Below are 532985 nucleotides of genomic sequence, written 5' to 3' on the forward strand. Positions count from 1 at the left end.
CATGTTGTAAAATAATACACACAAACACACTACTGTGCAAGTCTTAGGTACTTTAGTATTTTCACACAAAAAGGTTTTAAGCTAGTTATTTATAGATTTTGCAATAGTGTGTCAGTAGGAAATATCAGTTTACATTTCCAAACATTCCTTTTGCCCAAATTTTTTATAATCCAGTGAGATTTTTGTACAAGGAGTCTGACAACAGCTGGTATGATCTGATCTCACCAGCATCGAGTCTGTCTGGGATTACATGAAGAAACAGAAAAAAATAGACAGAAGAAATAGAGAAGAATTATTTCAGTTCGCAGTTTCCAAGATACTTGAAGAAACCTACCTAAATATTCTGATTTATGAATTAATTAAAAAAAACTAAAAATAATAAAAAAATAAATAAGTAAATAATGATTATAATGTGTACACTTACCCGACTTCAAGGAAAACGCAATGTGTTATTATTTTCTACTGAAGTCATTTTAATGCTATAAAACAAAAGGATTGCTTTTCATTTGACATTCCCGTCTCATTTCTAAACAATGAGCTTTTGAGCATTCCTACAAGTGCCTTGAGATGAGTGTGTGTGTGTGTGTGTGTGTGTGTGTGTGTGCGTGTGTGCGTGTGTGTGTGTGTGTGGGGCTCTATCTTACAACAGCAGACAGAAACCCAGCCTCCAAACTGTGCCTTGGCATTGGCCGCTGTGCACACAAAGCCTTACACACTCAGGAAAAGCGAAGCTAGTTCCCCGACCAACTCGCCTCATCTGTATTGAGCTGTGGCATAACTGGATGATTTGCAATTATTATTATTGTAGAAGATTCCATTACTCCTGCATAATGCCGTTTCTCGCGTTCTTTCTCTTCTTGCGCACTACTTTGAACTTGGAGTGCCATTAGGCATAAGAGACTCCATCACAGGAAAACATGCAAATGGTTTAGGGATTTTGTGGATATGGTTAAGCGGGAGAGTGCGCGCGTGTGTGAGTTTTCTGAAGCCGGCAAAAGGTAATGATAGTCTGTTGTGGACAGCGTCAGAGCAGCCACATTGTCACTGTAACTCGTGTTAAACGATCGCTGGGGTTTAAAACCTGGACCGTGTGGACATGGAGACCTTGAAGCCTCTTCGAGCCCAGAGAGCACAGCTGCATGGGAGACATATTAATGCAGACTGACAAGGACATGGGACATAGACTATTTGCCTCATTCTCTCCCCCTATCCTTCTCTCCATAATGTGTGGTATCAGGAATAGCCACACTAACAGAAGGACGGCATGATGATGGGGACCTTGGAATGTAATCATGTCATTACCGTGTGAGTGAAGTATGAAATAGTGAGAGAGCGGGTGAAAGATTGACTGGCCTGAGATGGCAATTGCTTTAGGGGGGGGGGGGGGGGGGGGGGCTCTCACGCAAGTGACACCGCAACAAGCTTTCTGTCTCTTTGTCCCTATTGTGCCCTTTTTATTTTTAACACAAGCGTTCACTTTCTCTCTCACACACACACACTTGTCATTCTGAGTCAAACGCATCTCTCAGATGCACGCAAAACCACAACACAGATTGCCAATTGTCTTTGTGCAGTCAGTAGCGTTTCTCCAGGGCTGGCTGTGAATTAACTCGACACAATTGGGAGATTAAAACACATAAGAGGCTGCATTTAACCACTTCTGTCCTCCAAGTGGGGTAGGATGACAGTGAACAGCCTCTTGTGCTGGGTTTAGATTTGGGTCATCAGCTCGGTGTGGTCTTATCTAAATGCACCACGGCGATAGTGCGGCAGAGGAGCTTGAGGCCTTCCGACTCATTATTTAGCAGTTCATATCAGTTTATTAGTGCCCGAGCAATTACGCCGCAAATCTCGCTTCTTGGTTTAGTGCAGTAAATACTTATAAATAAATCACAGCCCATCTGTCATCTTAACTTGATGTCAATTAGCCAAGAACGCAGTAGCACATTTTTCACTATGTGAGTACAGTAACAAGATCAGATTTTTTTTCAGGTGGTCCTGTGTTTTACAACGCAATAATCGCATGATTATTTATGCATGTCAGGTTTGTGTAAAATTTAGAAGAATTAGCTCTGTGTAAAATCATGAGAATGAGTGTACATTTTAATTGAATTGGCCACACACCACGGGAAACTGCTAAATGAGTTCACTTTAAAAAAAACTTTTGATGATAATTTACTCACCCCCATGTCATCCAAGATGTCCATGTCATTCTTTCTTCAGTCGAAAAGAAATTAAGGTTTTGATGAAAATATTCCAGGATTTTTCTCCATATAATTGACTTCAATGGGAACGAAATGGTTCAATGTACAAAATACAGTTTCAGTGCAAACGGACTTTAAACTAGGCTATTTCAGACGATGAATAAGGGTCTTATCAAGTGAAATGATCGCTTATTTAAAAAAAAAAAAAAAAAAGTTTAAGTTTTATAAGCTCAATCAAATGGTCGCCTTGCTCTGTTCTGTGATGCGCGTTCGTGACTCTCCTATTCGAACTCGTTCATCAAAATGAACGAATCTTTTCATGAGTCAACTCGTTCATTGAATGAACCAAATTACATGAAAAAAAGATTCGAGTCAAAGTTTGCCGCGAACTTTGCATCTCGAAAACATCACGCCGTCCTCGTTTTATTTCTCCTTTTGTCATGGCCCATAATGTTTGAACGACAACAACAACAACAGCGTGCCGCTAGACTTTACGCAGTTGTCCATGTTGCCATGGTTACTATGGCAGTACAAGGCAAGCGGAAACCAGGGATAACGCAGATGTTACGTCAATGGACAGGCGACAAGTGACTAGGGACGGGCACTATTTAAAATTCTGAATATCTTGGAAGCATTTAGGATAATATAAGTACACAATTGAATTAAATAAGAATAAAGATTTCAAATGCATTTAAATTACAAATGCTGCGAAAATACAGGTATCGGCAAGTAATAAAAAGGAAAGTAGCCTACCGGACTCGTTCTGGGAAAAGTGGTATAGTGCATCCCAAATTTCTATGAATTTTCATTTATTTATTTTTCCTTTCTAAAATTACATTTCTGCATCTTGTTTGAAAACCCAATCCAAACTCAATTCAAATTCAGAAACTGAATTGGAATTTAAAAGGCATTCTCAAATCATTTATAAACGGTGCGCAACCCTGGTGAATGTAACAGGTGTTAACTTTTGAATGAATAGAAATCCTATACGACACAGTAGATCTGGTCAATAGTCCATGTCCGGCATACAGGATGACTTGACTTCACCCAAGGACCTGTCCTTGAGGAGCCACAGAAATTAGACTGAGAGAGTTAAAGAGAGAAGAATCAATAAATAGGAGACAAAACATTTAAACAGAATGGATTTGATCTTCCTTCACCTGTTCAAGAAAGACCCGTACTCCCTGTCACTCTTCCTTGGCACAATCTCCAGGGAACCGTTCACAGAAATACAGCCTTGACTCTGCAGTGCTCCTGATAAGGGATAATGCGCAGATGGCCACACACACATACACACACACAGTATTCCCTGGATACAGAGCTTTTTTGTAGTTCGCCTTTTTGTAGGCCTCCCTGCCCTCGATCTGTGGTGTTTTGGAGGCGAAAGTTAGTTAGTCTATTATGATAATAATTCCCCCAAATCCGACGGTACGGATGAATTTATCATCAGTGAAACACAGTGTTCAACTTGTCCTGTCGCTTTTGTTTAGCTACCTTCAGACAATTTTCTATTCTTGCTAAATTCTGCCACCCTTTTACAATAGGCTCTCCACAACCTGTGTTCTGGCATTGTGCTTTTTGTTACATTCCAGACAGCCTCTTAGTTCAAGGCTTCAGTTTTGTTATTGCAACAAAGACATTTCCCTTCCTTACTTTTAAGTCAAACGTCATATGTTATGCACCGCACTGTGGTAAACTAGGTTGTTCAGACATTGCCATAAAAGTGCTAAAACAGTCTTTTCCACCTTTCTAAATAATAATGTAAAGCTCTTTTTTCCTCTGGGAAAGAGGCATCTGAATATTTTCTCATCAACCTCTTTATATTATACTGCTTTCTGCTACAATTACACAAGCAAGTGAGCAGTTGATCCGAATTCTGAAATAACAGGACGAGAGTTTCAACAGGTAAATAAATAAGAATACATTGCGTATCTTACATTTTTAGACATTACTTTTTCAGGTCCGCCAATGAAAATAGTCAAAGCAGAAGTCAAAGCAGAATTGAAGGAGTAGTTCACTTTTAAAAAAAAAAAAAAAAAACTTTTGCTGATAATTTACTCACCCCCATGTCATCCAAGATATGTCATTCTTTTTTTGTCATTCTCTATGTCGCAAGGTTTTTGGTCCAAGGTCCAAATGAGAGTTTCAGTGCAAACTGCAAACTATTCAAAGGGCTTTAAATGATTCCAGACGATGAATAAGGGTCATTTCAAGTGAGAAAAAAAATAACAGTTTAAGTTTTATAAGCTCAAATGGTCGCCTTGCCCTGTTCTGTGATGCGTATTTGTGATTCTCCTGTTTGAAGTCGTTTATCAAAATGAACGAGTCTTGTTTCATGTCATTTGGTTCATTCTTCGAAAGAAATGAACAAATTGACTCAGGAAAAGATTCGTTCATTTTAAATTCGTTCGTGTAAATTCTTAACAATGAACAGGCCTTCTCAGCTGCCATAGCTGCAACTCTTGTGTCATCAGAACAGTGTGTTCAACGCATCACCGTTTCTGTTTAAAGTTCTGTGTTCTGTTGTGCAACGTTTTATCGGGGCTGAACGCAGCCCAGGCTTATAGCGATAATGACAGACTGAAAAACACCGCGAACAGATCAGGGAAACAAGACACAGCTGGTGCAAATGAACTGAAAATGACAGGTAAACAGGTGAATTAACTAAACACTAATGAGGAGCGGGAAAATGGAAACAAGACTGAACCAAATACACAAAAAACGGGGAAAACACAGGGAATACACGTGACAATAACACCAATATTCAAGCTTTGTTTGTGATATTTGACCGCTGACATTTTGTGTTATTCTATTTAGCAATAATATGCTATTACTCTGTCACTTCATATGCAAAATAAATAACTAAAGGTGTTGTCACAGATTTTACGGGCAAAAAAGGGATATTGTCATTGTGCATTGTCAATAGTGTAGCGATGTAAAAAGCACAGCTCAAACCCTCAAAACACAGATTTCGATTAAAATGACTGGATTTTGCCACAAAACGTGTTTCTTTAAAGTCCACGAGAGCACAATATTTCCTATTTGACATTTTAGGCTTCAGAAAGGTGCTCATGAGCAGCCTCTTTGCAGCAGCACCCCACATTGGATTACATGCGGCATTATGTCACCAAAGTGTGGACTTTCAAGGAAGGCCGCAAGGGCTTAAGGAGGCATTTGGAACAGAGCCTAAAACCGGGGAAAGCAAATCTTTTTGTCTTCTAGGCTTTATTATAATCCACCACTGTTACAGAAACACTATAAGAGCTGTTCTGTTTTTACTGTTTCCAATCTGACAGTGGACATAACTCGTATGATATTTTGTATGTGAAAGCATAAACAGGAAGTGAGCTTTGACGTTTTCCCTCCATGACACGGACATGGTAGAGCCTAAGTTGGACTCATCCATTATTCAGAGGGGAGGCGATGGCGAGCGGTCTGACCCATTTTGGAATCCATATACTCTGTCACTTTCAATAACCACTGTGGCCTGAGCAGTCCTGGCATCCCAAGACCACTCAAGCAGCACTCCACAGATATGACTCACCACTGTTCCAGGGTTAGAGACGCATGGTGCATTCATCTCCAAGCCACTCCACAATGCCGATCCCAGATCAGACCAATTCAACAAACATCGGCAGTTCTTGCTACACTACATTCGACTCGGTCAGTCCCAGATGCACCACTTAATAGTGGCATAAGGCAATGGATGTTTAAAACAAGTGACTGAACAAACGACAAATCAATATGCAAAAGCAATCAGTAGGCCAAGTGCTGAGAGAAAACACACTGATTGTAATGAATAGGTATTAAACACTTTTGAATGCCAAGGCATATAATCTCGGGTGACTCATGCGCAGGCAAAATAAGAAGAGCCAAATTCACAACACACGACCCCCCAACCGAGCCAAAGGTCGCGCTCTGCGCCTTTCCACTTAATTTCCGTACACTGGATTGGATAATGACCCTAAAACACATGACATCAAGCTCAGTGGGTGATACGTTTTAAAAATATGACCACACTGACTAAAATTAACCACCTGCTTCGAAAGCTTTGAGAGCGAAATGGCACAAAAGAATGGCTGATTGTACTTGCCACCTCCTCCAGAATGCGAAGGAAAATCAGCTCAGCCTACATGAAATTTAATTCAAACAATTGAAAATCAATAGTGGATTTATCAGCCTTTAAATCAAATGCTCCACAGCATACACTAATGCCCCAAATGAGAAGATAAATTACATCTATACTTGATTTTCAGGCTACTTCCCTGCCTTTAATTCAGATGGTCTACAGCATACACTAATGCCCCAAATTAAAAGATAAATGATAGCCATTTCAACCCAGTTTCCTGCCTGCTGATATTTTGATGTTTTTACTTCTACTTGTGCGAGCTCTCAGGCCAGAAAAAAAAAAATTCTCAATGCACTGCTAGTGCAAAGTCCAGTTTAAAATACTGTTGTTTCCCAGTATGCTTTGTGGCAGGGGTAAAATCAAAGCGAGTTTCATCTGATTATTCGTTTGGACAATACTGAAACAGATTTGTGAGCATTGATAATTGATTAGAGGTTTACATTTCACTGTAATATCACATGTTGTGTATGTGTGTTACTGTTGTTGGGCTATATAGTCTAAAATGTTCCTGCTTTGACAGTTTTAAAGTTGCATTTATATTGTAGCATTATGTGATTTGCGCTTGTCTATGTGGTTTTGTAGTGTGACATTAGTCAACTAAACTGATGAAATAGTGATAGCGCTTAATGTGTGTTCTTGTGCTGCTATAAAATCCCCATATATATGGTGGCGAATGCGTTAGAGTTCAAATGTTGTGCCATTTAACTAGAAAGGGTGTTTCAGTTTGCATAATTATGCACTATTCGACACCATTTTGTATTGTAAATAATGTGAGTAGTGTGCACTGCAGTGAAAACTATGTGTGATCTGCTTCAATATTTGTAATGTTTATTAATATCAACCTTATTTTTCAATGCAGAAGTAAGCTATTTCCAATGAATTTGCAAGACTTCTGATTCATGAGCTGCTATCCATTTGTTAAGTCTGATGACACGCGTCGCTATTTCTTTAATTTAAATATCAAAATCTCAGTTGAATTGGACAGGGAAATATGCTACACATTCTACACCTACACCTAAATGAACCTGCAGTGGTTAGGTGGTACAGCGCTGTCATGTGGTACAAGTAAGAGCTCTCGGAAAATTACCAGCTTACGAGTTATAATTACGAGCTCTATGGCCATGTCCACACTAATACGTTTTCGTTTGAAATTTATAGTTTTTTCTCCGGTTTGGCCTTCCGTCCACACCGAGGCTATGTTTACACAGAAACGATTCTGAAGAGAAAACGCAAAAGTGGCGTTGCGTTATCACTTTTTATTCTGCGTTTAGACAAGCGTTTTGGGGGGGAAATTCGCGTGCATATGGTGATGCAAAAGTGTGTGAAATTCAATGTAGTATGCACTCCAGGTGGCTAGGTGGCAATGTGGAGCACTGCCACACAACAACACCAAGTCCGCGCGCCTGCGTACAACCTTCACTGACAAGCAGACTTTTGCGTTTTTACCGTTTACACGGGAACGCGGCGGTGGAACGTTTTTAAGATTTCCACTCTGTAGGGTGGTTTCATTTTTTTGCGTTAAGTTCCAAAAACACTGTCGCCGTGTAAACGAAAGGCACATCCGATAAAATATTTTTAAATATTTTAAAATACAATAAAATAAAATACGACAAGCAGGTGAAAGAGACATATTTAGCCGTTTAGCCCCATAGACTCCCATTCATTCTATACTCGCCCGCGATCACCTCCAGTGGAATTCTAATGGAACTGCAACCATAAGAACGGGGCTAATAGGAAGTGCCAAGGCTCTCCGTTAGACGGGCTCTGATATTAGGACCTAAAATGGACATATTAGCACCTAAAATGTACATATTAGGACCTAAAATGGACATATTAGCTCTTGAAATGTACATATTAGCTCCTGAAATGTACATATTAATGCCTAAAATGTACTTATTAGCACCTAAAATGGACAATTAACACCTAAAATGTACTTATTAGCACCAAAAATGTACATATTAACACCTAAAATGTACATATTAGCACCTAAAGGTACAGCCCCAGTGACAGCTTTTGTACCTTTTTTCTGAGAGTGTAAAACACAGCTGAGATTATTCTCACTTGAGTGGAGGCTTGGAGCCGGAAACAGTATTCGATACACCACGATATAAGAGTGACAAAGTGCAGAAACCGGTAAAATCATTTACGGTATAAAATAAAGTTATGATTTCAAATAACCATAACACATTAAAAAAAATATGATAACACATACCTGTTAAGCAGCATAATAGACTTTGTATAGCTTTCTACAGCAATCTATTTTGCTAAAAATAACTGGAAACGACTGACACCAGAAGCCTTGAACATTCAAGATATTAATGGACGTGCCAGCCTTTACATAAAAAACAAAAAACGGTGAATGTCTAGTGCTTTGGACACATCAAAAACCTTCCATTAAGTACAGGTATAAGATCTGTCCAATATGCCAAATGTTAGCTAACTTCCTCGGCCAGATTCTATTCAAACTATTTGCTTTGCCTTGATGTCAGTTTACCAGAAAGAGAAACCATAACATTAAAAATCCGATCTGTACTTGTGTCGCTTTATAAACATATGTCAGAAACCAAGTATGATCACATCCTTCCATATATTTCTTGCTCTTTCTTCTAGGATGATTCATCCTAACCTAGTCTTATTTACATATACATTAATTCATTAAGCAGGAGAGCATCAAGCGTTCTCTCTGCTGTTGTCGTATCACATTTCAGCAGTACCACAAGGTCATTGGTAGACCTTTGTGTTGTAGCCTGTTAGGTTGAGCACATTCAGACAACCAGTCAGCCCACATTAACCTTGCTAGACCAGAACAACAAAGAGGAACACCAACAAAAACAAACGCACATATGCTCCCTAGTCTACTAAACGCAAGATTCATCTCAGTTTAAACGGCTGTCTTTCTCCTCCAGTCAATCTATTTTCCTTTTCTTTCATCCTAAGACTCACCCAAACACTCATTTAGGATCATAAAATACTCAGTTTCTCCCTATTTCAGTTTTACTGCCTGTCTTTGTCTTCCCAGTCAGTCTATCCATCTTCGTCCTTTGTTTGACACACAAAAACGCATGCAAACATTCATATGCGCTCATTCACCGTCTCTTGTGCACAGAGAAATAGCACAATCTCTTTCTAACCCCCATTACAGTCATACTGTGAAGTGACTGACTTCATTATTCACCTTTGTCAACGCCCACGCATTGCTGCCTCTCTTTCTTCTTCTCTCTCTTGGGTACGGAGTCATACTCTCTGCCGCCATCCAACCTGCCATTTCCCAGCTGTTTAGACACCCTCTTTAGACTAAACTATTAAACCTGTGGCAGGAGACTGGAAATTGTGCACTCAAGACCAACAACGACAGTGAATTTTTCTCACTCTAACACTCTAAACCACGAGCACTGCAAAGTTATGCAGAGTTGACGCCATTGAAGAAGTGATGATAGCTTTGACAACACAAGATATTGTCTTAAAAGATACGTGTCAGCCATTGTCACAAAAGAGGGCTGTGGCATCCGAAATCCACGCTGCGCTCGAAGACTTCAGCTCATATCACTCATGTACAGTTAGCGGCGTATCACAGAATAGGCAAGGCTGCTTTTGTGAGTCTTATCGCGCCTTTATAATTACTGCTATTAATTATGCTTCCGAGAGCGATCGCTCCATCTGAAACGTCTTCTGAGGCAGAAGCACTTAGAGGTCAACCTCAAAGTTACCACGCCGAAACGCCGTCACGCGCCAGGAGAAGTTGTCTTTTACGGTCACACCTGTAAATGACATTGCATCTTATGTTATTTTGCATGGCAATGACTCTGCCACAACAGACATTGCAGCGGCGTCTTCCGACATGCCCGAAAGAATGATGGTGAATGACAGTAAATACACATTCAAGCCCCAGTGGAACTATCTATCTCACCTCTCATTGCACCCTCGGCTGTCAATCACAGAGGTCAGCGCGGGGTGCGACTGCCGTCATGGCCCAGCGGCTCTTCTCTTATGCTAATTTAGCCTGTGATCTTCAGCATGACATTCAGCTGCGGCAGTTACAGCTGCGGCCCGTCTGCTGTTGGCTACCTGAGCGTGAGTGTGTTGCATGATATATGGCGCACATGTATGCTTGTTCATGTTGGGGTAATGAGATATGTCAAAGTGGTGTGTATGTGTAATGGTGTGTTGGAATGTCTGTTTACATGTATGCAAATGAGAGTCGTCGTAAATCGTTGAGTTTATAGCTACAAGAGAAAATGTCACAGTGCCGCAGGTATCTGGTTATGGACACAATGGCGGACTAACAACCTGAGTTTTTTCATGCTTCTTTTCCATTTATATTTAATTAGCATTCTTATTTACATTTTGACATTCACTTGATTTGGCTTTGCATATACTATAACTTAAAAAACAATATTTTCATGGTATATTGCTTGTGTTTTCAAAACACTCAGAATTAATTTGTAATGTACTTATAACACACATTTTAAATATCACCAATCAAGCGTGTAATAATGTTGCCTTCATATGCCATCGTAAATGTCCTACTTATAAAGTTGTGATCTCACGCTTGTCACATTCAAGTGCTTTGTTGTCAGAAAGAACAGGAATCATTGAGGACACTGGGCCTTTTCTTGCCTAGTAATTGGGAAAATATTATTAAAGCCAACATGATATTAAGCGTTCCATTCATTGAGAACCATATACCACGCTATATTCAGCTTGTTGACGATTCTGGACAGGCTATTTTCATGATGTATAATATGTGCTGGTGTGTCGGTGTTGGTGTGAATAGAAAGCTCTGGCTGAATTCGTAAAAGCATAGCATACTACTCTTACCATTTTTACATGGCTCGTGTAGTAAGTATGTATATTATAGTAATATGTTATTCTGATCCAGTCACTGATTCTGCAGTTTTAAAATAGTCAAAAACATGTCTCAAGAACACTTTTCCAATAAAGTGCGCTCCGTCTAGTTGTTTTAAATGCAAAAACATGTTTTATCTACATGATTTTTTAATAAAAAAACACTGAAATAGATTTTTTAAAATCTTATATTTAGTCAAAATGCTTTTGGATTATGCACAACATAGAAACAAATGGAGTCAAACAAAATTACATTTTAGAGCCAGACCGATATATCGGCCGGCCGATATTATCGGCCGATATTAGGCATTTTCCATAATATCGGTATCGGCAGTTATAGTGGCCGATAAATTAATATTTAAAAAATAAAAATAAAAATGGACGAAACGCGCTTCAATCATCTCTCCTTGGCCTGTTATATTGAAAATGTATGTTTTACAATTTGCAGTATGATGTTATCTATTGCTAAATTATGACATTTTTATGATAGGCCTTCTTGTCTAGGCTGTATTTATGTCAGTTATATAACAGTTTTTGTCTACTTTTATATTGTAGTTTATATTGTACTTTTCATACTTTTAAAAATAAAAACAGTAGTCTACAGTATACAGTAGCTACTCATAACTTAGAATTGTATTTCATACGACTTTAATCGGCATTCTGTGATCAATTCGCGCTACGGTAGCATTTTTCGACAAGGCAGCAAAAATCGACAGAACACCGGAATGATAGAAGGAGGAGTGACAACAGTGAAGGATGAGAGAGGATCAGGCCTGGGACATTTATGTTGGAAGCATCAGAAATCGCATTGTAGTAGGTGAAAAATAAGTATGTCTTAATTCACTGTATAGGCTAGTAAAAGAGTAGGCAAAAACCTACTTCTTCTGGCGAGAATCTGAAGTGTGTGACGAACACTTAATTATTATCGAATGAGGCCACGGGAGAGGACACATGGCAAATGTAATAATTACTTATTCAACCCATTTAAAAAGAGCATGCAATTTCGGACACAGCCATTGTGCTTTGCAAATGTTTGGACAGCAGTCATCTCTAAAGGGGCTGCCTTGTTATTATTTATGTTTATTTTTGTGATTAAAGTTACGTTTATCGTTCGCTGGTTCCCAATTCCTTCTTTCATGAACTTGAACATAGGTGTTGTTTCTAGATGAAGCCCTACACTAGTTTCATGACAACACACCAACACACCTGGTGTCAGGGTTATGCACTGTCTGGTGAACTTTTAAGTTTTAATTCAGTCCTCATAGTTTTTATGTTTTCCAGTTTGTGCTCGTATCCCTCACTCATAGCCTCGCTTTCATTCCCGTTAAAAATAAGGTCTTTCCTCCACTGCCGGCCAACTATTTGCAGCATGATATGTCATAATAATCCATAATTTCAAGATTACAACACGTTATTTGTTTCTACGCCAATGCTATCAACTCCTAAATGAATCTATAGCGATCATGTGGTACAAAATTCCCAGTTTGCAAGTTAATTACGAGCTCTACTAGGATGTGAATGCTTTTACATGTTGAAATCTTGTGATTATGGTCATTACGAAATGGTGTGATCGCACCTATTTTTACCAGTTTTGTACTAATGTACAAAGGCGTTGATATTAACAGACCAAATCAGTATACATTTGATTGATAATGCAACAGATGAGCGCAGAATATGCTAATATTTCTCTTTGAAAACCATTACGCAGATGGAAACAGGTGATCCAAATATTTGCGGCTTGAAACAGATTGACAATGGACAAGCACTGCAATTTTATGGATGTTTTGCCCCCCATATCTCCATTCCAGTCATGTGAATGAAAACAATGAATATAAGCTTGTGTTCAAAGTGCGATTTTTTTGGTGTGCTGTATATCTAATGTACTGTGTCTTTTTCATTTTTCTGGAATTTTCTCTAAAACAAAAGGGTTACGACTAGCATTTTGCATATCCCCATTACAGACCTGCCACTGATTGCACACCTGCACCGGCACTGTTTTGCATCCCATGAGCCCGCCGGTGCCAGCAGTACTCGGTGTGTGTGTGTGTGTTACCATCTAATGATCATGACTTCCACACATCCTTCTTCTCTATCAGCTCACCGCCATTTAGCACAAATTACAGCCATCAGCTCCACCCACGAAGAATCGTAGCCGTCAATTCCCGAGGGAGCAATTCTTCACAAATCTTCCTTCCACATGCCCAGGTAAGGCGTGTTTACCCACAGGCCGGCATGCATGAATGCCCACACTCGCTGGCCCCGGTTACCCAATATAACCCTTTCAGCTGAACTCTGGCCAGCCATAACGTGATTTAATTACTATCTCATTACTCTCTGCAGCTGCACATACTCTGTCCTTCTACTCCAGGCTTGTGAATTCCACTCAATTGCCCAGGTTAATGGGGGGAACACAATAAAGCATCGAACTCTCTTTGAGGTAGAGCTTCTCCACACGCCCTGACTTTGAGCGCGACACCTCAGAGCCTGAATCAGCCACAAAATAGCCTGGTCCTGTTTAGCGGCGCTGGGTTTTACATGATCGCCAGCTACGACTCCGATATTGATAGACCCTCCGCTATGGAGCTGTAATGCAGCAGGAATGAACCGGGAACTAAAATCAGCCATGCACCCTCACGCCCACCGCTGGCGCTCGAGTCGACTCCGCTGTAATAGTTTCTATTTGTGGAAGAGGAAGGATATAAACAAATGCATTAGCTTTGCCTCGCCACAGGAACGAAGGGGGAAAACAAGTCAAAGTGAACAGCGGGAAAGAGAGGAGGAGAGGTGGTGGGTGCGAAGAGAGAAATGAAAATGTTGAGATTGGGATGTAAAACTGCAAAGTGGCGCGAAAAGATAAGGGACGGAGAGAGAGAGAGAAGATGGTGTGAGTAGATCCAATCTGCAGCCCTGTCAATCAGAGCTGCAGTGTTTACTGCCCACACATTCCTGCCCCTCTTACAGGCATTACACATGCAGCGAAGAGTGTCTCGGGTCCGCCGTATTGATCATGTGCCAGGATGGACCGGCGGCCTGTGCTGATTGAATATGTTGGATGACTTCCACTGTGGAGCTTCGTCTTCAAAGTGGTTCCAAAGCTCTGGATCAAACGCAGAGCGTCGTAAGCGATTACGGATGGTAATGATAATGACTTTGTTCTGTTCTGGATGACTGTTTGATGAAGTTTGTTGGGCTTCTTCGACGCCTCTGAAGTTCAAAGAGGCACGCCGAGCACTTCCTGAAGTGAGTGAAATGGTTCCTGTCGTTGAATTGACTCTATGATAAAGTCATTTGCTAGCTCATAAACTGTGATCTCTGTATAAATCTATAATCATTCTTCAACAATATCAGTCACAGTGTAAAAATACTATGATACTCGTCGTATTTCTGCTAAAATCCCATTTCCCAAAGGAAAAACTTTTTCGTTGTCGTTTAATCATGCCCTCAGTCTTTAAACAACTGAGTAAAGTTATTGTGTCTCCTGTTCCCCCTGTGGATTCGGTCTCATCTTCCTTTTGGATTTATGTTTTCATTTTTGGTATATGGCCATCTGCTTCCTTTTTTTGTAGAATAAAGACTGCTCGAGAATCAGACCCTCGTCTCTCTTTTTCCCTGCACACCGTAAATCATGCGATTTAATTTCTTAATTGTAGTTTGCATATTTAAAAGAGTGGTCCACTTTAAAAAAAAAAACTTTTGCTGATAATTTACTCACCCCCATGTCACCCAAGATGTCCACGTCTTTCTTTCTTTGGTTGAAAAGAAATTATTTCCAATCCAGGATTTTCTCCATATAATGGACTTCATTGGGAACCAAACGGTTCATGGTCCAAATGAGAGTTTCAGTGCAGCTTCAAACGGCAAACGACACCAGACGATGAATAAGGGTCTTATCTAAGACCCTTCAAGTCATGACACGAAAAAAGATTTATTCATTTTGATGAACGGATTTGAACAGGAGAGTCACGAAGCATTTGTGCTTATAAAACTTAAGCGTTTTTATTTATTTTTTAAACGACCGATCATTTCGCTAGATAAGACCCTTATTCATCGTCTGGTGTCGTTTAAAGCCCTTGAAGCTGCACTGAAACTCTCATTTTGACCTTGAACCGTTTGGTTCCCATTGATGTCCATTATATGGAGAAAATCCTGGAATGTTTTCATCAAGAACCTTAATTTCTTTTCGACTGAAGAAAGAAAGACGTGGACATCTTGGATGACATGGGGGGTGAGTAAATTATCAGCAATTTATTTATTTTTTTAAGTGAACTACTCCTTTAAAATGAATTTTATATGGATCAGGATGATGCACAGCTATTTTCTCCATGTTTGATGCTTAACCAAATATTCACTATGTGATGTTTATTATCTTTTGGCTAATTGTCTTTTTACAATACAAATTCAGAGGTCAAACTAGTGTGACCTTTAACACTGTTTGAAAGAGATCCTGCAATAAATATATAATATCGTAATGGTCTCACAGCAGCATACCAAAAATTGTATTAACTGCAGCATTTAAGCATAAACAACATTTAAATGAGGGAAAGGTCTGTACATTGAGCAGTTCAGATGAGGATAGTAGTACAAATTACAATTGGGCCAGTAATGATGACTTCTTTTCAATGTCAGTGAAGTGACTGGCCCAGAATGGAGCATGACATAAAGCTCCAACTATCTTTTCTGACAGGCTCGTCTTCATCTCAGTAACTCTTACATTTTCATTCCCTCCTCTGACCTCAATCAAGGCCTTTCGCTTTTATCATAGCGCAATTTCCATCACAGAGATAAACTCATTTGCGTTTATGAAGGTCAATGACTGAATGAACACAAACGGATAGAGTGACATAGGCTGGTCTTACAGCAGAATCTGATGTCATTATGAAGTTTAACTGTGGCACGACATCATACATCTGTCGACTGCTGCAAAGCGGGACGGAAAACCTACAGGATGGCAAACAAGCAGCATGATGTACGAACCACGCGCACACACACACATAACAATACTGCACTCCTCCTGTAAATATACCCTTCCCAGAGCAACCACTAATGAATGTTAATTTCAGTCCCCTGGTGCTGATCCAATATGCTGATAAAGAGAGGGTGTGCAATTCTGTGTGTGCGTGTGTGTTTGAGACCCTTGGGGCCACCGAAGTGTCTCGTGGAGCAGTGCTTTTATATTGAACATTAGTAAAATGGACCAGAACGCCTGGCTTTCTTCTCTCGTCTGTAATTAACGAGTTGATTGTTAAAATGAAGCTGTAGATAGTTCCCCTTAAGCATGCTGATTCCATACCATAGAATTAGGAGCTCCATGCAGCAGATGCTCTGACAAGAATAACTGTAGTGGAGACTCTCTGTATCAGGTGCAACTATCAGTGGCGCTTGGGGGCTCACACGAGACCCACGCCATCCCTGACCTCTGCTGCGGTTTCCTCTCGCTACTCACTTTCGAAAATCCTCCAGAAATAGAAGAAAATATTGATATTCGACCTTGTGTGGGGTTATAGTATCATCTTGCGTCTCCACAAAGTGATAAGCTGCATACAGTCTTGCCACTGAAGCCACATTGCAGCTGCATGCTCAAAATGCTCTTATTTCTGCAGGGAAAATAATAATAATCATAATTAATAATAATATTATTCCCAGGCATTACTAGAGAGTTATCATGAGATATCGCTTGATCCAATCCCTTACGAAAAACAAGTTTAGTCAAGTGTTTTATATATATATATATCACTAATATATACTGTATATATTATTGCTAGCGTCCCAGTACAATCGGCAACTGTCTAATCTGAAAAATGAAGCCTACCCGGAAGTGTGAAAAACTGCAATACATCGAAAATGCGCTAGGGGCAGGTCCCAAAAATCCATGTCCGTTGGTTCTATGGACTTTTATTGTATTTTTCGATAGATTCCGAGTGCCTGACAAGTTACAACCATGAGGAGGTGCTTTTTTTCTAAGAGGTTAGTTTATATCGTATTTAGATATAAAATGTATGACAAATAAGGGTGTGGTTAACTTTGATTGACAGCTGATAAGAGCTGATGTGCGACAGAGAGTCGCGTGGTTATGACACAATCGTTAGCCTATTTTTACAAAAACGGCTTCTACGAGGCTGTAACGTGTATAAGTAATGGAGCCGCCTTTTATAGATTGTCGTATTGTGGTGGGAAGTCTTGAAATCTTTGGACGCCTCTGGTGTCTCAAGTTATTCGCTGTCAAAGTGACACCAAAATGAATGGGAGTCAATGGAATGCTAACAGCAGGTGAAGTTATGAACTGTGGAATATACCGGCTCCACACAATACCATAGGTGCCTGATATGTTGCCGTAATTTATATTTTTATTCTCAGTGAATTTGCATTTGCTAAGCATTTGACATGCCACAGAACTTGTTTTTCTTTCTATCCTTACAGTCTATACGCACAGAACGGGCTATATGCACGCATAAGTTCTGCATTTGACGTAAGGATGCTCGTCCATTTCCGGTTGTGTAGATTAAAGCGGAGGAAAACCGGAGAAAACGGGATTATGGCAGAGTCTTCAATATTTACTGTCCTCCCGTCTTTGAAACGAAACGTACATACGTTTAGATGTAATTTTATATATAGTTATGTTTATTTAATATAATTTTAAAAAGAAGCATAAACACAACGAGGGGTGTCTGTTTTATCTGTTTTTGTGACTAACGTTTCATTAGTATAACCATGGAGTATAAAATTCAATATAAATTCTCGGTATTGCATTGGACTCTATGATCGGCGGAAGTTATCGAGCATCCCTAATGCTTCACCGGAAATAACGCCGTGCATAGAGCCCACTGCTTGAAGTTTGAATCGTGATTTAAGCCCCGCCCACACCGCCGCCTGTGGATTCATAGCAATTTTCTCTCTCAAAGTGACACGGTTCACCGAAGTGTTAAAAATAACTTTAAAAGCTCGTGCTGATAAAGTGGAAAGCACAACCTAACTGTGAACATAAATGTAGCTTTGCAGCTAAAGGTCAACCTGCTAGATTAACCCTCTGATCTCGGGCAATTTCAGCTGATTCACACAGCATGTTTGCAGTAAATACTATAATGCAACAAAAAAACCTTGAAACTTGCTTTTCTTGCTTCCGTTTTCAGCTTAGCTGTTTGATGTACAGTGAATATGTCGACGACGCCGATTCCTCGGCAACATCCCTAGACAATGTCATATTTTTTTACATAATAAAAACCAGACAGCAGACTACTATCAATATGATGAAATATTCTATATTATATTTAAAAAAAAAACAACACACACAACAACAATAAATGTACATCACAGGAAACAAATTATTCATCTGCATAATAATAATATAAACATAAAAACAGATCGAACGCGCATGAGGCAGCACAAGATCTTATATCAGTCTCTCAATTTAGAACAACAGCGCCTTCTGTTGGTGTGAAATTAAACCCTGTGATGTCTATAGCCTGCAACACGTCATTCATTTGACGTTGTCCTCTCTTCAGAATTCATATGATGAGAATTAAAGATATCATGCAGTTACATGAATTCCAATTTAAATAGTATTCTCGATTATTATACAGATGTCACTTATGCACAGAGTCAGATGATCATACATACTGTAGATATAAATACTGTAAAGTGAATTGTGAATTATGATGTGCTAGTTTTTTGTGGTTTTTTTCCAATCACGCCACACACAGCATGTCTTGTGTTACCAAAAAACCTTTCACTGCAGGGAGGAATTTTTTTTTAAATATATGACCTCTTCAAAAATGTTTTTCTGATTTATTTGAAATCCATGTACTATTTTCTGAGTAACAACCCATGAGAAATCACCGAATGAGAATTCAAGAGAATAGATCACATTGGACAAGAGCCGCATGAACAAACACACGCTGCTTTGGAGAATAGTGCTGCACGCTCTCTGCTGCTGCGGTTGCTTATGGATTTGCTTCAGGATGTTCCTATGGAAATCGAGAGGAGAGGAACGTATCTAATGCCAGTTGATGGATTTCTCTTATGAGAAAGACTTCATGAAAAAGCTCTCAACCACGAGGTGAATGTATTTGCAATATGCATTTTCTTTTCTTACCTCATCAAAGGTGGACATCAAAAACCTCATCCTGTTCCTCCTGAGAGCCGTCTGTGATGACTGTGGAGGTATAGAGAGAGAGAGAGAAAAGCCACAAAGTCACTGCAAGTTACTATCATCGTTTATTCTTCAAAAGATAAATAGTACGGTGTATATATCTACTGGGTAAAGACCACTAATGAAAATGCTTTTTTTTGTTGTTGTTGCATTTTTTTACATTGAGTCACAAATGTGTTTTTTCAATCAAACTCAATTGTATTCATCTTGACAATACATGGACCTTTACAGTACATTTTTTAAAATTAATTTATTTGCAGGTACATGCACGTTTACAGTAATATATTGTTGATTCTTTTATTTGTAAGTAGAATACATATGTTCTTTGTAAATAAAAATATGAGTCACATTTTGATTTAAAAAAAACAATTTGGTTAAGGTATATATTATATATCTCACGAAAATATTCACAAAAATTGCGTTGTCAAAAAATAAAACAATTGACTCCAAGCACAACACTTTATGCATACAAAGCCTTTAACAAATCTTAAATATTATTTGAATAAAGGGTGAAGATGTCAGTTTTCCTATAGGCTGGAGGAATCACTTTTCACTTTTGGACACTACTGTATGCTGATTATTGCTACTGTCAATACATACTGTACATGACACTGCTGAACATATAACACATGAAATAATCCCTTAGCAGATCTATACAGGTGGAGCTGGGGAATGTGGAGTGTTTGCGAGCTGCAGACTGCTGACAAGTATTTGAATGCTGAACAGTAAACACATTGACTGCTGATGCAAAGGCAACCCATGTAGATAACGATGTAGGTAACGATTTGTGTGCAAACAAAATGAGTAAAGGACCTATCAGCCTGTTCCATCTAGAGTTTCGTAACAGAACTTATATATATATATAGCCTACTGTGTATTTCTATGTATTGGATTGTGTAATGTACTGTAATGTGCGTGTGAGTCTTGTATTCAATACACTTGTGTATTAATGTGCGTTTACCTGGGTATTGTGCTATCGACTCTGTGCTGGTGGGAGGTGGAAAGCTGAATGAGCGCGTGGCCTTAAAGGAAACGTCATTGTGACAACTGATGCTCTGTACCCGCTTGCGACACTCGATGGCCAAACGACTGCAACAGTCTTTATGACAGCTCACCCCACACACTGAAAAAAATGAGGGGAGGGTCACAATACCACATTCACAGACACACACACACACACACACTTGGTTTCATACCTTTGCATTTGCATCGCTGTTTGAAGAATCCCCAAATCTGCAAGATAATAACTCACATAAGAAAAACATGGAAAAAAGTCAGTTTGAAATGAATTTTGGGTGCTTCATTTTATTAAATATGAGGTATATAAAACACAGTTTGTAAACCTTTTGTTCTATACAGTCAGTTGACATTGCAAGATGCTTTGAGTCGGAACAACACTCTTAGAAGAAAAGATTTATAGAACCTTAAAAGGTTCTATCAGCGCTACGTATTTGGAACCCCTAAGAGGTTCTATACAGAACCCTTTTTAAGGGTTCAATAATAAGAACCCTTTAGGGTTCTTTGTAGCCAGGAAAAAGTTCTATCATTTGTTTTGTCCTTTCTGGATGAAATATTTCATATTATTGACAAACATCAAGACCCTAAAATGTATTTGTGAATGCATGTGAATGATCACAAAATTTTGAAAATGTATATATTTATATCATTTTATGTAGATAATTAATATCACACAAAGAGTGCTATTTCAGTTTTTCTCCTCTAAAATCAGCATGATTAAATTGTGATATTAAGTTACTACCACAGATTAATAAACAATAATTTAATTACTACAAAATGTTGCAGAATAATGTAATATACGTTGGGAATCTTTGTGCCAAAATGTTTTTTTCGTTTTTTTTTGCATAAAAGGTTCTTTGAAGTTGAGTAAACCCTATGCTTCATATATAGAACCCCAATGAACCAATGAGTGTATATAAATTTTTTTTATTTAAAATTGGAGGTATAGAAATCCAGACATGTTGATTTGAGTGTAACATTTAAGAAATGAATAATAAAACAATACAGTTCAAAAGTTTGGGAAATTTGTAAAAATTTAAAAATGCTCAACAAGGCTGCATTTATTTGTAAAAACATTCATTTTTTTTGTCACTTTTGATCATCCTTGCTGAATAAAAGTATTTATTTCTATATAAAACTGACCCCTTACTATAACCCCAAACTTTTGAAACCTAGTGTATGTAGTATTAGTATTTAATTTAGTTTTACCAAATTAAAATATAGCTAGTACCTGTTTCATTGCTCTGATGATATTTTATTTGCTTATTTCTTTATATGTAAATATTTTTATGAAGACAAATAGACCTGTCATGTTAAATTACATTCACTGAAATAAAAAACAAAAATGCCGGTTAAAAAAAGAAAAAGAAAAAAAGAACATGTTCTTTTGAAAACAGGTTCTGTTCTGGGGTGGATCTCGACAGGAAATTAGAAAATAGGAAGTGGTTACTATCTACACCCAAGTACCGTCTGTGAACAAAATAACATCTTTCCCTCAGACACACCCTAAAACACACTGCTGCACACTGAGCGAAAACAGCACAGGCACCATAAACTTCTGACAGCAGAGACAAATGTGAACAAATGCGAGCCATAAATACTGAGTGATGATAAAATAAATAGGCATTATGTACATCTGTGCTTTTTGAAATAATCTGGATGTCTGTTTCTCATGACACTGAAAAGATCTTATGTCATCTTATGTGTGGGTTGTCATCACGTTGGAGATGAAGATAAAGGGTTCGAGCCATAAATAAAATGTGTACTCACCAAGCGAGAGCAGTGCCGACAAAATGAAGGCTTGACGCTGCTCGTCTCAGTAAAAGTGTGAACAAAACCCATCTTACAGTTCTGTAAGGAGCTCGCCTTTGTGAAGTACTCAATCATCTCCTCTCTGCTAATTTTACAGTCCCTGGGAGAGAAAATGAAAAAGAGAAAGATGGGACCTTTACTGTACTGGAGACTTTGACAAATGAGTGGAAATAATTCCTCTAGATAAACTGGACAGATGTCTTGATGAACCCACTGGTTTTGGTCCAGTTCATCAAACTTGCCGAGGTAAGGGAAATTGCTCCTGATGATCTCAAACTCTTCTTGGGAAATGTTGCCATCGCCATCAGTGTCAAAATTTTGGAACACTGACTGAAAATAAGACATCTTCCGATTAGTTAACAGCTCTCTGGAATATTTGTCAAATGTATGCAATAGTGTGATCTTTCTTTTATTCAGCCATTCTGTAAACATAAAGTTAATACAGACACAAAATTAGCAGTTATTTTTGCTCCACCAAATGAAAATATTTCCAAAACAAAAATAAGAATGGAGGGTTTGAAAGTTTTCCTTGCACTTATGTTCCTGAATGAATCAATGTTTTTGAACGAATCGTTTGAGTGAATGATTCAATGTCTCAATCAAAAGGTCAGTCACTTTTTTATTTTTGAATGCATCCGTGATTTAAGTGAATTGGTTGAGTGAATTATTCATTGACTCACTCATAAGCTAAGTCACTTTTTTATTTTTGAATGCATCCGTGTTTTAAATGAATTGGTTGAGTGAATGATTCAATGACTCACTCATAAGATAAGTCACTTGTTATTTTTGAATGCATCCATGTTTTAAATTAATTGGTTGAGTGAATGATTTAATGACTCACTCATAAGGTAAGTCACTTTTTTATTTTGGAATGCATCCGTATTTTAAATGAATTGGTTGAGTGAACGATTCAATGATTCACTCATAAGGTAAGTAACCTTTTTTATTTTTGAATGCATCCGTGTTTTAAGTGAATTGGTTGAGTGAACGATTCAATGATTCACTCATAAGGTAAGTAACCTTTTTTATTTTTGAATGCATCCGTGTTTTAAGTGAATTGGTTGAGTGAATTATTCAATGACTCACTCATAAGGTAAGTCACTTTTTTATTTTTTAATGCATCCGTGTTTTAAATGAATTGGTTGAGTGAATGATTCAATGACTCACTCATAAGGTAAGTCACTTTTTTATTTTTGAATGCATCCATGTTTTAAATGAATTGGTTGAGTGAATGATTCAATGACTCACTCATAAGGTAAGTCACTTGTTATTTTTGAATGCATCCATGTTTTAAATTAATTGGTTGAGTGAATGATTTAATGACTCACTCATAAGGTAAGTCACTTTTTTATTTTGGAATGCATCCGTATTTTAAATGAATTGGTTGAGTGAACGATTCAATGATTCACTCATAAGGTAAGTAACCTTTTTTATTTTTGAATGCATCCGTGTTTTAAGTGAATTGGTTGAGTGAACGATTCAATGATTCACTCATAAGGTAAGTAACCTTTTTTATTTTTGAATGCATCCGTGTTTTAAGTGAATTGGTTGAGTGAATTATTCAATGACTCACTCATAAGGTAAGTCACTTTTTTATTTTTGAATGCATCCGTGTTTTAAATGAATTGGTTGAGTGAATGATTCAATGACTCACTCATAAGGTAAGTAACCTTTTTTATTTTTGAATGCATCCGTGTTTTAAGTGAATTGGTTGAGTGAATGATTCAATGACTCACTCATAAGGTAAGTCACTTTTTTATTTTTGAATGCATCCATGTTTTAAATGAATTGGTTGAGTGAATGATTCAATGACTCACTCATAAGGTAAGTCACTTTTTTTATTTTTGAATGCATCCGTATTTTAAATGAATCGGTTGAGTGAATGATTCAATGACTCACTCATAAGGTAAGTCACTTTTTTATTTTTGAATGCATCCGTGTTTTAAATGAATTGGTTGAGTGAATGATTCAATGACTCACTCATAAGGTAAGTCACTTGTTATTTTTGAATGCATCCATGTTTTAAATTAATTGGTTGAGTGAATGATTTAATGATTCACTCATAAGGTAAGTCACTTTTTTATTTTGGAATGCATCCGTATTTTAAATGAATTGGTTGAGTGAACGATTCAATGATTCACTCATAAGGTAAGTAACCTTTTTTATTTTTGAATGCATCCGTGTTTTAAGTGAATTGGTTGAGTGAACGATTCAATGATTCACTCATAAGGTAAGTAACCTTTTTTATTTTTGAATGCATCCGTGTTTTAAGTGAATTGGTTGAGTGAATTATTCAATGACTCACTCATAAGGTAAGTCACTTTTTTATTTTTGAATGCATCCGTGTTTTAAATGAATTGGTTGAGTGAATGATTCAATGACTCACTCATAAGGTAAGTCACTTTTTTATTTTTGAATGCATCCATGTTTTAAATGAATTGGTTGAGTGAATGATTCAATGACTCACTCATAAGGTAAGTCACTTTTTTTATTTTTGAATGCATCCGTATTTTAAATGAATCGGTTGAGTGAATGATTCAATGACTCACTCATAAGGTAAGTTACTTTTTTATTTTTGAATGCATCCGTGTTTTAAATGAATTGGTTGAGTGAATGATTCAATGACTCACTCATAAGGCAAGTCACCTTTTTATTTTTGAATGCATCCGTGTTTTAAATGAAATGGTTGAGTGAATGATTCAATGACTCACTCATAAGGTAAGTTACTTATTGAGTGACTGATCACTTGTCACTTGTTTTGTTTTGTATTAATCTGTGTTTTTGAACACATTGTTTGAGTGCATGTCACATACCTCCACCATTTTTTCAATGTGCTTGTTGATAATTGCTGGATCTGCTTTGGGTTTGACTGAAGATGCCCACTCTTCGATTAGGGGAGACTGTGACTTTGAGCTGGAAGTCTAAGAAGCCAGAAATCAATGGTGTATTCACTTAGCAAGTGGAAACAAGGCACCAGTACATATGGATAAATGACATGGTTGCATGAAGTCTACGTAAGTGGATTATGCAAGCAATATGGGAAAATTCATCTGTCAAATTGTGTTATGAGTGGTAATTGGTGGTTCCACCTCATGGTGGCCACTGATTTGCTAGCTGAGCAGTTGGTGTGTCGGTGGGGGGACTCACTGATAGTTTAATACTGCGAGGCTCCCTCTGTAAAGATAGCTGATATATCTCGTCCTCTGAGTGGTACTGGTCCAAAGACACCTAGACAGGTACAGAAGAATAATTGAGAAATTATATAGATTTGACAAATCATTCAAATGCCTCAAAGTTTCCAGCTTAAATATCAGTTCACAGAAAATTTGTATATACAAAATTAACATGTGAATTCTGTTATGATTTATTTCGTAATGATACAAATTTCTTTATAAAATTATACAAACAATATATAAACATTTAAAATAAATTCTATTAAATCAAAGAGTCCTGAAATAAAGTTTTATGGCTTTCATATACATATGTATATAAATAAATATTAGGCAACCATTTCCAACATTGATAATGATAAGAAATATTTCTTGAACACTATATCAGCATATGATTTCAGAAGTATCATGTGATCCTAAAGACTAGAGTAACGATGCTGAAAATTCAGCTTTGCCATCACCGGATTTTGATCACAGCAAACCCGTCCCACCCATAATAGACTTACTATAAGCAGATTCAGCAGGTCTGAATTGGCTTCTATATTGGGTGGAGTGCTCTGAATGAGCGCCAGCTCTTCCAGGATGGCATACAATTGATGGGTCTTGGTTAGGTTGACCCTCGTCTTCTCTGGGTCAAACCAATCAGGCAGGGCAACATGGACAGCAATCAGGTCCTTCAAATGCACCCCGAGGATGGGGAAGCGGAATCCCGAACATTCAGAGAATCGCTGACGGTAGCGACTGTAGTTTCCAGAGGAAGTGACCAGCTCCACCAATCCATCAAACACCTGATTAAACACAGAGGAGGAAATCAGGATGAAGATTGCTGCAGCCCGAAATATGAGGAAAGGGGATTTCAGAGGTTGGTTCATGGCTAAAATATATTTCTGCTCATGTTTGGTTGCCTGACAACAGAGCACTTGACTTAACTATTGATATTTCTGTGCAATCTGGCAGAGAGTATGAAAATGGCACTCAAGCCACCTAAAGCAAAGTGGAACTTAAGAATCTTATCTCCCATAGCCAGATTTGGAGTGTTACAGCTGTTTGTTTTTCTCGCCAGTATTGGAGGTGTGTTTATAAAAGCTGCTCTCTGGCAGTCCTTACCTTGCTCGTCTCGCTGCCGATGAGCGCCTGGGTCTCTTTGAGTCTAGCAATGGAGCTGTTGCTGAGTCCACCCACTACAGCCATCAGTGTGTTAAAGTTCTGCAGCTGCAGTAACCTCTGTGCACACACACACACACACACATGCATTTTCATGTTTTGTGAGAGCATTCCATAGACATAATGATTTGTATACTGTACAAGCGGTATATTATATCCCCTAACCCTTTATAAGCAGTTTTCCTCATGGGGACCACAGAAATTTCCCAAATGTCCCTATAAAGTAGTACCTGAACCACACAGACACACACACACCAACTATAAGACCAGATGTTATAAAAACAATGGGGTCCAAAAATCTGAGACCATTGCATTTTATAATTGAATCATTTTATTTTTAATCATCATAAAATTACCATGAATTTAGACTGACAGCCGCACTCTAACAAAAACGCCAAACCTTTTCCCTTTTCTATAAGATCACATGATCACACACATATATGAATGTTAAAATCCTAAAACATTCTGATCTGTGAATCACAGATCTTCCATGAGGTCTTAGACTTTTGGATCCTGCTGTAAACATAAGCAAATATAAAAATATTGCTTTAAATATAAGCAAGCAAGCGAGTTGGATTAACCTGGGCCACTTTGATGAATTCACTGATGACAGTGGCTCTCTGCTGAGCTGTAGGCTTACTGAGAACCATGATCTGGATCCACTGGGAAACACTGTTAAATAGAGTAATAAAACGCTCCAGAATAGGATTATCCACCGTGCAGCCGTGCATCACGAAACTGTGGTAGTCCTGGAACTGACGGGGAACAGATTTTTCATTTGCAGTTTGAAATAAGACTTGAGGTCATGCTATTACAAGCACAAACGTGATTAATACTGCATTTATAAATTTAGAGGCTTACTAGAATTTTGCAAAACGATTTGTACTCCATATATGTGAGGTGTTCAGCCAGGGTGGAAGCATCAAGGTGGTCAAAAAGAAGTGAGGTCTTGCGTTTCTTCTGGACAGTCTCATCCAGTTGACGTCGCCATTCGTATGATGGGCTACACGCAAAACAAACAAGACATTGTATTTCTGTTCTTTCGCTAGTATGTCAATGTATCATCCCAGCAAACACAGAACATTCCCCTAATGTTCCCGAATGGTCCCATGAGGTTATTTTTTGGGAACCAAACAAGAACGTTATAGGAACATTCCATGTAGGTTATTTTTAAGTTCCATTTTTATAACGTAAGGAGAATGTTCCGGGAACGTTCCCTTAACCTTAAGGGAAAGTTCTAGGAACGTTCTGGGAACCAAAAACTAACCTTCCCAGAACGTTCCCAGAACCTAAATTTGTTTGCTGGGATGTTGACTATAGTTTGGGTTAGTGATTTATATTGGTTTGATATACAGTATCTCACTCTTAGAAGAAAAGGTTCTATATAGAACCTTAAAAGGTTCTATCAGCGCTACGTATTTGGAACCCCTAAAAGGTTCTATACACTCTTTAAAAAAAGGTTCCTCTGGGTTCTATATAGAACCCTGGGTTCCATACTTTGCCAATAGAACCTTTTACCAAAAAAAATGGTTCTATATAGAACCATTTTGGAGTTGATATACAGTATATATCTCACTCTTAGAAGAAAAGGTTCTATATAGAACCTTAAAAGGTTCTATCAGCGCTGCGTATTTGGAACCGCTAAAAGGTTCTATACACTCTTAAAAAAGGGTTCCTCTGGGTTCTATATAGAACCCTGGGTTCCATACTTGGCCAATAGAACCTTTTATCAAAAAAAGGTTCTATATAGAACCATTTTGGAGTTGATATACAGTATATATCTCACTCTTAGAAGAAAAGGTTCTATATAGAACCTTAAAAGGTTCTATCAGCGCTACGTATTTGGAACCCCTAAAAGGTTCTATACACTCTTAAAAAAGGGTTCCTCTGGGTTCTATATACTGTAGAACCCTGGGTTCCATACTTGGCCAATAGAACCTTTTATCAAAAAAAGGTTCTATATAGAACCATTGTGGAGTTGATATACAGTATATATCTCACTCTTAGAAGAAAAGGTTCTATATAGAACCTTAAAAGGTTCTATCAGCGCTACGTATTTGGAACCCATAAAAGGTTCTATACACTCTTAAAAAAAGGGTTCCTCTGGGTTCTATATAGAACCCTGGGTTCCACACTTGGCCAATAGAACCTTTTACCAAAAAAAATGAACCATTTTGGAGTTCCATATATGAAGCGGGGGATGGAACCATTTCTGGTTCTAAATAGAACCATTTCTTCTAAGAGTGTGTATATATATATATATATATATATAACTAGAATTTTCTATCATCTTTGACATTCATCTTTGACATTTGTCATTGACCTATAACGTCTCATCTGTTTGAGGGTCTCGGATATGCAGCTTGTTTGTAATGTTCAGTCCATATCCTCAAGCCCTCCATATCAAAGGAGCAGTGTTTTGGGTGAATACTGTGCCCCTGTGACTCACATGCTGTCTATGTCGATGAGCAGACTACGCCTCACATCTCCATTCTGCTCCAGTCGCTCTTTCAGACCGCGGATCTGCTCAGCCAGTGCGGGGTTCAGGTCAAACTCAGCTGGGAACTCAGATATCCAGTACCTGACAGAGAAAAAGAGACAGAAGACAGAGAGAACTATGACACAGTGTAGCTGTGCATGAAATAGGTCTAGGCAAGACATCAGGAGGACGTATTTTCAGTGAATAGTCTTGCCTCAACTGTTTTATGTGAATTCACAAAACACTTCTGCCTTGTGACACAGACCATCACATCTTTACAAGAATAAGCCTATACAACAGATGGCCAAATAGTATTTTTTGGACACATAAACACCACAGTGGACATGTAATTTCAAAACCATTAGCATTATTAGGGAATAGGTCATCTTTAAGGGGCCGTTCAATTCACACATTACTCGTCTTTATGTTTTTGTATGTATAAATGTGAAAGACAGATGTGCTTGACCAGTGCACTTGTATATTGCATGTTTGGAAGCATCACACGCATGACAAAACTTCTAAAAAAGCAGCGTTTAAGTTCAAATAGGTTGCATTTTTTCTATTTCATTGCTTTGCATCTCACATTTTTAAAAGCAAAAACATGTTTTGTGGCCCCTGAGGAAACAGGGATTTTTTTTTTTCCAGACTTGAGCATCAAGGTTTTGGATTGCAGCGGCATGTGTGAGAAGCTGCAAAAGAGTTGCTTCATTGTTAACTGGTATGAAGATATTATTGGTGCAAAACTACTGAACGCCTGTGACAGTGAAATGTGTAGTTGTAGATAATAGCCGCCACACTTGTGTATCAGTGAATCAGAAGTCACAGAGAGAAATGTTTTAAGAAATGTTCCAGAAACATTTTTTGTTGTGATGGTAATATTAGGGTTGAGTGTAACTTTAAGAGCGCTGTAAAAATAAGGTATTTGCAAGGTACAGAGAGGAAGAAGGTTATTAGTTAGGTGGCAGTTTATTTATATTATTTCATTTTTTATTTATTTATTTATTTTTATCTTATTTTTTTGTGCAATTTATTATTTCCGATATATAGATAAACATAGGTAAATATGTATGTTGTTTTTGTTTTTTGGTGTGGTGTAGAGACAAATAGATCAAGATGTTCGTTCAACCGGTTAATTAGTTAATTAATTATTAAAAAGTAGTGGAGATGGGGTAGGATTGAATAAGCTTATGCTTCTTCCTACTCCTTTTTTGGACATGTGTAAGTTAAAATTGTTTTTTGTTATTAATTGTTATTATGATTTATTTTTTCGTTGTTTGTTTATATATATATATATATATATATATTTTTTTTTTTTTCTTTCTTTCATTCATTCATTCATTCATTCATGGTTGATTGTCTATTCACATCCTTATAGCAATCACTAAAAGTTAAGTGGTCTAAATGTATTTATATGTAGGCAATATCGTCTGTGGATGGCACATAAAATGTTTGTCCAATCATTGCATTTGGTCCAAATGAAATGAATCTGCAGCAGTCAGGTGGTACAGGTCAGTGCTCTTTTATGTTCATTATTATTGTAATGTCATGTGCTTTGAGAGATGAGGTAGTTTATAACCATCTCTTCACTCATGATGCTTCGCAAACTCTGCTGTGTGCATTCATACAGTATGTTTTGAAGGAGCTGTGGCTTTTGGAAACACTCCGAAGTGAGGATGCTAGCTTGCCATAGCCACTACAAAAATGGTATGGGTTTTAAAAGATGATAACGGGGTTAAGATCTGTGCGAAAAGTCCATGTACATTCAGATGGCCATGATATTGGAAGTGAAAAGGTACGCTCCACTCTACTAAAAAGGTTTGTAGAATGATAAGGCTGTACTTGATTTCATGCACTTGTTAGCATTGAGTGTAACTGAAATAGCCAAACCTTGGGTGTCGCGTTTTTAGCCGCCATATAGTGTATGAACAGTTATTAAGCTTTTGTATGTCTAAAAAAAAAAAAAACAAGGTGAACAAATGGGTCTTTAACTTACTTGACAAGATGACAAATCTGAGACTGGCGATTTGCAGAACAGTCCTGTTCCTGAGACCTGTAATACTGTCAAGGTAGCTCCACTTCATTACAATTATCAGCTGTGCGGAGAGTGATGGAAACAGTTTGTGATGCTGTCAGCCCTCTCATGAATGACAAACACCACCCATGGCCGACTGTACTAAGTGCTGAACGTCTAGCATAAAAGCCGGCCTGTCACATTAGAAACTAAATGTACAAAGGCTTGCATTTTGACTTTAATGCTAGTTATTTGAAATGCAGAGTTCTAAGAAAGTATAATGTGATCGCTCTTAGGAAGGAGGATACTTGTGCATGAGTTTCTTGGCCAGGTCACTGGATGACAGGAACCAGGGATGCATGGTCAGAAACATTCGCACGAGAAACGTCTCCTTCAGAACGCCTTCATTGTCTGTGAGGAAGACAGAAAACCAGACAGGAATTTGCACATGAATTAAAATGAGTCCATTAGCCAATGATTTTCATTTAATAGCTTGAACATTTCTGCTCTTATAAAAATGTAATATGCATTAAATGAAACAAACATTTTAAGCTAAATTCAACTAGAACGTCTAAAAGCTAAAGTTCAGCTAAGTTTGTCTTTGTCCATCCCTCATTAAAATGTATCAAGTGAAATGCATAGACCACAGTGTAAAGTGGTAACCTGCAAGGGCTGTTTTTAAAGAAAAACTCCGGTCAATTTTAACATTGAGCTCATTATTTTTTGTTGTATATTTGGGGTGCTGTCAGTACAGACAAAAATCGATGTTGTCTACACCGTGTTATCCTCTTTTTAAAATTCACACCCTGTTGACTTCAATTATATTTATATAGTTCTAAAGCTGCTTTTAGCCTCTTAACATCCTTGATTTGTCATTACAAGTGCACAGCCATATGGGTGGTGTTATTAAAAGTGACAATGGTCAATCTGACTGCAGTAGATGTGAAAGATATTAATAAAAAATTGATGTTAAAGTCCCCGTGAAATCAAAATTGAACCTATTTACTTTGTTAGCGCATATTACTAGTCTTGTGGTGAACAATTAATCCGTGCAAGTGAATATATATATAAAAAAATGTTTTACCTTAGTAATCTTTAATCAAAATCTGAAAAGTTACTTCCGGTCTGGAACGGTTTCTTTTTCTGATGACGTAGGCTTCACAGTTTGGGTGGGGAAACGCTTAACCACTCCCCTCAAACCGTTAGTTTGCTATGAGCGAGAGATGGAGAGGAGGAGCGCTAGTAAAATCCTGCCCTCTGTTCAATATTCCGTTTCACTTGGAAATACGTCACTGCACTGGAGAAAAATCGTTTGCAACTTCCGGTTCACGGGGACTTTAATTCAGCCAGCTCACATACCTGTATTTACTTCCTGTTTTCGGTCAAAAGTCCACAGTAGTCGATTGTCGATCTCACGCACGCGATCATTGGTAAAAATGAACTCAAAAATCTCCTCCGTGTGTTCAATTCTGATTCGGATGAACTATCCATTTAAGGTGATATTCTCTGAACACCACACAGCGCCGTCATCGGCTGACAGCTGACAGTCTGAGTCTCCACTGTTGGTTACCAATGATTGCGTGCACGAACTCGACAATCGACTACTGTGGACTTCGACCGAAAACAGGAAGTAAATACAGGTATGTGAGCTGGCTGAATTAACATCATTTTTTATTATTATCTTTTACATCTACTGCAGTCAGATTGACCGTGGTCACTCTTAATAACAGGACATGGCTGTGCACTCATAATGCCAATTCAAGGACGTTAAGAGGCTAAAAGCAGGTTTAGAACTTGCCCCATTGAAGTCAACAGGTTGCGAATTTTAAAAAGAGGATAACACGGTGTAGGCAACACCGATTTTTGTCCTTTTTGTCTGTACTGACAGCACTCCAAATGTACAAAAAAATTCGCTCAATGTTAAAATTGACCGGAGTTTTCCTTTAACTAGTTTTAACCCATTAAAAAATATTTTGTTGGTATAACTTAATGTATTTAGGTTGATTCAGCAATATTAAATTATATTTTGGTTTTTTTAATAAAGCCAGTAAAAGGGATAGTTTTGAAAAATGAAAATTCATTTCAAAACGAAAATTTATTTCCAAAAATGAAAATTCTGTCATCGTTTACTCACCCTCATGTTGTTCCAAACCTGTAGGAATTTCTTTCTTTTGTTGAACACAACAGAGAATTTTTCAAAGAATTTCTGTAAACAAACAGTTGATGGACCCCATTTACTTCCATATTATTTTAGTCAATGGGGTCCATCAACTGTTTGGTTACCATCATTCTTCAAAAAAATCTTATTTTGTGTTCAGCTAAAGAAAGAGTAAATGTAAATGATGACAGAGTTTTTATTTCTGGGTGAACTATCCCTCTAACTTAGATGTTGTTATTTTTAGGTTAGGTTTTTTTTTCCAGTGCATCCCTAAAAGATTATTGTATAGTGATAGGGGGTCCCTGCTCGAAGCTATAGTGAAATATTGAAGAGTGTGGGACGGAATATAAATGAACAGACACAAGTACACAGTTGAAAAAGCCAGTGCTGTTCCGAATGGCTGATCATATTGTTTACACAAGAGAAGGAAGAAGCAAATATGAGCACTGACCAAAGGCTTTGATGCAGGCTTCCACCAGCTCATCCACGCTGGCTGACTGATCCGATGAAACGCTCTCCATTCCTTTCTACTTCACTGTTCTCCACAGCCCCTCCTCCACACCCCCCACTTAATTTTCCACTCCTCTCTTTGATCCCTCTCTTTTTCTGTCTGAAAATGAGGCAACGGCATGAGCGGCAAAGGAAACAGAATCAATAAAGCAGAGAATGGTTTAGATGTGAGGGGTGTCACTGCTTTTTCATTTTCATCAAAAGCACACAAATCCTGGTCACACATGGATAATACAACGAACAAGACTCATCCGGAGGAAAACAAGGTGCATAAAAGAAAAAGAAAAATCAAAGATCCATAGTACTGGTAACTGTTCTCAGACAACAACAGTATAAGGGGGAAAAAAAAGCCTTAGAAATCCTTTCAAAGGAACTTACCTGTTGAATCTGGCATCAGAGGTCCAACAGTGATCACTGATGGTATTTGAAAACAGAAGTGCTAATGAACACAGGGTTTCAGGACTGCCTCTCTCGACCCATGTACTGAAAACCACAGAGGGCCTCGCTGAGGTTCACCCGGTGTACAACTTTCCTGTCAGTTGAGAAACTTACTGCTGTCGCATTTCCTGTTCATAATGTTTCGACAACTTTTTCACACCAAAAATGGGTGGAGGGGAATGAGAGAAAAAGGTTTTCTTTAGAAAACAATACATATTTATTTGAGAAGCAAAACTGCATAACAGGTTGTTTTCTCATTTGAATCACAAATCCAAAAAATTATGAGGTTTATGTTTAAAAAATTGGTAACACTTTATAATAAGGTTTTATTAGTTAACATTAATTAAGAAATTTAGTAACATAAACAAAAACGGACCATACTTCTTACAGTCTTTTACTAATACATTATTCAAATCAAAAGTTGTATTTGTTAACATTTATTTAAAATAGATTTTTTTTTTGTAACAATATACCCTATACCATTCAAAATTTTGGGGTCAGTCATTTGGTTTTTTTAATGTAATTACTTTTATTCAGCAAGAATAAAAGTTTTTTTTTTTCTGCTGACCCCAAAATGTGGTAAATTGATAAAAAGTCATTGTAAAGATTTATATTGTTAGAAACGATTTCTATTTTGAATAAATGCTGTTCTTTTTTTTCTTTTTTCTTTTTTTTACTTTTTATTCATCAATGAATCCTAAAAAAGTATCACAGGATATAAAAAAGTAGAAAAGAAGCAAAAAAAAAAAAAAAAAAACAAAAAAAAAAAACAACGTTTCTAACATTGATAATAATCGAGTATCAAATCAGCAAATTAGAATGATTTCTGAAGGATCATGTGACACTGAAGCTGAAGACTGTATCATGAGATGCTGAAAATTCAGCTTTGCATCACACGAATAAATTATATTTTAAAGTAGGTTATATAGAAAACAGTTATTTATTGTAATAATATTTCATAACATTACTGTTGTTCTATATTTTGATCAAATAAATACAGGCTTGATGAGCATATATATATATATATATATATATATATATATATATATATATAAAGTAATGTTTCCAAACTTTTGACCAAAAAATATATAATTATATTATCTTAAAAATATAGATCATGAAATTTGGCTTCTCGAGTAAATGTAAGTTTTGGAGAATTATTAATGAAAACTGTGACTTTGTTTGTTTAAATGGCAAGTCTGAGCATAACAGGACTGTGATAATAAAACATGCACACAAACTATTTCTCTCATCCACAATCCAGTTCTGAGGGTGTGATCAACTTGAACTTTAACGGATGTGTTGGCTCCCCTCAGTGGCCACACGTTGTCATATACTTTAATTTCTCACTCTACTGAAGTTTGTATTGACCAAAATGTAAAAAGAAAAAAAAGTGCCTTATTGAAATTGAAAAAAACAAAAACAAATAACATTACACTTAATATCTCATTGGTTAACTTTAAAAAAATTGTTTAAATTTAAAACTTACACCTGATGGAATACAGAGAAATGTGTGGTGTTTAATTAGGGAAAAAAATGGACATAGGATTGTGATTATTAAAATATTTGCACAGGGTAAAAAAACAACAACCTTCAATTGCTTGTATTTATCTTAAATATAAGTGTACATTTAGATTATATTCAGTGCTAATATGTAAATTATAGTAATATTTCCAAGAACTGATTGTTTAATTATTTATTTTGTGTATTAGATTAAGAAATTTGATATGTGGTGGTGTATCAAGATGCTGTGGTGCTCTGTTAAATTGAACTGATCCGCGTGCCGTTCAAATATCATGGCCTTTGAGTTGGGTCATTGCAGCTATTAATGTCTTGGGCTCCAGAGAGTCATGCACACTATTCGTAAATATAAGCTATTATACGAAATGCTGTTCAACTCAAAAATACGGGTATTTATCAACAGGCTAATTTACACTTCTATTGTAAGCCACATAGTATTTAACAGCAGCGTAAAAAAGAAAACACCATATTCTCTTTAAAAATATTGAAAATGTAATTGGCAGAAGGCTACGCACTGACCCCGCCCTCTACTTAATATTCATGAGGGGACTTTAAAACAGAACCGTCGTCAATGCGGCATGGGTTCTTTTGCTTGCGGTCTGGCGTTATACACTCACTCGTATCTGATCCGAGACTGTTGTCACCATGTCCAAACCACTGTCAGACCACGACAGGAAAAAGCAGATTTCTGTGAGAGGGCTCGCCGGTGTAGAGAATGTGTCGGACTTAAAGAAAAACTTTAATCGTCATTTGCATTTCACGCTGGTAAAGGACAGGAACGTATCCACCAAACGGGATTATTACTTTGCGCTCGCGCACACAGTCAGAGATCACTTGGTAGGCAGATGGATCAGAACACAGCAGAGTTATTACGAGAAAGACCCCAAAGTAAGTTCATGCATGTCGAGATTGTACAAAAACAAAGGCAAGTCCATGCATGCACCAAAACCAAAGACAAGCAATTAATAACTGCAACCGCCAATGCAACTCTAATAATATGGCATTTGTGCATGGGCGCTTCTCTGCTTGACCACAGCATTGTTGACCTTTTCTGACCCTTCTTGAGAGCAATTCAGGGTCTGCAGCACCCTCTGCTAAATATAGGATCCATTTAAAGATTAAAAACAAAGTGCAAATGTAACACATTTTAGGTAGTCCAATGTAATTTCTGAAAGGACTTTGACTGGAATTAATATGGGAAACTGAATGAGGATTTTAGCATCAATCAATAGCATGATTTGTACATTACTAGCGCAAAAAAGGGCATCTCCAGATTAATGTGCATACAGATTTATATTAAACATCTATATTTATATCATATTTTATCTGATATATTATATTTCATTAAAAGGTTACTAGATGGACCTTTTAGATGGATTAAAAAGATCAAGCTGCAGTAAAAGTAAAAGAAGAATGTGTCAGTATAAGGCATCAAAAACCTGAGTCGGAGGACAGGAGATGAAACCACAGCTCAGAATCCCTGACCTTTTCCTCTCAGTCTAGCCTGGAATCCCTGGATGGAATTGGTGTCTAGGATGTAAAGGTCAAAAGTTGCTCCCTAAGAGAAAGGTCACTGTAGAAACTTATTTGGGAAAAGGTGTGCAATTCAGCCTCATAATAAAACAGAATTATAAAGCCAATACATTTTTTTTTCTTTCGGAAATATCATAAATAAAAATGACCTGGGCCCGTATTCATAAAGAATCTTAATGCAAAGAGTAGCTCCTAGTGACAAAATTCTAAGAAAATTCGTAGAAATGTGGGCGTTTACCCTTTTAAAAATAATTTAAAAAAAATCCTAGTAATTAAAAAAGTAATTCAGAAAGTATCTTAATCCTTAAAAAAGTTTTCAGGTCAACATTTTAGGAGTGCGGACGAGGACTTTTAAGAGGCTTAAGAGTTTATTTAGCTGAGGAGAAAATGGCAGAAAGACAAAGAAGAAATGTGTTGCAGACAATGCACTGCAAAAAATATTTTCATGGTTTGTAATCACAACATTTTTTTCTTGTGTCAAATCAACTTAAATAATTGATGTAGTTCATATAACATAATATTTTGAGTATCTGCTCCATTTTTCCATTTCAATTAACTTAAAATTTTAAGGCAACCAGGTTGCTTCATTTTTTAAGTTAAACCAACAATATTTTTTTTACAGTGTGGATGACAGTGAGTTAATAAGATGCTATAGATTGACACCTGGGCTGAATTTTCCTTTAAGGATGGCCTTGTGTTCATCCACATGCCAGCAATCAGTGTAATTGGAAAGAGTGGAACAATTTTTATCATTCTAAGCCAATCAAATATCTTATAGGAAATTAACAGCATCGTAAATAAATAAACAAATAATGTATATACGCATATATAAAGGCTTAGAATAGACCCTATAGTTAAAATCACTCTTTTTTTTTCCTTCTTGGACAACCAACCAATCACAGTCTTCAAAAGATTGTGTCATACATAGCAACGGTGTCAGCCCCGCCTCCTCACTAAGATGAAAGTTTTTTTTGTCTTTTCCCTACTCCTGAATCACTCTTAAGCTAAGACTCCTACGTAAAGGTTTTTAAGCTAAATTAAGAGTTTTATGAGACGATTTTTAGAATCTTGATAAATACGGGCCCTGGACTTCTTTGGAAAGTTCTATTTTGCTCCTGTTCTTTTTAGCAGTAAACCTTGACTAAAACATTGGAGCTCCAATGAGGCTCATGTCTGTTTCTGTGAAAATGGGATTGTGGAAGTGATGTGAGAAACCTTGTTTAAGAAACCAGTTTCATTAGTTCAAAGCTTTTGGATGCTAAGAAACTGTTGGTGTGGGCAGAAGTGTGTGGTTTACCTGGACGTAGCCATCTGTTTCATAGTTTTTATCATCATTAAACACTTGCACAACACATTGGTCTGCACTCAGAACTTCTTCATTAGCTGCTTTACAGAATAATATTACATACTCCGTAACCTTTTCTGCTGACCTCACTGCTGGTTATTTTTACTGGAGTCAAAATGCCACTGTTATACAACACCATTGACCTTCCCCAATCTCTAACTAGTCTGTTTCAGCCCGTCATGCCGTCACACACCCACTCTCACCTCCACTGTCTCTTTACACCAAAGGAAGGCCTAAAATGTCAAAGGCTACAACAGGGATGGTGTTGGATTGCCATGTGTTAAATTATCCCTCTGCCAGAAAGTATTCAAATAGTCCTTAATAAAGTCTAAAAATAGGATGGTCCGTGCAGAGCTTGACTTGGTAACCCCAAATCAATGTATCGAAAGTACATAACAATTACGTAAGCAATGTCATGTTACTTATATATATTTAACTTCTTTGATTTTAAAATCGTATTGCTTACTGTACTTATAAGGCCTTGCATGGACTGACACCTCATTATCTAACTGAACTTTTAACACCCTACACACCAGCATGTGATCTCCGTTCTTTAGAAGCCGGCCTTTTAATTGTTCCGGGTAGCCGACTAAAAAATTGCTCAAAGTTTATGTCAGAGTTGTAAAGAGTACATTTACATTTATTCATTTAGCTGATGCTTTTATCCAAAGCGACTTATAATTGGTATATATGTCAGAGGTCGAACGCCTCTGGAGCAACTAGGGGTTAAGTGTCTTGCTCAGGGACACATTGGTGTCTAACAGTGGATTGGAACCCAGGTCTCTCACACCAAAGGCATGTGTCTTATCCACTGCGCCATTACCACCCCATGAGTACCTGAAAACCATGGCTGATTAGCAGTACTGATACCTTGAAAAATGGCTTAAAGTCATACCACCGGATTCACAGACAAGACTTAACCCTAGTCCCAGACTAAAATGCATCTTTGAGCTGTTTCACCAGCTGCTTGTTGTATATGAAACACGATTCAGCAATTACCTGCCAATGCACTCGCATTCACGTAAAGTAGCCTTGTTGACAAGTTTGGGTGAGTAAGGGCAAAATGCACAAGAAATAGTACCTTCAATGCCCTTCAGATGGCGATATTACTTCTTAAGTATCAGAAATAAACGGCTGCAGAAAAAGTTCTCATCACAAATGTATTAGTATGCTGCTCAAAATTCATTGGCCGATGGTATCCATGTTTTTTGAGACAATCTGTGGCACCTTGGACAAAGATACAGCATCGGACTGACTGTGGCTGTAGATATAACCGTTTTCATGTTGTTGTTTTTTTTTTCATGCTACCACAGATTGAGCTGAATACAGAGGTGTACCAAGTTTGTTGAAATTATCTCATTCCATTCAAGAGGGATAGTCGTTTTTGTAAAAGTGGTCATGCCCACTTCGTACATTTTGGCGTCCCGTCACTGACGTGAAATGAGATTTTGACCTTTTTTCCCAATAATTATTGACAATCAGACTCCAGTAAATCATTCTGCACTGGTGTGATTCTGATTGGGCAAAAAGGACTAGTTAACAAAAAATATGTTTATCAAATATGCCTTGAGTCAAGGATTCCAATGATATAAGACTCTTGAGCCTGCGACAAACAGTTTAGGAGTCATGAGCTATTACATACTTTTGCTCGCCAATTGGGCGAGCCTTGATGATGTTGTAGATGGGTACTACCATTCCTCAAAGTTTCAAGTCTCTATAGGACTTGGGTTTGGTCTGCTCGATTACTTTTAGCTGATCCTTTGAAATTCTAACATTTACAATAGGGTTTAATTGCTACGTGCTTAAACCCAATAATAAACACAAACAACGAATGACTCCTGACTACTTGGGGACTACAGATGGAAACTATTTTAAGCTAAATCTGGTGCAAAGCATCTTTAATTAATGCTTTTTGCACATTGTCCTACTTGAAATATATAAATAAACAAACAAAACTAACTCTGTCTTATCATTCTTGTGTCTGTTAGCGTGTATATTACCTTTCCCTGGAGTTCTACATGGGCCGTACCTTGCAGAACACTATGGTGAACCTGGCCCTGGAGAATGCTTGTGATGAAGCCACCTATCAGGTAAGACAACACAAAAAATCCAGTGTACTGCTTTAGATTATTGTTTTGAAACCAATGAATGATTACACACCTTCTTCCACAGCTGGGTCTGGACATGGAAGAGCTGCAGGAGATGGAGGAAGATGCTGGACTGGGAAATGGAGGCCTTGGTCGTCTTGCTGGTGAGTAATCTGACCTTGGGTTTGAAAGAGGAACCATCATTCTCTGTATATATTATACTTTGCACAAGCCTGATTTTGAAACTTTCAAAGCTACAGAACCTTCCACAAGCATGATAAATCTTTTCTGAAAGGTCACCCTTTTCTCTCTCTCTTTCTTTCTTTGTCTGTTAGCTTGCTTTCTGGACTCTATGGCCTCTCTTGGGCTGGCTGCCTATGGTTACGGAATTCGCTATGAATTTGGTATCTTCAACCAGAAAATCTGCAATGGCTGGCAGGTGGGTTAAATGACCTTTAATAGTTTGACTTGATTTGAAAAACAAAAAGAAAAGATAAACAAACCTCAATGATTGCTATTACTAAACACCTGCCTAGCAACCACCTTTTCACATTAACATTTTTTTCCAGTTGTAAACATGCATAAATATTACTTATAGTTAAATATTTTTACTCTGCACATATCTTGAAATTCGTATAATATCGATGCTTGACAGGTTGAAGAGGCTGACGACTGGCTCCGCTACGGTAACCCATGGGAGAAAGCCCGTCCAGAATATACACGTCCTGTGCACTTTTATGGTAGGACGGAGCATCACCCAGATGGAGTGAAATGGGTTGATACTCAGGTATATCATCACCATTCATAAAGCTCTAGGCTTGTGTGTGTTAATACTACATTTATAAACCCCCTTTATATTGTTTACCCAGGTTGTCTTGGCTTTGCCCTACGACACCCCTGTACCCGGATACAGAAACAACATCGTAAACACCATGAGGCTGTGGTCTGCTAAAGCCCCATGCGATTTCAACCTGAAAGACTGTGAGTGCCAGTGACAGTTATCGTACATAAGCTAAGAACATAAAAGAACTTTGCCATGAGTAAACTAGGGCCTTAAACCAGGGGTGTCCAATTCTGCTCCTGGTGGGCCACTGTGCTGCAGAGTATAGCATCAGTCTCAATGCAGCCTGGTTCACGATTTTAGCCCAATTCGTTTAATGTAGGGTGTCGTGGGGATTCGTAAACGACAACGGGCGTCGGCATGTAAGATTCGTATCATCTCGTATAGTGTGTCATAGTGGTCGACAACCACGTCGCGTCTGCGATGCTTCACAACATCACGACAGAAAGACTAGCATGTTTAATTTTTTTAACGGTCGTCCATGACGGTTCAGTCACATGTATGAGGTTGACCAATAGGAGCACAGAACACAACTTTCCGTACACAACTTTTAATCTTGAAACGAAATAGAGACGATGGTGCTAATGTTAAGACTAAAAGAAAAAATAAATAAAACAATATTTTACCTCATGTTCTCTTTGGAGGATTGACAGCCCATACTGTCCTCTTCGAGCGATCCAGGAACGTGTCCATTGTCGTTTTTTTTTTTACTTTTTTCTGAACACAGGACAGCCAATACAACACTCACCGCTCCATCCATTGTTTGTTTACGTTCATTTCCGGAAGTCACTCGCTACTAGTTTCGCCTTCTCGATGCCATCGCGCGCGCCGTTAAAGATGGCATGCGATGACTGGTCAGGAAGCAACGTGTAGTCTGACGTGTCTTGTCCACGACACAACAACATTTTAGGAGTCAAAGTCGCGTAATCGTAACAGACAAAAAGAAAACTGAACCAGGCATTAGACACACCTGAACCATCAAATCTAGTTCTTACTAGGCATAATAGAAATTTCCAAACAGGTGTGTTGAGGCAAGTTGGAGCCAAACTCTGCAGGACAGTGGCGCTCCAAGAGCAGGATTGGACACCCCTGCCTTAAACCATCCAATCTTCACTCTGTCTCACATGTACTCCTTCCATCCTCAGTTAATGTTGGTGGCTACATTCAGGCCGTGCTGGACAGGAACCTGGCGGAGAACATCTCTCGTGTGCTCTACCCCAATGACAACGTCAGTAAACACACAATAGGTCCTCAATTTAAAGGAAAAGTTCACCCAGAAATTAACATTCAGTCAGTATTTAAATTTGAGGAAGATGCTGTTTGCTTTTACAATGTATGAAGACTGAGGCTTTCAATCTTTAAAAAGGGCCAAAAGCATCAATCTGGGTCAACTATTCTGTTAAGGACAATCCTAGTTTTGAAGACACAAGTGGTCTTGAAGCTTTCGGTCCCTGTCTTCTTGTAGTTTTTTGAGGGTAAGGAGCTCAGATTGAAGCAGGAGTACTTTGTAGTGGCTGCGACTCTCCAAGACATCATCCGCCGCTTCAAGGCTTCCAAGTTCGGCTCCAGGGATATTGTGCGCACGGATTTCGGCGCTCTGCCTGACAAGGTAAGCTCCGTTCACCTATCTTATACATATATCAAGATCTTCTGAAGTCTCATTGAAAGATGTGGGTGTCACAGCTCAGTCAGCTCTGCTTTTCTTGACCCTTCGTTTGTTTGATTGCTCTCAGGTGGCTATTCAGCTAAACGACACTCACCCTGCCTTAGCCATCCCTGAGCTGATGAGAGTGCTGGTTGATGAGGAAAAACTAACTTGGGAGAAGGTTTGAGATTTGTGAATGTGTTATTTTTAATTTATTTTTTTTTGTCATTCCTTCAAGTTTCATGCAACACTAAAAGGCCACAGACTCATAACTCTAGAGGGCGACAGAGTACAGACAAGCTCAGATCTCAAACATGATACTGAACAGTGAACAACACCAACATTGAATTCACTTGTTATGTTACTTGATTTTTTTTTGTTTTGTTCCTTATTTATGGTAAACATTACATAAAAGTGTTTTAAAATCCCAAGTTACTCTTGTTATAAATGAAGTCTACTGGATAAGTTGTAAGCCATACTGTGTAAACTCCCTCACTCTCTGCAGGCATGGGACATCTGCGTTAGGACCTGCGCCTACACCAACCACACTGTGCTGCCTGAGGCTCTGGAACGCTGGCCTATTGACCTCTTCCAGTCTCTGCTGCCCCGGCACCTCGAGATCATCTATGAAATCAACCGCCGCCACATGGAGGTTCAGCTTCAACACAACACAAAACTATAACACACTTTTACACTAAACCAGAGAGCCAAGATTTGGCCGTTCAAAGGTTTTGGGTCTGTAAGTTTTTTAAACAAATCTCTTAATGCTTTGATTTGTACTTGATCCAAAATACAGTTAAAACTATTATTATGAAATATTGTTACAATTTAAAATAATAATTTTCTATTTCAATATATTTTAAAATGTAATTTATTCCTGTGATGGCAAAGCTGCATTTTCAGCATCATTGCTCCAGTCTTCAGTGTCACATGACCCTTCAGAAATCATATTAATATGCTGATTTTCTGCTCAAGAAAAACTAGTGGTGCCAAATCGATTAATCGTGATTAATCGCATCTAACATAAACGTTTGTATTAATATATGTGTATATATATATATATAAATATATATATATATATATATGAAGAGTTCAGATGCAAAAGCCTCTAAATGCCATTTGAAATTTTCTTCTTGAATGATCATTTTTATCAAGCTTGTATATTTAAGTTCAGTGATTTCACTTAAATGGCAATGAAGATTACCTATTAATTGTCATTTAAGTGAAATTACTGAACTTAAATATATATATATATATATATATATATATATATATGTGTGTGTTTGTGTGTACATATATACAAAAAAAATTCTCACACATATATGATATAAACACAAACCTTTATGTTAGATGTGAATAATCACGATTAATCGATTTGACACCACTAGTTTTCAACAATTATTTGATGAATAGAAAGTAATTAAAAAAAGCATTTTTGACAATATTTTGTAACATGATAGAAGTCTTTACTGCCACTTCTGTTTCATTTTAATGCATCCTTTGTTAATAAAAGTATTTATATCCTGCTGATAGATGCTATAACATCAAAAAGCGTGTTTTGTGAGCGTGCTGTAAACAGAACCGTCTGTTTGTTGTTATAGCGTGTGTCCTCTATGTTTCCCGGTGATGTGGACCGCATGCGCCGCATGTCTCTCATTGAGGAGGGTGGACAGAAGAAAGTCAACATGGCTCATATGTGCATTGTTGGCTCTCATGCAGTCAACGGTGTGGCACGTATCCACTCCGACATCCTCAAAGCTACCATGTATGTATTCAAACACACATACAGACAAACCATGTTAATCATCGATCTTTACTTACAATCTTAACTAACTTGTAAAGAAATAGTGACAAGTCACACGATATGTGTCATATGACAGCTTTCTGTCTCGATAGACTGACATTTAAGTGATTGGATCATTAAGTCAGTGAACGGAAGTTGCGAATTAAATCAGTGAACAAATAGTTGTTTTTGAGATTATGCAGTTTATACTATTCAGTAAACTATTTGTTACTGAAATGGTCTTACAAATCACCCTGTCACAGTTGTTCTCAGTGAATAATTTACTTTTTTACTAGTTTATAATGACATGAGGCAGACCTGCCAACTTTCACACATTGGCCATGAGACACGCATTTGATTGGTTTCACACGCTCACAATCCACACCCCTGATTTCTCAAGCTGAAGTGTCAACCTGGTCTGTTAAATGCCTGGAAGATGAGTTTATCTACACTCATCTAAAGGATTATTAGGAACAGCATTTTCAATTTCTACCAATCATATGGCAGTTGCTTCAATGCATTTAGGGGTGTGGTCCTGGTCAAGACAATCTCCTGAACTCCAAACTGAATGTCAGAATGGGAAAAAAATGTGATTTAAGCAATTTTGAGCGTGGCATGGTTGTTGGTGCCAGACGGGTCGGTCTGAGAATTTCACAATCTGCTCAGTTACTGGGATTTTCACACACAACCATTTCTAGGGTTTACAAAGAATGGTGTGTAAAGGGAAAACATCCAGTATGCGGCAGTCCTGTGGGCGAAAATGCCTTGTTGATGCTAGAGGAGAATGGGCCGACTGATTCAAGCTGATAGAAGAGCAACTTTGACTGAATTAACCACTTGTTACAACCGAGGTATGCAAAGCATTTGTGAAGCCAAAACACACACAACCTTGAGGCGGATGGGCTACAACAACAGAAGACCCCACCGGGTACCACTCATCTCCACTACAAAAAGGAAAAAGAGGCTACAATTTGCAAGAGCTCACCAAAACTGGACAGTTGAAGACTGGAAAAATGTTGCCTGGTCTGATGAGTCTCGATTTCTGTTAAAACAGAGTCAGAATTTGGCGTAAACAGAATGAGAACATGGATCCATCATGCCTTGTTACTACTGAGCAGGCTGGTGGTGGTGGTGTAATGGTGTGGGGGATGTTTTCTTGGCACACTTTAGGCCCCTTAGTTCCAATTGGGCATCGTGTAAATGCCACAGCCTACCTGAGCATTGCTCGAATCATTTCAAAATGGTTTCTTGAACATGACAATGAGTTCACTGTACTAAAATTGCCCCCACAGTCAGCAGATCTCAACCCAATAGAGCATCTTTGGGATGTGGTGGAACGGGAGCTTCGTGCCCTGGATGTGCATCCCACAAATCACCATCATCTGCAAGATGCTATCCTATCAATATGGCCCAACATTTCTAAACAATGCTTTTTAGCAGCTTGTTGAATCAATGCCACGTAGAATTAAGGCAGTTCTGACGGCGGAAGGGGGTCAAACACAGTATTAGTATATATGATGTTCCTAATAATCCTTTAGGTGAGTGTATATATCTACCTGTTGAGCCACGCGTCGCGCACGCGAGACAGAGATTGTGCTCCAACCAGATTGTGCTCCATGTCGGAAAAGTCTCACTCCAAGCTAAACACAAAAGTTGTCAGCTATGCATGAGGTTGAGTAAATAATGACCCCATTCCTTTCCTAAATAGATTTAAAGACTTCTTTGAGATGGATCCACACAAGTTCCAGAACAAAACTAATGGTATCACCCCTCGCCGTTGGTTGGTGATGTGCAACCCTGGTCTGGCGGAGGTCATTGCAGAGGTTGGTGAGCTTCATAACTGCGTTTGTTGTTTATTAACATAACTGACTGCGACTTTGACAGCAGCTGTGTCTGCACTAATTGCACTTTTATATAATGGATAATGTGATGGTTTGATAGTCATATTCCTGCTCTGACTTTCTATGGCCTGCTCAAATGTTAGAAAATCGGAGAGGACTTCATTCGTGATCTGGATCAGCTGCAAAATCTTAAGAATTTTGTCAATGATGAGGCTTTCATTCGAGATATCGCCAAAGTTAAACAGGTTAGAAATTATGAAAAAATGGCCCATATCAACTACCCATTTGGGTTTTGGAATTAAAAATGGATTTTTTCCTTGTTGTTCACACCTCTTCCAGGAGAACAAGCTGAAGTTTGCAGTGCACCTGGAAGAGCACTACAAAGTAAAGATCAACCCCAACTCAATGTTTGACCTTCAGGTGAAGAGAATCCATGAGTATAAGAGGCAGCTGCTCAACTGTCTACATATTATCACTTTCTACAACCGTGAGTGGCTTCTGCACTTTTAAGGAATAGTTCACCCAAAAATTTAAAAAAAAACATCCCGTCATCATTTACTCCCAAATTGTTCCAAACCTGTATACATTTCTTTGTTCTGTAAAGAAAGAGATTTGGGAGAATGTTTGTAACCAAACAGATCTCTGGCCTAATAGACCTTATTCAGAGCAGCGCCATGACAGGTATGAAAGTGAGGCTGTGAGGGATAGACTTACCGTGTTTCCAATGGCATCCGCTGTAAAAAGCTGAATAAAGCGGCTAGATTACTTAAAATTTTCCACAGCTTACATTGTCAGGAGTTTTTTGTCAACTGACATTTCTTGGAAAGATATTTTTCCAGTGTTTCATGAGCAGAACAATCCGAAAACACATTAAATAACAGTACAGCCCAATGAAGAGATGCAAGTCTATCCCTCACAGCCTCGCTTTCATTCTCATTAAAAATCAAAGATGGCGCTGCCGTGAATAAGGCATATAGTAGTCAATGGGGTCCAAAGTCTGCTTGGTTACAAGTCTAGATTCTCTCTGGTCAGTTTGGGGAATATGTATATGTAAAATGCACGCACTTTCAAAGAAGGCTTAAAGGTCTTTGACGTAAATTACCAAAGAAACAATTCAGGCTAAGTTCATTTCCTCGTCTGTGGAAATGAACAAAGTAGAATTCGAAATGGAAAAACAAAACTTAAACAAACAAAGAAAAGATCCCCGGAGAGGAGATCACGAAAGAGTTACATGATGATGCGAGGAAGAAGAGAGTTTGAGCTGGTGTGGATGCCGATGAAGAAACTATGAAAGATTCTTTTACTAATATGTGGTTATCAGCATCATGCATATAGTCATTTCGATCTTCACAGTACCAGGTTATAGAGACCAAATATGCCACACATGCGAATTTGGTTAACCATATGCAAAGTCTGGAACATTAACTCATTAGAGTTTGCAAGAAAACATAGACCAAACAACATATAGGAAAATCATGAGATGGAACTAGAGCCCGACCGATAAAGGATTTTGAGGCCGATACCGATACAAATATTTGGTGGTTTTAAAATCCGATATTCCGGACGATATTTTTTTTTCCACAGAAACGTGCAACAAAACATTAACAGATTTCCCTAACATTATTTATTTGTAGTTATTTATGAGTTTTAACTAAAATAATATGATGATGTATTTTAAAAAGAAACTTGTTTATTTTATTGTCACAACAGAGAACAGAGGAACATTAAATATATTAAAGTTCTGATAAAATAATAATTAGTCCCTACATTGCTTTATAAGCTACCTGCAAACTGGATCAGCAGGTTGCAGGATGTGTGGCGCGTTATACACGAGTGTTGCCAACAGGGACTGTGTAGAGTGCCCTCTGGGGGACAAACTATATAACACCAACACTCAAATTCATGGTTGAAGCGTGTTTCGTCCGTTTTTATTTTATTTTTGAAATATTCATTTATTGGCCATTATAACTGCCGATACCGATAGTTTGGAAAATGCCTAATATCGGCCGATAATATCGGCCTGCCGATAAATCTGGCTCTAGATGGAACATTAGGTACATGTTAATATAGAGAAATCACACTTTTTATTAAGAAGTCTTGTAAAAGAACACCGAGTTCTGCCAGTGTTGACTTCATTTTTGGGGGACGTTTCATAGAGAGTCTGTGTATGTGTGTTTTTTTTCAGTCAGGTGTATTTTTTTGGAACAGAAAGTAAACATACATAAAAATTATATTTGATATTATAAAATAAATTAAACATTTCCCCCATTTTTACTATTGCTTTTAGTCAAGGTTGCCAAGGTTTTGACATTTTTTATAAGAGAAAATAAGCATAAAAGGATAATTAATGAAAAAATATTTGTCCCTTTACCACTATCACTATCAGTCAAGGGTGTTGTCTTTGAGGAGATATAAAATATACAATTTATGAGATATAAAATATAAGAGTAGTTATTTCTATTTTGCAGGTATCAGGAAAGAGCCTAACAAGCAGTGGACCCCAAGAACAATTATGATTGGAGGAAAGGTAATCTCGCCACGTCTCGCCAAGTAACTCCAATTCAGTCAGATTAGCACGACGATGTTTTTTTTTTAATTATTTTGAAATATCTGAATTGTTATGTATTATGTTATGTCTGAATGTTTTATAATGTTCTGCTCAATCTTTCCCAGGCTGCTCCAGGCTACCACACAGCTAAAATGATTATTCGTCTTATCACAGCTATTGGTGAGGTGGTAAATAATGACCCGGTGGTGGGCGACCGCCTCAAAGTCATTTTCCTGGAGAACTACAGAGTTACCCTTGCAGAGAAAGGTGCCAAATTACAACATTTGAAGTGTCTTAATATTATCCAGGGCCGCCGACGGGTGTAAAGTAATCATATAAATGAAATGTGCAATTGTCCACTGGCAAAAAAACACAAACAAAAACCTCACAAATAACATTTCATGACACACTTTTACATTTATAAAATACACATACAAAATTATGTAATAGAGAATTTCAAATGTTTAAGTAATTTTTTTTTAATAATACCTTGATATTTTAATAATATAACTTATGTTTTGATAATTGGAGATGAGCTTTACTATAGACACAATATTCAAATGAATACTAAATGTAATTAATAAACAAATGAAAATGCAGCATTGTAACTCTACCTGCCCATCTTCGGTTCCTCATTTTACAATTCATTCCAGCGCAACTTATACTGCCTTATATTTACCTGAAAGTGTGAGTCATGTGTTCATCAAGAATATCCTTGTTTTTGTCAGTGATCCCAGCATCTGACCTGTCCGAGCAGATCTCCACAGCCGGCACCGAAGCTTCTGGAACAGGCAACATGAAGTTCATGCTGAATGGAGCTCTGACCATCGGCACCATGGATGGAGCCAATGTGGAGATGGCAGAGGAAGCAGGACATGACAACATCTTCATTTTCGGCATGAGAGTGGAGGATGTCGAAGCCATGGATGCTAGAGGGTTGGGGAAAAAATACAATTTTAATACTAAATAAAATATATATATATATTTTTTAGAATTTTGTGATATAATAATAAGCACTCACACAGTGTATATACAGTATGTAGTGTATGTGACATGACCTCCTTCCATCTGGCAGATACAACGCATCCGAGTTCTACAATCGTATTCCAGAGCTGAAGCAAGCCATAGACCAGATCGCTGGAGGATTCTTCAGCCCAAAACAGCCAGACCTTTTCAAGGATATTGTCAACATGCTGATGCACCATGATAGGTAGACGTATAGGAACAAGAAACATGCATGTACACATTACCACAAACATAGATAGTCAGTAATAAACACCAATGTTTCTGTTGGACAAGGAAAACACATGCAACGACTAATGGGGAGATAATTAGAACTTACAATTTTTGAAGGAACTACTTTGCCTTAAACATAATTTTCTGTTAAAGTCTATACAAATCATTCAAAAAAATCTTCTATTTAGGTCTTTAAAGAAATAGACATGTTTTAATGTAAATAATATGCTACTGTAGATAGAACATATTTTAACTACATTTATATATGAACCATGTTTTTTTGCCGCACAGGTTCAAGGTGTTTGCTGACTATGAAGACTACATTAAATGCCAAGATAAAGTCAGTGCTTTGTATAAGGTGAGTATGTAAACTGCTTTTGTTGTTACGTTGCCAAACAAATTGAGAAATTATGAACCTTGATGATTTATAAATATCCTCCTGTTGACAGAAACCTAAAGAATGGACTAAGAAAGTCATCCTCAACATTGCCGGTTCAGGCAAGTTCTCCAGCGACCGCACCATCTCCCAGTACGCCCGTGAGATCTGGGGTGTAGAGCCCACTCTGGAGAAGCTTGCTGCACCTGATGACCCAAATTAAACCTCCACATGCCCTTCTCGAACCAAGAACAACCATTATGATCCAGCAATGCTATATACTCCCTCTTCATTAATCTTTCTCTTTCTTCCTATGGCAACCTGAACGCAATCTGTCAATCTTCAATCTTAAATGTTCTGCCTCATTCAGTTCACAAACAATCAATAACTTCAACAAACTCAATGTTCAACAGGTAACATCTATCTCAGCATTATTCAGCAAAAACCAGGGCTGTATTTCACAAAAGCATCGTAGATTGTAGAAACTATTGGCACAAATGGTCTATATGGCCCTGTTTACACGTGGTATTAAGATGTGTTTTGTTTGATCGGATCACAAGTAGATGAGGCAAACACATTCCTGTTTATACCTGGTGTTTTAATCTCGTCTGTTTTGTCCACTTTTGAGCACTTCTGTCCTGATTTTTCAATCTAATGAACAAAATAACCTCGTGAAATTTAGCTATGAACATCCCTGTAGACGACAGAAAACATACAAAGTACAGCAACTGTCATTTCTGCTTTGACTGCCGTGAGACCACGGCGTGTTAGAAATGCTTAGTACATTTTTCGTCTTCAAACTAAACTTGGGTCTTTCGCCAACAAAGTTGATATCCTGTCTGGCTAGTGCGCTTCCCATAATGTTTATGCTTTAGGTCAGTAGGCAGTCTTTGCTACTGTTTGAACACATTCGACCATATGAGCGTTTACACTACATAAGCAATCCAGTCGAATGCGTTTTTGACTCTGGAAGTGGTCCAACGTGGACAAGCTCAAAAACATTTAAGACCCCTTTTACACCTGTATTTAGCGTTGACCACTTATGATCCGATCGACCAAGCATAATACCAGGTGTAAACAGAGTCTATGATCTACATAGGCTCAGTGTGGGGGTAAGTTACTTTTAAAAGTAATGAATTCAGTATTGTGTTACTCCCTAAAAGTAACTAATTGTGTTAGTTACTTTTTTTGGAAAGTAATGCTTTACATTACTTTTGTTTTACTTTTTCTCATTTGGGCTGTTTCTTTTTTTTTTTTTGTAACAATAAAAAAGGTTATTTTGTTGGAAAATGTAAAGGCCCTTTTACATCAAAAGTGAAATGAAGGAAATGCAAATTCAAGAAGGTTCTTGATGTTAAATTTGAGTTTTGAAATTCAATAGATGCCCCCCCTCCCCATCTAAACTGTTCAAACACTGCATACTTGAAAGAAAAAAAAATCCAATTAAATCCAATCTCAAACACTGTTGCATTTGGCTGTTAGTTCTTAAAGGATTAGGAGCATGCTTAAAATGACAAGATTGTCTGTAATGTGTGTAAAATGGCTGGTGTAGGGGGTCACGGTTGCTTTTAAAGTGAGGCAGTAAGCATTGCTCATATGTATGTGTGAATCTGTGGTTGCTGTTTGCAATTTTAATACTTTTTGGACTGTGTAATGTGTGAAAGTCACAAAAATCATGGACTTAAAAGTCTCTCTCATCAGCTCTAATTAATAATCATAACCAGCTATCCCAAATACAACGCCTTTTTTCAATTCTTTTTGTTGAAGAACAACAAAACTGTAATAAATTACAAATAAACTGTTTGGTTCTGTTATTTATCCCACCGGTTTGCTAAGAATGAGAATAAGTGTTATGTAAACACACACTCGTTGACCCATTCATGCTGTACACGTCAGTATTTACCCACGTGTGAGCAATCTCTCACACACTCTTGCTTGCATACAATCAGTTTTTGAAATCAGGGGTCAGTTATGGTATGCTCTGCCAGTGAACAATCTTTATGACGTACAGTACTGTAATGGGTAACCAGCAATGTCTAGAGCTTGTTCACATCACCACAATTGCGTGAGAAATGCTAAATCCTCCCCATTGCACCTTCAACCTTGAGGTCATCTCACAAACTGGCAGGGGAATGCAAGAAAGGGTTCACTCGTATTGAGTCGCTAGACGTCTGTTGCTTCACTTTACAATATTCTGTGCAAAAAATGTTTGTGGCTAAAATGAATGTGTGATGTCAGTTCTCCTTAAATGAATGCAGATGGAGTTCATCACATTAACATTTACATTTATTCATTTTAGCTGACGCTTTTATCCAAAGAGACTTACAATTGCTATATATGTGAGAGGTCACACGCCTCTGGAGCAACTAGGGGTTAGGTGTCTTGCTCAGGGACACATTGGTGTCTCACAGTGGATTCAAACACGGGTCTTTCACACCAAAGGCATGTGACTTATCCACTGCGCCATCACCACCCCTAACTGTGAATAACTTCAATTTACATCTATGTCAGCCTTATTCAACAAAAACTGATGATTCGGGATTCTGGTCATTCTAAAACTGCATCCGTAAAACTTATCGCCAGCTGACTTGTTGCCTCGATAATTTTTTTGGTGGCGTTTGCGTAAAAAGGTACCTCGAAACTGATTTCGGACAGACTTCTGAGGCAGGGTAATGGTTTAATGATCTACAGCAAAATAGAGCTGACCATTTCTCTGAAAATTGCTGAATATTTAATTTCTACAATAGTAATTTCTCGCTTGAAATGACAGTGAATCATCAGAAACTCCATTTCAGACACCATCTTTATTTTTTTAGCTTAACGGTCACAGGGTCAATCCATCTTTTGAAATATTAGTATGTTGCAAAACAAATCATCAACCCACATAAACAACAGTCACTTAAAAAAACAAAACAAAAAACAAACAAAAGTAACGAGTTTATTCGACTATTTCTTTTCTTCCTTGTAGGCCAGAACGAGAATTCCTTAGATTTCCACGACGCATGCGCGAGATTTGCGATCTGCTTACACCGCTTACACTACTTCAGATCGCAATTCTCGCGCATGCGTCGTGGAAATCTATAAGGAAGTCTCGTTCTGGCCTACAAGGAAGAAAAGAAATAGTCGAATAAACTCGTTATTTTTGTTTGTTTTTTCGCACAAAAAGTATTCGCGTCGCTTGATAAACATATAGTACCCAGACCAGAACAAAAGGGTTGTACCAATCGCTTTCAGAGTTTGTTTTGGGTCCATTCCTATACCCCAGGGGGTAACACCTGGTCTCGGGGGAGAGGGGAGATATCTTGAAAAGACATCACCCTTGGAGGAGAACTGGATTCTCCTAAGTTCTCAATCTTTCTCCTATTTCCAATAACTGTAATGAAATTAAGACCATTTTACCAATCGCACTGAGACACTTAAAATGATACCAAACATGAAAAAGGGAAAACCTTAGATTCACAAGCAAAGAACAATAAACACCTATCACCCAAATCTTTATTGGGGCATCTCCCACAACAGAAGAACAGGCGTTGTTTTCTTGTTCTGCCTGTTCTGCTGCTGCAGGAATGAAACAATTTTACCATTCGCGCCAGAAGTATTTATTTTGCCCTTGCATAACACAGCTGGAGGCAGGAGGTTTGTGAGATTTGAATGCCTGAATGAGCTCTGGAGGAGAGAAGATATTGTGCAGAGTCAAGAACCACAACATGGGGGGAAGATATCGGGTTGGGTCAGTTGTGTGGTGCCCTCTGTCCCTTTGATCTCTTTTACTGATTAGTGAGTTTTTATTGGTTTACTGCAGTTTCGAATTCCTAAATTCAGTCTTAGGAAAGTCCTTCCTTACACCTTGATGTCTTTCCACCATGGAAAGGCAGCATTTCTACATTTTTGGACACAGCCACAGTGTTCACTTTGACACTTTGACACATCAATACTGGCCGCTGTACCTTAGTGAACACATTCAGGAGTTTTAAAACTAGGGTCTGTGAACCCCCAAGGGAAATTTGAGAATAAATTTACTTTCAATGTAGTTCATTTATTTATTTATTTTTCTAGAGAGTTTTGTCCTTGCCACTGTTACCTGTGGCTTGCTCACTAGTCACAAAGCTGTGGAACTGCTGAAATGCTAATAAATGTAATTAATTAAAAAAAAGATTATCTTGTATTTTAATACAGGATTAAGAAATATACACTGTTGACAAAGTTTAAACATATATATTTAAATATTTAAATACAATAAAAACATATCATTATGTAGGATGGAAAATAATCCAAGACTTTTGAAATTAACTTTACTGTGTTAACTTTCACCCCTTCTTTTAACCACAAGAACCATTTGGAGTTTGCACTATTGGGCTGATAGTGATCAAGGCCTGTAGGCCAAGATTTGTGTACTTTGGGGATCAATGAATTGTCACAACTTTAGAACAATGGGGGAAGTGTAATTATCTGATTGGTTAGTTTGAATGTCTCACAATTGGATTTTAGTCACATGGTCAGGAAAAGGTTAAAAGAAGACTGTAACTGTTGTTCTGTCTCTTTTCATGCTCTGCTCTTTTTATGCTATGTCTCTCTCCCTTTCTTGGGGCTCTCTCCCTTTGCCTCCTCTTTTCTCTCTCTCTCTCTCTCTCTCTCTCTCTCTCTCTCTCTCTCTCTCTCTCTCTCTCTCTCTGGTAATATTTTACATATCATACAGTTGAGCAATGCCACTCAAGTTCTCTTCACTTTGATTTGTTCTGGGGATTGATTTGTAATGATCTAAGCCAATCATATGATTGTTAGTTTTACTGTGTTAAGCACTTTTTGGTTAAGCATATATGGCCTTTGACCTACACATCCTCAGTCTGCATTTATTTGTACATTTAATGTTGAAAATACCCCTTACATAAAATATCTCAACATCACTGGTTACTCTTCTACTTTGTCATACATGTTCTGTCTCATTTATTGCGTGAGTGAACAAAATTCTCTGCCTACGTTCAGCTAAGCAGAGAGTTATGCCCAAAAGAAAAATTCATTTACCCATAATCCCCTCCTCCTTTTACATTGATAATGAGACATGATGTCCCGCACACTAATCTACCCTGAGTTGTACTCAGTTCCTCACAGTAACACCCCACCGGCTCGGACACTGGACAATCTTCAGGACACAGCAGGTACGAGCACAGAGGTTAGCCAAGGGATTCCAGAAGGAGCACAACAACTTCAGAGCTGAGGCATCTCTTCCTGTTCCTCATGGAAAAGTCTGTTCGTGCCACAAGCGGTTTAAACGTGGACCTTCTAATCCAGAGCAAACCTTTGGTGCATTTCCACCCGAAAGCCAGAGGAATTTAAGAGCTGATTATACAACGACGCATAACAGTTTCTCCATTTATTTCTCCCATTAAGAATCTCTTTCTAGTTCCATTTGTTTTCTAGGGAGAAAATTCAGGACATCCAAGTCACCACAGGTCCGTGCGCACTTGCTTTTTATGCTCATCTGTAAAGCTTTTTAATTAGTGTTCTTTGTATTTATATTATTTGTATTTAATTTGCTATTGGATTTGAGGCCTACACTGAAACAAATGGTATAGAAACTATTTTCTCTCACATTGCTATAATTACACTGAAAAAATAAGTTCTGAATCAACATGCACCAATTTTCTATATATCTAATCATGTATTGTTACTTCAATGCGCTCATTGTTTCTTAATACATTGTTTAAATTAAAACATTATTAGCTAACTGTGTGATTTGTATAAGTACATTTCTGAAATGCTGCTTTTAAACAATATGTTTTATGAAAAGCGCTATAGAAACAAATGAGAACTGAATGTAACTGAATTGAGAAATTTTAAGGTAGAAAGACTGAAATTGTAAAACGTAATCTTTAAGTACAACTGTTTTATACTGTGATGCCAACATTACAGTATTAGCATAAAACGTTTACATCTCCATAATATCTACACTTGTATTTTTAATTATTTGGATAAACATATCTGCTAAATTATTATATTTAAATATTCAGATATGTTGCAAAGTAACTGTTTTATGATTGCAATATAATTTGAGTGTGATAAATGCAATTTCAGAGGCTATAAGTGAATTTTTGACCAACATGACTTATCTTTATATTCCCACAGACACATTTTACAACCCAGTTATCAGAACATTGGGTTATAAACTGTATTCCTCACGTGAGTTGTAATACCTGTGATATTCCCTATAGTTGCGGACATCTGAGCCATGGCCTTTTCCGACTTGCTGGAGCAGGTGGGCAGTACAGGACGCTTCCAGATCCTGCATGTCACCCTGTTGAGTATGCCCATCCTGATGATGGCCAGCCATAACCTGTTGCAGAATTTTGTGGCCGCCGTGCCGCCGCACCACTGCGCCCCCAACGCCAACCTCTCAATATCCTCCATGGGGGACATGCTGCGGGCAACGGTGCCCCTGGGCCAGAACGGCCAACCGGAACGCTGTAGACGCTACGCACATCCTCAGTGGCAGCTCCTGAACAGCAATAGTTCAGAGAGCCTACGGGAAGAGGAAGAGATAGAGATGCAGAAGTGTGAGGATGGATGGTACTACAACATGACAGAAATGACCTCTACTATTATTAGTGACGTAAGTGTTAAATGTCTTATTATTATTATTATTATTAACAAAAAGTTTGCTTTCATGGTGACATGTTAATTTCAACATTTCATTTTTTTTTTTTAAATCAAAATTTGTGTCTGTTAATAGGCTATTACTTGCACTGTGAACTAACATAAACGCTGAACTATATATCTGAACTATTGCTACAATAAGGTATCATTTGTTAATGCATTCGCTAACATGATGTTAGCGAATGCATTAACAAATGATACCTTATTGTAAAGTGTTACCCAAAAATGAAATAAAAAGTACCATTTGTGCAATAATTCAATGAAAATCATATATTTGCAAGTGTGCTTGTGTGTCTAAATACTTTTTTGGGGCACTGAATGACCTCTGCTTGTTCACCAAGTAATAAGCAAAGAATGGAAAGTTTGGTAACACTCAATTTTAAGGTGTTAAAAGTAGTTACACGTTACTACATGTACTTGCTATAATAATAACTATAAGTTATAAATAACTACAGTACACCTAAACCAAACCCTAATTCTATAGTAAGTACATTTAGTTAATTAAAATTACACAGTACTATTTGAGTAAGTATTACGTCACCTTAAAATAAAGTGTAGCCGTATGTTTTTCCCTGTGTTCTTTTAATTAAAATGTTGATTCTTTTAGTGGGATTTGGTTTGTGACCAGCGTGCGCTAAAACAGATGGGTCAAACTACATATATGGGAGGTGTCCTTGTGGGAGCAGTGCTTTTTGGGGGACTTTCTGACAGGTTGTGACAGCTTTTACAGTTAAACATGACAACAACATCAAAAAAACCAAACATCTGATGGAAATGCAGTAGGACACCAATTAAATTCCCATAATCTGTTGTAGATTTGGCCGGCGCATTTTACTGCTGATCTCTAACCTGATGATGGCGGTTGGAGGAACATGTGCTGCCTTCTCTACATCCTTCACCATGTTTTGCATTTTCCGGGTCTGCTGTGGCATGGCCCTTTCTGGTGTGGTGCTCAATTCGTTCTCTCTAAGTGAGTATGGTGAATAACACAGCTGTGGATCAGAGGTTGGCATCTATTCAATCCATGTGATTTACATTGTATTTGGTGACATCTAGAGGAGAAAAGCATGAAGTTTCATTGTTGCTTCTCCTCAGTTGTGGAATGGATCCCCACACGCGTGCGGACGGTGGTGGGCACAGGAACGGGCTACTGCTACACCACAGGCCAGCTGATCCTGGTAGCCATCGCTTACTGCATCAGAGACTGGCGCTGGCTCACATTGGCCGTCTCTCTGCCCTTCTATGTGTCCTTCCTCTACTCATGGTGCGTCTTCTGCTCATGACGGGTTGTACTAAACAAAGTTGAAAAGAACAGCATTTATTTGAAATAGAAATCTTTTGTAACATTACTGTCACTTTTGATCAATTAAATGCCCCCTTTCTGAATAAAAGTGTAAAAAGCGTTGGAAGTTGGAATGAAAAAAGTAGCAGAATCTATGTGCAGCATTATTAAATAACAAATCAAAAAAACTTGAACGGAACAACCACTATACAATAGCAATCATAGAGAAAGAACAACTAAAAATGGGCAATAACACTGGAGCTAAATGGGATGATTAACCAGAGCCATGAGGGGAAATTTAAAACCATGTCAACAGATAAATTAACACATGAAACTGAACTGGAAACAAAGCTAAATTAAACACAAAGTCCTACTCAAGCAAAGTGATTTTTGTGGGCTTGGGCTCTAGGTAAGTGGAGGATTTGGGTGCTGGCCTGAGGAGGATTGGAGTAGATTGCAAGCGGCAAGTTAGTCTGGGGCATGGTTATCTTCCATCGCCTACAAGAAAAAAAAAAAAAACAGGAACCTTACACAATCACAATATGTCTATTAAAGGGTTAGTTCACCCAAAAATGAAAATTATGTCATTAATCACTATTAGTGACGTAAGTGTTAAATGTCTTATTATTATTATTATTAACAAAAAGTTTGCTTTCATGGTGACATGTTAATTTCAACATTTCATTTTTTTAAAATCAAAATTTGTGTCTGTTAATAGGCTATTACTTGCACTGTGAATTAACATTAATAAACACTGAACAACATTTATTATTAAACGCTGTAAAACACGTCCATTAGTTCATGTTAGCGAATGCATTAACAAATGATACCTTATTGTAAGTCCTACTCAAGCAAAGTGATTTTTGTGGGCTTGGGCTCTAGCGGTAAGTGGAGGATTTGGGTGCTGGCCTGGGGAGGATTGGAGTAGATTGCAACCGGCAAGCGGCAAGTTAGTCTGGGGCATGGTTATCTTCCATCGCCTACAAGAAAAAAAAAAAAAAAACAGGAACCTTACACAATCACAATATGTCTATTAAAGGGTTAGTTCACCCAAAAATGAAAATTATGTCATTAATGACTCACCCTCATGACGTTCCAAGCCCGTAAGACCTCCGTTCATCTTCGAAACACAGTTTAAGACATTTTAGATTTAGTCCGAGAGTTTTCTGTCCTTCCATTGAAAATGTATGTACGGTATGCTGTCCTTGTCCAGAAAGGAAATAAAGACATCATCAAAGTAGTCCATGTGACATCAGTGGGTTAGTTCGAATTTTCGAAAGCATCTAAAATACATTTTGGTCCAAAAATAACCAAAACTACAACTTTATTCAGTATTGTATTGTCTTCCGTTTCTGTTGTCAATCCACATTCACGAGTCCGCAGTGACGCTGATGACGTCTATCTGGTGCGTATGTGTATTTGGTTTCAAATTCATATGGCTGGGCAAAAAAAAATGCAAGTCTTCCTCCTCTCGAAATCCTTAGAAAATGTTTGCGAAGATTGTTTTGTTTACAGTGTGCGAGTCAATGTTTATTTTTCTCATGTTTGAGTTTTTGTCTTCTGCAGGTGGTTCTTAGAGTCTGCTCGTTGGCTGGTCCTGACCAAGAACTCAGAGCAGGCAGTAAAAAACCTCAAAACGGTGGCTCGCATAAATGGACGCCGAGCAGAAGCCGATAAAATCAACCTTGAGGTATGACTTCATGTGGATTGTATCAATTTCGGCATCCTCCGAGTCATTCGGTGTGCTTATTCTGTTGTGGCTGTGCATGCAGATGTTGCAAGAGTCCATGAAGAAGGAGATGGCCTGTTCACAGGGCTCTTACAGTGCTCTAGACCTCCTGCGCACATCCAATATGAGAACTATCACCATGTGCCTTAGTGCAGTCTGGTCAGTCACTCAATCCTACCCTTTCATTCATTGACAACCCGCATTTAAATCATACCACACTTGGTGACCTTCGAACTGTAACATCTTAGGTTCTCAACCAGCTTCGCCTACTATGGCCTCTCCATGGATCTGCAGAAATTTGGGGTCAGCATTTATCTTATCCAGATTATCTTTGGAGCGGTGGATATACCAGCCAAAATCTTGGTTACGATATCCATGAGCATGTTAGGACGAAGACCATCTCAGTGCGCAGCTCTTGCACTGGCTGGTGTAATGATACTCATTAATCTTCTGGTGCCTTATGGTGAGAATTTGAGCCTGGTTAGCAGTAAAGCGCAATAATAATACAACTGCAGTCTCATTGTCACATATGTTCACCACAATTTAGGTTTGACATTCATATGGCTGATCATGGAGCAATGTATTTGTGACACTCATGTTTTTGAATGTGCAGACATGCAAGTGTTACGCACCAGCCTGGCAGTGATTGGGAAGGGCTGCTTGGCTGCGTCATTCAGCTGCTGTTACCTGTACTCTGGAGAGCTTTATCCTACGGTCATCCGGTAATTAAATCCTAAACAACAAAGAACTTCCCTATGATTCACAGCTTAATTGCACTTGTCCACAAGGCCGCAAGCATGTCTTGAACATTAGTGGGGGTGGGTTGTAATGGTCTTTTTATTTAGAGGAAACAAATAATATATTTTTAAAATTGATTAAATGGAATAAAGAAAAAGGTAGAAGACCAAGACCAGTAACAGAACAATAATATTTATAAATATGTTTTATACAGTTAGGTTAGCTACAATGGGATTAGATTTCGGTCACAATTCTGAGCGCGCAAGATCACATTTTGAGCGCGCAAAAGGGCATTTCGCATGAACTGAGTTTTGCGGAGAAACGTTCGTCTCGCAGATAAGAAAATATTTCGAGCTAACGAAAATCAACTTTGCATTTAAAATAAGTATTACTTAAGTATACTTTTTTTTTAGCTTATTTTTAATCAAAATCAAATCGTACTAATGTCCCAGTGTTTGCCACACCTCAAGTGGTAGTTTTAACTTCTTTCTGAACTGCAAGTTATGTAATTAACATTAGAGAAACATGAATGTGACTGAACTGGGGTCTTAAATGTTACACATTTTCAGAAATGAAGATGGACAGACTTTTCCCCTTTTAATGAAATAAGTGTGTAAAAACGGTTCATCACTCGCATCCGAATAAAAAAAGCCATTAAATAAACATTGAAATGCAATGTAATAACATTAAAATAATAATCAATCTACTTCATATGCTTGGAATTTTTTTAAACAAAAACTTGCTTAGCGTGCGCAGAATTGTGACCGAAATCTAACCCCATATGCTACTTGCACTGGAATTAATGTTTGGTGTTTGTGAATCCCTTTTAGTTAAATCCCACCTTCTTTGATTTAATTGGTCATGTCAGTCAGCTGTTAGACCGCTGACTGCAGACCAGCCTAAAAATGTCACTTATATATATATATATATATATATATATATATATATTCTAATTACAAATATAACAGTATCAATTTGTCCATTTCTAATTTTGGGGGGAGGGACATATAATTTGTTGGTTTTTGACAAGCAATAATAGGAATCCCAGAATCCCATACTATTTTCCAGTGCAACTGACGTCAACGTATGCAATGTTTTGCTGTGTCCTCTCAGTCAGACCGGAATGGGATGGGTCTCCATGATGGCTCGGTTTGGAGCAATGGTGGCCCCCATGGTGCTCCTTCTGGGAGAGGATTCCCAATGGCTACCTGGTTTAATCTATGGAGGGGCTCCAATTTTAAGTGCGATCTTCGCCTACTTTCTCCCAGAAACCCTTGGACAATCTTTGCCTGATACTATCCAGGATGTGGACGACAGGTGAGCCTGTGCACAGTAAAAAAAAAGAAAAAAAAGTTGAGTTTAAAAACATTTAAGCCACCAGCTGCAAAGCATTTTTGAGTTCACTCAACTTCAGTGGTCAAAGTTGTGCTAAATCATTTTTAAAGCTTTCTAAACTTATTAATTAATTATTTCTAAAATAGTTAATTTTACCTTTCTCTGTAAATTCATTTACCAGTCCAACTCAAATTGCTCCATGATCCAGTCCAGTCCAACTAATTCATCTACCAGTTGATGAGCTGGCGAAAAACAGCAGATTCCTGTTTCGCTGCCCGAAATTTTTTCCATCACAGCAGTCAGAGACTCCCAAAATAGGCTGTCTTTAGATATGGGGGCATCCAGCAAGAAGGTCTTGTCTTTTTCTTTGATGTCCTGTAGCGTATCTGGGCGTATCCTGTAACTATTAGTTACATAGTTTTTATAGGTAAAAGTTGTGTTTAAAAATTGTCCACTCAACGAAACATTTTAAACTTAACAATTTGCAATTGGATTTTTTGCAGTGTGGTGGCTTGATACACATTCAAGTTTGATCAAACATAATGCAATTGATATCGCAAGAGAATGTTACTGTATATCACAAGTTAAAGTGCAAATAAGCAAAGTTTGTGTAAATTGCTAACAATAACATGTTTTTCAACTCTTTTCACTTATTATAGAGGTTTAGGACGGACAAATTCCAAAAGATTAGCTGAAAAAGAGGATTTGGCCAAGAAGGATCCCAGTTGTGTCCTCCTGAAAGAGTCTGCCTGAGATGGTCACTTCACTTCAATAAATGACATTAATTGAGATGATCGATGCCATACCGAAGAGAACTCAAGTGTTAATATGATGGAAACAACCAACGGCAGTATAGGGGGGTTTCTTTGAATTTGAACTTGTTTTTCTGACTGCAATTAATGTAAGTTAAAAGTATTATTTACTTGGGCAAAGTGAGAAATAGAGCTTCATATGGAGCTTTCTGCTCTTTAGAAATATTTTGTGTGTGTGTGTGTGTGTGTGTGTGTGTGTGTGTGTGAGAGAGAGAGAGAGTGTGGATTTTTTGTTTTATTACATGATGATGCAAAGAAATAAAGAATACAAATTGTTGATAAATGTGGTTTGTGTTTGATAATATTAATTTGATAATATTTATTAAAGCTATGTAGTATGCATTAAAATTAATAAATATAAATAATTAATTATTTAATTTAATTTAATGTGGTGCTGTTATTTAGCCTGTTGGTTCTTGGCATATTACATCATCTCTCCGATTAAATTATTTTGTATTGAATTAAATTATTTTTTAGAGACAGAGTCGTACACCTCAATTACACATCTGTACCATTTGCTTTACAGGACATATGCTCTCCATTACATACTATTTATCAACTAGTGAGTTCTAACTATGGCATGTTTGGTCTTATTTGACAGCTTATGAACTGAACTGAACAATAGAGATCTTAAAGTATCCTAATTTACAATCTATTGCAGGTACTGTTGCTTAAACATGCATTAAGAAGAATATGTTAATGTTCTTCTCCCCCCCCCCCTCTTGATCACCATCCACTTGCCTCATCTTTTGGTTTCCTGTCGGTCAGTTTTGGTGTTGGTATTCCACTCATCAGAGGAAAGGAAAGGTAACTGTTGATCTGAGAAAGGCTTTAACCTTGCCACTCCCGAACACCGGTGCTGCATAATGTTGAAGTCTCTGTGGTCACTCTCTTCCCTGTGTGATCATTTCTCTCAATAGTCGTGGGATAAATCTTGACACTTTTCTTATGTTTCCTAAGACAGTCACAACAACTGAGAAAAAAAACAACAACAAGCAGACATGTTACTAAAACCCTTTTAAATGTATAAAAATGCAAATCTATTCTGCCTAGACCAGGGGTCTCAAACTCAACTTAACTGGGGGCAAAGTCTGGGTCAGGCGGGGCGTATCAAGTAGCTATTCCACAAAAAAAAGGAGCACAACTGATCCAATCTTCTCAAAATGTATTATTTGCGTTTCTTCTTAACTGTTCCTCTGACTTTGTTCATTCCTTTCTGTACATGATTGGTTCTTCATGAGCTGTCCTTCTGATAGTTGAAGTTAATTTTACAAACTTTTGTCTTTTCCTTATAACACATCTTTGCGATACTTATATTTGCTCATGTCCTTATACAACGCATTAAAATGATATTAACCTTCTTATCAACCTGTTGAACACATATTACAAGCTCAAAATGATTATGCTCACATTGTTTTAGAGCAGGGGCTATGGAGCATACTGGGGTCTCCAACACGTCGCTCGCGAGCTACCAGTAGCTCGTGGCCTGATAGGTGGTAGCTCGCCAAGGCGCCTGGTGACATATTTTGCGCGCTCACGTTTGTTTTTTCAAAAGTAGGCGCGCGCTCATAATTGAAGCGACGTGCTCATTTTTTCCAGGCGTGTTGTACTTCTTATATTGTCAATGGTTGTACTTCGCGGCCATAGACGGTGTTCGCGGCTGACAGCAAAGCCAACGTAAACTGTCACGAGACTATGGTAGCCCATAAGGGATAAAAACGCGGCACACGCAACGACGGGCCTCATTAACAATTAAGCTTTAATGTCAAGTAGGGGGCCACAAAATATCACCGGGCCGCGAGTTTGAGACCACTGGCCTAGACCAAACATATTCTGTCATACCATTACTATGCAAAATACTCCAAGAGTTGTCATGACAGAACAGCCTATTGTGGCAGCGTACAACAAAAACAGTGACAAGCCTAGGCTATAATCTTTTTTTCTTCTTCTAGCAATGGTGGTAACAAAAACAACCAAAGCAAGACTCATATTCATTTAGAAATCGGTCCCAAAAATAAACCTACTTGAAACATTCATGTAAAAAGAATAAAAAATATAATAAAGAGCTTTTCATTTGTTTTTTTTTTTTGTTTTGTTTTTTTGCCACATGAAAATTTAAACTTTAATATATATATATATATATATATATATATATATATATATATATATATATATATATATATATATATATATATATATAATGTGGTCCACACTGTGAAAGTTTACCATGAGCACACCCAAAAATGTGTCCCAGGCCCATTACATTTTGGTGACACTGCATTAGTTCATAATAGGTCAACTTCTTATCTGATTACTTGCTCTTTTGCATCGACTGGCACATGTTGTTCTCATGAGGCATGCAGGCGCTTCTGTAAAAAGTAAAAGAAGATTGTTTAGTGACCATTTAACTGTCACCACGAAGAAGCACTGTCACTGTTACATAAACACAAATGTAATGAATAATCTTAATAATGTATAACTAGTGACTGTGCAAGACTGTTTATTTTTAACAGTGTGACAAGCTAAAAATAGTTTATGTCCAAAAAACTACAACTACCATAAACACGCATACGGATGTTTCCCATGAGCGCTTGCTGCAGTGCAGATTGCGGTGTCATTTTCCTCTTCCTGTTCATTACATACTCGATATATCAGAGCAGAAAGATGTCTGGATTTCTGCGAGGAATCGCTCGGATCAGCACCTCTCCGGTTCTGCGGGGATCAACCATCGTACAGCGAGCCAACATCGCCTCGCGTCCTGCCAAGGATGCACTGGGGCCCACTGTGAGTATCTGTAGAGAGCTGGATGATTCCTCTGAACCCCCGCGAAGGGAAGGCCATGATATCCTTGGCATTCACCTTTAGACCCATGGTCATCAGAAACAAATTCAGTTTGAGCTCTGAATCACTCGCACTTTCGCATTATTCGTGGACTAATGTGGTTTGTGGTTGAAACGTCACCCAAAACAAAACTTCATAGGCCCGTAGCAGCTAACTTCGTTAACTTAGCGGTTATTCGGAAGGTCATGGAGCAGCAAGAGGATCGATGGCGAACTGAATCTCAACATTTTTAGTTGTATTAATTTTACGATCCTCTTTAAAGTAAAAAATAATTCACGTTTATTGTGTTTATTTCAAGCGGTATATAATGATACACTAGCTAACGTTAGCTAATACTTTAGCTACAGACAGTGTAAATTACCATGTCTTCCTCATGATCTCTCATCCATTTACGTTATGTATGTTTCTTACGGTTCCTTGTTTCTGCAAAGGATGTTTTCGTTTTATTGCTTTAATTAGAGAGATTATAGGTATGTGTATGTGCCAGAATATTTAATTATAGCAACAAACAAACAACTAAATCATGTTGCACTAAGTATGTCAATCGATTAAAAACGAAATGCAAGTTTTCCTGTAATTTAAAAGTTACTAACACAAATATATATATTTTCACTGATATCAATACTGCTACTGATGTTCTGGATCTTTCTCAATTTCTGGAGATTTGGTTCTCTTTTGCATTTGAATGGTTTAAAAATAATTTTAATGAATTATAGCTAGAAGCCAGGACAAAAATGGGTGATACGCTAATTGTTAAATAACTCGTTCATATAGGAAAAATAATAGTCCTAATAGTACATGTATGATGATTCCTTATTTCAAAGGCATTTTTTTTTATTCTGTTTGAAGTTGAATCTCAAGATGGCAATGAAATGCATTGGAAGGAAAGTATAAAGTCTGTACAGTGCTATAAGTTATAAGTGTCATCGGCATGGTGCTACAGTTCTATTAGTCAGCATGAAACAGAAGTTGTGATTCATATTTTTTTTTCTTCTTATTGTTACACGTCTGAGTGAAACTGCTTCTCGAATAAGAAAAATAGAGGGCAGGACTTGATTTTGTCCATTGGGATTTGATTACATTTTCGTGGTTTGGTATTGTGGTCACACCATCATCAGAGAAGATATGTTGATTAACAATAACGAAGGCACATAAAAAAAAATAATGGGCACAAATAAATCATTTATAATAAATACTGCAATTTTCCTTTAAAATATACTATGGTGACTAAGTGGTTATAATGTTGCGTTCACGAGATAGAATATGGTTACCTAAAAGTTGTTTGGGTCTTGTGTCTGTTTTTACAGGAGACAGCAGTTGGTCTGACCTTATTTAGTCTTGCCATCCTGGGACCAGCTGGGTGGGTTCTGGCAAACCTGGAAAACTATAAAAAGAAGGATTCTGCATCTGAGTGATCAATCTGTCATTGACTGAAAGCATATGTCTGGTTTTATTGCTTTTAACACATTGGGACCACCATCGCACAGACCTCCGATTTACCTGAACAGCAGAGCAGTTTCTCTCCTTGAACCACCCAACTACCTCTCCATGTGACTGGTTACTTTCCTCCAAACACTCCGGTCTTCATTACACCGAGCGTCTGCTCCGTTACCAACTGTGTAATAACATTTAATAATGGGTGTTTCTTATTACCTGGAGTTGTTACATTTGAAATAAATCATTAAATCCTAAATTCTGTGTATTTATTTATTTTTGTTGCTGCTACCAATTTATAGATGATATGCTACTGGAATAAAGCATCATATATAATGCATTTCAATAACCTGTTGCATGACGGGTTTGTATTTTAATGTCTTTAAATATTTCGTAATAGATAGCTCGGTCAATGACTGCAAAGCTTGTACATGTATAAGCTAAGTTAATGTTGGAGACCTGCAACAAATTTACTGAATCATTTATTGGGTCTGATCAAATGTAGATATCAAAATACGGTAACAAACATCTAATTTCTGACACAAATGTATGTAAACCATTTAGAAATAAGTGATGATATACTTGTAATTAATTTAGTTCAATACATTATTTTTTTCCTTTTAAGATACACAACACTCTTTGTTTGTGAAAATAATAAAGCAAACATGTTTTTAATTAGTAATAATGTCAAGATGTATACTTACCACCAGCTTTTATGGGAGAAACTCTAAAAAATAAAAAAAATAAAAATACCGTTGTTACACGTGTAAAAACAATAATGCAGTGAGGTTACAAAGTGGTGAAGAATCTCATCCGGAAGTCGGTTCATCTCTCCAGCGGTTCCAATCAATCAGGTGACCGGAAATGACTGTTCTGCAGGAACATGGCGGAGGAGCAACAACAGGAGATCCCTCAAAAAGAGGCTGATGGTGAGAAGTATTTTACCGCTATTAGCCAGAACCAAATCCTGTTTACATCGTTTTGCTCATGTAGCTGGTATTTTGAGCTGTATGGAGCTAAGGCATGAACAGCTAGCGCTCTGCTTACCTGCTAATAACAATAGCTGAGAGGTCATTGTTTATGTTTAAAAGTAACATTAACGTTACTTGTTTCAGTGTCCAAATAATTGTATTATGCGATTAGCTAACGTTACCTCTTAAAACAAACGTTCAACGAAAAATCTCTCCCGTGTGTCACACCGCCTTTATAAATGCACTGCACTGTGGAAACAAATGTAGGAATACCTTTACACTCGTCTCGCAGTAACACATACACTCAATATTAATTAGTTGACCATGTAATATTTTGCACTTACATGTGTTTGTTTTTTTGACAGGGCTGAATTGTCTTGCATATGACGAAGCCATTATAGCACAGCAAGATAAGATTCAGCAAGAGGTAATTGTCGAGGGATCTACTCATTCACATTTGTATTGTAATATCATGTGTGAGAGTTAAAACAAAAAAAAACTTTTGCTGATAATTTACTCACCCCCATGTCATCCAAGATATCCATGTCATTCTTCAGTCGAAAAGAAATTAAGGTTTTTGATGAAAACATTCCAGGATTTTTCTCCATATAATGCACTTTACTGGGAACCAAATGGTTCAAGGTCCAAAAGACAGTTTCAGTGCAAACTGAAAACTCTTCAAAGGGCTTTAAATGATTCCAGACGATGAATAAGGGTCTTATCAAGCGAAACGATCGCTCATAAAAAAAATAACAAAGTTTAAGTTTTATAAGCTCAAATGGTCGCCTTGCTTTGTTCTGTGACTCTCCTGTTCGAACTCATTTATCAAAATGAACGGAATGAACCAATTGACTCTGAAAAAGATTCGTCACAGAACAGAGCAAGGTGACCATTTGAGGCGACCATTTTTTTTTTTTGTATTGTATTATGTATAATACTGACATATATTAATGAATGCCCATGATGCTCATTAAGAAAAAAAAATGCAATATTCAATCTTTAACCCATCTTGAATGTAATTGCAGATAGCAACCAGTATTTCTCTGGTGTCAGAAAGACAGGAACTGTCTGTCCTTAAGCGAGAATATTCAGATGATGACACCATTTACCAGCAGAAGATAAGAGTAAGTGAACCTTTTCAATAGAGAATGAATGTTTATAAAATACCATTTTTTTTTTTTTTTATAATGCAGTTATCTTTGTCTTTTATCTCAGTTATTTAGCCACATACACAAATATTTCCAAGCATCCCTATCTCTGACTTTTCTTTTCAAAAACAGGACTTACAGGAGAAGTACTCGTCAATACGCAAAACACGGCCAGATGGGAACTGTTTCTACAGAGCCTTTGGTTTCTCACATCTGGAGTCTTTACTTGAAGATAGCAAAGAATTACATAAGTAACTACCTGCCAGCCTTCATTCAAGTGAACATCATTTATTCATGTAGCAGAATAAATGATTCCCTCACCACAAAACTAGATATAAAAACATAGAAATATGTTCTAAATGGCAGTGATTGTCACATCATGCAGCGTTTTCACTTTCCATGTGGACTGACAAACTACTTGTGTCAAGCCTGTTAAGATCATTTTCATGAAAGTATGAGAAGATAATGGTCTTGTAACCTTCAGCACACACTTCTAAGATTGTGTTTGGTTCCGTTCACTTCCGGCAGGTTTAAGGCTATTGCTGCCAAGAGTAAACTGGATCTGGTGAGCCAAGGTTTCACAGAATTCACCATTGAAGATTTTCACAACACAGTAAGTCTTTGGAAGAATGTCCAGATAATATGTATTTTATTATATTTTAAATTAACTTTTATTTTGTACACTTTTCTATATCCAGTTTTATCTAAATTTTAGTCATTTTGTTGGGCCGGATTCACATATCGCACCGCATTCTCCTTTTTCCAAAGCGCTCAGGCGGTTGCGCTCCGGTTGATTCTAGTCACGTGACCTACTGAGCGCTTATGCTCTGACTATTCTGAAAAGTTGAGCTGTTTTTATCTCGACGCGGCGCGGACGTGCTTGGAAAAAACGAGCGCGTTGCACCTCGACCGCGTTGCTTCCATTATGATCGCCTACATTTGAAATAACGAACTTGAGCGTGCAAAAGTTGTGATATGTGAACTTATGCTGTTTATTTATATTTTATATATATAAAAAAGAACGTTTCTTCTGGAAACTTAAAATCAGTCCTGTTGATATAACAATTATATATGAAAATGAGTGCAACATTTGAGATCGCATATCTCCCGTTTGCCCTTTTCTTTCTCTGGGGTAATCATAAATGAATTTCTTGCACAATTAATTTCTTCTTGTCTTGTTCACTTCAGTTCATGGACCTGATTGAGACATGCGATAAGCAACCATCTGTGGGTGAGCTGCTCGGCTCCTTTAATGAGCAGAGTGTATCGGATTATCTGGTCGTCTATCTGCGGCTGGTGACCTCTGGGTACCTGCAAAGAGAGGAAGACTTCTTCCAGCACTTCATAGAGGGTGGTCGCACCGTTCGAGAGTTTTGCCAACAGGTAACACTGAAAAAGTCCTTCGTCACTTGAAAAAGTGATATTTTATATCCTGCTCCTGCAGAGCTTAGCTCCGATCCTCCAATCCTAATTAAATGTGCCTGAACCAGCTAATCAAGGTCCTCAGGGTTACTAGAAACATCCAGGCAAGTGTGTTGGGAAAGGTTTGAGGACATTGGCCCTCCAGGAGCAGGATTGGACACCCCTGATGTAGATTAACCTGCTCTTCAATGACTTTGCAACATTTTTAACCAGCGTGTCCTTCTGTTTTGGCCAGGAGGTGGAGCCCATGTCCAAAGAAAGTGATCACATTCACATTATAGCTCTGGCTCAGGCTTTAAACGTGTGCATCAAGGTGGAGTACATGGATCGAGGAGAGGGGGGAACAGTCAATCACCACATCTTCCCTGAAGGCGGAGAGCCCAAGATTTTCCTCCTCTACCGACCAGGCCACTACGACATCCTGTACAAATAGCAGATCGGCTTCTGAAGGCCTCGTCTATCTCTGTGCTGTGGGTTTGACTCGACTCTAAACCTGTGAAATGTGAACCCAGCACTTGACATTGCAATTTCTTGTCAAACCCCGACCCAAGACTCTTGGAGAATTTTGGAGAATCTGTTATACAAGGCACTGGACATTGTACAGTTTAATCTTCATCATACATTTTTTTTCAGTTGTATATGGTTATTTCGTTTAGGTGTTCTTTTTGTTTGTTTCTTGTAGTTGAAGACTGCCTGTCATTTATGATAGGAATGGAAATTGCTTTATCATGTTTGACTGTATTTGACTTTCATCAGAATAAAAAATAACTTGCAGTAGTCATAGTTTGCATCTCACACTGTTTAATGTGCGTAGGTTTAAAATGCATCCATGCTGCAATTTAAGCTAGACAATACATGCACTGAAACATACACATTGTTCCTCTTAGAGAAGACCAATGAAGGAGTTTGTCTTGACACCTTCTTTGGCCGGCAGCACTTCCACAGAATCACAGAATGAAGGTGGGATGAAGACATTTGGGTTCTCTATTCCCTCCACTAGGTCAAAGAAGCTATGGAAAGAAGAAATTGTGTTGGCCTCTGGGTCAATTTGAGGTTGATGACTGTTTCTTTGCTTAAAGATATTACTTCAGTGATCCCTAGGGGTGATTAAGGTGTAAAATACTAAAAAACAAATGGGTGATGGTATACAATAATTGGAAGAAGAAACAATCCAAAATTGTGAGGAAATGTATATATTTAACTGTTAGAAAATGTAATTAGTACCAGTTTTTAAAAAGAAGTCTCTTCTACTCACCAAGGCTGTATTTATTTGATCAAAAATACAGAAAAAAAACTCTGATATTGTGAAATATTACTATTTCAAATTTTAATACGCGTTAAAATATTAGTTTCTGTGATGCAAAGCTGATTTTTGATCAGACATTACTCCAGTATTCAGTGTCTCATGATCCTTTAGAAATCAGTATAATATGTTGATATTTTTATAAATGTTGTAAATGGTTTTAAAATGTATTTTTTAATATAACCTGTACTTTTATCATTTAATAAAACATTTTTTTTAAAGAACAGCGTTTAACCAAGCATTAACCTTTGAACTGTAGTGTATTGTTAGAACTGATTTTGAATAAATTGTTCTTTTAAAATTTTTATGTTGCAAAAGAATATTAAGCAGCACAGCGTTTTGTTCCAACATTGATAATAACTCCGTATTAAATGAACATATTAGAATGATTTTTGAAGCATTATGTTACACTGAAGACTGGAGTAATGATACTGAATCAAATAAATGCAGGCTTGATGAGCATAAGATACCTCTTTCAAAAACCTAAAATTATATATATATATATATATATATATAATGTTCAGATTAAGGTTATGTCTACATCTGTGACCCATTCAGCATCCTCCTTTTCTTATTTTGATTAAACAGAATTAGTTGTTTTCATGAAGCACAATTTTTGTTTTATGTGCATGTTATTCATTATGCTTGCATGTAGACAGCCTTGATCAGAGGAAGAGGAAAGGCAATGTAAACACATGTAATTGGTTAAGAGGGTCGCTTGCATAATCTGCTGTTGTTTTTCACCAGTGTACTACAAATGTGGTTAAGTAAAGGATAAGATTGCAGCCTTGATTACCTAAGTATTATCCATGGGTCTTTAGACATGGTTATGTTTTCTGTAAGGGAGATCAGCCTACTTTTCAACACTAACCTTGTCATGACAGATAATTCCCCTTTCTGTGTGAAATCAATGGTGTAGAGAGGCACGCAACCAAACGCAGTGAAGGTCAGCAGGTAGTTTTCTGCAGAGAACAGTACAGAGAACATAAGCCAACTAGCAAAGGAACTAGAGCCAATTTTATATTGGTTCATTCAAGCCAAAACGACAAGCTACTTGGAATAGTTCAAGGCGTAGCTCACTTTTCAAAAAAAAAAAACTTTTGCTGATAATTTACTCACCCCCATGTCATCCAAGATGTCCATGTCTTTCTTTCTTCAGTCGAAAAAATTAAGGTTTTTAATGAAAACATTCCAGCATTTTTATCCATATAAGCACTTCAGTGGTAACCAAACGGTTAAAGGTCCAAAAGACACTTTCAGTGCAAACTGTTCAAAGGGCTTTAAACGATTCCAGACGATGAATAGGGGTCTTATCAAGCGAAACGATCGCTCATTTAAAAAAAAACAAACAAACTTTAAGTTTTAAGCTCAAATGGTCACCTTGCTCTGTACTGCGATGCACGTACGTGGCTCTCCTGTACGAACTCGTTCATCAAAATGAACAAATCTTTTTCAGAGTCAATTTGTTCGTTTTGTTCGTTGAATGAACCAAATGAAGATTTGTTCATTTTGATGAACGAGTTCGAACAGGAGAGTCGCAAACGTGCGTCACAGAACGAACAGAGCAAGGCGAGCATTTGAGCTTATAAAACCTAAACTTTGTTATTTATTTATTAAATGAGGAATCGTTTCGCTTGATAAGACCCTTATTCCTCGTCTGGAAGCCCACTGAAACTGTCTTTTGGACCTGAAGTGCACTATATGGAGAAAAATGCTGGAATGTTTTCATCAAAAACCTTAATTTTCAACTGAAGAAATAATGACACGGACATCTTGGATGACATGTGGGTGAGTAAATTATCAGCAAAAGTTTTTTTCAATAGTTAACTACTCCCTTAAAAGTAACTTTTTTGTTGTTGTTCAAAACATCTACACACTAATACTTCTTCCAAAATGTGTTTTTGTCACTGAGGCAAAGCCTATTATACGTTTTTATATTTCACTAGACTGTTCGGGATTGTTGTGACCGTTTCGAAAAGTAAAAACATGTTATGTTTTTATACATTCGTGTTATCGAAGTCATAAGGAAGCATAACGGTGCACATTACCTTCTGTTTCCTTCACTGTTCCATTCCAGTTATTGACGAGCAATCCTTGTCCTTGAATAGAGCTGCTACCCAAGACCATTTGAGTCAGGAAATGGGCATCATGGGGAATCCCAATATGTCTGAATGGCACCTTTAATGCAGTCTTAATACAAGTTTGGTTGCGGTAGTGGATCTCATAGCTGACCCCCTATTGAGAGGAGTGCAAACTCTGGGTCATATTAACAGTCAGCAACACAATCCCCAATGATGAATTGTGCAAAATACATGTCTTGCGATGCTATTTCTCCTTAAACCGTGGTACTTTACCTCTCTATAGAGCAGAAGCCTGTCTACAAAGAAGGTCTCGCTGCCATCTTTTCCAGATGCAAGAACTCTGACATTTTGTCCATAGGCATCATAGGAGAATTTCTCAAAAACACGCAAGTGTTGCCCTGGGATGAACTGTGTTGGAGAAGAATATAATATTACTGATAGCATTTTCACATAACACATAGTAGTTATCTGCTATCAAATGTATATGTCAAGACAGTCCACATACTGCAGTCAGCGCCCCCTCTAGCAAGGGTGGAGACTCTGGAAGTCAAGGGAGAATAACAAGTTTCATTTAAACAAGGATCCAAAACAAGCATATATACATTTTTAGTTCTTTCAACTGCACTATAAATTTAACTAAAATGTGTAGGACAAAAGGTCTTACTGCAGGGTTCGGGCTTCTGTGCGCAGCTGCTGAGAATCAGGCTCAGGCAAACTGGGATCAGAAACAGGATCTTCATCATTACTGTTGGGTGCTGACAAACAGGTGCCAAAGCGACTAACAGCGGTGTTTCCAAACCCACCTCTTCTTATAGAGTTGAATCCTGACCATCACTCCATGTTTTTATACTCACCCACACTGGGCCTTTTGGGTAATGGGTCAGTGATCCAGTTCACTAAAGGTTTTAGAGGTGATACAAGCATCTTATCTTTATGTATTAGTTGGAATAATCATTTAGTAAGTGCTAAAAAAGAAGGAAAATAGGATGTTTTTGAAGTTTCAATAATAGGAAATAATAGGTGTCCCTAGATAATGAGTGCGTGTGTAAAACCTGGACTGGAGTAAAAAAATCCCCTTAGTCACATGAAAACTCAGCATATTATGACCTCAGATTTGCTTGCCACAGGTCAATGTCCAAGTGCAGGTGCTAGTCATATAACAATCTATGGAGAAAAACAAGGTGATTTGATGATATTAAAACAGTAAAATAAGTTATAAACTGTCAAATTGACAGAATCTGATGATTATAGCTTTCTAAAAAGTCATCTATGTTCTATATCTGCTGAAAAGCCATTTTTTAAAACGCCTAATGGCTTTCTGAAATACTTAAATCTGATTGGCCAGTTGCAGAATTCAGCAGTCTGATATTTCCTCACAGTCGCCTCTGTCAATGGCAGTGCTGTCCGAGTCGACACCGAGACCAGAGAGAGTCGAGTCCGAGTCAAGATCGAGTCCATAGAGAGTCGAGTCCGAGTCAAGCCCGAGACGGTCGAGTCCGAGTCGAGACCGAGACCAGTGAGGGTTGATTACCTAATTTACTTTTATTTACTTAGAGAAATCTTTAATTGAATTTTTAATTGAACTCGAGTGGACTCGGGAATAATTACGAGTCCTAAAAAAAAAAAATGTTCGAGTACGAGTCAATTCCGAGTCCAAATGGACACGAGTCCATGACAAGACCAAGACCATTAAAATATGGTCTCGAGACCGAGTCCGAGACGAGTCCGAGTCTCGAGTACTACAACACTGAGTGCTGTATCAGTTCAGTGGGGCGATTCCATAGGGTTTGTGACTCCTATTGAACGTATCAAAAAAAGCAACACTTATTGCGTCCTAATGTAACTTAAACACCCATGGCAATGTGAACATGGTTCTGACTACATCTGGGGTGAGTAAGGGGGAATCAAGCCTCTGCATGTTGAACACGTTTGAGACTAAACAAGACCACATCAAAAGAAACATTTATGGGCTAAGTGCTTCATTTAGAGAGTTCTCGTGTTCTCATGCACACACCTTTCCCTTTGACATAAAGATTTATACAGTCTGGATTATGTATTGATTAGGCTACTTCTTTACTGCAGTCAAAGTACGACAAACGTGACAAACGTCTCGTCTGTCAAGAGACCAATGCGACTCATATGACCCGCGATGTGACTTCTTTGATTACAGGAGACAGTTCCTTATTGTTTGGTTCAAGAATAAACATATAGTAAGTTGAACATATCCTTTCGCATTAAATGGCCTGTAATTACAGTTGATCCGACTTCTTGGCAGGATCATAGCTTTATTTTCAGGGCTTTGAGGCTGGAACTCGTGATTTGAACTGGTTTAGGACAGATAAATCTCACACATATTATATTTACCATTTTATTATCACGGACCTTTGAAATTGCAATGAACACCACACACTTTACGCTGTTGACCTCTTCACTATTGTGCACTATTATATATCATTGGCAGATCGTCCACTAAGGAGTCGTAAGTTAAATATGAACCTTTTATCTGGTTGTTATCCTCAGTTACCCCCAGTATCTTTCTTTAAAAAAATACAGTGACAGAAATGGTTTAAAAAGCAGAAATGTGCAGTTTGTATTTATTAAAAACATTTTATTAAAGGAATAGTTCACCAAAAATGAGCAACAACAACAAAAATCTGTTTTTCTTTTTTTAGGAACAACATAATGTAATTATTTTTGGTTAACTATCTGTTTAAATCACTTCTTTGATTAAAATAATACTTTAGTCGTAAAACGGTCTAATTTTTAATTGATCGTTTTTCAGCCAAATGATTCATTTGCAATTGTTTTGAGTATGTGAAAGGCAGAAAAAAGAAAATTCAATATTAAATTTTTTTACACTAAAAAGTGATGAGCTGACTTAAAAGATCGGTATTTTACACTTAAAGCCCTGTTTTAAGATTTTCTGATGAAATAGGACGGTTAAGATTGAAATTTGGACGTATGCTGCTGGCCCGAGAATTTTCGATTTCTGTGGTTGCGCCCTCCTACTACCACAATGGTTGCATAGATGCACTAGAACAATTCTTCATAAAACGCATTAAACCATAGTTTACAAAGACGTTAAAAGGACAATGTGTCGGATTTTCTCCCATCTAGCGGTAAAAATGTATTGTGCATTCAAATGAATTTTGATCTCCAAGGGGGTAATCCATCGACCGGAAATTGAAGCCTCTTGTAGCAGAACTTCACTTGCGTTAGCATTTCCATTGACTCCCATTCATTTTGGCGTCACTTTGACAGCAAATAACTTTACATCTGAGACGTTTGAAGACCCCATTTATCCATTATTTATTTCTAAAGAAACACGACAATGTATAAAATGCTCCATTACCTTGTATCTTACATGTTATGGCCCCGTAGAAGCAGTTTTTTGTAAAGTAGGCTAACGATTGCATCATAACCAAGCGACTCTCTGTCGCACAGTAGAGAGATTACCGTAAGGACAGGAGGAGAAGCTCGCGGGTTTTGGTTTTGAATAAAAATATTGATTTTAAATAATAAAACCCATTAAAAACGTACACATTGTCCCTTTAAACTCACTGAGTGGTCAGCACTGATATGCTCACACAAAAATTGCTGCAAAAGATGCTTTCCGACAGGTTTTATCGTAGTTTTTGTCCAAGTCAAGTCAACGGTGGTGGACAGAAGCTACACTAAAACCTAAAACCTGTTGGAAAGCATCTTTTGCAGCAATTTTTGTGTGAGCATATCAGCAATCTTAAAACTTAAAACCCGTTGCCTTAAAATTATTAAGACAATTCCACATAATAATATTTTTTTTCAATTACGCATGTAAAAAAGGTTTATTTACTTGATCAGAATACTTTTACATGGCCCTAAGTGGAGATGAATGCTTTTTGCATCATAAAATGTGTTTACGGGATCAACCAGCAGGAGCTAACAAGGCCTTAATAAAATGTGTAAGGATAGTTGTAAATCACTTTCTGTAATTCTCACAGAAATAATACAAATCGAGTGACTTTGGAGAGGAATTATCAGTTTTTCTATCGGCTGTGTTTTAAGGAAAAACACTTATTTCTGCAATTCCGGTTGCCCTAGTGGTGCACAAATCCCAGAATATTTAGTATGCAGGATGATGTAGATGACAGTTTTGCTGCATTTGGCTGGGTTTTTTGCTCAAGTGTTGAAATAGCCTGTTCATTGAGTGATTGATGCGTGTATTGCTTCATCACATGTGAACATGCTCTACATCATAAGCACCCTCTGCCACACTCTGTCACTGCCATGAATCAATGGAAAACGATGTGAGAAATGTTGACTTGTTGAAGCAGATCGTGTGAAGCGATTTTGAGGATCAGTAGCAGAGATCACGCTTCACAACTTGTACTATACACAGACGAATTTTACTTTCACATGCAGCATCTGTGTTCTGTTTGGAGTGCAGACACAGGCAATTTAACATGTAGTAAACCTTCACTAACGTCGTCATTCACTAATGGCCATTAGGGTTTTTGTGAGGAAACATGCATCATCCTGTCATGTTTTCTTTGCCTAGCAATCAGAGAGTGTGATTATGACAGTTCATGTGTGGGAAAGTGTACGGTGTGTAATTATCAAGCACTTCTTGAACTTGATGGGAAAGTAGTGTTTTTTATGAAGTCTAGAAGATTCCAGCTGTCTCGGCGGAAGATTGATCTCAGAGACACACCTGCTTCTCAGGATCTAATGGTCTTAAAAGATAGAATAATAGTGCCCATGATAAAGAAAGGTAAACACTTTTGAAAATCTGGTTTAAACATATTTACAAGTCCTTGGGGGGGGGGGGGGGGGGGTACGTTATACATACCATTTTCAATAAAAGTTAAAAGTATAAATTTAAATATTTCACATGTACACATTTAAATATTAATAATCAATATTTTTAAAAAGAATTGTGAATATCATGAATTATTAATTCTTCAATATCATTGCTGTTTGGGGGAGTCGCATTACATGACATTTTACAACCTGTTGCCATATATTTATCTGATACATATGCTGTATTGGTAACACTAAACAATAAGGTTCATTAGTTGACGATAGTTAACTGAGCTAAACATGAAGAAATCTTTTATTAATCTTATAATTTCAACATTTACTAATACGTAATAAGGTTGTATTTGCTAACATTAGTTATTGCACTGTGAACTAACATGAACTAACAATGAAGAGTTGAATTTTTTTAATTAACATTATTAAAACTGTAACAGACGTATTGCTCGTTGTTAGTTCATTACATTAACTAACGTTAACTAATGAACCTTATAGTGTTACCATTGTATTCAATATTGTTCCCCTAAACAATGAAACATGATGCCAAACTATTTAATAAAGTTTTCTTTTCAAGAGTTTAATACCTGCCAACCCCCTAGAAATTATACCAGGCTTATCAAATAACAGGTTTTTGCTATTATATTATTTTTTTATGCAAAATATTATTTAATAAATAGATCCATGTGATTAACCCAGATAGATTGAGCCAATAGGAGTGGACAGGAGAAAATGATGTGTCGTGTGTGGTCTTTGTGAGATAAGCATGCACTGAGCTGTGTCTTATTATTTGGAGCTCAGGTTAGAAAGAAGTTGGCAAGTTCGGTTCACAGATTTTCACCTCAGTCTGTTTTGGAAGCATCATGCCTGTGCCTGTAGCAACATTAACATGCTTTCGAGTTAGAGTATTTATTTTCTTTTGGACTATTTCCTTATTTGATGTAATTGGATGTTTTCTTGATTTCTTTTCCCATGTCAAGTCCAGTCACGTTAACTTCGCATTTCCAGTTGTGGATCGATAGCATCAAGTTTTCAGGTTTTGAAAGCCTTGTCTAGCTCATGGAAATATTTACACATTCACATTGTAGTGGTGCAGATTGCATGCAAATATAGTAGGATCTTGTATTCAAAGAGAAAAAGTTCAAACCAGCCTAAGCAGGTTTGGTGGGCTTAGGTTATGGTCTATTTTATGGTTGTATAGGGCTTCTGGACACCAGGCTGGGAGACCACCCTTGAGAAAAAGTTTTAAGTACAATTTACTTACTATATAAGTCAACACATTAAAAGTGTACTTCTTAAAAGCATTGCAGAAACTTAATGCACTTTAACCAAAAAACATTTCATCTGATTTTAAAAAGTGAAATTTTTAAGTGTGTTAAGAAACAGTAATGAAAGCGTACTCAACTTAAACTTAAGTGGCTGTTTATATTATTAAATAACTATTTGAACAGGTTTAAGATTTTAGGTATACATTAGAAACGCACATTCAATACAATTATTTAAGTGCACTTCTTTTTCATAATGGTATTTAAGACGTAATTATAGAAATGTTTGATTGTTTTGATTACATTGTTTGATTTAATTTTAGGTTTCATTTAATTGCACACACTGTAAAAAATTTCTTGTCAAATTAACAGTAACTTACTGGCAACAATTATCCAGTACTTGCTGTATTTCATTTAACAGTAAAATTACCGTAACACTAACTACAGTACTGTTAAGCATACTGCAAATTAAATAACATTATTTTACTGTAATTTCTTACCATATTAAAGTACAGAATTACACTGTTAATTTTTAATAATACTGTATAGTATGAAATGTTATTGTATTTATTTTATAGTGCTACTGTGTAACCTGTAGAAAATCCGTAGAAATATTATTTTAACTGTTAATGGGAAATAGAAAAAAGAACAATTGAAGCTTTAACTGCACAAGGTTTATTGTGTATTTTCAAACACATTAGTACATTTACATAATATACATTTAAATACATTAATACAATTAAATACATTAATAATAAAAATGTAATATAATACAATAAAAATCATGCATGACAATCATGAACAATTATGCATAAATACATGCAAAAATTATCATGAACAGGTAAAATAGAAAAGATTAAAGGGGTGCTATCTGATCAATCTATTAGAAAGATAGTTCATAACAACTCATCCACCCATTCCCTGCTGGGGTAAAACAGCTTAAACTAGTCTAAGATTGTCTATTGGTTTGAGATAGACTGTCTAACTGGCCACAGTTGCTGATTTTAAAGGGTTTTTGGCTGCTTTCTATCTAAGGGACCAGATTTGCAGGGCTGGGAGACACATATAAACTTATAAACTATAAAAGCTTTGACGAGTAAACCACCAATCCAGATGAGTATTACAAAATGACAAGTTATCCAGTGTCCTTTTAAAAAAAAACTAAACACAAAAAAACAACCTCATCATGCACATGTGCCATGAAAAACTTGCATTACGGTATCAATAATTATTTATATGCAGACTTATGTTCTAACTTTTGAAATAAGAAGTTTTCTATCCAAGCTTTTATGCAATTAAACCTTAAACTGTACAGTAACATTTATTTTCACACAACAATTCTAAACAACTTGCAGATAGACAAAATTCACAGATGGATAAAAATCCGTTTAAAATGTTCTCAGTGGGTCAGTACTGGACCAAGGTAAACGTTAGTAGTTAGATAAATAGAATAATTAAATTAGATTAGATTTACAATTCATCGGTCGTCAAGATGGATAGGGGTCTTCTTAACATGCACAGCTCACACCTGTGGAAAAGGAGAACAGACAAGACAGTTAAAATATAGTACGTTTTGGTTGTTGTTTTGGCTAAACAGCAAAAACAGACAAAATGATGTCTAAAGTGTAATTCACTTAATACTAAAATCTTGTTTGTTGGACTGTTGTTTAAAATCAATTCATTTACGATCACGTGAAAACGTAGGCTAAATCTTGCTTGTGTGATACTAAGTTACATGACTTAAAAAAAGCTTGACAAGGCATCGTTCCCTTCAAATGAGTACATGTCAGTTTACACATAGTAAAAAAAAAACAATGATATTATAGCCGACAATACTGTAGTATATGCAGTGAATGGTTCCTACCGGAACACCCCCAGGCAGTTTGTGTAGTTGGTATGACCCGGGTTTTTTTTGTTGTTGTTGATTCTAAGTTCGCTAGTAAAGTGTTCAACACCAGGCTAACTCCCTCGTGTATGTGTCGTTAATGATAACCAAAGATTAACAAAGACCACAACAAATACTGTAAATGTCACACATAGCTTTGTATTTTGGACAAAAATACACCTTGGGCGCTTTCCGCGGTCCAACTTTATCACTGAGGTAACGTTAAGTTAACGTTGAACGCCAGGTCAGGATTTACACGAAAATAAGCGTGAAAAAATCAATAAGAGGAATCGGCACTTTAATTTTATAACAATAAATCCGAATCCTAACCTTGGATGTCCGATTTCAGGATACATTTATCGATTATCAATTCCTAACCCCTGTAAGTCATAAAATAATGAACGTGCAGGCGCTTCCACCGACTTAACGTGGTAAATAACAAAATGATTAGACCATTTTGACCGTATAAGAGGTTACATATGAAATATATGTTAATAAAATCACATTTAATCAAGTAAGGCTATCAACATAAAAGAAATCCGCGTCTGACTTATACTTACAGACGTTATAGAACATTCCGCGGCCACTTCTTTCTAACGTTAATCTGTTAACGTAAGTAACTCATATGGTTTGCATAAAAATATGAATTACTAACCAGATGTATGGCGAAAACGTTGCCGACCGACAGCGACGCGATGCACGGCCTGCGTGTTCTTACAGAGGGAAGGGAACTGAAGAGTCGAGTTCTTCATAAAATGGCAGCTTGTTGTGGTTATATTTTTCGCGGTCATTTCGTACTAATGTATTTGAATTTACAGTAACATCCCAAATGACTACATTGAAGAGTAGCCTATTAAAATGTCTAGAATATATTAAATTGAATATAGAAATCGTGGTCAGCTATTCTAAATAACTTTAAAGTTATTAGCTAGAATCCGTATGCATACACATTATAAGAATTATTACTTACCAGATGAAGAAGTTGCAGGTCGGCAGAAAAGACAGCAGCACCACTGACACGACAGAGAAACTCTTCCAAAGTCAAATATGCTCTCATGCACACCCCACTGACATAAATTATGTCATAAATTATGACTGTTAATGGTTAACCAGTGCTACATTTTTATTTTAAATGTAAGAATAACATTAGTAGGCTAGCAATTTTACCCGTGGAACTGTGTGTGGTGTTTTTCGCGGTCAATGCACTGCTGTATTTAGATTAACAGTAACTGATAATTTCCCAGAATGCATTGCAATTCTACAGTAACATACTGTCAACTGTGTGCACAGTACATAACTGTTGAAAAAACAATTTAATACTGTGAAAACAACTAAATCTACTGTAACTTACTGTACATAGATTATACAGTAAGAAACTGTTGAGAAAAACAGTATAATCCTGTGAAAACAACAGAAATCATTTACAGTGCAGCAACCATTCTGCTAGACATTTTAGCATAGATTCAGTCGTAAATGAAATCTAAGCACATTCCATCACCATTTGTATTGTGCAGTACATTTCCCAATTAATGTGTCTGAAATGTTTTGATGCCGTATCTGAAATTAATGAGATCATCCTTTGGCTATCTGGCATTTGGCGATCAGTAGATGGGAACAGACAATGATGCCAAATCATGTGGGAAGCGATTAGCGCATTTTGAAGGTGAAGCAACATTTGGAGAGTTTATGACCCAAACGCCTCATATCTGGAGACAAATATTCCCTTTTCCACACCTTCATCTTAAATTTGGACCTCTCACCAGAGAGGACACAACAGCCTTTCCAAACATGCACAGGATGTTCTATCACTCCTTTGGATGATTAAACATCAAACTTCCCTTGTAGTGGGGGAACCACATCTCTGCCTTAAATAATACTGAGGCAGACCGTGCATTACTATGATTTATACTTTTTCCTGACGTGAACGGATAAAGAATGGAGCCCATAGCAACAACAGTCTATTTCAATGATTCACTGCCTATTCAGGTAGACATTCCCAAGGACATATAACCAGATTTTCAATGTTGTTGCTTCCATGACGGAGGAAAGACAGATATGTATAAAATCTGATAACTGCCTTTGGCTCCAGAAACAAGGTCATATATTTCTTCCAGTCAATATACATCATTCAGTTTTTCCAGTGTTCACCTACCCAGAATGCACTAAAACCAAACACTCTCATGACAATTCGTATATTTGGTGCATTGGTGGCGGAAATTAATATGTTTTCAAACAATCTGCCAATGCCAAGTTGAGGATTGGATTTAGTGATGCTACATGGTGACGTTTCATCTACAAATCATTTGTTTTCATTCATATCAAATGAATTCATAGGAAATCGCCAACTGATATTCTTATGATATGATTGACTAGAATGCTTTTGTCCCAAATAAAGCACCGGCTTGACCAGTTTTGGAAAGGTAGGAAAAAGTGTTAGAACCCCTACATGTTGCATATAATTATCAAGTTAACTGAAGTTCGGGAGAAAGACAATGCCTCAACGAATCAGCTCGTTCCCCGTCTGCATATATACACTGCACCCACCTTCACCGCACCATTTGTCTCAGTTTCTTGACATGGATCCCGAGCTGCAGATCAACCCCTCTGACTATTTATTCCGAATCGCTCATCCGTCACAGAGAAGGTCTTCACAACAATCCCTAGGCAGCCAAAATTCACACTGTTCTTCTGTGGAAATCTCTCAGCCCCGCGGGCTTCCACATCATAGTTCATCTTCGAAGATTTCTCCAACCCGACTCAACTTCAGGATCACTTTCCTTCGCAAACGAGAACTAGAGATCAGGGCATCCTCCATTCAGACTTACCTATCCGGACCGGAATCAACTTTGTCTACAAACTCGCCACTGGCGACCAATGCAACTCATTAGAGGTCTACGGAAACAAGAAGCACTCCTCACCATTAAATGCTTGCCCTTAACTCTAACCTCCTGAGCCAATGCATCCACACATTACGTTCCGGATACTTGAGCCCTTTGATCGACCAATACATGTTCTTTCTCGCATTCTTCGGCTTCCTGAGATACTCGGAATTTGCCCCGTCGACTTCAAGTATTCAATCCAGCCATTCATCCCTGCCTCTCAGACATCACCACTGATGATAAACCCTAAAGAGAAGTAAAACCAACCAATTCAGAGAGTCATCTCCAATCTACAATTTTCGCCTCAACTCCTTCTTCAGTCCTTATGAGCCACTTTCGGAATACGTTCTTTCAGGATACGGCAATTCGTCTCCTCAAGAACCACTTTTCCTCGCAGAAAACAGAAACATGACCACAAGATTCTGGTTTAACAAACATTTCTCCCAAACATTACCGATTGGAGCAGCCACCACGGCCGCCCGCATGGGCATCTCGGACAAGACAATCAGAGTCCTAGGCTGCTGGTCATTCGAAGCACACCGCTTATATATCCGTAATAATCTTAGTGATCTCCCGATCTACCTACCGAGACGAAGCACTCACTCTGAGTCTCCCTGGACTAGACTCCCTTATCAGTCAGACGAAGAATCATCACAACCTTTCCCCCATCCCCATAGTTGTAGCATGGTCCTTGCAAGTGAATTTGACATTATGTGAATGTTCGTATCGATTGGAACAGATGCATGAATTCAAATTTAAATGTTCATCACGCAGAATGTTTCTGACAAAGATTCCTGTGTGAACAGGACACAAATGCTCAGGAACTGCAGACTTAATGTGCCAAAATCATCTGAATTGCCGCATTCACGCAAAAAAAAAAAAAGGTTTCCAAGTTGTCTGTAACACATCACTTTCTTGAAGTCTGCCAAATACCAGCTGCATTGAGCTATTAAATTCAGCTATTCGGATTGGAAAAACTGGATTGGAAAACTAGCTTTGGAAATTGGAAAAACTAGCTTTTATGACTGCAGAATGTAAAAATAAGGTCTTTCAGCTAGTCTTACAATTAAACACAATGTAATACTTAATTGCTCTAGTAGTAGTGGTCCACATACTTGCATTTGACGGTTAGAGATAACATACTCAGCCTGTTTTACTGCACTTTCCGTGTAGAATCAGCCAAATAATTACCTCTTAAAGTTGTAAGCATGAAACTAAAAACAGGTAGGCTGCGGTCCACCTACAATTAAGTTACCATGGACTTATGTGTTCAAGTTTACTTGGCAGCTACTCAATATAGTGAGGCATATGTTTCATGTTTAAGCATGTCAGGATTGACCAGAGAGTGTAGAAACACATAAAAACTGAGAGCTGATCAGGGTCATTGAGGGGAAAGCGAAGTGTTGGCGATGATGGGCCCCAGATGAATGTCTTGGAAATGTCTCAGAAGACAAAAAAAAAAATAAAAATAAAAAAATCGCCTCTTCGACACTGAAACTCAGATGTGTGCAGCTGGAGGTACAAGCTGTTGTGAGAGAATCACTCCTGACCTTGTTCCCCAGCTTCCTCCGTGTGTCCATACCACAATGTCGTAGGTTATAATAATCCATATAGCATGTTGTTCCACCCTAGTCATCCACAGACATGGGCAATGTGAACATAATTAAAATTTCTCCTCTAGTGGACTTTAATTCCTCTAGCCACAAATACTGTAGCTTCTGCTCAAAATATTTCAATACAATATGGTGTGAAACAAGATTCTGACATACAGTGTTTCCATTAACATTTAATATTAGGAAATATCTGATAATTGGATGCTGCAACTGCCGAATTTGAAAAAACATTCCAGTTTTCATGCGCAACTTTAAACATTTCCCGTGGATATGCTAAAGTCTCAGGGGTTCCCATTCGAGATTGTTTCACTTGACATTGTGTCGGTAGCTGATGTTAAGGGGAAGTGCTCGTGCGATGAGCGAAGCATCTGCTATTGCTAAATAACACGGTGCTGGACCGTCATCACCTCAAAATCTTTCTCATTCTAGCTATAGAGTACGATTCTCACCGGTGATCTATGCCTTCAACATTCACGGGGGGCCTATTCAAGTCCCAGACTGACATGCATGAAGCAAGCATCTTGTGCCTGGGCTGCGCCCACACCGAGATGGCACTTGATGGACTCGGCTGTCAGGACTGTGAGGAGATGACAGTCGACCCATGGGAGAGGAAGCAGCAACAGGTGCTGAGGCTCTATAGGCGACCTCACGATGGCCCACTTCTGCCATGACCCCTGGAGTCATTTTCACTTCAACAAAGCCCACAAGCTGATCTCATTTGGCACCTCGGATGAGCATGCAATGTCCACAATGCTGCCCCCAAGAGACAGGCACCTTTTTTCCCTGAGGTACATGATGAGATCTCTCGGTTCACCCTGGGCCCATGCTGGAGGAACTTCCCCTCTCCCAACTGTCCACAAAGCTGGGCCCTAAGCTGCTGCTCATCGAGGAAGCCATTGCGGCCCATCTCAGCCCTTCATCCCGGGGCTGGGAGTCCAAGGCATTGCTTCCTTTCAAGCCACGTCAGACTACGGCCAACATTAGGCAGCATCCGCCTTCATACAACTGCGGTGCTGCAAGTGCTCCAGGCCAAGCTGCTCAAGAAGATGAAGTTCCAGATATGGAGGTATGGTTGTCTATAGACTCAGTTCTCCGGTATACCAAGGTGACTGCCCAAGCTATGGGATGCAGCATGGAAAGCTTGGTGGTTGTGATCCACCACTTGTGGCTCATTCTCAAGGAAATGAAAAAATCAGAAAAGATGTCTCTGTTAGATTCCCCTGTGAGTCCCCAAGGTCTCTTTGGTGATGTTGTGGGCTTGTTTGAGAGAGGCCATATGCCAACACTGCTTTCTCAGCTCCTTGGAAAAAGCTCAAGCCAGTGGTAAGAGACAACATGTTGAGGCACTTCCCTAAGCAGATGGGATCACACCCCAGCAAGTCACTGAGAGGTGAGCATAAGGAGGAAGGAGCTACGTGCAGATATTCAGGTTGAAGAGGCTGTTCATCTGTCCCCCTGCATGTTGCTAAGGACAGCATAGGTTGTTTGAATGATCCCTGTAATAAATACTGCAAAACAAAACCAAACATGGAAATCGACAGCATCTCCCCGCCCCAGAGCGGTGAGCCTTTTGGCTGTTCGTGGATGCGTGGTGTACTCTGCCAGCTGTGTCTCGTTGGGTGGTGAGTATGAAAGAAAAAGGCTATACGCTTCAGTTTGCAAGCTGACCACTCCTGTTTCCCTCTTGGTGTGGGGGAATCGGTAATATCGGACCAGGAGACATTGGTGCTCTGGAAAGACATCCATTTGCCAAGGTGGCGTCTGGTCTTGACCGCTGAAGAGGCTGGCAGAGCACCTCCTCTTGTGGGCCGATGCAAATCTTAACTCCATCCAGGCATTCTATGTCCACGGTCACCTAAATTGTGGGGTGGACATGCCATCCATGGAGGTTGTAGTTCATGGAGAGTGGCGGCTGCATCCCCAGATGGTACAGCTAATTTGTTGAGGCGGTGCTGAGCCAGGTATCTCACAAAGGGTGACTTATACTATAGCAGAGGCTAGGGTCTCTTCTACCAGGTGCCTGTATGCTCATAAAAAGGAAGATGTTTGTGGATTGGTGCAAGACACGTAACGAGGACCCAGTGACTTGCCATTTGTCGGGTCATTTTATCTTTTGTGGAGGACCACTTGAAGAGCGGGCACTCGCCGTCTACATTTAAGGAATACATGGCTGGTATCACATCATTCCATGCCTAGGTAGAACGATACTCAATCATAACTTAGTGACAGGCAAGATGACTATGAACAGAGGAGACAGACAACAGGTCAGATATGGGCATGTGCCAAAATGATACCAAGAAATATTTATTTTTTCATATGAACAGGTGTTTTCATTTTATTTTAATTTTTTTTTTTTTACAATCAATGACAGTCGCGCGTGTTTGTTCTCACTTTTTAAAATCCTCTAGCATTTTCCAAGAATGGACATGGTGGGGGAAAAGATTCCTTTTTTTATTGCTGAATGTAAAAAAAAAAAAAAAAAAAAAATACACTTCCACTGACTTGAGGAAAACAAATCATCTGCTGCTTGTACCATGCACCCATCTAACCTTGACCACAAGGACATGCAGAGGTGAGGAGGTGTTTCAAGCGGGGGAAACGAAAAAGATAGAAATAAACTGGCAGGACATAACCGTCAAGAGATTGAGTAGAGTCACATTCAACTAACTAGAGTCTTTTTTTTGGCATTTCCCCAAACATACAAATAAGACCCAAAATGTAAGGAAGAAAGGTAGGGGATCTAAATGATGTCTCCTCAAACTTCAAACAAAACATCCCTTCATTTAAAATAAGAAAACATGATATTCTATTGTGCTGTCATAATACAGCATTAACCCCTTTTATCAGGACTTATTGTTAAATCACAACTCATCTCTTTTATGGAAGAAGTGCACGAAAACATATTTAGCACGGATCTGTCTGGTTATAATCTTCCTCTGTTATTTGGTGTCATTTTTCTGTTGAACTTCACTTCCCTCAGCACTATATTATTCTTTACATCTTCTCAATAAGATGGAAAGCTGATGCTGACTGTGGACGCTCTTTGTAGAAGGTGAAGAGTTAAAAACAGCTGATTTTAGTACACTTCATCTCAGGCTTATCGACACTGACTGGTTGTTAATGTAGGAGTGTTTCCATCCAAACAGAGTCAGTCAGTGCAGATGTTTCTGGTTTGGTTTGGGCCCAATGAGTGCTTTAAAATGGACATGGAGTTGCATATGGAAAATAATGATAAAATAAGAATTATAACGACCTGCCCTATTTGGTGTCTTAGAGTAACTGTGAATATATTAAATAATTATGAAATATATGGACCTAATGTAAAAAAAAAAAAAAAAAACTGACCTGAAGTTAAAAAAACAAAACTGCCTCAACATTACACACTAAAAATGAAATGCATTGGAACGCAAGTAGAATATAAAGTTTGCATATTTTGGCATTTTAATGACCCCTAATAATGTTCACAGCTATTTGTCTTGTCATTTGAGACTGTGTTTGTGTGTGTATATGATTGTGTGTTACAGGGTTGTTCACACAGGACACATTCTAATATGAAAAATAAGAGTTAAATGCAAGTCTCATAACGCAACCCATTGTTGCGAACTATCCCACCCCTAGATTCATTTGATTGGTCCATTATTTTTAACTGATACTTATCCACTCTAAAAAATAAAATATGTGAGTAATATGTGTGCCTCTGTACACGCATACATTGTTTATTCTATTATTTAGAATAAGTGCACATATATACATTTCCAAAATTGCAATTTGTTTCTTTATGCATCACATTTCAAGGGTTGGGCATTTATGATCACAAAAAGTGGAAAGTGGGAATAAGAACATGTCTTGTGTGAACAGCACCTGTACTCTTGCAGTCCCAATGTACCAGGACCAAACGAAGGAGGGGACGCATCCGTCAGTCTCTCTTCAGTCCTGCGCTAGATGAAGATGTGGAGTGAAATGAAGTCCTGAGACGCTGTGAGGCCTTCCATTCCTCCCGTCTATCTCTCCCGCTGACCGCTCTAACCGGATGGATGTGCTGATAATGAGGGCGACTCGGCTGAGTGACGGGAAAGTGGGCTGCGTGGGAGAGACTACATGTTCTTTATTTTTTTGTTATCTGTCAAAAGCTATTAGCACTGACAGCCTGGCCCACGGCCCGCTCACATTTAACCCACAATCCCCTTTGGAAAAAAGAAGGCTCCTGTGTGACAAACCTTACCCTGTAGGGATGCAAAGCAAATCAAGGCAGTGCATCTGTAAGACGACATCAGTTGCCCACATGTGTAACTCTAGACAACAGCAGCATATTTATCAGAGCCACAGTCATTTCGAGGCCTCTCGCTTTTGGTCGCTCACGTTCACACACACGCACACACGCACGCACACACACGCACACACTACTTTTTCCGAACCCCCGGTTGCATTTGTCATTGATTTCCTGTTGGCAAAGCAACATGATCATAAACACATCTCTGTGGATCAAATTCATGTAAACATACACCTTATGTTAGAGTGGTTTATATTGCATGACGGTGGAGGGGGGGATGTCACAGTTCAAATGGGGGTCAGCTCCCAAAAAACACAACCTTGAAAAGAAAGGAAAGAAATAAAAGGCCAAAAAGAGACAACAAAAGAGTAAACGAGTATAAAAAAATGAGGCGTCCGTATAAGAAAGGCTACAAAAAACTCCACTGGCCTTCTGGCACCAGCATACAGCAAAAGGCACCACAATATTACTCTATTTTTGTTTTTTTTTTTGTTGTTTTTTTTTTAAGTTGTGAAAAAATTGGCACATCTTTTTTTTTTATGCTGTAAATCAAAATGTACATATAAATAGAGTTTTCCCTATAAAAAAAGTCTTTGCTGTTAACTAGTAGACAACTTTTGCTAAAATGAAAATAAATATTTCATTTGTTTATAATATCTGTCAGTTATATAAAATAAAAATATTTCTTATAGGTGCATGTCTATAGTAGATCGGGGGGGAGGGGTTGTGGATAGGTGGTGGTCTCTCTAGTGGGGTGCATTGTCCATTTTGGGGCGCGAGTGCGTCAGTCTGGTCTGTGTGTTGGCGTGTGGACCGTGCCGCCCGCTCTGGGCGTGAGAAGTCCGTGTGTCGGGCACGGGCCTGTAGAGGGCGGAGGGCTCGGCGGCGTTCATGTTCTGCATACTGAGGAAGGGCGTGCTCTCACCTTCCTCCTCCTCCGAATCGCTGTCCGACAGGCAGGTGCGTGAGCCCAAGTCCCGGGACGTTTGGTAGCCACGTGGCGCCACGTGGCCATTGAGTCTGGACCGGCGCCAGCGGCGACTGCTTCTCTTTGGTTGCTCCATGGAGGAGAGGTACTCCTGGGTGCTTTCGTACTCTTCCTCCTGAGCCAGCCGGTAGGGGCTGGAGGGAAGGCTGCCCGTGCTGTCCCGCAGGTAGCTGCCACGCTGCTGCTGCCGGTAGGGCTCGTGGCCCCGTGCCTCGTGCAGTGGCACCTGGTAGCGCCGCAGCAGCGGCTGGTCCTCCTCCGGGGGGTAGGGAGCGTGTGCGGCGGGGGGCAGAGACATGGCGTGGCTGGCGTTGGGAGACGTGATCTGGAAGGTAGGCACCTGCGGGGGCAGTGAGTAATGGAAGTCCACGGGAGACAGGTGAGTCGGCGTGGTCAATGCTGACACGTACCTGTGGCGAGGGAAGGACAGGGAGAGAGAGAGGAAGAAGAGCGGGAGAAAAGAAGGTTGTGTGGAACAGATATGGACATCAGTCGATGGTTTTAAGTACAGATAACAGCAAAGGAACCCACCTCAACTTTTTGGCTCCACAACTCTTTTTCCTTTTGTTTATTCACCCAAACAGAATTAAACTTTAGGATCTCACAAACAGCAAATCAGATTATAAAGACTTGATGCCTTTTCAAGTTGGGTCTATAAATAATATACACAGTATATACGGTTTCTTAAAGAAGTCTCTTTTACTCACTAAGGCTGCATTTGTGTGATCAAAATACAGTGAAATAGCAATATTGGTAACACTTTACAATAAGGTTCATTAGTTAGCATGAACTAATAATGAACAGCACTTATACAGCATTTATTAATCTTTGTAAACGTTCATTTCGATATTTACTAATGCTTTATGAAAATCTTGTTAATGCGCTGTGAACTAACATGAACAAACAATGAACAGCTTGATATTTATTAACTAACATCAACGAAGATTAACAAATACTGTAACAAATTTCTCATGGTTAGTTCATGTTAGTTAATACATTAACTAATGAACCTCATTGTAAAGCGTTACCGCAATATTATATACAATTTGATTTATTTTTAATATATTTTAAAATGTCATTTACACCTGTGGTGACAAAACTGAATTTTTAGCATCATTACTCTTCACATGTGACAAAAATCATTCTAATATGCTAATCTGGTGCTAAAGATGTATTTATTAATTTTAATGTTGGAAACCAATATTTTTGTGGAAGCCAGAATCATTTTTGGCAAGGTTCTTCGATTCTTGAAATATAAATCTTTTTTAACAATGAAAAAGTCTTTGCATATATGCTAAATTACAAGTATTGTATTCTATATATGTAAAAACGGTAATACACAATATATAGACCTACAGTTTATTTACTTTTAATACTGTAGTATGGATTCCTGCACATGACATGCGGGGAAAAAATCATGGAAATCATGCACATAATATCGTAATCTGTACAAGTTCAAATTCTTGTGGCCACGATATCAACCCGGTCTCATCCCAAATCGTCATATAACTGACGTTTTGGGACGTCTTTTGACCATACGTCAATATTCGCCTTTTTAGGGCCCCCTTAAACGTCGGTAGATGAGGTTATGGGATCCTAACTCTACCCCATACCTAAACTTAACCCTAAACCTAACCCGTCACCTAACTGACGTTAAAGGTAAAGCGTCAGTTGTATGACGGCCCGGGATCGCCATCTACCGACGTTTAAGGGGGCCCTAAAAAGGCGGATATTGACGTATGGTCAAAATACGTCCCAAAACGTCAGTTATATGACGATTTGGGATGAGACTGTGTTAACGATATACATATATTTTTGTCCGGGTGTCATGTGCGGGGCTCCGTGCATTTGAACACTAAGTTAAAACAAAAAGAAAGTAATATTTAAAATTTTAAGCACAAAATAATATGGACAGTAGGTCTAACTGTTGACTATGAAACGTATGCTAACAATCACAAATAGTTATATGCATTGGGCGTCCTCAAGGTAGAGAACCTCTTTTAGAGTTTCCATGGTCATTTTTAAAAATTGTGATTTTCAGGTCTAGAAAAATCATGAAATTCCTTAAATCCTAAAAAAAAATATATATATTTTTAACTAAATTTTTTTAAATATATTTTTTTTATTTATACTGACTAGAATTCGCAAATATCTCTAAAATAATTAAAATTCTTTTGCACTGTGATCAACATGGACAATTCACTAATCTAAAGGTGTGGGATCCCTGTTCTGTGTTAGCTGCTCATTCGCAGTGCTCCTGCCTTGTATTTTTGCAGAATTGCATCAATTTACGCCCACCTTGCTATGGCACTAGAAAAATGATAGTATGCACACTAAGACTCGGTGGCTGAAAGCTCAATAGCAAACGACAGCAAACATGCGTGCAACAGTAACAAACGAGGCCATGTCAAAAACCTCCCAGTCTAGGCTAAGCATTGTTACTGCAGCACGCCACCAGATGGATGACAAAGCTTGCCTTTCAAGTTCCTTTCCGTTAGCGTGCATCATGCTACACTTAATCATGTAAGCGGGTAATTTTCCCTGATGCCTTTGACAGAAAAGAGAAAGAAAGTCGCTATCTGCGTTTGTTCCTTTGGCCTGTGCTGTGTGAGTTAAAGTGAGCTTGCCCTGAGAGTGGAGGCCACAGTCAAACTGGAGCAGATAAATTAACACTGGCTGCTCGGTCACAGTTTTTCGGAGCCTGAGGGCAGATAGCCGTATGCACACAACAGCTCAGTCAGCTGCAGAGGAGGAGAGAAGGTAGAGAGGGAAATAGTGCAGAGCAGAACACCAGAGACCTGTTTCACCCCTGAGATAATGTGTTGTTCGGTTCTTGTTGACTTAATGAACCCCTCACGGTATAAATTCTCCTGTTTTGGCCCTTACATGGTGGTGTGGGCGTTTCGCAGGCGAGAGATAACTGTAAATACAGCTGGCCGTGGGCTAGATTCTCTCTGCCTTGATACAAATACTGCGTATCTGGAGCAGCGAAGCTTTGCTTGACCCTGACTCCCTCTCTGACATTCTCAGCTGGGCCAGAGCATCTGCACGATTTGCGCAATGAATTTTACTATTATATTTGTCATGGTACGCAGTGTGTGATTTGTATAGTTTTGAGTTTTGAGGGATCAGCTTTCTTATCGGGAGAGGTTTTGATCAGATTTTGGCTGACGTAGCACAAGAAATTAAATATGTGGATGTTTATTGATATGTTATATTTGTAAAAATATGTTTATATGATAAAAAAACATATAAATATACATTATAATAATTAAAATATGTTTAATTTTTTTTTATATTATATGTAAAATTAATGATAGCCTATATACATAATTCATAGTTATAAGATAACTATAATAAAAATTATAAACAAGGAAAAATATATCATGTAGTTATTACAATTTATATTAGAATATATAATATATGTAATAAAGTATAATTCTATATTTAAATATTTATATTAAAATGTTTATATATTGATATATAAATGTAATATTACAATATAGACTAATGAAATGTATGTGTATGTGTCTATATAATATTATATAGGCCTATATATATATATGTCTCTATATAATAATAATAATATTAAAATGTTGTATTCACACATACACACCTATATATATATATATATATATATATATACTGTATATAGCACCCCCTTCTATATATATGTATATATAAAAAAATATTAAAATGTTATGTTTATATATATATATATATATATATATATATATATATGAAGAGTTCAGATGCAAAAGCCTCTAAATGCCATTTGAAATTTTCTTCTTTAATGATGATTTTTATCAAACTTGTATATTTAAGTTCAGTAATTTCACTTAAATAACAATTAATAGGTAATTATCATTGCCATTTAAGTGAAATTACTGAACTTAAATATACAAGTTTGATAAAAAATCATCATTAAAGAAGAAAATTTCAAATGGCATTTAGAGGCTTTTGCATCTGAACTCTTCATATATACACACATACACGCACACACACACACCAGTCACATGGGTCTTTTTTTTTTTTGACATATTTGGCATAAAAGAAAAATCGATCATTTTGACCCATACAAAGTATTGTTGGCTATTGCCACAAATATTCCCGTGCTACTTGTGACAGGTTTTGTGATCCAGGGTCACATTATATATTCTTATATAGAATTTTTTCAATTATAGTTATCTCACTAGCTTTCTTTTTTTTAATCAACTTTTATCAAATTATATTAATGAATTCAATTAAATTATATCAGACCACACCAAACCCTTCCGAACGACCCAAACCCTGATGGTACGTGCTGTTAAATTTGCTATCGAATCTTTCACGCCACCCGTGCCAATCTCCCGCGGTAAAGGAGACTATGCCCTGAAACGCAGATGAGTCTTACTGCACACACTAAAATGGTTCTCAGTGCCATGGCTGCAGAGAGGGGGTGCTCCTGCGCACCTGTCGCTATGCGGAGAGTCCCCAAGCGAGTCGAAAGAGTCGCCGTACTGCAGGGCCGGCCGGTGGGGCTCAGTAAAGCCACAGTGTGCGGCACGTCTGGCCCGAGCCTCCATGCACGCAGGACTGTTGCATTTACTGGTCCCCACTGAGGACGACATCATGTCGGAAGGACAGTCGGAGAGGACGCTGTCTGTTCGCTCCAGACTCCACGTTCTCCCTTCATGTCTGAGAAAGACAGAAAGAGAGAAAAAGAATGAAAGAAAAGGGAAGGAAAGAAAGCAGGACAGAAAAAGCGCACAAGATGCTTAACCCAGTGGTTCTCAAAGTGTAGCGGGACGGGAGGCTAGTTCTTAAATGTCTTCAAGACTCAGATAGCGACTTGAGTTTCATGCTCATATGTGCTTTTTGGAGGAGGACAGTCAGTCACAATCCTCTACGTTGGTGTTCCACAGATGAAAATACGAATTGGAAAAATACGATTTGGAACGACACCAAATCAGAGTTATTTTATTATTGTTTTTATATACACTATAATTGTTTTTATTTAAATAAATGGACTAGCTTTTATTTTTATATTTTAATTTTAGTTGAATTTTTATGTATATTAATATATATATTTATAGTTTAAAGGCAACATTTCTACGGAAGCGTTTTGCATTCACTTGAGGAAACAAAATTACTCTGTTTTTCTGAATTAACATGTTAATTATCTCAGAATTACGAGATATATTTTTCATGGAAAAAAGTTTTCTCTGTTTTTCAGAATTAACGAATTAATTATCTCAGAATTACGAGATAACTTTTCATGGAAAAAAGTTTTTTGCTCTGTTTTTCTGAATTAACAAGGAAAAGACTTTTTTAAGGAGGAAAAGACTTCTATGAAAAATTAACTCGTAATTCTGAGATAATTCACTCGTTGATTCAGAAAAACTGAGCAAAAACTTTTTTACCATGTAAAGTTATCTCGTAATTCGGAGATAATTAACTCATTAATTCAGAAAAGCAGAGCAAAAACTTTTTTCCATGAAAAATAATCTCATAATTCTGATCTAATTATCTTGTTAATTCAGAAAAACAGAGTAGATTTTTTTTTCTTCAAGTGAATGCAATACGCTTGCTTCTGTACATTTCCAATTTTTGTTTAGTTTAAGTTTTTCCAGCTTTATCAATGGACAAAAATGTTTCAGTTAATGAAGAAAACACTCCAATAAGGTGGTGAATTAGTTATGGAAAAGGGCAACACAAATGTTACAAAAGATAATGTATATCCAGTGATGATGATTTCATTCTTAATTTCAAGTTTTAGGCAATTCATTATTCACAAAAGTAAAAACTTTGATATATAACTGAAAAATTTACAAATTAAAATGTAGTTTTTTTCCACAATAAAACCATAGCATTGCTAATATTGCCAATTTGCTTTTTGACAAATGACCATGTTCCAAATAATTCCACTTTATTCAATAAGCATACATTTGGCAACAATATTTTGCAACAACGCGGCTGATTGATAACAGAAAGTGAAAAGGTTGGGGGCCGGCACACAAAGGTTGTTTTTGTCATGACAGAACAAACCGAGAACCACTAGTTTAACCCATATGCGTGTAAGAATCTGTTTGAGTGAAAAGCGTGAAGTCGAAGCCCTGCGAGGTGATCATGGTGTATAACCTCTGAGTTTCTCTGCACTCACTCACTCACACCTGTGACTGGATTCTAAAAGGGGTGAATAATGGCTGCCTGACTCGGATTCCACACCTAGCGGGTGAAAACAAAGGGGGTGAAAAATGCTGAATGCTATAAAAGCAGACGTATGACATGGGCCGTGACCCCTGGCCGTGATGAATCCACACACGAACCCTCTGCTCATTTCTGGTCAAACACACCACGCTGTCAGGAACGTACCTGTGAGTGGAGGAATGAGCCCGGGTGGAGGAGTTGTGGGATCTGGAAGACTGCCGGCTGCCAGGAAAAGGTGCCTCTGCTCCGTGTCTAATGACCCTCTCAGTTGCCGGTACATTTTTGGAGATGTACTGCGATTGAGAAAGAAAAAAGAGCCCTTTTGTTACCGACAGAAGATATACATCACAACCAACCACATTTATTAAGAAGAGTGACGTACATCTACCATGGGTATTTCCTCAGGACCTGGGCCTGGGTGATTGGGTCCGTTGGCCAGGTTTCGGTTGGGATGATCCACATAAAGGTTCTGCCTCAGGTGATTGTGCATCTTCTTCCTCTGTTTCCTGGGGGGGAGGCTACAGTGAGGCAGTGTCACTCTCTCAGACATCGGCCCAGAATCACGTCACATTTAAAAGCTCACTATTTAGTCGAACTAACGCTCAACGCCGCTGCCAGGTTTAATGCTGATTTTAAAGGTCGTATCAGTGATTTTCAGGGCCAAAAATAAATGATCACATTAATCTAATCTTGGCGGGAAAATATTTTTGGCCACTGAAGCCACACTTAAAAACTTTGATAGTAAAATATTAAACCAATTGGCATCTGTAAACAAATGATGCCAGACCGTTTTCTTTTTTTAAAGTTTAAAAAAATGCAGTCTGTCTTTAAAATGCATTGCACTTGAACTGATATTTTAGAATGTAATGTAAAATACATTTACTTAAAGGTGCTCTAAGTGATGTCAAACGTTTTTTTAAGCCACATACAGCAAACATCTCCTCACTATCCGCTAGCTGCCTGTCCCCTAAAAAAAACGCAGTCTTTGCAGACAACCCAGGCTCCACAAACGGCAACAAAGCCAAACTGCGGCGACCCATCCACGAAACGTAACAAACTGTTCCAGCCAATAACTGACAAGAAGGCCCTGGGGGTGGAGATTGGGTGTCAGTGCGTGGATGAGGAGGAGGGAGGGTCTATCTAGCCTCCGTTTTGTTTGAAAATACTTTAAACAAGAAGTCACATCACCCGACATCGCTTAGAGAACCTTTAAATATCTTTAACTTTCTATAAAAATAAAATGCAATCAATGCCAAAGCAAATGTAGTTTTATCATTCACCAAACCTTATTTTACTTTAATACGGTAAAAAAAAAAATGCTGTCGGTGAATGAATAGTTTAATAAGATGCAATAAATTGATTTTAAATATCAGTAAAGACATTTATATTAATATTACAAAAAAAAATCTGTTTGATGTTCTTTTGAACTTTATATTTAAAAAAAAATAATAGTTTCTATTCATTGCAGTTTCCACAAAAATATGAAGCAGCACAACCGATTTCAAGCTTGATAATAATAATAATAATAAATATTTGTTGGGCAGCAAATCATCATATTAGAATGAAAGATCATGTGACATTGAAGACATGCTGAAAATGTCAGAATCATATCGCTTCACAATATCACCTGTTTTTACCTATATTTTTGCATCAAATAAATGCAACTTTGGAGAGCATGTAACTTTCCGACTATACTTTTAATCTATTTTAATTAAGGACTTGAATATGTGATTTCAGTGTTGATAGAAATTTGTCATACAACTGAAATGGATACATTAAAAAACAAATTTTTGAGTACACCTTTTAAAGGCTATTTTTTTTTCTTATCACTGCTACAGTAAAATATATATAATTCAATTTCTAAACTAAGTTTAAATCGACCCATACTTACTTGGTTTTGCAGTAGGCCACCACACAGACTATGCCCACCACCAAAAGAGCCACACAGATGCCGGTGATTGTCAGGACTCTCTTCTGATAGAGCTCCTCTGCCTCTGCGCGCACACACACACACACACAACCAGAGAACAACTATCAGTCTCATTTAAAACTACAACTCGTTCTAAACTCTCTCGTAAACAGTCCAACTGTGGCGGCGGTCCTCTTTCATTTCATAGTGTCTGAGATACATCATGTAAAGCCCGGATTAACATGTTCTTCCTATCGGGCATGACTCAGATCCCATACGCTCTAATTAAAGGACAAGTTCAGTATTTTACACTTAAAGCCCCGTTTCAAGATCGTCTCTGATGAAATGGAACGGTTAGGATTTGTGGTTGCACAAAATTCTCAGTGTTAATCTTAACCGTTCCATTTCATCAGAAACGATCTTAAAACAGGACTTTAAGTGTGAAATACCGAATTTGGGATCTTGGGATGGGAACGAGGCTCAGGCCTCAACAGAGATGATCCTCACTGCAGAACACGAAATCCAGGGGGAGGAGTTGGATCCAGATTCAACTCCTCCCACCTTACACATGACCTAAACCTACTCATCTCCACCCCTTAGATCTGGATCCAACTCCGCCCCCTGGATCTCATGTACTGCAATGAGGTGATTCTGCCTCAAATGGACCAGCTCAGCTGAGGAAACCGCTTGCAAGAGGAATAATGCGTATCATTATCATGGACGTGAGGGAAACGGGCTGTCTGAACAATCTCCCAATGGGAACTCATGATTTCTGAGAGTCCATGGATGCCTTCCTCCACTGGGGGGCGTCGCAATTCAGCTCATTTTACAAGCTCAAACTGCATTTCAAGAGGACAATTGAAATGTGGATGAATATATGGGGCTAATTGGTTTATATATATATATATATATATATATAATCAGGGTCTTTGTTTGACTTGGTCAGTTATAATTTATGTATTCATAACCAGTCAAAGCATAAGCAAGCTTTAAAGGCAAGTTAAGCTTATTAGACAGCATTTGTGGTATAATGTTGATTAGCACACACACACAAAAAGGCAAAAATCTCTACAATGGGGACATTCGCAAAATAACGGAATGGGGTTTATTATATTAAAATATTCACTCTTTCAATAGCATGGTGCCATGATCAAAACATTATGAATGTTAACATCATTTTCATGAATTACTAAACCATTACTTTGTAACCTTTGTTGCCATGATAACATCCCATAATCCATAATCTGACTGCAGGAATGATTTAAACAATTTCACAGCTCACACGTTTAAACTAAAGAATTTACAACCATTCAGCAACCTTTTTCCTATTTTTTTTTTTTTTTTTTTTTTTTTTGGAAAACAAGGGATAAGTCGAATTATTTTTGGTGGTACTCAACATTATGCCACACGTGCTGTAGGTCGAGCGTAACTTCTTATAAAACACAATTTAAAAGGACATGTTTTTGAAATATCAAACCACAGCCTTCTGCTTTTCCCTTGGAAATGGGCCTTGGTTTGGTCACACAGAGATTCCAAAAGGAAAAGAATGTGTGTCCGAGAGGAATGGGGGCTACTTAGGGGAGAAATATTTCATAATCAATAATGAAATAATCCAGCTGTCGTTCGCTCAGAGCGGAGAGGAGGACATTATTTCTGAAGGGCCTCATCTGTGCTAGTAGGGACAGAGCTGAGTATGCGATTTAAACACACGACGTGACTTCCTAGAGAGCCTAGTTTACACGTACCATAAAATGGATCATTTTCAAGGGAAAACAGAGGCTGTTTTTGTAAGCAAAGAACAGACGATTGGGAGAGGTCATATAAACAACCTAATTATCGTACTAATGCAGTTGGCATGCTAGGGCACTAGGATTCAGTTTGTCCAAGCCTGATCAAATTAAGAATAGAAAACAAAAAAGAAACTGCATTTAATTTGAACCATCATCAAACACAGATGCAGAAGTCACACTGGTGAAGCAGAAGAATGATAAAGTTGCGTGCAAGTATTGAAGGGGAAAGAAATAATTCAGCAAAAGACAACGGGAAAGAGGCCAGATGGAACAGGGAGAAGAACTTAGATTAGAATAAGGGGAGACAATGAAAATAAAGGAACTATTTGGTTTGAGAAAGGGGACTCTTATCTGCAGCACTCATCCATATTGTGTAGAAGGTCAAGTCTGTATGATCAACTGGGGAATAAAAGACCATCTGGATTTTACCTTGTTCATCTATCTATCCATCTTTATCTATAATAAAATTACAAAATTATATTCTCTGAAAGTCTTAAAGGAGTAGTTCACTTTTAAAAAAAACTTTTGCTGATAATTTACTCACCCCTGCCATCCAAGACATCCATGTCTTTCTTTCTTCAGTCGAAAAGAAATTAAGGTTTTTGATGAAAAAATTCTAGGATTTTTCTCCATATAATGGACTTCAATGGGAACCAAACGGTTCAAGGTCCAAAAGACAGTTTCAGTGGAAACTGCAAACTGTTCAAAGGGCTTTAAACGATTCCAGAGGATGAATAAGGGTCTTATCAAACGAAACGACTTAAAAAAAAATTTAAGTGTTATAAGCTCAAATGGTTGCCTTGCTCTGTTCTGTGATGCGCGTTTGTGACTCTCCCATTCGAACTCGTTTATCAAAATGAACAATTTCGTGTCATTTGGTTCATTCAACGAACGAAATGAACGAGTTGACTCTGGAAAAGATTTGTTCATTTTAATAAATGAGTTCGAATAGGAGAGTCACGAACACGCATCACAGAACAGAGCAAGGCGACCGTTTGAGCTTATAAAACTTAAACTTTGTTTTTTTTTTTTTAAATGAGCGATCGTTTCGCTTGATACGACCCTTATTCATCGTCTGGAATTTTTTAAAGCCCTTTGAACAGTTTGCACTGAAACTGTCTATTGGACCTTGAACCGTTTGGTTACCATTGAAGTCCATTATGTTGAGAAAAATCCAGGAATGTTATCAAAAATCTTAATTTCTTTTTGACTGAAGAAAGAATGACATGGACATCTTGGATGACATGGAGGTGAGTATATTATCAGCAAACGTTTTTTTAAAAGTGAACAACTCCTTTAATGTTACATAATTAATTTTATTGATTTTTTTTTTTTTTTTGTAGTGTCAAGTGGGAAACCCAAAGAGTTGGCTGGAAATCCTGAAAGTGCGTGCGTCAGGGAATCTGAACTCTTTAACGTGAGCCAAGGCTTTCAAGGTATAACATAATTCGATTCAATGTTAGTACTACTCCAGTGCACATAAATTTACTTGAAGCCACACACTTGTTATGTTTACTCTTCAGTAAATACAAGATTGGTGTGTAAACTGACAGAGGTTTACACAAATCACCCCCGCATAATGCTCACTCCTTAAGAGCCCGAGACTCGTTGCATACACTTGAAATCTGTGTACATCTTCAAGCTGATTACAAAAAACTGACTCATTTGCCGACTCTTTATGTCGTTCCAACCAATTCAACAAAATATATGGTTGTCAAAAGTCCCACGTAAAACTTGAACTAACTACGCACACTGTTAAATTCTCACAGTAAAACCTTTTGCCGACGTTTCTTGGGGTGATAGAAAATTTATGGCTAATTTTAAAAGAGTCAGTGGACTGACACTTCTTAGGCTTTGTTCACATTGCACACAAATCCAATTTAGCCATCATATCTGATCTTTTGGAATATTTTTAATGTATAAAATTGGATCCATTTGTTCAAATAGTGATAGTTAAAAGAGTAGTTCACTTAAAAAAAAAAAAAAAAAAACTTTTGCTGATAATTTACTCACCCCCATGTCATTCAAGATGTCCATGTCATTCTTTCTTCAGTCGAAAAGAAATTAAGGTTTTTGATGAAAACATTCCAGGATTTTTCTCCATATAATGGACTTCATTGGGAACCAAACGGTTCAAGGTCCAAATGAGAGTTTCAGTGCAGCTTCAAAGGGTTTAAGCTACACCAGACGATGAATAAGGGTCTTGTCTAGGACCCTTCGAGTCATGACTCGAAAAAAGATTTGTTAATTTTGATGAACGAGTTTGAACAGGAGAGTCATGAACGCTCATCACAGAACAGAGCAATGACCATTTGAGCTTATAAACCTTTTTTATTTATTTTTTAAACGACCAATCGTTTCGCTAGATAAGACCCTTATTCATTGTCTGGAATCGTTTACAGCCCTTGAACAGTTTGCAATGAAACTCTCCTTTGGACCTTGAACCGTTTGGTTCCCATTGAAGTCCATTATATGGAGAAAATCCTGGAATGTTTTCATCAAAAACCTTAATTTCTTTTCAACTGAAGGAAGAAAGACATGAACTTGGATGACATGAGGGTGACTAAATTATCAGCAAAAGTTTTTTTTTTTTAAAGTGAACTACTCCTTTGATATCATCTGTGCATCGGCTGCCAAAGATTTTCCTTTAAAACAATTAAGAGTATGATGTCAGGCATTTGATGAACACACTGTGCTCAAACTTACTTATTTGTTCACTCATTCCGGTATAATGAATGCCACATATGAGAAAAGAACAAAAATGAACATCTTGAACATGACTAAATTCAATATTGTGCACTTAGTAGGATGTTACATGTCACGAATTACAGAAAAATAAAGATTTGAACTGATTGTAATCGGATTTTAGATCATATGTGGATGTTTATAAATCAGATTCACGTTGTTTTTTTCCTAAACGGATTAGAGTGGGATCGGATTTTTTTCTGCCTGTCTGAACAAAGCCTTAAAGGGATACTCCACTTTTTTTGGAAATAGGCTCATTTTACAACTCCCCCAGAGTTAAACAGTTGAGTTTTACCGTTTCTGAATTCATTCAGCCGATTTTTCGATATTTAGAAGAATATTAGTAACCAGACAGTTTCTGGTCTCATTGACTTCCATAGTATATATTTTTTTCCTACTATGGAAGTCAATGAGACTAGAAACTGCCTGAATACTGATATTCTTCTAAATATCAGAAAATCGGCTGAATGGATTCGAAAACGGTCAAACCCAACTGTTTAACTCTGGGGGAGTTGTAAAATGAGCCTATTTCCAAAAAAAGTGGAGTATCCCTTTAAAACCCCACTGTGACGAGACGAGGGCTGCAGATAATGATCCCCATGCTAACTCTTGGAAAGAGGAGATACTATACAGAGCAACGGCTGATTGACAGACGAATTTCTTAATCAATTTGTTCATTTGCTTTAGAGTCCATTAGAGAGAGGCTATGGAGGTGTGTCAAATGGAATGAGAGCTACACAGTTCAATCTGGAAAACGGAATGAAGGATTGGTCCATACCCATAAATTCAATCCCAAGAGATTCTGCCAGTGCAAAGAGTTGATAACGAAGAGCAAAAACAAAAACAGAGAGAGAGAGACAGAGAGGAAAAAACAAGAACAAGATTTAGGAGATAGATATCCCACCATACATAGGAACACATATTGGCATAATGAAAGTCATATCAAGACACATCATGCAGATTCTATAATGTGAAAAAGTATTTGTGGTTAGATAATGCAGGTTAGAGCACATATATCAAAAACAGATCTGGATTAATGGGTAAGAGAAAATAATAAAGAAGAATTATCAAACTAGTAGTTTATTTCGGTATTTATTGCATGGATTAGGATCTGAGATTTTGAAACGAGCAGCTAGGTTAGTAGATTTTATTTTATGAATTCATTGTGGGGTAATGTCGGGGCGCATTGTTAGACACTTTAATTTATGTTATTTTAGAGGTTGTTATTTCATCTCTATCATTAAAGTAATTATTGTTATAAAGCAAGTATGCAGGAATGCAAGTAAACGAATATACATGTCATTAAGTTTCACAATTCAAATATCTCTGATGTGTCTTACCTGTGGGGCACACAGACAGCTGATATTATTCATAAAAAACAATTTGATGCATGTTTGTTTATGTTAATTGTTAATGACAAGATGCTATTTACACTTTGCGATGTTATATTAGTAAAACATGCGCTATGCAACAAATATCATGGCTAGACCAATCATTTAGGTGTTTTTATACAAGAGCTGGGTGATTAATCGTTAAAAGATCAATTCAAACCCACACCCATGTGATCTCATTCCTAAATGAAAACGATTCTCCTGTGGTTATTAAAGTCCCCGTGAAATCAAAATTGAACCTATTTACTTTGTTAGCGCATATTACTAGTCTTGTGGTGAACAATTAATCCGTGCAAGTAAATATATATTTAAAAAATGTTTTACCTTGGTAATCTTTAATCAAAATCTGAAAAGTTACTTCCGGTCTGGAACGGTTGGAGACGTAGGTTTCACAGTTTGGGTGGGGAAACGCTTAACCACTCCCCTCAAACCGTTAGTTTCATATGGTTAGTTTGCTATGAGCGAGAGATGGAGAGGAGGAGCGCTAGAGTACAACGCTGCCCTCTGTTCAATATTCCGTTTCACTTGGAAATACGTCACAGCACGGGAGAAAAATCGTTTGCAACTTCCGGTTCACGGGGACTTTAAATACTTTCGATCACAGTGAATATTCAGATCTGGTTAGCGCTGTTGTTGAGCCGGAGAGAGAAGTTGCCATATGAAACACAGTCTCATCATTTCTTTGTTACTGGGATAAAAGTTTGTAATTCGAATTTATAAACTAATAGAGATAAATACTCAAAATATAGAGTAAATGATCTTTCGAAAGTAATTCGGCACTTCAAATAACGATTGAATTGATTACATCGCTGCACCACTAGGTGGCGACAAATGTTGCTTAAAAAATCATTTAAGAGATTTGTTCAAGAAAGCTGATTCATCTAGTGAAACAAGTGACGAATGAATGATTCAATGACTTACTCATAAAAATAATTCAGTATCAGTCAGATTAAAGAAACATTTTAAACAGACTACAGTATTTAACTTTTTTTTTAGAACCTCTAGTAAATTACATGCTTTTTTGTTGCTTTTTCAGAATTATGGGTGAATCGTGATCGCTTTTTGGAAAAAAAATAAACATAAAACCTGATTCTCAATTTATCCAAAGTCGTGCAGCTATATTTTATATTAAAATGGTTTTTATTTGCAGTCTGGATTGATTGTATAGATTATAGAACCAACATGACATCATGACTTTTGCGTAAACATACACACCACTTTCAAGTCAAGCGGCGTGTTATCTATATTCATTTTGAGCTATCCGCGTGTATGCATGTCTACGCCGTTAAATGTCCGAGTGATTCCGCCTGTATGAACACGCCGTGAAATGTCTGAGCGAAATGAAGCAAAATGTAGATCTACATCTGGGAAGCGATTTTTTTTTTCCTAGGATGGTAGGGGAAGACTCATAAATGGTATTAACCCCAGTGACGGGTAGGTTTAGGGACGGGGTTGGGGTAGGTCATATATTTATATATACAGTAATGTAACGTTAAGTCAACGGCGTTCATAAACACGCTGAAAAGCGATTATGCATGTTGATAGCACGGCAAAAATGGATATACAAATTGGCGTGTCATACATACACCATTTCATGAGATCATCTGATAGACATTGTGGTTTAATTGGGGAAGTCATAACTGGTGGTGTACTGTAGCTGATGTTCTTACACAAAGGGCCACTGGGATCAAGATAATTCGATTATTTGAATTAATGGATGAGCGATGAGCACTTTTCTGAGCAGCTAACCTGCCTAATATTAGCTGCAGGAAATTCCCACTGTTGTCATGACAACATACTTTCACAGGCTTGATAGAGGTGGAACAGATGCCTGAGCGATTATCAGGTAGAGATAAGCTTTTTTTTTTTTTGCATTATTAAATAAAAAAGTATTTTTTTATTTAATTTGTTTAATTATTTAATTTATTAAAAACAAAATGTATTTAATAAATATTTTAATATAAATATATATATATAATAAATATGTGTATAAATTATATATATATATATATATATATATATATATAATTTGTATATATATATATATATAATTTATTCATGGAACTGCCCATTTACTTTGCTAGTATGGTAAAAAAAAAGGTAGCTTGGATATTCTTTAAAATCTATTCTTTTGTGTTAATTTCATGAGAGTGAGTCAGTTTTATATTTTTGGTATAACTATTCCATAACTAATAATTACATTTTAATTAAATTAAAAAAGAATGCAAAAAATTGCAACAAAAAAAACAAAAATCATTTTATTTATACAAATGACAAGTAAAATAAATAAATAAATAGATATATTCTGTGAAATTTCGCAGGCATCCTAGTCTAAAATCCCCTAGGCTGTTGCAGTGCTTCTGCCAGAGAATATTTTAGTTCTCTTTGACTATTTAGAAGAGCGATAACAATTCTCTCAACAGCGAGTTGAACAGAAAGTAACAGAAAATCACTTTCTTTTAGGGACGACAGCTTTAAGGACATCCCTGCCCTCGTGTACAACCTCCAACCTGAGAATTACATGTATAGAAATGACATTTTGTCAGATGTTCTCTGCGTTAGGATATTCCTATCATGTGTTAAGATGGGAAACGCCTTCATTTCTCTCTTCTTTCCCATGCTCTCTGGTGCCAAAGCCATCTTTTCCCCTCACTCTGCTTGTATGTACATGCACCTATTGTGCTACATTTATTCTCTATCCATTTCCTCGGGTCTAAAAGCCTCAATACCTGCACTGTTTCAACATCTAATGTTGACAGACGACCATTTCCAGACCTCCCAAATTGAACAGTGCCACAAAGTACGGAAAGGAAGCCTAGTTGTTGACTGTTTTTATTAAAGCTAATAATCCACACGTGCAAAGACTTGATCCGAGCTCTTTCCTGATATAGGTTGATAAATCATGACCTGACATTACATGACACAGGTAGAGTATGTGTCGAATTCGATTTTTTTCTTGTTTTGCACCTCTTTGTGTACACATCATAAATTATTTCTTTTTATATGGTTTGGAAATCTACTGCGTTCTGCAAGCAACATAGTTTGCAGGCATTCCATCTGCGGTTCATTTTGGTTAACATCAATCTTTCATGCTGTACTTCCTGTCTTTTTAAAAGCGAATAAATATATGTTGAGATTTAAGGTCAAGGTATAATGTAAACAGAGGCAGCAGAGCAACACCATCGAGAGCACAAAGGCCTGATTATACACACTATGCGGACTCAATAGCTCACAGGCATGAGCTGTCAGGTACAGTGATCCCTGCGCCTCCCTCTAATCTAGGTGTTATTCTGTAGTTGATGGACATGTGCGGTGGAGACGCCGAGGTGTAGCCTTATACGGTTAAAATGTGTCACCTCGGGGCAGTGGAGCTGTTTAATTTCACAGCATAATTAAGGGGTGGATTGTGAGAAACTGTGAGGGGATTTGTGACAGGATTGTTCGAGGGAAACAATGGCTGTACTTCGCAAGCCGCTCGTTGTCCACCGCACTCGCTTGTGAAACTACAGAACAATGCATTACTTACAAATTACTGTAACAATCTGTCTATAAACTCAAAATATATATTTTTTTTAACTTTGAACTAATGATGGTAGCATATTACGGTACTAAATCCATGCAATTATGAAATTGCAGAACTCAATCGTAATTTGACACTCACCTAAAGGATTATTAATAATAACCCCATAGTGATACTGTGTTTGACCCCCTTTCGCCTTCAGAACTGCCTTAATTCTGCGTGGCATTGATTCAACAAGGAGCTCCTCTGACCTCTAGCATCAACATGGCATTTTCGCCCGCAGGACTGCCACATGCTGGATGTTTTTCCCTTTTCACACCATTCTTTGTAAACCCTAGAAATATATCGAAATAATAACTGAGCAGATTGTGAAATACTCAGACCGGCCCGTCTGACACCGACAACCATGCCACGGTCAAAATCACCTTTCTCTCCCATTCTGACATTCAGTTTGGAGTTCAGGAGATTGTCTTGACCAGGACCACACCCCTAAATGCATTGAAGCAACTGCCATATGATTGGTTGATTAGATAATTGAACAAGTGTTCCAAATAATCCTTTAGGTGAGTGTACATTTACTATACAATTTGGTCGATTTTTTATTTTATTTGCATTTATGCATTTGAAAGATTTTTTATTCATTATTGCATTCAAGGATTGATGTTCATATAGATCTTGCCGTTGCCTTATGCTCCACTTTTTGGATCATAGGAACTAGTGATGCATTAATATAAAAATTCTGGCCGATAACTATTTTTATGCTTTGGCCGAAACACTAAATTCTAATAAAACACTAAAATTGATCATTTGAAATTGCTACATGTTGTGAAGGTGTCACGATGTTATGATGCACAGACATTTAAATTTATATCATTTAAATTATTAGCGCTTTTAAAGACTAAATTGTAAATGTAATCTAAAGCCAATATATATACAATATTAACAGATACTGATAAATAAAAACATACATAACCAACATGACACTGATATATTGTGTTAATATGAAGGTTTATTTTTTGTTATGGACATTTTTTGAAATGTAAATATTAGTTGCCATTTGGTAATAGCTTTGGTGCAATTTTTAGATCTAAATTATTAGCTGTCCAGTCACTTCTATATGGTTAGTAAATTGACAGCAACTATATTTCTGTCATATATGTTAAGAAACGATGCAGCATCTTGGTGGTGTTTTATTGCCATTTTGATTATGACTAAGTTACGGTTCAATTGATTAAAGAACATGCATCATAACTGAAAACATGCATCATTGATCATGTTAAGAGGTAATGTAATGTAGAATCAATTAATCAGTGATGCAGGGGGTAAATGAGACACTGGACCAAATAAAACTCAATAATTGTCAAAAAACAAATTGGATTTGTTAGAACAGGAAGTAGATTAATAACCATAACAGAACCACATTCCACATCTCCGGTTTAGCATGCAAACCAGACAGACGGACAGAAGAAGAAATGGACATACGGTAGAAACTGGCCATAACGTAGGTTTGACAGCGATCACCAGTAAAGTCATTTGGACACCTGATGAAAAGAGACAAAACCATAGAGAGAGAGAGAGAGAGAGAGAGAGGGGGGGTGGGGGTAGGGGAGAGTGTCGAGCAGAGTGAAAAATGCAAGATAAAAAGGAAAGGGTGAAAGCAAGAGAGAGAGAGGGGGGAAAAGAAAGCAGAGAGAACATTAGGACAATAGCACAATTATGTACAGCAGAAGCAGAGGATCCCACTGGAGGAACCACTGTGTCTATTTCAGGACAGACTTAAGCCAGCAAGCCTTGGGAGGCGGAAGGAGGTAAAGGAGAGACAACAGTGGTAACCCAGTGACAGCCGGTCCTCTGTTTGCTGCTGTGCATCTCAAGTCAACATACTTTTATTAGGTTTGGGCATGTATAACCGCTTGGGCTCTGTCTGCAAGCACCGCTGGCCGAAGTATCCGTCCGGACATCTGGGGGAAGGAGAGGTGATGAAATACAGATATACACCAAACACACACAGAGGATATTAAACACCAAACACACACAGCGGATATTATACACAAACATCTGATAGTCAGCCGATTATCCAGCCATCACTGGATTAAGAAGAACACTTTCTGAATGAATTTAGTCTTGTTTTCCAAATATCTATTAACCATTCTTAAAGGAGTAGTTCATTTTTTTTATTTTTTTTAAAACCTTTGCTGATAATTTACTCACCCCCATGTCATCCAAGATATCCACGTCTTTCTTTCTTCAGTCGAAAAGAAATTAATTTTTCTCCATATAATGGGCTTCAATGGGAACCAAACGGTTCAAGGTCCAAATGAGAGTTTCAGTGCAGCTTCAAAGGGCTTTAAACGACACCAGACGATGAATAAGGGTCTTACCTAGCGAAACGATCGCTCATTTTTAAAAAAAAAAAGTAAATAAAGTTTAAGTTTTATAAGCTCAAATGCTCGCCTTGCTCTGTTCTGTGATGAGCGTTCGTGACTCATGTTCAAACTCGTTCATCAAAATGAACAAATCTTTTTTCGAGTCATGACTCGAAGGGTCCTAGATAAGACCCTTATTCATTGTCTGGTGTCTTTTAAAGCCCCTAGAAGCTGCACTGAAACTCTCATTTGGACCTTGAACCGTTTGGTTCCCATTGAAGTCCATTATATGGAGAAAATCCTGGAATGTTTATCCAAAACCTTAATTTTTGACTAAAAAAAAAACTGAAGAAAGAAAGACGTGGACATCCTGGATGACATGGGGGTGAGTAAATTGTCAGCAAAAGTTTTTTTTTTTTTTTAAAGTGAACTACTCCTTTAAAATAAGATGATTTTACTGTATAATATTTAGTTTTTCAGAGAATATATCTTGAATTTTCACTATCATAATCAAGAAGTCACCTAGGTAGAATGTCTTTGTACTGTCCAATTGTGTAAAAAATGTATAGTTGACACTACTTAAAATTTCCAATTTAATATATTAAAATGTATGATTTACTGAGATGGCAAAAGTCAATTTTCTTTGGAAACCATGATACATTTTTCTTTTCAATAGACAGTTCAAAAGAACAACATTTATTTTTGTAATAATGTAAAAGTCTTTACACTGTAAAAAATGTTTTCATGATTTGTTATCCCAACTTTTTTGTCATATCAACTTAGATAATTATTGTGGTTCCGATAATGTTGTTAAACCAATCTCCATTGTGTCTCCATTTCAATTAACTCAAAATTAAGGCTTACTTTTCTAAGTTAAACCAACCATATTATTTGTACTGCAACTTATAATCAATTTAATGCATCCTTGCAGAATAAAAGTATTAATTTCTGATTTTTTTTAAGTAATGTAATGTAAAGTAAAAATATATTCTCTGAAAACAAGTTGAAACATTGAAGAAAACATTGAAGTGATAAACAAACATGATTCAACATATTTAACTAATTTGAATTAAAGATACATTCTTTGAAAGCTATAATCTCTTTGAAGGCTAATTTCCTTTTTAAATGATTACACAACTTACAATAGTTTGCTTCTCAAGAAATGCATCTCGTTCTCTGGAAAACATTCAGCGAACACCAACATCTTAAGCAGTCCCCGAGCCTATAAGCAGCACATCTCTAATATGGTCGCCTGATTATGACATGGCTCTCATTCATGGATTTGATTGGCCAATTATGCTTATTCATGTCATTCCAGTAAACAGATTACGCCTCATCAGTGTGCAATGAGCGATATGAGGGTAATGTTTTCACAGTGTTAATTCCCCTAACTCAGTAAACTGCTCTAGTCAGCGATCAAACACTGATGCATGGCCACCGTCAATTTTCAGGACAAACAGAAATCGTGAGCGAGTGTTATTTTCCGTCACCAGCTCATCTTCTGAACGCCGTCTCCCTGCTAGGGTTGTAACGGTATACCGGTATGACGGTTTATCGCGATATTGACATGTACGATTATCATATCGTGCACATTTGCTTATCCGCGGTAAAAAAAAAAAAAAAAAAAAAAAAAAAAAACAACATTCACCTGCACTGCCGCATGCAACTTCTTTCAGCTTGACTGCTTACTCCATATCCGTACAGCGCTGAAAATGTCCGAGACAGAGGCTGCTAATCTCTATCTCCCGCCAAAAATAAATAAATAAAATCTGCAGTATGGGAATATTTTGTAACTTATATCCGAAAAACGATCGTGATGTTGTCCTTGAAGATGGATATCCAGTTTGCAAGATATGTGGACGAAGAGTGGCTGCAAAAGGAGTAAACACGTCGAACATGTTCTCCCATATTTAGGAACACCATCCCTCCGTGAAGATAAAGGTTATTCATAACTTTTATAACTTAAGGCCATATTATTTCTGTCATGCTGAGGGAATCCCGGTCTGTCAAAAAGACGCACACATGCGTCTTTTTGCGTTACAAAACAGATGCCACGTAAAATGTGCGATTTAAAAAGATAGATGGATAAATAAAGCAAAATATAGCTATGCAGTAGCCTAAATCAAATCGCGATGTGCGTGTCTGTGAATATACAACGCAAAAAGACTGGTGTGCAAGAATGAGAACGTGTCTCTGAATGAGCAGCGCCGTTTCGTCTAGTATATCTAGTACACACTCAAGTACGCATGACGCTCATGGTTTTTAAAGCTGTCTCAGCCACTACGAAGACGTGAACACATGAACATATCTAGACAGAGAACACTTAATGTGCACTTTATAATTATTTTTTAAAGAATAATCATCAAATACACTGACTGAAACTCATAGGTGTTCAGTAGGTGTTAACGCGGGGTTAAATGTAACACGGACCGTTTACACAGTCAGGATCAAGCAGGCTGTCTTTCCGCTATTTTTCTCTTGCTGCCAGAAGACGGTCTCCCGCGAATTTGCGGAAAGTTTTGATTATATTTCGTGAAGATACTGGACAAAGAGTGTTTTGACACCATGAAAGTAATTTTTTTCATCATAGGTTTTTTTCGGTTTCTGAGTTGGGTGTACGTTTCCAAATCTAACTTTATATTGCCTTAATCACCGTCTTGTTGGCTCAAACATAGCACCGTTTTGAAACATGTCAGCAATTCCTAGCGACTGTTAGCTAGGTTTAAAATATGTAATTCACAGCGGGGTTAATTCTAACAGAGTGGTACAACTAAGCCTCCAAGTGTACAATGATAATCAAATGAAAACGGAGCCACACAACTTTTCAGGTTTGACTATACATTTAACTTTGTTAGACGTTCACAAACAATGTTGGTATTTAAAATGTTTAAAATTTAGTGTTCTATGAATGATAACTTGTTTATTTATTAAAAATATGGCCTGTTATTAATGCAATAAACCCTTTAAATTTTTATTTTAAGCTAATTTGTATTATCATTACTGTTATTATTAATAATAATAATAATTGTACATCATGCAGCTGCCACACACAAATCTAATTTAATTGCAATTACAATATTTATAATTTTATTTATTATTATTTATTGCAAAACTATGCAGCCCTTTTCTATGTCTCTATCCATGATATTGATCCATAATAGAAGGATGATTGGATGAGGGATATGTATGGATATCTGTCTATACAGATGCACAAACAATATCAAACTATACAAATAAAATAGTACTGAATTATGTGTGTTACACACAAGTGTTACAACTAACCCCTCTCTCTGTTACAATTAACCCCGCATATGGGGTAAGTTGTAACATTTGCACTCCTAGAAAAAAACTTTAAGTGTTCATTTGTAGCAGAGATGTGCATGTTGCTTGTGTAAAAAAAAGTATTAATCTAACCTAATTATTTTTTAATTAATTGAGCCAAAAGCAAAAGGAGTTAGGTTGTGCCCCGCCCTCCCCTACAACCTGGAAAAAAAAAGTTTGGTTTAGCCTATGATTAAAATTTATTACTATTGTGTATAGTTTTTTTGTCCATGTTTTAATTTGTTAAACTTCTCTTGTGTAGACAAACTAAAGTTGTTACATTTTATCTGATTGCATTCTCAAAAATACATTTTGTATTCAATCAGAATCCAGATCAGTTATTTCAGACAACCCAGAATTTCTGAGGAAATAAATATACATTTCATAAAGACTCTATTGAAAAAACCTTTGTTACAATAAACCATGTTCAACCAAAAACAATATCTGTTTTTATTCATTTAAGGGCCATTGTAGCTGATGCTGATTATAATAATGATAGTTTTAATATCGTATACCATGAAACCGTGAAACCGTGATATTTTCTGAGACGATTATCATACCGTGAAAATCTCATACCGTTGCAACCCTACTCCCTGCACATCATGTCCCAAAATTATTAGCTTTCCAGTAAAATCTCAGCATCCTCAAAACTACTTGAGAAGCATTAAAGATTTGTTTTCAGAGAATATGACTTTGTACCCTGCTGGCAAATAGTTTTTTATCACAATTGAAAGAGATTTATGCTTAAAGCAGCACTTGGCGGACACGCATACACACAAGGCCCCTGTTAAAGTTAAAAAAGTCCTTTTGAAGTCGGATGTGAGGCATTACGCATGACGCTATACATGCAGCACACACACGAAGCCATTGGTAAGTTTATAGAGTGTAAAATGAGCCAGGGTTCAGGCCGTAATCTCTTCACTGTGCTGCTACAGAACCATGTCACGGCCTGGCACGCGGTAAAACACTGCAGTTTTAACTACGGAGAGATGGTGAGAGATCGTAAGATGTTGTAGTCTTTAGGGGAGTGCAGGAGGAAGAGAAGTTGGGGTATGTACCGCAGCGCAGACATGCTTTAAGTAACATGTACGCCGCTGTGGGGGTCAAAGGTCATGGAAACAATTATCCTGCCGGAGAGTGCCAGAGAGAGCGACCGACGTGTGTGCACAAGTGTGCCTCTGGGATTTTAACTCCTCAACTTCATTCATTCCTTTCTCCATATGAAGAACAGATTGTATTACGTCCGTCTATGTTCATTGTTTGCATAAAGCGTACAGACTCAGACTGGTCAATGTGGTGATACTTTCAGGTTTCAAGTCTTCAGAAAAACCTAGTGATCAATTATAAATTGTTTCTTTATGAAACCAAATGAAATAAATTAGATCAACTTTCATTCGTGTTAGATAAGCGGCTAAACTTTCTCACAATTTTTTTTTTTAAGAAAAAAATGAAGGTGTCATGAAGGTGTCATGTCAGTCTTATGCACACCCCATCAAGTAAAGTGTTACCAAAAAAGCATCTTGTGATACGTATTCATCATTATTATTAATAATATTATATATTCAAAATTTGAAAACTATTGCAAGATGCATTGATTATTACTTAACATTTATTATTATAATTTTTTATTTGTTAATAGTAATGTATTTACTATTTTTTTGGAATCTTGTTTCCGCGATAATAGGATAATTGCGACTTTTTATCTCACAATTCTGACTTTTTTCTTGCAATTGCGAGTGTGTGATATAAACTTGCAATTACCAGAAAAAAAAGTTAGATTTATGGGATATAAACTCACAAATATTTATATTACGCCAGTCTTGCAATTGTGAGTTTATATCACGCAATTCTGAGAAAATGTAAACTTGCAATTGAGAGAAAAAAATATAGAATTGTGAGATAAAAAAATAAAAATAACCGTTATTTTTTTGTGGCGGAATTTTTTATAATAATAATAATAAAATAAAGATGATAAAATAGTGGTAGGTGTATCCGAACTAATGATTGTTCCAGCAAGAAACACCTGCTCTATTCTCCCTGACGCTTTATTTTTTGTAGATCGTTGCATCATTCTTTTTTTACTTTATATTCTGTCTCTTTACTCTAGTTTTTTCCCCTACTTAACCTCCGCCTCAACCCCGAGTGCCCCCGCCTCAGTTTTGTATAAGCATTTTTCATTCCCTCTCTCCCTGGCAGTGGGAGCCGAAAGACTCCCGTTTAGTTAAAATCTACAAAGGCGGTGAGAGAGAAATAAAAAGAGTTTTTTTTTTGCCAGAAATGGGCTGTAGAAGTAAACCTGAAGAAGATAAACATTGTGATATTCCAAACAAGCCTAGACGTCAGGGACACAGATACCAGTTCCAAGAATCCAGGTGGCCAAATCATATATATATATATATATATATATATATATATATATATATATATATATAATATATATATATATATATAATAAATAAAGCACAACGCAGCACATGTAAGTTTCAACATGGCAAAGAGCCACATAGTGCACAACCGTCCAGTTATTTCATCCTGTATATATTTAAAAAACAGCCATGCACTTATATTATCAGTATTATTTAGTATTTTTTTAACTAAATTTCATAAAACAAGCTGATTTACTTGATAAGCAAAATTATGTAAGATAATAATGAAATATATCTTGAATATGGTTTATTTATGGTCCAGTACTTGATTTAACCACAACATTTAAGGAGATGAGGTTTGTGTAAGAAAACAAATCCTAATGGTTTGAGAAAAATAAACATAATTCAAGATAAATTATTTTATCACACATATACAATGTTAAGTAGCATTTCAACATTGATAATAATAATAAGCAAATCAGCATTAGAATTACAATTTTTGGTGCTCTCGGTCCACTTGTTTGGTGCGCAACAGTTTTCAGATGGCGGAGTTCACGCTTATTCAAATGAACCACACTAACAGAGCAATCAGACCAGAGTTCGTTTTAATCCAACCAAACCTGACAAGTGTGAACACACCCTAAATAAACAACCCATATCCAAATTTGCAGTGGAATACACTGTAATAGAGAGCAAAGCAGACTAAAAATAGTTCCCTCAGTCTTCTAGTTATCACATTATCTAATCCTGTTTTAAACACACATCAGTCTCTAACCAGCACCACTGGCAAATTACACATAAATATCAATCAAATCATCTAAAGCTAAAATGCAATTGTACTTACATAGAATATTAATTTACTGAATCTCTATGTTTTATCATTCTGCTAATCAGAACTATTCAGTCAAATAGCTGTAGGCTGTAGCTGAAGTTTCACATAATGCTGCCTTCTTCATGAGAGAAAAAAACAAAAACAAGGACGCTTTATTCTCTGTCCTGTTGCCTTCGATCAGGTCACTGTAACTCTGTAAAATGATAGGACCAGCAGTGCCTAAAGGAGTCCGTTCTGACCCAGAAGGCTTTGCATCATTTCTATCCTGCCGGCGAATTTGTCAGAATTAATCAAATAATGTCGAATTTTTCCTGCACACACGTCATACCTAAACGACATTCTCATGGAAACAAAGCCTGATCTCTTGATCTTCATTGTGTTACATAATGAAGGATGCAGCATCTGGTCTGAAGAAAAGAACTGCCGTTATTAAAAAAAAAAAAAAACACTTTCGATGCAGCTGTTTTCATGCACTAATATTTGGAAAGTTTTATGGCGCTTTCCACGAACTGAGTACACAAAAGTGCCTGAAGCTCTTAAAAATTGAAGTTTGTGTTTTTTTCAACAAATGGTCTGTGAAAGGAGGCACTTAACTTGTTGATCGTCAACCTCAGGAGGTCAAACTAAATATTTTATAAGTGGTTTTATTTTCTGTTCAAGGTTTTAGCGATTAACACAATTTGGGACATGAAAAATACAGGTTAAAACCCTGTAAAAACATTAAATACAAGTGATATATCCTAAATTAAGTTGTTCTGCAGAACAGGCTAACCAGTTTGGAGTAAATGCACTTCTATTTTTTCTTACAGTAACTTGTCGAATGGCCTAAATCGGTGCAGTAAACCAAATCTTTTTGTTACAATTCAGAATATAATTAGATTATTTACTTGTTTAATCAATGTGCTGTACACAAATAATGTTCTTCTTGAGTTTAAGGAACGTTATAAAATATTGTAAGGATTTATTTATTTTTTTTTCTGTTATGTCAAACCCCCCCCCCCCCATTATCCCCCCTTAAAAAAATTTTAAGAAGACACTTTCACATACGGTTGATAGCCGTATGCGATTTGTCAACACATTCTCATCCTAGGGCGTCATCTAACTGACACTTTGACAATCCGACACACATGGCACCCTTTAGCGTTAATATAACACGCTTCGGTTATGGGTAGGTTTAGGTCTGGGGTAGTGTTAGGGTTAGACCACTAGGAGGCGCCTTCTGGCCCATATCTATCTGCGCGTCATATTGACGCTAAAGGGTGCCATGAAATGAGTCAAAAGCGTCAGTTAGATGACGCCTTGGGATGAGACCGGGCTGGATTTGTGATTTGAGATTTGTTTACGTTCACACATAGTTCAGTCACTTAGACCCCATTTACACCTGGTATTAAAATGCGATCTGTATCCAGATAAGTTATCCGGATAATAAGTACTGATTCCGTTTACACCTGGCCACATAAATGTGTTTTTGCAAAACGGATATAAATCCGATCTTAAACTCCCGCGTTATATGCAGATTTAATGGATTGCACGCCACCAAAAGCAACAGATATGAGCTGCATTTCGTTGATCATCAGCTAATTTCCAAATCAAAGACATCAATAAGAGAGTGGCAACAGCGCTGGTAAGATAATTTCGTTTCTTTACTTGAAGATGAAGCGTCTGTGACTTACTTTCACTTTTATTTGCGATGTTTGCACGTTGGCTCGATGAATAGACGCTCAGCTGCTCATCTGCGGTGATGCGCGTCACAGTAGCGCCGTCATATCTGACTAGAACATGACATATCGCCTATATAACAAGCTCTCACTCGTTTATTTTTTTGCATTTTTGGGAGGAGTAAAATATACATGTGTGGTTTCAACAACCAGATTGCGTTTACACCTAGTAAAGATCCGGACACAATGCGAGCCAGACTACCTCCAGATGTGGTCAGGCAGATCCGATCACAACGCGTTTACACCTTGCATTAACATGCGTTTTTTTTTATCTGGATAACTTATCTGGATACAGATCGCATTTTAATACCAGGTGTAAATGGGGTCTTACATGAGTGACAACCATATTCTATAACCGAACTCACTCACAAACAAAGTGTACCGTGTTCATGAGAAGTGAATAATATAGTTAAAGTTAAAACTCAATAACCTACAGTCTTCAGATCAGAACCTGTCCCTGATGCAGAGCCGAATACTACTTGGCCCCCCTCAGTGGCGGGCCATGAATCTCCTCTGGCATTTCTCAGTTTTGTCATCTGTCCCAGTCTTATGTATACATGACAGGGGTGTCGATGTGGAGCTGCCGTAACTTGGCAGGGCTGTGAAATACACGCACCCCCCCCCCCCCCATCCTCCATCAATCCAGCAAGAAAATGATTTTAGCCCAGGTCATTTATTACTTCTTCCTTCACACCATATGTGTGTGTGGAACTTTGTATTCCAATGAAAAGGAGGCAGCCATAAATATGAGGCAGCTTGTATGGCCAGACTTGTTCAGCCGGTGAGTAATTCCTATGGAAGCCTGGCCTATATTGAATGAGATAGCTTTGGGGCAACAATTCCCAGCGGGCCTCGACTGCATTATCCGACTTTTCTGGACCTGTGCCTCACCCATGAGTGAATTAGCTGCAGCAATTGAGTTATTGCTCCTTCCAATTTGTACACAACGTATTGAATGGCTGTTGCAGCCATGTCCCGGCAGTTTGCTTGCCAAGCAGTATTCCGGGGACGCACACGCGCACGCACGTATGGCGTGCATCTGGGCTGAAAACACCAGCAGGTGCACTCATAACATGGCGCTACATGCGGTCTGAAATTGATTTTAAAAGAAGAAGAAGAGAAACAGCACTTTACATTCCCTGCTATAAGAGCTGAACACAAACTAATGTGTTCCCGCATCGCTGTTTGTTATCTCACCCTTCGCAGCTACCTATAATCGCCCTGGTCTCTTGTTTTGATAATGCTGGCGAAAATATTTTTTTCAGCCCATAAGCACCCCCGTTTTAAATGCATCTGTGTAAATCGGTGTCCTTTTCCCCTGTGATTGAAATGTAAGCAAACTGACTTATTTACCTAGTGGGAGGCCTCTGGCTCTTGTAAATATTTGTTCTAGCTCTAAACCAGCATGACATGGCATTTCACAATGGTTTGATGCACACCGCTCCAGCACGCTAAACGTGGGTCAGCGGAGGGGGGGGGGAGGTCTGTTTTTTTTAAATCCCCAAGTACATCAGTCATATCGCACTCATCAACATCTGCACCAGTGAGTCAACACACAGTACCCTGACACAAGAGGGACATGACCAAAGACAGATGCGATAGATGGAGAGAATGAAAGAGAGTTTAAGAAGAAAAGGATGGGCAGGTTGATGGATACCATTTGGCCATTGCTGGAATAAGACTTGACTTAGCGTGCGGTTCCTCTCAGTTATGAGGAAACATTTATGATGAACCTAAAGCGCCAACAGTTTAAAAAGAACCCATATTCATTAAAGGAGTAGTTCACTTTTGAAAAAACTTTTGCTGATAATTTACTCGCCCCCATGTCATCCAAGATATCCGTGTCTTTCTTTCTTCAGTCGAAAAGAAATTAAGGTTTTTGATGAAAACATTCCAGGATTTTTCTCAACATAATGGACTTCAGTGGGAACCAAACGGTTCAAGGTCCAAAAGACAGTTTCAGTGCAAACTGTTCAAAGGGCTTTAAACGTTTCCAGACGATGAATGAGGGTCTTATCAAGCGAAACGATCGCTCATTTAATAAATAAATAACAAAGTTTAAGTTTTATAAGCTCAAATGCTGTGAGTCTCCTGTTCGAACTCGTTCATCAAAATGAACGAGTCATTTGGTTCATTCAACGAAGGAAAAAGATTTGTTCATTTTGATGAACGAGTTTGAACAGGAGAGTCACAAACGTGCATTGCAGTACAGAGCAAGTTATAAAACTTAAACGTTGTTATTTATTTATTAAATGACCCTTATTCATCGTCTGAAATCGTTTAAAGCCCTTTGAACAGTTTGCACTGAAACTGTCTTTTGGACATTGAACCGTTTGGTTACCACTGAAGTGCATTATATGGAGAAAAAAGCTGGAATGTTTTCATCAAAAACCTTAATTTCTTTCCGACTGAAGACAGAAAGATACGGACCTCTTGGATGACATGGGGGTGAGTAAATTATCAGCAAGTGAACTACTTTAAGAGCAAAATTAATACATGTGGAAACAGAGTAAAGGAAATGGAGAGAAACTCACTTGCAGGAAAACTGATTTATACCATGTATGTAGTAACAGTCACCGCCATTCACACAGTATGCCTTCTCTGTGTCGTTGCATTTTCTGGCGTGGCCCGAACCGGGAGATAACGTTGTGGTTACTGCAAGAAACAAAGACAAACATCTTAAGACATCAACAAGGCATGCCAACCAAAACACAATAGACAGAGCTTTCAGTGAGTGCCTAGTAAACAATAAAGAGAACAACCATGTGCTTGTGCAAGAACCAAAATACACGCATGCCATCTTGTCAGATAGCATTCATTACAAGTTAGTGATCATTTATCACACTTCAGTTCATGTCCCATTCCCTACAATAACAGTCATTCACTATAACAATGACTGTTTGGTTTCCTTCGCAAATCTATCTGTACATCTTTGCTGCTAAAGTTCGAGACGGGCGAAGATAAGTATTTCAGTAGGCGCTCCGGCTGATTCACAGGTCTGGAATGGATCCGCATTATTATCGGAGCAACAATATTGCACCTCACGGGTAAGAAAACACGAGAGGCCTTTGGAAAACTGCAGTATATGTGGCGAAATCACTTTACGCCCAGTTTGACAGCAGTTTGTTTACCTTTGGTACCAGTTCAATGGGTGAACATTGGGATGCAAGAACATGTTTATTGAAAATGTAATCAAAAGCAGAAAACGTGAAGAGTGACTGGGCAAAGTGCTTCCCGCAGCCACATTAGACACATACCTTCGTCGTTTCTCACCGCTGCTAAACTGAACATGTCTACAAACACTCATGTCATCACCACCCAACTGATGCCTTTTCAAACACGCAATGGCTTTTTGTTTAGCACAGCGCTGTGGAGCATCTTTGTCAAGCTGAAACGGCATTCAAAGCAAATGTTTTGAAGGAACATGCTTATTTAATCTTGCTAATCACAACGAAAAAGACAAATGTCTCTCTTGAAACGGTTTTTACAGCATCACTTGACCACATCAAGCCCGCTGTTATTTATGTAATTAAAGAAATATTGTGATTTTGAAACTAATGTTAGTTTTGCTGGTTAGCGTGACTCATTTTGCCCCTGCTGGTGGATAACGTTACTGCACCATTTGGGAGCTAAAAAGCATGCAACATATTCATATAAAGGGTTATTTTATATAAAGGGTCAATTTATAAATGATTACTTAAAAATATATACGTTAATTGAAGAAGAGGTGTAATCAAAGGATTGTATGTAGTTTTGCAAGCAACATTTTAATATAAAGGGTCAAAAAAGGTCAATTTATGTTAAAGGTTAAAACAATTTATGTTTTAATTCAATGTATGTATTTTTATACTTTTTGCAAGAAACATTTTAATATAAAGGGTAAATTAATGATGAAATATGTTTTTTTGCAAGTTAAAAAAAGTTACCCATTATGCTCCCACAAATAATATACATAAAATACATTTTAATTTAGAATTACAGAAGACATGTATCCAAGTCATTGTATGTGAATTGCATTTTCGCATCTCACAGATAAATAGATTTAGACAAAAAAATTATATTTCCTATAAAAATGTATTTCAAATTCATGTATATTTTATTTCTAAATGCGTTTCTGATTCATTTATAAGTTGACATTATGGTCTGAGGTTACTGACAGCATGTGGTAGCTTCATCAAAATAAGGTTGAAAGCAACCAGGCATATTCGTTGAACTCAAGCCTTGCTGCATGTTCGAGACGCTCCAACCAAACATTTATTTCTCAAACAGATTACACAAACATTGACTCATGAACATGTCAGGCAGTACGGTGAATCAATTGGCTAAGCATGAGGGTGGGACCTAACATTATTGGAATGAGTCATGGCTTTGCATGTTCTCCTGCATGATCTGAGACCTCCCATTTAATGCTTCAATGGAAGAATCACATGAAGGAAGTTCACATGATCGCAAATTTATTTTTGATTATTTGATTAGTGACCTAGAAGCAGTGAACAATCATGTACATTTCTTATTAATTTTTTATTATAATAAAAATAATAAAAATTTGTTTAAAATTTTTCTAAATTCCTTTTTTTAGGTTTGGATTAAAGCTGCAGTCTGTAGCTTTTTGGGGTTAAAAATGATCCAAAATACATTTTTGGAAAATACATAACCAGCCAGTGTTCAAAAGCTCAATTCAAAGCGGTGCGCTTATAATAATGTTTTTAATTCCAGTGGAACTGGTGTTTTTCCGCGGGAGATTCGAACATGTCTTTGCGTCATTACGTCACACGGTCGAACGGATTGATTTGAGACAAACATTAAACAATTTGATATCTTTTTGTAAATCTGTACTACCCCTGGCAAAATGTGATGTAAGTCTTTATGTTTTATACCCGCAATATTGGAAACTGCACAATGTATTTTTTTTTATATTGGAGAGGAATGTTCATGTAAACTATGCAATTGTTGAAAAAAAAAAAAGCAGAAGAAAACATATTAGGAGATTAAAAAAAAAAAAACACTGGATAGATTTTTATCATTATATGATGGTTGTGTACAGGCACTGCCAACACACATTTCAGTACAATCAACTTATAAAAGTGCATGTATATTATATGACCCCTTTAGGATTGTGAATGCCATATTTACAATTCAGTGTCAGACACTGTATAAGAGATAATGCATGTTGTATGATGTTCAATAATACATAAGGCAACACTCACAATGATACAGTACAACAATTATGATAAGATCTGAAAACACTGAATTAAGGACTGACAATTCTTAAAGTGCCCCATTATAGTTTGTCAAACACATTCCCTTTCATGCAGTGTGTAATACAGCTGTTTGTAAATGTAAATGTCCTGCAAAGTTGTAAAGTGCACAATAAATAAAGTTATCAATGTTGTTGTTTTGTGGATTTTTTTTATTTGAAATATTTGTTTCTAACAATATAAAAGTCATCACTGTAATTTTTGATCAATTTAATGCAGCAATTTCTTTACAAAAACGTAAACTTTTAAACGGTAGTGTAAGATTTCTTGGATGTTGAATTCAGACATGATTGAAGACTGTCTTGTTCCGAATGAAAAGAAAAGTGTGATAAAGTCAAAAATTTGAAGTCAATTGTCTTCGGTATAGCCTAAGGCCTGAGACGAAATAGGTCAGGAATTCAGCACAGAACAAAATGAGCCATCTTGTTCTCCTCTTTCTCTCTGCGAATGAAATAATCCACCGGATTTTCAACCATGAGCAGTTAGGACTACGACACCCCCACCCTACTCCCCCCCTACACACACACACACGTGTAACACCCGGCTGTAGTCAGGCCAAGAAAAGTGAAACGTTAGCAGATGTGGAAATACACTTTATGCGTATCGGAGCCCATCCTGATGTCAAACATGATCTAGAGGTCCTAATGTTACCACATCAAATCACATAAGTGAAATCAGAGCACCCTTGTGGTTTGGATTTGAGGGGCAGAGAGTTTCAGAACTTTCTTGTTTACTTTCATGTTCACGAAACTGCATGTCTCGTCTAGTTGTATTTGTGTATACGTAATAATCACATTGTGTGGCTGTGGAACCCTAGACAGCTTACAGAACATCTTGTGCGAGTTTGTCGAAACAATTAAAAGAGACGGTGTGGAAAATCAGTGTGTTTTCACACTAGGTGCTTTTCAGGGAACTAACCGCAGTTTGTGTGAATTTTTTGGCCCATATGTGAACACTCCAAGCGGACTGACCCCTTTAAAGGTAACCGAACCGAGACCTATCTAAATATGGCTTTCAGCTAATGGTATGGTGAACACAAATCAGTCCAGGCTTACTTGATTTTTCTATTCACTATTGTTTGGTCATCAGATGCCTCCGTACCAGCCCATTCTCACCCCCAAGGCGTCACTTAACTGACGCCTTGGGAAGCATTTGGACATGCTTCAATATCTGACGCTTTAGGCGCCCTTTAGCGTCAGTTAGATGACGCCCTAGGATCGCGTGTACCCTACCCCCACCCCACACCTAAACCTAACCGCGTCCTCTAACTGACGCTTTCCTTTAGTGTCAGTTAGATGACGCCGTAGAATCGCGTCATGAAAGTGACGCTAAAGGGCGCCTAAAACGTCAAATATTGAAGCATGGTCAAAGGTGACGCCTTGGGGTGAGAATGCGTTGTCCGTACAAATCGGCAGTTCATCATGGCTGCTGCTTCTGGCAGATCTCTACAAATTATACATGGAAAGTGGGAATCTCCTCAACCACCACCAATATGCAGCATCCACCTGGATGATGCAACGCCAGCCATATTGCGCCAGAACGCCAACCACACACCAACTAGCATCACTAAAGAGAATTGTAAGAATATTGACTGTTTTCAAACAAGCATTTGCCACTGGTCAGCCAAAGAGATAGTCCCGCCCCCAAACACAGCCCATTGGTCAAGTTTTTTTTTCGTTCTATTTGGATATGGCCACACATCTGAACACCAAGGCTCCAAGAAAACTCATCTTGCAACATTTTTAAATGTTTACATTTCGAAATTCACTCAGCTGTGTGACATTCAAGAGGGAGACAGAAAACAACAGCAATTTACAAATGTAATAACACTCCTTTCAACAACATGCATAGGGGTTGGCCATGATCCAGCTGGTTGCTGGGAGGCACATGTTCCCTGCCACCCATGTCCGCCGAGAGTTTTAGCATATCTCAGTGCCTATTTACCCCACTAGAGGACTAATGGCACAGCACACTTAACAAGACTCAGCCTCCCTGGATGGAAAGATGGAGTGAGAGCAGCCCTTAGAGCCTCGTAAGACACAGAGCCTCAAACCATTCAGGTCGGCCTTTAAAACATCTGCACACTCTCCCAGAGCTTTAGGAACGGGCATGTTTGTATTCTTTACAGTGAACGCGTGGACTCCGAAGCTGGCTATATTAAAACGATATTGACTTTCGACTATTTAACGCAAATGCACGTAATGGTCGCATTCTGGTGCATGCAAAAATTCTGAAATTGGACGGCTGTATGCTATGCATTTCAATTTTCTTCCTTGTTTTATGCATTACACAAATTTGGACTTTTCAGAACAGAAAGTTTCAAAGTACTCTCTGACAATTGGACTTCCTAAGCTGCAGGAAGACGTGCGTGTCAGCAGCCCGTGGGGTAATTCTGCCAATGTCTGTCATGTTTATGCATCTGCTCGAGTAATACACTTCAAAAAAATATCCCTCCATCAGTAATTAAGCTCTGACAGTTACACGCCTGTGCAATATTCCCTCCTGTTTCTGATATTACCATCAGCTGTCTGCTGGAGATCTGGAAAAACAGGCCAAATACCTGCTGAAGCTGCATGTGCTGGAGGGGGAATGTGTGAAGCAGAGGACGGGTGGAGATTTGGGGGGAAGGTGTCTTAAGAACATTATTTGGAGAAAACTATCTATTTGAATCGATATCTCTTCACATCCTGCTAGCATAAGACCACAGAACATTTTGTGCCAAATTGCCAATCACTGGAGCTGGAAATGTCATGTGAACACTAACGCAAACAACCATTTATAAATTATATGATTTATATAGTTATAATAATAATACAATATTAATTATATGCATTTTCGAGCCCGATCTCATGAAAGTTCGTATCTATAGCACGAATGTCATTTCTCGTGTCATTTAAACGGCAAAAATAGTTTTTGCGTCTATATGGTATGCGTTTTTCGCGTGCATATCATGATACGCACTTTATGGCGTATAATACGCACAAACTCCCCACTCCCCTCCCCCCTAAACCTACCCAAGGGGTTTTCAATGCGTTGCATACAGTATGCACACAAAAAACATTTTTGCCGTAAAAATGCCACGGTATAGATATGCACTTTCATGAGGCTGTGTTGTATTTTCACATATTAAAAATATATACATTTATATGTTTTTCACTTGCATGGCCATTTGATGTAAAATTTTAGTAATTTTGAATAGCTGTGAATACAAAAAGGAAAAAGGGAGAAAATAAGCATACAGACAGATTTAAGTTTGTCATCTGTTAGCATTGCAGGCTAACTAGCAAATAACTGAAAGCTTAGTATAAACTAAAAGCACTTATCCAGCTTTTAAACCTTTTATGAATAAATAGATTTGGAAAAACAAGAATAGCTGCCGAGTAGAAAATAAGTCAGTTTGCTATTCTCGGTTGCTTCTAAGCTAAACCAGACTTAGGCTAGCCATGTTCACGCCACAGTTCACGCTAAATGATCAACAAAGCATTCCAAGTTAACAAGTTCAGTCTCACTACAGTCCTTGACAATTGCTGTTTATTCAGTCTCACACTCACTCTCTTTTTACATTAAGCTGCAGTGCCAGGTCATTTTCCAAGCCTCATGTTCGCTGGCTAGACTTACGTTTCTATCCCTGACATGCTAAAGTTCTTAATGGCATGCACTAAGCAACTTTTACTACAGCTCCCATGAGAGGTCACTTTCTCCTGCTTGAAAACCCAAGGGTTTGGTCAGCGAGCTTAGCCCTGAGTTTGATTAATCCTTCATGGCCAAGGAACTGAAAAGAGGGCCTGGGTGGGGGCAAAACGGGGCCATCTGGAAGGCTTTATAAACATGTCTATCTTTCTGCACTCTCCAAAGGGTTCTATGAACGTCGTAAAAATGAAAGGAGAGGTCCTTTTTGCTGAGAGTGTTCATTTTTTTTCTTCTGGAGACACATTCACCAAGTCCAAACGAGTAATTCCAGGTATGTTCGACAGGTGCCCCTTGTATCCATTTGCAGGCTTAAAACTCAAGCTCTGTTTGCAGACTCAGAGACTCAATGGCTTAACAGCTTAAAAAATATATAATAACAGTGAAATATCAGGTTGATGACTTTCCAAATCTTGTGATTTATGTTTATTAACAAATTCAACCTGATAACATGCTTCAATAGTGCTTCACAAAAAAAAAAAAAAACATTTGATTACTTTAAATGGATAAATCACATTTCTTAAGCCTAGTCCCAAACTAAAATGCATGAGCGGTTTTAAGCTGTTTAACATATCTTAAAATAGGTCACTGACATTATTTTGTCTCATGATGCACACAAGTAATGTTTTTTCCAGGGCATTTTTACAAAATCTACTTAAAGTCGGCATGAAATCAAATTTGACAAATCTTCTTTTTATATGTAATATTGTAGTGTTTATTATAAATGATTTATCGGTGCACTTCATTATTATTTTTTTTAAAATCATGTACCCTTATAATCTTTAATCAAATACATTACCCTTCCCTGCCCCATCGAAATGACCTCTCTTCTATTTCGGTCATGTGCAATCGCGAAAGGGTGCGGCCACATCCGATGAGGGTATATTGACCTCTCAGAGAATCGCATTCAAATCTGCCTCCATTTTGTTTGCAACGCCCAACCTCCAACGATCCAATCAATTCTCGAAGGACGAAATCAAGCCCTGCCCTACATTTTTTCTAATTTCAGAAGCCGTTTTTACTCGGATATACGTCACAACAAGGAAAAAATTACAATCACTATTTCAGTTTCCCAATTAAGTAGGCCTGTACTGACTTAATCTAAGCAATTTCTGTGAAACCAGGCCTTTGAAGGGGAAAATAAGTGGTTAATTCCAAATTACTTTTATTATTTTGCACATAAATCACTGAGGTCTCTGGGATCCCAAACATAAAACAACCAAATCAACTTAACAGAACATGAGGGTTATTTCAGGACCAAATAATATCCACTAGCTCCTATTACTTCCACATTTGCTGATACGTCCTTTGGTAGTTTGAAAGCCAAAGAAAAAGTTCAAAAGCAACAGCGGATGAAAAATGATGCTTGAGAGATCATGATAGTGAAGCCATGGTTAACCCTCTATGCCAGGAGTTGTCTCTTGTTACAGCTGGGAGTAGAATCCCATCACTGCAAAAAGTTCAATTTATATAGCATGCAATCTTACAGCTTTTGAGTGCTTTCCATTATGCGAAACCATTATGTGCATCCCTTTTGTTTAAAGGGGTTGCCAAAGCCTTTCAGAGAGGTCTTCTCAATTTCACATGTGCACCACTGCATTTATTAAAAGCCTCTAAACAAAATCATATGGCCCAGAGCAAGTAAAGAAAAAACAGCTTTCACACTATCAGTTTTGTAGCAACAGCTTTGGTGCACTGCAGGGCACGAGAGTTCAGATGTCAGTGGTGTTGTGATTGTGTCGCAGACTGGCGCTGAACTGTGGAACTGATGTCATTTTATCTGTGGGCAAGCATGATTGTGTGCTCAAGGGCAAGTGCAAATAAAGAGCAATCAAATAAAACAAGAAACAAAGAAATATTTATATATTATAATATATTTTATAGAAATGTTTTATATAGTGAACCAATTCCCAATTATGTTTTTTTATATTATACTATATACTTATTAGGGTATATATATATATATATATATATATATATATATATATATATGAAGAGTTCAGATGCAAAAGCCTCTAAGTGCCATTTGAAATTTTCTTCTAAAATGATCATTTTTATCAAGCTTGTATATTTAAGTTCAGTAATTTCAGTTAAATTGCAATGAGGATTACCTATTAATTGTCATTTAAGTGAAATTACTGAACTTGAATATATAAGCTTGATAAAAATGATCATTTTAGAAGAAAATTTCAAATGGCATTTAGAGGCTTTTGCATCTGAACTCTTCATATATATATATATATAAACGATTAATCGCAATTAATCATATCCAAAATAAAAGATTGTGTTTACATAATATATGTGTGTGTGTAGTGTGTATAATTATATATATATATGTAAATACACACATGTTTGTATATATTTAAGAAATATTTTCATGTATATATTGTATATAGATTTCTATATAAATATAAATATTTTATACATAAATAATGTTTTTTTTCTTAAAATAAACATTCATGTGTGTGTATATATATATATATATATATACAAAATAATAATGCAAACTACACCCATGTATATTATTTAAACTTAAACTTTTATTTTGGATGCGATTAATCGTGATTAATCGGTTGCCAGCCCTAATATATATATATATATATATATATATATATATGTAAAGATATATTCTTGAACTTGCATATATTTTCTCCTAAAAGTTAGAGAATTTCCCATATTTTTAATAATAATAGCGATATACTTTACAATTTAACCAGCAGATTTATTACATAAGACACATCTACAGTTCCTATTACGTCCCACACAAGCTAACAAATAATCCCTATAGGTAACACATAATCCAATGTGCTATTTTACATAATTCTCTTACAGAGTGTTCCATGTGTAGTAAAACAAATACATGTGTGCGGTGAATGTAGAATACATCTGTGGTGTGGGTGCATTCTTCAGTGCTTTAAGGGCCCTGTGTAATCTATTATCTCTTTAAGACCTTTAGTGTGGACTTGAGACTCTTCATGTTTGCATTAACAACGACACACACACCAGCAACAAAAGGCAAGCCTGTTAGGAAACAGAGCTTTCCCTGAAGTGTGATTGCTAGTGATCCGGTATTTGGATGTTTACTTAAGTCTTTGTAAAAAGAGACATTGGACCAGTCAGTGGAAAAAAAAAAAAAAAAACTCTAGTCCTTAAAAACTCAATATTTACCCCTAAAGACATGCTAAACAAAACACTCTCCCATAACAGTTTCACAAGCACAAGAACAAGCAGGTAAGACATTTGCATACAGTATTTGCATACTGTACGTTTAGTTTATATATATATGAGTTCAAAGGGAGTTTATCAATAGCATGAAACGTGTGAACGTCTTTCCAGTCACTGTTTAGGCAAGAGGCCAAAACTAAAATGTGCTCCGTCCAAAAAACCTCATCACTAATGCTCAAAAAACCTTGTACGAGTAACGCACCCCAACTTTCGAAAAAGACTTCAAGGGGACTCATTACCCTCAGTCCACCCAAACGGAAACAGAAATAATGAACGCAAGAATAACAGAATAATAGAGTGAACTCTGTCCTGTTTTTTTCCTTTTCATTAACAAGTCTTTATTTTTCTCCTCTATTGCATGCTTCCTACTGCATAGCTGATGTGTCTGGTCTTGTCCTCCACAATCATTTCAGAGACGACGCTGAGAAATCAAAGAGCGCCGTTTCTCGGGATTGCACAACAGGACGCGAGTGTAAAACAGCAAGAGTCGGGACACTTACCAAGAAGGGGTGGGGCGCTGCTGGGCGCCGTCAGGGCAATGGCAAGGGTGCTTGTTGGGCTGGAGGTAGGCTCGGAGGAGGCCGTGCCCGGGATGAGCGTGGGCAGAGACTCTGGGAACCATCGGAGTGATGAGACGGGACTGTCGTGCGTCCGTGGAGCATCATCTGTGCTGAGCCCCTCCTCCTCTCCCCTGAGAAGATCAAGCCAGTCGGGTTCCCTGCTACGACCATCTCCCTGAATCAAAGCCCGGCGGAGCAGCAGCAAACAGGCTCCGAGACCCAGTAACAGAAGCAGCAAAGCGGGCACAAGGAGCAAGGCTCTTCCTCCGCACGCTCCCCGGCAGCAGGACCTTGGAGGGCGGCGCGGGGTCGCCTGTGGCGGAGGGAAACGCTCGCCTCCAGCCCCTGATACGAGCCCAACGCTCTGCCCCTGACAAAGAGACACCAGAAGGACGGGCAACGGATAGACAGACACATCTGGGTCCATCGGAGGCTTGTCCAAATCCTGCTCAATCCCTCCCTGCTCGTGCTTCCTCTGCAAGCGCTCATAGGGCTAACGTGTCCGGTACGCAAACTGCCCTACACGCACACACATACCTTGGAGCCAGTTGTCAGGACTCAAACAAGGCCGCCCTCACACACTACCGGGCATGAAATTGCGGCATTGCGGTTCTTGGGGTGAGCTGGCAGACATAAAGAGATCGCTAGACGTGAGGCTTCAGATCTGGGACGACCCCACCCAGAAACAGCAGCACCAGCCTGACTGCCCCTCTCGCACCAGCTCTGATGGTCACAGCCAGCTGCAGCAAATCCACCCCGCTGGAGCACACATTCACACACCCACATATATCCAGCATCCGGTCTGATGGGGAAAACAGAGGGGCTCTTCCCACCCAAACACACTTAATGAAGTAATGAATACTGTGGGCAAGACCACCAGCAACATGTGGCACGGGGGAGTGGGAGGGACAGCTGTGGCAGGCGGCTACAAAGGGCAGCACCTTTAAAAGAAGCAAGCAGGAATGGGAAATATATGTATTCCTTATGTGAACAGATAGAAGGCCTCAAACACAGCACACCGACATAAAGAGTCTGACCCCCGAGTCAAAGGTCACACACGGCACCTAATGGGCAAAGCTTCGTAATCCGAAACACGCTCCCTGACGAGTACAAAACTGTACACTCGTACACATTGAGGGGGACACATCTCTCCCAATAATCAATGTGGGTTTTTCAAAGACCAATTCTTGGACTTTACAATCTTGAATATTTGATAGCCTGCAGATGAATTTCATTAAAAAAATAAATAAATAAATAAACAAACAAACAAAAAACTGCCCAGGTCACATTTCCCTCAAAACTCAAAGGTGGAAAAAAGCACTTTAATAAATCACATTAAAATGAAGCCTAATGGTAATAAGACATGGCAACACACATCGACATATTCACGTGTTAACATGACACAGTTACACTTTATTTATTACAACTTACAGTAGGTTTCCTTGCCACTGTGTTGTTTTAACCCAATTTTGGGTCAAATATGGACAAACCCAGCCATTGGGTTGAAAATGTCATTTAAAAATGTAACCCAATGGCTGGGTTTGTCCATATTTTACCCAAAATTGGGTTAAAACAACCCAGAGTGTACAAGCAGTAATAATAATTACCAGCATGTACTAACCATATGAGTTAGGGTTTGGTTTAGTTGATTTTAATTACGCATAATTTACTGTGAGACATGAAAGAGGCAAATTGCGAAATTAGGTGTTACCAAAAATGCAATACTGTAGAAATAGCTTTATTATCATTCAAAAATGATATGATCATGCAGTTAATATACTACACTCTAAAAAATGCTGGGTTGTTTTAACCCAATTTTGGGTAAAATATGGACAAACCCAACTATTGGGTTAAAATTATCATTTAAAAATGTAACCCAATGGCTGGGTTTGTCCATATTTCACCCAAAATTGGGTTAAAACAACCCAGCATTTTTTAGAGTGTATATATAACTGTTACCTGCCCAAGATAACTGTTCTAAGTTTTTGTGTGTGTGTGTGTGTTTTATTTGTATAAATTAAAAATGGCAGAGATTTTCAATATGCACTCTAAAAAATGCTGGGTTGTTTTAACCCAACTTTGGGTCAAATATGGACTAACCCAGCCGTTGGGTTAAATTTTTACATTACATTTTTAACCCAACATTTCGGGTTTGTCCATATTTGACCCAAAATTGGGTTAAAACAACCCAGCATTTTTTAGAGTGTGTCATTAACCAGCCGTAACATGGAAACAAACTATTAGCTTACTTTTAATTGGCAGAATTGTAAAATCAGTGGATATTTAATAATACTAATAAAAAAATATATATATATATATCTCTAAAAGTTTGGATGAAGACAAGTTTCACAAGATTCTCTCTCAGTCCTCATAAAGAAAACTCAGCAGAGCTCTTGGCAGTCTTTTGTTTGTTGATGTGCTATGCAAAGCCACCCTATTTGTGTTGAATTAGAGCTGCTGTCATCAGTTGTTCGCGTCGGACTGTAAATACAGTGCGCTTGCCATGACTCTCCCTGACTGATGGTCGACACGGCCCGTACCGCTCACCCACACCGATCAATGTCTTCAGTTCCCTTACAGGTACTTGACATCCTAGCAAAGCCACTGCCAAACGTCCCAAAAAGATTTCTAGCATCATTTAAAACCAGTTAATCTTGTCATTTGGGCTCGAGGAGAAAACGAAGGGCCAGTTTTTTTTTTTTTTTCGTAACATAACGAGAACGAGAGGTTGGGTGGATGTATAGAACGCTGCTTGATAGGACAAGAAAGAAATGGCAGACCCGAAAAAGACACGGCAACATGCTTATCCCCAGTTTGACCCTGGCGCTTGGCCAATGCCTGAAGTTAAAATTCTACACTAAAGACAAGTAATGGTTTATATAAGACCATCAAGTTAAGCAGAAAAGGATTAACTTTCATCACAGAGTCAGGTGTTGTGTGTGTTGAAGTTTTGTGAGGAGCTTCACACTGGTGTGTGAGAGCGGGAAAGCAGCTGAGAGAGAGAGAGAGGGATTGCTGCTGGTGGGCCCCAGCATGACTGATGAGTTTGGAACAATCGGCCGCCCAGCTGCGTTTTGCATCAAACACATTCCTCTCACCTCACGCTTTCCCTCAGTCCCACTCGTTCACTCTGCGGCTGTAAGCAGCGCCCCCTAGGGACGTGATTTTTATGTGATGGACAGAAAGACTTGAGCCATTTGTGGCAGGAATATCCTCCTGTACTACCGCGGCCTGGATTTCACATCATCCGATCTTCCAAAACAGAAAATGATCTTTGATTTTGACAAGATTGCATATGATCTGATTGCGTGCAATTTTCACTTGGTTTGAATTACAAAATTGAAAATATGATCCATGTGTACAACTGCCGTAGGTATTATGCAAATAAAGTCCCAGTTTTGAAGTTTTCTATAGAAGTGTCACGCACAGGCATCGCGTGCACACTGAGGCATGAAGACTGCACCAAGCCCTCCTTTAAAGGGTCCAGCAGTCGGCATAGAGGAGATCTAAAGGAGGAATCACCTCGACTCGTTTATAGCTGGGGGTTCTGGAATAACAGAGAATCCGATTTCAAAATATGGGATTTTGAACTCCTAAAGCACGAACTTAGCAGATGTTTAGGGTTTCGTATAGATTCAACAAGATCCTGAAATGCAATATAATGACCAAACTGATCTTAAAACTTCCCTTACACATGAAAGTGAACACAAGTCAAATTGTCCCCTATTTACTTAATACATATTAGAGGAATACTGTACATGACTACACTGTAAAAAAAAAAAATACATTGTTGGTTTAATTGTTGGCCTTCAAATTTTAAGTTCATTGAAATGGAAAAAGTGAGTTAATACAATGAAGGAGATTGGTTTAATCATCAGAAACTCTAAATATTATGTTATCTGAACTACATCAATTATTTAAGTTGATTTGAGAAAAGAAAAAAATGTTGTGATTACAAATCATGAAAATATGTTTTCCAGCTGATATTGCCTCAATGCAATACATTATAATAATTATTATTAATGCACAAGTGTCTGATAACCGATATGCAGAACAGATTTTTTTTAATTGTTTGATTTCTGCTTTTTGACAAAATAATGGCTACATGATCCTTTAATAATAATAAATGTTTTATTTTTTTAGTCTTGGGATCTTGTAAATAATAATAATAATAACAATTAATAATTAATGCATTCTATATTAATAATATATAGGAATAACAACATAACAATAGTATTATTATATTTATTATTGAAACACTTGTTGCAAGTTTAGAAGCAGTACCGCCAAAATAGTGAGTTCATTACTATAACTTGTTAGTACCAGTATTATTAGTGAGTTATATAACAATTATATATATATATATATATATATATATATATATATATATATATATATATTTATTATTATTATTAGCACTTATTGCAATGTTACACATTTTACAAGCAGTATCACCAAATAGTGCATTTTAATTTTTTTTTTTAATAATTTTATAAAACGGTCATATAATATTACAATTGTAACGCAATATTGCACATTTTACAAACAAAATGACATATTGTCATATTAACTAACTAATATATATATATTATTAATTATAATAACAACAACAAAAACAATAATGATACTTGATTTTACTAATATTGCAGTTATAAGCCATTATCCCTACATTTTTTCCTCATTGGAAATCCTGTTTCATTTCTAAAATACTTTAGATTATGCAAATAAAATGGGTTGTAAAGGCCATTTTAAGGTCAGATTGTTAGCGATTCTGCAAGGGAAATGAAGAGGTTGAGCTTATGAACATTAGTCTACATGCTATTCTTTAATAATGAGATAACAGTGGAGGGCTTGAGCATGTTTGGTTGCAGCAGTACATGTGTAACACTAATACTGCTGTCTGTATGGCCTGATTGTTTGCCCACTAAGTATTCATCCATAAAAGAGAAGCGTGTAACCTTCTGACCATTTCATGTCCCGCTTGACCCGTCCGGTGACCTGTGACTCCACTATGCTTTGATAAACCAGAGTCACCTTCAGCACAGACGCATACACAAACACACGGGAGCAGCAGGCAGTGAAGGGTGACGGTGCTGTGGTGTTGAACTGAGAGACAGCAATCATGGGACAGAAGCAGCAGTGTTTCGGAGGCAGCTGGGGATGGGGGTGGGCTCTAAAATAGTCTGTTGTTTGTCTTCATTAATTATAGTCCCAAGGTCACAGGGTCTCTGGACACCCTTGGTTCACCTCCCCTGAACGGCATTAAACTTCAGCCCAGATCAGCTATAATAAATGAGTCCAATTACTCAGCTCACTTATCTCGTTAAACGTCCGGCTGGAAGAGCCAAAATATGCATGTGTGTGTTTACTGGACTTGTTTAAAAGGGAGGTGTGTGATGAAAAACAGCCTTTATGAAAAGAGAGATTAATTTCCTGTGTCATACCACTAGTGCAGCAGTGACAAAAATCCGCCTGGGAGTCCTGCAATCTGATTGGCTGATGGAGTGAGAGGCAGCACACGATTGGCTGAGTGCCTGGATAGAGCCAGCGATCTACAACTGCATTATAAATTTGGTTTGAAAAAGCTGCCTCTGCAGAGTATCTGGCTCTCCTTCTCTCAATTGATCTGTTTTCTGGTCTCCCTCCATCTTTGTGTTCCTTTGCTCTGTTTCCTCCTCTTTTATTTCCTTTACAGCTCCTCCCCAACCCAATGCTTCTTTTCCCTAAATCGACCTCTCCATCTCTCGTTCCTCATCGCAGGCCGCCAGCGGCGTAGCTTTCCCCCAACAGTAGCCGCTCTACCGATGACCTCAGAAAGAAATCAATCTCGTCGGCGACTGGAATAAATGAAAAGCCCGTGTCCTCCTCAACAGAGTATCAAGCAAACAGTACAAGCACTCCGCATAATCTGCACCATAAAAGATGCCAGACCAGATTTAGGTGGGCGCTATCCATTTTGTCACTTTTATGAATATTCTGCATTGCAACATTATGAAATTAGAAAATAAAATATCAAAATCCCAAAAAGTACACAATATATGCCACTGATTGCCTGTTTCTGCCACGTATTAATTGTAGGGATGGGCAACGATTAATCGCGATTAATCGCATCCAAAATAAAAGTTTGTGTTTATGTAATATGTGTGTGTGGTGTGTATAATTATTTTGTATATATAAATATACACACATGCATGTATATATTTAAAAAAATATTTGCATGTATATATATCTTTATATGTAAATAATATTATATATATATATAAATATTTGATATATTAAGAACACATTTTTCTTAAATATATACATGCATGTGTAAGTATTTATATATACAAAATAATTATACACACCACACACACGTATATAATGTAAACACAAACTTTTATTTTGTATGCGATTAATCGTTGCCCATCCCTAATTGTGACTTTTAGATATTGGGCCCTATTATACACCTGGTGCAATGCAGTGTTATTATTATTATAAGCCTGGAACGTTTAAACCTCCTCCACCGCCTGTTTCAAACATTGGCTCCCAAAGTATGTCCGAAAAGTGAAATAACATTCCTAATATATGTTTTTCCTTTTGGTTCCGCTTTTCGTGATCGCTATCGCTACAACCCATTAATCTTGTCACATTTTTAATATGTTCAACAATCGGGTTACGTAGGGAGCTGTAAGGAATGAGTAGAGAAGCTAAATAACGATTAGATATTCAACCAGAATTATCATAGAAACACGTATTGCTTTCAATTACTAATGAGATCACACCCTGTTGCCTGTGTTGCGTGTACGTGAACGTGGGGGTGGAGGCATAAAAATGGGTGTACTCCTGCCGTGTTTGTGGTGATTTCAAATATCAAGAGCGCTTACTGCACCTTTAATGCATTAACTAACATTAACTAATGCGACCTTATTGTAAAGCGTTACCCATAATTGCGACATTATTTCTCATAATGTGGCTTCATGTCTCGCCATTCCGCATTATATCTCACTATGTGTCTCACAATTGTGACTTTGTTTCTCATAAATGCAACTTTCTTTCTTGTAAATGTGACAATTGTAATTATTTATTACCAGAATTATCTTTTTTTATTGTTTACTCTGAGGCAGTAGATATGCATCTACCGTTTGTACTAAAACGATCAGTTGAACTTGTGACCTCTTGCACTTAAGGCAAGGAATATCCCTTACATCAGCCCCTGCTCAGGTGGAGCACGACCTCCCCTGAGACAGAAATCCTAGAATCGCCCTTTTCTGCACCGTCAGAATGTAGGGGGCTGGGAAAACGGCGTATCGTACAATCAGGTGAAGGTATTTCCTAAGCTGCTAGATTTATGTTTCACCCCTGTGAACTTGAGTGCTTCACTGATGGTGGCCTCATTCAGGTTGTTGATCTATGTTGCACTCTCTTTTCTCTTCACTTTTTGAGGATTGTCTTGGGGGCAGGCCCCTCCCCGAGCCTGGGGCCACACCACCACCGATAAGCTTGGTCTTGCCTCCACCTTCCTCGTATCCGTGTGTGTGTGTGTGCGCAAGTTGGCTGCCGTGACACTGTGAGACTTGTTCTGGGGCGCCTGACATGCCGACAAACAATCAGAGTGAAACATACACAAACACACGTATGCACGCACCTCTCCCAACCCTCCTGCTGCTGTAAACCTCCACACGCAACTTCAAAATGTGTTTCATTTCTGCAGCAAAATCCAGCTTAAAGGAACACTATGTAGTTTTTCAACCTCCATAATATATTTCCAAGACCCTTGTGATGGTACATCGACTTACAATAGGTTAAATGACGTTTATTTTCGCTTTTATTTGCACTATGTAACTTCGGGTAGTAACCGGAGCACAAAAAGAACTACAAAATTCGACTGCTTTACGGCATACGTCACTTCCCCCACCACTTCCTCAAATTGTCTGTGGCCATTGTTGATTCCAAAGCCAGTTACGGACAAACAGCGAGCGACTGTAGGCTAAATTATTTACGACAGCGGTAATGGACAATTCAGCTTCCAACCTGTAGGGGGACAGCAGAGTGTACGAAAAGTGTACTTTCAAATGTACGATCACACCGGTGTGATCAGTCTTGGCTGGTCCCTGGAGCGCGACAAGCAATGACGCGCAGTGGTGGAGGAAGTACTGAATCTCAGTACTTAAGTAAAAGTACAAATAACCAGATAAATATTTACTTTAGTAAAAGTAGAGGTAACACAATGACAACGATACTTAAGTAAAAAGTAAAAAGTACCTTATTTTAAATGTACTTTAAGTATTAAAAGTAAAAGTACTTGCATAACAATTTATTCTCTTTATTTTTTTTTTTTTATGATTAATAAAACATTTAATTCTAACTCATTCAACCTAATACTCCTATAATGATGTTCAATAATCATGGAAAAAAAAATGTTGCCACCATTTCTGAAACAAGCTTGCAATTAGGCAATATACACACATCATGCTTATCCACTATATGTTAATAACTATGTCTGGCAATAAACGAGATTAATTTATGGTGTAATTCTGAACCTCTTGGCTTGCCATAATCCTAACCAAGCATATATTACACACGGTGTGTTTCCTATGCACGTAAAAACAAATTTTCGCGTATTAGTTGTACGATAAACACACTGCGTGTGACCGGGTTGATATACTGTATCTATGGCAACCAAACGTCACTGACGAGACAAACGTGCAACGAATGGACGGTCAGATTACGTTTTGGCAGGGGAAAAACTGATCAGAAAATGTAACGAAAATGTAACAGAACTTGTAGAAATGTAGCGGAGTAGAAAGTATAATAATTGCTGCAAAATGTAACGAAGTAAAAGTAAAAAGTAGGCACTATTTATTCTACTTAAGTAAAGTAAAGATACGTGAAAAATGTACTTAAGTAAAGTAACGAAGTATTTGTACTTCGTTACATTCCACCACTGATGACGCGTCACCATGGAAACATTAAAGTGGCAAGTTCTAAATAACGGTTGCCTTGGAAAATCTCACGCTGGGGGGTCAGTTGGAATACTCATATGTGAAAGGGTTAACTGAGTTTTTGGAACATGATCTTGACCACCTTCGGATAGTAGCTGGTTTTTAGCAAGTCTATAGGCTAGTAGACCATCGTGGATCAGCTACAAACCCGACATCAGTTGTTCAAACCGAGTTTAGGTGGTCAATCTGGTTTTGAGAACACTATGGGTACTCGACCACCTAAAACACATTTTATAGGCCAGCTAGAAAGTAATAATTATGTTCCAAATCCCAGATTAGAAACTAGATTTTCTATCAGGGGTGAGATACCATCTTGGAAGGAGCCAACTATGCACTTTACAGATTTGCGCAAAAGCCTGACGTAAACATACAAACACACCTTCTTCTTTTCTTGAGGATTTTACCCATCTTCACGTACACGTCTTCATCTCTCATCACGACACATTGTCAGAAATATATATTTTTGGCAGCCCATCAGCAAAGACACTGTCTCTGTTGTACACCATGCTGATCCACTACTTTAAACAAAAGTTTGTACTTACTGCTTTGTACGTGCACTGTACTGGTGCCGTTTTCCTTCCCCAGAGTATTCTCTGCTACACATGTGTAATTCCCAGAATCCTCCAGCTTTGCTCTGCCGATCTGAACTTTGGAGTTTTTCCTTCAAGAAGAAGACACACAGGAAAGAGTCAAGGATTTCCACTATACATATGGAAGAGGGAGAAACTCTCCAGAAAAAAAAAAAAAACTCAGTATAAATTAAGTTTTATAAACAGAGACAAAAGAGATCCATATGACACTCTGAAAATCCCAGTGTTCTGGTTTATTAAGGGAGCTTCACATTGGTGTAACGCAGATTTTATTTGTGAAAACTTGAGCAATGAATCATTTAAGTTAAACAATTGAGCAATGAATCCTTTAAGTTAAACAAAAATCTCCTTTACCCATTAATCGTGTATTTATGATGTCGTATCAGTAGATCATTTCAAGCCAATCACATACAATGCCTAGATCTCTCTGAAATCATTTACTCACTTTCACATCATTCCAAACCTTTATATTGTTTATTGAACCCAAAAAGTAGGTATTTTTGAAGAATCGTCGCACAACTCCATCATATTCATATTATATAACAGAGCTGCCCAATCCTGTTCCAGGAGGTACCTTACCTTCATGCAAAGTTCAGCTCCAACCCTGATCAAACACAACTGAAGCAGCTAATTAAGATCTTTAGGATCACTTCAAAATTACAGAGAGGCGTGTTTGATCAGGGTTAGATCTGGGCTGAATCCGAAATCTAAACCCTCATTTACTATTCCCTACGTTAGTCCACTAATACTGTTCACTTGAAGGAGTGAATGACAAGGAGTGAGTGAATTCGGATGGCCGTTGAGTGTACATCGTTTGTACAATCGTTATTGCAATGCAATGTAAGTGCACTCAAAAACGTCCACTATGGTTTCGAACGCCACTACAAATGGCTGTCCCCTCAAAAAACGCCCTATTTATGGGTATAGGGAGCGATCTCGGATTCTGGACTCTACAGGCAGGTAAATCTCCAGGAAAAAGATTGGCACAAAATTGGATTGGAAGAAGGAACAAGGATTGGGACAAAAAGCACCATAAAGGATCATAAATGTGTACTCCATATTAATTGTGTGATGCTATCCATGTCTTTAGAAATTAGACAAAAGCGTTGCATGAAGACTATTCACTAAAAATATTGTGTTCCAGAATGCAGCCTTGAAGCTTTGATGATAATACTTCAAAGATTACTTCAGTCACTATAAATATACTGTATTTTTTTTTTATTACAAATTTGAAAATTGTCTACTTTTTTTTGTTAAATTATATGAATGTATTATTATTATAATAATATTTTTTATCATTATGATTTATTTTTATTTGTGAAATTTTTTTGTGCCATTATATCATTTTGGAATGACATGAGCTTGATTCACCCAAAAATGAAAATTATGTCATTAATGACTCACCCGTATGTCGTTCCAAGCCCTTAAGACCTCCATTCATCTTAAAAACACAGTTTAAAGGAGTAGTTCACTTTTAAAAGAACTTTTTCTGATAATTTACTCACCCCCATGTCATCCGAGATATCCATGTCTGTCTTTCTTCAGTCGAAAAGAAATTAAGGTTTTTTGATGAAAACATTCCAGGATTTTTCTCCATATAATGCATTTTAATGCATGGTAACCAAACTGTTCAAGGTCCAAAAGACACTTTCAGTACAAACTGCAAACTGTTCAAAGGGCTTTAAACAATTCCAGATGATGAATAAGGGTTTTATGAAGCGAAATGATCGCTCATTTAAGAAAAAAAACTAAGTTTAAGTTTTATAAGCTCAAATGGTCGCCTTGCTCTGTTCTGTGATGTGCGTTCGTGACTCTCCTGTTCGAACTCATTTATCAAAATGAACGAATCTTTTTTCGAGTCATTTGTTTCATTCAACGAACGAAATGAACGAATTGCCTCAGAAAAAGATTTGTTCATTTGTTCATTTTTGATGAACGAGTAAAGTGCCAGTAAAGTCCATTATATGGAGAAAAATCCTGGAATGTTTTCATCAAAAACCTTAATATCTTTTCGACTGAAGAAAGAATGACATGGACATCTTGGATGACATGGGGGTCAGCAAATTATCATCATAAGTTTTTTTTTTTTTTTTTTTAAAGTTAACCACTCCTTTAAGATATTTTAGATTTAGTCCGAGAGTTTTCCGTCCCTCCATTGAAAATGTATGTACGGTATACTGTCCTTGTCCAGAAAGGAAATAAAGACATCATCAAAGTAGTCCATGTGACATCAGTGGGTTAGTTTGAATGTTAATAAAGAAATACAACGTTTAATAAAGTCATAGATTTTGTTATCTTAGGACCAAAACGTATTTCCGATGCTTCAAAACATTCAAACTAACCCACTGATGTCACTTGGACTACTTTGATGTCTTTATTTCCTTTCTGGACAAGGACAGTATACCGAACATACATTTTCAAATGGAGGGACAGAAAACTCTCGAAATCTAAAATCTAAAATATCTTAAACTGTGTTTCCGAAAATGAACTTACGGGCTGAGGGCTATAAGATCACGACCAACTTAAACTAGCTAAGATCATTTTAAATTAATAATGTTGTAATAATTTCATTTCTTGTGAACCATTTGTTTAATTGTGATATTAACAATATAATAGACATGCATGCTGAAACACTTCACTTAAATTGCAAGAGCACAGGCAGTATCTAGTACACTGCCCAAAGTAAGCTCTTGTCTCATCATGAAAAGGTCACAATCCAGTCTGAGAACTTCTGATATACGTCTAGAACGGGAGGTTGGCTTCTGCTGGTGTGGGCTAGTGGACATGCTGACTCACTTGCCGTTCCTTATTCTGATCTCTTTGCTCTTCTTCAGTTCAGCGCCATCTTTGTACCACTTGTACTCCGGGGTGGGGTTTCCGGAGGCCTCACACTTCACTATCAGCTTGCTTCCTTCGTCCACCAACACAGGATTCCTCATATGCTTCAGTGTAGGAGCAACAGCTGAACAACAGAAAGAAAGAATATTGTGTTACAGCACTTTCTCATTTATAACACCAATGGGGTTGATGCAGTGATGGAGCAGAAATTAAAGGAAGGGACGCAGAGAGAGAGAAAAATCCAGAAAAGTCTCATAGCTGGCCAGATGATGTCACCAGAGACACTGGCAGTGTGAGGCAGTCCAGCGCTGAGCTCTCTCGCCTCTCAGAGATCAATGCAGCACAATTACAACACACAACCACACATTCTGAGCTGCACTTCACAACATATGGGAACATGCTAAAACAACAATGTGATTCAAGTTTTGGTGAGTAGCTAACTATGTTAGCGACACTACTAATTCAACTTTAATTTCTATGTTTTCAACTTGGTTACATAAAATTAGTGTGTATTCTAGTTTACAGCTGTTTATCAGTTTGATCATGCATTGTTTTGTCCCCAAACATTGCTCTGATTAAAATTAAGCTTAAGTTAGCTTTGTTTTTAGCATAGCTAATCAACAGTATTTTACTTACACTCTAAAAAATGCTGGCTTGTTTTAACCCAATTTTGGGTCATATATGGACAAACTCAAACATTGGGTTAAAATTTTATTTAAAAATGTAACCCAATGGCTGGGTTTGTCTAGCCTGGCTGCGCCCTCCTACGCATTTCCGCTCAATTTCATTTTCCTTCTACGCCTGGAACTGCTGTGTATCCTTAGGTTTCCAGAAATGAATTTTTTGTAGGACCAATCAGCGAATAGAGGGAGTGGCTGAGAATGATGACGTTGATGTAGCGCGTCAGTTTGAGTCAGTAATGGCACCGGAGAAAGACGTGAGAAAAGCTATTCGGTCCGTTGTTGGAAAAGAAACTGCCGAATATACAGAATTTAAAGCCGGATTGTTATCGTCTCACCTCTTGTTGCACAACGGAGGACCAACCCAGATAGCAAACTGACATTGAATCAACGTGGAACCATGACATCGAAACAATGTTGACCTGACATTGTTTTGCTCATCGAATTAACGTTGAACCAACGTCATTCTTCAAAACTAACGGAAAATCAACTTGAAATCAACGTTGTTTCAACGTTAGGAAAGCAAACCAATTGATCGATTTTAGTTTAGCTTTGAAGAATGCCGCGTCTGACGTTGATTCAACGTTAATTCGATGAGCAAAACAATGTCAGATCAACGTTGTTTCAATGTCATGAGAGACGTCGTTTCCACGTTGATTCAATGTCAGTTTGCTGTTTGGGAAGTGAAGGAGGCAGAAAGGTTGGAAGTTTGTGCTGGTCAGCTCGTGCACGATGACCATGACATTTTGGACGGACAGTTTAGCCTGCTGTTCGGAAGCCCCGAGTCCTGGCTGCTAAACTATTGTTGAAGATCCGCTCAGGAGTCATGTCAGTCGCTCAGATTCCCAACAGTAAATTTACTGATTCTTGTGATGAATAGAACATTTTGAGCCCCTTTGTGTACTCGTGCAAGAGGTTGGTGTGTCAGTTTTACATGTTGTAAATCAATCAAATTGGTTGTGATTTTTAAAAAAAAATAATTGTCATAAATAAAAATGTGAAAACCCATACTTTTGAAGACTATATTTGATTTTCAGTTTTAGATGGCAATGGTTAATTTGTTTTAATAAAAAAAACTAAATGCCATTTAAAAATGTACAAACACATACTTTGAACACCATAATTAAGGTAATTAAGAAACAATAAGACGTAATATGAAAAATTGTTGTTTATTACACATCTGCAGATAGAGACAGACTGATCATTCACTGTGCAGCATTCGCGGCAGATCAGAAATGACCACAGCGGCGTATTTGTGATGATTAGACACAGCTTCAACCGTTAAATGAATACATCACTGTCCTTCGTGTCAAATATACATTTCGAATTAATAATTGTTCCTAGATTAACAAAACCTGCAGCTCTCGTTGACTGAAATCCTATTGTAAACATAATCCTCTGATCATTCGAACTTGTTGTTTCCAGCCGTTTCGGCGCGTGACATACGTCACTCACGACCACACGTTAGCGATTGGCTATGGCAGATCATGAGTGACTCTGGGCAGATCTAATAGTTTTGAACAGCGCAGTCTCATCCCAAGACGTCATATAACTGACGTCTTGGGACGTCTTTTGACCATACATCAACATCCGCCTTTTTAGGGTACCCTTAAACGTCGGTTAGATGACGTTATCGGATCCTAACCCTACCCCAGACCTAAACCTACCCCGTCACCTAACCGACGTTAAAGGTAAAGCGTCAGTTGTATCGGGATCGTCATGTAACCAACGTTTAAGGGTACCCTAAAAAGGCGGATGTTGACGTATGTTCAAAAGACGTCCCAAGACGTCAGTTATATGACTTCTTGGGATGAGAATGTGTTATTTTCAACTTTAATATCGAACCCGCCTACAAGGAAGTAAACGTTTCTCAATGGAGAGAGGCCAGACTGTATGTACAAATGAAATGTTCTAGAGTCTGGTTGAACCAGGCTAGGGTTTGTCCATATTTGACCCAAAATTGGATTAAAACAACCCAACATTTTTTAGAGTGTACGATTACCTTCCTAATATGAAGGAAACCTTATTTAAATCAACAAAATGCATCCAGTCCCAGACATAATCCCAAGAAGTCAATGATCTTCAATAAAAGCTGTGTAAAAAAGCACCTGGAACAAGAATAAATTGGAATTAAGCTGAGAGATTTAGTTTGTCTTTTACACGTCTTTAGAAATTATGCAACAAGCCAATGTTGACAGCTCCTTCGTAAATCCTAAAGAGGCACTCGATCTCAGACAACAGTCGAAACACCAACGAAACGGAGGACAACATCACTGAGAGGAGATGAAGTTGCTACATGTGGGCCGCCACATGCCCAGACGCTACCATGCATAGTCACTCAGGAAATGCATTATGGGATTAATGAAGTCTCAGACAGCAATCATGCGGCTTCAAAGAGTTGCGGCTCCACAACTGAAGGGCAGAACTGGGTGATGCTCTTTGGCTGTGCCCTACTGTCCAGGATGAGAGAAGGGCGCATGCTGCCCCAAGGCTGGGGCAGGAGTCCGTGCATCTCTCTGGGCCTCCTCAAAGTGAATCCATATAATCCAAATACACTTTTACAATGGCTGCCTCTTTCATGACTTGACAACGCACACGATGCCTAAAGTCTTCAGCTATTATTGCAAAAGGTGGCAAGCATAAAAAAAATGAACAGATGAGAATACACAAGCATTAACATCAATTACAATCTTGACAGTGGTTTCTAAAATAATCAGCAGTCACCCTAATTTTGGAACAACTGTCCCAATTCCCCGTCCCAGTAAAGGCAGACGTTATATCCAAACGTCTGCTTTCATGTCTGAATGGTGCAGTCTGTTCTGATGTTGTGTACCTCAAAGTAACATGACAGTCTCTGGCACAATGTTTGGATTGTACTGTCAGTCGAATAACATCTCAGGTTTCCCGTGACAGCCTCTAGTGATGTGCATTCTCTCAGAAAAACCACCAAGTGTCCGACGTAGTTCTGCTCCACACCATTTAATGCTCACTGCTGTAGTTACCCATTAGAGGCCAATAGACCGATGAGATACAGTGCACCAGCAACGCAATTCTTTAGACAAATATTTAAAGGGATAGTTCACTTTGAAATTCATTTTTGGTATGTTTTAGCTTACCTCAAGGACATCCAAGATGTAGGTTTTGTACATTACCACAGCCACAAAGTGCCCGCGCCCTCAGATCACTTGTGGTAACAAAAGGTAAAAACGATATAAACACTGTTCGTTTTCTCACACAAACCGCTTGTTTCGTGTGTTAGGCCACGTTTACACAAAGCCGGGTATTTAGCAAAACGAATATTTTCCCCCTCTCCGTTTTCAAAAATAACATCGTTCACACACCCGCATAAATGCGCCATCGAGCGCCATCATAGCTATGCCAAACCTATTGGTGGCAGTGTAGGGGTTAAGGATAAAGCCATGCAAGCCAATCAGAATCCTCGGAATCGACAAGAGAGAACCTAAAACGCTGTTTTTCCCAGTTCGCACGACAACACATAACCGGCATTTTCAGAAATCTCCACTTTGGCCGGAGAAATAATCGTTATCCATCATCATCGTAATCGAAATAATTTAGAAATAATCGTTTTCTGTGATAAAAACTGGGTTTTCGTGTAAACGAGAGGCCAATCCGCAGGGAAATATCTGCGTTTTCCCTTCGTGTAAACTTCTCTGTGCATGCTCTTTGAGGTGGTGACCATAGACCTCCATTATATGACTGATAGACAGGAACGGTTTGACCTAAAAATGTCAAAATTGAAAATACTGCGAAAACAAAGACACCTACATCTTGGATGCCCTTGAGGTAAGCTAAAACATACCAAAAATTCATTTCAATGTGAACTATCCCTTTAAACACACTGCAATACTGTTTAATCGCCTGAAAACCCCTTGAATACAATACGCATTCCAATTAATTAAACAGAAAAGAGATGTATAATAAAGAAACAAACATCAACACTGGCTCAGAAAAAAAAAAACTTCGTAGGAATTTGATTTTATGATACCCAACACAACGTCACATGAAAAACAACCTAAAAGCGCTGCTATCTGAGCCTTTCTGTAACCCGAACTGATTTTATCATTCACGGCGAAGCTGGATGAGTAAGAAACAGTCTGTTCTTTTCTTTTTTTTCTTTTTTCAATTGTATCTTTCTCACCCCAAACTCAGGGCACCTGCATCATTACTCAGCATGCCTTTGGAGTGACAGTGTTGTGCAACACATCCTATGATGAATGTATGCCGAATAAGTGTGTCTTGCATTACATGCTGCCCAACATCTGTCACTGAGACTTTTTTTGCATACTGGCTAAGTAGGGTGCATTGGGGATCAAGAAGGTTGCGTTTAAGGCTATGACATGTATGTGAGGGTTCTATGGAGAATTACTAACATGAGGCATCTTGTTCCGAGTTGCTTTTGTACATGCAGGGTGATACTTGCCCGTGTTCAGATAAGAAGGGTGGGGCGTCTGATTTGTACGTTCCATGTTTTCCCGACTCCAGAGTAATACTCAGAGCTTTATGTAGTCATACTCCATGACAGAGTCATTCTAGACTATTCAAACTCATAAAGAAGATCAAACAGAAGTATGTGGTTTATTAAACTAGGCGCTGAAAACTGTCAAATCACCCTTAAATGGCAAGCCATAACTAATGCCACATGTGCACGAGATACATCACGCATAATCATGTCTCAATTTACGAAAGAATAAAGCACTACCCAGACTAAATAATAAGAGTTATGATAGAGTTTATTGCTCATTTAACAGCAATACGGCTACTGCTACTGTGGCGGGAATGTTTGTTTGCGCTTCTTGAGCATGACGATTATTTCTCCATACCACCCCTCAGGTAACGTATTTCATTAGAGCTTTAACACAACTGTCACACCTTTACTAGACACGTGACATGGTCTCGGTGGCCCTGTCTGTAATTCAGAAACGGCTTGGAAATGCATAACCTGAGGGACAGTGCCAAAGCTCAGTTTAAGTTGCCGGAATAATTCTGCAGTCAGGAGAACGGGAAGGATTATGAAAAAAAAAAAAAGGTATAACCATACAATCTTTGCTATATAGCCATGGCACAAATCCCAGTTCTTTCACCTTCCCGTTGTTTCCAAGGAACCGAGTGTTTATTTTCACTTTCGTGTTATGACACATATCTTGTTTGGATACATAAGTTTAAGTATTCCAAGAAAATTCCTCACGAAATAGCTGTCAGGGGTGCAGAATTATGCTGGAGGTGAGGTGTGTGGCATGTGTGTGTTATTTGTGTCAGTGGCTGTTGTGCTCCTGTTGAGAGTGACAACACAAAATAATTCGCTGGATTTTTACCAAGTCGCCATGAAATCAAAATTGACGTTTTTTCCGTTTTAGTAGGAACATGTTATGTTGGCGTTAATGATATCTATAAGCGAATGTGCTCCAAAACCATGGCTATGTCTGAAATCTCCACTATGTAGGGGGTAGGGAGTAGAGCACTCACCAGCATAATAGAAACACCACTTTCGGACACTACTCGATCGTCTCTCGGCGCCGTTGATTACATCATTGCCGTCGCGCTATTTAAACGAGTGCTTACAAACAATTTATACATGTCTGACAAAATTCTAAAACTACTACATATCATAAGTTAAAACGAGACAGATCATAACTTACATTTGTTTGACAAATTTGTATTGTCGCGCTGCTCCCTTGTTGCCGTCCACCATTTTTTTTCGATCAGCGCAATGCGTGATGGAATGCAGGGCTTGGGTTAACGACCATCGGTTGTACACTACTTTTCAAAATGCATTCTGGGATACATTGAGTGGACTATATAGGCTATAATAATCATCACTATACATTCGGAGAGCACCACAAAATGGCGAGCTCACTATATAGTCCACTATATAGTGAGTAGTGGAAGATTTCGGACACAGCCCATGACAAAATTCATATCTAGAAGATACAAGCATTCAAAAAATAATCAGATTTTCTGTACAATCAAATTCTCTCTAGAATCAGAAACGTCCAGCCCCCTACATTATAAATGAATGCTGAAGCTTAGGCTAAAATCGTCAAATCAATGTATTTTCTACATTGCAACGCTATCTCACAACCAATTCGTAGGAATTCGTACGAGTGATTAAAAAGTGGCTGATTCGTACTAATTCATACGAACTCAGTGTACGAATCCGTAAAACTCGCAAGAATTGCCGTGAGATCGGGTTGGAATGGCACATAGTGCCCTATATAGGGGATAGGGAATGATTTAGACAGTGTAAATATGCTTTCCATTGGAGCAAATTAAGTCTGGATTGTCACCCGAAACGCCGCAACGCGCACACAGTCTGTTCTGGGCAAGAGATACCAACGCATTCTCATCCAAGGGCGTCATCTAACTGACGCTTTTGACCATGCCTCTAAATCCGACGCATATGGCAACCTTTAGCGTCAGTTAGATGACGTGGGTAGGTTTAGGTCTGGGGTAGGGTTAGGGTTAGACCACTCATTGACGCTGCCATGTGCGTCGGATGTTGACGCATGGTCAAAAGCGTCAGTTAGATGATGCCTTGGGATGAGAACGGGCTGGAGATACAATATTAGAGAGCGGATCATAAGAACGTTGGCGCAGACCACAAAAACGAATTGGACCCATTTGAATTCTGCACAGAATTATATATTTTAAAGCAATAAAGAAGGATATCAGGAGGAGAAACGATTAGATATTAGTGGGCTTTACTCTGAGTTCATCAGTCTCAGCACCCCAAAAATGACCCCAAGACATACAAATTCAGTGAAGAATTCAGCTGGCTGATGGAGAAAATTGCATTGGGTTATTTGTGGGCTACTTTTGACTGGCCATTGGGTTACTTTTGTTGCACAGACATGGCAACCCTGCTTAACTGGGACTTTATTTTAGCATTATTTTAGAGTCTGCTGCAGCAGATTTAATAAGAGTACTTTTTATTGCAATCGATTTGATTTTTGTAAAACAACAATTCCATTTCAATGAATTATGTGGAAAGGAAAAAAAAATAGGCCTAAAAGATAAATGCAACTCTTGATCTCACAATTCTGACTTTATTCACACAATTGAAAGATACAAACTCGCAATTGCGAGTTATAATGTCAGAATTGTGAGGTATAAACTTGTGATTCTGAATTTCGAGTTTATATCTTGCAATTCTGACTTCTTTTGTCAAGTTATAAAGTCAGAATTGACTTTTTTTTCAGAATTGCGAGATCTAAACGTTTACATTTTTGTAAATTGTACATTTTATTTTTCTATAATCAACTGTACAGTTTTCTCTCTTTCTAAGTTTTTAGGCAAAGTGAGTAAATGAAACAACATTTAAAATAGATTCGCAACCTCAGCTGCATTTAAGCAAACATGCTTGGTATGGCAAGTATAGCCATGAACCTGGTTCATCAAGAAATATTTCACAACGGGGGCAAAAATGCAAATGTGCTTGTGCAATGGAATTTGGCTGCTTACTTTTCTTTTGATGTAACAATGCAAAAATTAAAATGCTGAATAAATATTCTGAGGGGAAATGACTAAGAAGGAACTGTCAGTTGTTTGAGTGCCTATTTCAGTCCTATGTAAATATTTTATGCAAAAATGTTGTGTTGAATATATACTGCATGACAGGTCCGAGTACTGATGATGCAGCACACTACCTCAATCTGGCATACTTTATTGGGACTATACAGCATTCATCCACCACTGTGATCCACACTGAATATGTGCTTTGAAATGCTGTATATAATGCTGTCCTCCATCGCTGCAGGAAAAAAAATCAACCGAAAATATAAAAAATATAATAAGATTTCATTTAGTGTATGTTTTCTGCAGTTGGTAATAGTGTGACATTTATTGCACCAATCAAATAGTGCTTTCTATAGAGAGTTTTGTATTAAAAAAGTAAACATTTTTTTTCTGCTAAAATGACAATTACTTCATTGAATTATGTGAATTATTATATTTCGTGGTTAGTTGTTTTTCGACTGAAATACCACACAAAAAAAGGATGAAATAATTTCATAAATTGGCCCTTCATTTGCCAAACATAAGATTTAAAAAAATAATCTGAAATATTTTGACAGAAGGCTTACATTATAACTTAGTTAAAGTTGTTAAAGAACATGATCCTGAAACACTTCCTCATCCACTCTGGAAATGGAAACACTTCTGAATGCAAAAAATAAACAAATGCAAAAAATTCTGTCATGAGGATATACCCTCCTAACTCCACTATATTTCTTCACATGGGGATATACCTTTTAAACAAGTAGTATGTTTCACCTCTCAGTCTCACCCACAAACAATTCACACGCATGCATGTTTGCTGAAAGCAAAGCCTGTTTTTGAGGAACAGTAAATATCTATAGCCCGAGGAGATGCCGTGCTCTCTCTCACACAACTTTGAGTGATTCAGCCATCATGAAGAGCCACGGCCAATGCGCCACTCGCGTGTTGCCAATCAGATAGGATTCCACACACTGCTATAATATCCAAAATAGGTATGACATGTAAATACCATATTCATCACACGAAAACCCCTTAATAGTTTCCTCTTCCTTATTCAAACACTTATTAATACAAACAAGATAAGTACGTCTGGAAAATTATCACAAAAAATCTAAAGAGACCATCAAAATCATGTGAACAGTCAAGTCTCAACAGTTCCTATCTAGCCACAGTTATACAACAGACCAAATAAAATCCAACCAATATGTATTTTAGAGTACAAAACTGAGCAGAATATCTGTATCAACATATACAGGAACAGTGAACAATTTCCAGATATTCTTGAGTATAAACTAAAATGTGGTTTATCACTCGGAGAGAAACGATTCAGTTAGACACAATGACAGAAAGCCATATGCATGTGTGGTCTTGGCAATCAGTTTCGTAGTGCGTATGCCAAATATAGCCACATGTTAACACAATGAATCACTTCAAAATGTGTATATATTTTAAAATCCTTTTGCTTGTTTTGTTTTTTAAATAGATCACAGAGGAAAGCACGCCATTTCTCAGAATTATCAACTGCGTATGCTACTTTGTTAAGAATCTCGCTTTCATGACATTTCAAATTCAGAACTGCTAAATCATGGACCGGGATAAATTTAGCAAGAAGGTGCAGTGTAAACCAAACCAGAAAAACACAACTACACACAGGGTTAACACAAATGTCTTTTCTCTAAGGAGGCACTCTGTTTTTTTGTTGTTGTTTTTTATTCACAGCTGTGCTTTGTTTCCGTAGACACAGCACAGGTGATTAGTATCGCTCTAAGACACTGTTCTTCTGTACCACGACACACACTTTGACTTATATCTATGGCCGCAGACAGGAGAAGAAGACAAAAACACCATCTATCCAATGATATATCTTACACAACCACAAGCACACTGTTAAATTACACCTGTATTGGTATTGGGAGGTCAAGCATGTCAAACGTCAGAAATTAAGACCACATAAATGCTGAGAAACACAATACTCTCTCTTTCAGATTTCCCCTCAAATCAAGCCTCGGGCACACAGGGTACAGAACACCATCATGAAGGGATCAGACACTGAGAGACTTTTACATGTCTGCAAATGAATGAAAGGTGTGGGAGTTGTAGGAGAGAGAAAGAAAGACAGCACAATACTAAGCCTCCTTGTCCTGTAATTGAAGATTATAATATCAAGGTGATTCTATCAGACTCTCAGAAAAAAAGGTACAAAAGCATCCACTGGGGCTGTACCTTTTTAAAAAGTGCACTTTTGTACCTAAAGGGTGCATATTGGTACCTTAATAGTATATTAGCACCTAAAATGTACATATTGGCACCAAAAATGTACATATTAGGACCTAAAATGTACTTAGCACCTAAAATGAACATATTAGGACCTAAAATGTACATATTAGCACCTAAAATGTACATATTGGCACCAAAGATGTACATATTAGGACCTAAAATGTACATATTGTACATATTAACACCTCAAATGTACATATTAGCATCTAACATCTACATATTAACACCTGAAATATACATACAGTATTAGCACATATTAAAATGTACATATTGTACATATTAGCACCTGAAATGTTCATATTAGCACCTAAAATGTACATATTAGCACCTAAAATGTACATATTAACACCTAAAAATGTACATATTATACATATTAGTACCTAAAATGTACATTACAATATGTACATTTTAGGTGTTAATATGTACATTTTAGGTACTAATATGTTAATATTAGTACCTAAAATGTACATATAAGGACCTAAAATGGACAAAAGTTTACCTTTTGAAAAGGTACAGCCCTAGTGACAGCTTTCATACCTTTTTTCTACCTTTTACCTATTACCTTTTTTGAACCCAGGTTCAAATCCCAGCCTAATATACAATCTATTTTTTAATATACTAAACAAAATTCAAATTAAAATTAAAGTGAATACACATTGGTTAGATGGGAAATATCAGCTTTGACCATATCTATTACCTCCTGTTGTACTGCCCTGCTAAATAGTACAGTATGTGTTTCAAGGTATGAAAATGATGAGGTTTAGAGTAAATTATAATAGACTTAAATTTAGAGCTAAATGGGTAAGTAACCCTTTATTTTAATGGTCCCTTTGGAACTACATGTCAACTAACTCTCATTAGACAGGCTGTCTGCTTAACATCTGCTAACTCTTTATTGTGATGCTCCTCCAAAAGTGACTTTGCAACTACATGTTAACTTATTCTAAACCCAAGCCTACCATTCTAATAACACTCTAATGAGAGTTAGTAGACATGTAGGTGCAACATTACTTCTAGTCAACATAATGTGTTAAAGGGACCATCAAAATAAAGTGAAGATTTTTTCTAATACACTTGACTAAAAACTATAAGGCATGTGCCACTTTGAATGGCCATAATGTTTCTAGGAACAGGGGGGAGATCCCATTCCATCCCATGAATCATCCCATCATAAACTAGCATAATGGGGTATGTGACCAGGCAATAAGTGATTTGCCTCTCTCCTGCTGAGTCTCCCTCCTCGACCTGAGGGTCAGACTGCAGTGACAAGCTGTGACTTGCAGCAGAGCAGAGTGAAAGAGAAGGAGCTCAAACTCTTCAGCCCCCATTCAAGAAAATCTAAGCCTTGACGTTTGAAAGGTTTCACAGCAACGACCATCTCCCAGAAGTGCGATCAAATGGAGAAAACTGTGTGGCAGCCACTTTCAGAAGTGCAGAGAGTCAGCACCAGTGCAGAAATAAGAACAAGCCCTTTACAAGTACTTGAGGGGATGAAAGTCTATGAGAGGCAGCCCACAATTTGGCTGAATCTCGGTAACAACGCAACTCATTAGGCGACAAAATGCTGAAACCAGGTGAGTGGCGTAGGGACGAGTGCTGGGAAAAGCCGCCAACACTCATAGCATAGGAAAACAGGAGTGGGAGTTCATCAACCACGCCAAACTGAATGGGGATCTGCCTTGCACGCAAAACACGCATTAATACAACAATTGCAGACTTATGCCACAAAGACTAGATATGCTGCTACATGTTGACTGCTTTAAGATGTCCACCTGTGTGACAAGCATATGCAGCAAGCTTTTGACAAGACAAGGGAAGAGATACTTTCACATGTCTCACACACCCCAGAACCCCCTTCTGCCACTTGTGTATGTTTTCCATTTACCTTGTGAAGGATCTTTGCTCTCCTTTCGTCCTTTCTTTCCTCCCTTTTTTTTCCCAAGCCGTTCCTTCTTCTTACCTTCTGACATTGTGTCAGTACCAAAATAAGAGAGAAAAATGTAAATCCACAATGGAAAGGAAATACAAATAGTCCTATGGGGAGTGTGACTGGCGCACTTGAGACTCTGAACTTGTCAGAGCGTTTGGGCTCCTATATACACTCACTCTCTCACATCACAAATAGAGAGGGGAAGACAGTAGAAAAGAGAGAGAGGGAGAGAGAGAGAGAGAGAAGGGGAGGGGAAGAAAGGGAGGGAGGGAGCAAAGGGAGGCATTTCCCATTGCTGTCAAGCAATTAACCGTTCCCTGCCTGAAACTTTCAGATCTTTCAAATGTCTTCCAGGCCCTGAAGCTGGTGCTTGGAGAAACCACGATGATCAAGCTTTCTTAGCTCACACGCACCTTGTGGCCCTGTCCCTTTCAACCTCTCTTCCAGAGTCTCAGGGCAGCAGGAGAGGAGATTGCAGAATCCACACCTCAGCTGGTCTGTAAAAGCCGACCCCTGTCTGATCTCTCCCCCACACACACTGCTCTAGCACCCGCAGATGTAGATAAAAAAAGAGTTCATCCAGGCAAAAGTATTCAGTGACACGGCAACAAAAAAGGTCAAAATTCCACTATGTATGACATGACACAAAAAACAATCCTACTGTTCTTTTTCTCTTTCCATTTATAGCCTACAATGTCCCAATCTACATCTCATGTTCTCTCTCTCTCTGACTGCTTTGCTCCCAGTTTTCCATCCTCTACTGTAAACGAGTCAGAACACGTTCCTGATATTGTCTCTCCCAGCTAGAGTGTTGTCAGGAATCCCAGCAGTAAACACGCAACCAGAGTGGGAACCAACTGAGAGCACAGAAAAAATAAGGCCACAGTGTTACTGTACACCTCCAATACCTGTGCCGCAGGTACAAGAGTGGGGGAGAAAGAAAGAAAGCAAGCAAGAAAGAAAGAAAGAGGAAAAGATAGATAGATAGATAGATAGATAGATAGATAGATAGATAGATAGATAGATAGATAGATAGATAGATAGATAGATAGATAGATAGATAGATAGATAGATAGATAGATAGATAGATAGATAGATAGATAGATAGATAGATAGATAGATAGATAGAGTAAGGTTAAGAAAATGGAAAGACAGGAAAAAAGGAAAAAAGGAAAGATAGGAAACAGGAAGAAGATAAACAGACAGCCAGGAAGGAAGGTAAAAAACTAAAAGTTTAAGAAAAAAGGATAGATGGATAGATCGATAGATAGGAAAAGGGGAAGGACAGACAGACAGACAGACAGACAGACAGACAGACAGACAGACAGACAGACAGACAGACAGATAGACAGATAGACAGATAGATAGATAGATAGATAGATAGATAGATAGATAGATAGATAGATAGATAGATAGATAGATAGATAGATAGATAGATAGATAGATAGATAGATAGATAGATAGATAGATAGATAGATAGATAGATAGGAAAGGGGGAAGGAAGGAAGGAAGGAAGGAAGGAAGGAAGGAAGGAAGGAAGGAAGGAAGGAAGGAAGGAAGGAAGGAAGGAAGGAAGGAAGGAAGGAAGGACAGACATGAAGGATGAAAGAATGAAAAAGACGGAAACACATGAAGAATACAGACAGACAAAAAATGAAAAAAGAAAAATACAGGAAGGTTAATAAAAAGGAAGACAGGCAAAAAGATATGATGGACACAGAATAATGAAAGAAATAAGGAAAGACAGGAAGACAGACAGGAAGGTAGAAAGCATCCTTGCTTCCTTTATGAAGATAGGAAAAAATAAAAGAAAGAAATGTGCAGGAATCTAAACTACAGCTATGGGAATAAATCTGGTATACATCTAGCAGTCCCACATGGACCGTTTTAAAGGGTCCATCCAAAAGCTTGGGGCACTGGTTGGCTGGAAGCCAGTCACATGATTCTTGAGATGAAAATATCAGAGGCCATTATACCCCCTCTCCAAAAAATATTACTAGGGAGGAATATAGAGCTAAACAGGAAAAACAGCTGAACTGACGTTTATATGACACCAGCACTGGAATGAAAGATGTTCAAGAGCACTGAACTCTACGATGTGCAGCAAATAAAGTACACATCACAGTACAACTCATTCAATCCTCTGTCTTATCCCTTGTGACTAATACTGACAAGTTTCCTATGAATTGTGAGCTTCATAATATACAGGTTATGTCATGTCAGGGCCCATGTGGAATGCAATTTTCAAATAACAAACATTGACGATACACTTAAAGAATTAATATTTTAGAACAGACAATTTCCACTTCAATCAAAGGGTGAGTGTTAAGCTCAGATAACATTAACGCCGACAGCAACAGGGTTACGGGTTCAAATCCCTGTGATTGCATGTGGTATCGTTGTCCCTCTCAGCAAGGCACCAAAGCTTAGATAAGAGACGCAAGATGTAGTATCGAAAGTGTCTTTATAAGGGTTTCCTCAAAACAAACTCGTATCACCATTCTAATCGTGCAAGATACATCAAGGCCAACGTCTGTCTGACATGATGTCATTCTGTAAACAAAGATCCCCACATCATTCTGCAACAAAATAATGCTGTCATCTAAAAACACCCATCAAGGAAACTGTACCTTGATCCCAAAAATAGAAGCACAGAGCAATGTTCCATCAACATAAATGAAAGGTAAAGAGTTCACGATTGTGCTAGCAGAAATAGAAGGATGTGAAGATGGTTATGAGAATGAAATCATGATGGGGGAAGTGGAGGATTAGGCTAGACTTGTAGTCAAGACCGACTAAACCGAGACCAAGACACTACCAAGACCAAAGGGAATTGAGACCAAGACCAAGACAGACCAAGTCGGGACCAAAAAAACAGATTAGTGTTGTTGAAGCTAAGCAATAACTTGCAAGATTTTGTTTTGCATTGCCTGTCTATCTCTGCCGATTTCGAAGTATCCAAATGAATCCAATCTGCAACTTTTAAATACATACACATTTTTAAAAGCGAAATTATAATTTTAAGTGTAGGTTCCGAAAGTTGGTTGTTTTGTCGCTATGGTTACACACACACCGTTGGTGGTGTGCTCAAAGTCATCTGTCAGTTGTGCAGTTGCCCACAATCTACTGAATGAAGTTAAAACCCATCATGTCACTGATATGTGTTTTACTAAATATTAATACATCAATAACTGTACATGATATGTGTTTTTTAAATCAAGTGATCAAAGTGCTCATTGCCGGTGTGATCAGTGTTTTCTCGTGTGGCTCGCGCACACTGTACTGTCTTCACTCGGACCCGCGCTTCAACCCGTTGCGGATATTGTAGTATTGTATTGCTAAATCCCCCGACCACTATGTCGGCCTGAGACAGCGACACCTAGACAAGACCGAGAGGTCCGAGACCAAAAGACCGTCAAGGCCGTGACAAGACCGAGACCAATTAACCGGTTTCGAGACATACATCACTAGATTAGGCTACATCCCATAACAAGTGACTCACAGGACTTGCTGTGGTATCAGGACCTCGTCATGGGGCCTCTCATGATTCTACCCTCCACACAGCCATGTCATCATTCAGCTGATGGGATTGTATATATGTGTGTGTGTACACATGGGGGTGGGGGGCGTTAACTGGCATGTCCCAACACATCTGACCATGCAGTGCAAGCCTTCACTTTAGAGAAGATCAAAGGACCACGTTGTAAGCATAAACAGTGTGTGTGTGTGTGGGTCTGGAAGTGCTTCCCTCATGACAACCTCCTTGTGGTGAGTGAATCTGTCAGCGGTAATGACACTGAGCGCGATGTGTGGGTCACCCTCCCTTCGTTGCCAGGCATGATGGGACATGTCACCCGACCTGCACTCTCCTCTCTGGCACCTATGTGTGTACGTATACAGTGCGAGATATCCGAATACAGGTGCTGTTCTTTCAAAGAGGAACTCCCTCAAAAGATTGTTTTCCTCCTTGAAATGCAGTAAGGCTCCAGTGTTAGATATGCCCTGACGTACAGCATAAGTGAATATGTTACATTTACAATACGGGTATTGAACATTTCTGGTGGGTGGGGCTGACATCACGGGATACAATACCACCAGTGCTGTGTTGCAATATGCTGTTACCGAACAAAAGGAGGAGAAAGAGAAGGAAAAAAATGGGTGTATAAGCCACTTGCTCTGCTTTATTTTTGCTGTGAACCACCCAACTGCCAAGAAACACAAAGCCCTCCAGCTCAAGGTGAAATAAAAGACTGACAAGCCTTTGTATGGACGGATTGCTCGCCGTAATGACAGCCATTGAAACAAAAACAATACAGGAGATGGTTCTCAAAAATAAGGGCACCGTCAAGCTTTCCCCGTTCTATTCCGTCATTAGCTCTCTTCCCATCCGTCGCCTACTCTCTTTCCCTCTCTTGGAAATCTCTCAAAATATTCCTCTTTTGCTCCATTAAAACGCATCTGCTGTTTCTCAACTTAGGTTGCCCCAAGGCACTCGCTGCTCTGATCGGGTGGGTGGGGATGCCTGACATTAAGAGTAAATAAAGAGAATGTGGAGCCACCCTCTTAAAAGTCCTGGATTGGATTTTCCTGGATCACTCCCACTCCTGTACCCTTACCAGGCCCCATGCAATTTGCTGCCTCCCCCCATTCCCCCATCCCTTAACTTCCTCAAAGATCACAGCGGATAAGTGTAGCCCACCTCCCCCTCTACCAGCCTCCCGCAGTACCTGCACACCATCACAAATATATACCGCCCCGAGACACTGCTGGCATTTCACAAGCTTGGCGAGTTTATCTTTGGAGACCTAATGGTTTTAAACACCCATCTGGTTGTTTAGATCAGTGTGTTTCTCCGAGGGCACGGTGTGTGTGTGTGGGGGGAGATGGTGGATCTGAGTGGGAGGTAAAGGGATGCAGATCCCTGCGTTTAACACTCGCCTGTTGACTTGACAGAGGAGAATCAAGTGCACCCAGAGGCAAGGGTAATGGAGAAATTGTAGATTGACAGAACCGTGGGGATTGTCATCCATGATGGGGACAACATGTACACAATATCATTGAATGCAGATGTCCACAATCAGGTCTGTGCCCTTCCTACATTTTAAAGACAGCTTGAACTAGTCTGTACGAAGATCATCTGTGAACGATCATGGTGCCCAGGCCCGTTGCCTGGGAGCACGGCATGTTTCTAATGTGGAGCTCCTTAAGGGTCGGAAAAGGGTTGAATCTCTAGTCAATCTCTTTGAAGGTAAATCTCATTGAAAAATCACACATCCGTAATGGTAAAGGAAGGATCTGTGGTTCCAGGTGCCCTCGTCTACGCATTGGCAGAGTGTGGGGTCCGAGACGGGATGTCTCGGGGCGCTTGCAAAAGCTTGACCAATCAAAGTCCGAAAGAACCTCTTGTACCACTGCACTGCAGTGGTCAAATCTCGGGCATTGAACTTCTAACCACACAGCCACGTGTGTTGTAGTCAGTGTTGTAGTCGAGACCACCTCACCCGACACCGAGACCAGAGAGAGTCGAGTCCGAGTCAAGACCGAGTCCATAGAGAGTCGAGTCCGAGTCGAGTCCGAGACCAGAGACGGTCGAGTCCGAGTCGAGACCGAGACCAGTGAGGGTTGATTACCTAATTTACTTTTATTTACTTAGAGAAATCCTTTTTTTTTTTTTTTACTGAATTTACTTAGTTTAAAAAAATATGATCAGTTTAGGGTAAAAAGGCCACATAGTAGGTGGTGTTAAAAGTAATTTTATTACAATTTGTCATGCGCAGTTGCGCACTAGAAAATCACCAATCACTGGGCGTGTCAATCAATTGAAAGAAATATTTTATTAACATACATTAATAATCATGAAAAATATTTTTAATTGAACTCGAGTGGACTTGGGAATAATTCCGAGTCCTAAAAAAAAAAATGTTCGAGTACGAGTCAATTCCGAGTCCAAATAGACACGAGTCCATGACAAGACCAAGACCATTAAAATATGGTCTCGAGCCCGAGTCGAGTCCGAGTCTCGAGTACTGGTTGTAGTAAACAACCATCTGTGTTTGTGACCACAAGCAATAAGATGTGTGAATGAAAACGCAGAATGAGCAACAGAGACTAAGGCAACATGTGTTTCAGTACAAGTGGTTACGTGTAAGCTTTCTGCACTGCGTGTAAAGAAGCTTGACCCCTGTGTGCATGCGTATACGTTCAGGTGGTTAATGGTGAGATGATGTGAGTTCATCCCTGCACCGTTTCCACTGTGCACAGCTGTCACCATGGAAACCATTCAGAACAAGGGAGGAGAGAGAGACATTGCACCACATGAAAACAGACGTCCATGCTGCTTAGTCCACAGGGAGACACTGCGGCGAGAGAAGCAGGCAGCAGTCAGAAAGACGGCAAGAGAGAGCATGCTTCACAATCAGAGTGACATTCCAAATGCTCACTTTTTAAGCTGTCAGATTGTCCCATCACACAGCCGTCAATCACAACTGCCACCGCTTAGCCCCGCCCCTACTGTATACCCTGCTTTCCATACACTGCAATGGCAAATCAATCCAGCCAGTGTTTAAATGATTTATGAATGAAAGGATGCCAGATAGGCTGGCTGGTGTGTATCCCTGATGAGTGCTCAATGTATCAAAGATTCATTTCACCAGAAAGGACATATAGCGATACGCATAGCAACACGGCAGCCAATAGGGCACGATTTAGCCCTGGCAAGGCGAGGTGCATCGGATCACAGAGGGATTCGCGTGTCTGCTATGAGCTATGACAGTACAAACAAACACAGGTAAAGCCTAATGGAATGAAGTCAAAGACACGACTACAAGTTGCACATCTTGTTTAAGGTTTACAAACCTAATCCAAGATCCTCACAGATGCACGTCATGATAATGTGGCTCATCCTCTGTTTGTACCACCATTGCTGATTAGGATCATAATCCTAGACCTTAATAAGGGTATTTTCAATATTTCATTTGATGCAATAAAAAACTAAGCGGTGATGGATGTAGACATATAGTTTGTCCATTTAAATTTTTGTATAAACGACAAATCAACGTCGAGGTCTATTTCTATCCCCTAAATATGAAACGCTGTATGAGAGAAAAATTGCAAGAAATTATCCAACGCTCTCACGACCAATTCGTACGAGTGATTAAAAAGTGGCTAATTCGTACTAATGCATACAACCTCACTCATACAAATTTGTACGATTTATCTAAACCCACGTGATGGGTAGGTTTAGGGGCGGGGTCAGAGGTAGGTGATTTGTACGAATTCATACGAATTGGCCAATTCGTAAAATATGCAAGATTTAGCAAAAATACGAGTGAGGTCGTACGAATTGTTACGAATTAGCCACCTCGTAAAATTCGTCGGTTGAAATATCTGTTTCTACTATACATGACATCAAATGGAGAATGGCTTCTCTGATTCTTCTCCTGACAAAAATACCATAGTAATCCAACAAGCCTCTACTTTAGTTATAGAAGAGATATTACAGGGAGAGTCCACCCAAAAATTCTCATCATCATGCATGCATTTCTTTCTTCTGTTGAACATGATGAAGAGTATTATTTTTGTATTCATTCAATGAAATTCAGTGGGGTCCAATATTGTTGTAGACCAACTTTCATTGCATCAGACAGTTCCTTCAAAACATTCTTTGTGTGTTTCACAGAAGAAAGAAAGTCATACAGGTATGGAATTACATAAAGATGGTGATAACATTTCCTTTTAGGGGCATTTTTTTCATCCCTTTAAGAATGTATCAAACTATGCTTTGATTTTCGCCAAAACAGTTGGCATTCAATTCAACACCAAATTTTCTAAGCTACAGCATCGTAAAAAAAATATTTTCATGACTTGTAATCACATTTTTTCTTTTGTCAAATCAACTTAAATAATTTAAATAGTTCAGATAACATAAAATTTTGAGTTTCTGATGATTAAATCAATCTCCTTCATTGAACTTAAAATTTTAATGCAGCCAGGTTACTTACAGTGAGTATGCCAACCACAATACGTTTTCTAGCTCTACACTTTTACTATTTGCCAACAACAGTCTAATTATGAATGTTTTTATTTTATTTGATTTGATTTGTGGTAGGCTTTTGTCTCCATCCCGTATTCTCTTCAATATGTGGCACTCAGATATACCGCAGTCTTTGGATGAAACATTAGAGTCTCACCCGAGTGTGCGACAGATTGTTTTTGAGATAGTGTCAGGGAGAGATCTAATCCATCCATGATTTTGCTCTCTTTCTCTTTCAAACACACTCCCACACACTCTCACGCAGTTTAACAAACAAGCGCCCACATCACCATTTCAGCGTTAACACAAACACATACACATGATGTTCGCATGCCTTCGGAAAGGGCCAATGCGTAGCCAGCCAAACACCACTCGAATGACACAAATGTATACATGCCCTTTCGGCAGAAAGTAAACATGCAAGTGTAAAAACATGCACTCGTGCTCTTTTTTTTTCTAGTTCGTAAAAAGGCAACTAGCGTAGTGACATTTGCTAGGATTTGATAGGAAGGAGAGAAGAAATGGATGCTCATGGGAAAGGGTCCAGTTCTTATCAATACCCCTCCGCACACAAAGACACACACGTCCGCTCCCAGCTCCGCATTCTTCAAATCAAATCAAATTCCTTGCGAGCTCTCAGCTTGTCCTTTATCTGGAGAATGTACGCAGAGCAGAGCACAAACATGTCACAGTGAGGAAGCCAAAAAGTCTCTATGCTTGCCAAAAAAACGCATGTACCCCCCCTCAAACTACCACACACACACACACACCAATCATTTGCATTTCTGTTTTCGCTTCTACGAGAAGAGCTGCGTCTTATCAAGGGCTCTGCTTATCTCTCAATTTCTCATCCAGCGTAACAGAGCCTTCCTGAAAAACACAGAGTTTTGCTAGCGGCAAGCGTCCTCTGGGGCTCGGCTGCGACTTGAGGTTTTCTTTCGGAGGGGCCTCAGATAATTTGAGGGGAGAGCTGGTGAGAGATCAAGTGTGTGGCCCCGGGGTACGAGTGGCAGGACGGACCCTCCATGCTCCGGCTCTTTAGGGAGGAGGGATTACAGGAAACCCGGAGTGTAACTGTGCCATGTCAGTGGGACAGGCAGACGGCCCGGTCACAGATACGCTCCCTGCTGTTTCAACGACAGCAACACTGCATCCCAGAAGCGCACGGACTCATTCGGACTCATCAGTCATAGTCTTCAACTGGCTATTCTTTGCTGTCTGGGTAAAATAAATAAAGGGATTGGAAATAAATAAATAGATAAAAAAATGCAAGACGAAATTGAACTGGACATAAGACATGCAGTACAACACACTGCCCTCTAGATAAAAGCTGATGCCCAGACAAAACTGAGATGCAACCTAGAATTCATGGAAACACGACAAACTGAGAGGGAAGGTTTGGGAATGCTGGGCCGATGGAGGTTTTGTTTGTGGGATATGGCGCGTTCAGCCCTAAATGTCCCTGACCTTGGCTTACTTCTCCTCTCTGATGGACCACGCGGGGGAGAGGATTTGCATTCCACAGCATCCAGAGAATAAAAATCTTAGCAAAATATGCACACACATACACATTGCACTCGCAGAGAAAAGTGCTTAAAATTGTGCACACCAATTTTTCAGCAAGGGCATAACATTTTTATTCGCATGCTCTCCAGTGTCTGCAATGTAGAATTGTTTTTAAAGGAGTAGTTCACTTTAAAAAAAAAGTTCACTTTCTTTCTTCAGTCGAAAAGAAATTAATTGATAATTTTTGAAGAAAACATTTCAGGATTTTCTCCATATAATGGACTTCATTGGGAACCAAATGGTTCAAGGTCCAAATGAGAGTTTCAGTGCAGCTTCAAAGGGCTTTAAACGATTCCAGATGATGAATAAGGGTCTTATCTAGCGAAACGATTGGTCATTTAAAAAATAAATAAAAAAGTTTAAGTTTTATAAGCACAAATGCTCGCCTTGCTCTGTTCTGTGATGCGCGTTTGTGACTCTCCTGTTCAAACTCGTTCATCAAAATAAACAAATCTTTTTTCGAGTCATGACTCGAAAGGTCCTAGATAAGACCCTTATTCATCGTCTTGTGTCGTTTAAAGCCCCTAGAAGCTGCACTGAAACTCTCATTTGGACCTTGAACTGTTTGGTCCCCAATGAAGTCCATTATATGGAGGAAATCCTGGAACCTTAATTTCTTTTCGACTGAAGAAAGAATGACATGGATATCTTGGATGACATGGGGGTGAGTAACTAAATTATCAGCAAAAGTTTTTTTTAAAGTGAATAAACCTAGATAATTCCCTCAGAAAAACGTATGTAACTTTGCGTCAATAGATTGTTTTAAAGATGTTTAGATATTTGTAAAATAAATACAGATTAAGAAAATAATTTTTGCTGTCCCAACTATCTTTCAGCAACAATATGAGAGAGACCAGACGGAAAGAGCGCGTGTTTGTACGGGAAGATAGACACTCCTGAGTCTGGGCCACTCAACATGACATCAGCAACATACCCAGAGATTAATATAAGACAGGAATGAAAGCAAGACTTACGGTAAGCTGTATCTCTGCCGACACTCTGAACATGTACAGCCTTTGCCCAGATACTTGGCTCAAGCCAATGCTCAAGATCTACAACTGGGGGTAAATCAATACCGAGGCAATATCTCAATCGATGTCGGTTTAAATCGCTGGAATGTTTTCTTTCCCTCTTTTTTTCACTTCAGATGAACACAGCATTGCATTAAAGAGAGAAACAGCTTTCCAAGCAACAAAAATGCCAGAGAGCATCTTGAAACAAGGAGAGAAGGCAATCACCCTGTATGCTACTTTCTTCCTGGCAACTTGTTCAATGACAATGTATTCTGGGAACAGTTCCAACAAACTGCATTGAGTTCACCTCTTGCTCTGCACAGTGGCACACAGGTGACTCTCACCTCACAAATACAGAGTTTGTGATAAGAAAGGGTGCTAAAAAAGAGAGAAAAGACTGAATATGAAAAAAAGCGAACGAGAGAGAAAAACGGAAATGAGCCAAAACAACACGATAACAACCACTAGGGAATATGAGTGTTGTTGACATGCTGTGACTAGTGTGAAAGGAAAAGCATCCACGTCACATTTCCTCCCAAAGCTCTCATAATTACTGGATTAATTATTCCACATAAACAACAGATTCCACAAACACGACGCTGAAGAGATTCTCGCATGTTGAATCCTGTGACCTGATAGGCCCTTATAAAAAATTGCTATGGCAACCATAGTTTTCACCAAAATACCGGGGTAGCATTTTATAGTTACACTGTCAGCAACATGAGAGTATAAGAGTGTTTCTTCAACTAGAAGCATGTTTGGCTCTATACTTTCTTAGACCACATGTTTCGCATTCACTAGTTTAATTTGTCAACAAACAAGGGTAGCATATGCTATACTCTCCTAATGTGCAATGCATATTTTTCAGCTTTTGGCTGGAATCATGTTCCCTATTCAAAAAAAAAATATTGAATGAAATAAAATAAAAATGACAGACAGATTTAGAAAGCTTTTTCTCTTTAAGAGATCACATTAATTATGCATTTACATTAGTAAAGAATTGTAGCAAGGTAGTAGGTATTTTGTTTGAAAATATAATAGCTATTGTTGGGTCACAGCGTTTACATGCAAAAAAACGTATTCCTTAACTCATACAGGAAAGCACACATACACACACATGCCAACAAACAATGAAATTCATTTTAAGGATGTGCTCCTGCAAGTTCATGTAAACTGCAATCCATTACAAAAGTCATATCATCTGCATAATGATATCAAAGGCAACAGTTCATCATCATTTCAAGTAAAAGCTTTTCCAAACAAACTTTTTTTTTTATCTCTTACTGTACCGCTTCTACTTTTGCTGAAATGTAAAATGTGTAATTTAATGGGCTGGGCTTTAGATGAATAAGGCCTGATAAATGTTGTACAATCTCACGCAGGCTGCATTCATCGAACTCTCTCCGTATGGACGGCTACTGCCCAATCACACACAGCAAAATCCTTCTCTGTCCACCTCTTAACTCAAGCAAAAGGACAACTATTCATTCGTTTTTAAAGCCTTTTCATGTTAAGACAAACATCAATCCACTCCTACGACATACCTGAGGAAGCAAACACCGGCGGTCGTTGTGCATGGAGTGTGCAGCAAACATGGCCGGACACGTCCCTCAAGTGGAGCACAAGGCTCGCAACGGGAGTGTCGCAGACCCTCTTTTCAACTATCTGGCACTCGCACACATGGACGCCCTTCCTATGCTCCTTTGTTCCTGAACCTTTCGTTTCACAGGTTTTGCTTCGGACACATCATGCCGGATTGGTGCACGCACATATAGTATGCATATAGGAGCATTAAAGCAAATGCAACACAATGTTATGGTTTTATGGTTTTTGGTTACATATATATATATATATATATATATATATATATATATTTTTGGGAGGGATGTATTTCCGCCCTTCTAGTTGGGTCTAATATTTATTTTAATCTACAAGAGATACTGAGTTGTAGGTTGTAGAGATGTGAGTCTGCTGATGACTCATTTTGACTCTTGGCTTGGCATAGGTGGTATTACTGTGCCCTGAAATATGTGATTGTGTAAAGAGTTTTACAATAAAGAATGACAGGATTTTGTTGGTAGAGAAAGTGGGCACATACACTCACCTAAAGGATTAATAGGAACACCATACTAATACTGTGTTTGACCCCACTTCTCCTTCAGAACTGCCTTAATTCTACATGGCATTGATTCAACAAGCAGCTAAAAAGCATTCTTTAGAAATGTTGGCCCATATTGATAGGATAGCATCTTTGGAGATTTGTGGGATGCACATCCAGGGCACGAAGCTCCCGTTCCACCACATCCCAAAGATGCTCTATTGGGTTGAGATCTGGTGACTTTGTGGGGACCATTTTAGTACAGTGAACTCATTGTCATGCTCAAGAAACCAATTTGAAATGATTCGAGCTTTGTGACATGGTGCATTATCCTGCTGGAAGTAGCCATCAGAGGATGGGTACATGGTGGCCATAAAGAGATGGACATGGTCAGAAACAATGCTCAGGTAGGCTGTGGAGTTTAAACAATGCCCAATGCCCAAATAGGCACAGCTACTAGAAGATTTACAACTGTCAGACTGTCGTCAAGCTCAGTTTGAGCCTGCGCAGTCGCTCAGACATCAGACAAGTGCAATAATCAGGCTTCAGTCTTCTCCATTGAAATCAATGGGGTCGCTGTGTCCATTTCTTTTACTGTCTATGGATTCATCCAGTAATGAGTCATTGAACCATACCGATTTCACTAGTTCGCCATGCCAATTCAGCCTTAAAGGTTATATAGTATGCTCGTAATGATGATTGACAGGACTGAATTTTTAGGCTCCTCCCGGACCTACATTTTGAACTTCATTTAAAAAATTTCATTCATATAATTGAATAATTCATATTATTTGTATTTTCATAGATGTATCCATGCGTTCATAATCTGTTTTATTTTACCTTGTAGGTAATTGATTACCATTGTTGGTATTATTATAATTGTTACCTGAGATCATGATCTTATGGTGTGTATTTAGGATATGTTTTGTTTTGGTACTGTTTTGCTTTTGATGAGGGAGAAAGGGTTCCCCTTCTTTCCTTTCTCATGTTTTCATATATGTACTTATATTCAAAATTGTTATGATAATGTGTAAGGAAGCAACTATTATTGTTTTGTTTTTCCTATTATTGGTAACCGGGGTGGGTTCAAATAAGTTTGACTTCTATCCACTCCGTTTCGAGCAATAGATTTAGGTTTTGTTAAAGTTGATGTAAATATGATGACTTTAAAGGCTTGTACAGACTAACCAAAATGCTTCGTATTGCCTTGTCATGTGTAACTACATATTGCTCGAAATAAACAAATAAATAAAAATAATAAGAAATAAATTAAACATTTTTAAGTAGACTGCAGCAATTAGCATTTTGTCAGAACCTCTAGTAAATTACATCGGTTTAGATGTCTGTTCAGAATCATGGGAGGATAGTGATTTAAAAAAAACAAAATGTGATTCTCAATTCATCCAGAATCGTGCAGCTCTGCGTGGCATCATATTAATAGGCCTCTGGAAATGACAAGTTAGAAGATGCTGCAGTGTCCTGCAGACACGCGTGTGGAGAAGCATGCATGCGGTGGAAAGAAGTGCAGGTGCAGCAGGAGGTCACCTCCCCGGTGTGCACGAGTGCGCAACACCACTACGCACGAGTCCTGAGTGGCAGGATTGTACACATGCCATACTGCAGTAGAAAAGTGCAGAGACTTAATGATGAATAGTTGATGAGCAGCTTCTAGGTGGAAAGCAGAGGGGCATTTTTATCCTTTTTTTTCCCTAGCTACAATCTCTCCCTCTCTTTCTCTCTCATTTACATCTTGTACACTCCTCTCCTTCAACATCTCCACTCCTTTTTCGACTTGATGTCAAGGCTGTACACTACTGTGCCTTATTGAAAGGCTGTGTGTTTGGATGATTACAGAGAAGAAACTCATGCTGAATGTTCCTCACCCTCAGATCTGAGAGGAGTTGTTTGGGGCCAGGTTCAACGACATAAAAAAGTGTCCATTGCCAAGAAAAAGACACAGGAAAGTTTAAAACAAGGGTTATTATAGTTAAAACACATATGTGTATAAATCAATTAAATAAAACATGAACCATTAAAAAATATTTGAAATAAAATAAACATTAACTGAAATAAAATTCAAATTTAAAACTTCGGTAACAATTCTACACATTACTAGTTGTACTTATTATAGTAAAAACAGTAAATTATTAGTAACTAACCCTAAACCAAACTCTATCCTTTCCATAACTCTAAAGTACTTTCTGTTTTAATTACTTTTTGCTTTAAAAGACTTTGTTCGGACTTGGGAGTGGCTACAGAATTTGCACGGTTTTGCGTGATATGATAACTTATAAGCGATTATTAGATTTAATCAGCGCAATTTACTGCGATGTCAGAACCAGAACAAAAATGTATGTTACTAGTTCAGATGACATTTCCCAGTGAAAATTATTATGTTGGTCATACTTCCAAAAAGAATAATCTGTGAATCTGAATGCCAATATCCGCACCGGTTTTGATTGAAAGCCTCACACTCTCCTCAAACATTGTGTTCATCCGCGCTGTGCCGTGTCGAGGGTGTTGATGTACAACTCACGTAAAGTTGATAATTCCGCGAATGACTGCAATTGCAAATTGTGAACAGAGATGGCGACAAAGAGGAAAAGCTTCGGACTGCAGCTTTAATAATTTGCTCAGTACTTATTTGAGTACGGTATCCCCATAAAATAGTGTTTAATTTGTCAGCTATTCTCGTTTCCATTTAGTTTAACTTAAAAAATAACTGAAATATAGACATAAACAATTTACAAACTTTAACTAAAATTAAAATGAAAAAACTATAATAGTATCTTGATGATACTAAAGTAACAGTTTAGAACATTTGCTGACAAAGTTTAAGTTTACTGTAACAATTAAAGGGTTAGTTCTCCCAAAAATGAAAAATCTGTCATCATTTAGTAGCCTATACCCTTATGTCGGTCCAAATCCATAAGACTTTCGCTAATCTTCGGAACACAAATGAGGATATTTTTAATGAAATCGGAGATATTTCTGTCCCTCCATTGACAGTCCATGTAAATACCACTTTAATTGCTTCAAAAAGCTCATGAAGAGACCGTGAAACTAATTGAGGGGTTAAAATTGTCTGAAGAGACATGATTGCTTTAGATGATGAACAGATTTAGACTTTTATTCACATGTGAACATTCATCAACTCACACATAAGTTATGGTAAACAGAAGTCAATGGAGGGACAAAAATCTCTCAGATTTCATTAAAAATATCTTCATTTGTGTTCTGAAAATCAACGAGGCATGAGGGTGAGTAATTAAAGGCAGAATTTTTATTTTTAAGTGAACTAACCCTTTAGGTAAAAAAAAAAAATTCATAGACCCTGAATACATTAATGTAAATGAATATTGTTTTAAAATACAAAGGGATGAAAAAAGTATATATATATATATATATATATATATATATATTATTCATAAATATTTTATATTTTTAGAAGTCACACCACATGACATTATACAACATGAACTAAAATTTCCTTGTCATAAAACGGTCAAATTATGTTATTTTACCATATTTATGACCACAATACAGTCATGAGGGTCTCCAGGTTTTTTTTTTTTTTTGCATGTTTCTTTGTGAAGGTAGAACATGATATCAAAAACATTTTAATACAGAAAGTAATACATTTTTAATAACTTGTTAGATAAAAAAAAAGCGTTGTGTCATTGGCCCATCCTCATACAGCATAAAAACCTCAGTTCGTGCACTGTGAACACCTCACCTCGTGACATCCTTCCTCTGCCGCATGTGCGCCTACATTACATGTGCACCAGATACATTATTTACTACAGAGAGGAACGCACTCGAGGCAGGGAATCTAGCAAACATTACTTTTAGTGAAGATGACGTGTGGAGAATGACCACTTGAGCGTATATCTGAGAGCCCAGTTTGCGTTTAGTTCAGTAAACAGCAGAGTAAATGGACAGCTGGACAGCTTAGTATACACTTAATAATAAATGTAGCCTCTGTAATATTGCTGTAAAATATCACAAGCATAAACAAGCACAACTACCTTTCCAAAGAATAATCCATTCAATACAAGGGATAATAATGGGGAATTCCCTACAACAGAAAATAAGGAAACACATAGCAACAGGGAGGGAAATGACTAATACGTTGAGAAATCAACGGTTTAAGTCATATGAACTGTGCAGTTATAGTGATGCTTTCCAAGAGGATTAGTTTATCCAAAAGTGTAATTCTACAGTGTAAAAGTTTCATTCTTGAACCAATTCCTCATTTTTTCAGTTGAATTGAAGGCAAAAGATAACATTTTAAAAGCAAACAGCAAAGACTAACACAAAAATGTCAACTCCCGACACCCCCCACCCACCCAAATATTCCCAGCTAAACATTCAAGCAGCCTGTCAGTTTATTTTCCATGTGAAGGTCTTGTAAAAAAGGGGCCAGAAGTTCAGTTAAAACTAATATTTGCCAGATCACCTCTTCCTCTAATAGTGATGTCAGTGTTCATGCCAGCTGCGGCTAAGTAAGTGCTTACTGTTCCCACACAAGTACAAGTTTTGTTTTTTGTTACCAACCTGCCAGCTCAACTAATTAAGCCAAATTAACCTGAACAAAGCATTCAGAATATTAAAGCCGAGTGCACTTATAAAAAAAACAATCAAGTCTGAGCAGACTGGAAAATTAGAGCCAATTGCCAAATTCGCATGAAAAGATCCTGTAGATAGCGTTGTTTTGCTGCCAACTTTCAACATCGTGTTAACTCACAGGGGTCAATTCATTATAAACAACGCACGATAAAAGCATGGCCTCATATCTACAGAATACAAATCAAATCAAAATGAATTTGTGTTAGGTGTGTCCCTAGATTATACTTTTTTTATTCTGAAATTCAGCTTTGCCTTCACAGGAGTAAATCACATTTTTATATTAATAACAGTTATTTTAAATAATGAATGATGAAATGACTGCAGCTTTGGTGAGCATAAGAGGCTTCTTTCAAAAACATTGAAAATAAATTGTACCCTGAAGGGACATGGTGAAGTTAAAAAAAATGAGATGACAGGAAAGAGTATGATTTTGCATTCCCTCGCAAATGTTTTGGCTTCCCCTGAGAAACTTTGCATTCACTCCTAAAATGTTTTGTGTTCCCCGAGAAACTGTGTCCTCTCTAAAGATGATTGCGTCCCACAGAAACTTTGCATTCTCTCCTAAAATGTTTGCATCCTCCCAACGAAACTTTGTGTTCACCCTAACATTTTTTTGCGTCCCCCCTGAAACTTTGCATTCTCTCCCAAAATGTTTGCGTCCCCCTGAAACTTTGCTTTCGCCCTCAAAATTTTTGTGTCCCCCTGTAACTTTGAATTCTCTCCCAAAATGCTTGTGTCCTCCCACTGAAAATTTGCATTCTCCCTTAAAATTTTTGTTCCCCCTGAAATTTTGCATTCTCTCCCAAAATGTTTGCGTCCCCCAGAAACTTTGCGTTCTCCCTCAAAAATGTTTGCATCCCCCTGAAATTTTGCGTTCTCCCTAAAAAAATGTGTCCCACTGAAATTTTGCAATCTCTTCTAAAATGTTTGCATCCCCCCTGAAACTTTGAATTCCCTCCCAAAATGTTTGCGTCCCCCTGAAACTTTGCGTTCTCCCTCAAAATTTTTGCATCCCCCCACTGAAACTTTGCATTCTCCCTCAAAATTTTTGCGCTTGGATTCCCTCCCAAAATGTTTTTGTGTCCCAGAAACTTTGTGTTCTCCCTAAAATTTTTTGCATTCCCCTGAAACTTTGCGTTCTCCCTAAAAAATTGTCCCACTGAAATTTTGCATTCTCTCATAAAATGTTTGCGTCCCCTCCAAAACTTTGAATTCTCTCCCAAAATGTTTGCATCCTCCCACCGAAACTTTGCAATCTCCCTAAAAATGTTTGCGTCCCCCTGAAACTTTGAATTCTCTCCCAAAATGTTTGCGTCCCCCTGAAACTTTGCATTCGCCCTCAAAATTTTTGCGCCCCCCCCCCTGAAATTTTGCATTCCCTCCCAAAATGTTTGCGCCCCCCTGAAACTTTGCGTTCTCCCTTAAAATTTTTGCATCTTCCCACCGAAACGTTGTGTTCTCCCTAAAAATGTTTGTGCCCCCCCCTGAAACTTTGCATTCTCTCCCAAAATTTTTGCATCCCCCCGAAACTTTGAATTCTCTCCCAAAATGTTTGTGTCCCCCCCCCTGAAACTTTACGTTCTCCCTAAAAATGTTTGCGTCCCCCTGAAACTTTGCATTCGCCCTCAAAATTTTTGCGCCCCCCCCCCTGTAATTTTTCCCTCCCAAAATGTTTGCGCCCCCCTGAAACTTTGCGTTCTCCCTTAAAATTTTTGCATCTTCCCACCGAAACGTTGTGTTCTCCCTAAAAATGTTTGTGCCCCCCCCTGAAACTTTGCATTCTCTCCCAAAATTTTTGCATCCCCCCGAAACTTTGAATTCTCTCCCAAAATGTTTGTGTCCCCCCCTGAAACTTTGAATTCTCTCCCAAAATGTTTGCGTCCCCCTGAAACTTTGCATTCGCCCTCAAAATTTTTGCGCCCCCCCCCCCTGAAATTTTGCATTCCCTCCCAAAATGTTTGCGTCCCCCTGAAACTTTGCGTTCTCCCTTAAAATTTTTGCATCTTCCCACCGAAACTTTGCGTTCTCCCTAAAAATGTTTGTGCCCCCCCCCCTGAAACTTTGCATTCTCTCCCAAAATTTTTGCATCCCCCCGAAACTTTGAATTCTCTCCCAAAATGTTTGCGCCCCCCCCTGAAACTTTACGTTCTCCCTCAAAAATTTTGCACCCCCCCCACCCCCCGAAACTTTGCATTCTCCCTAAAAAATTTTGCATCCCCCCCTAAAACTTTGTGTTCTCCCTCAAAATTTTTGCGCCCCCCTGAAACTGCATTCTCCCTAAAAATGTTTGCATTCCCTGAAACTTTGAATTCTTGAGAGTGAATGCAAAGTTTCTCTGAGTAACACAAAAGTTTTGTAATTGAATGCAAAGTTTCTTGGGGGAAGGCAAAAATGTTGCTAGTGAACCCCAAAGCATTGAAAAATATTTGCCCTTGCATCTCATATTTTCTCCATCACCACGTCCCTTTAGGTGAACAGTAGTGTATATGACCAAATCTGTGTGTTTTAGCCTTGGGCTAAAAACAGTCAGAAAAAAACAAACACAGAAACAGATTTAGTAGCAGAAATGTACTGTATATATGTTAATAATAGCACCACCTTTTATCAGAACCATTGCCTGATATGCAATTGATGAGTACTGGGTGGGAATTAGGTCAATTCTACTGTACCACAGGTTTGGAGTATATGCAGTTTATAGTCTCTGGTTTTACAGCAGACACATAATGAAAAAAGAAATTCAGAGCAAACAGAGCTGAGATCCAACAGCTTCACTGCTTAGACCTCTAATGACTTACAGACGTTTCTTTTCACATACGACACTTGCCAAATGTTTCAGAGGAATTTAAAGTAATTCTCCGTGGCAAGACAATGAGGCACAGGATTTATTTGTGCATTAGAGCAATTTAAACATTTGTGATTAGCCCTGATTTCCCAGTGTGTTAATATCAGACCTGATGAGAGTAACACCACGTCTGCAGGGTGCAAACTTACGGGCCTGTTTGTAATTTTTGGGGGTATGTCAGAAACCTGTTCATATACTGCCTCTAAGTGGTGAATACTGTCCCTTCTTCTGTGGGAAAAACCCAGAGAGCCAAAAAGAAACAAATAGTGAGCAATGATCTATTTTAATACAGCATAACAAGTATACAGTATGTTCTAAATCATGTATTATCTCCTTTGAGTTTTTCCGTCATACGCAACTACTTCTTAGAGAATGTAAAATGCAAAACACACTCATCCTACACCTGACTCGGACACTGCCCACGCATAACATCTTGCTGGCATTTATCACCCATGTGGGTAAAGAAGCATGTACTAGGTTCTTAAACGTAATTTGCAGAACATGTTCTCATTGCCAATATAAATATGCAGTTAACTCATAAAGGGTGTGCAGTTTCTCTCTCAAATGGTCACAATGCACCAGTACATTGAGTTCCAATAAAATAACACACCGCTCACACTCAACTGCCTTTACAGCCGGAGCCTAAAACACCCTTACTCAGATTTACAGCTTGTCAATTACAAGGTATTACACAGGCTTGTCTCTGCCGCCACTGTGCCTTCGTAACACTCTGCAGACAATCCAATCCCTGTGGGCCTATTTTCAGAGCTCTTTGAATTTATCACACGATGGACAGCTCTGCCACTATACTGTAACCCAGCAAGGTCATTTTAGTCACCGATACTGTGTTTAAAGCCAGAAATTATTACCTTCGTGGATAAGGACTGCAGAAGAGTTAACCCTCATGCAAGTCAGCATTTTCAGCAAAATGATGCACCACTTACGTTAATGGAGGTCGTTCGTTATTATGGGATTCATTTATTCCCAGTGCATTTAAAACTTTAATTATAAGAGGGTAGCCCTTTGTTAAAGAAAGACTCACCACAATATATAATATAACTAACCTTGCACCCATTTGCAGTATGATCACGGTTCATGGTCATGTTTATTTTAATCAGCTTCTAATGTGAAATCAAAGCATTGAGGTAAGCCATCATTAAGAACAATGCTGTAACCCATTAACTGCAATTTTAGAAATCTAAAGTACCCACTCGGAATTGTTTATAAAAACACTCAAACTTCAACAGCAGGCAAAACCAGATACAAAACAATAACTAAATGTCTGATTCTAATGGTCAGGGATTTGGCAACAAGCAGGCTGATCTCATGAAATGACGCATGTATGACACGCCAATTGGTATTTCCATTAACATGCATAATCGCTTTTCAGCGTGTTTATGAACGCCGTTGACTTAACATTACATAACTGTATATATAAATATATGACCTACCTCAACCCCATCCCTAAACCTACCCGTCACTGCATGGGGTTAATAGCATTTATGAGTCTTCCCCTACCATAGAAAAAAAAATAAAAAATCTTTCCCCAGATGTTGTTTCGCTCGGACATTTAACGGCGTGAACATACACGCGGAATCACTCGGACATTTAACGGCGTAGACATACACACATGAACACGGATAGCTGAAAATGCGTATAGATAACACGCCACTTGACTTGAAAGTCATGATGTCATGTTGCAACAAATGCAAAGCTTGGGAAAATACTGATAAATAAAGCCCACAGTAAAAAAAAGAAAAAAAGAATGGCATTCGGATCATTACCGGTTTACATTAATACTACTTTTGCTATCCTAATATATGTAGAAATGATCTATGATCTATTTAAAGTCCCAAATATAGTTATTAAAGAGATACTTCAGGATTTAGCATTAAGCTTTGTATTAGTAGAAAACCTTCAAATTACCATGCTTTCCACCTCATATCCCTCTGAGACGAGAGATTTATATATTTTTGGTCTGGAAAATATCCTCAGATGACGCAAAATATCGTCATTTTGCATCATCTGAGGATTTTTTGGCCAGAGGCTAAAGACTACAGTCAAGAGGCTGTCCATAGAGGGTGGGATCTCACTCACAGAATGAACACAACATAGTGTCAGCCATCTTTTTTTGGACGCTAAGCTAACCGGCTCTTGTTCTGTGGAGAAAGCCGAGTAACTTTGTAGGAGAAAGCCGAGTAGTTTCCGGCCGCCGAGATCGTACAGAATTTTTTCTTTCTGCAGTGGCCATTCATTGTTTACATGCACACCTTTTGTTTCAATCTAACTGAATTCATTCCGATTGGTGAATCTGAATGTATGAACGCTAAACAAGTGATCGGTTGATGTGCGTTTGAACATTGCTAAGAAAATTCCCATGAGAGATACGAGACCGGTGCGTCTCACAGGTGTCACTCATCTGTAATCACGCCCTCAGTCTCGTCCTGCTCGCTACAGTAAACATAATGAATGACGACTGTAGAACACAAAAGTCGAATCCCAAACATTTTGGGCCCCGAGCAGAATCATCACAGAGACTCACTACTAGCCTAGACTTGTTGTTTAACTACTGTGCTCTGTTACCAGTAGGTATGGCCTCCTAGGATAGTGAAGCAAGTGCATTCTGGTTGTCTTTCAACCAAAAACCAACATTTTCTGTATTTTTTCAGTCTAGAAAGCTCCAAATTCAAAAATAATTTCACATTTCTTCTACATAAATGACCCATTTTAAATACACATTCATCTCTCCAGAGGTGAAGTATCCCTTAAAGTGGTCACTTTAGCCACACTTGAATAAAATTACGGTAATATAATTACATTAATGTGGGGGGTGACCGTGGTATTCAGCAATTCTTAAATAATTTGTGTACACTAAGTTTGTTTTTGAAGGAAGTCTCTTAAGCTCACCCAGGCTGCATTTATTTATTTTTATCAATAATAAAATGCAATCAATCATTCTAAAGGCTAATATACAGTACACAACACCAACAAACAGCAACAATCACAAGATTAGTAAGTCCCTTCTCAGAAGACAAAACACTTTAGAATACGGTTCCTTTGTTAATGAATAACTACACAAGAACTAATGAGTAACACAATATTAACAATCTAGTAATTATTATTAACTAACAAGAAACTCTGATTAACGAACTAGTGAGTAATAGCGCACAGATGAAAGTGGTAGTTCACTATTAACTAATCAATAACTTCTATTTTTTTAATACTTCCCAGAGAAGTACTGAAAAAGTTTATTAATAATCTAGTAACTACCATTAACTAAAAGAAACTCTTATTAATGAATTAGTAAGTAATAGCTCACAGATTAAAGTGTAACTAGATACTTCTGCGGGAATTACTAATTATTTGGATTCGTATTATAAAGTGAAGATCATTGGAACTAACTAGTAATGACTCAAGTGTACTAAAAGTACTCTAAAGTTCACCAAAAATCTAAAACGTTTGCACAAATCATGACTAGATCATGTAGTACCACTTGAGTCATTACTAGTTAGTTCCAATGATCTTCACTTTATAATACGGATCCAAATAATTAAATAAATTGTCTGTTTTGAGAATTTGTTATATAATGCAATGATATTCTCACATTGTGAGTGAGACGTCATTCAAATTTTAGGGTCTGCAGTAAATGCAAACACCATTCAGACCATGAAGTACATGATTTTCAGAGAGGTTCTGGATAGTTGGTGTGTTTGTTCACTGAATAGTAGAAGTTCTGAACTCTACTGTTCTGTGTGGATGTTGATATCACACGGTGAGACAGAAGGTGGATCGTTTCCGAAGTAGAGGGAGAAGTAATGAAAGTGCACACGGGGACTACAGTATATGGAGGAGACATGAGCTGGCGAAAAGTTCCAGAGGAAAACAGACAGAATGAGGCCAAACAGTCAAGATCGGCTTTCCCTATAGACCTTGTGCGCCAGAGAAACAAGCGTGCAGCAGTCATATTTAGAATATTGTCTTTGCACTTCCGTTTTTGTGGTAGCTCTGAATATTTCTATGGCATCGCTGTCAAAGAGTAATTGGCTAGTAAAGTAGATTTATCTATTGTAAAGTTAACGATTGTTAACGAAAGTTATCATTGTAATGCTTGAAGCGGACGTCACAACAAATATTAGTAGGCCAAGAAGATTTTTAAAATGAATGGCTTGTTCACAAATCCGTAAGATCTTACCTTCATGCTGTGGAAATACAAACTGGAAGACAGAATACAAAGAGTGCAGGGCTGAAAAATTGGCAGGGCTACATGACGTCTATTCGATGAGTCCTAAGAAGGTTGGTCAAGCAAGACAAAGTTAGCATTCCTGTTCATCTAACTGCCACTTTCTTGGATTCTGCAGAAGTACAGTACATGACTTCACATCTTTTCTCATAGTGGCACAGTTCTGATGCCAGGTTTTGAATCAATCACCTGAGCAAAAAATGCCATGTGGCTAATGACTCTGCATGGAGCTCCAGGTAAGTTACATCATGACAACTTTATTGGCTGATCGCACCACATGAACGTGCACGACTATACATAGAGACGGTTGGTCTGGGAACGCCCCCGGGAACGCCCCGTCACGTGATGTGAATTTAGTGTTCGAGGAGAAAAACATTGGCTGTGTCCAAAATCTCCATTCAAACCACTACTCCCTATATGTAGGGGGTAGGGAGTAGAGCACTATATAGTGAGCTCACCAGCATAATAGAAACACCACTTTCGGATACTACTCGATCGTCGCTCGGCGCTGTTCATTACGTCATTGCTGTCGCCCGTCTGATCTTTTTACGATCAGCGCAATGCATGATGGTATGTAGGGCTTGGGGTAGTGATCGGTTGTACACTACTTTTCAAAATACATTCTGGGATACATTGAGTGTACTGTATAGGGTATAATAATCATCACTATATATTCGGACAGCACTACAAAATGGCAAGTCCACTATATAGTGAGTAGTGGGAGATTTCAGACACAGCCATTGCCTTGGTGCTCACTGAAATACACGTGGCAATCATGCCGAAGAGTTGTTGTGTCGTTTTCTGTACAGCCAATATAAAAAAAATATATATTTATAAAATTAAGTTCTACATCCATCTCATGAGACATGAGTGTCCTGGCATTTGGTGGTGTAGAACTTTATTAGACAGCTTTATTAAACAGGTGAGCAAATGTACATAAAACAAATCAATGTTAGCTCAGCATGATGAAATGTTCGAATTATGATTAGTATGTTATTCTAATGTTGATCTAACGTACTGCTAGTTTCGTAAAGCAAACAAACTAACACGTAACATTATAACTTTCAACACACATTTAAATGCCGTTTAGTATGATAGTGTAAAGTTAGACCAAGTGAAGCTGCGCTGTGTTACCTCCAGTGTTGTGCAAGTTACTTCCAAACTGTAATACATTAGGTATTACTTGTTACTGTTATTTAAAAGTAATTCATTACCTTACAATATTACTGTCCCAGAATTGTAATGCGTTACATTACTCATGTATTACTTTTGAGTTACTTTCATCAAAAAAACTAAGTAGAACTTAACTTTTGGGCTGAAACGATAAGCAATATGAAACCGAAATCGCGATTCGCCACACGACTCAGATCAACGAACCTACAGAATCGCGACACACCTCTTCCAACTCCCAGCGTTATTCTCCTTACCGTCCATATCCAATGCTGCCTTATCTAAAATTAGGCTATTACTATTATTTGAAGTTAACATTATAAAATACGTAGACCTACACAAAACTAGTTGAGGATAAATTATTTAAAATTTGGGAAGTCCAGCATTATGGACATGACATTTGCAGTCAAAACTTGAAATAAAAATTCTCAGAAAATACATGTATTGAAACGTATATTGGCTACTTCCTTAAAGGACTCCAGACATTAGACAAATATCAGTCTATGTTTTATTTTTAATATTAGGGAAAAGACACACATTCATGCGTGACAAAAAAATAGGAGGTAAAATATATTTTTTGTAATTCTGTTAATTACACTGCGCAAATCGGATGAGGAAGGGTTGGCTTTCCAGTCTCCATAGAACCTTAAAATATTCATTTTATTTTAGTTTTCGTGTTCGCATTTATGAGGAAAAAACAATGTTACAGACGCGACCGCTCTGAACTGGCACTAAAAGACTGCTTTAAAACTTTCACATAGTCTGTTGCCTTTAAGAAGTAAAAGCAGACAATACACTGTAATACAACTGTAATACAAGCCTCACTGAACATGTAACGAGTAAAATATTACTGAAAATTGATTAGTAATGCCTTACACTACTGCGTTACAGCAAAAAGTAATATGTTACTGTAATGTATTACTTTTGTAATGCGTTACTCCCAACACTGGTTACCTCACAAGTTTAATTAGTCTAATAAACTGACCTGTGTGTGAGTAATCTAGCACTTGCTGGTAGTTCGGTTTTAAATGTCCTTATTCCTTTATATCCGCGGGACTCGCGTGTGATATCCGTCTCTTTAGCAATCGCGACCGGCTTCATACCACTGTAACGTTTAAAAAAAATGAACGTTTGCACTCATCCATAAACATTATTAGCTCCATCAGCTTGACAGCAAGTCCCATCATTCAGCTCATTACTGCGTCATCAACCTACACGTTTGTTATTGTTGGAAACTGCGCCCTCTTGTTGCGAAAAAAAAAACTACATATTGTGCCTTTAAAGAAAAATGCCAGCAGGCATTGTATCCTGCATAAACTCTAATATTGTTGACATTTTGGGCACATTCACGTTGCGCACTATTTGAGTTATATGTAGGCCTATGGCTTATTGGTCTTTGTGTGTTGTTGCTGGTACATTGCAAAGGAGTTTATGTGTAAACTTCTGACAGTGCAACCCGATCTCACGAGAATTCGTACGAATTTTACGAGGTGGCTAATTCGTAACAATTCGTACGACCTCACTCATACGAATTAGTACGTTTTTGCAAAATCTTACATATTTTACGAATTGGCTAACTTGTATGGATTCATACGAATTACCTACCCCTGACCCCGCCCCTAAACCTACCCATCACGTGGGTTTGGACAAATCGTACGAATTCGTACGAGCGAGGTCGTATGAATTAGTACGAATTAGCCACTTTTTAATCACTCGTACGAATTGGTCGTGAGATAGCGTAGGTTTAACGTTTGTTAAATTTAACAAAGTTAAATTTTAGCTGTCAGTGAACATGTCAAACTAACGATTCTAGCCAAGGTTTTGAGAAATCTTTCAGGATTCAAAAAAATTTGTCTCAGAGGGTAAAATCGCAGTCAAAAACGTACAATGTGAACCCGGCTTTAAAAATAAATAAAATAAAGGGGTAAATTCTATATTATATGCAAAAATGGATATTCCACAAGAAAGTACTTTTGCTTGTTTCAATATAAAACAAGCGATTGCACAAATCCTATACGAATCATCTAGTTTTCTACTGTTTAAACGTGCCAAAACTGCAACGCGTTCTCATCCCAAAGCGCCATATAGGACGCTTTTGCAAAAGCGTAAATATCCAACGCACATGGCACCCTTTAACGTCTAATGAGACGCTTCGGTTAATGGTTAAGTTTAGGTATGGTGTTGGGTAAGGGTTAGACCACTAGGGGGCGCCTTCTGCCCAAATATATCTGCGTCTCATTTCACGTTAAAGGGTGCCATGTGCGTTGGATATTTACGCTTTTGCAAAAGCGTCCCATATGGCGCTTTGGGATGTGAACGGGCTGAAAACTGACATGATCTGCTGAAAAGTTACAGAGAGCAGGACTGAGAGCTGAAAGCCATTATCAATTCAGTAATTAAGTCTAGGTAACAATATGTGTCCCAGAGTACAGCTGACACTCGGGAGGCCCTCCATATGTCTCCTGTCAGCCCTACACTCCATACAACAGCGACGAAGAGGGTCACAGTGTATGAATCTATCTTCAGAGGAAGAATGCAGAGCAACACAAACATTCATCATCGTGTGTGACCAGGATCAATGGGAAGCACATCTTCGGTATTCCACTTTCAGCCGGTCGATCCACACACCGCTGCTTTCACCCGAGACTTACTCACAGCAGTCATTCAACAGCAGGCGCTCAGAGGGACGGACAGTACAGGCCTGCACATGGACAGGCTCTTAAACTAAGAATATGAGACAAAATCAGCTGAATCGTAACTATGAGTTATGTTATTACGAATGGATTGCTTTGTTTTCTCCTCTATTTAGAAAAGTGAACCTACAGTAGATAGTTGATAGATACTACAAATGTTCAAGACAGGGTATTAATTGTGTCTTAAATTGTATTTCAGAAGCAGAATGTCAAATTGTATGTTCCAGGCATGAAATAGCTAATATTATGCTTAAAGGAAAACACAACTTGACTACCAGGGGACAAACTGTCCAGCAGAGAACGGGGTTCTTTAAATAAGGGCTTGTACGTGTTAACATGAAGTCTTGTGATGTAAATCGTGGCACATGTTTTCATAGTCCACTTTAAAAAAAAAAATTTTGCTGATAATTTACTCACCCCTGTGTCATCCAAGATATCCATGTTCTTCTTCAGTCGAAAAGAAATTAAAGTTTTTGATAACATTATAGGATTTTCTCCATATTATGCAATACAATGGAAACCAAACGGTTCAAGGTCCAAATGAGAGTTTCAGTGCAGCTTCAAAGGGCTTTAAACGACACCAGACGATGAATAAGGGTCTTATCTAGCGAAACGATCGGTCATTTCAAAAATAAATAAAAAAGTTTAAGTTTTGTAAGCACAAATGCTCGCCTTGCTCTGTTCTGTGATGAGCGTTCGTGAATCTCCTGTTCAAACTCCTTCATCAAAATGAACAAATCTTTTTTCGAGTCATGACTCGAAGAGTCCTAGATAAGACCCTTATTCATCGTCTGGTGTCGTTTAAAGCCCTTAAAGCTGCACTGAAACTCTCATTTGGACCTTGAACCGTTTGGTTCCCAATGAAGTCCATTATATGGAGAAAATCCTGGAATGTTTCCATCAAAAACCTTAATTTCTTTTCGACTGAAGAAAGAAAGATGTGGACATCTTGGATGACATGGGCGTGAGTAAATTATCATCAAAAGTTCTTTTAAAAGTGAACAACTCCTTTAACTAATGCTAACTAATGGGACCTTATTGTAAAATGTTACCAGAAAAAAAATATTGTCATCGTCATATATTTAAAGGTATACTTAATGTAAAAATAAAAATGCGCTCATCGCTATCTCGCCACTTAATGACTTTCTTCCATAGAATATTAATATAATATAAATATTAAAAAAGTAACAATTCAGAAAGTTTTCTGTGATGGGTAGGTTTCTGATATAATATAGGGTTAGGGTTACCCCTTAAATTTGCACAGTATAAAAACCATTACGTAGGACCAAAGCAACATTATGTTTAATGGACAAAAGGCACTTTGGACAAAAAGCATATTAAATTATGAGTTTTTCCATTTTCGGGTGAAATATCCCTTTACGGAGAGAGAATGCTGTACGTTTGCCAACAATTTCATATACTAAAGCCAGTGGTCGCGTTAACCGAGTTTTCGGTCCGAATTTTGATGTGAGAATCTGAAGTCTTTAAGTAACTTGTAACTGTAATTCTCAGCCCTGTCCAGTTGGTGGCGAGCACTGAAGATGATGGACAATGTTTATCGTTTACCGTCACAGAGGCAAGTGTCCAGTTTAAATCCATGCAGGCCAGGAGGAATGTTTGAGTTCAGGCAGATACAGAAATTTAACTGAGTTTACTTCAGTTTGTTTTTTCATGTTTTCTTCGTATTTTAATCATAACTCTATTTTGTAATATTGCATTGGTCATGTTTTAGTGGCCTCAGCTGTCAAAGAATCTGCTTTGTGTGGACATGAAAAGTGATCTGTTAATCTGTTCTCTTCAGATAAATAAATGCATAGTCTAGCCTATATACTCGTCCTGTAATTTCATGAAACAAAAGCTGTATTGTCTTATTATGATATAAAAATTCAAATGACGGGTAATAACAGACTATGGCGGAATGAGAAAGTCTAAACCACTGACTAAAGCATATCAATATTGGTTTGTTTTACAATTGGAATGTAACAGAATGAGGCTTTTCACTTGTGTCCAGCTCATACCAAATATGTGTGGGCGAGCTGCAGAGAGAGATTTCCTTTTCTTGGAGCTAAAAAGTGGGCCACGTTGAAGAAGAGAGTGCATAATCCCACACTTGAGTATCCTAAATATGACCAAGTTTATAAAACTAGTGCTTTGATATGGCCACCATCCCATTAACAAGACGACAACCCACCACGAGCGTTCAGCATTAAGACGGCAGTCATCAATTTCCTTCCCAGAGCCAAATCCAGCTTGTAGCTGAGAGATGTGGCTAATCATAACCAAATCTCCTCAGGCAGTTCTCTTGTTACAGCCTTTTAAATCATGCGCTATTTTCCTGAGGTAAATTATCCATGTCAGTCAGAATGAGAAATACACTGGCTTTTGTTACGACAAAAATCTCCGTGTTTGGTCTGGCTACAAATCCTTCATATGCATCTGTGAAATAAGTCCTTCCCTCTGTGCATGTCAATCACCAGCTGTTATTCTTGTCCTGTGTCATGCAGTTTTGCCCGAGAGCTCTTTCGGATCAATGATATTGAGCCACCGGCATATTCTGGACCGCCACCTCCATACAGCTGTGACCTCCACACAGGGGGATGGGAAAATCAGGATCGCATATAACGAGGAGCATCAAATAGTTGGATGTGCTCATCACTAAATTACTAAATATCTTTTGTAAAACACATTTTGGAGGAGAAGCACGCCACACAACAGAAAGCACCCACTTGTCACTCCTCATGGGTGATATGTAGGTCTCCCTCTACAAAAAGAACTCTTCAAAATACCTGCATTTACAGGCTTTCAATCTAGGCTGAGCCATTAGGGACAGAAGAAGAAACATTTTTTTACACAAAACTTCACCCATCAGACCTGACATATTTCTGAATCATACTCTGTCCTGAGAGACCCCTTACAGACCCCTTTACCCCTTACAGAACTCTTTCACATCACTGTCAAAGATGTATGGTCACGTTAAGCATGATGATGGACAGAAAGACTGTCTGTATGTGACTGTTGGGCTGCGATCTCATTGCAAGGCAAACGGTATATTATTTATGTTGCATCACACAAGTTAGTTCACTGGAAACTTAAGAGAAGAAACTGCAAAGTCATAGTGAGCACTCATTGATCTTTGGAAAATAAACCATGGCACAAGATTCTCGTTTTTGATGTGCTTGGAAAAATCAAAACGATATACAGTATATAGTTCATTCAAGGCCTCTGTGTGCTACAAAATGCACATGCAGCTTATGAAAGTATACTGAAGCAAAATTTTTAACATTTGTTAATTAAAATTGTATTTTTATAAACAACTACTAAGTAAACCATTATTTTTCACTATTAACTTATAGACAGTATTATTTTTCATTGCATCTTATTAGTAACTGTCCCACTGGTTAGATTTTATAGTATATTTTTGTAATTTGTAATCACAACATTTTTTTTTCTTTTGTCAAATCAACTTAGATAATTTATGTAGTTCAGATAACATAATATTTTGAGTTTCCGGTGATTAAATTAATCTCCTTTATTGTATTAACTCAATTTATCCATTTCAATGAACTTAAAATTTTAAGGCAACCCGGTTACTTTTTTTTAAGTTAAACCAACAATATTTGTTTTACAGTGTACTTATTTATTAGATAATAGTGCCTATTAATGAGACCTTATCTTATCCATCTCAAATTATTTTTTTACTTGTCATATAAAATGAACATTATAAATGGCACAAATATCTTACTATTGAGATTAACATAACAAGAAACAACTGAAATGCCAATGGTTGAATAATAGTAACATGCACTTAACAATAGAGTTAATAGTAAAACTGTAATTGGTATGCAACAATTGAAATACATATTTGGAAGTAAAGTTGATATCTGAATCACCGTAAAATTCACAAAATATTGTTATTTGTTAACCATAACAATGGAATAGTTACTACTTGGGACAGTGACTAGAAACAAAAGAATAATTACTAGGCGATCTAAAAAATATAAAATAAAAATTACAACAAAAATCACCTTACGTTATTAGATTACTTAGTATAGTTGCTTAATAGTAGTTATTATAAAGCACAATTAACGCCAAATAGTTATTTGGAAGAAATTCATCTGATAACGGTCTCAATTAGCAAATTTCTATTCTCTCTCTCTCTTTTTTTTTTACCATACAGCACCATGGACAGCGGCCATCTCAACGCGTTATAAGAGCCTCTGACAGCAGGCCTGTGGAAAACATTTCCTGACACAGTAGTAGCACCTTCTAGATGTATCACAACATTGAGAAAAGATGCAGTGGTGGATTTTTTTCCCCCACTGTTAGAGTGATATTTGAGTTACCACGTCAAGTAACCTATACACAACGTGCTTTCGAGGAATATCCCGTCAAAAAGAAAAACGATGGGATGAACCTATTGCTTATTATAAAATAATACGCGGCGTGCAAACAGGTGACAAAAAAACAGTTGCTGTTGGCTGCATGTTCCCTGCGTCCTGAGTGGAGTTTTTAAGCCTCCACTCCCAGTGCAGTTGTTCTGAAGGCCCATTACACAAGCGCAGACCAGCAACTTTCTATTCCCAACAGAGCGATGAGCTGTAGGTCCTGACGGCCACGTTTGAAGATATTCTGAGTCATTCTGACTTTCTGCACCTTTTCGTTTACGCACATACAAGCCTTACTTGGCTATGGGCCCTGTGTAATGGTGACGCCATGACCACAATATCAGTTTATTGCAATTTTGTCTTATAAGGAAATAATTCTGGATCCTACAAATGAGCAAGGAGCGCGCGTGTGTCTACAGCGTATGTCTTTGCATATGCCTGATGATACCATGAAAAAACCTTTGAGCGCTTTATTCCTGCCCGATATTGCTGCAGAGACGCCCCCACAAGCCCCCATCTGTTACCAAACATTTGGATGTCATCCGCACTACACATAAGCATACAAGCGATGCCGACGGCCAAGTCGATTCGCAAGCCCCTGCACAAACATTTTGTGGGCATAAACTTACCGCAGTCTTCACACAAGATCCTCCCCACATCTTTTTTCAGGTTCTTCCCACTTGTATCTAAGGGCGCAAACGACGCTTTAAAAACCAAGGGTTCATCAGTTGGGTCCATGAAAAATATATACTTGTGATTCTTCTTCACTTTAGCGCACGGAGCCTCCGAGCCAAATTCCCCCACGGTGACGAGCTGCTCCCGCTCCAGACCCCCGCTGTTCCGCGGCCACACGTCCAGGACTTTGACATTCACACTGTACGGCTCCGCTGAGACGTTCTGAGGCGCGGACTGCACCTTGCCCTCAATCACCACGGCGGATCTGTAAGCCTGGTCCTGCAGGGAATTCAGACTCGGGGAGTAGCAGGCGAAGGAGACCCCGATGAGCAGCATGGATAAGTGTACCGAATCAAGCCTCCTCATGCCGCCTGCTTTGGCTCGATGGTCGGTGGTCGCGTTGCGGCAGGGCTGCGGGGCGATGGCGGTGGAGCTGGGTTGAAGGCTGAAGAGACTGCGAATAGGCTCCAGTAGCACGGCGGCGCGGCAGAACTTGCGTAAGTGTCCATGCCATCGGGATCCGCTGCTTTTTTCCGATAGATTTGCAATCGGGAAACACCAGCTGGGAACCGGAAACGGCGTAATGCTTCTGGGTTAATACAGATCCCTCAACTGCATTCTGCCGAAGCGCATCCTAAAATGCAGGTAAAGTCGTGGACGCTGCCTCCGAAGGAAGAAGACACGAGCAGGTATCCGCAAGACGCCGCCAGTCAATCTTTGCCCCGAAATTGCAGTGGTGAGCGCCCTACTCGCCACTGGTGCTGTGCATCTTCCACTGCAGTCGAATGTGAAATACTGCAGTAAACTATTAGGGCTACTTTCGATATCCCCTCAGCACAAACGTTGTAAGAATCCACTTTCCAAGCGATAAAACGCGTTTGCCGTATCCCTCGCGCCCCGTCCCTGTCCGCCACCCCGATCTATCAGGGCAAGATTCCCCGCACAAACGGCAGATTCACGGCTGGGGTGCTGAAACGAACGCCCATGCGCCGGCGTGTGCGTCTTTAGTCTCCGACACCCCGAGAAAAATAGTCAATCCATGATCTCTCCCATCGCCAATCCTCATCGAATAAAAAAAAGAGGAGTTTTTTTTTTCTTAGGTTTGTGCTGCTTTGAGTGCGATGTCTAACAGTGCGAATGGATGAGCTTTGAATGAGTTTTGAGTCTCATTCCATTACCAAATCATGCCCTGCATTCAGGTCACATTCGCTGCTCTGCCTCAGAGAAGAAGAAAAAAATTATAGTGAGGCGTTGCATCAAATCTATAGGCTACGTCTGGTATTCGTTGCATTGTTGATGCCTGGCAGAAGGAGAACCTTTTTAACAAATAAAAGGAAGAAACATCACGGATGAAGCAGCAGACTGCATCAAACACAAAATATGTTAATAAAACCGTAAAAGATTTATAGACACATACTGTGGTGTAGCCTATGAATGGTAAAAAGACACACGATGTTTAAAAGGAGATGATAAAGATCAAAAGACTTTCACCGGCTGTATAAAATAACCTAAATTCTGGACTAAATGAAGTGCTGAACCTGTGGATCTGCAAAGGAACGTAGCTCCAAATTCACTAAGGGCGACATCTGCTGTTCTCTGCGCACAGAGCGTCAGAGCCACAACCCTTTTCTAACATGCAAGATGACTGGGAAACATGGGTCAGAAATAGCGCAAATTGGGGTCCTTCAAACTTATCAGGCCTACTTAGTCAATTGTAATTAACGAAAAGTATTGGTAGTAGGACCAGTGTCCCTTGGAGTAACTTGTGGTCATAGGGTTTTGCTCAATGCACATTGGTAATAGTTCATGAGTTGCCCCTTGCTGAGTTTTTACTGCTCATAGAATATTGCTTTCTTCAAGGCTAAATTGTAATAAAGCTATACTGTCCATTGCCTTACTGTCAAGTGATTTAAGATAGGCCTATACATCATTATATTTTATGAATTCTATCAGACAAAGAACGTCTTTAAGTGTTAAAGATGTATATTGTGCAATCTCAAGTTAAAGCTGCAGTCCGGCGTTTTTCCCCTTTGTCGCCATCTCTGTTCGAGATCTGCAATTGCAGTCGTTCGCGGAATTATCAACTTTACGCGAGTTGTAGCCTACTTCAACACCCTCAACACGGCACAGCGCGGATGAACACAATGTTTGAGGAGAGTGTTCAGCTGTCAGTCACCGCCAGTGTGGATCCTGGCATTCAGAATCACAGCTTATTCATTTTGGAAGTATGACCAACATAATAATTTTCTTTCATTTCACAATTTTCTTTCATGAACTTTCACTTTAAAGCGCATATCTTGAAAGACCATGTTATAGTGCGTTATTCTAGACTTGTGATAAAAATAACAAGGACTATGTTTTTCAGTCAAAGAGCGAAAGACGAACATGTCATTTTCTTTTGTTGTGATGTTCCGAAAATGCCTTATAGTACACAGTAATAGCTTAATATAATAGCCTAAGAGTTCGACACAAACCGCACCATTTTCGAAAGAACCATGAAATCAATAGGCTACTTAACACGTCTAGATCACTTCTTTTGTTTAAGTAGCCTAATGTTAAGGTTGAGTACTGGAGTTACAAATATCGTTATTAATTGTTGGTTAATTTTATACAGGCATACCAACTTGCAAAGGACAACATTCATAACCGATATCATTAGAAACGCAGCGATGCGCGTGACGGACACAGCGGTTACTGTCCATGGTTCTGAAACTGCGCTGCCCTCGACCTCCACCGATGAAACTACTCTAGCCTACATATAGCTAAATATCAGTTTAACGAAATTATTTATAAAAGCCATAAAAACATAAAAACATAAAAACACTTACAACTTAGGCCTAAAATGAGTTAAGACATTCCACGTGTCCTCAACATAGGCACCTATATGTCTAAATCGTTTGACCATATCAAACATGATAAACATCTCAATCACGCTTTTCTAAACACTAAAAACTTTTGAATAAATAATTTTAATCTCCACTTGCTACACCCTTAAAATTAAAAAAAGATAGTTAAATGGTTCATTGAAGCACTAAGTAGCCTATAATACACGACCCTCTTTCAAATTCGGAGTTGCTTATATGTTTCAGGTTTCAAACTAATTAGTTCTTGGTATCATCCGTTGACAATACAAGCCCTTCTGAGTTATTTGAAACCTATTATGTTAGAATGATATGGTAAAACCAACTTTTTAGGAGGCTATAGGATAAAGAACTGTGACATTTAGGGAAGATAATGAAACACAATCCAGTAAAAATGTTATTATGACACTGGTTTTCGATTCTACAACCGCTCAGCGAATCCACCCATAACATGTAAAATACATGTGAACAACACATGAAAAAGTTTGCCAGATTCATCTGCAATTTCGCGAAAGCAACACTGCGAGGCGCACGAGCTGTTTGATTTCCTCCAGCTGAGCGTGCTGACATCAGACTCCACGCGCACAGCGTTGAGCCCGTGCGTGCGTCCGTCTCCATGCCACGACTCGCTCTTTCGTTCCATCTTGTGAACGGCGCATCGGTGAAGCAGCACCGCGACAGTGTTTACAGTAGGCCTTCGGGGCTTACAGGTTTTCATCTTTGTTTTTGACAGTGTTCAACTGCGAAGGGCTTGCACAGGGGCTAACGCTCTGCCTGCAGACTGAGCGGGGTAAGATATGCCGAGACACGTCGCTCGTTATGAGGTCTGCGACTTTGGCAACAGCACTGCACTTACGATCTATGTCATGGTATTCCTCGGTATACCTTTTTTTCTGGTCAGTATAAGAACCACGGAATTAATATCCGCAGCCGTGGGCAGATTGTACTACAGACAGCTTGCGCAAAGTCGTTAACTGTTTGCAGTGCTGACAGACTGCGAGGCTGACACACTCAATCGGTTGCGGCAAATCCAATGCCATTTAATGTGACTGTGATTTACCGTTAGGAGTTCAAGCTTGCAGAGTTCACCTTCGACTAAAAGCAAGCACACCTTTGAGTGAACGCTCATGAGTTGAGTCGACGGTCCTTCTTTCCTTCACTCAGTGTCTTTTTTACGCATTGTCACTTATGTTAGGCCCATGACAAGCAGTTTACACGTGCACTAGAAGTTTCAAGTAAGAATAACGGGATACGATATTCTTCATTCTAGCAAGCAACAGGCCACACTAAGTTAGTGACAACTAACTTTTTGAATGGTTTGCCATGAGCTAATACAACTGTCTTTTAATAATGGGAAAAATGAGTAAAAATGCCTATTATTTAGATGCTTTGTATTTTGGTGTATATTTATTTTATATTTAAATATAGGCCTACTGGATGACAAACAAAATACATGCACTTTATTTATTAAAGCATGTGATAGAGTAGACAAATGTGAAAGCAATTGAATACGTGAAGTAGGCCTAAACCCATAATCTTTCAATTAACTACCGGAGCAAGAAGCCGCTCACCTTGCTTCTTCATCAGCTGTTTTGACTTCCCTCCACCCCCCAACTCCAAAAATATAATTTAGGCTACCAGACTCATCTTCCAATCATTAATAGGAGTATATATATATGTATCTATAGTTGAAGCTGCTTCCTTGAGCCCCTCTAATGTAATGTGTTTAACCTTAATAGCATAAAGATTATGCATAATAGCACAACGAACTCGTGAAATTTTCAACGTGAATGCTGCTTGTATTCGGCGTGTGCTCGGTGTTTAGATTATATGAAACATTAAACATTGGAGAGGAAAATCATGTTGCAATGCACATGTAAATATTGCATTTATGAATGCCACTTCAAGTACTCCAGAGTATCTTTCTCAATGCGTTCTTTATTGTTAGAGGAAAATTGCATGTAAATAGTTTTTTATTTGTTTATCACAAACAATGTCTGCATGGAAAACACGTCAGGTTCTGGACATTTATAATAATGTTGGTAATGAGGTCTCATATGTTAACATATTAATGCATTTAACTAACATGAACTAAAGTGAGCAATTTTTACAGAATGTATTACCCTTTGTTAATTTTCATCTTTTGCATTAACTAATGTGAACAGATACAATTTTTGATTTTAATAATGTGTAAGATTAACATTTATAAGATTTCTAAATGCTGTAGATGTATGGTTGATTGTTAGCCACTAATGTTAACTTATTGTAAAGAGGTAGCCTACTAAAATATTGTTTGGGTAATCTATGTTGTCCTTCTTATATCTATTCACTCATATTTCCATGGCATAAAGTGAGTATATTTATCTAAATTGTACCTCTTTAAAAGGAGATTATATAGGCTATATCTCATTTTAATCTACGTTATTACAATGCAGACTTGTCATCTTCGAAGTATTTTAACATTTGGTTCTTTCTTAAATGAAGACTTAGGCCTATAGATCGCATTTTTGAGATTGCAACTTTAAGATTAAAATAATATCAAAATACAAGAAAATGTAATTGTTTATTAAAGATGACGTGATCAGAACAGAACATTTACGATTATACGCATTAAAATATTCAGTCTTGCAAGACGTTCTGTGTCAAAACCGACACAAATCTATCTCAGTTTGACTTATTGTTAACGAACACGCCGATTAATTATTTTAGAGATGTATTTTAAAAAATGTTTTCTTAATTATTAAAGAGAATCGATCATTCTTGCAGCGCAAAAATGATCGAAATAAATACATTAAACGCGCACAAAAAGGTATTCACTTTCTACGGTTAAAACGTATAATTTTAATTAAATTTAAGAACAGATAAATTCAATTAAAAAAATAATTCGAAACATTTGTGTAATTATCCTTTTCTACTTTTGTTGGATGTTTTTGTAAAATAACTGTGCGATTGAATATGCGCAATAGGCCTAGGCTATTACTACAATACACGCAAATAAATCAAATTGGCTAACTGATAAAAATACTCGTAATCAAAGTCATGTTCTTCTACATTTATACAACAGTTTGCTTTAAAAACATGTTTAGAAACGAATGCATCATTTAATTGTGCATTATATTGCTAAACATATTAAAAATAAGCTTAGGATTTTTGTGCGGAATAGAAAGAACAAGGCCTTTTTATTGCATTATGCATTTTAGATTGGCTATAGTAAATAATATTATTTTACTCGTTTAGTTTAGATTTTTTTATTATAAATAAATAAAAAAATGCCTGAAAAAAAATCATTACTCAATTGCAGATGAAAACGAATGACAAATATTTTGTACAAGCTATATGGCCTACTGCATTGGGACGAACTGCATGAACTGTTATTGTTCTTTTTAAACGTAGCCTGCGCGAGATGTTATAGGCTACAACACATAGCCTACATATTCATGTAAAGCATCCGTCACAAAACAAACAACCACCAATGTAAAATAGAAAACATACTAAGTTTATACTACATAGACTACAAGTTATTTTGTTTTTATTTTAAAACAAAATAACGACAAAAGTACCTTGCCTTGAACGCCAACTGCCTTGATTCTTACATGCAGGCGATGGTGCACATTATTTAGGCTAACTAGAAAGCTCGGATTGTTTTTTAAGGAGATATTTTCTATAAAAAAAATAAAAGGTGAATAACTGCAAAACAACAAATATTCTGGTATGTTATAGTTGATTATAAATGAATTGCTTCTGGTATAAATGCATAGAACAACGATAGCCTATATTGGTAACATATAGCTACACGTAACACAAACCAGCAGAACATATCATAACGCCTATATCATAAAATACAACCACTCAAAAGCTTTAATATTTATTAGCTCAAAATCCCAGCCATTTAATGCATGCATCTTAAAATAAATTTCCAATTTTAATTTTTGACATGACTAAAAACTAGTTTGAATGAAGGATGAACAACTAAATGACTATCCAAACACAGCGAGTCTGCCCAAACGTCCACATTTGTCCAGTTTATCTTGAGAATTTTCTTAATAATTTAATAATATCAAAATTAAATAGGCCTATTCCTAAATTCCAGTGAGATCCATGTGCGATATCTTAAAGAATGAGACCAGTTTATATCACTTCAGAATTAGAAAAATCTTTTTTTTCGGCATAACCTTCTCTCTACAGCTAGCCTGTCGTTTAAAATTAGCCGCTTGTAACATAATAACAACACCCTAATAATAATAATATTAAAAAAAAAAATAAATAAATAAAAAAAACTAGATGACAACGAACACATCAAGAAAAAAGGAATTCCATGTCAATATTATAGCGAATATCGACGGCTGTGAAATATAGACTATTAGCCTATTAAAGATAGTAGCCTACACGGTAAGGCAGCACAAACTAGGAACTCAATTAATTACATTTTCAATTTCGCATTTATCCTCATCTTCCAGGACCGAGATAATATGTGATTTGACAACACGTCTGCAGCGTTAGCCCTGAATTCAGCACGATGAATTTATTGGGAATCTGCACTAGTGTGAACAGCGCTCGTCTTCTCTCCTCACGCAGATCTCGCGAGAGCGGTGGCGTGGCTGCTTGGCAGTAGCTTGCAGTAAGACAGAGGGAGAAGGCAGGCAGCATCATGGCGGACAGAGACAGTGGAAGTGAGCAGGGAGGAGCAGCCACGGGCCCGGGTGTCGGTTCCATGCACCCAGTGACAGGAGGGGCGGGCTCGGCTTCCGGGCTGCAGCACGAGACGCAGGAGCTTGCTTCAAAGCGGGTTGACATCCAGAACAAGCGCTTCTATCTAGACGTAAAGCAGAACGCGAAAGGCCGCTTCTTGAAGATAGCAGAAGTCGGGGCCGGGGGAAACAAGAGCCGCCTCACTCTGTCAATGTCTGTTGCTGTCGAGTTCCGCGACTACCTGGGAGACTTCATCGAGCACTATGCCCAGTTAGGTCCGAGCAACCCGGACGTGGCGCAGGACGAGCCGCGGCGGGCGCTGAAGAGTGAGTTTCTGGTCCGGGAGAATCGAAAGTACTACATGGATCTGAAGGAGAACCAGAGGGGCCGCTTTCTGAGGATCAGGCAGACCGTCAACCGGGGGCCCGGCTTAGGATCCACGCAAGGCCAGACCATCGCTCTTCCAGCCCAGGGACTTATCGAGTTTCGCGACGCACTCGCCAAACTCATCGACGACTACGGAGTGGAGGACGAGCCGGCGGAGCTGCCCGAGGGAACCTCGTTAACTGTGGACAACAAGCGCTTTTTCTTTGACGTGGGCTCCAATAAGTACGGGGTCTTCATGAGGGTAAGCGAGGTCAAGCCCACCTATCGCAACTCTATCACAGTGCCCTACAAAGTGTGGTCGAAATTCGGTAGCACTTTCTGTAAATACGCAGACGAAATGAAAAAGATTCAAGAGAAACAGAGGGAAAAAAGGGCATGCGAGCTTCAGCAGCAGCAACAAGAGGAGATGCACGCCGCCGACGACGGGGACGAGGATTGATAGTGGAGGGAAACATGCAAAAAATGAAAATAATCCGAATAACCTAAAGAGAAATTATACGTACTTTGCTGTAAAAAAAGAAAAAAAGAAAAAGAGAAAGATACATAAAAGATAAGTAACTGTTTAACTCCACGGGAGCACTACCCACAAAAAAAAATACAATTCTCCACAGACTGACAGTCCACCCATCGCTGGATGTCATCCACTTACCCACCATTAATACCAGTAAGCGGCTGCTAAACCAAGTAATAACATTATATATGAACTGTGTTTCTTACTTGACGACAACAGAACTGAGTGTTTCTTTCCCTTATTAACCGAGAACTTTTTTACACGTTCCAAGATATTATAGAAGTGTTTGCAATGGAGTTATTGCCGAGATTACGAGGAAATGGTTCCTTAACGCTAATGACTTCAGCACAAATCAGATGTTTTAGTTTTAGTTTTTAACCAAATTTTCGAATCAACTGAAGAGGTTGTCATGCCACTACTAGATTTCCCAAGCATCACCTGAGGGCTAGCTATAGGAACCCTGATGGGGAGGGGGGGTGGGGACAAAATCTACAACAAATCAACCTGTTGATTGATAGAAGAGTGGTCTCTGTGTGCAGGTGTCTGGAGGTGGTAGTCGACCTCTTCGCAAACATTCTGAGGAGTATTACCAGTGTATTTTTTTAATTGAAGTTGTCTTGCAGATGAAATGCCATGTATTTGTGTCTCGTTGTCATTCAGTGTATAAAACAGGTACTCGATAAGTAAGAGCAATGACAACCGAAGAGTAAACATTTTTGTAAACGAAACCGGACCCCTCGATACAAGCATACAAAGAGTCGTATGAAAATGCTCATGTAGAAAAACATACAAAGTATGATTTTGTGAATCAGATATATTTCAGTGGAGAAGAAACAACCCACGTTTTTAGTGGGAAATTGACAAACAATCTGTTAAAGGGTTAAAAATATATAGAGAAATATATATATATATATCAGTCTACCAATGAGAGGATGAGTGGCGCCAAGGAATGCTGTAGTTGCATGTTAACCTGTACACAGCCACATTGAGGTGGATTTCTCAATGTTCGTCCTCAAGGACTCTTCTCTGTGATAGCAGGTTTCAATGTCTATGAAGTCAGTAATGTTTGGTCAGGTAGTTGATACTCGTTTTTCTTTCAAAGAATGAGTGTACATAAGATAATATATCAACACTTTTTTGATCAGACATCAATGGAACAAAAGCCCTTTTTCCATGGGGGCCCTTGAGGACCTGTGTTGGGAGACCCTGACTTTAATGAAACTTGTTGGGGAGCATACTCTTCAGCATTAAACAACCTGGTGCCTTACAGACTCTGCATGCTTATACACTGGCTGGTGCTTTGGATCTAAGTTTGGGTCCCCTTCCCCTCTCCCTCTTTTTTTTTTTTTTCTTTCCTCGTCTGGTTTTGTTTGGCCCTGGCCCTCCTATATGCTATTACATAACTCACGGTCTTTTCGGTTGAGAAGCAAATCATTATTTGCAGATTCTGATCGCAACACGTGACTTCGAAATCACCTCGAGATGAATCTTCCCTTAGTTTATCAAATGCTTTGTGCCAGGCAAAATGTGAGGTAAACGTCCGTACTGAAGGCTGTCTGTAGTTTATGGTCACAGACCAAAAGCCTAGTTGAGGGGTGTGGCCAGGATTTGTGTTTTCTCCCCAACCTTTCAGTGTTGCTTCATGTAATTTGTCATTTTTGGAAACTTAAAGATTTATTTTCTCTTCCCAGTGCTATATTTCATTACTGTGTGCAATATTGAACGTGCCAATGTTGGCAATATATGTATATCAATTATTTCTTTAAAAGGTTTTTTTTTTCTTTAAAGCCTTTATCTGCACTTAAAAAAAGGTTTGTATCTGGAAAAGAAATCTCAATGAACAAGCTTCACCCAGGTGAAGGAAACACACAGCAGTTATATATATCCTGTCTGCACTTTTTGTGAACGTTCATGTCATAATTGCCACCCCGTTTTGTCTCTGTTCAGAACTTACAGAAATGGGCATATGAAACAATGGGGGTGTGAAGGCCTTTGGGTTAGGGGCAATGAATATGTATCCTTAATTTCCCTTCTAAATACATACATGGGATGATTCTAATGATGAAGGTGTGTGATGACCTCTTCTGTCTTCAGTAGCACATTGCTTTTCCAGCTGGAGAAAAAAAAAATGTTTGACCAATGTTTGTTTGAAAAATGATCTCAACAAGGAATGCCTTGTACTGTTTTTTTCTTTCTTTCTTTCCTTCTTTATCTCTTAACTTATGTTCCTTCCCTTTGCAAAGAGGTTCACCGAATTACTCATTCGGCGGTTATGAGTCAAATATAATTTATGTACATTTTACAAATTAAAAAAAATAAAAAGAAATGTTAATTTACCCACCTCTTACGAAAAGAATGTTCAATATCTGTTTCTGTGTTTCTTTTTCTCGTGTGAAAGTTCAGATAATGGTTGATATTGTGGCTCTGACTTCAGTGATGTTTTATTTTTCAGTTGATGTTAAAGGAATAGAATTATGACCTGAAGTATGCAGACTAAACCATATTTAATAACATGTCAATGTCATTTGATGCAATCTATTCGTTGGTTCCAGTGGTTAACCAATGTAATTCCACTACAATTTCTAAGGATGTATGATCATATCCGAGCCTTTTATCATCTTATATTTCTACTAAAGAGGTATTTCTCAGAATAACAACATAATAGTATTATTTATTTATTTTTTTGAGCAGCAGTTCAGAAGGCATTGTGTTCAATGTATCCTGAAAAATCATATACATTTGTCATTTCAAGAAGTAGTCTAATTTTATGTCTTTATTGTGCTTTATACTAAATGCAGATTCTCGGGAAATTGATCTCTTGCTCTCCTCATCATACTTTGTAAAAATAATATAATAACTGTGTTATCTCTGTTTGGTATGACAGATTCCTAATGTTCTTGCTGCAAAACAAACCAGTGATTTAATTTGATTTAATTTAGTTTTATTTATGTTTCTTCATTAATATTATTAGCATGTTACTTTGCTACAGGAATGTCTTTAAAAACTTGAATTAACTTGACTTTGAAAGAAAGTGCTGGAGTTGAACCTTGTGTATGGTCATGATACATATACTCTAAACAATGCTGGGTTGTTTTAACCCAAAATTGGGTAAAATATGGACAAACCAAAAATGTCATTTAAAATTTTAAACTTTCACTTTCAACTACTTTTTTATTCTTAAACCAACATTTGGGTTTGTCTATATTTGACTCAAATTTGGGTTGAAATAGGCTAACCCAGCATTTTTTACAAGTGTAGATTTAAAGGCATTGAATCCAGCCAGTATTTTTTTAATTACACTCTAAAAAATGCTGGGTTGTTTTAACCCAATTTTGGGTCAAATATGGACAAACCCGAAATGTTGGGTTAAAAATGTAATGTAAAAATTTAACCCAACGGCTGGGTTAGTCCATATTTGACCCAAAGTTGGGTTAAAACAACCCAGCATTTTTTAGAGTGTATGGACATTGCTATTGTCATGGCAAAATGGAATTTAAGTAACATTTTTTTTAATTTAGAAAAAAAAAAATTAAAATCACAATATTGCACATGAAGTAAGTTTCAATTGTAATAAAATATTGAAAATAACTGCTTCCGTTGATAAAATAAATAACCACATGAAAAAGTCTGGTTGGGCAATCATAAATCAGATATAACAAAATGCAACTTTAACCATTATAATTAATGCAAGCAGCGATTATGAGGCTGTGCACAGTAATAGTGTGCATTTTTTATGATCATGTAGACTGTTTGTGTCACAGACAGAAGTGAATTGAGGAAAATACCTTCTAATTAACCATTATTTTATAGCCATAGTGGGCATCAAGAACATTTTAGTCCACTGGAAGGTTTTTGCGATTAAAACAGCCCTTAAAATGTCCAACTCCCTGATCAGTGTCCTACTGAACCAGGGCGCCGATTGAGACACACCCTAAATGCAATGTACACAGCTCTTCAGATGACTTGATTCTGATTGTTCAGGCATTTTCATAAAATTACCGCCAAAGTCTATATTTTACTGCACATGCAACATATTGGTATTTATCACAGTCCATCTGGCCACAAAATCTTTCTCCACCAACTGTTATTCAAAATATGTTATTCAAAATAATTTGCCAACAATATTTAAATAATAAATATTTAATTTGACTACAGTAGATGTTTCCCATAACCTTTTATGATAATTTATTTATTTTTAATTAATGTTACATTTTTATTTGATGATTACACAGTGTGACTACAGTGCAAGAAGAAGCAAGAATACTTAAGAAGCAAGCCTACTTTAAAGGGATGAATAAGGGTCTCATCTAACAAAACAATCGGTCATTTCAAAAATAAATAAAAAAGTATATGTTTTATAAGCACAAATGCTCGCCATGCTCTGTTCTGTGATGAGCGTTCTGACTCTCCTGTTCGAACTCGTTCATCAAAATGAACAAATCTTTTTTCGAGTCATTTGGTTCATTCAATGAACCGTGACTCGAAAAAAAGATTCGGTACAGAAGAAGCACGCGCTATAGCGCACAAACACTCACTATTTGTATTTCACATCCAGAAGTTATGTATATGAACTTTTATTAAAAAAAAGTTGTCAGCATTGCGATTCTTTGTACACATATACAAACTATGGATGTATATGCATGCTTTTAAACACAATTTAAACAACATAGGCCTATAATTCCATGCATTAGGCGACTTATATAGTCTAGCTATATTAAGTTACCCAAAAAGTGGTCAAATATTTAACCATGTACTTATATTAAAATAACAAATATTTTAATTTCTAATTCAATAAATATTGCATGTAACAAAGAACTTGTTTTTCCACCTCATGAGACGAGTGTCCTTCATTGAGGAAAATTGTAGTTTGCTTAAAACCCTGTTCTTAAAGTAAAAAGACGAAAAGTAGGCTAATATTTAATTAAATAGATTCACGGTGTGATTACTACATTTTATTGAATTAAATGCATTTATGAAGAAACTAGGCCTACTACATTTTCAGGTCAATCCGTGTTCATTTTGTTCACGAACCGTACGCTGTCGCCCGTTTCACATACTCAGTTTGCAGTGCGTATTTTTTCCGTTGGCTTTCACACTGCACCCGGGTGAAGTCCGTCGATTTCACACATACTCCGTTTGCCGGTTGATTTAATTGTTTTAACTGCCCTAACAACGTTAGAAAGTCATGAAAATAAAAAATGACATGATAACTTATCTTTAAAAATGTATTAATCGTCTGATTAAAAGTTTAATATAATTTTTTAACGCATCCGGATGAGCAAATGGACACGATTTTCTTCGCACCGCACTCTCATGCGGTCTGCGAATCTCCATAGGAAATGAATGACTTCCGGTCGTATCGGAGCGGATTTCGGAAAAAAATACGCACCGCATACGCGCTGCTGACGGATTCTGCAGTCGTGCGCAGTTGCTCTCCACCGACTGAGCTGATCAAAAGCATGATGGGAGACTAGCTGACGATAGGCTGCTACCATGATGGGTAGACATATTGTTCTCTTTTAAAATGTTTGATTTTAAAACCCTGATATCGTGTTTTATATGTAGCTATGATGAGTATTCCCAAACCCTCTGACAGTGTGATCTATATATGGGTTATTTGATTGTTGTCATATTTATAAAACATTTTATAAGCCTTTGATCTCACAGTAACAGGTGTCTGATCCACTGCAAGAGAGATGTAGCCTATAGCTGTCCGTCTTGCCTGCTCTTTTTCACTCCTACCCTCACTGCAGCCGCCTAGACTCGCACACACCAGGCGAGGCAAAGGCAAGGCGCATCTCCATCTCCTAACTAGACTAATTTCTTCTCATACGTGTCTTTCTCTGAAGCTGCAGTGTTGACATAAGCATCACAACGCATGCGTGTGGTTCTGACAGATGAGCCAGCGTTCTGACTGGACCAAGAACCCGGAAGCGCTGCTCTTGTTTTTGTTTTGTGCACACACACAAAAATAGTTTCATTGCTTTATAAAATTAGGTTAAACCACTGTAGTCACATGAAAAATTTAATTATGTCTTAACTTGCCTCAGACAAAACACCCCTGAAAGAAAAGAAAGTGTAGTAATTCTGTCAAATGAAATGTAGGCCTACCTGAAACAAAGTTGCAGCTCCCAAACGAATATGTTGAAGTCCCAAGACCGTCCATTCATGATGACATATGCGTTTCCACACTAATAAAGCTGCTCCATCGTGTATTTCCATAAACAGAATAACAGCCTCATCAGGGTAATGCCGTGTTTTGCGTTTTTATTTAAACTTGGAGGTCAGCCATTAGGTGCCATTAGCCAATCAGCGTTGGCTTGACTTCATTTGTCCCCTGAGTCACATGGCATGTAGGATCGGGTGATTGGTTTAAAAACCCAGGCTGCAAATCTGTGTTCACTGCAAATCGACGCGTTCACATATCGCTTATTTCGTGTCATGCTGCACCAACTGAGATGAACGCGAATGCGAACTGACCTTTTTCAAGGTATTGCATAAACGCCATTGGTTTGGTTGGGCCACACACAATTAATCGTTAAAAAGGCGAAACTTGTCGCGTGACGTTAGTCGTAGCGTCAAAATATTTCTGTTTAAATGGCGCTGTTTGTGTATTGTTTACCTGTTATTTCTTCGCACATTGAAACTCTAATTTGTAAGCGTTTTAATTTGCAAGATATTACGATGCTCCATGGCAATTGTAACACGCATGGACTGCTTCGCCTTCACGGATGATAATTTATTCGAATTTCGAGTCGACTGCGCGCGGACAATCTGAGTGATTATACCGGTAATGCCAGCATCAAGTCTAATGCTCGCTGCGGTTATGTAGTTGGTGTAAAGATTGAATAAGTTTAGCTTTTATACGCTACTCAGTTAGAGGACCGATGTAAACAAAGTTGCGGTTATAATATAGTAGCCTACCTAAAGGTCAACTTTGTCAGAGTCGTGCAACACTTGGCGCCGTCTTCAGACTTAAATGGTTACTGCAACATTTTTAATTTCATAATAAACGTAGAAATAGAGGCCTGCCCGTGAGTATCCAATTAAAGCAACACAAAATAATAATTAGAAGAATGGGAAATTACCTTTTAGACCCTTTATTAAAATAATAATAAAAATGCCCAAAACACTAAATTATTACTGAAACCTAACATTTAAAGTGTAAACTAAAAATAAAAAAATAAATTAATTCATAATATTAATAAACACACACTGTAAAAAATATTTTCAAGATTTGTTATCACAACATATTTTCTTTTGTCAAATCAGCTTTAGAATAATTTATTTAGTTGAGATAACTTATTATTTTGAGTTGCTGATGATTACATTAATCTCCTTAATTGTATTAACTCACTTTTCTAGGTTAAAAATACAATAGCACAGAAAACAGTGGAATTTCAAACAATTTTCAGGACACTTTTCATTCATTTTAAAGTGTCCAGATGTTGAGCACTAGCCTAAGTGCCTTGTGAGTCACTATAGTGACCTACTTCTGTGTTAAACCACTGACGGGTGTGGTTCTTTCATCAAGGAGCCAGTTTTGGGTTATCTGTCCTGAGCAGAAGCCTTGTCTGGTTTAGTCCAGTCTTTAGTCAGATGCTCCTTCATATTGTGGCAGCCATATTCTCAATTTAGTCTCTTAAGTTTTCATATAACTACTTTAAACAAAGTATATTTGAACTTTTGGAAGAACCTACAATATTTGTCTTACTTTATTTCTAAACATCTGTGCTAGCATAGTTGTTTTATTTCTAAACATCTACTTGGAAACTGCAAACAGTGTCTGTGCTTCAGTCTTGAGTGTCTTTAAGGACCAGATCAACAATGTGAACAAGCCTGTATTCTATAGTTTCCACACTGGATGGACTTTTGAACAACACTGCCTGAATGTCTCTTTTAGACAACTAATAAAGTCCCTTTGACAGTCATTCAGTTTTTCTGATCTGAGAGATGCGCCATCTGTTGGCTGAATATTGTCATAAATTATAAGACGCTAATTTGGCCAGACTTTTAACAGTCTTTATCTTTTCACTTTTATCCCGACATTATCTAAATCAGATTGACCCAATTGTCCCTGTTAATTTGTTTATAATAACATGAATTGTTTTAAAATTAAAATATTATTATTTATTGATTTTATATTGAAGACTGATTATATGTTGATATATATATTGATATATATATATAATCAGCACATATTATGTTTTTAGTAGCTATTCAATATGCATTTTGTCATACTTGTGATATGAGTAGTTTGCTGCTGAAAAGACATTTTCCATTCAATTTGATGAATTCTATTCAATTCAGAATATTCCACTCAGATATTGTTTCAAAGGGATGGGTGGTTGACCTTGAAAATAACAGTCCAGCAGTCCAAAACATCAATATCTAAGCTGAATCATAAGCGTGGTAATTCTGAAATGTCAAGAAGAACATTTCAAAGAACATTGAAAAACAACCACTAAAGATGTAACATTAAAAATTGAACAAAATGATGCCGTGTTGGTCAAATTTGTCAAGATACCATTTTTGGATCTGAATTGAAGCCTAGCGCTTCAAGAGAGAGGGGAAATTACCTAGTGTTTTTAGGTGTTACTACTCTCACAAATGTATTATATAGGACCAAATCATGAAATTCAGTGAATCTTGACATCATGAAATGTTTTGAAAAGACCTGTGCAATGATTCTTCAGAATTACATCTTCTGTTTTCTATCGAAGTCATAGAAGTTTAGAACAACATTTGATTTGGGTAAGTCAATTATGACAGAATATTTTTGGAGTAAACAACATTTTTTGGGGGGGGTAAACAATCCTAAAAATTAACATCCATTCATGAGCGTTCGTCGAAAACCATTAGATGGCGCTGTTGATTAAACTTTAATATTGAAGCCGTGACGAAGCAAAGGCAGTCTGCTTTTTCTATCTGCAAAAGACAATCTTTTTCTTTACGGTACATACTTGCAGATAAAAAATGTGATTGGCAAGAGACCTAATAATAGCTAACTGAGAGGGAAGGATGATAGTAAAACCAATGGAAACTAAATTCCACAATGGCTGGATGCATGTCAAATAAGACTGAAAGTTTGTGACCAAACAAAAAAAAATCTGTGAATTGTTTTTGTTTATTTATTTATTTATTTATTTATTTATTTTTCAATTAACCGAAGGTATCACAGTACAATCGGTAAATGTAACACTCGGGCGCCATCTTGTGTGTGATTAAGGTAAAACATCTAATGCGTATTTAATGTCTTTTGGCGTAAACGTCTTTTTTTACGTTTTTAAACGAACTAGCTTTTAGCTTGTCAGTAAATGTCCTTTGTGTATGTTAATTTACAGTAAACACAAACGTTTAAGGAAATAAGTTAAATGGTTAAAAAAAGTTCTGCTGATTTAGAAGCACTGGTAAAATCTGAGGGGAAGTGCGTTATTTTTCAGCAAATAACGTCCAGTGGTGTTTTATTTTTGGCCCTGAAAAGATGCTGAGTTATGTGAAGCGTTTCTCTGTAAATTCCTTTGCTCAAGAGTGAAGTTCTGTGTCATTTTCTCTTCTTCTCCTTTTAGTCGCCCCTCCTCCTCCTCCTCCTCTCCCAAAATCTCCCCCGTCTCTGTAAAACAGGATGCTGCTACTTCGTTTGCGGTGCCAACAGCTGAGGTCTGCTTCCTGAGTTTCACTCCAGCCTATGAGAGTTGCAGGAAAAGAAAGGAAGTGTGTGTTTGTGCGAAGGCAAGGGACAGTGTGTAATGTACATTTGTGAGAGAGAGCAAAAGAAAAAAGAGAGAGAGACTATGGAATGCTGTGATGTCACCAGCTAAGTCATACACAAAGGCAAGAAGGAAACACAGACTCTCACTCTCTCCCTCACACTAAAGTCTGTCGTGGAGCGTCCGCACCCAGCTGTGAGTACATTTTACTTCACACAGGCTTTTTTTCCCGTCTCTTTCCAACTTTCTTTCTACTTGCCACCATCTCTGTTTCTAGACATTAACTGGAGTCTATTAAATGTGCAGGCAGGAAGACATCAACTCTTTTGTCTTAGTTGCTGTTGTCGTGTTGGCTCTTTTCCTCCGCTTGTGTATATGTAATGGGGTATCAGACTTCTTTTTTGTAGTGGTAGACCACTGTCTCTCTTAAACAGGTCACGGCATGCTAAGACAGAGCAGAAGTATATTGTGAAAGAAAGGGGGAGCTGCTGACAACAGAAGTAAACTTTAGTTCCTCAGGAATCACACAGTCAGGCCTTAAAAAGAGCTGTGAAACCTTGTGTCTGAGTAGAAATGACACCTAGGACCACCAAATATGATGATTCCCCCTTTCTAAAATACAAAAGCTGCTATGAATTTTGATTTGATTTCTGTTTATTCTGCATCAGGACAGAAGTGTGATATCAGCATTATATTAAAGCTGTTAAAGTCTTCTTTGTAATATGTTGTCACTGTATCATATTTTACCTTTTGTTAAAGTAATTTTGCATAAACCTTTATAATAATTATAAATAGGCCTATATTTGTTTTTTAAATAATTGTTTAAATAATTATAAAACTATTAGGGCTGTCAAACGATTAATCGTGATTAATCGCATCCAAAATAAAAGTTTGTGTGTATATTTATTTTATATATGTAAATACACACACATGCTTGTATATATTTAAGAAATATTTTCATGTATATACTGTATATAGATTTATATATAATTTATATTATATAAATATTTTATATTTAAATAATATTTTTTTTTTCTTAAACATACATTCATGTGTGTTTATATATATATATATATATACACACAAAATAATTATACACAGTGCACCCACATATATTATGTAAACACAAACTTTTATTGTGGAATTCGATTAATCGTTTGACAGCTCTAAAAATTATAAACAGTTTTAAAAATGGATAATTATATCAATATGTAAATTATATAAAATGCATTCAGTATATATAATTAATATCTTTAAAGTTAACAGTCTAAAAAATAGATATTGTAATATTTTATTTGAGTTATTTAAAATATTTTAATCAATGATTTAGAAAAATATATTTAAATGTTCCCATACATCCTCTTTGAAAGAAAGACAGAAAGAAAGCAGAACCTTTATTGGCATACTGTTCATTTAACATGCCATACAAAACGTCTAAAACTGCAGAGGAAAAGAAAGGGCAAACAAACAATTAAAGAGATCAGATTGCTTCCAGATGTTGTAATCTGTCATTCCTTGTGACAGCGTGTCCAGTTGATGGGTTCTGATCAGTGATGAGAGCGTGTGTGTGGTGAACGGATCAAGCTGGGCTTCATCGTCTTTACCACCGTCATCCTCGTTCTGAAGGGCTGTTGCTGAATCTCAGGATCTATTCTGGTGCACCACACACACGGCCATGCTGCAGCAGATCTTAAATGATATGTACATCGACCCGGATGTGCTGGATGCTCTGAACGACGAGCAGAAGAAGACGCTCTTCCTGAAGATGCGCGAGGAGCAGGTGCGACGCTGGAAAGAGTGTGAGGAGAAGCTGGAGAGGGAACCACTCAAACCCAAACCAAAGACAGGTGGGAACTAGGTTTACATTGCACCTAAGCAATCTAAAATTGATGTGTTATGTGATCTGTGCATCTTATCTTATATATCTTATATATATCTTATATATATATATATATATATATATATATATATATATAAAGCTCAAATAATTGTATAAATTTAATTAAATAAATTATATCTTATATATTAAGCGAGTTCTAAAGTTATATTATTGTTCAGAAATTAAACTTGACAGCCCGTAGTCAGCATGCATTTTCATGAAATGGAAGTGGGGGAAAAAAGCAAGAGGATGGTACTAGTGACTATAATAACATTTGAACTGTATGTCTCCTCTAAGAGTCTTTCTGAAGTTAAAGTTCTTATTCACGTGGTCATACAGCAACTCATCAGTATCTGTTTAGATCAAGGCTTTTGATCATCTTGAGGTTTGAATGTGGGACCTTTGAATCGCTAGTGCAGATCTTTAATCAGTGCGTTTACTGTTCCCACATCTGTTGGCCTCAGAAAGCTGAAAAAATCGTTCCAGGCCAGCCTGCTCCTGCTTTATATTGCTGACTTTAAATGACTTAATATGGTCAGAATCTTAATGTGGCACATGACTCAGTCAGGACAGAATAGCTGAGCTGATAAAACACGGTTCGCCACTGTGGATCTGCAGACTACATGGGAAAGTGTCTTGTAATGTCTCGTTGAGGTGGACGCAGATGTTTGGAAAACAGATACTGCTTTGAAACGCTAGAGTATATATGTTTGAGATGGGACCTTATTGATGGGAACATCTGTCACTGACAGACACAAGACCAGACAAGTTTACAATCTTTTGACTGAGCAGAAGACTTCAATGGAAAATTTGCTTGACCAGCAAATATTTGTTAAAGGAGTAGTTCACTTTTTAAAAACTTTTGCTGATAATTTACTCACCCCCATGTCATCCAAGATGTCCACATCTTTCTTTCTTCAGTCGAAAAGAAATTAAGGTTTTTGATGAAAACATTCCAGGATTTTTCTCCATATAATGGACTTTAATGGGAACCAAATGGTTCAAGGTCCAGTGCAAACTGTTCAAAGGGCTTTAAACGATTTCAGACGATGAATAAGGGTCTTATCAAGCGAAACGATCGCTCATTAAAAAATGCTCTGTTCTGTGATGCGCGTACGTGACTCTCGTGTTTCGAACTCGTTTATCACAATGAACTAATCTTTTTTCATGTCATTTGGTTCATTCAACGAACGAAATGAACGAGTTGACTCGGGAAAAGATTCGTTCATTTTGATGAACGAGTTTGAATAGGAGAGTCACAAACGTGCATCACAGAACAGAGCAAGGCGACCATTTGAGCTTATAAAACTTAAACTTTTTTTTTAAACAAGTGATCGTTTTGCTAAATAAGACCCTAATTCGTTGTCTGAAATCGTTTAAAGCCCTTTGAACAGTTTGCACTGAAACTGTCTTTTGGACCGTGAACCGTTTGGTTCCCATTGAAGTCCATTATATGGAGAAAAATCCTGGAATGTTTTCATCAAAAACAGACTGAAGAAAGAAAGACATGGACATCTTGGATGACATGGGGGTGAGTAAATTATCAGCAAAAGTTTTTTTAAAAGTGAACTACTCCTTTAACGTATCTTCTGTGTGACACTGAAACACTGTAAACATCTGGTAAAGAATACATTTACAACATTCCCCTTTAAAGTCACCACTTCTTAACACTCAATGGTCTCGGACGTCACACGTACGAGACTTGTGTGAGGAGGACAAGTGTCTAAAACTGGCTGAGAGGGAGGAGTAAACAGCTGAGATATGAGAGGAATGCATCTGAGAGATAGAGGGTATCTGTAAAACAGAAAAAGAGCTGGAGAGCAGTGAAAACGCAAACAAAAGAATGAAAAATGAAACTTTGCATTGCGTGGCTAAAGTTACAACCCGGTTTAAACTGGTTAGACGTACAGAAAACTTAAGGAATTTGGGATTTCGGCTTTGTTACTGGAAGAGACATAACTTTCATGGTCTAAAAAGATCACAGATGACAGAATTAGATTAGTCAATGATGTGGCTCAAGTGTCCAAAAACTCTTTGAGGCCACAGTATAGTCATTTTCTTGGGTAAATAATGTGCAGACCATCGAAATAATTTAGGTTGACATGCGTAACTCCTACAGGAAGTCGTCTTTGGCTAATGACAAAGCAGTTGTGTTATCAGATCCCTGAGTCCCTGAGTCTCTATCTCCTTTAGACAACTGCAGCTGTTCTTGCAGGTCAGTGGTTTCCCCAAGACACACTGATACAACATCTTGATTGCCACTGTGAAATCTCTGTCTTATAGACGGGTTCCTGTTAGGAAAGTGGTTAAAATGTCAAAAGTCAATCAAGATTCTGTTACAGAGTAATACTATGCGATAATAAAATAACAATAAAGGGAGTCTCTGGAGGCTGGCTACACAAGTCAGGGGAAACACTTCTGTTACTGACCCAGTTTTAAGAGCAAAGGAAATTTCAGCCAGGCCTAGTTCCATTCCCTCACACACATGACTGCCAACAAAGCAGGAAGTATACAGGAAACACAGGCACTCAAAACACACTGAGGAGGAAGAGAAAGGGAGAATGTGGGGAGGAGACCGATTGTATTTCTGATTATCAATAGTTGTAAACACAATCTTTGTCTTGTAACTTAGTTTTATACCGTGTCTTACTTTTTAACGCTACCATTCAAACATTTGGTGTCAATATGATTTTTCATTTCGATAATTTTCTTACTTTCGAAAAAGTAATTTTGTTTTTTTTTTTCAGCAAGAATGTTCATTATTTTGATATAAAGTGACAGTAAAGACACTGTAATAAAATGCTTCCGTTTCAAATAAACGATCCGTTTCCACAAAAATCAAGCATAACCGTTTTCAATTGTCATTTTCAATAAACTCAACATTTATTGAGCAGCTAATATTAGAATAATTTCTAAAGGTCATTCAGCTTTACCATCACTGGAATAAATTGCATTTTAAAATTAAAATAAATAAATATAGAAAATTATAATTTCACAATATTACTGTTTTACTGGATTTTTGATTAAATAAATGCATGCAGCTTTAGTGAGCATAAGAGACTTTCCAAAACGTCTTAGCGACCCCAAACTGAACGATAGTGTACGTTTTTGGAGAGACCAAGGCTAAAGCATCTAACTATGAGGTGTTGTGTAAAAAGGTCTTCTCCTTTAAATGCTGCATATATAATATGCTATTTTGTTGTCATCAATGTGGATATAAAAATAATATAATACTCTCAAGTCTGAGTCTAAGACTGTATTTTCTTTGAGTATTGAGTATTTCAAATACTCCTGAAAATATGGTTTTGGGACTCTGGCTTAAGATGAACTTTAGTAATACGACACTACTACTATAATAAAAAAGGACAGCAGTTTGTTGGCTGCTGCTAAAATATTGATAATAAATAACCCTTTTCCTTTTAATGCCTGAAATGTATAAAATATTAGTCGCATTTAATATTTTGTAACCAACGTTAGGTTTAACCTGGGCCCAAAATCAACGAGTTACTGGCAGGAATCATTATATACAGTATGTAATAAAAACAGCAAAAGCATTGATCAATTACTTATTAAATCCATTGTGTTATGCTAAACTTTGGTTTCACATGGTCCTTTTAGCTCTTACTGCAGTTTTAGACGGTTTGATTTGATGTTAGTTTTGTCACGAGTGTGTCAGTCAGGCTGTTAAACTGGAATCTTGTTGTTTCGCCACAGGGCCTGCAAGAAGAACCAGTTCATCATCATGGGAGGGTTTTTCTGATTTGCTGTCAAACCTTTTTTTGTCTCTCTATTATGTCATTTGTAACTAACTCTCAATTTAAATTCCTCTCACTATTTGTTGGAAATACTTGGCAACAAGTAGTTCACAAAGGAAATTCCTCCTCATACAAAAATGTGCAGTGATTAAAATAGGACGTTTAGTTTTACAGATACAATAAGCATCCTTAAACTGTTTTACAACACTGTTTCTTTTGATCAAAAATGAGTCTTGTCATAGTTGAGTGCATTCAGGAAACAATGCATAAATTATGAAGTATAATAGTACATTTAAATACATAAATGATGATCGTTCTTTTTTTCTTTCCCTTTGTAAGCTCATAGCAAGAGTGTCAGCTGGCTGCTGGGACGAGATGGAGACGTACAGGTCATTGTCATCGAAGAGATGGATGAACTCAAGTCCTCCAAGATCATCTATTCAGGTTTTGGAGAGAGAAAAACGGCCAGCGTCCTCAACAATTCACAGTATGGACACAACTTTTTAGTTTGAACACTACCTGATCATGCAGTGTTTCATAAATATTTGCAATACGGTTTAAAAATTTGAGGACAGTAAGATTTGTTTTTGCAAGAAGTCTCTTCTGTTCAACAAGGCTGCGTTTATTTGAGCAAAAAATACCGTACAAAGATAGTGAATTATTATTATTAGTATTTTTTTTAAGTATCTTAAAGTGTCATTTATTCCTGTGACAACATGACGTCTTGATTTTTGGGTAAACATACGCAAAACGCATTTTGAGTGGTCCGCGTGTATGTCTACTATGCCGTTAAATGTCCGATTGATTCCGTCTGTATGTACACCCCGAGCGAAACGAAGCAAAATGTAGATCTACATCTAGGAAGCCTTTTTTTTTTTTTCCCCTTTGTAAAAAAAAATATTTTCATGGTTTGTAATCACAACATTTTTTCTTTTGTCAAATCAACTTAAATAATTTATGTGGTTCAGATAACCTCATATTTTGAGTTTCTGATGATTAAATCAATATCCAATCTCCTTTTAAATCAATCTCCCCATTGTATTAACTAATTTTTTCAATTTCAATGAACTTAAAATTTTAACGCAACCAGGTTACTTAATTTTTTAAGTTAAACCAACAATATTTTTTTACAGTGTAGGATGGTAGGGTAAGACTCATAAATGGTATTAACCCCAGTGACGGGTAGGTTTAGGGACGGGGTTGGGGTAGGTCCTATATTTATATATACAGTAATGTAACGTTAAGTCAACGGCGTTCATAAACACGCTGAAAAGCGATTATGCGTGTTGATGGCACGCCAAAAATGGAAATACAAATTGGCGTGTCATTCATACGCCATTTCATGAGATTAGTCTGCCTGTGATGACAAAGCTGAATTAACATCATTAATTCAATGTCACATGATCCTTCAGAAATCATTCTAATGTGAGATTTGCTGCTCAAGAATCAGTTTTGAAAACTGTTGTTCTGCTAAATTTTAAAAATAAAGTTTAAAATAACAGCGTTTATTAACTATAGAATCTAACTTTTGATCAATGTGCTGCATCCGTGCAGAATAAATGTATTTTCTTTCAAAGAAAAAAAAATCTAACTCTTACTGTAACTTTTGAACAGTAGTGTAAATAAATGTAGTTTTAAACTTTTTCCTAAACTAATGCAAAACAGAATCTACGCAGGGTCTACAAACCTGAGAAAAAAACGGGGTCGCAAAACTGTAAATGATTATTCCAAAGAAATTCTGTCTCAAAAGTGTGTCATGAAAACTTGTTTGCTTGTGAAGGGCGTTGATTCATTTGTTGTGCTTCCACGTGTCTTGTCATGTATTCAAGCAACCAGCCCGGCACTTTGAAGAGCAACTTGACAAACCGAACATCAGCAGAACCTGTGCGATCAGGACGAGAAAACCTGCCTCCTAAAGCACATTCAGGAGTTCAGCTGAACTTTAAGGTGTGTTCACGTGTGGGTGTTTGTTTACCTCCACGTTTGCGCCACTTTTAAATTGGTGCCACTGTGTTTTCATGTGGCTGTGTGTGCGAGTGTGTGTGTGTAGGTGACCTTCCTGTTGCCGCCATTAATCTCGGACACAGCCGAGGGGCAGTGAGACGGACTTTCTCCACAGGGAGAGTCATCGTTCAACAGCCAAATAAATCACAACCTCCATCTCTCCCTCTTTTTGTGCCTTCCTTTCCGCTTTCCTCCTATTTTCATTCCGTTCTCCTCCATTATTCCTTTTCATCCTTTTAAAAAAGAAACCCTCCCACATGCACCCACCCACCTCTCCATCTCTCACAACAACTCTCTCATTGCTTGGCTCTTTGTGGCTCCATCTCTCTCTCTGCTCATGTATCAATATTTCCATCTATGTGTGGCCAATTGACATCCATGACATTTTGAACTGACAGACGGTCCAACTTATGCCCTAACACTGTGTCCTTACCAAGAATGATTCAACAAGTTCCCTACCATGTGAATTTGAACATTAAATTATTGTGCGATGTGATAAACGTATTTGAATTTATATTTAATGCACCGTTATGAAGAGCATGATTTTTGGACCAATTAGAATTCGGAGTGGGTGGGGCCACCCATAACAATACTGTAGATATAGCTGGGTGTGTTTTTTTTTTTTGATCACTTGTAGGATGGAATACAGTATGAAAGTGCAGTGATGTCATCTTTAATGTATGTTTGTGTGTGCATAATCAGTATCTCAGCCCCAAAAGTGTTTTAAAATTGTCTTTCCACATTTTGCACTTAATACGTGGAGATCTCGCCACCTTCTCTTTCCTGTTATACTAAGGTGGGGGGTGGGAGGGGGTGTTCGCACTAGGGTTTCCATGGCAACAACGTGCGCAGCGAACACACTCCTGGGAGAAGATGTGCTGGCCAGTATCACCACACTATGATCCTCTACTTGCTAAACACAAGCATCTGTCCCTGTACCTCGACACATGTGGCTCAATGTTTCCAATTAGTGAAGGGCTGCATGATAGTCACAGAAACACCATCTGAGGACTTTCAGATTTTGAACAGATCGTGGAGTTGACCGGCTATTATCATTGTCAACTTAAGATTGCAATGATAAAATTACATATAGAAGTGTGGAAGAGTTTTGTTCAGTCTGTGCTTGTTTTCACAGGACAACAGTGACAAAGAGTTAAGGACTCTGCCGCCCCCACAGGTGAGTTGTGGTATTGCAGCAGATAGGATGTTCAACAATGAGGATACTTAAAAATGAGTGTTTTTTTTTTTCTAAATATCTTCTCTTAATCCTGCAGATGCCAGTAAATGAAGAAAAGCCACCAGCACCTTTAGATAATGTAAGTACCATGTTTCATATGTTTAGTATAGTAATGTGTAGAGTTGTTTTTAAATACAAATACCTAATCCATTAAAATATGCTGTTTTTTGGACACTATCATGGTATGTGCATATAAAATACCATGGTATTACCAATGAGAGCAGAGCAAAATGTTATATTATTTTAAATCTATAATATATACACCATATTTATTTCTCTATATTTTAGCATGTATACAAGTTTTGGTACAGGGAATTTACACTGTTCACAATTTCAAGTCATTTTTCATTATCGCAGACTCATTTACCTCATGTGATATGCTATGATCACAGAGATCTCATTTACACCAGAGACTGTTGGAAAGTCCCAGGATCTAATGGCCACTGTTCATTGATACTGCTGCCATTTAACACAGAGCGAATCAACAGATTGGAATTATTTCTCTGCTCTCTTTCTATCTGTCTGCCCTTTTCCATTTCACGAAACAGCTTCTCGGACTAGAAAAAGATGTAGGGCAGAACTTATGCCTCGTTTCCACCAAGATTTACAGGATAGTATTACAATATGATTCGGCACGGTTCGGAATTAGGGTATCATTCACAACTTTTGACAATAGAAACGGCAAAAATTGCGTACTGCAGAGCTCGGTCGAAACTGGGCCTTAAATGGTCATGAAACCCCCCTATTTCAGCTCAAGTCTAGCTCACAATCTTTTTGAAAAATGCAACTTAAATGGGCGTTGACAGCTGTGAGAAGGGAGGGGAGTATATATATATAAGGGCTGTGCAAAAATTAATTGCGATTAATCGCATCCAAAATAAAAGTCTGTGTTTACATAATATATTTGTGTGTGCTGTATATAATTATTTTGTATATATAAATACACACACATGCATGTATATATTTAACAAAATGTGTTATTCATATATAAAATATTTATATTTATATAATATAGATTATGTATATATATATATATATATATATATATATATATATACAGAATTTAAGCACAAATATTTCTTAAATATATACATGCATGCATAGGTATTTATATATACAAAATAATTATATACAGCACACACAAATATATTATGTAAACACAGACTTTTATTTTGGATGCGATTAATCGCAATTAAGTTTTGTATAGCCCTTATATATATATATATATACTGTATATATATATATATATATATATATATATATATATATATATATAAAATATGTAATATATATATGTTTATGTATGTATAATATATAATATATTCCAATGCCGGTTCATTGGAATGTCCTCCCTGAATGTCTGGTCTGTTTGGGCGCACTGCTCTGAGTTGAGGGGGGTTGAGGTCAGAGCAGCTGTCCTTGTGCTCTCATCTTGAGGTCGATTTACCCTCAGCTGTCACTCTCTGCCACTCTGAGCACACCTGTTTCAGGCTCTTGACCCTTCTACCCCGCAACAGCTGAACACGACATGTGCTTTAAACAGTCTTAGATGAGTGTGCATGCATTTCGTCCAAGTTTCAAGTCCTGCAATTTAATATTCATGAGCAACCTGATAATTAGCGTCCCTCCCATTTTTTTTATAACAATCTTACACAAAGAGGAATAATTAAAACATAAAACGCATGTAAGCCTGTAATCGACTGAGATGGATTTTAGGTCGTTTGAAATGCTGACAGAGATGGCGATAATGGAGTGCTGCTCTCAGTATGTGGCCTGTGTGTCCGAGTATGAGGACAGGAAGGGTGTTTGTGTGCGCTGCAGGAGGACCTGAGAGAGCCCAGGGGCTGATTTGGGTCCTTGAGTTCTTCAAGAGCAGATGGTTGATAAAGTTGATCAGGGAATTAAAGCAGGCGATGCGGCGCGCCTGTCAGTCACAGATGGATGGGATTGTGGGACTGTCCCTTAGGGTTTGGGCAGGGACCCTTCTTTCCCTCTTCCACTTTCCTCTCTCGTTTCACAACAGATTTATTCCTCAATATTCACAAACCCCTGGGCAGGGCAAGTCCTCACACATCACACGTTTCTTGTTTCATCATATGTGTAAACACTAAACATGATCTGTGCTTGTTACAGTCCAGGCCTGCAATATCTGCTGAGCCATTTTCACTCCAGAGCTATTTTTATTTATTTTTTATTTATTTATTTATTTATTTTTATTTATTCTTACTTGAGTAACTTTAGCCATTAAATGTATTATTATTATTGCCATTATTTTATTTTTGGCTGTTTTATGTTTATTTTAGGTAATTTTCAAGCCATTTATTTATTTAAATTTTAGGCTGTTTTATAATTTTTATTTACTTATTTTTTTGCATTTATTTATTTTATTTTTATTTTATTAACCTCATAAAGGAAAGGTAAGAAATGTCAAATGAACAAGCCATCTTTCTTTACGTTTCTTAATGTCAAGATTTCATTTATTCCTGAGGTGTAAAATAGCCTAAAAGAATTGTAGATTTACAAAAGACCAATTGTTTGGTGTTGTCTTAAGGTTGTTAATGGTATGTTACTGTTAAGAGCTTCATCTTTCTCATTGGATTATCTCCTTTGTCTTGGATATTCCTCCTAAAATATGAGAAACGAGATGCTGTTGACCTAATGTGAATACCATAGACCAGGTCATTTGATGAAATGTATTGAATTTGAAGTATGTGATATTGTGGAGATCTTTTCTGAAACTTTAGAGGCGACATGTGAAATTGCTGTGGTCTGTGTTTCTCCAGAGAAAAGCTAAAGTTTTAATTTGCTCTGTTTAATCTCATAGCTGCCTATATACAATATTAACAAGATCTCATTTGTGTTTTTGTCCTCCCTTTCCTCTATTGAATGTTTTAACAGTGCTCTGTTTAAAACTATCAGGATACTCAATCCAGTGTGCTTCTTTTATAAATGGTTTATTTGTTTCTGTGGCAGGTATCCCATCAGCCTCAGGAGTCCAGAGAGGAGGCTGAGTCAGGACACTCAAAGGATGACTCAGCACTATTGTCCTCAATTTGCTATCGGGCCCATCCGAGATCTTGCCTCCAGACACCCTCGGCTCTCAGCAGACCTGTCTATACAGACACTGAGGACACGGCAACCAATCAGCTGTCTGACGCCTCCAGACTCCATCCCCAAGACACCCCCAAACCTCAGATCAACAGAGGTGAGAGTCGGGTGTTTATATATCCTTCCAGTCTCCCATATGTGTTTGTGTGTTGTTTATTTTTATTTATATTCAGGGGGAATTTATGCTGATCCATTTTGTGATAATCTGAACATAAACATGGTTTATTTGACACTGGCATCGCACTTACTGTATCTCTCGTTGAATCACTGGTTTCCATGACTGATTCAGTGAGATATTTCATTTAATTTGAAAATGGGTTAAATGTGGCAGAAAATCTTTTTAGATGTTTGACCACAAGAAAATGTCAAGGTCATATTTCACCTCAAAATAAAAAATAAATGAATGAATCAAATTTTGCTGAAAGAAAATAAAGCTTATCGTAGGATTTTTAAGATTTGTCCTTGGCGGTTTTCATGAAAAGCACAATTTTCTCCCCAATTGTCATTACATTTAATTAAAAAGCAAATTTAAAGGCAATGTAGTCTTAATATGCTTAAAGATCAGGAAAAGCGAATATTTTTATTTTTTATTTTAGGATGAAATGAGACATTTCTTTTCAGCCTTCATGAGTTTCATCCATTTGCTTTTGCAGAAGAAAATTTCTCTGAAAAGACTTTGAGTCTTTGTGATCTGGCATGGCTGTCTTTGCAACAATAGAAATAGAGGCAAAAACAAGTGTCTCTGAAATCTGTCAGATTTTCTTTGGCTTCTCATTTGCTCTTCTGGTTCGTCCCAAAACCGATATCTTGCTCATTACAAACAAACTGAACGATATCCTGTTGTGAACCACCTCAACAGATGTTAGGACTTACTCAAAAAGCTCAACTTGCGCCATCCAGTGTGTATTATTAAGAATTACACGCAGTTCACTTCTGCTGTTTCTGTTGAGTCCCCCTGCTGGACATAAAAGTGAAATGCAGCCCATAACTCCCCCCAAAGCTCTCACAATCACCCAATCCAGGTAAGGTAATCAAGCACATTTTTAATCTAGAATATTTTTATTGCTTGTAAAAATAAAAAAATCTCTAGGATATACACTTGGATAGGCTTTAGTGTTCATCTTTCGTTTGTGTTTGTGTGAGTGTTCAACTTTGAGAGCGTGCGAATAGCGTGTATGTTCATTCTGGTATGTGCGTGAAAGCAACAGCTTCCCACAGCTGCTCGTTCCGTCTCTGCATGCATGCACGTGTGTGTGTGTGTGTGTCCCTTCTCTTCACCTTCAGAGGGAAGGACACACATTCCAGCGCTGCTTCCCGACTCTGGCCCTGGGCGACGCTCGGCCGGAGCTGATAAGTGACAGGGCCCCCAGCCTCCGCTCCGCTACACCCCCCTCCCCACCTCCCCCTGGCAGCCGTGACCCCCCTGCGGCCTGGCTCAGCGCACAGACGTGCTGCTCCGGAATTCTGCCCTCTGCCCCACTTCTAAATCCCCCCCCCCCCCCCATTCACAGAGGTGGGGGCTTTTAAAGAGATAGCGTGCTTTTAAGAGGCGCTGGGCTGTCAGTCTGGGTCATCTGTTCGGTCTACACATGGTGACTGTGAAATCGAAAACATCCCGTTGAATGCGTTCCTGTTTTCAGGGACACATCAGTTATTGACGGGGCAAGCGGAGAGCAGTTTTGCTGTTCGGTTCGTTGCAGTCAGGTGCTTTTACAGGCTTTGTCACAAGTGATTGCATGGTGAGGCCGGCAGGGGCAGTTTTGGCCGGTCTGGACCGAGAGTTTGGTTTCAGCTTTTGAGGTGGGGGGTGATGGCTCTGTGAAAGTGTCTCAGGTTTAGAGGGGTTGTGGGAGGATGGAAAACGGCAAACAGCGATGAGAGAGAGAGGCGTTGTCGTTACGCTGGTGTCAGCTAACAGCAGGGAACCTGTGTGTGTGTGTGAACGTATAGTCACGGACATGCACGCAAGCACACGTGTGTTTGTAGGACACAGAACGGACTACTAGTGGGGCGTGGAAAATGCGGTGGAACAAACAGCTTTAGATCACGAGTTTGACTCTGAGAGTGTGTATGCGTAAGAGTGCTGTGCGCGTCCGCCTCAGTCGCTGGAGCCTATCCAGGGTTTCCGTGGTGACCACACAACACAGTGAGACAATCAGTGGCAGGCCCACGCAGTGCGGCGAGAGGACATTAACACAGGAACCACAGGTCAGGGGCCACGGGGAGGGAGGGAGGGAGAGAGAGAGAGAGAGGAAAGGCAGGCAGAAAGAAGATTGAGCAGAACTTGAGAAGCAAGTGAATCTCATGGGTCAAATTTCACCCCAAAATAAAAAAAATAGAATTTTGCTTTTAAGTTTTTGCTTTATAAACTTGTATGTTTTTTTATTATTTATATATATATATATATATATATATATATATATATATATATATGAAGAGTTCAAATGCAAAAGCCTCTAAGTGCCATTTGAAATTTTCTTCTAAAATGACAATTTTTATCAAGCTTGTATATTTAAGTTCAGTAATTTCACTTAAATGACAATTAATAGGTAATCTTCATTGCCATTTAAGTGAAATCACTGAACTTAAATATACAGGCTTGATAAAAATGATCATTCTAGAAGAAAATTTCAAATGGCACTTAGAGGCTTTTGCATCTGAACTCTTCATATATATATATATAAACATACACGTTTAAAAAGCTTAAACTTTTTTGAAGATATTGTTTGCATTATTAGTACTATTAATACTATACTTTTATATTTTTACTTTTAAATGGTAAAATAATTTATTTTAAATTGTTTACTTTATTGATACATTATTTTCCTCATAAATTTTCCTCATAAATACGCATGCAAAAATTCATTCTGATCGCTTTTTAAAGAAATATGTATGCTATTAAGAAATGCAATTTAACACTGGGACATTTCCACTGGCACAGCCACATGTGGGTTTGTGTCTTTGATCAGGGTGTGTGATGGAGCGTTTTTAGGAGAAAGAGTTTGTTAGGGGTAAAATGTGTGTCATAGTTTGTGTGTGTAAAGGAGAAGGGGTATATGTGTTTGTGAGAGCGAGCGAAAGAGCGAACGCACTCACACATCTGTGTCCCCTGGGGACGTGGCTAAAAATAAGCAGCTCCTCAAGCCTTCTGGTGTCTGAGCAGCGTCTGTCTGCTCTCCGCCGCCATCCCTGCGGCCCTCTTCTCCTCATCTTCCATCACTCCATCTCTCAATTACACACACACAGTATAACCGCACACTCTTACGCACCCATAACCGTGTACACAAACACACACACACACCAACTACACCCAGCTGCGTCCCTGTTCTACTTCCTGCGCTGACGACCTCCGGTCTGGCAGTCTGTAGCCGAGGAAAAAAGAGCTAGAGACACTGAAAAGAGGCTGAAAAAGGGCAGAAGAGATGTTAAAAACGGGCAGACGAAAGGTGTGGTGTGGGAGAGGACGATTGTGAGAACGTTTTGAAGTTGTCGCCTATGAAAACAGACCTTGAAGGTCATAAGTCCTCGTCTCATCACTCTTACTCCATTTACAGGTGATTTCCGAGTGGTTGCCGCCTCTAAACGGGCGTTTTCTGTGGATGTGGGGTCCGAGGTAGCTGAGGAGAAGTGTTCGGGACGAGGACGTGTTGCTCAGCTCATGAAAACTTTCAGTGTGTCCAGTGAGTCTCCGGCCTGCCAAACGCCACCCCGTGCCAACAAACCTCCAATCCCAGAAAAGCCTAACCACTTGAGACTCCGCCCCGCACCCTCTCTCAGGTAATCAACAAAGGACCAACCCCTGCGCCGCAATCAGGACAGCTAGCCAGGGGGATGCGGTCATCGGCTACATTTGAAGGGTGTGGGTGCTTGGTCTCTCTCAGGAATTTGAGTACTTTAGCTACCAAATTAATGAAAGGTAATTATTTTTTTCAGTATTGCGGCATGTTTTGTTATTTGTGACATGGTATGAGGGATTTGTAAAAAAATATCAGCAGGAATGAAACGCCAGATCTATCACTTAAACATTCGTCAATATTGTTGACCTGGCTGTATCTCTAAACTGCACTTAGATGCATATTTACAAGTGCCTTTCTGTTTTAAAGGGTCACATGAAATCTGTATAAGATTGAGATAACTCCAAAAAAAAAAAAAATCGTGCCTAACCAAATCGAATCAGTCCTCAAAACATGAAGGCCGGAGTGTGTGTTAAGGCCGTCATGTTTTAGTGGGGAAACGGTCAAACCCGTTTTTTTTTTTTTTTTTGGCCAATGCAATATCAGAGTGCAGGGTGGCTTATATAATGCCCATGTTTATTGTAATTTACTACTTAATTCTAGCAATTAAGATGTACATAAAGTTGCTGAATTAAAATGAATTACTCAATATTTACTCAAGTCACTAAAAATACTAGGAAATTCACTGACAAAGCTACATTTTGGAACTGAAACTACTCTGGACCGTGCCAAATATTGGCTAATTAATCAGCCTGGCTGATATTGGTCTATCAATTCTTTGTTGCTGGTTTCATGTTTGTTTTTTTATGTATATATATCCTAGCCAGACCTTTACTTGAAGGTTGTTGGTCTTATGTTTAAGTTTTCAATCTTTGGCAATCAGGTTAGTAGGGCAGTGGTCACCTTCATGTAAATTGTTTTCTCACATTCACATTTGCTTGCACTTACTGTTTTTTTTTACGTGTTGTGATCTGGAAGAGTTTATATAATTACTCTAAGTCTTGAATGACCTGTCCACACATACAGGATAAGTGTGGGATATTGCCTCTGTAATAAAATGATCAAACCCCCTTCTGCCTCTGGTTACATCTGGTTTATCGTCTGTGGCTGTTTGTTCAACATGTGCTTATGACAAGCATTTACTGGAGTCATCTGAGGTCTAGTCATGTAGTCAAAAACATTTCATATCCTCTTCGATGCACAGTCAGAATATGCAATGTTTTTTGCGCAATGAATTACAGTGCATCATTCATGAAAGAGTTGGCTTATAAATCATATAGATTGTAAATATTGCACACATCAAGCGTATTTTAGCTGCTTCTGGTGGTCAGGTTGGAGAGTGAGCTCTTCTCTTGGATGCCCTCTGCTTGCTGCTCACAATAAAGCAGAGCTAGTTAGAGAAATAAGGCCCACAAGCCAGATGGGAGACTACAGTAAAAGTTTATTGCAAATTATTAGTTAAGAGTGTCGTCACAGCTCTTTACATAACACAAAGTGCTTTAAATATAACACCTTAATGTTAGACTTGTGTTTAAAACGGACCATTTTTTTTACTTTTTATGCATAATTGGCTGATCAGAACATTTATGAGCTAGTTTCTGTAGCAATAACATTAGCGACACCGGAATTATCTGGAAACAGAAGAGTGTTATGAATAAGCTTGGTATATATATATATATATATATATAACAAGTTTACTCAAAACACTCAAGTTTTTAGATAATTCCGGTGTCAGATAATAGGAATAAGCTTGGTATGTATATATGTATATATATGTATATATATGTATATATATATATATATATATATATATATATATATATATATGAGACATTGTTTGCTGTTAGACCTAACAGAGACCACTTGTCTAATTGTATGACGTATTTAGCCCAGGTGTTCAAGTAGCCGTAAAGACTGCAAGTGTGCGTTGAACTTTTGATTACTCGATGGAGCACTCTTAGTCTTGCAAAAAGTGCAAGTGTTTACAGAGCTTTTATTTATTATCTTTTCAATACTTTGCATTTTAAAATAAACTTATCCATGTCTATTCAATAATTAAGTAACTAACAAGACACATTTAAAATTGTGATGCTTCTAATTAAAGGAGTAGTTCACTTTTACTCACCCCCATGTCATCCAAGATGTCCACATCTTTCTTTCTTCAGTCGAAAAGAAATTTTCTCCATATAATGGACTTCATTGGGAACCAAACGGTTCAAGGTCCAAATGAGAGTTTCAGTGCAGCTTCAAAGGGCTTTAAACGACACCAGACAATGAATAAGGGTCTTCGAATAGTTCTTGAAATGCTCGATAACACCAAAAATGTAACATTATCTTGGTACGAGCATGGAGCATTATTCAACGTCAAGCTGATAAAAGTAGCTTATTATTGGAACGTCGGTGTGGGAGTTTACATTTCTTGTGTGATGCTTTCTCCGGTGTGTTGAAAGTCTCAGTGTGGCCGGTACCATACTCTTGTGTTCGAGCACGCGCAAGAGCATTAGCGCTCTTGTAAACATTGGTTGCAACCAGAAACATCACCAATAGAGGCCGCTAAAAAATACATATAGCACCTTTAAGGGCACTGCATGTGGACATTTTTAAGACATGTGACAGTCTTGTGCACTTCCTGTCATGGCAAGGCATTAGAATAGAGGAAAGTACTTATGCCTACTATCTGAGCTTTCATTCAGTTTGCCATTGTATCTGGCTACCAAGTGCCTCTTGATCTTGGTTTTTGTTTTAAGAAAACATGACGGCCATACAACAGAACGTTTCAAATTGTGTGATAGTTCATCACCTAATTACAATTATGCTTCATCCATGAATAATATCGCAAACTTCAAGCACAAGTGTGTTTGTGGTAGATGTTGTGAGCTACACAAGATTTCTTCTTTCCTAGTGTATGACATCATCTAGATCTTTAAATGCGTCATTGGCCCTGTGTGAAGGCACACTAGCTCGCTAACCAGTCAAAAGACACAGACAAATGGGAGCTAGTGCCCAGTCCTGCAATAGTGGATGCAACAATAGGCTGTTCTCCTATGCACAGAGACGTCGGTGAGTTGTTTCCAGGCAAGTGTGGGAGGCCCCTGGCAAACAGAACCCCCCCCACCACCACCACCACCACTGCAAAACCTGGCCCCCGCTGTTGGGGTCCTCCAATGAGCAATAAAAAGGGGCCGTTGTTGCCGCTGTGGTGGAGGGAAGATGAGATGGACGCTTCTGTTTTTCTCTCCCTGAATCTATCTCCTGATGCCCACAGAAGGGAAAAGAAGAAAGAAAGAGCAAAGGAAGCAAAGTGTGGCGTTCTGGGGCGTTCCGCCTCCCCCCGCCTCTACCCCAGAGGAGCTGTGTTGAGGAAAAGAGAGGGGGCCTGGGCCATGTGATGGGGAGAGCATGCGGACATGGTTCGGCCCCCAGGCAGAGGGAACGGGGTCTGCTGCATGATTAATCTGGCTGAGGGCAGGAGGATCGCCACAGGCCTGCCGCATTAACTCCCTGATCTCCCTCTACACACACTCACAAACAAAAAACACACTCCCACAGAAAATCTAGGTTGATGGCCAGAATGTGAGCCAGTGTGTCCACCTGCAGCTGAGGAAGGGTTAGTTTGTTTGAAAAGTAGAGCGAGCCTCTGTTTTTGCCACAGGCTCAGTCTCGCCTCTGTCACATGAGAGGCTGCACGCAGGAAGTCACAGGGATGTTTGTCTATTGACATGCTGCTTGGACATGGTCGCTGGATGTTAAACTTGTGCCTCGGAGCAGATGAGAAAGTCCCAAAAGATTAAGACTAAGACAAGGAGAGGTCTGTCGAGGATATAGAGCTGCATGTCAACTTGGTATTCAGTAAGGTGATCGTATGGTGTTTCATTCAATTCTGTTCTGTGTTAAATAACTTTCATCAATATATAAACCAATATTCCTGATTTTACACAAGCACTACATATGCAGCAGTGGAGATCTTTGGTCACTTGCTTGTCAGCGCCAAGCCCAGGCAGGCAGAGGGTTAAACTCTTGCAGTCCAGCCGCATTAACTGGAAAGGAATGAAGTGTCAAGCGTGTTCTCACCGCAGCGAAACGGTCGAAACCCTAACCCCCCCACCCCCCCCAGCAACCTCCCACAGCCGTGACCAAATTATTTCCTAGCCTCTTGAGATTCGCCTCGCCAGACAAAAATCTGCAGCGCAGCCCTGATTCAGTGCACAAACATGCAGCCTCCCTCGTCTCTCAACGCCTCTGTGCCGCCACTTTGAAGAAAATAGGCCTCCTTTTTTTAACGGGTCTCCGTTAGGACAGCTCCGTCTGTTTACACTCGACAGATTTAAATGCTCCCAAAAATGGCACCCACAAACAACTTGGCTTCCTCCATGCGTGAAGGCCGGTTCAAGAGTCTGCTTTTTGTTTGACTTCGCTATCTCTCTCCCTCTGTCAGTTTTGCTTTTCCTCAGGTTTGGACTCAACACATATTAAGCAAGAATAACCAAAAACTCCAAGTGATAGTAGTTTTGAATTTTAACAGTAGAGGTGGGAAACAGGGTGGGGGGTGCAGTAGAGTGAACCCCACAAGTCTGCACAGCACTGCCAAACTGCTTTAAAAAAAAAACTCTGTTTTATTTATAGTGTGCTGTATCCATGGCAACCGAAGAGGTCAGGCAAGCCAGGCCTGTGTTTCACCCTGCTCTGGGGATTAGGATTTCACAGAGGTTTTCTGATGTGCAGAAGGTGGGCTGGAGCTGCTCACCGACTGAACGCCACAGACTAGTGAGAAAACCGAATTCTCTTGAGTCCTGAGGAGAGGCTGGAGATCTGCTGTGGGAATTCTGGGGGGAGAGAGCGGGTGGGGAAGATGGGGGCTCCAGCAGACTTACGGAAATGTTGAGAAGTGTGATGCCAACCTTAATGAGCTGGTCTAGGCTCTGGAGAGCAAGCCGGTAGTGCTCAATTGGAGTTGTTTTTGTTAGTTCTCACTGATACCCAAACCAACTGATACCCAATCCAACTTTAAGGCTGTTGGCAAAAGCAAGGCCATAAATATTTACCACAGAAATTGTTCCAAATAAGCGAAACATCTAACCTTCTCAGTGTGGACTTCTCACTAGTTGCAGTCAATTTAAATAGGGCTTGGTTCAGGAGAGGAAGGAGAGATTGCGAGTGCTTGGGGAAATCAATACCAATACAATCTAGAGTTATTCAGATTTACCTGTTTTTTGCACCTCATAACTGTCCTGGGCTGTCTGAGGTCATAAGCCCATTACTCAAAACAGAGAAATGATAGGTGGCGGAAAGAGAGAAACTCTTTAAAGCGGAAGATTTTTGTGGCCTTGTTATTTTCATCCCAGGCACTGCGTGCAGGAGCCGTTCCAAATCTGTGCGTGGGAGCCAGTTGGAGTAGACCAAAGAGAGGGAAAGGGAGAGAGAGAGAGAGAGAGAGAGAGAAAAGAAAGATTTGGAGGGGGTGCTTTGACATGCTCTCCAAGAACGGCACCGCTTGAGCATGTGGACTTCCGGATCCCTCCTGGAGTGCACGCAGTCAGCGTTGCTAGGAGACAGACTTCCGTGGGGTTAGTGGAGGATGACGCCTGGCAGGGTAGGAGGTGGAGTATGATTGTATGATTGGCCTCCACTCTTTTGGTTGGAAACAACTCAGACCACAACTCTTCCTTCTCAGTGTTGTCATTCCTCTTACCGCCACACCTGTGATGACACCCCCGATCTCAAGGGGGCGCCATCAGCATCTGTGGCCACACATCTTGTAGCGCAGGCTCCACTGCTTGTGACCAAGACTATGAAGACGGTTGCCAGGAGACCGAAGGTGTTCGATGTAAAAGGCTTGCACTGTTGCCAGGAGATTGCGGTTCTTACTTTGAGGGAGACTTGGGGCTCTCAGGGGGTTGGCGTCGCCAGTGGGACGCCACTGCTAAGAGACGCCACTGGCCAGCAAGAGTTGTGTGCCGGTGAGGAGTCAAGGGTACAAAAGACTATGCGTCAATGGGCATCATACTGAGGACAAGTGTGTGTCACATTGGTGACTGATTAAAAACTAAACCGGTTGAAAGGGTGACAACATGCCACAACTCATTATTATACATCAGAGAAGTTCAGTCACAATAAAGTGCACACTGCACAGTGAGACATGTGTATGCATAAACAAATTGCTCATTATCACAATTTACCACTAAAGAGTTTTTAGTGGTATTTACCACTATTGAGAGTGAGGAGTCACGTGCCGATTTGGGCGGGGTCTGAGCCGGTCGGCCATGATGGTAGGAGACGCTATCGGTTGCCAGGGGCAACGCCTTCAGAACTTCACAGAGGCACGACTAAACATTCCAGAAATAGCGAAAGAGAGACAGTATTTGTTTACATTTTACATTTTAGCGATACGCTGCAGTTTCTTTGTAAGATGTGGAGAAGAAGGGAGAGAAATGATAGGGGTTCTATATCGGGAGAAATTAAATAGCAATGCTAGCCAGCATTATTTAGAAAAACTGACAGCAATAACAGCGAGCAAAACATGATTTCAAAATTGAAACATTTCAGCAAAGTTCGCCTTTTATTCAACACAAACGAACGAAATTAATACTCTGTTATTCAACTAGAGTTGTTTCATTTGTTATAGATATATCTTTACCGGGAAATGTTTTAAAAATACACTTTTTTAAGGAGCAAATGCACATACTGTATCTGATTCACATCAGATTTATTTCCACTTATGAATGAGGCCTAAAACATCAAGTATGACTGACCTCTCGCAGTTTAAGGTTACAGGTTTGGGGGTTTCTAAGTCTTGCACTCAGCCGCAGCAGAATTGTTCATAAGCTTGTAATGACTTTAAGCTTCTTAACTCTTGCATTGTAATGTCTAGGCCCGTAACGGTAGGCACTGATACCATAAACCAGGTAATTGACTATGTCAGGGTATGTGAAATGTGGTTGTGTTTTGGGTCTTTCGTCAATTCTGTAGCAGGTTGTACGGGTTCTTGTAGTTTCTCTAACTAACGTTGCTTGGTGTTGTTATTTAGTCTCTCCCAATAGAGCCCCTTTCACTTTGCTTCCAAGACACTGTGCATTATCTCAAAACTGCAAACAAATATCAAGCTGCTCTCTTTCTCTGTCACTATTTTTCTCAGTCTCACGGTCGAAGTAACCATGACAACGGATTGCGTATCCTTCCCACAATGCAACTCGGAGTGACACGCGTGACGTCACATTCTCATTCTCAATAGTTCCAAGTTTGTTATTGCTGACATGCCCTAGAGACTTGAAGATGTTTTAAAGCCCAAATGCAACCTACCTAACAGATTCCTATTATTAGTGAAGACTATAGAATTACACAAGACTCGTCACTTGTATTGCTTTGAGTAGGGAAAAGTGCAATGCTCAATATGGAGGAATAACTCCCGCCTTCTAAATAGGAGCCAATCGCCGATTGGTAAAGCAATCGAGTCGCTGAAGCTGCTGTTAGAAGCTCAGGTTCTATCAGACATGCACTTCCACTGCGCATGCGAATTAACCTCGATCCTGGTTGAAAATTTTCATTCTCTGTCATGAGACACTTGTTGTCTGATTTCTTTGGTGATTTCAAATATGAATTAATCGAAAGTTTGGCGAACAGTTTCCCCATTCAAAAAGATAGGAGCTGCATTTGCACGCCCAAAAGGCTTTTCAAAGATGGTCGCCGAGTGAAATGACTTGTCTTAAAGGGTTAGTTCACCCAAAAATGAAAATTAAGTCATTAATTACTCACCCCCATGCTGTACCAACCCCGTAAGACCTTCGTTCATCTTCGGAACACAAATAAAGATATTTTTGATTGAATCTGAGGGCTGGATCAGTCCTACATAGACAGCCTGAGGGACTGCCTCTTGACGGCCCAGAAAGTCATTAAAAGAAAAGGTTTAAATATTCCATGTGCCTACAGTGGCTCAACTATAACTTTATCAAGCGACGAGACTACTTTTTGTGCGAAAAAAAAACGTAAATAACGACTTTATTCGACTTTCCATTACTTCCTTATGGGCGCATGCGCGAGAACTGAGACGAGACCGTTCTTCTTCGACTACTTTTTGTTACCGGCTGCTCACCGCTTAGGAGTTTTACCGCCCCCTACCGTATAAGATGACGTACTGCTTGTAAACAGAACGTTTTGCGCCTCCGGCTATATCAGTACGTCATCTTATACGGTAGGGGGCGGTAAAACTCCTAAGCGGTGAGCAGCCGGTAACAAAAAGTAGTCGAAGAAGAACGGTCTCGTCTCAGTTCTCGCGCATGCGCCCATAAGGAAGTAATGGAAAGTCGAATAAAGTCGTTATTTACGTTTTTTTTTTCGCACAAAAAGTAGTCTCGTCGCTTGATAAAGTTATAGTTGAGCCACTGTAGGCACATGGAATATTTAAACCTTTTCTTTTAATGACTTTCTGGGCCGTCAAGAGGCAGTCCCTCAGGCTGTCTATGGAAGAGTGATCCAGCCCTCAGATTCAATCAAAAATATCTTTATTTGTGTTCCGAAGATGAACGAAGGTCTTACGGGGTTGGTACAGCATGGGGGTGAGTAATTAATGACTTAATTTTCATTTTTGGGTGAACTAACCCTTTAAAGGGACTTTGTTATTAGTTGGGGTGACTTTTCGATGTTATCAAGGTCTCAAGTCCTTCATGGCTCTCTGTACAAAACCTGTGTTGTTACTTCTCAAGAATGAATCCAACGACACCAAGAGTACACACGTGCGCACACATATAGACTGGGCTCGTACTGCAATGCCGATCCTTTTGCAGAAGCAGCAATGCATGCTGGTATATAGCTGTTGAGCGTGAGCCCAGCTGAGCCTCAGAGCTTCATTTATCAGTAGGGACACACACACAAAGGACTCAGTGTGGGGGGGGCAGTAATTGGATCTACGCCTGCCTGGTGCCCCTAAGACCTGCTCCAGCCCCCATCCCCCAAATCCTCCCTCTCTTCTTCACCCTCCTCTCCTTCATCTCACCGTTATCTCCACGCTGCTCACATGCGGCACATATGTGTGCAGATACAGACAGATACGAGTACGCCGCACACACATGCTGTGACATGTCAACCCCTCTCTGGATTCTCAAGCATTTTATGCTGTTATGTTGCGAGGCAGACCTAGATGGCTGAAAACTTGAAAGATTTCTCTCCAGCTGTGGGCTGCAGGGAACCAAACTGCCCCACATCTGTCCGTAACATCCCTGTGAACTTATATCTGCTCTCGTCTTAGTGGTGATGTTGAGATTCGGTCAGTTTGCCGTTATTTTACCTCATCGAATAGTGACACCTACCTACGCCAGTACGCAGATTTAGCTTACAGATACGCTAAACCTCTCAGTTTCCCTCCACTGACATTGTTCTTCTCTTGTTTTGTGGTTGTTGTTGTTGTCATTTCAAGCTGTGGAGCAGAGAGCGAGGTCTGATCTGGGCTGGATTTGTGCTCGGCTGTAGTTGTGGCTGAGGCAGTGCTGTTGGCTCCTGGGCAGGCAGGCCCCTGCGGCCCGGGCCCTTTTCCAGCATGGGCGGCAGCAAATCGGACAAAGAAGCTCAGTCTCTCCGGGTGTGTGCCTGTGTGTGTGTGTGTGCTAGTGGTTCTGCAGAAAGACCCTGGCGAGCCCTGCGCGAGGGTCTTATCCTCGCGGCTCAAACACACGCCACCAGCTGCTGCCCTCTTCCTGTGCTTTCATTAAGGCAGCCTCCGTCCTGTTCCGTAGGGTAATTCACACACAGTTACAGTGTTCCTAAAAGGGAAAATATATCTCTCATCTCCCCTTCCTCTGTTTCGTTTCTCTCTCCCTTGCCTCTGTTGAAAGCTACGCGACCAAACTAGATAGCTCCCATTATAATCAACCAAGCTACCCTGCTAGCACGCAACAGCTTTGTTGATTATAATGGGAGCGATCTACTTTGGATGCGCTGTTTGCTTGCGGTATAGACATGATGGTATGCTCTCTCTCTCTCTCTCTCTATCTTTCTAGCACACTGGCCAGAGCAAGAAGAGAGGTGCCAGCCGGAGCTCACAGCCACTGCAGCATTCACGGCACAATGAAATATCTCCGTCTTTGGCCGGCTCTGGTCAGCGCTGGGCTGTTTTGTCTTTGTAGTGTGCATGCGAATGAGTGCGTCTGAAGGTTAGCATATTTCTTCATGTGCATTTCTAAGCGGTATGTGTGTCGTGTGTGCGGAGCTCTGAGCCTAGAGCCTAGAGCCAAGCCAGGCATTGCCAGAGGGAGCGCCTGCTATGTAGGGCGACGGGCAAGCTGGACGCCAGTGGAATATCAACGCAGAGCTGCCGCCACTCCTCCCAGCAGCCCACCTGCCCACTCTCTTCACTCCGGAGAGAGAGAGAGAGAGAGAGAGATGGACAGTGGGTGAGAGAGAAGAGAGGGGGGGGGGGGGTTGCAGGAAATTGCCAGGTAGTTTCCAGACCCACTTCCCTGTGTCGCACCCAATTAATCAGGGCCGCATCCATGCTGGCTGCCCCCTCCCTATTAACAGGAGGTGTGTGTGTGTATGTGTGTGTTCATGGAAGTGACCAAGAAACTTCATTAAATGAGTTTTGATGTAGCTAACTTTTTTTAAGTACTATAAAGCTTTTTATGTTTAGTTATTGTGCTTTATTCTCATTTACATGTGTGTGTGTGTTCACAGGGCTTGACGGAGTGTTCGCTAACACCTGCGAACCTCACATTCTCTCATTTGTACCTCCTGTGGTGCTTGCACACCTGGATACACACACACACACACACTCACTAACAACAGCTCTTTTTGCTGAAAATGTTCAGGTTTCGACTGATTGTTTGGCTGTTTTAGCTTCCCATCATGATGTGATTCTTAGCTGTCTTCGTGTATGTGTGTGTGTGTGTGTGTGTGTGTGTGTGTGTGTGTGTGTGTGTGTGTGCTAAAAGATTACAATCAGCCACCACTGTGTGTTTTCACCTGCGTGTCATTATTTCCAACCAAATCAGCGGTTAAAGCTGTCGCGTTTATATTGGTTTCACCTGTCACATGGTCCTGCAGAACTGTCACGTATTGTACTATTTATGTAAATTAATTTCTATGTCAGTTTTGCAGATGTCACCCGCATCGTTCCGAGCATGGCTGAGTTTATTTGTGAGTGTATGTCTGCCTAAAGTAAACTGTGTGTGTTAGCCTGTGCTTGTGTGCGGTATAATCACTGCTCTGGGTAAACCTGTGTGTGTGCGTCTGTAGCGTGCAGTGCTGCGTGGAGGACGGGCGCGGTGTGAGCAGAGAGACAGCTGCCCTGACAGATGCCAGGAGGCAGGACCCCACTGGGGAGCGGGGGGGATGGCGCTGGCACTCTCTCACCCCAACGGAAACACCATGGGCTGCAGAGGAAGTGGGCAGGGGGAGAGACCCTGTTTGTGTGTGTGTGCGCGAGGTGTAGATGCTTCTCCCTTCATCTCTGCTTGTGTACGGTAGGGACAGTTTAAAAAACACTTGAAAGTGCAATGAGGCAGATAACATTAACTGTTTTCTTCATACCTGCTGGAATAATTACATGCTATCAGGATGCTAGCAAACACTGCCACTGTTTGTTCTTTTTATAATTTACTATTACATGCTTTCTCGTGGAGCTCGGACATTTAAGTTGACCTTCACTTTCTGGTATTACACATACTGTTAAAGTCAGTTTAAAGGCTATACAAGATCGTAGTACTTTGGTATTTTGATACTGTATACAGTATAAACCTGCAAGTAGTTCTTTGCAAAGAAGATATCACTTCTAAATACATTTAGACTTCAATCTCAATCTTTTAAGGGTAAATAAAAGTTGCCAATCAACGTCAAAAAATATTCTTTTTATGATAAGCTCAAAACTTCCATTCAAGTTCTCATTCAAGTTTTTTTTAAGCACATGCAAAACCTCAATATCAGCAATGGATCAAATTTTAAACCCAGGAATATTGAGTACAAATTTCTCACATCTTTGAATAAAAGGATATAATGCAAAACTATATCCTTGATGACATTCATTTAATATTGTAGCCTATTATTTATTCATTTATCAGTTTAACTCTTTGAGCTCCTGCATTTCATTTAAAGTATGGTCTTTAACTGATCTGAGCCAGTACTAAAAATCAAAAGAGATGAGATGTGTTTTTAGTCTAGATTTGAACTGACAGATTGTGTCTGCTTCCCGGACAATGTTAGGAAGATTGTTCCAGAGTTTTGATGCTAAATAGGAAAAGGATCTGCTGCCTGCAGTCCATTTCGATGTTCTAGGTATTATCAACTGGCCGAAGTTTTGAGATCGCAATAGATCTGAAGGACTATAATGCGTAAAGAGCTCGCTCATGTACTGCGGAGCTAAACCATTTAGTGTATTGTAAGTAATCAGCAATATTTTCAAATGTATACGATGTTTAATAGGCAGCCAATGCAGGGTTCACAGACCCGGGCTAATATGGTCATACTTCCTGGTTCTGGTAAGAACTCGAGTGGCTGCGTTTTGAACTCGCTGAAGTTTGTTTATTAAGCGTGCAGGGCAACCACCCAGTAGAGCATTGCAATAATATAGCCTTGATGTCATGAACGCATTTGTCAATGAGAGCATATGGCATCATTTAGATATATTTTTAAGATGGAAAATTTTTGTTCTGTTTTGATGTGCAATATTTAACCCTTGTGCTGCATTAGATTTTTAACACCGTTGAGTGCATTAAGGACCAAAAATGGCCACATATTAAACATTGCCTAAAATATTATATATTATTATTATTTTCCACTTTTACCAAGTCAAATCTTTTAACCAGCATCAGTCCTCATCATAACTACCAAAAATGTATTCAATTTCAGGATTTTAACCCTTTAATTACCAGTTTTGTTTGCGAAACCATCGATTTGTATAAGAGGAAAAAACACAAAAATTCAATTATTTTCAATAATCTAAATGCAAAGAGAAAACTTTAGATTTGGATTATCACAGTCCCACTTTGCAAAAAATCCCACTTAGCGCGTTAGAGACCAAAAATGGCCACCTATTAAACATTGCCTATTGCCTAAAATAAGGTGCATTTCCACCCATAGGGAATAAATATGTAGTGACGTCATCTGGTGGAATACACTATATAATGCAAATATAATGCTTTTGCTTCAAAATGAAAGGATGTTTGTGCAAAAATCATGTTTCATGTATTACTGACAGCCTCAGATTTAAACAACGTTTTAATGGGTTTCAATGGGCCATTTTTGGTTTTTATGGTGCTGAGTGTTACTATTTGATCTACACAGTGTGTGTTATACATATTTTGCAAAATGGGATCACATTTTTTACATGTATCCAAAAAATCACAATTTTGCCAAATTTCATACCATTTGCATTAAAACATGGTCAAATGGTCAAAGAAATTAAACTGCAAAAGACCAAAAATGTCCCTAATGCAGCATAAGGGTTAAACATTTAAACATTCCAAAATTTGGAATTTCGCATGAGGCTGAAATATTTCCCCACACAAATTTCGCATTGGGTTCAAGTTGGTCTATCAAATTCACCACGTTGATCAACATAAGGTTTCTTGGTTTAAAAGTGACTTCTGCTATCACAACTATCACAATGGTCAGTTCCTCTAACCACACCACTTTTGAATGATTTCTGTGTTCAAAATATTGTAATGCTAATTGTTGCTAATGGAGTCACCAAATGTTTGAATTTCATTCAGGAACTACAAGTACCAAAGGTAAGGGGACAGAAACCGAAAGACAGAGGAGAAACATCTGGAGGTGAAGAGAGGATATGAAGGCTGGACTCATGTGAGAAACTTGTTCTGTTACAGATGACCCACTTCCACACTCCAGCCTCTCTCTCTCTCTCTCTCTCTCTCTCTCTAATATGTGTGAAACTCGCACACACTGCTCCCTGGTGTCTGCACACGCAGAATCAATTTATAAAATAAACATGCAGGTGTGTGAAAATGTGAAAGTCACACTCACTCAGGATTACACTGGTAAAATGCAGATTAAATAATACAATGAATAGCACATCAGTATATGCTGAAAGTCCAAAGCAACCCATTTTGCTATTAAGTTTATCTGGAAGTATACATTCAAACAGGTAGCGTTTTTGGTTCATCCGCTGATAGTTTGGCCATTGCATTGCATATCACTGCATTTTCAGCAGCACCATATTTATAAAATTCTGCGTGACGTTAAAAGTAGTGAACTCTGACCTCTGTGCTTTGTCTCATTCTGTGTTGGTTATTTTTGAATGCAAGTCATTGTGACAAAAACATGAAAGTGGTACTTGAATTGATGTGGTGGTATATGAATAAGAATTTCACAAGGCAATAAACAAGCTCTCAAGCTCTCCTTTAGAGGGTTATACAATTGCTAAGATTATGACATTAGTTTTATGTCGCAAAGGTTCTGAAAATAGGCCAGTTAAGTGGCTTTAAACTACGTTAGTTGGTGTGTATGTGGTCCAACTGCAACGTCTGCGCAGGAGGAAGTGTTGCCATGGTGAGGTAGACCGAAGGGCCAGAGACACTGTCCTCTGTTCCACGCTCAGTGCAGCTGTCCTCTCGATGTGTGTCAACGGCGTGTGTGTGCGTGTTTCTGAGTGGGTGTGTGTCGGAGAGCAAAAATAGTTTTCGCGCAAATGAAAAACAAATGGTTTGTGCTTGCTTTCCATCCGTGCTGTCCAGGTGATGGCATGAAGACCGCCGAGGCTTGTTTTTTTTTTTCTCTCACACACACATTTACATCTGAAGGGTGTGCCTGTGTCCTTCAACTCTGTGGTCGCTGATCTGTCTCTAGCCGTCGTCCCAGTCCGGGAGTGAAGGGATGACCTCACCACTGCAGCTCATGGACTTCCTGTCCCGGCATCGGGTTTTTCCATCTGCCGGGAGTCTGTGTCCTGTAAAAGCCTGCTCGTGTGAAAGTGGCCCACTCAAGGGCGCGTTGATGAAAGCTACATTGTTAGTCTGGAGATAGCACTTTACACACACACACCTGAAAATTCACAATCCTACATACACAAAGTAGTGTGTTGAGATTTTTGTCCGTAGAGACCATGCCCATGGAGATCGTGTCCATGGAGACTACATTCATGACAGTAAAGCAAAGTAGGGAGAGGTTGCAGCGTGGTAGAAGATAATCGAGGGCTGAAGTCTGCGTGAGTGTATGTGTGTGTTGGCTTTTGGGTTTAGAAAATGAGTGGAATGTTACTTTTTAAAGCTGCAGTCTGTAGCTTTTTTGGGGGTTAAAATGATCCATAATACATTTTTGAGAAAATACATAACCAGTCAGTGTTCAAAACTCTCTGCTTGCCGTAGCTCGATTCAAAGCGGTAAGCTTGCAATAATGTTTTTAATTTCAGTGGTACTGGTGGATTTCAGCAGGAGATTTAAACATGTCTTTGCGTCATTACGTCACGTCTGTACAAATAAAGAAGAGTCTCGGCTAGTAGCTATATTGTGTGTGAGGATGCTGGAGGTGGAGATTTATAGCCTTTTCTCGCTGCACTTGATATAATTAAACTTATCCCTTTGCCCATTTTATTTTATCTGGAAGTGACCAGAAGTGCCAAGATGGCGACGGCTGGCCCCGCCCACATTAGGGTTAAAAAACGCTCTTCAGAAACCTATGGGTGACGTCACGGATACTTCGTCCATATTTTTTTACAGTCTATGGTTGTAGGCTCACTACTGGCCTGACGCTGGTCATGAGTGTGATGCTGGCCAATAGTGAGCCTACATTCTGACGCAGTAATGTTAAAAATAAAAACGTAATTTTCACGGTAAAAAAAACGGCAGCTGTGGTTGCCAGATCTTTACTCTAAATTTTTTTTTCCGCACAAAAAATATTTGTCAACTTAAAGCCGAGCCACTGTAGTCACTTCGACTATTTCAGTAATGTTTTTACTAAGTTTCTGGGCCGGCAGGTTTTCAATTACAATAGAAGTCTATGGAGGAGTGAGACCGCTCAACATGAGGGTGAGTAATTACTGACAGAATTTTCATTTTTTGGGTGAACTAACTAACCCAATAATAGGAAAAAAAATACGTTCAGAACCAATGCTGCTGAAAAAGTGGTCCCTAATGCAACTTATTAACAAACCTGCATACAACAACAATCTAAAATCTTCCTGACAGACAAAATCAAGGCCCAACATATTGAAAAATTATTTTGGGGTTTTGAGGGCCTCAGTGAAAAGCTGCCATTCCCTTAAAGTCCCTGTAAAGTCAAAATGAAGTATGTGTTCTGAGTTTGTCACACCACAGAAAAATGTGTAATTAGCCACCCAGCCAAATTTGAATGATAAAAAAAGTCGGGAAGTACATAAAATAAGCAATCAAAATCATGAAAAAATTAGCAGATTCTCTGCTCTCAAACGCTGGGGGCGTGTCCGCTGGCTGTGCTGAAACCACGCCCACTCACGGGAAAGCTGTTGACGGTGATATTAGCTGATTAGCTTTTGGAGACGGGAGGATGAAAGCTGAGGCGGGAGATCGTCGATCAGACTCTGTGCGTCATCAAATAGGGGGGTGTCCAGCAGCTCATGGGTTCCAGTGCGTCACGGAGCCCTGTTTTAGCCCCGCCCAATTAATCCAAAATTGCAATGGTGAAAAACTGTTTAACGGTCTAACTCCACATTTCAGTGCTTCACAGTTCACAGACTTTGTAATATGTTTTAGCAATACATATGTAACATTTACAATGTGTTTAGAACTTTTTTGTAGAATTGACTTTACAGGGACTTTAACTTTTTTTGCAAATAATGTTTAATTTTGGCTGACCACACCAATGTCTTTTTAAAAAAAAAATATATATATATATATATAAAACCATCCCCTCCAACCACATAAATCAATTCTAGTACAATTAGCAATGGATAAAATGATATCCAGCCCTTTCGCTGATTGTTCTGTATCACTCTGTCACAATATGGAAGTAAAAAAGTGTTGCGAAGCAGTTTTGTGTTGAATTGTCCTGTGAGCCTCAGCTTCCTGTTCTAAGCTCAACACCTGAAGCAAGTCACAGAGCCCATCTCCTGCCATCCGTTTCTCTCTCTTTTTCTCTGAGTTTCCATCTTTCTCCTGGGGCCTTGTGCCTGACACCGCTATCACCACCCCCCCTCCCACGTCCTCTACACCCCCCACCAATCGACATGCTCCACTTCGTTTTACGAGCAGCACACTACACTTCACTAAAAGAAGAAAAAAAAAACCGAGGGAAAACTCACTGAAAAAACAGGTTTAGAGAGGGTGACTGTATGCAGGAGAGAAAGAGAAAAAGAGGGAAAGGTGTTTGTTGGAAACAGAGCGCTGAAGAAACTGGATGACTGAAGACAAGACGGCGAGCAGAGGAGGAGAGAGGGATGAGAGGACAGGAGAGGGAGAGTTTACGCATTTACTCGGAGTTTGTTAATAATTAATGTGTCACAGGCTTGAACGGGGATATATCTATCTCTCCCCTTACCCCTCGCCCCTCCTCGCTCTCTCTTTCGCTTTCTCGACAGATACGCATGGCCCTCACTCCCAGGTGCATAGCAGAGGGAGTGAAAACATCTGAGCTGATCCATGAGGGAGCACAGGACATGCTCTTCTCCTCAGCTCACATCACAAAATGGCCGCCCACTGACGCCCATCTACCCTGAGGATGGAAACCAGAACCAGACAGAATCCAGTTATAGGTTCTTATTCTGCTGTTTAATTGTAGAATAACACAAAAATAATCTCTGATAGTTAAGTGGTGTGATACCAAACAAAGTATAGATCTATATCAATAATACATTTATGTACAGATACGAAGAAGTGTTAGACCAGTTTGAACTATCTTAAAATTCAAGATGGGCCCTGTAAAGGATGGCCCCAGTGGTCTAAGAGGATCATTTTAAATAAGCTGGAAAGAGGTTCAGTGGATCCTCAAAATGTGGTTTATTATGATGAAAATGAAAAAAAATATGTACATGGTCATATACTGGAATACAAAAAAACTGAATAAAACAAAACTGCAACAACGTGCATAAACGGCTACACATTTTGGTCCAATTTGCAACAGGGTATTTCCTTTGGCCTTCACAAACCAAGGCTGACCTGATAAGCTCTATAGCTTCCTATTTATATGGGCTAATAACTCAACGCAGTCTCATGAAAGTGCGTATCTATACCACGATTGTCATTTCTCGTGGCATTTATAAGCCAAAAATGTTTTTTTGCGTGCACTGAAAACCCCCTGGGTAGGTTTAGGGGGAAGGGGGGGAGTTCGTGCTTATTATACGCCAAAAAGTGCTTATCATATGCACGCGAAAACTAGTTATGACGTATAAATGGCATGGCACGAGAAATGACTTTTATGAGATCGGGCTCGCTAACTCCACCCTTGGCCTGTACCAAATGAACAAGCAGTTACCAAACATACAATACATTATACACACAAATAAAAATAATGAAACAACATTCACAAATAACATTGCGTAAACCTATGGGTTCTTAACCACACACACAAGAAAACATAACAAAAAAAAAATATATATTTAGCTGCTATTCCCCTCCCCCATACAAAACTACAAATGGATCAGTCCAATTAGGGCTATGCTAATGCTAAACCTGTTTGTTTGAATCAGACGGACTGTTTGATCGTGCAGCATGAGACTAAAATGTCAACAGCCAAAACAAAGTTTTGGGGGAATTCTTACAAGAAATAAAAGGTAATTCTGACTGCAATCAACTGGTTGTGAAGTTTTCTTCTAAATAGAAATAATTGAATTGAACAACATGTTGGAGCAAAAGGCTTTACAGCAGATCTGTCTTTTCAGAAATGTCACTTATAGAAAGCAGAATGCATTACCTGTGTTGAATTTCTTTGATTTGTGAGTCCTGTGGTTTTTGGCCAATTAAATTCAAGTTCATCCTCATGAACTGAAAGGAGGCCAATTCTTAAATTCGCAACCGTGGCACCAACCTTCAACAGGATCTGTGTCAATCTTTTAATCTAGCATGAACCCTAATTTCACATACAGTATAATTTAATAATTGCACTCAGCATATTATAAAGTTGTCCACAGCCGCCAGTTTTTCTTTCCCTCTAGTAATTATGATGTGGGGTGAGGAAATTGATCCAAGACCCTCATTTACAGGCAGCATTATTCCTAGGCATCAATTATGATTACCAACATGTATCTACACTACAGTGTGTATATATATAGCTTTCTCTGGCATTACACTCACTCCACCTGTGAGGTTGACCAGCCAAAACCAGCAAGAAAAGGCCCAAAACATGTATTACACTGGTAACTATTATAAGCAATAAGGTCACCAGCTAAACCAGCTTAGCTTGTTTATCCAGCAGTGATGATCTAATTGTTCTAATGCATTTTTATAATGGAATCTGATTGTTAATGATCCTGTAAAATGTACTAGGAGAAATGTGTGATTAATTTGTTTCTCTGTGAATGTCTTCTGCATATTGAATGCAATCAAAGTAAGCTAGACTTGATAATCTCCTCTCTATCGCTCTCTCTCTCTCTCACACACACACAGAGCCCATCGCAGTGCCAGCCGGCTGGCGCTTCAGGGTGCTGGACGACGCAGGCAGCAGGTGACACGGATTTCAATAAAAGGGATTATGGATGTGAGGACTGCAGAGATGGAGAACACACGCAGGTAACATACATGCGCCCGCATACATCTTTCCCGCATATGATCTATGCGCAACAACAACTCCAGTGAATTATGCATTTGAATTAGACATAGAATTGTCCATGGAAAAAAAATATCCCTTAATGAACTGATGTGCTAACTTTAAGCTACTTAATAATAGTAGTGTGCTTTTTTGCAAGTCCGACAACTTTTGGAAGTTCAGTACTGGCCCAATTATTGGTGCTGCCCCAACTGTCCTGACAGGTAATACGAGCGCATCTCTCTATAATTGGAACGAAAGGGGAAATAGCATTTGGCTATACATGCAAATGTACAAAGAGCATTTTCAACTATGTCATGGATGTAGAAGACGACTTAAACTTTAGCGATTCGCAGTTTAGTAAAAAATCCTAACAAGATTGTCTGGTGTGAGTGCATAAAAGACGAAGATTATGAACATATTTTAATGAAGGCTCAATAGTATTGGCCACTTCAGTGGTCTGTCTGAGATGTCCAATCCCAAATAATTGTTTGCATTGTCCTTCACCCCATTGCTGCAATACATTATTGTGTGCGTGCGTGAGTGTGTGTGTGTGTAGGTGGACAGAAGGCCTTGGCGTGACCTGCCACAGCCTCTGAGGAAGCGAGCTGACATAATGAGGCCGGTAAACAAGCGGCCGTCACCCTGGTTGCGTGGCACACACACACACACGCGCACACACACTGACACCGCTCCACTATCTCACCACTCTTTTCCATTGGGGTTCAGTTGTGTATCTCAGCAGGCAGAGGAGAAGAGAGAGACGCACACTCGGAAATCTCTGCAGCCGTGAAATGTATGCGTCTGTGCAAAGAGAGCATATAGTGAGAGAAATACTGAGTATCATTTCAATACGCTCGGATTCATTTCCAAGATCACCTGCGGTTAATGTAAAGACATTCCTTTTAGCTTGGTCTTCATCTACTGCCTTTGGAAGTTGTCTTTGAGTGAGAGTTATGGGAATACAGAAACAGTGTGGGGTGTTTGCCTAGTATCTGGGTCTCTAAAGGACTCGTGTTTTCCACGGGGAGAAAAGCTTTGCCTGGGGTCACTTTCACAAGGCAACCATGTCAGGGAGCAGCCACCTCCCCATAAACACATGCCTATACATGCATACACGCATAGTTGCTGTGAAATCTTAAAACAGGGAGTAACTAGCTAAGAGTAGCAATGTTGCTAACTTAATAACAGTTTTCGGCAATAATCAAATGTACAATCCTTAAATGTTCTGATTCTGATTCATTTTAGGGAATCTGTTTATTCTTTCCAAATGAATCAATTCATTTGAATATCTTATCATGTTTTGAGGGTCTATTATGTTTGTTACATTTTCAACTTCCTTAGTGTGTAATGTTGCTGTTTGAGCACGAAATAGGTCTGCAAAGTTACAAAGTGCGACTCAAGAGAGTCATTATCTATATCTGAACTCCCTGAAACACTTCGTAGTCTTGAGTTTTCTTCCAGGAAGGTACACGTATCACTATTCCTCAAGCTTATGCATACGGCAAAGTTGCGTTTGTAGTGTGTTGAAAGTCGCAGTGTTTCTGAAAAATGCTCGAAGCGGTTGACTAATAACAACACACTGGTCCAGTCAACCAATCAGAGCACATTGTGCTTTTCAGAAGGAGGGGCTTCTTAGAGAGTTACTGACAGACTGGGAAAAGAGGTGCTGGTCCAGTCAACCAATCAGAGCACATTGTGCTTTTCAGAAGGAGGGGCTTCTTAGAGAGTTACTGACAGACTGGGAAAAGAGGTGCAGCAACATTGTAATAACAAAGTAGTTTTTGAACATTCAAACAAAATCAAAATTTGACAAATCTTCTTTTTATATGTAATACTGCAGTGTTTATTATAAATGATTTATCTGTGCACGTCATTATTTTTTTAAAACTCATACCCTTATGATCTTTAATCAAATACATTACCCTTCCCTCCCCCATCGAAACAACCTCTTGTTCGATGAGGGTGCGGCTATCGGTGAACCGCCTCTCAGAGAATCGCATTCAAATCTGCCTCCATTTTGTTTGCAACGCCCAACCTCCAACAATCCAATCAATTCCCGAAGGACAAAATTAAGCCCTGCCCTACATTTTATTTCAATTTCAGGAGCCGTTTCACTCGGATAAACGTCACGACAAGGAAAAAATGACAATCTCAACTTCCGTTTCACGCCGACTTTAAAGGACAAGTTCGTTATTTTACAATTAATGCCCTGTTTTAAGATCGTTTCTGATGAAACCGAATGGTTAAGATTGTTTTTTTTAGACAGATGCTGCTGTCCCGAGAATTTTCGGATTCTGTGGTTGCACCCCCACACACCTCTACAATGCATAGGTGCACAGGAACAATCCCTCATAAAACCAACGCATTCTCATCCCAAAGCGCCATATACAACGCTTTTGCAAAAGCGTAAATATCCAACGCACATGGCACCCTTTAACGTCTAATGAGACGCTTCAGTTATGGTTAAGTTTAGGTATGGTGTAGGGTAAGGGTTAGACCACTAGGGGGCACCTTTTGCCCAAATATATCTGCGTCTCATTTCACGTTAAAGGGTGCCATGTGCGTTGGATATTTACGCTTTTGCAAAAGCGTCCTATATGGCGCTTTGGGATGAGAACGGGCTCCATAAAACGCATAAAACTTTAGTTTACAAAGGGGTGAAACTCACCGAGTGGTCTGGGGTGTTCACTGATGTGCTCACACAAAAATCGCTGCAAAAGATGCTTTCCAACAGGTGTTTTAGCATTCGTTGTAAAACTGTAGACCTTTTTTTCGAACGCCTCACAACCGTACATTCTTCCGTTGAGAGAATGAATAATAGACACTCCAGCCCAGTTGGTGGCGATAATGCACTTTTGCCAATTGCAAGCAAACCACTTGTATAGTGTAGCCTACGATACCGCAACTGCATAAGACTACAGAGAGAATACAAACAACCCCATTTCCGTTTCCGGCAGCGGAGTAATACCGTACATCACAGAACATACAATACAAGTCAATGGAGTTGTACAAAAACTACGATAAAACCTGTTGGAAAGCATCTTTTACAGTGATTTTTGTGTGAGCATATCAGTAAACACCCCAGACCACTCGGTGAGTTTCACGTCTTTGTAAACTAAAGTTTTATGCGTTTTATAAAGGATTGTTCCTGTGCACAGGGCTTTAGCTGTAAAATACCGAACTTGTCCTTTAAGAAGACATAATAGGTCCTTTTTAAAATATGTTGTAAATGCAAATACAGGTCATCATTTGTTTGTTTGTAAAGTAAATTTATCTTATGTAAATGATTTTAACTAGGAAAAAAAGACATAAATAAAATGATTGAGAAGATTAGATAGTCCAATATAATTTAAAGTAAGTATGAAGAGTTCAGATGCAAAAGCCTCTAAATGCCATTTGAAATTTTCTACTTTAATGATTTTTATCAAACTTGTATATGTAAGTTCAGTAATTTCACTTAAGTGTCAATGAAAATTACCTATTAATTGTTATTTAAGTGAAATTACTGAACTTAAATTTACAAGTTTGATAAAAATCATCATTAAAGAAGAAAATTTCAAATGGCATTTAGAGGCTTTTGCATCTGAACTCTTCGTATGTATACGTCGGTATAATAGTGTTATGTATGAGCATGCAATGCTATTAGCAATTTATTTGTGGCAAGATTTATTTTTTTCTTCATGCTTTGAAACATACATACTGATGTAGTAAGCGATTAAGTCTGAATGCTGTGGTCACAGGAGACTTATTTGAGTTGCATTTTAATTAAAGGCAAAAGCAAGGTCTCTGTCTGCTGACCATTTGTGATCAGATCACCTGAGAATGTTAATAGCAGGTGTAAACTGACAGATTGTGATGAATGGGAAGACTAAATAGCTTTCTCCAGGTATATTACAACTCTTTGACTATCAGTTTGCACAAGCCTAAAATGTATCTCACGCCTGGACATTTAAAGGGTGATCTGGGGGGAATGCTAGTGGACCTTTGAGAGTTGGGATTTTTTTGTTTCTAAGCTTTAGGAATCGGTCATGGGAATAGGCTCAGACGCCCTGGCAAATCAGCTGTCTTAAACACATTTATAATCCAGCTCAGATGAAACTGTCTTTACACCATTTCACATGTTTTCACCTCGACTTCACCAGTAACGGAGTATAATGGAACTGGTGGAGATGAAATCAGGTTTTCCACATTGGGCTTTTACCCAGAAAAGCAACAGCGGAAGGGAAAATAGAGAAATGGAGAGAGAGAGGCAGAATGGCGGCTCGGCCGGGCATAATTGGCAGTCTTTGTAGAGTGGGGCCCTTGATTTAATAGGCACGGCTGGTGACTGAGGCAGTGGAGTGCGAACGGTGCGGAAATGTGCTGGAGCTTGGAGCCCTCCGGCCCAACAATACCAACCCACCCCCTCTCGTTCCCTGTCTCTGAGGACGACTAACTCAGAGCTCGCCTGCCCCGCACACACGCACATGCACGTTCACCTCGGCGCATAAGAATCTACAAACTACATTAAACACACGATTATTATAGTGCAAACAAAAACATTACCGACACACTGCAATAACTGCACATTACATCAGTACGTTGCACACAAGTGATGACGCTACATCCAGATATTTTGCAGTGTGAACATTTGACTCCAGTGCATTGGAGACATGTTGTGTGACCAATCTCAGCTAACACGCTCTAGTGTCAGGGACGGATCACGGTGTCAAATTTCAAGCGACGCCCAGCCTTGAAAATCAGAACCGACGCTCAGATTCTTTGACCAGATCTATACATGGTTGTTTAGCTGTGAACGTCAATGCGCGTGTGTGTGTGTATCACATCATCAACGTTCCTCATCCCGTGCTCTCTTTGAGAGGGTGGGTCTGGGCGGCAGGTCTGTGATTAGTTCAGGCCAGGGGAGCGCTGGTATTGATTGGCAGGCTGGAGACACTGGGCTGCCTTCCACGCCGCTCTAATGAGAAGCCCTGACCTCCTCCAGTCAGCAAGGTCGCCAAACCCTACTGTAATTGCACTCTCTCTAATGGCGTCAGTCACGCATCCGCTCCAGCCTCGGTAATGACAATTACCATAATGCTGCTCCGCTCACTAGGAGCCTCTCCATCACGCCGCTAGCTTCGGAGGGGAAGCGAGATCTGGAACACTGACGTGCAGGACGAGGACACTTAGGTCTCTTTATGTGTTTCAAATAGCCTGTGCTTGCGTGTATTTGTGTGTCTGAGGTTACAACACCCTCCCTTTTATCTCTCTGACACAAAATGGCCACGGACCAATATGTCAATGAGGTGTGAGATTTACCGATCAATCGGCATTTGGATCAATTGCCAGCATGCTAATGGAAACACGGCCCCTGACTTATCACACTTTTCAGAATTAAATAAAAAATATGTCCTCTTTGCAAAATTGATGCAATGCTAGAGTAAGGTTACATTCTGTACTATCTGCACCAGCAAGGTAAACAAGACAGGTTTTGCTAGAAAACGGACATCTAGACCAGCACCTGCCAACCTGGAGATTCATGCGAGTCCCACCTGGTGTATTCAGTGGTGAATCGAAAAACTTTCAAAACTATCCACGATATTTATAGGTTCTCCATCCATGCATTTTATTTACCTCCATTGCAATCAATGATTCACTGTCTGACTCCTGTGAAACATAAACACACGCCCTAACCATTGATCCATGTGGCCCACAACAACATAGCTATGAAATATAAGCCAACGGTGAAAGCAGACTCTCAGGTTTGTGGTGGAGCAGAACTTTGGCCTGGACACAGCTGTGTGGAAAGGTGAAGAAAGGAGAGTAGAAACAGATGAGAGATAAGATCTTGCAAATATCTCAATTACACATACCCTTAACGGTACTTACACAATCCCTCACACACACACACACACACAATCACAAGGGAGGTAAGTTAGAGATTGTGTTGTGATGCAAGAAGATTCAGGCAACAGTCAATGCTTTCAGAGAGTATGTTTTTACAGTATGTTTGGCCAGAGAGAAAGGAGCAAACGAAGCTCCAGACGTCACAGATTTACTGCCGCGTCTCTAATTTCAGGCTGCCGACGTATTTAAGTGAGACGCTCATAAAAGAAAACTAGTTAAAAAAAAGAGGAATGGACGCTAGCTAAATCAGCACGGGCACAAAGAGGCAGGCGTCTGAGAGCTATTGACCCCACATCGATCCGCAGGCTGTGCGCTGCTATTGACCAAACAGGGGAGAGACCGGGGGAGCCAGAACATACCGCACCCAACCAGAATGAAATGGAAAACAACTTCGTACGTGCACACACTGGAGCACAGAATCATGCTAACCTTGTATATGTGGGCTATCGAGGCTCCCTTTGTATGCAGTGGGTTGCGTCCTTAGTCTTATTGGTTGGCGCTCAGCACCCAATTTCGCTCTCGCTTTCTCTTTTGGCTGAATGAGAGCGCTTCCTTCCTGCTATCCTCCACTGATGCAGGTGACAGGAGCCCAGAGACCTGGCAAGACACGCTTGCACACACGCAGGCCAGATGGTCCCAGACCCCGGTGACTGTCAAGGTGGGCCACGACCCAAAGCGAACAACCTCCATGTTCCCATCTCCCCTGCTTCTAGGTCTCTTTCTTTCCCCTCTTCTCTTCTCGTCTCCTATTTACCTTATAGTCACAGGTGAGTCACACGGTTGCCAAACTCTGTGTAAATGTCAGTGGGTGTTCACGGGGCGTCCGGATGTAGAAAACCCCTAATGGCCTCTCTGTCCTCGGCGCTGCTTGATTCAGATCATTCTGGAAAGAAATCAAGTTGATTTTGTGCTCCCACCTTGCTTGAACACGCTGCAGCGACAGTCACGTGGCTTTCAGAAATCAGCGGAAGGGTTCGTTTGTCGTCTGTGACAACAGGTGTGGAGTCGCAATCCCTGGGGGACAGGAAAGGATGTCAGATTGGTAATTGGTGAGTGGGGCGTTACGTGGAACTGCGGCAGCCGCCTGCGTTGTGGGGGGAGAGTCCTTTGTAGGTGCCTGAGAGGCAGAGACAGAACGGACCAGGGATCGAGGCAACTCGGAAAGAAACCGAGGGAGGGGTGCAGATAGTAAGAGCAAAAAGGGTGGGGGTCATTAAACTGGAAACCAGGAACCACACGGGAGGTAGAATTTTAAATGATTCCCCCACAGCAATACCAACCTAGCGGTGGGGCCATCTTGCTCGCCCTCTCTCTCTCTCCCATCTCTCGGAGATGCAATTAATTTGGATGGAGGCTGCCAAGAGCAGAGAGATAGAGCGTTGAGGGGTGCGCCCTCTCGCACTCTGCCTGCCTGCGGTCTCACTCTTGCAGAAGAGCACTTTTTTTCCCTTCCATTACTGCTACCGACCGTCCGTCTGTTTGCGCACGGCCTCCAATCCGACAACACCATCCCAGCATCCAAACAGCTGCCGAGCTGCACCCAACAACCCAGCACTTATTTCGGAAAACAGGAAACGCATGTTTGAGACAGGCTGCTGCTGTTTGTTTGTTTGTTTGTTTTTAATTGCGCTGCTCACACTTTGCCGTCCTAAGAGACCTCCTAGCTTCACATTCGGAATGAGTCATAGGTGCTTCTCGCTCCAAAGGCCGTGCGGGAAAGAACTGAAGGCAAGGCAGGGTGAGAAAGAAAGAAAGAGTGAATGAGTGAGGAGGAAGAGAGAGAGGTGTCATGGTACACAAAGCACGTAGCATGTAAAAAGCAGGAGGGACTAGCGCTCAGGGCCAGAGCGTGCGTCGATACGAGGGAAATTGATCGTAATCAACAGCGCCTGCAGAGCGAGCGGCTGCCCGTCGAAACTCTTCCCCCTCTCCTCTCCTCTATTTCTGCACCCTGCACCTACCTCTCCGCTCATCCCCTGCAAGTCCCTCCTGGAGCTTTCAAAGTCTGTAAACAACACAACCCGTGTGTGTGTGTGTGTGTGTGTTTATTGTATTTCTCATGTTGGTTTGTTAGGTATAAATGCCCACGGTAAACTGTAATAAAGGTAGCTTGTCATTAAAAGTCTGCATGTTCATTCGAAGAAGAAAAAATAAGCGATAATTTTTAAGCGATAGCACATATATATTTCTGAAGATGAATTGTTATTTGAAGACAATGCAAATAAATCCGTACTGCGTTCATTTATTAGAATTCATTAAGTAAAGTTTTAATTTAATTATTATTCAAATTAATAATTGCATATGCATGTATGCAGCATGCTTGTATACAGTTTAGAAAATACGAAAATAATGGTCATTCCAAGGCAATGTGCGTTAAATCTGACATCATTTCCTCTCATGTCATTAGTTTGCACAGTTGGTTGAGAGCAGCTGAGGCATCTGGCTCAAACTGTGGCGGTGAATTTTGAAACTGTTTTGAGCCTCAAAAACATAAGTTGCTAACAAATTGCAAAATAATTAGTATAACATTTGCCCGCTTAATTGCACTTTATCAAGCGTTTAAACTCACCAACGGTGTTAACCATGCACTATTTTTAAGTATGTATTTAAAAAGAAATGAAAAAATTAAAATAATGTAAATATAACACACAAAACACTTTTTTCGGCCATCTCTGTCTCCACTTGGCATTATATACGAAGGAAGGCAACAAGGCATATCTGAATCTTACATCTGATTATTTTTGAAGGCAGCATCCCTCACTGCCTATGACATCCCACAATCATGTGCGTTTGATTTAGTGATAGTTGAGTAAAAAAAAAAATCACCCACATGTCGTTCCAAAACCCATAACACCTTCATTCATCCCTGGAACACAAATTAAGATATGTTTGATGAAATCGGAGAGCCCCATAGACTTTCAAGGTCTAGAAAGGTAGTGTAACGATGTCTTTACTACCTTTCTGGACCTTGAAAGTGGTGATTACATTGCAGTCTAGGGGCTCAGACTCTGAAAGCTCTTGGATTTCATCAAAAATATCTTGATTTGTGTTACGAAGTTGAACGAAGGTCTTGCGGGTTTGACCGACATGAGGGGTGAGAATCACCCATTTTTAGGTGAACTATCCCGTTAAATGAGTCATAGCCTGACAGGGCAGATCTCATCCTTTGGCGTCATATAGGTGGCGCCATATGACATTTCGTCGAAATAATACGCACATGACACCCTTAAGCGTCAATTTAACACGCAGAACCCAAGGCGTCATATAGGTGACTACTAGCATCCTTTAGCGTCAGTATGAGACGCAGACCCTACCCCAGACCTAAATCTACCCATAACAGTGCCATGTGCGTAGTATTTTGACGAAATGTCATATGGCGTCACCTATATGACGCCAAAGGATGAGAATGTGTTGCTTTCAGACACACACAGCCAATGTCACACTAGATAGGCTATAGACAGTCATGATTCTCACCTCCATAGGGTACATTTTGATTTCAACGTGACTTTAGCGTATGATTTTTAAGTAATTTAAAATAATTTTGATGTTCTAATATGGATAGGAGCGTAAAAACATTTCTCTCCTTTAAATGTATCCCAGCTGACACCTCATATTGGCTATACGTGGAGAGTTACAGACGCAGAGAGAGAGAGAGAGAAGCTGCAGTATTGGTTGAAGGACCAAGGCTTTTACGCTTCCGCTTGCTCACTCTCTCGCTCCCTCTTCCTCTTCCTCCACACACCATGGTATAATTTCTCATTTGAAGACGCTGGCATACCTGGCTGTGCTGTTAAAAGCACCGGCCCAATTATAGCATAACACCTTGCCTTACGGTTTCCATGGCTGCGCGATGTATCTGTCCCGCGGGACGCGGCGTGGAGGAACGAGCGTCTTATCAACCATCACCCTGGTAATAACACTCCCCCGAGCCTCCGCGCCTCAGCCAGGCCTTAACGAGAAGCCAGGGTGAAATCTCTCCTCCGCTTCAGCTCTAGCCATTGATTTGAGCTTAATCTGTTTCTGCGGGTGTGCTTGCTTGCGTGTGTGCGTTTGTGTGTATTTGTGTGTGAGTGTGTTGGGAGGGTTGATGGTGGGAGAGTGTGAGCGCGTGAGCGTGTGAGAGGTACCATTTATTTAACAGATTCTCAAGTTGCATTTATCCGAGATTCTTTTAATGCAGGCTCGACGCTTGAGTTGGAAAGAGAGAGAGGTTTCACCAACACCACCCCCACCTCCAATTTTGCAATTCAAAGTAAAAATCCGTATGTTCTGGAGTGTCTCTAAAAAGTTAATTAGCGTGTACTAGAGATGTGTTTATTTACAACTAACACTAATATGCAGAACCATTTTGTCTGCTTTTTGGGATAAGTTGGCAATTATCACACTGCAACAATAAAAAACGATGCAGCATAAATATCATACAATTACAAATATGATAATTTCACCTAACATGTTTGTTTTTATTTATACCACACATTAAGAAAATGTGTATTTAACTACATTTTTAGCATGGCTGGCTAGTAAAAGTTCATTGCAACTCAAATTAAATAGCTTAATTGGCCATGCATCGGATCATTGCTGTCAGGTAACATCAAGTAAATCAATTATAAAAAGTTGATAAATAAATAAATGATTTCAATTATTTTAAGCTTGACTGCTCCTGGTCACTGTATCCTTTCGTTGTTTGGAAAGAAAGTAAATGGTAACAGAATTTGAATTCATGGGTGAATTGTCCCTTGAAAGGATAGTAGATGAATTGTCACGCAATGTTCTTCACATTGGCTTCGTTTTCATACCATGCTAGTATTCCCTAGAGCAGTAGGTGGGTAGAAATGTGTCAATCATATTTGATTGAAAATTCATACACTAGAGTTCCATGTGCCCTTATAGCATGTATATACAGTACCATGCACCCTAGGCAATACATGTATCATGCATGTACTGTAATAAAACAATGCCTGTCATTGTTTACGAGACATGTACCTGTCTGAAGAGACATTTGTCAGCTCACCTAAGATATGTGAACATATTCTGGAGCCGCATGTCTCAAGGAGAAACTCGCCAATTTGTGAAACAGCTGCCTGGCAGATATTGTGTGTTATGGTTTGGAGGGGTATTGTTGTGTACAGTGGTGAGTGTTAAGGGTGGAGATCTTCAGAGGGATGGTGACGTGTCTTCCTCCACTGCAGCAGCTCATTGGGTTTGCTCATTCACGCCTCACCCAGGCCCTCAGGCGTTCTGCCTCCCACAGCACTGGAGCCTCTCTTCCTCTCGCTCTTCCACACCCTGAGGAGGAAGGCCGGGCAAGGTCGCTGCTGAGATCCGCACACCTAATACAGTTACAGATGAAGAAATGTTCAATAAAATGATCACAGTGGTCAGTGTCACTTTTTGAATAATTTTGGGTCATTACTCTCCAAAAAATGCTGTGTTGGTTCAACCCAAATTTGGGTCAAATATGGACAAACCCAAATGTTGGGTTAAAAATGTAAAATGTACAGTTGAAAGTGAAAGTTGATGTTGGGTTCAAATTTTAAATCACATTTTTAACCCAACATTTGGGTTAATCCATATTTGATCCAAATTTGGGTTAAAACAACCCAGCAGTGTTTTGAGTGTAAGGGAGTTCATGATAAAGAAAAGTTGTTGTTTTTCAAATCTGGTTGCCACCTGCCAAATTTTTAGATATGTACTCTGAATGTACAGCATGTTAGTTCTAAAAAATGCTGGGTTGATTTAACCCAATATTGGGTCAAATATGGACAAACCCAGCCATTGAGTTAAACATGTGATTTAAAAATTTAACCCAATGGCTGGGTTTGTCCATATTTGACCCAAAATTGGGTTAAAACAACCCAGCATTTAATGGTGTTCTGCAGATAGTCTACTAATAGAGAATTAGTTGAAGCAAAGTTACTTATTGTCATCAGAATGTTCAAAAGGGACCATCAGAATAAAATGCAACCCAAATTATGAATTCATTTTGTGAATTGCACACTCTAAAATCATGCCGGGTTGTTTCAACCCAAATTTGGGTCAAATATGTTAAAAAATGTCATTAAAAAATTTACATCTGTAAGTGAAATTTGAAGTTGGGTTGAAATTTTTAAATGACATTTTTTAACCCAACACATGGGTTTGTCCATATTTGACCCAAATTTGGGTTGAAACAACCCAACATTGTTTAGAGTGCAATATTGAATTGACTGACAAAAGATTCACATATTAAAAAGCGGGTTTGTTTCCAAGAACTGAGTTTTTATGAATAATTGAAGAAATGAAGAAAATTACATTTTGTTCAGTTCATATAAATTATTGGATCCCAGATTAATATGCAGAGATAAGTAAACCATTTGTGCTAGTGATGCACCAAGTTTCACATTTGAGATAAAATCTTAGATCGCACCTTCTGAAGTGTTAGAAAATGTTGTTGTTGTGTACATGAAATGATACGATTTACATTAGTGATCTTGGAATCAATTACCGATCATGCATTAGGCTTTGATACTCTGCCCGTTCTTGTTTGCTTGTATGTAGCGCTCAACGTCTCCAGCAAAGCGGTCCAGCAGGGTTATTGGGCTCTGCTGGCTGTCGCTGTTGTCTTGGCTCAGGCTGTGGCGAGGAAGCGAGCGTGGGGCTGGGGGAAGGGTACGCGCGTGTTGGCCGTGAGGGTGAGCAGATCAGCGCGGATGCATGTCTGTGTGGCGGTGATAAGATTCTAGGATTCTCCCACTGTGACGGGTCTGCTCGGCTCCCTGACCTCCCACTCCATAGAAGCGTGATTAACCCTACCTCACCGTCCACCTAAATGTCCGGTACCAGTTTGCCCACCAACCTCACGGGCATATCACAAATGCCCAACAATATGCTCAAAGAAGCTTCCCAGAAGCCTTCAACCTTGCTGAAGCATCTACAGCTTTATGAACCAACCACACACTCGCCTTTAGCTCTGTACACAACTGCCACATCTAATGCTAACCTACTGATGAAACAACCTCGTTGTAAAAAAAATACTGTCATGATTTGTCAATTTAACAACATTTTTTCTTTTGTCAAATCAACCTAATTTATGTGGTTCAGATAACATAATATTTTGAGTTTCTGATGATTAAATCAATCTCCTTCATTGTATTAACTCAAATTTTTCGATTTTAAGGCAACCAGGTTACTTCATTTTTTTAAGTTAAACCTGCATGGTGGCTGTAAGACAGGAAGTACAGCCTGTCAGTTACAAGAGCAAACTCACTTAAAGGGTTAGTTCAATTTTAGTCCAAAATTTCTGAAGACTCGATCGCTTTATATGTTGAACAGATTGAATTTATACTTTTATTCACAGATAAACATTGATTTGTGAACATAAACAGAAGTTCAACCGAACCTGCTTGATGCTTGAACCACAAGAGAATGAACCTGATTGGTTCTTGCGGAAGATCAAACGTGCTGCATAACATATGCGAATGAACCTCATTGGTTCTTGCATGTCAAGCAAACATGCTTGAGCTTTTGTTTACCATAACTGATTTGTGCGTTAATGAACGTTTCTGTGAATAAAAGCCCAAATTCAATCTGTTCATCATATAAAGTGATTGTGTCTAAAAATTTGGACTAAACCGCTTATTTATATGGATTATTTTACGATCTCTTCATGAACTTTTTGAAGTCAGAAAGTGGTAGTTGCGTAGACTGTCAATGGAGAGACAGAAATCTCACAGATTTCATTCAAATATCTTCATTTGTGTTTCAGAGATGAACAAAAGTCGTACGGGTTTGAAACTGTATGGAGGTGAATAAATGATTACAAAATATTCATTTTTGGGTGAACTATCCCTTTGATTTGTAAAAGCATTGTCTGCATTAGAATGCATGTACAGTACATGTTAGCTGGACCAACCTGAAACATTTTTGCATGATTTGAGCTAAAGAGGTAAAATATGTGTCTGAGCATTTCAACGTTCATTTACATTAAAGCTGTTCTTGAATAGAAATCAAGAAGATGGCCAAGATAACCAACTTCTAAATAAAACAGACAATCGTCAATTGGCAAAGTCATAGTGTCATTGCAGCTAAAATTGCATACTCTCTTGAATAAGTATTTATTTTTAATAAGTAATTACTTCAGGACCGCTAAAAAAGTATGTTCTAATAGTAAAAGTGTGTGTAGTATGAATGTAATCTGGAAGGTATCATTATCATGTGACCTACCAGTGTCAGTTGCGTCGCTTCACTCCCATTCACAAATCCTATCCTGTGGCCTCATACTAAAGTGTCCATCATATACAAACTTCATAAATTCACTGGAAGAAGTAGGTCATCCAGGTACTTTTTGCCTACTATTTTATGAGTTCTGTGAATTCTGACACGTATAGTAGGGAAGTATGTGATTTCGGATGCAGCCGGATGCAGTCCTGAGACACGTGCACATGCGCATTGGATGATCTAGCTTGAAAAATATGCTTTTTAACAGATTTTAGCATGACAAACTACATACAGGGGACTGTTCATGTCAGATTTTGTTGCTGATTTCAAAAATGTTTTTTAAATGCGAGTTTGGCAAGTTTTTGAGATTTCAGGATTCCCCCATTTAAGTAGGACTTGGTCTTGAATGTTAACATTTTCTGCAAATATACCCACCTTGTTAACAGACTTTCCTTGAAAGGGACTTTGATACTCAACACCACAAGGGACAAAGTTTGGCTTATTAGCTTCATGTCTTTGCCCCAACAAGTAGATGCCATAAACTATCCTGATAAAAAAATCATCATAAACTAGCCTAAGCTTGTTTGCCTGTCTCTTAGTCTGGTCAGATTGAACTGTCAGCTGTTTTTTTTTTTTTTTTGTCCCAATCGAGTCGTTTTTGTAGGCACTTCCTGATTTTTAAAAGACTATCTCTGCTTACATTGAACTTTCAGCGCTGCAACTTTGCAGATACTGTTCATGCAACATTACACACTATTTGAAATGAAAAAAGTGAAATTGCAATCAACCACCCCTTTAATTATTTGCTATGTTTCATCATTCTTTTCCTCATGTACACAGTGTTGTACCTTTTGTCAGATTTTCAAATTCTTCATTTCAAATAAAAGTTTGTAATATAATAATTCACACCGCAGCTGGTTGGTTTGGTTCATGGCTTATAAAACAATGGCAAACTCACTTTTTCTGCCTCATTTAGCATTGTAAAAGGTTTATGCTAACAGAAACGAGTAACTTTATAGCAACGTGTCAGTATTGTTGGAATGCAATGAGCATTACTCTACAACACTTTTTCCCTGAAATGGTGCGCTCAATTTTGGACCGAAAATTAATTCAGCACACGTAGATATAATTTTTTTTTGCCTATATATATATAAACTGTGTTCTCTCTCGGGCACATATATATTCACATTGACCAAAAGACAAAAAAACATTGTTTCTTCACCCCAACACACACACACATTCACTAACAGGCACAGGCACACCACCTCCCCTCTCTAGCTCTCTCTTTATCTACACCCCCCATACACACCTCTCTCTCTCTCTCTCTCTCTGTTTCTCTCTTTTTCTCTCTCCCTCTGTGATGGCAGGATGGGCAGTGAGCTGTGCGGCTGGGAAGAGTCGAGGACGCCGCGGCGCACATTAATAATGCAGAGCCTCAGCTTCCTCCCAGCGCCGTGGCCATGGCACTGGCCCATCGCTGTCACCAGGGGGGAGCTGGGAACATTCTCTCTCTCTCTTTCGAGCTCTACTTCTTTCAGTCTCCCACATAAACACCGGCAGATATACACACTTTTATACGAACCCCACCAAACTGGGCCTCCACCCGAGACTGTGGGCTCATTACAGATCTGATGACTGCACCACAGACCTGGGCTCATTACGGCACTGAGGACTCAATCCAGCTCTTCAGGCCTGCAGCTGGTACCTCCACATCACGACGCTTTACTCTAGCGCTCGCACATACCGCATGCTTTTACTTCCACCTGTCTTAAATTTTCACTGTTACGTTTTATTGGTTCATATTTGTGCTAGGCCAAAGGTGTTTCTTGTGTGCAGGGGCGTAACGACGATTGCAATTTCTGCATTTATTTTGAGTTAATCATTACAAGTCTCATTACTCAGTCAGTGTGTCCCATAGGCATCGCTTGACCCTATTTAGGGGGGCTTCGGTCCGCCGTCTTTCATCTCAGCCCACCCCCCATTTAAAATCTGCAATTAACTCGGCTGCTGCGATAGCTATTGGAGGCTATTTCACTCCCCTTGCAGTCGTTAATAAGTTTGCTACATTAAGTATTTCTTCCTTCTAGTCAACGCTGGTCCCGGTCATATAGGGTGCCAATAATATCTCTCATCTGAACATGCTTATTTCAATAAAATAAAATAAAAAACGCTTAATGAAAGAAATACTCCTCTTAGAATGCTTTATCGAATTGTTCCAACACCCATAATAATACTGTCCAATGTACTGTTAAAGGGATAGTTCACTTTGAAATTAATTTTTTATATGTTTTAGCTTACCTCAACGGCATCCAAGATGTAGGTGTCTTTGTTTCCACGGTATTTTCAACCGTTCTTGTCTGTCAGTCATATAATGGAGGTCTATGGGGTCCACCTCAAAGAGCATGCACAGAGAAGTCCAAATTAAACATGATTTAATGACTCGTAAATGTTAGTACACATTGATGGCCTGAGACACGAAATGGGTGGTTTGAGTGAGAAAACGAACAGTATTTATATTGTTTTTACCTCTTGTAATCACAGTCACGTCCAACTGATCTGAGGAAACGGCGGAAGTGATCTCGCACGTGTATATCACTCATGAAATTTCAGAAGTGTTATCCTTCACTGTGAAGATCTAAACATATTTAGATATACAGGAAATCACAATGGAAGACGAGTTCGATATATCAACAGACAACGTTGATTTTTTTTTTTTTTTCGCAACCACGCAAGAGATCACTTCCGCCGCTTTCCAGCGCTTGCGGAAATTGTAAAAATGATATAAATACTGTTTTCTCACACAAACCGCTCGTTTCGTGTCTTAGGCCATCAATGTGTACTTACATTTACGAGTCATTAAATTATGTTTAATTTGGACTTCTCTGTGCATGCTCTTTGAGGTGGACCCCATATGCCTCCATTATATGACTGACAGACAAGAACGGTTTGACCTAAAAATATCGAAATTGAAAATACTGTGGAAACAAAGACACCTACATCTTAGATGCCCTTGAGGTAAGCTAAAACATCAAAAAATAATTTCAAAGTGAACTATCCCTTTAACATGAAGGAATTCTTCATATTGATTTCATGTATTTTGAGTTACGCATTGCGTTGTGTTAACGACGGAAAATTACCGGCACCTTTTCTCTTTTTCTACAGATTTTTTTATTACTACGTTCTATTTTAAAGTGTACCATGTCAACAAGTCATTTTATAGCTAGCAGTTGTCCCTCTTTGAAGGTTTATACCCATGTAAAGCCCAAAAACCCATGTGAATGAGGCAGCCGTCCCATTTTGTGTGGTGATCTGCAGCGCCTTGCCAAAAAAGCCTTAACTTCACATTACCTTACTCCTGATTAGCTTTCACAGACTGTCGGTCAGAGACGTTGGCTGAGTATCAATAATTCATTGTCTTTTAATTGTGTTTTTTACCTTTAAATGTCAGACTGTACCATCCGAAGGAATGCAAGTGATATTAAGATCAGTGGTCAACAGCCAAACCCAGTTCTTCACTGTCATTGTTATACTGCAAAAGTGTTTCAGACATCACATAGAAGAAGATGAAGAAATCAAAGACTCTTGATAAAAACATATTTATCGCATCTCAATATGACATATCTTGTCCCATTGCTTTTTATTTTACTGTTTGAATGGAAAAGAGAACAACCTAGAGGATTCTGCGAACATTTCCATATTGTTATAATTTTTTTTTTGTACGTTTGTAGCGGTTTCTTAAAAAAAAACATGCAAATAGACAGACGTCAGAGCTGTAAATTTTTCGACACAAATACATGCATTTGTTTTTATTCACAAAACCAGTCCATAGTTCTAATCCAATACAAACATTGCTGCTTTTTTTTTTTTTTTCAAAAAGATGTAGCTACCGGCAATGTCATGAAAACGAAACAAAACAAAACAAAAGTTAAACCGTTCAGTGCGTTTGATTGAGCGGAGCAAGTGCTGTGGAGGGCTCCGTAAAAATTCAGACTTGTGCACTGAGAACAACGTATATAACGTAACATCACGTGGAACGTGATTCAGCGTGATATTACGTGACATGATATGATGTAATCTGGCATAATATAACAAAAGGCTGCCAGTATACAGTAAACAAACTGAAATATTTAAAGTTTGGTGCATCCAGTAGTAACAACGCTACATAAACCATGAAAATGTTCTCTTCCAATTACATTGTCATCAGATTATGGTTTTTGATGATGCGTATTTGTTTATTCAGAAAATCAGATTTGTAGGTTTTGGAATATTTACTTTTCCCTTGAAAGGCAAAGAATGATCAGTTTTTGAAACTATAAATTGATATTAAACTAAAAAAAAAAAAAAAACAATCATAAAATACAGTTTTTCAGTAAGAACAATGGTCCTAAATTACAATAGTGCTTGCCATTAGCCACTAATTTTAAAATATAGCCGTAAAATTTACATTCTCTACACAAGTACTGTATCTTTCCACACGTGAACAACATTAACACCAAACACAGAAATTTTGTTGATTGTCCACACTGAGTCCGCCATTTCTGTTTGTCAGTGAACAGTTCCATGTCTAAGCCACAGAAAAAATCTGCTGGAAAAGGGACAAAAAGGTACCAAAATGGAAACATATAAAAGGGAATGAAAGTTGCCATAGATATTTTTATTTATGTTTAATTTTTGGTTCAAGGAATAAGTAGGTGCATCCATTACTCGTTTGATTCTTTTGTATTGTTGTTTTATTGTTCTGTATCTTGTGATGAAGTTTTTTTTTTTTATAGTTGTCTTGTATTTCTTTTGTTTTTCACATAGTTTGTGTTTGTCAGCCAGTGTTGGTGCCAGGGATGATCCAAGCGAGAGTTGGCATTGCACTTGATGGCAGAGCTTTGGGTGGAGGTCAAAGGTCACAGTCCTACTGGAACCACCGGAACGCTGCGCCCGTCGGCAGCATTACCTTCTTAGAGAAAGGGAAAGAGAAATGGGGGAGGGGGGGACAGATATGGGGTGCATTTAGTAGAGTGCTATTTGGATGAAAAACACATTCAAATGTAGACATGTTAGGCCGTGTATCCACCAAAGCGTTTTTAGCCAGCTGTAAACGCTAGACGCTCTGCTGAAGACGCCGTGCTTTGGGCGCTTGAGAGCGTTTTGGAAGCGCAGCGGTTTTTCCATTGAGATGACACAGAATATCCGTAGCAGTCGAATGTTGTGACAGTTGGTCAGTGTGGTATTAGTCCCGCCCCTCCTCCACTGTGATTGGACGGCTGGGTAAAACGTGACAGTGATGAGCGCTGCGTTTTATCCAAAGTTGAACATTTTTCAACTCCCAGCGACCAGTAAAAAACGCTGGGCGCTCGGCGCTTCAGCGTGAAAAAAACGCTCAGCGCCTCGGTACGCCCATGGCGTTTAAAAAACGCGGCGCTCCCATTGAAAACAATTGAAATATACGCCAGGTGCGTGGAAAAACGCTTTGGTGGACACACGGCCTTAGTCCATGTGTTATTTTTGAAGCCATCTAAATGCTAGTGTACGATATATGCAAACTTGCGCTGTTTCAGAAATCGAATACTTCCCTACTCTTTAGTTTGTGAAATAAAACAGTAATATGTTCGTAAAACAGTAGGCAGAAAGTCTCCAGATGACCTACTGCTTACACCGAGATTCTAAAATGAGCATTCAATGGACTCTTTATGAATGGCAGTGAAGCAACACAACACAACTTCTGGTAGGGTATGTGACAATACAGCCCATTCTCACCCCCAAGGCGTCACTTAACTGACGCTTTAGGCGCCCTTTAGCGTCAGTTAGATGACGCCCTAGGATCTCATGTACCCTACCCCACCCCACACCTAAACCTAACCGCGTCCTCTAACTGACGCTTTCCTTTAGTGTCAGTTAGATGACGCCGTAGGATCGCGTCATGTAAGTGACGCTAAAGGGCGCCTAAACGTCAAATATTGAAGCATGGTCAAAGGTGACGCCTTGGGGTGAGAATGCGTTGGACAATAACAACATTGTGGATGTAGTAAATCCGAATTTCATTCACACTATCCATTTTCGTACTATACAGAGCATACTTTTAATAGGTCATAAAGTAAATTCAAATGTAATATCAACTCAGACAGTACACGATTTCAGACACAGGATCAGCTTTCTCTTTTAAAAAATTGGAGCAAAAATATTGATGACGAGTATATGAAGTCAGATGATTTTCAGTCCCGTCTTTCTTTTGACTATTCTTAAGACTACCCTTGTATGGCAAGCTGTTTTAACTTTTATTCATTTCCAGGATATGAATTCTTGATATCAACAATTACATTTTTTGATATCAAGAATTCAATTATTAATATCAAGAATAGACATTTCAACTAGTAACAATTGAATTTTTGATATCAAAAATAATGTTATTTACTAGTAATAATTGTATTTCGGATATGTGAAATTTGTATTTCAACTAGTAAGAAATCAATTCTTGATATCAACAATTGGTCTTGAATGGCAGCCTATGGTGACATTTCACTAGTGAAAATACAATTACAGATAACAACAATTATAATTTTAACTAGTGAAAATGTAAATGTTGATATCAAGAATTAGCATTGTTACTAATGGAAATCTAATGATATCAATTAGTATAATTTTAACTAGTGAAAATGTAGTTCTTGATATCAAGAATTCCTATCCTGCGAATGATTAAAATTGAAAACGACTTGCCTATTGCCATTCCCAGGATATAAATTGTTGATATCAAGAATTATAGCTTTTACTAGTTGAAATTCAACTGTTAATATAAAGAATGACAATTTTTACTAGTTGAAATGTAATTCCTAATATGAAAAATTGCCATTGTTACTATAGAAGAAATCTAATTCCTGATATCAATGACTATTATTTTAACTAGTGAAAATGTAATTGTTGATATCAGGAATTCATATCCTGGAAATGATTAAAAGTTAAAACGGCTTGCCATACCCTTGTGTCTTTTTGTTATTTGCACATCATGGATACAACTAGACAAAACAAGAACTAGGCGTTGGACACACTGCTATACTCGCATGCAAAAATATTGATGACTCATCCTAAACTACACAGATTTTTGTCCAATCAAATGCTCTCTAGAACGAAATGCCCCACCTCCTAATACCATCTGCATCTGACTAGCATTTAGCAAATTGTGTCTCACAGGGTGCATCTGAAGTCGCATACCGAGTAGTATTAAAGTCATTCTATCATGTTGTCACATCATGTTCATCTGTTCACTAGTTTTGTCACATATCTTCTCCTCGTTTGTCTTCAGTTGTCTCACCTGTTTAGTTAATTATCATCATCTGTGTCACCTGTTTTCAGTTCATCTTGCATTTAGTTCCCTTCAGTTCAGTCAGTCCTTGTCGGTTGTTAGATGTACTCAGAGTGTGTGTGTTATCCTGCCTGGTTTCCTTGGTATTATTGTTAGTAAAGTTTATTGGAATTTGAAAATCTTCCTCAGCATAGGCTGCACCACCCGTGACGTATAGTATGAACAAAATCTGGACATACTATATCAGCTATGTTTTCACTCTTTGTCATGTGACCAGCAGAGTCAGTCATGCCATCAAGTATTCAAGTAAGTGCCATCAAGTATTCAAGTACATCAAGTTGTACACTCTTAGAAAAAAGGTAAAAGCCATCGCTGGGGCTGTACCTTCACCTTAATGGTAAATATTAGCACTTAAAATGTACATATTAGCATCTTGAATGTATATATTAACACCTAAAATGGACATATTAGGACCTAAAATGGACATATTAATACCTAAAATGTACATGTTAACACCTAAAATGTACATATTAACACCAATGTACATATTAGCACCTAAAATGTACATATCAGGACCTAAAATGGACATATCAGCACCTAAAATGTATATATCAGGACCTAAAATGGACATGTCAACATCTAAAATGTACATATTAGGACCTAAAATGTACGTATAACACCTAAAATGGACATATCAACTAAAATGGATATATTAGCACCTGAAATGGACAAAAGTTTACCTTTTGAAAAGGTACAGCCCCAGTGACGGCTTTCGTACTTTTATTTCTGAGAGTGTAGGCCATCAAGTATTTTCCACCTACTATTTTAGGAATACTACTAATTCAGACATACTACTCAGTCTCTTCAAATACTGTTTTTCACCTAACTAAAGGAGACGAGATCTTCGATATCTCCTGCTTAAACTTCCTGTTTTGATAGAAATGACATCAACACAGGACAAGCTTACGACAAGTCTTGAAATCTGCTATCAGAAAATCGTTCCAGTTGAAAATACAGACATACACAGACATTGGTTGTTTCACATCCTTTTGCTCTCCTCTGAGGCAGTGTGTGATTCATCTAATTCCTCCTTCTCCCCCTTTCTTTCCCTGTTCTGTCTTTCCTGCCCCCTCCTCCTCTCCAGCCATGGGCCATGGCCCTGGCTCCACGTGAAACCCGATACGCCACATTCATTATTTAGTCACCACGCAGTCACGTCGAGCGCCCACCACACTGCTCTCGCTATGGCCTCTTTATATCTCTCTCTCTCTGTATTCTTTCTGTGCTGCACGTCTGTCGGTTTGGCATCTGCAGCGGGACTCAGGTGGGCATTGAGAACAGGCCAGCTGAGGAAAAGCAAGAAGCCTTGTGAGGCGACGTTAAAGTTGAAGGGGGCTGAAGACTTTACCCCCTCAACCCCCCAACAGTGCAATGCTATTGCGGCACAGAATCTCACACGATCGCCAGCAATAGTTCAACAAGCCATGGGCGCCAAACACATCCCCGCTCACATGATCACATGTGCTCCAGCCCACACACTCGCACTCAATATCATTCAAGTGTTCCTCAATGAGACAAACTAAGACAGACAACATTTGAACACTCAAATGCATAGAAATAAATGGGCCATAATATATTGGCACTAAACTGGAGTGTTCCCACGACAACAGCTGGGCAGATGCTAACTCTGAACACTATTTGCTAATATCATGTTGTAAATCAAGGATGTAGGAGTATTTCTTGGATGAGACAACATATTTTTACAAGTAATTTTCTTTACTTTAGAGGGTTGTGATCCTTATTTTTGTAAAATACAATAACCTCTTGTGGCTGAGTAAGAATATAGCATGTTAGACACCAAAATACAAGGCAATTTTTACATTAGGTGCCCTTAACTACCATATAACGTTTATATTAATCATTTAATACAATGCGCTTCCTGTGTACATACGTGTTTTTGCATTGTACTTATATTTAAAAAGTACCTGCATATAATTACATATGCAATTCATTTCTGTAATTGCATCACTGTTGACCTTTTCATTACTTACCCATAACACTAAACCTGTCCCTAAAATTACTTCTATCCCACCTCAATAGCAAAACAACATGGACACAATACGTAAATTGTCATTTTTTTGTAAGTACATAGAGTTAACGACACCTAATACAAAGATTGACCAATTTTTCTCTATGGAGAAGACAATCCCAGAATGCATTGCAACAAGCTCAGTGAAAACAGATCAAAGATGGGCTAAGTTTCATTTAATACAAAAATATATTAATAAACATAGGATTAAATGCACTATATTGCCCAGTATTTATGTGCTATATATCTTTATACTTATTTGAGTGTCACTCACAGCAAGGTAATGGCAGTATTTTGACCTCACTGAAGCTTTCTGAGATACAAAATAGGTGGTTTGAAACATGGAAAAGCAATTTTCAGCATAATTACTCCAGTCTTCAGTGTCACATGATCCTTCAGAAATCATCCTAATATGCTGATTTGGTGATTAACATGTATTTTATTTTATTAAAAAACAGGTTTTGAATATATGTCCCATGCATGCTCATGCTTATTAAAGGAGTAGTTTAAAAAAAAAAAAACTTTTGCTGATAATTTACTCACCCCCATGTCATCCAAGATGTCCACGTCTTTCTTTCTTCAGTCGAAAAGAAATTAAGGTTTTTGATGAAAACATTCCAGCATTTTTCTCCATATAATGGACTTCAATGGGAACCAAACGGTTCAAGGTCCAAAAGACAGTTTCAGTGCAAACTGTTCAAAGGGTTTTAAACGATTTCAGACGATGAATAAGGGTTTTATCAAGCAAAACGATCACTCATTTAAAAAAACAAAAAAAAACAAAGTTTAAGTTTTATAAGCTCAAATGGTCGCCTTGCTCTGTTCTGTGATGCTCATTCGTGACTCCTGTTCAATCTTTTCTCAAGTCAATTCGTTCATTTTGTTCGTTGAATGAACTAAATGACACAAAAAATGTGTTCATTTTGATAAACGAGTTCGAACAGGAGAGTCACGAACGTGGATCACAGAACAGAGCAAGGCGACCATTTGACCTTATGAAACTTAAACTTTGTTGTTGTTTTTTTTTTAAATGAGCGATCATTTCACTTGATAAGCCCCTTATTCATCGTCTGAAATTGTTTAAAACCCTTTGAACAGTTTGCACTGAAACTGTCTTTTGGACCTTGAACCGTTTGGTTCCCATTGAAGTCCATTATATAGAGAAAAATCCTGGAATGTTTTCATCAAAAGCCTAATTTCTTTTTGACTGAAGAAAGAATGACATGGATATCTTGGATGACATGGGGGTGAGTAAATTATCAGCAAAAGTTTTTTTTAAAAGTGAACTACTCCTTTAACACACACCTCTCCCCAGATGCTGCCTGCGCGTCTCGAAATTGTCACAAAGCGCTCCCCATCCAAGCGATCGTGTCGTCATATATGAGTATAAGTCCCGTGCCCGACTTTGTCCAAGATGCCGCTTGCGCATCACAAAGTGAATACAAACCGCTCCCCATTCATAGCAATCTTGGTAATTTCGAGTAAATTCGAGTAGACACTCATTTCGAAACAATGCAAAGAGCCCACTGCTGACCACAAGTGAAATTCAAACACAAAACTCTGGGTGTGTCTTGCACGTGAGCCCCTGAGAATTCACGGGTTGTGGCCTTTAGCATGTGTCAACCCCACTACAAGCGACCCTAACGCCCAATCCTCTTTCAGAAGCCTAGCTTACAGATGACCATTATGCCGCCTGACCCACAACCTTTAACCCTCTGTAGCATGCGTTTCCAAGGTCATCATTCCTGAAGGTGTCAACCAAAAGATCAATCAACTTAATCTGTGTTTATTGATTTTCCTATGAATAAGTTACTGCTCCAATCTGCTGAGAGTTCAGCTTTCACAGGTCACTGATACACTGGTGCTGTATTACTGACCTAAGGGGACAAGAGAGCACATTTTCAACGTTTCCGTTCGATAGCCTGAGCTAAAAATTGCGGATTAAAGATTATTTCACTGTGATCAGTGATCAGTTAACTTAACTTCAAAAAGGAAACCCAAATTTTTTCAATTACGGATGGTGTGTTTCCTCAACAGGTTTCCTCACTTTTTTTTAAAAAATAAGTCAAATGATCACTTTTTACAGTGTATTTAATATACATATACTCTTTTGTTGAATTTACATCAAATAGCTAAATACCTAAACCAATAATGTGATTTACTGTATACATACAGTGATAAACGATTTTGACTCTTTTGGACCCTTTTTTTAGAAAGCCAAAAATCTGCCTGATGCTTTCCATGTCTTTATGTGTGTGCGGTATGCAGCCCTTTGGTCATGTATACCTTTGCTGTGTGAGAGTGAGTGTGTGAATGTGTGTGTGTCGGGGTGTCAGATAGTGGTGCAGGGTGACAGCTTCTCTCTGTGTGCGCATACCAAGACGAGGCGAGACCATCTCCCTCTTTCAGAGCACTGATACCACCATCATCTCAAATCAACCCTTCGCTCTTTAATGCGACTGTCATGAGACACAAAAACACACATTTACTTAGCTATGTAAATGGCATTGCATAGATATCTATGGTTAAGTTATAAATACACACCCTAAAACTAACCCTAACAGGAACATTCAACATTAAAAAACAACAATAACACATTATTTACTTGACTTTTAAACTGTTTTTTACAAATGAGGACATCCCCAAAAGGAGCTTATGGGAGATCTGGTCAGGGTTAGCTCACTTCTGGGTACAAATTTGGACCATAATGCTAATTATAATTGTCAGGTAGAAATTTAATTGAAACAAATTAAGGTAAAAATATTAGGCTAGTGGTTGTCATTAAATAATCTTGACTACATTAGATTACGCGGATAGATAACATTAGTTAACTACATTGGTTAGCATGAACTAATAATAACCAGCACGTACAGCATTTATCCATCTTTGTTGATGTTAGTTTCAACATTTACTAATACATTATGAAAATCTTGTTAACATTAGTTAATGTAATGCGCAAATAAATATGCAAGCAGTTACACAGCTCTGACTTCTTGAGTGAACGTGAACGTTAGTCCGGCGAGCTTCACGCTCCTAATTCCCCCATGCTTCTTTTATTATCCATTCAGACGCAGGCTTCCTAAAATAATTCCCCACATCTCCAGTCAGTGAGGTGTGAGGTGGCAAAGGCCTTGACGGTCTGCACACTACCTCCCCCCTCACTCTCCCCTCTGTTTTTATGGGTTTCTCTGAGATGCCAGCAATGCACCGTGAAAGCTGCAAAACACCCAGTACTGCAAGATCACTCTCTGTCTGTGCCTTCTTAAACACATGCACAAAGCACATGCGGTTACTTTACCGTATACACACCAATACAATACAGAGTATTGCTGGTTAAGCTAGTTAAGACTCATATGCTGATAAGACGCCATCTTCTTACAACAAAACTTTACTGGTGCAACTAGTAGTATGCCTGCATGAAGCTTGTTGGCCAGGTGAGTCATGCTGATAAAGTTAGTTTATAATCACATGCTGATTGACAGGACTCCATTTTCTAATTAATGGTGAAGAGATGCATGAAGCTGGCTGAGCAAAATAGTCTTGTTGGTTAAATTAGTTATGAATCCCATGCTGATGGATAGGATTTAATGTTTTAATTAATGGTGATGAGATGCTAAGAGCTCTAAATGATAAAACTTTACTGGTGAAACTGGTCAGCCTGCATTAGGATGATTGACCAAGTTAGTCAAGTCTGGTTAAACTAGTTAAGACTCGCATACTAATAGATTGATTTTCTATGTTGTAATTAATGCTATAATGAGACGATAAGAGGTCTAAAATAGTAAAGGCATGCAAGTCAAACTGGTCAGACTGCATGAAGATGGTTGACCAAGCTAGTCTAGTCTGGTTAAGCTGGTTAAGACTCACATACTAATAGATTGATTCCATGTTGTAATTAATGCTAATGAGATGATAAGAGGTCTAAAACAATAAAACCATACAAGTCAAACTGGTCAGCCTAAATATGGTTGACCAAGTTAGTCAAGTCTGGTTAAACTAGTTAAGACTCACGTACTAATAGATTGATTCCATGTTGTAGCCTAATTAATGCTAATGAGATGATAAGAGGTCTAAAACAATAAAACCGTACAAGTCAAACTGGTCAGCCTAAAGATGGTTGACCAAGTCTAGTCTGGTTAAACTAGTTAAGACTCACATACTAATAGACTGATTTTCTATGTTGTAATTAATGCTATAATGAGACAATAAGAGGTCTAAAACAATAAAACCATACACGTCAAACTGGTCAGCCTAAAGATGGTTGACCAAGTTAGTCTAGTCTGGTTAAGCTGGTTAAGACTCACATACTAATAGATTGATTCCATGTTGTAATTAATGCTAATGAGATGATAAGAGGTCTAAAACAATAAAACCATACAAGTCAAACTGGTCAGCCTAAATATGGTTGACCAAGTTAGTCAAGTATGGTTAAACTAGTTAAGACTCACGTACTAATAGATTGATTCCATGTTGTAGCCTAATTAATGCTAATGAGATGATAAGAGGTCTAAAACAATAAAACCGTACAAGTCAAACTGGTCAGCCTAAAGATGGTTGACCAAGTCTAGTCTGGTTAAACTAGTTAAGACTCACATACTAATAGACTGATTTTCTATGTTGTAATTAATGCTATAATGAGACGATAAGAGGTCTAAAACAATAAAACCATACACGTCAAACTGGTCAGCCTAAAGATGGTTGACCAAGTTAGTCAAGTCTGGTTAAAGTAGTAAAGACTCGCATACTAATAGACTGATTTCATGTTGCTAATGAGACGATAAGAGGTCTAAAACTGTAAAACCATACAAGTCAAACTGGTCAGCTTGCATGAAGCTGGTTGGCCAAGTTAGTCTTGCTGGTTAAGTTAGTTTAGATGCTGAAAATCTGGATTTCATGATCAAATTCATGATGATAGGATTCAAAATGGCAAAATTGTACTGGTGATTGTCGGCCTGGATGACACTGACTCACCGACCAGATAAATCTGCCAGTTAAGCTACTTAACAAGTCTGGTGGGAACACCAGTTCACCAGAAAACAAAACATATTTGTATATTGATGATCATCATGCAATGCTGGTGTACAGGTGTCCCAACCAGGCTTCTTAACTAACTAAATAGATTCATGCATGACAAGTTATTCTCTTATCAGGAACCAGTGTTTTTTTTGCTGGGTATAAGTATAAATTCTGTCCAAAACAGTGCCAATACAATTGAAAGCATTGCAGTGATGCACTGTAATCCTGATTTTTAGATTCCTCAATATGTTTTGTAGTGGATTTTGTGTACAAAAGAGTTTAAAAACTACACAGATTTCAAACAATTAGACTTTAAAACGTTTTTCTTTTTATCAAGCACGCAAAACTAGCCAAGTGAAGAGTGATTATTATAGCCAACACCACAAAAGCTAGTTATTTAATTCGTATTCACGTATTCACTTTCTAAAAAGCAGCATGAATCAATATGTTATTGTATTTTGTATTATAAAGCATGATGACCTGGTCAACAAAATGTAAACAATCAGACTTTAACACATTTTCTTTTTAGCGAACATGTAAAACTAGCCAAAAGGCTCTAGCAATAGCCTAATCGATGGCCAACAACACAAAACAACAAGCAATTTAACTTGTATTCCCAAATTTACTTTCAAAAAAAGAATCATGCATCAGTACATGCTTGATTTGGTTTCCACAGTTCTGTTTCAACTCCGTCTAGTCTAGTAGCAATAAAACAGCAGGTGTAGCACATCTCAGACGCTTAGCGCAAAACTATTCCCATCATGGTTGGTGCTCAAATTAACATCTATTTAAGAAACCATAAACCGGCAGCACTTTATGTTTTAGACACATTTTAATCACATGGGCTCCCTGAGACGCCATCAGACATGACCTTGTTTGACTCCACACTGACTGGACAGCTGGGGAAGCAGACGTGGTGTGGAATTATCAGACCATTTTTAATGCCAGAAACTCTAGTGACACAGCATCACCCGCGCGGTTATTATTCTTAACTCACGAAAAGGTGTTTCAATGATGAGTCTGTAATCAGCAAACAAAACAATCAAAAAATATTGATTTTAAAGGTTTTATTTCTGTGGAAGACATCAAATGGACAAATCCAAAACCTCTTCCTGTATATAGCAACAGAAAGGAGGCATGACTACCTTCAAACTAATTGAATAATTTGTCCCTTTTTTAACCAAAAAGAGCCAAATACATATTAAGGCAGTAGGCACAGAAACATCAAACATGAGAACGTGAAGAGAGAAACATTATAATAACTGGAGATACAAATGAATAGATGTTTTTTTTTTTTCATAGGAAAGTCCAGGTATAGGGAATCAGGAGTCTCAACCAATCAATTCTGGTTAAAATCTACCAATAAAGTTTGAACTACGGATATATTTAAGAATGTTTATGAACTTTTATATCAGAATTTTTCATTTTATATATATATATATATATATATATATATATATATGAGAACTTGTAGACTAGCAAACTATCTTGGTACCAATAAGAGCGGTAAAAACGGTGAGATATTGAAATATATATATATATATATATATATACTGTATGTATATATGTGTGTGTGTGTGTGTGTGTGTGTGTGTGTGTGTGTGTGTGTGTGTGTGTGTGTGTGTGTGTGTGTATATAGATATATTTATATATATATGTGTATGTATGTATGTATATGATATATATATATATATATATATATATATATATATATATATATATATGTATATCTAGAAATAAATAGATATCTATGAAATATGAATAAATTAATGTAAAACTTTGTCTAAAGCTTTAATAAGCTTTGATATATTAAAGTATATCTGAAATGCTGTTCACAACCCATTTCACTTTTAATGTCAGTGAAACAGGATATTTATCAAGAACACAATGTAGAGGGGACTTGATATCATCCATTGCCTATCCATGCAAACTAAAACTATGCAAAAATAGGTACATCACCATTCAAAAGTTTGGTGTCAGTAAGATTTTTTTCTTTTAAAGTAGCTTAAACTAATATTTTTTCACCAAGGACACAAAGTTTCTCAAAAAATGACAGTAAATACATTTATAAATGTAACAAAAAGAGTTATATTTCAAATAAATGCTGTTCTATTCATCAAAGAATCAAAAAAATGTATCATGGTTTCCCCAAAAATATATAAAGCACCACTAACTGTTTTCAATAATACCAAATGTTTCTTGGGCACCAAATCAGGATGTTTAGAATGATTTCTAATCATCATTAAATTATTTTAAATTGTAATATTTCACAATATTGTTGATTTTACTATTTACTGTACTTTTGACAATCAAAGCCTTGGTGAGCATAAGTGACAACATTTTAAAAGTGTCAAACATGAAACACTTTAAAATGAGGTTCATTAAGTAAACACTAATTAATGCAGTTGCTAATATGAACTTACAATGAAAAATACTATTATATACATGTGTGTATTTGTACACACAAACGTATGTAGGCATATACCAGTGTGTGTGTGTGTGTACAAGCAGACAGACGTATTTATAATATTTATAAATTAGCACTGTTGATTAAAAACTAGTGTAACTAATGAATGCTGTAAATTTGTTGTTTATTGTTAGTTCATTATACCAAATGAATTAAATAATGTTAATAAATCAAACAGTAGTGTAAATTGTTCCCATTTTCTCTGGAATAGCATGCACTGATCCTTCACAATGAGTCTAGGAATGTGCATTAAGTAAATGGGGTTCATTTTAATTTTATGATGACTTCAAAATAAATAATCTGCCAAATTTAACTGCCATAACTCAAACGCCATTGAAATGTGGACATTCGGTAAGTTTGGAAGACTGATGAGAGAGTAGGGGGTGGGCTGTTCGTCACTGACACCTGGTGCTCCAGATGACGGCCCTATTTCCAGATGGATTACGTGGTACATAAACACACATACACAAATACGTCCACCACATCATGCCCACCGCTACATCCTTAAACACACCGACGGGTCGATCAATCTCGATACGACTCTTTATCTTAACAAAATCAGCATCTCTCAAACTGCATCACTCTGTAAAACCGGTTTAATGAACGCAGGGACCTATAAAAGCAGCCACACCGGAGGGCGTCATGTCTCTGAGGAGTGTCCTAGTAGTGTCACAGAGGCATGATGTGGGAAGAGTGACGTGATGCCGCAGTGGGGGGCAGATTAGAACAAACCCCATGGTGCATGTCTGGCCGTATCTCCCTCCCCCACTACTGTCAGAGCCACCTGTCACCCCAAAGCCTCATCTCCCAGTCTAACCCTCTCCACACCGCCATACAAAGTTCACCCGACCAATGTCATTATGCTTTCTGGCCACAAAACATTCCCTCAGTAAAATTAGCGAAGAAAAGCAAAGGAGTTAATAAAGCTCACAGAGTCTCAGTACGGTTTACCTCCAGTGCAGCAGACGGTTTCTTCTTGAGCTCCTCGCACTTGCGAAACTTGCAGATCTGGTGGCCCGTCTTGCGGTTCCGGCAACTGCTGCACTGCTCGCAGTTAATCCTGCGCCGGCAAGGTGGACACATCCCACAGCGTTTCCTTTTCTTCTTTCCGGAGCTAATCGCGGAGGCTAGCTCGCTTTGCACCGGGTACTCCGTCAAGCCGGCCATGTGCAGCGCGCTGTCAGCCAGGAAGACTCCGGCTGGCGTCATGATGAAGAGCCCCGGGTTGAAAGGGAAGCCGCCGCCCACGCCGTACGGGAAGTCTGTGTGCCCCCCGACCGCGTCGGCCACCGACGCCCCCTCCAGGTCAACCGTCCCAACCTCGCCCCCGCCTACGCCCACTCCCATTCCCCCTGGCAGCAGCATGTGCTCCATGCCTGCCCGCTTTAGCAGCGCAGCTGCCTGGGCAAAGTGCAACAGGCCGTTCTGTCCCTCCAGCACCTGCTCCAGGGTCCGGTCCAGCTTGCTCGACACCAAGGCCGAGGCGGAAGGCTGCTGCGGCTGCTGCTGGGCGGGCTGAGGCTTGGCCGCCGCGTGGCTCTTCGCGTGGCCGTTGTGTTTCAGTCCGTTGGCGGTCTGGGGGCACGCGGCGGTGTACTGCGAGAGGGTGCGAGACCGCTTCAGGCTCTTGCTGAGGGGCTCGCTGATGATGCCGCTCCGGTTGCGGCGTTCGATGACGGGGCTGTCCTCCCCGCAGTCCTGGTCCGTGTCCTGGTCCTGGGCCTTGGGCGTCCGGCTACCCTCCGGCTGCCGGCCAGACATGGTCCAGCCCCGGGGTGTGAGCTCGGGAGGGGGGGGCGGGGTCGGGGAGGGGACGGGGGCTGCCGAGGGAGGAGCCAGGCAGCGTTCGAGGTCCGTTCAGTTCCCAGGTGAGGGTGGAGCCTCCCCGTAATGGGCGAAATGGCCGGCCGATGGCAGGCTGACTCCGACGCCCTCGGCTCTAGACTTCAGCCCTCGTCCACATCTTTCCGTTGGCAACCTGTAAACTAAGACACAAAGACAGAAGGAGAGAGAGAGAGACAGAAAGATGTTGAAAGCGTTCTGATGTTTAAAAGAGACCTTGACAACAAAAAAGCAGCGCCTGTGAACAGTGAGAAGCTTTCTTTCGCATGGCTCCAACATTTTATTAAGTGCTGTACCGATGCCCCTACTGTGCCTGAGAAATCAATATGTACATTTATCTTCAAACGCTACGTAGAAGGAGTGAAAGCAAAAACGAGACAGAAATGAACAGTAGGACAGCCATAGAAGCGAGACTCGCTGCTTCTGTAAAAGATGAAATGAGACAGAAGATAGTAGAACATACAGTAAACTCAAACCCATTCAATTCTCTTTATCAGCATACGTGTTCGAGAGAATGAATGACATCAACTTTTGTGAAAATAAATCAATATGTCTTTGGCAAGTGCAGGTCGAATTTCTGTAAAGTTGTAATGAATAAAATCATTAAGACAACTTTTAAAAGTTTGATGTCAGCTGGGCAAATACAAACCTGATCACCTGTTCGTCTGTTCTTTTATCCACTGCAGTAAGAGTGGGAGTGCAAGGTTAATAACATGTATGTACTCATTTTGAAGGGCCGAGCACAAGTACTCTGAAGGATGCAGGCATTACTGTCCCATTTGTATGCATTCATATGTATACATCTGCTACATATTTCACTGCCACTTTATTTTTGCTTAATCGATAAGCTAAATAATCTCTAATCGCATATACAGGTAGATACTACAATTGTTATGAAAATATAAAGGTGCCATTTGAGTCCATAAATTATGACATCAGCTATCTATTGTTAAATGACTTTTTATTGGCCCTTTTACTATGTGCGAATTTAGATATTTCTTTAAACAGACAAAAAAAAATCACTTTCTTTTTCTGCAAGACCCCACGTCGTGATGTATTATATCCACATTATTGATTAAAACAGAAATAGGTAAAAACTATTCTTTTCTCTCTCTCTCTCTCTCTATTAGTCCCCATGTTATACACCATATTTGTTGTGTCTTTTAAACCATTACATAAATCCCCCAAAAACTCTTTATCCTTTCAAGAAGGGAACTTTTCAAGAAGGGATTTTTTTTAGCATGATGTGTTTTGGTACATTTGAGAGAAGGTCCCCATCTTAAAATGTCAACCATATATATATAATTAGGCCATCAGGGAGGTAACAGTGTTGACAGAGTTACAGATTGCAATTTTTTTTTACATTACAAATATATATATATATATATATATATATATATATATAATGTAAAAAAATAATCTGTAACACTGTCAACCCTGTTACCTGATAAAAAAATTGTAATCTGTAACACTGTCAACCCTGTTACCTGTTAAAAAATTGTAATCTGTAACACTGTCAACCCTGTTACCTGTTAAAAAATTGTAATCTGCAACACTGCCAACCCTGTTACTGTGTGTATATATATATATATGTCAAAAAAAAAAACACGTCAACCCTGTTACCTCCCTAATGGCCTAATTATACCCTAGAGTCAGTGTTTATCCCCGAATGATTCAAATTGCATTAAAGTAGTTTAAGATGGCAATCAGATGGAATGTTTAAAATCGTACAAAAATCAAAAATCACATCAAACTTATAAAGATTTTAAAATGCAAGGAGACCTGTTGTCAATCACCCAGTGAAATATGAAACATGCCAGTTGTTAAAAGTCCAGACACAAAATTTTACCTCATGACAGAACAGCAAAAACTCAACTCTTGTTTTTTTATTGGCTTGCCCCCTGTCCACAACAGAGACATCCACAAACACCCACACACAACCCCACTGAGAAAGCCTGAGGAAATGGCCGGGCCAGTCCTTATAAGGGAAACAAAGGGACAGGGAGGGAGAGAGGAGAGGATGAGGGGTGGTGGAGGGGATCTACGCAGTGTGTGGAAATTGGAAGGCCAGAATTAGTGGGAGGTAAAGCTTCAAAGGCAGGAGCGCAGCCCCCGCATTCTCCCCAGCTCAGGGGTCTGTGGCGCCAGCGGACCACAGCCAGCCTCTTTCTCTCTTTTGCTCGCTCTCTCTCTCTTTCTCTCTCTTCTCGTTCTCCTTCCCAAACCAGGGGCCACACTGCACCAGGCTGTCTTACCTCACGCCTGCCAAACCTTCCCTGCCGCACACATCTCTTGCTGGGACTATGGAAGCACCCGACCTTCACGTCCCAAAAGCACTGAAATTACATAGCAGCGTTTTTATTCAGTATTAGCAGCAATGACTCACTTCCCATCCAAAGCTAAGGAGAAAAACATGTCTCTAACGGACCATGCGAGCTTGCGATGGACAGCCTGTGGTTTCTCTTTTATCCTGGCTTGGAATGGCAATATGGCACATCTCAAATCCGTTCCACTCTCATGGTTGCTGCACCAAGCCAACAGTTGGCCACACACCGCCACACACCAAGTGTTATCCTAACAGCGTGTTGTAGTTCGTCCCTATGATATACACTCCTGCCTGTGTTATTGTTTATTTCTATGTTATGATATGCCGTAATCCCAGACCAATGTACACTACCAATCAAAAGATTTTTATTTTTTAATTTAAATGCATCAAATTGTTCAAATGTGACAGTAAAGAAGACATTTGGGTAAAACTTTAGTTAAGGCTCCAATTCTCACTATTAAGTTGCTTATTAACACGCAGGATATTGGCTGTTATCAGTACTTATAAAACACATTAATGCCTTTGACCATATTTGACATACCTCCTACTGCCCAAAGTAAACTTAACTACCTTACTAACTATTAACAAGCAGTAATTAGGGGTTTATTGAGGCAAAAGTCATAGTTAATAGTGAGGGTTAGACCCTAATCTAAAGTGTGAATGACATTTGCATTATTACAAAAGATTTATATTTCAAATCAATTATTTTTATAACATTCTATTCATGAAAAAATCCTGCAACAAAAAACTATCACAGTTTCCATAAATATTTAGCAGTACAACTGTTTTCAACAATGATAATAATAAGAAATGTTTCTTCAGAATAACCAAATCAGCATATAAGAATTATTTCTAAGACGGCTGTAAAAAAAAAAACATTTTAAAACATACTGAATTAGAAAACAGTTTCTATTTATTAAAAAACTGTTTCCTCTATTTTTGATCAAATAAATGGTGCGCATAAGATATTGTTTCAAAACCAGTGCAAAGTTCTGATAAAGTCTTGTTAAGAATGACAACGTCACGTGTGTGAAAGAGGCAGTGTGGCCCGTCAGATGAGGCAAGAAAAAGGCAAGGGACAGGTGGCTCAATGTTAGCACTACTTGCTTAATTACTGTTCCCAAAGTAGCCATTAAGGTGATGGAAAAAGGCCCACAAAATGACTTTGCAAATAAGCCCACTGGACATAAATCAATCGATTCGCTTCCTCCTGTTTTGAGAAGTTTCTTCCCCGTTAGGAGTAAATTCAGTCACAGAGCTTCCCTGTGAGCCGGATGCTTTAGGCGATATATGATACCGTTGATCAAAAATGCAAAAAACAGTGTATGATGGTCACCAAGCGCATTGTCAGTTCTCTGTAGTTTGTTGTCTAGTGCACCCCCCCCATCTGCTCCTGTAACATATGACCTGTGTTTGCTGATGTCTCGTAAAAGCTGAAATAAGTCAATTTGTCTGTCGCTGCCTCCACATCGGTTCCTGTCAATCATTGTAACCTCTTCAACATTAGGTCCACATTTAAGTTAAACTATCTTCCGGCTTCTCCGCACAGTAGGACAAATCATGCCTCCTCTGATTTTATCAACTCATCCATCTACAAACGTGTAACTCCCACATTCTGTTAAACACGAGCACTTCACGCTCTTCCAACATTTTTGTCTAATTAACTCACAGATTTTTCAAATTAAGTCAAATGATTGTCATTGCAACATTTCCTTCATTCCTCCTTCTTTCCAGTTTTCTTGCATATAATAGTAAGGACTTCAAATAATCAGCAATTTGTCCCTTTCCACACTAAACTCAAAACTGCTGTGTGATGACACTATATAAGAACATAATTCATAGCTGTGAAGCTCAATTTTGGACCAATGATCTTTCACAATAGGTGAATAAATATGGATGCACAACTTTAATGAATCTTTATTATAAAAATTATAGAAAATGAATGATATAGTATATTTTAAACAAACAATATAAAACAAAACAAAAGGCCTGTGTGTTAAATATAAAATTTAAAAAATGGAAACTTGTTTCCGCCAAAGATAATTGTTACTGTTTATCTCACACTTCTTTTCTCAGAAATCAGAGATGAAAACTAAAAATTGTGAGTTATAATGCCGGAATTCTGATATATACTTGCAATTGCACTTATAAAGTCAGAATGGCACAATTTTGACTTTTCTCACAATTCTGATTTTTTTTAATCCCATTCTGACCTTTTTCTCGCAATTCTGACTTTTTTCTCACAATTCAGATTTTTTTTTAATCCCAATTCTGACTTTTTTGTCGCAATTTAGACTTTTTTCTCACAATTCTTACTTTTTTTCTCGCAATTCTGACTTTTTATCGCAATTCTGACTTTTTTCTCGCAATTCTGACTTTTTTCTCGCAATTCTGACTTTTTTATCCCAATTTGTGAGTTTATAGTTTAGGATTGCAAGTTTACATTTCACAATTCTGAGGAAAGGAGCCAGAATTGCGAGATAAAAACTCCAATTGCGAGTTATAAAGTCCAATTCTGAGGAAGAAAAGACTGATGAAATTCTGACTTTATAACACTCAATTGCGATTTTTATATCAAGCAATTCTGCAATTATGACTCGCAAATTGCAGGATTATTTTGCAATTCTGAGAAAAAAGTTATTAAGTGGCTTTGAGTACTATGTACTTACATCAAACAATAAGTACAATGTATTATTGTGTTCCTGTTGTATTGTAAAACACTTTTGCTGCTTTTGAGGTGTGATACGGGTAAGGTTAGGGACAGGTGTGGTGGTATGGGTAGGTTTAAGGGTAGGTTAAAGTGTAAGGGATGGGTCAGCTGTGTAATTACAGATGTAATTACATAAATTAGTTACAGCTGTAATTACATGCTGGTATTTTAAAAATATAAGTACAATGTAAAAACATGTATGTACACAATAAGTCCATTGTATCAAATTATTAGTTTCAATGAAAGTACATAGTACTTAAAGCCACTTAATATAAAGTGGGACCAGTTAGAATTGCAAGATGCAAAATTGCAAATACGAGAATAAAAAGTCTTGATTTGTAAGATTAAAAGTCGCAAATACTTCTACAGTTTGTCCGGGAGATGTGTGTGTCACGTTCTTTAACTGTCTGCCTGATGCCAAACCTTCTGCAAAACCATGGAGTCCAGACCTTCGGCAGTACAGTTTTAAAAAATTTTTTTAAGTATGCCAACTTTTAGTATGATAATGTGGGTTCCCAATGATATAATTAATTGTCGTATAGCAACGCATTCTCATCCCAGGGCGTCATATAGGTGATACATTTGAACTTGCGTCTAAATCCAACGCACATGGCACTCTTTCGAGTCAATACAACACGCTATGGGTAGGTTTTTGGTCTGGGGTAGTGTTAGGGTTAGACCACCAGGAGGCGCCTTCTGGCTCATATCTATCTGCGTTTCATTTTGACACGAAAGAGTCGGATGTAGACACAATTTCAAAGGCGCCACCTATGTGACGCCTTGGGATGAGACCGGGCTATATACTGTATATATATATACTGTATATTATCATTTTTACTAATCAGACAAGTAATGATAACTTTAAAAGTATTGTTTATTGCCTGAAACGGGGCATCCTTAATTAGAAGTGATCGACAAAATGTCCTGTCAGTCTACAAAAATGAAAGGATTTACATGAAAGAGAACTTTTATCGCTTGTCCCTTTATCACATTGCATCTATTTTAAGATGCATTGTAAGAATTGGTTACTGAAAAAACATTATTTGTGAACCTGAATTTTGGGTGGGACACGTTCCTCTGATTTGTTTGTGATAGTTCTGGTTCCAAAGCAGCAGCCAATCAAATGAAAAATGTATGATGAAGTCGGTTAAGAGGTGAGCGCCATACCTCAGGCCACACGCTGCATTCTTTTCTTTCGGTAACACAATGCCTCACTCACCACTGTAAAGATGGCAAGTCAGAGCCCAACGCAATTAACCTAGCCCTATTCAAAAGCATGGTTATGAATGATTGTAATGCTTTGTGTTCATTCAAAAAGAGCTTGTGTAATCAGACCCTTAACCATGTAATCAGCAGCTCAGTAGAGGAAACATAATGACCCATTTATAGCTAATATGGAATATCAAAGCTCCAAAATATTACAGAAAAAGGCATGAAGTCAGATGAGTCAATAAATAACACAAAGAAAGAATAATCAGACTGGGAACAAATTGTCCTAAGCATGACCATCATTCACAGACAAGTTCATCCCCATCTCATCCGTCACATGGTCAGAATCGGTTCAGCCGGTCAATCATTCATTGGTTGCTTCTGTCAGTAATTTCACACAAAATGCATATATAAATGCAATAAGCAGATTTTTGTTCCATCCTTAAACTGAATAATGTAATAACTTGGTGTCAGAGATGGCTAAAGTACACCAGTTTGATCAATTCAGCTGTCCAGTGATTTAGAGCGCCTCTTTACGCTTCATAATCAATAATGTTTGACTGGTTAGGGGTAACGAAGGACAAAATGGGACTGTGCAATAACGGCGAAAGGCAACATTACCTCATAATCTAAAAACAGGAGTCAGTATGGAATATAAATAGCTCTTCCTAAAGCTGTCATTAGGTTACATAAACCACAATATCCTATTTTGCTTCAAGTCCAATGTGTCACGACACCATTAGCCTTTAAAGATATTATGCTTTGATCAAAGGGAAATTATGAGCAACGGCCTCGGTGAATTGGACTGACACGAGAGGATTCGTTTTCAAACAGAGGTTGAGAGGTCAAGAAACTTACAGCTGAACAGGAAAAGGCAACACCGACCAGACAGCATGGAAAAGCACTCAAAGTTGAGAGAAATAGAAATTGGTGCTTTTTTTTGTTCAGCTATAATGACAGCTAGAGCATTGATGCTAGCAAATAGCATTATTTGTGGTTAGTGTGAATACTAACAAGCCACTTTTGTGACACTCTATGTAAGGCATCAATGCTGTTTATAGTATAATGTTACAGTGTATGATCAATTAATGCAGATGCTAATACTTTCGGAGCTCATACTGTTAAAGTTTGAGAGTGAAACTCTGCTAATGTTCTGATCAATTGAACCAATTAGTCGCACAATGATACAATGGAACAGAACAACAATTGTGAGCTTCATCTTTCCTCTCTCACAATAATAGTGATTTCTAAAAAAAAAAAAAAAAAAAAAATTCAAAGTGTTTTAAATAAATATGATAATAATGATTTGGAAAACTGCAATACCCTGTGTGTCAAAAATAGAAGTAGTGTGGCTATAATAGCTGCTACACACATATCCAGCAGAATCATTAATGTACTAAAGCACACGATAATAGCTACATAAAGACGTGACCGGAGAAGTTTATGACTGATATCGCTACATTAAAAGGAAGGAAGTCTAGTAATGGCTAATTACACCCAAACAGCAATTCGAGAAGATGGCTTGGAAATATTTAACTTTGCTTCCTGTAAATCCTGTAAGTCTTTAAATCACAGACAGTTTCTACTCTTATTTGCAAGTATTCTGACAGTTTCAATATCTTAAATGTAGGAATATGTAAGAATTTTGTAACAATATATCCCCAAATCACTTGCACAGTGTGATATATTTGTGTTGTGTACTTACAATATCCCCAAAAGTCTCTTTTTTTATTAATATTATTTCAGACAAATTCCAATTTTAAATAACTGTAAAAAAAAAAATCGTCTGTCAATGACGCAATATCCGCGCAATCCTCGGTTTCCGTTCATACTGCTATAACCATGGCGACAGACGCATAGTGCGTAATGTTTAGTGGCACGCAGTTCTTGTTTCTTTCAAACATAGACCATGGCAAGCAGACTTTGGGACAAACAAGGAGAACTAAAATGAGGATCAATATCAGCGTGGCGTTTTTGAGATGCCGAGAGCTCCACGTCCGCGATTAACTTGGACTTGACAGAGTTTTACGAGTCACGACTTGACAGCTTTGTTAGACAGGTGAGCAAATACACATGAAACAAATCAATGTTATATAACGTTAGCTCAACATGGTGAAACGTTAGAATATGGTCAATAATGTTGATCTAGTTTTGTATAGCAAACAAACTAACACGCAGTAACATTATAACATTATAACTTTCAACACACATTTAAAAAAACATGAATGTTTGCACTCATCCATAAACATTATTAGATCCATCAGCTTTGCAGCAAGTCCCATCATTCAGCTCATCACTGCATCATCAATCTACCTTTGTCATTGTTGGAAACTGCGCCCTCTTGTGGCTAAAAAAATCGTACATATTGTGCTGTTTACACACATTGACATTCATTTAATATTATTAATTAATTACAGCAGACTATTTAAGCATTTATGTTACCTGACAAAATGTATTTTAAATGTATGCATTTATGTTGGTAACCTCTAATGATATGTCATGTGAGGCAGTCATGTGAGACTCGTGCCTCCTCCCTAGGGACAAACACTTATTAACACTTGTAACAATAAGTAACAAATAGAATAACTATCCTATGGGGTAGGATAATTATGTCTGCAGGATATAATCGGATAACTATCCTATGTCTGCAGACTGATAGTCATGTTTGTCACTTCTGGTGAAAGTGTCTTGTCTCAGGCTATAATGCAAATCGATTTTTCAAATTTGTAGATTCATCTATACTATGGTAGCTTGATATTATAATATTGACGACATGGCTATTATCTACCAACAAACATTGAATTTAATTAGCATATCCATGTAAAACAGTAGCCATCAGGCTAACATTACTATAAAGACGCTAGCTTGTAAACGTGAGCTATGCGATCTTTTGACGTTTGAAAAAAAATAAAGCCCATGACAATATATTCATAAGACATTCTGAAATATATGCCTGGGATGAAGACATTTCACACGCGACACTGGAGTCTGCCCAAGATGTGAGAACTCCTTCCTTCTGCAGAGTTCGGGGGTATCGCTTGTCAACAAATGCACGCGTGTATTCCCTAGTGTAGCCATGACAGATTTTACGACAGTAGTAGAAGACAATACTGCTTCCCAACTGTAGGGGGAGCCCGAGAGCAAAATTTCAAAAAGAACAGAATGCTGCTTTAAAATCTGCTTCAGTTGTTGAAAAGTCTGTAAGTGTGTTTAGTTCAGTCTTAGAATGTTCCAGTGTGTCCCTGTCATTAGTAGCGCCCCCCATGCTTCGATTGAAGAGGTTTGTTAACGATTAATCAATCGTTAATTACAATGATCGATTATGGGAATTAAATTGACAGCTTTAATATATACAATCTGTAACAATGTTTACTTTTTATTTAATATTTTTTTTTAAAGCACAATAAACTTCTAACATTTGTCAAATAATTTCCAAGACAAATGTGAAGTAAAGGATAATCCATTGCCACTAAGGCGCTGAGAGGAGAATAAAATAACAGATTTCATTGCAACGTCACGCAGGCAAATATCGAGCAATTCAGGTAGGCTACGTAACATCTCCCTCAAGACACACACCTATCTCCCCCTGCCGCTGTCTTTCTTCCTCTCACCGCTTCACAGATTACACAAACACTCACTCACTCACTCACGCACGCTCTCACACACTCGCGAGTGAGATCCAGAGGACGTTGACAGTAATTCATGTTTTCAGAGCTCGTTCAACCAGATGTGAACTTTGTCGAGCGGCGCCCTGAGCATTTGCATAGCTCAAAGTTAAATGCGCTTGAAAACTTCTCCAACTCTTTGCGTCACAGCGAAAGTTAATGACTGGCAATCACACAAACAGTGCGTGCATGAGCGCCGCGCGCTGACGGACTGCAGCAGTAAATCCCCGCGCGCTCTCAGTCTCCGCGGCGACATCAGCCTGATAATGTGAACAATGAAGCGCACATTTTTGCCTAATCCCACCGCGATCAGTTGCACTAATCACCACGATTCACGAGCGACTAAACAGCAAATTGAAAACACATTCAAAAACCCCATTTATATTTGTCAATATATCGTCATAATAACAAGCACGGCGTTTTAGTAACGCACAGGTGTGCTGCCGCTGGTACAAGACCAAAAGTTCCGCGTCTCTATAACATAACGCATCATCAACTACAATACCACCTGTCGTTACAAGCTGGAGCAACTATAAAAACGTCATCAGCATCATAATTTTACTTAATAAGTTTCTGCAGCCCACCGTAGCATTTAAATACGAGTACAGTTTACACATTCAGTCAATTAAATGCAATCCTTGCGTTAATAGAATTAAAGCAATATTATACTTCCTGGCCTGGGAAGCTGTTTCCATAAGAAAATGAAGCAAAACATCTCCTGCAACGAGTCAATATTGTCCAGTCACTAAAAAACATGTGTCGGATCTTAATTCAATTTGACATTAAAAGAGCACAAAAATACCTTTTGTCTAGACTCAATGATCTGAAACCTGGGTCTCTGCGGTGCCAGTGTACGGTCTGCTGCAGCACGACTGACAATGTACGGTACAATCATTCTCCCGTTCTCCCAGCCAACAAGATCGTTAGGAAGATGACATCCCAACTTTGAGCAGACTTCAACAAAGTATGATCCCCCCCCCTCCCTTTCTATGTATCTGCATATTTGCAAACACTGGCCCCTTTTTTATTCGCACCTACCAAGGCAGATCCGAGCAGAGGGGAGGGCTAGCTGTCCGAGCGCCCCTTCTCCAAGCCTGTCGTTGAGATTGACGGCAAAAAGAAGGGAGAAAAAGCTTATTCTTCACTTCCAGGAATCATGTAGCCTTCGACCGAGCCGTGCGCGTGAGGAAGAGAATAGAGAATTATTGCTAAACGTACTTTCTGGGAAGCTGAGCGTGTGGGCTCACCAACCTTTCGATTCTCGCAATCCCACCTCTACATCCAGAAGAACATGCAAACACATTTCATAGATTTTTGGAGCTTCACATAAAAACCGAACTGGATTTTCCGCGACGCTGAGACGCTTAGGAAAACACACAGATTAACAAAGACATTTCGCGTTACGCAGCGCCTCTTTTTAGCGACGTTTTAAATGTCGACGCGTAACATGTAGGGTTTTTTCTCGATGTGCACGTGCACTGTGAAATATTTCAGGGTTAATGTTACGAGCGGAGAGTGTTGACGGCTCTGTCTCCCTTTGCACTGTGCAGCCTGTGATTTTTTTTTTCTCTCTAGGAGCAAAAGTTGATATGTCGTCATACCGCTTTAAGACTGAACTTCACTTCAACACATTCATATTTACCATCAAACAATGTCAGAAGGATGCACGTGGTGGCTGCATGACTTTGTAATCCTACTATTTGATTTCATTTTGAGATTTGTTTTTTTATTACTCAATGCAATAAATTAGTATGGAATAATAAAGAATAAGTTTCAATCATGTTTTGCACTTTTTGAAACTTTGTTATGCAAATAGATAATATGATATTAATATATAGTTTGCATGAATTAAGATTTTTTGGCCTTTTGGAGCACATTTTTTTTCAGCGATAGACTAGTTACAACTTGGCTGACATTTTAATTTTAAGCATTGTGGGTCAATGTAGCCTACTTTTTGTCCAGATCTGAGATTATTCACAAATGCATTTTTTTTTTTCAAAAGTTAAAAAAGACTCTTAACTGATTCAGATATTTATAATTTGTGAAATAAAAGTCATTTTTTATGGTTTTGTAATTGTAAATAATAGGCTATTTGAAAAATCTTAGTCGGACGTAATCTTTTAATTGTTGCCTATATTTCTTTAAATTAAGCATTGTTGCATTATTAAAATTTTTTACCAGTCAATATGACATAACCAACATGCAAAAAGCAATTTTGTTGTCATGTGATGTAAATGTAATCATGACCCATCATGACTGTCAATGTCATTACATTTTTAAGCATAGACTTATTACATATTTAGATCAAATTGAGTTTAAATTGAGTTATTTTTTATCTAATATTTTAAATACATTATGGAAAGAAACGTTTTTGTGTGTATATTAGGGCTCTCAAACAATTAATCGCATCCAAAATAAAAGTTTGTGTTTACATAATATATGTGGGTGCACTGTTATTTTATATATAGCTATATAAATACACACACAAGAAACATTTTCATGTATGTACCGTATGTAGATTTATATATAATTCATATTATAATATAACGAATAAGTATTTTAAATAATATTTTTTTCTTAAATATAGATGCATGTGTGTGTGTATTTATATATATATATATATATATATATATATATATACACAGTGCACCCACATATATTATGTAAACACAAACTTTTATTTTGTATGCGATTAATCGCGATTTATCATTTGAGAGTATGTAATATATATATATATATATATATATATATATATATATATATATATTTATATTATGTATATATTACTTTTATGTCAGATGCGCTTAATGAGATTAATATATTTGACAGCAGTATAGGCTATACAAACTGTTTATGTTGTTTAATGTACTTTTTATGGATTACACCACTTGACATTTTCATAGTTATTATTATTAAGGAATAATTTAAAATATTAAATAATTTTGTAGAAAGTGGTCTGAACTTTCCAAAAATTATTAACCCAACGTAGGCTATACAGAAATTGCATTTAAAAATAAATAAATAAATAAACTGTTTAGAATTTTGAGAACTACACGTTTTGAAAAGGATTTACTCTTTACACTCGGAAAAGTTGTATTTAGCATTTATCCATTTAAGCGTGAAATGAAATGCAAACATGAATAACATTTCATTCAATTTTTTTTAAGTGACGCAGAACACATTGAACCGCTATGAATTGTGTGGTCTACTCTGCTATGGTAAACAGGGGTCAGCTGTGGTCGTTCGGCTCCTGGTTTCCCTCAGTCCACTCCGCTTCTTTTGAATGTCCTGTCTGCTGGCAGGCGGCCAACCGAAGTGTGTGGAAATGACACCGCCAGGGCGGCAGAGATTTTCCTTCATTTCTCTCCTTCCCGATCGCAGACGGGCTGACATTGGCTAGAAAGTGGAGCAGCTCGTCAGGGACAATCAATGCGAATCGATCGAGCCGCGCGGGTTTGAGGCTCCGAGCTGGAAAATAACGCGCGTGCGAGTGAGAGAGAAAGAGAGAGAGCGCGCGAGCGAGAGGATGGGGAGGGGATGTGCTACCAATACTCACCTCTCTCACACACAAATATCGCCTTTACTAAAACCTTGGAAGTCACATCAAAGACAGTTTACTCCTGACGCAAGGATATGTTATCATATTCATCAACATTAAGAGGATATTGTTTTTCCCCCAGAGCGCTAGCCAAACGACACGCCACTATGTGGCTTGGCTGCAGGTTTATATTAGCATGAGTGCCAATACTTTAATATAAACACCATGGGGTCCAAGAGTCAGAAACCACTATTAAAGGCTTCCATTTTTGCTTTTCTAAATATTTTTTTCTTTTTCTTGTTATCATATTCATAATTTTAGTGAAAGGATGAATTAAAACATAAACAATAAAATTCAGAATTTCTTAATATTTAATTTTAAGATGTCACCTATCAATTTAAAGAGGGCCCAATGTTATATTTTAGCCTATAATGATAGGATGTGTGACATCCAATCCTATAATTAATATAATATAATCCTATAATTTCACATGCTAGATTTCCTTTTTAGTTCACCATTAAATGGATAGTTCACTTTGAAATTAATTTTTGATATGTTTTAGCTTACATCAAGGGTAGGTGTCTTTGTTTCCACAGCATTTTCAATTTTGACATTTTTTGGTCAAACCGTTCTTGTCTGTCAGTCATATAATGGAGGTCTATGGAGCCCACCTCAAAGACCATCCACAGAGAAGTCAAAATTAAACATGATTTAATGACTTGTAAATTTAAGTACACATTGGATGGCCTAAGACACGAAACCAGCTGTTTGTGTGAGAAAAAAACAGTATTTATATTTTTTTTACCTCTTGTTAACAGCATAGACGGGTTAACAGCCGTCGAACTGATCTGAATCAGATGTCCAACTGAACCGTCTCCAACTTGACGCCGGAAGTGATCGCGGGTACGTCATGCACTGAGATTTCGGAAGTTTTACCTTTCACTAAACATATTTAGATACATCGAACTCATCTTCCATTGCGATTTCCCGTATATATAAATGTTTAGTGAAAGGTAAAACTTCCGAAATCTCAGTGTAAACAATGCGTGACCTACATACGCACGCGATCACTTCCGGCGCCACGTTGAAGACGGTTCAGTTCGGTTCAGTTGGAAATCTGATTCATTTCAGAGCAGTTCGACGGCTGTTAATAAGAGGTAAACTATATAAATACTGTTCGTTTTCTCACACAAACCACTGGTAAACCACAAACAATGTGTACTTACATTTACAAGTCATTAAATCATGTTTAATTTTGACTTCTCTGCATGCTCTTTGAGGTGGGCTCCATAGACCTGCATTATATGACTGACAGACAACAACGGTTTGACTAAAAAATGTCAAAATTGAAAATACTTTGGAAACAAAGACACCTACATCTTGGATGCCCTTGAGGTAAGCTAAAACATATCAAAAATTAATTTCAAAGTGAACTAGCATCCCTTTAAGAGTCCAAACTTTATTTCTCCGTGTGTATAAATACATCCCTAATTCATACAGAAAACAACATGAAATTGAGGTAAAAGAAGTAACACGTTTAACCATGCACGGAAACATGAATACAAAATAAAAACAACCTAACATAATATTAACACATTTTTTATTGATTTGTTTTAGTGGCGCATCATATTCATGCTCCTTTAATAGTTAGTTCAAACCTATGACAATTTTATGACCTATGAAGACTATAAAGCTTATGTAATTTTCCACTTCATGCATTTCAGGGTAATTTTTTTTTTTAAAGCCTATGTGAGATTATCAAATAATCTCTCCAATAATAAGGGCGTTCAGTTTTGATTATGTGGTCTCACAGGGGCTCGGCAAAAAAGTTTTTATTTTCACTCATATACAGACAATAATCTCTCATTTGACTTTACGTCCCAATCCCTTAAAGGGATAGTTCACCTAAAAATGAAAATTCTGTCATTTATTCACCCTCAAGTTGCTCCAAACCTTTCTTTTGTGTTAAGAAAGAAATGAATACAGGTTTGGAACGAGCAAACATGGTGGACACCAGGTTTAATCTTGTCTATTTATTGGGAAAATCTAAATGATATTTTGCATCCTATCCATTGACAGCCATAAACACTCAAGCATCAAAATGATCCCAGAATTGTACTGTAAATACTATACTTCAGAGGGTTCATGTCCAATTTTTGACTAGGAAACTTGCATTTAAGTAAAGGTAGCATAATGTCAAAGTGTTCTGGCAATATATTCTTTCACAATGCATGTATTTCAGTCAGTGCACTAACACAACTGCATTAATATTATCACCATGATAAACAGCTTGAATTTACTACTGCAGTAGAGATACCCAATGTCTTTGGGTAACATTTAAAAACATCTTGGTATAGTAACACTCTGGTATTGCCATAGCAACTGTGTGGTGATGCCATGGTAACGTTGGCAAAATCTCCTTTGCCAAGAAAAAAAGAACAAAAATGAAAACGTGCTGGTAAATCAATAATGATTATGGGAACTGTCTGACACAGTGGTGGAATAGGCTATATAACCTTATAACGTAACTGTGTGAACAGCAATAGCTCTGTGAAATGCTAAAATGTAATTAACCATAATATGAATGTTAATAATTAATTCCTCATTTAGCTATTGTGTTCATAATAAGCTGTTGCTAAGCAAAAAGTTTGCGCTATACGAAACTTAGCTGTCAATATAGAACATCAACAATACAGATTCTTCTCAGTTCAGAAAAAAAATATCTAGCATGTACAGGGGCCACTGTTTTCTAATCCAGGTTTGGGCTGCGTTACACGGGTTGTCTAAGTTTGACAATTAGCTTTTGTTTCACTGCTGACATATTTTCGTGGTCGTGGGCTGACACGCACGGGTTTCGTCAGAGAGATAAGCGCACAATGGACGCATCCAGTCCCTCACTGACGGGCTGGCGTGAATAAATTGGACACGCATTGCTTCGTAATCCCCTGAGTGTCTCTATGGCTCTGGCAAAGTGCCTGGCCTCACCGTATCTTACATTAAGCAGACGTCAATCCGTTCGTCCTCCTTTCGCTTTTGAAAATCACTTCCATGTCGAAGTGCCTGACCGCTTTCTGTGCCTGGACTTCGCCAACTCTCAAGTCCTCCAGAAGAAACAGGTCCAAAAGAGGGGGTAGGGTTAGAAAATACTGTCCGAGAGTCTGGCATTGGTGACTGAAACTGATTGTAACGACAACGTATACTCATCCATTGTGTTCATGGTTTTATAGGCCTACGTGTGTTCATTGGTAGCGTGGGCAAATTAATTTTATAGGAATTTCTGGTCCTCGTTCAACCTTAAGTAGCCCATTTAAACAAGCCTATAACGTGAGCAAACTGTCAGTGTCAGCTGTAATAAAGTTTTAGCCAAAATGTTTTCTCATAATATTTATTAATCGCATCCAAAATAAAAGTTTGTGTTTACATAATATGTGGGTGCACTGTGTAAAATTATTATATATATATATATATATATATATAAATACACACACATGCTTGTATATATTTATATATTTAAGAAATATTTTAATGTACATACTGTATATAGACTTATAAATAATTTATATTATATATAAATATAAATATTTTATATATAAATAATATTTTATCCTTAAATATACACAAGCGTGTGTAAGCGATTAATATATATATATATATATATATATATATATATATATATATATATATATATATATATATATATATTCTAGGGGGAAGTAGGGGATTCTTACTTTGAAATTAATTTTTGATATGTTTTAGCTTACCTCAGGGGCATCCAAGATGTAGGTGTCTTTGTTTCCACAGTATTTTCAATTTTGATATTTTTAGGTCAAACCGTTCTTGTCTGTCAGTCATATAATGGAGGCATATGGGGTCCACCTAAAAGAGCATGCACAGAGAAGTCCAAATTAAACATGATTTAATGACTCATAAATGTAAGTACTCATTGATGGCCTAAGACACGAAACGAGCGGTTTGTGTGAGAAAATGAACAGTATTTATATCGCTTTTACCTCTTGTAACCACAGCCACGTCCAAGTGATCTGAGGGCGCGAGCGCTTTGTGGCTGTGGTTACAAGAGGTAAAAACAATATAAATACTGTTCGTTTTCTCACACAAACCGCTCGTTTCGTGTCTTAGGCCATCAATGTGTACTTACATTTATTAGTCATTAAATCATGTTTAATCTGGACTTCTCTGTGCATGCTCTTTAAGGTGGACCCCATAGGTCTCCATTATATGACTGAAACGAACGGTTTGACCTAAAAATATCAAAATTGAAAATACCGTGGAAACAAAGAGACCCACATCTATGATGTCCTCGAGGTAAACTAAAACATATCAAAAATTAATTTCAAAGTGATCTATCCCTTTAACCAACTGTGTGTCCTAAAAGTGACAGCAGAATGGAAAAATCTGCCTGTTTGGCTGAACATTGGCTGAAAAAGAATGAGTGCTATAGTGGGGAGCAGCAATGCGTGACACAGGAGAGTTGTGGTGGGCGCGCTCGCCCCGGGGCTACGGCCACACTCAGATCTTTGTTGCGTTCACAGAGAGAGAGAGAGAGAGGGAAAGAGTGAGGTTGGTATTAGTTTTACTTTGCACACTGCTTCCCACTCTAGTCCAGCTGCTTATAACTAGCACCGCAGGAGTGCCCCAGAAGACTTTCTGAAAAAAGAACCGCCTGAGACCGAGCAGAGAAAGATGTCCAGTTTCGCAGAAGCTCAGGAATGTTGTGAGCTGTGTGAGATTTCCAAACAAACACTGCAGTGCTGCTCTCTCCTCACTGGCCCGAGGCACAGCCCTGCACTCGTTTAAATGCTCACCTCCCACTGCCGCCTCAGCACAACCAGCTTCCCATCATTCTGGATCATCTGTTCTGCTAATGCGTCATTTGTGCGTTGTTTTTCAAAGTTGCATTGTTGCTTAACGCATCTCTAGACTGTTTCTAGCCCCTTTTATCCAAAGTGTTGGTTTATGGGACGCCTTTGACTCTCCCTCTGCGTTCAAGAGCATATGGCTGTCCCTGAACGGATGACTATCTCTCTGTCTTTGACCCAGTATATGAGCAAGAGAGCTCCTTCTGAGCCCTGCAGCATAGAGATCCATCTTAACACTGGCAGGCAAAAGTGAATTAGGGGAGGAGAAACTCAAATGACTGTCATCAGTGGAACAGGTGTGGTCCCATATTGATATTTTCACATGAGATGCTGGTATAAGGCAGATCCGCTAGGGTATAATGAAAAATGTTTGGATTCCTGAACACAAAACATCAGCCCAACTGCGCATGTTAAAGTGTCAAAAGGACTATGAAACAGAACAGATGCATCATGATGTAGGAAATAAGGAATCTAGCGTTCATTCAGAGAAAGAACGTATGAGGAAAACATATAATGAAAGATCCCCATCTGGTGGTCATTTATGTGTAGGCCTATATGTGTGTGTGGGGGGGGGGTTCTGTTACTTTCACATATTCCACAGTTTAATATGCAGAGACAACTAGGCAATATGCAAGAAAATCACTGATATTTATTGACAGAAAATGTTCGCTTTCGCATGAGTCATAAATCCAGAAGTGGTTTAGATCATGCTGAAGTCACACACTTAAAGGAGTAGTTCACTTTTTTTTAAAAAAAAACTTTTGCTGATAATTTACTCACCCCCATGTCATCCAAGATGTCCACGTATTTCTTTCTTCAGTCGAAAAGAAATTTAAGGTTTTTGATTAAAACATTACAGGATTTTTCTCCATATAATGGACTTCAATGGGGTCCAATAGTTTCAAGGTCCAAATGAGAGTTTCAGTGCAGCTTCAAAGGGCTTTAAACGACACCAGACGATGAATAAGGGTCTTATCTAATGAAACGATCGAGTCATTTCAGAAATAAATAAAAAAGTTTTAGTTTTATAAGCACAAATGCTCGCCTTGCTCTGTTCTGTGATGCGCATATGTGACTCTCCTGTTTGAATCTTTTTCCGAGTCATTTTGTTCATTTTGTTGAGTGAAATGACTCAAAAAAAGATTTGTTCATTTTGATGAACTAGTTCGAACTGAAGAAAGTAAGACATGAACATCTTGGACGACATGAGGGTGAGTAAATTATCAGCTTAGGTCGTTTAAAATGTAAACAACTCCTTTAATGCAACATTGCTAGTTTCTGTCTTAGTTCCTTATAGGGTTAGTTCACCCAAAAATTTAAATTCTGTCATTTAACACCTTCAAGTCGTTCCAAACCTGTAAGACTTTCGTTCATCTTTGAAACACAAATGGAGATATTTTTCGGATATTTCTTATATAAATGAAGATCTTTCTGTCCCTCCATTGACAATCTACGCAACTTCCACTTTCAAGCCTCAACATTTAAGTAATCCATGTGACTCCAGTGGTTTAACCTGTGACGCAAGTGTTTTTTGTAAAAAAGCAACAAAAAACATAATTTATTTACAAAATATTAAGCTCCAACATAAAGCAAATAAACAATTATTTATTTACAAAATATGAATTTCGTTCACGCAATATCTGGGGCCTATACCATAAAGCTGGTTAAGTTGGCTAGCCAGATATGTTTCAGTTTAGTTTGTGCCAACTCTGGGTTTTAGGCACCATGAAAGTGGTTTGGCTTTTAGCAGTGTCCATCGCCATAGTAACTTGTGCTCTACAGCTAACCTGCTCCTTAAAATCACGTTACGGAGGGACAGAAATCTCTTAGATTTGATTAAAAAGATTGAATTTATGTTCCAAAGATGAACAAAAGTCTTACGGGATTGAAATGACATGAGGGTGAGTAATTAATGACATCATTTTCATGTTTGAGTAAACTAACCTTTTTTACATTTAAGAAAATGTAGTCATCATTTACTCACCCAGATGTCTTTTCAAACCAGTATGACTTCAGTCATCATCACTCCCAGGTTCTAAAACAAGAACAAGAATTACAACAAAAAAGTCTAAGGAACAACCTAAATATTATATTTTACAAAAATATTAAGCAGCACAACTGTTTTCAACACTGATAATAATAATAAATAAAACAAATCTGGAGCAGCAAATCAGCATATTAGAATGATTTCTAAAGGATCATGTGACACTGAAGACTGGAGTAGGCCTAATGATGCTGAAAATTGATAATCTCATAATAACCAATCATGACTGCTGTTTGGTACTTCTGTTGCTTTCAATGGTTGGCGGGTGTTTGTGGCACATTTTAGTGAAAAAAAAAAACATTTCTAATATCTTTTTGTATCAGTGCACATGTACGCTCTGAACATACAGTGTACAAATCAACTTGAATGCGGCAATGAGTGTTACTGCACTGTGGTGGTGAATGTGGGCTGAGTTTGTGCTCGCATAACTTTAGCCTGCCCTGACCTCTACGGGAACAATACGGTATTGCATAACTCTAGAAATGCAAAAACAGCTCAGCCCTCTGAACCACCGGGAGTTCCCTGCAGCTGTTTTTCACCAGTAAGGAAAAATACTAATGTAATGATCACATTCTCAAATCAGCCTTAGCTGTTGTTTAACTTTTTATCTATCTTATAAAATGTACCACACCATTACTTCTGTCCATTACTCCTGCACATTCTGTGATTTTGATTATTGAATTTTATGTCATTTTTGTTTAATATCAGTTTTTGTGAGGTACCATTGACAATAGAGTAATACTGTAGATTTTATTATTGTATTTTGCGATTTCGGTTGAATCTCCATAGCCCTGTTAAAAAACAAACAAACAAACAAGCTTAAACCAAGTTTCCTAATATCAGCTGGTCTGTTGGCTGGTTTTAGAGTGGTTTGAGAGCACCTTTCAGATGGTCAGCTTAAAGCAGTTTAAACTAATTTAAGCTTACTTGTACTATGTAATATTATGTATTACTACAAAAATCGTTTTGTTAAAATCTTTTACACAGACACTGTAAAAAATATTGTTGGTTCAACTTAAAAATTGAAGTAACTTGGTTACCTTAAAATTTTAAGTTCATTGAAATGGAAAAAAAGTGAGTTAATACAATGAAGGAGATTAATTTAATCACCAGAAACTCAAAATATTATGTTATCTGAACTACATAAATGATTTAAGTTGATTTGACAAAAAAAAAAATGTTCTGATTGCAAATCATGAAAATTTTTTTTTTACAGTGTGGCTACCAAATTATCACAGTTTTAGTAATGATAGAACACTGTAAAAAAAAAAAAAAAGTATAGTCTATCTATGGCATGTTTTTACATTGCTAATCAACCAATCAAAATAAGTTAATCAATTTTTAACTATTTTATGTTCTACAAGATTCAACTCTTTTCTTAAATAGGTTTAATGTGATTTAAGTTGAAATAACTTAAACATCCAATTTGATTGTACTTAAAAATGTAAGACATCAACTGCTTACAGTGATGAACAAAACATATTTTTAGATTGTCACAATAAAAAATATTTAAAAATATACCACATCCATTGTAACTATTTTTTATTTTTAATGCCTTAGTTATTATTACAGACATTTTTTTTTTTTTTGTAAAAGTGGCATTTACTAATTGTGATCATTATCCAACTCCTATTTCACAAGTTCACACTCACACAAGTTCGGTGAAACGATTGTCACCATCGTATTCACAACTTTTGTTTAAAAAAATATACCATATCCATTGTAAGGCATAAAATATTCTGTATATTTATGTTTTAGTGATCACAGAACTTACCCCAAAAATATTGTTGGTTTAACTTAAAACAATTAAGTAACCTGGTTGCCTTAAAATTTTAAGTTCATTGAAATAGAAAAAGTGAGTTAATACAATGAAGGGCATTTATTTAATCATTAGAAACTTAAAATAATATGTTATCTGAACTAAATAAATAATTTAAGTTGATTTGACAAAAGAAAAAATGTTTTGATTACAAATCATGAAAATATTTTGTTGCAGCCTAACGTTCCCAGAACGTTCCCTTAACGTTCTATTAATCTATTTTCATAGGATTTAATAAAACTCACCACTCCTGATGATGGTATAGTCGTGTGATGTCAAACATGATGCGGGGAGCATTCGTCCAGACCTGAGTTGCATTTCAACTTGATTTATCAGTCATGGCGATGAGCGAGCGGCGCCTTCTGGGGAAAGCCCTTCACCTCCACCTGATGGCAGCATCACGCAGCCCCTTCACCCGAGTGCGTGCGTGGGAGTTCCCCGCTTCGCCATGTCGGGGTGGTGCAACGCGCTGAAAGGATCTCCCGCTCTCTCTCTCTCTCTCTCTCTCTCTCTCTCTCTCTCTCTCTCTCTCTCTCTCTCTCTCTCTCTCTCTCTCTACACCGCCCCCACCCCATCAGCAGCTCCATCCTCCCCCTCACGACAGTCTCAGTCTCAGCAACAGCAGCACTATCGTCCTCCTCCACCCTCTCCAGCATTATCCGGCGGTGAGACACGGAGTAGACGCATCCAAGTGATGCCACTGCACCAACCGAAAACACGCCGACAATAAAGCGCTTCTTCTGCGAGGAGGGAGAAACACATTCGCCTGGAGACATCCACTGCCCATGAAGATGTCTAACGCTGACATGGTCTTGAACTCCACCGATCGGATAGTGAAATGTAAGTGCATATGTTCCCTCCCCGCATCTTTCATTTGTGACCAGTGTTAAATATGGATGTCGCGCCGTTATTTATGTGCTGTTTCTTAAAATGTTGTCACAGCTAATTAATACGTTTCGATCGCATTGATTAATGTGTAGGACTGAATGGTTTTCTCAGCCATGGGTTGATGTTAATTGAGTCGCGGGCAGGGAGAGGGAGATGTGTTAAAAGGCAGATCCAGTGGAGGCGGTGATGCAGCAGGATTTTAGGTGGCATCACGCAGCTCTTTTTTGTTATTCTTCAGAGATAATGAAGCAATAAGGGGTTTCAGTTCGTTTTTAGCTGTTTGCTTTCTGGGGGAAGCCTCCAGTCTGAAGGTAAATCATTTGAGCTGCAAACTGTCACGCCCCCGTTGCGTCTGATTGATTTTCTTGCATTTACTGGTCACGTAGCGCACATTAATATTCTCACAGGAACATAAAAGCAGACTCAATATACGCGTCACGGTCGTATAGAGAAACTACACTTCTGCCAGTGGCGGCTGGTGAAAATTATTGTAGGGGGGGGCTGAATAAGAGGGGGGTCTGGGGGTTCCCCCCCAGAAGATTTTGAAATTAGTAGATGTGATTTCCTGCATTCTGGTGCATTTTAGGCCTTAGGCCATGCCCTTACCTATACCAATAAAATAACTTAAACCAGTCAATACCAATGGTCAAATAATACAATAATAATAATAACAGTTTGACAGTTAATGATAATGAACAAGTTGCATGTTTATTATGCTCTGTGTGCTGACAGAAAAAGTGCAAACGCATAATATTGATAAATTATAATATAATAATAATTATAATACCTATAGGTAATACAAAAAAATAATAGGTAATACAACAATCTAGTTTAATCAACCCCCAGCTGTAGACTACATATTTTTGACAAATTGACAATTGGATAATGGATAACAATGTGTTGATACTAGAGAAAGAGAGAGAGAAAAGGCTCTGAAAGAGAGGTTGGGACAACATTCTTGATTGTAACACCCAAGTATGAGAAGAAAGTTGATTTTAACTAGTATGAAACACAGTAATCTAGCTCAGAACTTAAAAACATCAAAAACAAAGCAAACACACAGGTATTAATATTCCTATAACTATTTTAATATCAAATGTGTGTGAAACAGTGTTTATGTGTGTGTGAGTGAATGAGTGATTGAGTGAGTGACAGAGCGACTAACTTTACATTATTTCCACTCGACGTCACTGGCGCTGCCATTCTTCTCTCATCTGAGGTAAAAAGAAATGTCCCGTGGTGCGCGTGCACAGTGCACTCCCCTAATCTGATACTGTGGGCGATATTTTCAGCGCCCCCAAACCATAAAATTTGACGGCGCTGATTGGCGAAATATAAACTTTTTTGCATAGCAACCGGGGAACCATTGGCTTAAATTCCAGCACTGTGGGGCTGAGCGAACTGGCGCCCTGACAAGACAGCCTATTGGCTATACTACTACACCAACATGATAAAAGTAACGAAAGTGAATGCAAATATCATTCTGGTGAGTTCAAAACACTTTTCAAAGTAAAACCATTATTAGCATATAATTAACAAAGATTATTTTTCAAAATGATAAATTATAATATATATATTAAAAAAACAGACAGACAGGTCGGAGGGAGGGCGGCGCCCCAGCGCCCTCTATGGGCGAGCCGCCCCTGACTTCTGCTTAATTGAAGGTGCATGCAGTCATTTTTTACTAAAATGGTTTGAAAGGTTGAGAAATAGTATTACAATAACACACACACAATACACACACGCTCAAAAATGTTGTTGTTGTTGTTGTTTTTTTACTTGAAGCAAATGTAGTCTTTTCCCATTTTTTTTTATTGTCGGAGTGCACTAAAAGGCTTTGTTTACATGTTAAAATCACATTAAAAAATGTATTCCCCCAAACCCCCCAACCTCCAATCACAATATAGTTAACAAGCATGTCACCTTTTTCTCTTCTTCTGAGTTTGCAGGTCTGACACACACATAAATGTCAATATAGCTTAATATGTTTTATTCTCCATGGAGAGGGTCGCCCCCTTCATGGGTGCCACCATGTTGGGATCACATGACTGTGTGATATAATTAACTGTTACTAATTTAGCCAGTACTTAGGATGCTTTACAAAGCATAAATGTACAAATATATTGGCTGTGTCCGAAATCTCCACTCAAACCACTACTCCTTACCCCCGATGTAGGAGGTAGGGAATAGAGCTCACCAGCATAATCTCTCGGCGCCGTTCATTACGTCATTGCTGTCGCCTGTCCGCCATTTTTACGATCAGCGCAATGCATGATGGTATGTAGGGCTTGGGTTAGTGACCATCGGTTGTACACTACTTTTCAAAATGCATTTTGGGATACATTGAGTGGACTAGATAGGGTATAATAATCATCACTATACATTCGGACAGCACTACAAAATGGCGAGCTCACTATATAGTCCACTATATAGTGAGTAGTGGGAGATTTCGGACACAGCCATTATGACAACTACTGTACTGACATAGCGTGTGAGTGTCACTCATCAGACTGTTCAAACAAAATACAAATAAACATGAGAAAGCTTAACCACACAGCTGAGGCTTAAGACTAAAAAGCATGTTTGAGCTGTTTTAACTGAAAGCAACTTGCACTGACATATCTTAAAATTTGTCTATAGCTTCAGTGGTGTCAGCAGTTAAAATGAATGCATCCAGGCCAATAGGTGTCAGTATACAGTCTTAAACCACTAGTAATATTGGGATGTGTAAGAGCAGAGCATATAAATGTAACGATTTACAAAATGTAGGCCTACCTTTTATCCATTTCTGTCTTAGAATTTAAGAAACATAAATGCTTGAGTATTTATGTCATTTCTTTTAAACTGGTTTATTTTATTTGCATTACTTGGGCTGTTAGCTTGCATTGATGCGATATCATCTGATCCTCCCATGATAGATATTGGATCACCTTTTTACATTTGTGCTATCATGGATTCTCTCTTATCCTCTGAGGTCTGATACTTATGTCTGTTGGCTCCATTGTTGATGGATATATATTTTATAATACTAATAGGTTTGTGTAGACTCTGGAGGTATGCAGCCTCCTCAAACAGTCAAACCAGCCAATGCTGGTCTGTGTTTTTATTTTATTTATTTATTTTTACACAAATTAACACTTCAGCCTAGCTGGTTGATTTGAATTGCAAAAATCTGTGGGCCTGTGAACTTTTGAAACAATTTAATTTGCATGCTAATGTGGCCAGATTTGAATGTGTTTTCTACTGTGCTGTTTTGATAAATAGCATTAACACTTTAAACACCCCTTGTGTTAAAGATATTTCACCCAAAAATGAAAATTCATTCATCATTTACAGACATCCCACTTCTCCCGGAGGGTCCTGGAGTCTCTCGCATATTGATGGCGGCTCCATGATGCCCGTAAATTATATACAATATCCTGTAAATCGAGTGTGCGAGAGAGAAGCCGTTTCCTCCTGATATTAAGATGTGTTTTCGGTGGTCTGATCTCAAATGGTCAGCCGGAACACATTACCGTTTTCACCTGGTATTATCATGCAATGTGTCTTCTGTGACCGTTTGCGTTTGGCTTTTATTTTACACTACATCACTTTCACATGAGGCGCGCGAATACTAATGAAGGAACAAACTCGTGTTACGTGGCTTACGCGAATGCATATGATAAATCTAATATAATAGGCCTATAAGATAACAGTAGGTAAGGATACACCGATATGAAAATGTTGGCTGATACGATAACCGATAATTTTTTGCATCTGAAAACCAATATATTGGCCGATAAATTTAAATCCACATTATTATATATAATTTTTAAAAGCCTGATTACAAAAACCGAAGTCTCACCATTAAAAGCCAATAAATCAAACCTTTACTGTACAGTACAGTAGCCTCATTTGAATTAGTATAAGTTTTAAAAATTAATTGTACCCTCCTATAGCCTATATGGCAATCGTTGCACTTAACTGTATTTTTTCGATCATATTTCCAGCAATTTAAAACTATCATAGCGAACATTACGCATCTAAAGTGTCTCAGCTGAAGGAAATAATACATTATTAATCAATCGGCTTTAATATTTCTGCCAAATTTTCTAATTGGGTCGACGATAACATTAAAAAGGATCATATATCGGCTGATACCAATATGGTGGCCGATATATTGTTCAATGTAATAATCTGTTGTAATTCAATGTTCTTTTTTTGCCATCCTCCAGATGGGATGTTCTGATTTACCATTCAAACCTCATATGACTTTAGTTTCTTCTGAGGAGCATAAAAGGAGATGTTAGGCTGATTAAGGGTCTGAGTGTTGTTCATAATCGCACATATCACCCTGAAGATCATTTAACAGTTCGGATTTGTTGACATGGCGTTTTTTGGCAGAACATTTGATTTCTATCTTCCTTTAAATGTAGAATCTTGTGACAAGGGCCATTAAAATCTTCGGCTTTGATATAAGTCATCTGACCTCTCTAAAAGTTAAGGTTGAATTAGTCATTGCCACATGTAATGAGTCATAGTAGTGACCCCCCTCTCCCACGCAGCGGCTACCTCCGAGGTAGTCTAGATCTGTCCGTTTTAGCCATTTTCTGAACTACCCCTGTCTCCTCTCCCCCTTATGTATAAATGAGGGCTTTTATCATCAACAAAATGCATAACAACCACATCTTAAAGGGATTGTTCACTTTGAAATCAATGTATGATATGTTTTAGCTTACCTCAAGGGCATCCAAGATGTAGGTGTCTTTGTTTCCGCAGTAGTTTCAATTTTGACATTTTTAGGTCAAACCGTTCTTGTCTGTCAGTCATATAATGGAGGTCTATGGTCACCACCTCAAAGAGCATGCACAGAGAAGTCCAAATTAAACATAATTTAATTACTCATAAATGTAATGGACTAAGACACGAAACGAGCGGTTTGTGTGAGAAAACGAACAGTATTTATATTGTTTTTACCTCATGTAACCACAGCCACGTCCAAGTGATCTGAGGGCATGGACGCTTTGGTCAAAGACGCCTATATCTTGGATGCTCTTGAGGTAAGCTAAAACATTTCAAAAATTAATTTCATAGTGAACTGTCCCTTTAACACTATAACTGAGTGAATATTAATTCTCTATTTGAATATCTACTGGGAGTGAATGAGTCAAATTAGCAGTTTGTTTTACTTGCAAAGTCATTTTAAACAAATTGATAGATACAAACTCTATGGAATCAATTAGGCACAATACTAAATGTTGATGTAGATAGTGTTTCACGGCAGTTTAGTGTTATCAGTGCCTTAAAAGTGTCTTAAAGCCCAGAAGAGGAAGGTCAAGTGTTTCTTCAGCCTCCTAATGCGTCTGTAGACGCCACTTGCCCACTCGTGGTTCTAGGTTGCCTACATGCCAAGGTTAGAACGGCCTACTTTAGTGAGTCCCAATTCTAGGACATTAACTGTGTTAGTTCTGATGGGGCTTGGCGAGCCACGTGGGGCTCGAGAGGTATTGTCAGGATATAAACGGGACACCCAGAAAGGTGAGTCACCTACACTCAAAAAAAAGGCCGGGATGTTTCAACCCAAATTTGGGTCAAATATGGACAAAAAATGCTATTAAAAATATAAGTGAAAGTTGAAGTTGGGTTAAAATTTGAAATGACATTTTTAACCCAACATATGGGTTTGTCCATATTTTACCCAAATTTGGGTTAAAACAATCCAGCATTGTTATTAGAGTGTAGTGGTGGTGGTTCTCTGGGTCATGTTCTTCTGATTAGGACATATGGAGATTACTACAATTAGCGTTGTTACACTTACAATGCTGTTGACCGAGTCCTAGAACTACGAATTTTTGCCAATTAAGCTTTGCTGTTTTTTTGCTGTGACAACCAACTTTGCTTTGAAATTTATGTTGCAAGTATATTTTCTAGCTAAAAGAACACATTACATTATTTAATTGGATGGGGAAAATGTTAGTTATGCTTGAACCATATCAGTCACCAGCTAATATTTACATATATATTTAAATATAACATATTTTTTATTGGTTGGTATTGGATATTTAATTGTGGTAGTTTCCTCTATTTTCACATTTAGATTACCTTGAATGTCATTAAATAATTAATATGTAGTGTTTTGTTTTGGATTCATTGGATTTGTTGGCCATTTGTCATTTATCGGCCATAGCATGAAATGAATTATCATCATATAGGGGTTTGGGCAGAATTATAACATTGATGAATCCCTAATCACTGTTATGCTCGGGTGTTGTGGGTGGTTGCCAAGACTTTACAGTTGCTATGTTCTTCTTAGATTCATTTTTAGGGCATTCGATATAGGGTTGCTATAATATTCTGTGTCCTCTGGCCAGTTGCAAAAACTGCTTAGACCAGTCTTAACAGTTTCAAGACTGGTCATCATTTTTTTTTTTTTTTTTTTTTTTTTTACGAAAAACAGTGACCGGTGAAGTACAACATGTTCCTGGAACAACATCATTCCAATCAACCAATCCCATTTGATGGCCCTGTTTACAGTTTATGTCATAGGCTTAAGTTACAACCAGGGTTAGGTGCTTCTACATAAGTTGTATTCATCTTAGGGATAAATTATGGGTAGTGTTATAGTTAGGGGTAGGGAGAAGGTTAGGACAGGAATGTTGTTCCAGGATCAACAAAATATGTTGATCCTGGAACATGTTTTACTTTTAAATCACGGTGACCCATAAAAACATAGACTGGTCTAATTTGAATTTGAAAGGTAACTGCATAATTTGAGGTACCATTCATGTCTGTAGAACAAACAATGTCAATATTTAGAGTTACTATTGAACTAACCCCTAGTACGATCAATAGCAATAGTAGTATTTTTGGTTGTGTTTATTAAACCCACCCAAACAAATTATTCCAAACAAATGCTCTGTCGGTTTCTTTGTCGGTTGATTCAAATAGCTCAGCATGAGCCTTCTCTGGCCACTATGTTGCATTTTCCCATGTTCACCGTATACATTTTTAACGAGTTAATAAGCCTGTGTTTTCCCTTTGAATTAGTGTGATCCCTTGGGCTATTCATTCATTGTTGTTCAAGCAATAAGCTCAAAGCAAAACATAAGCATAATCTGTTAGAGAGATGAAGGAGTCCATTCAGAAGCAATGGGGGCAGGTGCACAAGGGTGGATGGTGCTAACTAAGGTGGAGTAATTACTGACAGGATTATGAGAGACGCGAGATGGATGTTGGGGATCTGCTTGCCTGATATGTACAGGCAGGCTTTATATAGTGTGGGTGAATTATTTAAGCATTGGTTTGCAGTTCACATGGCTCTTACATAACAACACTTCCCTGAGGTCTACTGATGAGAGGAGAGAGATGAGGAAATGAAGAAGAAAGGATGAACAATCTTAAGGCCTATTCACACCAATGTGAATATTCAGTAGGAGGATGGTGTTGAATAAAAACAGTAGGTTCCTATAGGCTTGTTCTCACTGGATAAACCGATAAACCTAATGTTATTTGCAGAGAGACATGTTATGTTTTGAACTGCTCATTAAGATATTAGTTAACAACAGCACTACATTGGCAAACAAATAAATATTTATAAATATATTAGTGCTGTCAAGTAGATTTAATATAAAAGTTTGTGTATATATATATATATTTACATAAATATAATAATACAAGACAGAGAGCGTCCAGGAAACACAAACACTGAACTCTGCAAGCCTGTAGTACTGAAATTGTACTGCAGGCTTGAAATCTCCCCCACAAACCAGTGTTAAAGGGATAGTTCACTTTGAAATACATTTTTGATATGTTTTTGTTTACCTCAAGGACATCCAAGATGTAGGTGTCTTTGTTTCAGCAGTAGTTTCAATTTTGATATTTTAGGTCAAATCGTTCTTGTCTGTCAGTCGTATAATGGAGGTCTATGGTCACCACCTCAAAGAGCATGCACAGAGAAGTCAAAATTAAACATGATTTAATGACTAAGTACGCATTGATGGCCTAAGACACAAAACAAGTGGTTTGTGTGAGAAACGAACAGTATTTATATAGTTTTTACCTCTTGTAATCACAGCCACAAAGTGCCCGCGCCCTCAGATCACTTGGACGTGGCTTACAAGAGGTAAAAGCGATATAAATAGTACTGTTCGTTTTCTCACACAAACCGCTCGTTTCGTATCTTAGGCCATCAATGTGTAGTGTACTTACATTTACGAGTCATTAAATCATGTTTAAATCTTGTTTATCACTTAGTCCAACAAATGTTTGTTGAGGTCATGGTGTACCTTTCGACTGAAATCGGTATTTAGAGAATGGAAACAGAAAAAGGAAATGGTGGATGTGTGTGTGAGAAGACCGGGGAGGTGTGAGACAAAGACGTCTCCTTGGAGAAAGGTGGACAACAAAAGCGAATATGAAGAAGATGAAGAGAAAGGCCGAAGTGGATGGGCAGGGCATAGGAGAGAGGGGGAGAAAAATAAGACAAGAAGTAGAGACAGAAGGAGAGTCACGCATGAGAACGCTTGTAAATTGCACATATACATGACAGGTCTGTGGATGAAGGCTGGAGCTGTCTCACCGTCTGCTTGTTACAGCAGTCCTGCTTCATCACACACACACATACACACATCAAACATCACTCTTTCATTAAAGGTACATTATGGCTGCATCCGAAAAACACATACTTCCCTACTAGAATGCAAAAAACAGTATCTGTCAAAGGAAGTTGTTCAAATTCACATTACTCGTAAAATAATAGGCAAAAAGAACCCAGATAGCTTACTACTCCCTGCGAGATTCTGAAGTGTGCATACGATCGACACCTTATCCTATCCCATGAGGCCTATGCAATGGGAGAGGATTTGTGAATGGCAGTTAAGCGGCAAAAACACATTTTGGAAGATGTATTCATGATGCACTCGCTCAATGTATACATTTTGTAAATTTTGAACAAAAAAAAGGTTTCATAGTGTTGTTCTGGTCAGGGCTGTGGCATGGGGCTAGTGAATATTTCTCAGGGTATTTTGGTTAACTTTTGAGTGTTGATTTCAAAATGTAGTTTGCTCTTTGTGTCTCTTATATCATGCCGATATTGTTTGAATATGTCTTACGTCACATCATCCCCCCCCCCCCCCCTCTTCTTGTCATTTTTTCAGCTGTCCTACAAAAGAAGAAAGAAACAAACAACAAAACAGCAAAAAACCTCTAATGATCTGAGCTGTATTTAGCGGTCAGTGCATATGGTCAACACATGTTATATGGGAGATGCAGGTTTTATTCTAGCTTCTCTCCATGATTTCCTGTCAAAAGTGTACAAATCCAAAAAGTCATTTTTACGATATTGGGCTGGGCTGCACGATATTGTAAAAAAAAAAGGACATTGAGATATTTTCTTACAAACAATACAAAAAAAATATAGAAACGTTGACCAAATGAATAGCTATAGCAAATGAATTGGAATTGATTATTCTAGAATGATTGGGCTGAATGATTTGTAAAACAATGAGTGTTCACAATTGGGTTTACTCTTTACAAGAACTCTCTCAGTAACTAAAGTGAACAGACAGAGTAATAAAAAATATCTCTTTTCCCTTGAATTTTCATAGGCTTCATTTTCCTGTTTTAGGCACATTCAATTTGTTTTATATTGTGATTAGTATTAATAAAAAATATTAAACAAAATAAGAAATAATTATATTGCAATGTAAAGTAAAAAAAAATATTAACAGGTCAAAATTTAATTGTTGAGAGAAAAAAAAAGATTTTTTTTTATTATTAAATTAAAAAAAGTAAAAGTAAATAAAAACAAATGTTTACAACATTATAAACATCCCCGTAGTCCACAACAATTAATATAAATAATATAATGCTATATATATTGGAAAAAAAAATTATATATTTATATATTCTTCATAAATTATAGAGCCGTTCATTATAAATAATGCTCAATATAATTGCCGTGACTTAATACATTTATTTTTAAAGTGAAACTGAGATGACAAAACATGAGTTATATTCTGGAAAATATGGTAATAATTTTTTTTTACACTTATTTATCATACTCTGTTAAATTGCAATAGCCTACTTATATTTGCATGTTTATTTATTCATTTTCAAACATTAAACTGCTTTTATTTTGATATATCCTGTAATAAATAAAAATAATTTATAGTACACTCTAAAATAAAAAAATACTAAATTATAATTAATTTTCAAACATTAAACCGCAGAGATTTTATTTTGGGGGGTTGGAAATAAATACATGCACCACTGCGTGTTTTAGAGTGTGGCACTGTGTTCATTTTTTTTTCTTTTTTTTTTTTTGTATTGTGTATCCCTACCTCTAATGTTCCTCCATCAGAATTAGCACCCCATCATTTACCTGCCTACTGTCCCAAAGCACACCGCCATGCCCGCTCTGGCCCAGCCCCTGCCCCCCATTCTCATACCAGTCAGCCGGGCCAGGCTGCCACACCAACTCCATCTTTTTCATCTCTCCTTTCTCCAGCATATTGGCTTTTCATGCATGGGTTGTGCTCAGGCCTGCAAGCTGCCACGGCTCATAAACACCACGTAAGGGCTCGGCACATCTTGCGAGCACCACTGACGTATTTCGACACGAGCGAAATGTTTTGGGTCGAGTCTCATAAAGCAAATGCATCCCAATTCTGGTTGCCAGATCTATTTAGTTCTGAGTATTATATTTTGTCATCCAACCTACAACCGAGGTCCGACACAAAGGCATTGGGACCGCAGGGCGTTAGTCTGAATCACTAGTCCGGAGTGATTCCTAGCTGCGCTGCTTCACGCCGCGCGCTTGATCTCGCTAGAGGTAATGTGGTAGACACACGACTGTGGAGGCTGTTATGTAATCCAGTTTCTTCAGTTATTAATAATGTCCTGTCAACATGTCCACTTCTCTCTGTTCTTTTTAACAGGCTTCACAGCTCTCCGTCACCTCGGATACATTGATAAAAGATCCGCTGTGCGACGGTAACGATGACAGATACGGATACATTGCACCGATGACAGATAAATTGTTGGTCTGTCACACAGTACACAGTATATTAGGTCAAAAACATGGACAATGGGTGATGAAGTGAATAATCTCCCTGAATATTGTCACAAGTTGGTGAGAAGTGGATAATATCACTGAATAGTGTCACACGTTATTGTAACCGAGTCATGAGCAGAATGAGTAATGAATGCTTTCTGCTCACTAGCAGCGATTGTGGGTTTGGATGATTTGGCCTGGAACACAAAGGCTGAATGATGCCATCATGTTTATGCCATCAAGCTGACATGAAAATGAACCCTATTTATCTTTTAAAGGCATGTTATTTATCTTATTGTGAACAATTTCACCTGTGCATTTGTTTCATTTCTTTTTACCTTCCCCGCCCTACATTTTTGTTCTTTTATAATAATAATATAAATAAAAATATATTAATGGTACACCCGAAAATGTCTGTCATTAATTACTCACCCTCGTGTCGTTCCAAACCCGTAAGACTTAAGATATTTTTTAATGAAATCTGAGAGATTTATTGTCCCTCCATTCATTGACAGTCTACGCAACTACCACTTGAACCTTAAAAAAGTTCATCAAGAGATCGTTAAACAAAGCCATATGAATTGAGCGGATTAATCCACATTTTATTAAGAGACTCGATCGCTTTATATGATGAACAAATTGAATTTCGATTTTATTCGCATATAAACATTGATCAGTGAATGGAAGCTCAACGAACCTGTTTGACAACAATGAAACTTTGATTTTTGCGGAAGCTCAAACGCGCCTGGTAACACACGAGAATGAATGTTTATGTGAAATTAAGTTAAATCTGTTCATCATATAAAGCGATCGAGTCTCTTCAGACAATTTGGACTAAACCGCTCTATACGTAGGCTATGGATTAGTTTTACGATATCTTTATTAACATTTTGAAGCATCATAGTTGTGTGTCTGTCAATGAAGGGACAGAAATCTCTCTCAGAAGATCTGTCTTCTGAAGGTGAATGAAAGTCTTATGGGTTTGTAACGACACAAGGGTGAGTAAATTATTCGTTTTTGGGTGAACTAACCCATTAATTAATGTGTCAGAATGCACACCCATCACATTATTTGATATTTTAAACCGTTTAGTGCATTTTTAAATGCAATATTAACACGTGCATGTCCCCTTTCATTACTATGACATTTGTCTGTCCCTGATGATATGGCCACCACGATAAAAATGTTCATATCAATCGATAATTATCATTGTAATTGTCAAATCTTTACTTCTTTCAGGTTTAAAGGCAGATTTTTGCTCCTGAGTGAAAGTTGTAGAAACCTATGGAAGCTTGTTTCCGCCACTGAATTTAAAAAAAAATAAAAAAATAATTGCGACTTTTTATCTCACATTTGCAAGATATAAAGTCAGAATCGCAATTTTGAGGAAAAAAGACAGAAGTGCGACTTTTTATCTCACAATTCTGACTTTTTTTCTCACAATTGCGAGTTTACATCTCTGATGAGTTGTAAGTTACATCTCTGGCGAGTTTACAGCAATTCTGACTTTATAACACATAATTATAACATCCCATATCCAAGTGATCTGAGGGCGCGGGTGCTTTGTGGCTGTGATTACAAGAGGTAAAAACGATATAAATACTGTTCGTTTTCTCACACAAACCGCTCGTTTCGTGTCTTAGGCCAACAATGTGTACTTACATTTACAAGTCATTAAATCATGTTTAATTTGGACTTCTCTGTGCATGCTTTTTGAGGTGGACCCCATATGCCTCCATTATATGACTGATAGACACGAACGGTTTGACCTAAAAATATAAAGATTGAAACTACGGCGGAAACAAGAGGCAAGCTAAAACATATCAAAAATTAATTTCAAAGTGAACTATCTCTTTAAACACATCTCAACTTTGTTGCGCCACTGGACACGCCTACATAATGTCACAAATGGCCGCCGTCGCTCATGTCACCGGAAATTGCCAGCTCGCTATTGAAATGAATGGGATTGTGTCGCTTTGTCGCTGGAACGCTGCATTAGTGTTGCTACATTAAATCCATGATAAATGATGGTGATTTGTAGATTGAAAAGCCTTCTGGATCTGGAACTGATGTTTCTCGCTGCTGTTGAGAACGTCAGCACTGTTTCATCTGGGTTAATTTAGTTTAAATTAGTGTTGTTCGCTACATTTAAGTTAAAAGGCCATTTTAGCGGCCAAGACCGATCGGCAAGTAAATGCATCTGCTTTAGTAAGAAAAAAGGGGATTTTTGTATGTCCATTTCATGAGGCTTGTTCTATCCGCATATGCAAAAATCTTTAAAAATGATTCTGGGTCAGTTACTCATATGTTGCATGCAGTGACAATTCAGTGTGTATTTGATGTGTCATCTCCATTAGCATTAGCACAATGTGTGCAGTCTCGGCCTAAGGCTGATGCTCTTCTGTTAACATGATGAGCACATCGACAGCCATGCTGCCAGGTGTGCTTGTTGGTGAATCATGAATTGTCTAAGAGACACAACTGCTATGGCTGTGCATCGTCTGCCACACAGACACAGCTATGGGTTATTCCCATATTATTGTCCAATGCGCAGGAGGGATTTTATGTGTTTACACCTCACCCTTCAGGTTTCAGCTATTGGTTTACTGTCAGTCACAGGCATCCAGAGCTTTCCCACAGGAGCAAAATGAGGAGAGAGAGAGATGGAAGAAAGAACCTGGCTGTTCGGCAAAATAGAGCCATAAATTTCACAATGTAAGACAGTCAGGAAGACAGGCAACCGTAACGGAGCTTGTTAAGATGAATGTAAGATGAGGCGAGACCACAATAGACTCATCCAAAGAGGAATGGATACACTCACAGAGTCTGATATACTGAAGATTTCACTTCTAATGAAAGTGAAGTTTGAATGACTTAAAGAGCTAGACTAGGTTACTTCTGCATGTGAGAAGAGACATGTTCCTAGACAACAATTAAGACGCCATTCTGCTAAATCTTGAACAAAAGACAGCATTGTATCAATCGTTCGCTTAGATGGAAATAAAAGAAGTCCTTTTATTACGGCAGATGACAGATACTGGATGTATTCGATGAGTTTTCAGGACTGAAGACCAGTTGGTTTGAGCAGTATTTTCATTTATCAGCTATTATATTTCATTTAATACTGAACAGTTTTATAGAGTTCAAAAGTGTCCACCCACTTTTGCAGCAACCTTGTTTTTGGAAGTATTTTTCTTGTTTAGTTTTACCATTGGGATTTAAAAGAGTTAAAACCCATGAACCAAACCAGCCAGCTATGAGGTGAATCATAACATTATAAACTTTGGTTTGAAGCATAAAATTATTTAAAAGTCAGACAAAAAGACAAAGGTACAAGACTGTGTACTTTAAAGGGATAGTTCACTTTGAAATATTAATTTTTGATATGTTTTAGCTTGCCTCTTGTGCATCCAAGCGGTAGGTGTCTTTGTTTCCGCCGTAGTTTCAATTTTTATATTTAGGTATATTTATATATAGGTCAAACCGTTCGTGTATCAGTCATATAATGGATATATAAGGGGTCCACCTCAAAAAGCATGCACAGAGAAGTCAAAATTAAACATGATTCAATGACTCGCAAATGTAAGTACACATTGATGGCCTAAGACACGAAACGAGTGGTTTGTGTGAGAAAACGAACAGTATTTATATCGTTTTTACCTCTTGTTAACAGCGATGTCGAACTGATCTGAATCAGATGTCCAATTACTAACTACAACTACCAAGAACACAAGTCCAAAGTTTGCGTACTTTGTATTGAGAAACAGAGACAAGATGCCTTTGTCCTTTTTTTTTTTTTTTTTTTTTGCCTTTTTGTTTCTTAGCTCCAGAATGGAATACTTTGGTGTGTTTATGGTGTGCATAGAGAAGAAAAGAGCTCCTGCAGACCTGCACATTGGAGATTTAGTCCCAAATCACAGTGTATGCTGCCTGAACCGGCCACACTTCAGTAGTCACCGGCGGTTGCTCGGCAACATGCACCGCAGTCCAACGTCTTGTGAAGTGAAGAGCTAAGCTGCTGTTTTCCATCTCACCCTTGAACCACTCTCTTTCTCTCTCTGTTCATTTTGCTCTCCATTCCTCCCTACGGAGACTGTTGTTCATTAGGCATTTCACACATTCTCCCGTTACTCTCTTGTCTATTCTTCCTATTAAGTTTCTTCCCACTCCGATAGGCTACACGTTGTGCTCTGGACCATCTCATTATTGTTCATATTTACACAAACCGCCTGTCTACCTCGTCATCTTTCTGTCTTTCAGGATGCTGTGAGAGTGCATCTCAGCCCTCTAGAGTATTGGGAGAAGCGAAGATGGGACAAATAGGGACATTATGTTCTTGTGGAAGAGGCATTATGTTCTGCGTTGTGTGTCTTTCTCTCTCGCTCTCTGTCTTTCTCTCACTCACTCCGTCTGACTGTGCCGTGACGTCTTTCGGTGGACTCTCACACTGAGTCAGAAAGGAGCCAAACGATTTGTTAAAATGCTGTCACTTCGCACAAATTTGCTTCTTCAAATTGAGAAGAAAACCCTTAAAGGGACACTCCACCCATTTGCTATTAAGCTTTCCATTGTTAGAAACCCAGTTATACTATTGAATGGTCGTGCAACACTCTCTCGTTTTACCCTGAGACGAGAGAAATCTGCTATCTACCTTTTTCACTTTCTCCTACAATGACGCAAAAATCGTCATTTTACGTCGTTGTTGGAGGAAGTGTATGAGGGGGAGTATATTTCTATAAAGACTACAAGCACTTCCCCACCCTTTCAAACCCACCCATAGGGGGTTGGGCCTAACGCGCTAACAGACCAATCACAGATCAGTGCCAGTGCGTTTGATTTCACCAGCAGAAACTTTTTGAAAATAAGGACGAAGGTACTGAATACGCAGACGGATGTATTATGGAGGATTGGGATTACACATAGTGTCAGCCATCTTTTTTGGAAGCTAAGCTAGCAGGCTCTTGTTCTGTGGAGAAAGCTGAGTAGTAAGTTTACTGTACTCTTTTTCCCGGACATGTCCGGCCGTCGATGTCCAGGATTCAGCTTTTGCTTTCTGCAGTCGCCATGCATTGTTTACATGTACAGCTTTTGTTTCAATCTAACTGAATTCATTCTGATTGGTGAATCTGGATGTAGTGTTTGCATAAACGCTAGAAAAGTGATCGGTTGATGTGCGTTTAAACATTGCTAAGAAAATTCCCGCTCCTCTGTGAGAGAAACGAAACCGGTAACTTACGTCTCACAGGTGTCGCTCAACGGTAATCACGCCACCGGCCTCGCGCCGTTCTCCCATGGCCCTCACTCGTCCCGCTCGCCACAGTAAACATGATGAATGGCGACTCTAGAACGCAAAAACCGAATCCCGGACATTTTGGGCGATCTCGAAACATATTTTCGGGCAGACTCATCACGGAGAATCACTTCTAGCCTAGACCTGTTGTTTACCTACTGCGCTGTTACCAGTAGGTGTGGCCTCCTAGGTCAGTGAAGCAAGTGCATTCTGGGAGTTGTTGTCTTTCGTCCACATAAGCCAAAATACATTTTCTGGCTTTTCTCAGTCTAGAAATTCAAAAATAATTTCACATTTCTTTTACATAAATTACCCATTTTAAATACACATTCATCTTTCCAGAGGTGGAGTGACCCTTCACCCTCCATAGTGTGTCCAATCAATCAATTCCCGAAGGACGAAATCAAGCCCTGCCCTACATTTCAGAAGCCGTTTCACTTGAAAATACTGTATGTCACAACCAAGCGTGCCACACAAGCCCTCAAAAGTGAAGCCAAAACGTCTCGATCGCCCCCCAGTGGCCGGTCCTAGTATAGGTCATAAACCCCGCCTTCCCATGTTATTCAACGGGACGTGAGACCAACTAAACAATTAAATTACACTTCACATATCCTTTTCTCAAAGTTTTTGTCATTTACTGTAGTTTCTATCACTTTGTTGTAATTTCAAGTGTTTCTTTTTATTTTAATAATAATAAATTATTTTAACGAGGTACTGCAATCAGCAGACATCAATGGAGAGGAACGGAGCCGACAGATGCCACTTAATAAAAATGCTGGGCGTGTGCTTGCGATTGGTTCAGCGAGAATGAGGGTGGGGCCTTGATTTCACGGCTTTACTTCTCACTAGAGCCAGACCGATATATCGGCAGACCGATATTAGGCATTTTCCAAACTATCGGTATCGGCAGTTATGATGGCCGATAAATGAATATTTCAAAAATAAAATAAAAACGGACGAAACACGCTTGAACCATGTCATGAGTGTTGGAGTTGTATAGTTTGTCCACTAGAGGGCACTCTACACCGTCCCTGTTGGCAACACTCGTTGAGTTGGGCACGATACATACATTGCTTGAATAACAATTAAAATAAAAGAACATCCCCATCAGTTCTCTTAACTCAAATAAGTTAAGTTATGACAAAATTTGTGACTATCATGTCCAGTTTCAAATAAATAAATAAAATATCGGCCGATATATCGGATTTTAAAACCCAAAAATATTTGTATCGGCCTTCAAAATCCTTTATCGGTCGGGCTCTACTTCTCACGACTGCTCACGACTGCGCATGTCTGGTCCCGAAAACTCATGTTCCAAGATGACTATCGGGATGCTGGCGGCTTCAGTTCTCTCTGATGGAAAAGAGCGAAGGGGCGTCGCCCATCTTTTTTCCCGCCCGTCTATGGTCACAACAAGGAAAAAATGACAATCTCAACTTCCATTTCACGCCGACTTTAAGATTTGTTAACAAACCGAGGTCCAAGGAAACCAAGCATGTGCAAATATGAAGAGTGTACCCACACACACTTTTTTTAAATGGGCTGTTTCCTTACCGCTGTTTAAATCCTATGCTAGGCCTAGTCTCATTATCCCAGCAGCAGAAACATGAGATTTCTCTTTTTTCCCCCTCAAGTCAAACATGAATTATTTAGCTTTTGTGTTGATCACGTTGAGTCTCTGCCCTGAGCTTCCCTCCCCAGTTCCCCTACTGTATTTCTCTCTGAGCTGTGTATGATGTTGTTAGCCTCTACTCAGCAATACAAGATGCATGTTTTGCTTTCAGAATTGCCCATATCTCAGAAGGCTTATTCTGAAATCCCGCTCTGAGAAACGATGTCATCATGTATCTGAACAATGTTTAGCATTTCTTCTCAATGGCACTGTAACTACACTCCATAATTATTTCTGCACAGTGCGGGCAAATCTTTAGCATGCGCGTAAATAATTCACCATGCCAATGCTTTGTTGAAGCCAAGTCCCACATTATCAGTGTACACATTAGTGACTCATGACTGAAAGAAACTGCATTTGCCCCAATTTTTGGTGCAGATATTGTTTTCTCGGTCTAATTTTGACGCAGCTGAGGATCGGTACGTCGTTCGCTGCACCTTTATCAATTATTCAAATCCAGCTCTTTGGAGGCTTTAATAAGCAGCTTGTCAGTCAGCTAACTCATAGCAGTTCCGGCTTTGTTTTTGTGATATGAGGCTTTGCTTTGCTGTAAGTGAGCTGAGCTCGATGGACAAATGATGATGGTAGGCAGCCATTGTTAAAGAAAAACAGTTTTGTGAGGAGCAATTTAAGAATTGGTCACTGCATGTGGTCAAATCATACTGGTCACTTATCTAAATAATAAGAGAGGTCTAGTTATTTGATATATTACTAATAACTATACATTTTAAATAACTAGTTATTTCATATGTTATAGGGTTTTTTAGTGGTGGGGGGATGTACATTGTTCAAAAGTAAGGTCAGTAAGATTTTTTTTGATGGAATTAATACTTTTATTCAGAAAGGATGCATTAAATTGATCAAAAGTGACAGTAAAGATTTTTATTTTAGAGAAATGCTGTTCTTTTGAACTTTCTGTTCGTCAAAAAATCCTGAAAAAATGTCACAGTTTCCACAAAAATATGAAGCAGCACAACTGTTTTCAACATTGATAGAAAATAAACGTTTCTTCAGTAGCAAATTAGCATATTAGAATGATTTCTGCATAATCGTGTGACACTGAAGACCAGGGTTATGGTTATTATAGTATAGTTATGCTTTTGTGCCACATAACTCATTAAAGGTGACTGTAACATTCAAGTTCTGAGGTATTCTTTCTGTTTATGTTCCCCTCAGCCGTTCCCTTCCCCCTGAGTCATCGCCTCACCACGAAGGAGGTGTTTGACTGTGAGGGGAAACCAAGGGTGGATCTACTGAAAGCCCACCTCACTAAAGAAGGCAGGGTGGAAGAGAACGTGGCCCTCCGAATCATAAACGAAGGGGCCTCCATCTTACGCCAAGAGAAGACCATGCTGGACATTGAGGCACCTGTCACAGGTACTTCCTGCTTCTTTTGGTCTATCGTGGCAGATTCACCTCATGTACAATGCTACAAAGTGTGCTATGGTTTAATTTGACGTGTATTTAAGTGACTATGTGTGCAGTGTGGTGGATATATTTTCAGGCATTAGTTGATGAAGAGCATCTGTGCATTAGCATCTGTGTGTACATAATGCAGTTTGTTATCTGACGCCGTCTGGATGTGTTAACTGTATATCAGTGACAACCTGCTTTGATACCGTCAGCAAACAGGACAAAAGAGTTTGAGAGAGAATGCACAATCCTGACCTCAAATACAAAAATAAACTCCAAAGCACCCGACTCGAAGTTAAAAGAAAGAACTAGAGCGGAGGGGAAAAAACAAAACAAATGGCGGCAAAGCGAACAAGCGCTTAAGGTGTTTCCGTATGAAGTTTACCTGTGAAGGGAGCTGTCACTTTAATGTTTGATCACTTTATATGCTTGTGAATGTGTGCGTTTTTCAGGTATTTTAATTCCCTCCTTAGCTGTCATCGCATCAACTATGAGGTGAGAATTGAGGCAAAATAGTTTAAAATTAAAACTAGGGTACTGTACGTACCACATATCCATTCAATGGCTCGTCTGAGCTGTGCGTCTCTTAATGTGAAGTGATTTTCTGCTTTTACCAGTGTCTGTGGATAATCAATAGAGTTGAGTACTTGATACCCGCGTCCATCTGCAGGAGTGTGTCAACACACCAGCTGGCCGTGATTTCCACTGTCTCATCCGCGTATGAGCCGCTTACTCCTGAAAGAAATAGGTCCTTGTGTAACTGCACCAAAAATAAATAAATAAATAAAAATACGCAGAGATAATGGACATAGCTTGATTAATTTTTCTTTGTAATGTGATTCTGCTCACCCAAATCTCCTTCATACTGGTGAAATTGCAGTATTTTTAATGCTGTTTTAGTGCCTTTTTTGTTTTAATATCTGCTTGGAGCGACGGTGAAATTTACACAGGACAAAAGACAAAGAAGCAATATTTTCACTAATGTCACTAAGTCACTAATGTTTTGTTTCAAAGAAAATATGTGGAATTAAATTGATTATTTTCTTATCCTGTTGGCATATGTTTTTCTCTTGTTTTAAGCATAAATCTCACTTAATTTTAATGTTTAAAAATGTTTGCAAATGGGGTAAATATATGTGTGTACTGTGTATAATTATTTTGTATATATAAATACACACACATGCATGTATATATTTAAGAAATATGTGCATTTGTATTCTATGTATATTTACATAATTTATATTATATATAAATATTAACATTTTATATATAAATAACACATTTTTCTTAAATATATACATGCATGTTTGTATTTATATATACAAAATAATTATACGCAGTACACATATATTATGTAACTTTATTTTGGATGCGATTAATATTGATTAATCGTTCCCCAGCACTTATACAGGTATATATATATATTTTTTTATCAGTATTTTTTTTTGTCTTGTTTTCCAAAATCTTTAAAAAATATATTTTTTTAATTAAAATATATAAATATTATATATTTATATAATAAAATGTATAAATATTAAATATATATTATATTTATATATTTTTTAATTAAAATATATAAATTATAAAATATTATTATTTATATTTTTTAATTAAAAAAATGTATTTTTTAAAGATTTTGGAAAACAAGACAAAAAAAAATACTGATTAAAAAAACTATTGTTTTGCAGTGTGGGAGGGCGGTAAAATTGAGACAACTTGTGTTAAAATCCCTGCTTTTGGCAGCTGAAAAAGTCACACGGTCACAAGCTTCGGTGCATCAGGAGCCGCTCACTGATGTGTTTAAAGGCACAAAGCATTTGAGTTCATTCCGGTTCAGTCGCAGTCTCACAGGAAGAGTTCAATTCCACGGTGCACTTAGATTTGTCTGGTACAGTGCAGCTGTTAAAATCCATCAGTTGATCAGAGCGACCTACAGAGCGAGTGAGAGAGGTAAAGAGAGAGAGAGAGAGAGAGAGTGGTTCTCTGCTGCAGAACACACCTACACCTCTGAGTCATCTGCATCTAACAGCTCAATATTCTCTTTCTTTCTTTAAATCTCTTCCCATCATCCAGTTCTGCTTGCACCCTGTGTGCCTGCAGTGGGTGATGTGAGAATAAGCGTCCCCCCCCCCCCCACACACACACACACACACACACACTCAGCACTGCACAGCGCCACACATAAAGAGAGATACTTACAATTATCACCATTTGGTTTTCTGTGTGTGTGCGTGCATGCTTGATTGTGTGATGTTTGTCCCTAAGCTCAGAATATTTGCCCAGATCAACCAAAATTAGGCCAAGTGAAGTTTATGCCTGCCGATTGTCTATTATTAATATCAAAGGGATATGAAATATGCAGGAGGCACAGTGTACGCGAGGAACCGTCATTGTCAGTAGATCCGCTTCCTTTGTGATGCAACATAATGGCAAACAAAGACATATCTGCTGCCGTTTGTCACTACCTTCACCCAGCTGTATGGCCATCACCTCATGCTATTGTTAATCAAGACTGCTTACACAATCACACACACACACACACACAGAGCGCTGGTTCAGGCCCATTTGTTTATGTTGAGAATGATTTGTGCTGCGTGCTGCTCGCTCATTTAGTCCAGCTTACATAATGGAGAGCAGAGGATGAGGAGGAGAAGAGAGGATATGAATAGGAGAGAGAGGAGATGAGGAAAGAGCAGAGGAGATGAACATATGGTAGGATAAGAGGAGCAGGTGAGAGGGTAGATGAGAGAAGAGACGAACAGACGAGAGGAGAAATGAACTGAAAGGAGTTGGACAGATTGGAGAAAAAGAGGAGCAGATGAGAGGGAGAGAACAGATGAGGAGAACAGTGAGGAGAGGATGGAGATGAACATGGTGTGATGGAAGGAAGAGGAGACAAGCAGATGAATGGAGCGAGGGATGAGAGGCGATAATGTGTGGAGAAGGGAATTAACATGGGAGAAGGACAAGGAGATGAAAGAAGAGATACAAATGAGAGGAAAGTATAAGAAAATGAAAGTGAATAGGAGAAGATGGGAGAATAAGATGAACGGAGGAAAGGAGAGGAGAAGATAAGATAATCGGGGAAGGGAGATGAAGAAATGACAGAAAAAATTAATAGAGGAAATGGTCAGATGAAAGAGGAGAAAATAGGAGTGGATGAAAGGAGAAAGATGAGAGGAGTCGAACAAACGAAAGGAGATGAATATATGAGACACAAGGAGTAGAAAAGAAGAGATGAGCTGAGAGGAGAGAGAGGAACAAAGGAAAGGAGATGAATAGAGGTATGTGGAGAAGTGGTGAAAGAAATGGGGGTGAATAGATGTGATCCTGTTCATCTCCAGGAGAGGAGGAGATGAACACATGAGATGGGAGATGGAAGGGAAATGAGATAAGCAGAATACAGTAGAGGAGGAGAAGAGGAGAAATAAAGAGATTCTGAATGAGAGGAGAGATGAGAAATGAACAGATGGTGAGAAAGATGAGAGCAGTCGAACAAATTAAAGGAGTAGTTCACTTTTCAAAAAACTTTTGCTGATAATTTACTCGACCCCATGTCATCCAAGATATCCATGTCATTCTTTCTTCAGTCGAAAAGAAATTAAGGTTTTGGATGAAAACATTCCAGGATTTTTCTCCATATAATGGACTTCAATGGGAACCAAACGGTTCAAGGTCCAAAAGACACTTTTAGTGCAAACTGCAAACTGTTCAAAGGGCTTTAAACGATTCCAGACGATTCATTTTTCCGAGTCAATTCGTTCATTTCGTTCGTTGAATGAACCAAATGACTCGGAAAAAGATTTGTTCATTTTGATGAAGGAGTTCGAACAGGAGAGTCACAAACGTGCGACACAGAACAGAGCAAGGTGACCATTTGAGCTTATAAAACTTAAACTTTGTTATTTATTTTTTAGATGAGCGATCATTTCGCTTGATAAGACCCTTATTCATCGTCTGGAATCGTTTAAAGCCCTTTGAACGGTTTGCAGTTTGCACTAAAAGTGTCTTTTGGACCTTGAACCATTTGGTTTCCATTGAAGTCCATTATATGGAGAAAAATGCTGGAATGTTTTCATCCAAAACCTTAATTTCTTTTCGACTGAAGAAAGAATGACATGGACATCTTGGATGACATGGGGGTGAGTAAATTATCAGCAAACGTTTTTTTTAAAAGTGAACTACTCCTTTAAGGGAGGAACGGAGATGAACAGATGAGACACAAGGAGCAGATGAAAGGAGAAAAGAGGAGAGGAGGTGAATAGAGGACAAAGAGAGAGGAGCAGATGAAAGAAGAGTAGAGAAAAGAAGAAAGCATGAGAGGAGAAATGAGGAGATGAATGGGAGTGAGAGGTGTGATCTGTCGGGTCTGATATCAGGAGTAAAGGAGAGAAACATCATGTCACTGTGACACGCATGGGATTCCATCTACATTCTCCTCCTCGTGCGCTCGGGTGTCATGTGACCCACACGGGAATGTGAACAAGCATGTTAATTCCTCATTTAATACCTGTTTCTCCCGGAGCACAGTTAAAATCAGCTCCGCGAACCAGCCCATTCGTTTAAACAGAAGCACTTAACACCGGGACCCGGGATCATTTCCATGCACAATTCATACACCTCTTCATGCATAATGTAATGTCTCAATATGCAGGATCCGCTCATTTATATACAGTAAACGCCACTTACTAACACAGCCCGGGCGCATCTGATTTGCCCATGCATTATGCAGCTCTGATGCTGCAACGTGACTGGGCATATCTGCATTTCCCACCCCGTTTTGGATTATATAAGTATCCATATCTACAAAGACTTAAACAACAGGAATTTCAGACAGCGGCAGGGTTTGAAGTCGCCCACCTGGGGATACATGGCGAACCCTAAACTCCAGTGAGACCCGTCTAACACGCACACATAACAAAAGCAGTGTGGATGAAATGAATGTGTTTTTTTAATGACTCGATATGTAACATCTTTTCTAGATCTCGAGCCTCGTATGAGGTGAAATCAGATGGTGTCCCACAATGCATCTGTGTTTTTAATCGATGGCTTGGGTGCAGTAGAGGAGGCAGGGTGAGAGAAGGGAAATAAGCACAGCGTGAGAAGGCTGGAGCGGGAACAGCTGAATACAAGGGGGCGGAAGAATCTCTTTACCAGTTGGTGGAGGAGCGAGCGAGCACAGATAAGCGAGAGAGAGTTCAGCTCGTCACCTCCCTGTCATTCAGTCCTGCTCCGGGAGAAGGGAAAAAAAGTGAGAGAAACAGCGCTAACTGCAGCCCCTGTGACCCCGGCCCTCGAGAAAATGGTCCCTTTAGCCATTCTCCACATCATTTCCTCTGGAGGCTTTGGTTTTTCCTGACTACTCTGCGGTGCTTGATTACTTTTGGGGCTTTTGTTCTATAGTGTGTGTTAATGGTTCGTGTTAATGGGCCATTTTGGATGTATGTCAGACTCGGTGGACTGCTTGCGGCTGCTGTGTGATTTAGGACAGATAAGCTAATTCATTTGACATGATGAGGAATCTTAATTTAAGTTTTCCCCCCCGAGACATTTAAGGCTAAATAAGTGGTTTGGTTTGAGAATGGATCTATTGATTTGGGCATTGATCTGGAAGTAAAGGAGCTGTTTGGGTAGAGCCTGACAGAATGCTTGTGATTTAGCATTTTAAGAAAAGGAGGACAACATCATAGTCTATTTATTTATTAAGCCTGAAATGTGTGTTCACAAGGATTCAAAAATAAGCAACCTTCTACACACAAATCATTATTATTAGTAGTATTATTTTGGAGACGTAGTTAAATCTATTGTAGCCTAATATAATTTTTTCTGTCAATTTCTTTAACCCTTGTGCTGCATTAGATTTTTAACACCGTTGAGTGCATTAAGGACCAAAAATGGCCACATATTAAACATTGCCTAAAATATTATATATTATTATTATTTTCCACTTTTACCAAGTTAAATCTTTTAACCAGCATCAGTCCTCATCATAACTACCAAAAATGTATTTAATTTCAGGATTTTAACCCTTTAATTACCAGTTTTGTTTGCGAAACCATCGATTTGTATAAGAGGAAAAAACACAAAAATTCAATTATTTTCAATAAACTAAATGCAAAGAGAAAACTTTAGATTTGGATTATCACAGTCCCACTTTGCAAAAAATCCCACTTAGCGCGTTAGAGACCAAAAATGGCCACCTATTAAACATTGCCTATTGCCTAAAATAAGGTGCATTTCCACCCATAGGGAATAAATATGTAGTGACGTCATCTGGTGGAATACACTATATAATGCAAATATAATGCTTTTGCTTCAAAATGAAAGGATGTTTGTGCAAAAATCATGTTTCATGTATTACTGACAGCCTCAGATTTAAACAACGTTTTAATGGGTTTCAATGGGCCATTTTTGGTCTTTATGGTGCTGAGTGTTACTATTTAATCTACACAGTGTGTGTTATACATATTTTGCAAAATGGGATCACATTTTTTACATGTATCCAAAAAGTCACAATTTTGCCAAATTTCATACCATTTGCATTAAAACAGCCAAAATGGTCAAAGAAATTAAACTGCAAAAGACCAAAAATGTCCCTAATGCAGCATAAGGGTTAAGTTAAACCAAACTATTATTGTGACGGGTTGCCTTGAAGACCTTTGAGTTTCTGTGCGTGGATGATATGACGATTTTCCTCAAATGAAACGGTAAAATGTTCATGAAGTGACTCTCGGAGATGAATGGAATCATGAATCATGTCATCATATCGTGAGGCAGCAGAGACTGAAAACATGGCGAGCGTCACTTGTGCTTCAGTGTGTGTGTGAGGTAACATTAAAGGAGTAGTTCACTTTTAAATAAAACGTTTGCTGATAATTTACTCACCCCCATGTCATCCAAGATGTCCATGTCTTTCTTTCTTCAGTCGAAAAGAAATTAAAGTTTTTGATGAAAACATTCCTGGATTTTCTCCATATAATGCACTTCAATGGGAACCAAACGGTTCAAGGTCCAAATGACAGTTTCAGAGCAGCTTCAAAGGGTTTTAAACGACACCAGACGATGAATAACGATGATTATTTATTCAAAAATAAATAAAACGTTTAAGTTTTATAAGCACAAATGCTCGCCTTTCTCTGTTCTGTTAAAGTTGTACACTTGGTTTTGATTTTTTGAGGCTGACCAACACAAGTTGGTCAAGTTTTCATCAAAAACCTTAATTTCTTTTCGACTGAGGAAAGAAAGACATGGATATCTTGGATGACATGGGGGTGAGTAAATTATCAGCAAAGGTTTTTCTTAAAAGTGAACTACTCTTTTAAGAGACATAAGAGACCCCAAGCTTTTGAACAGATTTGTACTTTGACAAGGAAAGAAAACTGCTTGTCAAGCAATTTCATGATGTATACTAAGTGGGAGAAACAGGAAGTGACATGCTCCACAGTTTCTCACAGGTCTCAACCATGGTGACGCACTTACACTAGGTCATATCACACAATCTGGACTTTTGCTGCAAACCCAGATTCCTCAAGCGCCGGAGTTTGACTGAAGTTCAGTCGGAACAGACACACTTGCTTCTAATTCCACGAACCTCTCTCTTCGCATGACAGCGATGTGGGCTTCGGATCGAGCTATTGATATGTGACGAAGAAGCTAAAAGGGTTTTAAACGTGTGTGTCCGTGGCCACACCCACACACACTACGGGCTGAGAGGCCTCTGGGGCAAACGTTTAGGCAGCATCTCCATGCCAACGCAAACTCCTCATTTATTTGATTCTTTATTCTCATCAAATTCATGTCTCCATGGAAACAGGAGTTTGCGTTTCTCTCTCTGTCCCTCTCTCACACTCAGAGAGAGAGAATAATGTTGCATAGGAGCAACAAAGATCAGGCCAGCTACTGTATGTAAAGGCTCTAAGGTGGTTCACGGCCCTCCTGTCAATTCGATCAGTTCATTATGACTCGAGCAATCTGCATGTTGACGTTAAGGGATTACGCGGTTACAGTATGATTTTAGTTGCTATGGCTGAATGAATCTCCCATGGATTAACATTTGTATATCCTGTAAATTGAACAAACAAACAGTTGTGTCTGTTTGTCCAGCTCAGCTTGTCAATATTTTCTCCTCTCTTTCTCTTTCTCTTTCTCCGCCACCTTCTTTTCCTTTATGCAGTGTGCGGTGACATTCATGGGCAGTTTTTCGACCTGATGAAGCTGTTTGAGGTGGGCGGCTCTCCAGCCACGACACGATACCTATTCTTGGGCGACTATGTGGACCGGGGTTACTTCAGTATCGAGGTGAGAAGAGTACATCCATCTATTTAGGGCTAGGTGATTAACGATATCATATCGAGATCGCGATAACGATGATAAGCTCTTGACATTTTCACCCAATATGAATATGAATTACCTCACTACTAATTACTCCTCAAGCAGAAATAAACGCTACAACAGCCAGTCAGTCTGAAATTGCGTTAACCTCCAAAGCTGAGGAAATTGTTGATAAAAGGGAAACACAACGTCAATTACATGGAGGTGGTTTGGGTTTCTCTTTTTCTCTTGTAAAAAAGTTGCGCCATCACCACCTATTTATATAGCTTTACAGAGATAACAGGAAAATAATAGTTAGAATAGACCCCTTTTGCGCCGACGTCACAGTTACGTCACGGCGCTAGCTGGAGGCAAAACAAAGTGAAAACTGCAGGCGGCCAATGCAAAACAGCACAGATTCGGCTACATAATAAGGAGCTTTAATAATTGTTATTATTATTAAATGTCATCTTGTTGTGTTGTTTGGTGCAAGAATTGATGAAAAATGAATATGCTGTATCTGGAACTTTTATTTCTAGAAAATATTCACATCATTAAAATCGCACTGTAATGTCACTCTTTACATTGTCGTGGTCTCGGCGCTGGCTCGGCAGAACTGCGGATCGTACACTCAAGTCTTACAGGACCATGTAGGCATCTAAAGATTTATATGCCCTCAGTTTCTCTTTACGATGGGTTTCTCTATAAGGTAGGTGTAGAAGTCAGACCACTCAACCGAGGTAACGTACGTTAATCCTGTCAGATCATCCACGCATTGAGTGAGCGTGTAGGCGGCTACGGGCCGGCCAATCTGCTTCCGTCGGTTAAAAATAACTTTTGGAAATAACAATCGCGGTCCTGGACACTGAGTGACCTTACTCATTAAGATAATATCGGATTTTCTCCAGTCATTGTTAAAAAAACAAGCTAACAATCCTTGCTAACTAGCGTTAGTGAAGCGGCCAAATGGATCTTTCTGCCTCCACCTAAGCTCCGCCCACAAAAAAACGTCACCATGTTTACCAACTGTAAAAGGGTCTATAGTTTGTTTCCAGAAGAAAATAGCGTCACGAGTTTTATCAGGAGATTCAGTTCTCTTTCATAAGATGAGTAACAGCGCCCCCTACTAAGTAACTGCGAAAACTAGGAAGTGTTTTCTCACAAATTACAGAAATTTCTGTCAATGGGGGGAAAGAGTTCAAAGCAACAAAACTACGGGCCAAGTGATATACTAAGGTCAGTGTAACAAAAAGTTGAACATATTTTAAGTTAAGCGGTGCCTTTTTAGAACGAGTGCAACGGTCAAACACATATTGTAGTGCAGGTTTACATAGAACATACATTTTGCTATATCGTCCAGCCCTACATCTATTCATAATTTCACCGTGGATTTTTAATCACTTTAATTGAAAGAATAGGCTATATGCGCAACTTACTTCCGCATTCTGTAAAACAGGTCTCATCGCTCCAGGTCTTTTGTATGTGCTTCATGATTTTTTTGCGGTTTTTACTCAAGATAACTTATAAGGAGCGAGCATGTGCAGATTGATATTTAAACGTTTTATATTTTTTCTTCTTCACAGTAACGTTTAGATATTTAAATGGAATAAAACGGCAATAACAGAGTGAACTAGGTAGGTTAGCTGATTACCTTAAAAATCCATAGATATCGTAGTCAATTCTTACGGCCGTCAAAGGAAAACTCCGGCGAACAATGAACCTTTGGTCTAATAAAACGTCGGTACCTAGTCAACCATTCTCTGAGTTTTGTTTTCATGATAATCGAATGTAAAGAGTTTTATCTCTAAAAACTGTTTAGCGTATAATGCTAGTAATGGGGGCATTGAGTAAGTAAAAAGAGATCGCTAGTTTATACCACTAACAAGGCTCAAAATAGCCCCACTCACACAGCAACATAATGAGGCTCCATACATGCAAAACGAAGCATTGAGAACTTTGTAAGTGTACAGACCGTTTAATAAAAAGATACTTTATGAAGACAGTTCACTTCGCGTATACAGACAGGAGCCATCTTAAAAAATAGTCTCGATAAGTCGATCCCCGAACGCCATTCATACAGTTCAGAAGTTCGTTGAACTTCATAGAGTTCAGATCACTCAGCACGACGTTCGTGGTTTGACTTATCGAGACTATTTTTTAAGATGGCTCCTGTCTGTATACGCGAAGTGAACTGTCTTCATAAAATATCTTCTTATTAAACGGTCTGTACACTTACAAAGTTCTCAATGCTTCGTTTTGTATGTATGGAGCCTCATTATGTTACTGCGTTAGTGTGGGGCTATTTTGAGCCTTGTTAGTGGTATAAACTAGCGATTTCTTTTTACTTAGTCAATGCCCCCATTACTAGCATTATACGCTAAACAGTTTTTAGAGATAAAACTCTTTACATTCGATTATCATGAAAACAAATTTCAGAGAACGGTTGACTATGTACCGATGTTTTATTAGACCAAAGGTTCATTGTTAGCCGGAGTTCTCCTTTAACTCTTTTCTGACAAGCGGATGCGATGAGACCTGTTTTCCGGTTTGGTCACGTGACGCTCGACATAAAGCCTATTGGTTCATTTTGATTCATTTGAATGGTTAATTTGTCTAGATTGAATTTGCACTGCAGTACTGATTTTTAAGAAAAATCCGCAGCATTTTATTAAACATTGTGAAATTGCGTTAAAAAGAGTAACTGCACTAGCTGAAAGCATTATTTAAATTTTCAAAATGTTTAATAAACTAATTCTACGAAAACTGACAGAGGTTAAATGTTTTAATAAATATGAATATATAAACATTTATAAATATTTCGGGACTACAGGTGAAAATTAGCATTTATGCTATAACCTGGCTCATTTACAGTCTTTACAGAAATGTTAGTCTGTCCATTAATGTGCACTGTCCCGATTAAATAGATAAAATAAATAAAATATTTAAATGTGTAAACTTGACACATGTCTAAAAAATAAGAAATATTCCATGAAGTCTTTCATTTAATAAACACTATAACTAATCTATTCAATGATTTAATGCTCATTAAAACAGAATTATAATTCTAAAATCATTAAAAAAGCTTTTGTTTTCGATGGATTATAGCATGCCAAATTGCAAGACACCACTGTGACTGTTTGCACCATGTGACAAAAAGTGAAAGAAGTTGAAAGTGAAAATTGAAAAAAGTATTAATAAAAAGAAAGAAATTCTCCCTAAAAATGTACATTTTCCATTTTCAAGGCAGTCGTGGGTAGGTTCTGAAAGTCGCTCGAGACATGGTTATTGGCTGATAGTTATCCCAGTTATCCTGTAAGTCTAGAGTGTTACTTTGATAACGGCTAATTCTGTCAGACACGTCAGGGAATCTTCCTCCAGCTTCAGACAGAGGAGAGGAATCAGTCATCCGTGAGCGCTGTGCTCTGACATTCACGTTCTTTGACATGTCCAGTTTCTGCCATCTTTCACTGTAGGCCATGATTAGCTCTGCGAACACATCTCAACACCGACTGCTCAATTCAATCACTCATCATTGTTTTTGGTGGAGAAATTGTTTTTAAAGCATAAATACATGGAATCAGCATGAGTTAGTCAGCCTGGTTGTGTTTAACAGTGTGTGTGTTTTTTGTATTAGCAGTGAACCCATGTATGGTTTGGTTCGCGGGCAGCCAGTGAAGGTGATGAGGGCTGACAGTAGATGTGATAACATATGTAATGTAATTGGATGTGTATCATTAACACTACACAGACCCTGCGCTGGCCTGCATTAGCATGATATTTGTAGGTATCTGATGGATGTGGCCATATGTTTCAGCTCTTTTTCTCTGTCCTTCTCCGTAGTGTGTTCTGTACCTCTGGTCACTGAAAATCCTCTACCCAAAGACGCTATTTTTACTGAGAGGAAATCATGAATGTAGACATTTGACAGAATATTTCACCTTCAAACAAGAATGTGAGTATTCGCCTTTTGTGCTTGCAATGCTGTTTTAATGTGCTGGCTATGTCATTTGTAATGGCGAAAGAATTACTGGTGAAAAGTATCAGTAGTAAATTAAAGGGATAGTTCACCCAAAAAATAAAATTAAAGACCTTCGTTCATCTTCGGAACACGAATTAAGATATTTATTGATGAAATCTGAGAGCTGGATCACTCCTCCATACTAGTTCATAGGCTTCTTGAGGGATTAAAACTTGCCGGCCTCGAAAAGTTATTAAAGACATTGTTGAAAGAAAAGAAATTAAGGTTTTTGATGAAAACATTCCAGGATTTTTCTCTATATAATGGACTTCAATGGGTACCAAACGGTCCAAGGTCCAAATGAGAGTTTCAGTGCAGCTTCAAAGGGCTTTAAACGACACCAGACGATGCGACGAACGAAATGAACCAAATGACTCGAAAAAAGATTTGTTCATTTTGGTGAACGAGTTCGAACAGGGAAGTCAAGAACGCTCATCACAGAACAGAGCAAGGCGACCATTTGAGCTTATAAAACTTAAACTTTTTTATTTAGTTTTTAAATGAGCGATCGTTTCACTTGATAAGGCCCTTATTCATCATCTGGAATCATTTAAAGCTCTTTGAAGCTGCACTGAAACTCTCATTTGGACCTTGAACCGTTTGGTTCCCAATGAAGTCCATTATATGGAAAAATCCTAGAATGTTTTCATCAAAAACCTTAATTTCTTTTCGACTGAAGAAAGAAAGACGTGGACTTCTTGGATGACATGGGGGTGAGTAAGTTTTTTAAAAAGTCAACTAATCCTTTAATGCATTAACTAATGTTAACAAATGAGACCTTATTGTAAGTTTTAGCTTTATGATTTGTAATTCATGTTTCAGAATAATGACAAGTTTAAAAAGGGGTGCATGAATTTCCAAATATAATATATATAGTATATAATATATTTCTATAAATATAATTTCCCTATATTTCAGAGTAAATAATCAAATCAGAATAACAGAGCACAGCCCTCAATTTCCTATGTCTATTGTTCCTGAAAGGACAAATCTTTCCATTTAAGGTGAATGAGGTTTATAATGCAGAGCAGTTGGGAGGGGGGTGGGATGTGGAGTATGAGGTAATGCTTCAGAATGGAGCCTTCCCATGAGGCAGAGCGGCAGGGCACAGAGACAGGTGAGGTGGGAGGGAGAGGTGACGGCAAACTCTCTCTGTGTCTACTCCACTGACGTGTCGGCATGGTTACATATGCTTTTGAGAGGTGCCGTATTGAGACATAATGAGAATAGGACACACGTCGACAGACTGAGAGAAGAAAAAAAACCTTCTCTGTCTGGAGACACTGTTTATTTTGTGTGTGAGTGTTTGTGACGCACTGAGACACATGGGGCTGACCATTAAAGTTCGGTCCCAGTAGGAATCTAATGAAGCCAGAGAAAAACACGATAAGTGCTGTCATAACAAAATAGCTGTTGTGTGCAACAAATTTTGGGTTGTTTTTGGCAAAATAACTGTAAAAAAACAACAAAAAATCTTGTCACCTCTGGTATCTTTCTTAAAATGACTAGCCTTAGAGGGTATATCATGGAAAAACAAGATTTTTTAGTTCTTTTGAAATGTACAACATACTTTAATGTTAACGCATGCTTGCATGATGTCAGAATCTTTACCCTATTAGAATGACCGCTAGGGTTGGGTATCGAGAATCGAGTATCGATTGGAACCGGGACTATCTTTTCGTTTTTCCCGGAATCGTTCAAAAGTTAAAATTTCGATTCCTAGTTTCGATATTCACAGTCCGCCGTCCGGAAGAAGAAACCGCTGAACAACACCAACGAAGAAGCGTCTACCGGAAGTGTTGGCATAACCGCGTGAGTCGAACATGAGTAGCTTACGTCGGAGGTCCAAAGTGTGGCTTCACTTTCCTAAAAATAACGAAATCTCGCCAAAATGCAAAATTTGTGACAAAAGGAGTATTTGTGACAGAAGGAGTATTTCCTTCAGAAAGACCGTTGGTTAGCAAGGTTAGCTAAACTTTTTTGACCCTGCCTCTTAAAAGAATCGGAATCGAGAATCTTTTGGAACCGGAATCGAAACAAGGAATCGGAATCAGAATCAGAATCGATACCCAACCCTAATGACCGCCCACGCTTGCGTATTAATATATAAAGCATATTTACATATGCTCATTTAGTTCAGCAACTTCTCCCTGATAACAACAGTGCCATTATGCTGAGAATAACCAATCATAACAGAGATATACCAAATTTATGCAGTTCCAGTTCCTTAACGCAACCTGCTGACAATCACATCGTTGATTACATTGTGAATGCATTTAGTTTTTACTCTTAAAGGGTTAGTTCACCCCAAAATGAAAATTCTGTCAGTATTTACTCACTCTCATGTTGTTCCAAACGGCCATGTGTTTATTTGTTCTGCTGAACACAAAGGAAGAATGTTTTAATCAAACAGGTCTCATTCCCCATTGACTACCATAGTAGGAAAAATACATACTATAGTAGTCAATGGGGACTGAGATCTGTTTGATTAAAACAATCTTCCAAATATCTTCTTTGTGTTCAGCAGAACAAATAAACACATAGAGGTTTGGAACAACATGAGGGTGAGTAAATACTGACAGAATTTTCATTTTTGGGTGAACTAACCCTTTAAGAAAGAATTCTACTCATTCAGCAAGTTTATGAGGTGACTTCATGATTTCCCATCATGCTCTATGGCAGCACAAGAATTACACATCAATTACATATCTAATGCATATTCTTTGGTCTTCATTTTGTTATGCTAGCACTAAAAATGTCTTTGGAAAGTGAAAAACAGAGTAATGGCTGTCTTTGTACACATAGAAAAACGACTTCCCTTCCTTTATACTCACTTGTTCTCTTTCTCCTTCTCTGTGTATCAGGTAAAATCAAGTATTCAGAGCAGGTTTACGATTCCTGTATGGATGCGTTTGACTGTCTGCCCTTGGCAGCTCTCATGAACCAACAGTTCCTGTGCGTCCACGGTGGTCTGTCCCCAGAAGTACAGACCTTAGACGACATAAAGAAGGTACTGCCAAGCCATGCGTGAACTGCAGCGCTGTGTGTGGGAGGAGAAAGATTTCATGCATGGAGACAAGTAAGCAGTGAATGTGTGTAGTACTGTATTACTGCATTATGTTTGTGTCTCTGTGGCCTAGTTGGACCGGTTCAAGGAACCCCCAGCATTCGGGCCTATGTGTGATTTGCTTTGGTCTGATCCTCTGGAGGACTTCGGCAATGAAAAGAGCCAAGAGTACTTTAGCCACAACACAGTCAGAGGCTGCTCATACTTCTACAGGTGGGTGATTTTTGGGGTTTTAATGTGTGTTTTCATGTGCCTGGACATGTTGTCACACTATATGAGAAAACAACTTGCCCAAATATAAAATATGACAACAAAATGTATTATTATCAATGTTGAAAACATCTTGATATCCTTGTGGAAACAATAATACTTGTTTTTAGTATTATTGTATAGAAATAGAAATAGAAATCATGTATTTACTGTTACTGATTAATTATTATTACTAATACTAATATAAATTAGTATCAATTAATTTCAAAAGAAATCCTACTGAACCCAAACGTTATATTTTTACATGAATTTTCGAAATGTTTTCAAAAAATCGGTTTATATAGGTGTTATTGTGTTCACCTTTTTACACAACACTTATAGAAAAAGATATTAGGATTTTAGTTTGGAGGACAAAATTATTATTTTTAAAGAGGTGTTTGAAACCAACAAACAAGCAATTGAACTTTTCACTCACAAGTCTTATAGTTACAGCTTATGTGACAACTAGCCCCGGTGTCCCTTGTATGTAGGTAAATAGGCAAATGTTATATATGTGTCAGCGCGTATGTAGATGCTTGTGTAACAGATTGTGTGCAGTGCACATATTTGAGTGTACAGTATTCATGTGAGTGTGTGTGTGTATGAGGACAGCCGAGTCAGTGGGGGGTTGTCGGGTCTCTCCAGGTGTTCAGGGTTGCTCTTGTTTTCTGCCCTCTGCTCTGAATGCATAAAGCAACAGCCTCTTAATATTTCACACACTGCTGAAAATTTGATGGAACAGCAGTGAGCATGTGTATGTGAGAATGAATGTGTATTTCTCATAGAGCGAGAGTAAAGATTGGTCTTTGTTTTTCAGCATTTTGATGTTATGCTTTAGCTTTAGCATTAGCTTTAGCATTTCATCTTCTGTAGCTATACAATAGCTTTGTGTGTGTGAGAAACAGACAGAAAGTCCTCCTATATATATATTCATTCATCCAAATGTGGGCCAGTGATTTGTAGCCTTACATTTATTAGTGCGTCTATGTGTAAAATGCATAATACCAGTGGCAGCCATGTTACAGGACACACAACATACACACAATGCTTCATACTCTGCTTAGACAGATACAAACCCACACACATTTCTGTTATGCAAGGCTCACAGAAGCCATTTGTTTTAATCTGTGTTGTCAGTGTTCCTCGAGCTGCCCACCTCCCTGAATCACCATGGTGGTGTTTAATCACTCCATTCACTCCGTTTGTTTATGTGATAGCTTTCATGCTAATGCAGGCTCTATGTATATGGCTATATGGTTCCTATACAAATGAAGACATTTAGAGTATAGAAGAAGCAATTAGTAGATCATTTTACATTTTATCCATAAACAATTTTCTATTTTACTATTTTTAAAATTTTAAATAAATTAAAAAATTTCAGAAGCCATTACACCAGTCTTCAAGTGTCACATTATGAAAACATGTTGAAACAATTATGCTGCTTGCTTAATATTTGTTTTCCCCGAAACCATTATTATTATTTTTTTTTCAGGATTCTGGAAACTTCAAAAGAGCAGCATTTATTTCAAATATAAATCTTTTGTAACGTTATTAACATAATAATAACTTCACTGTCACTTTTGATCAATTAATTCAAACAATTAATTTTGATTGATTAATTCAATGCATCCTTGCTAAATAAAAGTATTATTTTTTATTTCTTTTTTTTTTTTTACACAGAATATTTTAACATATTGTTTTCGTCCTGTAGCTATATGAAATAGTGAGTATTTTGACTTTTATGAATCAGTTTTCATTGTAATGGAGCAGTCACGTTAGGTCAAATTAGCAGTCAAATTAAGACAAAATGTGGCTGGTCTGTTGTCAATAGTTTAGCGAAGTATGAAGTACTACTCACACAGAATAATTGTCGGAATAATCTGAAAGTGGACCAGACTTTATGCTGATAGCCTAATGTTAGACTATGCAAGACTAGGGTGAAGCTATCAGACGAGGAGAAGGGGGGATGCCTTTTCAGCCTCTTGATCGTACTGTAGTCAGCAGAAAGAGTGAGGTGGAAGGAGGGAGTGAGTGGCTTACACTGCGGCCAGCATCGGCAACACAGCTTTGTGATCTATCCCACAATCCCCAAGGGCTCTGCAGTGTGGTGTTGCCATGACGACCTGTTTCCTCTTCCCAAACTGGAGCGAGTGATAGCGAGAGCGAAAGAGAGATGCAGAGGAAGAAGTGATTGGTAGAAAGCGGTGGTAAAGCAGCAGTGCCCCCTCATTAGCCGATGACACGAGAGAGAAAGACAGAAAGCAGATCACACACCCTTTTACACACTCTCTGAGTTATAAGCAAACGTATGTTTGCACAGCAGCGTTTTCTCACAAAGAAGCTTGACAGCGTCCTTCCACGTTCATTTTCATTGTATGGAAAAGAGCAGTGTGAACATTCTGCCTGACAGAAAAAGAAAATGTTACAGGTTTAGAATAATCAGCAGAGCTCTGAGGTTATAGGATATTACTAATTTCTTGGTTGCGTTATGATTTTTTTAACATTTTTTTTGTGTGTGTGTGTAGTCTATAGCTATTTACTGTATGTAATCTGCGCTGGACTGCGTTGTGACAACTATTTACAAAAAATGTTTAAAAAAAATTCCCTGTTCACACGGATCTACGAAAGCGATTAAAAGAGCGGTGTTATGCATGCCAGTCCAGTAGATGACGATGTCATTTTGTAAGGAAACACACTAGGCGCCTATAGACTGAACATGAAATGCGCATGCACATGACGTCACCGTTTTTATCAGTTTCGCGTTTATGTAGATGACGGTCTTGTTTTCTGGTCCCCAAAATGCTGTTACCATGTAAATTATCGGCCAAAATGCATAAAAAGTTTTGCAAACAGTGTTTTTAAATGCTTTATGCACATATTTGTCTGATTTATGCATTTCTATCAACACTTACACTATCAACGCCTAAATTAATCTGCAGCAGTTTTTTTGATTTTGGTTTTTCCGGTTGACGTAGGGTGTCGTGGGGATTCGTAAACGACAACGGGCGTCGGGATGCAAGATTCGATCGGATCATCTCGTATAGTGCGTCATAGTGAGCGACAACCTACGTCGCGTCTGCGACGCTTCACGACATCACGACAAAAAGACTAGCATTTAATTTTTTTAACGGTCGTCCACGACGGGTTCCGTCACATGTATGAGGTTGACCAATAGGAGTACAAGCTTTTCCGTACACAATTTTCAAAAATGGTGAAACGAAAGAGAGACAATGGTGCTAAAAGTAAAAATTTATAAGAAAACAATATTTTACCTCAAGTTCTCTTTGGAGGATTGACAGCCCATACTGTCCTCTTCGAGCAATCCAGGAACGTGTCCATTGTTGGGTTTTCTTTCTTTCTTTTCTTTTTTTTTTTTCTTAACACACTCACCACTTCATCCATTGTTTGTTTACGTTCATTTCCGGAAGTCACTCGCTACTAGTTTCGCCTTCTCGATGACATCACACGCCTGGTCAAAGACGGCATGCGATGACTGGTCAGGAAGCAACGTGTAGTCTGACGTGTTTCTTGTCCACGACACGACAAGATTTTAGGAGTCAAAATCACGATTCAAGACTTTAGTAATCAAAAAATGTTTATGTAATTTGAGGAATGAGGTAATTTAATGCCATCTTGTGACACTTTGCAGACTGTTAGTATATGGTAGCTTATTAAACAATATTAACAGATAAAGGTATTTTTAAGTATCGGATTATTAACAGATACTTTGATTTGAATAATGTATTTGTTGAAATGAATAGGCCTATTTACAAAGTTTCATATAAATCCTTTATACATATTTTTTTAATGTAGTTAACTAATGTTAACAATATGCACAGTGTTACCGAAATGTTATTATGCTTGTCTTATATTAAAATTTCCCTGAATCATCTTCTTTTTATGACAAACATGAGAATACTGATACAGCCTCATGAGATAAAGCATCACAATACTTTGAAATATAAATGCCATTGAAAAATGTGTGCAAAAGTGTGTCAATGTTAATGTATATGCAAACATATATGAACTCTGAATTGTATATACGTAAGAACAAGGCATTTTTTTTCTCATGATATCTGTAAACATGGATATGGAGTGATAAACAGTTGAGCACCACACTGCCCCTGCTGTACACACATGGAACTGCATTTGTGCTCCATTCACACGTTAATGTTTTGCTTGGCTGACAGTGGAAAGCATTGAAAAAACAATACAGCATTAATGAGACTCGTCCACCCACAGTTTCTGAATGTTGGCTCTTATTTTCTCTCTCATTCTCTTTTCCTTTTCTCAATCACTGTGTTGCAGTTATCCGGCTGTCTGTGACTTCCTACAGAATAATAATTTGTTATCAATCATTCGAGCACATGAAGCACAAGATGCAGGGTATGTTTTTTTATTTTTTATTATTTGTATTATTTGTGTAATAATATGCGCCTTTTAGGGGTATAAAGTACAAAGGTGTCCTTTTAATGGAACATCTGTCTATGAAAGTAAATGAAAACGTAAATTTCCCTCTTCTCACAGCTACCGGATGTACAGGAAGAGTCAGACTACTGGATTCCCTTCCCTAATTACCATCTTCTCTGCACCAAACTACCTTGATGTTTACAATAACAAAGGTGAGTCCTGCTTTCCCGTACTGTGAGATATGTGTGAAAAAATGAAGCTTTGCGATGGGAACAGAGAGCGTGGGCTGAACCATCAGCTCGAGTGACTCCATCCATGTGGTCTCATCATCCGCTGATGGAACAGGGTCAACCTCTCCGCAGTACCATCTAGTGGAGGCTTTTTGTAAAAAAATGATTGTTTAGCCACTTACACATTGGTGTACTGTATATCAGGATGTATTTACACCATTTTTGATTGGTAGTTTTCCTCAGAAAGCTTGTTTAGCTTGGGTTTTGTCACACGATGTTAGCGAATCATACCAGAAACAATTTTTAAAAAACGATTCCACTTGAATTAGTTGATTAGGAAACAAACCCAGAGGCTCAGGAAGCCACGGTTTCTTGAGATTATTTCTCATTTTATTGATTAGAGAAAACTCAAATGATGTTGGCTCACTTTTTCTTATTACGCACTTCCTCAGCTGCCGTTCTGAAGTATGAGAACAATGTAATGAACATCCGGCAGTTTAACTGCTCCCCTCATCCTTACTGGCTGCCAAATTTCATGGACGTCTTCACCTGGTCACTGCCATTTGTGGGGGAGAAAGGTACATCTGTCTCATAAATGTATAAACCACTGGACAATTCTTTTTGCTTAACAAAACATTTTTTTGCTAATGTCCGATTACTTTCAACTAAATGTCATTTTGATATGTTGTGACTGACTGTTGCTTGGCCTGCAGTCACGGAGATGCTGGTAAATGTGTTGAGCATCTGTTCTGATGATGAGCTGATGAATGATGGAGAAGAGATCTTTGACGGTGAGACATCTTCTTCGCTTCATTGTCCTATGTAGAAGATAAACATGATTTATTCCACATGAAACATGATTATGATTTCTCGACAGAGAGGGCCTTTTCTTTGGCGTCAGGTACATCCTGAATTACTACCCGTGGTCATTTCAATATCTTTCCTGTTCAGTAGCACTGTTGTGATATCGTGTTTGTAATAGTGCTTGACTTAGCTAGCCGCTACTGGAACTAACTCCGACAAGTATTGCTACTTTAAAATTGAAGCATTTCAAGTTACAAGCTACTTATAATTGGAAACAAGCTAGTAAAAAAATAGCTATTTTGTAGCTAATAATATTATTTACTTTAATCAGAGCAGTATATCTCTGATTCAAAAACAGTTACACATATAACAATTCACACTTTACACCAGGGGTCGGCAAGTAAGGTTGGCATCGGGCCAAAAAATGTTTTTGACACTAGATGGCAGGCCAGAATATAGTCAATGGATAATTTAAGAAATTAATTGATGAAAAATGTTACTAGAATTGCCTGTGACAGACTGTTACAGTGTCTTTTGTAGCTGGTAGTGAGCTGTCACTCCATGTTAAATCCTGTAGTAGGACCGTCATTAACACTAAGGCACATTTGTGTGGGGGTGTCCGGGTTTTACACTGGATACAATGATAAAGCAGTAGGGATGAGTCACGATTTTCGATTATTCGATTAGTTGATTTAATGATAGAATATCGAATAGGTCGTGCTATTATTGTCTAAAAAAATCCTGATGTTTTCGCCGCTGATTCGGTGGTGACGCCGTGTTCATGTAACCACAGGGTGACGCTGCCAATTCTGCAAAAGCTGTCACAAGGAACCGGCAAAAGTAATGTTTAGTGCTGGGCAATGATTAATCGCGATTAATCGCATCTAAAATAAAACTTTGTGTTTACATAATATATGTGTGTGTAGTGTGTATAATTATTTTGTATATATATAAATACACACATGCATGTATATATTTAAGAAATATTTGCATGCATATACTACATATTTATACATCATTTATATTAAATATAAATATTAATAATTTATATATTAATAGCACATTTTTCTTAAATATATACATGCATGTGTTTGAATTTTTATATACAAAATAATTATACACAGTACACACACATATATTATGTAAACACAAACTTTTATTTTGGATGCGATTAATCACGATTAATCGTTGCCCAGCCCTACTTATGAATGTTTCAAATATAGCAAGGAGACATTTTAATTGTTTATTAGTGTCTGCAATAGTGACCTCAGTAGTTAATGCGCCTATAGAGAGAAATGCATTTTTCATATGGATTACATAAGCAGAGAGTAGTCTGTTTCTTTGCGTTATAAATTAGACATTTTTTAGCTTTCTATATATTTCTCGTGTCTGTGAGGCAGCTTAAACGCTGAGTTTCAGTTCATTTATGAGACAAGCTCCAGTTCATTGTCTGATATATTTGCTTCTTATTTATTAAATCCAGGAAATTGGTTGATAAAACATTGATTAAAAATAAGATACAAAATGATACAAAACGAAATTAAATTTTTAGAAAGGCTTTCTACAATGAAGTGGTCAAAATCATGTCTGACCCACATGTCTCCCGATATATTGCGGCATCTTGCAACACATCCCGCCTTGCCAAAACACACATGTGGGAGATGCTGAATGGATAAAAATAACTCAAAAATAAAAGAGGACTTGAATAAGCCCATTAAAGGTATTTTTGAGTCATGCTCTTAACGAACTATGTTTTATTTCCTCTTTCCATATTGTGAATAATAAATGTGTATCATTTTAATTTGCTTGTTACACTATGGAGTCTAACTTATTGTAATAATTAGACACAGAAAATGGCACTTTCAAAAAGTCTAAAGTGGAAAGTTGACAACGAAAATAGCCACACAAAGAATAATGAAAAGACAACTATGCGTTCATCCCACCTAGTTTTGTAAATGCAAAGCCGGTGTGTCTTATCTGCAACGACAACCCGATCACATTAAATGTGGCTCTATAGCATAGAAAATTTGTTTTTACGTGCATATGATACATGCATATGGTAGGTTTAAAAGTGGTGTCGGGTGCGTGTGTGTTGTACGTTGGGTAGGATTAGTGGTGTGGGTTGCGTGTGTATTAAACGCAATAAAGCAGTATCAAATGCACGCTAAAAACTGCTAATCATATGCACGTAAAAACGAATTTTCGCGCATAAATTCCACGATAAACACAACGCGTGCTATAGAGACGCATTTAATACAATATTTGACATTTCATGACGGTTATTTTAGAGGTGCGTCTAGCGATCCACAGACTCTTTTGAATGTATTTCAGAACTTTTCAGGCTGCGACGCGTTTTGGTCCAGTTTTGGCCCGCGGGCTGCCTATTGCCGACCCCTGCTTTACACCATATACAATGTGACAATGTGAGTGTTTTGTCACTCTACGCATTGGAAAGAGTTGCTTGTTACTTTAAAAGCTACGTGATTTTGAAGAAAAAACTGAGCTACACTACTGAAACATGTAGTTTAGTTAGTAGTGTCGCTTCTTTAAGTTAGCTACTCTTGAAACTGCCGCCAACACAATACATACTTTCTTGTGTGTCTACATCTATGTTTATAAAAGAAGAAAAGTTTCTGTGGGTTTTTAGCCTCTGGTCATACAAACCGAGACTGCTTCATGTTTTTCTTTCCGCCCACAGCCAATGCAGCAGCTGCTCGCAAAGAGGTGATTAGGAACAAGATCCGTGCCATTGGGAAGATGGCCAAGATGTTCTCGGTGCTCAGGTACAAATGGGGCTTCCCCCAGCTGAGTCATTCAGTCTGCGGTCAACTGGGTCACATGCTTATGAAACCGTTCTTGCTTGTCATATATGATTTATAGAGGAAAGGCTTCTTAAAAGCGAGATATTGCTGATATTCAGTACAACCGTGATGCGAGACACTATTTTAAAGGTTGTATGTTAAAGGTTCAGTATTGAGTTATTTGGACATCTGCGGTTGTAACATAAAAATGCAAGTTTGGGGAGGCCCCCTATTTTTGAGAGACCCCTTGCCTAAAATATAAAGACAGCTGTATATTTTGAATTCATAAATACCCATTTCTAGTGTCTAAGAATAACAGTAAAAGTGATTTTATAAAGATAATAATTAAATTGTGAATATGAAGAGTTCAGATGCAAAAGCCTCTAAGTGCCATTTGAAATTTTCTTCTAAAATGGTCATTTTTATCAAGTTCAGTAATTTTACTTAAATGACAATTAATAGGTAATCCTCATTGCAATTTAAGTGAAATTACTGAACTTAAATATACAAGCTTGATGAAAATGATCATTCTAGAAGAAAATTTCAAATGGCACTTAGAGGCTTTTGCATCTGAACTCTTCATATATTTAAACCAAAATATGGCCAAAATACTTTATTTATTTCTTATTTATTTACTGTAAAAAAAAATAAATGAAAAAATGTATATTTATATTGTGATTTCTGTCCAGCCTGAATGCAGAATAAAAGCATAATAAAACACAACAACATTAAGCAGCACAACCGTTCTCCACATTGAAAACCAAATCGGCATAGAATATTTTCTGACGAAACATGTAACACTAAACACCGAAAATTCAGGAATTACATTTTTAAATTATACTTAAATAGAAAACAGCTATTTTAAATTGTACAATTTACAGTAATCCTGTTTTACAGCGTTTTTTATCAAACCAATGCAGCCTTGGGGATAATAAAAGACTTTTAGAAATCTTGTTGACCCCAAACTTTTGGATAGTAGTATAAAATCAGTGTGTGATATTATTTCTAATGGTTATATCCTGTCTTTGCAGAGAAGAGAGTGAGAATGTGTTGACCCTAAAGGGCCTGACTCCTACCGGCATGCTGCCCAGCGGAGTGCTTGCTGGAGGCAAGCAGACTCTACAGAGTGGTGAGAACACAACTCAGTACTGGCCATGTTCCTCTCTTGATTCTTGTCTTCCTCTCTCCTACTCTCTCTCTCTCTCTCTCTCTCTGTCTCACTTTTTATTTCCTCCTTTACTGTCTCTATAGTGTCTGTCCCTGTCTCTTCCATCTGTCTCTCTCTGTATCCTCTGACAAACTCCAGGCTTTGGGATGCTACTCTTTTAGTCCCCCCAAAGCATGGACACATTAGTGGGTCGGTTTACCCGTCGTTGGTAAACTGGGGTGAGAATGAGTTTCTGAGAGGCCTCTGGGGTGTCCAGAGCACAGCAAGCGTGAAAAGCAGGAGAATCTTCCTGCAGTATGTGTGAATGGTTGAGGGTATTGTCTGAGTCTGTGGTCCATAGTCTGGTTGGCGTGCATGCGTGTCACAGGGTTGTCCCGGCGCCTGCCACTGCTTGTGCGTAACTGCTGCCTGTGCGTTTCTGCTGTTGCATGGCTTGTTCAGGTGTAACACACTCCCCATCTCTCCCTCCAGCAACCATTGAAGCCATTGAAGCCAACGAGACAGATGAAGACGGAGAAGGTAATTCCTGGACATGTATCTGGGTGTAATCCAGCATAGACTGGTAGAACTTGGTAGATCGTTTCTAACTGGTGAGACCAGGGGGTATTGGGTTATTTTCTTGTTTCAACCTGGTCTACCAGTTGAAACCACATTTCAAAACACATCTACCAGTAGATGCTGGATTTTCCAGCACACTCTCAAGTTGACTGCTCTAACGGACTAACTAACACACCATATTTAGATCAGACCAGAAAGCCATCACAAAGAGGCACCGCACATGTCTGGGAACAGTTTGTTATCAGACTGTTTTCAAATAATCCGACATAGCCTAAATTGCTTACTTGTTAACAATGTGGCTGTGTCCGAAACACAAGGCAGCTGTCTTATTGCCCACTCAGTCAATGACTAAACAGAACAGACAGCATCTAAGGAAGTCATTTCACGCAGACTTCCAAACCACCATAAGCACCATTTTCACACGAAAAAAAACAAACAAAAAAAAAATTATACACTACCATTAAAAAGTTTGGGGTCACTAAGATTTAAAATAAACACATGCATTCAATTGTTTAACAGTTATTTCAAATTGTAATAATATTTTATAATTTTTTTAAATTTTATTTTATTTTATAATATATTTTTGATCAAATAAATGTCTTGGTTGCTCCAACCTTTTGAATGGTATTGTATATTTACATGCACTGTATAATGTTATATTTGTAATTTTACCTGTATAATGTTTACATTTATTATTTTATTTTTATTGAAAAATATTATGTTTTGTACTTTTTTACGAATACAATTTTTTCCTTCAAATTTGAGGTTTTCTTTAAGACAAAAAATGGCAATAAAAGCTCTTCACTCTTATCTTCAAAAAGAGTTTTTCAAGACCGCAATTAACTTAAATTGGCATCCATGGCATAACATTACTGATTGGTTTCTAACTTACTATGCGACCAAGCCTAACACAAGCCACTGACCCCAGGTCAGCCATCCTTATTTTTGAGCGCTGCACTGATTACAATATGTGTTTCTTAGTTAATATGCATCTAGACATTCACAAGAAATGTTGTAGGTTTTAGACACAGCCATTATGCAAGTAAGGCATCACAAGATGCTATTTGTATTGAATTTTTATTAACAGCAACAGCAATTTAACCAGATATTTGCCGTGCCCTTTTTGAGTGGTGAACATTCCTTTTCTATCTTGCATGATGGTTTGAAGTAGCATTTAAACTGGAGGCATGATTTTCTGATATGGTATGTCGGGCGCTGCATTTCCTCTTGCCCTCATGGTTCAAGTGCGGGCGTAGCATGTGATTAACCGCAATCAGGAACTCTCAGCCAACCAGACTGCAACCTCTCACTTTCTGAGACCAGCTCACCTCAGTGGTACACAAATGGATGGACACAAGGGGTTTGGATACTGCTTTCTATTTCTACGGTTAATCGGTTGACAAATACGAGGTGGTTAATCTATGGTAAATGCTTCTCTTGAAATCGGCAGCCTGCATTATTACTTGATTATTTTTTTTTTAAATAATCAAGTTTAACAGCTGAATAGCGTCAAAAGAACTTGCAGGAACTGCCCTCTCACATGAAGCACTGCAAATGACATAATCAAAACTTTCTCTACGCTCTCAAAATACTTAAATTTGTGCGCACACACACACACATATATATATATATATATATATATATATATATATATATATATATATATATATATATATATATAACTTGCAATAAATATTGTTTTTATGAATATAATCAACTTTATACTTGTATTTCTCCATAATTTTTTAATTCGACATGTTGTTTGCAATCCTTCATGGGATTGTAGTTTTTTCCTCATTAAAGCGTTAAGTACCTTTTTGGGGGGTTTTTTTGTCCAATTTTCAAATACTTTTTTGCTTAAAAGCAAAGTGTGCGGTGTTGTGATTTACCTCATAGCTGGTTGGTTTGGTTCGTGACTTATAACACTTTAACGAATACTTTTGAAAAATCCCCATTGAAAAAATATTCCCGGAACCAATGGCTCTTAAAATCTATTTAATGGGCACTGTTGCATTCTAGGAAACTGACGCATGAATTTGAAAGCATTTACAAATTAATTCATATATATATATATATATATATATATATATATAATTAAATATAAGTGAAAATAGATCTTTTAGATATTATATATTTAAACTTTTCAAATATTTTGTGTAACAAAAATATGCTAAATATAAGTGCATTTAACTTTAACAAGTTTGGTGATGAACATACACTTCTTAATGCTGATGGCGAAGAATCACAGTTGCAACATCTCATAACGTACATAAAACTGAGTAGCGCATCACTGAGAAACGTCCTGCTCAAGTCATCTTTGCGATGGAGTTTGCAGAAAGAAGGGATTTAGAGAGAATCATTTGAAATAGGGTGATGTCCAATGTATATTATGAGAAAATTAAAGCATTTTTTTTCCTAACAAAATTAGGAATCTTTAAAATAGCATATATTAGGCGCACTGTAATGCATTATTTTATTACTCTAAATGGTTTTTTAATGAATTAGACAGCTTGAAATTTGTCTATTTATTTCTCAATTTAATAAGTCATTTACCAATTTCTTTTTATCCATTAATGAACTGACAATCGATTCCTTTCTTTTTTTTATTTTCTATTATTCCTCCATAGAATATATTTTGAATGTACAAGATATACACTACTTTTCAAAAGCTTGGGATTGGTAAGTTTTTGAATGAGTCTCTTATAAAAATACAGTGAAAACAGTAATATTGTGAAATATGATTGAAATTTGAAAATGTAATGTATTCAAGGCTAAATTGACAGCATAATTTCTTCAGAAATCATTTTAATTTTCGGATTTCAGTTGTACAGCTTAATATTTAAAAAAAATAATAATAATAATACTGACCCTAAACTTTTTTTTTTTTTTTTTTTTTACTGACCCCAAACTTTTGAATGGTGGTGTGTGTATACGTATATATATAACAGGTCAGACAAACTAGTCAAACAAAGAGAAATGATGTAGTGGCTGATGAGAAGCAAGAGTCTTGGTGTTCATTGTGGGCTTTTCCCGTCTCTCCGCAGCCATCCGCGGCTTCTCTCCACAGCACAAAATCAGCAGTTTCGCAGAGGCTAAAGGTCTGGACCGCATCAATGAGCGCATGCCACCCCGCAAGGATGGGGTCAACCACGTGGGCCAATCCATGGGCAAGATGAACGTGTCGGAGACCAACGGCACGGACGACAACAGCAACATCCAGTGATGAAATGGCTGCCCACTCACCTGCACCCGAGTCCATGCCACCGGCACGACGCATGGCAGGACAATGCCAAACTTGTGATTTAAGGCCTCCTGCTTCCAACAAACACCCAATGACATCACCTACACATCCCTCCCTGCTCCAATGTCCAATTAGAGAACCAAACGATCTTAAATGTGTCACTGAAAAGGGGGAGACTGTTTTCTTGCTGTCAGTTTGCCGCTCGCAATTTTCGAAGCGGATACCTTGCCGACGGCAAGTTTCTGCCTTTTTTTGGGAGCGTTGGGGGGGAGGGGGGAGGGGTGACATGCCTGTCAAGGGCTGAAAGTGTCTTTATCAGAGAGGGGGCGGTCTCAGTTCCTTTCCGACTCCACCCACTGACCAAGTGGGCGGGGTTTAGGAACTCTCTTAAGCCTGATCCATCCAGTTCGTCGGTGCGGGTGATGAGCCTGTACTGGTTCCATGCACACTTTTTTCCTCTTTTCGTCATGGTCCCATCTCATAATGAAATGATCTCACTGTTGATGATGTTTTGCTACTAGTATTAATAAATATACGAATTTGAAATGACAAAAAAATGAAAAAAATGTTTGTAAGAACGGACATTCAACGACGAAACCTGTATGTACATTTTATTACTTGCGATGCAATCTTACCTAGGGGGTTTTATTTCTTGATTTGGTTTTTGGTAAGATGCCATGAAGCAGTAAAAGAGCAGAGCGGTTCTGCTTGTCCACCGTAGACACTCGTTCAAAGCAACCGTTTTTGGATGGAGGAAAACCGCAGCGGGAAATCCAGCTCGACCTTTGGCGCCACCTTCCTGATTGTTTCTCACTTGCCTGTATCTCGATAGAAAGAAAGAGAGAGAGAATGCACATAGTACATTTCGCAAGTCAAATAAATATTATTTATAAATCTATATATAAATATATTTAAATATACGATTATTAACGATGGTCGAGGACAATGATTTTTAACAGCATCTATGGTACTGAACGCATCAGTGCATGCAACTAAGTTCCTTATTGATATGTGAAATTATAATTGTGATGTGTTTCAATATAGTAGACTTGAATTATTTCCCTTCAGATTATATTTGTAAAGGTCTAGTTTGTTTTTATATCTCTATAAATAGATATGATTTTGTAATCTTTTATTTATTTTTTCTTTTCTTTTTTTTCATCGATATCATTTTATTATTGTTGATTTTATTTTTGTATAGTCTCTCTGTACAGGCACTGACGCTACTCTTTCCGAGGTGTTTTTTTTCGTCATCTTTCGTTCTTTTTTTTCTTTTGGTTTCGTTCTCTCTGTTCAGTTGGTGTACAGAAGTTGTTCAGTAGTGTGAATGAACATATTACTCAGTGAAAAGCAACATTCAGGCTGCCAAAGCATGATCGCATGGTTTATTCAAATGTAAACTAATTGGACACGAGGAAAATTCAGTGTCTCACATTGAAGAGGAAAACTATATTATCATTATGACTCTTGATGATCTTCTTATTATTCTTACAATTAAGCTTACAGTTCTTTCATTTCCACTGTTTTCTGATCCTTGTTTGGTCCAGACGTGGTTTATTTCAAAGAAGGAATTTTATGGATTTGTGACTATTTTTCTTGTAATTTTCTCTGGAACTAAGTTTTCGCATTTGACTTCCTAAATGAAAACACATATTGTAAGCATGCCCTATGGGACAAATCACTTTTTTACTCTTGAATAAAATATGCATGAACTAATCATGTCTTTCCCCTTTTAATGCTGGTTTGGAAAAAAAAAATGTTCATGTGTTTATGTATTGTTCTCATTTTAAGAAAAGCAAACTCATTTTTTGACTGACAATCAAGAACGAAAATGAAATGTAATTTTAGATGTAATATTAATGTTAATGCATAGACCATAGTATGCATAAGGTTCTTCATAGGAACTGCTACAGTAACTTCCAAATGCTCAACTAATGAGAGCTTTTTTCCATGAGGGCTTTCCACCTGTTTCCTGCTATTCTTCCACAGGAAACTTCCACAGGGGCCACAGTAACTTCTCCCTGAAACCAGAGCTCAGCGCCCACTGGCACACACCAACACACGCTTCTCAGCGGGGCTTTGTAATACTGTACTCGCCCTCATGAGTTCATATTATACAAAACAGGAAACAGATTTGGACATACTGGTTCATACTTCAGCCAAAATCACTTGCTCAAGAACAGTTTTTCTGCTTTGTTGTTTTTTTTACACTTTTAATTATTGTAATTATATCCTGATATCTGAGATATATATATATACGGCTGGTTCTAGTCGGATGAGAGTGAAACCCATCTGGATTGAGCCATGGAGCTGCTTCTCTTTCTTCTCATGCTCATGATTGCATCTTCATCCATTATTTCAGCAGGTAAGTGTCAGTGTGTGTTTTATATTCTATTTATGTTATTTATATATGATCACCGTGACTTTGCCATCGTATCAACGTTTTGTTAATCTTGGAACAAAACTTGTCTGAAAATGTAGTCCTAACCTTACACTATCCCCACCATTAAACCTTATGCAAGCCTTAAGTTATCCCCAAAATCAGAGGGAAATGATTGGAGAATAACACTGATGGTTGTAAGTCTAAACTTGACAAACTGTATACTTGACCCTCAAATCTGACTGGTTGATTGGAATGTTGATCAAGGAACATTGCACTTGGTGAAATTACCAGTAGCACCTCATTGCAGTACACGAGATCCAGGGGGCGGAGTTGGATCCAGATCTAAGGGGTGGAGATGGGTAGGATTAGGGGTGAGGTTAGGGATTAGGGTGCAGAGATGGGTAGGGTTAGGGATCAGGGGATGGAGATAGGTTGGTTTAGGGATATGCGAGGTGGGCGGATCCAAATCTTCCCCCTTGTTTTCATGTTCTGCAGTGAGGACCATCTCGAAATAACCACTATACCAATTTACTTACCAATAAACTAAAGTATTTGGCTTATTTTTTGCTACTGGCCAAACTTTGATTACAATGTTTATCTTAAATTCAAAGTCAATGACAACGTACTGTCCACCTTTAATGCTCAAATACTTTTCATGATCATTATATATATATATATATAGTTTCTGTTTTTTGAGATGCTTGTTTTTCATGTGATTTGCACAGGAAATGACACAAACCTAGAAAGTATGGCACCTCCAAACACAACTGCTTCAACTCCATGGTCTGTAGATTCAAGAACACGTGAGTTATATTGTCTATGAATCTCGGTAACAGCATTTTCAGTTATATTGTTTAGATAATAGCAATAGATAAACGTCCAATAACGTGCTTTCTAAATGTAGCCTACCTGTGATGGGTGTATACTTTATATGAACCAATTACACAATAAACACAAGATGTCATTATTTTGGTGGTGATGGCGCAGTGGATAAGACACATGCCTTTGGTGTGAGAGACCAGGGTTCGAATCCACTGTGAGACACCAATGTGTCGCTGAGTAAGACACTTAACCCCTAGTTGCTCCAGAGGCGTGCGACCTCTGACATATATAGCAATTGTAAGTCGCTTTGGATAAAAGTGTCAGCTAAATGAATGTATTTTATTTAGATTTAGTTAATCATTTCTTGTCTCCATTAGGATATTTTTTCCTGGGGCAATCGAATATTGCTGTAGCATGTAATTTATAAAATGTACAAATCAAATAACTTATATTTATACACACACAGTAGTCAACATTTGAAGTGGATCAAAACCTTTCATCAAAGTTGAAATTTGATACCCGTTCTTTAACTTTTTTGATCCACTTCAAATGTTGTCTACTGTATATTTGTCAAAGTAAAAGTATTAAAATATAAAATAAATTGTATTCATCCCTTTCTTGACTTAAATGTGTCTTAATATTATTTCAGCAGTCCAACAGTGGACTTCAACAGTGTCTTTTACTTTTTCATCTCAACATGACGATGTCATAACCAGGCACACCTCGAAAACTGTGAGCACAACCACAGCTCCTTTATCTCCAGGTAAGGCACATATACTGTAACTTCAGTTAATGCAAATATAGTTTGCACATCAGCAGTGTTGTAGTACTCGAGACTCGGACTCGTCTCGGACTCGGTCTCGAGACCATATTTTAATGGTCTTGGTCTTGTCATGGACTCGTGTCCATTTGGACTCGGAATTGACTCGTACTCGAACATTTTTTTTAGGACTCGGAATTATTCCCGAGTCCACTCGAGTTCAATTAAAAATATTTTTTCATGATAATAATTTTTCATGATAACAATAATAAAATATTTCTTTAAATTGATTGGAACGCCCAGTGATTGGTGATTTTCTAGTGCGCAACTGCGCATGACAAATTTTAATAAAATTACTTTTAACACCACCTACTATATGGCCTTTTTACCCTAAACTGATCATATTTTTTAAACTCTAAGTAAATTCAGTAAAAAAAAATAAAAAAAAGAATTTCTCTAAATAAATAAAAGTAAATTAGGTAATCAACCCTCACTGGTCTCGGACTCGACCGTCTCTGGTCTCGGTCTCGACTCGGACTCGACCGTCTCTGGTTTCGGACTCGACTCGGACTCGACTCTCTATGAACTCGGTCTTGACTCGGACTCGACTCTCTCTGGTCTCGGTGTCAACTCGGACTCGAGTGAGGTGGTCTCGACTACAGCACTGCACATCAGCTCATTCAGCCCACACATTAAACCCTGTACCTCTATTTCACCAGGCAGCACTGATGAAACCAGCCTCTCTTCTTCAAATAGCACATCAGGTAGAAATTATTAACCGCTTTTAATTAGAATATTCAGAACATTGAAGATTTTGACTTTTCGTGGTGTTTGTAATCTTGCTTATCTAGTAAAGTTCCTTCTTTGAACTGTGAGGATATCACAATAAATGTTATGAAATGTATAAGAAGTGTGTATTCATTACAGGACAGTCCATGATCACCAGCTTTACATTTACAACATCAAAATCCTACATAGACACAACTCTAAAACCCATCTCATCCCCAGCGGCCAAAACAACAGGTTTTACCTCCTCCTTCTTGATCTGTACTTTAAAGAATGTTCATGTTGTACAGTAAAGTCAAACATTTTCCATTTTAGACTATTTTCACGTGTTTGCTCTATCTGCAGTGGGTGTTTCTGCACTTCCTAAGACTTCAACAACAGTTCATTCAAACATCAGCATGTCAGAGGTGACGGCAACACCTTCACAGGCACCAGACAGCAGTCTCACTATGCTCGCCTTTGGTAGGTTTTATACTGATACTCTCATGATGCACATTATTTCTGCTGCTAAATATCTCCCTTCTGCAGGTGTGATGAGTTTTATACTCATTTTAATTGTTGTCATGGTGATCTTGGTGACCACTATCAACCTCAGGGGGCGGTGTAGAGATACCAGGCAGAACAAGGGTGGGTTTCTCTCTCATTCTGTCAGTTTTAAGATTACTTTTCAAAGCAAAAATGGCTACAAGTTTAAAATCAGTTTTATTTTTTTTTATTTTTTTTATAGATGTTAAAAGCTGTGACTCTGTGGTATCGGACAGGTGAGGACTCAAAAACCCACACACATAAATACAAAGTGAGACTCATGAGATGGCACAGGCTAATAGGTCCTGCTCAACCTTTGAATACTTGGTCAGCATTTGTATTAAGATAACAGATCTGTTGAAAATTAATTTAAGCTACTGTCTCGATTTTTATCAAGCAACATCAACAACTGTGAGAAGGAGAGCATCACTCTTGTCTCTGTGAGGACAATAAATACAGAAGACGGTAAGAAAGTGCATTCCCTATGTGACTAAAACAGAGAAAATAGCACCCCATTTTACATTATTGTAAAATATGAAAGGTTAAATGTCCTATGTGAGATTTCACCTCTTGTGCAGATCCAGATTCTCCTCAGATCTCTTCAGTTCACAGCACTATAGTGGACAATGAGGACCTAGAACTTACCAGAGACCTCCTGGGCATCAAAGATGGAGTCTGATTTCACTCAATCATTGTGCATGGAGATTGGAGGCTGCAAACTTATTTTTGATATTTATAATGTTGATTGAATGTGAATTAATGTGCCTCTACTGGTGGTCAGTGTACAGATCACACATTATGTGTATTACATGTATTAAAGTCCATATAAAAATATCATTATGTCTGCCATGCACTTATATAAACATGTCAATTTTTGTTTCTCTTCTTTTTTCAGATTAAAAAAGTGCATTTATATCTATAATGTCCTGATCACCCTTTCAGATATTTATTTTGCGATAATGAACGGATGAATCTACTGTGGTTTTCAATATTGGTCCCAGAAGCTATACAGCTCTGCACATTTCTCACGTTGTATATGTAGATAATGCTTCATAAATTAACTTGATTGTTTTTGATAAATCCATACGAACAATCAGATAATTAGAAAATAAGATTTGTCGATTAAAAAATAAATAAAAACGAATTTGTGGGTAGTTTATCACCACCAGATGGCTCTCCAAGGCCAAGTTGTTTTTTCTCACAGCCACACGATGGCGGCAGTCAGCGCTTTCATCGTGAAAATAACTGTGTGCATCATTCTCCTACCAGCCTATGTTTTTTTGTGTTTTTTTTTTTACGGAATAAAATTAATTAGAGAGGCCTTACAAACCATAGTGACTTCCCCGCTTATATACCTTTTGGGGTGTTCATTTAAAATAATTCTAATTTAAACGTGAAAGGTCACTTTGCTCAGTGTATGAGCCATCAAAACGTATGCTTATCCAGCTAATTACTCCAAACTATACCTACAAATAACGGGATGATCCATAAACACCATAAACACACATGCCAGCGGGGGTACCATTTAGGATTTTTTAGCTTGTTCCCTTCATTCCATCTACGGCAAAGATTGCCGCTTTCTGATTGGCTGTTTGGATTGTAGTCCCTCACTATGCGCGTCCGCTTCCGGTTAGCAATGGAGGTAGCAAGCAGTATTACATTTCTGTCTTTCTCGCACATTTTACAACGACGAAGCCAAAGGGTCAAACATGAATAGTTTTGATAATAAATTCATATTCGATTAAGTCGCGTCGTAGAGGTGTCATCTAAGTGCGGAAGATGTCTAGAATTGGAAGTTAAATTGCTGTGTTTGCATTAGCTAGCATAACGCTAAAGCTTTAGCTTGATGTCAACAACATCGCGAGTCATTTTTACACCCAGACAAGACTTATTTTGATTATTTTGCTTCACTTAGCTAATTCGCAAGTCATTTATTGCGGCTTTGAGGTGTCATTGGTTGAAATGACAATGTTTGAGATGGACAAAGAGGAGTCTGACAGGCTGATAGAGAAAGCCAAGCTGTGCTTGCGGTCAGGACGCAAAGAGAAAGCCCTGCAGCTGCTGTACGAGGCGCAGAAGATCTACCCCAGCACCCGGGCCAGAGGTGTGTATCATGCTGCTGTTGTTTGATTGACAAATCGGGTGTGTTTGGTCAGTGTGCTGAATAGAAATAGAAAGTGCAGCGTCTGGATGTTGTGTGTTATACAATCTGTCATCAGGTCAGCGGTGGGTTTGGGTCTCTCTCGCTCTCTGGTTGAAATCAAGTCAAGTAACGTTAACCTTTATTCAATACAGTTTTAAAGCAGCTTCACAGTGATAACGGGAAATTAATTCAACAAATATTGTTTCAGCTGCTCTAGATGGAGGCCATTGTCCAGATGAAGTAAGTTCAGTGTTCATTCATTTCCACTGTAAATTATTAATGTAGTTAATAAGAAGAAAACTGAAGAAAACAGTGACGTCATCGTCCAGCTCAGTTCAGTTCTCACACAGTGGTGTCAATGCAGGCAGGCATATCAATAAAATTGTTGATTTGAATATCAAGTGTCCCCAAATAAGCAAGCCAGAGGCGACAATGGAAAGGAACCCAAGCTCTCATAAGGTGTCAAAATGGAGAAACCAGGCTCAGTCTGGCGACCAGTCCTTTTCAGTCCAATGAACTGTAATAGCATTTACAGGTCTGACGTCAGATTGGGATCAGAACATACATTCAAAATATTTAATCCAGTTCCTTCTGGTTGAAGATTGGATTCTTCTTGTTTGAATGAGGGTCTGTGCCACTTGCTGTCGTGCCAAAGCCTTCACGGGGGAGAGACTAGTTGCATTGTGCTGCATTGTTGTTGTGTTTAGGGACTGGGCCTCCATCTGGTCTGAATACGGCCCAGATTTGGCATAACCTCGGGATAACAGAGAGACTAATATTAGTGCAGATGCCAAAATTCTTCTTATGATGTAACGAGTACATCAGGTGTTATGGGAAGTGTTCCCGGTTCCGGCTGACCTAATTTATGCTGCCTAAAAAGATCTGACATAGGACCTTTTGAAAGCTTCAATGCCTCCGTGGAGGCTGATCTTGTTAAACACACACCCCTTGTGATCCAATCTTTTTTTTGTTTTCATTACATATGTATTGTTTACCCTCCTGTGGTTTCAATCTATGGTGTAATGAATAAATCAATTGTTATGATTACAACAACTTTATTGGTGTTGTTCACTGTTTCAAATGATATAACTAAAAAAAATGATAATTAATTAGGTGAAACAGTGTGCTTGAATTTGTCGTTGCATCATACATCCTATGCAGTGCGGTGATTTGTTATTGCTTATTGTTGTCTATTTAGGGTATTTTAGTGATTTAAATAACATGGGTTTTCTTAATGATTAAAGATTTATTTATAATATTACACCCTCCAAATATGTATTTATTTCTTTCTAATTCTCGTTGTCATTGCAGGCTGGTTTAGCCTATATTCAGAGATATGAAAAGTGAGTACATAGTGTGTAAGTACATAGTGTATAAGTGTATAGTGCGTTATTTGGTACTAAATTTGACCTGCTGGCGGTTTTAAGTATACAACCACCTCGGACAAAATCAATTTTTTCTTTGAAAAATTCTTGTTTGAGAAGTTGTTTCACCCGGATGTGCATCACAATAGGAAAGAAAAGACTATCACAGCTTCTGTTCCTTGCTGACTTTAATGGAAAAGCAGAAAAAGTCCTAATTGTGGAGTACTAATAGTAATACTAAAATATTGGGGGGGTTGTTTTAAGTCACTACATTCAATGCAACAATATGTGAAATGATTCCCAATTTCCCTCATTAGTACTGATTGATGCCATCGTGAAGAATGGTGGGACTCCCCCTGAAGAGGAGCGCACCTTCACGCCTCCACCTGGATGGAGGAGCTCTGATGAAGACGGCCCGGCTCCACATCAGCGGGTCAGAGGCCAAGAGAGAGCCGAGGGGTCCAGTGACGACAAGAAGAGCTACACTGAGGAGCAGCGGCAAGGAGTGCTCAGGTACTGACAGAGGAATTGTCACCCCAAAAGTTTTCAAATGTCAGTCATTATTTATTTATATACTTCCTTTATAAACCTGTGCAGGATAAAGCGATGCAGAGACTTCTATGAAATTCTGGGGGTGCCAAAGGATGCCAGTGATGAGGACTTAAAGAAAGCCTATAGGAAGCTGGCACTACGCTTCCACCCGGATAAGAACTGCGCTCCTGGAGCGACCGATGCTTTCAAAGGTATCCCATACAGGGCTCGACATTAACGCTTGTCCGGGACAAGTGGATTTTTTGAAGGGACAATTGAAAAAGAATTGTACTGGACAAGTAGCCTGATTAAAACGCCATTAACAAAAAATAACTTGGAAATCACTAAAACGAGAGAATGATTCTGATTTTATTACATTTATTCAAAGATGCGATCGATAGTGGATAAATGTATTACTGAAGGTAAGGAGGTTGCGCTGTTGAGGCTCGCGCAGCCTCTTGAGGAAAAGAGTTTACAAAGAGTCTCAGTAAACAATTATATCATAATCTAATAATCAGAGCACCCTTAGCTATAATAATATTTCACAGTATTATTGTTTCTACTGCGTTTTTTATCAAATATATGCAACCTTGGTGAATAAAATTCATATATAGCTATTAGCTTCTAATCCTGTTCTCTATTCAGCAATAGGCAATGCATATGCAGTGCTCAGTAACCCAGAGAAAAGGCAGCAATATGATGAATGTGGGGACCAGGGCCCTGCAGAGACGTCCAGTCATACTTCAGCCCAAGCCCGTCGTGCGTACGGACACCGTTCCTTCGGCAGAGACTTCGAGGCTGACATCTCCCCGGAGGAGCTCTTCAACATCTTCTTCGGGGGCAGATTTCCTACAGGTCTGAACCTCTTTGAAGCTTTATAGCTAACTAAAAAGTGGGTTTTCGTTTATAAAACTGGATGTGAAGTATTAAAAATGCTTAATAATTGTAAAATATAAAAAATAATACATATAAAAAATGTACATTTGTGCATTTCTGAAATGTAGTTTTGTTTCTAATTGGTTCAATAGAACGATTTACTTAATTTCTTTCTCAATTTTGCCAATTGCTATTCTTTTGCAATGTGTCCATCATTAATATAAACTAACGATTTCTCACACATTTAAAGAACAAACAATCCTTTTCCTCATGTAGGCAACATCCATGTGTACACCAACCGTGGAGCTTCTTACGCTCATTATTACCAGCCCCGCAGACGCCGTGCGTACGAGAGACGGGAGGAAGAGGTGGAGGAGAGCCACAGTCAGGTGAGACAATCCTACAATCACCTAATCATGTGTGGAAACTGGTCAAGGGCTAAAACAAGACCAATCCACTAAAAAGTGTTCATGAAAAAAACATGAACCAATTTATTAGAAGCAAATTTACTCTTTGAATAATGCATACTACTACAACTAATAATAATTTAATGTCTATATATATATATCAAATCTTGTGTAATCTTCAAATAAAAAAGTAACACATTTTAATGTACACATTTTAATCATTATTTTCCTAAATGTAATTTTTTTTTTTACATATGAATTAGAAAATCTCTTTAAGTTTTTGTAGTTTAACCATAGGACCTTGACATGTCCCTCATGACTTTGGTTTGGTAGACGCATTTGGTTTAAAAAAATATTTGTAAGCCAGATTTGTTAAAATATTTTCATAAGAAATGATAATAGATTAGATTTAAATAAAATATTTAAGGTTTTCAATTAAATTTTGTTGTTTTGAGGCTATATATATATATGAATAGGTGTATCACCTTAAAAAAATTGTCCAAGTTAATTTTAGTTAAATTAAAAACATGTTCATCATACAAGAGGCATATTCAAGTCACTGTTTATATGAATTGCATTTCTGAATGATTGAATGAATCCAGATATGAGAGTTGTGTCATAACCCATAAAACACCATCTTAAGGGGGGTCATATTTACAATTGTTCAGTGAATTTCCACGATTGAAATCCAGTCATTTCAATAGTAATACGTTCAGTCTGGAATTTTGTCTGAGGGTCAAAGTACCTTTTTTGCCTGCAGAATGTTGCAGAAACTTCGTTAATGTGACTGCACCTTTATTCGGTTTCTCAATAATTGTTCCTTTTTCTCTTCATGCAGAACAACTTCACAGCTCTCCTGCAGCTGCTGCCGGTGCTGGTGCTTATTCTGATCTCTGTGTTCACTCAGCTGATGGCCACCAACCCTCCCTACAGCCTCTTCTACAAACCGTGAGTCAAACCTACTGATAACTTCCTCAGCTATTTTGAAATTTAGTCTTAGTCCACTCCTGTGTCAAATGTACTTTGTAGTTTTTATCATATTAAGTCAAGTTTTAGTTGATTAAATGTCTTAGTCTAGTTTCAGTCAATTCCCATATTCATCATGCTGTATTAAATTGAGACTGTCATTTAAGAAATGTATTTTTACATTTCATCAGAATTATTGCACTTTCACCTACAAGCAGAAATCAAGAGAATATCAACTCATACAATCATTTAGATATACGCTATTTATCATATAAATGAACACATTGTCTACATTATAAAAACGAGCAAAAACTAAGTGCAATTATTCCGCAATCACAAACGCAAATATAATCGAGAATGAATTTATTATAGTTCGTCTCTGACAAGGTTTGAACGCAGATTTAGTCACAGTAAACAGTGCAAGCACCTCGTGACAACACAGACCGGCTGAATGACTCTTTCATTTAAGCAGAATATCTCAAATGGAGATGGCACTTAGCGTGCTCACGGTTGCCAGATTGCAAATGTTAAGTTAAACACCAGGCAGAAAATGTATCCAGGGATTTAAACTCTTGACATCCGGCAACTGCAAACATGCAAGCTCATGGAGGCTTGTAATATTTAGTCTCTTCTTTTCTTGTCAATGACATTGCATGTTGTTACAGTTACGGTTATCACTTAATGACATTAGTGTCGTCTCCTCATCGTCGTTTCTTAGTCATGGAAAAAAAGGTTGTCCGACTAGTCAAACGCAACGCATGATGTAAAAAATGCTTTAAGAGAAGAACCGACATACTCTCCGTCTCACAGGTCCTTGGGGTTAGTGGTGTCCAGGGAAACCCAGCACATGGGTGTGCCATACTTTGTGGATAAGAGTTTTGAGAAGGAGTACCACGGTGCTGCCCTGGACGAGATGGAGAAGACCATTGAGAGCGACTATATTGACCACTTACAGACCAGCTGCTGGAAAGAGAAACAACAGAGTAAGATGTCTTCTCATCCATCAGTTTTAGTAATAGCTGTAATACAGGGCTGCGATCTTTTGAGTTCAGCTTGGAGTGAGAATTAGGAGGAATTTAGTTGGCAGCCCTGCTGTAATATAAAGCTCTATTATTAAAGCTGAGGCATTTTGTTTTAGAATCTGATCTAACTAACCTGGGCCAGCTGTACCGAGACGAGCGGCTGAAGCAGAAGGCCGAGACCATGAAACTGGATCACTGTGACAAGCTGCACCGCTTCATCGGCCGACAGAAAGGAGAGTGAGGCATCGTCGCCCTCCCAGACAGCATGGTCAGCCTAATCGAAGAGCTTTTAGTATCACTTACATATTTCAATTTAATCGGGTGGGTCACCGTTTTGGGAAGGAGAAAGGCCTAGAAAGACTTGTCATTGCAGTAGCCCAAGTTGAGCGTTTGTGCCTTTCATCCGTTAGTGGGGTGAAATCTGAAGGTCTTCGAGATGCTCAAGCATCTGATTCGGCTGCGATGGAAGAGGGTAATTCGTGCGAGAGCCTGGCATTTTTTTTCCTTACATTAAGGAGCACCGGCTCCAGGCTGGCCGTCAGGATTAAAGCTAGTGATTGTTGGTGATTAGACGCATTTAAGCTTCATTCTCTATAGGAGTTTAACTTATTTAAATTAACATATTTCATTTCTTTTTCCTGAATTTGTGCTGTGAATTACATATGACAATAGTTACTTTTAATAAGACAAAAAGCTTATTATTTCGACAAACAGGGATATAAACCACTACAGGTTTTCGAAGCTCTCTGGACGTACCAAAAAAAAATTTTTAAATAGTGTGTACATTAAAATAGTGTTTCGGTCATTTGTTACGGTGCTGTATGTTTTGGAGATGAAACGTTTTATTAGCCAACTGTTTGTAAGCAGATTTTTTTTTTTAGAGAGAGAGAGAGAGTAAAAATGGCCAATGCACTGACAGAAATGCTAAACGCCATTACCTCAGATTTATAAATCTGCAGTATTTGAATTATTTATTTATTTAGTATTTGGCACTTTATTTGTCTTAACTTCTTGTGTATTGCATGCATCCATCCATGCATTCTCCCTTCCTTGTTAGTGTTCGAAGCTGTTAACCGCACAGTTTAATATCAGTAATTATAAATAGGCAAATAACCGTTACTGAGCAGCATCTGTTTTCAACTACAATTAATGTTTTACTTCATGTCACTGAACACTATGTTCTATATATTATAACATACTGATCTTTAGCACAGATGTTCAAACGCACCACGGGAGGCATCTTTATTCGGGTTGAAGTAGAGGAAGAGTATCGGATGTGTTGTGGAGAGTTTGAGCCATTTAATGGTATTGTGATCTTGTTTCCAATCGGTGCACGAACTGTTGGAAGTTTTGTTTGGATTGAGTGCGTTTTGTGCCGCTTAAATAAAACCTTAATCAAACAGAGTTTCTCTGTGGTCTGTGATTCTCCAAAGCTGTATGTTTGTATGTTGAATTCACTAAATATTGTCAGGAAGTAGCGATCGTGCCAGTATCATAATCATAATCATTTTAGTTTTACAGCAGTTTATATTGCACAATTAAATGAAAATCATTTGCCTTATGAAAACTGTATGACTTTCTGCGTGGAACACAAAACAAGTTTTTACAATGAAAGTGAATGGTTACCTAAGAATTTCAATTAATAAGAACTTAAATTTGGCAAATTCAACTGATCTATTTTCTAAATTCATGTTCCTAATTACAATTCATTCATTCCTGTTCCAATTTTTACCTCAATTTAGTCAAAATGTTTTACCTCAATATAACGATAAAGATCCGTTAACGCCCGTCAGACTTCTCCAATAGTTTTGTTGGCTTTAAAGGGTTAGTTCACCCAAAAATGAAAATTAAGTCATTAATTACTCACCCCCATGCTTTACCAACCCCGTAAGACCTTCGTTCATCTTCGGAACACAAATAAAGATATTTTTGATTGAATCTGAGAGCTGGATCAGTCCTACATAGACTGCCTAAGGGACTGGCTCTTGACGGCCCATAAAGTCATTAAAGAAAAGGTTTAAATATTCCATGTGCCTACAGCGGCTCAATTATAAGTTTATCAAGCGACGAGACTACTTTTTGTGCGAAAAAAACATAAATAACGACTTTATTCCACTATTCCATTACTTCCTTATGGGCGCATGCGCGAGAACTGAGACGAGGACGTTCTCATTCGTCTACTTCTTGTTACCGGCTGCTCACTGCTTAGGAGTATTACTGCCCCCTACCGTATAAGATGATGTGCTGATATAGCTGGAAGCGCAAAACTTTCTGTTTACAAGCAGAGGAAGATGCGCGCTGTACACACGCTTTTCAAATTGCATATTTTCCGCACTATAAGGTGCACTTAAAAGCCTTTAATCTTCTCAAAAAACGACAGTGTTCCTTATAATCCAGAGCGCCTTATATATGGATCATCATTTTATACGGTAGGTGGCGGTAAAACTCCTAAGCGGTGAGCAGCCGGTAACAAGAAGTAGACGAATGAGAACGTCCTCGTCTCAGTTCTCGCGCATGCGCCCATAAGGAAGTAATGGAATAGTGGAATAAAGTCGTTATTTATGTTTTTTTTCGCACAAAAAGTATTCTCGTCGCTTGATAAACTTATAATTGAGCCGCTGTAGGCACATGGAATATTTAAACCTTTTCTTTAATGACTTTATGGGCCGTCAAGAGCCAGTCCCTTAGGCAGTCTATATAGGACTGATCCAGCTCTCAGATTCAATCAAAAATATCTTTATTTGTGTTCCGAAGATGAACGAAGGTCTTACGGGGTTGGAACAGCATGGGGGTGAGTAATTAATGACTTAATTTTCATTTTTGGGTGAACTAACCCTTTAACTACACCCCTTTCTTAGAACATTCTGTATCCATCCAATCAACAACCAATGCACAGAACCAAGTCCCCACCCTACATTGTTTCTTTCTTTTTTTTTTTTTTTAATCTGTTTCACTCAGAAAGAAAAAGATCTGTCGTTTACTTCCATTACATTGCGACTTTAAATTTCATTTTTAAAGTGGTGCTTCTCACACCAATCTTCCTTATTGCAACAGAAGACTTTTTTTTATAGATACCTTCATTTCTGATGCAGCTTGAAAGTCCTTGGTCAGCGTGAACATTTGTTGTAAAAAACAGTGTTGTAGGGGAAAGTGAAAGAGGATAAAGTACACATAAAAAGGCCTTTCAATTTCAGTTTTTGTCCCTTCATAAGGTTTATTCCCCATCATTCATCAATACCTACAAAGGCACTATTTGTACACAGAACAATGTTAGTACGGCACAACACATCTCACAACAATTACATACAGACAGACGCATATATGCACAGATTTTGAGGCTGTCCCATCATTGTCCAATCCCAATCCCCACACACCAGTGAAACCCTCATGAATATTCAAGTCATCTGTTTAAGCGGGTGGAAGGGGGGTGTTAGCAAAATGGTTCAGACAGATTGTCCTTTGCTGTCTTTATCAATCGGTCACTTAGGCTCTGTCCCAAATGGCACACTTCATATGCACTTTCGGTCTTGTGGACTTAGGCCATTTCAGAAGTGTGCTCGCGGTCGATATGTGCCCTCGATGCGCACTTTTGCTGAGCCTGCACCGATGCAAGCTCCACAGAAGACTTCTTCCCAACAGTCAAAGCGGCATTACGTCACGAAAGTGCGGACTTGTAGGAAGACCGCGAGTGCTTAGGGTCCCATTTGGGACAGGGCCTTATTAGTGTGTCAAAGGAGCCCGTCCTCCGGCCAGTGCAGTCGCTCATTTCTTCATCTTCAGGTCTGCTTCTATAGCGCAGCGTCGCCCCCTGGTGCCCCCGTCCTGCAGAGACGAATGTTTTCACTCAGTCACTATCCTCATTTTTAATGTAAAATGGCTTCTAGTGTAATTCACCTCCAGTTATGCCGTTTGATACTGAAAACTGTTTTTCAAGATTACTTTAACATGTCAAAGTTGAAAGTCTAACAATGACGGCATGTCAAATTTGAGCTTCTTTAGCCACTGGACTCCAGTAAACTAAAAGGGATTGTTCTGTCTCTCTGTGGTTGTTTTGCAGAAAGAATTGTAGCTTTCATACGTGATATGAGGAGCAGACAGGATACTTACAAAGAGAGAGAGAAGGAATGCAGGAGAGGCCATGGGAACACAGTCCTGTGAGAGGACAAATGTTAGCATCAGAGAGAGAGAGAGAGAAATAAAGGTGCTGTGAATATACGCAGCACTCAAATGCAAAAGCAGTTACAAGGAGAATGTTGCATTGAAAAAGAAAAGAATAGAAAGATAGGGTGGTCACACTTTCTAATTTTCACTATTAATGTGTTTCTGTTTCATTAATGTTGTTTTAACACTTGACTGTATTATGAGCCCAATCATCTGCAGGTGTGACTCAACAGCGACTGGGCCGGTAGTGTTTCGAGGCCGCGTCATTGCAAGTTCGCCATGCTCATTTGGGGCCCAAGCGAGGGGAAGAAAAAAAATTTAAAAAAATTACATTTTCGATAATGGAGCGTATATTTGAATATATCGTATATATCTTTTTAGCAAAAATACGCCCATCTCGAAATAGCAACAATGGCGTAGGTGCAATGCGCAGCTTTTGATGCGCTCGACCCGAGTTCGAATCCGGCTTTTGCCAAACTCTCTCTTCTCCCTTTTCCCAACACGTATGAGATGTAAAATGTATAACCTAACATAAAGGTCTCTAGCGTTATATTTTGCCAACAAACTCAAATCTAAACCATGATATGGTTTTGTGCCTTTATAAAACAGCACAAGACTTTAAGAATAGGCATCCTATTTGTGCTGGGTGATTTAAAGAAAAGTGTGCACTTTGCTCACGCGATCATCATGGTTATCTGGTGTTTAAAAGCTCAAGGGTTTATTTCTTGGAAGTGAAGAAATTAGGACAAAAGTATTTCCATTTTCCTATATTATAGTGTAATGTAGGCTAAAATATACTTTTGAAATATTCATTTTCATTTAGATAGTACATTTATAGGCTATGTGGATTTTACGTCATAGGAATAATTATATAAATCATTATTACATTATTATAATAATTGTTTGGCATCCTAAAACACCATTGATAATGTAATGTAGACTGAGACTCTCATAACTAAAGAGATGTTTGAGCCCTCTTTATTGTCCTGGTACAAATCAATGCTTTTTCTTTGTTCAACGAGCAGTTCTTAATTTTGATCTCTCAGAAAGCACAAGATTGATGCATTTAACCTTAAAATGTACAAAATTTTCTTGCGTGGGAACATGCCCCCAAACCCCCCTAGAGGCACAGAGGTCCAACCAGCATAGTTTTACAAATTCCTATGGGAAATAACGACCATTTATGAACTTTACACCAGCATAGTACAACAAAGTTCCTTTTAAGTCAGTAAAACTGTAAATACCATATTAAAAAGTGAAGTCCTTGGACAAAATATACATTTGGCTTGCCAAAGAGCGGGCCTACAAGACATTGTGCCCAGGAGCCTCTGATCTCTTAATCCGGCCCTGCCGGCGACGAGGGCCAGTGGTCTACGAAATTTCCTATAAAATTTAGATTTTTTGGTCCCATCCCACCCCTGCCAATGTTTCTCTTTCTGCTCACACAAAGATCATTTCAGCTCAAACCAACCAATATAACATATTGCAATATTAGACATTTGTAATGTTACAAAAGATTTCTATTTCAAGACATGCTGTTCTTTTGAACTTTCTATTTCTCAGATTCCTGAAAACAACATTTTCAACATTGATAATAATAAGAAATGTTTTCAAGCATCAAATCAGCATATTGGTATGATTTCTGAAGGATCATGTGACACTGAAGACTGGAGTAATGATGCTAAAAATTTAGCTTTCCATCAAAGGAATAAATTATTTTATAATGTATATTAAAATAGGAAATGCTTATTTACTAATTGAACTTTAAATTGTTACAGTACTAATTGTTGCATCGATCAAAAATCTTTTGATGGTGGCGTGTGTTTTTTGATGTGGACTAACATTAGTGATTTTATGTGCTGAAGCGTGCAGAGGGTCTGCTGTATTGTGTGGGCCGCACCTTGTCATTGGGGTCCTGTTTGCGGTTGGCCTCTCTCCCGCGCAGGCTCTTGGCACTAATGCCCGATTCCGAGGTCTGCATGATTAACTGTGTGGCCAGAAATTGCTGTATCTGCTCCAGAACGTCCCTCTGCATCTCCACGGCCATGTGGAACACATCATGGTCTGAGCTGTTGTACATCACTGCGTTCTGGAACATCAGCATGATGTCCCGCTGGAACTCGGCTGTGGTGCGGATCAGCCCGTTCTCAATGTTCTTCTTGATGGTGGACAGATCCATTGGCCTAAGCACACGAAATTGTGGTAAAGCTATTTATATTACTTTTAGAATGACTTTTCTTTCAAAACATCAAAGATAATTGGATTCCTCTTGCTGAGTAGAGCTTCCTCTAATTGCAAAACCTTTAAAGGTTGCACTTTATTTTACAGTACTTGTAGTGTACTTGCCTAAGAAAGTACTGGGTAATATAAAGTTAAGGTCAACATGGGTTAGGTTCAGTGTTAGTACCTAGTGATTACCCAGTTATTGTAATTACTATTATGTATACTGGGAATACATAATGAAAGTAAAATAAAGTGCTACCTCTTTAAATGTACCTTAAACAGTTCGCTCTCACCTGTGCACAATACTGTGGTAACCAGGGGCGATGTCATCCGTCACCGGTTGCAGGAATACATTTGCATACCTGTTCAAAATGACCAATTATCACTCTGGCTCTGGCTAGCCAGATAAAAGGGGGCAGGGATTTGTAACAACATAATGAAGACTCTCGCCTGTGATTGGCCGCTGCTCGCCACACCAGCATAATGGCTTTCTTCCAGATCTTCTGAGCCTGAATCGCTTCTTGGTCTTCACTGCAGATTGAGCTGAGCAGGAAGAGTATATTGAATGTCGATTAATTGAACATCGGAACAAAAACGCACAAGCACAGGCTTCACCTAAAAGTTTTAAATATTTTTTAAAGTGTATTAGTGTAATAATAATCTTCATCAGAACTATTTACACAGAGTTTGATTGTATTTATATATTATATTAAATTAAACATTTAGGCCCTGGTTTTACGGACAGGGTTTAGATTAAGCCAGGATTAGGCCTTAGGGTTCAATCAGGATATTTAAGTAGCTTTTATAAACATGTCTTAAAAAAAACATTACTGGTGCATCTTGAGACAAAAATATGGCACTGAGATATTTTAAGATAGGTCAGTGCAAGTTGCTTTCAGTTAAAGGTGCCATGTGTAAGAATTGAGGTTAAAATATCCAAAAAATGAGCTACACGTATCAAAAAAATTAGAAGAAATAAGGTGTATGATGTCAGTTATAGTGCTGCAGAGATATCAACCTGAAATAACATGCTAAATTACTAGTCTCGGCCCGTCAGGTGTAATACCAGTTTCGGCCATGGGAGGCGGTATGCAGGCGGTATACAGTCCACTACTACATTTCAGCTCAGGGAAGAGTTAAAAAAAAATTTTTGGTAAGTTGTAGCATACTGTATCTTTCAACAGTGTTTTTTACCATTAGCTAGTAGAGATGATCAGTTCACGTGCGCTAGGGATCTATCGTGTAACATTTACAAGCGCCAAACCGATATTTATTGTTTGAATTGCGTAATAAAATTGACAGAATCTGAGAGCTGAGATTTTTTTATATATCACAACTAACCTGCTCTTGTCTAGTCTGTCAGTCTCCGTGTCCTTTTCTGTGACAAAATTGATGTGTGCGTGAGAGCGTGTGAAAAGTGTCAATTGCGTGTCTCACGGTGAATTCGTGAGAGTTGGCAGCTCTGAATGGCGCTAGCTTGGTCAACATCAGCACTTTTATTTTCCCATATCGTCGAAATGCGTCTATGAGACGGCCATGATAATTTAGTGTTGAGATGTTGTTCATTGAGTCTCTAATCTCTAAAAAATCTCCAAATGCTCCTTGTGAAACTGCGGTCTTCCAACCTTTTACTATCGTGGCAATTGATTTGATTAATACGCGCGAGGGAGAGAGCAAGACAGCGCTCGCTCGTGTTGTTTGAAGACGTGAGAGTGCGCGTGCGGCACAACTCACTTTCTGGAGATATACTGCCCCCTTCTGGTATGGAATATGGAGTATGATTTGATTTTTTTTTTTTTTGACACAAGGCACCTTTAAAACAGCTCAAACGTGCATTTTAGTCTGGGGCTAGGTTTAAAATTTGTCTGTGGAACTGGGTGTTCATTTAATTTAAAAAAAAAAGGAACTATTAAATCTAAACAATTTTACAAAATCAAACTGAATTAATAGTACTACATATCACAATACTTGGGACTTGATTTAAAGTTGCTTACTATGGATTAGTTTAAGTTTTTCAGTTTTATTGCATATGATTTTATATGTCAAACAATCAGACTCGGAGTGAAAGCTTAGTTATGTGTAGTTTGGGCACATACAACTGTGAGGAGGCAGGGCTGCTGGGAATGGAGTCGGCAGTTGTGTGGAGCTGTACGGAAGAGGATGCCGTGTGCATGCTGTTGCCGTCCTCGCTCTCGCTGACCGGAGGGTCCAACTCTGGCTCAGAGAGATAAACACCGTCTCCATCCCCTTCTAATCCAGCTTTTATCTCCTCTGCATCACTCACGACTTCCTCCTCCTCTTTCACTTCCTGTTAACGAGGAGTGTTAAGAAAATACTAAAAAGGGCAGAGTTAATGGTTTCCGGGTCTATGTGTACTTGTGGCTGGTACATTATGTGTTAGCGTATACAGACAGTCACACCTTTGAGTGTTGTTTTATCACAGGGTCATCTTCTGACCGTGTATCTGGAAGAAAATGGAACATTTTTGAGTTCTTACCGATCATGTTTACATGGTGTCTGAGGCCCCGTCCACACTACTGCGTTTTCGTTTAAAAACGGAGACCTTTTGCTACGTTTGCACCTCCCGTCCACACTAAAACGGGAAAAACGAAGACCTAAAACGGAGAAGTTTAGAAACGCTGCAGCTGCGTTTTGCGTTTTGAATCTCCGGAGGGCGTTTTAGTTTGGACGAGACAAAACGGAGGAGTTTACAAACGATGACGCAGAGGCTCACGCTCGGCTCTATGATTGGGTGTCATCAGTCATGACGTATCTTTCCCTGATTCGCCAACCACTGTTTACACTGGCGCGCGCATGCCCAGTGTTGGTGAATGGTCACGTGATCCACGTTTTTAGTCGTTTTAGTGTGGACGGAGATAAATTCTAATACGCAGGTAAAACGCTAGTGTGGACGGAGATCGTTTTCGTTTTAATTCTCCGTTTTTAAACGAAAACGCAGTAGTGTGGACGGGGCCTGAGTGTGTAAACTAGGGTTAAACTTAATGTAAACTTAACCCAATAAAAAAGAGGGAAAATATTTTACAAATTTTCCTTTAAAACATGTTCTTACAAATTTACTCATGATGGTTTGATCAAATTTGTTTTATTTAATGACAAATGAAGAGTTCAGATGCAAAAGCCTCTAAGTGCCATTTGAAATTTTCTCCTAGAATGATCATTTTTATTAAGCTTGTATATTTAAGTTCAGTAATTTCACTTAAATGACAATTTAAGTGAAATTTTGTCGTGGTTTCTTTTTAGATATATTATGAATTTATAAATATCATTAAGTGTTTGGGAGGTCACACCACTTGACATTTTACAACCTAAACTAACTAATCTTGCCATGTCATAAAAAGATCAAATTACTGACTTTGACACAGTCATAATGGTCTATGATATTATTTCTTGTTTTGTTTTTTGTTTTTTGTACCACATGACCTTGATTTAGCAAAGCTTAACTTTCACAAAGCTGCTTAACTGCTTTTTAGAAATGATTAGGCTCAAATTTCTTTACAAGAATTTAATTCCTTTAATAAGGCTTTTTTTTTGTCCATTATGATATTTAGACAGGATGCCTTACTTTGAATTTATGCCTCAACATAAATACATTTTAACAAATTCATCAGAGAAAATGTGTCTTCAAGGATACACTACTGTTCAAGCGTTTGGAGTTGGTATGTATATATCTTTTAAAAAGAAGTCTCTTATGCTCACCAAAGCTACATTTATCTGATTAATAATAATAATACAGTAAAATTGTGAAATGTTTTCTTTTTTTATATTTTTTATTCCTGTGTTGGCAAAGCTGAATTGTCAGCATCATTACTCCAGTCTTCAGTGTCACATGATCCTTCAGAAATTTTTCTAATATGCTGATTTGCTGCTCAAGAAATATTTCTTATTATTGAAAACAGTGCTGCTTAATATCTTTGTGGAAATATTTTTTGGATTCATTTTTTTCCCCAGGATTCTTTGATGAATGTAAAAGAATTGATTTTTATTTTAACATCATAAATGTATTTATTGTCTCGTTTTATCAATTTTATCCATCTCTGCTTGCTGAATATACAGTAGTATATGAATAGCATTTTTAAAAATAGAGAAGACAGCATAAATATAATTTGCCCAATGCAAAACATGAAGTACCTGATTCAGAGCGTGTCCATTCGTTAGTCTCACTTTTGATCACAGCGTGCAGTGATTCTGGCTGCCCGTCCTGGGCCTCATCTTTGTGCTCTGGTCTGTGTGCATCTGGCTCTGAATGGGCTCCTGTTGTCGGAGTAGGGTCTTGAGGAACAGACGGGACAGTGGTGGAGGGTGTCGGATACCCCTGTGCGTAGCCACTGCTGGATCCACACGTGTCAGGACCGTCTCTCTTCCCTTCTAAGAGATGCAGGGAATGTAGGTCTATGTCCTCTGAAGTGCTGGAGGGCTCAGGGCCGATGGGCCTGAAGGGGTTTGGCTCCCAGGTACCTGACAGGCTGTGACCCGTGTCCTCACACAGAGACAGAGCTGCTTCCACTGCTGCCGCATCCAGCGCCTCGGCATTCTCCTCACCCTACGGGAACACGGGTTGACAATGATGCTCTGTTGGTCTGTGCAGGACAGACAAGATTTGAGTGGTAAAACAAGCTTCCATGGTATACTTATTTTGTATTTTTGCAATGTTAACTAGTCTAAACTCAAATTTTTTTACTGAACCTCAAAGAAAAATGATTTTGTCTTCTAAATCATTGCAATTGCAGTCATTCGTGGAACGATCAACTTTACGTGAGTTGTACTTCGACACCTCGACATGGCACAGCGGGGATGAACACGATGTTTGGAGGAGACTGTGAGGCTGTCAGTCACCGCCGGTGTGGATACTGGCATTCAGAATCACAGATTATTCTTTTTGGAAGTATGACCAACATAAGTCTTTTCACCGGGAAATGTCATCTGAACTAGTAAGTAACATCCACTTTTGTTCTAGTTGTGATATTGCTCTAAATCGCGCAGATTAAATCTAACAGTCGCTTATCATATCACCCAAAACCATGCAAATTATACTTTGTTCTCAAATTGTTAATGTTACCAACGTAAGCAAGCATTGCGTGACTACATGTAATGTGCTTTCGATATGTATGTTTGTTTTCGCACGGTCCGGTTGCAGTCTCTTTTTTTTCTGTAGCCACTCTGAAGTCTGAACGAAGTCTTTTGCATTTTACAGCGGGTGAATCTCTAGTTGTCACTCGTGATTGACCGCCATCAAATTGATAAGTTTAATTATATCAATTGCAGTGAGAAAAGGCTATAAATCTCCACCTCCAGCATCCTCACACACAATATAGCTTATACTAGCCGAGACTCCTTCTTTATGTGCACAGATGTGACGTAATGACGCAAAGACATGTTCGAATATCCCGCAGAAATCCACCAGTGCCACTGGAATTAAAAACATTATTACAAGCGCACCGCTTTGAATCGAGCTACGGCAAGCAGAGAGTTTTGAACACTGGCTGGTTATGTATTTTTTCAAAAATGTATTTTGGATAATTTGTAACCCCCCAAAAAAGCTACAGACTGCAGCTTTAGGTGATTTTAATGCACAATGTGGAGGCAAAGAACAGTCCGACTCAAAGCAGAGTGCATTCAAATCATTTAATGCACAGATACCCGTGGATTATACCCTGGTAATATGTGTTATTTTCGAGAGAGATGCGTGTGTGAATTACCTGAGTCTGTGCAGAATCTCTCTCTAATAACTATGAAGCTTTGAGTTTAACTTTAAACACAGAGATTTTACCCCCTCGTTGCTTCGAAAAATCATGTAGTGAATCTATTTTATTAATAAAATCTGTGGGGCTGTGTTGATATGGCAGCTTTCTGTGCTCTTGAATGATTCTGTGTGTGCGCAGCATGATCTCCGATAGGTGTGTGTGTGCGCATGGGTCGGCGGTAGATTCAAATGTTTGCATGCCACACCAACAAAATTAACATCTAAACCCGACCTGTCATAGCTGCCGGCGAAAACGCAGAAAGAGCCGGTTATGTTAATATCAGATCTACTCACAATGTGCTTCAATGAAAGCAATGCATTAATATAGAATGGTGATTAAACTGCCTATGCATTAAACACACCTTCCAGCCAGAATTGAGTATTCAGACAGACAGATGGTATAAATGTATTCATATACAAATATATGTAATATACAGTACGTCTGATTTACCTTCTCTTCAATAATGGCTATGATGTCCCCAACCGTCTCTAAGTCCAGCTCTTCTGCCATATAGGACACAGTCACCAGGTCCTCTTCCCCTAAAACTGCCACCTTATTATCCACTGGCGCACAGGGGGCTCCATCGCCTGCTGTTTAAAATATTACACGCATATCAAACCCACTAATTGCCTTTAGACATTCAAATCATTTGATTTGTGTCCAACTAGAGTCCGGTACGCAGGAGCCGACGCAGCAACTCGTGTGTGTGCGGGTTGCGGGAGAATATAGTGATTCGTGGGCCTCTGCAAAAATAGCAATATCTAAAAGTAAAATATCTCAAAACAAACAAATTGTTAATCATCTATTGCAAAAAAGCAACAAGAACAACTAAAATATAAGGTTTAGCGTTCCCCCTACTTCTGATTGCTTTTATAGGGAAAAGCTGCCCATATAGTAGTAAATTGGCAAAACAGATTTGAAAAGCGATCCAGTGCGAATCTGTGTTGGAGAACCTCAAAGGTTTCTATTTACTACATGTTTTTGCAGCGTTGAGCAACTTAGCCAATCAGAAACATATCTGTTGGTTTCTTGAACGCAATGGACAATCAGATGTGTTTAATTTAATAACTCATTGGCCAAAAAGCGAGTGTTTTTGTTCAGCACATTCGCGAATCCTCTCATTATAACAAAAGAGGAGTAGACACAATGTAAATAAATGAATCATTGTGCAGTGTATACAGCTTAATTGATTATAAGGGAACTTTGTGAGATTGCGATTAACTAAACAAGAGTTTCAGAGGCAATCTCCTGCCTCAAGTGGAGGAGTTTAGTACATGAATGTTGCGGGTGGGAGCGGGAGAAACAGAATCCCACGAGAGCGGGAATGAAAAATCAGTCCCACGTGGAACTCTAGTTCCAACACACCAAACAAACAAGAGACAGTTGATGTACAGTTGAAAATATAGAGTTAATCCAAAAGATATGAACTAAAGTTATAAGAAGTATAAGACAGCATCTAGGAGAGACCTGTGCTGAGCGGGGCAGCTGTGTCCACTGCAGACGTGGCAGTGCTGGGGGCGGAGTCTGCAGTGGCAAATGAGCTCAGCTGAGAGGGAAATTGGGCGGGGCCAGCTTCCAGTAGACGAGACAGTGTGGGAGCACCTGAGAAACATACACACACACGATCCACAGAGAGAGAGCGTGCTAGGCGTTAAGCTGGAACAGATACCCATATCATGACAAATACTGAAACACAAAGATGCTGATCATACAGAATTTGTCACTTTGCTAGACTCGAACGTTGTCGAGATAATGCCAGGTTCACGTGGCTACGCGCAAGCGATAAATAATTCTTTATTATAAATTTGTACGTTTTGTTGAGGGTTGGTTTATAAAGGACTACACGCCTGCGCACATACATATTCAAACGCGTATACATAGACTAAACATGTGATGCGCATGTGCACGCCGTCTGCGTTTTTGTGGGTTTGCATAAAGAGATGACCTTTTTTTCTAAAATTTTTAAGGCTTATACCTTTGAATCTATTTCAGTGTTTGTGTTCTTGAGTCCGTAGGCACTGTTTTGTACACTGTTTAATAGCGGGCCGGAGCATGTGAGTGTTTTCTGTTAGAACGGTGTCGTGTAAGCGGCCCCTAAGTTAATAACTAATGATCTTTGCAACTAGCCTGACTCCTCCGTAGGGCTTTGATTATGAGGTGTGTCGTAACCGAACCAGGAAAAAAAAAACTCTGCACTCAATTGGATAGTCGGTAGACCTACAACCAATCAGAGCAACGCAGTCAGTCAACTACAGAACTTACTTATTTTAGAAGTAAAATAATGCGTGTTGCTTATTTTACTTACTTCTCCATGAGTGCGACCAAAGGAGAAACCACAACGACCACAGGCTTTTCATTACGTCCCATCTTCTTAGCGACCGTCAGAGCCAGCTAAGTTACACTAGTCCCGAATCATGTAGGAAGGACGCCAAAAATATCTTTCCGATCGACAAATGCCTCGATTGCAGTTCTCTGTTTGTCTATTAAAATGAATGCGCTGTCGATTTATTTTACAACAGAATCTATACATCTCAAATCTCCAGCTGCAGTCATCTTTGAGGGAGACCAGTTAGCGCTTTTTGATAACGTGATGATTACATCCTTGCAGATCATCTGTCCATCATCGTATAAAGCCCGCCCTGGCAATTTGATTGGCCCGAACGTTTCTTGTCTGATCATAATTACTCCTCAATGGATCGAGTCCAGACCGAACTTCCCGACCAAAAAATGTTGTGGGCAAACTCGGAGTTCGGACTGGCATCCAGGCTACTTTGCAACGGGAGTGAATCAATCAATCAAAACTAACTTTTTTCTAGAGCTGATGTAATTTCCTATTATCACTGTAAAGCTGCTTTGAAATAATCTATATTTTTAAAAGCGGTATATAAATGAAGGTGACATGACATGACAGATAAGTGCGTATGAATCCATACCTGTAGCTGCCTGAGAGGCAGGAAGTGAGGAAGTCATCATCTGATTATCGTGACTTCCTGTAAGTTGACTAGATGGAGATTCTCCCTCAACAGCCTGCAAAAAAAGATGTTCTGTAGATTACCATCTTTTAAAAGCAGTTGGGCCAGATTTACTAACAGCTTGCAGCGCAAACCCTCTTTTGGCATTGAAAAACTACTGTCAGGATTCACTAAAGACACACAATTAAAAAATGTAAGAGATAAATTGCTTCACCCCATTTGTAGGAGTTTCCATTTCAGGTGCAACATATAAATAATAAATATGAATAATCCAAATTAAACATGATGACTTGTAAAAGTAAGTACACATTGATGGCCTAAGACACGAAACGAACGGTTTGTGTGAGAAAACGAACAGTATTTATATCCTTTTTACCTCTTGTAAGAGAGTCAATTTTACCTCAATGCACCCGTGTCCTCCTGTCACTTGGACGTGGCTGTGGTTACAAAGGGTTAAAAAAACGATATAAATACTGTTCGTTTTCTCACTCAAACCACTCGTTTCGTGTCTTAGGCCATCAATGTGTACTTACATTTACGAGTCATTCAATCATGTTTAATTTGTGCTTTTCTGTGCATGCTCTTTGAGGTGGTGACCATAGACCTCCATTATATGACTGACAGACAAGAACGGTTTGACCTAAAAATATCAAAATTGAAAATACTGCGGAAACAAAGACACCTACATCTTAGATGCCCTTGAGGTAAGCTAAAACATACCAAAAATTAATTTTAAAGTGAACTATCCCTTTAAATCTCTTGCAATAGATTGAAATTATCATAAAACTTATGATTAAATTATCCAATAAATATTTTACAGTTTTTATAAAACTCAAAATCAAGATACAATGGACAGGCTATGTGTAGAACTTTGTAAATGAATCGATTTCTTTCGAGCTCGTATGTGTGTGTGTGTAGAATTCTGACCAGTCTGGGGCTGGTGGGCAGGAGACTGCCTTTCTTCAGCAGTTCTGACAGGAGAGGGGAGGGGGGTGGAGTGATTTTCTGACCCAAAAGCTTCTTCTGTGTCGATTCATCTAGCAGAGACCCCAAACTCGCCTCCACCACAGCAGGACCTGGCAGCTCCGCCAGCGGCACAAACACTGACGATCCTGCCCCCTACACCGGGGACGGACAATAGTTCAAATAAATGTATTTAAAAAAGAAACCACAACAAAAAAAAAAAAACAACTCACAGTCGTGCTATGATCTTCAGATGAATCTCCGATTGGAAAATCCAGGCTTGGAGAGCAGGCCCCAGACGGGGAACGCACAGTCACACTGGGCACACGTTTAGGAGTGTTCTTCACTGCCAGTCTGGCTGAATAGAAAAGATAAACAGCTCTTACTATGAAGCATTTATGAATGACTATTCAGAATATAGAATCAAACAGAATGTCGGATATGGATTCCTTTATTAAACCACGTCTTTAAGACAGTGAGACCACACAAAACATGACAAAGAAAATTCTGATGAAAGCTTGTGGGCTTTCTTTAGTACCCTTGTACGCTGCATCTGTGGCCTTTCTTTTCACCTCAGCTTCTTCTTCCTCGTGTTTTCTGCTCCTAATGAAGATCCAGAACTTAAATCACTAAACCAACAAACATTCACAGGGATAGTTCATCAGAAAGAAAAATATCCACATTTAGAACTTTATAAACTAGAGCCAATAGACCCGGGTTCAAATCCACTGTGAGACACCAATGTGTCCCTGAGCAAAACACTTAACCGCTAGTTGCCCCAGAGGCGTGCGACCTCTGACATATATAGCAGTTGTAAGTCGCTTTGGATAAAAGCATCAGCTAAATGAATAAATGTAAATCTGAGCAGCCATCCAAATCAAAATGTGTCTATTTTTCAATCCAATCCACTTTATTTCTATAGCACATTTTACAAACGGAAAGTTATCAAAGTGCTGCACAGAAGATTCAAACATACAAAGCAGTTAACTTACAATTTTATAAAAACAAAATAAGAGCATCTAAATATTAAAATACAGTAAAACAATTAAGACATCAGAGGACCACACAACTCACGCAGAATACAATTCATTTGGTCCGTGAAAACATTGAAAAAAACCTGAATGGAAATTAGAAATGTTGCATTGACAACTAAATGAATTAAACGTTGACGTTAAAGTACAACAAATCCTAAAATTAAAATAATTAAAGCAAAAGTATATAAATACTACTAAAATAACTTCCCTATATCAATCACATGCCTTGTTATGATTTGTGTGAACATAATGATGGTAACTATGAACTGTTGTTGTATAAAATATCCATATTAGGTTCTTTAAAAAAAATCAATAATAAGATAATACTTACCATAAATGACACCTATTCCTTTAAATGTGGTATATTTATAACTGCTTACCGTGTAATTTCCTCCCATAGCTCCTGAAGTTTGGAGTCCAGATGACCCGCCTGGATGAGTTCAGTTTCTCTCTTCAGTTTCCTAAAGGGACAGTGATAGAGTTACGGTCAGTCGACAGTAGGAAATGGTCCATGTGGACATTTGGTACCTGTGCTTCTCTTGTGTGTCCTTTATCAATCGCTTCAACTCCTCTATCCTCTCCGCCGTCAACCTGCGAACGATCACATCCTCCACCGTCTCAACCACCTCCCCTTTCTCACCTCGCTTTCTTCTGTGAACACACACACACATACACTCACCATTAACTGCTGTCGGGAATGGAGTGAGTGTTGGAACGCAGATGAACAGGAAGTGGACTCACTTTGGCGCCTCGGTTGTCTCCAGGAGCTCAGAGTATTGTGATGCACAATGCTATGAATCAGTGAGGAAAAGAAGAGAGAGAGTGTGTTATATGCGTCTTATTAATTGAATTTTAAAGGAACAGTTTACTTAAAAAATACAAAGCATTGGAAGACTTGGAAAACAATGCATGAATCATATGGGATATTTTTATCATGCTTTTTTGTCCATTTTGGGGCTTGAAAACCACATTTGCCATCAACTTGTGTTGTATGTGACTTCAAAACTAATTTTCTGTTCCAACCAAGAAAAATGACATACATGTTTAGAACGAAACAACAGAATTTTTAAAAACAGAAGAATTTAATTTTTTGGGTGAGCTTTTCATTGTCATTGGATTTTTTTTACTGCACACTTCCCCAATACCTTCTGAGAGAACCAATCAGGAGGGCGTCCAGGTTCTGCAAATGGCTTAATGGCTCTGCTCACAGACACCCTAGAACAACCATTGTACAAAAACATGACTATGATGTTTAAATTAATTTATAATGAACTGACTAAGAAAGAATAAGGTGAAGTTTAGGTAACTGAGCATGTTTCTTTAAAGAACAATTGTAGAATCCATTATACAATTGTTTACTTTATTAGGAAAATTAACTAAATTTAGTTATCTAGTAATCTGCAAACTAAATTTATAACAATTTTAAATTACTTATTTTAAATTAATGAACAAATAAAATTACTTATTTTAAATTAATGAACAAATAAAATGAATATATATATACATTATATATATATATATAGCAAATATTTATTTATAATGAATTTACATTCTTCTAGTAATGCAAAGCTCTAAACAATTTTAACGAGTAGAAATTGTGAGTCTTTTTTTATTATTCTTATCCTTAATCCCTAGAAAAGTCACGGAGCCTTTGAATATATTTTTGTGTTCAATGGGGGACCTTGAAGTCCAAAAAGTTTGGGACATCTGAATTATAGCTATAATATAAATATAAAAATAAAATCACCAGTTTTGGTCTCCACTCTTCATGACAGAGGAGGCAAGGCACAGCTTTTCCCTAATTGACCATGGCTCTGTTGGGCCCAACATCAATTTATGTTCTGTCCAAAGAATGAAATGGCAGAAAACACAGAGAAAAAAATGCATTTCAGGTGTAAACCGCATTTAATCATATGAGTATGTGCTACGCTGCCAGATGATGAATGGGTCAGCAGTTTGACAACTAATAACGGTGCCATTTTAGATGGTCGAAGCATCGTCGGCGTCTCACACTCCTCTAACAGATGTGATGTACTCACGAATGTGATGTACTCACGAAAGCTAGTATCATGTAGTCATAAATGTGTCATTTTGGTAAAGCGTCCGGTGATTTGACCAATGAGCGTCATTCGCCTTAATCAATGACTTCTGTGCGCAAATCCCGCATCACGGCGGAAACGCGCACCGCTGTATCCATTATGCACGCGCTTTACATGCATCAATTATAATCTGCCCTCCGCCCCATGCAGGACATACGCCGTACATGCATGTTTATGATGAAAACATAGAGAGCAATACTCACTTCCAACTCCGCTCGCCATTTTGTCATGACTGGACTGTTTTCTATTGCTCCTTTGGCATGACAAGTGTCTGGCAATCAAATGTAAATGTGCATATCCGGTGTGAATTTTCCAACAATCATTTTGCAATAAGGTCTGCATAACCTCAATGTGGTTAAGTCACATGTGCATTGCTGAATTTATAAAAGCCTGTAATTTTAACCAGGATTTTGCGCTGACAAGTCCATATTTTCTTAATACTTGAAGATATTTAAATGTCATTGAATGACGTGCAGTTTACAATAACTAAATATATAATAATAATAATTGGCAATTTTGTATTATTTTCTTTTCCTGCTCAGTAAATTCAGTTGTGAAAGTTTCTTTCTAAAAAAAATAATAATAAATAATAATAATAAGGTTACTTCCTGGTGCTTATCTCATGGTGCTATCACCCGTCTATGGGAATGACATTATGATTTTGGAATGTAAAGAACAATCCATAATGCAATTATTTATTTTATTTAGAAAATACCATACATAAAAACAAGTGGACACTTTCCAAACCACCGTTCTTACATTTATATATATATATATATATATATATATATATATATATATATATATATATATATATATAAATTATACATACACTTTTTGGAATATTTATATATATATATATATATATATATATATATATATATATAAATTATACATACACTTTTTGGAACAAACTAAAAACAAAACAAAAAAGCACGGAAAACATGTATATTTTAAAAGCACTTAAATATATGTGACTTTTTTCTGACAGTTAATGTTACTGTGACTAACAATGAAATGTACTGAATAATATAATTAGACCAATGTGTTGTGAATTTAAAAATAAATAATTATTTTGGAATCAACATCAGTGCACGCAAATACGTAACTTTGGATCATTTTATTGCATTATGGAATGCCGAGGCATTATAAAGAGCGCGAAGTAAAACAAAAGTATTGTTAACCAAAACATTAATATGAAGACTTAACGAGTGAATTCACATGAGAGGCGCCTTCGAAAATAAACAAATAGCTTTTATTTTGACTGGCTGACCCTTACAGGAAGTGAAAATAATAACATGTATCTAAGATACCTTTATTCAGAACGTAAGTTATCTGTTTTTTTTTTACTAATCACGAATTGTAATTTTTCTAACATGTATAAAACACTGATCATGTATTTTGAACACAATGTGTGTAAAATATGGTGTAGTGTGTGTTTGTGTGTGTGTTTTTTTTTTAAAGCGCCGAAAGTATGTAGTATGTAGGGGGATTAGCTCAGATGGTAGAGCGCTCGCTTAGCATGCGAGAGGTAGCGGGATCGATGCCCGCATCCTCCAATATTTTCATTTTCCTGCAAATCTGTTTTCGCTATGCCTTTAGTGACATATTTTTAGTGTCTAATCATAGACGGTCACAGATAAATACCTCACGTATGAAACAAGCGGGCGATGATATTATACATAAGTTTAACATAATTTACATCAAATGTTTATTTAAATATTAAAAAAAAACAATGACATTGATTTTTGTTTTGTTTTTACTTAATAATAATTCATAACAAAAAAGTCTTTTACAATAATAACACTAGCTGCAAATAGTTTTGCATACTTGATTTTCCTAGCGCGAGGCAGCAATCAGGGCAGCTATAAGCCGAGTGGTGTTGCCGATGATGTACGGAGTCCGGACGGCAACAAAGTTGCGCAGTTGAGGCTCGCGCAGTTATTTATACCCTACACACCACCAGAGTGCTGTTTTCCCGAATGCCATCACAATTGAAACCGAGATATTGATTACATAAGTTCAATACACAAATAGTTAAAATAGTTCATATTAAGTTAGGCTACTTACATTTTTAGACTGTTTTTGTTCTGTTTCAGCAGCTAAAATAGTTCCAAACAACAGCGCATCTCACAGCGACACTCAGCCATGATTCATTACTGAACGATTCAACGTTTTGAACTAATCTCTCGAGTCAAAGATTCAATTACCCATTATTAAACCGCCTCATTCTGAATAAATCAGCCGTTTGAACGAATCGTTTATATGAATGACTCAATGACTCGCTCATTAAGTGGTCGCCTGCCGCCTCCTACTGGCGGTTTAGTTTCAAAGTATCATTCTTTTCAACAGTCCTTATTTGTATATTAAAAAAAAGTATTTAAAACATTATCATCATAATCTCATTTAATACAGTAATAATATTTCAATGTAAATAATATAATTTGATCTTATTATTTTAATTGAATGTATTAATAAAATGTAAGAATTTGAAATGAAATTTACATTAAATAAAATTATTGGGAAATTATTCCAATAAGAGTTTCAGAAATGAAACATTGACAATTTAAGTTTAAAGGGAGTAAAGCCTCTGTTTAGGCAACAAAGGAAATGTAATTAATTTTGCCAAAAGAAGAACTTTTCATTTAGGCTAAATAAATTAATTTTAAATCAGCCTACTTCAGTGTGTCCATGGTGTAGCAACTTCAGATTTTTTTATAATTATTTTTAATAATTAGGCTTACATACATTTTAGGGGACCCCCCAAGAGTCCTAAGTCATTTCGAACCCTGCATAGGCCTGCATTATATAGATTAGTGGCTTAAAACTGCTTAAAAATGTACTGTTTTAGGTGTCCTATGTGTATAAAGTAGCAAAGTGTGAAACTTTTAGCCCACAATTATAAAAATAAACATATACGTATAGAAAATAATAACCATAACAACAATAATGTGTAAGCAGAATAAATTTCAGGAATAGACTGTAAGGTTTAGCCATATAGACAGTAAAAGGGTGGAAACATATTAACCCAAACATAAACTTATTTAATTAATGATAAATGCAGTAAACAAGTGATTAGATTAGATCTCTTTTTGTCAGTATCTCTTCTCCTCCACCCCCTTGGGTTTGAAGATAGGAAGCAACCATAGCAACACGTAGGTTCCGAATGCGGAAGTGGGCGTGGACAGTCACCGGAAGTTGTAATGAACCTGCGCTGAATGAGAATCAAAGAAACGTTTAAACGTGACCACGCCGAGCAGATAAAATATCAATTTTACCAAGGTATCAGTTCCATTATTCTTTCTCAGAAAAATATAGTTCACGACGCACGGTTTAACCGTTGTTTTACGAGCTTAATTCCTGTTTGCGTTAAAGGAGTGTTTAAATGTGAAGCTGCCGGCCTTTGAAGGCCTACTTGCCCTCTTTGTTTCGCTACTAACATTAGCCGTTGATCTGTTCTAATGCGCCTTTACGAGATAGTCGGTAGATGCTTCTTTTTTATCATTGTAAACATTTACAGTCAGTTATTTTGATGATGTAACACATTTTAAGCTGTTCCCGAGCCAGCTTGCACTAAAGCTTGAAGCGGTGTGGACACCGCTATTATAAATGCTATAAATAGTCCGTGTGCTTGTTGTGTCTGTTGCATCTCAGTCACTGACTAGTGTTTTATAACTATTTGTTTTCTTCATTAAACGTTTTTATTTCCATTGTTTACACCAATCTCTGTTTTTTCTCTAGCTTAAAAACACATTGATTGTTATCATGGCTGATGATGAAGGATTTGTCGTCCGCGTTCGAGGTTTGCCTTGGTCGTGCTCCGTAGAAGAAGTTTCGCGGTTTTTTTCAGGTAATAATTTTGAGTCTTCATAATAGCCTTATTATTGCTTAGAAGTTAAGACAAAGTTAATACTTTTGTTTTCAGGCTGCAAAATTGCCAACAATGGAACAGCCATTCATTTCACATACACAAGAGAAGGCAGACCGAGTGGAGAAGCGTTTGTGGAGCTGGAGTCAGAGGAAGACCTGAAAATGGCAGTCAAAAAAGACAGAGAATCAATGGGGCATCGATATGTGGAAGGTATGAAATTCATTCAAAACTTTGGGTCTGTACTAGGGATGCGCCAATATAACAGCCGATGCTGATTAGCAATTCATTTTTTTACTTTATAAACAACTGATGATCAGGGCTGATTAAATCCTATCAAGCAAAAGGTGTCAATTGAAACTGTCTCAAATTTCTCTTTTTGATCATTTGACACTGGAGTAATGCTGATGATAAATTCAGCTTTGCCACCACAAAAAAATTAAATAGTAATATTTTACAAATTTACTGTTCTTACTCTATTGTTGATCTTTTCACTTTAAAAAAAAAACTTTTGCTGATCATTTACTCACCCCCATGTCGTCCAAGATGTCCATGTCATTCTTTCTTCAGTCGAAAAGAAATTAAGGTTTTTGAAGATAACATTCCAGGATTTTTCTCCATATAATGGACTTAAATGGGAACCAAACAGTTCAAGGTCCAAAAGACAGTTTCTAATTGGGTGTTATCCTTTAATTTCTTTTCGACTGAAGAAAGAATGACATGGATATCTTGGATGACATGGGGGTGAGTAAATTATGAGCATTTTTTTTTTTTAAAGTGAACTACTCCTTTAAAAAAAAACTTAAATTAAAAATAGCTGACCCCAGACTTTTGAATTTTAATTTTCCTCTGTGCTCTTTTTTTTCCCTCAGTATTCAAATCAAACAATGTGGAAATGGACTGGGTTATGAAGCACACTGGGCCGAACTGTCCAGAAACGGAGGGAGACGGACTGGTCAGATTGCGCGGCCTTCCTTTTGGATGTAGCAAGGAAGAGATTGTGCAGTTTTTCTCAGGTATATTCAGACTCTATCTTGCAGCCCTTCACATAGTCATCGGGAGAAGTAATGGCCAAGCGTAGTCCTTATTGAGGTGAATTTGACTATTCCCATGGTTGCTAGAATAATTTGGTACATTGATTCGTTCCTTAATCCAGCATTGTTGTTCCAAATTATTCTGCTACATTAGGGATATTACCTTTTTAGCTACCAACTCTTGGGATGGCCACTTTATCAAGTCTTAAGCCAAGTTAGTGAAACACTTGCCTTCTTGTAGGCCATGTTCCCAAGTGGTGGAACTCTCCCAGTAGGATTCATTGCAATATGCCTTTTTGTTTTGTGTTTTTTTTTTTTTTTAATTCAAGAAAAGAACAAAGCAACACTTGTTAATGGGCATGTGGTTTTATTTAATATGTCCCCGTTGGGGTTATCTGTCCTTGGGTTGAAGGGTTGGAAATCGTGCCAAATGGGATAACATTGCCGGTGGACTTCCAGGGGAGGAGTACGGGGGAGGCCTTCGTGCAGTTTGCTTCACAGGATATAGCTGAAAAGGCTCTAAAGAAACACAAGGAAAGAATAGGGCACAGGTGGGGATGGATGGTTGGATGGTTAAGCTGTTTTTCATGTGGTAAACACCTACTACAGTAAACATTCAAAGTGGTATGCAACATGAACTTACACACGCCACATGGACATAAAAACGTCTTTATCAGAGGGCTCGCTGGGCCTTGATGGAGTCCTATTGTTTTGTTTTATGTTTATTTGTGAAGTCATCAGTGCTGAAAGAAAATGTCTGGATTCAAAAAGGCTGAATGCATATTTAGTGTGTAGCAATGGTGCACTTGAGCATCATGGGATTTTCTAATTCTTAAGCATACAAACGTGTGCCTTGCAGCAGCCAGTTTGAATACCATTTTAGACTGGATCCTGTAATGGGTCTCTATATACTGTCATACTGAAGTAAGTGTTAAAGAGTTTAATGCATGAACGGCGCAGCAAATTTTAACGGCGTTTAATACTTAGAATTCTACAATTTTGGGATACAGAAAAGTATTATAAGTATAGTCAGTGCTGGGTAGATTATTTACAAATTGTAGTCCATTGCTAAATTCAAATTATATGATAATTGCGGTTGGTAACGTGATCGTTACAGATCTACTGAAGCTAATGATATTGAAAAAAGTTAATTGCAATATTTTTTATATCCCACAATTCTGTTTATATGTAGACTCAGAATTGTGAGAAATAAAGTCAAAATTGCAAAATATATAAACTTAGAAAGGGCTGCACAATATTGGAAAAAAAAATTCTGCAATATATTTTGAAAATGATTTCACCAGATTAAGTAACCTCTATTTGGAAACAATTCATCATTCTAGAATGATTGGGTGATTTTGTAGGGGAGTGACTCTGCATAAAAATTATTAAATTGCAAACAGATAAATACAATAGAACAAGGATACAAATTAAAGAAGCTGTGCTCTGTTTTTCAGGTAAGTCTTAACCATTTTCAGCTACAGAAATTGAATAATCAAATAAAATAACACTGCATAGTCTTCACTGTGCAAATTGAATATAATTAATCTGTGTTAAAGCTACAAAAGTGATTTTCTCTTTGTGTTTTGTTGTTTGATTAACAACAGGATAATTAGGATGCTGCCACTTTAAGTCCGAAAGCACAGATCTGATATACTGACACCCATCCCTCTTCTTTCTCAATTATTTACATTCACGTGAGCCATAAGTGACTGTTTATGAGGATACTCACAGAGATGGGCATTTTGACATAATTTTGCATGTGTGCTATAATAACGGAAAACACATGCAAGTGATAAACTTTCACTCTGATATGGTTAAACTTTGCTGTTAATCCGAGAATCGTGCATAATATATCCTGCAATGTGACTCCCTTATTCGCACATTGTGATATCAATGCTAAAATATTTATTGTGCAGCCTTAAGCTTGGAATTGTTAGATGAAATGTCTAACTCCTTTAAAAAAAAAGCTTGAGCTTCCATAATCTATATTACATTGAGTTGAATAGGATTATCCTGTACCATAGTAATATAGATTTTCGAAGAGAACAAATCTAAAAATATTCACTGAAAAAAAAAATTAATTAAACATTACGTCAGTATTTTCCAAACTGGAGTTTGTGAAGGAACTGCAGAGGGTTTGTAAGTTGATGAAAAGGTAACAATTAGACCATAAAAATATAACACCAAAAAATAAAATATATATGCTATCTACAGTATGTGGCCTCTGACTCATGCAGTAATACCATAAAATTCAAAGATTTTTCTCAAAGCAATCTGCAGTTTTAGAAAGGAAAATTTAAAAGAAAAAAAAAATTGGTGAGAAAATGAATTTTGGATTGTCTGCCATTTTGTAAATGTGTTTGTTTTAAATCTGATAACAAACTGTTACTACCCAGCACTGGGAATATTTTAAAATGTGTATATATCTATATCAAATAAGGCCCCAAGGTTCTTTTATAAATCTAGAAGTGGAGACAATTCTGTGAAATGGATGCTATTGAGCTCTCAAATGCATGGATATTATACATGTTGAGCAGGTGAAGGTCCAGATTTATTTTGTTTGCAGTTGATTTAACTCCTGATCAGGAGTGTTTTGTGATGAGTTCATGCATTGCACCTGAGTGCTCATCTGTATGTTTGTAGGTACATTGAGATCTTTAAGAGCAGCCGAGCTGAAGTGCGGACACATTACGAGCCCCCGCGTAAAGGCATGAGCATGCAGAGACCTGGGCCTTACGACCGACCCAGCGGAGGAGGCCGGGGCTACAATGGCATGAGTCGCGGGGGATCTTTTGACCGGGTGCGACGTGGAGGATACGGTGGAGGTGGGACCAGTTGCCACATGTTATCATACTTGCTTTGAATTTGCTTGTGTATTTTTATTTGCTTATTTTTTGAAATAGGAGTGTCAGATGGACGTTATGGTGACGGTGGTAATTTTCAGAGTACCACGGGCCATTGTGTTCATATGAGGGGACTCCCTTACAGGGCAACAGAACCTGACATCTACAATGTAAGTTGCCTTTGTTTGATATTATGACTTTATATGAAAATTACATTCATTTGTAAATATTCAATAATTGGGTGTTAAATGCACTTTTTCTTTGCAGTTTTTCTCTCCTCTGAACCCGGTGCGTGTGCACATTGAGGTTGGTCCAGATGGGCGGGTAACCGGCGAGGCTGATGTGGAATTTGCGACACATGAAGATGCAGTAGCTGCAATGTCAAAGGACAAAGCAAACATGCGTAAGTTTGGTGTATTCCGATTTGTTTTTGTGTTATTGATGTTAAGATTCAAATCTTAAATGTCTTTGTTTAAATCTCTTTGTTTTCAGAACACCGTTATGTTGAGTTATTCTTAAACTCAACGGCAGGAGGCAGTAATGGGAGCTACGGGGGGCAGATGATGAGTGGAATGGGTAAGTTATTAGTTCAACTATGGCTTTTTAAGTTATACAAAGGGCAACTTGCTGTAATATTAAAGGAGTAGTTCACTTTTAAAAAAATTTTTGCTGATAATTTAAGCACCCCCATGTCATCCTAGATGTCCATGTCTGTCTTTCTTTTGTCGAAAAGAAATTAAGGTTTTTGATAAACATTCCAGGATTTTCTCCATTTAATGGACTTCATTGGGAACCAAACTGTTCAAGGTCCAAATGAGTAGCAGTGCAGCTTTAAACGACACCAGACGATGAATAAGGGTCTTATCAAGCAATCATTAATTAAAAAAAAAAAAAAAGTTTTATAAGCACAAATGCTCACCTTGCTCTGTTCTGTGATGAGCGTTCGTGAATCTCCTGTTCGAACTCGTTCATCAAAATGAACAAATCTTTTTTTCGAGTCATGACTCGAAGGATCCTAGATAAGGCCCTTATTCTTATACTCATTTGGACCTTGAACCGTTTGGTTCCCATTGAAGTCCATTAAATGGAGAAAATCCTGAAATGTTTTCATCAAAATCCTTAATTTCTTTTCAACTGAAGAAAGAAAGATGTGGACATCTTGGATGACATGGGGGTGGGTAAATTATCAGAATTTTTTTTTTAAAGTGAACCACTCCTTTAATATCATAATAGAACAGCATGCAACAGTCATATCTTATTCTCTATTCTAAACACTTTTAATGGTTTTACAGATGAAGCAGCTGAGACTTAAAGGACTAGTTCAGTATTTTACACTTAAAGTCCTGTATTAAAATCAGACAAATGCTGCTGGCCTGAGAATTTTTGGTTTCTGTGGTTGCAACCCCCCACCTACCCAATAGGTGCACAATCCTTCCTAAAAAGCAATAAACTTGTTCACAAAGACATTAAACTCACCGAGTGGTCAGGAGTGTTGATATCCTCACATACAAATCGCTGCAAAAGATGCTTTCCAACAGGTTTTATTGTTGTCCAAGTCAAATGGAGTTGGACAAAACCTACGATACCGAACTTGTCCTTTAACTAGTGCTTAATAAATATGTATAACATTTGTATTATAATATTATAACAGTGTAATATTTGTTCTTTCTAGGAAACCAGTCGTCTTATGGGCATGGAGGGCAGCAGATGAGTGGAGGCTACACTGGTGGGTACAGCAACCAGTCTAGCATGGGAGGCTACAATGACTACAGTGCGTTTTAACTTTGTACTAATTATTTAATGTATATTTTCTAATTTTGCACACTTGCCTGGTTCTCACATGTGTATTCCTGTACCTCAACAGATAGCGGGGGTGGCATGAACAACAGTTATTATGGCGGCAGCCGTGGCTCAGTTGGCATGAATGGCATGGGAGGAGGCTGGGGCATGTAGATGCATCTACAAGAATATAATTTAGTGTCGGTTTGTCTCGATTCTGCTGAGGCTGTCTGTTTTTTTTGTTCTTTGTGATGACGACTATGGGAAGAATCAGATTCACTCCTTGTCCACCTGCACTCTGAACCTCTCAACGTTGGAATCAGTATTATATTTCCTGCAATTCCTGAGTTGAAGGGTCAGCTGTTGAGCTCAAGCCGTGGCGATTGTCCAGTAATGCTTGTAAATATCCTCCATACATATGGTTCACTTCAGAGACACTAGAACACCAGCCCCGCATGGCATGAGGTGCTGCAACTCCACTTTTTATAATGCGGAAAGAACTTTGTTGAAATTGATTTTTTTAAAAACTGGAAAATGTTTTTCTTTTCTTGTCTGGCTACTTACAACATGAATATTTTAATTTTCATTATTGTAGATGTCGCAGTTCCATCTATTGGTCTGTCTTTGACTTCTCATATGTATGGTAAATAAACATTCACAAATGTATTCTCTGCTCCTTTTTCTTAAAGTAAAGGTCCAACAATATTGTAGTTTAAAAACTAACCAAATTAGTAGATTTTGACAAGAGTGTTTGAATCTATATGATTTATGTCTGCATTTTGTCAGATTATTTTTGAGCACAAGGTGGTGCCAGTGATCCCACTGAGGTTAATTAAAATAATTTATTAAACTTAATCATGAACACATTCTTTGTTTTTACAATAAAATATTTAAAAGTTGAATTTAGACATTTTTAACTTAATGTTTAACATTTTTAACTTGTCTTAACTTTTTAACCTCTGACATATTTCCAAAAACAAATCATTGGCGTACAGTTAGAAAACTTATAACATTTTGAAGTGTCTTGAGCATAGATTTTACAAATATTAGATTATTGGTTCCCTGGAAATATTCAGTTTAAGCACGTATAGCAGTTCCAAACCAGTGGACAATGACCAAACCAGCTAACGTTACGAGTTGGTCATCATACCAGTTTAAGTTTAATATGGTTTTTGGAACATGATAAGTAGGTCAACCGTCTTCACCTAGCAACTAGTTGCCATAGAAAAAATAACTGCTGGACAATAAAACAGTGAAATCCCTTCAAATTAACGATTTGTCAAATTATGAATCAATCTACCTCAATGTTAGCGTAGGTTTTTAGTGTTGAGGTGTGGCTGGACAGTGATTCATAGGAAATGTGTGTCGACTTGGTCTGCTATATAACCAACGGCGCGCGCTCTTAGTCCCAGCTCGCAGCACGAGCCTTTTGACACAGTCCCCAGCACGCGCATTTGCGTGCCAGTCGCGTTCGGTGCTGGTGGCACGGAGGTTCAGTGAGACCAACTGATCTTCCAATATCTCGGACTGTACTTGAAAGGAATATGGATAAGTTGCGGCTTGTGATCTTTATCTACCATTGTTTCGGTGAGTGTTTAAAACAATGACTCTCTTTTTTTTTTTTTTTTTTTTTTTTTTTACAAAATAGGCTGTTATAACTTGCACGCGGACCTGCCCAATATTTGTCACTTGGTACGTGGTTCTTAAGTTATAGGACTATAAATTGATTTTTTTTTTCTTTTAAAATAATGATTTCTTGCTTCAGTGAAATGTGCTTTGGACATATTTCTGGTTTTGTTCCCTATTTATTACGTGATTTATTTTATATTTTACATTACACACGTAACAATCACCATCAGCTTTATTGCCATGTTTATCTTCTACATATTTTCTGTATCAACTAAGATACACAAAATATGTGTTTCAGATGTATAAAAAGTGTCTTGTTCTGTTCCAAAAAAACAAAAAGAAATATACTTAATTAATAAATTGATCATTTTAGGAAAATATCATATTCACAAAGCCAAATTTAGTAATTCAAAACCTTCCTTTATTGCTTTTGGTAAAGAGACAGAACAGTACATCAAATCCATTTATGATTCACAAAATAAGAAGGCTGAATATATTTGAAGCTTCCCCTGGCTCTGTTTTTGTTTAATATTGCGTTTTCTGTATTAATGACTTTATTTGTGTCTAACTGTTTGTATTGTTAAGATTTAATAAAGAAGGGGAAAAAAAAGTCTTGTTCTGTTCCAGTGTTACTCAAGGTGTGCAGTGGCGCCTCTGTGGACAGGTATGAGAGTAGCAAATCCAGAACAACAGCTGTGGTCAACCTCTTTCACACTCCTGAGAAAACAAACACAACAGGCCACCAGCTCCACAATGAGACAAATGTGTATTATGAGGATGAGGATGATGATACTTATGAGGATGATTATCTATCTGGAGATTATGACCTCAGCAAGCCAAAAGGTAGTGTTGCTTCTTTTTAACGAATGCTTTTTTTAAGTTAGTGCTGCATATCAAATTTATTAATCTCGATAAATCGCATACAACTTCGTGTCCATACACAGATATATATACATACGCATATATATGATATAAACACAAACTTTAATGTTAGATGCAATTAATCATGATTAATCCATTTGCCAGCACTATTTTACAGAAATGCATATATATGATATAAACACAAACTTTTATGTTAGATGCAATTAATCATGATTAATCGATTTGCCAGCACTATTTTTAGTGGTCAACTTATGTTTTTAATGCCAAAAGCTAATACTGATATCTTATGAATTTCAATAGACACCATTTTACACAAGTACTCACCAAAATAAGTAATAAAAAGACACTAGAATTGGCACTTCTGTTAAATTGTTTTAACAAATTATTTCAAATATGATATCATATTTTATTATAAAATACAACTAAATGTTATGTACTTATGCATGAAATTAATGTAAAAAAAATATTCAATGATTGTGTAAGACATTTTATTAGATATTAGATCATCACAAACTGACATCAGTGTCCTTTCTTGCTCAACAGTGGCATTTTCCACCAAATCCAAACATCCGTTGGTGATGCCCACAACTAAGAAGAAGACAACAAAAGGAAAAAGGAGGGGCAAAGGAAAAGGCAAGGGGAGAAAGAAGAACCCCTGCCTCGGGGAGTACAAAGATTTCTGCATTCATGGAGTGTGTCAGCATCTGAGGGAGTTTCACATTCATTCTTGTGTGTGAGTTTCATGCAGTGGCGTTTGTTCTTCTTCCACCTTTTGTTGACAGAAAAAAAAGCGTCGTTCCTCCTGATAGTTATTTAGCAAAGGCTTGACATTTACATTTATTAATTTAGCAGACACTGTTATCCAAAGCACCTTACAAATGAGGAAAGATTAAAAGACATGCGGTTAATCATAAGAAACAAACAATATCAGCAGTGATGCAATACACAGTTTTAACAGTAGACCAGAATAGCTTTTATAGAATAGGAACAGTCAGAATCTAATTAATGAACTGATCTCTCCATTTTGAACTGTTGAATGGTCTTTCTCACAGATGTGATGCCGGTTACTCAGGGGAGAGATGTCATTTATTCACCCTACCATCAGCTAAGGTGGAACAGCGTTACAGCAGGACCACAGCTCTAGCTGTCGTAGCAGTGGTTCTGTCCCTCATGTGTCTCGCAATCATTGCTATTCTGCTGGCACTAAGGTATGATACCATGAATCAGCTTTCTCTCAATCATTAAACTGTTAATGTTTTACAACCTTCCTAAGATATTCAGCTTTCTGTTCTTACAGGTTTCACAAAAAAGATGATGCTGATGTAGAAAGTGAAGAAAAGGTCAAACTTGAGGCAATGTCAATATAGTAGTGATAAGGAAAGAAAGGTAAATAGTTCTCAATGAATGCTCAAATTTGTCCATTATTTGTAAAATATGAAGTGTATATATATATATATATATATATTAGTGCTGGCAAATCAATTAATCGCATATAACATAAAAGTTTTTCATATCAAAAGTTTGATATGTCACACACATACTGTATATAAACACAAAATTTTATGTAAACAAAGACTTTTGATTAATCGATTGGTCAGCACTTTATATATGTATATATATATTAGGGCTGTCAAACGATTAATAGCGATTAATCGCATCCAAAATAAAAGTTTACATAATATATGTGGGTGTACTGTGTATAATTATTTTACATATAAATACACACACATGCGTATATATTTAAGAAATATTTTCATGCATATACTGTATATAGATTTATATACAATTTATATTATATATAAATAGTTTATATATAAATAATATTATTTTCCTAAATATATATTCAAGTGTATATATATATATATAATATATATATATATATATACACACACACACAAAATAATTATACACATACATTATGTAAACACAAACTTTTATTTTGGATGCGATTAATCGTGATTAATCATTTGACAGCCCTAATATATATATATATATATATATATATATATATATATATATATATATACATGCACACATTATAATTCTTTATATAATATTTTTTATAATATTAATTGTTGTTTTACAGGATGAAGAAAGTCAAAACAACACGTGACCCATGGATAGATAGCATTATGGCTGAGGAGCAGGGCCATCATTGCTACATTTTTCCACTGGTTATCATTACTTTTCAAAACATTCTTACTCTCCTTTCAAATGGATCCTACATACCTGATGTCCTCCGATTATGGTGGCTGTCAACATCGGCATGAAGGACGTTTCGAACTCTGCTTCCTTGTACAGAGCAATGTTCCTCCACCTGGGGAACATACAGAGAGGACTTAACCGGATGAATGTATTGCAACGTCAATCAAGTTGCTTTTTTGTTCGTACTGTCAGAAACGCCACAAAGCATTTGTAATTATTTATTTATAATATATTAGTTATTTATTTTGATACGTAACGATTTCGTGTACTGAATGCACTGTAAGTTTTGTAAATGTGTTTTTATTGTATGAATATTTATTATCGATAGATACAATCAAATAATGTTCTAGGACTGAAGTTGCTTCATAGACTTTACAATCACATATGGAAAACTCTCCAATAAGGTTTCAATAATATTACAGCTAAACTGTGAAAAACAGATTTACGGAGCTCTAAAAATGGATTATTGTCAGAGGCATTTGTCAGGGGCTTCGTAGGTCTTTTATATGTATTACTGAGAAAGTGTAGCTTAAATTAAGTGAAATAAAAACGAGAAGTTTAATCAAAGCATTTTTGAAGTACTATGTGTAACAAAATAACACAAGTTAATTTACTAATTTCAAGCACTGATAACCAAACATTTTCTATCAATGATATTACTGTTGTTTGACTTTAATTAAAACAAATGTCACATTGTGAGTCTGTGCTCATGTTTTTACTGTTTATATTAGAAACTGGAAAAGATATTTGTAAACTTGTGCAATATATATTAGTAGCCTACTTTAAGTAGGGATATGTTGGTTATGTACATGATGAAAGGAAAATTATCGAGGGGTCACCGGGGTGAGTAAAGAAATGTTATGAATACATCTGATATACTCATTCTGTTTAGTATACTCAAGTCCAAAGTTGGTTTACTGTAGTTTATCTCCCACACAGCAGAAGAAGTCTTCAGGATCCACAATGCAGAACATACATGACTTTACAAGACAAAACAACATGTTGATAATTACAAATATTTTATCTAGTAATGTCGCACTGAGGTGAAACATTCTAGAAGTAGTGCATAATAAGCTGTAAAAAAATAGAAAAGGCAGTAGGCTAAGTGTGACTTTGCCCTATGTAACAGCATTAGGCTACACATAAACATTAAATATGAAATTTAATAACTCGCGCACTGTTATTTCTCGGCTGCACTATTTTGAGATTGAGGTAGTGCCTAAAATCCTAACGTGCTGTCTATCTAGAGAGCATTTTTGCCCATCAGCTGATATTTCGAAACCGAAAATGCTGTCTATCTATGTACGTTAGGTCTCTCACTAGCTTTTGCTACTAGCGCTTCGTTCGTTTCACGCATGCGCGGTGACTCATTCTTCTCTCAGCATCATGGCGGCTCCCGTAGACCTCGAGTTGAAGAAGGTAAACGGTGGTTTACATGTTTATTCACTGAAACTAAACGGGTTTATTTCTTGGTCATGAAAAAATAGCGAATAAAGGTATTTTTTAAAACTAAGGTAGACTAAAATTTTGGAATGGAACTGTAAAAGCAATGTCTAATGGCAATATAACCTCGGTGCACAAGAAGCCTTTTGATTTTTGTATTTATTTTTTATTTTTGGTAGAAAGTCAAAAATCGTTTTACATGTTTAGTAACTACTGTAAACCCTTTGTAAATTAATATGTGTACATACATAAAAATGTGTAAGAGGCATCTGTAATTTTCTTAAATTCTTTTTTTGTATTTTCACTGTTGCTGGTCGTTTGTAACTAACGTTATGTTATATTAAGTCTGTGGTTACCATGGTAAACCTTTAGCAAAAGTAGACATTGTAGCCTAAACTTTTATGTTTATGTTATTTCTGCACTTTCATTCATAGTCGTGTATAGTATAAACCCTCTCCCGGGTTTCTGTGTAATAATAACTCTCATTCACATCCAATAAACATGTTTTAACATGTGTTTGAGTGCATGAGACATGTTAATTATATTACAGCAGATCTCTTTCAATTTTAAACTCCAATCCTCTCATCACATCTGTATGCCACAGGCCTTTGCAGAGTTGCAGGCTAAAATGATTGACACCCAGCAGAAGGTGAAGCTGGCAGACCTGCAGGTCGAACAGCTGAGCCGCATGAAGAAGCACGCCAACCTCACGCATGCAGAGATCACGTCACTCCCTGACACCACTCACATGTTTGAGGGAGCAGGACGCATGTATGTACATTTCTGTTGGTGTAAATTCTGTGTATGAATGGGACCTTTTTTGTTGATTTATTTTGACCTCCTCCTCACTTTTTCCAGGTTCATTTTACAGTCGAAAGATGAGATCACCAAACAGCTTTTGGAAAAGCAGAAGACGGCAGATGAGAAGATCAAGGAGCTTGAAGTAAGTTAGGAGCACAAAAACAGGACAGTTACACACTGTCAAGCACCTCAAAACTGTGTTAGTTACACCTGGAATTAACATCTATCTCTCACAAGTGGCCTATAATAAATAAATACAGGGTAAATATGGTCCAAAGCGTTTTGGAATGCAGTCACTAAAGCCACGTTTTAGAGGTGTGGCATGTGAGGCAATGCATTTGTAGTGTAAATGCTAATATGTAATTGCCTACTCATCTGTCTATCAACCATTGATAAAACAACATAGGTTTTCAAATTTGCTGTTAATGTATTATTACTTGAAAAAATTGGTAGAATTTCATAGATATAGATTTTAAACAGAACAATTTCATAATGAAAAATGCATGAATGCCCTCTCAAGTCGTATTTACCACTTGGTAATTTTTACCGATTTAACAAGTTTAACGAGTTTTTAACGACTGGTGCTGTGACTGGTATTCTTTACTATTTTTTTCCACAACAGCTACATCTCCTTGTCTTGTCGTTAAAGTAGTACATATTTATGAATATGATCATTTAAAGCATATTGTGTGTTTTATACACAGCAAAAATAGCTTGTATTCAACTGAAATCCCAGAATTGTCAGCAAGCTCACTATCTAAATAGTTTCCCAATTTTTTTTTATTTTACCAATAAATAGGCTAGAATAAACCTGGTGTCCTCCATGATTTCCTGTTCTTTCAGACAAGAAAGCACTTCAATGTGACTAGCTCGTATTCACAACGAAATTTCAGATAGCATGTGAAGGCAGCATAAATTGATCAAAAGTGACAGGAAAGACATTTATAATGTTACAAAAGATTTCTATTAAAAAATCTATCATGGTTTCTACAAAATATTTGATAATTGATAATAAGAAATGTTCCTTGAGCAGCAAATCAGCCTATTAGAATGATTTCTGAAGGATCATGTGACACTGAAGACTGGAGTAATGGTTTAAAATGTAATATTATTTCACAATATCACTGTTTTATATATTTGATCAAATAAATGCAGCCTTGGTGAGCATAAGAGACATAAACATAAAAGAAATCGCACAAACCCACATTTTTGAGCAGTAATGAACATTTTAGTAATGCACTCATTTATAAAATGAAAAAAACATCGCACGCCTGCAATTGGTAGGTGCGTAGGAAAAAAACGCCCAAAAAAATCAGTCGAAAATGTGCCAAAGAGAAGATCCCGCACTATATCAAAATTTGCTTTTCCCAAACTTTTTCAGTCTCTATTAGTAATGCACTCATGAAATGAAAGACCTGAAATCCAATCACAAGCATTCACAGGAAATGCTTTTGAAGTGCGTGTGGTGTAAGTGGTTGACCACTTCTGATCGAATCACCCGAGACGGATGTTAATACCAGGTGTAAACAGCCTAGTATCTTGTATTTGTAGTGTGATTTTACCTTTTCTTTTCTCTCTTCTTGAATTTCAAGAAGCAGTTAGACTGTTGAATTATTATTAATAATTAATACCATTAGAAGAAACTAGGTTTAGAGATATAAAATGTCTATATAATTAAAAGGCAATGGCCACATTTAAAGAAGTAACAAAATGTTGAAATACGCTAAGAGAACTTCTATGATTTATCCGTGTAGCTTGCAGCAGGCATTACTGTAGCATGCTCAGAAGCTGAAATGCTTGTGTGGTTATGTTTCCCCCTAAATGCTTCTTCCCCCAGGTTTGCAAGTATAATCAGAATTTCACACTCATTGTTTGTGGGTGGAAAAGCCCCCAGGCTTGTTTTAGCTCCTTGGTGCGATCGGGTGGGTATGTGTGGTACAAATGATGGGCATACACCACAGCGTTCCCATCACTATTGTAAAAACCACATGAGCTACATGGCCCTCATGATATACTTATCTTCTCACAAACATTCACATGCTGCATGTCACATTATTAGAGATGTCAGCCTGCTTTATTTGACGTGAAGTCTTTATTTGTGAATAATCTGCTGCCAACCCCCCATATTTGTTTTTGTGATATAAGTAAATGTTTTGTGAAATTCATAGTATTATAGTCAGTGAGAAAGTTGCACTGGAACTTTGTAGGTGGTCGGAAAACAATTCTGTGAAAGAGCTGATGTGTTCATTCATGATTTGACTTACCAAGACCTCATTATAAGGAAATGGTGATGACAAATGCCATCGTCGTCATCATCTATGTGTGGGACTCCTAAATGACTGTAATTGATTCAAGTGTTGTATCATGTTTTCCTTTTGTGGGGTGTTGAATCGTAGATTGTCACAGGTTTTCTGAGATGACCAGCCTTCTATATTGTCATAAATAATACTCTAGGAAACTGTTTTTTGAAAGCTATATTATTTTATTATTTCTGAAATATACTTATTACTATAATATATTTTTCTTATAAATGTTAGTTATAACCCTATCACAGTTACTTTTTCTAAAATATAATTTCTTGTGTACATTGCTGTGTAAAAGTTTAGGGTCTGTAAGATTTTTATATTTAATTAACACTTTTATTTAGTAAAGATTTATTAAATTGATTAAAAGAGACAGGAAATGCGTTTATAACGTTACAGATGATTTCTATTGCAAATAAGTTGTTTTCTTAGTGGTTTTCTCCTAAAACAACGTTTTCCACAAAAATTAAGCGACGCGACTGCTTTCAACATTGATAATAAGAAGAAATGTTCAATTATCAAATTCAGCAACAAATTACATAAAAGGGGTAAAAAAAACATTTAAATCATAAAACATTTAACAATATTGCAGTTTTACTGTATTTTTGATCAAATAAATGCAGTCTTGATGAGCATGAGAGACTGTTGCTGACACCAATTTTGAATAGTGGTGCACTCAACCATTTACAAAAATACGTATTATACGTAAGGGATAATCCGTGGCTTGCTGTGTATTAAACAATGTTAATGCTCAATGTGGAGGCAAAGAAACCACCTGATGCGAGCAGTTAAAATAAGGTTTATTTTTGTCAGTTATGCCTCGTCAGAGCTAGCATATCTGCCCACTTTAAATCGTCTTCGCTAAGAAATATAATGTATCGAATCAGTAGTGAATCTATTTCATCAATAAAAGTCGCTGGGCAGCGTTGATAAGTTTGTGTGCTCCTAAATGTTTCTCTGTGTGCGTAGCGCTATCTCCGATTTCTGTGTGCGGATTTGTGCTTCAATGAAAGCAGTGAAATATTAATGAACTGTGATTAAAGCAACACTATGTAATTTTTTTACCTTAAAGAGGCTACATGCAGCTTTTTCCCCAAAATAAACGTAACAAGAGCCTTTTTATTTGACCATTTATGACTCAAACATCTCCTGATGGGCATACTGACAGCTTGTCCGCTCACAGTGGGTGCACCTATCAGGTGTTTTGAACTTGAGGTGTGAATGTGATTACCTGTGGCTTCATGGGAAGTCCTGTTTCTGACACATCGGCCTCTTATTTCAAACAGATTTCAGATCAGTGCAGTTATTTGTGAACTACATGACATCAGGGGGAAAGTAGCAGGCTTTTACTAGCAACGTCCCTTATCTTTTTTTTTCCATTTTATTTTTCCTACTCACGGCATGACCCCCGTCATGCGGGAAGTTTTAATAAACCAGCACAGCCTGTCATCGAGGTGTCAACCAATGAGACGTCCTTCTATGGATTTTTGCATGAGGGAAAGAAAGATATTTTAAAACTTTGCAAGTTTGGAAAAGTTAGGGTTAGGAAAAATGGCAGGAAGTTTATTTCCGTATGATGGAAATTTAAAGTCATGTTCTAAAAATACCGTTAACTTTATCTCACAATGCACAATGTTGGTTTAGAGATGGTCTATATCAGACAGAATAAACTGATTAAATTATTCAATGAGCGTGTTAATTACTGAAAACATCCCTAATCTTTCAGTATTATCTCACCTCATGTCAATTCTGATGTAATTTCTCCATTATGCCTACCTTTGTGGCAAGTCATCTGTGTGGGTCATATTTTCAGCAGAGTCTGTGATATCAGTGCAGATGAATTTCACCTTAATATGAGGAAACAACAGTGACATTTGATGCAGTGAAACATAGGTACATGTGAGACATTTTGGCCCTGCTTACACCTTGCATTAAGAAGCGTTTTGAGCGGATTGCTTTCCTAGTGTAAATACTCATGTGGTCGAATGCGTTCGATCAGCCCATAGACTGTAAAAAATATGGACAAAGCGTCTGTGATGTCACCCATAGACTCTCTGAATCTATTTCATCAATAAAAGTCGCTGGGCAGCGTTGATAAGTTTGTGTGCTCCTAAATGTTTCTCTGTGTGCGTAGCGCTATCTCCGATTTCTGTGTGCAAATTTCTGCTTCAATGAAAGCAGTGAAATATTAATGAACTGTGATTAAAGCAACACTATGTAATTTTTTTACTTAAAGAGGCTACATGCAGCTTTTTCCCCAAAATAAACGGGTTTGAGGAACGGGTTTGAGGCTGTTTATGGGGGGTATGGGCGGCGCCATACTGGAAAATCTTGGAAAATACAAAAGTTTCAGAAAGGATACAGAGGTGGTATGATGTGTTGTGTCCGATCCATCATGGCCGAGACGTCAAATTCACTCGGCGCAGCCTGTTATCAGCTGTCAATCAAAGTTAACCGCCCTTATTTGTCATACGTTTTATATCTAAATATGATCTAAACTAACGAGTTAGAAAAAAATTCACCCCCCTCACAGTTGTCAGGCACGCGGAACAAAGTCCATGGGACCAAACTGTAAACATATGAATTTATGCTGTGAAAACGGACATTATAACATGACGTCTATGGATATTTGCTCCCTTTTGGGACCGGCCTCTAGCGGATTTGAGATGTATTGCAGTTTATCGCACTTCCGGGTAGGCTTCATCTTTCAGATTAGAATGTTGCCGCTTGGATCAGCCACAAAAGATTGCCTACTCTCCACCTACTGACCTATCGCATAAACATTATGGGAAGGTCTCTAGCCAGACGGATTTAGACCCAAGTTTAGTTTGAGGACGAAAAACATACGTAGCACAATGTTCTCTCGCCATTTCTAACATGCACTCACCGCATTCACCGCAGTCTGTGAGAGCATAAAAGAAATCTGCTGCGTTTGCTTTCTGTCGTTTCTTTTCGAGTTCATGTGTAAACTGGCCGAGCTTATTGTGTCCGTCAGATCAAAAAAAAACATACATTTATCCGCCCATAGAACCTCCCCTCAAAGAAATCAGGACAGAAGTGGTTGAAAGAGGACAAAAGAGACGGATTAAAACACCAGGTGTAAACTGTTATGTGTCTGCCTCGTCTACTTGTGATCTGATCTAACAAAACGCATCGTAATACCAGGAGTAATCACCCTTTGTAGATCAGGTAGTCTAGTTCACCTTTCGTCTGGGTCTGATGTCTCATGCAGTCGTTTCTTCATCTCTTTCCAGATCTGAGTCTGTGTTGACAATAAAGATCAACACATTTTTGATGAAGTCATGACCTTGTGCAAGTATTTACCCTTTGGCTATAAACATTGTCTAGCATCTTTTTACGTATAAGGAGTATAAGAAACTAAATCGCCCTTTGTTTCTTTGTTTCTTTCTTTCTTTCTTTCGTTTTGATCATTTGAGCCACGGGTTCCTGGTAATAGACATTGGCATGTTTAATTTCATTTTGTAGCTCAGTTTTCACAAAAATATTGAGCAGCACAACTGTTTTCAACATTGATATTAATAAGAAATGTTTCTTGATGAGAAAATCAACATATTAGAATGATTTCTGAAGGATCATGTGACCATTTGAATGATAATATTAACTTTAGCTGCTTCTGAATTTGTTTTGTCTGAATAAATACTGCATTTGATAAAGAACTTCTCTACCGTTAATTGCGACAATTAATTTTTCCATACGATATTCGTTGCAAGTAGGCATTTTTGTCTCATATAATTTCATATGATGTTAATCAAACAATAATTGGTGAAATTTTGCCTATTTTTCTGTAATAAAATGTGCTTTACTTTGAGTGGCACTTTGTATATTTGACGTCAAAGTGATGTGGAAAATGTATTTCGCTGATCAATTTGCATAGTTTGAATAATGTGTTTACTCTCTAATCAATTACCCATCTAGATCCCAACTTTACATATGCAAAACCGTTACTTTGCACGTTTATGTTGCAGGAACTCGTTATTGAAAAGGCAAATGAGTTTAAAGGAAATATACCTGAAGTGTAAATGAGGGCTGTGAGATCATAGGCGTTCACTCAAATAAAGTGTTTCTGAGCTTTGTGTGTGTTCTGCACCGTGTCTGGGCCTGTCTGTCTTTGGCTTCGGTGCACTGGGCAGTTTGGGTGTAATTCCAGTCTCGGTCGTGACATCATTGTGAATAAATGCAGGGCTGGTGAGGTGAACGAGGCCTAGGGTTTCCCTCAACAGGCAGAGAGCGCAACGTGTGATGCAGCCCAACCCCATTGGAAGAAGTATCTCGCAAAAAAACGACTACAGATTTGTTTTTATTCACGGATCTCATAGCGGCCAGGGGCTAAATTCACTAAACAATCTTAAGAATAAAGCTATTTTTGACTGCTGTTTTCTTTTTTATTTGATATATTACTGAAGAATACATGTATGAACATTCCCAAGAACTTTTCTTAATACAAAATGTAAAAGGAATTTAAATAATGTACTCAAAAATCATAGAAACTAGCTCATACAGGTAGGATAACCTACAACCTGTACGAACTTTTTAAAAGTTACACTTAGGAACATTCTTTCAAACTTTTGAATTTATCTTCAAGGAAAAGTGTGGCATTATGCTCACCCACATGTTGTTTCAAACACATAAGACTGGTTAATCTTCAAAATTATAGTTACATCCTGTGATGAACTGATTTAGGTTTTGTTTACATCTAAAAAATGTATGCATGCATACAACACATCACATTTGGTAAAGACATACCACGCTTATGTGTGAGCTTCTGTGTTTAGTTTAGCAGAAGTGATGTGCTGTATGTTTGTTTATTAGTGAATAAAAGGCTCAATTAAATCTGTTCGTCATATAAATCAAACTTCCTACTAAAAGTCATAATCATTTATTGTTGTTTTTTAAGACATCAATTTAATGATCGTGATTGTTAGCGCTTAAAAGGCAACCCCTGAGAAATGTTTTAGAAGCCTCCTTGCTTTTTTAACGCCTGTGTACAGTCAAAACACAGCTGTCGTTTTCCGCCTAGTACATACTGGAACCACATTTAGATCTCAGGGGGCGAATGAACCCATGGCTCCTCCGGCCTCCGTATTCACACAGCCTGGATGCGAGGCAATACGTTACGAGGTAACATGATGTCATCAGCATCAGAGCAGCGCCTTGGCTCGCTCTCCACCCTCGTGATCCCCATACATGACTGATGACTCCTGCTGTAACAATAACCCCACTGCTGGCTCCGTTATGAGGTCATAATTGGCCTATGATGCAGATGGGCTTTGTGCCCGTGACGGCGGGTGAAGCATGTCTATAGTGAAGCATGTGAGAGAAACCTGTTGACATGAGTGTTATGGATCTGTTAGCTAAGTCTTAGCGGTGTATTGTTTGCTGCATTTGCAGTGAAAGATGGGAGAAGCATGTTATTAATACTCCAGTGGCAGCAGGAGGGAGATGCTGCAGTATTAGTTGCATGGCTTGGGTGTCGGTGCACAAATCATGCATGGCTTTGGTGTCAGGGGGCAAATGTCCTTACATGGCGCAGTCATGCCCACATCTTTTTGGGGACGCTTGATGGATCTTCTCACACCCTCTGCTCTGTAACTCATTTGACTTTGTACTCTTGATCTCTGCAGTGGTACGGAATTGTGGTTTCATTTAAGACTACCCGTCAAATTCAAAGAAGTGGAGGATAAAATAATTGACAGTATTAAGATAATACACTCACCTAAAGGATTATTAGGAACACCATACTAATGCTGTGTTTGACCCCCTTTTGTCTTCAGACCTGCCTTAATTCTAAGTGGCATTGATTCAACAAGGTGCTGAAAGCATTCTTTAGAAATGTTGGCCCATATTGATCGGATAGCATTTTACAGTTGATGGCGATTTGTGGGATGCACATCTAGGGCACGAAGCTCCCGTTCCACCACATCCCAAAGATGCTCGATTGGGTTTGAGCATTTTAGTGCAGTGAACTCATTGTCATGTTCAAGAAACCAATTTGAAATGATTCGAGCTTTGTGACATGGTGCATTATCCTGCTGGAAGTAGCCATCAGAGGATGGGTACCTGGTGCCCATAAAGGGATGGACATGGTCAGAAACAATGCTCAGGTAGGACGTGGCATTTAAACGATGCCCAATTGGCACTAAGAGGCCTAAAGTGTGCCAAGAAAACATCCCCCACACCATTACACCACCACCAGCAGCCTACACAGTGGTAACAAGGCATGATGGATCCATGTTCTCATTCTGTTTACGTCAAATTCTGACTCTATGTCTCAACAGAAATCGAGACTCATCAGACCAGGCAACATTTTTCCAGTCTTCAACTGTCCAATTTTGGTGAGCTCTTGCAAATTGTAGCCTCTTTTTCCTATTTGTAGTGGAGATGAGTGGTACCCGGTGGGGTCTTCTGCTGCTGTAGCCCATCCGCCTCAAGGTTGTGTGTGTTGTGTCTTCACAAATGCTTTGCTGCATACCTCGGTTGTAACGAGTGGTTATTTCAGTCAAAGTTGCTCTTCTATCAGCTTGAATCAGTCGGCCCATTCTCCTCTGACCTCTAGCACCAACAAGGCATTTTCGCCTAAATGCCCTAAATGCATTGAAGCAACTGCCATGTGATTGGTTGATCATTGCATTAATGAGAAATTAAACAGGTGTTCCTAATAAACCTTTAGGTGAGTGTATATAAAATGTGAGATGAAATAGTGCGTTAAAAACAAATTCTAAAATAACACTTTCCAACGGGTTGCAAAAGTTTCACAGCGTCTGTTTACTTGCCCTACCAAAATTTGGACTGGATTTAGTTTTGACAAAACCTTATAGAATATATGTCTGCTCGATTAACTAACATTATATAACATCAGGGCAACTGCCCCAAAACTCTACGTGGCCAGATATTAGGAGATATTAGTTGCTTGTTGATAGTGTGAGATTATTGGTGTTCCATAAGCCTGTAACCTGGAAACTGTGTAAACATCACATTAAACATGAATTTATATTGGACTAATAAAAACCCAAAGCAGAGAAGGGACTTTGGCTTGTAATATAAAATGTCCACCTCACTGCCGCCACTGAAATGTATGGATTCCTCACCCCTTTAATTTTCTCTAGGTGTTACTGTAATAGTTATATAGTTAATACAGTCGAAGTTACCACACACCTCAGGTGAATAGGGTAAAAAGAACTAATAGATATCACCATAATTCCCCAGTTGATTGATTATATTAAGAATTGCAAAATAGATTGTATACAACAAGATTTCTTAATAAATATTCACTAATTTGCAGCCTTTCCACAGAATAGAAATCTCTTTTTTTTACCTATTAGTCTCAAATGTTTTTTATGTCTCTTTTCGTCACCCCGTAAACCAGAAAATACTGTAAACAGCCAAAAAAAAATAAATAATAATAATTCACATTTCTCAGGAATAAAATGTATAAAACAAGCAGGTGACAAACCCTTCAGAATATAGATAAATTTGGTATACTAAAGTCCAGATTTCTGGCCCAGTGCAGAAGAAAAAAAATTAAAGATTTGTACTAAGGGTGGAATGATTCACACATTTCCTTAATCCTGATGATGGATTTTCATCGATCATGAAACATGGATTTTTGAATTGTGAATTGTCAATAATCATTTTAATCGAATAGATTGCAATCCAATAGCGATTCAATGCTTTAAAGTTTATGAGCATTCAATTATTAATGGGCGAATTAATGGAGACACTGTGGCGTGGTCTCCCTCAGATCTCCCTCACAGATACGTGCCGAGCTCTTTAATGCCTTTTACTGGATTGCGCTCGCCGTTTTAGAGCAGCCCGTGTTTGATCTCTCCTCAGAATTTCACTCCTAACAGATTAACAAATGATAGAGCTCTCACAATAGTGCTATAGTCTTTTGTCACACCATTGATAAAGTCATAGAAATAGAAACAATCCTGTAACATGAAGCTTTACTTGTAACTGAAGTATGAAGATACATTTCTATAGCTCTGACTGAGCCAAAGCAAAACTGACGTAAGTGTTTGAAATAGGATGCTGCAAAGTAGCCCTACCTGCCTTTGTCCAAGGAAAATTCATTGTGTAATTCGTCTAAGGGTCGGCCCCAAAGCTGTCCTCGAGCAGATCGGAGATTCAAGGGTGTGTTCACACTTGTAGTTCTCTTGGTTCTTTTAGTCTGGACAAAAAAAAGAAAATAACGCGTTTAGATCTGGTTCGAATGGCATACAAAATAATGCTGTGCTCTGGGCTAATCAAAAATTTTATCGAAAGCATAATAATCGTGAATCAAATCGATTTGCTGTCTACCCCAAGATTCACAGCCATAAATATACAGTAATTTGAAATCTACAGACACAAGCAGATTAAGCGTATATATAATAAACACTTAAACATTTTGTAGGGCTACCCTTGAGGAAAGATTTTTCTAGTCGACTAGTAGTCGATCATTTAAGCGATTAGTCGTCTAATGGCGCTTTTCCACCACTTAGTACCACCTCGACTCGGCTCGCCTTTGTTTGGTTTTCCACTGTGTAAAAGTTGTACCTGTTCTTGCTTTCGTGACGTGTACTTTTTTTGTACCACCTCCGGGGCGGTTCTGAGCGAGCTAGGGCGATACTAAAATGTCACATGAAAACAATGCCGACTGCTGATTGGCCAAAGAGAATCGTCACTATTCACTGCGTCATCAAGAATTTTCACACACAGTCAGAGATGTATAAAGTACTAGAAACCCGGACATGAGTAAAAGTACAAGTGCTCTATCAAAAAAGTGACTTGAGTAGAAGTTGAAGTGCTCTTTAAGCACCACACTTAAGTAGAAGTACTAAAGTATTCAACATTTTTTGTAGTTTATTTTAAAATTCACTACTTAAGTACTAAAAGTAAAAGTACAAGTATTGTGTCATGTAATTATTAAAGAAAGCAGTCAAAAGCAGTCAAATAAGGCGCTTTGGCGGGATACAAATTTGCTTTGGCGGCCGCCAAAAAAAATTTCATTGCAGGACAACCCCTGCATTAGTAGTCAATGTGTGTGTCAATCAATGTCATTACCCTATAAAACTGGCGTGTGATTAAGGCAGCATGAAAGCCAACTTGCAACAAATGATTCGTAAATTTTTTTTAAATTGTAACGACTAACTAGCAGAACATTAAAAAAAAAATCGAAGTAAAAGTATTAATTTCATCGAAAATATCTACTGAAATAAAAGTAGAAATATGAGAAGAAAAAAAAACAATACTCTAGTAGAGTACAGATACAGCATTTTAGTACTAAAGTACAGTACTTAAGTAGTTCTACTTCGTTACTATACATTTCTGCACACAGTTCACATACATAAAAGTCAGCACTAGAAGCTACTCACCTGTCCAGAAGAAACAGTGCTACCTCGGCGTCCGATTGAAACATTTTCAATTATTTGAGTTCTCTCCACCGTTCAAAAGCCTTCCCGATTATTCGTTTCTTTGACGAAAAACGACGGTATTCCCTTGCCCTAATCCTCCTCCTCTTCTTGGGGATTGCCTATTCCATGTTAAATGTATCTGGTCTGTTAAATGCATAGAGTTGATAGACGCTGGCTTATTCTTCAGCTCCGACCTCGCGTGAACGAGCGATTATGTCGGCGAATGTTAGAATACTGTTTATTTTGATTTTGAGTGGTGGTTGTTCCTATTTGTTTTTGTGTGCAGATCTCAGAGCCTAGGCTGCCTACAGAGACGTGGTTCTTTCGGATCGTTAGGAAAGATTAGATTAATGTGATGATTTTTGTTTGGGCCTGAAATCACTGATACAACCTTTAATATGAGCTTTTAATTACCTATATATATATATAATACATAGCCTAATCAGTTCTCAAGTGCCACAGCACACTGGCAAAAGTAGTGATTATTACGGAAAGCATAGAGATGTTGACATGTGGGAGAATTTTATACAGTTGGTTACTTTGAAGGATGACTACAGGCTTGAGTTGTAACTTGCCCATACTGTTGTGCATAAACTATAACCTCTTTAATTATTATTTTTTCCTTCATTCATTGTTATTATTTTGATTGTTGCATTTATTTATGTATACTGTATATTTTGTTATATATGAGAAAACCAATAAAACTTAATTTCTAAAAAGTAGTGATTATGAATGTGTCTTAAAAATTAAAATAATTTATTGATAATGTTTCATGTGTTTTCAGATGCGGAGATTAAGTTGACTTTGCTTACTCGTCTCATCTCTGCAGTAGTGGATTACATAATCTTTGGTCATTTTTGGTCGACTAAGCCTCTTCCTAACAGATTAGGAAAAGCCTAGTAGCCCAAAATCTCAAAATTGATGCATGAAATGTTTTGCTTGTAGTGTCTTGCCTTAAGACAAATATTGCAGGTGCGGTGCAGCTACAGTTCCTGTTTCAATGGCACTTTCAAATACATCTTTTGTTTCTGCAAGACAAACATCTCTGCATCTTAAAACCAGTTTTGTGTTTTCTCTTCAGAATGAATACTTTCACCCAGAGGCATCTTCCACCCTCTTTTCTCTAGAATTATATATCTCTAAAGCAACATTCCTTTGCAATTGTTTGTGTGATTTTGCTAAAGTGGAATGTTGGCACATTAAAATCTGCAGCTGTTCTTCGCCGCTCATCCGTTCTGTCGGCCTTTGCGGCAGGTCATCGCTTTTCAGAAGCGTCACCTCTGCCTTTTGTAGCGGAGCCGGCAACAACAAAGGGCTCTTTTACAGCAGTGTCTGCGCAGACTATCTGCCCCGTCATCTGTGTTCTGACAGAAGTCACTATGGGCGGCCTCACTCCCATGAGAAGATCCATTCAGGCCACAACAATGAAGGTTTCTGCTGTCCGATTCAGACAGAACCGCAGAAGAGAGAGCTACAAGACCTCTCTTTGTGCCTTCTTCCGCATTGTTCTGGGAAGGTCAGTCTTCTGAGGTATCATTATCCGCATGGAGAGTAGTGTTTCCATAACACAGCATGTTTGGGCAATGGGGAATCCCCCATTAGCTGTTTGGTTCATACCTTTGATGATAACCAGTTTAGTGCAGAATTTGGTGCATTGATCTTATAGGATTGTGTTATTTTGAGTGACTTTTTAGTATTATAATGTTTTATGATGGTCCTGATATGACCTTTGGTTTAGAGAACCAAAACTGCAACTTAAAAAAAAAAAACACTGGCAGGCAGGTGTGGTTGGCAGAAATTCACTGTAAAAATGTACGACAACGTTACAGGAATTACATTAACTCAGCATTTCATTAAATGATATAATGTTAATATACCATTATATAATCTACTTAAACTTCCCAAATCTTCATTGTACCTCACATATCAAATATCAAATATATTTGTGTAGCACTTTTCACAATACATATTGTTTCAAAGCAGCTTTACAAAAAGTGCATTTCAGAAATGTACATAGAAAAAATTCAGTTATTAATCATGTATTAATTTAGGGCGCAACATATCGGCGGCGTTGACCGTTGAGTCATCTCTTCACAGGCGTCGAGTCGTCTCATCGCGCATCTGATGTCTCCGTGAGAGGCTGGATACAAACTGGATACTACAAACTAATAATAGAGGTGGTAAAACCGAAAGCCACATGATGATTAATCCCAAATTCATCCTAAGTGGCCTGTCCATGAAACATGATCAATACTCGAGTTTAGACGGTTCACAGGGTAACACATGACGTCAAAATTAGGTAATAAAACATGACTAATTCTTAGTAAGATAAAACGAAACAATTCATTTGAAAATACGTAATGTTTCACCTGGGGCCTTTTGGGAATGCAACTTTATTTTTCTCTCTATAAGTTATATATTAATTTTTATTTGCAAAAAAAACATCAATTTGATAGTATTTTACAGTAAAATTAATGTGATGTTAACCCATTTTTCGTCATATATTGCATGTTACGATAACTTAGTTAACCAAATAACAGATTTTTACTGTAAAAAATTACCAACACTTTTTAGAGTATGGCTTTCTTTGCCAGATTCATCAAAGAGATCAGCATTTAAATGGTGCTGTTTAAGAGCTTAGTGGAGAGTCCAAACGTGAGCAAACACACACACATATAGTAAACAGGGCATTCATGTAGTCAAAAGAGTGATTGTTTCACACTCAGCTCAGCAGAGCTGTGTAGGAGGCAAACGCCACTGAGTTGGGATCATTTCTGTTCCTGCAGACACTTAACGGCTAGTTTCAGCTTCCCAAACACGGATGTAGTTGTAAATGCAAAATTATTACACCGAACAGGAACAGGATTCCCCCTTTAGTTTTTTCAGCTTGTGCTCTTTTTAGGTTTTCCTGCCCCACCCAAAATGAGATAAATCCATAAATAAACCACTGGAACAATCTTCTTCAGTACAGCCGGCTCTGAACTGTGAGCTCATTCAATGATGGATGTGTCGGACTGATTCAAACCAGTAACTCCTAAGTGCGTGAGTCTTTTTGAGTGATTGATTTAAAGAACCGAGTCATTTGTTTGGGAATCAGGCTGCACAGGCCACACTTCTTGTGTCTTATGAAAACATGTTTCCTTGCCATAACTTTGCAGTACACATTCAGTTCGGACTGAAAGCTCACAAAACACTAATGTTCAAAAGTTTGGGGTCACTTTTTTGGGGAAAGAAATAAGCAAGTAATGACACAAAATTTGCATCACGATTTAAAAATATTAAGCACAAATGTTTCAACATTGATGATAAGACGTGCTTATTGAGCACCAAATCAATATGTATTATTATTTCTGATGGATTATGTGATCATGAAGACTAGATTATTGATGCTGAAAATTCAGCTTTGACATCAAAATATAAATAAATTGTATTTTAAAATTTTAAATAATAATAATGAATCATTTTAAAATTGTTTTTTTTAAATAGTAGTAATGTTTTGCAATGTTACTGTATTTTTTTTTATCTAATAAATAATCCCTAAGACACTTCTTTCACCCCAAACTTTTCAATAGGATTGTATATAGATTTTCCATATAGGGGTCACGATACTGAACTCACGATACGATATTATTGTGATACTCCAAGACATATGGTAAAAGGTTAACAAAAAAAGTACTGTTGATTAAATGCTAAATTTGATATTACGGATAATTGAGACACCTGAATAACAATATTATTGATTCTGAAGCTGAAATTAGTTATTGTAGAGGAATATGCTTGCACTCTTTCACTAATCAGATATATTTAAAATAATGTCGGCCACTTTTTACTGGCAACATCAGACATTTGGCATTATCAGGTCCCACAAATATTCCCTCATTGCATTATTTTACATTATATTCAAAATTATATATAATGTAGTACTTTAACTTTGAAAACTTGGATTTATTCTCACCCAGTCATTTTTATATTACGTGAACTATCCATGATACGCATTGTTGCATTTTTGTATTGCGATATATTATGTTGTTACACCCCTAGTATGTAATACTGTAAAAATTACATTTGTTTGTACAAACTGAGGGTTAAGTGATGAGTGGTACTTGTCATTTTTAAAAAAAAAATGCATTTAACCCAGAATAATCATGTTTCCGTACATGCATTCTGGGTGAGCTGATGGTGGTGACATTCCTTGAGAATGGATGAAAAATATATATAGCCACATAAGTCATCAGTGTGTTGTACCACTCGCAGTCCAACTCTTATCAGATTGATGGATGGAGCAATGCAACAGTCTGCACACCCCTGTTGGCCATTGTTTTCCCTCCTGTGTCATTTTCTGCCCTCTTAAATATTTTCATGACCTTTCTTCTGCCTTTCCTAGCACTGAAATCAGTGGCTTTTTTGTAATGTCCATAATGGGGAGGTATGGGTGAGCTGAAATCAATTGTTATTATATCTCTTATCATGCTTGCTCAGGGAATATTTTCCTCACTATGGCATGCAGACTTATCACAAAACAGTTGCCATGGTGTGAAAACCCCATTATCAAACCTCACTCTCATGAAAAACAAGCAAGCATTTTAGTAACCTGTATCATCGGCATCTACATAGACGCGTACAAAAATACGCAAGCAGCTTTGTACGCAAACAAGCCGGATTATATTCCAAAAATAAACTACCACTTCAATGAACAGTTGACTCATCCATTTATAGGGTAGAGTTTGTATATTTGTCTCATTCCGCATTCTTTGTTTTTGCATATTTATGACACATTTGGCGTAGTTTGAATGGAAAGTCTGTTAGCGGGAATAAAACCGTAACCGAATACCTCCATTTTAATGCAATAGTCAACACATGAGCCCGTTACTAGGAAAACAAGACAATGCATTCAAAACCCAGTGAACAACATGTTATTTAAAAGCAGAAATAGGTAGTTTGCTCTTTTTTGTGCCAAGCCACTAAAAGTTTAAAGGGATAGTTCACCCAAAAATGAAAAGTCATCAGACTCACCCTCATGTTGTTCCACACTTATAAGATTTTCGCTCATCTTTGAAACACAATTGAAGGTATTTTTAATGAAACTTGGGAGATATCTGTCATTTGAAAGACCATGCCACACTAAAACCACTTTGATAAAAAAGTTGATAAAGTTGTCCGTATGATATGATATATGCAGATTTTGGATTGGCTTCGGTTGGTCATGCATATTTGCTGCGTTGACCAAAAGACTTCTCCCTCACACAGAATTCCAGATTGAAAATGACTGGTTTTTGTCATCTAAAGTAATAGGAGTAAAGGAGTTGTTCACTTTCAAAAAAAACTTTTGCTGGTAATTTACAGTTTTTCAGTCTTTTTCAGTCGAAAAGAAATTAAGGTTTTTGATGAAAACATTCTAGCATTTTTCTCCATATAATGGACTTCAATGGGAACCAAACGGTTCAAGGTCCAAAAGACAGTTTCAGTGCAAACTGTTCAAGGGCTTTAAATGATTCCAGACGATGAATGTGACGATGACAATGTCTTATCAAGCGAAACGATCACTCATTTAAAAAAAAAAACAAAGTTTAAATTTTATGAGCTCAAAAGGTCGCCTTGCTCTGTTCTGTGATGCGCGTTCGTGACTCTCCTGTTGATCAAACTGAACGAATTTTTCAAGTCAATTCGTTCATTTCGTAGGTTGAATGAACCAAATGACAAAAAAAGATTCGTTCATTTTGATAAACGAACAGTTCGAGCAGGAGAGTCACGAACGTGCATCACAGAACAGAGCAAGGTGACCATTTTAGCTTATAAAACTTAAACTTTGTTTTTTTGTTTGTTTTTTTAAATGAGTTGATTGATAAGACCCTTATTCATCGTCTGGAATCGTTTAAAGCCCTTTGAACAGTTTGCAGTTTGCACTGAAACTGTCTTTTGGACCTTGAACCGTTTGGTTCCCATTGAAGTCCATTATATGGAGAAAATCCTGGAATGTTTTCATCAAAAACCTTAATTTCTTATCAACTAAAGAAAGAAAGACATGGACATCTTGGATGACATGGGGGTGAGTAAATTATCAGCAAAAGTTTTTTTTAAAAAGTGAACTACTCCTTTAATAAATATACCCATTTGTTTCTACACCCGAGTCCTCGCATCTTGAATCTACCCATTCCGTGACATAATATTGCATTAAAAATGTCATAGTTTATGTTTAGAAAATGAACGCATGTCAAACAGGTTGAGTAAATGATTACAGAATTGACAAGTTATTGACATCTCATTCGGTCTTCATTGGGCTATTCATGCGTCACTGAGGGGGGATGGAGGAAGGGTGGGATTCCCAGACAGTAGAGAGCTAATGTGCAGTAATGCTTGGTTACAGATGTAAACATGTAAAGATGCCATCCCACGAGCCTCGTGTACGACTTAAAACCACATACAAGTAAAATACAGCCACTCACAGACCGTGAAATCGGGATATAAGGTAAAAACATGGATTGTTAATGTTATATGTGCCGCACAACTTTTATATTTTGTCTTATTTATTGTGTTTATGAGATTGTGCTACATCGCCTTGGGCAAAGGTTTTCTCTATGTGTGTGTGTGAGTGCGCGCCTACAGTCAAAACTCATTTGACTCACTTATTTTGCAACACATTTCCGGAAGACTTCAGGTAGAGGCCTGTTACTCTAGAGTATGCCGGCCACTAACCAGGTGTTGGCCTGTGATGACACATCATGGCACACATTGCGTAATACATTCACACTTTCTCTAGCATGCAACACCTTAAACAGAATCTCACTAGTCTATATATTTTTGTGTGACAGTGAGAAACCTTTAACCTTATTTATTCTGAGCAATCAAGGGTCACGACCGCCTTTGAACGAGATCTAAAAAAGATCATCTTCTTATCTTATCTTGAAGAATTTTAACAGCTCTGTCACGCAGTTTTGGGAGTAAAGGGTGTGTTCAGAAAAGGAAAAACCTTCTGATGTTTCCGAATCTTTCCTTAATTTAGTCTTCTCTTTGTTTCCACCACAGCAAAAGAAGACATACCTGGAGCGCAGCGTTAAAGACGCGGAGGACAACATCAGAGAGATGCTGATGTCCAGAAGGGCCCAGTAAAACGCTCACACACACCCATCCACACGCAAAAAAAAAAAAAAAAACCTCATCACCTTTGTACACCGTGCCCTTACTTTGAACATGCTTGAGCATGTATTAGAGAATACTCGTGACAGTCATTTGTTAGCTGAATACAGGAAGTTTATTTAGGTTAATAGTAAATGAATGTTCTGTTGACTGTCTAACACTGACTCGTGTGTCTTCTGACACCTGAGCATTTAAGTTATTGATTGTTTTCTTTGACGGTTCTTAATGGGTTGTTTCTATGGTTTTGTAATAATACAAAACATTTTTTTTTATGTAAGCAGGTGTTAATGTGGTAATAAAGGTGTTTAAAGACAGTAAATTCTGTGTGTGTGTGTCATAGAGGGCGCAGACAGTCGTTTAGATATGATCTGAATGATGATGTGTTACTTTAATTGCTGTGTGTTTTTTTGGGGGATTGCCTCTACATAACTGGTTTCCGGTCAGTCCCCTCGGGACATCCTCTTTCCTCCATCTCGTCCACGTCTCTTTTCTTCTGATCTTAGACAATTGTTGCATAAGCCTGTGAAAACTTGTGTTTCAAGCTACAACCTAAAGCTGGAAAGAGAAATAGCCCAGACTTCTGTTTAAGTTTTCTCCAGACAGCTTTTCCTGTGTGCCTGTCTCAGTCCTGCGTGACGCAGATGTGTGTCTCCTTGAAATCCTCCTTCCTCAGTAAGGAGCTGAATTGCATAGATAAATAAATGGAGGATTTTTCTGTAAAGTTGAAATTGATGTGGTCATTCTTATGAAAGCCAGTGAGTTTCTGTAACTGGACTGTCACATCATTCTACTGTCAAATATATACAGTACATTCATTTAAGTGTGTTTACGTCCACTTTAAGTCAATTTTCAGTTGGAGTGAAGCAACAATTTGTCATTTTGAGTGTCATTGTATTATTATGTATATGCTATGAAAACAAATATTTGGAATTAGCTTTTTTATATTTTCAGTTTGTTTTCATTTTAGTAATTTTTCTTTTCTTTTTATTTCTATATAGCTTTAAAGATGTAGTTTACTTTAAAAAAAAAAATTTGCTGATAATTTACTCACCCCAATGTCATCCGAGATATCCATGTCTTTCTTTCCTCAGTCGAAAAGAAATTAAGGTTTTTGATGAAAACATTTCAGGATTTTTCTCCATATTAGGCATTTCAGTGGGAACCAAATTGTTCAAGGTCCAAAAGACAGTTTCAGTGCAAACTGTTCAAAGGGCTTTAAACGATGAATAAGGGTTTTATCAAGCGAAATGATCGCTCATTTAAAAAAAAAATAACAAAGTTTAAGTTTTAAGCTCAAATGGTCGCCTTGCTCTGTTCTGTGATGCGCGTTCGTGACTTCCCTGTTCAAACTCGTTCATCAAAATGAACGAATCTTTTTTCTTGTCATTTGGTTCATTCAACAAACGAAATGAACGAATTGATTCTGGAAAAGATTAGTTCATTTTGATAAATGAGTTTGAACAGGAGAGTCACGAACGAGAATCACAGAACAGAGCAAGGCGCCCATTTGAGCTTTAAGTATAAAACTTAAACTTTGTTAATTTTTTTTAAATGAGCGATCGTTTCGCTTGATAAGACCCTTATTCATCGTCTGAAATCGTTTAAAGCCCTTTGAACAGTTTGCACTGAAACTGTCTTTTGGACCTTGAACCCTTTGGTTCCCAATGAAGTCCTTTATATGGAGAAAAATCCTGGAATGTTTTCATCAAAAACCTTAATTTCTTTTCGACTGAAGAAAGAATGATATGGATATCTTGGATGACATGGGGGTGAGTAAATTATCAGCAAAATATTTTTTTTTAAGTGAACTATTACTTTAACATTTTTTTGTTGTTGTTGTGCTAATGCCCCATCCCTCAAATTACTCCATGATGTCTTTTCATATAATATGCTACATCATCTCAAAACAATATTTCATGGGTTCATTTGGAAAAATATTCTTGAGACAGGGCGACAGAATCTGATCCTCAGGTTCACCCAGTTGGTCTGTTGTGCCCTCTAGTGGCCGCAGAAGTGAATATCACAGCTCCACTAATGTCACATGTCCATTACTGCAATACAGGGGGGTCCAAGAGTACAATGGAAGATTTGCACCTAAGGTTTGTACTGCTTTATCTACTGAGCTCCATCTACCAGACCATTGTGTTTTCTTTAACCACTCTATTATTGAGATTTACACTTGCCAGTATAGATCACACTTCTTTTGAAGAAAATGAATTTACATAACTGTTCAAAAGTCTTTGCCCTGAAGAATAACCTCACATGTTGTGTTTTTGTGGGGCTCTGCCTGTGGTTCACATCCAAAGGAGACTTCCCATTGATCCATGAACACAGTTCCTGTTGTGTTCACACTGTCGGCCTTTTGATGAGCACAGGCAGGGGGGAGTAAAGTCCAGGACCAAGGGCAGATTATTAACCTGTGTAATCTGGTCCCCTTCTGTCTCTCGCGACTCCCATAAAACCAGCGCTCTGCAGCCAGCCGGGTCTCAGGTCTCACGTGGCCTCTGGGAGACAGCAGCACAGAGACCCGCACGTCCTCCAAGGGCCAATGAATCAGTCAGAACCTGCAGAGGAGCTTAAGGTAAAATATCCTTCAAGTATGGTGTCATTGTGGTGCATTAAAACTCTGATTTGGGTCACACTGCAGATGTTTATGTCAAGGAATATGTTTTGGTTGAAGATAAAGATTTGTGATGACATCACAGTAGAATTTAGGAATAAATAGTATAATGAAATGTACAAATAAATAATAAAAAATATTATTGAGTGCTAACTAATTCAAATCTGAATCCTGGCCTTTAAAAGAAGGCGCAAATGTTCAGATGATGTGCCCAAATGATGTGCACAAATGTTCAGATATGAGATGCAAACAATTGTGCCATATTATTATTTAAAAAAATATTCACTCAAATGCAAGATACTATTAAAAAATTTTGAGTAAAAAAAGAGTAGGTAATATTTAACATTTTTATGGTCAAAGTTTTTTGCTTTTGGGCAATTTGAGTCAGTGAATGATCTGAATGAGTAAAAAGCTCTTCTTTTTTATATAAATCTGAATAAATAGTACTCTTATGTCATAGTTTTATGCTTTTGTTAGTTAAATGCGTGATGGATAGATTGAACAGTCCGTTCTGGTCCACTGATTTGATTGGATAAGTCACGTTCCTAGAGATATTATGTTTCTTTGCAGTGTTTCCATCACTTTTCTAATTATTTTCTCAAACCAACTTTTAAGCTGACTATAAAACAGTTTTGCAAAAAAATGTTAGAGGTATTCTATAATTTATCTGAAGAACTTCAATGCAAAACCCTCTAAAAGCCACCTCTTATTTTTATCAGGCTCCTATATGGTACTTGGATTCTACCCAAGTACCGATATTTCTGAATGGGTACAATGTGTCCAATAGCACCTGCATTGTTATTCATAGCGCCTTATTGCTTAATGATGAGTCGTGATATTTGTTGTTTTTCACCATGTTGTCTCTGGTTTAACACGTAATTGAGCAGTTAACTTGTCATGCGTATCAATGCAATGTCTACCCTGCAAAAAACTGGGATGGAGCCAAACTAGTACATGCCACGTGTTACAGCCTAACTTATCACTTAAAAAGCAGAAAGAAAACGGAATTATATTGGAAATATTGAATTTTGTTCTTTTGGTGGGGAATTCTACTAATTATTTGGTTAATGGAGGCCGCTCATATTCACTATCATAGACTTTATTGGGGTCTGTTTGCTGTCTTTTGCAGTTAGATACATTATCTGTAGTTAAATATTAAATATTAAGTGATTTATAAATGTTAAATAAGAGAGAGTAACTTGCCAACTTTTAACTTGGCCTCTTTGAAAATGCTATCAGTGTCACTTTTTCTTAATTATTATATACACTATTATTTTACAAACTATTATTTTTAGATATAGATATATACACACGGTATATCTGATACCAATATGCCAATGTGTTACTTATATACCACTTATTAATATTTTGACTTAGCTTTTATTTTTATATTTTCAGTCATCATTTTAATTTATTTTTAGTAAATTTTTAGGTTTAATAATTTTAGTTCTTCAACTTATATTTAACTTTAAGTTTTTCATATAATATTTATGTTTTATTTTAACTATGTCTCTAAAAAATTACGAGTCAACCAATTAACTAACATAAACACAGTGAGCAATATATGTTTTACAGCATTTATTACCCTAATATTATTTATTATTATTTAATAAAAATGTTCATGTTAATTCACAGTGCAATAACTAATGTTAACAGATAAAACCTTTGATCTTACAAATGTATTGACAAATATTCAAAATGTATACATATTGTTCACTGTTAGTTCATGTTAACTAATGTAGATATTCTAATGTTAACAAAGTGTGACCTTTATTCTTGTTTTTAACTATTTTTTATTGTTTTAACTTTAGTTAACAATGCAGCACTGATATAAATACATATTTTATCAAGTTTGGCTTTAATTGTCTTACAAATATAATTAAAATAGCTGTATACAGGCATGTGAAAATGGCTTTTAATAAAATACTAAACTGATATATATAATCTATAAGGTCTATATATATATGTGTGTATACAGTATATAGTACTATTGTCATACATGAATCATATGTTTGTTCTCCATCAGCTCCCACCTTCAGATGGAGTTGTTCCAGCAGAGGGTACAGAGCTACATGAGATGCCTGCTGACCTGGCCAAGACGTCTGATGGCGGTCCGAATCAGGTGGCGGGATTTGATATGATCTACAGAATCGAGGACGTCCCGCCTTGGTATCTGTGCATACTGCTGGGACTGCAGGTACACTTTTAACATCCTCGTACTCTCTTCAAATCTGACTCACCCAATAATAAACCCTCCTGCTTCTGTAAACGTCCTGCCTGTGCATCTCCAGCACTACCTGACATGCTTCAGTGGAACGATTGCTGTACCATTCTTACTGGCTGAAGCCATGTGTGTGGGGAAGGACCAGTACACTGTCAGCCAGTTAGTCGGCACCATCTTCACCTGTGTGGGGATCACTACGCTCATACAAACTACGTTTGGTGTCAGGTGAGTTCACCTGTGTGCTTTAGTACAGAAATATGTGATTAGTTGTCACTGTATTAATGTGTTTCTGTACCATGATCAGGTTGCCTTTGTTCCAGGCGAGTGCTTTTGCCTTTCTCATTCCTGCCCAGGCAATTCTGAGGCTGGATAGATGGAAATGTCCTCCTGAAGGTACAATGTTACACACTGTGTGCATTTTTACAGTCACTATCAGTGGGGGAAGCTTTCAGACATATTACAATTGCACAAACCAAATATTAAACGGATAGTGAAAATTCGGCCATCATTTACTCACCCTCATGTTGTTACAAGCCTGTATGAACACACAAGAAGATATTTTAAAGAATGTTGGGAGAATATGGAAAGATACCATGGAAGTAAATGGCTTCTTTTGTGTTCAACAAAGAGATAAATTCATACTGGTTTGAACAACATGAGGGTGATTAAATGATGACAACATTTTAATTTTTGGGTGAACTATCCCTTTAATTTTCTATTTTGTTGATATTTTGTCTGACGCTTTGTCTGGTTACCTCCTCAGGTCAACATTTATATACTTTGCAAGCATCTTTTTGGCTGTAGGTTAAAACGCAGACTAAATAGACGAAATATCTCCCATAAAGAGGTATGAACCAGAAAGACTAATTCGCCGCTGGTTTCATCAAGATTTTCCAATAGGGTTTTTGTGTGTAAAATAAAGCTAAAGCCTGTGGTAAATCTAACTTGACGATACTTTGAAATCTTGTTCTACTACGAAAACTGCACACACCCAATGCAGATTTTGAATTTTTTGTTTTTTAAAGCGTAAATGTTTTTAATAAGTAACTAGATAAGACCGTTTGGGGCATGAGTGTGTGCAGTTTACGTTGTAGAACAAGACGTCAAAGTATTGTCAAGCTGTGTTTACAGTACATAGGCTTTATTTTACTCATAAATTGACAAAAAATAGTATATATATATATATATATATATATACATACTATGAGATTATATATATATATATATAAACTATGAGTTTATATATAAATATATATATATCATAGTTTCACAAATTTCCCATAGGAAAATCTCCAAGAAACTAGCAGCGAATTAGACTTTTGTTTTGATGTCATACCTATGCTGTTATAGATGACTTGTGGTTACTGAAACATTGGTTGTGTCCCAATTCAGAGGCTGCATCCTTCGAGGACTCGAAGGTGGGACTGAGCGTTGATAAATGACTTTTTTGAAAGTGTGAAAACAAAACAGGGTTTACAAACTTTTAAATATGTTCACTATGGTGCATTTCTGTATGTAATAAAGAGTATAAACTATATGTAATTGTATCTTAGTAAGATATAAGTCGACATGTGAACCGCTTTAAAGTTGTTTTTATCTTTACATATTTGAGTATGTTGAAACTTAATAGGATGCAGCCTCTGAATTGGGATGCAACAATTGTTTTTCAAGTGTTTATTTGGGATGATAAACTCCCTAAACCACCAAAACAGCAAGACCAAGCACAATCAACTGGTTTTGAGATGTTTTTAAAAGGTAGTTTAACTATTTTTATTAAAATGCCATCTTAAAACCCCACTGTGTAAGATGTCGTCTGCCTGATGCATGTGCATAGACATTACCTTTCAATAATAATTCTTGAGCAGCAAATCAGCATATTATAATGATTTCTGAAGGATGATGTGACACTGAAGACTGGCGTAAGGATGCTGAAAATTCAGCTTTGCCATCACAGAAATTAATAAAATATTTTCAAATAGATATTTCATAGATTATTTAATAATTATACTGTTTTTGATCAATGAATGCAGCCTTGGTGAACATAAGGGACTTCTTACCAACCCCAACAACCAACAATTGAATGTGAAACGTTTTTAAAAGTTGAACAAGAATCAAGTTTACATACAAAAACTGCAAAGTTGTGCAATGTGTGTAAATCAGTCCATTGTCTATTGAGAATATGTTTACATTCCACATTGTGGAAGTTAATGCTTAACCATGGTTTTGGGTTTCACAGAGGAGATTTACGGAAATTGGTCTATTCCTCTCAACACGTCTCATATTTGGCACCCACGAATGCAAGAGGTGCGTGACTAATGTCTAAAGATTGAACCAGTTATCACTGCCTTGCTAACGTACCGCGTCCTGACCTGTGTGTTTGTGTCAATTCTCTGTAGATTCAGGGCGCTATCATTGTGTCCAGCTTGATTGAGGTGGTCATAGGGTTCGCTGGAATCCCTGGGATCCTGCTTAACTCAATCGGGCCCCTGACTGTCACCCCCACAGTGTCCCTTATCGGCCTGTCTGTCTTCCAGACGGCAGGAGACCGCGCTGGCAGCCACTGGGGCCTGTCTCTGCTGTGAGTTCTTGAGCTTTGGTGGACATGGGTGTGTTGAAAGCGCTATATAAATGCAGTCCATTTACCATTTGAATACATCTGTGTGTTTTGTTGTTTCAGGTGCATCTTCCTTATTGTTTTGTTTGCTCAGTATTTGAGGAACTGGGCTTGTCCTTTCCCCAGTTATTCCAGAGAAAAAGGCTGTCACGTCACACATGTGCAAATATTCAAGATGTTTCCCGTACGAACCCCCAGCTACATCCACTACATCATCATCATGCATTTTTGCCTTTTGATAATATTCTGTCAAATGATAATAGGGCTGTCAAATGATTAATCGCTATTAATTGTTATTAATCACTATTAATATATATATACAGTATATATATATATAAATACACACACATACATGTATATTTAAGAAAAATTATATATATATATAAATTATATATAAATCTATATACAGTATACACATAAACATATTTCTTAAATATTAAAGCACAGTAAAATAATTATACACAGTGCACCCACATATATTATGTAAACACAAACTTTTATTTTGGATACGATTAAAGGTGTAGTTTACCTTTAAACTGATAATTTACAAGTTGATGTCGTCCAAGATGTCCATGTCTTTCTTTCTTCAGTTGAAAAGAAATTAAGGTTTTTGATGAAAACGTTCCAGGATTTTCTCCATATAATGGACTTCAATGGGAACCAAACGGTTCAAGGTCCAAATGTTGAGTTACAGTGCAGCTTTAAACGACACCAGACAATGAATAAGGGTCTTATCTAGCGAAACGATCGCTCATTTAAAAATAGATAAAAAAGTTTAAGTTTTATAAGCTCAAATGCTCGCCTTGCTCTGTTCTGTGATGAACGTCACGACTCTCCTGTTCAAACTCGTTCATCGAAATGAACAAATCTTTTTTCGAGTCATGACTCGAAGGGTCCTAGCTAAGACCCTTATTCATCGTCTGGTGTCATTTAAAGCTCTTTGAAGCTGCACTGAAACTCTCATTTGGACCTTGAACCGTTTGGTTCCCATTGAAGTCCATTATATGGAGAAAATCCTGAATTTTTTTCATCAAAAACCTTAATTTCTTTTTGACTGAAGAAAGAAAGACGTAGACATCTTGGATGACGTGTGTGAGTAAATTATCAGCAAAAGTTTTTTTTTTAAAAGTGAACTACTTAAATCATTTGACAGCCCTAATTATAATAAATACACAGAGTATTTATTATCAAAATTAATTAAAGTTCCTGATTGGCCTTGGAACAAAGTTCACATTTACCCCATGTGGCGCAAGTTATCTACACATTTACAGATTGAAATGCTCACTTCTGAACATTTTGTCCTTCATAACTGATTATCCTGATTCCAGTAGATCATCATGGCGATCATGTTGGTATGGCTGGTTTGCTATATTCTCACCCTGACGGATGTGCTGCCGAATGACCCAAATCAGTACGGCTACAAGGCTCGCACCGACTCCCGGGGCGATATTATGACCCGGGCACCGTGGTTTCGTTTCCCCTATCCATGTAAGGACTTTGCTTGCTTCCTGTAACACCCATGATTTATAGAAGCTTGTTTATCAGAAAATGTCACTATGACTTTTACCTAATCTAAGACTTTCATTTTATTTCTCCACAGTAAAACAATTAGAAGGGAATCATATTGGCGGAGCGATGGCCAAACTCTTTCCAAATCAGATCATTTTCTTGATTTTGTGTGTGTCACAGGTCAGTGGGGTTTGCCGAGAGTGACGTTAGCAGGAGTGCTAGGCATGTTTAGTGCCACTCTAGCTGGTATTGTTGAGTCTATCGGGGATTATTACGCCTGCGCCCGCCTCTCTGGAGCTCCACCTCCTCCTGTGCACGCTATAAATAGGTAAGAACAGCAAGCAGTAGGTCATATCATGACGATTCAGATTTTCCTTTTTTAAATGACTGTGAAAACATGCTGTAAATTTCAGAACTGCTTGTTAACCCTGAAAAGCCTGATATATAAAATAATAGCTTTTATAATGATGGTATATATATATTTTTTTTAATGGAACAGTTTAGTGAACCATGTGATCTTTGTTGAGTATCATATTTTTTATATCAGGCTTTTATGGCTCATATACAGCGATAGTTCACCCAAAAAACAACAACAGTTGATGGACCCCATTGAATAACATAGTATGGAAAAAAAAATGGGGTCCTATCAACTGTTTGGTTACCGACATTCTTCAAAATATCTTCTTTTGTGTTCAGCTGAAGATAGAAATTCATACAGGTTTGGAACAACTTAAGGGTCAGTAAATGACACTTGAGGAAAAAGAAACCGCTTCAATTTTATTCAGAGCCCCAAACTGAGGAAAAATTCGCAAATTAGTGCAGTTGCTGATATTTATACGGCAAAGTTGAAGATCTGTTCTTTAAATTCTTTTGTTAAACAGACTACTTACATAAAATGCATATCAGTTGTCACTCTACATCTAATTATATGTCTTCGTAATATGATACTTAAATGCTTAGTTTTATGATGGAATGATGATTGAGACAAAAATACCTCCATAAAAACAAAAAAACAAAAAAAAATCAAGGGCAAAAATTTAATTATATATATTTTTTTTAAACAAGATATGGCCCCTTCAATATTTATTGGATTTAGTTTCATGGTTTCTGTGCTGTATTTCTTTTCTAGGGGGATCTTTACAGAAGGAGTGTGCTGTATCATTGCGGGGCTGCTGGGAACAGGAAATGGATCAACCTCTTCAAGTCCTAATATAGGGGTGCTTGGCATTACAAAGGTGAGATAATGCAAGACAGAAGTGGGTAAATGCAGTTTTTGTGACAACTGATCAGGGAGTGAAGCTGATATCAGGTGTATTACAGACACACTATTCATTCCTTTCCTGTTGTCTCCCCAGTTTCTCTGTTTTCAGAGTCATCATTCATTTTGAGTGACAAGTCGTGGTTTTTCTTGTGTCTTGATTTCTCCTACAGGTGGGAAGTAGGAGAGTTATACAGTATGGAGCAGGCATAATGTTTTTATTGGGAACTATTGGGAAGTTCACCGCCCTGTTTGCCTCCTTACCTGACCCTGTCCTTGGAGGGATGTTCTGCACCTTGTTTGGTAATTGGAGCCTATTTGCATTTGCAGATGTTTTGTCCCAGCTTTGTCCACAGGGTGTCAGTATTGAGCTCAGAAACTCCCTAGTAAGGGCCTGTCCCAAATGGCACACTTCATGTGTACAAAGACTTGTGGTGGACAATGGCTGTCGTTTACGCTGGTCCGTTAAAGGGATAGTTCACTTTGAAATTAATTTATGATATGTTTTAGCTTACCTCAAGGGCATCCAACATGTTGGTGTCTTTGTTTCCGCAATACTTTCAATTTTGATATTTTTAGGTCAAACCGTTCTTGTTTGTCAGTCATATAATGGAGGTCTATGGTCACCACCTCAAAGAGCGTGCACAGAGAAGTCCAGATTAAACATGAATTAATGACTCGTAAATGTAAGTACACATTGATGGCCTAAGACACGAAATGAGCGGTTTGTGTGAGAAAACGAACCGTATTTACATCGTTTTTACCTCATGTAACCACAGCCACGTCCAAGTGATCTGAGGGCGCGGAGGCGTCGGTTTGCACAAGCGCCGGAAGTGATCTAAGAGATTTAGTTTTAAAATGAGAAAATGATGGTCGTGGTAAAAAATGTTTTCAATGTTGTTGCTTTTTCACTATTTTGATAAAATATTTCACTATTTTGATAAAATAAATGCAGCATTGGTGAGCCTGACTTTTTTCAAAAACATAAACTTTTTTTTATAAATCTTACAACCCCACAATTTGGAACGGTAGTGGCCTAACTTGTTTTCTGTTTTGGTTTGTACACAGGTATGATTACAGCCGTTGGACTGTCAAACCTTCAGAATGTGGATCTGAACTCCTCCAGAAATCTTTTTGTTCTGGGTTTCTCCATGTTTTTCGGCCTCATGTTGCCTAATTATCTGGACACTCATCCCGGCAGCATTAAAACAGGTTCATTATGTCTGATGCTGTTTTCTGATATATTTTCTTTTGCAGCAAGAAAGCTGTGGATGTTGTCAAATATTACTGTGAATAGGGATGTCCCGATCCGATCCACGGCATCGGTATCGCGCCGATACCGGCCCAGAACGCTAGATCGGAGATCGGAGGGGAGAAAAAAATATGAGCGATATCCAGTTTAGCGGCGCAGCCTGTCACGTGATGATTGTTGTGTTTACGCACACGCGCGCACTCTCGCTTTGCGCACGGATTCTAATGTAATGATTCCACCCACAAAAGCTGCATTTCAGTCTTTTCAGAAATTCATTAGCTATCAGAAAATAGCGTCATTTCATTCTCTATTGCAACTGGATAGATAAACTGTCATTCAAAGAGAGGTAGGTACCGATCTTCACCAGGCACGCTCGTTGGCTGTTGGAGTTTAGAAGACACCCCTAACACTCGCCGATTGGCTAAAATGACCTGTCAATCAATAGTTCATGGGTCAGCGGCCATTTTGACATTCTTTTTTCTCCAATGTTTACGTTTCAACTGAAGTTAGACGGATCATAGTGTTGTGCTACGTTCACACCGGACTCGAATCGCGCGTCAAATTCGCGCCTGACGCGTCTAGACGCTTGACCACTAGTGTTAATTCGCGTGTCAAGAGCGAAACTGGCGCGCGTAAAGTTTGAAGCGAAATTTACGCGCGTGACGCGCGTCAGAATCAAAATCCGTTGGCGGTCATTGTTTTTATGTCGACCGAGCATTCATCAAGAGAGTTACCGCTCTACTCTGGATAGCAGAACAGCGGCGTGGGGATCATCGTCGCCGTATATTTGTGTCCACCGGACCCTTCGGAGCCGAACCGTTTGGCGAGTTTCACCATTTGCTCGCTCCAGGAGCTGCGCTGGATGACGGCCGCTGTCAGCGGTACTTTCGCCTGTCACGCGCCCAGTTTGATGACCTGTTGTCCCGCATCTGAGCGAGGATCACCCTCGCCCGGCCCCTCATCCATCTAATCTAGCTGTCATTTATTTTTGTTTTGATAATAAATAGAGCCAGCCTTCAAAAGTTATTAACCTGTCCTGTGATTTTTTTCTCTCTCACACGTCCAGACACGAATTTATGCACATATGTTGATTGTCTTTACAACATAATACTATTTCTAGATATGGAATGAATAACATTCAATTCAAAATGAACATGTCTCCATATAGAAATAATGTTTTAAGTGATGAAACATTTGCTTTGTTGTGCATAATCCCACCATGCATTTAGTCATATTAACAAAATAATTTATTGAAGCATCCAGACACTTCACCACGTGAGCAAGCAGCTAGGCTCCTGATTGGTTAACGCGGCGCGAATTCACGCCAAAGTTCAGATTTTTCAACTCGGGCGGCAGACGCGAATTCGCGTCAAACGCGTGAATGCACAACGCTCAATTCGCGCCATTCGCGCCAACTTGACGCGCGAATGAGGCGTATTCGCGTCTTCCGCGCCGCGCTCCGCGCCTCATTCGCGCCGCAGGAATTTTTCTTGCATTGACTTAACATTGAAATCATTCGCGCCTGACCGTAGAAGTGAACGTAGCATTAGTGCATTAGTGCGTCAAAGTTGTGATAGCGGTGTCGGCTAACGCGAAATGCTACTATTTACATTCCATGGATGTTTATTCATATATACAATTGTTTTGGACTAAAAACTTCTTCAAATTGGATTGTATGGACGCTTTACAGTGAAACCAAACCATTTTTGTTGGAATGTGGACTAACAGATGGCTAATTGGTGAGTTTCTTCCAGTTTGTGTTGGTTTGTTTTGGCTGTTGGTGGTCTGACAAAGAGACAGATTGTGCCCGCTGTGTTGATTGTATCTTAAAATGGTTTACGTCGTTCGAATCACGAGTTTCTCAGCTTTCCAAAGATATGTATTATGTTTACTTTTGTGTTTGTTTTGTTTTGTCTTTCACAAAGTTAAACCTATAAACCACCCTGTGGGCCGTATACGGCACGTCGGACCACGAAAAAAAAAAATATCGGACTAATATCGGTATCGGCAAAAGCCAAAGGTGCGGCATCGGTATCGGTATCGGAAGTGAAAAAGTGGTATCGGGACATCCCTAACTGTGAATACACATTCTTTTGATTGATTTTAACAGGTGTGGACGAGCTGGACCAAATCATCACAGTGCTCCTGACAACAGAGATGTTTGTAGGGGGGTTTCTAGCATTTGCACTTGATAACACAATCCCAGGTATCCATCCGACAGAGTGACTCAGAATATACAAATTCTTAGATAAATAGACAACAATGGCAGTGGCAGTAATGCAAGCTGTTCTACGTTCACCGTGTTTACATTGTGTGCAGGCACCAGAAAAGAGCGAGGACTGGTAGAATGGGCGGCTGAGAGTTCTTCGGGAGCAGGAGCGGTGACAACGAACACTTATAACTTTCCAATTGGGATGGGGTTGGTCCGGAAGCTGGGCTGCATGCGTTACCTGCCAATCTGTCCCACTTTCCAGGGCTTTAAGTCATCACGCCACAAATATGAGGAGGACGACATAAAAATAAACAAAGGTGTGACTGATGCTCCAGATGAAACGGTCTGCACCAAAATTTAGCCCGATTTTTTTTTTTGTTTGTTTGTTTGTTCCTTTTAACAACTAAGCACCAGTTCTGCTATCACACAAAATTTTTATTTGTTTCATTTTGCATCACAAACAAATAAGAAAAATGTTCTATTAAAAAATGGGTCCATATATTTATTGGAAAACTTGGACAAAGGGGATTTGTTCGTCTGACATCCAACCAAATGTGAAATTTGAGTTCATTATAAAGAATATGATCTTTTACTGAAATTACTTCAAATGAAAATGAAGGTCAGGTTTTTTTTTATTATTACATCTTGATTGTGTACAAAATACGCAAGTGATTTACATTAAACACAATATGCTCAGAAATCTTTAGCTTCAGAAAGTGGTGTTTAAAATACACACAAATCATTATGTATATACATGTTATTGTAACTAATAATGTTTATAAATACTAAGAGTGTATTACGTATGTATTCTATAAGAGCCATGAGACAAATTATCATTTGGAGTTTCGGTTTTCACAAAGAGGTCCTTAAGTTATTTTGTATTAAAATATAACTTAAAATATATCTTTCTGTCTGTCTAAAATATTTTTGTCTTTCTCATGTCAATTTGGATTTATTTGTAACACTTTATTAGGTTCAATAAGGGTAATAATTAGGGCTGTCAAACAATTAATTGCGATTAATTGCATCCAAAATATAAGTTTGTGTTTACATAATATATGTGGGTGCACTTTGTATTTATATAATTATTTTATATATAAATACACACATGCTTGTATATATTTAAGAAATATTTTCATATATATACTGTATATAGATTTATATATAATTTATATTATATATAAATATAAATATTTTATATATAAATAAAAAAATTTTCTTAAATATACATGCATGTGTGTGTATGTGTATATATATAATTATACACAGCGCACCCACATATATTATGTAAATAGAAACTTTTATTTTGGATGCGATTAATTGTTTGACAGCCTTATATTACTTGTATCAATAATACAGCCTAAATCTCAGATAACGGCTCAGTGATTTGAAGCAAATGGCTCTTATAAAGTAGCAGAATGGACAAAATTTCTTGGGGAAATTTAGTTTAAAAGCAGTTCACATCAAAATTGTATAGTCATTTGAGACACAAATATGCTGTTTATATACATTTACAAAAAGTGTTGTCAGAATTAAATACTGTCATCATTTACACACACTTCTTTCTAGACAAATGATAACAAAATGACATATTTTTAATTTTTTGGTGAACTATCCCTTTAAGTAAGCCATAGTTTACATGAAACTGAGCCATGGTTTTACTCTAACTACAATTTAGTAAATATAAAAATAGTGACCTTTGTCATACTTGCTAAACAAGCTCAGGACACTTAGGTCCCTTGGTGAGTCTCAATTGCCAATACCAGAGATGACCGGAGCCCTTCTACCCTTTAAACCCCCTGCTCTGTTTATTTAGCCTGAATGTGTGAATGCATATGCATCTTACAACATTTCAACAGATATAATCAGTCTCACCCAGCTCAGTTGCCAAGTCCAGAGGTAGCCTTTACGAAGTAAGGAGTGTTGAGTGCGATGTTAACAGAATATGCTTTCAGCTTAGATGCCTTGAGACCTGGGCAGCAGATGGTCAACATGTTTCACTCAATCATTTGCTCTTCATCCAGCAGTAAATAAGCACTGGGTCATATGATCCTTTGGCATGACATCTTTTACAGTCTATAAAGTCCCATCAGATTTCATTGTCCTGGTGGTTGGTACACCTGAGGATGTGACTGCATATAAGGCAGGCACTGTTGGGTGTACATGGGTGGGATATGAAGAGAGGCAAAGGGAATAGCACAAGGTGTGGGTAAAACAGCACTGGGAAGGGTCTGCTGTTGCAGTAGGACCTCAACATATTGGCAAGTTTCTGGATCAAACAGCATCTTGCGCTGTGGCATCTGAGGCATGTCTACATAGAAATACCGTCCAGTTTCTGGGTCCAGCAACAGTTGGCGAGGGTTTTGTCCAGCTGCTAGACTTCCTCCTACTTCTGGATACAGCACACCTGCACCCCCTAGCCTAGCCTCTCCACTCATGGGAGCAACAAAGATTGTGTTGGGTTGGCTTTCTGGAGAAGGTATTTTTAGCCCCGCTTCTTTGTTCTGAGCTTGACTGGTTGAACCATCTGTTGGCTGGATTAGCACTTTTCCATCCTCCGAGAGGGATCTCAGTAGAGGGGTATGACTGTTCGATGCAGGAGGCTGGTTATAAGGTGGTGTCTGAAACAAAACAGGCCCTTGAACGTAGCCATGAACGGCTCCGATGTGAGGAGAGATTGTTTGGTAACCCAGCGGACTGGGTTTGTAATAATATGAGGGAACTGAAGCAACTGTTAGGACGCAAGCAGACAGAGGGCCCACTGAACTGGGAGGAAGGCCATCAGTGATTATCCTGCCATGGTCCTGTTGCTCAGAACTTGCTGTGGGCGAACTATATTGCAGTGCTACTGGGAGAGGTTGATCTTTGTCCAAGTCTCTTTTTGTAGGCTCTTCAGTAGAAGTTTGCAGTGCCAGGTCTGTCCTGTTTGTTGGTTTCAAGATTGCATCACTGACTAGAACATCAGGTTTACTCATGCAAACTTGTCTGTCCTGTGTCTCTGAGGGTTTTGACGAGGCACAACTGTTTGCCTTGGTTACACCAACTTGGCCGACCTTTGTAAATCCAATTGTATGACATTTGTCATTTGATTCCACATGAGCCTTCGTTGAGCATCCTCTCGGTGCAGAGTGATCTCTCCTTCTGTCCACTGGAAGAGGAGGAGTGACTTTCCGCACCAGGGGTTTTTCATCTGGTTTGTATCCTTTTCCCTTTCCTTCACTCTTGTTGCTGCTTAGAGTGTGTATTGATGACTGAAACGAAGGAGCACTTCCATCTAGCCCATTTGTTATTTCCCCTGGGCCCTTAAAGGGCATATTGTAAGTGTTTTTCACCAGGCTCCTCATGTCTCTTACCACATGCACAGGGGCTTTCAATTTGCCTTGGCCTTGCACACCTAGGCTTCCAAACTGTCCTGGTGACCTGAGGTCCTCTCTGTCACTCTCTTGTTTCTTCCCAACCCCACCCTCATCAACTCGGGGGATTGTATTATCCACTGCATTTGCTTCCATATCAGAGATTAGGCATGCGATATTAGTAGGACTGAGTGTACTTTCCATGCTGCCAGCCTGTTGCTCCTGCTTTTCCAGCACATTGGTTAGGGTCATATTGTGTTGTTTATGTATTCGCTGCTCTGTATGGCATTCTTCAGGTGTGGTTTTCACAGAGGCCGGTGTGCTGAGTGCTACATTTGATGCTGCACTCCAGTTCCACGCTCTACTCTTTGCTGAGTCACAGGATAGCTTCACTCCAGGGCTCAGGTTAGGCCGTCGCAACGCCTCCTCTCTTAGGCTTAGCTTCTCTGCTTTCTCATTCTCTGAAGGGTCTATTTCAGTACCACTACCTTGAACTTCAGACCTGCCAGTTCCACTTAAAAGAGAATTTAACCCATGTTTGCTTATCAGTTTAGGTTGTGTTTTAGAATTAACACTGCAATGCTTTTGAACAGAGCTGCACTCTGTTTGGGCCTCCCACTTAAGTGTAGCACTTTGAGTTAGTTTGGTAGGTTCATTATATACATCCTTGCCAGACAAATACAGGCACTCATCAGTCGTAGTAGTCCTATTGTTCACTTTGGTGGATGCAAAAGCTTTATCAGACACATCCAAGGTGCGAAGACTTTCTTCATGTTGCATCTTTTTTGATAGGACACTTGTTATGATGCAGGAAGCCATTTGTGTTTTGCTGGACGTTTCATCCAGGGAAAATGACTTCTGAAGCTTTTTCTTTCGTTCGGCCTGTACTGACTTTAGATCAGCCACGTGGGACTCCTGGTTAAATGCTGCCGGGGTGCTATGCTGACGCTGAAATATGTCTCGAGCACGCACAGTTGTGTTTGGAAACTGAAGGGGTTGATTGTTGTTCTCTCTGACGTGCGACTCTGCTGTGTCCCGTCTCTTCAGCTGGATTTGTCTTTTGGGAACGGTCTTTAAGCCTCGCTTTACTTCATCTGTGGTTTCCAACGCCACATCAACACACTCAAAGCTGCTGGACTCTGAGCAAACAGATGTGTTTTGAGTCTTTGAATGCATCTGCATTTTGAAAGAAAGAACATTTTCCGTCCAAATGTTGTCGTTTCCGCCAGTAGAAACCTGACTTGAGGGCCTACAGTTTGAACTGAAAACATGCCTGTAGTCAGTTTCAGAACAGGAAGATCTTACCTGGGCAAGGTTAACAACCTTACAACTGGCCTCAGCAAGCTTTGTTCCCATGCTGGTTGATCCTCTGGTATTGTCTGTAGAGTGACAGAGTTGCCAGGAGCTGCTACACAGCGTGCGGGAGAGTGGTCTGGACTGCCAGACGCCTTGCCGGCTCTGCTTTTCCAGACTCCGGGTATCTGCGAGACTCTGTAGCTGGTGTTGGTGCCTGGTTGCGGGGATACACTCTGAATAACAGTGTGGCGGGATTCTTGACTCCTGCTTGCTGGCTGTGAGTGTTGAGATGCAGTTTGCAGACGCTTTTCTATTTCTAGACCTGACTGACAGCTCAGCCTGCTCCTTTCTGCAACTCACCTCTCTACCCTCCCCCTGCCCCTCATTTCCCACATGACCCAGAACATGTCCCTCTCTTTCAAGCCTGCATTCAGCCCCAGGTGCACTCAGACCTTCTCTGGGTCTTTGCTTTTGTGTCGCATGGTACTCTTTTGGCTCTGTGTCACCATGCTCCTGTTCCCTTCCTTTGCCGTATTGATTTCTCTCAGGCGTTATCAAAATAGTGTTTAAAGTTGATCTGGGTTCTGGAGAGCTGTGCTCCTCAGCGCTTCTAATGTTAGTGTGAAAAACAGTCTCGGTGACTCCTGAAGTATCCTGATTTTGTATGGGGTTTCCAAAGGCTGTATTTACAGAATGCAAATCTACATTTGTACCTGTCAGCAGAGGTTTTGACTCGCATTGGGACACCTCAGGCAGCACTTCTATACTTTTCTCTTGTCTTTTGTAGTCCTGTGGTAGCGTGGTGGCTTTGATAAACGATCTTGTTATGCCTTCCATAGAGGTAGCACAATCCAAGACCTCAAATGAGCCACCTTCAGTAGGATGCTCTGTAGGGAGCGATTGTGTTCTGTCCTCTGAAGCATCACTGTACTCACTCAGAGAACAAAGAGCAGTGTAGTATGAACTTGCAAAATCATCCATGATATCATCAGTCTGCTCTAGGTCACTTTTCCCTTCATCTCTTTGTTGGAGAGATGGACTATTTTTTTCTTTGATAGATGGAGATGACATTGACTTTCCTTTTTAAACAGATCTTGAATGCGATTTCTGATGCAATAACGTGGGACACCCTAGAATGGGGTGGATGTGCAGGTCAGACCTAAAGTGCAAGAGCAGAAATGTTTCCATCATGAAATCACATGTCCACAGTCTAACTGATTTTATCTAGGAAAAATAAGAATAATAAAGAGTTATATTTTAAGATGCTTTAAATTATACAGGGTAATGCATGTAGCAGCCACATCCTAAAAACACCGCTTAGAATCTCATGCATTTGATTTGTGATGTAATATTTGTGATGTGACAGCATTGTGTTTGACTTAACAGTGTTTGTCCAGGGAAGTACTGTAGAAAGACAGCTGCAGATCTGGTGCTTGAAACCATCTCATCTTTAATGAAAAACTTCACTCACCTGTCCAAGGAATCCAGAATCCGTCTCAGTTTGTGTTGAAATTCCACTGAAATGCTAAATCTGAATGAAAAGAATTGTTAACAGGCAAAATGTCTATAATAAGGGCGAGTGCCCTCTTCAAAAGCATGCTAAGATATGGACAGCAGAGGAGATGAATCAGACCTTATTTTCTGGCTGCTGAGGGTCTGGATCAGGAAATGTGGTTCAGGCCCAGTAGTAGCTAAGGTAGTGGTGTGGTAGTCAGCTTTGACAGTAGGTGCTGGTCTGGCTGTGCTGGAGCATTCCCTTTGCAATCTGACTAGCATAGCCAGTGTAGTCACAGGGCCAGCTAAATATAGTTCCCCAGGCCCCATAACACTATCATCAGGGAGATAGAGCTGAAGACTTGTGGGTATACACTGTGGTAAGTATTGGGCTTTTAAATGGCCACTGCAAATAGAATGGTCACTCGGGTTATGTAGGTATCATTCGATGGTGTAAATTGGTCCTATTTAAAGTAGGCATTAAAGGTCTCACTATATCGAAATTAATTGTACAATGATCTGAACTTTGGCAACTTAACTATGGGAGGAAGCACTGTTGTTCGAAAGCAAAAAAGTTGTTCGAGAGCAGATGTGCACGTCCTCTCAAGTGTTTGTTGTGTGTTGCCAGCCAACTCTGAGACTTTCACTGAAATGGACATGACCATGCAGGCCATGACAGCTATGGCATTTGACCCACTTGGTCTTGGCTGTGCCTGATGGTTTAATGACATGATATAGTGGGCAGCAAGGATATAAGACTGCTTAATTTCACACATAGCGGTGCTCCAAAAGTTTATCATCCACATACATCAAACCTAAGGGGACCACCGGCATGCAAGTGTTAAGTTGTGAGAAGTGTATAGCATTACAGAGAGTTAAGAGCATTAGGCCATAACATAACTTCCATATTAGCATTTCACACTGTAACTACACACTGTTTATACATGGAAATGAGTGACATAATAATGCATAATAGGAGTGAAGATTTCTCACATCCCTCATTTACATTTATTAGCATTAATAGCAGACACTCAGAACAACTAATAAGAGAAGAGCAAAGTGTCTTGGTTTTAGGGTTATGAAGTGATTAAATGCATCAATACCCCAGTACACCAGATTGCAATAGTTACAACAGTCAAATTATGCTAAATTAACATATCTTCTTCGTAGAGAGTATAGCATAGGGTGAAGATGCTTTGCACAAGCTGCCGCGGTAAAAACTAACTTACTATGATGCAGACCTTCTTCCGAGATGGTATTCCCACGTTGTCGGAACTCTTTTTCATCAGCATCAGGGACCTCGGGGTCTCGGGTGTTTTGCCCCTTAACCTGAACACCTCATAGCCAACGTAGATAGACATCTTATCTTTTAAGACAACCTAGTTTGAAGTAGAATACAGTCCTAAACTCCAAGCGAGTGCAGGGTCCACCTGCTGGCCGAATACAAGCAAACCATCTGAAATAATATTATATAATTGAATATAATAATTATAATAATAATATAATATTGGTCACCATTTTACAAAACTAGTTTGAAGTTTCTCTAATAAACAGTCCTTTGTACAACCATCTGCCTACAAATAAAAGAAAAAATATATAAAAATAAGTAGGCCTAATTCCATCAACATGCATTATTATGTAAAATGCGTAGGCCCTATTTGAAAAATCACTTATTGATCCGATAAATACGTAGATAAGGATAAAAAAATAATTGCCATTAAATTATAAAACATTAAGAAAAAACATGAAAAATGCTGTTCTTCGTCCTCGACATCACAACTTAATCTCAGGAATCCCAGGAAACCGTATGATCACCACCTGTAGATTTAGATGATAGTTTAATAAAAAAAACACAGTCAAACACACATTTCAGTCTTATATCTATCAGTGTTTTAATGATGTTAATGTCCGCGCGCTGGACTCCTCCCCGTTTCGAGCGAGCATGCAGCTCCGCTCCCCAACATCATCAGATCTGCTCCTCTCGGGCCGCTGGGGGAGCACAGCTCAGCACACTGCACGGGACGGCGGAAAAAAAGTCAAAGGGTTAACTTGGACACACATGCGGCGGTGTTTTGATTAAAAAAACCCATCCAAGTGTACATTGAAGCGACGTTGTTATTCGCTGGAAGAATTTTCCTTGATATGGGATTTATTTTGAAAAGTACACACGCGCGTAGTTGAAGGATATAACTCCAGTATGCGGCAGTTTTGAAACAAAGGGGTCTGGTCCGGAGCGCCGTTGTCTCAGTGGTAAGACGCGCTGTTGTCTTAATAAAGAGCGTTATACTGTTTCCTATAATGTTTCATTTTCAGCTTCTGCTTTAGTTGAGATAGTCGCGGTCGATTAACGCGTTTAACCCGAAACTCATTGCTTTATTCGTTCACAACTCTCGTGTATACTTGATATCCCTGTAATAGGGGTCTCGTGGCGTCTCTGGCGTGCCGCAGGGGTGGATGTGCGGCGCCGGTCACTTTCATTTCGGACCTATTCCCTTTTTTTAACGAAATTAAGTGACCTTGAAATAGTGAAGGGTTGTCCATGTTTATCCCATTAATCAAGTCTTCCACGAATAAATAAGACAAAGTCGTGATTTTTGGGGAATGGAGCTACTTGAACTTTTCTGGACGACTTCAAGCTCACTGTAAATTTAGAAAAGTATTTCCCGACAAGCAACCACTTGTGTCATGTCTTTAGTTCTCCTGAAAACCTGTGACATTTCCCCTGAAATAGAAGTAGGGTAGTTGAAGTTCCTAAACTGAACAGGGATTGCTTCTTTTCCTCTTACACTCTTGTTTGTGTTTAAGGATTGGGGCCCTTTCTGGATGGGAAAGATGGAAACTGAGGGGCAGTGGTGGAAAAGCCAGCTTGCGGCGGACATCCATCAGTCTCTGCGAATTAAGGTGAGATGAACATCTTTGTCACAATGCAGTTTTAATCCAAGTGTCATTATTTCCGGGCCTCCATCGCTCGGCTTGATTGCCAGACATTAAACCAGGATTGGTTTGACTTGCCCAAGCTTTAATGGGGAAGTGTGAAATGTCACACCGCCCTCAGAAAATGACCCCTGATTGTGGCTTTATGAAGGTTCCTGGGCACCTCATCGTCTACATTAGTATTGTATTTTGTTTTCAAACCACGCTTCACTGATCATGATCATGTTAAATATCATCTACAATTAGGAACGCTGTCCTAGGACTTAGTGATAATCACTAGGATCCTCTATTATTTTTTCACTTTAAAACTACTGTCGTATATGTATATGTTACTATATATATATTATTCAGCAAATGTTGTGAAAGTCTAGACCAGTGTAGAGCTTATATGTCGTTACTGGTAAACTGGACACATTTTTGAGTTGGGACACTAGGAAGTGTATTGCTAAACCATGTGAACTTTTGTTTCCTCACTGCTGAGCGAATTGCACCCATTAGACAGTGAGGTTTAAGTGCATTTATTTAGTGCAGTCTGTTGTCCTTTTATTGTCCGTCCTGTTTATTGTTGGGTGTGCTCACATCCGGCTTGGAATGTGAAGTGTTCTGTCTGCTTGTGTGGGTTTGTACTTGAGTTTTGTCTGTTAGCTTGAGATTACTAAATCCTGCTGTGTTTATTCAGTATATGTCAAGGAGTGGAAAAATGATGTATTTGACAGAAAGTGGGTTGCATGGACTTTTTTTTTCGTGGCATGCTATTCTCTTCACCACTTGGTTGGTCAGAGTTGCACTATGGCATCTAGTGAGGAGGACTTAATGCACTGGAGATGCAAAGTGATTCAGCTGTTTAGTGAAATATCTGTTGGTGGATTTTATTAAGACAGAACAATCTCTCTCTGTTTACCATTGTGCAATGTGCAGATATGTTTACGGGATATATAGATCACTACGATATATATTCAATACTGTAAGCTAAGAGGCTTTGAAGTTAATTGAAATCTTTTAGGAGGGTAATTAGCAGCCTCGCTTTTAATTTTGCTCCCAAATTAATTTCTGTAATGTTGTGTTTTCCATCACTTTAAAATGTGTTAGAGCAATGTAAATGGTAATATAATCCAAGCATATCTTTTCTCTCTTTTTTTTGTGTGTGTGATGTTCAAATGTCGATTCCCATTTTATCGGTGCGCAATCATAAAAATGTAAGACCACAGAGGTGCCAAACTGGTTTTATTTCCTCTAGGTTTGCCTTGTTCTAATATTTATAGATGCTTTAGTCACAATTAAAGCTTGTTCTCTTGAAAATGATTTGCATCAAGATATGCAGTTGACAATCTGATTCAAATACAGCAGCAGCTGTAGGGCTGTCTAAATTGCGAGCAGGCCCTACAAAAGGGCTCCTTGAGAGGGTCAAATCCCAGCCCCTCACCCCATGGGGGACAGATGGCAGTGAGACATGATGGCCAGGCCTGTAAAGGAACCAGCGTTTTCCTCAACAGCCACTATAAAGCGGCACACTTTGCCTGTGGGTCTCACGTCTGGAAAGAGTTTGACAATTTAGCCGCTTATTAAGTGTGACTGCAGCCTTTTCGGGTATGTTAGAAAATGTCATTTTTATGCAGTTGGGATCAGATGAATTTGAGACCTGTTCTGGTTTGCTTGATTACAAAGAATGCTCAAGATGCCTTATGAAAAACACACTAACACTATGTAAAAATGGTTTTAGATACAATTTAAGCTCTTGGTTCATACGTTTTGATGTTTGATTTGACGTGATCTAACCCTTTTACACATATTTTACTTTGAAAGTACAATTACCGTCATGCTAATGTCACGGAATAATACGTTTTTTACTTTAAAAAAATAAAGTATGTGACATGGTCCTTTAGAAATCATTCTAATATGCTGATTTGGTGTTTTGAGACATTTTTCGTGCTGCAATATGTTTGTGAAAACTGTGAAATGTGTCAGGAATCTTAATGAAAGTTTAGCCCTCAAACCGTATTCACTTTGTGAATTGTGGAGAAATGTGGGCACAGAGGACTCAGGTGTGATCCTAATTATTATTTGTTATAAATGTTATATCACTCTCTTCGATAAAGTTTTGTCTATCCTATCCATCCGTTTTTTTTTTTTGTATTTTGGGGGTATTTTTGAATTTATTTACTTCAAAAAGTACCATATTTTCTTTGTTTTATTTTTTAATTTTTTTAACTACATTAAAATATCATTCCAATAAGTTCTTAGAGCTAAAACATAAAAATGAAGTGACTTTGCTGTAACCTGGTGTCTTATTTTGGCTTATTTTAGAATGATCTAAATTACAGTTTTTCCCATTCATTTCTATGGGTGCCCATTTTTGACCCAAAAACAAGATTAAGGAGTTTTTTTTTCCACCCACTTGTAGAATTGAGTCCAAAAATTGTGTGTGTTCAGGAGGCAAACTTAGGGAAAGTAGCCAAGTCTTGTACCGCTCCGATCAAAGGAAGTATTTTTCTTTTAAAATCAGCTTCTTTTTTTTCAGGCTGCTATGTTTAGTTTCTGTAATTTGACTTAAATGGTAATGATAAGGTTATTAGTCAGTCAGTAATTAAAAATGCTTTATTTTCAAAAATGTCACTTTAGTCAATTCAGTGATATTTAACAATACCATGTTTGATTGTCTTTTGCTGCAAACCAACTTTTTTTTTTTTTTTTGCAAAAACCTCTAAGCCCACCTCTTTGGACAATACATAGTAATATTCCGGTCCAAGTGTTCACAGGTCGAATGTGACCCGAGGGCGTTTCTCGATCCCACCCTATCCCTCTCCAGTCACTCCTCACTGTCCGTTCTTTATATATCTTGTGCATTTTTGTATACCCTGTGTAGTTATATAGTGTATACATATTTACTGGTGGTATTTTATTATTATTATTTTTTGTGTGTGTATTTTGTTTGTTCTGTATATTTGTACACATTTAATCTTTACTTAGTGTATTTTATGTATTTTTGTATAGTAGTGTATTATGCTGAGAAGTCTGGCTGCTTATGCATTACAATTTCCCCATTGGAGATTAGTTAATAAAGCATCCATACATGCATGACACAATAACTATACCTTATACACTACACTCAGAATAAATACAAACATATATATTTAAACTATATATATTTTAGAAATATATATATATAAAATTGATGTATCAAAAATAAATAATAAATACATACCTATAAAAGTTTACTGTTAAGTAAGTTTTGCAATAAGGGCGTCAAGTCAGTAAACATTAAAGTGATATAAGTCAAATTCATTGTCATAAAATATACATTTCTAGTATAAACTTCTTCTAAACATCTTTGTTTATTTAAACAAGATAAAAACTTGCAGCATTCACTTAATCGACAGCTGAATGTTTCTTCCAGCGGCTCCGTTCACAGTAAACGCTGCTCTGCGCAAACTGTCGCTGTGTGCTGTTTGTTTGGGTTTCCAATAACGTGTATTTGGGAACGCATATAAAGTTTGATTCGCTTCGTGTTTCATAGCGAACTGTTGCACTGTTATTATTTAAACACACAGAGCACATCTCAGCAGCTCGGTTAACAAACTCCATCTCTGCATGCATGAGTTGAGAGTTTGGGTTGCAACGTTACTTATGCGTATCCTTTCACCAGATTTGTAACACAGGAGAATACATCAATTTTTTGCTAATTGTTGTTCATTGTGATTTCAAAATAAAAGTTTACACCTAGCTAAATGACAGTGGCTGTAGCATTTCTGTCATAAAGAAGTGGCTAAATAATAAAGATTAAGTGGACATTTGGATTAAATGTTGTTTGGCCAATTTTAAACATTTGATCATGCCTGGTTAAAACCAGACCATTCTCAATTGTAACTGAGTTATGGTCTGGCAAATCATTTCCAGAGAGGCGTCACTAACGGACGTCGCGTCATGGGTAGACCTTAAACCAATCAGAGCGATGAAGGAGATGACGTATGAAGAGCGGCGGCCGGCAGAGAAACATCTCCGAGTGTTGTTCTTTGCTCGGTTTTTAACAAAAAGGAAACGTTCAAATCGCTTAAAACAGACGCGATAGCTGATTCGAGCAAGTGATGTTCGACAGCGGCGTCCATCTTTGTAACGTAGGCTACAAAATCTGCTTCAAAATCCCAGCGCTGTCGTCATCGTGTTAAGCCCACCCCAACGTTTCTGATTGGTGCCGCGATTTTGACGAACTGGAAATGGGCTTGAATGACCTCTTTGCCAGACTAACTTTCAGAGCAAATCTAAATTTCCTGGAAGTTGTCTGGGTTTTCCCAGGCTAATCATGCTGTAAAGTGTAATAACAATTACCAGGCAGTTTATTTATACCATGTTTTCTCTTTTTTTTTTTTTTTTGTAATGCACCATGTTACAATTAGAGTCCAACCGATAAAGGATTTTGAAGGCCGATACCGATACAAATATTTTTGGGTTTTAAAATCCGATATTCCGATATATCGGCCGTTTTTTTTTTTTTTTTTATAAAATATTGTTGGATTTCACACACGTGTAAAAGAAAAGCTAACTTTTCTGCACAAGATACGTTTGATACTTTTTCTCTGTGTCTAAATGTTCACTCCTCGCAAGTATAACTTACATTTTACAATGCAGGGACTATAACTAGAGATATGCTAGTTATAAATACAGTAATCATTACTTTATTTAGGCAGAAAAAGTTAATTGTGGTTTCCAAGCTCATTAATGTTAAAGTTAGCGGTCTTCCACTGATGATAGTGGCATTAGCTAGCTTTGTGGTTAGCTAGTCTATTATGAGCCATAATTTAGCAATAGATGACATCATACTGCAAATTGTAAAACATACATTTTCAATATAACAGGCCAAGGAGAGATGATTGAAGCGTGTTTCATCCGTTTTTATTTTATTTTTTAAATATTAATTTATCGGCCATTATAACTGCCGATACCGATATTTTGGGAAATCCCTAATATCGGCCGATATATCGGTCTGGCTCTAGTTACAATATTTATATACAACAAACCTTTTCTCCATAGGAGCTGAAGTTGCCGACGTACCAGGCCCACTCTCCACAGATCGGGATGCGCCGGTACTTTGCCGACCTGCTCGCTGTTCTCAGTAACCGATACCAGCTGTGCCCTACAGCACGCCACCTGGCCGTCTACCTGCTGGACCTCTTCATGGACCACTATGACGTAGCGGTGCGGCAGCTGTACGTCATCGCCCTCTCCTGCCTCCTCCTGGCCAGTAAGTAATGTGATTGCACTTCAGTTGACGCATTTATGTGCCTGTGCTGCTGGTGTTTCATTCCCTTTACCTGTACCTGATCCAGCTGTAAACGCATTGCAGATAGCCAAAGTGAAATTTACCTCAAGAAATGTGATTTTGAACGGAGCAAGCTTGTGTGACTTTAGCTGGCTGTTGTATTGTGCCTGCGTGACAGCTGTGTGCATAAGAGGGCATGGCCTCCGCTGGCCTCGAGACCTTTTACTCGGTCTCCATGGCAACCTATCCAACGCACAAACCTGAAAGATACAGCTGCGTTGGCATGATGCAAGCCACTAGATCTAACCGACGATTTCTGCTAGATTACGAAAGCAAAAGGAGAGAGGCCGTCTTGCAGTGATGCAGAAGTGTCGCCTGATGTCTACAGTAGATTTATAGTGCAGGAAACAAGGAAGTCTGACTCAATATAACATGGCATGGCGTGTTATCAGTGGTGGCACGTCTGCTTACACACTAAACAAAGCGGGACTGATAAGATAGAGGGGGGGTGACTTGTCGCCATGTGTTGGTGGTGTTTTTCACAGATTAAAATCTGGAGCCTAGATCAAAGCGGTTTCGTAATGACAGTTATTAATTCAGATTGCTTTCTGCATATGCATCTGTGCTTAAATGACCTGAATAATCTAAAGGTTGTATTTTAAATGCCAAATCTCTCTCATACTGACCCTCATTATGGTTGACTCTTGTTGGGGGAGGGTTGTTTTGCGCTGGCCGGCAATTGGCAGTGTTCAGGCATTAATTAATTGCTTTGACTGAATGAATAATGGCTTTGGCTCATGTTTCTTGTTAAAATATCCCTCCCTCTCCACAAGTCATTGATTCAAAGCCATTGTTGGGTTTCTCTAAGAGTCGCCAGGAGTCAGTGTGTGCCGGACAGGGCGCTTTAAGCTGAGAGATTAGCAAAGTTTTCATTCAGACCAAGATTTATTATGACAAATTGTAGGGAGCTGCTCTTTGCATTAAACAGACTGCTTTGTGATTTGCATATTGTAGAAAATCCCATTTTATGATTCATATTAGCTCCTATTTAAAGGTTTATCTTACACTGCCTGTCAGTGTTGTTAAACTATTTTTGGTAATTAAAATAAAGCTATATATAGATATAGATAAAGATAAATATATATGATGAAAATTTAAACAAAAATTAGAAATGCTATTTTGGGGACTGATGGAAATAAGAGTACTAAAATGACGAAGTCTTGTTAGTTCATTTTAGTTAATGTAATACATAGTATTTATTAATTTTTGTTAAAGGTTTAGTAAAAAAAATACATGTTCATTTGTTTCATGTCAGCTAAACTTCATTAAATAATGATGAATGATACAAGTTTTATTTTATGTTAAAATTCACTTTAAGATTCACATTAGAGTTATTTTTCATTGTTGTTCATGTTAACTGTAGCTTAGCAAAAAAGTGTTACCAAATAAATTAAAGATATATAGAAATGAAAAACTAATCAAAATGACTAAAGCACATAAATACTAAAACTCAACCTGAAATTAAAAAAAAAATGGAAAATATAAAAATAAACGCTAACTGCAAATATTAAGGAATATTATTATAATTGCACTACTTAAATAACTGCTGCCTGTCTAAAGCTCATTTGCTTTGGTTTAAGCTCGTTTAGTTTAAAGCCAGAGCGTAACCTCGTATTAAGTCAGTATTAACACTGGATGATCATCCTGAAGGCTGAGTCTGCAGAAATTTCAGCTGAGAACACATGAAAAGGAAAAGAATCAAGACTTTCAAATATATATAATGTTCAGCGAATGTGTAACGATGCCCTCATGTCACGATTCCGTACTAAACTCACGATACGATATTATTGCGATACTCCAAGACATGGTAAAAGGTTAACAAAAAATGTACTGTTGATTAAATTTGCTAAATTTGATATTACATTGTGGGTTTAAATGAATAGGCCTGGACTCGGTGCTTGTAACCCAAGGACAATGCAATGGTGACACCAGAATAACAATATTCATGATTCTGAAGTTCTGAGTTATTGCAGATGAAAATGCTTGCACTCTTTCACTGACTAGATATATTTAAAATAATGTCGGCCACTTTTTACTAACAACATCGGACATTTGGCATTGTCAGGACCCACAAATATTCCCCCATTGCATTATTATACATTATAATCAACATTTATATATACTAGTTCAATGTAGTACTTACACTAAAATTCTAAAAACTCTGAAAAAAAAATATTTTGGGGGGTTTTACGGTGCGTTTTTGTATTGCGATATATTGTGGCACGATATATTGTTACACCCGCCCTAGCGATGAATGATGGCTAAATGCAGCTTGAGGATATGCATGGATGAACACTTGAGCTTGATGTTATCAGCACAATTAGCCCCACACACCCACCCACTCTCATTTTTTTTTTTTTTTTTGCTGAAGACTTTGGAGGAGACGAGGGTGAGATCAGACTCATTTCCTCTCCTGAGCTGGGGTGATTGGGGGTTTGTTATGGTAACCGCCGGTTTAAAGCATGACGCATGACTCGTTTTTTTAATCAAGATTGCATGTAAACACAAAAAAGGATATATTTTTGCATATTAAAGGTTTATTCTCTGCATGTTAAAGGAATAATGAAAACAAGATGAGGTGAAACCTTATTCGTGGTACTTTTTCATCTTGATCAAGAAGCCCTGACTGAAATAGCATCTGTCCTGTAACTAATGGGGCTGTTGCTCGGAAAACGGTGTAGAGTAGCATGTCAAATGCAGGCTGGCCCTTTCCTCAGACGGGCGAGCGAGGGGTGGGGGAGCTGAGGGCCCTAGAGGGGCATGTTTGAACTGAAACACTCAGCAGGGTTCCTGATATTCAGATTAGTGTGACAGATTCCCCCTTGAGGTTTGATGCTAATGAAAAGAATTTGTACACACCAGGTAATTAAGAAAAGACACTGTGCAGTGGTGTTGTTTTTCTGTGTGTCAGCTGGGCATTTTTGACTGTGAAGGTCTTCCAGGTCCAATGTGGTAAAATACACATTTGAGTGAAATAATTGTTGACCAAATTACCATTTAAGACATATATATTTCAAATTATGCAAAAAGAAAATATTTAATTGTGTATTGAATACTGCTAAACGCTATTTCATATTTGAAAGAATATCATGGATATTTAGGGAAAATCTCATTTGGATCCCCAGAATTCTCCTGTGATGCTTGTGTTCACTGAAACTAGAGTGAGAGTTTAAAGTGCATTTTAAAGAGAATTTATTTTCTACATTGTAAAAACCAATTAGTTCAGTTTACTTAATTTTATTATGCAAACTCGAGCTTAACTTAATTGCATCAAGTTATTCTTAATCCATTTAAGTTTGATCAACTTAATACTGTACTCAAGCCAGAATGGTACTCAAACCAGTCAAGTAATGTTTACAAGGTTTTTCTGAGTAACAAAAGCATAGCATGCAAACAGTACATATTACTAAGAAATTTTAAGGAAGTTCAACAAATTATTGAACATTAAAGGAGTAGTTCACTTTTAAAAAAAACTTTTGCTGATAATTTACTCACCCCCATGTCATCCAAGATGTCCATGTCTTTCTTTCTTCAGTCGAAAGGAAATTAAGGTTTTTGATGAAAACATTCCAGGATTTTCTCCATATAATGGACTTCAATGGGAACCAAACGATTCAAGGTCCAAATGAGGGCTTTAAACAACACCAGATGACGAATAAGAGTCTTATCTAGCAAAACGATCGGTCATTTCAAAAATAAATAAAAAAGTTTAAGTTTTATAAGCACAAATGCTCGCCTTGCTCTGTTCTGTGATGCGCGTTCGTGATACTCACTCGTTCATCAAAATGAGCAAATCTTTTTTCCGAGTCATGACGTCTGGTGTCGTTTAAAGCCCTTTGAAGCTGCACTGAAACTCTCATTTGGACCTTGAACCGTTTGGTTCCCAATGAAGTCCATTATATGGAGAAAATCCTGGAATGTTTTCATCAAAAACCTTAATTTCTTTTCGACTGAAGAAAGAATGACGTGGACATCTTGGATGACGTGGGGGTGAGTAAATTATCAGCAAAAGTTTGTTTTTTTTTTAAAGTCAACTACTCCTTTAAGTAAAGTTAACAAAAAAAATGTTAGTAAGAGCAATGTTAGATTTTATAGTGAAACTGAAGTGCTCATAGCTGAAGAAACCCAGTTAATCTTAGGGGTTACTTGGTGTAAATATTTTAGGTCGGGGTGAACACATGGTGTGGCGAATTACTTACTAAATCTGTGAGAGCATTTATTGAATTAATATCTGACTCTTCTAATAACTGGGTGTTTATACAACAGCTTGTAGGAAATGCACAGTTTTGGTTATAACAAATGGTACTTTTACTTTTAACAGTGTATTAAAAAAAATAGGTACACATCCATATGTGCAGAGTGCTTTAAGATGTTTCATTTAATTGGACAAAAACCTGCCGTTGTCTATATAGCATGCGTTTATTGAAAGTATCAAGGAATGAAGGAGTCACCTTGGTTTCTCTTTGCTGTTTGGACTGTGTCTCCTCCACGCCAGCCAGTGATCTGTGGGGGACTGTGTGCGCTCAACCATGAGCCGCAGAAGTCAGAGGTCGTGGGGCCCTTATTGTTGGAGCATTAGACTGGAGGGGAAGCAATACTAGGGAGCCTTGGACTTTGGGGAAAAGATATTAACACCTAGCACCTAGAGTCAGGAAGGGGAAACCAAGAGAACAAAGGAATTCTCCAGAGAAGGGCTAATTCACCATGAGGCAGCTGTGCTCTTTCATTACAGGAATTCATGAAATGCCTCACCTTGATGCCAATGCATATCCTTTTATAGAAACTTGAGTGTGTGAATGAAGCACAGAGATCAAAAATGTTTTCAATCTTATTGCCATCTGGAAAAAAAGAAATCGCTATATAAAATGTTATCCATTGCACATCATGAATCTGTAACAGGGAAATGCATTCATATTTTAACAACATTGTAATTTAACCAAGCTTGTAACATTGATCAAATGAAATGCCTGAGCTCAAATTTCTTTTCACAGGTAAGTTTGAGGAGAAGGAGGACCGTGTGCCCAAACTGGAGCAGCTGAACACTCTGGGCTTCATGTGCAGCCTGAACCTCACCCTCAACAAGCGGGACCTCATCAAGATGGAGCTACTGCTGCTGGAGACGTTCGGCTGGAACCTGTGCATGCCCACGCCTGCCCACTTCATTGACTACTACCTCCACGCTGCTGTCCAGGAGGGGGACCTACACAACGGCTGGCCCCTCTCCTCCCTGTCCAAGACCAAAGCTTTCATGGACAAGTACACACACTACTTCCTGGAAGTCTCTTTGCAAGGTAAGGAAAATAGTCTTTTTTTTTTTTTAATTTTATTCCAAATGAAATGAAAAAACGTGTAGCTTGAGGAGAAATGTTATAATTTTTATGTTGTCATTATGTTTCAAACCTCTAATACACATTAGCCTTCAAAAGCTTGGAGTCTCTAATATTTAATTTTTTTTTTTTAAGGAAGTCTCTTATGTTCAACAAGGCTAAATTTATTCGATCAAAAATACAGTAAAAACAGTTATATTGTGAAATATTAAATTCAAATGTAATTTATTCCGGTGATTCAAAGCTGAATTGTCAGCATCATTACTCCAGTCTTCAGTGTCACATGATCCTTCAGAAATCATTCTAATATGATGATTTGCTGCTCAAGAAACTATTATTATCTTATTATTATTTTTGGTATGTTTTAGCTTACCTCAAGGGCATCCAAGATGTAGGTGTCTTTGTTTTCGCAGTATTTTCAATTTTGATATTTTTAGGTCAAACCGTTCTTGTCTGTCATTCATATAATGGAGGTCTATGGTCACCACCTCAAAGAGCATGCACAGAGAAGTCCAAATTAAACATGATTCAATGACTCGTAAAAGTACACATTGATGGCCTAAGACACGAAACGAGTGGTTTGTGTGAGAAAACGAACAGTATTTATATCGTTTTATTGGTGGTGACCATAGACCTGCATTATATGACTGACAGACAAGAACGGTTTGACCTAAAAATATCAAAATTGAAACTCCAGCAGAAACAAAGACACCTACATCTTGGATGCCCTTGAGGTAAGCTAAAACATTCCTAAAATTAATTTCAAAGTCAACTATCCCTTTAAAATGTATATATTTTTGTAACATTACTGTCTCTTGATCAATTTAATAGAAGTATTCTATCAAATTAAATCCTCCTGACCACAAACTTTTGCACAGTAGTGTGTATTACATTTATTATAATAATGTACAATAGTCAATATATGTGACCGAACCTTACTGTATTTTTTGTTGTTGTTGTTGTTGTTTTTGCTTGGAAACTGGAAATAGCCTACTGATTAATGAACTGTATAATTACTTGGTGGAAGAACAAAAATGATGTACAGTAACATTTACAATAATATAAATAGATTTTTTTAATTTTAATATATTTTTATCAAATCAAAATTAAATGCATGTTTCATTTTTTATATGCTTAATAATAATAAATAATCATCAATTGATGTAACTTATTTTTAAAGTCGTTTTACATGCCTAACAATCTCTTAACCATGATATATAATCACTGAGGATATACCACAGCGTGTTTTGTGTGGGTCTTTGTTGTAGATCATGCGTTCCTGAGCTTCAGGCCCTCTCAGGTGGCAGCTGCATGCATAGCTGCGTCCAGAATCTGCCTGCAGATCTCCCCCAGCTGGACCACTGTCCTCCACCTGCTCACGGGCTACTCCTGGGATCATCTGACGCAGTGCATCCAGCTCATGTTACTGTAAGAGCAAACCGCAGCGTATACCCTCGTTCATACAGTAGAATGTTCCCTGAATAAACACTTCACCTTTGCCTTTCGTTTGATTTTTCAGCGCACATGACAACGACGTAAAAGAGGCCAACAAATCCAAATCCTCCCCTTCCGCCGGTCAGAGTCTCCAGCCACAAGCTCTCATCCCCCCCAGCCCCGCCACCCCCTCTCTGCAGAGGCAGCCCACCTCCAGCGCCCAGCAGCTGCTCCTGCAGGCCAGCAACTACCCACAGCTCTCCCAACACTCCCAGCTGCACATGCTGGCCGACTGCCAGGCCCTGGGACCGGTGGGCTCTCGGGATTATCTGCAGCCCCACCAGGCCAGCCTGCTTTCGGCCTCGATGCCGGCCAGCTCCTTCGCTTCTTTCCCCAGCTTGGCGTCGGGGCTGCGAGGCTTGCCGCTCCCGGGTCCCATCTCCATGCAGGTGAGCATGGGAGCGGAGCGCCACTGCCTCGGTCTGACTTACGGGAGCGGTTACTTGAGCTCCCACCACACCTTCACAGCCGGCTGCTTTGACAGGTGACGCCAGGAGAGGGAGGACAAACTCAACCTCGGACTGCCACCGTCCTCCGCCCTCTCCGCCCCCGAGGGGCTTCGTCTCGGACGCCGACGGAGACTTTCCAAACAGAAGGCCAAGAGTCGAGCAGACCCCACGGAGGTCATAGTATTAACTTAAAAAACGGCCTTTTGTAGCTTTGGCTGCTTCCTTTTGGGATTTTTACGAACTGAGGATGTCTATTTTGTTAAGATTATTTAGCCAAGCGAGGACCTTCTTCCAGTGCTGTGCCACAAACTGTCGACCTCAACAAAAAAAAAGAGGAAGGGTGCTCTTTTGACTAATATCCTTTTTTGTTTTAAGCATACAGCCTTAAAGGGATAGTTCACCCAAAAATGAAAATTCTGTCAGTATTTACTCACCCTCATGTTGCACCAACCCCCGTAAGACCTTCGTTCATCTTCGGAACACAAATTAAGATATTTAAGATATAAAGATCGCTCCTGCATACTAGTCCATAGGCTTCTTAAGGGAATGACTCTTGCTGGCATCGAAAAGTCATTAAAGACATCGTTAAAATAGTCCAAGTGACTACAGTGGCTCAATTTTAACTTTATCAAACGACGAGAACACTTTTTGTGCGCAAAAACAAACAAAAATAACAACTTCATTTCAACTACTCACTTCCTTCTCCATCGGCCTGTAGTCAGTTAACGTAGTGTGATAGCGTAAAGCTACGTCACACGTAGGCTCACTATTGGCCGACGCTGGTTGTGTGTGATGCGTGTGACGTGCAATAACAGAAGCTTACGCTATTAAACTAGTAACTTGACTCGCGCAGAATAGTAAAATAAACGAATAGTTGAAATAAAGTCGTTGTTTTTTTGTTTCTCGTCGTTTGATAAACTTAAGATTGAGCCACTGTAGTCACTTGGACTATTTTAACGATGTCTTTTTTCGAATTTTCGAGGACAGCAAGTCATTCCCTCAAGAAGCCTATGGACTAGTATGCAGGAGTGATCTTAATATCTTAATTTGTGTTCCGAAGATGAACGAAGGTCTTACGGGGTTGGAACAACATGAGGGTGAGTAAATACTGACAGAATTTTGATTTTTGGGTGAACTATCCCTTTAAGAAGAGAAATTGCAGATTCCATCCCACCAGCATTTTCAAAACGAGTCCTTGAACTTTCACACTGGATTTTGCTGTATGGTCTTTTGATGCTGCTGCCTTTTTATATGAACCGATGGCTTTACGACCAAGAATCCCGTCTCCCTTTTGGTCTTGTTTACAGTGACATGGCACATATCAGGGATGTACAGTTATCTTTAATACATACACAAAACATACCATTGAACCAGCTGATGTTTGTATGAAGTAGCTCCTCTTGTTTCTTGCCGATGCGGTCTGTAGAGAAGGTCGACGTTACGCTGAGGCTCCGGTTCCCTCAGGCAGATGGAAGGAGACGCCCCGAGGGACGGAGGCATCTGTGCTTTACTAGTTCCTCCTCCCCACAGAGAAAAATAGCCATGATCGCCATGCAGTTCTGCCGTGCGCTATGAAGACGACTTCATTGTTCCTATCAGACACTGTGGCTCGTAAAGATTACCTCACTGTTACACTGTCGTTCACATTTACCTCCCTAAGAACTAGTTTATCCTCACCGCTCGGGTTAGAAAAGATGCTTCTGCTGTTTGAGTGTCATACCTTTAGATCAACATTTTAGTCCACACGTCTTGTTTCTGTTAAACAAACGGGATATTTTAAAGCAGACTGTAATATTTGGTCCAAAATATTTTATTATTATTGTTGTAAACTAAAGATAAAATTAACCAAACATTCTTCTTTTCTTTTTCTTTTTTTTTTTTCTTTTTTTTTGGTTCTTAGACTACACAATGAATTCCTTAATGTTTTCTGGCCTTAAGACCAAAGTGTCTGCTTTACGTCCTGCTGAATGAGAAGCTTTTCCAACCACTTTACTGGACTGGATCAAAATCTTTCTCCTAAAGTCCTGAACTTTGAACTACCTCAATATATGGCCATTTACTTGCTGATTCTGCAGGGCTCGTCTTTTCGTTTTATGTTTTTTTTTTTTTAATCGGTCAAAACATTCTCGTGCTTCGTTGCATTTTTTTATTTTTATTTTTTTATCCAGAACTTAGTTTTTTTTGTATAGGTAGAGAACGGTGTTCACTGTAACAGACACGCACTGTTTGATATTTCAAGTCATTGTCTTGTTGAAGCCTCTGTGTGTGCAATATGTAATCATTAGTTTGTAACTTTTTTAGACTGTATATATATATTTTTTTTCATTTTGTACCACTACTTTTTTACTCTGTAGAATTAGTTTTTTGTTGGTTTGGTTTGTTTTTAACGCGCAATTACTGCTTCCAGGCAGTGATTTATTTTTCCACCAAGAAAATGTTGCACATTGCAACCAATGTCTCCTGAATCTCTAGACGTGTAGTAGACTAGAGAATCGATTCTGCTCATTCAGTGATCTAATGGGTTTATTTAAAAGCCTGTATTTGGGTAGGGGAGGGTATAACGGGTGTAAATTGGATGAAAACCCCAGAAATAAAAAGAAAAGAAAAAAAAAAGCACAAAATCTTGGTAAATGTTTCATTCATGTGTGAATCATACATTTTGAATAGACGCTGGATTTGCATGGCTCAAGGCGAGTTGTTTCATGTGAATGTCTGGACTCATTGCACATGAAAAGGTCTTTGGAGGTGGGGGTGGGGGGGTGGGGTTTGGTTCATTTGGCTCCACCCCAAATACCACTGCCCTCCCCCTTCCTCCCGGCATGTAACGTGCTGGACTGGAGACAATGGGGGAGATTCCTGCCCCACATGGTGGTTCTTCCTGTCACTAAACACCACTAAACAAATAAAGCGCATCCAACTGAGCACCACTGATCGTTTCAGAGATAAAAGCTCTCGGGCTCAAAGAGCAACCGACAATAGCTACAGTGAAGTTGAAGTAATGGGCAAAAAGTCATTTTTCTGTCTGTGTGTGTTTTAAGGAAACATTGGAAGGTATAGAGATTATTTGACTATAGTGGTTTTACTAATACAAAGTGAACTGTTTCTTGTTTTTTTTAGTTACACAAAGAGTCCTTTAAAATAATCGAGGCGGTCATGAAGTTGCTTGGTTGATATGTTAGACCTTAAAGGGATATTTCGACCAAAAACATTCTAAATTCTATGACTATTTCTTCTGTGAAACACAAAAGAAGATATTTTGAAGACCTGTTTCAAAGTCGACGTGAACCGAAACGATTTGGTTATCAACATTCTTCAAAATATATTCTTTTGTATTTCCACAGAAGAAAGTAGGTCATATAGGGTGAGTAAATGATGGCAGAATTTTCATTTTTGGATGAACTATCCCTTTAATGACCTTATAAAACCTTTCCTGACTTGAGTCTTATTATACAACCCTATATAATTTTATTCTTTTAAGAGGCCATATCACTTTATAGGCTATAAAACTGCTCTAGGAGTATGACAGTTGGCTGAAAGTGATGGTTTATAATTAAAATAATGTTTAAAATACTAGTATTTTTCTCACACTCCTATCGTTTTGCTTCAGAAGACAAATGGGTTTATATGTTGTGATCTTTGTGGGCGAGTGAATGTTGAGAGAATTTAAATTTTTCACATTTTAAAGGAGCCTCCCTTTAAAATGTTAACAATTCCTGATAGGGTGGATCTTGCGGATTAAGGGTTTTGCAGGGATCGGCCTCTTATCTGTTTAATTAAAGAGATTGGGTGGATAGCAGACCGAGAGAGGGGTCATCCCTTTGTGCTAGAGTCTGGTGGGGGGTACATGGGCAGACCCTGGGAGGTGGGACACATGTCTGAGTTGGTGTGATGATGAAGAGATGTGAAATCAGATGAGGGGGGTTGAGGGCTGGTAAAGGGGCAGTTGGGTAATGGATCATTTTCACAACCTTTGTTTGCAAAGCAGGGAAAGGGAGGGGCTGGCAACTTTTTTCTTAATTACCAGGAGGGGGTACCTCTAAACTAGTGCTCCCTCGACTGCTTTTGTTTTATTTCTTTATGCATTTGTGGTCAATTACAATGAACTGTTTTGATGAGTTAAAGATTAAACATGCTACACATTTTAAAACCTTTTTTAATTGCTTATGTCTTAATCTAAAAAAAAATAATTGCATTGAAAAATCAATTCGCATAAAATTCCTTCTTGATTAGTATTGCCCTCAGAATTATTTTATTTTACTTTATTTTTTTTAAGGCCTTTAAATTTCTTAAAATGCCTTAAATTCAAGCCCCACCTACTGTACTTCATTATTGTCCTTAGTATTTTATTTTATGGATATATATATATATATATATATATAACGAAAGTAGGTGGAGCTTGATTTTAAGCCATTTTTTAAGATATTACGAAACAAAGTAAGATATATGTAATATATTTATACAGTGTGTGTGTGTATATATATATTTATATATATATATATATGTATGTGTGTGTGTGTGTGTGTGTGTGTGTCAAACTCAAATGTATTCAAAATCAGATACCTTCAACATTTCTCACATTATCACCAGTTTATTCGCTATAGTTTAGAAAATGGTAATAAAATATGACAAGAACTCCAAATTATTAAATCAGTTGATATTTCACTGGTTTTGGTCATTCTTCAGTTAGACTTTCTCAAAAAATAAATTGGGTTGAGTAGCTGTCAGCTGTTAAATTCACCAATTTAACTTTACCAATTACCAAGTAATGCTAATTTTGTTTAGTCTGTGGTGTAAAAAGTTCATTAGCAATTAAAGAAAAAACACATGGTGCAGGTCAAAGAGTCAGAATCATTTTTGGGTCCCAATTTTTTTAAATAATTTTTTTAAATTTACCACTGTATGAAGAATTTCTGGGTTTAATATCACAGTTTACTTTATTTTGCTATCCTCACTTACATAAATTAACTATAATGTCCCACACCCACTAGTAAAACGATATCAAAAATCATATTTGGTGTCTGAATAATTTTTGGTTTGACTGTGTGTGTGTGTATTTTTTTAAGAATGTCTTGAAGAGTAACCTTAAAAAACCAAGCCCCCACCTGCTTGCTTTGTTATACTTAATGTTTCCATAGGGATACATTATGCTTATGTGTTTGTTAGTTTGTTAGAGCATGTGGGGTTCATGCAGGATTTAAGTGTGGACTGCCCTCCAGTGGTGGTCATACTGCCAGCAATCATTCTAATTTGATCAGCTATTTCACCTCTTTATAATGAGACATTATATTGCTCATAAAGATCCTCAGTTCATCATTTAATAGATGTAGAGCAAAGATCAGGAGACAGTTGTTAGTTTATCTCGTACACTTTATTGAAGTAAATTGGAGCAGAACAGGGCAATTTATCTCAATAATAGAGTTAGATCTTCTTGCTGGTACGTACAAAAACAACCGGACCCGTGGCACTGGTTGCTGTGGAGGTCTGTAAAGCAAAGCAAGGGGACTTTAGCAACTTTACAAGAATCAGGCCTACATATAATATAATTACATAATGTCTAAAATGATCTCACCTCCACCAGCTTTCCACCGCTGATCTCAGATGTATGGTGGTACTTGGGGAAACTTATGGCCAGCTTGGCCCCTTCCATGGAGACTATGCCCTGGTGAGGACAGGTAAACAGTCATTTTCAGAGGTTTTAGTCCGATCTCTCTTATGTGCAAGCATTGACTTTTTGCCATACCGTGAATTTCTTCCCTCCAACAGTCTCCATCTCACTCTCTTTGCCAACGATGAATTTGTTGGTCACAACGTGGTTTTTTGGGTAGTACTGGATCCATGTGTATTCATCTCCGTTCTGGATGACCTCTGTCACAAGCTTGAAGTCACGGCCCTTGGAGATGACATCATCGGGGATACCTGAGGTGTGCAAGTCGAGCGATCAGAATAGACTAGCTCAGTTTGGAATATCTGGCTTTTGTGGCGATTTTACACATTTGTAACAATAAACACTTAAGAAGTCCACCCATATCAGCTGACAGAGTTATACTAAAATTAAATTAAATACTGATAAAGAAAAGCGGCGAGCTTGATTTCTTAACCTTCAAATGGTCTTCGTTTCCTGTTTACGCTTCGCGGTCTACCCAACATGATGACATTTTTAATCATACAAATAATATATCTTTTTTTTTTTTTTTTTTACTTCTCATCTATTAATTAATGCTGTGTTTTTGGAGATATAAAGTACTTTTGTATCCATATACCACACAATAGCTTGCAAATGATTTAATTTTTTTTTACATTGCATTTATGCTCTAGTGCCTTCATTTCTGTGTAAAAATTATAGACCCCATGACCCGATTGAGGGCTACAATTTAAAAATATAATATGCACACACATATTCTGAACCTTTCATTGAACACTTTGTAAAAGAACCATTTTTTTTTCTAAGTGTAAAGAACATTTTAATAACCTAAAAGACCTTTGTAAAATGGAAAATTTCAATGGATTTTAAACCATGCCAATAAAGAACATTTATTATTTGGGTGACAAGACAAGAACCTTAAGATGTGCTTCCAAATAATTTGCAGGACAACATTTCTTGTCCAAAGCAATTCATGGTAAGGATAGTCTAAGCTAGATTAACCTGTGAGGGAGTGGATGGAAGTGTGGCCCGAAATTGAACCCCTTTTCGAGTAGTAACTCTTCTAGATCCTCTGATGCTACCACCAGCAACAAAACAAAAAATTAGTTGTTTGAAAAGAAACAGCTTACCAATCAGTTTGCAGAACACTTCATATCCGTCCTGAGATTCGGTTTCCCACTTTCCATTGAAAGCCATGGTTTGGGTGTTGATTGTTGAGTGGAGATGAAGAGTGAGCTGAGAGCTGAGGTGCTGATGGGTCAAGTTTCCTGCACTTATATACCCTACCGCTCTTCAACTCTGCCTCTTTTTCATAAAATTATGGGCACACCATCATCATAACCAAGCCATAAACTTTTATGATGACCTCACAAAAGAACAAGTCATCAAGTGCATGACCGCAAGGATGGTTACCTGGGTAGCAGTGATGTACCATACATGGGCAATGAAGAAAAAATCAGTGACTTCAAATATTTCCCAGTACAGCTTATGAGTCTGTACAGTGTGGTATAATGGAAATAGCATTTGTCTTTTAGATAGTCAATATATATGACAAATAGATGATTAATGATAGCAATGTCTAACCAGCTACAAAATAGGTTTTAGTTTGCAGCTGTCAAGTCCTGCTAGTACTGAAGTACTTGACATTGCTTTTGAAAGTCCAGAAAGCTCTTTATGTCAGACTGATCTATATGTTCCAGTAGATAGTGATTCATAGCCACGCAAACCTTGTCTAGAAAACTGAGAGAAAAACATCAGGGTATTGACTATCCAATCCTCTTTTCCACTTTTCCATGTGATACTCCAAACAAAGATGAAAATGGGTTTCCTCACGTTTGACTGTGGAACATCAGAGAATTTATTTGGAATGGAGGTCAATGGGCTCCAGTGTTATTTGGTTTTCAATGTTCTTCACAATATCTTCTTTTATGTTTCCATAGAAGACAGAGAGAGTCATACTGCAGGTTTTTGACAGAATTTTATTTTTAGGTGGCCTGTCCTGAAATTCATCAATCAAAATGCTGGTATATCAGAAAAACAGTCTTAAAATGGACTATCTGGAAGTTTAAAAGGAGGGAAAGGTCAATGCCCTTCAGCACGTAAACCTCTGCTAGTTTCTCATAGAATACAGCTTTCATTGCATCATCTCCGTTGGCCTTAAAGTTTCATTTTTTTCCACAAGCCTTTTGTTGAGATTTACAGACAAATTTCAGCTTCAAAGATCTCCACCACTCACAAATCTAGCAGAAAGATGAGCTGAAGAGAGAAAAAGCAGGATCAGAATAGGATCTCTTCACTTCCAGAGCTTCTCTCACCTCTGAAAGCACACATTGATTTTTGGGGAACACGGAATGGTGTGACATTTGTCTTGGATTTAGAGATTTCTTTGAAGCATCAAAGGTCATTTGAGGATGAGACATTATCAGTGAAGTTGAGAACTATGATAGTTCTGCAAAATATATGTAGGCTTATATTTAGAAATGTAGCATTAAAGTAGACTGAATAGATTAGGAAAGTTGTTACAAAAGCAAACTAGACTGGTTAAATGGCAAATGGATTGTGTTGTCATAAGGAACATTTCACTCACATTATATGGTTTGATTGCAAACGCTCGTTAAACTTTGCCTTTGGCAACATATTCACCAAGAGAACGGTTTAATAAATAAAAACCATAGTGAAACATAAACTTTTATGGTAACCCTTTACAAGAAGGTTCATTAGTTAACATTAGTTAACTACATTAGTTAACATGTAGAATATATGAACAATACTTCTTCAGCTTTTATTAATCTTAGTTAATATTAATTCCAACATTTACTAATACGTTATTAAAATCAAAGGTTGTATTAGTTAATATTAGTTAATGGACTGTGAACTAACATGAACGCACAATGAACAGCTGTATTTGTATTAACTAAAATAAACAAAGATTAATAAACACTGTAACTAATGCATTGCTCATCATTAGTTCATGTTAGTTAATGCATTTACTAATGTTATCCAATGAACCTTAATGTAAAGTGTTACCACTTTTATAATACTTCCTTCAGGACTTGCCATTAACACCTGCCAACCTGTCAACAACGCAATTTTTTTTTTATTATAATATTTTATTTTATTCTATTGAAAAAAAATTGCAATGTAGAGTTGTCAAAAATATTGATTTTTCAGCACATATTGATACTGAAATTTCTGAAATGCTTTCAATACTAAAACGTTTCTCATGAGTTGACGCACAAACCCGCCTCACTCGTTTCATGTGCTCTAGATTAATATTGTTGATGTGACAGGGCTTGAATTTCAATATTGCTAGTATTGTGCATAATTTGACTCTTTCCTGCAGATTTTGTGCTCGCCCCCCAAAGTGCATGCACATATACCCATATATCTTATGGCACTTAAACAGTAAAATACACACAAAATATTATCAAAATGTCGTACTTGGCAAGTAGGCTATTCACAAGAACAGTCAGTTATGTTTTAAGTGAAAGTTAACAGTTGAGAAAGAAAACGCATGTAGTATAATAGGTCTGTGTGTCAGCTTATACCTGCTGCCAAATTATGAGATAATATGTCAAATATTGGCAGTTTTCTGTTGGTATATTGGTATCGATGTCAAAATTGTGGCCGGTGAAAATGCTGAGTGGCTAGTAACTTTTGGAAATCACCTGTCACATCAGTGAAGTTAATGTCAAACCTTTCTTAGAAGTGTCTCCCTATAGGTTTGACAATAAATGTGTCATGTTGAAACATTGCTGACAAATCACTTCAGCAAATAAATCTGATCGCCTACATTCTTTCTTTATGAAATCAGAACAATTATCAAATAATTAGTATTTGATCATTCATTTCTGACATCATATACATAAAGCTAACTCCATGAAATAACACAACTGTACTGACTAGTCTGTGTATCCTACACTAGGTTTATCTGACCATAAGGAAAGGTGAAAGGTCAGTGCACTGATGATCAGTAGGTCATTATATACAATGACATGTAGCCGCTGGTTTAGATGAGCTTATCAATTATGCAAACGTTAGCTTTTGAGAACTACACGCAGATAACACTGCACACCCGTGACCTAAAAATGCTTTTGAATAAGTTTAATGTGAAACAGAACCATCCTTTATTAGCTCACCAAAACATTTTACAAGTGAAATGATATGAGTTCCATTAACTATTTTGATAAAAATGTGAATAAATCTTTTTTGAGTGTGTTTCTCTCAGATGACGTTGTTATTATGCTAATTTGTTCAGCATTTTGGCAACAGTGTTATTTTATTATTAATTAGGCTATATTATTTATGGACGGATATTTATTAGGCTGATAGTTTTTACATTTTTTAAGTTTGAGTCATTTTGCTTACATATTTTTTTATAATTCATTTTAGTCCTTCAACTCCATTTTTTTTATTTCAGATACATGGTTGTCAAGACCACATTTCTAATTTTCTATAATTTATTTCATTTCAAATTTATTTAAATTACCGAAAACAATTGTTAGTAGTTTTAGTTTTAGTTAACAACAACACTGGGTTGCATAACAGCACCATTATTTTTTATTTTCTATTGGAGAACTTACATTTACTTACATGCATAGATTTACATGATCAGGAAAATTAAGCGTTGTATACAATAACAACCAAAAATATGTTTGTGCTCTAACAAAATTTGTGTACATCAAAAAATAGAATTACTCTGAAAGGAAAAGCACAATAAGGTTAAATAATTTCTTTGAATAAATGGTCATCATCAAAACACTTTTTTGTTATTTATAAGTCTAATAATGCATGAAATAAAAGAGATACATTCAGCAAGAAAAAAAGGAAAGCATAAAGGAGACTTAAGCCAGTTTTATTAGTGAATGAAGAATTTTGCACACAAGATATAAAGAGATTAACAATTTATCTCTTTGAGGAATGGCAGCTTTGGGTTTTCATAATAAAAAATAACCTATTTAAGGATGAAGGTGGGTCACATTAGTAGGGCTAAAAACATAAGAAATCTTAAATCATTCCAAAATGTATTGGTTATGCTACAATTACAAAATAAATGAGAAGCTGTTTCTTCAACAAAGCCACAAAAAGATCAAGTTTTATCAATATCAGAAGAATATTTAGAAACAGTATAGATTTTATGAAGGATTTTATAATGAATGTCCTTAATTTTGTTGGATACACAACATGTACTTGGCAAAAGCCATGCCTTTCTCCACTTTACATTTGTTACAAAAGAGCCCCAATAGAATTTACTCCTTAATCCCTCTGATTACTCTCTTTTATTTGAAAGATTTAGAGAATTTGTCTGATGTTGCATGCATCTCCGATCTAAAAGTTAGAACCTAAGTCTATCCTAAGAACCTAAAGTCCATCTAAGCGAAAAGCCGAATAAACACTGTTACCTTTAAAAGGTGATTTTTGCATTAATTGGGTTAAACCTGCTGGGAATTGGATGGCTTATTTTATAAAGTATTATATTCCTTTGATGGAACTGGAAAGATATGAATATTCAAAATCTGATTTCCTGATGGAACTGGAAAGATATAACGTTAGATATTCAGAAATTGCTCGTAAGTTAAAATGTTACCAAAATCAAACAGCACTGTTTTTAGAATAGGGCAGATGGACCACACCAAACCATGACGTATATACAACTCGACATCGCCCCTGGTGGTACCAAAGTTGCATCTTTTTAAAGTCTATTGACATAATATTAGCCAATCACATTAGTGTTTCCAGAGATTTCCTTTGAGCGACAAGACCGTGAGCCAATCAACAACAACCGCACGTTGAAGCAGCTAATGGAAAGTGTCAGTAGTTGTAAGTGGGCGGGCTGTAATCTTATCAGGAGGAGAGGGCCAAGTAGTAGTTGCAAAGCGGAAAGAAAATGGCGGCCGTGGCTGCGGAGCCAGGAGCTGCTGCGGCATCAACAACAGCGGGGGACGGGGTGGAATACGAACCCGAGCCAGGAGAGCATGTGGTCGACCTAGAGGCACACCCCGTCCCGAAAATGGAGCTTTGTCACCAACCCGAGGATGTGGATGCAGTTCAGGAATGCAGCCAGGTCCAACTGGAAATCAGAAGGCCGGACCTTCAAGCCGCGGGAAAAGCCCTCGCTGCCCATGCGGACGGTGAGCTCACTGAAACGAGGGGTTCCTGGGGCCGCTTGGACACTGCTGAGCAGCCCGCGTTTATGGACTACAAGTGTGCAGGCGTTTCTGATTACGGGGGCTCCTTCTCGCCGAAGGTGGAGGCTGCAAACGAGGTCAGTCCTCCCGAATCCAGCCCCTGCCTTTTGCTCCCCAGCTCCATCTCAGATTCCCAGCACTCCGTGGTCTTTTTGCATTCCCTTCCCTCTCAGGTTCCCTCGGAGCCTGAAACCGGACTGTCTCTGGCTGTCGAATACGACTCCAGTCCCGTGTCAAGCCACCCTACCGACCTGGAGTGTGAAATCATTGGCTTCACGCAGCCTGACCCGGAGCCCGAACCCGCATACGATGCTCTCGGGTCGGAACTTAAATCTCACGAGGATGCATTTCATGACATCCCGCAGCCCTCAGATCACCTGGACTGTCTGTCCAATGCAGAGGAGACCTCGCTTGGAGAATCGGTGGGTCAGAGCTACATTAGTGACTTTTCTACTGTTTCCAGCAAGGACTCTCCGGGACTTCCATCGGTAGTGAATCAGTCGCTCATCTCATCGGTAGAGTCAGATCAAGTGGGCTCGAATCATCATCATCATCATCATCAGAGCTTCAAAACGGACCTCAGCGAACCCGAGACGGAGTCGGAAACGAAAGCCCCGGTTCTGTGTGCGGAGGAGGCCGACACGGCGGAGCGCCTGGTGCTCGGGTCCGAGGTTCGAGTCTCGCTGGATCACATCATCGACGATGCGCTCGTGGTGTCGTTTCGCTTAGGCGAGAAGATCTTCTCCGGGGTACTCATGGACCTTTCAAAAAGGTAAACACTACTTTGCGCAAAGAAATTTTAGTGTCCACTTTTACATTCATTATACTTCCTAAAGTTGGCTTTCTTATGTAACGTTAGCTGTCATAATTACATTTATACTTATCATTATAGTGTAAAGCAAATTGCCAGTATAGTTTGGAGTGTCGGTTAAGCTTGTAAGTTATTGTTTTTATCTGTCCTTTTTAATAGGTTTACTCATTTTATTCTCCTAAATTGTTTGTTTATAAATGAAAAGCTATTATTTACAATTGTACATGCATCTAAAAGGGGAATTATTAATTGCGGCGCTGGTGTGACTGGTGAATTTTTTTTTAAATACTATTTTAATCAACCTTTTTTATGTAAAAAATGACGATAGTAAAATTAATTTAACTATTCCAAGTCATAAAAATTACATTATACAAGAACAAACAAAAACAGTGATGGCGTCATATTGCATCTCACTACTATCACTACTTAAATATGAAAAATGTCAGCTACGGCCATGTTCAGACTGCAGGTAAATGTGGCCCAAAATAATGTTTTTCTCATATGTGACTGATCTGTTTTTCTCATGACAGGCTGAGCTGCACAAACCACATGGAATCTGGTCTTTTCAATTCTGTTTTGTGCCACTTTCATATGTGGTACTAGGCCTACATCCGAGACAGGTCTGACCAGTCATATCAGAATTCATCCGATTTTTAATTCTCTCGTGCAACGTTTGTCACAATTCTGCGCTCATCATAGTCACCTCAAAGTTTATACACACTCAAAGTTATCAAGACAGTTGCGAAAGGTAGTCAGTAAACGACAGTACAGTGATGTGTCAGAATTCGCACGTATTACAGTGACGGCTCTATACAAACAAAACACGAAGGCTCGTATTATACATGTTTAAAAACTCTCTCTTTTTTCATCTTCGTTTTTGTTTTTTACATTGCCTGGCAAATCACACTGTAAACAAATATGTAATCACTTACTTTAATGCCCTCCATGTTTACTTCTGTTTGACAACGCGTTATCTTTTTATCGTTTTGCGCTTTGCGGGTCAGTTCAGGACCTGTTCTGTTCAAACTGGGAGCTGATATTGGCCTCATAAAAAATAAAATAAAAAAAAACACCAAAAATTGGATCTGAGATATAAATCGGAATTGAGCAAGGGGGGGAAACGGTGTTATGCTGGTTATTAACACCCTACAAATTGCTCCCACAGTTTGTCTGTCTAACACCCTTGTTCACACGTTTTCTCTCAGTGTCAGATATGAATCATTGCTGATCCCAATTTATAGTGCCATCCATGTGGCCTGCAGTGGGATCTCCAGTCTCTGTTCAGTTCTCACTTTAGATACGTCAACACGAAACACTCTTGTGATGTTGCTGTGTAGGGAAGGTGGCTTGAAAAACCTGTCCGGCAACATTGTTAGGAAGTGATTATTACATCAGCTGGAAATTATGGAAGATTTCTCAATGCTGATAGACCATATAAGTCAACCAATTAATTACACAGGCAAGGATTAGACTGCCCTTCATCTTTATTCTAACACAACTGACATAGACCAGGAATTCCCCAAGTGATTTCTCCGCTGAACCCATTAGACGTAAAATATTTACTTGAAGTACCCCCTGAGTATTCAAGTTAATATTTTAATAATTGAAAGACTCGTTCGCATGTTCAGTTCTCTGAAGTCGGTTAGTGGTTACATGACATGCAAGTAAATGGATAAGCTTTGAAATCTTTTTTACTATTTGATTTATTTTGACTTTGTACGTGGACTTTAAAGTGGACACAAGACTCTAAGTTGATAGTGTCTCGGTCCATATATCCATACTGGTATTTTAGAAACCCAATCAAGTTGAATAATAATAATAATGCCGTTTTAACTGCCACTGAAAAAAAAGACAGAAAAAATATTTCTATGTGAATTACAATTCTACTGTTAAAGTCTTTCATTAGAACAATCATTTTACACTACAAGTTTCAATAATATTTATGTCTTTAAATCAGGGCTGTCCAATCCTGTTCCTGGAGATCTACCTTCCTGCAGTGCAAAAGTTCAGCTCCAACCCTGATCAAACACACCTTCAGAAGCACTTGATCATTTCAGAAAGGTGAGTTGGATCAGGGTTGGGTCTGAACTCTGCAGGTAGGTTAATCTCCAGGATTGGGTGCCCATGTCTTAAATTCTTCACATTCAAAAGTTAAAACTCTCAAGCTTTTGTATTTGTGGAAATACTTGTGAAATGCTTTAAACATCTGTCCTGAAACATATTGGATATTATGTGAATGAAGTAAACCAAGTGCATGTTGCATACTCTAATGCAAGTTAGCTGTGAACCAAGTCGATCACTTTGAAACTTGCAGTTGTATAATTCATTCATTAGCAGTTGATAAGCATTAGCCAATTATTATATCACTCTTTAGAAGTAATCTTTCCAGCTCTAGAAAGGTGCAATAGAAATAAAATTACTTGATTTTATCATTCCACCAAATCCCAAAACCGCCTTTAGTTACTTCACGAACTCCCAAATGGTGTTTGGGGAACACTGACATGGCAGACCACTATTTAAAGGAATATTCTGGATTTGAAAGTTAAGCTTAACGTTCCATTGTACATGCTTGTTTTTATATTTGTACAGTCTGTGGGATGAAATTAAATGATGTTCTGTACTCCACAGCATGTCACAGATGCTGCTATTGAAGCTTAACTTAATTTAAGTCTTTGTATTCGTTTAAGTATACTGTGACGGAAATTATTTTTTACCATGATTGGTGTTTTGTGCTCTAACATGTTAATGATGAAATATGTTACAGCTCTGAATCTCAAACAGAAAAATGCTAAAAAAATAAATGCTACGTGGGATGTCCATATCTCAGCTCTGGAAGGGTCTAGAGCCTCCATTTTGCACTCAGGTCTAAGTCCCATGGCCCTCTATCAGAATCCAGAGTTTCAAGAAGATTGGAGAAACTTATTTTTTCGGACCAAAAAAAAAAACGAAAGGGGTACCACTGTCGTTTTTTTTTTTTCGGATTGAAAATTTTAGTTTCTCTGATCTTTTATTGAAACTCTGGATTCTGATAGAGGGCCATGCGACTTAGACCTGAGTGCAAAAATGGGGGTTCTAGACCATTCCAGAGCTGAGATATTGAGATATTTATAATGGCATAAATGCTACGTGGGATGTCCATATCTCAGCTCTGGAAGGGTCTAGAGCCTCCATTTTGCACTCAGGTCTAAGTCCCATGGCCCTCTATCAGAATCCAGAGTTTCAAGAAGATTGGAGAAACTTATTTTTTCGGACCAAAAAAAAAAACGAAAGGGGTACCACTGTCGTTTTTTTTTTTCGGATTGAAATTTTTAGTTTCTCTGATCTTCTTGAAACTCTGGATTCTGATAGAGGGCCATGCGACTTAGACCTGAGTACAAAAATGGAGGCTCTAGACCCTTCCAGAGCTGAGATATTGAGATATTTATAATGGCATAAATGCTATGTAGGATGTCCATATCTCAGCTCTGGAAGGGTCTAGAGCCTCCATTTTTGCACTCAGGTCTAAGTCGCATGACCCTCTATCAGAATCCAGAGTTTCAAGAAGATTGGAGAAACTTATTTTTTCGGACCAAAAAAAAAAACGAAAGGGGTACCACTGTCGTTTTTTTTTTTCGGGTCGAAATTTTGAGTTTCTCTGATCTTCTTGAAACTCTGGACTCTGATAGAGGGCCATGCGACTTAGACCCGAGTCCAAAAATGGAGACTCTAGACCCTTCCTGAGCTGAGATATTGAGATATTTATAATGGCATAAATGCTATGTGGGATGTCCATATCTCAGCTCTGGAAGGGTCTAGAGCCTCCATTTTTGCACTCAGGTCTAAGTCCCATGGCCCTCTATCAGAATTCAGAGTTTCAAGAAGATTGGAGAAACTTATTTTTTCGGACCAAAAAAAAAAACGAAAGGGGTACCACTGTCGTTTTTTTTTTCGGGTCGAAATTTTGAGTTTCTCTGATCTTCTTGAAACTCTGGACTCTGATAGAGGGCCATGCGACTTAGACCCGAGTCCAAAAATGGAGACTCTAGACCCTTCCTGAGCTGAGATATTGAGATATTTATAATGGCAAAATGCTATGTGGGATGTCCATATCTCAGCTCTGGAAGGGTCTAGAGCCTCCATTTTTGCACTCAGGTCTAAGTCCCATGTCCCTCTATCAGAATCCAGAGTTTCAAGAAGATTGGAGAAACTTATTTTTTCGGACCAAAAAAAAAAAAACGAAAGGGGTACCACTGTCGTTTTTTTTTTTTTTCGGATTGAAATTTTTAGTTTCTCTGATCTTCTTGAAACTCTGGATTCTGATAGAGGGCCATGGGGCTAAGACCTGAGTGCAAAAATGGAGACTCTAGACCCTTCCTGAGCTGAAATATTGAGATATTTATAATGGCATAAATGCTATGTGGGATGTCCATATCTCAGCTCTGGAAGGGTCTAGAGCCTCCATTTTTGCACTCAGGTCTAAGTCCCATGTCCCTCTATCAGAATCCAGAGTTTCAAGAAGATTGGAGAAACTTATTTTTTCGGACCAAAAAAAAAAAAAACGAAAGGGGTACCACTGTCGTTTTTTTTTTTTTTCGGATTGAAATTTTTAGTTTCTCTGATCTTCTTGAAACTCTGGATTTTGATAGAGGGCCATGGGGCTAAGACCTGAGTGCAAAAATGGAGACTCTAGACCCTTCCTGAGCTGAAATATTGAGATATTTATAATGGCATAAATGCTATGTGGGATGTCCATATCTCAGCTCTGGAAGGGTCTAGAGCCTCCATTTTTGTACTCAGGTCTAAGTCGCATGGCCCTCTATCAGAATCCAGAGTTTCAAGAAGATTGGAGAAACTTATTTTTTCGGACCAAAAAAAAAAAACGAAAGGGGTACCACTGTCGTTTTTTTTTTCGGGTTGAAATTTTTAGTTTCTCTGATCTTCTTGAAACTCTGGATTCTGATAGAGGGCCATGCGACTTAGACCTGAGTACAAAAATGGAGGCTCTAGACCCTTCCAGAGCTGAGATATTGAGATATTTATAATGGCATAAATGCTACGTGGGATGTCCATATCTCAGCTCTGGAAGGGTCTAGAGCCTCCATTTTTGCACTCAGGTCTAAGTCTCATGGCCCTCTATCAGAATCTAGAATTTCAAGAAGATTGGGAATACTTAATTTTTCGCCCAAAAGAAAAAAACGTAAGGGGTAACACTGTCGTTTTTTTTTCGGGTCGAAAGTTGGAGTTTCGATATCTCAGCTCTGGAAGGGTCTAGAGCCTCCATTTTTGCACTCAGGTCTAAGTCCCATGGCCCTCTATCAGAATCCAGAGTTTCAAGAAGATTGGAGAAACTTATTTTTTCGGACCAAAAAAAAAAACGAAAGGGTGCAAAAAAATTTTTGAGTGCAAAAATGGAGACTCTAGACCCTTCCTGAGCTGAGATATTGAGATATTTATAATGGCATAAATGCTATGTGGAATGTCCATATCTCATATATATATATATATATATATATATAATTAAGACATATTTTAAATGTATAACACATGTTTAATGAGGCAGCAACCTATGATAGATGGGACAGAACCAGAAAGGCTATTTATAATAATCTTTCATTGGGCAAAAATATTACATGAAAGGCTCAATTACAATGCGGCACAAAGCGCTTATGCGCGTCCCGTGCGCAGAATGATGCTCTTGAAGCAACATGGAGTCACAGCGCGCAGCACTTTGAGACTGAACTGAAAAGTTCAAAGCCCAAAGGAAAGACATATTGATGCGTAGTGTATTATACAGTATATTTCTATGCAATAGTTGATTGAGCCCTTTCTTTTAACAGTTTTAATTTTCAGTGTGTGTGAAGAACAATTGTAGTGCTTTCTACTCTACTCCAGGTAGACACCCGGTGTGAAATTAACATGATTAAGGTACAGCAATAAAGTCCAGCAAGATTAAGTTGTTTTGTGTGAAACCATTGCCCTTTATCTACAGATCAAGTATAATAATAGTAACATTGAATCATCTTGGAGAGTTTCGTATTGTCTTTCGTAGCCTAGCGCTGTTTTAATGCTAAATGGAGAAAGACTGACAGCAACACTTATAATATTGTGCAGGGAAATATAATGGTGCTTTATAATGTTTTTGTGCCTTTTGTGGGGCTTAACAATAACAGAGTAGTAGTATACGCACAATATCGGATTTGGATCGGATCGGTCTCGTCAATACCCGATCCGGCAAAGAATGGCAGTATCAGAGCCGATACCGAGTATCGGTGCAACTTTTCCTCTGTGATGAAACAGCCGCAGTACAATCGTTCAGATACGTTCAGTATCAACTGAACTTAAACACTGTCAGTGTCATGGCGTTGAAGTGGTTTGCCAGACATACTGTCCAGTTTATTTTTAGCTTGTGCTCTGAGGGCTTACTTAATTCGCATTTTCAATGCTAGGCTCAATTCCCAGTTTCAGCTGCAAGTCAGGAACAATGTATATTCAATGACATTCAACAGATCACAGACTCAACTCATTTTTTTAATGGAGAGTACTTCGTTGTCACAGTTTTTTACACTCTCAGTAAAAAAATACAGATGATACAGATAGACATGTGGCAATTCAATTCTGAAATCAGCTGTATGGTTAGTACTTTACTCTACAATAACAATTAATAATTAATATTCTGCAGAGTAAGTTCTTCTTGGCCCACATTGGATTTTATCCGTTGCTGTACTTCTGCTTTGACAGTTAATCATTCTTCCCATCTGTTGTCCTGACTACAGATATGATATATAGCCTAAACCTAAGAGGTTTCTGTCCCTCTATTGAAAGTCCAGGTAACCAAAAGTGAAATCCATTTGATCAAAGTCAGTGATTTTAAATCCAAGTCTTGTGAAGATATATTTAAATGAAACCAGAACAATAGTGTTACTGATGCGTAACTTTTTTTTTTTTTTTTTTTTCAGAATAATGATTTTAACCGCAAAATTAGAAAGGAAGACTAGGCTATGAATGTAATGCTTTCAGACCTCAGAGTAACTCTTCAGTTGTGTCACTGAACAAACAACTCTGCTACATTTTGTTGTTGCATATTAGTATCCATAATCTGTTAGTAGTATTCTAGTATTCTTGATATTTGTGTTTAGATTTGAGGAAACCGAGATTAGACCCCAACCTCACTGTTCTGTTCAGTTTAACCTTAGTGTCTTTTCTTATCCTCTGTACTTCAGGTTTGGACCTTATGGGATTCCTATAACTGTGTTCCCCAAGAGAGAGTATAAGGACAAGCCAGAATCTATGCAGCTGAAGACGGAAGCATTCCAGTCAGAGACGGATAAGGGTGTTGCTCAAGGAACTAGTGATGCTCCAATTGAGGACCCTGTGGATGCCCCTCTGAAGGACCCTGCTGAGACTTCTGCAGCACCCCAGCCCTGTCCCAACCCTCAACCTAACCCATGGACCTCAAAACCACCTCCTTTGTTTCAGGAGGGGGCCCCTTATCCACCTCCATTGTTCATCAGGGACACCTACAACCAGTCGTTACCTCAGCCTCTACCCCGCAAAATCAAGCGGCCCAAGCGTAGGCTGTATCGAGAGGAGCCCACTTCTATAATGAATGCCATCAAGCTCCGACCAAGACAAGTTCTGTGTGACAAATGTAAAGGGGCTGTGGTGCAAGGGGACAAGCGTGAGACACGCAGAGGCCCCATTTCAGACTGCCGGAGTGACGATGCCAAAAGACGGCGTAATGACAACGTGACGGCAGCTGCCGGTAAGCGGCCCCGCAGTGATCCACGTTCTGAAGAAAAGGGCCGTAGTACCGATGGGCCCAAGCGGCAGGGTTCAGCCATACGGGTGTCATCATCCACCGCCTCTTCTCTGGGCCATAGTCAGGTCAAAGGTGCAGCTGCAGGGAACAAAATAGTGAAGGGGGTGTCCACTACAACAACGTCCTCGGCCAACTCTCGAGTGCAGCTCAATGCCAAAAAAGTGCTTCAGAGCAAAAATGTTGACCACTCCAAAGTACGAGAGGTGCTGAAGATGGCCAAGGCTCAGAGAAGACAGAAAGAGACAGTCACAGGCAGTAGCGGAAACACCAAGGCCATAACCAGGGCCGCAGCCCTCCAGGAAGCCCACCAGAAGGTCCACTTCACCCGACGACTGCAGCAGATTAGTGGAGGTCGAGGTTCCAACCCCCTGCCGCCTAGGATGCGCATCAAGCCCCAAAGGTACCGTAATGAAGAGAACGATTCTTCCTCATGTAAGCCGCCTTGCTTGGAGAAAGTGCCGGGAGGGGGCCGTTTACCACTGCCTAAGCCAGCCGTGCCCCGCTGCACCTCCACACGCTCCTCCTCCTCCTCCTGCTCTGCTAGCCAAGTCGCCACAGCTGTAGAGCCCCAGAGGCCAGACAAACCGATTGAGTCCCCTCTCAACCAGGCCCAACCCGATCCCCTTCCAGCTCCGGAGTACAGGGAACCCCCGGCTGAGTTAGAGGAACAGGAGGGGCGGGAGGAAAAGCGGGAGACACGTGGGAGCAAGGCTGGTAACCTAGTGGTCTACATGACCCTTAACCCCAGCCAGCCCGACTCCTCTAGTACATCCAGGTGCAGCATCGATAGTGCAGATGACTTAAAGTCATCAAACTCTGAGTGTAGCTCTACCGAAACGTTCGACTTCCCCCCTCCTGGCGATTTGCGTTCGGCCCCTGCCCCTGGCACGTCCTCCACTTTTGTCTCTGCCTCTCCCTCTGCTCCTAAGGACGACAAAAAGTGCAGTAAATCTCTCAAAGCGACAGTCTTTTCCAAAAACGTCACAAAGTGCGTTGCCCTGGATGGCAGGACAATTTGTGTTGGGGACATTGTTTGGGCCAAAATCCTTGGCTTCCCCTGGTGGCCCGCCCGCATCCTAGCCATCACAGTGAGTCGCAAAGATAACGGGCTCTTAGTCAGGCAGGAGGCCCGGGTCTCTTGGTTTGGGTCGCCCACCACTTCCTTCCTGGCCATTACTCAGCTTGCCCCGTTTCTAGAAAACTTCCAGTCTCGCTTTGACAAGAAGAGAAAGGGCCTGTATCGTAAAGCCATCACTGAGGCTGCCAAGGCCGCCAAGCAGCTCACCCCTGAGGTCCGAGCCTTGCTAACTCAGTTTGAGACGTGAGGTGATATGCTTTGGTAAGGTAGGCAAAACAGGCAACCGAGTTGGCCCTGTACCCCTTCTGACACATCTCAAACTTTGCTGTATCCAGTCAGCTTTCAGAGTGAAACAGAAAAACGTCAGCCTGGCAAAACCAGGACTAATTTATTTTCGTTGAGAAGGCAAGAGAAGGGGATTGAATTGAACGGTTTTCATGTTAAGTATCTAATGTTCGCCTCTATGTAACCGGTCTTTTGATCTTGTCATGTCATCAAACCTTTATTATAATGAAAACGGATGACAGAGATTTGTAGGAAAAGGTTTTATGGGTTCTGAGTGGCCACAATATTTCAATTTTATCCTTGGTCACTGTCTGCTGTTAAAGATCCCTGTAAACATAAAAGCAAATGATCTCTGAGTGGGATTTTTATTGAGCTTCAATAGCTTTCATGAAGAATTAGGCATGTGAAAATGTCTGCTTGAACCCATTCTTAAATGGTGGCCCATTCAGAAAAAAAGTCGATTGTTACTCTATCCGCATCCCTAACTTGGCACAGTTAATGCTTCCTTTTGTATGATCAGAAGAAGTGTTAAAGGTTCACAGTGTCAGTCATTCCTGCTGCGTTTAGGTTTTTTTTTTTTTATCTTTATCACTACAGTGATTCTAGACAGCGTCTCTGTCTAATCGCCCTAAGATTACATGAGCTAAAGTCTTAGAATTCAAGTTAGACCATCCTTTAGTTGTTTTCTTTTATTACGGAAGTTGTGTAACTGTAAAAGTGGACCCTGTTGGGTAGAGTGCCTCGCTCAGGTAGAAAAAGGGACTTAATTGGTGCTGATCTTTCTCAGGCGTTCTGAGACGACTAATCCAAGTTCAGTGATCTGAGCAGACGGCTGTTGATCTGGGCGTGGCTCTTTGCAGCCAGTCGAGCTGCCGTTACGGGGGGAGGTGCCGATAAGCCGAAGTCACCTCAAGTGCCACTGTGAGTAGAGCACAGCGACTCTGTAAATGCAGAGAGTACCACCTCAGACACGGAGAAAACTGCCAGCCTAACTGTGCGTCCTCTTTCCCAACCCCTTGCCGCCACAACATCTGCTTCCCAAGCTACTTGCCCTGTTCGCAGCTTTTTCTCTCTCTCCTCCCCCACTTGTTTTGCTCCCCCCTCCCGTTGTCATGTTTGTGTCTTCGACTGCTTTTTATGTCTCTGATTATGGCGAAAATGTTCCTGTTGTTCAGCCAATCCACTTACCACCCCTACTGTCTTAGCATGGATTTGGGAGTGCAGATATATGTTAAATGGAATAATGAGCATTTTTAATGGTTCCATATGTTTATCCAATTTAGGCATATCACATCTCGAAGCAAACTATAAGTTTTGATGTAGCTGCAGTGGAATGCAAAACTCTTAACCTGAGATCCTTTAACTCGATTAAAACACTAGTCCACTGTGGTGTCCCGCTTGCAAAGTGGGACATTGGAGCACAAGGCAGCAGTTCTCATGTGTGATTGTTCGTCATAATTATGGGCTGGTTTAGATGTTCAGTGATTTGTTCTGATGCCAGTATTCATTGTCTCTCATCTGAAATGTGTTTCTAAGGATTATTGTGTTTTAAATTTATTTGTTGTGCCGGAACTTTATTTTTTGTCATTTCACTATTTGCATAATAGGGCTGAAGGTCTAGAGTACACATTTGTATGTAAAAGTGTTCAAAATGTATTTTACCTGATTGATTTAAAGTCAGTGCTGAGAACCAACGATTTTATTTGTGTGTGGATGAGCATTATCTTTTTTTCTTGTCTGTAATCATGGTTCTGTCCTTGCATTGCATACCCATTAGCATCTTGAACTGTCCAGTTTTATTTACACATCTGAGAAGGGATATATACTGTATGCTATCTGGGTCATTTCAAATATGACTTACAGGTAGAGGAGAGATCAAGGACTTGAGGGAGAAAAAAAACAATGCTTGGTAGACCACACTGACTGACTGATGGAGGTTTGTGTAAAGGAGTAAAAACGGTATTTATTTTGGTGGTTGGCTTTGTTTTATTTCAGCATCTTTTTTACTTTTATTTCTATCTGTTTGCAGGTCAGAGAATGCTGTAAAACCATTGAAAAAAAAGTAACAGTTGAAGATATTGTGTACATGTTTTCTGATGTTTTAAGAGTATATAAATAAACTGTGAACTTCAAGAATTTTATCTAGTTGTCATTATTTTTTGTATTTTATCTTCCTAATATCATTTCTCACTCCAAACCATATTTGTCTCAGGTGTAAGCCTAGTGTACTTGCTGTTTTTCTAAACAAAGTTTTACTCGATTAATCACGACAGCCTTACCAAGACTGTTCTGTCGATTCACAATTAACCAATGCATGAAAAAGACAGATTTTCTTACCTGCAAACAGTAGGGCAAGATTTGACAAAAATGTGTCAGTAAATTTAGTCTGCACTTAACAAGTAAATCAAGCTTCACAGGTTCGTTTTAAATAGATTTACTGATCTGTGCTGTCCATGTGGTCTTGGCTTTTCTTTTTTTTAAGATCAGACATTACCATAGTAAAACAGTTCGCCATGGTTATCAATCATATGAAACGATGTAAAGTGACTTTAATTCCATCATATGCATTTGATTTGCTTTTGAATATACATGTTTAGTTGGTCTAAAAAACATTTTGATGGGATTTCCTCCCTGGCATCTTATGAACAAATATTCATCCATAAATTGTAAATATACAGAATGTAAAGCTCATCCATTTCAAGTATGTTTGTGAATCAAATCTTCTGTACAATAATGTCAGTTTTGGGCCAGGAAGCAAGTCAGTATTATTCTTAAATGAGTCACATTAAGCCTAAACGCATTTCTATTGGCACAGTAGGTCTATAGTTCACCGTACCAACACAATTAGTAAAGGGAAGATCTTCTCTGTTCTTCAAATGTAAGACTACTGACATCTGAAAAGCAAATTAAGACTAGCAGTTAGTTCTTCAAAATATTGGTTCCTGTATATTGCGTTTCTCACATTTTTCTTTAGGCCCTAGAATCTTAATGTGTATTAGTTTATAAATAATAATTTGATAATCCTGAGAAAAAAAAAATCTGACCTTTTGTCTTTATTTTTTTTGCAGTGCTGCAACTCTGAAGAGCTGCTGATTGGTCTTGAGCCAATCAGATGAGAAGAGCCATCCAGTTGGAGTGCAGGTGTAACGGAGAAATTATTTTTATTTAAGAAAAGAATTATATATTTATTACGGTGAATTGCAGACTTTCTCCACCTATTTCTTGATCAATCATGCTGAAAATAATTTTTCGAACCAGACTTTTCGTTGTGCAGGCTTTTGTATTTAAAGCATGTGAAAGAACACTTCCAAACACTGAACAGCACAGAGATACGTGGATTCGAGGTGGTGATTCGGCACACATTAATGCAGGGTTTTTAAGATAACTTATAAAGATTTTAAAAAAGAATTGATGTAAAAATGCAATAAATAATGCATGTGCAATGTTTCACAGTACAATTGCAGAGGATTGGGTTTAACCGTTTGTAGTCTTGGATGAAATCCCAGTGTCCTTTCCCAACATCTATGCTCGTTTATATTGAGAAATTCTGAGCCTTAATGCAGTCTAGACTGTTCTTGAAGAGATCTTGAAGTTTTCCACTCTGTGACACAGCATACATGAAATGATCAATGCAATCTGTCCAGCGTTACAAATCACTCTGAGCCAGTTTAGTTGACTTTCCCCTTTTTTGTGCTCCCCTGCATTTATAAATGACTTTCTAATTATACAAACAGTCAAACATGACAGCATCTTTTCTATCTCTCTAAAGCTTTTGCAGATTGTTCGCCTCAAGGTTTTCCTATAATAGCCGTAGAGGGCATCATTCATTGCACATGCTCAACCTGAGTCCTGTAAAAAGGGAATTTAGAGCGAGTGAGGAACAGCTTGCTGTTGTAAATACTTGTGTTTCAGTACAATCTGACAGCTCTCCTAGCTATACAAATAAAGATGGGGGTCATGGGCATACATTTGTTTTATTACTGTATTAAATGTATATCTCTTTATGAAATTAAACCTGTTTTTTTTTCCCTTGTACCAAACTGTGTCGTATTCTTTATTAAATCATGCTGTATTAAATGCATCAAAGAAAGTCACAATAGCCAAAGCGGACAGGATCTCAAATAACCACAACGGGTTTAATGTGAACGAAGGTTTGGTTGATTACTGCCATTTTTCTCATTGTTCACAACTGACAGTCTGTGGGTCACTGATACCAGCTTCACTGCACACGTAACACTCTGGCATGCTGAAAAATGACCGAAATAATGTAGACTTAATAGACACCTGATGTGAGCGGATTATGTAATTGGCCAAATCAAATGGAAACAGCTTACATTATTTGTCCGTGACAGGGAATATGATTGGATAGTCCGAATACTTGGACGGGTGAGTGGAGAGTTTATCACTGTAATAACGGCTTCTAGCTTGCTATCTGTTGTTGTTATTGGGATTCTGAACAAAATTAACGGAGTAGGATCCTGTGGTATCTTGGTTGACCTGGAAGTTGGAGGTGGAGAGACCAAAGGGTCGTAAAATCATGTTGCCCAAGTCTTTCAGCTTACCTGAGAAGACAAAGAGAAAACAAATTATAAATATGATCTGCCAATAAAAAACCCCAACTCATTTTACTGATCTTCAACACACACACACATCGCTTCAAAAGTTCAAACAGAAGTCTCTTGGGGTCACAAAGGCTGCACTTGTTTGATCAAAATTGAAGGAAAAAAATGAAATATTGTAAAATATTATTTAAAGTATTTAAAAAAATAACTCTTCTATTTTATTATGTTTTAAAACAATTTATTCCTGTGATGCAAAGCTGAATTTTCAGCATCATTACCACATTATTCTACACCCTCCATTTTTGTACTCAGGTCTAAGTCCCATGGCCCTCTATCAGAATCCAGAGTTTCAAGAAGATTGGAGAAACTTATTTTTTCGGACCAAAAAATTTTATAATAATATTTTTTCGGTCGTTTTTTTTTTCGGGTTGAAATTTTTAGTTTCTCTGATCTTCTTGAAACTCTGGATTCTGATAGAGGGCCATGGGACTTAGACCTGAGTGCAAAAATGGAGGCTCTAGACCCTTCCTGAGCTGAGATATTGAGATATTTATAATGGCATAAATGCTACGTGGGATGTCCATATCTCGGCTCTGGAAGGGTCTAGAGCCTCCATTTTTGCACTCAGGTCTAAGTCCCATGTCCCTCTATCAGAACCCAGAAATTCAAGAAGATTTGGGATACTTAATTTTTCGCCCCCCCCCCCCAAAAAAACGTAAGGGTCGTTTTTTTTTTTCTGGTCGAAATTTTGAGTTTCGATATCTCAGCTCTGGAAGGGTCTAGAGCCTCCATTGTTGCACTCAGGTCTAAGTCTCATGGCCCTCTATAAGAACCCAAAGTTTCAAGAAGATTGGAGAAACTTAATTTTTCGCCCGAAAATGAAAAAAAACGAAAGGGGTAACACTGTCGTTTTTTTTTCGGGTCGAAATTTTGAATTTCGATATCTCAGCTCTGGAAGGGTCTAGAGCCTCAATTTTTGCACTCAGGTCAAAGTCACATGGCCCTCTATCAGAATCCAGAGTTTTGAGAAGATTAGAGAAACTTAATTTTTCGCCCGAAAATGAAAAAAAACGAAAGGGGTTACACTGTCGTTTTTTTTTCGGGTCAAAATTTTGAATTTCGATATCTCAGCTCTGGAAGGGTCTAGAGCCTCCATTTTTGCACTCAGGTCAAAGTCTCGCGCCCCTCTATCAGAATCCAGAGTTTTGAGAAGATTGGAGAAACTTCATTTTTCGCCCAAAAATGAAAAAAAAACGAAAGGGGGTAACACTGTCGTTTTTTTTTCGGGTCGAAATTTTGAATTTCGATATCTCAGCTCTGGAAGGGTCTAGAGCCTCCATTTTTGCACTCAGGTCAAAGTCTCGCGCCCCTCTATCAGAATCCAGAGTTTTGAGAAGATTGGAGAAACTTCATTTTTCGCCCAAAAATTAAAAAAAACGAAAGGGGTAACACTGTCGTTTTTTTTTTCGGGTCGAAATTTTGAATTTCGATATCTCAGCTCTGGAAGGGTCTAGAGCCTCCATTTTTGCACTCAGGTCAAAGTCTCACAGCCCTCTATCATAATCCAGAGTTTTGAGAAGATTGGAGAAACTTCATTTTTCGCCCAAAAATGAAAAAAAACGAAAGGGGTAACACTGTCGTTTTTTTTTCGGGTCGAAATTTTGAATTTCGATATCTCAGCTCTGGAAGGGTCTAGAGCCTCCATTTTTGCACTCAGGTCAAAGTCTCGCGCCCCTCTATCAGAATCCAGAGTTTTGAGAAGATTGGAGAAACTTCATTTTTCGCCCAAAAATGAAAAAAAACGAAAGGGGTAACACTGTCGTTTTTTTTTTCGGGTCGAAATTTTGAATTTCGATATCTCAGCTCTGGAAGGGTCTAGAGCCTCCATTTTTGCACTCAGGTCAAAGTCTCACAGCCCTCTATCATAATCCAGAGTTTTGAGAAGATTGGAGAAACTTCATTTTTCGCCCAAAAATGAAAAAAAACGAAAGGGGTAACACTGTCGTTTTTTTTTTCGGGTCGAAATTTTGAATTTCGATATCTCAGCTCTGGAAGGGTCTAGAGCCTCCATTTTTGCACTCAGGTCAAAGTCTCACAGCCCTCTATCATAATCCAGAGTTTTGAGAAGATTGGAGAAACTTCATTTTTCGCCCAAAAATGAAAAAAAAACGAAAGGGGTAACACTGTCGTTTTTTTTTCGGGTCGAAATTTTGAATTTCGATATCTCAGCTCTGGAAGGGTCTAGAGCCTCCATTTTTGCACTCAGGTCAAAGTCTCGCGCCCCTCTACCAGAATCCAGAGTTTTGAGAAGATTGGAGAAACTTCATTTTTCGCCCAAAAATGAAAAAAAACGAAAGGGGTAACACTGTCGTTTTTTTTTCGGGTCGAAATTTTGAATTTCGATATCTCAGCTCTGGAAGGGTCTAGAGCCTCCATTTTTGCACTCAGGTCAAAGTCTCGCGCCCCTCTATCAGAATCCAGAGTTTTGAGAAGATTGGAGAAACTTCATTTTTCGCCCAAAAATGAAAAAAAAACGAAAGGGGTAACACTGTCGTTTTTTTTTCGGGTCGAAATTTTGAATTTCGATATCTCAGCTCTGGAAGGGTCTAGAGCCTCCATTTTTGCACTCAGGTCAAAGTCTTGCGCCCCTCTATCAGAATCCAGAGTTTTGAGAAGATTGGAGAAACTTCATTTTTCGCCCAAAAATGAAAAAAAACGAAAGGGGTAACAATGTCGTTTTTTTTTTCGGGTCGAAAGTTTGAATTTCGATATCTCAGCTCTGGAAGGGTCTAGAGCCTCCATTTTTGCACTCAGGTCAAAGTCTCGCGCCCCTCTATCAGAATCCAGAGTTTTGAGAAGATTGGAGAAACTTCATTTTTCGCCCAAAAATGAAAAAAAACGAAAGAGGTAACACTGTCGTTTTTTTTTCGGGTCGAAATTTTGAATTTCGATATCTCAGCTCTGGAAGGGTCTAGAGCCTCCATTTTTGCACTCAGGTCAAAGTCTTGCGCCCCTCTATCAGAATCCAGAGTTTTGAGAAGATTGGAGAAACTTCATTTTTCGCCCAAAAATGAAAAAAAACGAAAGGGGTAACAATGTCGTTTTTTTTTTCGGGTCGAAAGTTTGAATTTCGATATCTCAGCTCTGGAAGGGTCTAGAGCCTCCATTTTTGCACTCAGGTCAAAGTCTCGCGCCCCTCTATCAGAATCCAGAGTTTTGAGAAGATTGGAGAAACTTCATTTTTCGCCCAAAAATGAAAAAAAACGAAAGGGGTAACAATGTCGTTTTTTTTTTCGGGTCGAAAGTTTGAATTTCGATATCTCAGCTCTGGAAGGGTCTAGAGCCTCCATTTTTGCACTCAGGTCAAAGTCTCGCGCCCCTCTATCAGAATCCAGAGTTTTGAGAAGATTGGAGAAACTTCATTTTTCGCCCAAAAATGAAAAAAACCGTAAGGGGTAACACTGTCGTTTTTTTTTCGGGTCGAAATTTTGAATTTCGATATCTCAGCTCTGGAAGGGTCTAGAGCCTCCCTTTTTGCACTCAGGTCAAAGTCTCGCGCCCCTCTATCAGAATCCAGAGTTTTGAGAAGATTGGAGAAACTTCATTTTTTGCCCAAAAATGAAAAAAAACGAAAGGGGTAACACTGTCGTTTTTTTTTTCGGGTCGAAATTTTGAATTTCGATATCTCAGCTCTGGAAGGGTCTAGAGCCTCCATTTTTGCACTCAGGTCAAAGTCTCACAGCCCTCTATCATAATCCAGAGTTTTGAGAAGATTGGAGAAACTTCATTTTTCGCCCAAAAATTAAAAAAAACGAAAGGGGTAACACTGTCGTTTTTTTTTCGGGTCGAAATTTTGAATTTCGATATCTCAGCTCTGGAAGGGTCTAGAGCCTCCATTTTTGCACTCAGGTCAAAGTCTCGCGCCCCTCTATCAGAATCCAGAGTTTTGAGAAGATTGGAGAAACTTCATTTTTCGCCCAAAAATGAAAAAAAACGAAAGGGGTAACACTGTCGTTTTTTTTTCGGGTCAAAATTTTGAATTTCGATATCTCAGCTCTGGAAGGGTCTAGAGCCTCCATTTTTGCACTCAGGTCAAAGTCTCACACCCCTCTATCAGAATCCAGAGTTTTGAGAAGATTGGAGAAACTTCATTTTTCGCCCAAAAATGAAAAAAAACGAAAGGGGTAACACTGTCGTTTTTTTTTTCGGGTCGAAATTTTGAATTTCGATATCTCAGCTCTGGAAGGGTCTAGAGCCTCCATTTTTGCACTCAGGTCAAAGTCTCGCGCCCCTCTATCAGAATCCAGAGTTTTGAGAAGATTGGAGAAACTTCATTTTTCGCCCAAAAATGAAAAAAAACGAAAGGGGTAACACTGTCGTTTTTTTTTTCGGGTCGAAATTTTGAATTTCGATATCTCAGCTCTGGAAGGGTCTAGAGCCTCCATTTTTGCACTCAGGTCAAAGTCTCGCGCCCCTCTATCAGAATCCAGAGTTTTGAGAAGATTGGAGAAACTTCATTTTTCGCCCAAAAATGAAAAAAAACGAAAGGGGTAACACTGTCGTTTTTTTTTCGGGTCGAAATTTTGAATTTCGATATCTCAGCTCTGGAAGGGTCTAGAGCCTCCATTTTTTGCACTCAGGTCAAAGTCTCACGCCCCTCTATCAGAATCCAGAGTTTTGAGAAGATTGGAGAAACTTAATTTTTCGCCCAAAAATGAAAAAAAACGAAAGGGGTAACACTGTCGTTTTTTTTTCGGGTGGAAATTTTGAATTTCGATATCTCAGCTCTGGAAGGGTCTAGAGCCTCCATTTTTGCACTCAGGTCAAAGTCTCGCGCCCCTCTATCAGAATCCAGAGTTTTGAGAAGATTGGAGAAACTTCATTTGTCGCCCAAAAATGAAAAAAAACGAAAGGGGTAACCCTGTCGTTTTTTTTTCGGGTGGAAATTTTGAATTTCGATATCTCAGCTCTGGAAGGGTCTAGAGCCTCCATTTTTGCACTCAGGTCAAAGTCTCGCGCCCCTCTATCAGAATCCAGAGTTTTGAGAAGATTGGAGAAACTTCATTTTTCGCCCAAAAATGAAAAAAAACGAAAGGGGTAACACTGTCGTTTTTTTTTCGGGTCGAAATTTTGAATTTCGATAGCTCAGCTCTGGAAGGGTCTAGAGCCTCCATTTTTGCACTCAGGTCAAAGTCTCGCGCCCCTCTATCAGAATCCAGAGTTTTGAGAAGATTGGAGAAACTTAATTTTTCGCCCAAAAATGAAAAAAAACGAAAGGGGTAACACTGTCGTTTTTTTTTCGGGTAGAAATTTTGAATTTCGATATCTCAGCTCTGGAAGGGTCTAGAGCCTCCATTTTTGCACTCAGGTCAAAGTCTCACGCCCCTCTATCAGAATCCAGAGTTTTGAGAAGATTGGAGAAACTTAATTTTTCGCCCAAAAATGAAAAAAAAAACGAAAGGGGTAACACTGTCGTTTTTTTTTCGGGTCGAAATTTTGAATTTCGATATCTCAGCTCTGGAAGGGTCTAGAGCCTCCATTTTTGCACTGAGGTCAAAGTCGCACAGCCCTCTATCATAATCCAGAGTTTTGAGAAGATTGGAGAAACTTAATTTTTCGCCCGAAAATGAAAAAAAACGAAAGGGGTAACACTGTCGTTTTTTTTTCGGGTCAAAATTTTGAATTTCGATATCTCAGCTCTGGAAGGGTCTAGAGCCTCAATTTTTGCACTCAGGTCAAAGTCTCGCGGCCCTCTATCAGAATCCAGAGTTTTGAGAAGATTGGAGAAACTTAATTTTTCGCCCGAAAATGAAAAAAAACGAAAGGGGTAACACTGTCATTTTTTTTCGGGTCAAAATTTTGAATTTCGATATCTCAGCTCTGGAAGGGTCTAGAGCCTCAATTTTTGCACTCAGGTCAAAGTCGAACAGCCCTCTATCATAATCCAGAGTTTTGAGAAGATTGGAGAAACTAAATTTTTCGCCCGAAAATGAAAAAAACGAAAGGGGTAACACTGTCGTTTTTTTTTCGGGTCAAAATTTTGAATTTCGATATCTCAGCTCTGGAAGGGTCTAGAGCCTCAATTTTTGCACTCAGGTCAAAGTCTCGCGGCCCTCTATCAGCATCCAGAGTTTTGAGAAGATTGGAGAAACTTAATTTTTCGCCCGAAAATGAAAAAAAACGAAAGGGGTAACACTGTCGTTTTTTTTGGGGTCGAAATTTTGAATTTCGATATCTCAGCTCTGGAAGGGTCTAGAGCCTCAATTTTTGCACTCAGGTCAAAGTCGCACAGCCCTCTATCAGAATCCAGAGTTTTGAGAAGATTGGAGAAACTTAATTTTTCGCCCGAAAATGAAAAAAAAACGAAAGGGGTAACACTGTCGTTTTTTTTTCGGGTCAAAATTTTGAATTTCGATATCTCAGCTCTGGAAGGGTCTAGAGCCTCCATTTTTGCACTCAGGTCAAAGTCTCGCGCCCCTCTATCAGAATCCAGAGTTTTGAGAAGATTGGAGAAACTTCATTTTTCGCCCAAAAATGAAAAAAAAAACGAAAGGGGTAACACTGTCGTTTTTTTTTCGGGTCGAAATTTTGAATTTCGATATCTCAGCTCTGGAAGGGTCTAGAGCCTCCATTTTTGCACTCAGGTCAAAGTCTCGCGCCCCTCTATCAGAATCCAGAGTTTTGAGAAGATTGGAGAAACTTCATTTTTCGCCCAAAAATGAAAAAAAACGAAAGGGGTAACACTGTCGTTTTTTTTTCGGGTCGTAATTTTGAATTTCGATATCTCAGCTCTGGAAGGGTCTAGAGCCTCCATTTTTGCACTCAGGTCAAAGTCTCACGCCCCTCTATCAGAATCCAGAGTTTTGAGAAGATTGGAGAAACTTAATTTTTCGCCCAAAAATGAAAAAAAAACGAAAGGGGTAACACTGTCGTTTTTTTTTCGGGTGGAAATTTTGAATTTCGATATCTCAGCTCTGGAAGGGTCTAGAGCCTCCATTTTTGCACTCAGGTCAAAGTCTCACAGCCCTCTATCATAATCCAGAGTTTTGAGAAGATTGGAGAAACTTCATTTTTCGCCCAAAAATGAAAAAAAACGAAAGGGGTAACACTGTCGTTTTTTTTTCGGGTGGAAATTTTGAATTTCGATATCTCAGCTCTGGAAGGGTCTAGAGCCTCCATTTTTGCACTCAGGTCAAAGTCTCGCGCCCCTCTATCAGAATCCAGAGTTTTGAGAAGATTGGAGAAACTTCATTTTTCGCCCAAAAATGAAAAAAAACGAAAGGGGTAACACTGTCGTTTTTTTTTCGGGTCGAAATTTTGAATTTCGATATCTCAGCTCTGGAAGGGTCTAGAGCCTCCATTTTTGCACTCAGGTCAAAGTCTCGCGCCCCTCTATCAGAATCCAGAGTTTTGAGAAGATTGGAGAAACTTCATTTTTCGCCCAAAAATGAAAAAAACGAAAGGGGTAACACTGTCGTTTTTTTTTCGGGTCGAAATTTTGAATTTCGATATCTCAGCTCTGGAAGGGTCTAGAGCCTCCATTTTTGCACTCAGGTCAAAGTCTCGCGCCCCTCTATCAGAATCCAGAGTTTTGAGAAGATTGGAGAAACTTCATTTTTCGCCCAAAAATGAAAAAAAACGAAAGGGGTAACAATGTCGTTTTTTTTTTCGGGTCGAAAGTTTGAATTTCGATATCTCAGCTCTGGAAGGGTCTAGAGCCTCCATTTTTGCACTCAGGTCAAAGTCTCGCGCCCCTCTATCAGAATCCAGAGTTTTGAGAAGATTGGAGAAACTTCATTTTTCGCCCAAAAATGAAAAAAAACGAAAGGGGTAACACTGTCGTTTTTTTTTTCGGGTCGAAATTTTGAATTTCGATATCTCAGCTCTGGAAGGGTCTAGAGCCTCCCTTTTTGCACTCAGGTCAAAGTCTCGCGCCCCTCTATCAGAATCCAGAGTTTTGAGAAGATTGGAGAAACTTCATTTTTTGCCCAAAAATGAAAAAAAACGAAATGGGTAACACTGTCGTTTTTTTTTTTCGGGTCGAAATTTTGAATTTCGATATCTCAGCTCTGGAAGGGTCTAGAGCCTCCATTTTTGCACTCAGGTCAAAGTCTCACAGCCCTCTATCATAATCCAGAGTTTTGAGAAGATTGGAGAAACTTCATTTTTCGCCCAAAAATTAAAAAAAACGAAAGGGGTAACACTGTCGTTTTTTTTTCGGGTCGAAATTTTGAATTTCGATATCTCAGCTCTGGAAGGGTCTAGAGCCTCCCTTTTTGCACTCAGGTCAAAGTCTCGCGCCCCTCTATCAGAATCCAGAGTTTTGAGAAGATTGGAGAAACTTCATTTTTTGCCCAAAAATGAAAAAAAACGAAAGGGGTAACACTGTCGTTTTTTTTTTTCGGGTCGAAATTTTGAATTTCGATATCTCAGCTCTGGAAGGGTCTAGAGCCTCCATTTTTGCACTCAGGTCAAAGTCTCACAGCCCTCTATCATAATCCAGAGTTTTGAGAAGATTGGAGAAACTTCATTTTTTGCCCAAAAATGAAAAAAAACGAAAGGGGTAACACTGTCGTTTTTTTTTTCGGGTCGAAATTTTGAATTTCGATATCTCAGCTCTGGAAGGGTCTAGAGCCTCCATTTTTGCACTCAGGTCAAAGTCTCACAGCCCTCTATCATAATCCAGAGTTTTGAGAAGATTGGAGAAACTTCATTTTTCGCCCAAAAATTAAAAAAAACGAAAGGGGTAACACTGTCGTTTTTTTTTCGGGTCGAAATTTTGAATTTCGATATCTCAGCTCTGGAAGGGTCTAGAGCCTCCATTTTTGCACTCAGGTCAAAGTCTCGCGCCCCTCTATCAGAATCCAGAGTTTTGAGAAGATTGGAGAAACTTCATTTTTCGCCCAAAAATGAAAAAAAACGAAAGGGGTAACACTGTCGTTTTTTTTTCGGGTCAAAATTTTGAATTTCGATATCTCAGCTCTGGAAGGGTCTAGAGCCTCCATTTTTGCACTCAGGTCAAAGTCTCACGCCCCTCTATCAGAATCCAGAGTTTTGAGAAGATTGGAGAAACTTCATTTTTCGCCCAAAAATGAAAAAAAACGAAAGGGGTAACACTGTCGTTTTTTTTTTCGGGTCGAAATTTTGAATTTCGATATCTCAGCTCTGGAAGGGTCTAGAGCCTCCATTTTTGCACTCAGGTCAAAGTCTCGCGCCCCTCTATCAGAATCCAGAGTTTTGAGAAGATTGGAGAAACTTCATTTTTCGCCCAAAAATGAAAAAAAACGAAAGGGGTAACACTGTCGTTTTTTTTTTCGGGTCGAAATTTTGAATTTCGATATCTCAGCTCTGGAAGGGTCTAGAGCCTCCATTTTTGCACTCAGGTCAAAGTCTCGCGCCCCTCTATCAGAATCCAGAGTTTTGAGAAGATTGGAGAAACTTCATTTTTCGCCCAAAAATGAAAAAAAACGAAAGGGGTAACACTGTCGTTTTTTTTTCGGGTCGAAATTTTGAATTTCGATATCTCAGCTCTGGAAGGGTCTAGAGCCTCCATTTTTTGCACTCAGGTCAAAGTCTCACGCCCCTCTATCAGAATCCAGAGTTTTGAGAAGATTGGAGAAACTTAATTTTTCGCCCAAAAATGAAAAAAAACGAAAGGGGTAACACTGTCGTTTTTTTTTCGGGTAGAAATTTTGAATTTCGATATCTCAGCTCTGGAAGGGTCTAGAGCCTCCATTTTTGCACTCAGGTCAAAGTCTCGCGCCCCTCTATCAGAATCCAGAGTTTTGAGAAGATTGGAGAAACTTCATTTGTCGCCCAAAAATGAAAAAAAACGAAAGGGGTAACCCTGTCGTTTTTTTTTCGGGTGGAAATTTTGAATTTCGATATCTCAGCTCTGGAAGGGTCTAGAGCCTCCATTTTTGCACTCAGGTCAAAGTCTCGCGCCCCTCTATCAGAATCCAGAGTTTTGAGAAGATTGGAGAAACTTCATTTTTCGCCCAAAAATGAAAAAAAACGAAAGGGGTAACACTGTCGTTTTTTTTTCGGGTCGAAATTTTGAATTTCGATAGCTCAGCTCTGGAAGGGTCTAGAGCCTCCATTTTTGCACTCAGGTCAAAGTCTCGCGCCCCTCTATCAGAATCCAGAGTTTTGAGAAGATTGGAGAAACTTAATTTTTCGCCCAAAAATGAAAAAAAACGAAAGGGGTAACACTGTCGTTTTTTTTTCGGGTAGAAATTTTGAATTTCGATATCTCAGCTCTGGAAGGGTCTAGAGCCTCCATTTTTGCACTCAGGTCAAAGTCTCACGCCCCTCTATCAGAATCCAGAGTTTTGAGAAGATTGGAGAAACTTAATTTTTCGCCCAAAAATGAAAAAAAAAACGAAAGGGGTAACACTGTCGTTTTTTTTTCGGGTCGAAATTTTGAATTTCGATATCTCAGCTCTGGAAGGGTCTAGAGCCTCCATTTTTGCACTGAGGTCAAAGTCGCACAGCCCTCTATCATAATCCAGAGTTTTGAGAAGATTGGAGAAACTTAATTTTTCGCCCGAAAATGAAAAAAAACGAAAGGGGTAACACTGTCGTTTTTTTTTCGGGTCAAAATTTTGAATTTCGATATCTCAGCTCTGGAAGGGTCTAGAGCCTCAATTTTTGCACTCAGGTCAAAGTCTCGCGGCCCTCTATCAGAATCCAGAGTTTTGAGAAGATTGGAGAAACTTAATTTTTCGCCCGAAAATGAAAAAAAACGAAAGGGGTAACACTGTCATTTTTTTTCGGGTCAAAATTTTGAATTTCGATATCTCAGCTCTGGAAGGGTCTAGAGCCTCAATTTTTGCACTCAGGTCAAAGTCGAACAGCCCTCTATCATAATCCAGAGTTTTGAGAAGATTGGAGAAACTAAATTTTTCGCCCGAAAATGAAAAAAAACGAAAGGGGTAACACTGTCGTTTTTTTTTCGGGTCAAAATTTTGAATTTCGATATCTCAGCTCTGGAAGGGTCTAGAGCCTCAATTTTTGCACTCAGGTCAAAGTCTCGCGGCCCTCTATCAGCATCCAGAGTTTTGAGAAGATTGGAGAAACTTAATTTTTCGCCCGAAAATGAAAAAAAACGAAAGGGGTAACACTGTCGTTTTTTTTGGGGTCGAAATTTTGAATTTCGATATCTCAGCTCTGGAAGGGTCTAGAGCCTCAATTTTTGCACTCAGGTCAAAGTCGCACAGCCCTCTATCAGAATCCAGAGTTTTGAGAAGATTGGAGAAACTTAATTTTTCGCCCGAAAATGAAAAAAAACGAAAGGGGTAACACTGTCGTTTTTTTTTCGGGTCAAAATTTTGAATTTCGATATCTCAGCTCTGGAAGGGTCTAGAGCCTCCATTTTTGCACTCAGGTCAAAGTCTCGCGCCCCTCTATCAGAATCCAGAGTTTTGAGAAGATTGGAGAAACTTCATTTTTCGCCCAAAAATGAAAAAAAAACGAAAGGGGTAACACTGTCGTTTTTTTTTCGGGTCGAAATTTTGAATTTCGATATCTCAGCTCTGGAAGGGTCTAGAGCCTCCATTTTTGCACTCAGGTCAAAGTCTCGCGCCCCTCTATCAGAATCCAGAGTTTTGAGAAGATTGGAGAAACTTCATTTTTCGCCCAAAAATGAAAAAAAACGAAAGGGGTAACACTGTCGTTTTTTTTTCGGGTCGTAATTTTGAATTTCGATATCTCAGCTCTGGAAGGGTCTAGAGCCTCCATTTTTGCACTCAGGTCAAAGTCTCACGCCCCTCTATCAGAATCCAGAGTTTTGAGAAGATTGGAGAAACTTAATTTTTCGCCCAAAAATGAAAAAAAACGAAAGGGGTAACACTGTCGTTTTTTTTTCGGGTGGAAATTTTGAATTTCGATATCTCAGCTCTGGAAGGGTCTAGAGCCTCCATTTTTGCACTCAGGTCAAAGTCTCACAGCCCTCTATCATAATCCAGAGTTTTGAGAAGATTGGAGAAACTTCATTTTTCGCCCAAAAATGAAAAAAAACGAAAGGGGTAACACTGTCGTTTTTTTTCGGGTGGAAATTTTGAATTTCGATATCTCAGCTCTGGAAGGGTCTAGAGCCTCCATTTTTGCACTCAGGTCAAAGTCTCGCGCCCCTCTATCAGAATCCAGAGTTTTGAGAAGATTGGAGAAACTTCATTTTTCGCCCAAAAATGAAAAAAAACGAAAGGGGTAACACTGTCGTTTTTTTTTCGGGTCGAAATTTTGAATTTCGATATCTCAGCTCTGGAAGGGTCTAGAGCCTCCATTTTTGCACTCAGGTCAAAGTCTCGCGCCCCTCTATCAGAATCCAGAGTTTTGAGAAGATTGGAGAAACTTCATTTTTCGCCCAAAAATGAAAAAAACGAAAGGGGTAACACTGTCGTTTTTTTTTCGGGTCGAAATTTTGAATTTCGATATCTCAGCTCTGGAAGGGTCTAGAGCCTCCATTTTTGCACTCAGGTCAAAGTCTCGCGCCCCTCTATCAGAATCCAGAGTTTTGAGAAGATTGGAGAAACTTCATTTTTCGCCCAAAAATGAAAAAAAACGAAAGGGGTAACAATGTCGTTTTTTTTTTCGGGTCGAAAGTTTGAATTTCGATATCTCAGCTCTGGAAGGGTCTAGAGCCTCCATTTTTGCACTCAGGTCAAAGTCTCGCGCCCCTCTATCAGAATCCAGAGTTTTGAGAAGATTGGAGAAACTTCATTTTTCGCCCAAAAATGAAAAAAAACGAAAGGGGTAACACTGTCGTTTTTTTTTCGGGTCGAAATTTTGAATTTCGATATCTCAGCTCTGGAAGGGTCTAGAGCCTCCCTTTTTGCACTCAGGTCAAAGTCTCGCGCCCCTCTATCAGAATCCAGAGTTTTGAGAAGATTGGAGAAACTTCATTTTTTGCCCAAAAATGAAAAAAAACGAAAGGGGTAACACTGTCGTTTTTTTTTTTCGGGTCGAAATTTTGAATTTCGATATCTCAGCTCTGGAAGGGTCTAGAGCCTCCATTTTTGCACTCAGGTCAAAGTCTCACAGCCCTCTATCATAATCCAGAGTTTTGAGAAGATTGGAGAAACTTCATTTTTCGCCCAAAAATTAAAAAAAACGAAAGGGGTAACACTGTCGTTTTTTTTTCGGGTCGAAATTTTGAATTTCGATATCTCAGCTCTGGAAGGGTCTAGAGCCTCCCTTTTTGCACTCAGGTCAAAGTCTCGCGCCCCTCTATCAGAATCCAGAGTTTTGAGAAGATTGGAGAAACTTCATTTTTTGCCCAAAAATGAAAAAAAACGAAAGGGGTAACACTGTCGTTTTTTTTTTTCGGGTCGAAATTTTGAATTTCGATATCTCAGCTCTGGAAGGGTCTAGAGCCTCCATTTTTGCACTCAGGTCAAAGTCTCACAGCCCTCTATCATAATCCAGAGTTTTGAGAAGATTGGAGAAACTTCATTTTTTGCCCAAAAATGAAAAAAAACGAAAGGGGTAACACTGTCGTTTTTTTTTTTCGGGTCGAAATTTTGAATTTCGATATCTCAGCTCTGGAAGGGTCTAGAGCCTCCATTTTTGCACTCAGGTCAAAGTCTCACAGCCCTCTATCATAATCCAGAGTTTTGAGAAGATTGGAGAAACTTCATTTTTCGCCCAAAAATTAAAAAAAACGAAAGGGGTAACACTGTCGTTTTTTTTTCGGGTCGAAATTTTGAATTTCGATATCTCAGCTCTGGAAGGGTCTAGAGCCTCCATTTTTGCACTCAGGTCAAAGTCTCGCGCCCCTCTATCAGAATCCAGAGTTTTGAGAAGATTGGAGAAACTTCATTTTTCGCCCAAAAATGAAAAAAAACGAAAGGGGTAACACTGTCGTTTTTTTTTCGGGTCAAAATTTTGAATTTCGATATCTCAGCTCTGGAAGGGTCTAGAGCCTCCATTTTTGCACTCAGGTCAAAGTCTCACGCCCCTCTATCAGAATCCAGAGTTTTGAGAAGATTGGAGAAACTTCATTTTTCGCCCAAAAATGAAAAAAAACGAAAGGGGTAACACTGTCGTTTTTTTTTTCGGGTCGAAATTTTGAATTTCGATATCTCAGCTCTGGAAGGGTCTAGAGCCTCCATTTTTGCACTCAGGTCAAAGTCTCGCGCCCCTCTATCAGAATCCAGAGTTTTGAGAAGATTGGAGAAACTTCATTTTTCGCCCAAAAATGAAAAAAAACGAAAGGGGTAACACTGTCGTTTTTTTTTCGGGTCGAAATTTTGAATTTCGATATCTCAGCTCTGGAAGGGTCTAGAGCCTCCATTTTTTGCACTCAGGTCAAAGTCTCACGCCCCTCTATCAGAATCCAGAGTTTTGAGAAGATTGGAGAAACTTAATTTTTCGCCCAAAAATGAAAAAAAACGAAAGGGGTAACACTGTCGTTTTTTTTTCGGGTAGAAATTTTGAATTTCGATATCTCAGCTCTGGAAGGGTCTAGAGCCTCCATTTTTGCACTCAGGTCAAAGTCTCGCGCCCCTCTATCAGAATCCAGAGTTTTGAGAAGATTGGAGAAACTTCATTTGTCGCCCAAAAATGAAAAAAAACGAAAGGGGTAACCCTGTCGTTTTTTTTTCGGGTGGAAATTTTGAATTTCGATATCTCAGCTCTGGAAGGGTCTAGAGCCTCCATTTTTGCACTCAGGTCAAAGTCTCGCGCCCCTCTATCAGAATCCAGAGTTTTGAGAAGATTGGAGAAACTTCATTTTTCGCCCAAAAATGAAAAAAAACGAAAGGGGTAACACTGTCGTTTTTTTTTCGGGTCGAAATTTTGAATTTCGATAGCTCAGCTCTGGAAGGGTCTAGAGCCTCCATTTTTGCACTCAGGTCAAAGTCTCGCGCCCCTCTATCAGAATCCAGAGTTTTGAGAAGATTGGAGAAACTTAATTTTTCGCCCAAAAATGAAAAAAAACGAAAGGGGTAACACTGTCGTTTTTTTTTCGGGTAGAAATTTTGAATTTCGATATCTCAGCTCTGGAAGGGTCTAGAGCCTCCATTTTTGCACTCAGGTCAAAGTCTCACGCCCCTCTATCAGAATCCAGAGTTTTGAGAAGATTGGAGAAACTTAATTTTTCGCCCAAAAATGAAAAAAAAAACGAAAGGGGTAACACTGTCGTTTTTTTTTCGGGTCGAAATTTTGAATTTCGATATCTCAGCTCTGGAAGGGTCTAGAGCCTCCATTTTTGCACTGAGGTCAAAGTCGCACAGCCCTCTATCATAATCCAGAGTTTTGAGAAGATTGGAGAAACTTAATTTTTCGCCCGAAAATGAAAAAAAACGAAAGGGGTAACACTGTCGTTTTTTTTTCGGGTCAAAATTTTGAATTTCGATATCTCAGCTCTGGAAGGGTCTAGAGCCTCAATTTTTGCACTCAGGTCAAAGTCTCGCGGCCCTCTATCAGAATCCAGAGTTTTGAGAAGATTGGAGAAACTTAATTTTTCGCCCGAAAATGAAAAAAAACGAAAGGGGTAACACTGTCATTTTTTTTCGGGTCAAAATTTTGAATTTCGATATCTCAGCTCTGGAAGGGTATAGAGCCTCAATTTTTGCACTCAGGTCAAAGTCGAACAGCCCTCTATCATAATCCAGAGTTTTGAGAAGATTGGAGAAACTAAATTTTTCGCCCGAAAATGAAAAAAAACGAAAGGGGTAACACCGTCGTTTTTTTTTCGGGTCAAAATTTTGAATTTCGATATCTCAGCTCTGGAAGGGTCTAGAGCCTCAATTTTTGCACTCAGGTCAAAGTCTCGCGGCCCTCTATCAGCATCCAGAGTTTTGAGAAGATTGGAGAAACTTAATTTTTCGCCCGAAAATGAAAAAAAACGAAAGGGGTAACACTGTCGTTTTTTTTGGGGTCGAAATTTTGAATTTCGATATCTCAGCTCTGGAAGGGTCTAGAGCCTCAATTTTTGCACTCAGGTCAAAGTTGCACAGCCCTCTATCAGAATCCAGAGTTTTGAGAAGATTGGAGAAACTTAATTTTTCGCCCGAAAATGAAAAAAAACGAAAGGGGTAACACTGTCGTTTTTTTTTCGGGTCAAAATTTTGAATTTCGATATCTCAGCTCTGGAAGGGTCTAGAGCCTCCATTTTTGCACTCAGGTCAAAGTCTCGCGCCCCTCTATCAGAATCCAGAGTTTTGAGAAGATTGGAGAAACTTCATTTTTCGCCCAAAAATGAAAAAAAAACGAAAGGGGTAACACTGTCGTTTTTTTTTCGGGTCGAAATTTTGAATTTCGATATCTCAGCTCTGGAAGGGTCTAGAGCCTCCATTTTTGCACTCAGGTCAAAGTCTCGCGCCCCTCTATCAGAATCCAGAGTTTTGAGAAGATTGGAGAAACTTCATTTTTCGCCCAAAAATGAAAAAAAACGAAAGGGGTAACACTGTCGTTTTTTTTTCGGGTCGAAATTTTGAATTTCGATATCTCAGCTCTGGAAGGGTCTAGAGCCTCCATTTTTGCACTCAGGTCAAAGTCTCACGCCCCTCTATCAGAATCCAGAGTTTTGAGAAGATTGGAGAAACTTAATTTTTCGCCCAAAAATGAAAAAAAACGAAAGGGGTAACACTGTCGTTTTTTTTTCGGGTGGAAATTTTGAATTTCGATATCTCAGCTCTGGAAGGGTCTAGAGCCTCCATTTTTGCACTCAGGTCAAAGTCTCACAGCCCTCTATCATAATCCAGAGTTTTGAGAAGATTGGAGAAACTTCATTTTTCGCCCAAAAATGAAAAAAAACGAAAGGGGTAACACTGTCGTTTTTTTTTCGGGTGGAAATTTTGAATTTCGATATCTCAGCTCTGGAAGGGTCTAGAGCCTCCATTTTTGCACTCAGGTCAAAGTCTCGCGCCCCTCTATCAGAATCCAGAGTTTTGAGAAGATTGGAGAAACTTCATTTTTCGCCCAAAAATGAAAAAAAACGAAAGGGGTAACACTGTCGTTTTTTTTTCGGGTCGAAATTTTGAATTTCGATATCTCAGCTCTGGAAGGGTCTAGAGCCTCCATTTTTGCACTCAGGTCAAAGTCTCGCGCCCCTCTATCAGAATCCAGAGTTTTGAGAAGATTGGAGAAACTTCATTTTTCGCCCAAAAATGAAAAAAACGAAAGGGGTAACACTGTCGTTTTTTTTCGGGTCGAAATTTTGAATTTCGATATCTCAGCTCTGGAAGGGTCTAGAGCCTCCATTTTTGCACTCAGGTCAAAGTCTCGCGCCCCTCTATCAGAATCCAGAGTTTTGAGAAGATTGGAGAAACTTCATTTTTCGCCCAAAAATGAAAAAAAACGAAAGGGGTAACAATGTCGTTTTTTTTTTTCGGGTCGAAAGTTTGAATTTCGATATCTCAGCTCTGGAAGGGTCTAGAGCCTCCATTTTTGCACTCAGGTCAAAGTCTCGCGCCCCTCTATCAGAATCCAGAGTTTTGAGAAGATTGGAGAAACTTCATTTTTCGCCCAAAAATGAAAAAAAACGAAAGGGGTAACACTGTCGTTTTTTTTTCGGGTCGAAATTTTGAATTTCGATATCTCAGCTCTGGAAGGGTCTAGAGCCTCCCTTTTTGCACTCAGGTCAAAGTCTCGCGCCCCTCTATCAGAATCCAGAGTTTTGAGAAGATTGGAGAAACTTCATTTTTTGCCCAAAAATGAAAAAAAACGAAAGGGGTAACACTGTCGTTTTTTTTTTTCGGGTCGAAATTTTGAATTTCGATATCTCAGCTCTGGAAGGGTCTAGAGCCTCCATTTTTGCACTCAGGTCAAAGTCTCACAGCCCTCTATCATAATCCAGAGTTTTGAGAAGATTGGAGAAACTTCATTTTTCGCCCAAAAATTAAAAAAAACGAAAGGGGTAACACTGTCGTTTTTTTTTCGGGTCGAAATTTTGAATTTCGATATCTCAGCTCTGGAAGGGTCTAGAGCCTCCCTTTTTGCACTCAGGTCAAAGTCTCGCGCCCCTCTATCAGAATCCAGAGTTTTGAGAAGATTGGAGAAACTTCATTTTTTGCCCAAAAATGAAAAAAAACGAAAGGGGTAACACTGTCGTTTTTTTTTTTCGGGTCGAAATTTTGAATTTCGATATCTCAGCTCTGGAAGGGTCTAGAGCCTCCATTTTTGCACTCAGGTCAAAGTCTCACAGCCCTCTATCATAATCCAGAGTTTTGAGAAGATTGGAGAAACTTCATTTTTCGCCCAAAAATTAAAAAAAACGAAAGGGGTAACACTGTCGTTTTTTTTTTCGGGTCGAAATTTTGAATTTCGATATCTCAGCTCTGGAAGGGTCTAGAGCCTCCATTTTTGCACTCAGGTCAAAGTCTCGCGCCCCTCTATCAGAATCCAGAGTTTTGAGAAGATTGGAGAAACTTCATTTTTCGCCCAAAAATGAAAAAAAACGAAAGGGGTAACACTGTCGTTTTTTTTTCGGGTCGAAATTTTGAATTTCGATATCTCAGCTCTGGAAGGGTCTAGAGCCTCCATTTTTGCACTCAGGTCAAAGTCTCACGCCCCTCTATCAGAATCCAGAGTTTTGAGAAGATTGGAGAAACTTCATTTTTCGCCCAAAAATGAAAAAAAACGAAAGGGGTAACACTGTCGTTTTTTTTTTCGGGTCGAAATTTTGAATTTCGATATCTCAGCTCTGGAAGGGTCTAGAGCCTCCATTTTTGCACTCAGGTCAAAGTCTCGCGCCCCTCTATCAGAATCCAGAGTTTTGAGAAGATTGGAGAAACTTCATTTTTCGCCCAAAAATGAAAAAAAACGAAAGGGGTAACACTGTCGTTTTTTTTTTCGGGTCGAAATTTTGAATTTCGATATCTCAGCTCTGGAAGGGTCTAGAGCCTCCATTTTTGCACTCAGGTCAAAGTCTCGCGCCCCTCTATCAGAATCCAGAGTTTTGAGAAGATTGGAGAAACTTCGTTTTTCGCCCAAAAATGAAAAAAAACGAAAGGGGTAACACTGTCGTTTTTTTTTCGGGTGGAAATTTTGAATTTCGATATCTCAGCTCTGGAAGGGTCTAGAGCCTCCATTTTTGCACTCAGGTCAAAGTCTCGCGCCCCTCTATCAGAATCCAGAGTTTTGAGAAGATTGGAGAAACTTCATTTTTCGCCCAAAAATGAAAAAAAAACGAAAGGGGTAACACTGTCGTTTTTTTTTCGGGTCGAAATTTTGAATTTCGGTATCTCAGCTCTGGAAGGGTCTAGAGCCTCCATTTTTGCACTCAGGTCAAAGTCTCACGCCCCTCTATCAGAATCCAGAGTTTTGAGAAGATTGGAGAAACTTAATTTTTCGCCCAAAAATGAAAAAAAATGAAAGGGGTAACACTGTCGTTTTTTTTTCGGGTAGAAATTTTGAATTTCGATATCTCAGCTCTGGAAGGGTCTAGAGCCTCCATTTTTGCACTCAGGTCAAAGTCTCGCGCCCCTCTATCAGAATCCAGAGTTTTGAGAAGATTGGAGAAACTTAATTTTTCGCCCAAAAATGAAAAAAAACGAAAGGGGTAACACTGTCGTTTTTTTTTCGGGTGGAAATTTTGAATTTCGATATCTCAGCTCTGGAAGGGTCTAGAGCCTCCATTTTTGCACTCAGGTCAAAGTCTCGCGCCCCTCTATCAGAATCCAGAGTTTTGAGAAGATTGGAGAAACTTAATTTTTCGCCCAAAAATGAAAAAAAACGAAAGGGGTAACACTGTCGTTTTTTTTTCGGGTAGAAATTTTGAATTTCGATATCTCAGCTCTGGAAGGGTCTAGAGCCTCCATTTTTGCACTCAGGTCAAAGTCTCACACCCCTCTATCAGAATCCAGAGTTTTGAGAAGATTGGAGAAACTTAATTTTTCGCCCAAAAATGAAAAAAAAAACGAAAGGGGTAACACTGTCGTTTTTTTTTCGGGTCGAAATTTTGAATTTCGATATCTCAGCTCTGGAAGGGTCTAGAGCCTCCATTTTTGCACTGAGGTCAAAGTCGCACAGCCCTCTATCATAATCCAGAGTTTTGAGAAGATTGGAGAAACTTAATTTTTCGCCCGAAAATGAAAACAAACGAAAGGGGTAACACTGTCGTTTTTTTTTCGGGTCAAAATTTTGAATTTCGATATCTCAGCTCTGGAAGGGTCTAGAGCCTCAATTTTTGCACTCAGGTCAAAGTCTCGCGGCCCTCTATCAGAATCCAGAGTTTTGAGAAGATTGGAGAAACTTAATTTTTCGCCCGAAAATGAAAAAAAACGAAAGGGGTAACACTGTCATTTTTTTTCGGGTCAAAATTTTGAATTTTCGATATCTCAGCTCTGGAAGGGTCTAGAGCCTCAATTTTTGCACTCAGGTCAAAGTCGAACAGCCCTCTATCATAATCCAGAGTTTTGAGAAGATTGGAGAAACAAAATTTTTCGCCCGAAAATGAAAAAAAACGAAAGGGGTAACACTGTCGTTTTTTTTTCGGGTCAAAATTTTGAATTTCGATATCTCAGCTCTGGAAGGGTCTAGAGCCTCAATTTTTGCACTCAGGTCAAAGTCTCGCGGCCCTCTATCAGAATCCAGAGTTTTGAGAAGATTGGAGAAACTTAATTTTTCGCCCGAAAATGAAAAAAAACAAAAGGGGTAACACTGTCGTTTTTTTTTTGGGTCGAAATTTTGAATTTCGATATCTCAGCTTTGGAAGAGTCTAGAGCCTCTATTTTTGCACTGAGGTCAAAGTTGCACAGCCCTCTATCATAATCCAGAGTTTTGAGAAGATTGGAGAAACTTAATTTTTCGCCCGAAAATGAAAAAAAATGAAAGGGGTAACACTGTCGTTTTTTTTCGGGTCGAAATTTTGAATTTCGATATCTCAGCTCTGGAAGGGTCTAGAGCCTCCATTTTTGCACTCAGGTCAAAGTCTCGCGCCCCTCTATCAGAATCCAGAGTTTTGAGAAGATTGGAGAAACTTCATTTTTCGCCCAAAAATGAAAAAAAACGAAAGGGGTAACACTGTCGTTTTTTTTTTCGGGTCGAAATTTTGAATTTCGATATCTCAGCTCTGGAAGGGTCTAGAGCCTCCATTTTTGCACTCAGGTCAAAGTCTCACGCCCCTCTATCAGAATCCAGAGTTTTGAGAAGATTGGAGAAACTTCATTTTTCGCCCAAAAATGAAAAAAAACGAAAGGGGTAACACTGTCGTTTTTTTTTCGGGTCGAAATTTTGAATTTCGATATCTCAGCTCTGGAAGGGTCTAGAGCCTCCATTTTTGCACTCAGGTCAAAGTCTCGCGCCCCTCTATCAGAATCCAGAGTTTTGAGAAGATTGGAGAAACTTCATTTTTCGCCCAAAAATGAAAAAAAAACGAAAGGGGGTAACACTGTCGTTTTTTTTTCGGGTCGAAATTTTGAATTTCGATATCTCAGCTCTGGAAGGGTCTAGAGCCTCCATTTTTGCACTCAGGTCAAAGTCTCGCGCCCCTCTATCAGAATCCAGAGTTTTGAGAAGATTGGAGAAACTTCATTTTTCGCCCAAAAATGAAAAAAAACGAAAGGGGTAACACTGTCGTTTTTTTTTTCGGGTCGAAATTTTGAATTTCGATATCTCAGCTCTGGAAGGGTCTAGAGCCTCCATTTTTGCACTCAGGTCAAAGTCTCACAGCCCTCTATCATAATCCAGAGTTTTGAGAAGATTGGAGAAACTTCATTTTTCGCCCAAAAATGAAAAAAAACGAAAGGGGTAACACTGTCGTTTTTTTTTCGGGTCGAAATTTTGAATTTCGATATCTCAGCTCTGGAAGGGTCTAGAGCCTCCATTTTTGCACTCAGGTCAAAGTCTCGCGCCCCTCTATCAGAATCCAGAGTTTTGAGAAGATTGGAGAAACTTAATTTTTCGCCAGAAAATGAAAAAAAACGAAAGGGGTAACACTGTCATTTTTTTTCGGGTCAAAATTTTGAATTTCGATATCTCAGCTCTGGAAGGGTCTAGAGCCTCAATTTTTGCACTCAGGTCAAAGTCGAACAGCCCTCTATCATAATCCAGAGTTTTGAGAAGATTGGAGAAACTAAATTTTTCGCCCGAAAATGAAAAAAAACGAAAGGGGTAACACTGTCGTTTTTTTTTCGGGTCAAAATTTTGAATTTCGATATCTCAGCTCTGGAAGGGTCTAGAGCCTCAATTTTTGCACTCAGGTCAAAGTCTCGCGGCCCTCTATCAGAATCCAGAGTTTTGAGAAGATTGGAGAAACTTAATTTTTCGCCCGAAAATGAAAAAAAACAAAAGGGGTAACACTGTCGTTTTTTTTTTGGGTCGAAATTTTGAATTTCGATATCTCAGCTTTGGAAGAGTCTAGAGCCTCTATTTTTGCACTGAGGTCAAAGTTGCACAGCCCTCTATCATAATCCAGAGTTTTGAGAAGATTGGAGAAACTTCATTTTTCGCCCAAAAATGAAAAAAAACGAAAGGGGTAACACTGTCGTTTTTTTTTCGGGTCGAAATTTTGAATTTCGATATCTCAGCTCTGGAAGGGTCTAGAGCCTCCATTTTTGCACTCAGGTCAAAGTCTCACGCCCCTGTATCAGAATCCAGAGTTTTGAGAAGATTGGAGAAACTTAATTTTTCGCCCAAAAATGAAAAAAAACGAAAGGGGTAACACTGTCGTTTTTTTTTCGGGTGGAAATTTTGAATTTCGATATCTCAGCTCTGGAAGGGTCTAGAGCCTCCATTTTTGCACTCAGGTCAAAGTCTCACAGCCCTCTATCATAATCCAGAATTTTGAGAAGATTGGAGAAACTTCATTTTTCGCCCAAAAATGAAAAAAAACGAAAGGGGTAACACTGTCGTTTTTTTTTCGGGTGGAAATTTTGAATTTCGATATCTCAGCTCTGGAAGGGTCTAGAGCCTCCATTTTTGCACTCAGGTCAAAGTCTCGCGCCCCTCTATCAGAATCCAGAGTTTTGAGAAGATTGGAGAAACTTCATTTTTCGCCCAAAAATGAAAAAAAACGAAAGGGGTAACACTGTCGTTTTTTTTCGGGTCGAAATTTTGAATTTCGATATCTCAGCTCTGGAAGGGTCTAGAGCCTCCATTTTTGCACTCAGGTCAAAGTCTCACGCCCCTCTATCAGAATCCAGAGTTTTGAGAAGATTGGAGAAACTTCATTTTTCGCCCAAAAATGAAAAAAAACGAAAGGGGTAACACTGTCGTTTTTTTTTTGGGTCGAAATTTTGAATTTCGATATCTCAGCTCTGGAAGGGTCTAGAGCCTCAATTTTTGCACTCAGGTCAAAGTCGCACAGCCCTCTATCATAATCCAGAGTTTTAAGAAGATTGGAGAAACTTAATTTTTCGCCCGAAAATGAAAAAAAACGAAAGTGGTAACACTGTGTTTTTTTTTCGGCTCGAAATTTTGAATTATGATATCTCAGCTCTGGAAGGGTCTAGAGCCTCCATTTTTGCACTCAGGTCAAAGTCTCACAGCCCTCGATCATAATCCAGAGTTTTGAGAAGATTGGAGAAACTTAATTTTTCGCCCGAAAATGAAAAAAAACGAAAGGGGTAACACTGTCGTTTTTTTTTCGGGTCAAAATTTTGAATTTCGATATCTCAGCTCTGGAAGGGTCTAGAGCCTCAATTTTTGCACTCAGGTCAAAGTCGAACAGCCCTCTATAATAATCCAGAGTTTTGAGAAGATTGGAGAAACTAAATTTTTCGCCCGAAAATGAAAAAAAAACGAAAGGGGTAACACTGTTGTTTTTTTTTGGGTCGAAATTTTGAATTTCGATATCTCAGCTCTGGAAGGGTCTAGAGCCTCAATTTTTGCACTCAGGTCAAAGTCGCACAGCCCTCTATCATAATCCAGAGTTTTAAGAAGATTGGAGAAACTTAATTTTTCGCCCGAAAATGAAAAAAAACGAAAGTGGTAACACTGTGTTTTTTTTTCGGCTCGAAATTTTGAATTATGATATCTCAGCTCTGGAAGGGTCTAGAGCCTCCATTTTTGCACTCAGGTCAAAGTCTCACAGCCCTCGATCATAATCCAGAGTTTTGAGAAGATTGGAGAAACTTAATTTTTCGCCCGAAAATGAAAAAAAACGAAAGGGGTAACACTGTCGTTTTTTTTTCGGGTCAAAATTTTGAATTTCGATATCTCAGCTCTGGAAGGGTCTAGAGCCTTAATTTTTGCACTCAGGTCAAAGTCGAACAGCCCTCTATAATAATCCAGAGTTTTGAGAAGATTGGAGAAACTAAATTTTTCGCCCGAAAATGAAAAAAAACGAAAGGGGTAACACTGTCGTTTTTTTTTCGGGTCGAAATTTTGAATTTCGATATCTCAGCTCTGGAAGGGTCTAGAGCCTCCATTTTTGCACTGAGGTCAAAGTCGCACAGCCCTTTATCATAATCCAGAGTTTTGAGAAGATTGGAGAAACTTAATTTTTCGCCCGAAAATGAAAAAAAACGAAAGGGGTAACACTGTCGTTTTTTTTTCGGGTCAAAATTTTGAATTTCGATATCTCAGCTCTGGAAGGGTCTAGAGCCTCAATTTTTGCACTCAGGTCAAAGTCTCGCGGCCCTCTATCAGAATCCAGAGTTTTGAGAAGATTGGAGAAACTTAATTTTTCGCCCGAAAATGAAAAAAAACGAAAGGGGTAACACTGTCGTTTTTTTTCGGGTCGAAATTTTGAATTTCGATATCTCAGCTCTGGAAGGGTCTAGAGCCTCCATTTTTGCACTGAGGTCAAAGTCGCACAGCCCTCTATCATAATCCAGAGTTTTGAGAAGATTGGAGAAACTTAATTTTTCGCCCAAAAATGAAAAAAAACGAAAGGGGTAACACTGTCGTTTTTTTTTTCGGGTCAAAATTTTGAATTTCGATTTCTCAGCTCTGGAAGGGTCTAGAGCCTCAATTTTTGCACTCAGGTCAAAGTCTCTCGGCCCTCTATCAGAATCCAGAGTTTTGAGAAGATTGGAGAAACTTAATTTTTCGCCCGAAAATGAAAAAAAACGAAAGGGGTAACACTTAGAGCTGTCGCGATAGTCAATATATCGACTTATCGCACGATATATGGAAATGAGCGCGATCATTTTGTTGCCGCGATATATTGCAAATGATAATTTGTTTTATTATTAAAATAATTAGTAGATTCATTTTTACATTAAAATGAATGTCATCAACATTTTAGTTGATCACGCTGCCTCTGTCATCTTGTCTGCACCCTGTGTCAGAGGCGGGGCTCAGGCAGCGTGCCGTGTCCACACACACACACACACACACACACACACAGAGAAAGAGAGAGCGGACACCGTCAGGTAAAGAGAAGGCGTGAACCAACGGCATTTTAAAGTATTCTATTTTGTGACATCTAAACAGCGAGCCAGTTAGGAAGAACGAGTCCAACATGGAATTGATTTCAAAGCCACAATCTTCAGCTCCGGTGTGGGAACATTTTGGCTTTAAGCCGAACGAGAGAGGAGAGATCATTAACGTGAACGAGCCGGTATGTCGACTGTGTTTTAAAACAGTAGCAACAAAACGAGGCAACACAACAAACTTAAAATCGCACCTAAAACATAACCATCCCACCCAGTTTTACAACCTGGGAACAACAACTGCAGCTGGAGTTGGAGAGGGGCCTTCTTCCAGACAGTTATCAGTTGCAGATGCTTTTTCCCGACAGTGCAAATATAAACGTGACAGCGCGAAATGGCGCACGCTCACGGATAGCGTAACTCGCTATATAGCCAAAGAGATGCAGCCATTATGCACGGTCGAAAAACCAGCATTTAAAAATATGCTGCAAACCTTTGACAAACAGTACGAATTGCCAAAGAAAACGTACATCTCCCAAACTGCCATTCCATCCTTGAACAATAAAGTAAAAGATGAAATTCTGAAGGAGATAAAAGACATCTCATTTTACTCTGCCACTACAGATATGTGGTCAAGCTCAAATATGACACCTTATATGAGCTTGACCATTCACTACATAACTGCTGACTGGACTCTGCAGTCAAAGTGTTTAGAGACCAGATACATACCCCAGAACCACACTGCGGATGTGCTTGCTGAAGCCCTTCAGGTTGCTTTAGCAGACTGGGAATTGGATGAGCGCAAAATGGCCTGTATAACTACAGATAACGGTGCTAACATTGTGGCTGCAATACGTAATCTTGGCTGGCCATGGCTCAATTGTTTTGGACACAACCTTCATTTGGCTGTTTCCCATGGACTGGACAGTGACAAGGATCGCACAGCACGTGCCATGGGACTTTGTAGGAATCTTGTCAACACCTTCAATTTGAGCTGGCTAAAGAAGAGAGACCTGAGGAAGGCACAGACTGAAACCAATGTCCCCCAACACAATCTAGTACTGGTGAGTGATGATACCAGTAACTTGTTATACAACACAAAATATTTAGGGTTTATATAAACTTAATTTAAAGGTTTTTTATTATTTATTACTTACTTTTTGGGCCTGTTTGTATGTATTAAATAATTGGTTACATTAATAACCATATTATTATTTATGAAAGTACTACTATAACAATATTGTTGGTTTTAATTAAATTAGTAACCTGGTTGCTTTAAAATTTTAAGTTCATTGAAATTAAAAAAAATAGTAATACAATGAAGCAGATTGATTTAACCATCAAAAACTCAAACTATTACGTTATCTGAACCACATAAATTATCTAAGTTGATTTGACAAAAGAAAAAAAATGTGATTACATTTTTTACAGTGTAGCATTTGTTAAATAATGTTAGACAAAAATAATAATACAATTTTATATTTTCCACAGGATGTCGCCACACGATGGGGTACCAAGCACAAAATGATCGAGAGGGTGCTAGAGCAACTCCCAGCCATAAGACGTGTCCTGGTTGAAGATCGAAAACATGGCCACCTCAACCCAACCTGGCAGGATGTTTCTGTGTTGGAATCAATTAATGCAGCAATGAAGCCAGTGGCTGATTTCACGGATGTCCTCTCAGGGGAAAAATATGTCACTGTGTCATCTGTAAAGCCTGTGTTGGAACTTCTTAAAGGTGAACTTTTATCCCCAGACCCCAATGACACTCAACTGACAGCAAACATAAAGGCAAACATGTGCAGGGTGTTGAAGGAGAAATACAGCCCACCTGAAATCCAAAACCTTCTGACCAAGGCCACAATGTTGGATCCAAGGTATCGTGGTACCATGGAGGATGCGGAGGTCTTGGAAGATGTAAAAGAAAAGCTATTGCAAGAACTACTAGACATGAACGAGGAAGAAGGAAAAGGAGAATGTGCCAGTGGTGAGAACTGCGTTGAAGCTGCAGGGGGAAATGAAGGATCTGAATCTGGACCTCCAGCAAGCAAGAAGAAGAGGCTGTGTGACCTTCTCCAGCACAGAAGAAACCTACTTGCAAGTCACCAGACTCAGGCACCGGTTCCAAAAAGAGCGCAGGCTGATGTGGAGCTAACCAGGTTCCTCCAGGAAGAACCAGTTGATGCATCATCTGATCCCTTAATGTGGTGGCGTGATAACCACAAAAGATTTCCCCTAGTAGCCAAGTTAGCACAAAAATACATGTGCATTTGTGCAACAAGCACCAGCTCAGAAAGACTGTTTAGCACAGCTGGTAACATTGTTACCCCAGTAAGATCCTGCCTTAAGCCCCACAAGGTAAACATGTTGGTGTTCCTTTCTCGGAATCTGCCTAACAATTAAAAAACTAATCTGGCAGCAGAAATGTCCTGTTGATGCATCTGTGCCTTTGTGTGAGACACTTTAAAAGTTTAAATTGACAAATTACTTTGTTTTGATCTAGTTCTTGATACCTTGCACTTTTTTGTTAACGAATGTGTATTTATTTACTTGTTTTATTTATTTGGGATATATTTTTTCACCTTTCACAATGTCTAAATATTGAATAGAATAATAATAAATGTTCTTTGTTCTTTGAAACAGTGTACTTGCATTATTATGCTATTATATTGACATTAGATAATCAGTGGCATAAAATGATCTGAAAATTACAATAATATCGTTTATCGCAATTAATTTTGGTGCAATATATCGCACACCAAAAAATAGTTATCGTGACAGCTCTAGTAACACTGTCGTTTTTTTTCGGGTCAAAATTTTGAATTTCGATATCTCAGCTCTGGAAGGGTCTAGAGCCTCAATTTTTGCACTCAGGTCAAAGTCGAACAGCCCTCTATCATAATCCAGAGTTTTGAGAAGATTGGAGAAACTAAATTTTTCGCCCGAAAATGAAAAAAAACGAAAGGGGTAACACTGTCGTTTTTTTTTCGGGTCAAAATTTTGAATTTCGATATCTCAGCTCTGGAAGGGTCTAGAGCCTCAATTTTTGCACTCAGGTCAAAGTCTCGCGGCCCTCTATCAGAATCCAGAGTTTTGAGAAGATTGGAGAAACTTAATTTTTCGCCCGAAAATGAAAAAAAACAAAAGGGGTAACACTGTCGGGTTTTTTTTGGGTCGAAATTTTGAATTTCGATATCTCAGCTTTGGAAGAGTCTAGAGCCTCCATTTTTGCACTGAGGTCAAAGTCGCACAGCCCTCTATCATAATCCAGAGTTTTGAGAAGATTGGAGAAACTTAATTTTTCGCCCGAAAATGAAAAAAAACGAAAGGGGTAACACTGTCTTTTTTTTTCGGGTCAAAATTTTGAATTTCAATATCTCAGCTCTGGAAGGGTCTAGAGCCTCAATTTTTGCACTCAGGTCAAAGTCGAACAGCCCTCTATAATAATCCAGAGTTTTGAGAAGATTGGAGAAACTAAATTTTTCGCCCGAAAATGAAAAAAAACGAAAGGGGTAACACTGTCGTTTTTTTTTTCGGGTCGAAATTTTGAATTTCGATATCTCAGCTCTGGAAGGGTCTAGAGCCTCCATTTTTGCACTGAGGTCAAAGTCGCACAGCCCTCTATCATAATCCAGAGTTTTGAGAAGATTGGAGAAACTTAATTTTTCGCCCGAAAATGAAAAAAAACGAAAGGGGTAACACCGTCGTTTTTTTTTCGGGTCAAAATTTTGAATTTCGATATCTCAGCTCTGGAAGGGTCTAGAGCCTCAATTTTTGCACTCAGGTCAAAGTCTCGCGGCCCTCTATCAGAATCCAGAGTTTTGAGAAGATTGGAGAAACTTAATTTTTCGCCCGAAAATGAAAAAAAACGAAAGGGGTAACACTGTCGTTTTTTTTTTGGGTCGAAATTTTGAATTTCGATATCTCAGCTTTGGAAGAGTCTAGAGCCTCCATTTTTGCACTGAGGTCAAAGTCGCACAGCCCTCTATCATAATCCAGAGTTTTGAGAAGATTGGAGAAACTTAATTTTTCGCCCGAAAATGAAAAAAAACGAAAGGGGTAACACTGTCGTTTTTTTTTCGGGTCAAAATTTTGAATTTCGATATCTCAGCTCTGGAAGGGTCTAGAGCCTCAATTTTTGCACTCATGTCAAAGTCTCGCGGCCCTCTATCAGAATCCAGAGTTTTGAGAAGATTGGAGAAACTTAATTTTTCGCCCGAAAATGAAAAAAAACGAAAGGGGTAACACTGTCGTTTTTTTTTCGGGTCAAAATTTTGAATTTCGATATCTCAGCTCTGGAAGGGTCTAGAGCCTCAATTTTTGCACTCAGGTCAAAGTCGAACAGCCCTCTATCATAATCCAGAGTTTTGAGAAGATTGGAGAAACTTAATTTTTCGCCCGAAAATGAAAAAAAACGAAAGGGGTAACACTGTCGTTTTTTTTTTGGGTCGAAATTTTGAATTTCGATATCTCAGCTCTGGAAGGGTCTAGAGCCTCAATTTTTGCACTCAGGTCAAAGTCTCGCGGCCCTCTATCAGAATCCAGAGTTTTGAGAAGATTGGAGAAACTTAATTTTTCGCCCGAAAATGAAAAAAAACGAAAGGGGTAACACTGTCGTTTTTTTTTTGGGTCGAAATTTTGAATTTCGATATCTCAGCTTTGGAAGAGTCTAGAGCCTCCATTTTTGCACTGAGGTCAAAGTCGCACAGCCCTCTATCATAATCCAGAGTTTTGAGAAGATTGGAGAAACTTAATTTTTCGCCCGAAAATGAAAAAAAACGAAAGGGGTAACACTGTCGTTTTTTTTTCGGGTCAAAATTTTGAATTTCGATATCTCAGCTCTGGAAGGGTCTAGAGCCTCAATTTTTGCACTCATGTCAAAGTCTCGCGGCCCTCTATCAGAATCCAGAGTTTTGAGAAGATTGGAGAAACTTAATTTTTCGCCCGAAAATGAAAAAAAACGAAAGGGGTAACACTGTCGTTTTTTTTTCGGGTCGAAATTTTGAATTTCGATTTCTCAGCTCTGGAAGGGTCTAGAGCCTCAATTTTTGCACTCAGGTCAAAGTCGCACAGCCCTCTATCAGAACCCAGAGTTTCAAGAAGATTTGGGATACTTCATTTTTCACCCAAAAAAAAAAACGTAAGGGGTAACACAGTCGTTTTTTTTTTTCGGGTCGAAATTTTGAGTTTCGATATCTCAGCTCTGGAAGGGTCTAGAGTCTTCATTTTTGCACTCAGGTCTAAGTCCCATGGCCCTCTATCCGAATCCAGAGTTTCAAGAAGATTGGAGAAACTTATTTTTTCGGACCAAAAAAAAAAACCACTGTCGTTTTTTTCGGGTCAAAATTTGGAGTTTTAACCCTTCATTTGTACATTTATGAGCCATAAATGTAATAGAAAGAGGTAACCATGGTGGACAGTCAAGGTGTCATTCTATCAGCCTGTAGGCTCAATTATGTGTGAAGTCGTCGGGTCCGAATTGGCGGAAAAATTCACAAAATGAGACGTCATGCGCGTTCTCGTCTACTTGCACTTACATCTGTAAGGCAGCCAATAGTAAGCAGCGGCGATCGCTAGCAGTAGTGTTTCAAATGGAAAAAAAAACCTTATCTAGTGTGGCCAACGAGCGTGCGCACCGAGAACGAGCATGAGACTGGCTACAGTCTTCTCTAACGGCCACTAGAGTCAGTAACTGGAAGAAATTTCAAAAAAGAAAGTGTTTATTTTTTACTAGACAACCTTCAAAATGAATAGTGCTGTTACACTGAAACACTCAAGAGTGTCATCCCTTAATATCCCCAATTCTGTAGCCTTATGCATGTTTCCAAATTACACTGAAGTCGCATTTTGATTAAAATTCACATGGATATCTGTATCCTGCAATATCAACCATATAATCAAGAGTCAATGATGGTCAGAACATACAGTTTAGATCATTAGCACCTAGTTTATATTTTAAATGCTCATTATTATAGTTTATTATTTCTCCTTAGACTCATCGACTAATGGTTTAAATGAACGACTAACAGCTGACAAGAACAATCAGCCCTACATTTAAAAAAAAAAGGATCATCAAAAATGGATTTTATTTTTTATTTAGTACTGCCCTAAATAAACTAATCTCGCACCTCTTATCGTGGTGTTTCTGACCTTAGACAGACACAAATATTAAATAATAAAAAAAATGTAATCTTACTCATCATCTCTTCTTTCAGCTTCTCGTTGCGCTCTTCAATTTGCCGTGGCAATCGCTGAAAGACAAATAGAAATTTATCCTCATGTTGTTACAAACCTGTCTTACATTTTATAAAAACTTTTAATTTGAGGCTGTTATCCCTCAATGACTTTTTATTTTTAAGAGTTTAAGATCATGCAATTTTTAAATTAATCAAACATTTGACTCTGTAACACATGCATTAGATAATAAATATACTGAAGCCTAATGATGAGGACGAGCCGCCGGGGGTTGGGCCTCAGCAAACTTCCAAGTGGTCCTCTATATAACTTAAATGATTATAAGAATCTTGATATCTAACTATGTGTAAGGCTTTTGGGAGTCAAAAGGCCAACCGGCAGAGAAACACTCACCATACAGGCCTCTCTAGCTGCAGGGATGCCCGGGTCTTTCTCCAAGACAGTTTTGTAGTCCTCTAGAGCTTCATCAAGCTTTTCTGTCTTCTCGTAAAGTTCTGCTCTCCGCAGAATGGCACGGACATAATTTGGATTCAGTTCTATGGCTGTGGATGACAAATACAATACACATTGTCTGAAACATCTTTGTTTCAAATCACATTTCCTCAGGAAAAGATACACATCAGAGACAAAAAATAAACAGTTGTGAGACTTTCTCTAGATACAGAACACAATGTGTAAAGGATATACTCTCACCTTTAGAGCAGTCACTGATAGCGCTGTCTTTTTTATCCTGTCAAATAAAATTTTAAATAAAGTTAATATGCAAAACTATGAATGAGAGAAAGAACACACACTGGAAGAATAGTATATGAGGCGCGGGAAGGCACAACTCGTTTCAATGCAAAATTTTCGAGAAATTCCTACACATTGTCCCTTTAAACAAACCTTTAAAAGGTTTATACAGACCTGACCCACTCAACAGAAAATAAAACAGAAATATACATTCTGTATCTGTACAAAAAAAAAAAAAAAAAAAAGCAAAAGTCACCTGATGCAAGCGTGCGGCAGCTCGATTAGAGAAGAGTATGGATCTTTCTTTACTGTAGCACACAGGACACACACGCAGGGCAGCCATGTAAGACTCCTCAGCATCCACATGCTCTGTAAAATAAATCACATGTCAGAAGCTCATCCACAAACACAATATCTTAAATATGTATATAAAGCTTCCTTACAAAACAAGGGATTCTTCAGACAAAAATGAAAAAATTATAGCATTATTTATTTGTGTATTATTGGTATTTTCTTAGAACATACAATTTGCTCTTTTCATTTTGATCACATAACACCACCAGAAAAGTGTAATATGATAATGTTGGGAAGGAACACTAAAAGTTAAGTTATTCACTGATTATCATAATATTGTGCATAAGTCCTTAGATTTTGGTGTCATTCTATGCATTCAGATTTGACTTGAAACACACAATCCTTCAAAATCTTTTTAAATAAGTATCCTATGTTATTCAAATCTACATTTATTTGATCAACAGAAGAAGCAGAAACAGTAACAGCATGAAATATTATTACAATTTAAAATAAGTTGTTTCAATTTGAATATATTTTAAAATGTGATTTATTCCTGTGATGCCAAAGTTGAATTTTCAGCATCATTACTCCAGCCTTCAGTGTCACATGATCCTTTAGAAATCATTATAATATTCTGATTTTGCTGCTCAAGAAACTTATTATTATCAATGTTCAAATAACAGTTGTGCTGCTTAATATTTTTTCAGGCTTCTTTGATAAACGAATCTTTTTTCATATTATAAATGTCGGTCCCACTTTATATTAAGTGGCTTTAAGTACTATGTACTTACATTGAACAATAAGTACAATGTATTATTGTGTTTCTGTTGTATTGTAAAACACTTTTGCTGCTATTGAGGTGTGATCTGGGTAAGGTTAGGGACAGGTGTGGTGGTATGGGTAGGTTTAAGAGTAGGTTAAGGTGTGAGGGGAGGGTCAACTGTGTAATTACAAATGTAATTACATAAATGAATTATAGCTGTAATTACATGCTGGAATTTTAAAATGTAAGTACAATGTAAAAACATGCATGTACACAAGTCCATTGTATCAAATGATTAATTTCAATATAATTACATAGTACTTAAAGCCACTTAATATAAAGTGGGACCTAAATGTCTTTACTGTCACTTTTGATTATTTTTTTTTTCAAGTAGTGACCTCAAACTGTTAGTAGTATAAAGCACACGTTACAAAATACTTATATGAAAGTGTCACTGTTTTGAAAAGAGCTGTGTAAGGACTTCAGATATTCTTCTAATTTTTGGTGAACTATTCATATGCAAAAAACAGAAGTTAGTGCCACTTCACAGATTAAAATAGGTGAGCAACGGACAGCAAGAATGTGATTTATCTTTGACTGGGATTGTCTTACCTCCATTCTTGAACTGCATGTTGCCCTTCTCCTTCAGCTCTAAACTCTCTTTTCTTCTGCTCTGTAATTAGAAGAGGGAAATAGTACATATAAATATCAAGAGACAGTGAGCACATCAATGACAATGGCATGAAATATTTAACTGGATATGAAAAATAATAAGAAGAGGACCTCTTTTTCTTCTTCCGTCAGGTCTTTCTCCAGCTCGCGCAGGTATTCCTCATCATACTCCGTCACCTTGACCTCTTCTTTAAATTCAGAATCTGAGTCACTCTCTCTCTTCTCATCATTCTCCAAAAACCTCTCACATTTCTCCTGTTCTTCGCCACTATCTACCCCAGGATCTCCTGTCAAAGAGTCAGGTCTCTTTTCAGCTGATCTGTCCTCGAGCTCTTCAGAATCCTCTGATGATGTGTTATCCAAACACATCCGGTCAGTGTCATTCATGTTTTCTACGCTGTTGTCTTTGTCTGTCCTGGCATCTGACTCCAGTCTATCGTCGCGAGCCCTCTCTGTGCATTTAACGTCATTGGGTCCCTCTTCTCCAGGTAATTTGTCCTCACAGTCATAGAAATGGTCTTCGTCATGGTCTGCAGTGGTTTCTCTGGTCTCTGACACTTTTAAGGTGCTAGCCATGGCGGCTGAGAGCATCTCGGACTCCGTCTCCATCTGGAGTTGTGCTGACCCCACAACCTGAACAGTATTTGAGTGAAGTAAATGTAAATGACCTCAAACCATATTCACTACCTCCAACCCTGCAAAACAATTTACCATAAATTGATCACATATTTAGCCTATTTGGGGGGGGAAATACAGCATGTCATTTAAAGCAAGTATTGAATAAGTCTAAAGTACATACTTCAGTTTAACGTACCATGTGCAGCTAAATGTGCTGAAACAATACAACAGACTTTGAATCGCTGCATTGTTATGAAATAAATGTCACGCTTACTTCAGAGCTGGTAAACCTCGTAACATACTTATTTTATAATGTAATGTTTCTTCAGCATTCCATAAACTTCATTAAATATAAAAACTGCAATCACAAAAACATTCGACAGTGATGTATAGTAGCTTAGATTGACAGGTTCAGATCAAAATATCAGTCAAAACATACTATTAGCAGGACTGATTTCACTTCAGCAGCTCTGCACTCGGCAAACACGAATGCAATATTTTAAGTTTAACTTGCCTTTTTAATATTTAGTATCAATATTTGTAAGTATTTTGAAAATTATACATTTTAAACGGAACATTTTAGATAAAAACAATCACACAGTACTTCCTCACCTTCTAGAAATGAGCCATAACGTCTCTTCCGGTTAATCATGCACTGCCTGCCTGACGCATGGGTAGAAAAGGATTCTGGGATATGTAGTTCTAGTTCGTACATACATATTTGAGTGATATTTAACCCTTTGATGCGCAAGCTATGGATACCCCTTCTAATGCACAACATGGGTCTAAAAAGACCCGTATTCATTTCCTATGTTATTTCAGTGATGGCTGAGTGTTTTCTTTGCTGAATCTTTATGTATCTATTTTATCATTTGTTTTTCCAGGTATTCATTAAATATCTTGTTTTTGATTTCCACAATTCACAATTACACAATTTGATTTACGATTGATTGGGAGACAATTAAATGTAAATATATAAATACTTAAACAAACAAACACAATTCGTGCTTCAAAATTATTATGTTTACATAATGGCTGAGAATATAAAGCTTTTATCAGTGCTCTAACATCAGTTTTCAGAAACTATATGGCTACCATGGCATTGTTTATTGTATTGTGGTTAGCATGTAGGGCTAGTTATTTATTTATTTATTTATTTCAAATGTTGACCCTGAGTGTATGTGCAACAGTGGTTAAGGCCAACAGAACAGGAATACTAATATGAAGCCAGACAGAGTTTTGGCACAATTCCCCTCTCATTTCCGAGTTCTCACTTGGGCAGCTTGATGTGTTGAGGAGCTGAGAGAATGACATGATAGACAGTTCTGGCTCATACTGCATTGTGTCTCTGTTGGCTCGCCTTTGGGCCACCTGGTAGATCCTGGCATAGCAAGAGATCATAAAACCCACTGATAGAAATAAATTGACTTTGAAATTTAGGATATAAGCCCATATCTTTAGTGTATGACTTCATGTTTTCCACTGACAACAGTGAAAACAAAAGGACAGAGAAGGACCAAGATAGTAACAGAAGTCTGTGTGACATCCTGGAATGCTCATGCCAGGTCTTGTGATATATGTGATGTGAAATTTAAATATAGAAACAGAGGCGAACGTGACATTCAGGGGAAAAGCAACACACACACAAAAAAACTTTTCAAATCAGACCATCAAAATAAAGCATTACAAGCAGTGTGTATAGCCAATAAGTGAGTCACAGAAATAAGGAGACAAGTGCAAAATGTTACTGGGAAGTGATGCTCTGTTACAGTTTAGTTTCAAAGGGTAAGACATCATTAAAGTGATCCATGTGACTCCAGTGGTTTAACATCAGTTTTAGAAAGCGGTGCGAGTGCTTTGTTTGCGCAAAAAAAAAAAATAATAATAATTATTATATATATATATATATATACAGTGCTCGAATTGAGTCAAGTCTTATGGGGGGTCCCCAATTTTTTTCCTGGGGGGAGGGGGGGGGGTGTTTGGGATATAAATAGCATATATTTATACATAATATGCATAAATGTATACTATTTATTAAAACCGCTTGAAAAATAATTATATTAGGCTATATATATAATTATTATTTAAAATTACTTAAAGGTTTGGATTTAGAGGGCAGCAGAATTTTCACAAATTTTCAGCATCATTACTCCAGTCTTCAGTGTCACATGATTCGTCATTCTAATAGTAACATGATGATCAACAAACATTTATGTAATAAACATTTATTTTATTTTTCAGGATTTTTTAGGTATAGAAAGTTCAAAACAACAGTTTCTATTTGAAATAGAATCTTTTGTTACATCATAAACTTCTTTACTGTCACTTTTGATCAATTTAATGCGACCATACTGAATAAAAGTATTAATTTATTTCCCAACATTTTTTTTAAAATACATACTGACCGCAAGCTTTTAAATGGTAGTGTATAATGCTACAAAAAGTTTTATATTTCAGATCTAAAGGATCCTGATGAACACTGGAGAAACGATGGTTTTCAGCTTTGATCACAGAAATAAACAATATTTTATTATATTATTATTTTAAACTGTAATAATATTTCATAAAATTACTGTATTTTGCATCAAATCAATGCAGGCTTGGTGAGCAGAAGAGTCTTTTGAACAGTTGTGTACATCCAACAAAATGATTTATTTACAAATGTTGTTTTTAACCTAAAAACAACTGCATGATTAATGTGGATTATGTGACACTGTGGTAATAATGTTGGTTTCAAAAGACTTGATTAAATAGATAAAACTTGTTTATTAGATATTATATGATGGGGATTTTTCAACTATTTCAGCACATGCGATTTTTACATAGTTACGTCCAGTAGGTGGCGGAAAAGCACTCAGTAGGTCAGCAACTATTCAACGACCATGACTAGCGAAAAAGGCAGCTTTATTCAGAAACAAACAATGCCATGCCAATCGATGTCAATTATTGCTATTTTAAGAGTGAACTTTGAAAGTGAACTTTGAAACCCAAAACTTTGTGTTTACGTGGCCGATCCTGGCAGCATGAAAAACAAGTTTTATACAAATTCTGAATGGAAATTAGAAAGCACACAACGATCGTTCCCTTTGCTGAAAAACTGTTATCCATCTCCGTCGAGATCTCTAGCACTCCCGTAGAACCAGGGCTATTAATAATGGTGGAAAAAAAGTAACTTAAGCCTAAATGTTTCCAATTTACGCAAGGAATACAGAAGCCCCGATATGGTGTGGATAGATATAATGTAGAAAGATGTATATATATCGTTCTACATTATATCTATCCACACCATATCGGGGCTTCTGTATTCCTTGCGTAAATTGGAATCTTTATATAAAGAGAGACAATTACCCCTCAAAAAAGTCGGTAAGAAGCTTTCTCTTCCCGACCTCGAGTGGAGGTTTATCTTTTTCATTTTTTAAAAGTTAAAATTAGCTTCAACAGAGCGGCGCCAATCAAACAGTCCTGTCAGTCAACGATATCATTGCGCACAGATTTGTTATTATTATTTTTTACTAAAATAAAAATATCTGAGGGACCCCCCTAATTCTATTTTTTACTTCTTATGGGAGGTCCCTAATACCTTATGGGGGGTCCCGGATCCCCCCAGCCCCCCCTCAATTCGAGCACTATATATATATAATATACCACTTTATTAACAAAATATTAATCTCCAACACGTGTTCACAAGAGCACCACGGCGCATGCGTGTTGTGCTGACGGACGCGACAGCAGACTTGTTACAAGAGCGCGTGTTAAAGATTAATATTTTGTTAATGAATCGGTGAATTGCATATGGACGTTATGTAAATATCACAGATATACAATAGGGCTCATCATGTAGAATATGCAACACACTAATACAGAACCTTGATTGTGTTTTACAATTGGCATCAGCTTAAAACGTGTATGTCAAGCAGACACTAAAAGACTTTCATGATTTTTTTTTTGTTTAATAGAACACAATAACTTACAAAATCACGGCAACAGGGGCCTTCACAAATTAATTGTAATTTCTTCATTATGCACTTGTCTTGAGAGGGAAAAAAAGTCTTTATGTACACAATATAACACTTTAAATAGGGTGACAAATTTTATAATATGGTCCAAAAATAAGATAATAATAAAAACATACCAGGAGAAATTCACAACTTCTCTTTTTGCTAATGATGCACTAATGTTTCCTGAAAGAATCCAATTTGCAGGTTTAGAGCACACATGTTTGTGCCTTGAATTGTTCAGTCAAAAATAAGCTTTTCATGCCATCCATTCATTTGTTAAAAAGTGTGCTGTAATGACCCAAAAGCAAAACCAGACACCTGACATCCTCAACACCTTCACCTATTGAGCTGGAGATCACAAGGCGTCATGGATTTATATGTGAATCTAACAGAATAATCTTGACCAGGCCAAAAAGCATTATTATAAAACCGACACAATCTGAATAACATGAAGATCAAAAAAGGATTTAAATAAAGGAGGTGAACAGACCAGTGAGCAAGTCATACTGAGTTTTATCAGTGCTGCTCACAGCTGTGCAAGTCCAGGTGCAGAGATGATCCCATTATTCATGCAAACGTTACCATCATAACCACTACAATCAAACAGGCCAAATATAGACTTTTCATAAACTACTCATTTAAAACAGTATGTACACAATAATACACAATGGATGTTAAAAGGCTAATTTTGGTATTTCCATTTTAGGTTTTACACAGACATGTATTTCTGCAAAAAAAAAAAAAAAATGAACCTTGCAAAATCTAGCAAAGTTATTTTTTTTTATCATTATTCACTTATACTGTGGAGTGCAACAGCTGGTTTCCGGAAGAAAAAAAACAATCAATTTCAATACAGGAATCAATTTTTAACAAATTGATAAACCTTTGAAGGCAGACTTACTGTGAGCTATGAGGTGTTCATCCATGATATGCTTTAGTTGAAACAATCAGCCTGCATGATTTCAGAGTATTTTGTTTTAAATAATCATGTCTGACCGTGAAATTCCTGATGAAAACCAAGAAAACCAAGTTCAGCACATGTGAAAAAGTAACGCAACATTTTACTTTCCATAAAAAGTATAATTAAATAAATAATGCATTTAGTTACTTTTTTTTAGGGAGTAACGCAATATTGTACCGCATTACTTAAAGGGATAGTTCACTTTGAATTTAATTTTTGGTATGTTTTAGCTTAACTCAAGGGCATCAAGATGTAGGTGCTGCAGTATTTTCAATTTTGATATTTTTAGGTCAAACCGTTCTTGTCTGTCAGTCATATAATGCAGGCCTATGGTCACCACCTCAAAGAGCATGCACAGAGAAGTCCAAATTAAACATGATTTAATGACTCATAATTGTAAGTACACATTGATGGCCAAAGACACGAAACGAGCGGTTTGTGTGAGAAAACGAACAGTATTTATATCCTTTTTACCTCTTGTAACCACAGCCACGTCTAAGTACTCAGAGGGCGAGGGCGCTTCTGTCTGAGCAAGCACCGGAAGTGATCTCTTGCGTGTGTACGTCACTCATTGTTTACACAGAGATTTCAGAAGTGTTGCCCTTCACTGTGAAGATCTAAACATATTTATATATACGGGAAATCGCAATGGAAGACGATTTCAATATATAAACAGACAACATTGATTTTTTTTTTGCAACCGCGCAAGAGATCACTTCCCATGCTTTCCGGCGCTTGTGCAGACCAAAGCACCCGTGCCTTCAAATCACGTGGACGTGGCTGTGGTTACAAGTTTTCTCACACAAACCGCTCGTTTCGTGTCTTAGGCCATCAATGTGTACTTACATTTACGAGTCATTAAATCTTGAGGTGGTGACCATAGACCTGCATTATATGACTGACGGACAAGAACGATTTGACCGAAAAATGTCAAAATTGAAAATACACCTACATCTTGGATGCCCTTGAGGTAAGCTAAAACATACCAAAAATTAATTTCAAAGTGAACTATCCCTTTAACTTTTCCCAACACTGATTACACAGACATGTTTTGCAATAAACGTAAAATATACTCTCTCTTTCTCTCTCTCTAGTCGATTATGCTGTTTGCATTGCTTCATGGGATTGTAGTTCTTCCCACCTTACTAAAGCCGTTAAGTACCTTTGTCCTTTTTAACCGATTTTCAAATACTTTTTTTTCCCATCAAATCAAAGCTTGTACACCTAATAGCTGATTGGTTTGGTTCATGGGTTATACCTTTTTAAGACTTTTCCTATAGGAAAATAGAAGGAAAAATACTTCTGGAATCAATACTGCTGAAAAAGTGGGTGGGTCAGACATTTTACATTGCCATCTTGCAACTTAGCTGCCAATTTGTGAAGTCTGTGTTAATATAGTACTGTAATATTGTTCGCCCTGTTGCTAGGTCAATTGATTTGTACATTGCCCTAGACTATAATTTGTTAGTGGAAGCAGACAATAAGTAGATAAAATGATAAAATAATTAACTCAAATCACATCCACGTATTCATTTACTTATTCACGTCTGTATCCTGATCACCTCGCTGGGGTTTATTTAATTACAAGCTGACGGTACATTATCCCTTACAAAGCTAATGCAACTCTCAAATGAAACAATGAAGACATGCATGACAAGAAGCCCAATGTATTTCACATCTACAATAATGTATCAGATCTGTCCGGAAAAAAACTGAAAGCGAATCACTGGCATGTAAGTCCCTCTTGACACCAAGCTAGATAGCAGTCTCAGGTGCGGTTCTAGATATTGGCTCATGCTCTGTGTCTCGCTTCCCATTCTGTCCATTGGCATGCTGAGGTCCTTTCGAGTGGGTCCTACTGGGGAACAGCGAAGCCATCCTGTTAGATTCGCCGGGACTCTTCGCCCTAGAGCTGGACCTCATCATACCAGGAAAAGGGCTCCCAGATAGGGAGGAAGAGGAAGATGAGGTACAGGGAACCCAGCCTGGAAGAAGGCCTGATGCTGGACGAGTGAATAATGTTGGGCTGGGGTGCGTTGGGGCCAGGGTCTGCTGGCTGCCATTCATGCAAATGGAGCTGGTGTCTGTGTAGACCTGCATGGCCGAGCCCGTCTGGACGCGGTAGTTGTACGCCCTCCAGCCCTGTCGTTTCCTCTGCTGACACTGGCACCTGAGGATCCGAATGAAAGCCTGCTTGAACTCACGGCTGTAACAGGGGTAGATAATGGGGTTCAGGCAGCTGTTGAAGTAGCCCAGCCAGAAGATCACTTTGAAGAATGTTTCAGGAGGTCGTAAACTGGTGTTAAATGACCCTACAAATAGAGGAAAACGAGAGGTCATTTTTTGGGGGAACAGTCTGCATGCGTAGACTTTTTTCATCTGTCACCAATAGATGGCAGACATTACCAACTCACATGTATCTGCAGAAACACAACTAGAATCTTTCTTTTCACATTTACCTTAAAGAATCAAAACCGTCAAGATTTTTTGTGTTCATCTTTTAGTCTTCTTGACAGTAAATATATCCCCAATTCTCATTAGCGTTATGTGACAGCAAAATATCAACAAAAAAAAAGCATCACAATGTATACAGCCATTCGATTGTTTTTACTTTACACTAATAATTAGGGATGCACCGATCCACATTTTTTCACTTCCGATCCGATCCCGATACCTGACTTTGGATATCGGCCGATACCGATACTTTTCCGATACCAGACCTGTTTGCTTTAACATTATTTATCATTATTGTTGATTTTATATGATGCTGAAATAAACACCTCTCTACAAGCAAGGATGATACGTACGTATGTAGCCTATGTCATTATATATATATATATATATATATATATATATATAATAGATATATTAAACAATAGATAGACAATTAAACAAAGATATACGCATTATACAGGCCTACACAGTGCTTTAATTTCAGGAAGGTCTACTAACATTATTCAGGTATATCGTCTAAAAAGAATTATAATAAAGTAATCAAAAGTAAAATAGCACTGCAAAGTTTATCATAGATAGATTTATGCTTATTAAAGCTGAAGTTATTCATTCAAGAGCTGTGAGTTATTTTCTCTTTGCCTTTTGTTGTTTGATTCGCAGTAATGTCGCAATCGTCACATTTATACTGCTGCCCCTTTAAGAACTAGTGCGGATTTCATAGTCTACTGATGCACCATATTTTCTCCCAACTATTTCCATAAACCGTTTATGTCTAAAATGAACGTAGTTAAGTGATAATCTCCAAGCCGGTCGTTTTGACATTTTTGTGCAGGCTACATTTGATCGTTTAGACGCGCATATGAAGCCCAAAGTATAATTTGCTTGTCTGTTTCGGAGCGCGCGCCGCCCTCTTGCGCAACTTTTGTGCTTTTAATAGCTCTTTTTATTATTAAAAGCGTCCCGCAATTTAGCAACAGCAGAGACGGCATTTTACAACAATTACCGATCGTGCTGATTCTGTCTTAAAGTTTGAGTTTTACGGAGAAATGACGATGGGAAGGAAGTTGGCTACACAGAATGCGGCTATTGTTTAATGTTTTTTTTTTTTTACCTCAATATATTCTTTAATCTTTGGAAATCAGACTAATATCACAGATCTAAAGTGTAACCAGGCTATGTTTTCTCTGTCGTCACTCATTAAGCAGGGCTGTCGTGTTGTGCGTGCTGTGGCACCGCGTGAGAGATCTCTCTCTCTTTCTCTTCTGGACTGCGAATTGCAAACATGCATCACAGACAAATAGTTTAATTTATACGGCTTTGCAAACATTGCATTTTGCTGTCTTGCTCTGCTGCGGTGTTTCCAGTGTGAAGTATTTCCACCATAGGATTTCCACACAGCAAACATATTGGTAGCTCAATGCTATCCTGCTAGCTGGCTGCAAACTGCGGAATGGATTTCTTGAGCGGGCGTCTGTGTGTCTCATTGAGCCCTATTTTTTACAGTCTATGATTGAGCTGCACCTCCGTTCAGGATATCCATTCCTCAGTTTGCAGCCAGCTAGGCTAGCAGACTAGCAGCCCCGGGGAATCCCTTTTGGAGTCATTTCAGCAGCCAACGTTAAAGCGCATACATGGATCATAAATATCGGATTTCTCCGCAGGTTGGATCGGAAAAATCCGATACGTGAATTACGCTGGTATCGGTCCCGATACCGATACTGGATCGGATCGGCCCCATCCCTACTAATAATGGATCTTTTTATCGTTATTATTATTATTAATTTGAATTTTGATTATGCACATGGAGGGTAGGAAATCATAATTGAGTCATTAAATCTTACAATGGCAAAAAAAAAAAAACTATAAACATACTGTGCAAAAATCTTAGGCATGTTACTATTTTCACCCCGCAAAAATGGTTTTAAGTCAGTTATTTATATATTTTGCTGTAGTGTGTCAGTAGGAAATATCAATTTACATTTTCAAACCATCAGGGTTTGAAACACCAGTTGTGCAGTTGGGGCATGTTGTCACACTGCGTTAACTTATAATGTGCCCCAATTAGAAATATGCTATTATATTCTATTGAGAAAACAAGAGAAACATGTAAATAAAGACTGAGAGTCAATGTTCAGAAATGATTAATTATTATTTTGTTTTGAACTATGCTGTATAGCTGTGTTTTTCCGTGTGTTTGTTGTCAAACTCAAAAATTTGTATATTTTTAATTATTAAAAAATGGCATTATTTTATATGAAAAAGTAAAAAAATTTATTTTATTAAGAAAATATTTTGGTTTGACTAGTATATTTTTTTTATTAGATGAGATTTTAAGCTGTTATATGGTGATGTTACAATGTGCCCCTCACATGTTACAATGTACCCCACATATGGGGCATGTTGTCACATTTCACTTCCATTCTTTTAGGGTAAATCAAGAAAAAAGAATACACATTATTCTTAAATTAAAACCACATAATTGTACTTGACATTTGGTAAATTAATGTGGGGGGAAAAAGTCTCTAAACCCTAAATTTACACAAATTAACAAAGTCAAAAAGTGTTAGCCTACATTGTGCCCCGCTCCCCCCTATAAACAGAATTATAATTTTATTAAAAATGAGAAAAATATAATTCCTTATTTCTGTTTGGATTTTGAATATAATCCATATATGTTTCATGAGATTAATATTTTCCGGTCAGCCTCTAATTCAGCATTAATTCGGTCTCTGTCTAAAATCCTGTCTATTTTTGAACACTCTCATCCTGCCATAAAGAGCATCATTTGAATAACTTGCTCTTTGCTGTGCGCTCTGTGCACTTTTTATTAAAATGGTTATCTTAAGTTCTTAAATTCCAAAAAAGGGAAGATTGATAGTGCTTTTACAATTTTACTCCAGCTTCAACTATCCATTTAAAGCAACAACCAAAAGGTCTACCACTTCCAGGGGTGCCATTTTCAAAATGGAAATCATTTTCAGGTTTACACTCCCTCACTCTCCAAAAAAAAAAATTAAATTAAAGGTCACACAGATCCATCATGCTTTTCCAGACTCTAGACTGTAGTTCATCTCCGCTAATGAATTTACTACCTCGCTCTTCCCTGAGGAATTTACCATGTTTTGTAAATGCCTGATGTGCAGCCCGTAATGTTTTTTGGCTCTCGTCTCCTTCTCATCTCGTCTCTGTTTTGATCTTACTAAAGTCTAGACTAACTGTTCATCTCAAAGTTTATATGTTTTATATTTTCAATAATTCTTCTGACATTTTTTTTTTTTGCTCAGATGAACAGGATGCATGAGTGAAGCGAGAGTCTAATTTGCTCTGGTATATTAGTACAAGGCAGAATGAGACTTGGGTTCATTACCACACTTCAAGAAGAGCCGCAGGTGTGAAGCCTTGCCCTGCGGTCAGCTTCTGTCTCTCCCAGTAAGTGAATTATTCCATTACGCTAAGATGTTCTCACCTCTTTCTTCTCTAAATCACATGTCACTCAGACATCTCTAAGCCAGAGCATCTATAAATTAAGACAATCTGCACTTTAAGAAGTCAACAAACAATCAGGGACCTTGTTTCTTTCTTTTCAGTTCTGCTGTCCAGCTGGCATTTTGAGAAAATTAAATAAAGACTTTAGATATCATTAACCAAAATAGTACTGCTTTGAGAAACACATTACTTGATGGATAAACTCTCATGTGGCCTGGTGGCAAAGTGGTCATTGATTTTTCAATGATCTGTATTCACTCTTCAATCAGCCATTAAGAGCACGAGTTATTCTGCAACACTAAAAGAAGTAAATTCATATTTGCAAGCCTTTTAAAGGAGTAGTTCAGTTTTAAAAAAACTTTGCTGATAATTTACTCACCCCCATGTCATCCAAGATGTCCATGTCATTCTTTCTTCAGTTGAAAAGAAATTAAGGTTTTTGATGAAAACATTCCAGGATTTTTCTCCATATAATGGGGAACCAAACAGTTCAAGGTCCAAAAGACACTTTCAGTGCAAACTGCAAACTGTTCAAAGGGCTTTAAATGATTCAAGAAGTTGAATAAGGGTCTTATCAAGCGAAATATCGCTCATTTAAAAAAAAATAACAAAGTTTACATTTTATAAGCTCAAATCGCCTTGCTCTGTTCTGTAATGCGCGTTCGTGACTCTCCTGTTCGAACTCGTTCATCAAAATGAACGAATCTTTTTTCGTGTCATTTGGTTGATTCAACGAACAAAATGAATGAATTGACTCGGGAAAAGATTTGTTCATTTTGACCATTTGAGCTTATAAAACTTAAACTCTGTTATTTTTTTAAAAAAATGAGCAATCTTTTCGCTTGATAAGACCCTTATTCATCGTCTTGAATCGTTTAAAGCCCTTTGAACAGTTTGCACTGAAAGTGTCTTTTGGACCTTGAACCGTTTGGTTCCCATTGAAGTCCATTATATGGAGAAAAATCCTTGAATGTTTTCATCAAAAACCTTAATTTCTTTTCGACTGAAGAAAGAATGACATGGATATCTTGGATGACATGAGGGTGAGTAAATTATCAGCAAGTCCTTTTTTAAAAAGTGAACTACTCCTTTAAGCTAAAGGAACACTCAACGGAGTATTTGTGGAAGTAAAACATAATGGAAATCACGGTAAAAATGAGAATGTTAAAGGAAGTCAAACGTAGACCAAATCTTGATGCAAAGCAACCTTCTCATATACCAGTTAACTCCAATATTCATACCATGGGATATGAAAACAAAGGCCACTCAAAAAAGGGAAGTTAACTCCTCAAGGTCAAACACATATTTGCCTTCAAAATATTTCCTTACTCATTTGCAGGAAAAACATATCGGCCCATCTGCTAATATGACCCTTAGAAGGTCACTGGGAGCTGAACTTACAGGTCATGAAGTGAATATAGGAGGGAGATTAACTTTTTTGACCAGATTTTTCTGTTGTGGGAATGGTACCTCTTCAGTATTCCCACACCTCATCAGAAAATTCTGGGTTAAGATAGGGAGTGAGCCTGGGAATGAGAGAGCTCTGAAGACATTGGCATCTCCAGTGCATTCCAACAGGAGACCACAGCAAGCTTCAGGGACCAGCTCTGTATAACTCATCCATTGCTAAATTAAATGACCACACATCCGATTAACAGGACAGACGTCGCCTTCAATTCAAACCAGCGCACGAGTCAAGGCTTGTCAGTGATTAGAATATATTGCAAAAGAAAAATATATATTATGTCCTTGCAATTAACCTTCTGCATGTGTTCCACTGGACCTTGTCCATGACAGAACTCAACACTAATCTTTTCCGTGAGTAAGCAGTATTGAACTTTGACAGTTTAAGACATTTTGGACTGAGAGCACAGAGATGGCTGCCACAAACAGAACCTGAACCAATGAAACGTTTGAGCTGGAGACGTGTAGTTTTTCCTGGCAACAGGATCACATTCTCAAGTGTCAGAAGTGGCACTATCTTGACATTCAATCTGTAAAATTACTGCCTATGATTATTTTAAATCATGCCAATAGCAATGTGACTATGCAACCGTTCCACAACTGTCTATAATACCCTTGCATGTTTTATTAAAACCAAAAAAAAAACTATAAATATATCATTTAAAATATAATTTAGGCTATCAAATGGTCTCTCACAATGCATGGAACAAAACCAATGAAAGAGTAAGAAAGGCCAAAACAAGACCCTAAATATATTTACATAATCCCACCGTAAAAATGAATGCGCTTTATCTAATCAAAAACATTGTGGCAACAGATTACAAGCAATATTATTAATTAAATTTAACAACAGAATTGAGTAATAATTAATCAAATTAATTCATTAAAAGTTAACCATTTAAAATGAGTAAAACTTTATTTTAAAAAGTATGTTTAAGTCACCATTATGGTGCTCGGTGTTCTGCTTCAGTGAACATCCGGTGTCTTCAATGTTGACAATATAAAACAAAGATAATATAAAATAGTTAATCTTTGACGTCTGTCTGTTATTCATATTTTTTGGTGTAAACTTGACTCATTTTAAATGGTTAACTATTAATGAATATTTTGATTAATTTTTACTCAATTCTAATTTGTTCAATTTTGCTTGTAATCTGTTGCCACACTTTTATTGATTAGATCAAGCATATTCATTTTTACAGTGTAACAGTGTGATAATGTGCAATAAATATAGCCTACATGATGGTTCTACAGCCGACGATAATATTTTGCATGCATTCAACTGTTAATAACCAACCCGGTTGTAATTGCCAATAAATTCCATTGAAGACACATGCTGCTACAGATATTTATGAAAATCGAATTATTGTGGTAATGTCACATGGGTTTGTCTCTCGTTTGTCCAACAAGGTTGAACTTTATCTCTTATCAAACACTAATGAAATAATGGGGCAGACTGTCTCTAATCGTATGTCCTGGACTCCTTTATGCCACAACAATACTTGTGCATGAAATATACACATAATGACTGAATGTTGAACATAGCTATGCACTGATTTAAATGTGGAACAGATCATGCGCTTAAGTTTATAGCCAAGTTATATATGTATGCGGAAATTTATAAACAACAAATCTGATTTCTAGGGCCCACAAGACCTTGATCAGGCTGGCAGACCACATTAGCCCATTAAAAAACATGTTCTAAAAACACTGTTTTCAAACAGGGAGAGATCATTTATAGACAAACAATTACACTTTTTTACATAAAAAGTGCATCAAACAAATAGGCCTTTGCTATAAACCTAAAACCATTGTTTGACTTGTCTTAAATACAGTTTAAAGTTTAAGTTAAGTTTAAAACAGTGCCTGTTATTTTCACACTTAAATTATATTAAATGTTGTTTTGTTACATTCACATGCAAGGAGGGCCGTAGTGAACCACAAGTAAATAATTTAAAGGGATAGTTTAATCAAAAAATGAAAATGCCTTTATTTAAGTTACTCACCCCCAAGTTGTTCCAGACCTGTATAAGTACCACAAAAGAGGATATCTCTAAGATTGTTGGTAAGCAGACAGACGCCATATTACTTCCATAATAATAATAATATGGACGTCAACGGTCTGCACCAACATTTTTCAAAATGTCTTCTTTTAGTTCAACGGACGAAAGAAACTGGAACAACTTGAGCCTGAGTAAATAATGACAGAATTTGTGGGTGAATTATCCCTTTAACTGAAATGTTTAATTTGTTGACAGTGAATTTGTGAAGATGGTGTGTGAGGGAATAATTACACTTAAAAGTTTGTCTTTTGATTTTTGGGTCGAGGGGTTAGTAAAACATACGTACCGATGGGTAGTGCGAGGAAAAACGGTAACCAGCACAGAATGAACATGCCCACAACAACACCAAGCGTTTTAGCAGCTTTCTTTTCTCTGGAAAACTTAAGTAATTTGACTGTCAGCGAGCTCCTAATGTGGCCTTTGCTGCAGTCATCCTGCGCCTGAGAACCTTTACAATGGATCCGAAGCGTCAGCTCATTAGAGTCCATGTGCTCCTTCATCACTCCGGCCTCAAGGTTTTTCGTGGTTCTTTTGGCAACTATATACACGCGGAAGTACATGGCCAGAATAACCGCTAAAGGGATGTAGAAGGAGCCCAGCGAGGAGAAGAGCGCGTAAAACGGCTCCTCGGTGATGAGGCACACAGTGTCGTCCTCTGAAGGAGGCTCTTTCCACCCAAGCAGAGGTCCTATGGAGATGACAAAGGCAAGAACCCAAACACCCAACATGGCCAAGAGCGCCCGTTTCTCGGTCACAATGCTCGGGTACTGCAGTGGGTAACGCACCCCGATGTAGCGGTCAATGGAGATTACGCACAGGCTCATGATGGATGCGGTGCAGCACAACACATCCACCGCAGCCCAGATGTCACAGAAGATCCTCCCGAATACCCAGTAGTTAAGAATTTCACGCGTGGCAGAAACCGGCAGGACGGTTGTGCTCAGCAACAGGTCTGCAATGGCTAAATTGATGATGAAGTAGTTGGTTGGGATGCGCAGGTGCCTGTTGCACACTACGGAGAGAATAACGAGAATGTTGCCGACGATAGCAAACACAATAAAAGCGCCCAGAACCATGCCCAGTGGAAGCGCGCGGCCGATTCTGAACGAGCTCGGCTCGGTCCCGTTTCCCGCGGAGCTCGAATTGTACACGTCGGACTGTTCGGAGGAAGCATTACTCAAGAAGTTCACGGAACGATCTGTATCAGAACTCATCTTGCCTCTGCAGTACCTCCATACCAAAGTAAGAGCAGTTTTTACCTTCAAATGCGCAAATTGTTATTTCTGTATTCCAGAGAAAAAAGATCAGACATGAAAATGACCCGGTTCTGTTGCGCAACAAGCGTGCAATAGGAAAAGTCCATAATTGTAAAGGTTGTAGAGTAAAGTCCAGTTGAAGATGTGCGTGTCGTCAAACTTGGTTGGTTGAGTTCTCCTCCGCAGTGTCTCTCCCGGTGTTCCCGCACTGCTTCTGACCACTCCTGCATTCACCACCAAACCCCCTCCCCTGTGGTGATACAGACCTGGCAAAGAGGTACATCTTCATGGCCTATTAACCTTTACACATATGGCAAGCCATTGTAACCTTCATCCGGTAAAGCCAGTATCTGTTTTATGTCTTGTTTTTAGGTAATCCATTAGAGTCGCAGTTTCATCAAGGCTACAGTAGGCTAGGCTACTAATGTTTTTTTTTTATTAGTCATTAGTAGGCTATACTTATTCCTATGCTAATCATATGTGTCAGCCAGTCAGTGTTGGGGTAAGATACTTTTAAAGGTAATGCATTACAGTAAAATAAATAAAGAAATAGGCTAAAATTAAATAAATTCATTAACGCTGCACTCAGGCGTTTTTTATGACAGTGACTAGTCAATAAATAGAGTACTGATGAATCTAAAAGATCATAAGTACACTGTAAAAAATATTTTCAAGATTTGTTATCACAACATATTTTCTTTTGTCAAATCAACTTTAGAATAATTTATTTAGTTGAGATAACTTATTATTTTGAGTTTCTAATGGTTAAATTAATCTCCTTCATTGTATTAACTCACTTTTTCCAGTTCAATCAACTTAAAATTTTAAGGCAACCCAGGTTACTTGCTTTAAGATAAACCAACAAAAAATTTTTACAGTGTAGTAATCACAACATTTTTTCTTTTGTCAAATCAACTTAAATAATTTATTTAGTTCAGATAACATATAATTTTGAGTTTATGATGGTTAAATTAATCTCCCTCATTGTATTAACTCACTTTTTCCAGTTCAATAAACTTAAAATTTTAAGGCAACCAGGTTACTTACTTTTTTAAGTTAAATCATCAATATTTTTTTACAGTGTATCAAAGAATTGTACGCAGTGAAAAGATTCTTGACTACTGTATTACTTGCTAGAAAGTAAAATATACTAGTTAGTTTTTAAAAACAAATGTCACAACGGCTTGTCATATTACACCACCGTATATTTTGTCTTCAGACACATGCAAATTTTAATAAAGGGGCCACTAAAGGCCCCCACAGCGTGCTGTCAGGTAATGTAATGCAATGTCAACAGGACAGCATGCCAACGCATACCACCCGCTCTATTCTTAGGATCATCCGCGATTTAAAATATGGAAAACTTGCAAACAATATCAAGGTTGTTGATGCGTGGAGCTATCTAGGTACAAATTTAAGTCTCAAGGACTCACTGTGCAGATATTAAATAACAAAAATGTCACACTTGTCCACAGGTTTCTAAAAACAAGTACCAATTTAAGGTCCTAGAACACATTTTCATGAGTCTGGTCCTACTCAAATGAACTGCAGAAAGCACAAAGTCATTCACTGGTAAATGCCTACTGGCTGTGCCATCTTTAAAGACTGCCATAAGTGTCCAAATATTCCCGCAAATCATCTGTAATTTTATAAACGAGCCACTAACTCGATCTCTTTGCAAATGCCAGCCAAACAGGAATTTGACAGTGATGAAGCACTTAATGGCTTGCGCCAAAAAACAAAAAAACAGATAACTCAAACAACAGATGGATGAAAATCCTGAAAGTCTACTGATTTATACTGAAATCAAAGTAAATTGCATCTAGCAGGAGTTGTGAAAGAGGAAACAAGCCTGCTGTTATGCAAGAATATCCTCGTTGTGAAGAAATTAAATAAGCATTTTCATTGAAATTTCAGAGCACGCACTCTGAGAGAGGTTGCAGTGGCATAAAAGTGAGCCCAAGCCTTAAGGATAGGTCATTACAAAATGAAATAGACACTATCCGAAACTGCACTCTCACCAGAAGCTAATGGTAAACGGCAGAGCGTGTGACGTGAAGGGGAAACTTATATCCTTTGTGGATGGCACCAAATGTATGGCTGATGCATTTCAACCCAGAAGTTAGTGCTGAGCTCAGGAGAAACAGCGGCCAGGCCACTGTGACCGCTGCAGTAAATACACACATGCACACAGCACTGTATAGCTCCTGAAAACCATCCAACTATTAGCTCAAACTCACTCCAAGTGAATTAAGGCGATTACATTTAATACCATCGTCGCTTTGGGTGATGAATGGCATAAGGTGATTTGAAGTGAAAGGTGAGATTTGAAGGCAGGAAAATGCTGAGCTGTCAGCCAGACCACACTAAACTGCACCATATTTTCCCAGCGCGGCGGCGGCGGCGGAAAGCATCCGGCACAGCGATACTATATACTCCATATCAGAGAGAAAGCAATTCTTTATGAGTAAATCTCTTTAATGAATTACGTTTACATTACAGCCACAATATATATGTTCTCATTCTTGAATAAAGAATTGCTTTTAAAATAATAACCAAAGCAGATATTCATTGTTGTGAAGAGATAATGAAAAAGAAAAGCTGTAGGTGTTTTGCAACCCAGTGCGCTTAATTAAGTAAGTGTAATTATCTGGCATCCTGTGAATCCATAATTGCAGATGTAAGATTGTTTTTTTTATCTTCCATAAGGATGAAGAACCTTTGTCTATAAAATGGGAACTGATTTTGTTTCAGACCCAGATTTAAAATTGGACATGAAATTGAGGCCCAACTGCCAATGTCTTTATTGGCGTTTGTCTAAAAATGTCTTTAAATTCAAACTCTTATGTGTATTAATATTACATTTTAAATAATGACCTACAAAAGCTAAATAGAAAAATTGGTTTCAAAAATTTTGGGATCAAAAACTTATGGCCAACCTGATCTCATAAGAAAACATAACTATTTTACGAGGATGATGATTTTTTGTGAATTTGTATGATTTGATTCAAAGGCGTGTGGTTTTTAGAAAATAATACTGTAATAATAAAAAAGTCCACCCCTACACCTAACCCTCAATGGGGTGTGAATCGATTGTGTGAAAATTAATAAGAATGATCGCTTAAATTCATACAAAGTCACCACCATTTTCCCAAAACGTTAATTTGTTATGCATACGAATGTGTTGTTGTGGCACAAAATTCCCGAGTCTCCCTGGTCTGTCCCTGCGGTTCGGCCCTGGACTCCCTACCTCAACCCTCCTGTCCCTCCCTGGTCACCGCTAAAGACTTTCTGGACTTTCTAAAGACAGGTTCATCCATTTTATCCTACTCCATCTTGTTTCACGAGTTTGTGTGCCCATAAAATATCGTCTCATATTGAAATCATATGATTCGTCTTCTGATTAGTTCTGTGAACTTGGAGGCTTTTGCTGGCAAAGGGAAGTGAAGTTTAGAGGTTTTTGCCAAAAAAACTGTATTTTTGAAAAGGCTGAGCCTGGGATTTAGCGGGTTTGAACGTATACTAGCCTATGTGTGGAGAGGAATCTTTGGGACACCAAAAATTACACAGCGTCTGTCACACCCTTTGACAGGTTTATTTAGGTGGACTAAGTGCTGAAATGATTATTATGATCTTAAGAGCTATTTTATCATGTATGAATAAGACAGCTGAGAAGGATATTACGGTATCCATTAGAAGTTCAACATTAATCCCCCAGTCTTGTATGAAGGGCACAGACCATTATGGAATCCAAGCTTTTCTGAGCGACTCCTGTTATGGTAGCAAGAAAAACTAATCGTATTTCATCCGTCTGGACTGTGGCCAAGAGACATTTAGCTGCAGAGTTGTGAGGGTTTTAGTGAGAAAGACAAACAACATTATGCTAAAATACTATGGCTAGGTATACAGATTGATACAGGGGTTTGTTTAATCAAGTAAAAGAGGTTGTACGTTTTGTTTATCGCCGGTTTAAGTGATAAGGTTAAATTTGAGTCATTGACAATGAATTTCTCTTGAGCATTGCTTAAAAACTCTGTGATGGAGATGATGACGCTAAACAGTTTTGTAATCAGTCACAATATAAAAATGTTTGCCTACATGTGTGGGAACGTTTGAATTTGAACATTTGAACACAAAGCAATTATAAAATGACTGGTGTATAAATATACAGTAATATACATTCATGATTCCCCAGAGGACGATAAATATACTAGAGGATCTACATGTGCCGCAAATGGTATTTTACTGTAATATACTATTGTTTGTCCTCATGTCTTATTCCCATGGCCTTTTTAAAATGTTTATTCAAATTGCATTAACTATTATTAGCAGATACAACTTTTGATTTAAATAATGTATTTAGTAATGTTGAAATTAACTAGGATTAATAAATGCCATAGAAGTATTGTTCATTCTTAGTTCATGTTAACCATTGGTGTTACCCATTTTTAAAAGAAATTTATTTATTCAGTTAATTTGAGCAATGTTGAAAAAGAAGAATATCAGCAGATATAACTGTTTTTACTCTATTTTGATTAAATAAAGGAAGCCTCGTGAGACTTCATATGAGACTTCTTTCAAAAGCATTAAGAAATCATTAATTTATCAAGACATTTTCCAGCGTATCTTATTTGTTTTCATAATGCCTTTGGTCACATCGCTCTCTCAGCAGTCAAATATATGGCACATTTGTAAGATATATGCACATACTTGCAAAAATAATATTGCTCTGGTCGGCTGTGGAATATTCGAATATGAGCGTTATTTTAAAACACGTGTTTGGAAATATCACACAGTCTCAAAGGCAGAAGAGAAGAATGCCAAGAGTTTATCATGGGACGCAAGCCATGATAACATGAGATTTATCTTAGTATTAATATCCTGGATGTTATGAGGATAGCATCTCTTACCTTTTCTTTTGTGCTTCACATATTAGCGCTGGAACACAAA

At 38.3% G+C, this 532985-nt stretch overlaps 24 protein-coding genes, 3 long non-coding RNA genes and 1 other non-coding gene across 51 annotated transcripts; 18 read left to right on the forward strand and 10 right to left on the reverse strand.

Moving 5' to 3' along the window:
- Window positions 1–18071: 18071 nt before the first annotated feature.
- On the reverse strand, window positions 18072–34271 carry rasgrp2 (RAS guanyl releasing protein 2 (calcium and DAG-regulated)). Its single transcript, XM_039693832.2, has 17 exons — window positions 34024–34271; window positions 33587–33745; window positions 31286–31388; window positions 30960–31016; window positions 28937–29068; window positions 27349–27490; window positions 27069–27242; window positions 26431–26547; window positions 25830–26111; window positions 25301–25381; window positions 24967–25074; window positions 22368–22483; window positions 22112–22253; window positions 20521–20557; window positions 20286–20447; window positions 19268–19327; window positions 18072–19139 (listed from the first exon to the last, which is right to left on the reverse strand). Exons 2-16 carry the CDS (start codon window positions 33654–33656, stop codon window positions 19272–19274), a joined length of 1779 nt encoding a protein of 592 aa, XP_039549766.2. The 5' UTR covers window positions 33657–33745; window positions 34024–34271; the 3' UTR covers window positions 18072–19139; window positions 19268–19271.
- Window positions 34272–35974: 1703 nt separating this feature from the next.
- pygma (phosphorylase, glycogen, muscle A) lies at window positions 35975–52635 on the forward strand. Its single transcript, XM_039693831.2, has 20 exons — window positions 35975–36492; window positions 40471–40572; window positions 40655–40733; window positions 40905–41008; window positions 41225–41356; window positions 41439–41550; window positions 42556–42638; window positions 42876–43019; window positions 43144–43236; window positions 43561–43707; window positions 44657–44820; window positions 46547–46661; window positions 46823–46924; window positions 47019–47166; window positions 49148–49206; window positions 49353–49494; window positions 49956–50163; window positions 50303–50437; window positions 50755–50821; window positions 50913–52635. Exons 1-20 carry the CDS (start codon window positions 36250–36252, stop codon window positions 51060–51062), a joined length of 2529 nt encoding a protein of 842 aa, XP_039549765.2. The 5' UTR covers window positions 35975–36249; the 3' UTR covers window positions 51063–52635.
- A 3278-nt stretch (window positions 52636–55913) lies between these two features.
- slc22a6l (solute carrier family 22 member 6, like) lies at window positions 55914–63669 on the forward strand. Its single transcript, XM_039693972.2, has 11 exons — window positions 55914–56289; window positions 57049–57446; window positions 58098–58201; window positions 58306–58460; window positions 58586–58754; window positions 60339–60462; window positions 60545–60660; window positions 60750–60964; window positions 61115–61223; window positions 62353–62556; window positions 63234–63669. The coding sequence occupies exons 2-11, from the start codon at window positions 57066–57068 to the stop codon at window positions 63325–63327; spliced, it is 1671 nt and encodes a 556-aa protein (XP_039549906.2). The 5' UTR covers window positions 55914–56289; window positions 57049–57065; the 3' UTR covers window positions 63328–63669.
- LOC120494677 (uncharacterized) lies at window positions 58857–60339 on the reverse strand. Its single transcript, XR_005625876.2, has 2 exons — window positions 59603–60339; window positions 58857–59270 (listed from the first exon to the last, which is right to left on the reverse strand). It is a non-coding gene; the product is annotated as an uncharacterized LOC120494677 (long non-coding RNA).
- A 2325-nt stretch (window positions 63670–65994) lies between the features above and the next one.
- cox8a (cytochrome c oxidase subunit 8A) lies at window positions 65995–67920 on the forward strand. Its single transcript, XM_039693928.2, has 2 exons — window positions 65995–66170; window positions 67535–67920. The coding sequence occupies exons 1-2, from the start codon at window positions 66051–66053 to the stop codon at window positions 67640–67642; spliced, it is 228 nt and encodes a 75-aa protein (XP_039549862.2). The 5' UTR covers window positions 65995–66050; the 3' UTR covers window positions 67643–67920.
- A 531-nt stretch (window positions 67921–68451) lies between these two features.
- otub1a (OTU deubiquitinase, ubiquitin aldehyde binding 1a) lies at window positions 68452–71985 on the forward strand. Its single transcript, XM_039693926.2, has 7 exons — window positions 68452–68590; window positions 68998–69059; window positions 69658–69756; window positions 69913–70031; window positions 70309–70393; window positions 70969–71163; window positions 71438–71985. The coding sequence occupies exons 1-7, from the start codon at window positions 68545–68547 to the stop codon at window positions 71633–71635; spliced, it is 804 nt and encodes a 267-aa protein (XP_039549860.1). The 5' UTR covers window positions 68452–68544; the 3' UTR covers window positions 71636–71985.
- Window position 71986: 1 nt separating this feature from the next.
- On the reverse strand, window positions 71987–75407 carry epdl2 (ependymin-like 2). Its single transcript, XM_039693927.2, has 6 exons — window positions 75251–75407; window positions 75092–75126; window positions 74860–74994; window positions 74554–74740; window positions 73377–73467; window positions 71987–72212 (listed from the first exon to the last, which is right to left on the reverse strand). The coding sequence occupies exons 1-6, from the start codon at window positions 75327–75329 to the stop codon at window positions 72086–72088; spliced, it is 654 nt and encodes a 217-aa protein (XP_039549861.1). The 5' UTR covers window positions 75330–75407; the 3' UTR covers window positions 71987–72085.
- Window positions 75408–89289: 13882 nt separating this feature from the next.
- nrg2a (neuregulin 2a) lies at window positions 89290–206020 on the reverse strand. Of its 13 annotated transcripts, none has more exons than XM_089123723.1 (11): window positions 205871–206020; window positions 145525–145690; window positions 142681–142799; window positions 122959–123079; window positions 111304–111362; window positions 105689–105712; window positions 100358–100460; window positions 98849–98984; window positions 98632–98759; window positions 96730–96954; window positions 89290–92687 (listed from the first exon to the last, which is right to left on the reverse strand). In XM_089123723.1, the coding sequence occupies exons 1-11, from the start codon at window positions 205923–205925 to the stop codon at window positions 92036–92038; spliced, it is 1788 nt and encodes a 595-aa protein (XP_088979849.1). In that variant the 5' UTR covers window positions 205926–206020; the 3' UTR covers window positions 89290–92035. The 13 variants fall into 13 exon arrangements, with proteins under 13 accessions (XP_088979849.1, XP_039549726.1, XP_088979840.1 ...); XM_039693792.2 differs by lacking the exon at window positions 205871–206020 and adding an exon at window positions 191266–191677 and having other exon boundaries at window positions 98849–98972; XM_089123714.1 differs by lacking the exon at window positions 205871–206020 and adding an exon at window positions 191266–191677.
- puraa (purine-rich element binding protein Aa) lies at window positions 194757–202095 on the forward strand. Its single transcript, XM_039693799.2, has 2 exons — window positions 194757–194962; window positions 198748–202095. Exon 2 carries the CDS (start codon window positions 198821–198823, stop codon window positions 199685–199687), a length of 867 nt encoding a protein of 288 aa, XP_039549733.1. The 5' UTR covers window positions 194757–194962; window positions 198748–198820; the 3' UTR covers window positions 199688–202095.
- Window positions 206021–206131: 111 nt separating the features above from the next.
- LOC120494644 (uncharacterized) lies at window positions 206132–226256 on the forward strand. The gene is made up of 9 exons (XM_039693921.2): window positions 206132–206249; window positions 209329–209664; window positions 210994–211316; window positions 215443–215590; window positions 216933–217050; window positions 218243–218284; window positions 218382–218423; window positions 221318–221549; window positions 225007–226256. The coding sequence occupies exons 3-9, from the start codon at window positions 211145–211147 to the stop codon at window positions 225231–225233; spliced, it is 981 nt and encodes a 326-aa protein (XP_039549855.2). The 5' UTR covers window positions 206132–206249; window positions 209329–209664; window positions 210994–211144; the 3' UTR covers window positions 225234–226256.
- Window positions 226257–236124: 9868 nt separating this feature from the next.
- LOC148970825 (uncharacterized) lies at window positions 236125–239944 on the forward strand. The gene is made up of 3 exons (XR_016147781.1): window positions 236125–236307; window positions 236407–236633; window positions 238878–239944. It is a non-coding gene; the product is annotated as an uncharacterized LOC148970825 (long non-coding RNA).
- Window positions 239945–243731: 3787 nt separating this feature from the next.
- LOC120494625 (uncharacterized) lies at window positions 243732–289307 on the forward strand. The gene is made up of 3 exons (XR_005625873.2): window positions 243732–243865; window positions 244698–244820; window positions 289112–289307. It is a non-coding gene; the product is annotated as an uncharacterized LOC120494625 (long non-coding RNA).
- Window positions 262543–297957, reverse strand: cxxc5a (CXXC finger protein 5a). Of its 4 annotated transcripts, none has more exons than XM_089123459.1 (3): window positions 297936–297957; window positions 276736–277769; window positions 262543–263872 (listed from the first exon to the last, which is right to left on the reverse strand). In XM_089123459.1, the coding sequence occupies exons 2-3, from the start codon at window positions 277543–277545 to the stop codon at window positions 263828–263830; spliced, it is 855 nt and encodes a 284-aa protein (XP_088979585.1). In that variant the 5' UTR covers window positions 277546–277769; window positions 297936–297957; the 3' UTR covers window positions 262543–263827. The 4 variants fall into 4 exon arrangements, with proteins under 4 accessions (XP_088979585.1, XP_039549813.2, XP_039549816.2 ...); XM_039693879.2 differs by lacking the exon at window positions 297936–297957 and adding an exon at window positions 288575–289077; XM_039693882.2 differs by lacking the exon at window positions 297936–297957 and adding an exon at window positions 288575–289076 and having other exon boundaries at window positions 262543–263869.
- Window positions 297958–300452: 2495 nt separating this feature from the next.
- Window positions 300453–349507, forward strand: ppp3ca (protein phosphatase 3, catalytic subunit, alpha isozyme). Of its 2 annotated transcripts, XM_039693971.2 has the most exons (14): window positions 300453–300654; window positions 319873–320073; window positions 328283–328407; window positions 332260–332371; window positions 335302–335447; window positions 335578–335717; window positions 340062–340139; window positions 340281–340375; window positions 340846–340971; window positions 341107–341184; window positions 343896–343980; window positions 345030–345127; window positions 345638–345685; window positions 348769–349507. In XM_039693971.2, the coding sequence occupies exons 1-14, from the start codon at window positions 300600–300602 to the stop codon at window positions 348945–348947; spliced, it is 1566 nt and encodes a 521-aa protein (XP_039549905.1). In that variant the 5' UTR covers window positions 300453–300599; the 3' UTR covers window positions 348948–349507. The 2 variants fall into 2 exon arrangements, with proteins under 2 accessions (XP_039549905.1, XP_088979640.1); XM_089123514.1 differs by lacking the exon at window positions 345638–345685.
- A 1502-nt stretch (window positions 349508–351009) lies between these two features.
- On the forward strand, window positions 351010–355170 carry ecscr (endothelial cell surface expressed chemotaxis and apoptosis regulator). Its single transcript, XM_039693991.2, has 10 exons — window positions 351010–351330; window positions 352074–352151; window positions 352820–352933; window positions 353650–353694; window positions 353858–353953; window positions 354062–354178; window positions 354245–354343; window positions 354444–354477; window positions 354639–354706; window positions 354820–355170. Exons 1-10 carry the CDS (start codon window positions 351270–351272, stop codon window positions 354918–354920), a joined length of 813 nt encoding a protein of 270 aa, XP_039549925.2. The 5' UTR covers window positions 351010–351269; the 3' UTR covers window positions 354921–355170.
- A 679-nt stretch (window positions 355171–355849) lies between these two features.
- On the forward strand, window positions 355850–362954 carry dnajc18 (DnaJ heat shock protein family (Hsp40) member C18). Its single transcript, XM_039693931.2, has 8 exons — window positions 355850–356345; window positions 358066–358261; window positions 358346–358491; window positions 358925–359134; window positions 359432–359544; window positions 360401–360510; window positions 361339–361511; window positions 361667–362954. The coding sequence occupies exons 1-8, from the start codon at window positions 356204–356206 to the stop codon at window positions 361789–361791; spliced, it is 1215 nt and encodes a 404-aa protein (XP_039549865.2). The 5' UTR covers window positions 355850–356203; the 3' UTR covers window positions 361792–362954.
- Window positions 362955–364738: 1784 nt separating this feature from the next.
- On the reverse strand, window positions 364739–381121 carry brd8a (bromodomain containing 8a). Of its 4 annotated transcripts, none has more exons than XM_039693955.2 (20): window positions 380968–381121; window positions 380413–380506; window positions 379811–379880; window positions 379407–379456; window positions 379194–379316; window positions 379046–379126; window positions 378170–378234; window positions 377865–377989; window positions 377596–377787; window positions 376630–376723; window positions 375164–375298; window positions 374147–374283; window positions 372084–372495; window positions 370355–370398; window positions 370031–370242; window positions 368385–368477; window positions 368228–368296; window positions 367612–367894; window positions 365658–365702; window positions 364739–365372 (listed from the first exon to the last, which is right to left on the reverse strand). In XM_039693955.2, the coding sequence occupies exons 1-20, from the start codon at window positions 381104–381106 to the stop codon at window positions 365313–365315; spliced, it is 2523 nt and encodes an 840-aa protein (XP_039549889.2). In that variant the 5' UTR covers window positions 381107–381121; the 3' UTR covers window positions 364739–365312. The 4 variants fall into 4 exon arrangements, with proteins under 4 accessions (XP_039549889.2, XP_039549888.2, XP_039549890.2 ...); XM_039693954.2 differs by having other exon boundaries at window positions 374147–374286; XM_039693956.2 differs by lacking the exon at window positions 380968–381121 and adding an exon at window positions 380722–380900 and having other exon boundaries at window positions 374147–374286.
- A 1129-nt stretch (window positions 381122–382250) lies between these two features.
- trnaa-agc (transfer RNA alanine (anticodon AGC)) lies at window positions 382251–382323 on the forward strand. The gene has a single exon. It is a non-coding gene; the product is annotated as a tRNA-Ala (tRNA).
- Window positions 382324–383918: 1595 nt separating this feature from the next.
- hnrnph1l (heterogeneous nuclear ribonucleoprotein H1, like) lies at window positions 383919–390957 on the forward strand. 3 transcript variants are annotated; one of them, XM_039693808.2, is made up of 11 exons: window positions 383919–384046; window positions 384506–384614; window positions 384690–384845; window positions 385505–385648; window positions 386079–386217; window positions 388313–388494; window positions 388573–388682; window positions 388780–388915; window positions 389005–389088; window positions 390185–390283; window positions 390377–390957. In XM_039693808.2, exons 2-11 carry the CDS (start codon window positions 384530–384532, stop codon window positions 390463–390465), a joined length of 1224 nt encoding a protein of 407 aa, XP_039549742.2. In that variant the 5' UTR covers window positions 383919–384046; window positions 384506–384529; the 3' UTR covers window positions 390466–390957. The 3 variants fall into 3 exon arrangements, with proteins under 3 accessions (XP_039549742.2, XP_088979572.1, XP_088979571.1); XM_089123446.1 differs by having other exon boundaries at window positions 383968–384048; window positions 384515–384614; XM_089123445.1 differs by lacking the exon at window positions 383919–384046 and having other exon boundaries at window positions 384506–384608; window positions 384683–384845.
- A 736-nt stretch (window positions 390958–391693) lies between these two features.
- Window positions 391694–395706, forward strand: hbegfb (heparin-binding EGF-like growth factor b). The gene is made up of 6 exons (XM_039693810.2): window positions 391694–391878; window positions 392548–392763; window positions 393346–393535; window positions 393855–394010; window positions 394100–394188; window positions 394889–395706. The coding sequence occupies exons 1-5, from the start codon at window positions 391836–391838 to the stop codon at window positions 394167–394169; spliced, it is 675 nt and encodes a 224-aa protein (XP_039549744.2). The 5' UTR covers window positions 391694–391835; the 3' UTR covers window positions 394170–394188; window positions 394889–395706.
- Window positions 395707–396306: 600 nt separating this feature from the next.
- On the forward strand, window positions 396307–416829 carry pfdn1 (prefoldin subunit 1). The gene is made up of 4 exons (XM_039693811.2): window positions 396307–396426; window positions 397055–397221; window positions 397309–397393; window positions 415991–416829. The coding sequence occupies exons 1-4, from the start codon at window positions 396394–396396 to the stop codon at window positions 416072–416074; spliced, it is 369 nt and encodes a 122-aa protein (XP_039549745.1). The 5' UTR covers window positions 396307–396393; the 3' UTR covers window positions 416075–416829.
- A 1350-nt stretch (window positions 416830–418179) lies between these two features.
- slc23a1 (solute carrier family 23 member 1) lies at window positions 418180–430710 on the forward strand. 2 transcript variants are annotated; one of them, XM_089123650.1, is made up of 15 exons: window positions 418180–418200; window positions 418567–418682; window positions 420748–420918; window positions 421013–421170; window positions 421250–421338; window positions 423182–423249; window positions 423342–423523; window positions 423623–423743; window positions 424891–425047; window positions 425249–425396; window positions 426198–426303; window positions 426500–426629; window positions 427395–427538; window positions 429689–429784; window positions 429898–430710. In XM_089123650.1, exons 2-15 carry the CDS (start codon window positions 418650–418652, stop codon window positions 430149–430151), a joined length of 1857 nt encoding a protein of 618 aa, XP_088979776.1. In that variant the 5' UTR covers window positions 418180–418200; window positions 418567–418649; the 3' UTR covers window positions 430152–430710. The 2 variants fall into 2 exon arrangements, with proteins under 2 accessions (XP_088979776.1, XP_088979777.1); XM_089123651.1 differs by lacking the exon at window positions 418180–418200 and having other exon boundaries at window positions 418559–418682.
- A 502-nt stretch (window positions 430711–431212) lies between these two features.
- LOC120469755 (uncharacterized) lies at window positions 431213–435589 on the reverse strand. Its single transcript, XM_089123831.1, has one exon. The coding sequence runs from the start codon at window positions 435508–435510 to the stop codon at window positions 431887–431889; it is 3624 nt and encodes a 1207-aa protein (XP_088979957.1). The 5' UTR covers window positions 435511–435589; the 3' UTR covers window positions 431213–431886.
- Window positions 435590–437915: 2326 nt separating this feature from the next.
- On the forward strand, window positions 437916–451859 carry ccnjl (cyclin J like). Its single transcript, XM_039658488.2, has 6 exons — window positions 437916–438183; window positions 438739–438834; window positions 443893–444103; window positions 449173–449472; window positions 450777–450936; window positions 451028–451859. Exons 2-6 carry the CDS (start codon window positions 438757–438759, stop codon window positions 451488–451490), a joined length of 1212 nt encoding a protein of 403 aa, XP_039514422.1. The 5' UTR covers window positions 437916–438183; window positions 438739–438756; the 3' UTR covers window positions 451491–451859.
- A 4938-nt stretch (window positions 451860–456797) lies between these two features.
- Window positions 456798–458350, reverse strand: fabp6 (fatty acid binding protein 6, ileal (gastrotropin)). The gene is made up of 4 exons (XM_039659621.2): window positions 458223–458350; window positions 457192–457367; window positions 457021–457110; window positions 456798–456932 (listed from the first exon to the last, which is right to left on the reverse strand). The coding sequence occupies exons 1-4, from the start codon at window positions 458287–458289 to the stop codon at window positions 456870–456872; spliced, it is 396 nt and encodes a 131-aa protein (XP_039515555.1). The 5' UTR covers window positions 458290–458350; the 3' UTR covers window positions 456798–456869.
- Window positions 458351–462879: 4529 nt separating this feature from the next.
- pwwp2a (PWWP domain containing 2A) lies at window positions 462880–475393 on the forward strand. The gene is made up of 2 exons (XM_039658562.2): window positions 462880–464052; window positions 471291–475393. Exons 1-2 carry the CDS (start codon window positions 462980–462982, stop codon window positions 473212–473214), a joined length of 2997 nt encoding a protein of 998 aa, XP_039514496.2. The 5' UTR covers window positions 462880–462979; the 3' UTR covers window positions 473215–475393.
- Window positions 475394–477362: 1969 nt separating this feature from the next.
- On the reverse strand, window positions 477363–513033 carry ttc1 (tetratricopeptide repeat domain 1). Of its 2 annotated transcripts, none has more exons than XM_089123941.1 (8): window positions 512963–513033; window positions 511844–512365; window positions 511673–511733; window positions 510260–510372; window positions 509965–510001; window positions 509665–509813; window positions 509273–509327; window positions 477363–477814 (listed from the first exon to the last, which is right to left on the reverse strand). In XM_089123941.1, exons 2-8 carry the CDS (start codon window positions 512339–512341, stop codon window positions 477681–477683), a joined length of 1047 nt encoding a protein of 348 aa, XP_088980067.1. In that variant the 5' UTR covers window positions 512342–512365; window positions 512963–513033; the 3' UTR covers window positions 477363–477680. The 2 variants fall into 2 exon arrangements, with proteins under 2 accessions (XP_088980067.1, XP_088980066.1); XM_089123940.1 differs by having other exon boundaries at window positions 511844–512427.
- A 5930-nt stretch (window positions 513034–518963) lies between these two features.
- Window positions 518964–528416, reverse strand: adra1ba (adrenoceptor alpha 1Ba). The gene is made up of 2 exons (XM_039693618.2): window positions 527066–528416; window positions 518964–519624 (listed from the first exon to the last, which is right to left on the reverse strand). The coding sequence occupies exons 1-2, from the start codon at window positions 527991–527993 to the stop codon at window positions 519068–519070; spliced, it is 1485 nt and encodes a 494-aa protein (XP_039549552.2). The 5' UTR covers window positions 527994–528416; the 3' UTR covers window positions 518964–519067.
- Between the last annotated feature and the right edge of the window lie 4569 nt (window positions 528417–532985).

This window comes from Pimephales promelas, chromosome 19 (genome assembly GCF_988280905.1).
Source record: "Pimephales promelas chromosome 19, fPimPro1.hap1.1, whole genome shotgun sequence".
Classification (NCBI taxonomy): Eukaryota; Metazoa; Chordata; class Actinopteri; order Cypriniformes; family Leuciscidae; genus Pimephales; species Pimephales promelas.

What these genes read in the sequence shown, in the direction of transcription:
- slc22a6l (XM_039693972.2), top strand. Translation starts at nt 57,066, where the DNA reads ATGGCCTTTTCCGACTTGCTGGAGCAGGTGGGCAGTACAGGACGCTTC. An exon ending in CCTCTACTATTATTAGTGAC is followed by an intron (nt 57,447 to 58,097) that starts GTAAGTGTTAAA and finishes TGATTCTTTTAG; the next exon opens with TGGGATTTGGTTTGTGACCA. An exon ending in CCGATAAAATCAACCTTGAG is followed by an intron (nt 60,463 to 60,544) that starts GTATGACTTCAT and finishes CTGTGCATGCAG; the next exon opens with ATGTTGCAAGAGTCCATGAA.
- pfdn1 (XM_039693811.2), top strand. Translation starts at nt 396,394, where the DNA reads ATGGCGGCTCCCGTAGACCTCGAGTTGAAGAAG. An exon ending in TAGACCTCGAGTTGAAGAAG is followed by an intron (nt 396,427 to 397,054) that starts GTAAACGGTGGT and finishes TGTATGCCACAG; the next exon opens with GCCTTTGCAGAGTTGCAGGC. An exon ending in AGAAGATCAAGGAGCTTGAA is followed by an intron (nt 397,394 to 415,990) that starts GTAAGTTAGGAG and finishes TTTCCACCACAG; the next exon opens with CAAAAGAAGACATACCTGGA.
- cox8a (XM_039693928.2), top strand. Translation starts at nt 66,051, where the DNA reads ATGTCTGGATTTCTGCGAGGAATCGCTCGGATCAGCACCTCTCCGGTT. An exon ending in AGGATGCACTGGGGCCCACT is followed by an intron (nt 66,171 to 67,534) that starts GTGAGTATCTGT and finishes CTGTTTTTACAG; the next exon opens with GAGACAGCAGTTGGTCTGAC.
- LOC120494644 (XM_039693921.2), top strand. Translation starts at nt 211,145, where the DNA reads ATGCTGCAGCAGATCTTAAATGATATGTACATCGACCCGGATGTGCTG. An exon ending in GAGTTCAGCTGAACTTTAAG is followed by an intron (nt 217,051 to 218,242) that starts GTGTGTTCACGT and finishes TTGTTTTCACAG; the next exon opens with GACAACAGTGACAAAGAGTT. An exon ending in CACCAGCACCTTTAGATAAT is followed by an intron (nt 218,424 to 221,317) that starts GTAAGTACCATG and finishes TTTCTGTGGCAG; the next exon opens with GTATCCCATCAGCCTCAGGA.
- ttc1 (XM_089123941.1), bottom strand. Translation starts at nt 512,341, where the DNA reads ATGGAGACGGAGTCCGAGATGCTCTCAGCCGCCATGGCTAGCACCTTA. An exon ending in TGACGGAAGAAGAAAAAGAG is followed by an intron (nt 511,734 to 511,843) that starts GTCCTCTTCTTA and finishes TTCTAATTACAG; the next exon opens with AGCAGAAGAAAAGAGAGTTT. An exon ending in CATGCAGTTCAAGAATGGAG is followed by an intron (nt 510,373 to 511,672) that starts GTAAGACAATCC and finishes TTTATTTTACAG; the next exon opens with AGCATGTGGATGCTGAGGAG.
- fabp6 (XM_039659621.2), bottom strand. Translation starts at nt 458,289, where the DNA reads ATGGCTTTCAATGGAAAGTGGGAAACCGAATCTCAGGACGGATATGAA. An exon ending in TTGGAGGGAAGAAATTCACG is followed by an intron (nt 457,111 to 457,191) that starts GTATGGCAAAAA and finishes TGTCCTCACCAG; the next exon opens with GGCATAGTCTCCATGGAAGG. An exon ending in GCGGTGGAAAGCTGGTGGAG is followed by an intron (nt 456,933 to 457,020) that starts GTGAGATCATTT and finishes TTTGCTTTACAG; the next exon opens with ACCTCCACAGCAACCAGTGC.
- hbegfb (XM_039693810.2), top strand. Translation starts at nt 391,836, where the DNA reads ATGGATAAGTTGCGGCTTGTGATCTTTATCTACCATTGTTTCG. An exon ending in CTTTATCTACCATTGTTTCG is followed by an intron (nt 391,879 to 392,547) that starts GTGAGTGTTTAA and finishes GTTCTGTTCCAG; the next exon opens with TGTTACTCAAGGTGTGCAGT. An exon ending in GCTATTCTGCTGGCACTAAG is followed by an intron (nt 394,011 to 394,099) that starts GTATGATACCAT and finishes CTGTTCTTACAG; the next exon opens with GTTTCACAAAAAAGATGATG.
- hnrnph1l (XM_089123446.1), top strand. Translation starts at nt 383,983, where the DNA reads ATGAGAATCAAAGAAACGTTTAAACGTGACCACGCCGAGCAGATAAAA. An exon ending in GATTGTGCAGTTTTTCTCAG is followed by an intron (nt 385,649 to 386,078) that starts GTATATTCAGAC and finishes CTTGGGTTGAAG; the next exon opens with GGTTGGAAATCGTGCCAAAT. An exon ending in ACGTGGAGGATACGGTGGAG is followed by an intron (nt 388,495 to 388,572) that starts GTGGGACCAGTT and finishes TTTTTGAAATAG; the next exon opens with GAGTGTCAGATGGACGTTAT.
- rasgrp2 (XM_039693832.2), bottom strand. Translation starts at nt 33,656, where the DNA reads ATGGAGAGCGTTTCATCGGATCAGTCAGCCAGCGTGGATGAGCTGGTG. An exon ending in AATCGTTTTGCAAAATTCTA is followed by an intron (nt 27,243 to 27,348) that starts GTAAGCCTCTAA and finishes GTTCCCCGTCAG; the next exon opens with TTCCAGGACTACCACAGTTT. An exon ending in ACAGCGATGCAAATGCAAAG is followed by an intron (nt 20,448 to 20,520) that starts GTATGAAACCAA and finishes CATTTTTTTCAG; the next exon opens with TGTGTGGGGTGAGCTGTCAT.
- dnajc18 (XM_039693931.2), top strand. Translation starts at nt 356,204, where the DNA reads ATGACAATGTTTGAGATGGACAAAGAGGAGTCTGACAGGCTGATAGAG. An exon ending in CCCCAGCACCCGGGCCAGAG is followed by an intron (nt 356,346 to 358,065) that starts GTGTGTATCATG and finishes TTCCCTCATTAG; the next exon opens with TACTGATTGATGCCATCGTG. An exon ending in CTGGAAAGAGAAACAACAGA is followed by an intron (nt 361,512 to 361,666) that starts GTAAGATGTCTT and finishes ATTTTGTTTTAG; the next exon opens with AATCTGATCTAACTAACCTG.
- cxxc5a (XM_089123459.1), bottom strand. Translation starts at nt 277,545, where the DNA reads ATGTCTGGCCGGCAGCCGGAGGGTAGCCGGACGCCCAAGGCCCAGGAC. An exon ending in AACCGTCTGCTGCACTGGAG is followed by an intron (nt 263,873 to 276,735) that starts GTAAACCGTACT and finishes CCTTTCTCTAAG; the next exon opens with AAGGTAATGCTGCCGACGGG.
- epdl2 (XM_039693927.2), bottom strand. Translation starts at nt 75,329, where the DNA reads ATGATGAAGATCCTGTTTCTGATCCCAGTTTGCCTGAGCCTGATTCTC. An exon ending in ACAGAAGCCCGAACCCTGCA is followed by an intron (nt 75,127 to 75,250) that starts GTAAGACCTTTT and finishes CTTGACTTCCAG; the next exon opens with AGTCTCCACCCTTGCTAGAG. An exon ending in TAGAGGGGGCGCTGACTGCA is followed by an intron (nt 74,995 to 75,091) that starts GTATGTGGACTG and finishes TCTCCAACACAG; the next exon opens with TTCATCCCAGGGCAACACTT.
- ccnjl (XM_039658488.2), top strand. Translation starts at nt 438,757, where the DNA reads ATGGGAAAGATGGAAACTGAGGGGCAGTGGTGGAAAAGCCAGCTTGCG. An exon ending in CTCCTGCCTCCTCCTGGCCA is followed by an intron (nt 444,104 to 449,172) that starts GTAAGTAATGTG and finishes TTCTTTTCACAG; the next exon opens with GTAAGTTTGAGGAGAAGGAG. An exon ending in CCTGGAAGTCTCTTTGCAAG is followed by an intron (nt 449,473 to 450,776) that starts GTAAGGAAAATA and finishes TCTTTGTTGTAG; the next exon opens with ATCATGCGTTCCTGAGCTTC.
- adra1ba (XM_039693618.2), bottom strand. Translation starts at nt 527,993, where the DNA reads ATGAGTTCTGATACAGATCGTTCCGTGAACTTCTTGAGTAATGCTTCC. An exon ending in TTTCCTCGCACTACCCATCG is followed by an intron (nt 519,625 to 527,065) that starts GTACGTATGTTT and finishes CTCTATTTGTAG; the next exon opens with GGTCATTTAACACCAGTTTA.
- pygma (XM_039693831.2), top strand. Translation starts at nt 36,250, where the DNA reads ATGTCCAAACCACTGTCAGACCACGACAGGAAAAAGCAGATTTCTGTG. An exon ending in TGGCGGAGGTCATTGCAGAG is followed by an intron (nt 46,662 to 46,822) that starts GTTGGTGAGCTT and finishes CTCAAATGTTAG; the next exon opens with AAAATCGGAGAGGACTTCAT. An exon ending in CAATTATGATTGGAGGAAAG is followed by an intron (nt 49,207 to 49,352) that starts GTAATCTCGCCA and finishes AATCTTTCCCAG; the next exon opens with GCTGCTCCAGGCTACCACAC.
- slc23a1 (XM_089123650.1), top strand. Translation starts at nt 418,650, where the DNA reads ATGAATCAGTCAGAACCTGCAGAGGAGCTTAAG. An exon ending in ATGGAAATGTCCTCCTGAAG is followed by an intron (nt 421,339 to 423,181) that starts GTACAATGTTAC and finishes TGGGTTTCACAG; the next exon opens with AGGAGATTTACGGAAATTGG. An exon ending in AAATATTCAAGATGTTTCCC is followed by an intron (nt 423,744 to 424,890) that starts GTACGAACCCCC and finishes TGATTCCAGTAG; the next exon opens with ATCATCATGGCGATCATGTT.
- nrg2a (XM_089123714.1), bottom strand. Translation starts at nt 191,677, where the DNA reads ATGAGGAGGCTTGATTCGGTACACTTATCCATGCTGCTCATCGGGGTC. An exon ending in ATCAGAATAAGGAACGGCAA is followed by an intron (nt 142,800 to 145,524) that starts GTGAGTCAGCAT and finishes TTCTTCTTGAAG; the next exon opens with GAAAAACTCCAAAGTTCAGA. An exon ending in AGGAAATACCCATGGTAGAT is followed by an intron (nt 98,760 to 98,848) that starts GTACGTCACTCT and finishes TCTCAATCGCAG; the next exon opens with TACATCTCCAAAAATGTACC.
- pwwp2a (XM_039658562.2), top strand. Translation starts at nt 462,980, where the DNA reads ATGGCGGCCGTGGCTGCGGAGCCAGGAGCTGCTGCGGCATCAACAACA. An exon ending in CTCATGGACCTTTCAAAAAG is followed by an intron (nt 464,053 to 471,290) that starts GTAAACACTACT and finishes TCTGTACTTCAG; the next exon opens with GTTTGGACCTTATGGGATTC.
- puraa (XM_039693799.2), top strand. Translation starts at nt 198,821, where the DNA reads ATGGCGGACAGAGACAGTGGAAGTGAGCAGGGAGGAGCAGCCACGGGC.
- ppp3ca (XM_039693971.2), top strand. Translation starts at nt 300,600, where the DNA reads ATGAAGATGTCTAACGCTGACATGGTCTTGAACTCCACCGATCGGATA. An exon ending in CATGAAGCACAAGATGCAGG is followed by an intron (nt 340,140 to 340,280) that starts GTATGTTTTTTT and finishes CTCTTCTCACAG; the next exon opens with CTACCGGATGTACAGGAAGA. An exon ending in TGGAGAAGAGATCTTTGACG is followed by an intron (nt 341,185 to 343,895) that starts GTGAGACATCTT and finishes TTCCGCCCACAG; the next exon opens with CCAATGCAGCAGCTGCTCGC.
- brd8a (XM_039693954.2), bottom strand. Translation starts at nt 381,106, where the DNA reads ATGCAGACCTTATTGCAAAATGATTGTTGGAAAATTCACACCGGATAT. An exon ending in AAGAGTGGAGACCAAAACTG is followed by an intron (nt 379,881 to 380,412) that starts GTGATTTTATTT and finishes TGGTTGTTCTAG; the next exon opens with GGTGTCTGTGAGCAGAGCCA. An exon ending in TACCACAGTATTGTGCACAG is followed by an intron (nt 367,895 to 368,227) that starts GTGAGAGCGAAC and finishes TCGTGTGCTTAG; the next exon opens with GCCAATGGATCTGTCCACCA.
- LOC120469755 (XM_089123831.1), bottom strand. Translation starts at nt 435,510, where the DNA reads ATGTCATCTCCATCTATCAAAGAAAAAAATAGTCCATCTCTCCAACAA.
- otub1a (XM_039693926.2), top strand. Translation starts at nt 68,545, where the DNA reads ATGGCGGAGGAGCAACAACAGGAGATCCCTCAAAAAGAGGCTGATG. An exon ending in AAGATAAGATTCAGCAAGAG is followed by an intron (nt 69,060 to 69,657) that starts GTAATTGTCGAG and finishes ATGTAATTGCAG; the next exon opens with ATAGCAACCAGTATTTCTCT. An exon ending in GATAGCAAAGAATTACATAA is followed by an intron (nt 70,032 to 70,308) that starts GTAACTACCTGC and finishes CACTTCCGGCAG; the next exon opens with GTTTAAGGCTATTGCTGCCA.
- ecscr (XM_039693991.2), top strand. Translation starts at nt 351,270, where the DNA reads ATGGAGCTGCTTCTCTTTCTTCTCATGCTCATGATTGCATCTTCATCC. An exon ending in CACAGCTCCTTTATCTCCAG is followed by an intron (nt 352,934 to 353,649) that starts GTAAGGCACATA and finishes CTATTTCACCAG; the next exon opens with GCAGCACTGATGAAACCAGC. An exon ending in GACAATAAATACAGAAGACG is followed by an intron (nt 354,707 to 354,819) that starts GTAAGAAAGTGC and finishes CCTCTTGTGCAG; the next exon opens with ATCCAGATTCTCCTCAGATC.